The sequence below is a fragment of the Uranotaenia lowii genome, chromosome 3, assembly GCF_029784155.1.
Source record: "Uranotaenia lowii strain MFRU-FL chromosome 3, ASM2978415v1, whole genome shotgun sequence".
Lineage (NCBI taxonomy): Eukaryota > Metazoa > Arthropoda > Insecta > Diptera > Culicidae > Uranotaenia > Uranotaenia lowii.
The window spans coordinates 276,725,574-277,175,573 of record NC_073693.1 but is presented as its reverse complement, the minus strand read 5'-3'; the positions used below and the strand labels follow the sequence as shown (position 1 = coordinate 277,175,573).

Here is a 450,000-nt window from a genome sequence, read left to right as displayed (position 1 = left end):
ATATTTGATGGAAAATTCCGAGAAAGTCCGATCCGGCCCGGTTGCCCGGATATCGTGAAAAAAGTCCGGATATTCCCCGGATTTTTTCACAATTTTCACAAAGAAACCAAAAAAAAAAAAAATCAAAGTTTTTGAGTAAGTTTCAGCAAAATCGATTAACGGTATGAAAATTTTCAACGGTTGTTTCAAATAATTTCGCTGATTTACTTTTATAAACCTTTAAATATTTAAGTGTTCCAAAAACTTTTTGGAAGTTTGCAATTACGTTAATAAAATATTAATTTCATTTTTTTTTTGCATTTTTTCTTAGCTTTTATATATAATAACACCTAAATTTTGCCCGGTTTTTGGATTTGAAAAATTGAAATCCATGCCCGGATTCTGCCAGGTTTTTAAAAAAAAAAATGCCCGGAATTGCTAGGCCCGGATGGAAGTGGAAAAAATTCTGGCAACCTTACTTTAGAAGTACACAATTAATGTTTAAAATGCTAGAAAAAAGGTACCCAATCAGAATAACTGTGCGACAAATATAAACACAAACAAGTGAAGCCCTTGTTAAGTATGTTATCGAAACATAATTTTTACATACTTTTTACTATCTTGATAAATTGCTCTCTTATGTATTTTATATACCTTTGGGTTACCATGTATCAAGGGTACAATATGAGGCGATTTGATTCATTTTCGAATGTGCACAACGAGATTAAATTTTTATGTCATTTTGTAGGAGAACATCAAATTTAACATATTAATTCAGTCAGGTATGCTTCAAATGAACTATCCTTCTCCCTGTTTTTTGGATATTCTTTTTAGATTCATTGCAGGCTGCTGCACTTGTAAATCGAGACCGTTTTTTCTTCCGGATAAATTCTAAGAAAATAAACTCACTTGACTTGTATAGTTAAAAAAAAATAAGGCTCTTGAAGGTAAAAATTTACAATTGGCGAAATCGAAAAAATGAAATTTTGTGACATGTACGCCTAGGTTAGGGTTGCCATCCGTCCCGCAAAAGCGGGACATGTCCCGCTTTTTTGTTGAATGTCCCGCCGCGGCGTCCCGCTTTTTACTCAAAATGTCCCGCTTTTTTCATGGAAAATTTTTATAAATTTCACTAACTTACACTGGAAAAAATCAAATTTCAATTCACTGGTTAACACAAAAAAATCTTTCCAATACGTTTTTTTTCTCGAAATAAGCTACACAACACAAAATAATGTTCGAATACATCTTTTTTCTCAAAATTTTTTCAGAGTTCACAGACAATACTGAATAAACTTAAAGTTACAGTATGATTCAGATTCATTTAAGAGTTCTTGAAGCACGTTCAACTTTGGTATGAAGAAAATATTGCTTAAATGGCTCCAAAATGATTCTAGGATCTTAATTTTTCAACAGAATCTTAGTTAATTTGCCATACTCTGTCTCAATCGACTCAAAATTACAAAGTAAAAAATGATGGAAGTTTCCTTGAGTTTTCCTATTTTTAAAACTAATTTGACACATATTTGTTGCTACACAAAGGATTTTTTCACGATATCAAATCTGCCGTTTACATGTAGAACTTGAAATATTTCTCTTAAATAACGTGTTGATTTGTGAGAACCGTGTAAATGAAAATCATGTAAGGAAAACTGAGCAAAATCAATCCGCTTGAAAAAAACCATAGTGTATTTTCTTTGAACAACTTCGGCTGATGGTATACGTATAATTTTGACAATAAAATTAAGCTTTTTTAAGAGTTTCTTAAACGTCCCGCTTTTTTCAGCTGTGTCCCGCTTTTTTTTCGTGAAATGTGCCGCTTTTTTCTGAAAATATCTGGCATGCCTAGCCTAGGTTCTAGTTTATTTAAGGCTTAAGAAGGAATCCAGCCTTCCAAAGACAATAAGTTAAAAAAGCTCAAGTGCTAACTTTATCAATAGCTATCTAACAGCGACTCGAACTAATTCTTAAGTCTCATAAGATGCTCAGCTGGCTCACGCGATAACGATAACAACTCGCGTGTGTTGGGCGCCCTTAGAGGATGGATTCATTTCTGTTGCAATTTTAAGTACTTTGTATCGACTGTTTGTCTGATGTTGAGTCTACCATATAGATTTACGTAGATACTGATGATGATGATTACCTTTAAAGTAATAAAATCATGTGCATGTTTATTGTTATTTTTTATTTTAGGTTTGAATATTACACAAGTTTTGAATGATCCTATGTAACGCTACTTTGTTATAAAAAAAATTATTTTATCCAAATCCTCTGAGGTTGTTTAAGCTTGTGTAGATTTCGATAATAAAAAATTAACTTTTGAATGTTGTAATTTGGATTCTTGTTAATACGACATTTCCAAATTACAACGTATTGTATCTGAAAGCTGCCTCCAATTTTACTTTGTTTTTTTTTTCTTATAAAAGTATTACTTCTTGGGTTTAGATATGAGTAATACTTAGAAATAGATCCATCAATATTTAGGGGAGAGTGGGGATACTTGATCCCCTTTTCTTATTTTCACCATATCTTTTTGGAAAAATTTAGCAACTCGCCGTCTTTGACATTTTCTGACAGCGTGTAACTTCAAGTTTCTATGCTCCTAAAATTTGAACGATACTTGAACCCGTTGATGAACTAGAAGCATTTTCGTGGGAGTAAAAAAATTGCGAATTTTCTGAAGACTTGGGGAGACTTGATCCCCTATTGAAGGTGACTTGATCTTTTATTCAGGAAGCCCTAATCCTTGCATTAAAATTAAACAAAACCACAAGATAGAATGTTAATTGACTATTTTGGTCATGTTTGTTCTCAGTTCACAATTTAAAGCAGACATTAGAAGAAAATTCTATAACTTTGTCTCAACGCTAATAACATTGCATACTTAAAGGCGCTATTTTTTATTATTAAGAGAAAATTAATTATTTTTGCTCTTTTCTTCAGACAATTGTTTGATAAATATTAGTTTTTGGATAAATATTAGTAATTTCGTAATCAGCAATCATAACGATCAATTCAGAAGAAGAATATGCCGTTTGGAAGGGGGATCAATTGTAACCAACTCTAGGGGATCAATTGTACCCATAATCAACATTTTAGAAAACTTTTTCTGAAAAAAGTTGAGAGTTTTCCATTGCTTTGAAAATATGGCATTATGAAGTTCAATCTACGCTCGAATGATTGATACATTGGAACAAATATTTTTTTCATAATTTTCCCATGTAAGGAACATTTTAAAGTGATGAAAAAAGATCTTCAAGTTACATTTTGTGAAATTTTTTAAACAAAGTTCAATTACTCAAACAATTATTTTGTTAAAAAAATTTAAAGTACAAGCATTGTTATTTTGCTCATTTTCGCACATTTTTCTAGAACATTTGATCTTTGTAAGACATTCCAGTTTCGAGATATAGCTAAGGAATCAAGTATCCCCAGGGATCAAGTATCCTCATTCTCCCCTATGGACAGCAACAGCTATCTATAAACCTCCTAATATGCCAAATTTCACAACTCTCAATCGGCACATTCGCACCGTTGTATGATGAGACCATAAAACACTTGAGAAACCTGTTGGCCAAACAACCATTCATTAGTCAATACCTTTCATATCATCGTCGCAAGAACAGCTGGCATAGACGACAAAGATTGGGGGTGGGTAACGCGAGGGTTTGCCCTAGGTATGTACCTAACTAACTACTCTTTACTTACAGCAAATCTTCAACAACAACAACGGTAAGCTGCCGTCAGTACGCGAAAACCTTCATACTTGATGAATTTCAAACGCCAGAAACGCCGATCGCCGACAGGGCAATAGATTTGCTAAAATTAGTTTGTTTACAACTATTTCCCGTAGGCCTACCGATAGTTTTGATCCCAGGGCGCCGAGCTTGTGCGCTCAACTCGGAACTTCGGTAAATTATTGAAATTTTAAGCCGAACGTTTGTTAGGCGCCGATCCATTTCATTACCATCGCAGGTTTCTTGAAATTATTGAAGGTTAACTGTCTGGAGTGCTTAACAAGAATCCAGAATATCTATATGTCTTCATGGAAGTACGCAAAATGTGTATTTAATACCGTTCTGGGAAAGCTTCAAATTACACTTAATTTGAATAATTTCATTATCCTGTTGAATGTGTCATTATTTGAAATTCTTTCCATAATTCTTATTATAACTTCCAGTAAACAAAACCGAAAATTTCAGCCTGTAAACTTTTTATATCAAAAGAATAATCTCTAATCTTTAGGATACGATTGTAAATTTTAAAATGTGCTATAATCAGTTTTTTAACCCTCATCCCTCCCTGAAATTTTAACCCGTTACAGTCCCTGGAGTTTCAATTTGACACTCCTAACTAACACCAATATATCTCTTTTGTTTCCCAACCGACGTTCATAAAATTTGGAAACTTCATAATGTAACCCAAATATGTTTTTTCAGGCATAATTTACCTACAACAATCAGTTTTCCGTTATTCAAAGTCTAAAAATAATCCGAAAAAGCAATGATGCAAAATGAAAGATTTAAAAAATTCGATGAAGAAAAATATTTTTATTTAGATGTACCCGAATAAAGTTACAAGCCGCCAAACTTAAAATAGTGTCATATTGACACTCAAGAGCGGATGAGGGTTAAGATTCAAGGGTTAATTTTTGGAAATAGGAAAAATGCATTTGAAAAATTCTATACCAATTCATGGCAAAATTGTAAAATATTACTAAGACATATCTAGGTGATTTGTTCGTATTGATACAACGTAAAGGGTGATAAAATTTGGTCAATATCAACTTGACGTATTTCTTTCAATTTTGCATTTAAAAAACCTGAACACCCCTCATTTCGAAGGTGTGTGTGTGTAGAATGTGGCTCCTTTTTTTTTTTCTCTCATTCGCTTTGGTCCATGACAGCCAAGTTTTGTTTTGAATTAAGTGGTTGTAGGAAGGAAATATTAACGCTTCGCGATTTTTGAATTAACCGTTTAACAGAGTGATAGCTTGGGACAGTATACACGAGATAGATTCACAGTATTTGTTGATATCGATTTGAAATTTACATTTATACATTTACTTTAGTTTTTTTTAATGAATTCAGCCAAAAGCATAATCTCATCGTGGTCATTTTTTTTAAGTATTTGTTCTAATTCTGTTCTGTTTTTCAAGAAGGGGATGTTATTTCTGTAGTTATTCCATTTGATACATTCGTAAAGTATGTGGGAAATATTTTCAGTGATTCTACAGAGAATGTGGCTCCTATTTAGATTTTGGAATTCACTGTTCAGTTGTCAAAATGCCGTCCAAGGAAGAAGAGCAGCGTATCAAAATTTTGCTCGCGCATCGCGAAAATCCGAGCTACTCGCACGCAAAGCTGGCAAAATGGCTAAAAGTTGCCAAATCAACCGTTACAAATGTAATTAAAGTGTTTGGGGAACGTTTGTCGACAGCCAGGAAGTCTGGACCGGGGGCAAATCGAAAACCGGAAGCCGCTGAGACGACAAAGAGAGTTGCCGGTAGTTTCAAGCGAAATCTTAACCTCTCTCTCCGAGATGCCGCAAATAAGCGTTGTATCGTCTACAACCGTGCATCGAGCCGGACTATCGACTTACAAGAAGGTAGTGACTCCAAATCGTGATGATAAATAAAATACGACGGCCAAAGTGCGATCCCGGAGGCTGTACGAAGTTTGACTGCGTGGTAATGGACGACGAAACCTACGTCAAAGCCGACTACAAGCAGCCTCCGGGACAGGAGTTTTATACGACAAAAGGAATGGGAAAGGTAGCAGATATTTTCAAGCACATGAAACTGTCAAAGTTCGCGAAGAAATATCTGGTTTGGCAAGCCAGCTGTACCTGTGGCTTGAAAAGCAGCATTTTCATAGCTTCCGGGGCTGTCAACTTAGAAATTTACGTGAAAGAGTGTTTGAATTAACGTTTGCTGCCTTTCCTGAAGAAACACGGATGTTCCGTACTGTTTTGGCCGGATTTGGCATCTTGCCATTACGGTAAAAAGGCCATGGAGTGGTACGCCGCCAACAACATGCCGCCAACATGCCAGAGCTCCGCCCAATTGAGAAATACTGGGCTATTGTCAAGCGGAACCTAAAGAAGACCAAAAAAACTGCTAAGGACGAGCAGCAGTTCAAGGCAAACTGGCTTTCTGCGGCGAAGAAGGTGGACAAGGTGGCTGTACAAAATCTGATGGCAGGGGTTAAGCGTAAGGCCCGGCAATTCAGATTTGGAAAAGCTGAAGCCAAACTGAATATTTTTCCTGAATTTTATACTAATTAAACATGAAAAAGAAATTTAATTTGATTTTTTAAATAAACGATTTCACCGATTTAAACGCGTTTTCCCTTGACCAAATTTTGACCGTATCACTCTTTAGACGGCGCATGTGTTGTACATGAATTCGACCAATTCGATGAATTCAGGACGCCAAATTTTTCTTCTTCTAACATTAACATGGCCAAAACTTGTTAGCTTTCTGGAAAATCAAAAACTTGCGTCCTTTTTTTCAACGTTGTATCTGTTAGATATTGAATGTATTGCAGATACAACTATGGCCAGGCCAACCATGTAATGAAACTCCAAATGAAACAGGATTAAGGGAAGGAATGAAGCGTGGAGTTCCCTGCTAAATGCTGCTGAAAGACGGATTGACACAAGGTTTGATTCGGCCTTTGCTAGAAAGACGGATTGGCACAAAGAACACAGATTTTAAAGGCTGCTTCTACGAACAAAATTGTTTCTGATTCGGCCACTCGAAAAAGATGGAATGGCTTTGGAAGCGCAGATTTTTAAGACTGTTGCTGCTGTTTGTTTGTTTTGGTTTGGTTTCCCGGTGGAAAAAGATGGAACGGATTTAGAAGCGCAGTTTTTCAGGTAGCTTCTGCTGATTGTTTGCTTTTATCTGGCCTTCAGGTGGAAAAAGACGGAATTGGCTTAGGAAGCGCAGATTTTTAAAGCTGCTGTTGCTGATTGTTTGTTTTGATTTAGCTTTCCGGTGAAAAAAGACGGAATTGGCTTAGGAAGCGCAGATTTTTAAGGCTACTGTTGCTGAATGTTTGTTTTGATTTAGCTTTCCGGTGGAAAAAGACGGAATGGCTTTGAGTGCGCAGATTTTAGGACGTTGCGGCTGCTTGTTCGCTTTGATTTGACCATCCGGTGGAAAAAAAGACGGAATTGGTTTTGGAAGTGCAGATGTTTAAAGCTGCTGCTGTTAATTGTTTATTTTGATTTTGCTTTCCAGTTAAAATGCGCAGAATAAGGGTCTATGATTTGGCCTTCCGGTGTAAAAGTAGGAATTGGCTTTGGAAGTGCAAATTTTGAAGGCTCATGTTGCGAATTGTTTATTATAATTTTGTTTTCAGATAGAAAAAAACAGAATGGCTTTGAAAGCGCAAATTTTTAAGACTGTTGCTGATAATTGTTTGTTTTGGGTTGGTCATCCGGTGAAACAGACGGAATGGATTTGGAAGCGCAGATTTTCAGGCAGCTTCTGCTGATTGTTTACTTTTATCTGGCCTTCAGGTGGAAAAAGACGGAATTGGCTTAGAAAGTGCAGATTTTTTAAGGTTGCTTTTGTTGATTGTTTGCTTCGATTTGGCCTTTAGTCCCAGAGAACAGACGTACAGCTAGCTAGCACACGAAACTTGTGTAAAAATCCCAACACCCTTTTTGAACCAATTTTTGTTTTTTGGCTGGGCCACCAGATGTCTCCAAAAACACCAAAGAGAACTGTTAAAACAAAACTGACTAAGTTTCAGTCTGTTTTCTATAGGTCGTATGAGCTGCTTAAAGAAAATCTATGTTGAAGTTTCGTAATACGTTCATCATGTTGCCTGAAAAAATAATCATTAAAGCTATTATCTTCTTCTTTCAAATTTGTTAGAAATACAAAGTTTAAACAGCTAGATGCTAAAGTGATATGTGAAAGTAACCCGCTTTGAGATGCCTAGAATCAGTACTGCTGGGTGAGACTTATCGTCAAGAATGTTCTTATATTTGGCTGGACATAGGTGATGCATTTTTTAACATAAATTACTGTTCAAGAAGTGTGAAAACTTTTAACAAAGTTGTTAGTTATCTTACCTGTCATAGAAGTGCCAAAATAAAGAAAGTGAAGTCAAAAGTTAAAAGTAACTCTGATTTAGCAATACATTAAAACCGTCCATTTTACTGAGATATTGGATTGTTTTTTTAAGTGAGTTCATATACGATTACGCCTTTTCGAAAACTGGGCACTTTAAAGTTGATTTTTAACTTTTGAACGGCGCAATATATGGCACTGTTTGTAGTCAATATCTGAGGTTTTTTTTGGTGATAGCATTTTAAATTTTACGCACTTTTTTGATGATTTTTTGTTCGAGCTTGTACGTCTGTTTTCTGTGCTTTAGGTGAAAAAAGATGAAATGGCTTTGGAAGCGCAAATTTTTAAGTCTGCTGCTGCTGATTGTTTGTTTGATTTGGCCTTCCGGTAGAAAAAGACAGATTTTAAGGCTGCTGCTTTTGATTTTTTATTTTGATATCGATTTTTGTTTCGGCTATGGTAAACAAAAACAGAGCCATGACGAGAAGGGCCATGCGTTAGGTCACCCATCTGCTGGTGGATGGAGGAAATCGCGAGTCTGAGCGCCGACTGCCATAGGGTAAGGCGCAGGATGCAGAACGCGAGGACCCAAGATGGAGAGCAGAACAAACTTAGGCCGTTCTTCACAAGTGCCAGATCGGCCCTATGCAGGGCCATTAATGCAAGCAGGAGGGTGATGCCCATCGGATAGTCATGGCCAAAATGGAAAGTGGGGGTGCCCCACCTGAAACGTGCCCAGACAAATTGAGAGCGATCATCAACACGGTGTTACCCGCTAGCCAACAGTCCCGTAAGAATGAGACACTAGCATAGAGGAGACGATTACGGTGAATGAACTTCGCAAAATCGCCAAGTATCTACAACCAAGGAAGTCCCCGAACCGGAGGGCATTTCGAGCGTCACAGTGAAGGCCGCGAACAGGGAGCTCCCCGAAATGTTCCGGTCATCATTGCAACGAATCCGTCAAAACCAGGTTATCCGTCAAGAGAACCATCGGCGTACCGGAAGATCTGTTTACTGGACACAGCAGGTAAGGTCCTTGAGAAGGTGATTAAGAACCGACTCCAGAGGTACACTGGAGGTAATGGCGGACTCTTGGAGAAACTCGGGATCGGGAGCTGAAGTCGTAAGATTTGTGGATGATGTAGTCCTCTTGGCGAGAGGCTCCTCGACAGCGAAGGTACAGGTACTTGCAACAGTAGCTATCCAGGCAGTGGAAAGCTGGATGCACTCCAAGTGCCTGCGTCTAGCTCACCACAAAACCGAGATGGTGCTGATCACCAACCTGATCTCACCCCAAACAGGTACCTTTGCAGTTGGACCGTGTGAAATCGTGTCCAAACGCGCAATTAAGTACCTAGGGGTGATGATCGACGGCGAGTCATGTCGACTACGTGTGTTAGAGAGCGGCAATGGCAACAGTCGCACTCACACGGATAATACCACGTCAATATTGCGGTACGGAGTGGCGGCTACCTTGGGAATACAGTCTAACCTGCAGAGACTTAGTAGCGTTCAGCGGCTGATGAACCTGCGGGTTATCAGTGGATACCGGACTATCTCGTGCAAAGCCGCCTGCGTAATGACGGACGTCATGCGCATCTCGGTTTTGCTAGAGGAGGATGTCTATTGTCACGACAGTAAAGACACGCCCAACGTAGAAGATCTCGCCAATTAGGACTCGATGTCCTACTAGCAGCAGCTGTGGGACACCTCAGCAAGAGGAAGATGGACCCATCGTCTGATCCCGCACATCGGGAGCTGGGTCGGAAGAAGACTTCTACCGGTTTGAACATGTGGTTTCGCCATATTGTCCAGATTGTGGCGACGAATAGGAAACACCCGAACACGTGTTGTTTGCCTGTCCGAGGTTGGTGCCTGTACCTACCAACAAATCGATTCGGTGTACGATGTCGTCACTGTCGGGAAACATCTGAGTCGTGACGTTCAAAGTCCCAAATGTGCACCGTGACAGGCGCGAGTCCAGAACAAACTGCTCTCGATCTCTCGACACGACGGGCAGAAAAAGCCTTGGGCAGAAAATCCTAGGGTTGCCAGCCAAAGGGGTAAAAAGAAGACAGAACAACGGTCGGAGTAGACCCCATCGACGAGGGGCTGTCGAGGAGAGTGCGTCTGATCCCACGGTTTGACCACGCGTTCGTGCGTAGGATCCCAACGACCGAAGCTGCGGGGATAAGACTTGACTTTCTTCGCTGTGGAAATCGTTGGGAAAACGTTATTCCAATAGCGGGGAATACCCACGGGTGGAGTGGCTCTCGACGCCGGTTGAGCCATTCGAGTTGGAGTAGGATGACGTCCTCGTCCGGAATCATCAGAGTAGTTGAGTTAAGTCCCACGCGTGTGCTGTGATATGCGCGAGTCTAGGATAAGCTGCCGGAATAAGAGGTGGGTTCTTGAGTCGCAAGAGGAGATATCTGGCCTTTAATCAACAAGAGGAGGGGTAAAAGTGGTTACTTCGAGTCATTACTAGGAGAGGCCTGATCTTGAGTTTCTAGTGGAAAGATCGGGTCTTGAGTCGTGCAGCGGAGAGATATGTGTACGTCAACCTCGAGTCGATGCGATGAGGGGTAGGATCTCGCGAAGAGAAAAGGTTTATGTGGGAAACTCGAGTCACTGCGAGGAGATATCGGTTCTCAAGTCGTTATAGGAGAGTTCAGACTTCGAGTCATAAGGATGAGAGGTTTCGCTGAAAGTGGTCTCGTCTATGAGTATTGCCTTGGAACGCACTAGTGCAAAATGACTTCACACTGTTGAAGCATAGTGTGTTAAATAGTTCGAGGTGGAAACTAGGTCTGCGGCCCCAGGTGGAGTTTAGGGAGTAGGAGTTATACACGGAGTATACTTATCATAAGTCTTCCCACCCAGAGTAGCAAACTGGTGGCTCGCCGAGCTTCGGAATACAATCCGTAAACCGAGATTTACCACCTGTGGTTACCAACTACACAAAAATGACTACCATAGTACTGCATCTTCTTGATAGTCAAAATATACAATAATATGCGTGAATTTATAATAAATAAGCGTGAAATACTTTAGGAATCAGCAATTTTCCTCGTAGATAAAGGGTCGACACAGTCTCCAATCAAAAAAAGCTTGTGTTTCTCCACAAGAACGGTAGCTTCCTTACACGATCTGTGTGAAGTTATCCTTCGCTGAGTGCTTCTAAAGCTCATACTGGGTAGTTGGACATACGGTCCTTCGAGCCGGATCGTGAAATTCACTGTTGCTTCAATGTCACTACTTTCCCACATCAACATAGACTTCATGCAGAATCAACATTTATTGACAGTCGACGGTTTATGGCAGGCGTGTAATCACGTTAATCCTTGATAGCCATTTTTACGGTCGCCATAGAAAAAGATAATAACTAATTACAGCATGTTCAAGCTGAGCGATTTTCATCCTTAAACAGCATTCACAAAGAAGGATTTCAGTTCAACTTTGTTTTTTTTTTAATTTCTGGCTGAATGGGAATAAAATAGCATCTTCCACGTGCAAACTGCGAGTAACTCCTTGAATTTGCTATGTATCAAACACGGCAGAATTGAAATCAGTTGCAGATTAAAGGCTTCCTTGTGTGTGCTCAAAAATATTTTTCAACATTTCTCCAATTGAGATAAGCACCTACCCACCCAGGTTTCCTTTGCTGATAAACAATTTCTATAAATTTTCCGCAAGAAATATGTGCTATCGGACCGAGCAAATAGTTTGGCACCTTCACATGAATGCCCTTTCTGTGTCGTACAGGGGGCTTGTCTGCCTGCACTAAAATGTATGTATTTACGTGTTACTCTCGATGCACAACATTCCAACAATGTTTTTCCGACCGATTGAAACGGTTTCGTTCGGTTTTATTTGCAAGTGTTTTTCTTGGCATTCCTCAGCTCTCGGGAGGAGGGTGAAAATCCAGAGCCCTCAGAAAAAGGTGCACCAGCAAAGAATTGGGTCGAAATCGAAGCCATTGCTCCTGTCTGTGTATGTGTCAAGCTTGCAGCTCCTTGAAATGTACCATGTCTGAACTGTGCTTTATCGTTATCCATGCTTCCGACCGGGTGTCAAACTCTCGGTAAAGCTTGACTAGGGTACTTAAGCCTTTGGAGTGCCCTGGTTGGTTAAAATAATGATTTTTTATTTTTTTAAAAAATATTTAGAGACATTCAAGTTAATTATTTTAAAAATTTAGAAAGCGCCAGAGGCTTAGTTGATAATTTAGAACCCGGAAATGTCATCTAACCAACATTACCCTTCCTATTTTCGTACAACTTTTTTCGCCACTTTCTGGAAGTGGTAGACCACACGAGGCAGCAGCAGTCTAACTCTGATCGCTTCCCGAGTGAAGCTGAATGAAATTATCCTAATAAACAATGTCTGCCTCTCAATGTCTCGCTCAGCATGCTATCGAGTAATTCGATAAAACCGTTATTGGCACAGAAACCGATGGCGCATTTTCACTAGAATTCTCGAACTCGGTTTTTACGGGAAAACGGAATTTATTGAGCTCCTGATAAGATTGACACAGGGATGATACTGTGTTGAAGATGAATCATATTGAAAATTTGATAGAGCAATACGATATTAAAAACTTCGAAAGAAGTTCTCTGCATTAGGAATTATTGGATAAATTAGAAGCATCAGACATTTTTTTTCAATTCCTTCAATATACCTTAAAAACCAATAAACACAATAAAAACATAATACAAAAAAATAAACAGCCTCAAATTTCTCAAGTCCCACAAAGGGAAAACTCTTCAAAGGGCTACGGAAAACAAGTGTTCGCAAGCACAGTGAATATTAATTAGAAGGATAAGGAAGAAAAACCAAAAAATTATCAAAGCGGAAAAGCTGCTCTCAGCCGAATTGACAACGGCTCGGCAAGTGGAGTGGAAAAATAAAAAGCTTTAAAAAGGTATTGGCTTTGCTTCCGCCTTCCATTCAGCAGGGTTGAAAAAAAGGGGGAAGGACTGCATAAAATTGATAAACAAAGAAAAGCTTGTTGAGGGAAAAGAACTTTCTTTGGAACACGAGTTTTCGTAACACCTATAAAATTAATTAATTTGATGCAAAGAAAATTGGAGAAACGCCTCTGCAAGAAGGTGTGCCTATGTTCAAGCATTTGCAGAGCCAGAAGTTTATCAATTGGGTACTTGGGTATTATTTTTATTGAGGGTCAGGTTTCATCAGTTGAGATGCTGAACAATGGGTCAAAAGTACCTAAAAACATACAAAAATTACAATTTCAATGAGTTGATTACGAATCTGTTATTAAGCTTGCTTTGTATAAATGAAACAAAAATTAAAAACGGTGAATAAACACATCATTTTCGAAACTTTTCTGGGCCCATTGTTCGCCCCAAAAAAAGGAGAGGAGTGCTAAAAGTTCATTGGCCTATAACGATCTTTTAGATAAAAGCAGCGCCGGTAGCAGCTGTCATTATTAAAAAAACAGTAAGAATAACCTGCAGTACGTCTTTTCCTACGTACTGCAGGTTATTCTTTTGGCGAACATTAAAGTTAGCAATTAAAATTGTTCTTGTTTAAAACATCGGAACTCTAACTTCAATTGTGTTATTTTAGCTACTGTTCAAATTTGCAGTATTTTTTATCTTCTAACTACTGAACTGAAAAACGAAACTGAATATTTTGTTTATTTTCGACTAAGTCACATATCTTATAGAAAGTTGAATTAACAAAGGGATATCAATCGATTTCCTGAAGAAGATTTAGCATTATTTGCAATTTTAAGAGATTGTAAAATTTGTTTTTGCAAATTTCTCTTTAATTTTTCATTGTAATTCATGCAAATTTCATTTACGTTTATTTTTGTAAAGCTCAATATTCAATCTTGTCTACCATTTTAGAGTAATTAGGGATGACCGATGCTCTAGTTGTTTCTTCTGATTCAGTACGTATTATTGTGAATGGTAGATATATTACTTCCTTATGAAAATTTTTGAACTTAAGCACGTTGACGTAATTTTTTCTGTTGTTTTTGGGATCACTTTTCAAAGGTTATCCTCAATAGTATTGCTGCTTTGCAATTCAAATTGAATATGTAGGGTTAATCCAGTCTTGGGATGAAATACTTGTCAAAGTTTAGGCTTTAAGAAAACCCGTTTTTAAAAGAAATCGGCCAAAGGGGATCAACCACAAAAGATCTAACAACTGGTCGCAGTGGTAGGAACCCAACAAAAAAAGGGGACCAAAGTTATTCATGAAAAACTGGATTTTCATGTTCCTTTCGAACAAAATGTCTCAAAATCCTATACATACTTCAGATTCGTTGAGTGACTTCTTCCCGTGATCCCAAATTTGGCATGAGATCTTGTGCCTAGGATCAATTTTAGCCTGCAGCGCATAGCTTTTTCAATAGTTGGGTCATTAGGGGAACTCTAGTGCTGATGTTAGTTTTTTGTTTCTCTACGAAAGGGATAACAGAACAGCATTGAACTTTTAAAAACTGTGAGATGTTACAAGATACGACCTTAATGTTATTAGGAAGAAGAATAAAGCATCAATGAGATGCCATTTTGCGCATTGATTTATATTGGGAAATACAGTGTCAGTTAGTTTAGCTTTGCTGTGCGACTTTCGTGAACAAACTTGACAGGAATGAATTGCTAGCATTAAAACATCTTTACAGATGAATGTGGTCAGAAATTACTGTTAAAATCTGATGTTATTACTTGAAAAAAAATACTTGGTATTTCGAACTGTGCACCTTATGATTTTCATTGGATTGTTTTTTTTTAATTGTTTTTTAAAATTTAAAAAACAAATTATTCAAGAGAATGAGTTTGAAGCATATTGAGTTTTTTTTAATCTTCCCAAAAACAATGATGAACAATTATTTTATTGTTCGCTTCGTTAAGGGCTTTACAGAAATCTTTTTCACTATTAGTTAGCAGATAATCCTAAACATTATCTGCTGTCAGAATAAGCTTGCTAGATTGTCCGGTTATATCCGGGTTTGCCCGGATATTTATTAAAAAATTTGGGAAAATTCCGGTTCGACACGGTTGCCTGGATTTTATTGAAAAGCCCGAATTTTGCCTGGATTTATCAACCCATTTTTGAATTAGAGCACATTAACCAAATGTGGTTGAAGAATTCAACCAGAAAGCTTATAACAAATACATTGACTGACGCAGAGATGAAAATTGAATAAAAACTTGAGATTACCGCTCCACTTCCTTATTACGTTGTGGTTAAAAAATAACCATTTTATGACATATCCGGTCTTGTTGAAAACCACACATTTCAATTCACAAGAAGAATTGCGGAAATGAAGAGCTGCCTAACAACTGTTTTATTTGTGAAGATAATTTTCAACTGTAAGATTTTGCTAAGCCCCAGAACCTGCGTAAAGGGTAAGTTCAAGTTTCCCGAGCAGAAAAATATTGTAATGACACAATTATTTGTAAATAGTTATAAAATGATCTAGGAATAGTTGAGAAAACGACAAATGGAATGTACAAAACATTCCACTGGTTGTATATTGCAAAACGAAAGTACATTGAATGGGGCTTTAAATTATGTTGCTGTTTAGAACTGTTAAATCAACTGAATGAACGAGATTCTTACAAGTTTTGTTGAACAATCTGTTTCAGTTAGAGTTTCTCAAAACCCTTCACCTAGCCAAATCGCCGCATAGGTTTACAAAAACTGAATAAAACAAAAGTAGAGGTGATATTTACAAAATTAGTAAAGTATTGCTTTGTTACCGGAAGAAACTAATTTTAATTCGAAACAACGAAATATTCAATTGAGTCACCATCTACAGCAATAAAACAGTGTCAGATCATTATTTACTTTTTCTACAATAAATCCTTAAACTTTCGTTACCATGAGAAATTTAGTCACATTCGAGAAATGTCTGCATTTCAAAATATCTAACAAAACTAGGATACTGAACGAGCCCTTTTACCGCCCACTGGACGAGGCTGTGTTCGAAAAAATATTTTGGACTTCGAGATGATGCATTTTGTAAACCTTTTCCCGCAAATTTAGAACAATTTATAACAAAGTGCGTTGGTTGACATAATGATGATTCTTGAGAAACAGTCTCAACCATCCGAATCTGTTTAGTGAGAATAGCTTAGCTTTTCCTGTTCTGTTGATATTTTTCATTGTTTTTTTTCGAACCTTTTTCTGAATATCGCACGTGTAATTTTTTTTTTGTTTCGATTATAGTCGTTTTACCATCATTATGGCATTCGCGACTTATAATTATAATAATTATATAATCGCACGTGTAATTGATTTTATCAATAGGTACAAAAACACGTACGTGAATTCGTCACACCAAAATTAAAACATTAATGAGTTCACTCACACCGACATACGCTATTTGACATTTCATGCAACGACAAGAAAATAGACAGTCAAGTTCTTTTACCATTCAAAATTCGTTTTGGTGATGTGGAAAAGCTATGATTTCTTTAAATAAGTTTAGCTACAGCGAAATTATTGCTTATTTACGGGACAAAAATTAAAATGAACCTTATTTAAAGTTATAATTTATTGAATAGTGGATTCATTTCGTAAACTAATTACTTTCAGAATATGGTTTGAATGAAATTTCGATTCCAAGAATGTGGTTAAATGTGAATGGTGAAAAATTTTTGGAAGCAAAGATAAATGGACTTGAAACAGATATTTTGAAATGTTCTAAATTCAGTGCATATTTGCCCTCGTTTTTCAACAACTGTTTTTTGAATGAAAGACTTTTAAGTTGACATTTATCGCGCACACTTGCTCTCGTTAACGGATTAGGATAGGAAAAATAGTCTAAAAAATTATCGCTTTTAAGCAAGGCTGATAAATTACTGTCAATTTCGTTTGACCCGACCAACGTCTAGTAGTCAATGTTATCGAAAGAATATCAAAGTCATCTACGAGTTGAATGACCAAGCTACAATGTCGGTCAGGCAGCAATGTCAATATTGAATGACATTTTTGCTCTCCACTCGCACCACACATACGATCATCTTTCTATTTCATTTTCTGGCTGTTATGGGAGGGATTTTACGTTGTAAGTTGCGCAACAGTTGAAAAAATGTAGTTGTTAATTTTCCTCAAGTTCAAAATTATGCCAAGAAGGCCAATACAGTTGTTTTTGACATTTCTCACGCACACTTGTTGGGCGTGTACAAATGAGCAAGGAAAAATAACCGGGCGACAAACATGGTCGTTTCTGGAGTTATTTTTCCAAAAAAATATAAGTTTTAGTGAAACAGCATTATATCACGATCAGTTCCAGCGCCAAATAGGATAAAAGTTAATTAATCAATATATTCTTCACGTTTATTTTAATTGTTTTTAATTGTCTAAAAAATTTTCCACCAGAATATCCTCGAACCTATCTATAGGAACTAGCCCAGAAACAGTTAAGATAAATTGGAACTCACGTTTTTCAAGAAGTTTTATGTAGTTTGTTTTTTTGGTCGCAGTAAACAATAAATCAACCATTGAGATTAAGACGAACAATTCTGAACTATTTCTGAATTATTTATAATTTTCAGACATTATAATTTTCATACTGTCACTCAGCCAGATAGAATTCGAAATCAAAACTGAATCCCAAAATTAATACGCTCTGAACTAAGGACCGGTATAACGTAACGTTTGTATTATTTTTTCATCTAAATTAGGGTTACCATATCCTGCTACGCCAAAAAGAGTACATTGAGGATTTTTTTCAAAATTTTTAATACAAACGCCATTTATTCAAAGTCCTGATGTATTAGGTCATTCAAATAGCGCCAATTTGATGCAAGAAGATATGTGACTAAATTGACAAATGCTCAATATTTTAAGTTGAATTATTCAAAGTTTCGATTTTATAATGAGAAAACGCACCAAAGTTGATAAAAAAACTGAATTTTTAAAAAGTTTTTTAAGAGGTGTAGTTTTTCATTCTTCAAAAACATTATTGCTAATTCGTTCGCTTTTGATTTGTGCATTATGCTTTATAGCAAGCTGTTGTTATGCATATTGCCAACTGCTCAGGAGTTCATTGCATACTCAAGGGCGCTAATTTTGAACGAAACATCCAGATTGAAATCGTGAATGTACTCGTTATTCCTTCCATAGGAATCCATCCTTGGAAACAAACGAGTGCATAAAAAGTTGGAATTTTTGGATTTATAAGAATACAATCTTCATGCATCGGAAGAAATTATTTAATTTATATGAGAAAATTTCATTTTTTTTTCCTTCCACCAGAAAAAAAGAGTACATTTGGTAAAATTTCACAAAAAGAAGAGTACGCTTATTTTTCGATCGAAAAAGAGTACATGTACTCTTAAAAGAGTACGTATGGTATCCCTAATCTAAATCTATCAACAGTCATTGTTTGTATAACATTCACATCTTCTTATGATACAGTAAATTAGAGTAAACAATTTAACATTGAAGACATTGAAAATTTTTTAGATAGAGTTTCAAATACTGATAGGTGATTAAATCAATATAGTTTTCATTTGGCTTGTTAACTATTAACTGTATTTTTTTTCTTGATGAAGCACAATGGTTTCACGATGCCCCGTCAGATGGCGTATGATTCTGGGCGATTTGTAGTTGTATGGGTTCAGCCGCCACTGATCAGTCTGGGTATCTGGTGTCTGCGGTTATAAGCAGTAGTTTCATCAGGGTGGTAGCAAAACTATTCGATAAAATTCCTTTCGTTGTTCCCGGATTGGGATAAAATTTCCCGGTAAGTTTTACGACTCCACGTTTATCCGGTTCTGTGGCCACCCTACTGAGAGTTGACCAAATGGGCTGAAATTTGTCATGGGGCCTTTCAGCAGGCCAAGATAAATACGATTTCAACAGCGAAGGTTTTTATTTCGGAATGTATTTTTTTATCTGCTTACGAGTTAGATAAAATCTAAAAACCCATGACAAAGTACTGAGAAATTAGATACACTTACCACTAAATAACATGCACACGAAGTAGATTCGAAACCGGGTATTTCCAAGGTGTGTATTCAAAAAAAATGCAACACTTTGTTTTGAGAATACCTTTTGAATGCATGGACAGAAATTGATGAAATTTACAACAAAGTTGCCAGGTAGTGTAATGTTTACATACACAAATTTTTGTTCTGTCAAGTGGTTTTTGAGATAGTGTCCAATGTAGATTTTTCAACTTTAATTTTAGGGCAACACGTGCGCCGTCTATAATGCATACTATGAACCACATTTTTTTCAAATCATGGCTACTTTTGATTACGTTTGCTGTTTTATGAAGTTTGGTTTTCGGAATAGGGTTAGTTGCCCTAGTTTGGACCCATTAAGCGGTGGTTTTTAAATAATCATATTTTTCTCATTAATGGATGGGAGGTTTATATTTTTCAGAAAACTTATTCATAGTTCATGACCTTATCTGCATGTTTCAATGAGAATTTTCAACTTAGGTTTCGCCGTTAATGAAAGATTTGTAAAGATATGGATGATCAGAATTTCCATCTTAGAACCTACTTTTCCTATTTTGGTACTGAACTGGTACCTTGAACCTAGAACTAAAACCTTCAATGAAAAGTAGGATTTTTCAAAAATAAATAAACAAATTAATAAAAAATGTTAACTTTAATCAAATTTTATCATGAAAAAGTATTACAGCTTTTTAACGATCAAAAGCACTTGAATTTCTGTTATGAATATCTCATACACTTTCACTCCCCATCAGCTCTATCAGCAGAACAACAGCTAAAACTTTTTTGTTTATATTTTCTTATAGTTTATTTGCTTAGAGCTGACAAAAATGTTAGAAATGCTCAATATTGGTTCTGAATTATGCCTCAATAAAAAAATTCGCAGCTTTGTTGATTTGTTGGTATTAAAACAAAGTTTTGATAATGTCAGGTCTAAAAATGGAACATCAAAGTCGAAAGTCTCCTATTTTTGGACCCCTTACCAATTTTCCGAGTTTTCCATTGTTTTTTATTAATTTTAGGAAAAATAAATAATATGGTTCATATTCTTCATAATGAAGGTTATTTTCCTTTAAACTTTGGCTTGGACAGTAAAAAACGTGATTTTTCGTTATTCACTCTAATTTCTCAAAACGCACCCCCCTAGTGGAGCAGTCTGATTCACCACTTTTGTGAAGGTACATTTTCAAAACCGTTGAAAATTTTACCAGAAACGCTTTTTATGGCAAAAAGCGGTATGGTATGGTTCAGGAACAATAAGAGTTCAATATGTACATTGGAGTATCATTATACTTTGCTAGCAAAGAGAATTATTTACAATTTTCGCCATTTTAGGACTAAAGTAGGCTCTAGGTCCAAAGTAGGAGCACTCACCCTAACTCAAAATTTTGAATCTGGTCGAATTCATAACAAATTTAGCAGATTGTTCTCCTGCGGCACAAAAACAACTTATCTGACTTTTTATCACTCCACCACCGTTTGAACTCAATGGCACGATTCCCGATTCAACTCAAACAGAGTATAAACTTTGTGGGAGCTATTGGAGCGCTTTGCAGAGAAAACGGTCACATTTCGAGGCAGTCTTCTTTGTATTTTTAGGCATTCATCGTGTCATTCGTTATGAAAGAGAAATTGGCAGTTTCTACAGATCGTTAGCATCTTCAAGTACTAGACATCAAAATTTTTCAAATTTTCTCCTTTTTTATCTACGAGAAACACAGACGAGACTTGTCAACGAAAAATTTCTGGTTGGAAATCTGCCAGGTAACTACTAAAGAGTTCGTTTTGCTGTCCATTACGAAATTTTTCAAAATATCAAACAGTCCAAATATTTTGCGCACAATTTGACTGCCGCATTTTGTTTATTTTACAGGTTCTATCTTGTAGAAATGAAGTCTGGCCTATATATAGGACAGCTAGACGAACCATTTAGAAAAATTATACTACTTGTATCACTTTCTCTATTCCTGATTTTGCTTTCAAAATCCTCTCACATTCGTCTCACTTAATGGAATCAAAAATCTTCACTTTTATTAAAATTTAAGCTCACTATTGGGTCCTCCAAGATTTCTTAAACGATTTACCATGTATTGGACGCTACCTATCTCAAAAACCACTTGACAGATTGTCACCAAATTTTGTACACGTACACATTTCATTACTAGGTAGCTTCGCTTAACATTTCATCAATTTCAATCCATGCATTCAAAAGTTCACAAAACAAAGTGTTGCATTTTTTTGAATACACTCCTAACTATTTTTCTTCTTCTTCTACTTGAGCTGTTTAGCAGGATAAAAATCAGTTTTGAGCGGTACATAGGCGTGGAATTTGTCTTGTGCGTTTTTTAACTTTCTTAGTAAACTGTAAGAGATGCTAACAAATTTCAAACCTATGTGAATTATATCATCATATGTAGTTTGCGCCAATCTCTGCAACAGTTTTTGGGGGTTGCGGAAGATTTTAAAGAAATATGAAAGTACAAAAAAAATGGAGTGAGTTGTCAGTTTTTCGTAGTATAAAACCTGTTTCCTTTCCGGAAACATACATTGAGAAAAACGCCCACAGAACACATTGTTATAAATTATATTTAGTCTCGTTAATCATATATTGCGAAATGAATAAAATAAATTTAGTCGCTTTATGCATGCCATCGGTCAACGTAAAATCGACAGAAACGTTCACATTCGAAGCTATTGAAAATCAACAAATCATTCAAATTGCACCGATTCGAGCTTTCAAGCCTCAAATAAAAGTCAATCATCCGTGTGGCTGATTCATATTCATAAAAGTTTGTAAAATTGCATCAAATAGAATGGAAAAAAATCGATTTTAGCTTCCACTCGGCGAAACTTTCGCATCGAATGCGTTTCAAACCCTTTGCGTTGCTACTCAGCTGTATAGGGGGAAAAGTGTTGTTTATCCACCCGCCGCAGTCGCCATATCGCACTGATAAAACGTCGAACAACATTTGGTGAGCTGATATCAAATTAAGCTCCCCGTTTTTATCCGCATATTTTCCCCTTTTTTTCGTCTGTTGGTTGGTTGCTAACTTTTGTAACAGTTGCCTTTTTCCCTGATCCACCATCGAACGAGGACCAGACGTGATAATCCTCTATCTCTCCCCGGTAGAAAAGTCAGTTTTTCCCAGTGGAACATGTTCCGCACACATTCATTTTCACACGCCATTTCTGTTTCGTCATTTGTTTCGCCCCAAACACGCACGGACACACACATACATATTCATGGACAAAGCTCGACTAGAGAAGAGTTTTTAGAAGAGAAAAAAACGGGATAGATGGAACGTGGAGTTGGGGTAGATTTGGTGATCCTAGATAGCACTCGAATTCGTCCGAGTGGACGTAAATTGGAGTGACACTCCATTTCGTTTCACCAGTTCTCGTCAGCAGCAACGAAGAAACTAAAACATCATGGGTATAGAGGTGTAGAAAAAGGGGAAAAAGACAATCGCATGGGACTTAGCCTTGTCGCATCGTCTCCAGGGGGAATTTTGGTTCTATTCGCAGCGGGAATGTTTGTCAATGGGTTTTCATATTTGAAGCAAACAGATATTGACCTCTAGAGATGGATTTTCAGTAGAGTGAAAAACTTTATTCACATTGAACTTTTTCTTGAATACAAAACAAACGAATTACTCATATTCCCGTGCAGACCTTTTAATGACTGTATTCGAAAAAAATGCAACCCTTTGTTTTGTGTATAAAATTTCCACTAAAACTACCTAGTGTTATAATGTTTCAATGTGCAAAATTTGGTGAAAGGTTTTGTTATTTTTAAGATGGCATTTTATTGTATATTATTGTTCCTTTATGGTGATTTGCCAATCGTTCTCCTCTATGCATTGTTGCACACAATGATTAAAATTGTCAATATTTCAGATGGTTTTCAACTTTTTTCTAAAAATTATACTGTATCAGGTTAATTGGAATGTTTACTAATCAAATGAAGCTTTTAACAATATTTTCTGCTGTAAAATATGCATCTAACGAAAGTTTTAATTTTTCTTGTTTTTTGCGCTGTTTTTGTACTGATTGTTAAACATAGCCTTAAGATTTTGGCATGAGCTGTTTCAAATAAAGAGGTTAAAAAAAAAGATTCCTTCTACGGCAACTAAGGTTTTACGTCAGAACAAAAAAAAATCGTATCGGTTTTCTTTACGAAACGTTTGTTGAACAATTTTAACACCATGATTTTGAAATAAAATTACGATCCATACATAAACAGAGAAAATATCAAATCGTGCAACAATTGGTCCGCTCAATCTCCTCCTGTCCCATTGTTGTTCTTAAATCCGCTGCAAGATTTTTATGGAAATTACAAATATATAATTTGTATACCTCAAAAAACTTTGTTGTTTGGCCACAAATAGCAATACAATTTTCGGAGGCAATTTATTGAGTCCTGAATTAGCACAACGTGTTTTGATTTTGTAAGAAGGTTTAAACGGGAAATGCAAATTTTCATTCAAAAACCTCCAGAGATGTACTGAAAGTTTAAAAAACTTTTTATTTATTTTTGAAATATTGGATTATGCTCTATATTTCATGTGAACAAAAACCAAACCTAACTTGTGCCCCAACTGTTGAGCGTGTATAAACTGCGCGACTCGGCAGCCCTTGTAAGAAAGTGCGCGCGAGATTGGCTATCACGAAAGGGGGACAACATAAACAAAAACAAGCGGGAGATAGTTGGAAATTTGTAGCGTGTGTAGTACGGAGTATTAAAGTTAAAAATTATTTCATAATCCTAATAGTACGGATATTTCTTAATACTAGTAGTACGGGAGTGACTGGTTATAAAATATTCAAACCTCTAAAAGGTGAAAAAGTGAGTACAAAAAGAATACGTTGAAGAAATTGTTGGCAAAATTTAATTAAACACATAGGTCAGTACGAGGAAAATAACCTACAAACCAGGTTCAGGACGGTTTCAATCAACGTTAATTATAATCAAACAACTTAATTGTAAATCGTAAGTAAAAACTTTATATTCTAAATTAGTTATCCTAAAAATTATATTCCTAAAAACAAGGTTCAGGACGGAAAAGTGATAGTCATTCGCCGATCCGAACAAGCGCGAGCAAATGTGAGAGCCCGAGTAGAAGAAAACTAAATATAAGTTTTCAACTAACATTTGTTTAGGACTCTAAATTAATAAAATGGATATAAACTATTTTAGCTTCAAGCTGCTACAATAGAGAAAGGCTGCTTTAAGGATTATTTTCTTATCCGAACACTTGAAGATTTATAATCTTCCGGACATAACCTCAAGATGTCGGATCCGGCGAATGATACACTCAAGAATGTGGAGAAACCGTTCAACAATCGCAATTGCATGTACTGCGAGGAAGTCGATAGTGAAGATGACATGGTCCAATGCGACATGTGTAGCTTTTGGAGCCACTATCAATGCGCAGGAGTTACCGATGCGGTGAAGAATGTGCCATGGAACTGCACGAAATGCAGTAATTTGTTGCACGTTCCCAAAATAAGGAAACCAGTTAAAAAGAACGTTTCCAAACGGACGGGAAGTGCGAAAAGCGATGTTGGAACGGAGTTCGAGAAGGTCGGCCATCGATTTTTAGAATCTCTGAGCCTTCTCAAACAAGAATCGGCTGCGATAGAGCAGCAACTACAGGAGGAAAAAATACTGCACGACAGGCGCTTGGAATTGGAGAGATCGGTGAACGAGAAAAGGCGTGCACTACAACAAAAGATGCAGGAGGAGAAACTTCGCCAGGAGAAGCTGCAACTAGAACATCAATTGGCGGACCACAAGGACTTCTTGATCCGGCAGAAGCAGATGCGCGACCAGTTCCGGAAAATGAAAGCCGATCTGAGTCAGGAGTTTGAGAGCGACGAAGAGGACAGCGATCCGGATGTTGGTTCCACGAAGACGAAGGCGTGGGTAGAGACGCAAGAAGATCCCCGCGGCGCTTACCCCAAGAAGCCGGCAGCAGCGCCAAGGAGTTTTCCTCTCACTGTGCGTAACGCGTTGGAGGAACGGCATGGCGAGACAGATTCGGAACAGAGCGGGATTGGACGCCACCGCAAGCACGAATCATTGGCGACGTCATCGAAAGGCAAGGCTCAAGCGGAGAAGAAGAAAAACGTAGACTCCGACCATCGTTTCAAAGAGCTGTTGGAGCACTACTTGAAGGAAAATGGATCGCAACAGGAGCCGGAAGCATCCGAACCGGAAGAGTCTGAGCTGGAAAAGCTTGAACAGGCTTTGATTAGGAAGTTGTTAGAACGTAACACGTTAGGACGAGCTTGTAGTGTTAGTTCAGGGCCGACTAAAGAACAGTTGGCTGCAGGACAAGCTGCGTCCAAACATCTTCCTACTTTTCGAGGCGAGCCAGAGGTGTGGCCCCAATTCATCAGCTGCTTCGAATACACCACGGAGGCGTGTGGGTACACCAATACCGACAATTTGAAGAGACTTCAAGACAGTCTTCAAGGACTAGCCACGGAAGCAGTTCAAAACCGATTACTCATGCCTGAGTCGGTGCCTGAGGTCATCGAAGATCTGCGTCAACTGTTTGGTAATTCGGAAAAGCTGTTGCAGTCACTGATGTCTAAAGTGCGGAAGGTACAAGCCCCTCGAGTGGACAAGTTAGAGTCGTTCCTTTACTTCGGGATCACGGTAAAGCAGTTGTGTGATCACCTTGTTGCGGCCAAGTTATACGACCACTTGAGCAACCCCATGCTGGTAGCGGAACTCGTCGATAAGCTGCCCACCGGCTGGCTGACTTCAACGGGGAGCAGAACACTGTGGTTGCGGAAGGACGGCGAATGTACAAAAGGAAGGAACGCGTGAATGCCCACGACACTAAAGTGTTTCCGGTCGTGCAGAATACGTGCAGATGTGCAATCGCACAGACCACAAACTAAGGTTCTGTGACGATTTTGCGTCACTTTCATTACCGGATCGTCAAAGGTTGGTCGATAGACTCAAGCTGTGCAACATTTGTCTGTGTGACCATGGGGAGATGAAGTGCACCTTCAAAGTACGGTGCGAGATACGGAGCTGCAAAGGAAATCACCATACGCTGCTGCACAGGAACGAGGAAGCAGTTAGCGTTATCGTGGCGGAGTGCAACCCACATCATAGTGTTGATCGGTCAGTAATCTTCCGATTGATACCGATTACTTTGCATCATGGAGGGAAGGCAGTTTAAACTTTGGCGTTGCTGGATGAAAGAGCTTTAACATCACTTGTTGAGAGCTCTCTAGCAGATTCGTTGGGCGTCGAGGGAACTCCGGAACCCCTGGTCATCATGTGGACAGGAAATGTTAGGCGAAATGAAGATAGTTCGAGAAAAATCGACCTGCTGGTATCTGCCGTGGATTCTCGTAGAAAGTTTATGATGTCGTCTGCCCACACTGTCGGAGAATTGAAGCTGCCTCTACATAGGACCTGTTACAGAAGCATCGTAGATAAATATCACCACTTAGACGGAGTTCCTTTGTCGAGTACCAAAATGGAAGTTCCCAGAGTTCTTATAGGCCTCGACAACCTACATCTATTCGCCCCTCTGGAGTCCAAGGTTGGTGCCCCGGAAGAACCGATAGCCGTACGTTTAGCGCTGGGTTGGGCAATCTACGGTCCTGATTCGAGACTTGAGCAGCAGCAGCATCACTATTTGAACCATCATCTTGTTCAAAGCTTGAACAATCGTCAGCTTCAAGATCTGATGGCAGAGCAGTACGCTCAGGAGGAGCTTTATGTAGCACAAGGCAACCCCATAGAATCGGAGGAAATCCGGAGGGGCCGTGACACGCTTGAATCGACAACTATCCGAGTAGGTGACCGCTTCGAAACGGGGCTACTTTGGAAGCAGGAGCCTGTTTTCCAGATAGCTATCCGATGGCGCTGAACCGACTGAAGAGCCTGGAACGATTCAATACTACCTGACTAAAGGCTACTGTCATAAAGCCACGGCAGAAGAGCTGAAGAGTACCAATCCTTCTTCCGTGTGGTATCTTCCTCTTAATGTCGTGCTGAATCCTAAGAAACCGCATAAGGTACGTTTGGTGTGGAATGCGGCGGCCAAATCGCAGGGTGTTTCTCTCAATTCTTACCTGCTCAAAGGCCCCGATTTAATGGCATCACTTCCGGCGGTCATCAGCACGTTTCGAGAGTGACGAGTTGCAGTGGGAGGTGACATCAAAGAGATGTACCATCAGCTCAGGATTAGAGACGCAGACAAGCAGGCGCAAAGGTTTCTTTTCCGGTTCCCGGAAGACGATCATCCTACCGTTTTCGTCATGGACGTGGCCACCTTCGGCGCTGCCAGTTCTCCATGCTCGGCGCAATAAGTCAAGAACCTGAATGCCCAGATGATTTCCACTCGTTATCCAGCAGCAGCACAGGCTATCGTTCACCGCCATTATGTCGATGACTACTACGACAGCTTCGACACCGAAGAGGAAGCCATCGAGCGAACCAGAGAGGTGGATTCGAGATCACCAACTGGACGTCTAATTCTACAGCTGTTCTTCGAAGTTTGGGAGTGGGTGGTGGCTCCAAAGAGTCAATCCATTCGAACCAAGACAAGGTGACGGATTACGAACGAGTTCGCGGCATCATGTGGGACACAAAGAACGACGTGTTTTCCTTTTGCGGTACCCACAAACGCAGCAGCTACAGAGGAAGAACCACCAAAGAAAAGGGGAGTCCTGAGCACGGTCATGTCGCTGTTCGATCCAATCGGCCTGTTGGCTCCATTACGGTGTTAGGAAAGATGCTCATGCAAGACCTGTGGCGAGCGGGTTGCGACTGGGACCAGCGAATCGGCGGGGAGTGCCTGGACGGGGAGTGCCTGGCGACAGTGGGTCGCAATGTTTTCTCTGGTCGAGGGTGTTCGGATTCCAAGATGCAACTTTGGATCGACACCTTCTGACCGATTTGGCCAAATACAGCTACATATCTTCAGTGATGCCGGGGAGAATGCGTACGGAAGCGTCGCGTATCTACGGATTTGTGTGGAAAATACCGTAAAATGTTCGTTGGTGATGGCTCGATCGAAAGTAGCACCGATAAAACTTCTTTCCATTCCACGGCTTGAACTGAAGGCAGCAGTCTTGGGAGCGCACCTGAGTTACACCGTTAAGAATAACCATTCCCTTCCTATTCACCAGATCTTCTACTGGAGTGATTCTCGTATCGTTCTCTCCTGGATTCAATCCGACCAACGTCGTTATCAGCCGTTCGTCGGCTTTCGAATCGGAGAAATTCTGAGCCTCTCTAAGCTGACAGACTGGCGCTACGTTCCGACCAAGCTAAATGTAGCAGATTCGCTCACCAAATGGGGTCGTCTTCCGGATCTTTCGAGCGAAGGTTTATGGTTTCGTGGCCCGGAGTTCCTGTACCAGCAGCCGTCGGAATGGCCTCAACAGAATCTTCCCGCTGCAAACACAAGAACGGAAATCAAAGCAATACACCTATTTCACGGCGTTGAGCTTCCTGTTTGCTTTATCGACGTGACCAGATTTTCGAAGTGGAATGTTGCTGTTCGCACAGTTGCATGCATTTTCCGATTCATCCCCAACTGACGGCGCAAAGCTACTAGCAAATTCAACGAAGCAGTCCTATCGACTTTCCTCTAGAAAAATCCAGCCCTATCTACAAGTTAGTCCCGTTGATCGACGCCGACGGTGTGTTGAGGATGGAAGGTCGTTCTGAAAAGGCAGAGTTCCTCCCTTTCGATCTTCGCTTTCCGATAATTCTACCAAGATCTCACTGCGTTAAAGATCTTTTAATTCAACAATACCATGAAAGGTTTGGACATGGATATCGAGAGACGGTGAAAAACAAAATCAAGCAACGTTTTGTGATTAGCGGTCTTACCAATTTGATAAGACAAACCGAAAGGGACTGTGTGTGGTGCAAGGTTCGTAAATGTCTATCGAAGAATCCTCGAATGGCTGCACTTCCTGTACAAAGGTTGTCATTTTTGTCATTTTTGTCATTTTTGTCATTTTTGTCATTTTTGTCATTTGTGTCAGTTTTGTCATTTTTGTCATTTTTGTCATTTTTGTCATTTTTGTCATTTTTGTAATTTTTGTCATTTTTGTCATTTTTGTCATTTTTGTCATTTTTGTCATTTTTGTCATTTTTGTCATTTTTGTCGTTTTTGTCATTTTTGTCATTTTTGTCATTTTTGTCATTTTTGTCATTTTTGTCATTTTTGTCATTTTTGTCATTTTTGTCATTTTTGTCATTTTTGTCATTTTTGTCATTTTTGTCATTTTTGTCATTTTTGTCATTTTTGTCATTTTTGTCATTTTTGTCATTTTTGTCATTTTTGTCATTTTTGTCATTTTTGTCATTTTTGTCATTTTTGTCATTTTTGTCATTTTTGTCATTTTTGTCATTTTTGTCATTTTTGTCATTTTTGTCATTTTTGTCATTTTTGTCATTTTTGTCATTTTTGTCATTTTTGTCATTTTTGTCATTTTTGTCATTTTTGTCATTTTTGTCATTTTTGTCATTTTTGTCATTTTTGTCATTTTTGTCATTTTTGTCATTTTTGTCATTTTTGTCATTTTTGTCATTTTTGCCATTTTTGTCATTTTTGTCATTTTTGTCATTTTTGTCATTTTTGTCGTTTTTGTCATTTTTGTCATTTTTGTCATTTTTGTCATTTTTGTCGTTTTTGTCATTTTTGTCATTTTTGTCATTTTTGTCATTTTTGTCATTTTTGTCATTTTTGTCATTTTTGTCATTTTTGTCATTTTTGTCATTTTTGTCATTTTTGTCATTTTTGTCATTTTTGTCATTTTTGTCATTTTTGTCATTTTTGTCATTTTTGTCATTTTTGTCATTTTTGTCATTTTTGTCATTTTTGTCATTTTTGTCATTTTTGTCATTTTTGTCATTTTTGTCATTTTTGTCATTTTTGTCATTTTTGTCATTTTTGTCATTTTTGTCATTTGTGTCAGTTTTGTCATTTTTGTCATTTTTGTCATTTTTGTAATTTTTGTCATTTTTGTAATTTTTGTCATTTTTGTCATTTTTGTCATTTTTGTCATTTTTGTCATTTTTGTCATTTTTGTCATTTTTGTCATTTTTGTCATTTTTGTCATTTTTGTCATTTCTGTCATTTTTGTCATTTTTGTCATTTTTGTCATTTTTGTCATTTTTGTCATTTTTGTCATTTTTGTCATTTTTGTCATTTTTGTCATTTTTGTCATTTTTGTCATTTTTGTCATTTTTGTCATTTTTGTCATTTTTGTCATTTTTGTCATTTTTGTCATTTTTGTCATTTTTGTCATTTTTGTCATTTTTGTCATTTTTGTCATTTTTGTCTTTTCTATCATTTTTGTTATTTTTGTCATTTTTTTTGTTTTGTCATTTTCGTTATTTTTGTCATTTTTGACCTTTTTATCATTTTTGTCAGTTTTGTAATTTTTGTCATTTTTTCTTTTCTATAATTTTTTGTTATTTTTGTCATTTTCGTCATTTCTCAACTTAATGATTCCTTCATGCCCAGCCTTCATTACCTCCCTAGAGGCTAACTTTCCGAAAACTTTAAACCCAAATTCAAGCGCAGCATAATTAAGCAAAATTGACCCGTCTCCTTGGTGGGGTCAGAAGTTTCGCATACTAATTCGAAAACTACCTTCTCTTCCCACAGGGAACCGGGAAAAGGAGGTCTCGTTAGTGTAAAATGTCAAACAATTAGTTAGACTATACCTGTACCAAAACCTTCCCCGTTTGGAATCCGATCGAAAAACGAAATGGGCGGGTTAAAATCCAAGCTCCGGCATCGGCACCGGTGATTGTTTCCCAGCATCCTTGCTCCTTAATGGGAGGAACAGCGGGTGAAAACGTTGAACCTTCTCTCTGTTTACGTCGTGGTGGTTCAGCTCCTTCCGGTGTGGAATGAATGAAACTCGAGCCGAATTCATAAACGATGCGATTCCGGCTGTTTTTCATTATTTTGTTTGCTTCCCAGCACGTGGTTAGAGGAGTTCAAAAATTTTGTGAATGAAGGCGGGTGGCGTGTAATTTGGAAGTCGTTCAAAAATGAGGCAACCACAATGAGGAGACTGAATTTAATTTCATGATGCGGCGGAAACTATTCGCAGTGAACATTGTTTTCTGCATTTAACTTCAATTATTGATAATTGAAAGCCGTATGTACTTCAAAAAATTACTTTCTTAAAAATAAAATGTACGTTGAAATAACCAAATTTTTTACCTAAATAAAGGGACACCCCTTTAATTTTATCAACGATCAGAATAAATCAAGTGTGTTTTTGGGCAACATAAAGATTTAAATGGTTACTGTTAATAATGTTTGTCACTGAGACCGAGTAATTTGAATCATCTAGAGAAATCAACGAAAAACATCATATGAGAGTTATTCAATGTAGCTTCAAATTTCAACTGTTCTCTACTCCACACCTTTTTTTATCCCTCTGGAAGAAGCTGCCTTTTTTTCCCGTAACTTGTTCTGGTTGCGAAAAGACGAGTTGAAAAATTGGATTTCCAGAAAGTTTTATTACTTTTTATCAGATTTGTTGACGAGCGAAGGAAAGCGTTAACAAATTGGTTTAATGCTTACTCGCCGCAGCTTTAGAAGAGAACGATCAAACGAACGCACGACGAAGAAGATAAACATAATGTTGAGATATGGAAAAGCACTCCCAGGAGCTTACATTGCTCGGGAAAGTTGCTCCCAACACTTTACCCCTAGAAAGTGCATCGACAAAAAAAAAATGCAACACGAACTTCATCATTCCTCCCCCCAGGGATGTCCGTGAGCTGTGTTAAAGATTCTTCTTTTATTGAGTTTATTTTCCTTCTGAACTCTTTCTAGAGGAATAAAAAAAAGGACCAAGAACAACTTTAGTTGCAAATGTTATTCTCCTCGCAAACCGGGGACAGTCGTGGGACTAACTTTTTGGAAGTAATTTTCATTCAATTTGTCTCCTTCCCACACTGATCTGGGACACAAATTGAAGCAAGAGGAACTCATCCTTTTCAAGTTTGAAAAATTTTACCCAACCCAACCGACATCATCCGAGATATCTGTATTCTGGAATTGTTTCGAACGTCTTTTCTACCACTGGACTTGGCATGATTTATGGCACTTTCAAACGTCATATTGGATTGGGACACATTTTCTGGCTGATGAGAAATGTACGACATTTCATTTCGTTTGTGCCTCGATACATCTCAATTGACACTCACAGGACATACGGTGTTTTGCAATTGGTAAGTTCAACTAATTTTTGAACATTGAGAATTAAGGATTTTAAAAAATTTGTTTTGTCGGAAAATAGAAAATACATTTTGAAGATAAAAATAAGATAAAGAAAAAAATCAACAAATATTTTAAAAAATAATTAGGATCAAAAATGAACTGATTCAATCGTCTTTAATTTGTCATTGCTTTCGTCTGTCTCCTGCAGCTGGAAAGAGTTATGGACATTGTTCGATACATCAAAAGCATATCCACTGGAAAGTTACTCTTCTTAGTGCTGATATGACAAAACCAGTCGAACTTGGATGTTCTGCGAATAATTCATTGAACACCAAACATCAAGTTAGAATTGATTGCATCGCTTGTGCCACTTATGACTCATGGACAGATTATAGTTAAATTTTCAACCCAAGAAAATACATTTGATCAAAGTCCATGAATAACACAAGGCAACCAAATTTACATTTTCCGAGCTGCAAAGAACTTAAGAGCTTAATTTTACTAATTTGGAGGCGTTGATTCGAAATATGCAATTTTTGTTCCTAACTAACAGCTTCTTCGAAAATTAAAGAGAAGTTTTAAAATAAATCGTCATTAATTTTTAATAAACAAATTTTAAACGAATGAACAAAATGTTTGAAGGGATTGTTAGCACTTTTTTTAATACAAAGCAGATAATATTGCGACCAGTCGATATAGATAAGGTACATCACTAAATGTTAGTTAGTTTTATGGAATTTTTAAATAATTTAATTTTTTGATTTTAACTTGTTTGAAAACATTTGTTCTTCCGATTATAGACATAATTTGATTCGATTTTTTCATAAATCTAAATTTGTCGAAGTCTTTGTATCGGTAATAAAAAATTTGAACCGTTTTCTAGAAAAAAAACCTATTTTTTACCGATTTTATTCTTTATTTGTCCAAAATTCTAGAGCTATACTACAGTGGTAAATAATAGAAAGAAAACATATTCTTTTTGGAAATCGCTCTTTATCAAGCATTTAATGTAAAATCTTCATCGATATTTATTTACTGAAATTCCTTTTTTCTGTACTTTGTTTTAACATGAAGTTCTGTATAAGATTAGACGTTGGGCAAAGTTGTCGCAGTTACAAAAAAGTGAATACCGTAAAAGTTCCATTTTTCCCTTATTTCTCTTATTTTTCCTCTTTGGATAGCCACCATTTGCTTCCAGATGTGGAGTAGGCGTTCACTAGCTCGGACGTCAAAAATTTTAGCTTCGAGAAAAAGTTGTAACTGAGGAAGAAAAAAGTTTTAATATGAAAGAACCAGTAATCCAGGTGAAAATAATCGCAAAGGTGTATAAAATCTTGAAGTGTGCTGTATCACTAAAATAAAAGGATGAAGCAAATCAGCTTCAGAAACATCGGTTGCAGTAAATTCCGATATCAAAACAGCATCAGCCTGACTCCTGTCAACTGTCGATGATTACCTTTTTGGTATGATCCAACATTTTTTTTGGATTTTAAACATTTCCAATGTATGATTTTTATAGAGAGTTACTAGATGACCCGGTGTGCTTTGCTACACCTTTAAAAATCGATTGATATTTTCAGAATTTATTCAAATTTTTATTGTTTTTTTGGCACTATTTTAAATCAAAATATAACATAATTCAAAAGCAACCGCTATAAAATGAGAGCTGCAACTGGAGTATCGAATTGCTACACAAAAATCACTTAAACTAATATTTTGAATCTTGATTTGTGTTAAACATCTGATTCTATAATATTCTCGTAACCAAGTACCTTTCTACGCCATATTTGTTTCCATTTGTCGGCTTCGTTAGCATAATCTGAGAACTTATACTAAAAAAAATGTATTGGGTTCAACCCCCTCCTCCTATGTACCTTCTCACTGAAAGGAGGATGGTGTGTTAGATAATCATAGAATCATACCAAAATGATTTTCCATGTTAAGTTTTGTCCATTTCTCGGATTTTGTGAAAAAAAGTGAAATGTAAGCTTTCCTTTTCCCTTCCTTTATTGCAAATTTTATCATCCCACTGCAAAGAAGGAATTGTTTGACATAAAAAAAAATTCTCGTATTGAAATACCATCCCATGCCAAATTTGGTTTTATTTGCGATGTTAATTCTTAAGTTATGCATAAACTTTTAAGGAAGTACCAACCCCCTTCCATTCGCCCCTTTGAATGGAGGGGTGAGAACTTAATATTCATAAAAGTATTTTTTGTACTCAAAAAATTGTTGATACCAAGTTTTATTTCATTTGCTCTATTAATTCTTAAGTTATGCAAAAAAAATGTATGGTAGCCCCCCTGTCCCCTTTATACCTTTCCGCTGAAAAATGGTGGGGCTTCAATTTATAATAGAATCATTTCTCGTATCCAAATACCCTCACATGTCAAATATGGTTTAAATTTACTCGATCAGATCTCCAGTTATACTGAAAATTGTAAGGAAGACCTGTTCTCCCCCTTTTCATCCACCTTTTTGAAGGATTGAGGGATACTAAATATTCAAAGAAGCATTTCTTGTACCCAAATATCGTTCCATGCCAAATTTGGTTCCATTTGCTGTTGTAGTTCTTGAGTTATGCAATAAAAATTGTATGGAACTTCCTTCCCTCTTTCATTTCTCCCCGCTGAAAGAAGGAAGGAGTCTCAAACAATCATTAGAACATGTTACGTTCCCAAATATCCGCCCATGCCAAATTTGATTCCATTTGCTTGATTAGTATTTGAGTTATGTGAAAATTAAAAAGAGGGCCCCTCCCCCCTTTGTGTCTCCCTACTGGAAAGAGGGAAGGGTTTCAAATAATCATAGAAATATTTTTCGTATCAAAATACCTTCCCATGCCAAATTTGGTTCCAATATCTTGAATAGTTTTCGAGTTATATGAAAAATTGTAAGGTAGCCCTCCTCCGCCCTTTCTATCACCCCACTGAGAGGAGGGATGGGTACCTAATATTCATTGAAATATTTTCCGTTCCCATATACCACCCCATGCCAAATTTGATACCATATGCTTGATTGGTTCTCGAGTTATGCAAAAAATTGTCTTTTGTTTGGGAGGCCCCTCTTCCCCATCCTGTTAGGGGGAGGGGTCCCAAACTATAATAGGAACCTTCCCCGGCCCCCAATACCCCCACCTGCCAAGTTTCACGTAAATCTGTTCAGTAGTTTCTGAATCTATAGGGAACAGACAGAAAGACAGACAGACAGACAGACAGACAGACAGAAATTCATTTTAATATATATAGATTTTACTTAAATCATATGAAGCGTTTGGTAGGAAACTCCAGACTTTATTCCTCCCCTTGCTCTAGTATCTTTTATGAAGAGCGCAAGTCTTCCATTTTCCAGGATGCTTACATGTTTTTGCTATGTTGGTAAAAGAAGAAGAAGAAGAAGATAGCCATTATTTGCTTCCCTTCTAATGTGAATTCAGACGAAAGTTTAAATAAAAGTGTGCATCGTTTTTTGAGATAAATCCTTTTTTGTTCTAAAAGATGGATTTTTTCACTTTCATTTCCATTTTAAAGTATGAAGCTTTACTTCGGCGATAACTAATCCCACAAATAAAATATTTTTAGGATTTCGAGATATCACTGTTTCCTCAGCGCTGGACAATGAATCGATATTAAAAAATAATTGACTTAAAGTTTTTTTTCTGTGTGTATGTTTGAGAAATTTTTCCACACCTTAGTTTTGTTCTTTTTTTTTTTTAATTTGTTGAAATCACAGAAAAATTCATAAATTTTGTCAAAAATAACAGTTTATCTTAATGATTTTTGATTTTTTTAAAGATTTCATGGATTTGTTAAAATTCATTTTGAATAGCGTCAACTGGGGCATCATGCAACACTTTTCAACTTCAATGGCTTCTTAAAACTTAATGTCCACAGATAATCATACTGCTTGTACATCAAAAGTTATAAGGTTGATGAGATATCAAATTGATGTAGTCAGAAAAATTCTTGGTCTCCCCAGGTTATTTTAAAAAATAAACAAAAAACATGCGATTTTCACCCTACTATGAAAAAATGATAAGTTGCAACCTGCTTTGTTTTTAATGAACAATCAAATGAAAGCGTTTGAAGATTTATAGTTTTCGATATATTTGTGATATATTAACGCATAAAGCATCAATAGCAGTAATTTTTGGTTTTGTTCGAATTAAATTTTACATTTTTTTGTCAAAAATGTTTTGAAGGGGGTAGGGGTTTTTAGGGGTAAAAAACACTACAAAAGATCTAATAGCTGAAATTATAAAAAAATAATTTTTGGATGGATGAAATTTTGAAATTAACAAACGCGTGATGCAAAACAATCATATTCCAGCATATAGAAACGGGATTTGGCCCAGACTGGAAACTTTATTATAAAAATATTTATTTCAAAAAATTGGTGAGTGTCCGAAAAAACTTTAAGATATGATAATAAAAGCAATATGAAGTTTATAGGTGCCATCATTATGCCAACCCTTCAAACTTAGTAAAGTTTTTTACGGAATCGAAAAATGTAAAAATTTGTACATCGATTGCTCGATTTTTTAAATTTTTGATGAGAATCAAAAACTTTAAAAAACTATTTTAAGATCTTGAAATTAATTTTTACGGCCTTATCGGTGAATGTTATGGTCTCATAGTGAGAACATTTCAAGAATTGAAAATTATAGATGGATAGAAGAAGATTAGAAGAAAATTATAGGTGTTGAAATGAGTGGGTAGAAATTTTTAAGAAGCATTTTCACCACATACTTAACTTTTGTTCAATCACGGATAAACTATTTTGAAATGTTAGAATCGGACAGGGTTGAGTCTAACACAACACAATAGTTGATCTTGCGTGGTTCGCACCGCGAAACTTGCAGTGCGAACGCTAACATTTCAAAATAGTTGATCCGTGATTGAACAAAAGTTAAGTATGTGGTGAAAATGCTTCTTAAAAATTTCTACCCACTCATTTCAACACCTATAATTTTCTTCTAATCTTCTTCTATCCATCTATAATTTTCAATTCTTGAAATGTTCTCACTATGAGAACATAACATTCACCGATAAGGCCGTAAAAATTAATTTCAAAAACATAAATCACGGTGATTAATCTTAATTAATATTTTAAGATCATCTATCTCATCTAAGGGTCCGGCGCCGATTGACCGACGCATAGGGCTAAGATAAAAGATCTCCACTGCTGGCGATCCGGAGCCAGCGTCTTCACTTGTTGTAAGCCAAGGTTCTCTTCAACTGTGCGGATTTCAGCGGCTAGACACCGCCGCCAAGAGCTTCTAGGCCTGCTTTCTCTCCGATGCTTATCTGGGTTCCATTCAAGCGCCTCTCGGCAAATCTCGTTTTCATCTCTTCGCAGCGTATGCCCAATCCATCTCCACCTACGTTCCCGATTATCGATTTCTAGCGCTTTTTGATGACACTGGCGATGTAGTTCCACGTTTGAGATCCAGTTGCCAGGCCAACAAGCGTGGATGGTGTTCCGCAGGCAGTGATTCGCATATGTGCACCAAGTTTCACACCTGTACAACAATACGGATTTGACGTTTGAGCTGGGAGATCTGGCGTGAGAGCCTTCCAGATGTGTTCATGGTTCAGTCGGTCGAAAGCTTTTTCGAAACCAACGAACACCAGCAGAAGAGAGTCCTGGAATTCGTTGATTTGTTCCAGTATGATTCGTAGCGTTGTGATGTGGTCCACACATGATCGTCCGGATCGGAATCCAGATTGTTGCCGTCGGAGTGTAGCGTCGATTTTCTCCTGGATCCTATTCAGGATCACTTTGCAGAGTACTTTGAGGGTTGTACAGATCAACGATATGCCTCGCCAGTTACCGTACTCTGTCAGGTCTCCTTTCTTTGGGACCTTTACGAGGATACCCTGCATCCAGTCGGCCGGGAATGTTGCAGTATCCCAGATGTCAGCGAAAAGACGGTGCAACATTTGTGCTGATAGGGCAGGGTCGGCTTTCAGCATTTCAGCAGGGATGCAATCGATCCCAGGTGCTTTGTTGGATTTCATGTTTTTTGATTGCCGCTTCTATTTCAGCCAGCGAGGGTGCTTCCGAGTTGACGCCATTAATGCGACTTACTGTTGGCGCTTCGAGCTGCGGATTTTGTTGGCCATCGCTATTCAATTTGGTTTTGAACAATTTGGTTTTCGTCATGGACATTCTACTACACATCAACTTTTGAGTGTAACTAATATGATTAACGCTAGCAAATCTGAAGGTTATTCAACTGGTGTTGCTCTTCTAGATATTGAAAAAGCTTTTGACAGTGTTTGGCACAAAGGTTTAGTAACTAAATTAGCTCGATTTGATTTTCCTGTTTATCTCACCAAAATTATTCAAAATTATTTGACTAGCCGAACCTTACAAGTAAGCTATCAAAATTCATGCTCTGAAAGGACACCCGTTAGAGCTGGTGTCCCTCAGGGTAGTATACTTGTGCCAATTTTATACAATATTTTTACCTCTGATCTTCCTGATGTACCAGAAGGAAAGGGTAGAAGATTGTTTGCTGATGATACTTTGCTTTCAGCCAAAGGTCGAAATTTACGGGTGGTACGCAGTAGATTGCAACAAAATTTAAATTCTTTTTTGAATTACTTGAAAATGTGGAAAATTTCTCCTAACGCTTCCAAAACTCAACTTATTTTATTTCCCCATAAGCCAAGAGCAAATTTTTTAAAACCTAATGAAAATCATTCCATAACTTTTAATGGGGTTTCATTAGAATGGTCTGATCACGTGAAGTACTTGGGACTTAAACTCGATCGGAATCTTACTTTTAAAAATCACATTGAAGATATTCAATCTAAATGTAATAAATACACTAAATCTCTTTATTTTCTCATCAACAGGAAAATCCGACTATGCCTGAGGAATAAGATGCTGATATATAGGGGAACATGCCCTATTATGCGCCACCTAAGCGAATCGCTGATTTTCTATGTATTCCACGTACAAATTGTGTTAAAAATGGGTGTAATCGTTGAAGAAAAGTGTTTTCTACAAATGCCTATGATTTTTTATTACTCAAATTGCTATAGTTGCTTAAAAATCTTGATTTTTTAAAACCATATTCAAAGCCACAGAACAAAACTGTGTTGCAAATACGCGCCTAGCAGCCGAACACACCCGAAAGCAGCCGAAGACCGAAAGCACACCAATACTTACAGACACTTCGACTGAAAAGAAAATCAAAATGGACTAATAAAAATAAAAAAAAAAATGAAAAGTAGATTTTTTGGGCTGAATTAACGCTCAAAATATGGTTTCAGACTTTTTGTTCATTTTCAATGAAAATTGACCTTTTTGAAAAATTAATGCTATTTTCAGCCTAATACGATTGGCGCGTTATAACGAGCGCATGGGCCGTGATAGAACATACCCATAAAAAGCATACCTTAGCGAGTTCAGTATGATTTTTTAGCATAAAATCATACTTTAGATTCTCCTCTATCGATGTGTCAGAAAATATTGTTTTATTCGTTTTTTTCTGCTTGGTAACACCTTATTGAAAATGTTTTGAAATTTAGATCGAAATGAAGAAAAACCTTAATTGTGAAATTATCACGACACAGGAGCATTTTAAGGAAAAATTTATACTTGCCATGACCAATCACAGCATTTAAAACAAATTGGTAATATTTTGCAGGCTTAAAATTTTTCAGATTCTTCAAAACAAAGGTGGCGCGTATTAGCCACATGGGGCGTTATATGAACTTTTCCCCTAAGCAGGTTTTCCGACCAGTGATAATGTATGCAGTTCCGATTTGGTCTAGCTGCTGCGCGACGAGGAAAAAAGCCATCCAGAGGATTCAGAACAAGGTTCTGAAAATGATTTTGCGGCTTCCACCTTGGCACAGCACCGAAGATCTTCATCGGATTGCGGGCATTGAATCGATCGAAGAGATGGCCAACAAAATCATCTTCAACTTCAGAGGCAAATCGATGCAGTCCTCCGTCGCAGAGATTCGTTCTCTCTACAATTAGTTTAATTAAGGATAGTTTTAGTTTTTAGTTGTAAGTAAAATATTTTTGATATTACAGGATGTTCTGCTACATAAAAATACTTGATTGCGCTCAGCAAATTTAAGTCAAATAAATAAATTTTAGTGATTAGTAAACTATGGGGCTCTGGACAGTTCATTATTGAACTGAACACCTAATTTAATATAATTATGTAATATAAATGTAATGATGAATTGGTACGAATAAAGATATATTAAAAAAAAAGTTTTCAATTGAAACTTTGATTGCGAATTCATTCAAAATTCTAAAAAAAGCCGTCCTTTAAGCAGTCCTCAAATCACCTCTACAAGCTTTCGAAAACAGCCCCAAAGAGCAATGTCAACGTTCATTGAAAGTGACATGACAATGAATCAATCCACCGCAACCTCTCTAATGCTGCCAACAAATTTGCTGGGAGGACCCACTGCTGGCTGTCTACTTCCCCTAATATCACAACCACGCGCCACATGCCATCATCATGGTCCAAACCGAACGAATCATCAACACGGCAAAAAGCCATAAACGAAGGAAAAAATGACAATTGTTATTGCAACACATCGGCGTCCATGGTTCGATCGTTTTCAGACTGTCAGCGAATCTTCCTTCAAGTTCCCTCACTTTCTCTCGCTCTTGTGGGTCCATAAAATATCACTAAAGCCCAACGAGCAAAGGAAAGCAGCCACCCACCGCTACCCATAGGAATTGGGAGGTTGTTTTTCTTAACAGGTCCGCGTGAGATCACATCGAAGAAGAGCACCCAAAAGCGAATAATGGTGTGGTCTCTTTAGTAGATTTTTGTCTTAGTGCTTGTACCGTTCCACTAAAAAGAAAGTAAGTCCTTTTCCCCATGAGCGCTAATAAATGACTGTGCCCTGGCCGAATGGCTTCGGTTTGGTGGAAATAACTAATTTGGATTTATGGTCTTTTCAATTAAAACCATCAGGATCTGGTGTAGTGAGTTGTGTTTTTGTTGTTAGCTGACTGAATGCCTCAAGAAGATATAATTGTGATAGCTTGCGTGTTGATACTTTAGTTTATGAACGCGAATTAATAAATCAATACTATGTGAACGTTTGCTTTAATCGACTTCCGATTTGAGATTAAGTTTTTGTATTAACGTTAACGATTTAGTTGGCGGGCAACCGTTTTTTATGTTTATTTTTATTACAGTCTCCAACAAAGTTGTTTAGCCATAATTTTCATTAAAGAATTTATAAATTAGCACAAAACCAACTAGCAGGTTCGGTTCTACAGAAGAAACAAAAATGATGTTGATTTTTCAGTACAAAAAAATCAATTTTACCATATAAACCTAAAAGTCCAAATTTACTAATGTAATCGTTACTTTAAAATTCTGCAATAAATCATGGATAAGTTTTGAACCAAAATGAAGCGAGACCCCAGGGTTTGAGAAATTTAAAAATATCGACTGGAGTATATCAACTCAATAATGCTTCAAATGGATATTTGAAAATCAAACAACATGAACTCTAAATTATTTTTATTGACACATGGTTTTTATGTGCCGGGAGTATTTTTCCTAACTTTTGGTTAGTACTCTACCTTTTTGTGAAGAAATTAAGTAAACCACGTGATAATCACATTTTGAAGCCAATTTTTCAAAATATAACCTGAAAATCGTTAACCCATATTTATATTTGAAGAAACCTTAGGGCATCTGTATTCGTGGTCTATTCTAGGGTCCAACTTATACAAGAATTGAACCAAAGAAATTAGATCCGATCCAATGAAAAAAGTGGCAACTGCACTCGTGTTCCATTTACTGTCAAACGGTTTAGAGCTGCGTCAAATTGGATCCAAATCTCATCAGTTTTGGACCAATCCTTATACCAGCTCTAAAAAAAGTTGAGTTGAAACTGGTATAATGGATCACCAATCCGGTTGCTCGGGTCGGAATTTGGGTCTAAACCGGCTGTTTGGACCACGGATACAGTTGCTCATAGTGCTGGAGCCTTCCTCTAGTGGCAAAAGTCAACGAAGGAATTTATCAGTTTTTATTTCTTGATTTCCAGTGAAAGTTGAAAGCGATTATTCTCTGGAATAAACTTTAAAATGAATTTTCTTCCGTTTTACATTTTTTTTCTTCGTTTACAGAGGATTCCAGACATTTTTTGACCATTTTCAATTATCCCTAAGATAAATGCGCCAAAAAATGTTTTGTTACAATGTTTAGCTAAATTTTTCACGCAGTTTAAGGTCTTTCTTTTATCGCCAAAATTATGTTAGAAGTATTCTTTACCGTATACCAAATTTGTAAACATGTTACATTAGACTGAGTCGATTTGGGGTCATTTTTGAATTTTTCAAACCCTGGGGTTCTTAAAGCTTCATTTTGGTCCAAAACTCATCCATGATTTTTTGCAGAATTTTGAAGTAACGTTTACATGAGTAAATTTGAACTTTAAGGTTTGTATGGGAAATTTGAATGTTTTGTACTGAAAAATCGACATCATTTTTTGTTTCTTCTGTAAACCGAGCCAGCTGATGCTTTTTGTGCCAATTTATAAATTCTTGAAAGGAAATTTTCCGCTGAACAACTTTGTCCAAGACCGTAACTTCGTATCTTATTCGACAAAAATGTTATTAGCTATTTGTCAGGGGTAAGTCTTTTTGCATTGATAAACAATAAATTCAATCGACATCACTGTTGGAGCCTCGCGAGGTATTGCATGACTACTTTTCGTGCAATACTTCGCGAGGCTCCAGTAGTGATGTCAATTGAATTTATCGTTTATCAATGCGAAAAGACATACCTCTGTTTAACAGCTAATAACTTTTTTGTCTAATAAGATACAAAGTTACAATCTTCGTCAAAGTTGTTTCAGCGGAAAATTTTGTTTCAAGAATTTATAAAATGGCACAAAAAGCATCAGCTGGCTCGGTTCACAGAAGAAACAAAAAATGATGTCGATTTTTCAGTACAAAACATTCAAATTTCCCATACAAACCTAAAAGATCAAATTTACTCATGTAAGCTTTACTTAAAAATTCTGCAAAAAATCATGGATAAGTTTTAGACCAAAAAGAAACTTTTTAGACCCCAGAGTTTAAGAAATTCAAAAATTTTCCAAAATCGACTCAGTCAATGACACATCTCTATTTGCAGTGTTTTCAAACAACAATCTCATGATATGAAATTTCGCGTTGTGCATTAACAAATTCCAAATTACATTCGGTTTTTCGACATCTGTTACCTGGAATGTATGTTGTTATCTACCCTGAATTATATGAGCGTCTCATAATATTTATCAAAACATGATTGCTTAAGTTCTGGTCGGATAAAGTTAGAAAATATACAATATTCATCGAATTCTTATTCACAGCAACCTCAAATCAGAAAGTTAAATAATATTTTTTTTCTTTACATAAAGGCATTGAAATCTCTCAATTAACGTAGAAAATAAATGTTTTTTCTATATCATACTTGAATACCCTTTTCTAATTCGAATATCGCGTTTTTGAGTCTGTATATAATTTTAGAGACTTTAATTTAGGCTTAAGGTATTTTATTTTTAACGTTTATTCAATAGTTTGATTTTGATGGTGATCTTGATTTCAAAATCAGAAATGCAACACTGTTAAAATTTGAGTTCCAGCAATATTTATGAGTACATAATATCAAAATTTCATATTTGGTTTAAAACTTTCTTTATTTGTTTTGGGCCTTGGTTCAAATTTGTGTTGAAATTAAAGCTTTAATTTTCCAAGCGTCTTGTGTTCGAAGATATTATTCAATCAAATACCAGTTTCTGACCTCTGATACTGAATGTTGAATCTAATTATTAGTTGTAGTTTTACAAAATTAACCTGGTTCATATTTTAAGCATCTTAGCATGAAAGGAAGAAGAGGAGATTTTCTAACGTCTCCTAATTATACAATTATTTTTAACAGTGATGAAATTTTTATGGAATCACAAAACTGATGACATTCCATTCCCAAACTAACTGAATACATTATGGACAATTCATTAAAAACCAATTTAATCAATTTAAGTTTGCCTATGCTTCTTAGATTTAGATAAGAACTTCTCGTGATGTTACCATAAATATGAAGAGAAGATTTTTCAAAGGGAAATTTCATCTTTATCAAAACCTTCAAAAGTATGTTGAACATTTTGCAGTCATATCGTTGAGTATTATTCTCCTTGAGTAATGTGACATTCCTAAATATGGCCTTAAAATTTGCAAAACAAAACAACGGGGTAAATTAAAGCTTCCAGAATTATCCTCGCGCGTATCCGGGCTATTTTATCTAGAAACCTGACAATATCCAGCATTTGATTTCAAAATTTTCAATACAAATTTGGCCAAATCCAGGAACTACTCAACAAGATTTAAAAAAAAAATAACCTACATAATTTTATGTTTATCGAAATAATCGAAAAATTTGTTTAACTTTGAAAATAAGGTAACTGGAACCCGGTTAAATCCGGGATTTTTTTGACGAAATGCGGGCAACCGGGTCGGGCCAAAAATTTCTCAAAATGTGTATCAAATATCCGGAGATGCCCGGGTAAAAACGGACAATCTGGCAAGCTTTGAGTTGTAGAGATTAAAAAATGTTTGAGTTGCTTTGATCCTGAAGCAAAAATGACTTTCTTCGGCAATTTGCTCCTCTCCGGCTAAATGCGTTTTTTTTCACCTCGTAGAAGATTTGGAAGATTTGGAAGATTGAAAATCACATCCAAGTAGGTATCCAATTTACTGTGCCACGTGAAGAGTACATTAGCAATAAAAATGGGCGCCAAAACTTCCTGCATAGAGATGAACGAGCATCAGTAAGCCTTGATTGCTTTTGGCGCCTTCCTACTCTGTGTGATTTGAATTAAAAAAATATATGGAAATTGGGTTCCATGACTTTTATTTGATTCGAATAAAAATTTAAAAAAATTATCAAACTCTACAAAAATATTTTCAAAATTATCTCTCCGTTGTGTTTTTCTTCGCGCAAAGATGAACACAACAAAAAAATTACATGGAAATCGGTTGAACCTGCAAGAGTTATTCCTGTTCGCACATATTTATGTCTCCATTTTTATATATGAGAATAAAAATAATAAACTTCAAGGATTGTGATTGAATTGAAGTTTGACACCTTCAATTAAGTTCTGAAGTTTTAAAAAAAATTAATTTTTTTTTGGTAAATTTTTGAAAAACTGTCTTTATAGTTGTCTCAAAAGATAACAAAAATTTCTAACAGATTAACGATTCCTTACAGTTTTTCAAAGGCATCTCCTACATTTTTTATCTGGAACAATTCAATGACGCCGTTCCAAAAAAAAAGGAGAAGAATAAAACTTCTGACAATTCAATAGATCCCGAACAAAATCGTTTTTTCATGACTCTGGCAGGGAGGCAAAATCACAATCAAGCAAACATTCACTCATACAAGTTCGTACGCACATACAACTTGGGGAACTGAACAGTATATTTTATGGCAGCTTCGTCTGATGCTTCGAAGGAAAAGAAAAAAAATCTAACCGAGAAAAGACGCCGACAAGAAAATTGGAAAATTATGCGGAAATTTTCACAAAACTGTCACTACTGTTCTCTATTCTTTTCGTTGGCCCTTTTTTCGGATACGAAAAATGAGCCATGTTAGAGAACTGGGTGAATCTTCAATCGATTCTTTTTCACCCAAAAAAAAGCAAAGTTTAAATTCAACGAAATACTAGGACCAATTTCAAACGATCTGATGCACGTTTTTCAACAGAAAAAAAAAACCAATGAATTCCTCGACATTACCACAAAATAAACGGCAGCTTACCTTACCGTTTGAATCAAATCAAACTCCATTTTCTGAGCTGGCTTTTAAATTCCACAGTAGTAAAATAAAATGTCGTCACCGATTGCACCTTTCGGAGGCTGCTATCATCATCTCAACCGCTGCTGCCATGGGGATCGTTAGGGTTTATGGGAGTCTTGTGTGCTTAAGTGTCGGTCATTTTATTTTCTCGGCCCCATTTTTTGGGGAAATAAAATGGACATTCTTATGGAATGGTATTGCTGATTCTTCAACATTTACTTGAACCTACATCTCTGGCAATATGCTGGCAGAAGGCTGGAACCGAACATTGTATCCAAATGTAGTCTAAGAAACACATAGGAACCTCGAAATGCATATCAAGTATTTCCCGAAATGTTTCAACACTATGTTTGATTTTTTTTGAATTTCATTAGAGACAGATATGTTTGATTTAAAACTTAAAAAAACTGAAAATGAAATTAAAAATTATTCTTGTAAAAAAAATTCGAATAAAATGTATCAATACGACAGTTTTTGGATACCAAGTACTAATAACATAATGATCTTGAAAAGAACATACACACATGTTTCTATTCTATTTTATCTCAAAAACTTTTCATAAAACCTGTCAATTTAATATTCATTCCAACTTAAAAGTAGCAAAGATTCATATCACTTAAGATTTTTCTTCCACTTAAGAGACTTTCATCAATCCAAATACGCTCTTGTGCTTTTAACATATATGCTACCATTTTTTAGCAAGAAAATAAATTTCATAAGAGAAAAAATAGTAGAAAATGCAACTGCTTTTAAAGTTCTGAGATGTGTTCTAAGTGTTGTTGAGCTGATTCAAAACTTATATCAATGCAAAGAAATTGTGATTATGATTTGTTTATCATGAATGTCATAACAGTTTAACTTTCCACTATAGAATTCAATTTTTTTATACTTTTCTGTTTTTTTTTAATGGTAAATGTTTTGTGGATATGTTTTTCTGTTTAATTACAGAAAAGTTCGTTGCCAACCATCTTATGTTTATAAAAAAAAGTCAGCTGAGGGAAACCTCTGATTAATAAACCGAGATCGGTGCATCTCGTTGAAGTCATAAAACCCATAGTAACAACACGGAAACCACTGAAAGATTCCCTGCCAGTTCAGTTGAGCTAGTCGGGGATGAAAATGGAGAAACACTAAACCATCCACGAACACAACACAACTCATATAACACCCCACAATCTCGCTAATAACCGCTTGTTTAGCAACAACCCGACCCATGGATGGAGATGTTGTTACTCTCGGATGATGGTATAAAATTTATTGACGCCCTGATGGAGCGTTGGAACCCCTTTTTCCCAAAACTAGGTCTGGAAATACGCTGCCCGAATCCTGGTGCTTACGTCCACCCACACACCCTGCTGTGTTCCGCTTGGCAATAAACTATCAGGGTCAGCAACAGCATCCATCCCAATTTTTCCTAGACTCGGGGAGCTACTAATTAACCCATTATTATATGTCGCGCGGAAAAATAACAACAGTGCACTGTTTCAAATGGATACTCTGCAGCCTTACAAAAAAGCGGCCCCTGTTCCTGCATATAATTTCACAATAACTAATTAGACAAAATACAGGATTAAAATGAGCTTCAGCTCGAGCTAGAATTCTTCAACTTTTAAGACCAATTTTTAGGGACGAAGTTAAACTGTGTTTCATTCATACACATTACGCATTGGGGATCATGCGTTTAGCTATTGAAATTCTACAACATTTATTGTCTACGAAATTATATAATGCAGAACTCCGGATTCGGATATTTTATGTAATCTAATCGACGTTTTTCGGTGAGTTTTAGAAAATAAACAAGTTTTTACCAGTTGTCCAGACGTTTCGAGCTACTCTGGCATTCGCTCCTCTTCAGTGGACAAATTTGCTGGCCTCCGTCTATACTATTTGTTCAGGCTCAGTTTGTTTTGTATTGCGTTATTCGGACATTGGTGTCGAAATGAAATTGAGGTTCCAAAAAAACTGGAATTCTATAATTATTTAAAGATGTCTTTTAACAGTTTCCAAATATTCAACATTTTTGAAGACAAAACAGCTAACTTATAGAAGTTCGAGAAAAATCAGATTCAACTTCGATAAACTGTACAAATACAGAGGAAATCCTCATGAAACAGGTACTTTGAAAAAATGGTGTGATTTGAAATTAAATTGAAGAAAAATACGTGATCACCCCCCTTCCTCCCCCCCCCCCTGGCGGAAAAATAAATCATCAGTAAAATGGTCACAAATTTTTTAACTCAATTCAGATGAAATAGAACTTTTTCATGTGTCAAAATATCTTAACATTGACATTACCATTTCTACGCGTGCATAAAAAATTCAATAGCTGCTTAAAAATATGCTTGAACTGAGTAGGTAGGGTAACGGACTTATTTTGGACCAGAGGACCTATTTCAGACCACCTTGTCTAGCTCTCTTCAGAAGCAACTAATCATGATTTTTTTTAACAAATATAGTTGAAGCCCGAGCACTTCATGCAATGCACTAATTTATTTCATAATTAGTTGCTGTAGGATACAGATGAGTTCCTCTTCAGCCTCGAACGAGACCGGTCGCCTTTTGTGTTCGGTCCTCGTCCTCGACAAAGGCTATTGTTTTTTTGAACTGAAAAGTGAGAATTTGTAGCGGCGCGATGAGCCCATCGCCGGGTGAACCCCCTGATGGGACAATACCTTCATGGATGGATCCACAAAACTTGCACGGAAGACTGTATTACTTGACCCTGAAAGCTGCAGATGGACATAAACTTCCACAGAACCCGTTCTTAATTGGAAGATCAGTGGAACAGAAAGCCGGAGGAAAAATTGATGGCGCGTTTTTCGAAAAGAAGAATGAATGGTACGTACAGAAGTTTAGGAGTAAAGATCAAGTTAGAGAACTGGCAAAGTTAACTTGTCTCACCGATGGTACACCTATCATTGTCGGACGTCACCCTAGTTTAAACCAACGCAAATGCGTCGTTACCTGTCAGGAAGCTGAAGCAATGAACGAAAAAGAGCTCTTAGCTGAATTTTCGCCCCAAAAAGTGATAGACGTTCGTAGAATCACCAAAAAAACGCCCGCTGGAATTATTGGTACACCCACCCTGAAACTTACTATCAGCAGTACCGTTATACCGGAGTTCATCCACTTTGGATTTCTCAAAGTACGAACTCGTTTGTACTACCCGCTGCCCCTACTGTGTAGGAACTGTTTGAAGTACGGACACACGAAGGAGAAGTGTACCAGCCCCTTCTCGTGCAGCAAGTGCAACTCAACTAGCCATGATAGTGCGAATTGTAAAAATCACCTGTACTGCGGAAACTGCGAAAAAGAAGGCCACTCACCCATCAATCGCGGATGCCCAACTTGGTTAGCAGAAACAGCAGCAATAAAAATCAGCACCGAACAGTAAATTCCAATTGCAGCCGCCCGAAAATTGATCCAGCAAACCAACAGCAAACAACCAACATTCGCCAGCATTGTTAAGACGACGGACGAGCACCAACAGAAAACAATAGAAAACAGAAAACCGCAACCACCAACCGAACCTAAACAGAACGTAGACAAAATACAACAGCAGCAGCCAACACAACAGAAGCGGACAAATAGAAAAACTGCAAATCTGAAACCAGGATCTCCCCCTCGGAAAAGGATTACCCCTCAACCCTCACCAGCGCAATCGTCGGATGAGGCAGATGATCGCACCAAAACTAATGGATCCCCCAGTTCCCGATTGAGGGAACAGTTAATATTAAAATCTCCAATTTCCTCTCATCGCCCTCTTCCCTCTCCTTACCCCTTCCAACCCTCCCCCCAGGCATAAGAAAACCCCTGACCCTCGGCCAACAAAAACTTTAGCTAAAAAGTAAACGGCCTAATAAACATATTTTAAATAAAAAGGATACAGATGAGGAAATTAAAATATCAATGTAGAAAATGGAATAGATTGCTGATTCCTTCCTAAGCGTGCAATATGCGGGAGTCGAATGAGTGCCTGAGTGAAATTAACGAATAACGGAAAACGGACCAACGAGCAACGACCAACGTGCATCGTCAGTCTATTGACGAATTCCTTAGAAGATAGACGTGTGTTGTGTTTCAGTGTTATGGTTTCACCGAATCCGACAGTTGCTTTATAAGAGAGCTAGACAAAGTGGTCCAAAATAGGTCCCCTGGTCCAAAATAAGTCCGTTACCCTACCTTTAAACAGTATGCGCGTGTATCACTTCGTGTTGGCTTCGGGCGTGCGAAAAGGATAAGGCTTTCACCTCACTCGTTAAGGAATTCCCTTAAGCATGACAGCAGATTAGTTTTTTTTTAATTAACCGATATCCAGAGTTGTTGTAAGCGCCAGTACCAGAAACGTCGATTGACAGTGAATGATTTCTTGAAGAGGCCTGAAAGTAGCCAACATTTATTTTCAAGTTGATCATAAAGTGGTTTTTTATTTATGCATGTTTACCAAACTCGATGGTTTTTTTTTTCAAAAAAAATTTATTTGGTCCACAGATGAAAATGTTCTATTTACGGCTTGAAATATTCAACAAATAATTCTGTCATTTTCAGTAAAACTTCTTAACTGTGGGAAAATAACCTCAAAAGCGATCATGTCCTTGAACGGACATCAACGTTTTGTTGACTAAAATTTTGGAGGTTGTTTTTCCTTTTCTAATTCATAAACGTAGGTAAGTGTGCGTTAGAAAGAACTGTAAAAAACAACTCTATAGTTGATATCATTCCCAGACAACCATTTGGTGGGTATTTCGAATTTGCAACGCAAATATACGTGCAAATATACGTGTAAACATATCGTATATAATGTAGCAAAACCAGTATATACGTATCATTTTGGAGGCCATATAGGTACATTAGCAAACATATTCTTGATTTGGATTGTATTAAATTACGATTTGCACGACTTGTCATGCGCATCATTTACGATTACCCAGATTCTTTTTGGAATATACTATGACAATTTACATTATCATATAGATGATTGAGGTTGTAATATACGACATTTTTCGTAACAATGTGGAAAGTTTGACGACTTATTTGGTCGTATTTTGCGACTTGAGTGCAGGGCTCTCATTTTCCGTCAGTTGAATAAAAATAAGATTATTATTTTTTTTTGTACTTTAAACCAATTGGTTTATTCATTCCCAAAAATAATAAAATTAAGATTTTATTCAAAGAAATGCGTTTTTAACTGTCAAATTCAAGTTTATATCGTAGAAATTTATTATTTACCTGATTGCTGATTTTTTTTCAACGTTCATGAAGTTATTGTTAGTACCTGGACTTGATCCCCTGACCATACGATCTGCGTCTCATGATGGCTCCTCGACACTATCTGGTATATATAAATTCAAGGGGATTTGTTTCAAAGGCATTAATCCTAAAGCAAATCGTATATTTCTATAACTTAAATCTTTTAAATCGTAGAACACGTCGTCGATGATCTAAAAATAGACCAACATTTTGAAGCCTCCTTTAATACGATTCCAATCATCGATGTCCCATTATAATAAACGATTTTATTGAACTTTTTTGTATTCTTTTACGATTGCCAGCAAATACGTTTTACGAAAATCAGACATGCGAACGAAATGTGAATCTTCATCCTTCTTTTAGCCGTTTTTTTTATATATTTACAAAGATATGGATGATCAAAATTTCTCACTTTGAACCTACTGTTTCTGATTTGGTACTGGACTAGTACCCTTTATTGGACCTAGATCTAAAATGCCAGTAAAAAGTTAGATTTCTCGAAAAAAAACATCATAACTCTTATTGAATATTTTATTTCAAACTAGCTGATCCCATACGAACTCCGTTTCGTTTTCAACTTGGAATATTTGTGTGTTGTTTGTATGAAAGTCAATTGCAAGCATTCTCCAGATGCACTTCCAAATTCATTATTAAGTAATAATTGCTAAAATATTGGACGATCACTTTTTCTGTCGTCTGCTACAAAATTTGACACCAGGAATCAAATTTCGACTCGATCGTTGCATAAAAACGCACTTATTGCTAAAAAGTTAAACCCCTTTTGGTGGCCTCTTATACAATCTTTTATATCTGAAATAGATTGACCTTTCCTCAAAACTCCCGTGTGCAAATTTTCAAAGCAATCCATCGCATAATAACGTCAATGTTGCTCAAAACAGAAAAAAATTAAATAATATGGATGACCCCTTTCGTCGACCCCTGGCAAAACATTCGACATCTGAAATCGATTGCCTGTCCCTGAAAACTACCGTGTGCAAATTTTCATTCCAATTCAATATATGATAACAACGATATTGCAAAAATATTGAAAGGATAATATGGACGACCCCCTTTGCCGCCCTCTACATTGAATTTAATTCCTGGAATCAATTGATCGTCCCTCAAAATTCACGTGTACCAATTTTCATCTGAATCCGATGTATAAAAACGACAATATCGCATTATTAGTGAATAGTTAATGTGGACGACCCCTTTGGCCGACCCCTGATTTTGATTAGGATAAGTCAAAATAAATTGTTTGTCCCTAATAACTCCCATGTGCAAAGTTTCATCTCAATCCGATGAACAAAAACGTCAATATCACTAAGATATTGAAAAGCGAATATGGACGACCCCTTTTGCCGGCCCCTTACACTGAATTTGAACATTTGAACCTCAAATCGATTGCCCGTCCCTTAAAACTATCGTGTTCCAATTTTCATCTGAATCCGATGTATAACAACCTCAATATCGCAAAAACAACGAACAGTAATATGGACGACCCCTTTGGCTGACCCCTTACACAAAATTTGACACCTGAAATCGATTGCTGGTCTTCCTAAACACCCATGTGCAAATTTTCAACACAATCAGACGAAAAATAACGTCAATATCGCGAAAACATTATTTGTCTTGTATGGACGACCCCTTTCAGAAGGGGTCATCCAAAAATCTGAAAACATTTTTCTTCTTTCCTGGACCTAATGAGTATCCATGCCAAATTTCAGACCTCTAGCTCTTAAGACGGCTGAGTCTATAGAGGACAAACAAACAAACAAACAAACAAACAAACATACAGATAATTGCTTTTTATATATATAGATAAACAATACCATGGATTGATATTATTCATATTTTTACGATTAAAATAAACATGTTTATTTCCGTTATGTTTATGTTTATTTTTCAAGCTTTTTCCTCATTAGCACATTTCTCAGCAGCATTATAGTTTGAGGTTTTCTGTGATTACTTGTAGCTTATTTACCTAAAGCTGTCAAAATAATCGAAATGCTCAATCTAAATTCTTTTTTATGTTAGGTAGTACTGAAGAAGTTGATGTCAGGTCTAAAAATGGAGCATCATGGTCGAAAGTGTCCTATTTTTGGACTCTTTACCTATTTTCCAATGATTTTTTTTTATTTTTGGAAAAATAGGAAGAATAATTCATATTCATCACAGCATTGGTTATTTCCCTTTAAACTTAGACTTGGCTTGTTAAATAATGTGAATTATTCTTAATCTCTCTGACTTTTCGAAATGCTTCCCACTAATTGTCTGTCGTTTTTACCACTAATGAGAAAGTACTTTTTTTTTAAAAGCGATGAAAATTTTATTAGAATTACTTTTTATGGAAAACAGCGGTATGATAAGATAAAAGAAGAATAAGAGTCCATTATTTACATGTGTGTCTTAAATCTATGCAAACGCAATGAGTTATTTCCGATTTTTGGCCTTTTAGGTCCGGCAAAGTAAGCTCTTGGTCCAAAGTAGGAGCACTCATCTTATATTGCTTCTGGAGTCAAAATGCGGATTGTTTCGGATTTTCATTTATTGTTTGCTGTTATTGAAATAAAACAACAAAAGCACTAGACCGCTACAAAAATTTACTGTTTGCTCTCATAAGTTTTTTCGATGCCTTTTGGGTCAAAATTTTCGCTAGTACTAATTTCCGGTGAAATTTGATCCCTTCCCCCTTTTCGATTCACCTCATCTGATCAAGAATTCAGTCGGCAACTCCGGAGTGTAAGCCGCTTATTCGGGAGAACTGAAGAAGTGCTCTTGCAGAACCGCATCCGAAGAAATATGTACATATGTAGGAGTAGCAGTAGCTAAGAGCTTCTCGCATAGAGCGGCACCACAACAAAGCAGACATAATTTATTGGTGCACTCATTCGGCACACCACACCGGGTGGCACACATACAGACATACACACAAATTCACCTCATACTCACACCCACTTGCAGAGCAATTCCAACCGAAACGACCGATCGGTAACACGATAGGGCTTTTCCACTTTTCCACTCGCTTTGTATTCAAGTGCTGCCACACACAAAAAAGGCTCTGATTGTGTACTACGGCAAATATCAAATGGAACACTAGAGGAAAAACTTCAAAAGGTTTTTTGGAACTTCTAAGTCAGTGTAATGTTCATATTTTTTGAAATATTTTATTTTTATTTTGAAACATCACAAGTATGAGAAAACAATTGGAAATTGAGATGAATATTGCTAGTTTTTAATTTATTTGATTCTTTAGCAAAGTTTTTTTCTATAGTGTCACCATCCGCCGGAAGTTGGCAAACTTTTCGGTTTCCACTCGAATTCGGTTATGCTTTGTATGCAATTTTTTCATCCTGACTGCTTGCACCCCGCTGAAAGCACCACTACTGTAACTGAATCCTCTTTGATGGTGGAGTGACATTAGTTGTTCCCTTTTTTGCGATATGGAATTTCCGTTATTGCTTCCAACGAGCTAGTTAGTTTGGGGCGAGCACTTTGTATGTAGGTATGTCTTCTAGTGAGTCTAGACTCTAGACGATGGATGATAGCTTTTTTTTGGGACAGTTAGTATGTTTTCATTTTTTATGCTGAGCCAGCTTAACTTCGAAGCGGAAGATTTGAAAATATTTTCAAACATGTTGGATCATAAAGCAGAGTTGTTTTTTTTTGTACCAGAAATATAAATATAGCATTTATTTCCTGTGAAATTTTTCACATGAAGGAATTGCTAGAGAGATAACTAGTTTATTATGTTTTTTAGAACCCCACAAGATCTTTTAAAAATGAGGGGATTGGTGAATATTTTTTTCGATGATATTTAATGAATTGTATGAATTTAAGAAAAATTTAAAAAAAATTCTTGGTACTTATTTGATATCATCCTTCAATCCTTTTACATTATTATTTACATTTTTTCGTATCATAGTGTCACTTGTGAAAAAACGTCCGAGAATTTTTAAAATGACAAGCTGAGTTAGTATAATGAAGCAATAAGTAACTAAAAAGGAAAGCAACTTTCATCGATGGTTATAGGATAGGCTATGAATTTACTGAAAAATCTGGTTGATTATGGCTTTTGATTTGAGCAAAGAGAGTATTATTTAAAAATAGCCTTAAATTTCTTTGAAAAAATACTCGTTCTATGCTCATTTGAAATTTGTTAAGTAAATATACCACACTCAACAACAAAATGTTGGAAAAAAATTCAAACGTTACATCCATCTATGAAAATAAATTTGCTTTAGAAAAAAAGTGAGAGCTCAACCTTTTGTGGTTTAAACTTGATTCTTGCAAACTCAATTCAAGTTTAAGATTTCAGTTTGGAATGTGATTTAAAAAAGAAATTGCAATATTTATAAAGTTCAGCAATACACCGAAGAAATATGGCATTCCCTGCAGACTTTTTTTACGTGAAGATTACATGTTTCTTTATCAGCAATATTTTAAAAATTCTATTCCTAAAATAAAATCCTGTGGATTATTTTGAAAATATTAATCAGGTATTTCTAATAAAAAACATTTGCAAAACAAAATCAAATTCTTCTCAATCCTAATGGCTTAAACTGTTTTTGATTAAAAAATTAAAATTTTGAAATTGATTTAAGAATCAAAATTATAAATCTCCTATCTCTTGCGATTTGAATTCCTTAACAAAATAGGCATCTTGATTGTATTATAGACTGAGTCGATTAGGGGTCTTTTTTGAATTTTTCAAACCCTGGGGTCTAAAAAGCTTCGTTTTGGTTCAAAACTCAGCCATGATTTTTCGCAGAATTTTTAAGTAACGTTTACATAAATAAATTTGTACAGAAAAATCATTATCCTTTTATTTCTTCTTTGAGCCGAGGCTATTAATGGGTTTTGTGTCACTTTATGAATTCTAAAAAAGGAACTTTCCGCTGAACAACTTTGTCAAAGGCCGTAACATCGTATCTTATTAGGCAAAAAAGTTATTAGCTGTTTATTATCTGAATTTTTTCGAGCTTGCCCGGGTTTTCAATGACATTTTTTAAACAAGTTCGGTCCGTCCCAAATACCCGGATATTGGTGAAAACTGCTCGAATTTGGCCCTGTCACATTATTCGGTTAATTGAACAAAAATCTCAAATTCAGATTTGATTTTTACGTTCAAAAATGTTTTATTTTTCAACGTTTGTGTCATAAAAACAATACGATGCCTTAAACGAATTGAACGCCAAAGTATTTCGACAAACAAATTATATTTCAAATAATTTTTATCATTTTTCCGTTAATTTTTCCCGGAATTTTATTCAGATTTGCCCAGATATTATCCGAGTTTTTGAATGAAAAATTTAAATCGATCAACCGGCTTTTAACTGGTTTAAAAAAAAATCCCTGAAGTGTTCCGGCCCTGACGTGCGCAAATATTTCTTGAAAGCTCGAATTTTGAAGTAATTGATTTGAATCTGAGCTCATTATTACAATAATTATTTTTTAAGTAAAAATGGACTGTTTTGCTCAAGAAGGGGGAATACACATCTAAAAGTGTTTGAGAAACTAGGAAACATGACATGTAGGAAAAGTTCCTAGTTTGATGCCGCCGCAGTGGAGTTTTTCCCAAACACATCTCAAACGTGGGCTTGTGATATAGCTCACTTGGCAAGTCAGTTGCTTCCTGAGCCGATGTCCGTGAGTTCGAGCCCAAGAGCAAACATCGAACACAGTTGTACCGGATGAGTTTTTCAATAACTATTCGCCTACTGTAACGTTGATAAAATCGCGAATGCCATAAAGATGGTAAAACGACTATAATCGAAATCGAAACATCTCAAACGCCTTTAGATGTGTATTCCCCCTTCTAGAGCAAAACAGTCCATTTTTGAAAGATCTCAACAAGTGCATCAGCAGAATTAAGCGAACTCTACTCAACATTAATTTTTTATCTGACATGTGAAACAGAATTAAAATATGCAAATGATGATTCTGATCGCCATTGATTGAGATCGCCATTTTAAAGCCTTTTTGTTTGATCTCTGTATATTTAAGACATTTTTTTATTCAAACGGTTTTCCGTCTCACGACATAACCTTATGATAGGCTTGCCAGAGACATTTCACGACAAAAAAGCGGGACACAGGCGAAAAAAGCGGGACATTTAAGAAACTCTTGAAAAAAGCTATATTGTATTGTAACGCTGATTGATTTGGCTGTTTTTCTTACATGACTACATGACTTACATGAATTCATAAACACCGTTATTTTTCACGGTTCTTGCAAATTAACAAGTGGTCCTAGAACGCTTAACTGAACCAGAATCTTATTGTCACTTTAGAGCTTTTCAATGTTGTCTTAAAAATTGAAAAATTGATGCTTATTTTGAGAAAATAGACGATATAAATAAAGATTTTTTGTTGAGTGAATGAATTTTAATTGATGATAAAGTTTGATTTTTTCCAGAGTAAGTCAGTAAATTTGGCAAAAGTTTTCCATGAAAAAAAGCGGGACATTTTGAGGAAAAAGCGGGACGGCGGGACATTCAACAAAAAAGCGGGACATGTCCCGCTATTGCGGGACGGATGGCAACCCTACCTTATGAACAATATTCCTCCAAATCACTAGGTCAGTGGTCGGCAACCTTTTGAGTAAAATGAGCCAAATCTTCAAATTTTCAAAATTTCTGGCTCTTTCAACATTAAAGATTTATTGTTTTTGTTTTCAATGAAAATATCAAATGAATGATCAGTGAACATAAGTTTCACAAAAATGACATTATTACCGTAAGAGTTTTCTTTCTAATTTTTTTCTAACTAGCCTTATCAAACTTAAATGAATAATTTGGATGATGTTAGAGTGGATGATTTGAACATATTAACATAACCGGAATATTTATAACTTCTTCGGCAAAGAAAAGCTTTTAAAATGACATAGTAAAGAGAAAAAAAAATTTCTTAAAATTATCAAGCTTTTTAATGACATTTCCCCAGTTTTAGCTAATCCTTCAAAATCTTTTAACTAAAATTTACGTAGCCAGAAATTTTAATCTTCAAAATTTGGCTGCTGACAACTGGCTACATTTGTCATTTAAAATTTAAAACTTTCAAAATTCATGACGTCAAGCGAGCGAGTTTTCGGTTTTTTGGCATCTGGAAAATTTAAAAATTATGTCACATTCTTCAGCATTGTGCGTCCAATTGAATAAAGAATAAAATTCAAAACATTGTTGATTGCAATGCTTGCATGCTACGAATGCCAAAACGTTGGTAAAGTGTCACGAATAAACAAAAATAAAACAATGCTTGCTAAAGCTTAGGTTACTGGAGAAAAAATCTATGATTTAACCAGTATGTGATAAATCTATTCCTAATAATATGATATCGTAGCCTTCATTGACAATTTTTGACAAATAATAAAGAAACAATAAATTTTAACTAGCAAGATCAGTTCAAGGATATTTTCAAGGTTTCGAAACAAAAATAATAAAAACAACTCAACGGTGATTACCTAAACAATGAAAAAAAAAATGTCCGTTTCTGAAACTTTGTTCAAAATTTGTAAGCTTTTGTCAAATCTTGGCTGCCGACATCACTCTTTTTTACAAATTTTAAATGTGTTCATAGACTTAAACGTTTATTTTTTTAAATAGATATATACAATTTGATTATAAAAAAACTGCATCGGGGAAGGAGGGAAGGGGGGTTGTAAATGATAATTTAGTTATTGATTACAAGTATTTAGCCTGTGATTAAGGTTTGAAAAAGATTTTCAGAATTGAAATTTTCATCCATTCTCATACTGATTCGACTTTGAATTGTTGTCAAACTTTTATTTGAAGTTCTCAATTCTCAATTTTGGAATTTTGAATTTGAATTTTATGTATCTTTTCACTTTTTTTATCTGATGTCACGAGTAAGCTTTCCAGTTTGTTTTGTATTCAGGCCGGGAAAATCCGGGCATTGGGTTTCTAAATTTTAAACTCATAAACGAGCAACGGGGCGATAACCAGGCAAATCCAGCAAAAATCTAGGTATTTGCCATAAAAAGATAAGAGAGAAGCTGAAAAATAAACACATGAAAAATAATTTTTACCAATGCACATCAGCGGCGTTCAAAGCTTATCTCAAAATTCCCAAAAAAAATGCATGCGAATTTATTTTTCTGAAACAGGTAATCGGACAGAAACAGACATTTCCCAATTTGTCTTTGAAAATCCAGGTAATCCAGGTAATCCCGTGAGGAACGAAACGATGAAATGCGATGATAAGTTTTTCTAATTAAAATTACCCTTCCGCTCATTTTCAACATCTTTCACCTTATTCTAATCTTCTTCCCGTCTATAATCTTTCAATACTTCATCATTCTTTCTCGAAGAATATAAAATTTCACCGATATAGCCGATAAAATAATTTCATAAAATAAGTTTACGGTGATTAACTCTTCATTTCAAAAGTTTTAAGCAAGTTTTTTAAAATTAATCTTGAAAGGTTTTTTTGGAAGTCTTAAATACAGTTTAAAATCTGTCAATATGTTTTGTTAAAAAAAAGTTTTTTTTTGTTTTTTTTTCTTGATTTATGTTGAATTATTTCTGGGATTTGACAAAATTTGCTCGGATATCGCCCGGTTTTTGGCCGTCAATTTTGAAATCAAATGCCCGAATTTTGTCAGGTTTTTAATGTTCGAAATGTCGATGACCGAAAATATAACAACTTTGTAACCAGATTTTGACCTTGAATTGAGTTAGGAAGACCCGTTCAGTTTGTAGGTCTTCTAGATTTAAAGCAATATTATGAAGTAAATTCGTGTTTTTACTTTTGATAAACATTCAAACTGAAGTGATATACAAACCAACGATTTTTTTTGGGATGTGGTGGCTCTAGAGAGTAACTCTAGCAAGTAGCGTTTGATTCGTCCAAACAAGCAATGGGATTCCTTAGACTTGAGTCAATTTTGTCTCATCGTACGTCAAAAAAAATCATCATCACTCATCTTCAAAGCTTTACATTAAGTTCCGATTTGAATATTTGTTAAAAGCAAAACCAAAAACAAGTTTTTTTTTAATATGTTCTTGATTTGATTTCTTCGAGATGGTTCAACAATTCTTCAATTCTCATTTTCTTAACCTCTGAATAGAATTTTTATCTTATTTTTTTTTTTTCAAGTTCATTGAGCTTGTTCCATATGAATTATGCTCAAACATTAAATTTTTTTGTTCTTCTATTTCTACGTAAGCTAATAGTTTGCCACATACCTCAAGACTTTCTACAGCTTGTTTGTTGGTGGTATGGTTAGTATCTAGAATCATGTAATAATTTGAAAAAAAGATTTTTTTAGATTACATACCATCAAACTGTAGTAAGTTAAAAGCTTCCACCAGTCACTTGCATATTGAATAATAATTTTTATGTTTTTTAACTGCAGGATGCGACCAATTTCTTTTATTGATCGAAAAAATAACAATTTTGTGTCCAGTTTTTGACTTCGAACGAAGTTAGGAAGACCCGTTCAGTTTGTAGGTCATCTCGTTTTAAAACAATATTATGAAGTAAATTCGTGTTTTTTTCTTTCTTTTAATAAACATTTAAACTGAAATGATTTACAAACCTACTAATATATTGGGATTGTGGCTCCTGAAAGTAGCTCTAGCAAGTAGCGTATGATTCTCAATGGGATTCCTTAGACTTGAGTCAATTTAGTCTCATTGTATCTAAATTAAAAAAACCATCATCACTCTCTGGAGCCACCATTGCAATTTCTAAAAGATTTATAATAAGATCCGATTTGCCTATATGTTCTTGATGTGATTGCACCGAGATGGTTCAAAGATGAGAGCTAATCACAAGAGTATTGAACTTGTCTTCCTAGCCTACACCAAAGCCAAAGACTTGTTACCAACCAGCTAAATGTTCATTCATTGGACACAATTGGTGCACATCGTTGCACCCTCCAAACTTCATAACGCTGCTCTTCTCTACGTAATATGTATTTGCATCGCTTTCGTTTATCCCACTGACAAACAACCACTAGTTAGAAGGTACAAATCCCTTTCAAGTTATCGATTCTTGGCTACTGAAAGCGACCGGCGGCGGATGCATACATAATTCACTTTTACGAGGTCACAATGGGAAGAAGCAGCACATTGCCCTCATTTTTTCACTGTCATATTTTTCTCGGGTCTAGATTCTTTTTTTCCATTTTTCCCCCTTTTGCATGGTGCTTCTGGCTAGAGTCCACCATAGCCAAGAGTGTCATCGAGCTTATGCCATAAATAGCTTCTCTGTCAACAGGGTTTTGGCATGTATAATAGTTATTCCTGTTTGAAAGAAGTTAAAACTGTGTTACGATCACGGAGAAAACGAGGAGAAAAAAAGCACAGATCTGCAAACCAGTGACCAGGCGGCTAGAGGATGTGGTAACGGAGCGTTGATTTTATTAACGAACGACGGTTTAATGATTCATGAATGGCTCATTTAACCCCCCGATGATATGAATCTGTTTGTATCCTTTGAGCGGATAGCAAGTTTTATGAGCTTATTTATTCCGATTTGACGGATTTAAAATTGCATGAAGTTCAAGGGTAATAAAGGAATAATTAGAACGTGATTGAAAGACCTTTCGCCTTAATACAAATTCTGGAAGAATGAATTTATATTTATGTAGATTACATAAAATTCTTACAAATGTGTCTTTTCATTTCAGACTGATTACTTAAATTTTGGGCCAGCATTTTTGGTAAGTAGAATTTTACTCCATTTTATTTTAATGAACTGAAAATAGTAATAAAGAATTCTTTAAGAGTATGCTTGCATAATATGCCTATTAGTGACAAAACATAATTTAAGAAAAGAATATTTAAAAAATCTTTCACAAAAACGTATGGATTCAAAATCAATAATTAAAAGCCGTGTGAAAAGGGTTTATGCTGAATTTTTAATGTAAAATGGGATTGACGCTTTTCAAAATGACAAAAAAGAAAAATTAAAATGTTTAAGTTTTTCCATCCAATCAAAAAGTGTTTCTTCCAATTCGATCTCATTGTCAACTTAAAATCAAATTGGGTGCTGCGTCAGGATTTTGATTTTATGGGAAGATTCAGATTCAAAATTTCATTCTGTTGTGTTGTGAGCCTACTTGGTTGAATGATCCAACTGAATCAAAGCAATCGAAAAATTACTTTTAATTCAACCACGGTAAATGAAACGTTCATATACCGGTATTTCGATAGCAACTTACTACCTTCTTCAATGAGCGTTTTCGATTGATGAATGTCTATCGTTTCCCTCCCTTATATTGTCCGAGTTAGCTACTGGTAGGTAGCAAAAACCCCCGAAAACTCAGGATGTTTTCTGGTATGGGCTAAATTATTTTCTACCTGCTTTTGGGCATTGTCAGGTAAATTATTGTATTTCTTTTTACCTAAGAATTTGAACAACCAAGTGTGCCCTGGTCCGGTGTCTCCGTTTAAGAGATGAACTGATTTTTTATTGAAGATTTCAATGCTTTCAGCAACATCCAATTTAAGCGAATTACTATTCAATGACCGAATCAGTGAGACATTTCCTCGATCAATAGAGTGACCAGATTCACACATGTGTAAAGCTACTGCAGATCTAGGATTCTGTGAAGGAAAGATTTTCTTCTTTGAGTCAGATCTAGCAATAGCCATGTGTTCCTCGAATCTATCAATCAATTTCCTTTTGGTTTGTCCAATGTACACCTTATCACAGTCAGAACAACTGATTTTGTGTACGCCAGTTCTATGGAGGAGATCTACTGGATCTTTAGTCGATCCTAAGATGGATTTCAGTTGATTATTAGAGCTAGTGAACACTAGTTCAATATCAAACTTGTAGCAGTCGCACCATTGAAACTTCGATATAATTCTCCGAATGTTGGAATGCTATGTTGGTTCAGCCTAGAGGGTATGCAAACAGGTCAACACTGTTTCGATCCCTTGTCTTAATCGAGTAATCGACGACCTAAATGTCTGGCTCTCTCACTTTAAGATCGTGTCCAGACAATTATTCGGAAGGGTTGGGATGAGACATACAGGCCCAGAAGACGATCGGAAAACGAGCGACTTATTTGAATGGCAATTTCACGAAAATTTTCTAAAGACCATTCGGGAAATGACGTACTTCCGTCCGAGATCATTTGCCCTAATATGAGGCTGCACACCATCGATCACTTCAAACTGGATCGTGATCGCGTGTGGAAGTTGTTTTACTCGCGCCGTTTTATTAGACCTAATTGTAGTTTAGGTAATAGTGATGTGCAATCAAACTTTTTGAAACTAAATTCTTTTTTTTTATTATAGTAGTAAAGTTAAGCTACTACGATAGGGCTAAGAGTGCGTGAGTGCGTAGGTAGAAATCCTAGAGAACAGGTAAAGACGTGCCTAACAAAAATCCGTGCTCGTGCTGTGCTAATTTCTTTGCCGTTCAGGCACACATCACGCAAGCATCATCCAAAATCGAGCGTGATCCGGATTTGAAACTCTGGTGAGTTAGAGGGACATCTTTACCCAAAAACCCACCCGAGAATTGCCCAGACCAACCACATTTCGTCAAGGGATCCAAACATCAACCCAGCATAGATCCTCGTTGGAATCAGCGATAGCCTTCCTGATCATCAACTGCCCGTGATCAGTGTTCTGATCACACTGGTCTCCCAGACGGTCAACGACCCAACAGCTGGGTCGTTTGCAGACTTCAACCATTCCCGCAGCAAGAGCAGTATCATCATCTTTAGCAGCCCAGCATCATTCATGTTCGTCCACGAAAGACGAACCACACCAAATAACCAACATATTTTTCACGGACCGCTTATCCGTTGGACGCGTCCAAGATTTTTATAAAGTGGATGGCATAAAAGTATGCATACTAATTTTGAACATTAATTTATGAACGCCCCACATAAAATCTTCAAGCATAACACTCGAGTGTGGTAAGCGTTACGCTTATCAAATGAACTTCTGGCCCCTTCCTTAGCACAGCACGGTTCCAGCTACTGAATCCTGAAAGAGAGTTAGGGAGAGAGAATAAGTTGCACGCACTGGTAGGAGAATGAAGTAGATAGGAAAATGAAATAAAATTATAAACACACACCAATGTACATATCTAATTAGCTAATAATCGTTTTCCCACTTAAGTCAATTAAATGAACATGAAGTAAATTGAAACGATCGTACTTACCTGAAATACACTTTTGAATTCATTATGTTACTGCAGTAAATCATTGTATTTCAAATCTATTTCCAATATACTATGGGCTCAATTCTCCTACCCGAAAGTTTTTAGTGGATGAAACACTGATATCACATCACTGCGCGTAACGTCGTCCATGTGTTCCGAGCCATGTGCTCTGATTTTGAAATTGCCTTTCCGTTCGCTTTCTAGTGCGATGTTTTCTTTGGTCCTATGATATTGACTTTAGGTATGGGTGATCTCTTACCGGATGTTTTTAGGGAGTTCTAGGGTTTTTGAAATTCATTTTGAGTGAGGCCGAGTTTCACTCGAGGTTTTCGTTCCTCTTTGCAAGCCTGCCTGAATCGATCCTCATAATCTTTCCGGACTATCTTCTTGACTCGCCCTGAAGAGAGTCCCAGCCGGGCAATTTAGACGTGGTGTGCAATCTTCGGTAACGAAGTGGCGCATAAGTTGCATACTTGCAAGGGATCGATACAGTGCTGGCCACAAACTTTGTCAACTTGTGTCGCAATTCAACTGCGTTGACATTGTTGAACTCCATGGACCTTCGTTGAAACTCCTTCTGAAAAGGAGTTAAAGTAGTAAAGATTTCCGTTGAAGCAATCTTTCTTTTTTCCTTATGATGGTTTGAATGGATCTACATTGGTATCCATTTTTATTAGCCGTTTGGAAAATGTATTGAAGTTCCTTTTCTCTTCCTTCAGTTGATAGGGGAATGGAGTTAATCCGATGGATCATATGGTGGAACGCCGCAATCTTATGCTGGAACTAATGGTTAGAGGTGCTCGGTATTACCCTCATGGTATTTGTCGGCTTTCTATAGATTTCGAATTGGAATAGGCCATCATCTCTCCTTACCAGGACATCCAGGAAAGGTAATTTCCTGACTTTTTCTAATTCGCAAGTGAATTTAATATTCTTATGCAAACCGTTTATGGTAGTTAGTAGTTCTTCAAGAAAATCTTTGTTTACTACTCAAAAAATGTCATCGACGTATCTCCACCATTTTCCGGGTAATAAATCGTGATTTTCAAGAGTCTCCTCTAAATGAGCCATAAGCAGTTCACACAAGAATGGAGACAGAGGATTTCCCATTGGTGCCCCCTTTGTTTGTCTATAGAACAAATCTCTAAATTTAAAGAAGGTTTGTCCCATACACAAGTCCACCAATTTCTTGTAGTTTCTAACTTTGAGTTTCCAAGTGCTCCCATTGTGTTGTTGAAGCAACCAATCTTCTAACAGATTAGAAGCTTCTTTTTTCCATCCCCTTAACCATCTCCGGTAGTGGGTCCTCTTTTCGAACGCGATACGGTCCTTCATCGATTTTGGCCTGCATCAATCCGTTATAATCCGTTTTGTCCATGATGACTACCGAATTTCCCTTACCCGCCTTGACGAAGAACACCACCTTTTTCCTAAGTTCTTTCGCTATCTGGATTTCTTCGACGTTGGATTTCCCATTGATGCCCTTTCTCAAGACATCTGCCACTTCGGCTCTGGCGCAATCCTTCTGGGCCATGGACAGCTTACTGGACCTAATAGCCGTCTCTACATCGATGATTATCTGGTCCATCCGTGGTTTCCTCGACAACGCGTAGTTTAGATCCAGCGTTAAACCCAGCGTGGCGGTAATGGATGGTTTTGTGGTGAATCGATCGAAGGAAGAGTTCACCGACAAACAGATCGATCTACTAGACAAAGCATCAGCCCAATCAACTATGTTGTCCAACATACCTACAGCTTCAACATCAATTATGTTTCTTGAAATTTCACATGAATCATTTGGGGTAGATGCCGCTGATTCTGAGTCTGGTGCTACATCCGAAATTTTTAATGGCTCCAATGATTCGAGCCCCTCGTTTAATGCTGACTGATCATCCAGCGTCATGTTCAGAATTTCTTCATCCGTAAAAGCTTTTCTTGCTTATCTCTCCTCAGGGTCCTGTGACAAAACAGTTTCATCGCGGTTGTTTACATCAATCAAATGGATCAAATGAACACCATCTTCGTCAACGAGTTTGTTATTCAAAATAATTCCAATTTTCTTCCGTGACTACTGCTTTACTGTACGCTTTATTTCACTCCAAGCATCATGCATCCAGAAACATAAATCCCTCAACGTTATGCTCTTCAAGCTTTGATCGATATCGATTTCGCGAGCCATGACATGTAGCAAAAGTTTTTGACGATATTTTAGTTTACAGTTCTGAATTACATTCTTGTCCATGGGTTGAACCACTGCAGTCACATTTGGAGGCATAAAAAACAGTTATCAAACCATCATCGCTTTTTAGCTCATTCATATGATGTGCTGAGCAATTATCCAGTAACAACACAGGTTTAGGAGGAATAGACATTTCGGCTGAAAATTTGCGTACTGCTGGTACGAAGTCCTAGAGGAACCAGTTTTGGAAAATCAGTCGAGTCATCCAGGCATTTTTAGAGGCGAAATATGTGACAGGCACATTAATTTTTTTATTTTGATTTGAACGGAAGCTTTGAATCTTATCTTCAGTAAATTATAACCAATCGAAATAATTAGATCATTAGGATTTGAACCATTAAAGATTATTTATTTTTTCCAATACCAATATTGTATGATGTTTTGATGTAAAAAAGACCTATTACTAGTAATATGTAAAAAAAGGGAATATCTACTACAAAGCCTCTACACTGTTTTATTGGGTTAATATACGTTTTTTGTAATAATTTATTAGATTATGACGAATTAAAATCATTTTTTCGAAACCTCCCGATTTTATCACTCTCCCCGATTTATCACTCCAAAAATTCATCATGGGGGTGATAAAATCGGGTTATCATTGTACTGCATTTTTTGCGTGTACTCTCTAATTCTTCATACAAAACTGAATAATCATGAACAAAAATACTCTAAGTGGTTTTGCTTTAATCTCTCAAATATTTTTTGTAAACACAGAACTTAAAAATATTTACGCGTTTCCGAAATAAGTTTATTTAAACAAGTATTGTTTCAAAACAACACTATGCATTTTTACGAGTTTATGTTCCAATTTTATTGTCTTTTCTGGGCACACAATTAAAACCAAAGCTGAAAATGGTTTATATTGGGTTTTGAATGTATACAATTCATTTCATCTTCAAAAAAGTTCATAAATAGCTAAAATATACGTTTTGCAGCCTCATTGTATGGGGCTGTCCCATAGTGCACTGTCCGGACAAATTTTGTCAAAACCCAGAAAGCCCTCAACAAATATCAAGAAAAAAAAAATGAAAAAATATTCCATCAAAATTCATCGACAGGTTTTTAATCGTATGCAAGGCTTCCTTTAAATCTTTTATGATTATTTTTATAAAATTTGCTTAAATTATTCGTTTTGGAGGCATATATAAAATAAATTTTACAGCACAATTTGTGTTTTTTGTTTGATTTGCCAAATAAAATGAATAAATCCGGCTATTTTTCGATGAAAACCGGGCCACCGGGCCGGGCCGGACTGTTCTCGAATTTTGTATAAAATATACGGGTAAAACCGAGCAATTTTGTATATTTTAATCTAATCATGAATTCCAAACTATATACACTGCCGGCCAAAAGTTTGGGATCACCCCTTCAATAACATGAAAATTTTGATCGGCCATATCTCAGCCATCTTACGAAACATTTCAATTCTTTTGATCTCATTCAAGAGATTATGAGCAAAACCTTCTTTGTATGTTTTCGACAAAATGTCGATGTTGAGTTTATACAACTTAACTTTAGCTTAAAGTTGGGAAATTTTCCAAAAACTGAACTGAATAAATTATAAAAATAATAATCGAAAAATGGTCAAACTTTAGCTAAAAATTTAATGAAGTTAATCTTCAAAAATATTTCATCTAAATATCAACAAAGCAAGTTTACTTCATTAGCTTCCAATACTTTGTTTGATAACAGAGATACGCGTGAAATAAAAATGCATGTTTTGGAAGACTGATCCCAAACTTTTGGACGATAACTTAAGTAGCTACCCAAGCAACCAAAAGTCGCGTCCGAACTCCGAACTCCGAAGTTCACATTTGGCTGAAAAAATGTTTTACGGGAATTTCAGGTGACTCTTGTCGCGTAAAAGTTACTCAGGAACTTCTATCGCCCTTTGAAAGGATAAACTATCGATAACGGAACTTCTAAGCGCATTCAATGGAACTTCTTTCAAGAAGGTCGATAACGTTCGCGTAACATTCGAAAACGTACCATTAAGATACTTGAAAGAGTTTTGAAGAACCTATATGGGAATTCTAGGCGACATGTCAAAAATGTCTTTCAAGAAAGTCGATAACGTTCGCGTAACATCCTAAAACGCATCATTAAGATACTTGAAGGTGTTTTAAAGAACCTATATGTGAATTCTAAGCGACATGTCAAAAATGTCTGTCAATTTCATGTCATGGTATTTGTTTTGTTTATATCTGTAGGGGAGAATGAGGATACTTGATCCCTGGGGATACTTTATTCCTTAGCTATATCTCGAAACTGGAATGTCTTACAAAGATCAAATGTTCTAGAAAAATGTGCCAAAATGAGCAAAATAACAATGCTTGTAGTTTAAAAAATTTTAACAAAATAATTGTTTGAGTAATTGAACTTTGTTTGAAAAATTTCACAAAATGTATCTTGAAGATCTTTTTTCATCACTTTAAAATGTTCCTTACATGGGAAAATTATGAAAACAATATTTGTTCCAATGTATCAATCGTTCGAGCGTAAAATTAACTTCATAATGCCATATTTTCAAAGCAATGGAAAACTTTCAACTTTTTTTTCAGAAAAAGTTTTCTAAAATGTTGATTATGGGTACAATTGATCCCCCTTCCAAATGGCATATTCTTCTTCTGAATTTTTCGTTATGATTGCTGATTACGAAATTACTAATATTTATCCAAAAACTAATATTTATCAAACAATTGTCTGAAGAAAAGAGCAAAAATAATTAATTTTCTCTTAATTATAAAAAAAAAACCTTTAGGTATGCAATGTTATTAGCGTTGAGACAAAGTTATAGATATTTCTTCTTATGTCTGCTATAAATTGTGAAATGAGAACAAACATGACCAAAATAGTCATTTAACATTCTATCTTGGGGTTTTGTTTGATTTTTATACAAGGATTAGGGCTTCCTGAATAAACTATCAAGTCTCCTTCAATAGGGGATCATGTCTCCCCAAACTTCAGAAAAATCGCAATTTTTTACTCCCACGAAAATGCTTCTAGTTCATCAACGGGTTCAAGTATCGTTCTAATTTTTGGAGCATAGAAACTTGAAGTTACAAGCTGTCAGAAAATGTCAAAGACGGCGAGTTGCTAAATTTTTCCAAAAAGATATGATGAAAATAAGAAAAGGGGATCAAGTATCCCCACTCTCCCCTACTGATATTTACAAATGGAATTCAAGATTTTTTCGAATTTTCTTATAAATGTTAAGATATTCGAATAAATTTTTGATAGTGCGAATTTTTGTTATGATTCATATTGTGTACTGAAAGTCCTTTGAACCAAATAAGGTACAAGCTATTGACCAACCCACTCAATCATTTCAAATGACATTAAGTTTAATTACTAGGGGAGAGTGGGGATACTTGATCCCCTTTTCCTATTTTCACCATATCTTTTTGGAAAAATTTTGCAACTCGTCGTCTTTGACATTTTCTGACAGCTTGTAACTTCAATTTTCTATGCTCCAAAAAATTAGAACGATAATTGAACCCGTTGATGAACTAGAAGCATTTTCGTGGAAGTAAAAAAATTGCGATTTTTCTGAAGTTAGGGGAGACTTGATCCCCTATTGAAGGAGACTTGATCTTTTATTCAGGAAGCCCTAATCCTTGTATAAAAATTAAACAAAACCCCAAGATAAAATGTTAATTGACTATTTTGGTCATGTTTGTTCTCATTTCACAATTTATTGCAGACATAAGAAGAAAATTCTATAACTTTGTCTCAACGCTAATAACATTGCATACTTAAAGGCGCTATTTTCGATAATTAAGAGAAAATTAATTATTTTTGCTCTTTTCTTCAGACAATTGTTTGATAAATATTAGTTTTTGGATAAATATTAGTAATTTCGTAATCAGCAATCATAGCAATCAATTCAGAAGAAGAATATGCCGTTTGGAAGGGGGATCAATTTTACCCAACTCTAGGGGATCAATTGTACCCATAATCAACATTTTAGAAAACTTTTTCATAAAAAAGTTGAGAGTATTCCATTGCTTTGAAAATATGGCATTATGAAGTTAATTTCACGCTCGAACGATAGATACATTGGAACAAATATTTTTTTCATAATTTTCCCATGTAAGGAACATTTTAAAGTGATGAAAAAAGATCTTCAAGATACATTTTGTGAAATTTTTCAAACAAAGTTCAATTACTCAAACAATTATTTTGTTAAAATTTTTTAAACTACAAGCATTGTTATTTTGCTCATTTTGGCACATTTTTCTAGAACATTTGATCTTTGTAAGACATTCCAGTTTCGAGATATAGCTAAGGAATCAAGTATCCCCAGGGATCAAGTATCCTCATTCTCCCCTAATTATTACAGTGGCAATTAACTATTGCTGGATTGGTCGAGAGGCTGGTGAGTTTCATTGCAACCTAGAGAGCAGCGGTTCAATTCTCTAGGCGTAAGCAGCTTTTGTAATCAAAATAATATAATTAAAATCAATGAGATAGACCATGATAGACCGGCAACATAGCAATCTGACATCTGAATGTCAGAGCAATCTGTCAATCGGATTTTTTTTTCGGCGCGGTGAAGTTTCTTGACATTCTCTTAGAAGCTGAATAGCGTTCTGTACAGCCACCTAAACGAACTTGAAAGTAGCTTTAAGAACTTAAATTTTGGGCTGATTAGCATTCTCTTCAGACACAAACGAGAGCTGATTAAGTCTCTATGGAATCTTTTCAAGGGAATTCTGGTTGCTTGGGTATTTTATATATTTTAAAAACATTGAAATTTTGTTGCATAATATTAAACAATTGTGTTTTGATAAGTATGAAAAAAGGATTCAAACGAAACTCGAATCTTGAAATTTGATCCACCCCAACCTGAGGTGATCGGGTTTGAATTTTAAGTTCAGTTTTTGGAAAATGTCCCAACTTTAAGCTAAATTTTAGTAAGGTATATAAATTTATCATTAACATTTTGTCGAAAATTTGCAAAAAAGATTTTGTTCACGATCATTTGAATGAGATCAAAAGAATTGCAATGTTTGATAAGATGGCTGAGATATGGCCGGTAAAAATTTTCATGATTTTGAAGGAGTGATCCCAAACTTTTGGCCGGCAGTGTAGCTACTATCAGATGAAATGGTTTTTTATAAGACCTGAGACCTACTTGTAGATATCTCTACAAGTAGGTCTCAGGTCTTATAAAAAACTTTCTAATAAATTTAAACTTCCTCGATTTAATATTTGTTTCAAGAAATTAAAAAGAATTACATTACACAACATTTTCCGTATGGAGAATACTTATAACTAATAGTAATATATGACATGTATTATGTTATTTAGTAGATACCAATGTATGAAACGTGGTGGATATTTTATCTGGTACTGCACTACAAAATAGTGTAATAATTTAAAAATCTTATTTACGCTCGTTTAATTTTTCAAATCTGCTTAGAAAATCTATATTAATTCAATAACTCAAATTTCTATAAATTATTGCCAACTATCTAAGAAAATCACCCAGAACAATTGTGTTACTTCGAAGGAAGAGAACAAAAACAACTTCTCTCATTACTGGCAACAGTAATAATTTAATAAAAATGTAACAATGAACTTCATGAAACTTTTTTCCTCCTTGATTTCGGTGCACATTCATTAGGGAGGAGCAACTCAACATCTGTACCCAAGTGCCCCGGAAACAAGTATTTAGCTAGCTGCATCAACTTTGGGGGTAATCAAAATTGATGACCAAACTTCGCCCAATAGAGAGCGACAGACTGTGATATCTGGCCCAAAAGTTGAGCCATAACCTGCTTCGTGATGGAAAGAGGAAGTGGAAGTAGAAGGTATTATTGTTGCTGCATCAAATGGCTTCAGCCAAAAGCAGCGCGGTTGGATGCTCCTTTTTCCCACTTCGATGTTTGGGGCTGTAGCTGTGCAGAAGATTTCAACAACACTAATGAAAGTCGACTGTTGCTCGAAACAATAATCTCTAATGGAGGTGTTGCTACCGTTAGCCTTTTGAAAATGTGAAAGGGAGATAGAGAAAATGTTCTAATGCACCATGCAGAATGATGTGGGTTGCGTGTTTTCTACACCTGAATGATTTTTTTTTATAAACATGAAGCAATTTGTAGCAGAAGCTTAGCCTTTTCCCAGCTTTTGAAAGGAAGCTGAGATTTGCTCATATTGGTAGCAACTAAATGAACAACAGTATGTGGAATTGGAAAGCTCGAAACATTTTTCATCACCTTTAGAAAGAAGTTGAAATTCTGAAGTTTTATCCCTCTCAACATTCAGTACAATTGTGGCAATGTTCGAAATGCTTTGATGTCATAGAAAGGGTATTGCTTATTTTTTATATGCATTATAAACGTAAACCTGGTCAAAAATCGCTGAATTTGAAATGCCATAGTGGCTCCAGAGAGTTTGTGACAATTACAAAAATTACAAAAATGACAAAAATAATAAAAATGACAAAAATGACAAAAATGACAAAAATGACAAAAATGACAAAAATGACAAAAATGACAAAAATGACAAAAATGACAAAAATGACAAAAATGACAAAAATGACAAAAATGACAAAAATGACAAAAATGACAAAAATGACAAAAATGACAAAAATGACAAAAATGACAAAAATGACAAAAATGACAAAAATGACAAAAATGACAAAAATGACAAAAATGACAAAAATGACAAAAATGACAAAAATGACAAAAATGACAAAAATGACAAAAATGACAAAAATGACAAAAATGACAAAAATGACAAAAATGACAAAAATGACAAAAATGACAAAAATGACAAAAATGACAAAAATGACAAAAATGACAAAAATGACAAAAATGACAAAAATGACAAAAATGACAAAAATGACAAAAATGACAAAAATGACAAAAATGACAAAAATGACAAAAATGACAAAAATGACAAAAATGACAAAAATGACAAAAATGACAAAAATGACAAAAATGACAAAAATGACAAAAATGACAAAAATGACAAAAATGACAAAAATGACAAAAATGACAAAAATGACAAAAATGACAAAAATGACAAAAATGACAAAAATGACAAAAATGACAAAAATGACAAAAATGACAAAAATGACAAAAATGACAAAAATGACAAAAATGACAAAAATGACAAAAATGACAAAAATGACAAAAATGACAAAAATGACAAAAATGACAAAAATGACAAAAATGACAAAAATGACAAAAATGACAAAAATGACAAAAATGACAAAAATGACAAAAATGACAAAAATGACAAAAATGACAAAAATGACAAAAATGACAAAAATGACAAAAATGACAAAAATGACAAAAATGACAAAAATGACAAAAATGACAAAAATGACAAAAATGACAAAAATGACAAAAATGACAAAAATGACAAAAATGACAAAAATGACAAAAATGACAAAAATGACAAAAATGACAAAAATGACAAAAATGACAAAAATGACAAAAATGACAAAAATGACAAAAATGACAAAAATGACAAAAATGACAAAAATGACAAAAATGACAAAAATGACAAAAATGACAAAAATGACAAAAAATGACAAAAATGCCAAAAATGCCAAAAATGACCAAAATGACAAAAATGACAAAAATGACAAAAATGACAAAAATGACAAAAATGACAAAAATGACAAAAATGACAAAAATGACAAAAATGACAAAAATGACAAAAATGACAAAAATGACAAAAATGACAAAAATGACAAAAATGACAAAAATGACAAAAATGACAAAAATGACAAAAATGCCAAAAATGCCAAAAATGACCAAAATGACAAAAATGACAAAAATGACAAAAATGACAAAAATGACAAAAATGACAAAAATGACAAAAATGACAAAAATGACAAAAATGACAAAAATGACAAAAATGACAAAAATGACAAAAATGACAAAAATGACAAAAATGACAAAAATGACAAAAATGACAAAAATGACAAAAATGACAAAAATGACAAAAATGACAAAAATGACAAAAATGACAAAAATGACAAAAATGACAAAAATGACAAAAATGACAAAAATGACAAAAATGACAAAAATGACAAAAATGACAAAAATGACAAAAATGACAAAAATGACAAAAATGACAAAAATGACAAAAATGACAAAAATGACAAAAATGACAAAAATGACAAAAATGACAAAAATGACAAAAATGACAAAAATGACAAAAATGACAAAAATGACAAAAATGACAAAAATGACAAAAATGACAAAAATGACAAAAATGACAAAAATGACAAAAATGACAAAAATGACAAAAATGACAAAAATGACAAAAATGACAAAAATGACAAAAATGACAAAAATGACAAAAATGACAAAAATGACAAAAATGACAAAAATGACAAAAATGACAAAAATGACAAAAATGACAAAAATGACAAAAATGACAAAAATGACAAAAATGACAAAAATGACAAAAATGACAAAAATGACAAAAATGACAAAAATGACAAAAATGACAAAAATGACAAAAATGACAAAAATGACAAAAATGACAAAAATGACAAAAATGACAAAAATGACAAAAATGACAAAAATGACAAAAATGACAAAAATGACAAAAATGACAAAAATGACAAAAATGACAAAAATGACAAAAATGACAAAAATGACAAAAATGACAAAAATGACAAAAATGACAAAAATGACAAAAATGACAAAAATGACAAAAATGACAAAAATGACAAAAATGACAAAAATGCCAAAAATGACCAAAATGACAAAAATGACAAAAATGACAAAAATGACAAAAATGACAAAAATGACAAAAATGACAAAAATGACAAAAATGACAAAAATGACAAAAATGACAAAAATGACAAAAATGACAAAAATGACAAAAATGACAAAAATGACAAAAATGACAAAAATGACAAAAATGACAAAAATGACAAAAATGACAAAAATGACAAAAATGACAAAAATGACAAAAATGACAAAAATGACAAAAATGACAAAAATGACAAAAATGACAAAAATGACAAAAATGACAAAAATGACAAAAATGACAAAAATGACAAAAATGACAAAAATGACAAAAATGACAAAAATGACAAAAATGACAAAAATGACAAAAATGACAAAAATGACAAAAATGACAAAAATGACAAAAATGACAAAAATGACAAAAATGACAAAAATGACAAAAATGACAAAAATGACAAAAATGACAAAAATGACAAAAATGACAAAAATGACAAAAATGACAAAAATGACAAAAATGACAAAAATGACAAAAATGACAAAAATGACAAAAATGACAAAAATGACAAAAATGACAAAAATGACAAAAATGACAAAAATGACAAAAATGACAAAAATGACAAAAATGACAAAAATGACAAAAATGACAAAAATGACAAAAATGACAAAAATGACAAAAATGACAAAAATGACAAAAATGACAAAAATGACAAAAATGACAAAAATGACAAAAATGACAAAAATGACAAAAATGACAAAAATGACAAAAATGACAAAAATGACAAAAATGACAAAAATGACAAAAATGACAAAAATGACAAAAATGACAAAAATGACAAAAATGACAAAAATGACAAAAATGACAAAAATGACAAAAATGACAAAAATGACAAAAATGACAAAAATGACAAAAATGACAAAAATGACAAAAATGACAAAAATGACAAAAATGACAAAAATGACAAAAATGACAAAAATGACAAAAATGACAAAAATGACAAAAATGACAAAAATGACAAAAATGACAAAAATGACAAAAATGACAAAAATGACAAAAATGACAAAAATGACAAAAATGACAAAAATGACAAAAATGACAAAAATGACAAAAATGACAAAAATGACAAAAATGACAAAAATGACAAAAATGACAAAAATGACAAAAATGACAAAAATGACAAAAATGACAAAAATGACAAAAATGACAAAAATGACAAAAATGACAAAAATGACAAAAATGACAAAAATGACAAAAATGACAAAAATGACAAAAATGACAAAAATGACAAAAATGACAAAAATGACAAAAATGACAAAAATGACAAAAATGACAAAAATGACAAAAATGACAAAAATGACAAAAATGACAAAAATGACAAAAATGACAAAAATGACAAAAATGACAAAAATGACAAAAATGACAAAAATGACAAAAATGACAAAAATGACAAAAATGACAAAAATGACAAAAATGACAAAAATGACAAAAATGACAAAAATGACAAAAATGACAAAAATGACAAAAATGACAAAAATGACAAAAATGACAAAAATGACAAAAATGACAAAAATGACAAAAATGACAAAAATGACAAAAATGACAAAAATGACAAAAATGACAAAAATGACAAAAATGACAAAAATGACAAAAATGACAAAAATGACAAAAATGACAAAAATGACAAAAATGACAAAAATGACAAAAATGACAAAAATGACAAAAATGACAAAAATGACAAAAATGACAAAAATGACAAAAATGACAAAAATGACAAAAATGACAAAAATGACAAAAATGACAAAAATGACAAAAATGACAAAAATGACAAAAATGACAAAAATGACAAAAATGACAAAAATGACAAAAATGACAAAAATGACAAAAATGACAAAAATGACAAAAATGACAAAAATGACAAAAATGACAAAAATGACAAAAATGACAAAAATGACAAAAATGACAAAAATGACAAAAATGACAAAAATGACAAAAATGACAAAAATGACAAAAATGACAAAAATGACAAAAATGACAAAAATGACAAAAATGACAAAAATGACAAAAATGACAAAAATGACAAAAATGACAAAAATGACAAAAATGACAAAAATGACAAAAATGACAAAAATGACAAAAATGACAAAAATGACAAAAATGACAAAAATGACAAAAATGACAAAAATGACAAAAATGACAAAAATGACAAAAATGACAAAAATGACAAAAATGACAAAAATGACAAAAATGACAAAAATGACAAAAATGACAAAAATGACAAAAATGACAAAAATGACAAAAATGACAAAAATGACAAAAATGACAAAAATGACAAAAATGACAAAAATGACAAAACTGACAAAACTGACAAAACTGACAAAACTGACAAAACTGACAAAAATGACAAAAATGACAAAAATGACAAAAATGACAAAAATGACAAAAATGACAAAAATGACAAAAATGACAAAAACGACAAAAATGACAAAAATGACAAAAATGACAAAAATGACAAAAATGACAAAAATGACAAAAATGACAAAAATGACAAAAATGACAAAAATGACAAAAATGACAAAAATGACAAAAATGACAAAAATGACAAAAATGACAAAAATGACAAAAATGACAAAAATGACAAAAATGACAAAAATGACAAAAATGACAAAAATGACAAAAATGACAAAAATGACAAAAATGACAAAAATGACAAAAATGACAAAAATGACAAAAATGACAAAAATGACAAAAATGACAAAAATGACAAAAATGACAAAAATGACAAAAATGACAAAAATGACAAAAATGACAAAAATGACAAAAATGACAAAAATGACAAAAATGACAAAAATGACAAAAATGACAAAAATGACAAAAATGACAAAAATGACAAAAATGACAAAAATGACAAAAATGACGAAAATGACGAAAATGACAAAAATGACAAAAATGAAAAATGAAGAGAAATATTTCAAAAATGACCAATTTTTCTAGCTGAATACAAATTATTCAGCTGATAAGTGAAAACAATCAAAATATAAGTCTTCGAACGTACTATTTCACCCTCCTAATAATGTTAATTTATGTAAATTTTTTATTAGTTTCATATGTTGAAAACGCTCCAAAGTAATGCAGTGGCTTTTTCATCAAAATGAAAAGTGGTAAAATTAGACGAACAACCATAAACTCAATCATCAAAGCTCCAGCCCGAGTGTCATCTAATTAAACTAAAGATTACTCATTTATCTTACACTGGAAAAAATAATAAGCTTTAGCTTTTCTCCTTTTTCTTAAGAAAATATATATTTTTTCACTCGGCTTCTTCCGAGTTTCCTGCAACCGATAATATTGCTCAATGCTGCTTCCGGATTAAAGAAGGAATCCTTTTGATGCTTCCTCACGTTTTTTTTCGCTGTCGAGTTTTCATCATAGGATAAAACCGAGAGTGCACCCGGAAAATGCATCCATGATGTTTTTCGTGCTGAGCTGAGTTTCCCCACCGACGGATGAAGTTTTCATTTTACCGGAGATCCGGCTGATGCTGTTGGATCTTGAGAGATTGCATGCTGTCTTGTTAGATTTTTATCGTATTAACGCTTTATGTTTGTGTTTACCTTTGATAGTTCCTGGATTTATCTTAACGCGACGGCTTAATGTTTTAATCAAAATAATTCAAATAAGAACAAAAACCTCCAAGGTGCTAAAGAAACTCGTAAATACATCATATAATTGTAAACAAAAACGAATCAAGCGAATCCTTGAACTACAATGATAATTTGACAAATAATATGCGAAGAGATTTCAGACGAAAACACTGAACTGTGAATCGATGTGGTTATGAATAAAAAGATTATCTTTCACTCCACTCCTAGGGAAAAATTGAAACTAGTCTGCAGTTAAAACGAGGAAAAACTATCCGGGGTCGGTTCAAATTACAGTTTTCTTTTTTTTTTTCAAATCCATGTTAAGGATTTTGTAATTTATTTGAAATTTTATTCAAATTTAATCTCCTAATCAAAATTGATTTTTTTAAATTTTTTTTTACATAATTAAAACGCAAGAATCTTATTTTGAAAGATTTTTTTTGGAAAAGAAAACATTTTTAAAACTTATCAAGATAAAATTGGAAATAAATTTGAACTCGTCCAATGTTTTGAACCCGACAGCAATAAGAATGAAGTAGACCGACAATACTAAAAGTGAATAAACAGTGTAGTCCAATAAAGAAGAATTATTGCAGTTTATTGGCTTCTTGTTGGTTTTGAGACCTTCACCTTCCCTGGCTCCACTTTCCGGGAATTGCTTCTCCAGGAAAAGGAACAAGTTGTTTATCGGAATTAGAGCTACTTTGTAGTTAATGAAATTGCACAGCCAATTGAATGGAAGTTCTGAAAACGGTTACTGTAGCTCTACCGGTAGTGTCATGGTACTTGTACTTGGACCTCGGCAATGGAAAATTGTTCATGGGCTAGTTTTCCCCGAGCTTCCGCAATTGCTCATGTGATGATATTATACGGTTGAAAGTTGGAAGTGGTTTCCCGGTTTCCATTTCAGAGCATCGCTATTTGATCGTTCTCAAGTGGATTGCTGAATCAAACTTCATTAAACATTTCGTTTGGTTTCGTTTTATTGTTTGTTGCCATTTTGAAGCTGTACTTATGAAAAGGAGAACACAAAAACTTTTGAAGTCGTATTTTTATTTTATTTTACTTTCAATCTGAAAAATTGTGAAAACAGATTTTTCATACGCAAAAGATTTATTCAAGGCAGCTATTCTTAATAAATGGAATGTTCCCAAAAGACATTCAACTTGTTGAATATTCTACTTCGAAGAGTGACTCCAGAGAGTGAAAGAGTGTGCCCATTTATTTTGGTGAATTCGCGCTAACGCTTTTCAGGGAAGCATTCCTATTTGTTAAACCCTTACGCTCGAGTGGCTTCCATGAGGAGCTCTTTCTTCCAACTAATTAGAATGATGGCATAATACATTCTAGTACAGCAAGCGCTCTCCGAGGAATGATTCGCTGTACTATCTCGTAGTAAGAATGGTGGCTCCAGAGAGTGAATTCGACATTATTCTTGATTATTTACAACATTTGGCTGGAAGCAGCTCAACATTTGTTGTAATGCACCATTTTGGCACTCAAGATACCACTTTTCTTTCTTTTTCCAGGGGACATTTGAATACTAACCTGGAATATTCATCCAGGCGCTGTCACAAAAGTAAACCCACTAGCAACAAACCTTGAAAGATTCATATACCCGAAACCTTGAAAAGCAAATCAACTTAGCACTTCTCCGAATTGGTCAACCTTCAAACCTTTTTGCATTCGAAAAACCACATATGTCGCACCACTTTTCTAACCGTCTTTTCAATTTGAGGCAAATAATAACTCAAAGGCAAAATCGAAGAAAAGAACCCCTTTTCTGTCCTTTTTTTGAAAGCTGACGCTTTCTCGCCTTTTTCAGCATCAACAAACATGCTATTGGAAATGGAATTCCATGACAGAAAAAGCATATTTTCTTGATTCCCGATTGATTGAAGGTTGATGTGCCGAAATTCTACTTATTCAAAATGTGATTTGAAATCGAATAATTTCGGATATTTCTAAAATATTAAAAATATTTTGGCTAAGTTTTTACCGCGGCTTTCCTGAGTTTAACCTATACAATTTCGAACGAAGAGATATCATGAGGACACTGAATTCTGCAATAAATTTCAATTTCCATAGTCTTCATTTATATTTCCGCTAACAACATTGATTATCTGATGAAATCTTCACACAATTATTAAAGGGCAAACATTTTTGGGGAAAGGTTCAATTAAATCTGATATTTTAATACAATATTTTTGGTTTTGTTTCAGATATAATCATTTTTGGGATTGTGGATTTTTGTAATTTTTGTAATATTTTTCATTTTTGACATTTTTGACATTTTTGTCATTTTTGTCATTTTTGTCATTTTTGTCATTTTTGTCATTTTTGTCATTTTTGTCATTTTTGTCATTTTTGTCATTTTTGTCATTTTTGTCATTTTTGTCATTTTTGTCATTTTTGTCATTTTTGTCATTTTTGTCATTTTTGTCATTTTTGTCATTTTTGTCATTTTTGTCATTTTTGTCATTTTTGTCATTTTTGTCATTTTTGTCATTTTTGTCATTTTTGTCATTTTTGTCATTTTTGTCATTTTTGTCATTTTTGTCATTTTTGTCATTTTTGTCATTTATGTCATTTTTGTCATTTATGTCATTTTTGTCATTTTTGTCATTTTTGTCATTTTTGTCATTTTTGTCATTTTTGTCATTTTTGTCATTTTTGTCATTTTTGTCATTTTTGTCATTTTTGTCATTTTTGTCATTTTTGTCATTTTTGTCATTTTTGTCATTTTTGTCATTTTTGTCATTTTTGTCATTTTTGTCATTTTTGTCATTTTTGTCATTTTTGTCATTTTTGTCATTGTCATTTTTGTCATTTTTGTCATTTTTGTCATTTTTGTCATTTTTGTCATTTTTGTCATTTTTGTCATTTTTGTCATTTTTGTCATTTTTGTCATTTTTGTCATTTTTGTCATTTTTGTCATTTTTGTCATTTTTGTCATTTTTGTCATTTTTGTCATTTTTGTCATTTTTGTCATTTTTGTCATTTTTGTCATTTTTGTCATTTTTGTCATTTTTGTCATTTTTGTCATTTTTGTCATTTTTGTCATTTTTGTCATTTTTGTCATTTTTGTCATTTTTGTCATTTTTGTCATTTTTGTCATTTTTGTCATTTTTGTCATTTTTGTCATTTTTGTCATTTTTGTCATTTTTGTCATTTTTGTCATTTTTGTCATTTTTGTCATTTTTGTCATTTTTGTCATTTTTGTCATTTTTGTCATTTTTGTCATTTTTGTCATTTTTGTCATTTTTGTCATTTTTGTCATTTTTGTCATTTTTGTCATTTTTGTCATTTTTGTCATTTTTGTCATTTTTGTCATTTTTGTCATTTTTGTCATTTTTGTCATTTTTGTCATTTTTGTCATTTTTGTCATTTTTGTCATTTTTGTCATTTTTGTCATTTTTGTCATTTTTGTCATTTTTGTCATTTTTGTCATTTTTGTCATTTTTGTCATTTTTGTCATTTTTGTCATTTTTGTCATTTTTGTCATTTTTGTCATTTTTGTCATTTTTGTCATTTTTGTCATTTTTGTCATTTTTGTCATTTTTGTCATTTTTGTCATTTTTGTCATTTTTGTCATTTTTGTCATTTTTGTCATTGTCATTTTTGTCATTTTTGTCATTTTTGTCATTTTTGTCATTTTTGTCATTTTTGTCATTTTTGTCATTTTTGTCATTTTTGTCATTTTTGTCATTTTTGTCATTTTTGTCATTTTTGTCATTTTTGTCATTTTTGTCATTTTTGTCATTTTTGTCATTTTTGTCATTTTTGTCATTTTTGTCATTTTTGTCATTTTTGTCATTTTTGTCATTTTTGTCATTTTTGTCATTTTTGTCATTTTTGTCATTTTTGTCATTTTTGTCATTTTTGTCATTTTTGTCATTTTTGTCATTTTTGTCATTTTTGTCATTTTTGTCATTTTTGTCATTTTTGTCATTTTTGTCATTTTTGTCATTTTTGTCATTTTTGTCATTTTTGTCATTTTTGTCATTTTTGTCATTTTTGTCATTTTTGTCATTTTTGTCATTTTTGTCATTTTTGTCATTTTTGTCATTTTTGTCATTTTTGTCATTTTTGTCATTTTTGTCATTTTTGTCATTTTTGTCATTTTTGTCATTTTTGTCATTTTTGTCATTTTTGTCATTTTTGTCATTTTTGTCATTTTTGTCTTTTTTATCATTTTTGCAATTTTTGTCATTTGCAGTTTGATTTTCGGTTTGAAACATCATTAGAAATTCTTGGAAAAAAAATGTTGAAAGCTGTTTAAGAATCGTTATGTAAATTGGTTTTATATGCATTTTCAATATTTGGATATCAATTTTTCAAATATGATAAAAAATAGTAACCATCTTGAGTTTTCAAAACTCTTTAACTTAATTCCTATGCAACATCAGTAATCTTAAAAATGCTCCAGTTTTTTAATTCAGATTCCCAAGTCGGATTAAAAATAAAAAATTGAAATAATAAATTCAGATTGAAACCAAAATCGTCTGAATTAAAACAATAGATTCTTAATTGGGGGTTCATATATGAAATTTTTCGTAACGCATATTTTAAGTTTTACCATAATTTTTTTTAACATTTATGAACATTTTAATAATTTTGAAAATCTTAACAGTGAGGCATCGTAGCATTTTTTGATGGCTGAACTGGTCAACCTTTCAACAATCAAATTCCAAACCTTAAAATCCTTAAAAACGTCAAATTCAGATGCGTATGTGCGACAAAACAATGTCCAAAACTTGCAATCCTTCGAAAAAAAAACCCAAAACCGTAAACTGATTTATGGCAACGATTGTGAGTAGCGCTGTGCAGGATTGTTTTGCTAGCTCGTTTGATTTATATGGATAGGATCAGGCTCTGGTTGGGGGATAAAGAGAATTTCATCGCATTTTGTGATTTGTCTTTACGATCCCCTTTTTTATTTTGATGGCGTTGCATACAGCACATTGTGTGAACAACATTCATTCGACGGCGAGACTAGACGAAAACTAAAACGGGGTCTGCCAGTGATAAAAGAATTATCGCACCTTCGAGGACAATAAAGTGCGGGAAATTAGATTGAGGGTTTCGGGAAAAAAGTTCTGCGTGGAATGATTATTTCTAGGCAATCAAAATTATATTTAGTAGGTACTCATCACATTTCATACTTTTGTTGGTTCAGATTCAACGATAAGATGAGTTCTTACTTAATTAAGACCATAAATATTTATGGATCACTTATTTTTATGGGATTGTTCCTTCAAGTAAATTATTTTGTTGGATCGTTTCTGATCTACAACAATTTTCATATAGGGGAAAGGTTTCCTAAATGGGCCTATCGGGTTAAATGACCCTACGGCTGTTTGATGAAATGGCTGACTAGACAGCTTACCTGACCACTGCATTTTGAGGGTGATACGCTTAGAACATAAGGCAAGAAAGAATTTTATGAATTCACAAACTCAAAAAAATTTAAAAAATCATACAAGGTTTTGATAAATTTTGATGTAATATTTCGACTTTTAAAAATTATACGTAAAGAAGCTTAAAACAAAAACTAGGATGGTTTTTGTTTCTTACTCAAATGGACTTAAGAAATTAAACATATTTCAGCTTTTGTGGAGGTTTAATAATGATTATATAGTGATATAATAGAGTGTTTTTGTATGCCCCCATCATGTTTGTAAAATGCCTCCATCCTTAAATAACAGGTTAAATAGAATAAATAAATGATTTTTATCATTGAACCTTCAAATCTAAGCTCTGAATAACATCTTAAGAGAGAATTGAAGATCTGAAAACAGATTTGATAAAGTTTTTCTCATGGATGAACTGCCTCCATAGTATGGCAACCCTAACTTTTGTTTTCTTCCATAAAATTATAATATACATAGATTTTTATAAAACTTAAACTTTGTCGTACGAAAATTATTACTTTCTAGCAGTTTCAATGAAATTATACGGAAATATATATATATATATATATATATATATATATATATATATATATATATATATATATATATATATATATATATATATATATATATATATATATATATATATATATATATATATATATATATATATATATCTATATATATATATATATATATATATATATATATATATATATATATATATATATATATATATATATATATATATATATATAAATAGGCGCATTTAGCCCGCACGGTTTGAGGTTCGGCATTTTAGACAACACTTAAAATAAAATCGTTTTCTCGGAAACAGAAAAAAATTTTAACATAAAAATTACTCCATTGTATAGAAAACAGATGCCTGCACACGTGTATCTAGTTTTTGTACACATATTCGATGTGGTATTTGATTAAATCAGTGTTCTGCTTAATAGGCGCATATAGCCCGCTCCTCCCCTAATGTTGCCCTCTGGAAAGTAGGTCAACAGGAAATAATCGATTGAGTGGCGACTGATTTTATCATGCAAATTCTTCGCGCTGGAGGAGCAAAAAAAAAGAAGCGATATCCCAGGACACCCTTCTATGCTGCAAAAAAAAAAATTTTTTCTCAAACGAATGATCACTCTTCTACTGACAGAGCATTGTTGGTGTGTGACTCTGAAAACAAAACCAAAAAATTACACATGAAATTTGGTCGTTTCACTAAATCACGTGGACAGCTTTAATGTGTGATTTGACCGTCCTCTTTCTACGTGGAATTATGGAATATTGGCCTCAGAATTTGTCAACCTGCTTTATTGTTGGGGACGTTTAATAATTCTGGCATGCTTTTATATCTGATTTTGTAAACAAAGAGGTAATTATAGATTCACACATTTGTTTCACATTATTTTCAGCATTTTAGCATTTACAACTTTGCTCGGTCGTTTATTTCTCAGCCAGTTACTGAGAAGCTAACGAACATTTCTCCCTGCGAAAATGAGATTGGGTGACTGCGTGATTGAAATGATCTCCAACAAAATGTGGGTTGCTTGATCGTTTAAAGTGCGAGAAAGCATGTTTCTCCCAGGCGTTTGACAAGGAGATGAGAAAAAGTGAGCAAAAATCAAGAGAATCGCAGAAGCCTGTCTATGCATTGCTGCTTTCCAGCCTGTGTCTGTAGAACAAATATCCTTCCCTTCGAAAAAGTGATGTGGCTTTCTACACAGCCATAGCTCTAGAACACGGCGACATTATCAGCAATCGCTTTGGTAAACTTTATCACACGTCGCTCGTGTCGTTCATCAAAAAGTGGTTTGATCGACCATCACCATCATCATCGTCATGTTCCGGGAGCGAGCGGCGCGCCCAGCCGTAAATTTTATACCTTTATGATGGTGCTTGCTTTAGAGAAGTTCAAACTGGGCAAATTGGTAACAAGACTGAAATTATAGAAAATTGTTTCATTCTATCAAATTGCAAATATGTATAGCATTTGTCAAGCAATAGTCTTACATTTGACTCAAAATTCTCCCATAACTGTCTTATCATTCTCTCACAATTATCTGTCAATTGTCTCACATCGTCTTACTTCTGTCTCAAAATTTTATTAAAATTGTCACTCAATCGTCTCATTTTTGTTGTATTTTTGTCGCACAATGGTCTCACAATCATCTCACTTCATCACAATTATTTTTCACAATTGTCTTACTTCTGTCTCAAAATTTTCTCTAGTCTCACTTCTGAATTATCATTGTCACAAAGCTTTCGCAACTGTTTCACAATTGTTTCAACAGTGGTTCATTATTGTCTCAAAAACGTCTCAAAATTGTCTCAAAATTGTCTCGCCTTTTCCCAAAAGTTGCCAATTGTCCCTCTTTGGTCTCAGAATTGTCTCACAATTTTTCCAATTTTTCTTCTATTCGCAACACAATTGTCTTATAAAATTGTCTCCAAATTGTCTCACTTTTGACCCAAAATAGTCTCACAACTGCCCCACAATTGAAGATTGTCTCACTTTTGACCGAAAATTGTCTCACAGTATTCTTATAAAATTGTCTCACAATATCTCACATATGTCTCAAAATTGTTTCACAATTGTTTTCAATTGTCTCACAACATCCCCATAATTGACCATTGTCTTTTGATTGTCTCACGTTTGTCTCAAAAATATTCCACTTTTTTTTTCTCACAATCACCTCACAGCATTGGCTCTCAATTTTTCCACAATTGTATAAAAGTTGTTCCACATTTGTCTTTCAGTAGTTTCAGACTTCTACAATAGACAGCTGCCTAACAGCTGTCTTACAATTGTTCCACTTTTTTCTTTCAATCGCCTCACATTTTTCTCACAATAAATTCATATTTTCTTATAGAGGTCTTACTTCTATTTAATTATTGACTCTCAATTATCCCACAGATATCTCAATATTATCTCACAACTATCTCATAATTGTCTCTTAATTATCTCACAATCATCCAACATTTTTCACACAATCTGTAAATATTTCCTAAATTATGTGTTCTGTGATGAAAATTTGCCTCAAAGTTATCTTATAACTGTTTTATCATTCTCTCACAGTTATCTGTCGTTTTCTCATAATCGTCTCAAAATTTACTCACAATTGTAACTCAATCGTCTCACTCTTGTTTCATTTGTGTCTAACAATTGTCTCGAAATCATCTCACTTCATCACAATTTTTTACACAATCGTCTCACTTCTGTCACATTCTCGCAATTCTCTTTAGTCTCCCTCTGTATTACTATTGGCACAAAGTTCTCACAACGGTTTCACAATTGTTTCATCATTGTCTCAATATTGTCTCACTATTGTTTCAAAATTGTCTTACAATTGTCCAATAGTTGACAATGGTCCCCCTTTGGTCTCACAATTATTCCAATTTTTCTTATAGTCGCCTCAAAATTGTCTCACAAAATTGTCTTACAGATTCTCACAGTTGTCTCAAAATTGACTCACAATTGTTTTCAATTGTCTGACACACAACTGCCCCACAACTGACCATTGTCTCACTTTTGTCCCAAAAATATTCTTTTTTTTTCTCACAGTCACCTCACAAAATTTTCTCACAATTTTTCAACAATGGTATAAAATTTGTTTCACCATTGTATAAAAATTGTTCGTCTCAAAATTTTCTCAGAATAATCTCACATTTTCTTATCGAGGTCTAACTTCTATTTAACTTTTGACTCACAATTATCTCGCAATTATCTCAATATTATCTCACAACTATCTCACAACTATCTCACAACTATCTCACAACTATCCCACATGATCCTCACAATCTGTGAATATTTACGAAATTGTCTGTTCTGTGCCACAGATGCTGTGATGAAAATCTCTCGCAGTTATCTGTCAATCGTCTCACATCGTTTTACTTCTGTCTCACAATTGTCACACAATCATCACACTTCATCACTTTTTTACACAATTGTCTCACTTCTATCTCACAATCCTCTCTAGTCTCACTTCTGTATTACGATTGTCACCAAGTTCTCCAAACTATCTCACAATTGTTTCAACATTGTCTCATAATTGTCTCAAAACTGTCTCGCAATTGTCTAATAATTGACAATTGCCTCGTTGGCCTCAAAATGTTCTCACAATTGTTTTCAATGGTCTCACAAATGCCCCTCAACCGATTATGGTCTAACTTTTGTTTTAAAATTTCCTCAAAAATAATTAATTTTTTCTCACAGTCGCCTCATCAAATTGCCTTTCACAATTGTATGCAAATTGTCTCCCGATTTCAGGTGTTTCAGACTTCCATAATAGACAGTTGCCTAACTTTTGCCTCACAATCGTCTAACAATTGTTTCACTTTCCTCGTATAAACGTGTCAAAATTTTCTCACAATAATCTCACATTTTCTTATAGAGATCTCAATTCCATTTAACAATTGACTCACAATTATCTCACAAATATCTCAATATTATCTCACAATTATCCCACATGTTTCACGCAATCTGTGAATATTTCCCAAATTATATGTTCTGTGACACAGATTCTGTGATGAAAATTTGCTCATAATTATCTCATAACTTTGTCTTATTATTTTCTCACAGTAATCTGGCAATTTTCTCACTATCGTCTTGCTTCTGTTTCTAAATTTTCTCAAAATTGTCACTCAATCGTCTCACTCTTGTTTTATTTCTGTCTCACAATTGTCTCACAATCATTTCACTTCATCAAAAATTTTTTACACAATTGTCTTTCTTCTGTCTCACAATTCTCTCTAGTCTCACTTCTGTATTACCATTTTCATAAAGTTCTCACAACTGTTTCACAATTGTTTCATCATTGTCTCAATACTGTCTCACAATTGTCTCAAAATTGTCTCGCAATTATCCAAGAGTTGAAAATTGTCCTCCTTTGGCCTCAAAATTGTCTCATAATTATTCCAATGTTCTTATAGTCGCCAAACAATTGTCTTACAAAATTATCTCACAATTTCTCACAATTGTCTCTAAGTTGTCTCTTAACTATCCCAAATTTGTTTTCAATTGTCTCACAACTGCCCAATATTGACCATTGTCTGATTTTTGTCTCAGAGTCGTCTCACAATTGGCTTACTAAATTGTCTTACAATTTCACATAATTGTTTTCAATTGTATCACAACTTCCCTACAGTTTACCATTGTCTCACTTTTGTCTAAAAAATATTCCACTTTTTCTCACAGTCACCTCACAAAATTGTTACTCAATTTTTTCTTAATTTTATCTAAATTGTTTCACAATTGTCTTGCAGTTGCTCAGAATTCCATAATAGACAGTTGTCCTCACAATCATCTTACAATTGTTCTCACAACTGTCTTATCATTGTCATATTACTGTGATATGTCAATCTTTCTGTCAATCTGACTTACTTCTGTTTCGAAATTATCTTAAAATTGTCACTCAATCGTCTCACTCTTGTTTTGATTCTGCCTCACAATTATCTCACAATCATCTCACTTCATCACATTTTTTCACTCAATTGTCTTACTTCTGTCTCACAATTCTCTCTAGTCTCTCTTCGGTATTACCATTGTCACAAAGTTCTAACAACTGTTTTAAATTTGTGTCAACATTGGCTCAATATTGTCTCACAATTGTCTCAAAATTGTCTCATGATTGCGCAATAGTTGACAATTGTCCCCCTTTGGCCTCAGAATGGTTTCACAATAATTTCAATTTTTCTTCTAGCCGCCACACAATTACCTTACAAAATTGTCTTACAGTTACTTACAGTTATCTCACAATTGTTTTCAATAATATCACAACTGCCGCACAATTGACGATTGTCTCACTTTTGTTTCAAAATTGTCTCACAATTGTCTTACAAAATTGTCCTACAATTTCACACAATTGTCTCAAAATTGTTTCACAACTGTTTTCAATTGTCTCACATCTGCCCCACAATTTACCATTGTCTCACTTTTGTCTAAAAATATTTCACTTTTCTCACAGTCACCTCAAAGAATTGTCTCTCAATTTTTTCACAATTGTATCATAAACTGTTTCATAATTGTCTTGCAGTTCAGAATTCTATAATAGACATCTGTCTATAACTTTTGCTTCACAATCGTCTTACAATTGTTCCACTTTTTTCTTGTAATCGTCTCTCAGTTTTCTCACAATAAACTCTCATTTTCTTATAGAGCTTTTACTTTCATTTTAACCATTGACTCTCAATTATCTCACAATTGTCTCAGTATTGCCTCACAATTATCTCACAATTATCTCATAACTATCCCACATTTTTCACAAATTCTGTGAATATTTCCAAATTTTTGTGTTCTGTGACACAGATTATATGATGAAAATTTGCCTCAAAATTATCTCATAACTGTCTTATCATTCTCTCACAATAATCTGTCAATTGTCTCACAATCGTCTTACTTCTGTCTCAAAATTTTCTCAAAATTTTCGCTCAATTGTCTCAATCTTGTTTTATTTCTGTCTTTAAATTATCTAACAATCCTCTCACTTCATCACATTTTTTTTACACAATTGTCTTACTTCTGTCTAACAATCTTCTCCAGTCCCACTTCTGTATAACCATTGTCACAAAGTTCTCACAACTGTTTCACAATTGTTTCAACATGGTCTCAATATTGTCTCACAATTGTTCCAAAACTGTCTCGCAAAATGGCTCTTTGGCCTCAATATGTTCTCACAATTATTTCAATTTTCCTTATTAACGCCACACAATTGTCTCACAAAATTGTCTTATCTACAGTTTCTCACAATTGTCTCAACATTGTATCACAATTGTTTTCCATTGACTCACAACTGCCCCACAATTGACCATTGTCTCACTTTTGTCTCAAGCTGTCTAAAAAATATTCCACTTTTTTCTAACAGTTACCTCACAAAATGGTCCCTCAATTTTTTCACCATAGTATCAAAATTGTTGCACAATGCTCTTTTAATTTTTTCAGACTTTCATAATAAACAATTGTCTATCTTTTGCCTCAAACAATTGTCTTACAATTGGTCCACTTTTTTCTAATCGTCTCACTATTTTCTCACAATAATCTCACATTTCATTATAGAGGTCTTACTTCTATTTAACTATTGACTTAAAATTATTTCAATATTATCTCACAATCATCTCTTATTTATTTCAAAATTTTTAGTACATTTTTCACACAGTTATCTCATAACAATCTCAAAGTTGTTCCCCAATTGTCTCATAGGTATCTCAGAATTGTCACTCAATTATCTCATAGTTGTCTCACTCCCGTCTCACAATTGTCTCACTTCAGTTTCGCAACTATCTCACAGTTATTTCACAGTTTTCTTACAGTCACAAATGCCTCATAAAAGTTTCACCTCTTGTCTCGCAGTTATTTGGTTTCTGATTCCAATTCCATTTCATTGAAATGGTCTCTGAAAAGCTGAAGAATGGTTTTGAAACAATCTCAAAATAGTTTTTAAATAAGCTTTCCAGATTTACCAATTTTATCCAGACTTGCACGGATCTTTAATACAAAATTTGGGAACTCTTCTCGCCGAGCCGTTCACCTGAATTTCGTTGATAAAAAACCCTTATTATTTTATTAATTTTGCGTCTAAAATCGAGAAACTTTCATTGAAATAAATATTAACGATTTTGTGCAAATCTAAAATGCGATTCAAAATCTGCTGATCAATGAAAAAAACAATGTTAATTTTTCTTCCTTTTTGTTCATTTTAATTGTTGATTTTTTATAATTAACTCATGGGTTCTGCATAAATTTGCAATATCCATTTCACGGATTTAGGGTGAACTCTTACAGGCTTAAAAATAATCTTGATGTTGGCTTGAATATTTTACAAATTTTCTGATATTAAAAAAAGAAAGTCTCAAAATTGTTTGAAATTATGTCACAAAAATCGATTTTAAATCGTGTGATTTATTTAAATAAAGATTTTTTGTTAAAAAGTGCTCTTAATTTTTCATTTTTTTTTTTCGACAATCGTTTAAAACAGCAGGATTCGATAAAACATAAAAAATAGGCATAAAAACACGATTTTTTATTTTTCATACTACATTTGTTGCAAATTCCTTTTATATTTACCGATTAGTCTAGAAATGCTCTTAAAATAGTTTGAATGGTAAAATTTTATATTATTACTCTATTTTTTTTAAATATTGTCTAAAATTTTCTCGAAATTCACAAAATAATGAGTTTTTCACATCATATTCAAATTTTCTCCAAAATTTCTCCCACTTTTCTGAAAAAATTACTCGGAATAGGTGATGTCAATTATGCACCACAATTACCTACATATTGTTTCTAGTGTCAAAAATAGTCCTAAAATATTATAAAACATTGCCTGAAAATATTCTCAAATTGCCTGAAAAAAGTCTAATTTTTTTTAATGAAATATCTCAAATTGCGTTTAAAAATGTTCAAAAACTGACTCAAAGTTTTCCCAGAAAAAAATGTTCGAAAAGTAGCTAAAACTGTCAGTCATAATTGTCTCAGAGTTCTCAAACTTGTTAAAAGATAACTCAAAATTGTTTCCGAATGAGAAAAGTGGGTAAAAAAAATGTTTCCAAAATCTGAAAATTGTCTCGAAATTTAAATTATAAAAAACGAAGCTTCTAAAATGATCGCAAAATTGTTTTAAACATGTTTTTAACTAATCTTGAAATTGTCGGAAAGAATGAAAAATGCAAAATTATCTTGAAATCATCACAAAACTAAGTAGTAATTTTTATTGCAAGTGTCTCAAGATTATCTGGAATTGAATGATCAAACCATTTTCTCAAAACGATCTCAGAATTATTTTATAATTGTCTCAAAACAGGTTCAAAAGGTTTAGAAATGGCTCAAAGTAAACAACTTTTTTAAATTTTCTCAAAATTAAAAAGGGTGTCCAAAATTAAAAAAAAAATGTCCAAAGTGGGCTTAAATTGTGATTAAATTGACTGCAAACTTTCTCAAAATCGTCTAAAAAATATTACGAAGTGGTCTAAAGTACAAATTTCTCAATTTTTTCATAAATTTTGCAAAAAGTTTATTAAATTATATAAGAAAAACAAAATTATATTATCAAAATTGTCTTGAAATTTTCTCAAACGTTCCTCGAATTTTTTGAAAGTTGTTTCGAAATATTTCTATACTGTCTTAAAATAATTCCAAAATTAACTCAAAAGTTGTCTCTAAACTGTCCACATTTAGAAGTTACATCTAAAAGTTTAATGATTATATCCAAATTATCTCAAAATATGGATCGTAATTTGTTCTCATCAATTGATCAAATATTTTTTGCATATGCACCAAACTTGTATAAAAGTTATCACAAAGTTTTCAACTCTATATTAAAAAATCAGATAATAAATAGTGCCTAAATTGTTATATCAAATTTATAACAATAATATGAAAATTTGAGAGGCAAACCAGCCTGTGGCTGAAAACCTTTCAAATAAAGACAAAAAAAAATGAAAATTGGTTGAAATTCCTTGAATTTAATCCAAACTTTACAAAATTATGAGTTTTTGACATCAAAGCCAAATTGTCTCCAACATTTATTGAACGTTTCTGAAAATTAACACAAAATAGTTCATCTCAATAATGCCCAAAATTTATTTCTATATATATAAAACAGGGAGAGAGACAGAAATGTACAAACACGCAAAACTCTTCACTGGATCATCTGATTTGCATGCGATTTTTGTTGTTGTGTTCGTCATCACGCAAAAAAAAAAACACAACGGAGAGATAACTTCGAAAATAATTTTGTGCAATTTGAGAATTAATTTTTAGTTTTTAATCGTATCAAATAAAAGTCATGGCACCCAATTTCCATTTTTTTTTTCATTCGAATCACCCAGAGTAGGAAGGCGCCAAAAGCAATAAAGACTTACTTATGTTCATCCATCTATCTATAGGAAGTTTTGGCGCCCATTTTCATTACCAGTGTACTTTTCACGTGGCACCAGTAAAATGGATACTTGGATATGATTGTCCCTATTAGGTGCTGCAACTAGCCGGTAAGAAGCATATTTACGAAATTTGTTTTTTGTTGCATCAGAATCAAGGCAATTCTAAAATTTTCTTAGATGATTGTTCGTGCACCGTTAATTTTTTTTTGAAATGTGATATTCTTTAAGCAACTCAAGCAATATGGATGTAAAATTTTCGATAGACTTAAAACATTACCATTACCAAATCATTTTTGATGAGTTTTGATAACACCAATAGAAAGTTATATAACTGATAAAAAATCACCTTTATTTATTTTTGGTTGATTTTTAGAAGGTGTTAGGAATTTATCCAGTCAGTTTGAGAATTGAATGAAATAAATTTTGTGATTCCAAGTAAATTGCATCACTTTCATAAGAACGGATTGGAGGATCAGGAAACTTTGAAAAATGCACACTACCTTTTATGCTCAGTGGTAAAAAGGATCAGAGAAGAATCAAAAGTATCATCAAACATGAAAGAACATAAAAATTTAAAAAAGCATGCAACCTAAAATTTCGAAACGTTTAAGTATAGAGAAAAATGAACCAATACACAAAAATACAAAAAAACGTTTTGTACCAGATATCAGATAAAAAAACAATCTATTAAGCACAATTGAGTTTAAGAATATAAACACTTGAACTCGATCAACAAAAATAAAATCTAGATCAAAGAAGATCAGCTTTCAAATTCGCGTTCAAATATAACTGAAAATCCGGATTCATAAAGTCAAATTAAGAATATTAATATAAATAAACAATAAAATTAAGAATTAAATTGAACTGTTTGGATAATAGTTTCTTACCTTACGATCATAAACAAAAATATTTAAAAATTTGTGATTGTTTTGAATTTTTATTCCAAATACTCAAAACAGATTTGCCATTCAAGGTTTCAAATGCTAGGAGAAAAGTAATCCAAAAACATGACAGTTTAAATTCTTTTTTTTTTTTAAATTTCCTAATTTATAGTGCAATTGGCCAATCCCTAACTGAAAATTCAAAAAAAATAATGATGACACAAATTTTAAAGACATTTTCAAACATTATATTGATTAGAAAAGTGTTGCTGTAAAATGAGATGTATAGTGACTTTTCCTGAATTGTTAAATATTTGTCAAACTCAGCTCTGTCAATTCACACTTAGATTCAATTAGTGTATTTCAGTACAAAGTCCGAAAAAAACGACATTTGAAATAATAAAAAAAAAATTAAAAATTAAGTTTATTTTCATTATTCTTTAAATGTTCTGGTTTTGTCAAATTCATTTTTTTTATTTTTCTATTCTGACGATCATGCTTAAAGAAAACTTCAATGTATTTAAATACAGAGGTAAATACAAATAAAAAAAAAAACTCAGTTTATGACGATTCCAGCAAAAAAGATCCATTTTCTGTTCAAATCAATCTTCAGCAATTTTAAAATACTTGATCAGACAGGAGTTTTTGAATAGGAATGATGGCTAAACCAAATTGAAACTTGATAGATTAAGCGTTTTTAAGTTACCGGAAAAAAATAAGTTCGCTAACCAAAAGTTAGCGTAACTTATTTGTATATTGAACTATAGTTCTGGATATTTTTCTGACACAAGAATATCCACTTGCTTTTATCCACTCAAAAGGAAGGCTGACTAAAGAAGAGTGCTAAAATATAAAATCTCGAAAATACAGGCTCGACAAAGTTTGCCGGGTCAGCTAGTTTTCTATAATCCTAGAGTATTATTAAACATTGTCTGAACATATTCTTAAGCTGCCTGAAAAATGTCTGATTTTTTTCAAATGCAATATCTCATAGAGTTTTTAAAACTATTTAAATTAAGTCTACCTGTTATCAGAAAAAAGCAAAATATTTGGTTTGGCGTTCAGTCAATTCGATTACCTAGAGTTTATGAGGCTTTTTGTTCCACCCGACTAAAAAGAATTAAATCTTAAAGTTGCTTCGCTTCTTTCGCATGTTTGCAGCTAATGGACTGAATATTTTTGCCAGATGTCTCTAAGTTGATCATCAGAAATTTAGAACAGTCCATTAGCTCCCAACATGCGAATGAAGCGATGCAATTTTGAAAAGTCAAATTTTTTAAGTCGGGTGCAACAAAAAGCCTCCAAAATCTTGAATAATCCAATTGACTGAACGCCAAACTAAATAATATACACTTTTCTGATAACAGGTAGACTACCCAATCAAAATCATCAGCAATTTTTGGCTTTTCTTTATTCTTTATTCTTTATTGGAGGGGAAAAAGCCCATATAAGTTGGATTGGATCCCTCTCATATGCGCGTAAAAACCCTCATCTTTTGCATCAACAGATTACAATTTAAATCCAAATGATACATCGAGTACTTAAAATTAACACACCTTACAATCTAGCAATGTTTGCACATTTAAGTATAGATAAGCCTAAATTACAAAAGCTCTCTGCGAAATTTACGTTTTAATGTGTTTCGGGATAAATTCAATTTCAATCAGTAATTTTGATGTTTTCATAACAAAACATGATTTGCGATTATAGGATTTTCCTTCCCAAAAAATGAGTTTTTTGCTTTTCCTCAGCTGTTTTATTTGAGTTGTAGTTTCGTAAAACAGGTGAAATTTTGAAAATCATTCGATTGGTATAATTAGTTTCGTAATATTCAATTCCAGATGAAAAAAAAAACCGTAAAAATGGTGTGTGGCTTGTAGGAATTAAAACTCCTGTAGTGACCTGAATGATATGAAAATATTTTTTAGATGTTTGTCGAGAAAAGTAAAAAAAATAGCAAAATTTTCTTGAAAATCATCACGAAACTGCTTAGAAATTTGCATTGCAATTGTCCTGTTAATCTGGTCTTGAATTTTTTGACAATTTTCTCAATCAGAAATATTTTAAAATTGTGTAAAAACAGGTTCAAAGAGTTTGAAATGGCCTCAAAAATAACTTAAATAGAACATTAATCTATTTTCAAACCACCTGTTAAAAGTTTCTCAAAACAGCCCGCAATCATTCTAAAAGAGATGTCCAAAATTTGTCCAAATGGGCTTAAACTATGTTTCAATTTTTCGAAAACTTTCTAAAATTGTACAAAAAATGTTTCAAAATTGTCTAAAATACAGATTTCTCAATTTTTTAAAACTAATATCGAAAAAAGTTTTCAAAATTTTTAAAATGCATAAAAATTGTATTTTAAAAATGTCCCGAAATTTTCTCAAACATATCTCGAAATAATTCCATATTGTCTTAAAATTATTACAAAATTAACTCAAAAATCTCTTTTTTCACATTAAAAAGTTATATCAAAATGTTTAATGATTAAAGTATCAAAAATTGTTTGAAAACTGTATCGTTATTTATCTGAGATTGTTTACTCAAAATTTACTCAATAGTAAAATTGTTTCAACATCTTCTCATTTTTTGATGAAATATGTTTCGCTAATACATAAACCTTGTATCAAAATTATCACAAAGATTTCAATTGATTAAAAATCAGTAAATAAATATTACCTAAATTATTTCAAATTTATCTGAATTTTATGAAAATTAGCGAAAATACCTTGAATTAAATCCCAACCATGATCAAAATTGTCCCAAAGTCTCACATTTGTGTCGAACTCAGATCCCAAAATTCAATCCAAGTTTACATATGGTTTAATAGGTGTTTTAAATAGTTTGAAAATTGTTTCTTAATAGTTTTAAAACTGTCCCATAATGTTTTCAAAAAGATTCCAAAAACAAATCTTTTTTTTTCAAAAAAAAAATCTTTAAGTTATCTAAAATTGAGAATCAATGTTAATACCATTTTCCCAAATTCGAAAAATTGTCTTAATTTTAGATCAGCAGAAAATTTGATTTTGAAAGAGCACGATTTAATTAGTGATCATTTATTTGCTAAGCTCCCTCGGTAAGCTCCACGTGACTGATGCTCTGTTATTCTTCATCGGGCCGGAAAGTTTGGCCTCATATCTACGGTAAATTGAAAAGCTTAGAAGTGCCGAAAATAACTCATACACTTACCAACAGACGACAAGTGACGTGACAAATGATACAAATTATCTCCAACCCCCCAACTTCGGTCTGACTGACGCAAAGCAACAGAACACTGAACAGAGAAAAAAAACTTCTCTTCTAGCCTGATGATGAGACTGCAAACTGTCTGATGATTTGCGGAAATTCTTGCATCTTCTCGTCAGACTCAGACTCCTCAGCCAGTATGGACTGATCTAGATGGTCGACGGAAAATTGTGTTTTCCCAAGAAAGCGAATTGTCTCATATAGGACTACTGAGAATACTGGGAAAAAAGCCATAGCCACCACACAACCAACACATAATGATGTTATTGATGGAAAAACTTTGACACATTCCTTAGCCTTTTGGCTAAATTAAGAACGGATGACAAACAAAAGGATCTGTGAAGCGAAAGTTTGGTGTCAAATGCTTAATCGAGACTAAGTTATTGTTACTTTTATCTTTTATTTTAAGTAATTTGATGATATATTTCGGAATGAAATGATAAAAAATTGCAAAAAATAACTTCAACTAACTAGCTAGCTCATTTGAAGTGTGCGTGAAAACACGCTCTCAAACCACTGGGCTCGCTATACATGGGAGTTCTCTTTCTGAGTTTCTCATGTATAGTTAGCTAGTGCAGAGCATAGGCGGGAGCAATTCATGGGAGCTTTTCATCAACATGCCCTCTAGCCTAAAGGTTCAACACCTATCAAGCTTTCTTCTATCGACGCACTAATGCCTGTCTATCCACCTTGTTTAAAATTTCTATAAAATAAATTCTCTCTAGTTTTCATTCCGCCGCACATGCCATTAAAAATTATAGTCATAAATTCAACTAAGGAAAATGATTTAAAAATTCCACCAAAGTGGTAGGAAAATGAGACAAAACTGCACGAAAGTTACTAAAAATGGTTTTCAAATAACTCGAAAATCATTCAAAATTACATAAAACATATTTAAAAAACTAACAAAAAAGGCACTGAAAATTTAAAAAATCACATGTTATTTTTGTATCAGTTTTAATTAAGTTTGCGTAATTTTTCTGCAACTTTTGATCAATTTGGTCACGTTTTTTGACAATTCCTATGTCATTTATGGGTTTTTTTTTAAATTCTTCTCACCTGTTTTCTGACATATTTTGGTGTTGATTATATTTCTTAGTCTTTTTGTCATCTTTCTTGTAATTTGTGATTCATGTTTGTGTCGTTTTTTGCGCGTCCTTGTAGTGCTGCTATAGTCATTATTAAATAACTTAAAACCACACAACAATGAGGCAGAAATTATAGAAATATGCCATACAATTGGCTCATTATTACAGGTCAATATGACATGACACACAATGTCACAAAAATGCAACATAAACAAAACAATGCAATGTACCACAAAAACGACTGGAAAATACACCAAATTTAAATAGAAAAAATGACTTGAACATATCACAATACAATTCTTTTTTTAAGAAATATAAAATTTTAGAGAAAAGGTTTGATTAATGTTGAATTATTAATTAATGTTGAAAACTATGTCCAAAGCTTGCCTTGTTTCTCGGTAAGACTTGAACCCACATCTTGCGCTTTTCCGGGTCCCATGTATTAACATTCTACGATTCATTTCTCAAAACATAATTTCACTGACTTGTTTTAGTCAAGATCTATACCTGAGCAAGGTTGCTGAAAAAAATATGTGTTTTGACGAAAAAAAATCTGACTTTCTTTGATTTTAACCAAAAACTCTGTGACGGTTTTCTGTGATGCTTTTCCCATTATTTCATAAAAAATCATGACAAATTGCGTCTTTTTTACAGTTTACTTAAGAAAAATCAATTAACGTTACTAATTTTATCATATTTTTCCCATTCAAAGATAATTACAAAAAATTTCTATTTATATGAAAATTTAAATTTTGAACAAAAAGTCAAAAATTTTAAAATTCTGTAAAATCTTTGAATATTTCTAGAATTCTGTGTTCTGTGACAGAGATTCTGTGACGAAAATTGGCTCGAAATTTGATTAAATTATAGATTTTACTGTGATTGTATCTGAACTGTTTTCAAAAATGTAAATTTAATCTGTTGTTATTCAAAAATCTCTAAAAACAAAATATAAAAACCATAATTACAAAAACTGAAAGGAAAATGATTTTTAGACGATTCAAAATGTAATCAAAAATGATTTTTTGAAATCAGATATAACTGAATAATAAAAACGAAATGCAAATTTAGATACAAATTTTTTTCATAACTTTGTTAGTTTTTCCTATTGCCCATGAATAAAAAAACACAGATGCAGCATATCAGATTCAAACATATTTTTTCTTAATTTTATAATCAATCATTAAAATTCAAAAATCGAGAATAAATCAAATTATATCCAATTGTTAGGTATAGACCCCGTTCGATTTTGGCAACACGCCCGAACATTTTGTGTTGCCAAATCGTATGTTGTCAGTATCTAGCAGTTTTTTTCAACTTTTTTTACTTATGAAATGAATTTGCGGCTTTATCCGTGAGGGTTAAAGAGTTGAAATGAAAGACGGATAGAAGATCAGAAGAAAATTCTAAGGTGGTGAAAAGAGCGAAGAGCATTTGAAATAGAAGCTTGACCACATACTAAATTCTTTGTCCCACACCAAATGTATGTGGTCAAGCTTCTATTTCAAATGCTCTTCGCTCTTTTCACCACCTTAGAATTTTCTTCTGATCTTCTATCCGTCTTTCATTTCAACTCTTTAACCCTCACCGATAAAGCCGCAAATTCATTTCATAAAACAAATTCACGGTGATTTCTCCTCTTAATAATTTTTTACTTATTTTTACAAAAAAATTATTATTATTATCATTTGCATAATTTTTAGTCAATTTTTGATCATTTTAAGCAGTTTTTTTTATAATGTTTTGATGCATTTAGCACTTTGCTTGTTTTGTTTATAATGTTTGTTTTTTTTTGTCATATTTCCTATTTTTAGTTTTAGTCTTTTGTTTGTATTTGTTCTCGAATTTTATGAAATTTTAATAATTTTTTTCATTTGTGAGTATTTTTAGTTTTTTTTCTTCAAATTTTTTTCTCGTTGTATTCTATCAACATTTAAGAATGTAAAACCGTATTTATGGTATTTGGCCAAATTATATTGGTCCTATTATAGCGAAAACTATAAGGCGACGTCGTTTTGACCGTTCGATTTTTGCACATGAACCAAAATCGGATGTTGCCAAAATCGAATGTTGCCAAAAACGAACGGGGTCTGTATATAGTTTTAAATTTTACCGTGTCTAGTTTTGTTTTCTCATGTTCATTCGAAAAATTATCTACTCAAAAATTACAGACAGATTAATGAGAAATGTGGAACTAATAAGCACAAAAACAAATTTCACAAGCTAAAAATTTAAATTATAAATATAAAATATAAAGAAATAAGTATAAATAATCAATTTTAAGTTTCAGTTTTTGAATAAAAAATTAAGTTGCATTAAGCTTTCTATCATTCAATCTCATTTCTGACTCAATGACAACAATTTAAAGTAGACTTTGCTCAAATTTGTTATTCAGGATTAAAATGTGGAAGTATGCTCATTAGACTGAGTCGATTGAGGGTCATTTCTAATTAAAGTTCATCCAAAACTTTTACAAAATTTAAAAGAAATTTAAAGAACATTTTCCACACAAATCTAAACGAAAAGCAAACACCGTCAAGCCGATTTAGGGTTTGCAGCCTAAATAAACGCGAACAACTTCATTGTCCAACGAATTATAAATGAGTGGGTCCTCTGGACAGGACCCAGCAAACATTTTTGAAGGTATATTTCTCAACAACTTTGTTATACGTTTCAATTACATTATAGAATGATCGTATGAAACTCGAAAAAACAGCCTTTACCTACCAAAGTGGAGGCAATATACATACAAATTTTCAACTTCTGGCTAAAGCGATAAGAGTATACGATTTCGACACCATATTCATGCATACTGAAAGAATGCAAGAGACCACACATTTTTTCTCTCAACGCATGCGAACCGTTGCCAGCGACAATATTTGCTGCCTCTGTCGTTGAGCAATTCTTGCAAATACATTATCTGATTTTTAGCAATCTGGTTGCAATGCCGGTCGCAAAGAGAACAACAAAGCTGTTCTCTCTTTTGACTCACGCGGGAGAAACAAAGGAACGAAATCGTCTTCAAAATCTGCAAACATTGCGGATTTTTTTATCATCCTATCCTATCCGATTTAAATCATCTAATGCGACTTCGAGTAACGATTTTTACGACCTTTTATTCGCGTTAGTTGAAATTACGATTCGCAGTAACGTTTTCAATGCCTTGAGTTATCATTTTTAATGCGATATTATGTTTGCTGGGGAGAAATTAAAAAAATGACCCAAAATCGACACAGTCTTATGACTATCGTAAGATCAAAACCTTAGCAATTTAATATGAAAACTTTAGGTGTAAAAATCTGAAAATAGTTTCCGTATTTTAATTTATTTTGCGTAAAGACGGCTCAAAGCTTTTTACGAACCATAAAAAGATCCAATACCTAAAATATTCGTACCTTTTTAAAAAGGGAAACAAATGATGATTCTGTTTGTAGAATTCTCAAAAAAGTTCAAATCAATAAAAAAAATTAAAATAATTAAATAAATATCAAGTTTTAGTGATGTACGTACTCAAGAGTAAACGGTGTTAAATTTCTGTTTTCCTTAAACACATGAATTCGTTTAATTTTCCATTTTCTAGCTATGCTTTTGCCATAAATCCATAAAGAACACAATCTATAAAAATATACTTTCCTTTAGTAAAAATGTCCGGAAAATCGATTGGACATAGTTTGAGATGCGGCGCCGTATGAGCTTACGAACGGAGATAATGTGTCTTTTTAACCCTGATTCCCCCATATGTTGTAAACAATCCAGAAAAAACCATTATTTTAAACAAAATAAGATGTACCTGGTGTGATTTTTTACGAAGAAACTAATGAAGGCTATTTGAACCACCGCACGCATCGTTAAATAAAGTTATGGTTGTTTTTATCCTCGATTTCCCTACATTTTTTATTTAATGCACAGAAAAACATGTTCGGACTTGAAAATTTTGAACCAAATGAGACTTATCTCGTGTGATTTTTTTTCGAGAAACCAAGTGAAGGCTATTTGAGTTATCCCACGCATGGAGCTATGACTGTTATACCTTCAATTTCCCAAGATTTTAAATATAGTTCAGAAAAAACTTCTTCGGAATGGAAAATGTTTGAAGCAAATGAGACCTATCTAATGTGAATTTTCCTTAAGAATCGAATGAATGCTGTTTGAGACATCACGCCCATCGAAAAATGGAGCTATGGCATTTTTACCCTCAATTATTCTACATTTTTCAAATATTTCATATTAATGCATGTTCGGACTTCAAAATTTAAAACTAAATGGAACTTATGTAAAGTCGTTTTTTTCGAGGAATCGAGTGGAGGAATTGAGGATAAAAACAGTCATAAACTTCTAAAACTTTAACTCCATTTTTTCGACGCGTGCAATAGCCCAAATAGCCTTCATTCGATTCCTCGAAAAAATCACGCGAGATAAGTCTTATTTGGTTTAAAATTTTCAAGTCCGAACATGCTTTTTTTCTGAATTAATTGAAAAAATATAGGGGAATCGAGGGTAAAATCAACTATAGCTCAATTTCTGAAGCATGTGGTGGCTTATATAGTCTTCGTTCGATTTCTTGAAAAAAATCACACAAGATATGTCTATTTTTGTTTAAAATTTTTTTAGTTCTAATTAGTATTTTTCTGGATTGTTAACAAAATATAGGGTAATTAGGGGTTAAAAAGGCACTATATCTCCGTTCATAAGCTCATTAGGCGTCTGAAACTATGTACAATTGATCTGCGGGACACTTTCACAGAAGGAAAAAATATTTTCATATATTTGGTTTATTTAGGCGGAAAGATGTTGAATTTCTTCGCGGTTTATACACTTTTTCCCATTGTGTTTCAAAAGGTTGCTCACACCTGATTTAGGATAAGTATTATTAGAATAGAATTAAGATTATCTTTAACCTATAAAGTTAGCTCAGGTTGATTTCCAGCTTCAGAAAATAAATATTTGTATGTGATGTTTCTATGCAAAAGTAATAGTGATAAGGAGTGAATTCGAAAAAAATGCAATACTTGCATTGCATTTGCATTTGCATTGCAACTTCTGCATGCATGAATGAAAATTGAGGAAATTTTCAGATAACCTACTTATTACATTTACATCTGAAATTTTTGTGACGTTCTGTCAAGTGGTTTTTGAGATATCATTCAATACAGAAGGTCATTGACAAAATATTTTGGGCAGGATTAAGAAAAATTCAGGGAAGTCTCAGTGGGAGACTTAAAAACAGATGGAATCAACTTTTCGATCAAAGTTCATATGGTAAATCGTTTAAGGAGTCCTAGATCTAAAAGTGTGCTAATTCATTCTAGTTTTCACTATACATGAAGTAAAAATGATTGATTCCATGAAGGTAGGGAACATTGAAGGTTTTATCAAGCGCACATCAATAATTTCGATTGGGAAAGTGGCAAAAACTTGACCAGTGATTTGTTCATTTAGCTGACTTATAAACACACCTGACTTGATTTCTGCAAGACATAAAAGATGCCCAAATAAACAAAATACGGTGATCAAATCGTGCTCAAAATATTGTAATCATGAGCGAGGAGATATTATAAAAAATTACGTAAAGGACAGCAGAACAAACTCTTTAGCGGGCGCCTGGCAGGTTTCCAGCCAGAAACTCTTTGTTGACAAGTCTCGTCTGAATGTTCCGGAGATGTACAAAGAAAAAAAATTGAAAAAAAATGGATGTCTAGCACTTGAGGTGGTTGACGATCAGTGAAAGCTGTAAATCAGTCAGTGTTACATAAGTATTGACTCAGTGAATGGCTAAATATACAAAGATGGTTGCCTCCAAATGCGACCTTGTTCCCTGAATTACACTTCCATAGATCCTATACAGTTGAAACTATATTTTGGTTGAATCTGGAATGGTGCATGCAATTACTCGAAAACAGAGGTGGAGTGATTAAAATCCGTTTTTTTGTGTCGAAGGAGGACAATTTGCTAAAGTTTTAATTAGTTTCGGAAGTCAAGCTTCATTGAAATCGATGAACTTATACACAATATCAAAAACCAAAAAGAACGTTCCAAAAATGCGCACATGTAAACATAACATTACTAGATAGCTCCACTGAAAATTTCATCAATTTTCATTCATGTATTCAAAAGTTATTCACAAAACAAAGTGTTGCATTTTTTCGAATACACTCCTGTTTTTGGTGACAAATTTTTGGTGACAAATCATTCAATTCGGTAGAGGAAAAATTCCGATTTGTTCCTCTTTTAAACTTTAATTTTATTCGAATATATTCAAACGATTCAATGTCATATTAATTTTTAGAGATGTACCGAATAGTGGTATTCGGCGAACGGCCGAATAACGAATATTGACCATTTCAACTATTCGGCCAAACGAATATTCGGCCGAATATTCGGCCGAATATTCGGTCGAATATTCTATTGAGTTTTCAATGAAAAAACCTTTAGCGATTATTTAAATGCTTTCTATTTCTTCCATATTAATGCCCCTCATGTTTTTTAGTCGATTATTGTCAACCAGATGATATTATCAGATGATGTATTACAAGATATTTTTTAAGTAAGGGTCTTTCTGATTTTCAAAATGTCATCAATAACTGAAAAGACATCAGATGACTAGTCGCTTCTAGGACGTTTATCACCAAAGAAATTGCGTGCCTGTGAAATCTGGGATAAAACATATCGAAACAGGTGCAAAGCTATTTGAAATTGCTTCTCTGATATTGAATTAGATGAAGGTCGAATTTGAGCAAGATATCTTTAAAATAGTTGTTGAAAAGATAGATGATCTTTAACCTTAAGCATACCATACTTTCAACCACACGTATCCAGGCGGTTAGGTATTCAGAACGATTTTTGAAAAAAAAATTAAAAAAGGCAAAATTTCTATATATATTTTGATATTTTTGAAAAATTGAACACAAAATCTAAAAAAAAATTAAAGGGGGATTTGAGTTTTTTATTTGATTTAGCAAATTATTTGAATAAACCCGAGCAAAACTCGGGAAGAATAAAACAATATATATACATCTCGGCCATATTTGACTTATCTGGATTCTCTACTGGATATATGAGCAAGCCTGAATATACGATATTCAATGAAAAAAGGCGGAAACACCGTATATGTTTTGATGAAACCATAAGCTTTTACAACATTACTTTTGGGTATTCTATTAATTATCCTAAATTATTTGGAAAATTTACAAGTCTGTTGTAGATATTCGGCCTATTCGGCCGAATACTAAGCTCAACTATTCGGTGTGCCGAATATTCGGCTTAACGGTTTTTCGGCGATATTCGGCGCCGAATATTCGGCCGACCGAATATTCGGTACATCTCCATTAGTTTTTTTTAATCTTATTACAAATCTTAGTTTAAATCGAAATATGGAATTTGGGGAAAATTGAAATACCAAAGATACGTTGAAATTCAAAATTAAATTTTAAGAAATAATTCATTTTCATCAAACAGAAACTTGGTCGGAAAGTTTTCCTTCCGCAATTGGAGACAACCGCAAAAAATCACGACTGTATCAACAGTCTGGATTCCAGCTTCCTGTTTATTGATATTCCTACGAGTCGTCGACCAGACTCACGATACCAAAACATCCAACTTCCAGTTAGCCTAGGACCTAGCAATTCCAAATGTATTCACAGAGAGCAGACGGCGACAGACAACAAGAGCCCCCATTCGATTACGGCGATGCCAACTGTGGCAGAAGTAATCAACATTGGCTCGGTCATCGTTCCGTTCCATTGCGGCAGATTCCCTTCGGCATGTAAACAACACCTTGGTCAATGGCGGATGGTCCAATCCAGTACCCAGTCAGTGAGAAGGGAGAAAGTTGTTCCGTCATCTGAATGTTGCGGTGGCGCTGCTCTGGCGATCAAAATAATTCCCTTGCTGACGACTTGGCTGCCAATGCAATGCCAAGGCAAACAAATAACCAAATCCGATAAACAAACCAATCTGCGTGTCGGCTTGTTTTAATTCCGTATACGTTAGTTACCTTCCTACTGGGATATCGACATTTGGTACGGCAGTTAAAAGTTGAATCAGCAAAGAGGGAAGTAAAATATTGGTAGTTGTTTTAATTAATTCTAAAACTCACTTGCTCTTGCAGATCGGAAGAGGAACAAACGTTGGATCTTCGATGCGGCAATTTACGTTACGGCACAGTTTGAACCACAATTTGAAGTTGCACAAACCGTTTAAATACATTAAGGATACCATAAAGTTGAGGCTCTTCGCTCAAATATGTTTGGTGACAATCGATGATCCCTCAATCGGATTCGAGTTTAGACTGGAGGATTGCAATAGGGAAAAATTCCTTTCTGTTTGGTATGGTAGTGATTAAAATTTGCACCACTACTCGCACAATTTCTCTCTCTGAGCACAGGTTTCTTTCATTTTCCTAAATTTCCATTTTTTTTACTAACATAGTCAAAACATGGTAACATCCTGGAAAATGAGATACCTGCATCCCTAATATTTCTTTTCAATATAATCTCTGTTACATGTAAATATGCATTGCAGCAATGACTACGACCAGGCCAACCATATGGTACCCACCGAAAAAGCTACTGGAACAAGGACAAGAATTAAACGTCAAAAATTGAAGTTGATATTCAGGATCGCCCCTGATGGCATGAATCGCTATCATAAGACCTTTCTTTGAATGAATTGAAAACCGCAGTTATTTTATTATTACCATAAATGGTAAACGGTGGATAATGTGCAACACGAGACCCCATAGTGGTCATATCACCTCTTATTCACAACTCTTATCTCTACCTCCCCGCGGTGCCGGCTGGGGTGCGAGTAACCTAAGCGGAGATCGGGTACCCAACCCCGGTGGATGCTTTGGTCGCATGCAGACTGAGAAGGTGGCCGCACGCGTCTGTTCCCCAGGTCAGGGGCGGCGTGCAACAACAACCGAGCGTCTGTTCTCCAGGTCAGGGGCGGCTCAAACAGCGTCTGTCTTGCAGCAAGCGGCTGAATTTATGAAATGCGGCTCCCGCCAGCTAAGTCCAAGATGGCAGCCCCATCGCGGGATAGGGACTTTAGGCTAACAACCTACTGCTCCCGATTCATAACTTGTTACGGAATCCGAAAGAAATGACCGATCTGGAACTTTGGCGACGACTTTTAGCATGAAAACACGGACACGAATTGGAACTTGGAATGTTTTAACCCTTGCCCAACAAGGCAAACTGGAACAACTTGCTAGAGAGGCTAGCCGCCTCAAGCTTGAAATTCTGGGACTGAGCGAAGTCCGTTGGCCTAATACTGGAGAACACAAGACACAATCCGGGCAAGTCCTGCTTTACTCTGGCATACGAGGAGAACATGCTACTCGGGAACGAGGAGTTGGTTTCCTGTTAAGCCCGCAGGCCTACGCGGCCCTCATTAGATGGGAACCGATAAACGAAAGAATAATCGTAGCCAGAATTAGAACACGGGTTAGAAACCTTACAATGGTCCAGTGTTATGCGCCAACTGACGTTGCCGATTTGCAGGAGAAAGAGCAGTTTTACAGTCAACTGAACAGCGTGGTAGAGAGAATTCCGAAGGGTGACATTCAAATCCATTTGGGCGACTTCAACGCAAAGATTGGCTCCGACAATCAAGACCTTGAGCGCATCATGGGGCGCCATGGCCTAGGACAGATGAGCGAAAACGGAGAGCTGTTTGTAGAATTTTGTGGCAACAACAAAATGGTGATCGGTGGATCGCTCTTCCCCCATCGACCAGCACATAAGGTCACTTGGGTATCCCGAGATGGCCGAACAGAAAATCAAATTGACCACATCTGCATCAGCCGAAAATGGAGAAGGAGTCTTCTTGATGTCCGCAACAAACGAAGCGCAGACATTGCATCTGACCATCACCTCGTCCTTGGCGAGATACGACTGAGAGTTGCGCGTGTCCAACGGCGCGAGGAGAAAGTCGGGTGTCGATACGACGTCCGCCGGTTGGAAAATCCAGAGGTGAAAAGGGCATATGTTGAACAGCTAGAATCCCGAGCCTCGGAGCTGCCGACAGACGGAACAGTCGAAGAACAGTGGTGTGGAATCAAGAATGCCTTTATCACGACGAGCCATGGTACTCTCGGTAAAGTTTGTGGAAGAAGAAGTGAATGGATGTCGGATGAAACTTGGAGGATGGTCGATGATCGGAGAAAGGCGAAAGTCGGAATTGAGCAGGCATGTACCGGGTCAGCCAAAGCAGCCGCCCGCTTACGATATGCGGAGCTGGAAAAGGCAGTTAAACGAGCTTGTAGACGAGACAAGAGAGCCTGGACAAACTCCCTAGCCGAAGAGGGGGAAAGAGCCGCCGCCAATGGAGATATCCGATTACTTTATGACATTTCTCGCCGCCTCAGTGGTGCAAGGACTAATGCAAGAATGCCGCTGAAAGACCGAGCAGGTCAGTTATTGACCGATCGAACAGATCAGCTCAAACGATGGACTGAGCACTTCGAACAACTCTTTCGAGTCACGAATAGCGATGGCCAACAGAACCCGCAGCTTGAAGCGCCAACAGTAAGTCGCATAAATGGCGTCAACTCGGAAGCGCCCTCGCTGGCTGAAATAGAAGCGGCAATCAAAAACATGAAATCCAACAAAGCACCTGGGATCGATTGCATCCCTGCTGAAATGCTGAAAGCCGACCCTGCCCTGTCAGCACAAATGTTGCACCGTCTTTTCGCTGACATCTGGGATACTGCAACATTCCCGGCCGACTGGATGCAGGGTATCCTCGTAAAGGTCCCGAAGAAAGGAGACCTGACAGAGTGCGGTAACTGGCGAGGCATAACGTTGATCTGTACAACCCTCAAAGTACTCTGCAAAGTGATCCTGAACAGGATCCAGGAGAAAATCGACGCTACACTCCGACGGCAACAAGCTGGATTCCGATCCGGACGATCATGTGTGGACCACATCACAACGCTACGAATCATACTGGAACAAATCAACGAATTCCAGGACTCTCTTCTGCTGGTGTTCGTTGATTTCGAAAAAGCATTCGACCGACTTAATCATGAAAACATTTGGACGGCTCTAAGGCGACGAGGGGTCCCAGAGAAACTAGTCCATCTCATCGAAGCCCAATACGAGGCATTTTCGTGCAAGGTCTTGCACGATGGTGTCTTGTCCGAACCAATCCCGGTAACTGCTGGAGTGAGACAAGGATGTATATTATCACCGCTACTTTTCCTCATCGTAATGGATGAGATTCTGACTGGATCGATCGACTGTGCACCGAACCGAGGATTGCCGTGGAATCCTTTAACAATGGAGCAACTGAACGACCTTGACCTGGCTGACGATATTGTCTTGCTCGCCCAAACACAACCGGACATGCAGAGCAAACTCGACGACCTCACCGAAAGCTCAAAGGCAGCAGGTCTCAAAGTCAATGTCGGAAAGACCAAGTCGATGGAGATCAACACAGGAAATCCCTCCAGTTTCATGGTAGCTGGGCAGCAAGTTGAGAAAGTGGAATGCTTCCAGTATCTTGGTAGCCAGATAACGCCTGATGGTGGTACCAGGAAAGACATCGAAACCCGGATCAGAAAGGCCCGATTTGCGATTGCGAGTCTCCGAAACATCTGGCGGTCACGCCAGATCTCTCTACGAACAAAAATCCGAATCTTCAACTCAAACGTCAAATCCGTATTGCTGTACGGGTGCGAAACTTGGTGCACATATGCGGTGACGACGCGAAAACTGCAAGTATTTGTAAACCGCTGCCTGCGGAACATCATCCGCGCTTGGTGGCCTGGCAACTGGATCTCGAATGAGGAACTACATCGCCGGTGTCATCAAAGGGCGCTAGAAATCGAGATTCGGGAACGTAAGTGGAGATGGATTGGGCACACGCTGCGAAAAGATGAAAACGAGATTTGCAGAGAGGCGCTTGACTGGAATCCAGAAGGTCATCGAAGAAGAGGCAGGCCCAGAAACTCGTGGCGGCGAAGCCTAGCCGCTGAAATCCGAACTGTCGACGAGAATCTTGACTGGGACCAGGTGAAGACGCTGGCTCCGGATCGTCAACAGTGGAGGTCTTTTACCACGGCCCTATGCACCGGAGGATCGGCGCGGGATCATTAAGTAAGTAAGTATAGTATTCTCACGATATAACTTGATGAACATAATTCCAAAAATTCTCGAACATCGCCAGATCACGCTCCACTTAGCCTGACCCAGAGCTGCGATTGCTCCCGTAGAACGAAAAGAAATTATTGAAATTGACCCAACAACTTTTGTCAGTTTTCAGCATGCTTGTCGATATCGTATTATCAGAAGTATGGCTTTGATGATAGAAAGACGCTTACCGATGATACTTCCAGTTTTCTCTTGATCGTGAACATGTGCAGTCAATCATTTTTCGAACAGTGACCATCGCTTTCCGTTTTTGTCACTTCGCTAGCGAGACCTTCGAAGGTCAGTCAGAATTTTTTAATTTGACTGACAGATTTCGAAAATATCAATCAATTTCGCATGTCCCGATATTTTTCGTCGTAGGTAAAATACTTTCTAAATATTGAAAGAATTTGATGGAAACTGACGTTCAATTTATCTGAAAAGGGGACTCCACGTTTAAACGGGAAATGATTTCTTCCTCCAAAAATGTTTACTTTAAATAAAAGTCAAAATTTTGTAATTTAAGTATAATATCCTAATCTGAAACTGATAGATTCATAAGTTTGTCTGGGTTCTGAATTGAATCAAATTTGTCATACTAAATTCCAACGTCTACAAGTCTACAACGTTTACGTCTGCAAATTTTTGCGTACAATTATCATAAACTGTCCTCACCAATCGTTTCTGATCCACAGGAAAAAGTTTCCTGCAATTAGAATGTGCATAAAAAAGTTCGGGTTTCGGAAGATTTTTTTTTAAACTTGTATTTTCGTGACACAAAAAAATTGGTGCCCGCAGATTGTCACATGACAAATGAAATGCGACCAAAGAAAATTTGTTTTTCCTCCAGCAGTAGTCGTCTTAGTTACTGATAATTCTAATTCCATTCATTCTATTTCGGGGAGTCAGCTTCAACCGAATTTTTCTTTTCAACAAAACATATACACACTTATTCTCGTTTTCGATCGAATGACATTCGTTCGAAAGTTTTGAAATTTCGTATTCTTGTTTTCGTTCGAACGAATGAGAACAGTTCGATCTTTCGAACATCGTTCGAACGAACAAAACGTTGCATTCCCGTTTTCGATCGAACGTATTTTTTCTTTGGACTGGCAAACGCGAGTCTGATGCTGCGAACGGCATGTGTAAAAAGAGCCAAAAAATCAGGGAATTGTAAATTGTTAGGAATAAGACAAAAAAAATCAGAACACACAAGCAATTTTATTTCAGGCTGATTCAAAACAAAATATTGCGAAAGTTTTCGGATTGAATTTTATTCGATCGATTTATTTGGCTAACAAACGCAAGTCTTATGCTGAGGCTCATAAGGGCGTTCTTTAAGTTGGGTGGCTTAGAAAAATAAAATTAAAAAATGGTTCAAAATTTAATTCTCAAATTTGCATATCGATTGTTTAGGCATCTTAGGAGTTGATATAAATATTTTTTTTATTCAAAATGTTTCGAATTTAAAGCATTCCGACTTGTCGTCGTCTTACAATTCCTCCCTCCCCGGTGGGGGATTTTTAGATCAGCAGAAGCTTTAGCGGTTCATCTTCACTAGCCTCTGGCAATGAGGACACCTGCTCGGAACCGGAGACACTTTCGCTTGATCATCTAGGGTACAGCTTATTGGGAGGCGTCCGTTACGGCTGCTGACGATGATTGTCAGAATCGGCCCCGGTGACTGCTGTTGTTTGTTTTTCCGAGCCTAACGGGATGAGCACGACCTAGATTCACTACCTACCTCTTGGATTGTGCTGCCTAAATATTCCTATACTGAGACCGATACCAATGAATAAATTTCGTCGAAACTCAAAAATAAACATATTTCGGCTACAATGTTTACATCTTAAACTGGCATTTTCACACTGGTTGCTGCCATGCAGGGCTGCCTGAAAATTTCGAAGTCAATCAGGCAACACCAGAATCGAACGTATCACATTCGTACGAAAACAAGAATACCCTTTTCGAATTCGTTCGAAAGTATCCGTTCGAACGAAAGCCAGATACGCCGTAAACGAGAATAAGGGTGATAGCCATGACAATTTCGTTTGACGAACAATCAGTGATAGTGGCGACCGTGATATTTTCATCTAATAAATTTCGTTGACAAAAACAACACCTGGATTGGAAGTGTAGCAAACCTACTAAGATATTTTAGAAAAACTCGACTTTAAATTTTCTCCCGAACTTTCGCAGCTCTGGCTTACCATTTCGCTCGTTGCACCCCTGCTCGTCTCGTTCCTACCGGATTAGCGTAGTGAACAGCTGTTTTGCAGGACAGTCGTCCGGCATTCTCGCAACATATCCTGCAATTTGTAAAAACAGCTGAAATACTAGGAAAAAATTGTACAGCTTTAAAAATCAACTTATCTCATCCTTCTTATACGATTAAGGTCTATATAACCCGAACTTTACCTTCTCGATGCATATCACATCAGGAACGATTTAAGCTAGATTCATGCAATTTTCTGATATTTTCTAAAATAAGGAGCTCTACAATTTCTCATTTAAAGATTATTGAAAAAGGTTACCAAAGTAATTCAGTAAAAAAGGACAAATAACCTATTAAGACCAGAAAGACCCGGTTTTGGTTATAAAATAAAAATTACTGAACCGAGTTTCTACGAACATTTAGTAATTCTAGATGCCCATACATTAAAATGAAACTTACACAGTTAGAAAAATCCACGTAGATTTACATGCAGCTGCATGGGTAGAAGGGAATCGCGTTATTACATGTATCAATACTGTTTGTTACATGTAAATTCCCAGTCCCATTGATATTGATTGTTTACTGTAGATTTACATGCTCAACCTCTCTTTTATTGATGTTTTGTTCAAAGGAGTGTTTGAAAATAATAAACAATTCAGCGATATTGATTAATAAAGAACTTTTATTCAGTTTGTTTGCATTCACTTCACCGATCTTGTCGACTTGACGATTCCCCCAGCGAAGGAAACGACGACAGGTGCCGGAAAAATTGAATCCATCGTAGTGATTTTCTGTAAAAAAAAAAACAAATCTACAATTAATACAAGCTGTAACAACCAATATTCCACACACATACCTTCATAAATTGCATTTAGTTTTCACAAACGTTACTGGCTGGAAATCTTGTTTGCATTCACTTCACCGATCTTGTCGACTTGACGATTCCCCCAGCGAAGGAAACGACGACAGGTGCCGGAAAAATTGAATCCATCGTAGTGATTTTCTGTAAAAAAAAAAACAAATCTACAATTAATACAAGCTGTAACAACCAATATTCCACACACATACCTTCATAAATTGCATTTAGTTTTCACAAACGTTACTGGCTGGAAATCTTGTACGCACCACCTTCAACTCGAACAGAAGCAAACAGCACCCGAACTGGTCAAAAGGAAAGAGCGAACGTCGCCAACGCTGAGATTTACATGAAATTGCACGAGAATTTCTTCGCAGTCGTCAAGATGCTATAGTCTTTTCCATATTCTGTCGGCGACGGTGCAAAAATGTGTAATGTAAATTTACATTTTTCTTTCTGTGTAACTATGCTACCAGACAATATCGAATCTACAACCGATTATGCTATCGCCGTTATGTAAATCGTACTCAAAGTGAGCTTCGTCGGAACCCGAAAAAGTTTTGGAATTTCGTGAACAACAAACGGAAGGAATCTGGTCTACCAGCGGAGGTACGCTTAGATGACAGAGTTGCTAAATCACCTGCTGACAAATGTGTTCTTTTTGCAAAGCATTTCTCCAGTGTATTTTCAAATCAATCGCCAACTGGAGATCAAATTAGCGCAGCTGTCACACGATTGCCCACCGATGTTTTAAATCTCGACGTGTTTGTTGTTACCGAGGAAATGGTTTTCGATGCTATAAAAAATTGAAAATATTCTACATCAGCTGGACAGGATGGAATTCCTGCGTGTGTGTTAAAAAGTGTTGCACTTTACTTGTAAAGCCGCTTACTTGTATTTTCAATAAGTCCTTACAACAACAGCAGTTTCCTGCCTCCTGGAAAAGATCCTTCATGAGCCCAATCTTTAAAAACGTAGTGACAAAGTTTACAAAAATTCACACCAATACATACAAATACACTGACATCGTCTGAACTCGTCGAGCTGATTCGATAGGTACCTATAAAGGTATATCTAAGACCCATAATTAAGGATCTCACAAATCGACCGATAACTATACCTTTCTGAAAGAAAGGCAAAAAGGTGATAAGCAAGAGGTGCGCAATTATCGAGGTGTCACATCGCTAGCTGCCTGCTCGAAGGTCTTAGAGAGAATTGTCAACGATGTAATGTTTTCAGCTTGCCGGAACTGAATTTCGGACAATCAACACGGTTTTTTCCCGAAACGCTCGGTTACATCAAACCTGGCAGTATTTACATCATTCTGCATATCCAATATGGATTGTGGCAAACAAGTCGACGCAATTTATACGGACATCACTGCGGCATTTGATTCAGTGAATCACTTGATTTTACTTTCAAAATTAAACGCCTGGGATTATCTGAGAGATTATGCGCCTGGATCAGAAGCTACTTAACTAATCGTCGTCTCGCTGTAAAAATCGGATCTTCTGAATATCCCGATTTCATTCCGACTTCACGGGTACCACAAGGAAGTAATTTGGGCCCTTTATTGTTCACCCTGTTCTGTAATGATATTAGCATGCTGCTTGTTGGATGCGGAGTACTCATGTACGCGGACGATTTGAAATTTTTTTTGTTCATTAACAGCTTGGCAGATTTTCAGATATTACAGCGATTCCTCGATACGGTTGTAAATTGGTGTGCTGTTAACTTACTGGCCTTAAGCGTCTCTAAGTGCTGTATCATAATATTTGGACGCAAGAAACTTCCAATTTTGTACGACTACAATATCCAGGGCGAATTCCTACATCGTGTTGATCAAATAAAGGACCTTGGCATTGTTTTGGATAGTCATATGACATTTAAGCGTCACTACTGTGCTACACTTGAAAAGGCTAACCGAATGCTGGGATTTGTCATACGTCTGAGTAAAGAATTTACAGATTTGCCTACGAGCTCTGTATTGCTGCCTGGTCCGTTCAATACTAGAATCTGCAAATCTTGTGTGGTGGCCATTTGAAGCTACATGGGTAGCGCGTTTTGAAGCGGTTCAACGGAAGTTCGTTCGTTATGCTCTGCGTGATCTACCGTGGGATAATCCTTGAAACCTGCCACCTTATGCACAACGTTGCGCTTTGCTTGGCCTTCACACGCTGTCGGATCGCCATTCCATCGGTCAATCACTATTTGTAGCGAAAATTCTCAGAAACGAAATCGACTGTTCTTGGATACTCTCCCGCTGTAACATTTATGCCTCAGAAAGAGCTCTGCGAAACCGTGACTGGCTTTCACTGGAATCGAGAAATACACGCTATGGCAGCAACGACCCCTTACTTTCCGCAAAAATTAGCTTCTTACGCCATTATGCTCTCTTTGACTTTAATGTCTCAACTGCAACATTTAAACGCTTGATCGAATCAAACATAAGTGACCAGTTAAGAAACAGCTAGAAATCTCAAAATGTAAGTTTAGTTAGACCTAGATTTAAGTAAACCATTAAGACACTTACGTCAGATGGTCTTTTTTATAAACAACTAGCTGACCCGGCAAACTTCGTTAAGCCTTTGAATTTCGCAAAAATAATGAACATGTAAATAAGCAGAAAATATGTAAATAATTATTTACGCTCATGAAACTGGATTGTTACCTTCAAACGGAGTGAATCGACACAGTTTTTTGACTTTTTTCGTAATACTTCTGTCATATTATGGTAGTGCCTACCTCCAGGGACAAAAATTTTCGAAGAAGATTGACTTCCAACAAAACTGGAAAGCGAATATCTTCTGGGATAAAGTTAAAAATCTATTTTCTTCCGTTTTACATTTTTTTTTTTCATTTACAGAGGATCCTTGACACCGATATGTTCAATTTCTATTAACCCCTAGATAAGTGCCGAAAAGTGTTTTGTTGAAATGTGTCGTCATTTTAAGCAGTTTTGATCAACTCTCTTTCATTTTTCGTCAAAACCATGTTTGAAATTTTCTTTATCGTATAGGTACCGCATTTGTAGAAATGGCACAACACTTTTCATGGTATAAAATTTCGCGATTTTTTTTATGCTGCAAATATAGAAATATCAACAAATTTTTATATACCATTCTGTTTTTCGATATTTATCATGCATTTGATATGTTCTCTGTATTAGATAATCTTCTCTTAATTTTTAAAATCATCTTTTTTATATCGACTTTAAGTTTATCATATGCTTGGATGCTTAAGCACTGAACAAAGAAAATTAGAACATTCAATATATGAGTATGGTACATGGAATTTTTATTCACAGCAATTTCAAATCAAACGGTTATGAAATCTTTTTTTTACTTTGAGATCTTGAATTCAAAATCAGAAATGAAATTAAAAAAAGTCTTTGCAAATCTAATTCAGTTTTCATTATCTCTGTTTTGGATCTTGAATGATATTTTCGTCGAGACTAAAATTTTTATTTTCCAAGATTCTTGTATTTGAAGATGTTATTGAACCAATTATCTGTTCTTGATTTCTGATACTGAGTGTTGGATCAAATTATGAATTTTATTTTTACAAAGTCAACCCTATTTATATCCTTAATTTTGTTTAGTTTTTTAGCACCTTAGTATGAAAAGAAGAAGTGGATAGTGTCTAACATTTCCTTGGTATTCTGATGAGATTCACATAGAATTGCAAAGTTAATATCATTCTATTCTCGAACTAACTCATTACATTCTTGACGTTTACAAAAACCAAGTAAATCAATTTATGGTCGTCTTATTCTATTAATTAAAAATTAGACGTTCTCTTGGTGTTATACCATAAATATGAACAGCAGATTCTGTAATGGAATATTTCATTGTTATCTGTTCAGTTGTTTTAGATATGTCAAAACTTCCACAGTCATACGTGAATATTATTTTTCTTGAATAATATGACAGTCTTTCATTTAACCGGAAAACAAAAAAAAACAACATAACGGAGTAAATAAAAGAGATCAGATTTTTTCCCGCGCGTATCCTGGTCATCTATTCTATCTAAAAACCTAACAATACCCGGGCATTTGATTTCAAAATTGTCAATCCAAAATCCGGGCAATACCAAGCAAATTTGGGCTAAATTTAGAAACTACTCAAAAAAAAAATTATCCTTGAATGGTATTTTAAGCATCCAGAAACCGTGCATGATTATTATGTTAAAAGTTGCTCAAAAAATTTCGTTTTAATACGCAAAATTTAAAAAAAACTTAATAAGAGATTTTTTATTATTTGGAAAATGAAATAACTAAATCCGGAAAATTCGGGTTTTTTTTTATCAAAATCCGGACAACCGGGCTGGACGACTTGACCGTGCCCTTTAAATTTTGTTTAATCAATTACCCGGTTAAGTCCGGGTAAAACCGGGCAATCCGGCTAGTTTTGGGTAAATTTGCTTAAAAAATGTTAAAGTTGCCTTGATGCTGAAGCAAAAATGACAATTTTCGAAAATAGGTATACTCCATGCCGGCTTATTGCGTTCTTTTTTTTCACCCCTTACGGAAGGTGAACAATTACATCCAAGTATCCATTTCACTGGTGCCACGTGAAAAGTACACTTGCAACGAAAATGGGCGCCAAAACTTCCTATAGAGAGATGGATGAACATCAGTAAGCCTTGATTGCTTTTGGCGCCTTCCTACTCTGGGTGATTCGAATAAAAAAATGGAAATTGGGTGCCATGACTTTTATTTGATACAAATAAAAACTAAAAATTAATTTTCAAATTCCACAAAAACATTTTCGAAATTATCTCTCCGTTGTGTTATTCTTCGCGTGAAGACGAACACAACAAAAAAAATCGCATGCAAATCGGATGATCCAGTGAAGAGTTTTGCGTGTTCGCACATTTCTGTATGGTCTGTCTCTCTCCCTGTTTTATATATATAGATAAACAATAAACAATAAACATTACCATTTTGAAAACTGTTAAATGTCTGCTATCAGCTCGGATTTTTTTTTATTTTTATGGTCTTCAGAAAACGCCTTTAAAGCCAATGAATGTTTTGCATCAAAGACAACTCATTATGTTTTCAATTCGTATTGAAAAACTTTTGATTGATACACATTCAGTAAGATTAGGGGCTAGTATTGAAAAACTAAAAGTGCTTGGTTTTACAGACCACAACTGGTTATTTGAAAAGTTCATAAAAAAATCTAATGATTTTATAACTATACTAGCTGATAAGCTCGCTCTGGCTCGAGTTCTGGTTTGAAGGTTTGAACCCATATCAATAGTTCCTCATTTTAAGGATTCATTACATACTGTACTTTTTAAAACATTCTTAACCAAAAATTAAATATATCTACGTTAGAATGAGTTGATAGGAAAATTCCAGAGATTTTTTGTAATGATTTATGTGCATATTAAAGATAAAATGATATGAATGCTCGAGAATGTTGCGAGTTATGAACTATTTTCTGAGGAGAGAAAATTACATCAAGTAGGGGGGAGTGTTCCAAAATGCGTATATTGGGTAATATGCGCATACAGCCGATTGACGATATGGCTGGAGATTCAACACATCTAATCAGTGTAGTTTGAGGGTTGACATATGGCATGAAAAAATATATTGTTATATAAAGTTCAAAAAAATTTAAAAAATTCAAACAAGATTTTTGTCAGTTTTGTTAAAATATATTGAACTTTTATTATCGTGCGTACAAAATCTGAAAACAAAAATGTTAATGGTCACAATCTTTCAATGAAAAAAGAAGAGCTTATTACTGATCCGATAAAAATACGATATAAACAAAATATTGTCATGAAATTTAGCCATATGGCATACCTAACTATGTTTCATGCAAAAGAACTAGTGATATCTGCAATTTCACCAAATTTTCAACTATGACGTTTGTTAACATCCGTTTCCACCATTTTCAAATAAATTATATCAAAATATTGCAAGTTTAAATGAAACATAGCTAAAAACATAAATATACGCATCCAGCCCGCCGGTTTCGGAAATCGGCTATTTTGACTACTTTTTATTTTCACAAAAACTGTAAAAGATTTTTACAGAAAAATTTCCCCAATGTACATATACAAAACAGATGTTTATTCATGTGCATTTAGTTTTCGGACTCCTTTCTATTGGAATATAGGAGAAAATGAGTGCTTTCCTGCGCATTTAGCCCGCCTCTCCCCTAGTGGGTCTCCAATTTTTTTTTTGTTTTGTTGTCAATTATGAGACCTTGCTTTTGATGTGAATGAACAAAGGGTCTTAAAAGTGTTGATACAATAAGGTGAACGTATTCCTATCATAAGATTTGTGCAAAATATTGTAAGTTTCGAAATGTTGAAAGTGTCCGTCTTACCCGACTTTCCCCTATACTTGAAGATTGAAACTTAACGTATTTATCTGCACTTTTTTTCTTGAGCTTTGAGCTCTGAGTGTCACTTTCCGATCGTCCAAATTATTGTATCATTTTTTTCAGCGGTCACTAACTGCTTTGGTTACTATTATAATTTTAACCGGGATGGTCACGATATTTTTTTGCAAAAAACGCCATCTTTATTTTAACATTCTATCTCTCGGCTCAATATTCAGACACCAATAAAGTTGTAATTTTTTTCTTCAAAATCAGATAGTCAACATGTAGACGATTCCAAAATAGTAGGTAGGGGGAAGTGCTCCTAAATGCGCATGTTGGGTATATTGAACTTTATTTATCGTGCGTACAGATTCTGTAAGCAAAAATTTGAATAGTTTTTCTTTCTTATTCATCTGATAATCGGAAATTCAACAAGTTTAAGCTTTTGGCAAGGTTCTAAATGATAAGATGTTGGAATAAGAGACAGGTTCTGAATGCCCATATCAAGGCAGGTTAAATGCCTATATCAAGAAAAATAGATCAGTCTTATAAATTTTTTACTTTTTATCATTTAAACATTAAATCTATGCTCAAATCACGATCTTACAGCGAAAAAAGAAAAACTTCATACTGATCCGATAAAAATACGATATGAACAAAATATTACCATGAAATATGGCCATATGGCATACCTAACTGTGTTTCATGCAAAAGAACTAGTGATGTAAAAAGTTCCACCAAAATTTCAGCCTTGACGTATGCTTAACATCCATTTCTACCATTTTCAATTAAATAATATCAAAATATTGCAAGTGTTAATCATCATCATCAAAATATTGCAAGTGTTAGCTATACTAAAAACATAAATATGCGCATTTAGCCCGCCAGTTTCGGAAATCGGCTGTTTTGACTTCTTTTATTATAAAATTATTTTCACAAAAACTGTAAGAGATTTTAACAGAAAAATTGCTCTAGCGTCTATAAAACAGATGTCCGCTCATGTGTATATAGTTTTCAGACTCCTATCTATTGGAATATGGGAGAAAATTAGTGCTTTCCTTAATATGCGCATATAGCCCGCCTCTCCCCTATAACTTGTTTTGAAGATAAAACCAAAATAGTAATCCGGGTCAAAACGACCTAACCGGCTCATTGTCATTTTTTTAACCGTAAAGGAAGATTAAAATCCATGTTCAGCTTTCCTTGTGTGTCAAATGGTTTTTACAGTAAATGAACAATTAATATAAAACTATTTTAATATTTCGGTTTCTTTAACTGGTTGGTAATCAAAACTAAATTTGTGTTTGCTTGAAAATCTGATAACACAAAATATTTGTGAAACTGTAAAAAAAAATTTTTTTGTAATCACTTTTTTCATAAGAAACCTGTGCATCTGTTAATCATCTACCTCATCAATCATTAGTCAGGCTAAATCGAAATAGCTATTTCATAACTTTTGGGATGAAGGAGCACCCCTCATTATAGTTTTGTCTAAATTTTGAAAATATTTGGTAAGTATTATTCCCCATGAACAAACTTTTCGGTATGTTTTGTCAAAAATTGGCAATCGGTATGTACCGACTCTTGATCGAAATTTTTCTCACAAATCGATAGAAATGCCGAAAATTCGGCACATGTTTCATTGGACTGAGTCTATTTGGGGTCATTTTTTAATTTCTCAAACCCTGGAGTCTAAAAAGCTTTGTTTTGGTCCAAAACTCATCCATATTTTTTTGCAGAATTTTTAAGTAACGTTTACATGAGTAAATTTGAACTTTTCGGTTTGTATGGGAAAATTGAATATTTTGTACTGAAAAATCAACACCATTTTTGTTACTTCTGTGGAACCGAGCCAGTTGAGTATTTCAAAAATGACATCAAATCGACTCAGTCTAATGTTGCATCGCTGGATCGAACCAAAGATCGACGTTGACTCGATCCTTCTGAAAACCCTCTGATTTGTTTTTTTTTTAAATTTTATTAATGACTTTTTCAAACCTGAGTCTTCATTCGGGTCTAATATGATTGTCATAACTAAAACCGCAACATGTAGTGTTTTTTTTTTCAAGTGATGAGCCACCCTGCTCTCGAGATTTCACGCTGCTAGAGCTATCACATATATATCTGTATGCCTTGATGAAAAACGAAACTCAGATTCCATCGGACCAATGGACCATATGTGTTAGGCGGACTACGAGGTTAATGTGTTCATGATCCAACAATAATGTACTATTTTTGGAATCCCGATATCATTTTCGTATGTGGTGAGCCGCTTCTTCCGGCAGCGAAGTCCTCCTCATCTGGTATCAGCTGCTGCGATAATAATCTTCGCTGAGACAGCAAATGGTTGTGGAATATTAAGGTGGTTCAGTGATTTTAGACCTTTCCCAAATTTTTAACTCAGTTTTCTCGTTAAAAATAATAAAATTGAAACAAATAGAAAAAAAAACTCATCCTTAAAATAAAGTTTTTCGTATCAGAATTATCAATAGCAGAAAGCTATCTAGAATCGTTTGTTTTGACCAACCCAACTAACGGATTGAAAAAAATAAACTTTTAGTTGGAAAAAGCACAGGAAACTTTCTCGTTGACACAAAACAGAGATACAAACACTAATTATGACTGACTGGGTTACGTTTAGTTGCATTGACTACCGTCAATTAAGTCGTGAAACTTGCTGTGTGTCAATCTTTTATCCGACCAACGACTGTCACACGTCAAGTGTATTGAAACTTATGAGACGTAATTAATTAATTGAATGCTTGTTGTGCATAATGAGCACGATTCGCATTGTTAACGGTCGTTGTTGTATTGTTTGCTAAAAGTTTCAATCAATTTAATTATCACCCTCAGAATCACTATGGAAAAGGCAGCTGCTGGTATCAATACGAAGAATAAAGAAAGTTCGTACTTAATTGAAAATTGTTTGAGTAGATGTAAATTTAAAAAAGTCGAACCAAAATTCTATTGATACATCCTAAACATAACTATATACATACGAACTGGAGAATATTTGCACCAATTTATCTCCGATGAGGATGATTCACTTGCCACATCTTGTCGGTTGATGGCTTCTGCTGCTGCTTTTGGAACCCTAAGCAGGTTCTAAGGACCTAGGACCGAGGCCAGGGAGTTCATAAGAACCAGCTGATACAAAACTGTTCATTTATTTTGGTCGGCAGGGAACATGTGTTGCATGCATGATGGCACGATGGGTATCATCTTTTGCCTTGCCCTTGTGTTGTTGTCTTGCTACTGCAGTTCAGTTTAGTTCAGTTCGGTTAGCAGGGAGTTCTCAGTTGAGCTCTGGGGAAATTTTCGAAGCTTAATAGCAGCACTATGCTAGGGCAAACCGACCATCATCCAAATCCTCCTGGGTGTGGAAAAGTAGCACGAATATGGGCAGCATTATCATCACCCCATCACCCCATTGCATTGCATTTTGGTGTGGAAAATAGACAATATGCTCCCTTGCTCTTATAATTGCATGAAATGAATGGTGGTACCATGCACCTGGCACCAGAGAGTGGTAAACCATAAACGATATGGCAGCATGAAATGCACTTTTGAAGATTAATGTACAGAAAATTTGTTGGGCAAACAATAGAATGCATTAGAAAATTTTGACCATTGACAGTTACTTATACATTGAACAATAGCAACGAAATTTGTTCTAAGATGTAGGATAAATTGTGTCAACCCATCAAAACCTCATTGTTTTTCGCTGAATAATTCGTTGAAGCTTTGTTTTGGGATCAGAATCTTTCACCTTGCAGAAAACGGAAGTCTTTATGGTCTATGATGGAATTTTGATACGGTATAAAGGGTGAGATACATATTTAGTATTCCGTCTCACAACATAAGTTGCTGAACATAATTCTTAAAATACACTCGATCCATGGCAATCGTTCTCAAATTTCTTGGACATTCCACATTCGCCAGTCTTGGTCTAACCACCTTGCTTGTCACGCCCCTGCTCGTCTCGGGACGAATCCGGTAGAAAACACCTGCTTTGTAGGACAGTCGTCCGGCATTCTCGCAATATGTCCTGCCCAGCGTATCCGGCCAGCCTTCACCACCTTCTGGATACTTGGTTCGCCGTAGAGTCGCGCGAGCTCGTGGTTCATCCTTCGCCTCCACACTCCGTACTCCTGTACGCCGCCAGAGATGGTTCTTAATACTCGTCACTCGAATACTCCGAGTGTACGCAGGTCCTCCCCGAGCAATATCCATGTCTCGTGCCCGTAGAGAACAACCGGTCTAATGAGAGTTGTGTACAGGTTACACTTCGTGCGAGGGCTAAGTCTTCTCGACCGCAGTTGCTTATGGAGTCCATAGTAGTAAAAGCATCCGTTGATCATTTGCCGCTGGATCTCACGGCTGCTGTCATTATCTGTGGTCACCAGTGAGCTGAGATAGACAAAGTCTTCGACTATCTCCAGCTCGTCGCCATGATCGCCACCTTCGGGGGGTTCCGTCGGTCTCGGATCTGCAGGCCAACATATACTTCGTCTTGGACGTATTAATCGCAATCCTTCCTACATCGCCTTTCAATTTGCGGTAGATCTCCTCCACCGCCACAGATGATCTGCCGACTATATCAATGTCATCGGCAAAGCAGACCGCTCGTCGAATAATACCTTCTAGGGCCACGTTGAACATCATGCAGGATAGACCATCGCTTTGTCGAAGCCCTCTGCGGAAAAGTCGTTCTTGGCCATGATTTTCCATAGCTCGCCACGGTCGATCGTGTCTTACGTGGCTTTGAAGTCGATGAATAGATGATGCGTAGGGACTTGGTGTTCACGGCATTTTAGAAGAATTGCCGTAATATGAAGATCTGATCCGTTGTAGATCGTCCCTTCTGAATTCCGGCGTGATGACTTCCCACGAATCTGATGGCTTGTGACGTTAAGCGGTGGAGTAGGATTCGGGATAGCACTTTGTATACGGAATTGAGGACAGTGATGGTTCGGTAGATCTCACAGTCCAATTTGTCGGCTTTCTTGTAGATGGGGGATATTACCCCCTCCTTCCACTCCGCTGGCAGCTGTTCTGTATTCCAGATCCGGACCATCAACCGGCGTAGGCAATAGGCCCATTTTGATGAGTTCAGCTGCGAAGCTACCCTTCCCAGCCAACTTGTTGCTGTTCAACTGCCGAATGGCTTCCTTAACTTCACTCATCGTTGGGAGTGGCTCCTCTTCGTCGTTGGCTATGCCGGCGATGTACCTTCCCCCACCGTCTTGATCTCCTGCATGTGCGCCGTTCAGGTGTTCATCGAAGTGCTGCTTCCTCCTTTTGATCACCTCACGATTGTCCGTCAGGATGCCCCCATTCGGCTTGCGGCACGAAGCCTTTGCGGGATGCGTTGAGCTTGTGATGAAACCTTTGTGTTTCCTGGGAACTCTTCAGCTTCTCGAGTCCCTTCTCTTCTCCTCTAAGCGGCGCTTTTTCTCCCATATAATTCGGATTCGCTGCAGTTTCCGCTATCAGAGATTTTCCACATTGAACGAGTGCTTTGTTGCACTATTACCGCTCGCGCGGCGTTCTCTTCATCGATCACCCTCCTACACTCCTCGTCGAACCAGTCGTTCCATCGGGTTCGTTCCAAATGCCCGATGACGTTCTTTGCAACGCTGTTGATGGCTGTCTTGATGGTATCCCAACAGTCCTCGAGAAGGGGTCCGTCCAACTCACCCTCTGCGGGCGGCGTTGCTTTCAGCAATTGCGTGTAGTCTGCACAAGAGAGATCAGGAAAATTAATAAACTATTTTAAGACGTCTTTTAAAAAATCTTAAAATTCTGCCATGATCGCTCGATTGTGCACCAAACCGAGGATTGCCGTGGAATCCTTTAACATTGAAGCAGCTAAACGACCTTGGGAGCTGGGAGACGATATTGTTTTGCTCTTCTAAACACAACCGGATATGCAGAGCAAACTCGACGACTTCACCGAAAGCTCTATGATGGCAGCAGGTCTCAAAGTCAATATGTCGTTGAAGATCAACACAGGAAATCCCTTAAGTTTCGCGGTAGCTGGGCAACAAGTTGAGAGAGCGGAGTGCTTCCAGTATCTTGGTAGCCAGATAAAGCCTCACGGTGGTACCAAAAAATACATCGAAACCCGGATCAGAAAAGCCCGATTTGCGATTGCGAGTCTCCGAAACATCTGGCGCTCACGTCTAATCTATCTACGAACTAAATTCCGAATATTCAAACTCAAACGTCAAATCCGTATTGTTGTACTCGTATGAAACTTGGTGCACATATGTGGTTACGACGTGAAAACAGCAAGTTTTTGTGAATCGCTGCCTGCGGAACATCATCCGCGCTTAGTGGCCTGGCAATTGGATCTCAAACGTCGGAGAAAATCTTATTGAAACTGAAAAAAAATGATATGCAACAAAATCATCAGTCCAAGCGTATTTGTTCTTGGAGTTACAGAAATTCTAATTATTATTTCCATTCAATTCCCGCTATCAGAATGTTTCTTTAAAGGCAAATGGCTCTGCTCTGCCTAACGCCGAGGTTTTATAATCTCATCGTACTCTATCTCACTGTACCAATGTATACCAGGCCGATAAGACATATTAACGCTTGTTTGCATGTTGGGGTGAATGGTAGCAGGTACTATCGGCTCTGAGAAATTTTGGGGACAAAACACTAGCGCCAAAATAATATTGACGAATTAGACTTTAACCATTAATTTGAAAATTTTAACAGCATGCTTTGGAGTTTTTGTTTACACCACAATCGATGGAACGTTCTGCTGCTTTGCGTCAACTTTCTTCAACCATTACGGAAATCCGACTCGGATAAACACCGTCAAAGTGCTAGTGTAAGTTTGAAATGGAATCTCAACTACACGATATTATTGAGAAAAAAAGACAAAGTAAGCATTTTCGATTTGGGATGAGAGTAATTCAATTTTCAATTAAATCTTGCAGCAAAAACGTTCCGGACTTTAGCGCTATTCGGGAAAAGAACGATCTGGGCGTCCTGACGTCCGATCTCAAGGTTGTTCAACTGGAGCGTGAAGCAGCTATTCCTGTATTTGACCAGACGGAACAAAACGGGGCAAAATCATACTGCGAGGCGAAAACTCCCTGCAGGACTTCAAGAACATGAACACTAAGTCCTTATTCTGGGACGATGGCAATGGTTTGTAGTGAATTTCTAACTTTCAAGAGATTTCTATCTTTTAATTTTTCAGCGGCCCCCAGAACGTGACGCTGACCCTTTCCTGGAACATCGTTCAAAGTGCAGAACTATTTCCGAATGTATTTGCTCATGGACTTCATTCGTTCAAGTTCCCGGAAACCTACATGCCGTCGCCGATCTAAACTAAAGCTTGCAAAAACTAAGAAGAAGAACTTAAAAAATTACACAAAACCCCTACAAGGCCTTATCGGTGATTAGAAAATTGCTCAAAGAAAAACGAATTGATACTTAAATAAGCCTCAAAAGAATTCGTTTTCCGCCGAACTGCAGCTGACGATGCAGCATTTCCATTAAATTTTATTCTATTTTGATTATTAAGAAATGTTGCATAGAACCGTGTGCACTTTATCCTTAGTTCTTCAATCGTGTATGTTTAGTTGAAAGGAGAAAATGTTAGAAATAAATTTAAATTTGAAAGTAATTGAAGTTAATTGTACTAAGTAACACAAATTCTACCGTCTTTGCTATGACTAACGAATAACTGCTTAAAAAACATGATTATAATTCTAAATTGGTTGGTTTTGCTCTGATGGCCGCTTGTCTTTACCCTCAAAACATTTGAATATCGACCTTGAACTGGAGAGATCCATTTTTGCAAAACTAACATGACTGATTTGGGAATCCGACATTCGGTGACACCTCCTATATATACTCACCTTGGATGTTTCGTCGGTCAAAGGCAATATGTGTTTGCAAGCTTGAATGCAAGTTGGAAGCTGGAAGACTTTTTCGCTGATGGCAGCACCGTAAACAAAAAGTTAATGTCCCAGACTACTTGTTCGAGAAACCATTCAGCCGGGTATCTTGATAGAATAGAATATCTTTGATGGTAGTTAGGCCGAATGGTCGTTAGGCCAAATGGCTGTTAGGTCGAATGGTCATTAGGCCGAATGGTCATTATAGGTCTAATGGTCGTAAGACCGAATACACGATAGGCCGAATGGTCGCAAAGCCGAATGGCCTGATCCAGCCTTGCATCCATTCGGCCTGATGATCATTTGGCGTGATAATAAGTTGGGCTAACGACCATTCGGCCTAACTACCGATCGGCCTAACATGCAAAAAAGCGATAATATGTCTTATACGCCTAGAATAAGTTCGGCCCAACGAACATTCAGCCTAACAACCATTCGGCCTAACGACCTTCTAGCATCCATTCGGCCTTACGACCATGGGCCTAGTGACTATTCGGCTTAGCATCCATTCGCCCTTACGATCGTTTGGCGCGGCTACCATTCGGCCTAATAACCATTAGACTGAGTCGATTTGGGGTCATTTTGGAATTCCTCAAACCCTGGGGTCTAAAAAGCTTCGTCTTGGTTCAAAACTCACCCATGATTTCTTGCAAAATTTTTAAGTAACGTTTACATGAGTAAATTTAAACTTTTATGTTTGTTTGGGGAAAATTGAATATTTTGTACTGAAAAATCAACATAATTTTTGTTTCGACTGTGGAACCGAGCCAGCTGAAGGTTTTTGTGCAAATTTATAAAATTCCAAAAGAAAATTTTCCACTGAACAACTTTGTCATAGACCGTAACTTTGTATCTTATTGGGAAAAAAAGTTATTAGCTGTTTAACAGAGGTATGTCTTTTCGCATTGATTACCAATAAATTCAATTGACATCACTGCTTAAGCCTCGCGAAGTGTTGCATGGAAAGTAGTCAAGCAATACATCGCTAGGCACCCATGCAGGGATGTCAATTGAATTTATTGTTTATTAGTGCGAAAAGACATACCCCTGTTAAACAGCTAATAACTTTTTTTTCCTAATGAGATGCAAAGTTGAACAAAGTTGTTCAGCGGAAAATTTCCTTAAGGAATTTTATAAATTTGCACAAAAACCTTCGGCTGGCTCGGTTCCACAGTCGAAACAAAAATTATGTTGATTTTTCAGTACAAAATATTCAATTTTCCCATACAAACCTAAAAGTTCAAATTTACTCATGTAAACGTTGCTTAAAAATTTTGAGATGAGTTTTGGATGAGTTTTGGACCAAGACGAAGCTTTTTAGACCCCGGGGTTTGAGAAATTCCAAAATGACCCCAAATCGACTCAGTCTAATGACCATTCGTCCTAATGAACATTCGGCCTAACGTCCCTTCGGCCTAGCATCCATTCGGTCTTAAGATTATTCGGACTTTCGATCATTCGGCCTAATGACAATTCGGCCTAGTGATTATTCGGCCAAATGACCATTCGGCCTAGTGACCATTAGGCCTAACATCCATTCGGCTAAATAATATTTGGCCAATTAACCTTCAACCTAATGTTCCATTCGGCCTATTGTCCTATTCGGCCAAACATCCGTCGGCTTTTCAACCCATTCGGCCTAGCGACCTTCGGCCTAACATCTTTCGGCCTATTGGGCTTCGGCCGGTAGTCCGGGTCCCGATATTAGTCGCCCCCTGATAACCTCGTCGTTGAAATTTGCCTTTCTGTGAAGCTACTTTCCCTATTTCTAAATGGAAGATCACCAAAACAATGCATCTTTGATGTTAATATGCTGAAACGTAAAATTCTCCAAGAAGGAATCAGAAAACTTTGCATTATATTTTACCGATAACTAGATTTTTTAATCTGAATAATTTATGATCCATGGGCTGGAGCAATGCTGTAAGATTTGAGGGCAACAAATATGCTGAAATTGAACCATCGACGGTCCTTCAGCTTTACAGTGGGCTGAACAGTTGTCCAATAAAACTAAAACGCTTGTATCGGAAGCTTAGCGTTTTCTAAAAACAAAAGCCAGGATCTAGTGAACAAATATTTTTGAAAAAACTCTTTTAAGATCTTAGGTATTGCGTTTTGAACGTTTTTCTTCATTGATCACCGTTACGAACCATCAGCATTACTGAAGGGCTGAACGTCATCCATTCATTATTGCCTTTTCCTCCCGGCGCCGATAGTTTATGTATTGACACAAACGCGGAAGTATAGGTGTACTTTTAAAATAAAGTCCACTTCCGTCTGCATTGAAAACCTGACCCGCGGACATTATTTTTCTCCAATGTTTTTTTTTAGTTTAAAAAGCATTTCATATCATTTTTTACAAATTCAGAAATCGTAAAATAATAGTTTTTATGGGTTAAATGTTTCATTAGATTATCCGCTCTGAATTTTTTTTTGCGGGAATTTTCTCATTTCAGGTATGATGAATTAACCTAAACTCTAATAAATAATTTTAATTATGCTTATTTTCGTTTTTTCAAACTTTGCTTTGCTTGAATGACTACTCACATCCACCTTAAATCATTGAGCTTGAAACACAACATGAAAAATATTCTAAATCAATAGTTCCTTATAAGCTTCGTCCTCCTTTAATTTATTTACCGATATTAAAATAAAAGCATTTCAAATTCCATGATCGCAAGCGTGTCTCAGTAGAACGAATTCCACATCGCCAATGGTTGCTACTCCGTGATTGACCGAGGCCACCAATTTTATCCAGAAGTCAAATTAATGGTATCTGGGATTGACACCACATTCACAATGAACAAAACTGATGCTCTCTCTTTACACATCAATAACGGCGCCGGCCACGTCCTAGTAGTCAATGGATAGAAGGAAAATAGAGAAAAGGGATTGAAAGAATATAATTCACGCTTTAGGACCGAGGTCACCTCTGCATCCTAGTAACAAAATTTTTGTGTGGATTAGGTAAAAGGATATGATCGGGAAACACTTTTGACTAGTGTTATGCACTTAAAAAAAATTTACTGAAATTGAAAATGAAACTCAATTCATAACGTAGAATTTTGAATGTTTTCCGGATAATCTTTTTTTTTTTAACCAAACAAGTTTGATTCTTAAATTAAACTGGCCAAATTTTTCCAAATATTAAAACGAATTCTTAAAAAAAGATAAAAATCCTGTAGCCGCAATGAAAAGGTGGAAAATTAAAAAAAAAAAACTTTTCATATTTTCCTCCCACCACCTAGTGAAATAGCCAGTCTATTCTCAAATATCATTCAAAACCTCTTTTCACTAATCGTCTGAAGTGAATATGTGTTATAAGCTATCATTTAAGAGCAGCATTTTAGAAAGAAAGTCATGTGCCCGAAACGTAACGCGAGAAGAAACGAACTGTCCATCAACCGATAAATATTAAAGTATAAAAATATTGAAAGATACTTAGCTCCTGATGATTTTTTCGCATCATTTAGCTTTTTAGCTTTTGATACATTTTCTATATGCCAGAAGATGTAGCTGTATCCATCGGAAGTACGAAAACATCCTATTCGGCTTCCTCCTAAGATTTCACATATCTGGATCGTTTTTATAACTGATGGATGGCAGGTCGCTCCTCATGCGCACTGAAATTTACAAGATCATTTAATTTTTCATATTTGTATGTATGTATGTATTGTATCCACCTTGGGTTTACGGCAGCGCCGCGGTTGTGGCAAAAAAAATAACCCACACGTCTATCTTGGCTACCACGCAACACAATAATAACCACTCAATGAGACTTCTATGGGAATGGAATCGTAAGCAGAGGCACTAACGGTATCCAGGGTGAAAAAGGGAAAAAGTCTCGAGAAGCTATAACCATGTTGTTGACTAACCACGATAGCATGCAAATTATAATCCCGCCGCCAAGGCTTCCGAAAAAAGAGTGCGTCCTTATTTTACAAAAAGTAATCGAATACTTTCTTTTTCTCAACCATGCCAAATCCCCTTGACATAAATTGAGGAATGTCCAGTATTCAATACGGTACTAGCATACACGGTAACCCGCTCTTTTTGTAAAACGAGGATACCCAGATGCCCCTGCCCTTGATGTTAAAATATATTAACGATTGAAATGTAGTAAAACGAAGTTATATAATATAATACAGTATAATGTAATAAATAATATGATAAAACATAATGTAAAATAATATAATGTAACAAGGTATTAAAAAATATAATTAAATATAAAAGAATAATACAGTTGACATCCAAATAATACGATATTTTAATAAACATTCAATTGCAATCATATGATAAACGTTTTGATGTGAAATGTATGAATATATTGAATTAAAAAGATATATGAATATGTAATAATATAAAGCCTTTCATTTTATGTTTATTTCAATCAATAAAAAAAATTATGCCAAATATTATGATGATGATGATGCTCTGCATGATCTGCGCACTATGATTGGTATTTATGATTGCTGAAAGTGAAGATTAATTGTGAAAATATAAATAAACAATATAACAAAAATAAGTGAGAAATCGTCTACGCCTTGATTAATTTCAATGATTCGCATCCTGAAATTAAAGTTAATAGATAAGTTTAAATCCACGACAAAAAAGCTACAAAGTTTTAATATTTTCAAATAACAGGATGTGCGTCTGGAATACAGATCAGGACGATTTTATTTTGAAAACAAAAAAAATAAAGGTTGATAGTAAATAAATAAACACAATTATATCTGATAAAGTTATGAATAAAAAAAAATTTTTTTTGTGATGAAAAAATGTTTTTAAATAAATGAAATTTGTCGATAAAATCAGAAAAAAAAAAACGAAAATATAGTAAAATTTCTGGAAACGAAGTGTTAGCATTAGAAAAATTGCAAAATCATAACATTATTTTTTGTTCTTTACATATTCACACTTTGGAAGCTAGCATAAATAGTACTTAAATAAATGCTTATACGTTGAGAACATTTGATAAAAAATATTCTTTTTAATATAATAATATGGATCATTAACACATAAAAATGCAGAAGAAATATTTCGGCTGTGCTGTAATAAAAGACTAAATGTTATACATTTTCTAAAAAAAGAAACTCTGTAAAATAATATTGATTCATTTTGTTATTCCCAGTGTGCTGAATAAATTGTAAATAATTTGACGATGTTGCACTCATTGAGGCGTAAAAAAACAGCCATTCTATTGAAATAATGAGAGCTCGGTATAAATTAAGAACAAATTTAGTATATATATGCTCAATTTTGTTAAAAACAATTGCTAAAGATGCCAAAAAAAACTTTAAGAAATATAATTATTAACAAACCATTCAGTTCAACACGCCATAAATGTAAACGTCAAAGATAACTAAAATGCATTTTAATCAATCAACTAAGAGTAAAATGACTTTTTTAAATACCGTTATTTTTTAAACTCATTTCTACTTTCTACTAATTCAAATGAAAATATAAAAAATATTAAAATGAAAAATTCTAACTACTGAATTCCTTGGTGACTTTCGACTTTAATTATTTTTCGGTTACATTTGGATAACCTTAGAAAATAAATTTCTGAAACATTCAATCAAACATAACCTGAAAATATAATTTTTAATTAGTTTACCGGTGTATACTGTGAAGGATTTAATAAAATAATGATGGTTAAAAATTCTACGAGTGCGGTGATACTCTATAAATAAGTAATAGAAAGTAAAAAGAGATTAATTTGTTTAAACTTTTGCATTCAGTCTTAAATTGAAAACACAGTCATCATCGTGAGCTTAACGACTTATTATTTTTTGTTTGACATCTGGAAAAATATAAAAGTATTATAGGTTTCATAAACATATTCATGGAATTTAAACAAATAAAAATCTTCGAATTATTAATCTTGCATCGACAAATAATATTTACAATATACTAATATTCAATGATTTGAAATTTTGACAATCACAAAGTATCGTCCCAATGAATAGATGGTGAGTTATTACGGATTATGCTTTATGTGATTAAATCAATAAAAAATAAACATGAAAAGATAACAAAAAAAAATTAAGTTGTGTAATCATAAAACAAATAAGCTGAAACATTTGATTAAGTTTGTTTTTTAAAAAGTCAATGGTAATACAATAATCAATAAGTGACATTTTACCCTGGAAAAATATTATTTTAATATACTAGATTAAATATAAGCTGAAAACTAAGTTTCATTAATGATTTTCATATAACTGGTTGCTGGAATGATTCATAAATTATTTATTGCATCCTGATTGAAATATATACTTAGAAACAGGAAATAAGCATACGATAAATTTTTGATAAAATTACGTTATTTTTATCATTCTGAGGAAAAAACAGTAACTTTAATGTCATTTGATTTTTATGCATGTTATCCTTAAAACAAATTTTATGATGAATTTTCTTTAAATTAAAGGGATGATTTAAATGATTAAAAAAAAACTTAGCTTTGGTAGTGAAGGCTCCAACCCATTTTATCGACCCGTTTGGCTTTGCCCCGGCTGAAAATTTGTGATGACTTCGTAACACTTGGCACAAGTAACGCTTTCCTTAGCTAGGATTAGAACCTTAAACTTAAATTTTTACAGCGACATCTTCATTCGATTTTATTTTTTTAATAGGTTTTCCGAAGCTGAAGCCGAAGCGATTGCGGTCATGGCGTCATCAAAACACCAAATTTTGCGAGCTTAAAACACAAATTACGCAAAACACACTATATTATATACAAATACTGATCATTTAATTTTTCATATTTTATCACAAATCATGAAAAAAAAATTCAGGAATTTTAGCAGGAGAAGAAAACAAAAGAATTTCACTCTTCCAATCGTTTGAATATTAGAAAACTTGTCAAATTTTACAATAAAATACCTTGAAATTTATTTATTTCCCCCTTCTGGATTTGCGGAAAAATCGAAGGGATGGAGGGTGACAAAAGAAAAAAATGAAATTCGTTTCGGTTTTATTTGAAATTTGTAAACCACGTTTTGTTTTTTTTTTTTGGGCGAAGCAACATAAAAGTGATTAAGCTTTTGATCGTCAATCATAAATCGTTCCGTTAGAATGTAATAAATGTGATGACAATGTTACGATAAAAATTGGTACTTAGCTTCTATATCTGTATCTCTGCATCTATACTTTCTTCATCTTTAGTGCAGTCTTTAGTCTGGAGGTCCAAGGCGCCTGATTTGAAGCTTGACAAGAGATCAATGAACCGGGAACCTGAGCAGAACAAATCCATCTGCCAAATCACAGCAAATCCGGCTTCATTTCCTGTTGCACTAAACCAATTAAACCGAAACTTCAAAAATTTTCAATTTGTTTGAAAACTTCAACAGTTTTTGGAGGAGCAAATTTTGTCACGTCTTGGCAGTCCTGTGGGTTGCTTCGATCTGCTTATTTTCGTTTTTTTTTTTCAAACTATAAATAAACTGTTTTTAGTGCAAGCTTTCAAAAGGTTTTTTACGGACTTTTTGGTAACTTGAAATTCCTCTATTTATGATAGGAATTCGCTTTATGATGCTTAACTTAATATTGAGAAGAATTGTTTGATTGATACTTTGGAAAAACTCATTTCTAAAATAATGGTAATTCGAAATTTCATTTTGTGAATACAAAACCAAAAAATGAGCCAGAAAATATTTGAATAAACACCCCATGTTTTGACTGATATTTAATTACATTCATAATTGACTAATAATGTAAAGTTTGGGAGCGCAGCGAGGCATTCAGATGGGCGATTTGATGTAAATAATCGTAATGGCCTTGCACTTTGCCTGGGAATCGCATCAAATCGATTGTTTACAACAAATCACGCTCAACCCACCCGACATTTAGATTTTCGACTCGAGCTAAATAAATGGCGCTTGATGTCATCCGATATTTATGTGTGACGGTCGATTACAGATGGTTTAATTAATTTATTAATTTTTAGCTCAATTCTATTAATTTGTGTAGCAATAAATAATAAGTAAGCAAGGGTTTCGGATATCCAGATGCATCGTTTGAAAAAGGACAAGGAGGAACACGTGAAAAACATCTGTTTTCAACCCAGTTATAGGGGGAGCTGGAAAGAACCCAAACGAAATCCCTACTTTGATATTGGCCGATTGATTGATTCGAACACCTTCTTCTGTACCAACATTTTTCCGGGCTCGTCTTGTAGAGGGCACAACAAATTCTGGATGGCAATTCGATTTCCCACTCCGCAAAGCTGCTTTCGCTTGATCCAGGAAAAGTTATTCGATATGAAACGAAAATGAAATGAAATAGTTTAGCCGAGGCCAGAAGGTAGTGTGATGATGATTTGGTGCCTGACTGACGATTGGCATCGAATCCGGGAAAGGGTTTGGCCGGAACCGGAAATAGGGAAAGAAACAACAAGAAGAAAAATCAATCTTTTCCGGAAGGGAATTACTGATTGATTTGCACCTTCTTGGGTTTCCCAGTTCGAGAGCGATAAAGTTTTGCTGCTCCTGGGTGGATGAGTTGGGGAATTCTTCGATACTATTTCTGGCGGGAATTTGAATACATCCCTTAATCTGAATGGCTGTTTACACGAGAATTTCATAGGGGCATCAACTGAAATGTTTTCTGCAATCCTCTAAATTTAATTAAACACAAATTCTCCCTAAGTTGGATAACGAAAAATCTTCCATTCCTTTGTTAAGGGACAAAAACTGATTCTCATGGGTCCAAACATTTGCTCGTTTTGTCCCACAACAACCTCAGGACTACAAATAGGGTTAAGTTGTGGAAAAACTTTACACATAAATCACTTTGTCACTGTTTATCTATTATCGGAGGACTTCCAATGACAAAATAATTTTCCATCGCTTTCATGGTTCAATTGAGTTGAAATAAAAACTTTCACCGAGAGGGAAGTGATAAATCTTTTTTTTCCTACGACAATTGGCCGAGGATACAGCCTCATATGAGAAAAGTGTGATCCTTTCGATGTGTCAATATTCGATAGAGTCTCCTCTCCCCCTTTAGGGCCATATTAGGATGAATCGAAACAGACGAGTTTTCCCGACCACATAATATCCCGTTTATGGAAAAAGTTGTTTACTGTCGGTGTTTTTCTCTGAAGAGACATACAAAACACAAACCGTCAAAAGGACGACGACGACGACAACAAAAACAACAACAATCATCACCAGCAGCAGCAGCAGCAGGAGCAAAATATGATAATGTCTCATTCCGGGCAGAAAAGGCAATGAATAATCTAAGGAAAGGAGGCAAATTACTTTTTCCTATTTCCTTCTGTCACCACCCACTGGTAGCTTCAACATGTTTCAAGAAGGAGGACATTCAAAACCAGGAAAACTAGCGTGAGGGATCAGATTTTTCCATTCAAGTGGTTTAATTTTTGAAAAGGCTGCCTTCAATTGAATGGAGAAGTTTATCAGACCCGTTGAAACTAAATATTGAAATTTAGATCAGCTTGTAGTTTCTACGAATAAGATTAATCTAATATCGAATGAATTTTTTGAAAAATGATCCCAAATTGAGAAAAAACCATTTGAATAAGCCTTGAAAAGCTGTTTTCTCGAAACCAGTTAAACTCTTTCTTTTCTGTTTCTTATCCTATTAGAGGAGTCAACGGCTAAAGGCGACTCCAATTTGTCACTTTTATTTTCAACAATAAATCGGAGAAGCTGTACCCGGAAGTGTTGCAAGTTGGTATTTTCAAAGGCTTAAAAAAATTTTCATTTTTTTCTGGCAATCTTATTTTATTAAAAAAAAATCTGAGTCGATTTATGTATTTAAGTTATTCGAAGACAAATAAAAATTTTGATCGAAAAAGTAAAAAAACTAAATTTGCAGCACTGCCAACGGTTAAACAGGAAACCCCACGCTTGAAAGCAGACAACACGTCTTATTGTCTGCAATCAGATCGGTCGCCCGAGATTTGATTTATTTCCGTTGGCTGGCTCGCGGTTCCGGTTTAGTTTTTCGGTGCGAGAACGAAACGGGACCCGGATTTGGACGTGAAATTGGGACACCAATTACCAGCGATGGCGACAACCCTTTAGAATTCATAACAAGTGGCTGAAAAACAACAGCCACCAACCAGAAAATAACAAAAAAAAAAAGGATTGTGGAGAAGTGACAGGTTGGTTGTGCGGAGCATGTTTCGTTTCTTTGGTTTTTGCAATGCGAGCCTCCCGGAAAGGATTTGTCTTGAGAGATTGATAAATAGCTAATATGATACAACTGATTTATAGGAGGATTACGGAACATATTCCCCTTTTAGTTTTAAGCGTCTTAATTAAAAAATATAAAAAAAGGAAAAGGTTGAAGGGATGTTGAAGATAAGTTCTTTTTAATTTTCGTCAAATTTTATCGAATGTTCATTAGTTTGTGAAAGTTTAATAAAGTTTATCAAAAGCTGCTGATGTTTTCTGAAATAACATTAGCGTGTTGAATTTTTCTCTTGTTTTTCTCTCATTAAAACTTTAATTTAATCAGAACTTCTGAGCTTCATCTTATAATACAGTCAGTGACAAAAGTTAGTAACCAAGAACAATTTCCATCATTATTTTTCTCATGTGCCTTGTAAAATGGATGTTTTATGGAATAAACTGTACTGACTGAAGCTTTTTAGAAATGTGGGAAAAATTTCTTATCATCAGAATTTGATGGGTAAGTTATCGTATAAGAAAATAGAGATAAATTCATTTAAATTCAAAAGTAAACCAGTATTATCTGTACTAAAAATAGCAACAACTATCAAATCAAGCGTCGTGTACCACTTTTGGTATTCTCGAGTGCATGGAAGCATCCACAGTGGTCCAATTCTCACAAAACCTGGCAAAAAGTCTGTTTTCAACATTTTTGGCTCTGAAACTTTTAAAATTGTTAAATATTCATAATTTCATTTTTTTGTTACTACTGAAGAATTTAATAAAAATTAATAGCTCAGTAAGTAGATTCTTGTAATAAAATTTTCCAACAGATTGCTGCAAAACCTCACACATCTCAGAAAGGTTCATTGAATCTAAAATTATCTTAAAATTAAATTACATATGAAATTCAATCAAAACAGATTGGTTTGACAATGCTGTGGTGCTGATTACTTTTTTATATTTCATTAATAAACGTGTCCTTATAGAAATTTTATGATAGGTGAGAATTATCAAACAATTTCGCAAATACTGATCAAAATTATGAAATTAAGGTATGTAGGCTTTTCTTCTTAAATGTTCATTTGTTCTATCGATGGTTGTTTTATCACAAAATACTTAATTTTCATTTTAAACGAGAAAAACAAACTTTGTGTTTCATGTTTTCTCGAATTTTTTAATTTAACTTCTGATTTTTATTTTTGATTTTAATTCATATTTCACATCTTTAAAATAATACCATAAAAGTTTCTAACTATTTTTTTATTGGTTCTCATGAATTTTGACCAGCAAAAAAGGTTCTATGATTTGATCAATAATTAGAAGAATATTTGAGAAACCGTATGTTATGTTTAGGGATTTATTTCTCATTGAAAAAATAACACAGAAATTCATACTGATGGCACTTCAAAATATGAAAAGGATGTTCTATGAATGGATTTTTGAGAAAACTTAACCTAGAGATCCAATTAAATGTCAACTTTGTTCATGATCCGGCAGGTTATTTGCTTAGAAGTCAAATGTGAAGAAAAAAGTGGTTCAACTCTTTGAAATCGTTCTCCGAAAATGGCAAAAAGGGCAGCCCAATTTGCAATATTTTGTAGTCCAGAAGGGAATCCAATCAAAGTAAAATCAGAGTGGAGTTATGCGGAGTTTTTTCAAATCTATAGTTGAAGTTAAAAAAAAACTCATAATATTCATCGTTTTTTTGCAACTTGATTTCATATAAAAATTTCCACTTTATCCCAAAACACAAATTTGTATTAGATAAGGTGTAAAATATGCCTAACAAAAATTAGAAAAATAATTGCAAAGCAAAATAAATTCGCGATATGAATACCTATTCGTTTTTTTCGAAATTTTCAAAAAATACTCAAATTTTTTTTAGCATTTCTTTGGGAACTCCTAAATGGGTAAACTTAAAGGGTGATACGGTCAAAATTTGGTCAATATCAACTTGACGCATTTCCTTCAATTTTACAATTAAAAAACCTGAACACTCCTCATTTTGAAGGTGTGTGTGATAAATGTTGCTCCTATTTTGATTTTGGAATTCACTCTTCAGTTGTCAAAATGCCGTCCAAGGAAGAAGAGCTGCAAACAAAATTTAGCTCGCGCATCGCGAAAATCCGAGCTACTCGCACGCAAAGCTGGTAAAATCGCTAAAAGTTGCCAAATCAACCGTTACAAATGTACCTAATTAAAGTGTTTGGGGAACGTTTGTCGACAGCCAGGAAGTCTGGATCGGGGGGAAATCGAAAACCGTTTCAAGCGAAACCCTAACCTCTCTCTCCGAGATGCCGCAAATGAGGTGGGTGTATCGTCTACAACCGTGCATCGAGCCAAAAAACGAGCCGGACTATCGACTTACAAGAAGGTAGTGACTCAACATCGCGATGATAAACAAAATACGACGGCCAAAGCGCGATCCCGGAGGCTGTACACGACGATGCTGACGAAGTTTGACTGCGTGGTAATGGACGACGAAACCTACGTCAAAGCCAACTACAAGCAGCTTCCGGGACAGGAGTTTTATACGGCAAAAGGAAAGGGGAAGGTAGCAAATATTTTCAAGCACATGAAACTGTCAAAGTTCGCGAAGAAATATCTGGTTTGGCAAGCCATCTGTACCTGTGGCTTGAAAAGCAGCATTTTCATAGCTTCATAGCTTTCAACCAAGACATTTACAGGAAAGAGTGTTCGAATAAACGTCTGCTGTCTTTCCTGAAGAAACACGGTTGTTCCGTACTGTTTTGGCCGGATTTGGCATCTTGCCATTACGGTAAAAGGCCATGGAGTGGTACGCCGCCAACAACGTGCAGGGGGTTCCCAAGGACAAGAACCCTCCCAACACGCTAGAGCTCCGCCCAGTTGAGAAATACTGGGCTATTGTCAAGCGGAACCTAAAGAAGACCAAAAAACTGCTAAGGACGAGCAGCAGTTCAAGACAAACTGGCTTTCTGCGGCGAAGAAGGTGGACAAGGTGGCTGTACAAAAACTGATGGCAGGGGTTAAGCGTAAGGCCCGGCAATTCGGATTTGGAAAAGCGGAAGCCTAACTGAATATTTTTCCTGAATTTTATACAAATTAAACTTGAAAAAGAAATTTTGTTTGATTTTTTAAATAATGGAAAAAAAAATTCAGAGTTTTCTTGATCTGCCTCAAAATGGATCCATGGAGTTGAACTTTGAAGATTTGGAGGTATTTTGAGGCGTTAAGGGATATTAAACAGTATTTACTCTAGAACAAAAAAGGAGAGAGAAGAGAGAAGAGAGAAGAGAGAAGAGAGAAGAGAGAAGAGAGAAGAGAGAAGAGAGAAGAGAGAAGAGAGAAGAGAGAAGAGAGAAGAGAGAAGAGAGAAGAGAGAAGAGAGAAGAGAGAAGAGAGAAGAGAGAAGAGAAAACATGGGCGGGCATGTTTTCTTCTTCTCATGAGTAAAGCACGTGGAATCGATATGGTATCTTGATGAGATTATAACCTTAAGTTCCCTTGGCTTTCGAACTCACTTTGGTGATATTTTTGCCTATTGAAAAAGGTCAAGATCAAAGGTAGCCGTGACTGTCAATGGTAGATGTTTAATTTTCGCTGCAAATTTGTTATTCCAAAATTTTAATTATGTTTGGACCATGGCCGTAGGAACGGGGGGGGGGTTTTGGGGGTTAAACCCCCCCCCATGAGGGTCCAAAAAAGCAAGCGAGGTATTCTACTCTACACTCAAAATTTTCAATTCATAATCAAATTATGATAATAGATAATCAAGAGTAACTATCTGGACTAAAAACTAATGCAAAAACCTCAAAAACACATCCCAAGATCAAAATTTTGATATAGTTTTTAAAAAATTTCTTACTTGTTCATAGAATAATGTTGTCAGATTTTTTTTTTTCAGTACGTATCCGGGGTATTTTATATAAAAAACTGGCAAAATCCGGGTATTTCATTTCAAAATTGTAAACCAAAATCCAGGCAATACCGGGAAATTTTCGTAAAAACCCAGGAATTGCTTATAAAAAATCTAAAAAAAAAACTTTAAAAAACTTTTCATGATTATTTTTTTGAAACTTGCTGCAAAAATTTTGAACGCATAAATAAGAAAAAAAAACAAAATAATTTGTGTCCGGGCAAAATCCGGGCTTTTCCAATGAAATCCAGGCAACCGGGTCGAACCGGACATTTCTCAAATTATATATTAAATATCCGGGAGAATCCGGTTAAAACCGTGCAACCTGGCAACCTTATGATAGAAATTCAGGTCTAAATATTAAATTTTAAATTAAACCTATTTTTGAGGTTCTGGTTCCATATTCCTAGAACCAAAATTGTATTTCTACATATTTTCGTATTTCTGATTTTGTATCAAGTTTAGGATTCTTGATTTTCAGTTCGAATTAAGAATTAGGAATTAGAAATGAAAAGCTGCTTTGAAATCCTGGTTCAAATTCGGTTTTGCATTTCTTATCATATTCGAATCATGTTTTTCGAAAATCACATGCATTTTCAATATTTTGATATAAGTTTTCCGAAAATGAATAAAAAGAAGAATTTTGTGTTTTATAAAAATGCGAAGTTTCTAAACTATATTTTAACACAAAATTTAAACATAGTTTAATTTCAAGAAAACTTTAACTTCAAAAATGAGCTTGTACACACAATTCAGCTGAAAATCAGAAATATAAAGAAGAATTTAAGTAAATTTTCCAAGTTTTGATTCATGAAAAATATTCTAAATTATATTTGTAAAAAATTATCTACAGGATTTTAAATATGAAATTGATTCTTTATGAAAAATATTTCCTGTTAAAGAAACATGTACCTGTTCTACACCTAAAAAATCTGAACTATTTTTTTTTCGGTGTATTGTTTAACATTATTAATATTGCAGCTTTTTAAGCCTTATTTCAAACTAAAATCATAGCTTTAGGTCAAGTTTGCATCAAGCTAATTTGATCCGAAAGTTTTTTTTATCTCTTACTGTTTATTTTTGAAAATTTTATTTATTTTCATTAAAGCTCTTGGAATTTGTAAAAGTGTTTAGAAGATTGGGCTTGTTTGATTTGAGTATAGAATATAGAAGCTTTTTTTAAAGAAATTGAAGGCTACCCTAAACTAAGCTTGCCAGATGGCCCGGTTTTATCCGGGTTTGTCCAGATATTTGATGCTAAATTTCGAGAAAGTCCGGTCCGGCCCGGTTGCCCGGATATCGTGAAAAAAGTCCGGATATTGCCCGGATTTTTCACAATTTTCACAAAGAAACCAAAAAAAAATGAAAGTTTTTGAGTAAGTTTCAGCAAAATCGATTAACGGTATGGAAATTTTCAACGGTTGTTTCAAATAATTTCGCTGATTTACTTTTATTAACCTTTAAATATATAAGTGTTCCAAAAAATTTTTGGAAGTCTGCAATTACATTAATAAAATATTAATTTCTTTTTTTTTTTGCATTTTTTTCTTTGCTTTTATATATAATAACACCTGAATTTTGCCCGGTTTTTGCCCGGTTTTTGGATTTGAAAAATTAAAATCCATGCCCGGATTTTGCCAGGTTTCTTTGAAAAAATGCCCGGAATTGCTAGGCCCGGATGGGAACGGAAAAAATTCTGGCAACCTTACCCTAAACAGTACTTATTTTATGCTCAAATCAAATAACTTTGAACTACCAGACTTTCAAACGAATTTAAAAAAATGAACCATCGATGAAAGCAAATTTCATACTTTGTTTTAAGAGGTTTCATTAAAAAAAATTAGCTCACTTTTGAGGCTAAGGACCACTTTTCTAAAGTTACTTTTTTAAGGTTTTATTGATGACACTAACCATCCTCTTGGAATTCGTGTCTTCTCTAAAGTTACGATTTCATACGAAAACTGTTAATGAGTACTTTAAAATGAATAATCATATAGATGCAAACATAATTTGTTTTATTTTTTTTATTCGTGTGTTGTTGGGCATTATTTATAGGTAAAAATTGGTCACCAAAACCCCCCCCATGAGTCGGTTCTTCCTACGGCCCTGGTTTGGACAATTGGGATTTTTGTCAAAAAATTATGAAAAGTCGTGTGTTTTTGAATCAAGTAAAGATATGGAAAATAAAACAAAGTTAACTAATTCCAATGTTGTTTCAACGAGTCTTAGCGACAAGCGCTACTACCTCAGGACTGGCCCAGAATCATTTTCCTCCGGAAAAGCCAATACTCTTCGGAGGACTGAGATAAGCGTTTTTTTTTTATTATTTTCTGGGGTTCAAATTGGATGTATTGTTGATATTTAAACTACTGATTGTGATAAATTTCAGGAAACAGTGACAGCAATAATATTCTATGTTGTGAAATATTTCATGTGTATTATGAAACTTTGGAAAAATAAAAATAATATTTGAATTTAAATCAAAATATCTCAGACTACATAATATGAATTTGAAATCTTGAACATCTGAACTTCATTTTTGCGTATGTTCAACAGTATTATTGATATTAGTGAATCTAATAAATTAAAAAAAAATGATACAAAAATGCTTTTTTTTTCTTAGAGACAAATTTGTTTTAGCAACAGTTTTAGACTCGTTGGTAACATTTTAAAAAACTGTTTCTCTTGAGACCTTGAATGTCAATCTAAAAAATTCAATTGGTTATTTATCGAAATCGGTTGAACATTGAAGAAGTTATGGTCATTTCTGAGAATTGTCACGATGCGCAGTGTACTAATCTTAGTATAGGAAGAATTAAACATGATATATCTCACTCGCTTCAAGCTAAAATTGATCATTAGCTTACTAGAAAGTCACATGCCAAATTTCAGCAAGATCTGACCATGGGTAGAGGTTGCTTGAGTCTCATGCGTGACTACGATTTTAACCCTTCGTTTCATAAAGTAACAAATTTGCAACAATTAATTGTATGGAAAAAGTGGAAATCGTATATTAGTTTATGTTTTTTTTTTCTTAATGTACACATCATTTCCGACTGTTTAAAACGATTTTTAAGTAAAAAAAAAACACAGGTTTTTCTTGATTGACGTTTTTCTTCATTGATCGATTGCTTTTAACGAATAATTTCCTTAAAATCTTGATTGGAACAAATATTTCACCCGAGGGCTCTTTTTTGCATATTGAATTTGCTAGCGATCATTTGAATTTTATGTTTGAGTATAATCAACAGTATTTTTGAAATTCGAGATTTTTTTTTTATTTCATTTTCGGATTCAGCGACCGATTACATTTAAAAGTAATATTCAGCTGACTAGGTTCAAAATGCTGTAAACTAGTGTAATTATTCCCAAAAAACCTCAAAAATTTTCCTTTTTAGGCTAATTTTATTTTTCCTTTTTTATAGGAATTTAACCCATTAAGGTCATTCTTTCTCGAAATTTTTTTAGGCTAAGATTTACTAAGATTTCTTTAAAAATCAATAATAACTCCAAAAACTTTATTAAAAAAGAATGACTTTCGAAGAAAATTTTAATATTTTCATAAAAAACTTTCAAGAAACCTATCTGTAACAATAACTGGAAAAAATGTAGAAAGTTTACTAAATGATTGATTAGAAGGTATTTGTTATTTAAGACAAACTGAAATTTTTAGTTTAAGGAGAAAGTTACAATTCAATCATTTAGCATCATTTTGCATCTAATTATAAAAACCATAAAATTGTTTTTATACCTTATTTATACCTTCCAAAATCAAGTTGGATATGTGAAGAGGTTTTACTGGGTGGCAGATAATTTTTTAAGAATTAAAAAAATGCAATTCTGAAAAATTGATTATTCTCATTTCCTTCTTGCCGGTATGATTTCTAGAAAAAGTAATGGTATTGAAATGATAAAGTGAATCCTTATTTTTCAACAAAGTGTGATTTTTTAAGAAATCTTAGTACATCTAAACCTGAAAATGGAAAATTTGCAGGTTTATGGGAATGATTCTTTGTGAAATTTTTCAAAATTTAGAGGAGAGCGCTATAATGTGGCAAAATATCAGAGATAACATTTTTGTAAATCGTTCAAAAAAAGACACCGTGACTGTTGATTCTCATGAAAGTTATAACTTATCAAAATTCAAAAATAGTTTTTGATTTCTAATTTTTCTCTAATACGGGTGTGCAAACTACCAAAAATTTTGTATTCGGTGCAGGAAGATTATTGTGATTGATTAAGACTAAAAGTTTTGATGAAATTTTGAAATCTGTAGAAAAAAAATTCCGACTTTTAAAGGTTTAGTGTTTGAAAAAAATATTTTTACAATTTTTTTGCACATGTTTTCAATTTTTTCATACACAATTGAGAAATCATCAATTAAAAATACCATGGGTTTATAATCTCTATAACGGTATTCGTGATTATGTAATGCCAAGTTATGCGTGCATTTTTGCGATATTAAGAGTTTTTTTTAAGTTTAGCATATTTTAGTTTGTTTTAAAACAACACCTTGCATCAAAGGGTTACGGTACTTTCAAATCGTTTCATTTTTAAAGTAGGATATGCATTATGCAAGCATTAAGGCAAGCACAAATAGAAACCTTAATCAAATGTTTTTTTTTCGTGAAGGTTCTCACCACATGCAGCAATTTTAGAAGTAATCGAGATAATTGAGTGTGGATTCGTATTTTCCCAGCAAACATAAAATCGAATTAGAAATGATAGCTCAAATCGTTAACAATGGTAATGCGAATCGCAATTCCTACCAAATAAGTGAACGATCGTAAAAATGATTACTTGAAGTCAGTATAAATGGTATAAGACGGATATGATAAAAAGTCCGCCATGTTCGCAAATTAGTTCTCCCGCGCGGAAGCAGTTTAACCAGATTGCTAAAAATCAGATGGTTCATTTGAAGAAATTGTCCAATGAGAAAAGCAGCAGATATTGTCTCTGGCAACGGTTTGTATGCATTGAGAGCAAAACTTGCGCTCTCTCGCATACTTTCAGGATGTAGCAATAAGGTGTCGAATATCGTCCAATTAGTAGAATTCTTATCGCTTAAGCCAGAAGTAAAAAAAATGTGTGTATAATGGTATGTAAATGCTGTTTTTTCGAGTTTAATGCGATGCTTCTATAATGTATATGATACGTACATATAACAAACTTTGTTTGGAAATATACCTACAAAAAAGGTCGCTGGGTATGTACAAGAAATGGTTATATGATTATTTATGAATATGATAGCTCCTTTCCTTTCTGAACAGTGTCTTAATTTAGGATTTAAAACAATACAATGAATGAATAATAAGTTAAGAAAATATGTTTTGAAAATAGAATACAAAATTGAGGCGATTGCTTTGAATGATAATTTCAAAATTTGCACTAAAATGATGTACAAATGAAACGAATTTCAATTTTTTTTTTCGATTCTAGTCGTTTTACCATCTTTATGGCATTCGCGACTTTATCAACGTTGCAGTTGGCGGATCGTTATTGAAAAACTTATCCGGTACAACTGTGTCGATGTTTGCTCTGGGGCTCGAACTCGTGGACATCGACTCAGGAGACAACAGACTTGCCAACTGAGCTATATCACAAGCCCAATTTCAAATATATTTTTACAAATTTCATAACTTGTTGGAAAGTTTTGCAAAGCACACCGGGTCAGCTAGTTTTAATATATAATGTAATCCAGTTATCATCTAATGACTACCAAATGTTGATGACGCATGTTCCCTTAAGAGATCCGTTCATATTTCTGTACTCAAGCGTAACAAAAGCTAACCTCCAGAAGAATTACTGTATATGTAACCTGATTTCAATTTAACCGAAAAGTATCAACCAGAAAAGCCAATAACCTATGACCGATATAAGATCTCATTACCTTTGGTTTCGAAGACATACGCTCTAATCTCTATGCTAACATCGAGAAAAGTAAGATCTTAAAAAGGGAGGGAGTAACATTCACTGAAAGCTTCAATATCGTGCTAACGTTAGTTTGATCCCATTTGGCGGCCTAATGAGAACTACTTTTAAGTGGTACGAGTGCTAGTAGCTAAAACTAGTGCTATCTACCTCGAACATTGGATTTCTTACTCCCCACACCGGAACTTTTCTACCGATGGGATCGACATTTTTTTTTAAAGATGATAAGTTTTATAAAAAAGCACCAACTTAAACTCTCATAAAAAAAAGTTTAAAAATAAAATGCGCCATGCAATAAACAACATTTTGAACTCGTTTTGTGAATTGCATCATTATGCCACATGTTCTATTTACCTGTTCAGTTAACGGATTCATAATCCTTTTTCTGCGTTTTGATTAGATTTTGGATGTGAGGTGGATAAAGGGTGGAACGACCAAAAATTGCTTAGCTCGAACATTTCATTAATCCAATAATCGAATATATGAAACCAAAAAAATGGGAAACCCAATTTTTTGCCACAGGTGTGAAGAATTTTCCAACTTTGTTGGACTCCAGTTGTCAAAATGGCTTCACGCTAGGAGAACGAAGTTTTTCAGAGAAAAGCAACATTTTCGAAACAACCGGCATCGTAAAGCGTAATTTCGCCAATTGAATGTTATTAGATTTCCTTTTTAGGCATCGTCTTTTGAGTGAAATTATGCTTTTTCGCTGAATAATCATGCTACAAAATACTTGCCCAGCAAACATTAAATCGTATCAGAAATGATAGCTCAAGTTGTTAAAATTGCGAATCGCAATTCCAAGTGAACAGTGAAACGATCGTATAAACAGTCATCTGAAGACGGTTCAAAAAGTATTTTATAGGATGTCCGCCATGTTTGAAAATTATTGATTGATTTTACTCTCGCGTAGGCTTCAAGTGAGAAAATCATCGTCCTGTTCTCTCTGCGAGCAGTAGTGCAACCAGGTGGGTTTCGAATAATATTTACCAATTAGAGAACTTTAGAATATTGCCGCTGGCAACGAATTGAGACCATGATAGCAAAATTATGCTCTCTTTTGCACTGTTCCGATAGGTACGAATAAGATGTCGGATATGGGGATTTTTTTTTATTATCTGACAATTTGCGCCGAGGGTCTTCAGATTTTCCCCAAAATTGAAAATTTGGTTCATTCAAAAACTACCATTGTATAGCTCAATTTATGATGCAACTTTCATCTGAAGACACCAAAATGGGCCATCAACTCCTTGAAGAGTTATGAAAGAAATAATGACAATAAATCTCTTTTTTTGCGACGAAAACAAACAATGGTCGAACAACTGCACTCACATATGGAGGTAGCGCGCACTTCTAACAACATGGAAACAAAAACACTTACCAACGCAGTTAAAAAACACTACTTTTTCGTGCTCCGTAGAGTGTTTGCACCATAACTAATTTGACCAAACATTCTTAGTATCGTATTGTTAATGTGATTTAACAAATAATGGGAATGTTGCTTTTACAACCTGGTCATATGCTATATAACTTATTAACTTTTCGATCAAAGATCATTGTGAAGCATAATCAATGCCAGTAGTAGAAGGTTCAGTCTTTGTGTTTGGGATCACAAAAACGTGATTAAAAATGAAATATAGACGTGCTTTACATAGTTTTTATATCGGGATCTAAGCACTGGACACCAAAATGTAGAAATAATCGAAAAGCTCAGTATGGCCAGCCCAGGCTGTAAAAAGCATCATTCCCATTGTTGGTAATATGGCATTGGAAATATGATACTTTTACCGTATTCGTTTTCTCCATTCGCCCAGTTTTGAGGTTTACCATACTAGAACGATCATAATTCGTCGTCAGTATTTTGATACCTCGATCGTTCACAAACGAATCTTCAGTGTTCCACCGTCCATTTTAAATCAAATCTGGGGAATTACGGATGCAAAACTGTGCGCATAAACTTCTAAAAATGACAGCAAAATTCGCAAAACTTGTTGTGACCTGGTGCAAAACTGGGTATAAACGAATACGTTAATAGATTTTTGGATATGACATGACGTCAGTTTAGCTGCAACACTATACCGCCCCTATTTTCATTACAGTCCCATTGTAACAGGTAGCAAAATTAAGAAATTTCATTTATTTCTTAATTCAATTTAGCGTTAACTTTTATTAAAACTCCGTGAACGAAGACATTATTTTATCGAGAGATTTAGAAGAGAGAACCCACCGTATAATCACTCACAAACATTTCCAGCCGACCAGTACTCAAATTTGCCGCCGTCTTCTGAAAAGCTTTTCCGCAAGAGACTGTGTCCTCGCTTAGTCATTTTAGCCGCCGCAATATTGAATGAGTTCTGTTGCCTAGCGCGGGCGGCTATTTTCTAAATTTGGGGTTTTCTAAATTTGATATATGCAACACCTTTAGGGGGCGATGACCGTTTGGGATGCTTTGTCCGTGTATGAATCTGATCCAAAGAGAGGGGAGACGTTCTTCTTTTTATTCTTTTAAGGTTAATATCTCAGCCGAACTTCGATTCTCAATTTTCGTTCGACGCCTCGGGATGGGCAACCGAAAATTTGAGTTTTGAAAAGAAATGTTTTTTCGGAGAAAGTCGTGACTTCGAGAGTCGGCACGAATTTCGGTTTTGAAGAAATGTATGGACTCGCTATCTTCTTTTGAGGAATTGATACCTTGACTCGTCCATTTTGTCCTAGTTTGTGGTAGAGGCAGGACCGGGTATTATAATCCGCGAATCGTGTGCTCTTATTAAAGGTAGAGCTTATAATGTGAATTTTCTACCCTTTGGGTTTTTAGTAGAATTAATTTTGTCGTTTTCCCCCGTAGTAAAGTGAAGCATTCGCCAATAAAGTGCTTCAGAATCATAGGAGTTTTCTTGATAGTGCGATTCAGAAAATCCTTGGGTAAATTATGCGGAAAGATATTAGTGCGAAGCGTGTTCTAACTCTTATCCCAAAAAGCAGATTCAGATCACACTTCCGGTACTGCATATCACCGACTCGTGACAAAACACGCCAGCCGAAGCTCCACCCCTACAACAACGGTGGTACGTTCAGGCGGAATAGCAACCGTTACCCCTGAGCGGCATACGCAAGACGGCTTCAGTTTTCGGCTCGACGACTACGATTTTCATCGGGACGCCGACGGCATCAACCAGACCTCAACAACGACGTCGACATCCGGTGAAGCACGCTGGTGAATCCACTGGCGGTTGTAACCGTGCTATGAACAGCAGCAGCAGCAGTAGCGACAGCAGCACAGCAACGGAAGATTCGATGGGTAATTAATCACCAAGCCCCATGAATCTCTAAGAGTGAGTACTCACCTTTAAAACATTTATCCATGCGCATGTGATGTAGTTTGATTGGTCCATAGACGACTATTTTCGCCGCCACCTGACAGCCTAGTCGTCAGCGTTGGTGCTTTTCGATCCAATGACCTGAGTTCGATTCTTGGATCTAGACCAATCATTTTTTTTCTGCACTGAGTTGCTTTTTTTAAGACGGTTGTCATTATTAGCCGTCAAGTCCATGGCCGGCCAGCAAACTACTGAGCCGTTTTTTGATTAGAACACGCACTACTTTACCGCACCTGAGTTCCAGCTAAAAATAGAACCTACGAGTAAAATTAGGTAGCTCAGAAGTTAATTGGGGGAAAATCTGCAGAGTAGGCCGCACCAAGGGTGCAGAGTTAAAAATAGAAGCTAGCTAGCTAGAAGGAGTTGAATCCCGAATACAAGATTATAATAAAAGTTGTATCATAGAAATAATTTTTTGAATACAAACTCCTTTCGTTTTTCTACCGACAAAATTTAGTTTTACTGGAAATTTCAGAGGAAGGGAATTCACATTTTATCGGGCGTATTTTTCTTTTTTGAGTTGGGTTGGCTCCGATGTTTCCAACCTCCGTTCCTTCCTCCAAAGCAATCTAGGATATCCCGGTCAGAAGAGGTTGACCTATGATAATTTTGCGTTATTTTCCAGAGTTTCTCTCTTAGCCAACCGAGCATTCATTTTTCTCAAATTCTGTTAAATTTTCCACCGAACATTCGGTTGGCATCGATCAACTGTTGAGGATCCCAGGGACAGTCTTTGTCACGAAATAATACTCAGATTATTTTTCGTCATGGATCGATTTCCGTGCCCGGAGCACTTGAGCATTGATGAAGTTGATTACGAGCTAGAAATTCGCGGACGTCTTGGCGACGTGGCCAAGAATTTAGACCTTACAGGTAAACAGCGATTATTAAGAACGATGTTTAGGGAAGATTCTAGCGAGAAAAGAAACTTTCGTTCGTCGGAATCAATTTCAGTAAAGTTCTACGATATTGCTAACGTGATCGATGATATCATACAATCATGCGCACGGAAAAGGATAGACGGAAAAAACGAATCTCGCTTACTCCATTACTGGTATCGCACGAAACGTTGTCAGGCTACTTCAGAGGATCAACGAAAAATGAGAAGGGATCTTATACGTAGGATTGAACATTGCATGTCTGCTAATAGGGTCCTTCTCCCTGGTACGCCAATCAAAGAAAGGATTAAGGATTTGATAAAACCTAGCGAGCCGGAGCAAGAAGCTGAACAGGAACCAGCGTGTAGCTATTCTAGTCCAAAAATGCGGCCTATTGTCAGGTCAAAGTGGGAGGAACCAGATCGCAGCGATAACATGTCTCAGAAGATCGCAAATTTAGAGGGGAAGTTAGACAACGTTCTACGTTTTCTTAACAGGACAGTCCAGGGTAACCAAATAAGGTCAGAAGCTTATGGTCATACAGATTTGAGTAGCGATGAGGACAGCGACGAAGAATTTTACCAGCGAAAGCCTAGGGACCGTTCGGAAGAGGAATCGAACTGTAGCAGGAATTCGAGGAGGACAATTGGTTGTCAGCATTCGCGGTATCAAGAAAGGCGTAGAGATGAGGGCTGTAGGGTTGAAAAATGGAAAATACGATTTTCCGGAGATCAACGTTCGATAAGCGTAGAGGATTTTCTTTTTAAAATCAAGAAAATTGCAGAGCGAGAAAATGTTTCCAGACAGCAACTGCTCAGAGACATTCACTTGTTACTGGAAGGGCCTGCGTCGGACTGGTTTTTTACCTTCGTAGATGAAATCGGAAATTGGGAACAATTTGAAGGGAAAATCAGGTATCGTTTCGGGAACCCTAACAGAGATCGAGGTATCAGGCAGAAGATTCACGAGCGGAAACAACATAAGGGTGAGTCTTTTATCGCGTTTATAACAGAAATTGAAAAGCTCAACAAAATGTTGACCAAACCAATGTCTAGGAGAAGGAAATTAGAATTGGTGATGGATAATATGAGGCCGCATTACCACTCGAGGCTAACTACCGTCGAAATTCGGAACCTTGATCAATTAATCAAGTACAATCAGAGAAGCGATGCTGGCGACGCGCTCAGGCACCAAAATTGGGAGCCTCCGAGACGCACGGTTAATAACATCGACGTTGAAGGAAGCGATACCGACAGTGAACATTCATTTTCAGTGAATGCAATCAAACCTCTCTCGTCGGCAAATGGGCCGCAGAATCCAAGGGATCAGCAGCAAAAAGAGCGTGCGAATTTTAAACCTCGAAGTCAGCAAGCCACCGCACAGACTTCGCGAGATGTGGATCAGCGAAACGTGGACCATTCCAATTGGGTTTGTTGGAACTGCGAGCAAAGAGGACATAGTTGGAGGGCCTGCACAGCACCGAGAATTGTTTTTTGTTTTGGATGTGGGAACTTGGGTCGAACAATCCGAAATTGCGAGCGATGTGCAGCCAGATCTGGTCGCAGATCGAACGAACCTCGTCAGGGAAACTAAGAAAGGGATGCATCGAAGGGAATGCGATTATCCCTCAAAATGTCACCATTCCCGAAAATACCGATTTTGACCCCTTACTTCGAATACACCAAATCCGAATAAACAAGAGTAATTGCCCTCACATTCGGGTGAAGGTATTCGAAACCGAAATAGATGCGCTTTTAGACTCTGGAGCTGGCATTAGCGTGACTAATTCTGCAGCTCTTGCCAATCAAAATGGACTTAAAATTCTCCCAGCTGCGGTGCGAGTAAGTACTGCTGATGGCACCGAATACAAGTGTCTTGGGTACGTCAATTTACCTTACACTTATAAAAATATTACCAAGGTTATTCCAACAATCGTAGTTCCACAGATTTCAAGGGAACTTATTCTCGGCACCGATTTCTGGGAAAGCTTCGGGATAACCCCGATGATCGATACTGGGAACGGGCTAGAAAGGATTGAGACGTTGGAAGCCGGAAAAGATCCTTCGTTGTGTTTTAATATTGAACCGTCCCCGGAGCTCCCGAAACTTGGTCAGGACCTGACTGACGAAACCCTAGATGTACCAGCCTTCGACACACCCCCGGAACCGGTTCCAGAGGCAGTCGAGACGGAGCATGATCTAAGTGAAGCGGAGAGGGCTGAGCTGATCGAAACGATTAAAGCTTTTGAATTTACGGCACCTGGGAAGCTAGGGAAGACTTCATTCATCCAGCATGAGATTATTCTCAAGAAGGATGCAAAACCGCGCAATCAGCCAGTATATAAATGTTCGCCGTTTATCCAAAAAGAAATTGACGCAGAAATTGAACGTTTTAAGGAACTAGATGCAATCGAGGAGTGCTATAGCGAATGGACCAATCCATTGGTCCCAGTCCGGAAATCGAACGGGAAAATCCGTGTCTGTTTGGATTCCCGACGCATCAATGCCATGACAGTTAAGGATGCATATCCCATGCAGAATATGCAGGATATTTTTTTCAGATTGGAAAAGGCTAAATATTACTCGATTATTGATCTTAAAGATGCCTACTTTCAGATCCCTCTGAAAGAGGAAAGCCGGAACTACACTGCATTCCGAACATCCAAAGGTTTGTTCCGATTTAAAGTTTGTCCTTTTGGTCTCACAAATGCTCCTTTTACGATGTGCAGACTGATGGCAAAGACATTGGGATTCGACCTGCAACCCTATGTTTTTGTCTATTTGGATGACATCGTCATTGCGACAAAAACATTAGAGGAGCATTTGAAACTTTTACAGGAAGTAGCCAAACGTCTAAAAAGAGCCGGTCTAACAATTTCGTTGGAAAAGTCCCGTTTCTGTAGGAAACAGGTCATGTACCTCGGTTATCTGTTAACAGAAAGAGGGGTTTGCATTGACCAAGCTAGGATTCAACCAATTTTAAACTACGCTCGTCCAAAATGCGTCAAAGATATCAGAAGGTTGATGGGATTAGCGGGATTCTACCAGAGGTTCATCCCTAACTACAGTAAGATTACCGCACCAATAACAGATCTTTTGAAAAAGGATAAAAAAAAAGTAAATTGGACAGTAGAAGCAGAAACAGCATTCAACGAGTTGAAATCCGTCTTAACTTCCGCACCTATCCTAGCCAATCCGGATTTCACGAGGCCATTCACAATCGAATCCGATGCATCGGAGAATGCTGTTGGAGCAGCTTTGGTTCAGGACCAAGACGGGGAAACTAGAGTAATTGGATACTTTAGTAAAAAGCTGAGCGCCACCCAACGAAGGTATTCAGCCGTTGAGAAGGAATGTCTGGGAGTCCTGTTGGCAATAGACAACTTTCGACACTACGTAGAGGGTACTAAGTTTAAAGTTGTCACGGATGCGAGAAGCCTTCTTTGGTTATTCAAGATAGGAGCAGAATCAGGGAATTCGAAGCTACTTCGATGGGCTCTTCGGATACAATCCTACGATATCGAGCTCGAATACCGTAAAGGTAAGAACAATATTACCGCGGATTGCCTTTCCCGTTCAATCGAGACCGTAACCGTTATCCAACCAGATCCAGAATATGAGGAGCTGGCAGCAGACATTCTTGCTGATCCTGTTCGTTATCAGGATTACAGGGTAAACGATGGAAAAATTTTGAAATATGTTCCAAACATTAACAAACAAAGTGACCCGCGGTTTGCATGGAAGGAATATCCTAATTCATCTGAACGTAACATAATCATCAAAAGGGAACATGAAAAAGCCCACTTTGGGTACGAAAAAACTTTAGCTACAATTAAGCAACGGTTTTTCTGGCCGAAGATGAACGAACAAACTCGCAAGTTTTGCAGACAATGCCTGCGTTGCCAGACGAGCAAAGCTGGAAACACTAATGTAACCCCACCGATGGGATCACAAAAACCAGTGGAATATCCCTGGCAATTTGTTACCCTTGATTATGTAGGTCCCCTTCCACCTTCTGGTAAGAATCGTCACACCTGCCTCTTAGTAGCTACTGATGTATTTAGTAAATTTGTACTGGTTCAACCCTTTCGCCAGGCAAAAGCTGAATCGCTAGTTGAATTTGTAGAGAATATGATCTTCCGATTATTTGGTGTCCCTGAGATTGTCCTGACTGATAACGGATCGCAGTTCACCTATAAACTATTCACAGATCTCCTAAAATCCTATCACGTTAACCATTGGCTAACACCGGCCTACCATCCTCAGGTGAACAACACGGAGCGCGTAAACCGTGTTATTACAACAGCCATCCGAGCTACTTTGAAAGGTGAACACAAACATTGGGCCGATAATATTCAGGCCATCGCGAACGCCATTAGAACAGCAGTTCACCAGTCTACAAAATACAGCCCTTATTTTGTGGTGTTTGGTAGAGACCAGGTTTCTGATGGTAGTGAATATTCCCGGATCAGAGACCACACTAAAACCGATGTACAAAGTCCTAACGAAACGCTCACATCACGGAAGAAACTTTTCGTTGAAGTCAAACAGAATTTGACTGCTGCGTATAAGCGTCACGAAAAAACCTATAACCTTCGATCAAATGCAAAATGTCCAGTCTATGTTGTCGGAGAGAAAGTGTTGAAAAAAACATTCGACCTTTCTGATAAGGGGGCAGGATTTTGTAAAAAACTTGCACCTAAATTTGAACCTTGCGTCGTCAGAAGAGTATTAGGATCTCACTCATATGAGTTAGAAGATTGTGAGGGCAAACGATTAGGAGTATTCTTTGCAAACCATCTAAAAAAGTTCAACACTCAACCACCAGATGCAACAAACTAAAATAGGAACCTACAGCTATGTCACTTTTTCCTTAGAAGCAACAAAATCTCATAAAACACCTTCGGGGTAAAAACTCATTGATCTCGGTACTAGAAGACTCAAGTACAACCTAGGAGTTGGTTGGATTTCGTTGATTCAACTAAATAGTAAAGGACTTTCTAAACGATAGGTTGAGTTGAGTAATGACCTTCAATTAAGTACTGCATAATGCAGGAATACGATGGCCCTAACTTGAAGTCGCTGGAAAAGTTGACGTTAAAACGACTTCCTTTTCACTCGAATCAATTTAGAGGTATTAAGCATCCCAAAAGAGCGAGCGCACCAATACTAAGTTTATGAAAGCAACCGTAAGACGAGGAGAAACTAACCGAAGAACGGTAGTATTGAGTCAGAAGACCATAAAAGATCACAGGACTAGATGGAAGAACTTTTCCCTGAGGGAGTGGAAAGAATAATTTCCGATGATTCCCATAGAAGTAAACTCGTATGTGAAACGCGTTAGTCCTGGATGATGACCTGATCAGAGTAATATTCGATATGAAGTTTAAAGCGAGTCCGTTCTAGCAAAACTCGCATACAACGAGAAAAGCGCGGATGAAGAAGTTATTCGGGAAACGAACGAAAGGCAAAGTTCAACCTGACTTCAGTCAAAACGATTAAAATTATGCAAAAATGCATAAAACCATGTAAATAGTAATGTGTAAATTTTGTAGATTAGTAGTTAGTATTTTGGTTCTACAACCAGGCCTAGTTCATAATTTCTAATTTTAGTTTTCTTATTGCTAGTGTTAGTTTTTCTTATTTTAAAACTCACGATTTACATCCATCAAGCCTTCATTCAATAGTTCCATCTCCATGAAAGATTAGATCCATTCACTCCAATAGAGCTCCATTCAAGTTTTTCTCCGTGCTAGTTGCCTTCATTTAATATTGTCCAACATTTTCCACCAGCACGTAGAGCTAAAAGACTTAAAAAAATGTTAGAGAATGCAAAAACAGGGTTCAAATTTGTTTAGAATAGGTTGGATTAATTGATTACTTACTTGATTCATTTTCACCTTCTTCTTATTTTTCTTTTTAACTTTTATTTTACTGGTTGTTCCGTGAATGATTTGAGTGTGGACAGTCGTCTTCCCGGGCAAAAGTCAGAAATCCACTAAACATGCCGAAAAGAAAATGCAGTGATCCAGCTCCGAACGTTTTTCCGAGGAAACGCCTTGATTTTTCCTCGCATTGATTGGCAATTTCCCCACGGAACCAGATTGATGGAGGAGAGCAATGATCCAGCTGGAAAGAAAGAAAAGACGAAATTTTTCCTACTTACTCAACGATAGTCGATACAGATTTATGATGTTTACTCTCCTAAGGACCATGCAAGACGCCTGTGATGGAATTTGATGAGGAAAAACATGATTTTTCCCGGTTTTCACATAATTCTTCCGAGGTAAAAATCGCGACGGACTGAAAATCGGAATTTTTTGTTTACGTTTTGACTGACATTTCAATCGCGCGCCTGAGTGTCTCGTGAGTTACCGAGTTATTGTGACGGTGGGTCACATAGTAGAAAAAGTTAAATACTTTTTTTCGCAACATAATAGTTTGCGTCAAACGTTTTTTTTTTATTCAGTTGCGATTTGAGTTTCTTCGAGTTTTACTTGATAGGTTTAACACGTACAGAATAATAGTTGAGTCTTTGGATAGGGAAATGTCAGTACTGGGAAAGTATTTTCTAGTGTATTATCTTCTAAACAAAGGCAGACCATTAAGGTTTTGATGCTGATTTCACAGGATTCTTAGTTGTTATATTGAGGAGTGAAAGATGCAGAATACCGAGTATTATTTTTCAGTTAGTAAGATTATCCCATAGATCTTAGGAAGTCCTGAGGAATGGGCTCTGGTCGAATTAACTAGTTCTTTTTATAGGAATGTTACATGAGGTGTAGTGATCAAATTTGCAGTAGAAAACTACGGTGATCAGCTTTATCGAATGTTGACACGATTGAGGTTTTATTTTAATTCACGAGCACGAAAGGTCGTCCAAGAACAGTTCTGTTATAATTTACTGAAGCAGTGGTCAATTCGATCTATGAAGTCAGATAGTTCGATTATTATTTTGAAGGCAAGCGATTATTACTTCGGTCGAATCTTTGAATAACCGTTCTTAAGATTAATTTCTTTTTCTGCTGGAGACCGGAGTTGCAAAACGCTGATGGTCAGTACAAGTGTAACGATTCTGCTGCATCTTGTAAACAGAGGAAGAGTCGATCTTTTAGATTGATGTTGACAACATATGACCCCAGAATAAAGGTTTTTATTAATGGTTTTCAATGCGACCTTCGAAAATTTGATTGAATTTAAACTTGGTTTAATTCAATCAAATTTTCGAAAAATTAGTAGGGAATGATGTAACAGGTAGCAAAATTAAGAAATTTCATTTATTTCTTAATTCAATTTAGCGTTAACTTTTATTAAAACTCCGTGAACGAAGACATTATTTTATCGAGAGATTTAGAAGAGAGAACCCACCGTATAATCACTCACAAACATTTCCAGCCGACCAGTACTCAAATTTGCCGCCGTCTTCTGAAAAGCTTTTCCGCAAGAGACTGTGTCCTCGCTTAGTCATTTTAGCCGCCGCAATATTGAATGAGTTCTGTTGCCTAGCGCGGGCGGCTATTTTCTAAATTTGGGGTTTTCTAAATTTGATATATGCAACACCTTTAGGGGGCGATGACCGTTTGGGATGCTTTGTCCGTGTATGAATCTGATCCAAAGAGAGGGGAGACGTTCTTCTTTTTATTCTTTTAAGGTTAATATCTCAGCCGAACTTCGATTCTCAATTTTCGTTCGACGCCTCGGGATGGGCAACCGAAAATTTGAGTTTTGAAAAGAAATGTTTTTTCGGAGAAAGTCGTGACTTCGAGAGTCGGCACGAATTTCGGTTTTGAAGAAATGTATGGACTCGCTATCTTCTTTTGAGGAATTGATACCTTGACTCGTCCATTTTGTCCTAGTTTGTGGTAGAGGCAGGACCGGGTATTATAATCCGCGAATCGTGTGCTCTTATTAAAGGTAGAGCTTATAATGTGAATTTTCTACCCTTTGGGTTTTTAGTAGAATTAATTTTGTCGTTTTCCCCCGTAGTAAAGTGAAGCATTCGCCAATAAAGTGCTTCAGAATCATAGGAGTTTTCTTGATAGTGCGATTCAGAAAATCCTTGGGTAAATTATGCGGAAAGATATTAGTGCGAAGCGTGTTCTAACTCTTATCCCAAAAAGCAGATTCAGATCACACTTCCGGTACTGCATATCACCGACTCGTGACAAAACACGCCAGCCGAAGCTCCACCCCTACAACAACGGTGGTACGTTCAGGCGGAATAGCAACCGTTACCCCTGAGCGGCATACGCAAGACGGCTTCAGTTTTCGGCTCGACGACTACGATTTTCATCGGGACGCCGACGGCATCAACCAGACCTCAACAACGACGTCGACATCCGGTGAAGCACGCTGGTGAATCCACTGGCGGTTGTAACCGTGCTATGAACAGCAGCAGCAGCAGTAGCGACAGCAGCACAGCAACGGAAGATTCGATGGGTAATTAATCACCAAGCCCCATGAATCTCTAAGAGTGAGTACTCACCTTTAAAACATTTATCCATGCGCATGTGATGTAGTTTGATTGGTCCATAGACGACTATTTTCGCCGCCACCTGACAGCCTAGTCGTCAGCGTTGGTGCTTTTCGATCCAATGACCTGAGTTCGATTCTTGGATCTAGACCAATCATTTTTTTTCTGCACTGAGTTGCTTTTTTTAAGACGGTTGTCATTATTAGCCGTCAAGTCCATGGCCGGCCAGCAAACTACTGAGCCGTTTTTTGATTAGAACACGCACTACTTTACCGCACCTGAGTTCCAGCTAAAAATAGAACCTACGAGTAAAATTAGGTAGCTCAGAAGTTAATTGGGGGAAAATCTGCAGAGTAGGCCGCACCAAGGGTGCAGAGTTAAAAATAGAAGCTAGCTAGCTAGAAGGAGTTGAATCCCGAATACAAGATTATAATAAAAGTTGTATCATAGAAATAATTTTTTGAATACAAACTCCTTTCGTTTTTCTACCGACAAAATTTAGTTTTACTGGAAATTTCAGAGGAAGGGAATTCACATTTTATCGGGCGTATTTTTCTTTTTTGAGTTGGGTTGGCTCCGATGTTTCCAACCTCCGTTCCTTCCTCCAAAGCAATCTAGGATATCCCGGTCAGAAGAGGTTGACCTATGATAATTTTGCGTTATTTTCCAGAGTTTCTCTCTTAGCCAACCGAGCATTCATTTTTCTCAAATTCTGTTAAATTTTCCACCGAACATTCGGTTGGCATCGATCAACTGTTGAGGATCCCAGGGACAGTTGGGGGCTTAATCTTATTTGGGTTAAAACTAAGGACTATACCCGCCCTGCGGATAGGTCTCCTAGCCGGGCAAAGCAAAACAGGTGGAAGATCTCCCTCTGGGGAGTGGCGCATAAATCGGCCACTTACCTACCCCTTTTAAAAACTCCCCCAACCGAACCGCCTCCGGTTACACCATATGCAAAAACAAGCAAGCGAGAAAATCAGCTTTTTCTGTTTTGGAATATATTCTTGAATTGTGACCACCACTTTCAGCACAAACGAAAATCGTTTCTAGGTTATCATGATAAATCGTAAGATTTTCGAAATTGGGTTATTGGCGAGGTCAAGAGCACCGTTTTTATTCATTATGGGACTGTTAATCGACCATATTTGAAACCTTTTTCAAATCTACTCGCATAACAGTCCCATACAGAATATTTTTTTCTCATCAAGCTACTTTCTATGACTTAAATTTGATCATTTTTGAACCTCTAAATGCAATTTTCAGAAAAGAAACATGCTTTTGGAAAAATATCGTAAATTCCATATTTTAAGTTGAATATTTTTACGATTTTTTATTGCATCCGATAGTTTTTCGCTCAGGAAGTCATTCCTAAGGAAGTCAGACCTGCCTTCGAAAACAAGTGTGCATTATTCGACATCAAGTGAGTTATATTTTTTTAAATGATTCAAAGCAATAAATCAAAGACTATTTCGCCGAAAGAAGCATTGAAAAGTAACCAAATACGTGGTATTTCACATATGGGACTGTTATTCGGGTATATTTCATATAGGACAGTAACAAATCCATATTTTTTTTCGAAATTTCTAGAACAAAACCTCTATTTTTAGTGTTTTATTTTGAAGCCCTATGTTGACCTAAAATGACGAAAATTCATATGGGACTGTTTTGTGAGTAGGGGCAGTTTACAAAGCACGAAAAAATTGTGTTTTTACCTGCTTTAATAAGTTCTATTGTTTCCATGTTGTTAGAAGTGCTCGCTTCCTCCATGTGTGAGTGCAGTTGCTCGACCATTGTTTGTTTTCGATGCAAAAAAAAAAGAAATTTATTGTCATTATTTCTTTCATAACTCTTCAAGGAGTTGATGGCCCACTTTAGTGTCTTCAGATGAAAGTTGCATCATAAATTGAGCTATATAATGGTATTTTTGCAAAATATTTGGTGGTGCAGACAGTACTTTTACAACTTTTTCTGTTGAAGGTCATTGTTTATTTTTTTTCAACTAATTTATTTCGAAAGCTGATAAAATTTCAATGCATTTTGATGTGCTATTTTATAATTTCCGTTGAAAAATAACAGAGTTATGTAGCTTTGAAACTGGTTATTTTTTATTTACAAAAAAATCAAACCGAAGCTAACTAAAAAAATATAAATTTTAGAAATCTAAAAAAATACATGTGTTTTTAAGTCGCAAAAATGAACCAAATTTTAAATTTTGGGGTAAATATAAGGACCCCCGGCGCAAACCCGTCAGATAATAAAAAAAAAATCCCCATATCGCAAATTTGGTCTAATTTTCATCCCTTCAGAAATAAGAAAAAAATTATGTATGTATTTTATCCACTTAGGTAGGAAAGATCTATGGAAATAGCAGAGATTTTTAGCTACAAAAATATTTGCAGCGTGGGGTGTATGCAAAATTCTTTGACGCTCTTTCTCTTGCATGGAGGCCATTTTAACAAAGGAAGAGCGAAGCAAATTATTCTTCATATCAGTGGTAACAAAAATAGTGCTTTCCAGTTTTTTTTTTCAAATATTCGATTATGGGACTCATGCTTCATAGATCTTAATCACTTTTTGGTTATTCCACCCTTTAGAAGTTGCGATTTTCGGCCATAACAGACGATACAGTATATTTCCCTCTCAAACATAGAAACAAAAAGGATCCATCGTTCCATCTCCCGTTGGGTGGCCATTTGCGATTCCTCCTCTGATCCTTTCTACGCGGACAACACGGTTGGTTTTAACGAACCAACTAGATACACGGAAAAGGGCAACCGCTTCTGACATTGGCCTTCAAATAAGTGGATAAATTATAGTAATTTATACCATTGCTCCGCTTGCCACCTATCGTGAAACGCGGCAATAGCTCGGTTCTTGTCTTTATTCGAGAAAAGGGCCTCTTCCTCTTCTGGGGGAAAATAACAAGATATCCTGCTTATAAATTAGCCGTTTATGGACCAGTTAGGCGTGTTGTTTGATATTGATGGAATTGTTTATGGGATGATGTTTTCTCTTGTACAGCAGATCAATTGAAGAAACATTTTTTTTTCGGCAGGACGTCCAAATGATAAAAATCAGAATTTTAAAAAAATAAGAAAAAAAAAATTTACTAATGTATAAATCTCATCTTATTTATAAAAGTTTTTTTTTTTATAAAAAGCATTGTGTCTGCTGAGCTTTGCATCACAACCTCCACATAGCACAAACTAAAAATCTGGCACATCCCTTCGAATTAACGTTATCTTCTACATGATTGACCAATTTCTCATCCGTAACACAAACCCGCACGCACAAGCCAGGTTTAATTTTAAGTTTCGACGAATTTTGCTACACATCCCGTTGTTACCTTGCCATCGGTGGCAATCGAAATTAAAAGTTCGAAATCAGTTGCTGCTCTCCTCCTTCTCCGATGATGATGGCAATCGACGATCCGGAAATAAGTTGCCACAAAGATCTAATTAAAATTTATCATCATTTGGGACATTACTTTTTATTCCGCTTTGAATGCTCCGCAACGAAATGTAGAGTGGGAGTCTGCAACCCGGTGTGTTCCGAATTATTACGCCCGATGGCACTGCTCATTTGGATGTGAAATATTTAACACGAAAAGAGATAGTTTTGGTTCATTTGGATGACTTGAAATGCATTTAATTTTTTTTTCATGTTCTCAAGAATTGTTTTACTTATTGTTATTTTGAAGGTTTAATCATTCATTGATAAATCTTGTTGACGCAAACGTCAGAAGTAAATATGCAAGTTTCAGAGGAAAAACGGTTTTTCTAAGGTGCAAAAGTCACTCATTTTTATATTTTACAATTCTAGAATTATTACTGCGAGACAGTTGTTGGCCAATCAAGTTTCCAGGTCACACCGTCTAGACTTTTCTACGGGATGGTGCTGAAAAACATGCGAGAAAACAAACTCCTCTAATAGAATCCATTCGCTTAATGAACCTGAACTCATCATCAGATTTCATTGCTCTCATCAACCCGGTCCATTCTTGAACAAAGAATCATCAATCAAACTTTTTTATGATATTTTCACTGTTTTTTTTCTATCCTTTCTCTCCTGACAGGATTCACCCACACTAGACTAGCTTGAAACCAACCGGACGATGGAGCTTTTGGTATCTCCTAAATCAAGTCTTCCGGCAGCGGAAGAGCTGGACTCCCGGAGGAGGGATAGTGGCAGTTCGGGAATTGTTAATCCGGTGGCCGGATTTGAGCTGGATCTGGACTCTAGTAGTGTGATCAGCGATATCACCAAAATGCCACGCGTTCCAGGTGATGGGGCTCAGGCCGATGAGGATGTGGATAGTGCCCATCATCATGTTGTTTGCTCAAGGTTGGAGGTCGTCCAAACGTGTGACAGGTTAGCTGGGAATGGGCCTGGATTGGCCACCGTTGAACCGAAGGAAACGAGCAAGTTGGACCATCAGGTGCTGTTACAGAAAAGCAACGGAGATTTGCGACCGTGCAATAGTTTGATGGTGTGTCAAGGTGAGATTCTATCTTTCAGTGGTTTGCAGAAAAGTTGAAATGATGGTTGAAAAAATATCTGAATCCTTTATTTCTAACGCTCAATTCACGACAATACTGCTAAAATAAAATTGATAGTCTTAAAAGTCCCAAAGAAGACTAAAAGACGCTTAAAAACCTTTGTTCAACATAATGTTTATTTTTTTATTTGAGACAATTTACCATGTTTGTGGCATTCATGTTTTTGAGCATAATATTAATTTTTGAAAAGAGCTTAAAATGCCTTAAACCTTAAAATATTGAGAATATTATGAAAATAGAAGTTTAATGGCTGTTAAATATTCACTACCTTGAAACCTAATGAGGAATTCCCTTCGCTTCCCTTCCCATGGAATAAATGTCGGTCAAAATATCAGAAGGTTTTTAGCAGCTAAGCCTACTGCCTTGCTTGAGTGAATTGTTAAAAATTGAAATCTGCGCTTCCAAAGCCATTCCGTCTTTATCCACCGAAACGCCAAATCATAACAAACAATCAGCAGCAGCAGCCTTATAGAAATCTGCGCTTCTTTAGTCAAACCAAAACAAACAATCAGCAGCCTTAAATTCTGCTCTTCCTAATCCAATTCCGTCTTTTCCAGTGACCCCATCAGCAAAAATTTTGTTCGTAGAAGCAGCCTTTAAAAACCTGTGCTCCCTGTGCCAATCCGTCTTTCACACCGGAGGCCGAATCAATAATATTATTTTCGTAATAGCAGCCTTGACAATCTGCGCTCTCTGTCCTTATACTACCAACTGTACTATTGTCGTGATTTTACGATTCTTATGAATTTCAGTTTATTTTTAATTAAATTTGATTTATTTTCGTACATCCTTTATCTCATCCGTACAACCTCCATAATCTTTTGAGGAGTTTTAATAAGCAAAGTAAGGCGTATTTTTTTGGCGAAAGGAGGAAGATAATGGGGATCAAATTGGGTGTCTTCTAAGGGTCGATATTTGACCCTGACTTGTGGAGCGTATCGTATGAATTATTCAGGAGAAGCTTCCCAATGTGAGAAAATAAGTGAAATTTGTGGATGATGTCGTCATCCATGTTAGCGACACACAGTGGGACAGACCTGACCAATCGATGGTCAAAACCTCATAACTTTTTCAAATCAAATCCTACTGGTTTGAAGTCTTCTGAAAAGTTGTTCATCTAATCAATATCTTTAATTTGATGTATTTTTTTTTTCATCTAGATATTGTGAAATTTGATCTAGATAACATTGTTTAGCAGATTTTCCTTATCAACTTGAAGGCTACTCAGTAGGGTGTCCCAAAAATGCATTATGTCTGAGAGTTTACGCTCCAAATGGTAGATTAGGATGTGGAGAACAAACTTGTGTATGGGGCCGACTAAAAAAAATCATGTTTAGAGGTTGCGCAAGCGTGATCTTTGAAAAAAGTCCACTTTCAAAATATTTGATTTTAAATAAATTTTGGGTTCAAAAACTTTCACAAAATTTATATATTTTATTTTTTTTTAATTTTGTTCGAATTAAATACTACACGTTAAAAATGAATAATGAACCAAAATTGTGTCAAAACAGAAATTGAGCGAGCTATTTTCATGAAAAAAATTTTTTGATCCAAAAATTTTGTATTCAACTGATTTGTGGCAAATTGTCGTTTAATATACAATGAGTACATTTTACTCATTGCGTTTCACAGGACAATTTGCGACCAAAATACAATCTTTGAACAGCCATAACTTTTTTGTTTTCAGCCCAATCGAGTTGCAGTCTTCAGGTGAAATATTAGCCTTAATTGAAATTCTAATAAAATTGACATAATCAAGCATTCGATTGGTAGAAAAATGTTTTTTGATGAAAACCCGATTTTTTATGCTTGTTCAGAACAGAATGTCTCAGAATCCCTTTTACACTTGAGATTAAGTGCAATTCCTTCCTGTTTTCCGATTCTGCTCAAATTTGGCATATAGCCTTCTGATGACTCCCTTAAACCATCAAAGTCTTTTTTTGCAGGTGTTTTGATTTTAAAGTAGGCATTTATTAAGACAAATTTGATAAATCAAATAAAAAATATCCAAAATTGTGACTTTTTTTAAGGATTAAACTGTGAATAACTCTTCACACAATAAAACAAACAACATGCTTTGTTCAGAAGAGTTTAATTGCACAAAATCCGCATCTTTTGATGGCATTGGTATTAAATATATTTTACGCTTGGTACACATTTTGGTCAGTTAAATACAAAATTTTTGGATCAAAAAAATTTTTTTTCATGAAAATAGTTCGCTTATTTTCCGTTTGGACAAAAATTTGGTTCATTTTTCATTTTTAACGTGTAGTATTTAATTCAAACAAAATTAAAAAAATATAAAATATGTAAGTTTTGTGAAAATTTTTGAACCCAGAATTTATTTAAAATCAAATATTTAGAAAGTGAACTTTTTTCAAAGATTGCGCTTGCGCACCCTCTAAACATAATTTTTTTTAGTCGGCCCCATACGAGAGTTTGTTCTCCACATCCCAATCTACCATTTGGAGAGTGAACTCCCAGATTACCAGACATAATGTTGAATAAAAAATTACGTTAGTTAACAGATACTAAGCATCTGACCGAAAAGGATTTGAGAAGGTTATAGAAGTTTATATTCCAAAGAATATTATCTGCTTGTTTGAAGATAAAAAAAAACTTTTAAAAACCAAAATAATATTATCACAATAACAAAGAGGAAAATAAGTTTTGAAAAAAAAATTGAATAAACTGAATTTCAAATTCGATTGAGTTTTTCTAGCAAAAACTTCTTTTTGAAAAGCAATCTCAAAAGTTCGAAAATTGTCCAAAAACATGTTTTACTAAAACGTGAATAACTTTTTAATAGGCAAAAACTGGCAACTACTTTTTGTTTTGTTGGATAGCTGAGACTTCCATGCAAATGTTTGAGTAGAAATGAGAGTGGGGTAACGTGGGGTAACATGTTTTCCAAATGTCCGAATATGATGAAAGTTCGTAATTTTTTAACGTTATATGTTTAAGCTCGTAAAAAACAAACAATTTTTTTTTCAATTATTCAACCTCAAATGAATAAATTTCATGTTATTCTGAACACATCCATGCTAATTTTTTTTAATTTCTCCAAGAAACAAAATTTAAGTGGAGTATTGAAAATATTTTTTTTTATTTTTGCGATAAAATGCAACTGCATCAAACCCCAACTTCACCTACGTAGAAAATTGTATGAAGCAACGAATTTTAAGATTTGTTTCACAAATTTGTAATCGGTGTGATGTCTAGTTTCTGAAAAGCATAAATTTATGATGAATTTTGGAAATTCACAAAAAGGGGGTTTGGCCAAGCTTTCGTAGGTCCTGCCCCACTGTGCGACATGGTCCTTCACGCAGAAGGCTGAGTTCACTTATCTACAGTATGACCCATAAAACAATGTGGAAATCTATCATTAAAGTTCAAAAACAATGTTTTTTATGTTAACATTTATTAAAAACCTGTTTTTCATTCAGCAATGTAGATAAACTTATTGGAAATAATCACTCGAAGGGTCCACTTTCGTTCTTAACTGGTCACTCCAGGCGAGATCTGAATCGGGAGCATAGCTTCGCAATATAAGCGGACGCTATGTCAAAAACCCCTTGACGGATCGTCACAAAATTTTGCACATGTAAACATTCTGAACGCACCAAACAATTCTTGTGTCACTCAAAAAGAGTGGTAAATTCTGTCAGACCGACTAAAATCCTATGGTCCTTTTCAAGGCCGTGCGAACGGAGATTTTTTACAAGTGAAATTTCCAGTTCAAGAAATACAAAAGGTGTTTAAAAACGATGTTAGTAGACATGTCAAATAATTAGCACGCCTCCGGCGGTATTTAATCCTCTCCCATTCCAGTATGAGACATTTCTTTCAATGTTAATCTATGACGTTCAAGTATTGAAATTAATGTTTAATTCTCTATTTCAATCTGCAATTTAATAAACCTTTTGTATCAAAACTCAAAACTGTGCCATGAACCCTACCTCGTCTTAAAACTTGTTTTTTACTAAGAAATGTATTGAAGTTCAACCATAAAAATGTTATTTAGAAAAAAAAATCGTTTATATCATTACAAGTTTAATGTGGATATTAAATATTCTATGAGAAACCAATTTCAGCCTTTTATTTTGTGTTTCTTGTTTTTCAAAACCCTTAATTCCAAATACAAATGGATTTTGATAAATTACTTAAGGCCACATAATTTTAATTTTTCTGAGGTAAAATTAATTGAAGAGTTTATTTCTTATTATTTTCGTGAAGTTTTTGAAAATTAATTGAAAATTATTTAAGAATATTCTGAATTTTTCTGACAAACTTTAAAGTAAGGTTGCCAGAATTTTTTCCACTTCCATCCGGGCCTAGCAATTCCGGGCATTTTTTCAAAAAAACCTGGCAAAATCCGGGCATGGATTTCAATTTTTCAAATCCAAAAACCGGACAAAAACCGGGCAAAATTTAGGTGTAATTATATATAAAGGCAAAGAAAAAATGCAAAAAAAAAATGAAATTAATATTTTATTAATGTAATTGCAGACTTCCAAAAAATTTTCGGAACACTTAAATATTTAAAGGTTTATAAAAATAAATCAGCGAAATTATTTGAAACAACCGTTGAAAATTTCCATATCGTTAATCGATTTTGCTGAAATTTACTAAAAACTTTGATTTTTTTGTATCTTTGTGAAAATTGTGAAAAAATCCGGGCAATATCCGGACTTTTTTCACGATATCCGGGAAACCGGGCCGGACCGGATTTTCTCGAAATTTTGCATCAAATATTCGGGCAAACCCGGATAAAACCGGGCAATCTGGCAAGCTTACTTTAAAGTATTTTGAAATATTTTTGAAATCAAGGTTCTTATTATTTTTCCACAAGACCACAAGAAATTTTGACGGCAAAAAAGTTAGAGGAGTTAAAAATTTGTTTATTTTTCCCAATTCTGTAAAATAATTGAATTTCAAATATTTAAAAGCAAAAATAAAATCGTTTAGCAAATTTCAACAAGTTTGTTAAATGAAATAAAACATTTGTTTTCAAAAACTTTCGTCAGTCGTGAAATACTTGTCATCCCAAATTTCCAAAAACGAAAGAATTCGATTTTTTGAATCAATCTTCATCATCATGACGATCAAAATAGTATTCCTCGATTGAGTATAATCTTACAAAATATTCGAGTTCAGGACACCAATATCTACTAAATCAATCATTAAAACAAAGGCATCAAAATGCTGTCTCTTGAGTTATGAATTAAATGCTATAAATAAGGTTTTTTAAAAAGAAAATCCCCAAAATCTTTGATGTTATAAACTTTTCATTTTTATCTTGATATTATCGATCAATTTTTAAAGTCACCTTGATTTTGTTTTTTTTAATTTATCATCTCTACCGGTGTCTCTGGAAGAAAACTTTATTTTTCGAAAATTAACATCGCTAATTTTTGCACCATTCGAAAGCTGTGACTTTCCTCTTTCATTTGAGTCCAAATTTGAAATAATCCACGGGAGGGTCTTGAACGTTTTACTTTTTTGAAGATTTTTTTTAATCTTTTTTATGGTTTTTTTTTTAAAGACAAAATCATACTAATCACTGTGAAAACACTCGTCTTACCTTTAGCGTAAATCCAACATCATATGTCAATAGCATGATTTAATATCAAATTTCCCTGACTACAACTTTGTAGAAGACATCAAAGTGATACAAATTGGGAGAATGTCACAAACATAGAGATTATTATTTCATTTGAAAAATCTAATAAAACTTCTAACCACTGCACTGACTGTACTAAGACCAGAAAAAGTATTCTACGAGCTTAGTTATTGATTGTAGAGTTTATAAATGCTCAAAACGGGTTATTTACATTGAAAATCAATCTTTTACATGAAATTGATCAGGATTATCTAAAGTCATGAGCATTTGTAGGGCTTTATTCTGGAAAAAATGTCTCCCGCCTTTCTTGAAAATTAAGTTATTTATATTTAAAGCTATGTTAGCTTGAATACTTTATGAACAAACATTTGGGACTAGGAAACGAATTAGATTTGTTTTTTTACATTTAAGCTCAAATTTAAAATAATTCACCTGGATTTCAATATCAAACATCTTTGTGGAAAATCTTTCATTCTTTTTGATGATTTCTGAAGGTTTTCAAACTTTTCTCTTTTGATTGATTGTAAACCTTAGACACGGGTATCACAAGCATGATGAAGTGTCATGTTCTCAAAAGTACACGAACTGAACTTAATGTCTTTCATTAGGTCATTAGTCATGAACAGTATTTAAAGCAGTGGCTTGAAATGCTTAAAATCATTTTTCTACATATATTTGCCCATTTGATATCTATCTTTTGTCATTTGCAGTTGAAACATCACGAGAAGGGGGGGTGGAATCAAAATAAAAGTTAATTCATATCTATATATATAAAAATGAATGTTTGTCTGTCTGTCTGTTCCCTATAGACTCGGAAACTACTGAACCGATCATCGTCAAAACTGGCATCTGAGGGTTTTTGAGGCCGGGGATGGTTTCTGTAATAGTGAAAACTCCATCCGACTTAAGGAAGGAGAGGCTTCCATACAAAATTTGTAGTTTTTCGAAACAAATTAAAGTCATGACATCCATTTTCTTGAGATTTTTTTTTCCTTTGGGCGGTTTGTTTTTCGTCTCTATGGTCGAGGCGTCGCAAAAGGAAAGTAACCCAGGCATAGCATACTGATCAGTAGGAATATTTTGGCGCGTATTTCTCAACCTGGGGTTTGTTTTTCATCTCCATGGGCGAGCAAACGTCGTTACAAGAGGATAGTAACCAAAGCACACTGTTCATTGATTGCTGCAAAATTTAACAATAAGGCGCCTGTTTCTCAAACACGTGGGGCGATATGCAACCTAGATGTGTTTTTTTCTTGCTTATTTGATTTGGACACAGCACGTGGTAATAAATGACCCCTAGATGTGACACGGATCGGTATTTTAACAATCGAATCAAAACCAATTGAAAGATTTGCAAAACTACTTCCATATTTAGTTCGTGTTAATGTAGGTAGCATTCGACTTTTCATTCAAGGAACATTAGAACATGTTCAAACGTTCAACTTTTTCTGTTAAAAAAAATTAAACATTAGGTTTTCTTCTAGAAATTGTTACTTCGGCCCAAAGACACAACTGAAACGAATTAAGAAATGAAAATGGGAGCTTTTCATTTTAAATAATTCTGAAAAAACCATCGTACTTTTTGCTTACATACCAATTCAAGTACGTACTTAACATGAAAAGTGTTTTTGTGTTACATGGCTGCATAAAAGAGACTTTTGATCCGCTTCGTTTTTGAAAGCGAGACTTAAGAACTGATATTCAACTGAACGCAAAATTTTTAAGAGAAATTTTTAGTTTACCCTTAAAGTGTTAAAAACAATATTCCCTTCTGTCAACTTACACGGTGGGGCAAGGGAAAACGTCGAACTTTTAAGAAATTCATCTTCAAAATGATTCAATATGTTGAAAAGACCAGAAGGGGTATTCCGAATGTTGAAACTGCAGCGGATATTGAAAATTCTTAAATGTCTTTGTAAATGAAGGTCATTCCCTTTGAACAGCATTCGTTAAAAGTGGAGTAACAAACATAAATTTATATTGCAGGAATACTGCAGATATATCAGTGAAACTTGATAGAACAAAAAACAGGAAATCGTATAAAATCCATTTCAAAGCCATTACTCTGACGCATCTGTAAAAAAGCTTTGCATTGACACTTGCCCCAATATGCGGGACAAATGTAAACTTAGACATTTGTTTTTGCCTACATTTTTAAAAATTTGACTTTCAAAGAGAAAATAAAAAAAACGCTTAGAACTTATTTAGTGATGCAACTGATATTTTTTTAAATATTTATATGTTTACCGTATTAAATTTATTAAAAAAAAGAAATTTGCACTGTATTTAAAAAATAAATAATTTAATATATTTTTCATTACCATGATAAGTGCTGTTTGGGTATCGATCCGGTTGAATTTGCCTACCTTCTTCAAGCAGTGGGGGACAAAATTTAAAAAGATGGAAGAGCTCCCATGTAAATTTAAGATAAAGAGCTTTTCAAAGAAGGGACCATATTTAAAAAGGTTTTTTTGGGTACAGAGTACAAATTTCAGATCTTGAAAAATGAGTTTAGAGATCAGTAAATAATATATACCATCTTTGAATTGCTATTCAGAACTGCAGCTGCAGCTCTCATTTCAAAGTTGTTGGTTCTGAAGTATGATGAGGTTTGATTTAAAACAATGCTCTTTAAAATCTAAATTTTAATAAATTTTTACATTATACATTTATATCCGGAAGGTGTAGCAAAGCACAACGGGTCAGCTAGTATTACATATAATACATTTTAAAAAAAATTGAACCAAAACTGGCATGTGACAAACTTGTATACAATCTACTTTGCACAAAATCAAACAATCGAGAAAATCAAGATCAAACATTTGAAAAAAAAAATTTTAAACGACAGGTGATATTACTCCCATCTTCTACAGTTTGGCTTTCACTCTTTCAACTGCTGGAAATTTCGAAGAATGTATCAAATTTTTTTTAAAAATACCTTAAACTTTATTTATTCCCCACTTCGGGAGTTTTGGAAAAATCAGAGTGACAAAAAAAAGGAACTTGATATTTGTTCCGGAATAGTAAAAAAACCCAAAAATGCTAATAACTTCAGATAATCCTGATCAATTTTATGTAAAAGATTGATTTTTTAATGTAAATAAACCGTTTTGAACATTTTCAAATGAAATAATAATCACTATGTTTGTGACATTCCAACTCTTTTCTATTAATTTATATCACTTTGAAGTCTTCTACAAAATTGTAGCCAGGAAAATTTGATAATTAATCATGTTATTGACAAATGATGTCGGATTTACGCAAAAGGTAAGATAAGCGTTTTCACAGTGATTAGTATTAGAAAAGGTTAAACAATCTTCAAAAAAAAATAAATTGTTCTAGACCACCCGGTGGATTATTTCAAATTTGTGCTCAAATGAAAGAGGAAAGTCCCAGCTTTTGAATGGTGCAAAAATTGCTAATTTTGCAAGCGATGCTAATTTTCGATAAATAATATCGTGTCATCAGAGAAACCGTGAGTTATTTAGTAGGAAAATTCCAAGATAATGAAAATTATAGGCGGATAGAAAGTTACAAGAATTGAATCGATACTGAAAATGAGCGAGTTAAATTGGTTAGAAGCATCTTAATCACATGTCCTCAATAAGTTCGTCATGGAAAAAAATTATTTTCGTAATCTATAAATGTTTTTACAAAAAGAGCATTACTTTTACTGATAAGGCCGAGAAATTTAAAACATTTGATTAGATTTTTCAAATAAATTTACCCAATTTTGTTGTTTTTTTATTTTCAAATAAATTAATCGAATTTTAGAGTCGATCTAATGGATTTTTAAAGAAATACCTTTACGAATTACGTATTACGTATTTGTTTTTCAACATTAAATTTTTGTGGTCTGGAAACATAACATTCTGGGAAAAATCTAAATCTTCAATTTTATAATACAAAATTTTCAGAGCATAAAATTTCAAACTATAACTGCGCTTGAAAATTTATGAATGTTTTACTTATTTTTATCATTTTAAATAATATTTATTAATCGAACATGTTTTTTTAAAATTAATCTATGAAAAGTACAAAAAAATGATTCGAAGTTGCATTTTTAAAGTTTAATTTGGGCAATGTAAACTTAATTAGTATTGCCTTTGAGCTTTCGATATTTACAACTTGTAAGTTCTTATTTTGATTATTATCAGTTTCGTACCATTTACAAAAAAAAGAGAAAAGATTTTAATTTTTTTTTTTAATTTAAGATATTACAGAGATATATTTCCATCAACCCTTCAATTGAAAATGAACAAAAGAAATAAAAATAAATATGATTAGGATAAACCATTTTTATCATTTTTTCAAACAGTTTCAAATCGTGGTCTCTGATAGGTCTATATTTTTTTAGTATTCGGTTTTAATCTCTTTCTAAATTTGTTGATATATATGATCTATTTTCGTGCACTGATTCTCATGTCCGAAGCTTCAAATTTGATTTTATTTGAAATATAAATTCGCATTCGTTTCCTGGTGTTTTGAAACAAACGAAAATTTAAGTAAATTTTAATCATTTTGCGAGTTTGTGTGATGGATATGAGTATAATAATGGTTTTAGAAATCAATTTTCTAATTAATTTTGAATTTTTGGTACGATCATTATTTTTTTCTAAATAAGCAATGAGCAGATCAGATTTTTAGGTCACCCGTCTTTGACTTTTAAACGAGGCACCCTAATGGGCTACCTATATAGTCCTAACTTTTCAAATGTGCTTTTTTACAAATTGGAGTTGATAAGAAGTGTTCAAGCAATGAAAGAACAGACCCTGAAAGGATAGGGCCCTGAAATCCGCACAAATACCTGTATGATAAGCCCCTTCTTCTTCTTCTTCTTCTTCTGGTTTGGAGCGAAAGGGCTCCTATAGGAGGGCCAGTGACTTGGACTATATGCCCTACGGTATGTTGTATCTGGTGTTCAATTAGAGGTCGAGTTTAGCCTCTTTTTAAAATTTACATTATTGTTTGTAGTACTCATAATTCTTGGATTTGAATAGTTCTGTCAAGTTTGCAAATCTGCGATCAAAATCAAATGAAGGTCGTAATGTTCCAAATTTGGGGCAGTGCAGGAGCAGATGTTCGCTGGTTTCCAGCGTGAGGCATAGGTCGCATTCTGCATCGTCGATTATTTTCATCTTTTGTTTCCAAAACGGTGAATAATCATGGCCTGATTGTAGACGGTTTAATAATCTCACTTTGGTATTTGTTAAGTTAACATTGTAATACCAAGGCCTTTCTTCGAAGGTGTCCTGAATCTGGTAGAAGGTTTTGCCTTTACCCTCTACATTGACGTACTCCTGATACCAGTCGTTGGTTGTTTTGAGTATGATAAGCCCCCTTTTTATAAACATATAAACCACGTCCAAAAAGGGATCGTGAAATGTTAACATATGATTTCACGGTCGTAACCAAAATAAATGATAGTCGAATTGTTGAAAACATCTTGAATATATGTTTGTCTGCTTGCTTGTATGACAATCTCACATAGTGTGTTACCATAGCTACCATAGTAACCACAGGAATTGTTTAGTTTCATAATAAACAACGCTGTATATCAGGGGTGAGCAACCTTTTTATCCAGCGGGCCAATTTATAAATGAAATATTGTCGGCGGGGCGCACTTATGATAATTTTTTTTTAATAATTAGCAGAGCTTCACGTCATTTTTTATAACTAAAAATTTTTGGCAAAAACAACTCTGAAAAGGAATGATTAAACAAATCAACATGTTTTAAAACAAAAATTCAACACGACTTTTTCAATACCCGATATTGAAAAGGTACATCATTAAATCTTTGTCTTTTTTAAATTCTCTCAATTTTTAAAAAGTACTTCTTATCGAACATTCGTTCTAAAAAATTTCTTGTTGAAGCCGTTGGCACTTTTTTTCATTACTTCCATTTAAAAATCTTCCGGAGCTTACCACAATCATAACTAAGAGTGTGACAAATAAATATTTAAGGAAATCACTGTCTTTACTTTTTGTGATTTCTTCCAAATTGAAATTCAGTATTGAATCATTCCATTGAAATGTTCAGCAAGGTTGTCAAAATCACAGAAAAATGTTCAATTTTACATATTTTTAAGCAACTATCTTCAAATCTACATATCTGATTCTAGATTTTTTTTTTCAGATTTTTATAATTTTTAATCTTATTTAGATATCATTAGGATACGATTTCTAAAGCTAAATTATAACTTTTGTAATGTGGAATGCAAATTAAAAGTGAAATACTTAATTTATCGATGTTTATTATTTACTTTCAAATTTCTGAAAAAATTATCACAGATGAACGTTGAAGACAAAAACTAATAATTTTTGTCAGCAACTTTGATGTCATCTAATTTAAAAAAAAATTAAAATCATTCACCCAGGCTTTTTTATTAAAGTTTCGTTATTTTCGTCAATATTCAGAAATAAAAAATATTTCAAAAGGTTTTGGTTTAAATTGTTTTTGCCAGTATTTCCGTTGCTAAAGAACAAGCCATTTTACGGGATTGTATAGAAAATTAAAAAAAAAAAAGTACCTGGAAGTACCCCGAAATAAAGTACTCGGATACTAAATGATCATAGCCTTAGGACTTAAATATTTAGGAGAAATGTATCGTGAGAAAAAATCCAATATTTCGTTATGCCATTAAACATTTATTTATTTTTTTATTTACATAGTATTCCGTCTCACGACATAACTTGACGAACATAATTCCTAAAATTCACTGGGTTCATAGCAACCGTTCTCCAATTTCTCGGGCACCCCACGTTCGCCAGATCACGCTCCACTTGGTCTAACCACCTCGCTCGTTGCGCCCCCGCTCGTCTTGTTCCTACCGGATTCGTAGCGAACACCTGTTTTGCAGGACAGTCGTCCGGCATTCTCGCAACATGTCCCGCCCAGCGTATCCGGCCAGCCTTAACCACCTTCTGGATACTGGGTTCGCCGTAAAGTCGCGCGACCTCGTGGTTCATCCTTCGCCTCCACACTCCGTTCTCCTGTACGCCGCCAAAGATGGTTCTTAACACTCGTCGCTCGAATACTCCGAGTGTACGCAGGTCCTCCTCGAGCAATATCCATGTCTCGTGCCCGTAGAGAACAACCGGTCTAATAAGCGTCGTATACAGGTTACACTTCGTGCGAGGGCTAAGTCTTCTCGACCGCAGTTGCTTGTGGAGTCCATAGTAGGCACGACTTCCGCTGATAATTCGCCTCCGGATCTCACGGCTGGTGTCATTGTCTGCGGTCACCAGTGAGCCGAGATAGACAAAGTCTTCGACTATCTCCAGCTCGTCGCCGTCGATCGTGACCTTGTTATTACTGGACAAGCGGGTTCGGTCGGTCTCGGATCCGCAGGCCAGCATGTACTGCGTCTTGGACGTATTAATCATCAACCCAATCCTTCCTGCTTCGCGTTTCAGTTTGCGGTAGATCTCCTCCACCGCCGCAGATGATCTGCCGACTATATCAATGTCATCGGCAAAGCAGATAAGTTGACTGGATCTGTTGAAAATTGTGCCCCGCATTTCGCCCACCGCTCGTCGAATAACACCTTCTAGCGCCACGTTGAACATCATGCAGGATAGACCATCACCTTGTCGAAGCCCCCTGCGCGATTCGAATGAACTCGACAATTCACCCGAAATCCGCACACAGCACTGCGTACCATCCATCGTCGCCTTAATCAGTCTGATGAGCTTCCCGGAAAAGCCGTTCTCGTCCATGATTTTCCATAGCTCGTTACGGTCGATCGTGTCGTATGCGGCTTTGAAGTCGATGAATAGATGATGCGTAGGGACTTGGTGTTCACGGCATTTTTGGAGGATTTGCCGCAATGTGAATATCTGGTCCGTCGTAGACCGTCCCTCCATGAAGCCGGCCTGATGACTTCCCACGAAACTGTTTGCTTGTGGCGTTAGGCGGCGGAGTAGGATTCGGGACAACACTTTGTAGGCGGCATTGAGGACAGTGATCGCTCGGTAGTTCTCACAGTCCAATTTGTCGCCCTTCTTGTAGATGGGGCATATTACCCCCTCCTTCCACTCCTCCGGTAGCTGTTCTATGTCCCAGATCCGGATTATCAACCGATGTAGGCAATCGGCCAACCCGTCCGGGCCCATTTTGATGAGTTCAGCTGCGATGCCATCCTTCCCAGCCGACTTGTTTCTATTCAGCTGGCGAATGGCTTCCTTAACTTCACTCATCGTTGGGAGTGGCTCCTCTTCGTCGTTGGCTACGCCGGCGATGTACCTTCCCCCACCGTCTTGATCTCCTGCATGTGCGCCGTTCAGGTGTTCATCGAAGTGCTGCTTCCACCTTTTGATCACCTCACGATTGTCCGTCAGGATACCCCCGTCCTTATCCCGGCACATTTCGGCTTGCGGCACGAAGCCTTTGCGGGATGCGTTGAGTTTCTGATAGAACTTTCGTGTTTCTTGGGAACGATGCAGCTGCTCCAGCTCCTGGAGCTTCTCCTCCTCCAGGCGGCGCTTTTTCTCCTGGAAAAGTCGGACTCGCTGCCTCTTCCGCTGTCGGTGATTTTCCACATTTCGACGGGTGCCTCTTTGCACTACTGCCGCCCGCGCGGCATTTTCTTCGTCCATCACCCTCCTACACTCCTCGTCGAACCAGTCGTTCCGTCGAGATCGCTCCACATAACCGATGAAGTTCTCCGCCGCACTGTTGATGGCTGTTTTGATGGTATCCCAACAGTCCTCAAGAGGGGCTTCGTCAAGCTCGCCCTCTGCCGGCAGCGCTGCTTCGACCGATTGCGCGTAGTCTGCCGCGACCTCAGGTTGCTTCAGTCGCGCGATGTTTAACCGAGGCGGAGAGTTTTTGGCGCATCTTCACCATCACCAGATAATGGTCCGACTCGATGTTGGCGCCCCGACAGGATCTGACGTCGATGATGTTCGAAAAGTGCCGGCTGTCGATCAAAACGTGGTCGATCTGTGATTGCGTTTGGTACGGTGATCTCCAGGTGTACTTGTGTGGGAGGCGGTGCTGAAAAAAGGTACTACGTACGGCCATTCGTTTGGAGGCGGCAAAATCAATAAGTCTGAGGCCGTTTTCGTTGGTCAGCTGGTGCGCGCTGAACCTTCCAATTGTCGGTTTAAATTCCTCCTCCTGGCCGACCTGAGCATTGAAATCCCCGATGACGATCTTGATATCATGTTTTGGGCAACGGTCGTATTCACGCTCCAGCTGCGCGTAGAATTCGTCTTTGTCGTCACCGGTACTTCCGAGGTGAGGGCTGTGCACGTTGATGATGCTGATGTTGAAAAACCTACCCTTGATTCTCAACCGGCACATTCGTGAGTTGATCGGCCACCAACCGATCACGCGCTTTTGCATCTTTCCCATCACTATAAAAGCTGTTCCAAGCTCGTGTGTGTTGCCGCAGCTCTGGTAGATGGCACGACCATCTGGGTACGTTCGTACCGTGGAGCCTTTCCAGCATACCTCCTGCAGCGCTACGATGTCGAATTTGCGGCTCTTCAATTCGTTGGAGAGCACGTGTGTACTGCCCACAAAATTTAGAGATCGGCAGTTCCATGTTCCAAGTTTCCAATCGCTAGTCCCTTTTCGTCGCGTGGGTCTTTGCCGATTTCCATCCGAAATTTGTTGTTCGTTATTCGTTGCTTATGTTTTTTAGTAGTCACAGGCTCGCAAGGCCCGCAGCTAACCCCACTATCTCGCAGGAGGACCGTCGTGATGTTGCTGTTTTGGGTCCCGAACACCACCAGGACGTTGTTACACTCCGCACGCCACCCCTGACATGGAGAACAGACGCGTACGAAGCCCCCTAACTCAGTCTGCATGCGACCAAAGCATCCACCGGGGTTGGGTACCCGATCTCCGCTAAGGTTGCTCGCACCCCAGCTAGTACCACGGGGAGGTAGAGAATCGGAGTTGCAGACAAGAGGTGATATGACCACTACCCGAAGGTTGGGTGTATGGGGTCTCGAGTTGCACATTGTCTACTTCACTAGCCAATGCCATTAAACAATATTGCATTTATGCCTTGAACAGATCGTAATAAATGCCTAAAAGGCCAGAAAAAAAAGTTAACAGTCTGAATGATAGTGGGGCAAATGTAGATAAGTGCACATTATATCAAGTCATATAAATTTTCCTGACAATCCATTGCAGAAAAAAGTTAAGGCATAAAAATTTGAAAAAAGCTTCGTGGGCCGCACAAAAGTGTCTCGCGGGCCAGATGCGGCCCGCGGGCCGCGGGTTGCTCATCCCTGCTGTATATTATTTATTTACTGAAAATAAACAGAAATTTTTTTATAACACTCAAAGATTTTAGAACAACCGTGCGTAGAAATGTGTTTTATTGCATTACCGTATTAAAGTTTATTCTAAATCAATGATTCCGTATCGATTGTTCATGTCTTTAGCTAAAATAGAAGACTTTCGGAAAGTCTGAATCAGTGTTGACGACGAGCATATTTCGCGAAAATCTATGGAGCCACATCTGCACAGCAAAAAAAGTAATGCGATATTACATCAAATACCTGCACATAACTTGAGTCATAATTAAAAGTGGGGAAACGTGGGCCACTTTTAATATCTCAGATATGTGTTGAGATAAAAATCTCAAACCAACTGTCATCGTCGTCGCTTTGCGTGAGCATGTATTTCTATATGTTGTTGACTGAAATACGCATCATAAGCTTCTTTTATTTATCAAGCTAAAAAAAAAGTTAGAAAAATTTAATTACATAATTAAAAAAAACACCCGCTAATTTCATCGATGGGGAACCTAAAGTGCATAACAAAAATATGCTCAAACGCTTATGATCTTAGTTTTGTCATGATCTTTCACGTGGAAAAGGAATTTTTGATGAAACATCAATAAGTCACACAAACGCAACCAATTTGCAAATCATAGCTTGTGGGGAATCGTGAGCCACACATCTTGAACCGCCTATATTTTTATCTTTTTATACACATTCAGAACTTAAAATACTTTTTTCCTATCTGTAAAGTTTTCTTATGCCAAATGAAGAATTATGAAAAAATTTTTGTCCATCCTATATAAGAAAATTTGCCAAAACGTCCGCGAGCCAGGTTTTGGAATCTATTCGATCATACACAGCTCTCATTTTTATTTCATTATCTGAAATTGCTTTAAAATAACGAAATGAATTAGGAAATAACAGTTTTGGGTCAACTCATAAACTTTGCATGGTAATTTGGTCAATTTGGATTTGGTGGCCCACGATTCCCCACCATTTTTTTAAATCCAAAAAATATTTCTTTTTTTCAAACAGTCAGAATTTGCGGAAAATAACTTCATTAAAATTTTGAAAAAATACCTTATGATACCTTGAAAATGTTGAAAACCATACCATTTTTTATTTTCATTTTACCATTTATAATAAAGAAGTTATGGAACAACGAAAAAAAGTGGCCCATGATTCCCCACTCTCCCATACCTAATTTTACATTGTCTTGATGTACCTGGTTGTTTGGAGACAAAAAATATGTTTCGTACCACTGATCCATATGGGCCAAATTTCCTAAAAAATGAAAAATAATGAAATTATTTTTCAAACTGTGGATTTGCTTATATTTTTGATTAATTTTGGTAGTACTTACAAGCCAAACAAATACAACTGAGGTCCGTAATCCGTTTCTTAATTTTTGAAATGAAATCAAGTTTGAACGTCAACAAAGGAAAACATTGACTACTTGATGCGATATCACATAGAAGGTTGTGATATTACACTTCACAACGTATTCGAGTTGTGTACATCATTTAGATGTATTATTGCAACAGAAATCCGTAATCCCCAGAAATGACATCGTCCATCGTTACATATTTTTTTGCTGTGTACTCTCTAGAGCCACCCGTGATTAAGCTATATGAGCCGTTTAGAAACAAAGGGGTCTGAGTTCAAATATAATCAACTTAGAGTTATTAATACCTCAATTATAGTTTTTCCGTTATGTTTACACTATATTATAAGCGATTTTCCAATTTTTATTTTCATTTGAATGAAGGCTACTTGTAATCGTCAGTGGATAAAAGAAAATAGTAACTGAGAAATGAGATTGAGATGAAAACAGCCGAACTCCAAAACAAGTCGGAATATGTTGTGAAATTGAAAATACGCCTAACACTTAAAGACCTGACCGCTGTTTTACTTACACTTAGCCCTGAACTTATAAAAAGTGGGAACACTAAATCTCGCACCTTATATCATACAGGACTACTGAACTATAACCAAAATTGTATTTTTACATATTATCGTATTTCTGATTTCGTATCTAGTTTAGGATTCTTGATTTTCAGTTCGAATAATCATAGGATATAAGGAATAAAAAGCTGCTTTGAAATCCTTGTTCGAATTCGGTTTTGCATTTCATATCAAATTTAAATTATGTTTTTCGAAAATCAAAATTATTTCAATATTTTGATAAAAGTTTTCCGAACATGGAATAAGAAGAAATTTGTTTTATATTCAAATTCGAAGTTCTTAAATTCTAACATATAATTTAATCACTTAAAGCATCAAGATTTCATCAAAGTTCAATTTTTGAATTCAGGTTTAGAACTCAGATGAATTTTAACATAAAAAGATTTAGCTTGTGAATGAGTTTTTCAATCAACATAAAATTGTTAAGAAATTCAAGAGAACATAAACTTAAAAATTTGCTTGTCAATTCAATTTCCAGATTTCAAAGTTTTTAATAATAAAAAGTAATAATAATTTTCTTAGTTTTGATTCATGTAAAATATCCCAAATTATATTTAAAAAAATTATCCACATTTTTAGTATGGAATTGATTCTTTATGAAAAATATTTCCTGTTAAGGAAACATCTACCTGAACTTCACCTAAAAAATTGGCATTTTTTTGGTGAATTTTTTAACATTATTTAAATGGCATCTTTTTTAAAAGCCAAATTTCAAACTAAAATCATAAAATTAGTTCAAGTTTGCATCAAGCAAATTTGTTTTTTTTAGAAAATTTTATTTATTTTCTTCAATGGTTAGAATCATAAAATTTGCTAAAGAGCTTTGAAGATTGGGCTTGTTTGATTTGAGTATAGAACATGGACGTAGGAACGTGGGGGGGGGGGTTTGGGGGTTTGACCCCCCCCCTCGTAAAATTCCAAAAATGCCAAGTGATTTTTTTACTGAACATACATTTTGAGTTTTCTAATCAAATTTTGATGAACTACTTAAATGATTGAAGAGTAACAAAAGGTTAACAATCTCGACTCCAAAACCTGGAAATTTCATTCCAGGACCACAATTCTATAACAATTTTTCAAAAAATTTCTCAGCTGTTGAAAGTAATTGAGTCCCAAATATTGAATCCCAAAATAGTTGAATTTGCTTACCAGTTTGTCTGTATTTTCATCAGACTTTCTCAATCTATTTTCAAAATCAAACGAAAATTGCAGTTGAGTTCTTAGAATTATGTACCTTGTGTCAAAATCATTGTTTTGAACAAATTTTAACAAAAAAAAAAAAACATAAATGATTTTTTCGAAGCCTGATTCTTCTGATGATTCTGAATCGGCTGATGTGTTACGAAAAAAATCCATGTTTTTTTTTGCTTCTTGATTTTATTGGAATAATTCCGAAATTCGCCTGTATATTGTTCGGATTTTTGAGAAAATTTTGAAAAAATATGTCCTCATTTCGCAAGATCTGAAATTTTTATCCTAAATCTATATGCAGAGTTGAAACATAAGAAAGTTTTATGAGTACAGAATAGTAAAATGTGAAACAATTTCATAATTCACAATTTTATTTAAGCTTTTTAAGTTCAATTACGAATAAATAATTGAAAAATATTCAATATGAAAAACCATGACCATAAATTCAGAATCAAATAAAAGACTTCTGGTCAACAGTTCTGATACAAATTTTGCTTTTTGGTTTCAAATTCATAGGATTTCTCATCTTCAATTTAGATTCAGGTTTAGAATTTGGGTTCAAAATGCAAAATTCAGACTTGGAACTAAAATCTAAGGGTTGTATTTAGATATTTCAAATTCAAGTTTTATGATCAATATTAAAATATTGATGTTTAAATTTCATTACGGAATCAAATTGAAGGAGATCGTAGTTTTATAACTTTGTTTCTTGATTCAAAATTAAAATTGATAGAAGAACAGATTAGAAACCCAAACTTGGTGGAAATCAGATATAAAAATAAGATTTTAATTTTGAAAACTTCATTACAGGATTTTAAATTATGAAATATAAAACTTCAAATGATAATTTTTTAACTTGATTTTTCTCTAAGGTGAAAATTCACCTGGAAATTTAATTCAACAATATTTACATATATTGCAGATTTTTCAAAGGTTCTAACTAAGTCCTTAATTTCAATCGAGTTTACTAGATTAGAAAAGATACCTTATTTGAACCGTAAACCTTATTTTTTACTTTTATTTTTGAATATTTGATATCATTGAAAATTGGATTTCGTGCAATGTTGTACAAAGGTTGACTGAAAAGCGGTTAGCGTGTATAACTCCGACAGGTTTTATATTGATTTGACAGGTCGCATAAATGTACGAGTTCGCACAAATGTTGCAGTCATGAGTGCGCAGTCGAATCTAGTGCGCTGCGATTAATACATTTTCATCCATGCTTAAAATGGTTATGCTTATGGTTCAAAAGAATCAATTGCTTATGTAAGTGAGAAAAAAAATTTTTTCTATATAAAGCGTTAAAAATCCTTTTTTTTGTTTCGATTTTAATCGTTTCTACATCAGTGTGCCCCTCGGGACTTTTATCAACAATGCAGTTGGCGCACCAGTAATTGAAAAACCTATCTGGAACAACTGTGATCGATGTTTACTCTTGGGCTCAAACTCAAGGATATCAGAGCAGGAGGCAACTGATTTACCAACTGAGATATATCACAAGTCTCCATATTTTTGAAAGCTTCAAATTTTAAAAATAAAACAACTTTTAATGCAAAATGACTTGAACCTGAACCATTTGTACTTAGTACATAAAAAAATTTTCACTTGTGTATGCATTGTTCAAGCAAAAATGTCATTGAAAAAAAAATGTCATTCTGATTTTGATGTCAAATTACTTAAAAATGCATAAAACTACAAAATCTGGTGTTATCTCGAAAAATCGATCGACTTAAAATTTTTTTAAAATCATCAAAGCGGGGACTAAAGAAAATCGGAAAATTAAAATTAAAATGTTGATGCCAAATGGCCCAAAAATGCATGAAACGTCAAAAACTGGTGTTATCTGGAAAAATTTGTTTGGCTTTCGAAAAAACTGACAGTGACAGAAAGTCAATTTTTGACAAAAAAAAATTTTTTTTTTTTCGAGATTACACCAGATCTCAACGTGTCATCCATTTCGATTTTATCGTTTTCTTTGGCGATTTTTTAAGGTAAAAATTTGAGCGCCTTGAGGCACCCCTAAATGAAGTCCTTTTGAGCTGAAATTTTGCACAGGTCAGTTTTTTGGGCCAATTTCCAAAATTTACATGGTTGGGTTTGCCACCCTAATATACATGTATCCCAAACTGAATTCCAATCCAACATATTTCCAACATTCAATTTCGACGCTCCAGAAACGAATATGAAGCAGATTCATTATTCTAATGATGAATTCTGGTTAAATTTAAAGGTATATAAATATTTGATTTTTTATAAACAGTTTACTCAAAAAAGTTGTATTTTAATTTTCTCTTGTGGTGGAGCAACTGAACGGAAACATCCCGACCCGATTCGATTGATTGCCAGCAGGCTCCCGTTTCATTTTATTGAGAGGCCAATTGAAAGCCACGGGATAGCGACCATTAAAAACGTTTAATTTGCCTGGCAATCAAATCGGTACGACCGTTTATTAATTCATCTTCCGACTTTCAACTGCTCAGATTCATTTCAAATGACTCTCGTTTGCCTCTGGTTTCATATTTTATTCTATTTTATTTTTAATGCGTTTGGCATAAACTGCAAATATGTGGAATTGCAAACCGCACCCGCTGAAGGTGAAATAAATTCCGATAAAACTGAATCCTTTCTTTTATTTTATAGATTCTCTGTTCATTCATGTGGTATTCACGAAGTGGTTTTTGAAACTTTTGACCAGGTCGTTCAAATTGACGGACGTAATTGACAGGGGCGTGCTCAAAATCGAACAAAATTGGCCATCAATCATTTCCCCGATTCTTTTCAACCTAAGTTGTGTTTTTATTCCTTTCGGGCTTCAAATTTTCAATCGATTAGACACAACAAAAATTGAAAAAAAAAGTTACAACACTCCTAGTCTGTCAATTTACCCGTATTAACACTTGAACCCTTTTTGCCAAAAAGAGAAAAGCTCCACAACGACCTCACCTTGTCGAGAAAATTCATTCGCTCATCTGAACGAACGAACGAACGACGTTAATCGCCCTGGATTAGGAACCAAACCAAACCAAAAAAAATGAGTGTGGGAGCAGCAGGGCTCCGCTAAATTTAGCATTTCCTTTTTTCGGTGTAGGTTTCGATCCTTCAGGGTAGCAACGATTGAAGCTTCCTACCGGATGTTTGTAACCGAACAAAAAAGAATGCCAATAGCTTCCGATGTATAGTTTCGTGTGTTGGGAAAATTAATCGATTAGGACAAGGCGTTAATATAGCGGGCCAATGGGGGTATTATGGACACGATGCAGCATCAAGAAATTGGTTTAGGTAAAATAGTAAGGCATCATGGGGTTTTGGTCTAAAAAGTCACTTTTCCATACTTATTCCCATACTAACTCAAGAAATATGAAATAAAAAAAAATAGGTCGGAACAAATTTTAAATCCTTCTTTTGTCACTCGGAGTTGGAACAAGGCTAGGGAGATAGTAGAAAATAATGCGAAAAACCAATAAATTAGAATAATTTATTACATCATTACACAAAACCTATTAATTAAGGATTTTTTTATCGATAAATTCAATAACATCAAGAATATAAAAGGTGAAATAACTCCCATCTTCCAACATTTTTTTTGGTCTTGTAATCTTTCGGATGTTTGATTTTTTTCTTCGATATTTCTGTGTTCGGCACAAAAGCGCTAATCCGCTATTTGCTAGTTAGTCCGCTTACTTTTCGTTAGCGGTTTAAGTTTGTGCTAAGTTAAGTATCAAACTCTCGAATTATTAGTGATCGAATAAACTTTTTTTCATTTATCAAGTTAAGGTGACATTGGGCATCATTCTGATTGCTTAATTGGATTCAATGGAGGAATGCGTATTCGAGTTAGAGAAAAGATATATTTAGTGTCAATTTTCTCTCTTTTAGCACTTTTTTTCGCAACATTTCCAGAGGAAGATGATAATAAAAGGTGTTAAACAATATGAAACTATTTTTAACATCTTTTCATCTGAATTTGCTTTTTAGTGGTTGAGATATTTACTTTTTACAATACAGTTTTTTAGAGATTTTACAGATCAGTTCATATAAAAATTCGATAAAATCACCAATGTAGCCTTCGTTTTAAGTTTAAATGGAAATTGCAAAAATGTTCAAGTTTTCCAAAGTTTCCAGCAAGTTTGAAAAAGGGGAAAACAGGTTAAAGATTTTAAGTGAGAATAATGTCAAATAATTCCAAAAACAACAAAATGGAATGAAATGCACAAAAGATTGTTTGCAACAAAATTGCATTTCATCTACTTTGCACAAAACCGATCTATCGAGTGAAATTTTAACCAAAATTTAAATTAAAAAAAAAAGATATAGCTCTCATCTTCCACATTCTGTTCTATTGCTCTTGTAATTGTTCGAAAATTCGCTTGTAGAACACAAATACTTGTTAAATTACTTGTTAAAATATCTTTGACAGTTTTGGTTTTGCTCAAATAATTTTATGAAAATTCGATCGAAGGGGGAAAGGGGGAAGGGCGTGACTAAAGAAGAATGTGGTATTTTTCCCGGCTTTAATGTTGGTCAACAGTTAGCAATTAGCGATTAGCGCTTCAAGCTTAATGCGATAACGTTTTCGGCACTTTAAGCGTATCTAATTAGCGATCGCTAACATTGTATGAGTTAGCGATTTAAATAGCGGTGATTTCAAGTTGTTGTTCTTTGAAGAATTCTGCTTCTTATTGTTATGAAAAATGAATGTCATTCTGTGTTACACAAATTAAGCTAGAAATATATAAATTCAATACCAAAATTGCACATTAGGCTGGTAGCCAAATGGGTCATGACGAATTTCACAAACCAACCATATACCTACATTTTGTTGATTGGCCCAATAAACTGAATTTCAGCTCAATCCGACTTGCTTTAGGGGTGTCTCAAAGCGCTCAAAGTTACGGTTTTTTTAACCTCAAAAATCACCTAAGGGGGACGAAATGAAATCGAATAAATTGAAATTTTAATTTGGGATCAAATGGCTTAAAAGTGCATAAAATGTTGAATCTGGTGTTGTCTCAAAAATAGAAATGTTGTCAAAAATTTACTTCACAATTTCAAAGATCACGCAGGGGGGTCCAAAGGAAATTGAGAAAATCGAAATTTTAATTTTGATTCCAAATGACATAAAAATGCATGGAACTTCGAGATCTGGTGTTATTTCGAAAAAAAACAGCTGTTTTTTCGGAAAAACCGATTAAGTCCCAGAAAGTCGATTTATACCAAAAAAAATCTTGTTTCGAGATAACACCAGATCTCGGCGTTTCATGCATTTTTAAGTCATTTGGGACCATAATTAAAATTTCAATTTTCCTGATTTCCTTTGGTGATTTTTGAAGGTCAAACTTTGCACAGGTAAGTTTTTCGGTCCAATTCAAAAAATGGATTAGATGAATATTTCCCATATATCCATTGCCAAAACATTTTATGTATTATCCGAAAAACACGATTTCTGTAGAGTTTTGGTGCATTGCAAAAATATGTTTCCTATCCACAAGTCAGTCAATAAATGTCTCACAAAAGCAATAACGAAAAGGAAAAATGTAATGCATAATTCACTGTGTAATTTGAAATGAGACTCTCACGATAATTACCTTAGATTTTAATTGAAAAAGATTTAGTGTTGATCAAACATAATATATGATTCTCATATGGACATATTTGTCTAAAATTCCATAGAAATCGCATTTTTGGTTTATTGCTAAAATATTGTAACTCGCGTAACTCTCGATCCAATCGATAGAACTTTTCGAAAATTTCAGACATGCTAGCTTTATATTTCAACAATCACTCTCATCATTGTAAAATATATGTAAGGAGTGTATTCGAAAAAATGCATCTGGTTTGCAAATGCAAATGGTTTGTGAATAACTTTTGAATGTATGGATATAAATTGATTACATTTTCAACGAAATTCCCTAGTAAGATAATGTTTACATGTGCTAATTTGTTGTCAAGTGGTTTTTGAGATAGCGTCCGATGAAGAAATTTTTCGACTTTAATTTTTCGGCAACACGTGCGCCATCTATACAGCATACTTTGAACCATCTTTTTTTTAAATTGAGGCTAATTTTGATTACGTTTTTTGTTTCCTGAAGTTTGACCTTCAAAATAACTAAAAAATTTTAATTTCGTAAAAGTTATTACAAATTTAGTCAGTTGTCCTCCTGCGGCACTAAAACAACATATTTGACTTCTTATCACTCCACCACCGTTTTGGCGTAACGGCACGATTCCTGATCCAACTTAAACAGTGTATAAACTTTGTGTTGTGGGGTCTTTTAAAAAAATCGCATTTGGAGGCAGTCTTCTTTGTATTTTTAGCCACTCTTCGTGTCAATGGTTATGTAATCTGCAGTTTCTACAGATAGTTAGCCTCCTCAAGCACTATACATAAATTTTTTCAATTTTTTCTTCTTGTTTATCTCCGGGAAATGCAGGCAAGACTTGTGAATGAAAAGCGTCTGGTTGAAATCCTGCCAGGTGGCCGTTAAAGAGTTAGTTTTGCTGTCCTTTATGAAATTTTTCAAAATATCTCTCCACAAGTGGTCGAAATATTTTGCGCACGATTTGACCACCGTATTTTGATTTTTTTTACCGGTGGGTAGCTTTTGTAGAAATTAAGTCAGGCCTATTTATAAGTCAGCTAGACGAACCAGTCTAATGAATTTGACTTTTTTATCACGTCCTCTATTCATATTTTCCGATTGAGCCTGACAAAACCTTTCACATTCCTTTCACTTCATGAAGTCAATAATCTTTATTTGTATTCAAATTTTAGCTCATTAATCCTCTAAGACTTCTCAAACAATTTAACATGTGAATGTTGGTCAAATAGGTGATTTCCAAATGTTTTTGGGTCTCCCACTTGAACTTTTTTTGGATTTTTCTCGATTCTGCCTGGAAAATTTTGTCAATGATCTTCAGTACTGAATGCTACTGCAAAAACCACTTGACAGATTGTCATCATTTTGTTCACGTACACATTACACTACTAGGTTGCTTTACTAAAAATTTCATCAATTTTCATCCATGCATTCAAAAGTTATTCACAAAACAAAGTTTTGCATTTTTTTTTTCGAATACACTCCTTAGGATCAAAGCCAAAGGGCCAGTGTGCGTGCTTCCCATTTTTATATAATTATGAATAGTACTATAAATAAAAAAAAATATGTCTAAAACTATTGTCCTACTATTGACCATCACACAAACTCGAAAAAATAATAAATTTTACTGATATTAAATTTGAAAAAAAAAATTGAATCACGATTTGAAAAGGGAATTCTAGATAAGGCAATAAAATAAAATCCCTTCTGAACTTAACAGAATTAATTGAAATCAAATAATTGTTGATAGAATAAGTTAAATTAAATTTCAAGAGTGCTAGTGATCAAAGTCAAATATAAAACCATTTTTTATATTGAAAGTTATTATTCAGAAATGCAAAACAAGCAAGAACATATAAATGAAAAACGATAAATTATGAATATTATTTAGGACTATAAAGTTTGGTAAACGTGTTCAAAAATTTAAACAAGTATTGTCGGCACCACTAGCAGCACTGCTCTGATTGTCAATAAGCAGCACCGTGTGTGACTACCTTTTTCCGTCGAAAACAAATTGAAAAGGTTTCCCTCGCATTGTGCGCATTATTGAGAAAGAAGTTTAAGTGGCCGCGTTTTAGCAGTTTTCTCGGATTATTTCCCGCATGAGAAGTATCACTCGGTGAAGTTAAGTTGCCCATTGTATTCCTTAAACCGTAAGTTGCCTTTTGATACTTTCTTGTTAGGGTATTATTTGCTAACTAGCGATTCAATATTGTTCGTACAGTGATCCCACCATTCCGAACCCACTCGATTTGTAGACAATCGTTACTTTGCCAGATTGTTTCGTTAAACGTAAGTAGTTATGGATTGTTACGATAGATTGATGCTAATTAACGCTTTCGAAACAGTGATACCGTTCCGATACCACTCGATTTCGGCAGCACTCGAAAAATAATCTGACAGGAATTTAGAGCATTGCTGACCGTAAGTTCTTTTTACTTTTTGACTGAAAGTGAAATTCGATCTTAATAGTTTGTTTAATGTTTCATGTCTAGTGATATCCTCATCCGGTCCGGATAGACTCGGAATCTAAAACGAGTAGTTTAGCGTAGGCAACTCTCGCACTAAAATGTAAGTGTGATCGATTTCAAAAATGTAAATTAGTATTAAAACAAAACTGTATTTTAGCTTTGAAGCTGCGTAATAAAAACACTGCTCTCGAAATTTAGTGTCGAGCCCATTTGAAGTAACATTCTTCAAAGATTTTATAAAATGATGAGTGGTGTCGGAAAAGATGATGGTCGACGAAGAAGAACTTCGAGAAAATCGCGTGGATCGAAGGTAGACGACTCTAAGCTGACCAACTGCCAGGTTTGCGACAAATCGGAGTCGTTTGATGACATGTGCCAATGCGATACTTGCTCAACCTGGTGGCACTATGGCTGTGCTGGTGTTGGCACATCAATAGAGGACCGGGATTGGGAATGCCGGAACTGTATCCTCCGGAAGAAAGCCCCTAGCGTTAACAGCAAGATATCCGTATCCAGCCGAGCGGATTCGTTGCGCCGGATGCGTGAACGACAGGAACTCGAGCTTCAGCGAGTGGCGCTGGATATGCGCCAACGTTTCCTGGACGAGCAGGATGCGCTGATGAAGGAAACCAGTTCTAACCGGAGGGAACATGGCAAACAACGAACGGCAGAGTGGGTGGCACACGTGGACCCAATTGCTGGTGCAGTGGGTGGCGAACCTGCTCCTCCAACAGCTGCGGATGCTGCGGCGTTGCGAGACGGAATGTCACAATGCTTCGTGGCGATGCAGCGACAAATTCAACAGTGTGCAAATGAGCACCAACCGACGCAAGCACAGCTGATGAGTCTTCGGAACCAACTTCAGCAGTGCGAAGAATTGTTTTCAACTTTAACAACCGGGGGAACGAACGACGTTCTTTTGGTAGGTGCCCAGCCGGGTTCTGAGCGGCGACAGCTCGCACTACCGGCAGCAAGTAGCAACATGGCAGCCAAGCAGACAGGTCAACATGCTTTGACGTCACTCACCGGGACAGTGCCGAAAAGGAAATCGGTAACCATCGAAGCTCCTGAGTTAGAGGAAAGTATTGGACCACTTGGTAAGTGTCAAGCCTTTGATTATGCTACAAATATTAAAAACCCCACAACATAAGAATCAGCCTTGATAATTGGGCAGCAGCGAAACCATGTCGCCCCCCCAGAACCCCACATTTTAGAGCAGCAGCGCAATATGGTCGCGCGCTCCACCCATACAAATATGATCAATTTTGAACCCCACTATCAATCTACATTTTTTAACGCGGAGACTGCACATCGGCAACATTTTTTTGAAAATCCTAGTCCATTGACAGAGATGGTTCAGCAGTCCGTGTCTAGTTTTGCAGATGTTCCCCCAAAAATTGCGTATCAGCCTTCCGCACGAACAATAGCACAACCTTTGCCCTCACAACCAGGAGTGCCGCAGCAATTTATGCATGAACAGCTAACGCATCCGCTGCCCAATTTGGTGCCTCATGCTAAGCAACATAATTTTGTACCAACTATTCCTTCTTTGCCACCTTTGACGTCTTTGCCCATTACGACGTGTCAGCCAACACAAATCCACCAAACCTCCCAGTCAAATGAACACGTTTTGCCCCAGTCAATCCCGCGAAGTGATGGAACCAGAGTTCAGTGTATTCCAAGGAACGATTTCGGTGCGCCGACGAGCTTGACGCCCCAGCAGTTAGCAGCCAGGCAGTCGTTTTCACGGGATTTGCCTTACTTTTCCGGTGATCCAGCGGAGTGGCCGATATTCATCGCAAACTACGAATACACAACGGCGGTGTGCGGTTTCTCAAATGGCGAAAACATGCTGCGTTTACAACGGTGCTTGAAGGGACAAGCTTTGGAGGTGGTGAGGAGTAGTTTAGTTCTTCCGGCCACAATACCTCATGTGATCGAAACGTTGCGGTTGCGGTATGGGAGGCCAGACCTGTTGATCAACAACCTGTTGCAGAAGATGCGAGCGATTCCGGTACATCGAGTCGACAAGCTGGAAGGATTGATGGAGTTCGGAACAGCCGTGCAAGCGCTGTGTCACCACATCGAGGCAGCCAATGAGTATGACCAGTTATGCAATCCTCAACTGCTTCAAGAGTTGATTGCCAAATTACCGGATGATCAGAAACTGCAGTGGGCTACCTATCGTCGTAACCTGTCGGTGGTGAACTTGAAGATCTTCGGAGATTACATGGCCGGGATTGTCCGGGATGCAGCGAGTGTTATTCCATTCAAACCTGAGCAGCATAAGACAGCCAACCGTGAGAAGCCCAGCAAGTCTAGAGGGTTTGTGAACTCTCACAATTCATCGCCCGAGCAGCATGATCCAGGGAAGAACAAGGTGGAAGCGCAGGCAGAGAAGCAGAAGAACTCCGAAGTCTTGGAATGTGTTTGCTGTGGGAAGAACGGTCATCGTGTTAGGGATTGTTACAAGTTCAAGGCCCTTTCGGTATCCGAGCGTTGGAAACTCATTCGTGAACGGCATCTTTGTTTTTCGTGCTTGTGCAGCCACGGTAGGCGCCCTTGCAGAAGCGGCATCAAGTGTGACATCGTTGGCTGTAAATATCGACATAATCCGTTACTACATTCTTCGCCGGAAAAAAGCTCAACAGAGACTGCTGAGAACCACACTCACCGCTTCCAAGATTCAGGAACACTATTCCGTATTGTGCCTGTTACGGTATACGGAAAGTCTGGGACGGTAGATACTTTTGCGTTCCTAGATGAGGGATCGGATTTGACGCTCGTAGAGGACGGACTTGCGAAACAGCTGGGATTGGGTGGAAGTCTTCAACCTCTCTGCTTACGCTGGACAGGGAATGCGTCGCGAGTGGAGCACGATTCACGCATCGTCAGCTTCGAGATTTCGGGACCCGATAAAGAGAAGCGGTACATCTTATCGAACGCTCGGACAGTGGGATGCCTGAACTTAACGAAGCAGAGTTTCCAGGCGGAGGCGGCAGCGTTGAAGTACAAATACCTCCGTGGAGTTCCGTTGGCCAGCTACAGTAACGCCGAGCCGCAGATTCTTATCGGGATTGACAATCTTCGTCTGGCGGTACCTCTGAAAACAAGAGAAGGTGATGGATCCGGACCTATTGCGACAAAAACACGGCTTGGATGGTGCGTCTATGGTCGGCGTAGCGGAAGCAGCAGTACATCCTTCAACTTTCACAGCTGCAAGTGTGAAGCAGATGAATCGCTCAACATCCTAGTGAAACAGATGTTTATTATCGACGATGTTGGAGCAGCGATATCGAAGCCGCAGACAGAGGAGGATAATCGAGCGCTAGCGATTCTGGAGAATACTACGAAACGTGTTGGCGATCGCTTCGAGACAGGACTGCTATGGGCACACGACGATGTTGTCCTCCCGGATAGCTACGGCATGGCCAAGCGGCGCTTGGAATGCCTAGAAAGAAGGATGTACCGTGACGAAAGGCTGAAAGAAAATCTCCACAAGCAAGTTCTGGAATATGTCGCCAAAGGATATGCGCACAAGGCAACTCCGAAAGAGCTACAGACTGCAGATAGGAACCGAATCTGGTACCTGCCGCTAGGAGCGGTGATAAACCCTAAGAAGCCGGAGAAGGTACGAGTCATTTGGGATGCGGCGGCCAAAGTCGATGGCGTTTCACTCAACAGCCAATTGTTGAAGGGACCAGATCAGCTGTCGTCGTTATTAGGAGTGCTTTTTCAGTTTCGGTTGTACCGAATAGCCGTTAGCAGCGACATCAAGGAGATGTTCCACCAGATCCAGATAAGGCCAGCGGATAAGAACTCCCAACGGTTTCTGTGGCGCTCGGATCCCAGCCAAAAACCGGACATCTACCTTATGGACGTGGCAACATTCGGGGCCACATGCTCGCCCGCCTCGGCACAATACGTGCAAAAACTGAATGCGAGACAGCACGAGAAGCAGTTTCCCAAGGCGGCAAGATCAATCAGCACTCGAACTTACGTCGACGACTACTTCGAGAGCTTCGGAGATGAAAAAGAGGCCAAGAGCGTAGCTGCAGACCTTCGAACAGTACAGCGCAACGGTGGTTTTATTCTGCATAATTGGAGATCGAATAGTACTGCAGTTCTCGAATATCTCGGCGTAGCAGAAAATCACGAAGACAAAACCCTGAACTGGATAACCGAGGAAAAGGTAGCAAGAGTGTTGGGCATGCTGTGGAGACCGTCAACAGACGAACTCGGATTCTCGACCCAAATGAGCGTCGAAGTGAGGGAACTTCTACGAACTGAATCCAGACCAACCAAGAGGCAGATTTTGAGGTGCGTCATGACTCTCTTTGACCCGCTGGGTCTGTTGGCACCGTTTCTAATACACGGTAAAGTGCTCATCCAGGACTTGTGGCGAGCGGGAAGCGGATGGGATGAAGCAGTCAACGACGCTATCTTCGAGCGGTGGTTGGAGTGGACCCGTATGATAGATTTCATCGATAACGTACGGCTAGCGCGCTGCTACTTTTCTGACGCGAGAGTTGAAACCTATAAAAACGCAGAAATCCACATCTTCGTGGACGCCAGTGAAGTAGCCTACTCCTGTGCGGCTTACATCCGAATTATCAGGCCAGATGGAACAGCGGAGTGTCAGCTAGTGTCCGGGAAGGCGAAAGTGGCGCCACTCAAGCCGATGTCGATTCCCAGATTGGAACTGCAGAGCTGTGTGTTGGGAACTCGATTGCTGATCTTCATTCTACAACACATTGGCATTCCCATAACGAGATACGTTCTTTGGACCGATTCCCGAACTGCGCAGTCGTGGATAAACGCAGACCCGAGGAACTATCGACCGTTCGTGGCACATCGGATAGGCGAGATCCTGGAACACACTACGGCTGCGGATTGGCGGTGGGTACCGTCGAAACTGAATCCTGCTGACGAAGCTACCAAATGGGGATGTGGACCCTACTTCAAGGAGGATGCGTTGTGGTTTAGCGGACCCGAGTTTCTACGATTATCGGAGGAAAACTGGCCAGGATCGTCGACGAATGTTCAGACAACTGACGAAGAGAAACGAGCGACTGTACTTATACATCGAGTTCATCAACCTGTGATCGACTTCAGTCCTTTCTCAAAGTGGGAGCGGCTTTACCGAACAGTTGCCTACATTCTCCGTCTTTCTCGTCGTTTCTACAAATCATCTGAAAGCCTTGAAATCCTCGAACAACCAGAGCTGATAGCGGCCATGGAAACCATCTACAAACAAGTCCAGCTGGAAGTCTACCCGGGGGAGATCGCTGCCCTACAGCGAGGCGAAAACGTTCCGGAAAAGAGCCCGATCACACGACTTGTACCATTCCTCGACGAAAACGGTGTGCTCCGGGAGAATAGCAGAATTCGTGAGTCGAAATCAGCTCCCTATGACGTCCGTTTCCCGGTAATTTTACCGCAGAAGCACCGTGTGACGATGTTGATCGTGGATTATTATCACCGACGCTACAACCATGCAAACTCCGAAACCGTCGTCAACGAGGTTAGGCAGCTGTATTCCATCTCTGGCCTCCGTACCTTTACTCGACGCATTAGCCGAAGCTGTATGACCTGTAGAGTCCGGAAAGCTAAACCGTCCATCCCTCCGATGGCTCCATTACCGCCAGCTAGGCTAGCTGAACGAGAGCGCTCGTTTATCTACACGGGGTTGGATTATTTCGGCCCACTTCTCGTCAAAATCGGTCGGTCAAACGTGAAGAGGTGGATAGCGGTCTTTACCTGCATGACCGTGCGAGCCGTGCATTTTGAGGCGGTGTCCTCACTCTCCACATCTTCCTGTATCCTTGCAGTCAGACGGTTTGTGGGACGCCGCGGTGCACCGGCTATATTCTTCAGCGACAACGGGACGAACTTCGTTGGGGCGTCAAGAATACTTCAGCAACAGATCAACCAAGGACTATCCAACACTTTCACGAATGCCGATACTAAGTGGAAGTTCAATCCTCCGGGGGCACCACACATGGGGGGCGTGTGGGAAAGACTGGTGAGATCTGTCAAGGTGGCAATTGAAGATGGGTACTCTGAGGGTAAACTAGACGACGAGGGGCTTAATACTTTGATAGTGGAGGCAGAAAGCATAATCAATTCAAGGCCTCTGACCTACCTTCCCCTAGATTCCGCTGAATTTGAAGCACTTACTCCGAACCACTTTTTGTTGGGGAGTTCCAACGGTATTAAACAACCCGCAGTTCCAATTGCAAAACAACGGAACCTTCGGGAAACATGGGGTCTTATTCAACGGGAACTCGATACCTTCTGCAGACGCTGGACGAAGGAGTACCTTCCTATCTTACGACGGCAGGACAAGTGGTTCCAAGACGCGGAACCGATTGAAGTTGGCAGCTTGGTATTGATCGCGGACCCACGGACCCGCAACGGTTGGGTACGAGGACGTGTGGTGGAGATATTCATCGGATCCGATGGCCAGGCCCGTACAGCAGTGGTGGAGACGGCGAATGGTGTGTTGAAGCGAGCGGTCCATTACCTAGCACGACTGGACGTGAGTAGCGGAAATGGTCAAAACAGTGCTGTCTCAGGGACGGCTGAGATGCACCCGGGGGAGGATGTCGGCACCACTAGCAGCACTGCGCTGATTGTCAATAAGCAGCACCGTGTGTGACTACCTTTTTCCGTCGAAAACAAATTGAAAAGGTTTCCCTCGCATTGTGCGCATTATTGAGAAAGAAGTTTAAGTGGCCGCGTTTTAGCAGTTTTCTCGGATTATTTCCCGCATGAGAAGTATCACTCGGTGAAGTTAAGTTGCCCATTGTATTCCTTAAACCGTAAGTTGCCTTTTGATACTTTCTTGTTAGGGTATTATTTGCTAACTAGCGATTCAATATTGTTCGTACAGTGATCCCACCATTCCGAACCCACTCGATTTGTAGACAATCGTTACTTTGCCAGATTGTTTCGTTAAACGTAAGTAGTTATGGATTGTTACGATAGATTGATGCTAATTAACGCTTTCGAAACAGTGATACCGTTCCGATACCACTCGATTTCGGCAGCACTCGAAAAATAATCTGACAGGAATTTAGAGCATTGCTGACCGTAAGTTCTTTTTACTTTTTGACTGAAAGTGAAATTCGATCTTAATAGTTTGTTTAATGTTTCATGTCTAGTGATATCCTCATCCGGTCCGGATAGACTCGGAATCTAAAACGAGTAGTTTAGCGTAGGCAACTCTCGCACTAAAATGTAAGTGTGATCGATTTCAAAAATGTAAATTAGTATTAAAACAAAACTGTATTTTAGCTTTGAAGCTGCGTAATAAAAACACTGCTCTCGAAATTTAGTGTCGAGCCCATTTGAAGTAACAAGTATGAAGATGAAAAAGATAAGTTTTTAACACTTTGGAAAGATTTTTTTCAATAAAAACGCCTTATCATTTTAAAAACTTATGTATAAAATTTAATTTGTAACTCAAGGAAACATTTGTTCGCCTTAAATTTTAATCTTCGGTCAGATATAATCTATCACCTCTAGGTTTGGCGATACAATTGTAAAAATGAATCACATTTGATTGTGACAATCAATCATTGACAACTAATGAACCAACAAATCTTCGTGCAAAACAAGAATGGTTCTGAATTTGTTAAGTAACCTCCATTCAATCAAGGAATAATATTTTTTCTAGACATTTTTCTTTTATAAAAGTTTCTTGAATAATTTTTATCTATTTTCCAAAGTAATTTCAAAAACAAAAGCTGTTAAAAACTAAATTGCAGGGGTTTAACCACCCTTCCTCCACGGAGATTTTTTCCAAGTGAAATTTTCAGATCAAGAAATGAATTTACTCTAGTAACAGGCAATTTCTTGATCTCAAAAGGTGTTCAAAAATAAGTGTAAACGAACATGTGATAAATTTGGCTCGCCTCCGATCACTCCAGGCTAAAGACATTTCATTTTATTACCTTCACATATTGAAACTAATTTTAATTGTAAGTTTGAATAGAAATCCAATTCAATATACCTTTTGTATGGAAACTAAAATCTTGATCATCAAAATTTTAAACCAATCATTTTAAACTTTAAAAATCCTGCATCAAATATTAATTTTCCACATCAACAAGCTGGAAACCATGTGGCAGGTGTTCGATATTCAAAAAATAAGCGAAAAAATCTTAACCTTAGTACTTGATTACAAATAAATCGTGTATGTCATTATAAATTTCATGCTAATATGAAATATTCTTCAAGAAACCAATTTGAGCCTCAATTATTTTTGTAACTTGTTCTTCTCTATGCTCAACTCCACATTCAAAAGGGTTTGGATAAATTACACAAGGCCACAAAATTCACATTTTTGCATTTTGCAACCACTTATCAACTTTCCTCTGCGAAAAAAAATTATAGAAGATTTCTATTTATTTCCTTTAACTAGTTTTGTAATATACGGGAATGTCAACGAATTTTTCAAAGCAATCATAAAATCCTTTTGCAAGATTTAACAAAATTGCTGAATAAAAAAACATTTTTTTTTAAACCTTTCTTCAGTAATGTCAGTGTAATGTAAGTGTAAGTAATACTAGTGACGATAACTGTTTTCAAATTTTTAAAACCTATAGAATTTTGCTTTTAGAATCATTTTTCATTATTTTCTTCAAAATATTATTCCTTAATTGAATGAGGTTTAATAAAAAAAAAATGAGAGTCAGTATTTTTATTTTGCGTATTTTTATCAGTTCATCAGTTGCAAATGATTTATTTCACTCAAAACTTAACTCATCTTCATTTTTTTTATTTAAAAACATCGTATCAACAAAACTAGAGGCGATAGACTTCGACTAGAGACAAACGATTCGATTTCAAAGTGCAAAAATCTACTGAATCAATCATTTAAACACATTTTCTTTAAGTTCCAAATTAAATTTAAAAAATAAGCTTTTAAAATGGTCAGGCAATTTCATTAAATAAACTTACTTCTCAAATGTAAAAAAATGTTTCATCTTCATATTTTATTTTAATATTCAAATAAGTTTATCGAATTTTATGGAATCGTTTTTTTTTAGTATTACCGTATTTTTAAGTGAACTTATTAAATTTATGTTTAACAAGTTTGTCATTGTATTTCAAACCTGAATTAGTGTGTTTTGAAAAAGAAATCTCCTTCTTCTTTTAAATTGCGAATGACACTATTAAAAATTAGATAAATATTTAACTTTCTATCATTGAAACATTAAATCTACGCTTTTATCACAATCTTACAGTGAAAACAGAAGAGCTTAATACTGGTCCGATAAAAATATGATATGAACAAAATATTACCATGAAATATGGCCATATGGCATACCTAATTATGTTTTGGTTTCGGGAATCGGCTTTTTTGACTACTATTATTATAAAATTATTTTCACAAAAATTATAAGAGATTTTAACACAAAAATTGCTCTAACGTACATGTATGAAACAGATGTCCGCTCATGTGCATATAGTTTTCAGACTCCTATCTATTGGAATATGGGAGAAAATGAGTACATTCCTTAATATGCGCATATAGCCCACCTTTCCCCTATATTGTTCGCACTGCACCATGATGAACACATTGTTCCTCAATTTTCACCATCATTAAATTTTTGGTTTTACACTATAATCAATTTTAAAACACGTTTTTAAACCTGTTTTAACACTTGTTGACTCGGGGCGAACAGAGCACAATTATTCGGGTCACGATGAGCGTTTTCTGCCGTAGCATCTAGCAGCGAATTCAACTCGATGTAGTCAACTGAATGATAGAGCAACAGCTTCATCATTTTACATTTGACGATTTGGCCTATTGGTTAGTTGTCGGAGAGGTAATCAGTAGGCTCGAGTTCGATTCCTGTTCGAGGAGATTTTTTTTCATTTACCATTCATCATCGATTATTTTGATTGTTGCATTTCATGACTAGTAGCATCTTGGCGGGTGATGCAAAGCACCAAAAACATCATGTATGAGTGTGTGTGTGTGTGTGTGTGTGTGTGTGTGTGTGTGTGTGTGTGTGTGTGTGTGTGTGTGAAGTGCTTGTATTCTACAAAAAGTCATACATTATTTTAGTATTGCTTTGTTTGATTGATCTACGCCTCACCGTTTAGTGCAAAATGCATTGATCATGAATAGTAAATGAAAAAAAAAAATCACCTTGAACAGGAATCGAACTCGAGCTTACTGATTACCTCTCCGACATCTAACCGATAGGCCAAATCGTCAGACGAAACAAGTCAAGCTGTAGCTCTATTATTCAGTTGACTTCATCGAGTCGAATTCGCTGCTAGATTCCCCGGCAGAAAACGCTCATTGTGCCTCGATTAATAGTGCTTATGCTGCCCCAGGGGGAAGGGGGGGGGGGGGTTCTCATTATGCCCATTTAGTAACTGATTTTCAGCTTTCGGGAAAAAAAATTGAAATGCAATTTTAAACGTTTTTATATACTTTTTCAACTATAATCCAGTTAGGAAATAGACTTTTTAAGTGTCGGAACACGAAACAATGATGTAAGTCACATATTTTAACCGTTTTCTATGGTTAAATACTTAAGCGTCTTCCTTAAGGTGGCTATTATGCCCTTATCTCCCCTACATTCAAGTAATTTATCAATATAAATAGACTTTTTTCACTTATCTCCCAGCGTATCAAGATCCTAGCTTCAATGAAGTCGAAATAAACAAAATTACCTGGAAATCAATTATGTTCATTCTCTATGAGTCCGACTGTGGTCAGCAAAAAATTTTGTAAAAATGAACCGATCTCATTCCAATTCTTGCAGAACGGCAAAATTACGACGAATTATGGGGGCCGAGCAATCCGATTTCAATCGAAAATTGACAAATTTATATAAATCAAATTAGTTTGAAATCATTTTTCTAAATTTATTTCAACACATTTCTGTTGAATTTTATGGTTTTGATCGTTACATGCATTGACAGGAAGCGTTAAATCAAAGAAACACGTTGTGGGGGATCACTCAGTTCTTCTATCAATATAGCGGAGTGCGCCTATAGTTCATTTCACGATTTCAACATCAAATATCTCAAAAAATAGTTTTAAAAGTGATATAAAATAAATTTACAAGCTTTAGTTTATCATGTGAAGTAGCCAATTAAAGTGGAAAGTGATTTTTCGGCTCTAAAACATGCATTCATGAATTAAGACGAATCAAAAGGATACGATGGAGGTGGGTGCTTTTCCCCTACAATAATATTTATATCGCAATTTTGTGAACGTGATCTAATAATTAAGTGCTTCTTGTTACTTTTTTGTTCAAACCTTCTAAACGAAAACTGTCCAAAATCCCACATATTCCCGTTCGTATCGAGGATACACTATATTTAGACTTTTCTTTCTTCTGCTATTGATAAAGTTTATTCCGCCCGCTGTCAATTCTAGTTATGCTTCTGATGTTAGTCTGGGTGATCCTCTTTAATCTTTTTCCATCCCTTTCACTGAACACGCACTTCCTCCTACATAAACGTCAATCGAACTAGGTTAGTGTATCTATCTATTTAAGTTATGACTGCTAATGTTTTCGGTTTTTTTTTTCTTGACTATATTTCTTTATAAGGTTGATAAGAGTTAACTTTTACGAGAAAGTAATTTAATTTTTTTTTTCGAACGTTAAAAATATCCATTTTATAGTTTAATACAGCAAAACATCGAATGTCGTTTATGAAACTTTACCGGGTCGTTCGTGTAATTTGAGGACCAATTTTACGAATAACTCAAAAACCCAAAAACAGCCTTCACTTCGTGAAAACAAAATCACTTACTCTCCATCCCATTTGTTGATACAATGTGGATTAAACTAGGACAAAGTGCATGCGGGTGGATGTATGTGTGCCGGTGAAGTTGAGTAAGACGAGAGCAGGAAAAATGCACCCGAGCACATGACAGAGATGTATGCATTGACATAAATTTTTCACGCGTTTTGTCCCCTTCGGGCAGACAATGCGATGGCACAAAAGCACAGCAAGAACAGCAAGAGAAGAAGGAAAAAAACAACAATAAACATAACCGGGACAACGACAACGATGACACTGAAACTGACTGAACTTGTCCCCGGTAAAGGTTAGCCGTCAGATTTATCGTTCCTAGAGAAAAGCTCAACATGGTTTAATATCCGGTGATAAAGTGTGCTTCCCGCTGATTTGAGGCACTCGACAGAATTTATTGTAAATCGTTAAAGCAATTTTACGGTGATTTGTCAAAATTATAATAAAATTATTGAGACATTGCAATTTTGAAATCAGAACGTTGATTTAAATCTTTAAAAGGATTCGAAATCGTGACATTATGCTCATATATATGTAAGTTGCTTTGACACAATCTGTCTTGAATAATTCATTGAAACAACACGCCCCAGCAGCCAAAAACTACCGTTTGCTAATTGGTTGTCATTCAGGTCATTACTCACAGCAATTTTGCTTTAATCATTACCATCCATAATTAATCGGCGCCAGTTGAGCTCCATTGCTCGATCATCCATTGAAAATTTGATTGGGAAGTTCTTTCGCCAACCACATTTGGCGACTGCATCTATTCATGCATGCAAATACCTACTCTATGCATCTGGCTGGAAACACCTTGCATGCCACATCTTGCGGGGCTTCTCCACTATTCTGTTTGAATTAGGAATCAAATTATTACATCTATTCAATCGCAAATTAAACTCACCAAACGCAACGCGACGTGGTCCATAGAAAGTTGCATGGGGGGAAAACTGCATAAGAGCAACAGCGCTAGTGACACTCCTAGTACCTAAGCTAGTGGTGTCGTGATCACTCCATTGAATGCAACTGAAATGATGGTTAGGGTGATTCAAACGATTATTTTTATTATCATACGATTGTTTTTATTGCTTTAAAAATGTATTTTCACGATACTACAAAGAAGAGGAAGAATAGAATGCTTAGAAATATTTGGTTTTATGGTTCTACTATAATTCATGGGGAAATTTCACCTACTCTTTGAAGCCATCATTTTTGATGGACTTATATCTTTTTAAAAAAGCTTGATCTATCTCGTAAATCCAGTTGAAAGTGGATAGGGATTCTATCAAATAACTAAGCTTTTGACAAGCGAACTTGTTGTCATTTTGTTATTAAAGTATCTGAATTTTTTTTTGTTAAAGTTAAAGTTAAAGTTTTTTTTATACATACATATTGTGATAAGCGAATGCAATGCTAAAAGTAGGAGTGTTTAAAAAAATTTCAGAATATTTAACATTCATTTTTTTCATTCTCATTGACCAAACTTCGATTTTTATTCATATTTATTTAAATAAAATTTTACTGTAAATTTTGATTCACGTTCTGGATCCTCGAATCGAGGAACAACATATTTGTTTCTTTGATGCTTGGCTCGTTGCGAAGCGACTAGGGCATAGCTCGGCAACCTGAGGCTTGCGAGCCGCATGCGGCTCTTTAGTTCAATGTGTGAAAATTTTGAAAATCCCCGAAGTTTTCTAGAGTAAATGGACGCAACATAAGTTTTTCTTCAGTTTAGATAATATATCGCAGATTTCAAAAAGAAACCAAAACAACTACTATAGAACAAATTAACAGTATCTTGTCTTTGCAATGCAACTAAGTTGAGATTTAGAAATCAATTGATGTTCTTCATAACCATCTGATATAGCATTTGGAAGCCTGGAGATTTTTTTCTTCGGTGGTACGGAAAGTTTTCCGTTGAATTTGTTTTCAAGTCCTCACTGTTGATATTATGAAATTGAGTTTGTTTTGCTTGATTTGAATAGTTGAAAAAAAAATTGCTTTACCACCGTTGCACAATGGTCCAATTCTCAAAAAAGCTGGCAAAAAGTCTGTTTTCAACAATTTTTGCTCTGAAACCTTTCAAAATTGTTAAATAATCATAATTTCACAAAAAATAACATATTATTTTCATATTTGCTTTTAAATTTCTTTTTTTATTGTAAGAATTAGAAAAATTTAATTTATTTTAATATCTCAGTAAGTAAATTCATGTATTAAAATATTCCAACAGATTGCTGTAAAATCGATCAAATCCTAGAAAGTTTAATTGAATCTAAAATTATCTCAAAATTACAACACATATGAAATTAAATCGATACAGATTGACCTGACAATGCTCTGGTACCGATCACTTTTTTAATTTTTCATTAATTAACGAGTCAATATAGAAATTTTATGATAGATGAGAATTGTTCAAAAATTTCACCACTACTGATCAAAATTTTGAAATTAATGTTTGTAGGCTTTTTCTCAAATGACGATTTATTATATCAATGATTGTTTAAACACAAAACACTTAATCTACATTTTAAACGAGAAATACAAACTTTTTGCTTCATATTTTCTAAGTTATTTAATTTAACATTTAATATTTATTTTTAAAATATTTCATATTTTTAAAATAATACCATCAAAGTTTCTAACATTTTTTAAAGTTTCAAGTTCAGGTTCTCATGAATATTGAACAGCAAAAAAGGTTCTATGATTTGAACAATAATCAGAAAAATATTTGAGGAACCGTTATTAAGTTATGTTTTGGGAGTTTTCCTAATAGTAAAAATGTCACAGAAATTCATACTGACAGTGTTTCAAAATATGAAAAGGATGTTTTATGAATGGATTTATGAGAAAAATCAACCTAGAGATCCAATTAAATATCAATTTAGTTCGTGGTCCGGGAGGTTATTGGTTTAGAAGTCAAATTTGATGAAAAAAGTGGTTCAACTCTTTGACGTCGTTCTCCAAAAATGGCAAAAAAGGCAGCCCAATTTGCCATATTTTGTAGCCCAGAAATGTGGGAATCTATCCAACGTAAACTTAGAGTGGAGTTATGTGGAGTTTTTTTTAAATCTCTAGTTGAAGTTATAAAATTCAAAATATTTATCGTTTTTTGCAACTGAATTCCATATAAAAAATTTCAACTTTATTCAAAATCACAAATTTTTATTAGATAAAGTGTAAAATATTCCTAACAAAAACATAAGAATAATTGCAAAGCAATATATATTCGCGATTTGAATATCTATTCGTTTTTCAATGTAAGCAAATCTTTGCGAATTTTTCAAAAAATATTCAATCTTTTCTTAGCATTTCTTTCAGAACTCCGAAACGGGTAAACTTAAGACTATAATTTTCATGGTTTCATTTAGCTTGAAAATGCCGGAACACGATGAAATATTTGAATAGATAATCATGAGCGCTTGAAAAATCGACTTTCTGCCAGCTTTTCTGGGTTTTGGACCACTGTGCGTTGTGATCAAATATGAACATCAGATGATAATTTTATATTGAATTCCATCTCTCAATCTTCCTTTTCAAATCCACGAAAAAATTTCACAATTTAAAAAAAAAATCAAGATCTTCGTTTTAATTTTGAACATGAGTTCAAGTGAACAAAATTTTCAAGTTTGTTGAAAAATATTTTTGCTAACCGGGAGCTGAGAGCTGAACCTAGTTTTAGAATTTCATATATAATATGAATATTTTAAAGTATTTTTTCGAAGGAGCTATTTCATTTGGTAAAGAAGCACTTTCTTCCCTAAACTTTAATATATCTTCTTAGAACTTTTACATTCTTTTTTTTGATTCTAAACCTAATTTCTTTATCATGTTTCTGCAATTATTTTTGAAACGTCATGACTGTTTTAAAAGTTGATTTTGATTTCTGAGTCTTTATCAGAAGTTTGGTTTTGGTTTGTTCAATGAAGTGATGATCAAAATAACGTAAAAAAATCGGTTAGTTGAAAAATGAAATATGTCGAAGGAAGCCAAAGTTAGATGTCTATTATTATGTAAGATTTATTATTGCACCGAAAGATACGAGATAGCTATCAAAACTTTCATTGGACCCCGGTATATTTCTACATCATCGGATGAATCTATTCTTAAAGATTCCAAAAATCCAAGATACACTGAAATACAGCAAATCTGTCAAGAATTGAAAGTATTTTTAAAATATTTTTAACAGCCAACTAACTACTATAATGATAAACATTACAAATTTGCAAGAAAAAACTGAGAATTCATTCAACAAATTAAAACATTTGTTTGAAAAAATCAAATGATTTAAATTCCAAAAAAACCAATTGTATAAAAATTTAAAATATTAATTTGTGATTAAAATTCATAGAAACTTTGACAGAAGGATCAATCTGCATACATGATAATGATATATTTGTGACTCAGAAGTTTACAGATTATTTTAAGATTTCACAAGTATGGAGAAGAAACAACTTGAAAGGGCTCCAGTTTTGAACAGAATTGAGAGTTTAATATAAAATTTTCGTTATCGAAAAAATTTTGAACCATTTTTTTCATTTTACCAGAAATAAAATGAGAACTAGAGAGTTGAATCGGAATGCTTGTAATCAGAAAAAATTTAAAAGAAATTTTATAACCGTATTATCAGACCACATTTCGCGACCGACCGTTAAATTTTGTCAAATTTTGACTAATTTTTTTCAATCCGTGAATTGAGCATTTATGAATTAAAATTTGTTGGTTTATTTATTCTAAGGCCCGAAAAATATTTATCATGATAGCTTTATGCGCATAATAAACTAATGAATCTCAAAAACTTTTAACGTGTGTTCAAAACCTTAAAAAAATTAAGGCTTATTTGTAGAATTTGAAGAAGTCTATTTTTTTTATCTGGGAATAGGTGTTTTGAAAGAATTGCACCAAATTTAAAATAGTAAATTTTATCAGGTCACAATAGCAAACCGCCAAAATTTCAACGTTAATAAGCTGTACTGGTTTTGAAAATGTATTGATTCAGAAGAAAGAAAATCGCATCCGTTTGCCAATGAAACAACGAAAATCTTTGGCGATGTGAAAAGGGATAATAAAGCTGACTTCACATCAGGACGCAATGTATCTTAGCGATCACCATTATTTGTAGTAAGGATAAAATGAAGTGCAGCTCTTTCAAACTTGAAAATTTTCTGAATTTGCAATTTTCGGCTCATCTATCTCAAAAGGTTGCCGACCGCTGGACTAGGGGAAGGTAATAGTGTTTTATTAGAAATGAGAAGATAAAAATCTTTTTTCAATGGAAAATAAGATGCACATCTGAGTTCATTAGCCATGGTTGGGGAAAGTGTTTTTTGATGACATCTGAATTAGGTTTTGTTTCAAACATGTAACTGCCTTCGCACGTTTTGTGGCCTAATGTTACACTTTTATTTTGTCCCTAGCTGGCCCGGTGTGTTTTGTTACACCTCTCAAAAATAAATCCGAAATATGACAGTTTAAAAAGTACAACTTTTCAAAGAACAAAATCCTACGAACGCCTCCAGATACAAATTTGCACTCTAAAAGAAAAATTTGCGAATTTTTATTTCATACAAATTATAGACACTATAATTTCATATAGTCTGGCAAAGAGAATGACGGGAGCCAATCGAACTGTCATTCGCGCGGAGACAATCGAGCATTCTATGATAATGTTCAAGCTCTTCTTAACTCTTTCCAGTTGCAAAATAAAAAATAGTTTATTAGATTCGTAAACTACATGCTATTTTTGTCAGTTCAACTGCAAATGGCTTTTGAAAAATATAGTATATTCTATAGGTGTAAAACTAGTGGAAATTATGCTAAAAAACTTTAGTTAATGTTTCCAAAAAGCCAAAAAAGCTTTGTGAATCACAATACTTCAATCATGATTTTCCAATATTAAGAAAGTTTGCTCGATTGGCTCCCGCGAATGACAGTTCGATTGGCTCCCGTCATTCTCTTTGCCAGACTATATGAAATTATAGTGTCTATAATACAAATGCTTAGAAAAAAATTAATTGTTTGAATCAAGGTTGCAAAATCTCATGAGATTGAGATTTTTTTGAGTGAAATTTTCCCTTTTTGAATCTCAGTGTGATGTTAGGTAATCTCATATCGTAAGCATCACGGTTCTTGCCTTGAATGTCGACGCCTTCTCATCCTGAGAGTCACAAGCAAAAAACCTATTTTTTGAGGGCAGAAATGCCATGGAATAATATTTGTGCGAACTCTTGAATAATGGAACAAGTTATCTAGTTCAGAAAAAGCTGAAATACCACAACTTTTTAGAACACTGTCAGTTACACCTGATGAATGTTAAAGGACAGTTATACATTTTTAAAACATTTTTATAGAGAACATACTGTTAAAAGTTCAGTTTAATCAGATTAATGATAAGAATATGTTTGTTTTATTTCTGTCTTAAGCAAGGTTGTGAAATCTCATTAGATTGAGATTTTATCGAGTGAAATTTTTCCTTTTGAATATCAGCGTGAAACGTTAACGTTGATTGTGAATGAAAGTTTTCATTTTAAAAGATCTTCCTGAAGAATGTATTATCATGACTTGTAAAAATTTTTTTTAAATATTTCTGTCTTAGGTTAACGAAAGTTTTACAGGATGAGCAAAAGGTATTTATGACCAAACTTAGCACTGAAATATGTTATTCTGATGTGATAAGTCTCGCTCGTATTCAGACATTGATGCAAAGTTTTTGCAATTTCATCATGGACAAAGAAACGCAAACATTGAAATGCCCAAGCTCAAAATTCTTCAAAAAACCCCAATGACTTAATGTGCTTGCCGAAAAAATCATCTCAAATCTCCTGGACATTACAAGAAACTAAAAACAAAATTATCAAAATCTGAATAGCTGCATATTTGATTATTATAAATATACACATTCAGTACCGCAAAGACACCTAACCTGGGAAACACCACAATTCAGCATCAAAATTTTCAGGATCCAATGGGCAATGGGAATAATTTTACAAATTTAGTATCTTTGAATTACCGAAAGTGTTTGGTCAATTTTGCAGAAAAAAGTTTCATGACGTTATTTATAGCATTCGAGCTATGCTTTGCTTCTACTTGTAGCGGCAACCTAAAAACGAAGTTGAAATGCCTAGGTAGCTATATAGAGTTTTAATATAAATGAAGAAAATAGTTTCTTAATCTTCCAAACAAATTATTGAGTTAAGAAACAGATGTTTAGCATTAAAAATAAAAAATAAAAAGAGTATAACCAACGAAAAAAGCATTCCAATTAAAACGCATGGCATCCCAGCTTATGAAACCGGCTGGAATCGACCACATGTGAAAAGCATTTATCAACCAAATAAAATGTAACAAAGAAATAACAAAATTTTCCCTTTCAAATGGAAGCGGCGGTTTGTAGCTTGTATCATAACGGTTAAACTTTTTTTATTTCGATTTGAAAAGACATTTTAATGATTTTTTATGCATTTTAAAGAAATTTTTGTTCAAGAGAACGAAAGCCGGTTTTATTTGCGCTGGCTCACAAGTCTTTTTCAAATATTATCTCGACCCGTGTGATGTTTGAAATTCCCTGTGGGAAATTTCTGAAGTAGATAACATGATCGTGGCACCAAAAAGTAGGATATGATTCTTACCAGCCTATCTTATGTCTAATAAATTCACTTGTTGTATTAAGAGCACTTCTAGAAGATTTATAGAATTCTAAATAGAAAAAAGAATATGACGGAATTAATAATGTGTCATTGAATATTGAGATAGATCAAATATTTTTGTACTACCATTTGGAGTAATTGTAAAATCGCTTCTTTTGTTAGGCTGCCTTACCACTAATTTCTTGATTATGATTTTATGAGCTTCTTAGACACAATCATAACGGGGTTTTTTTGAACGATTTATGTGTACGATTAAAAATGCTCTTTAAAAAAAATCGTGAAACCCTTGGAAAAAAAACATTGTTTAATTTTAGTAAAATGGCTAGTTTAGACAGCCTAGTACATCATTTTGAAGTGGTCTTTGTGAAATCGGGAATGTTAAGATTGGTTTCGAAAATTGGTTTTCTCTACGGTTGTTCCGGATCTTTTACAGTCTCTAAGTGACTATTACTGTCAAACATTCTGCAGAAAATTGCACCACCAATTAGTAGTTTGAAGAGAGAAAGGATGTCAAGGACCAAGGACGTTTAAAAAAAGATCGTTTGAAAAAGAATTAAATAAAAGTTGAAACAAAGGACAGCTTATCACTGACATCACGGCTTCTATAATTATTTTTTTCATTTAGTTGATATAAAAAGTAGGTTTTAATTCTGAATGTATAGATGCATATTTTTTAGAATACATGATCTTCATTAATATTTCTAAATTAAGATATCCTACACTCGTATACAACATGCTCTGAAGAAGAGATCTCATGAGATTTGATGATTTTGATCATAATACAGTTCAACATATGTTACTTTTTTGTATGTCAACAGCCTAGAAAATACAAAAAAAAAACTTAAAAATCCTGAGTTTTAATGGTTTCTTTTTGTTAAAATCACAGCCCTTGAGAGTTTAATCAAATATTGACTTTTCATATTTATCATTTGAGTTGTCTTTACTATGAAATTATGTTATAAATTGTTTAGTGCCAAAGCGTCGTGCCAAATTGTCGTCAAAAAATAGTAGGGGAAAAAGTGGGGAATATAGCTGAAGATTTCTCTAATGGGATTCTGGGTATGTGATTTTTTTCTTGATGTAATGTTCAGCGAATTTCGCTTGACATCGAAAGCTTTGAGCGTCAAAACGAAATTCATTGTGCTACTCATAATGAATCTAGATATGGAGGTCTCACTTTGGCAAAAAGTAGACGAGGGTTGGATGTGGAGGAGGGGGCGAAACGCAGCCGAAATTTGACAGCTGGCTATTTGGCTGGCTGCTGGCTGGCTGGGATGCCATGTGCTCTGATTTTTTGTAATACACAAAGTATTGCCAATCATCAAGATATTGCTAAGACAAAGATTTCGCCTTAATTTTTGCAAATATAATTCATAGAATCGAAAAAAAATCTTCCGGCTGAGCTCCGGGCTGGTAAGGGGCTTGAAAAGGGAGAGGGGTGCACCCATACTTTTTTTAATAACTCGAGAAATGAGAAATGATCGAGCAAATTTGCATAGAATGGAATAGGGTACAAAATTTTTTTCGCGATTATTAAACAGGGGCACTCTCATATTTTTATCTTTAATGACTTGGCATGTGATGGAGAAAATGGGACCAATTCTGGCTTGCGAGAGGAATTTTATACCTACAAGTAAAACATTTAATTTCTTAATTTTAGGAACAAAATAATGGAAACAGATATTAGGGCAGGTTTTAGAATTTTAGGAGGTGTAGCAAAGCACACTGGGTCAGCTAGTTCCAACTTAAATTGCTTTAGTATTTTTTGAAACACTTTATACATTTCTGAATATAACATTTTCAGATTTCTAAGTCCAGGAGAAAGTGGTTCGGAGTAAAAAAAAATAAGTAAAACTTTGAAACCAATCTTACAGATTTTTTTTTAAATTTTCAATTTCTCACATATTTTTAAAGAAAAGTTATTTAAAAATATAAAAAAGGTGGCTTAGTCCAAAACTACTTGTTGTTTTCTAAAAAGTTGTTCTTCAGCTTAAAATCTACACTTCGAGTATGTTTTCCCAGATTTAATTATAATTTGTTCAGTAGAAATTTTACCCTATTTTACAAAAAAGTTTCAACTTCAAGGCGATTAAGGGTCGTTTTAGAGTGGTCCAATCAAAATGAAATTTTGCTCAGTTTGTTATCTTGATAAAAGGATCAGAAGTAGGCGGTGATCGGCTCGGGACAACTTCAGTCACATGTTGATTCATCAACCTGAAGGAATATTTATAGTGTTTTCGTTTATTAGCAGTGGCAACCTAGTTGTCCACGAGTTTTGCCCTAACTGCTGTTTTTGTGTTCGTTTATTAATTCAGAAGTCCACTAGAATTGCCCGAGGTTTGAACCTCAAGCAGGCGGTTGCAACCCGTAGAAGTTGTCAGTGTTGGGGGTAAGCATAAGGTTGACTATAGCAACCATATATTTGCATCGTCCCGGGTGACGATTCTGTTTGTTTATTCAGAGAAAGATTTGCCCCGCGCCCGTGGAGAAAAACGAAAACGGCATTAGAGAATCCTGTATATTGTGTTGTACTCATAAATGATCGCTGGAAAGGAAGGCGTACTTCAATGTTGATTGTAAAACTTAGCACCAAGGTATGGAAAACGAGAAAAACTGCCCCACGATGGTAAATGTTATTTTTCGAATTTTATGTTCAGTTACACAGGCCTTGAAGAGTGTGATCTAAAAACTGAAGTTAAAGAATTTGTAGACAAAAATTTATTTCATAATCGTGATTTAAAAATGAATTGGAAGAAAAATTTCTTTCTGTACGTGCCGTTGATACGACGCTTTTCATGTTTTGGATGCTTCCAAAAATTGTTCTTCTGCCTTGGTGATGCTTTGTGTTTGGTGGATTGCTGTGATTGAATACTTCGGTGGTGTTTTTTTGGGAAAGTGTTGACACAGGAGGTGATTCAGGGATGATGACGAAGCTTGGGAGAACAGCTGCTGGACGTTCGGCAATTCACGGGAGATGAGAATTAACCTAAAACTTTATCGATTATTGTACGTTTCTAAAATCATGAAGACCAATCATAATATCTACTAGACAGGCTATGTGTTTCATTTAGCGGAAATAAAACCTTTTCGTTTCCAATTCCAACGCTTAAAGAAGACATGCTGCGCAAAGATAAGTAATTAATTTTTTTATTCATGCAATTAAGTTTTTTCAAAGGTAAATGGTTAATCTCTAAATTATTAAAGAATGACAGTTTAGAAAAGTTTACTCTTGTTAATTAATTTTAGTGAAATCGTAGCTTATGTAAAAAAATTTCGTTAAAAAAAATCAAATCGTTCAAACATGCATTGGAGAAGCCAATCTGTTGGAGTAAATTTCTATTATTAAAGTTTTTTTTTTTTTTTTGAAAAAAACCTTTCGAGTTCTTAACGGACATAAAAAATGTCTGTTCAGGCTTTGTGATTTCTGTGTACAAAATAAGTCATTTTCAGCCGCTGAAGAATGGCCCCAGTGATTTGTGAAGTTACTTCACATAACGAAAAAAAAAATTTGAATCGACTCATGCCAGCGACGGGAAATCAATCATATCGTCTTTGGCGCAATGCACATTTCAGCGCATTTTCGGCACATAGTTATTTCCGATCGGCATTGAAATTTTGCAACCTTTTCTTTGAGTAATGAGTTCAAATAGACATATCGTGGTCGTAATCAAAATTTTGACAGCGTTGTACTATCCTGTTTTATTTTTTAAGTTAAATATTTTAGCTTTTTTGAGATACATAAGGCGCAAGAAAAAAATATTGAAAATTCATGATTATCAACTACCTTTGGAATGCTCGAAAACGCCTTAAAATGAAGTTATTTACTCAAACAGTTCATAAAAGCACTGTTATTCACTTTTACACATAGTAAATTTTAAGAAATATCCATGATGTTTGTAAAAACGTAAATGGTACTATTCTTATTTCGAACTTTTTTCATATTTTTGGTGCCAATGCCGTAAAAAAGTAAACTTATGCTAGATTTATTCATTGAACACTTTAAAACAAATCGTAGAAGAAAATTTTGACAATTTTCTATTCTTGTTCCGCTCACTGAAGTTTCACATGACCAGAACCTTTTCGTGAAGGAATTGCCAGTCTGACGAATGTAAAATATCCAAATACACCGTTAAATTCCGAATGATAATAACTATTTTGTTTTTGGTCTAAATCAATATTCTTCAACGCTTTATGAACCACTCTTATAATGATTGAAACATTTTCTGCTACTACTAGCTGCTGGCACCTGAATCTGTTGCCCGGCTGTGTTGCTTCTGGTAGTTTTTAGTAGGTACCTACATTCATTTGACATCTAATTTTCACTATGCCGCCGTTCTCTTCGCCTTTGCAGACAACAAGCAACGTCCCAATGGCGTAACGACACCCGTGTTAACGATGGAGGATGCCAACGGAAAGTGCATTGGCAGCATTTCATCACCGCCACCTGGTGGAGGAGGAGGAGGAGAAAACGAGTCTAATGGAGGTGGGCCAGACGCTTCAGAAACCGATCGAGGTGGGGCTGACGACGGGAACCAGAATAATAACAACAACAACAACGGCAACCTGCCACCGCACTGTAGCAGCACCTATTCGGCCTTCAAGCGGGGCAATGTCATCAAGGGCATCCTGTGTCCGTCGATGACCAACTCCTTCCGGGCCCCGTCCCTGGAACGATCCTATCTGACCTATTCCCACCGGCAGCGCCAGAAATCGCTCATCCTGGTCAACGTGGTCGACTTGGTGCTCAAAATTGTCCTAGCCTCGGTTTGGATCGGTTTCAATCATCCTACGGTAAGCTAAAAAAAATTGCCTGTTTTGGTCACTCTCTGGAGCCACTATTTACTGTCTAATTTACGATACTATTTTAACCACTATTTTCGTTATAAAAACTTCCTTTTTCAGACTATCCAAGCACACGAAATCACCTGGTCCGTGTGCTGTGTGATATCGAACTTCCTGATCTGTGTGCTGGGAAGCTGGCGACTGTTCGCCAACAATTATCTCCATTGGGCTGCCGTCTGCACTTGGTTGCTGCTCAATCTTCAAGGTTTCGTCGGCGAAGGCTTAGGCTTTGCCGAACGGGAGTACCTGATCTGGTACGTGCTGTTCATCATCTTTGTTCCGTATGCGATGCTTCCACTTCCGCTCAAGTGGTGCATGATTGCCGGATCGGTTTCAGCCGTGTGTCACCTGATCGTGACCACCATCAACAAGTTCCTGCATGAAACGGTACGTCTTTTGAATCAAAAATAAATGAGGCCCTTAGAGCCAAAGGGGTATAAGTGACAAAATTGAAAAATCGAGATAACCATCTGGAACGAATCCATGACTGTCAAACATCATATGCTATTTTAATCATAATTTTATTCCATTATTTTCTTATGTTTTGATCTCGTTACTAAAAATTACTTTTTGTTTGGAGCCAAAGGGGTATAAGTGCAGCTCTTGTACCCCTTTGCCACCAAGCAATTTACTTACCTTTTTGCCACCAACCCAAATGTCATTTATAGTAAGAAGTGTTTTTTTTTTCATCGGAACGAAAAATTTAAAAAAGTGAAGTTTAATTTGCACTTTAAAAGCAAATCATGTTTGGAAATTTACCATCAACAGTTGATCATTTCATTGCATTTAGTGATAGTTCTAGTGAACAAAATATTATCAAGTTTTGTATTTTCTATTGGTTTTCTAATCCCAATAAATGAATCGCAATTTTCTGATTTATGGTCATAGTTATATGGAGTATGCCGCAAATTTCGGGCATGGCTCAATATGTATTTGTACGAGATGATTGAGCTAACGTTGAGCTTCTGGCGCAAGGTTGCCGAAATCATAGAAAAATCTTGAATTTAACAGAATGTTAGGAACATTTTTATAACAGATTCTGTGTCACTGAACACAAAACTTTGGAAATATTCATAGATTTCACAGAATTTTTTTAAAATTTTTACGTATTTCTAAAATTATAATTTTAATGTCAATATAAATTTTGGATTTTTAACTTTGTTATGGAAAAAAAATTATAAGATTGGAAATGTTTAATGACTTTTCTCAAGTAAAATGTAAAAAATACTAAACTTTTCATGGATTTTCAAAGATGTTTATGCTATTTTCATCACAGAATTTTTGGGTGAAACCACAGAAAGTCTGAATTTTTTTTCGCAAAAACACAGATTTGTTTTTCGGCAACCTTTCTCCGGTGGACTTAGTCTTTTATCACTATAGGCCTGAAACGTTTTACTGTATGACACTTTATGACGTTCACAAGTTGATACTTATATTTAATTGTGAATTTCGAATACCAATTCCACAATCCTTTTGATTTTTGACAATGTATTTTCTATGAAAAAGGGAACTTAACAAGTTCAGAATTTAAAACCAACCCTTTTAACTTCAAAATTCATCCATCATGAAATATTCTTTAAAAACCCAATTTCATATTCAAATATAGTTTTTCTTGTTCTTCAAAATTCTGAACACCACATTCGAAAGGATTTCGATAAACTACACAAAGCTGCGAAATTAACATTTTTCGAAGATGCAAAGCATTTAGGAGCTTATTTTGATTAACTTGGATGCCCTCGATAAAACATGGATTAATTCTTTTAGTCTATCAGCTTTAGATTGCTAAATAACATTTGAGAAAATGATGAAAATCATTTAAAATTGTTTGCACTGTCTTTTACAGAAATGTAATACATTAAAGTTTAAAAAAAGGGTGTAAATAAATGTTCAAATTTTCCGAAGACGACAAATAATTAAGACTCTATAGATTTTTTTTTTAATTTTTTATTCCTCCTCCTGAAGTTTTGAACCAAAAGGATGTTTAGATGATTTGAGAAGTCCAAAATCAAATCGTTTAGCAGTCTTCAACAAATTTGTTAAAATAAATAAACCATTAATTTTCCAACTTCCTTTAGCAATTTCAAAAATATTTATAATGATATCTTTTAAAACTTCTTCAAATTGTAGAACTTATCTTTTTTAGATCATTTTTCCTCGGAAATAAGAATTGTTTTTAATGAAAGGAGGATAAACTAATCCAGAACCAGTTTTTTGTCTTTTATGTAGGTTTGTTGTTTCATCAGTAATCAATGATTGATTTCATTCAATTCTGATTATTTTTAAACTTATAAACGCCATATCACCAAAACTAAAGGTGATAGACAAAACCTGAAAAATGATTTTATTTCAGGAAGCCAGAATTTTCCAACTCGATGATTCAAACAGAGGCACCTAAAATGCAATTCCCTTGAGTTATTTCCATCTTAAATGTTAAGAAGCTTTTGTTTTATTTGTATATTTTGTATTAATTTTCAACAAATTTACTGAATTATGTTGTCCTTTTCAATTTTTTTTAAAAGCGTTTCTTCGTTTATCAATTCTGATAAAAATTGTTCTGAAAACATAATCTACTTAGAATAAGGTTGCCAGATTGCCCGGTTTTATCCGGGTTTGTCCGGATACTTAATACAAAATTTGAGAACAGTCCGGCCCTATCCGGTTGTCCGAGTTTAGTTAAAAAATGCCCGTATTTATTCACTTTATTTGGAAAATGTGTTGTATTTTTTTTTTGCCTCCAGAACAAAATATTTCGAACAATTTTTTTAAAAGTAATCATAACAGTTTTTTTTTTGGAAGCCTCAAATACGATTTAAGACCTGTCGATGAGTTTTGATGAAAAACATTTTTTGTTTAGTTATTTCTGGGGTTTGACCAAATTTGTCGGGATACTGCCTGGATTTTCGGTCGTCATTTTGACATCAAATGCTCGAATTTTACTAGGTTTTAAATAAAATTGCTTGGATTTCTCCGGCCCGGGTACGTGCTAAAAATTTTGGCAACTTATCTTAGAAGCCTATTAACCTAAATTTTTGATGAGAAAAACATGGTTTGTTTCTTTTGTCCTTTCCAGAATTCAATATTTCATTTGGTGGCGACAGAATATTTAGAGCTAAAAATTTTTAAACTATAAAATCTGCGCTTGGTAATTAATGAACGTTTTACTTATGTTAATTATTTTAAGTCTTCTTAGTTGAATCGACTATTAGTTTAAAATTATTTTTGAAAAGGTTGAAAAATTAATTGTAGTAGCTAAATTTGATTTTATTTTTGCTTTCAATAATTACAACAAAACTGGGAAATTCTTATTTAAAGTTTATGGTTTATCAGTTTCTTATTGATAATTTATTATTATTTTTTTATTTCTTATTTCTTTTTTAGTTTTTTATTTACTTTTTTTTATTTCTTATTTATTTTTATTATTAATGCATCGAATCCATCCATCAAAGGATGGAATGGGAAAAGCATAAGAACCATCAGTGAAAGTAGCAAGTACAATACATGAACGATATAATAGTTTGTCAGGATATTTTTTAACTAGTTTAAGGGATTTTACATAACAAATTTAATCTAGTCGATCAGAAAATTAAAGTAAGGATAAGATCTAGCATCTAGAAATTAAATTCAGTCAGTATAGGCTTTCAACAAAGAATTGAAAATATTGTTTTTTTCAAATACACAAATTTTTTATTGTGAACCTCAAAAATGAGCTTTTTAAGCCGTTTATTTTGATAACTGAAAGAATTTGAATATGATTTTATCTTTAACTTTAATCACTAGCACTCATGAAACAAAAATAAATATTTTTTTTCTTTTTATCAAATAAAAATCAATCATCAATCATGTGAATGAGTTCTCTTTGGTTCAAATGGATATCTTTTCCCTAGTCGACAATTCCAATTTTAAATCGTAATGAAATATTTTTTTCAATTTCAAAATATTACCGGAGAATTTTTCAAACAACCATTCAATAGAAAAAAGAAGACTAATAATTTCAATTTTTCAAAACAATTCTTAATCATGGTAAATTTATGACCTGATCTGAAAATAATTTAAGAATTTGAATCTATTTTTTTTTAATTTGGTGTTCTTTCATGTGAATATTCTATTTCTGTGCACTGATTCTTATGTCCGAAGTTTTAGATTCTGATTTTATTCGGAATTTTAGTTCGCATTCGTGATCGAATATTCCGAAAATATTGATTCAAAATTTGTAAACTAGTACTTACTTACTTAATGATCCCGCGCCGATCCTCCGGTGCATAGGGCCGTGGTAAAAGACCTCCACTGTTGACGATCCGGAGCCAGCGTCTTCACTTGGTCCCAGTCAAGATTCTCGTCGACAGTTCGGATTTCAGCGGCTAGGCTTCGCCGCCACGAGTTTCTGGGTCTGCCTCTTCTTCGATGACCTTCTGGATTCCAATCTAGCGCCTCTCTGCAAATCTCGTTTTCATCTCTTCGCAGCGTGTGCCCAATCCATCTCCACTTACGTTCCCGAATCTCGATTTCTAGCGCCCTTTGATGACACCGGCGATGCAGTTCCTCATTCGAGATCCAGTTGCCAGGCCACCAAGCACGGATGATATTCCGCAGGCAGCGGTTTACAAATACTTGCAGTTTTCGTGTCGTCACCGCATATGTGCACCAAGTTTCGCACCCGTACAGCAATACGGATTTGACGTTTGAGTTGCAGATTCGGATTTTCGTTCGTAGAGAGATTTGGCGTGACCGCCAGATGTTTCGGAGACTCGCAAACGCAAATCGGGCCTTTCTGATCCGGGTTTCGATGTCTTTTCTGGTACCACCATCAGGCATTATCTGGCTACCAAGATACTGGAAGCACTCCACTTTCTCAACTTGTTGCCCAGCTACCATGAAACTGGAGGGATTTTCTGTGTTGATCTCCATCGACTTGGTCTTTCCGACATTGACTTTGAGACCTGCTGCCTTGGAACTTTCGGTGAGGTCGTCGAGTTTGCTCTGCATATCTGGTTGAGTTTAGGCGAGCAAAACAATATCGTCAGCCAGGTCAAGATCGTTCAGTTGCTCCATTGTTGAAGGATTCCACGGCAATCCTCGGTTCGGTGCACAGTCAATCGATCCAATCAGAATCTCATCCATTACGATTAGAAAAAGTAGCGGTGATAGAATACATCCTTGTCTCACTCCAGCAGTTACCGGGATTGGTTCGGACAAGACACCGTCGTGCAAGACCTTGCACGAAAATGCCTCGTATTGTGCTTCGATGAGATGGACTAGTTTCTCTGGTACTCCTCTTCGCCTTAGAGCCGCCCAGATGTTTTCATGGTTAAGTCGGTCGAATGCTTTTTCGAAATCAACGAACACCAGCAGAAGAGAGTCCTGAAATTCGTTGATTTGTTCCAGTATGATTCGTAGCGTTGTGATGTGGTCCACACATGATCGTCCGGATCGGAATCCAGCTTGTTGCCGTCGGAGTGTAGCGTCGATTTTCTCCTGGATCCTGTTCAGGATCACCTTGCAGAGTACTTTGAGGGTTGTACAGATCAACGTTATGCCTCGCCAGTTACCGCACTCTGTCAGGTCTCCTTTCTTCGGGACCTTTACGAGGATACCCTGCATCCAGTCGGCCGGGAATGTTGCAGTATCCCAGATGTCAGCGAAAAGACGGTGCAACATTTGTGCTGATAGGGCAGGGTCGGCTTTCAGCATTTCAGCAGGGATGCAATCGATCCCAGGTGCTTTGTTGGATTTCATGTTTTTGATTGCCGCTTCTATTTCAGCCAGCGAGGGCGCTTCCGAGTTGACGCCATTTATGCGACTCACTGTTGGCGCTTCGAGCTGCGGGTTCTGTTGGCCATCGCTATTCGTGACTCGGAAGAGTTGTTCGAAGTGCTCAGTCCATCGTTTGAGCTGATCTGTTCGATCGGTCAATAACTGACCTGCTCGGTCTTTCAGCGGCATTCTTGCATTAGTCCTTGCACCACTGAGGCGGCGAGAAATGTCATATAGTAATCGGATATCTCCATTGGCGGCGGCTCTTTCTCCCTCTTCGGCTAGGGAGTTTGTCCAGGCTCTCTTGTCTCGTCTACAAGCTCGTTTAACTGCCTTTTCCAGCTCCGCATATCGTAAGCGGGCGGCTGCTTTGGCTGACCCGGTACATGCCTGCTCAATTCCGACTTTCGCCTTTCTCCGATCATCGACCATCCTCCAAGTTTCATCCGACATCCATTCACTCCTTCTTCCACAAACTTTACCGAGAGTACCATGGCTCGTCGTGATAAAGGCATTCTTGATTCCACACCACTGTTCTTCGACTGTTCCGTCTGTCGGCAGCTCCGAGGCTCGGGATTCTAGCTGTTCAACGTATGCCCTTTTCACCTCTGGATTCTCCAACCGGCGGACGTCGTATCGACACCCGACTTTCTCCTCGCGCCGTTGGACACGCGCAACTCTCAGTCGTATCTCGCCAAGGACGAGGTGATGGTCAGATGCAATGTCTGCGCTTCGTTTGTTGCGGACATCAAGAAGACTCCTTCTCCATTTTCGGCTGATGCAGATGTGGTCAATTTGATTTTCTGTTCGGCCATCTCGGGATACCCAAGTGACCTTATGTGCTGGTCGATGGGGGAAGAGCGATCCACCGATCACCATGTTGTTGTTGCCACAAAATTCTACAAACAGCTCTCCGTTTTCGCTCATCTGTCCTAGACCATGGCGCCCCATGATGCGCTAAAAGTCCTGATTGTCGGAGCCAATCTTTGCGTTGAAGTCGCCCAAATGGATTTGAATGTCACCCTTCGGAATTTTCTCTACCACGCTGTTCAGTTGACTGTAAAACTGCTCTTTCTCCTGCAAGTCGGCAACGTCAGTTGGCGCATAACACTGGACCATTGTAAGGTTTCTAACCCGTGTTCTAAATCTGGCTACGATTATTCTTTCGTTTATCGGTTCCCATCTAATGAGGGCCGCGTAGGCCTGCGGGCTTAACAGGAAACCAACTCCTCGTTCCCGAGTAGCATGTTCTCCTCGTATGCCAGAGTAAAGCAGGGCTTGCCCGGATTGTGTCTTGTGCTCTCCAGTATTAGGCCAACGGACTTCGCTCAGTCCCAGAATTTCAAGTTTGAGGCGGCTAGCCTCTCTAGCCAGTTGTTCCAGTTTGCCTTGTTGGGCAAGGGTTAAAACGTTCCAAGTTCCAATTCGTGTCCGTGTTTTCATGCTAAAAGTCGTCGCCAAAGTTCCAGATCGGTCATTTTTTTTTCGGATTCCGTAACAATTTCTGAATCGGGAACAGTAGGTTGTTAGCCTAAAGTCCCTATCCCGCGATGGGGCTGCCATCTTGGACTTAGCTGGCGGGAGCCGCATTTCATAAATTCAGCCGCTCGCTGCGAGACAGACGCTGTTTGCGCCGCCCCTGACCTGGAGAACAGACGCTCGGTTGTTGTTGCACGCCGCCCCTGACCTGGGGAACAGACGCGTGCGGCCACCTTCTCAGTCTGCATGCGACCAAAGCATCCACCGGGGTTGGGTACCCGATCTCCGCTTAGGTTACTTGCACCCCAGCCGGTACCACGGGGAGATAGAGATAGGAGTTGTGAATAAGAGGTGATATGACCACTATGGGGTCTCGTGTTGCACATTATCCACCGTTTACCAGCCTTTGTAGGCTGACCTAAAATTGACAGTTTTTGGTATTGTTATTAGTTTAAGCTACATTTGAATTTCAAAACCAAACCAATGCAATTCGATAAACCTTTTGAAAGAAACTCAAATCTTGATTCACAAAAACCCTACCTTAAAATGGGTTATGTTAAGAAGTGTAACAATACATGTTAAAAATTTGAAATCTACCATTTCATCTTCAAAATTCATGCATCTAATACTGGTTTTACACATCAATAATTTAATACTCACGTTTCAATTACTTCATGACTAACCTTTTTGATTACAAAAAAAACCTAAACATTTTATGCTTATATGAAAAATTCTTTTAAAAACCAATTTAAGCCCCAATTAAAACTTTTTTTATTGTTCCTTTAAATGCTCAACTCTACATTCAACAGAGCTTTGAAAAATAAGACTCAGCCACAAAAGTCACATTTTTCCAAACTGCAAAGAATTTCAGATATTATTATGTTTAATTTGGGTTTCCTGAATCCATTTATTCAAAAATATTTAATAACATTTATTTCGATTTTTATTTGAAATTAAACCTTTTTTCAACTTTCTTCCATAATGTCAGTGTTGATGATATGTTTCCAAATTTTAATTATCTGTAGAAATAAACATTTTAAGCTCATTTATTATAACCACCGTCATAATAATATTCCTTAATTGAATGAAATATAATAAACAAATTTAGAATCAGTTTTTTTTTCTAAAGATTTGTTAGTTCATCAATTATCAATCACTGAGTTCACTCAAAACTCAACTCAACTTCATTTTTAAACTTATAAGCATCATATCACCAAAACTTGTTGTTATATACAAAATCTTACAAAAGATTAGAGTTCAGGAAGCCAAAATCTACCAAATTTTTGAAACATAGGCTCTAAAATGATGCTTCCTTGAGTAATCAGTTCTATTCTTTAAATAAGTTTTGAAATGGCGTGATGTATTTACTGAAAAAAATTCTTTCTAAAATGTAAGAACACTTAGTTTTTCTACTTCATATTTTGTTTTGATTTTCAATTTAAAAAACCAAATTTTATAGAATTTTTTTTTTGGTTTTACCTATTTTTTTGTTCAAACTTTTAATTTTTTTTTTGTCATATTTTTAATAAGATTATCTTTGTTTTTCAATCCTGAATTTTTTTTTAAAGCTTTTTGAATGGATATAAGTCTAATTTTTTGATAAGAAAATCATAGTTTCTAAATTTTCTCCCTTCCAGGATCCAGGATCCAATAGACAGCGACAAAATATTCAAATCTTGAAATTTTGAACTTCAAAAATGTTTCACTTATTTTTATTATTTTAAATCATCTTTCTTGAATCCATCATATTCTTTTTTTAATAAATATATGAAAAGTTCTAAAAATGAGTCCAAGTAGCAGCTGTAAAGCTAAACTTTAATGCGCAATGTTAACTAAATTACATATTACAGGGCCGTGGGAACAACTGACTCATGGAGGGGAAGGTTTTAGTGACCTATTTTTTTATGTCATTTTTGCCCCAACAACGTATGAATTAAAAAAATCTAAAATATTATTTATAAATACTATTTGATTATTCATTGTTAAGTTCTTGTACATACACAGTTTTTAGCTTAATATAGAAATAATGAAAAATCCATCCTTAAATCTTTCAAAAAAAAATTTTTAGGTTTTATTTATTAACACTTTACCAACAATATGGCATTCGTGTCTAAAAATCTTTCAAATGACGATCCGGAGTTGTATAAAGAATCCTTTAGTACCAAACTAGGAAACTTCCTTCCTTTCATCATTTCATCGATGGTTGAAACCTTCAAATTTGCATCATAAATCTGGGTAAATCTGGGTTATTTCATGTAAAACCTGGAAAAATTCAGGCATTATGTTTCCAAATTTTCAAACCAAAATCCGGGCACAATCCGGGAAAATTTGTCAAAAATCCAGGAACTATTAAACAAAAATCAAGGAAAAATCATTTGAAAAACTTAGTATTCAGAAATGAATTATTATCAACAAGTGAGGAAACTTTGAAAAACTGTAGCTGAATTCTGAACCTGAGATTAGTTTTCGAGGTTCTGACAACTGTTCTGAGTCAAGATTGTTACTTTCCAATAACCTTACTCCATCATCAAAATTTGATTAAGAATAACAAATTTTGAGTGTACAGTGGAATACGCTTTCGATGGACCCTCATGAGGGGGGGGGGCTAAGGGGGGGTGTTATTATTTCTAACAATATTTTAATCTCGAACCCCCCCCCCCCCCGCTCTTCTTTATACGGATCCTTTGCACGGGTTGATACACAACCATAGAAAAATGCGTTGAAATAGATGTCCGTGTTTGAGTAAAAAAAATTGAAAGATCAAATCTATCCATTCCAAGAAATTTGATTTTTTTTTATGTTTACAAAAATCCATTTTATTTCTATATAATATTCAGATAGTACAATAAATTTACAATGACTGAAAACTTTATTTGTCCAATACCTACATGTACATGATGCTTTATAAGGGAATAAGTATTCATTTTTCTAATTTTGAAGAACTGTGGAGTGTGTTGTTATGATTGATTTTTTCCAATTGCTCTGTCCATTCCATGAAAATTCTCTTATAAAAATATTTATAAGATATCTAAGAATTTCCATTTTTCTTATCCATATCTTTAAAAGAATCAGAACGAGGATTTTATATAAAAATCGGGATAGTGTTTCAAGAGCAATCGTATGATTTGGTAGTTTAGAATACAAAAGAGGGTAGCTAACCTACTGTTTTCCGTTTAAGATGTCTCCTAAAGTTATAACTTTTATGAAGCAATATTTCTCCGAGATTTTTCATTTACACTCCTATAAACAGTGTTGCCATAAAACGTTATGATATATCATTAAAACACACTCTTATTCCTCAGAAATTCTCAAAATTTGCACTTTGTAACACAAACTGTCAACCTATCTTTAACAGGACACAACCTGCATCATCCGGCAGATGATTGCCAACTCGTTGCTGTATCTGGCCATTAATTTTGCCGGAATGTACACCAAATATCTAACGGATCGGGGCCAACGGTTGGCGTTCATCGAAACCCACAAGGCCATGGAGCACAAACGGGAATCAGAAAAGGAATATCAAAGGACTCAACGTTTGCTGGATTCAAGTAAGTAAAATGTATCAGTAGGTTACGTTTTCCTGAAGTGTTACTTGGCCACTAGCCAAGTCACATGCTACTAATTGTTTAAAATTTGAATCAGTATCCGTGATTAAAGCGGAAGCGGGCTTATCATTGCTAGGAAAAAATCGTCGTAACAAAACAAAGTTTCTCCATTATTTAACCCCCTTGCGCCCTTTGTTTATAGTTATTCGACGAAAAATCTTAACTGCGGCAAAATGTCCTCGGGAAAAAAAACCTCCGGTCAATTGTCTTCTTAAACAGTCCACACCAGCAAAAACCGACAGCTGACAAAATCGCAAACGAACCCTTATCGATTGGCAGCTCTCAAGCGCTGCTAATTATATGGAGTAGAAAGTCCAGCACAATTTCCGGTTGGCCAACCCCGTTGATGGCACTGAACCCGCCGAAAGGGTTGATTAGGTTTGATTTGATTAGGTTGCCAGCCTCCAAAAATAGAGAGACCTGACTGAACACAATGAGTTCTAGTAATTTTAATCTGGGAAAACAGAAGCGGCCGGCTGCTTTTTGGCTAATGGCTCTATACTAAGTGTAATTCGACAATGCGGACAAATTCTGCCTAAACAGCTAATTGCTAAAAATAAATATTTAAAAGTTTTCCGGTAAATCCGAAATTTTTTTCGAAGTTGCAGCTAATGTGTTTCAGAAAACAATATACTGTTTATGTTTTCTTCAAACCCGTCAATATTGTGATGATTCCCTGCAGAAGTTTAGGTCACTAGGCTGAGTCGATTTGGGTTTTTTTTTTTCAATTGCTCAATCTCTGGGGTCTACAACGCTTCGTTTGATTCAAAACTCATCCATGATTTTTGCAGAATTTTTAAGTAACGTTTACATGAGTAAATTTGAACTTTGAAGTTTGTTTGGCAAAATTGAATATTTTGTACTGAAATATCAACATTCTTTTTAATTCTTGTGTGGAACCGAGCCTGCTTATAGTTTTTGCGCCATTTTATAAATTCTCCAAATGATATTTGACAAAGTTGTTCAGAGGAAAATTTCCTTTGGAGAATTTATAAATTGGAGCAAAAACTATTTGCAGGCTCGGTTCCACAGAAGAATCAAAAATAATTTTGATTTAAAATCAAACACTCTATTAAATGCAAAAACGTGGTAAAATGAGTTATTCAAATACTCATTAGGCGAGAAATAGTTGAATCAGAAAATGTAATGTAGCGTGATGATTTTTGGAAGATATTTGAACTGAAGTGAAAAAAAATTAAAATTTAGTGCCATGTCTTATAAATAGCAAGCTTATTTTTTGGTAATGAGCGGCTTATAAAAGGAGGCCCTCAGGGACAAAGGGTATAAGTGACAAAATGGTCGATTTTGAGTTAAAGATGCCAAGCGATTCTTCATATTTCAAACTATACTTGATGATCTTTTCAGATTTTTAGAATTTAGTTTACATACTTTTACGTTCCAAAACAAGATACAAATTTTCGAAAAATATATGGAAAAATGCCAAACACATCAATTTAAAAGCCTGTTTTCTCGGAATAAGCTTTCATGCACTTATACCCCTTTGGCTACAAGCGCCTCAAATTATTTCCGAAATAAAAATGAAAACGGAGTATCAAGCGAGTCGTTGGGACAGCTTGATCATATTCACAATTTCAAACGAGTTTAGAGGACAGCCTGAACGTTTCAAAAACAATTATGCGAGTTGAGAGGACAGAATTTTTTAAAAGTCGAGTTGAAAGGACAGCCTGAGTAATTGATGAGAAATCAAGCGAGTCGGGAGGACAGCTTGAAATCGAAACGCGAGTTGAGAGAACAGTCTGGGTTATTGATGAAAAAACAAGCGAGTCGGGAGGACAGCTTGAAATCGAAAGGCGAGTTGAGAGGACAGCCTGAGTAATTAATGAGAAAACAAACGAGTTGAGAAGACAGCTGGAAATCGAAAGGCGAGTTGAGAGGACAGCTTAAGTTACACAAATAACACACGACGTATTACAGGACACGACACTTTCCTAACGGAAAAAGGAACGTAAAGTGTCGTGTCCTGTAATACGTCGTGTGTTATTTGTGTAGTTAAAAGTTCTTACGATGAATTAAAGTTTATCACCGGTATTTTTTATACGGTTTTTTCTTATTGAGTTTTTTCGGTTTTCACCGAAAAAACTCAATAAGAAAAAACCGTATAAAAGTTCTTACGTTAGCACAACCCACAAAAATGAGTGACAGTTTAAGTTACCGATGAGAAATCTAGCGAGTTGAGAGCTTGAAATCGATAGGCAATTGAGAGAACAGCTTGAGTGATTTATGAGAAAAAAAGCGAATGGTGAGGACAGCTGGAAATCGAAAGGCGAGTTGAGAGGACAGCTTGAGTAATTAATGAGAAATCAAGCGAGTTTAAAGACAACTTGAAATTGAAAGGCGAGTTGAGAGGACAGCCTAAGTTATTGATAAGGAATCGAGTGAATCGACAGGACAGCTTGAAATCGAAACACGAGTTGAGAAGACAGCCAGAGTAATTAATGAGAAATCAAGCGAGTTGAGAGGACAGCTTGAGTAATTAATGAAAAAACAAGCGAATTATGAGGACAGCTAGAAATCGAAAAGCAAGTTGAGAGGCTAGCCTGAATAATTGATGAGAAATCAAGCGAGTCGAGAGAACAGCTTGAAGTTGAAAGGCAAGTTGAGAGGATAGGCTGAGTTATTGATGAGAAATCAAGTGAATCGACAGGACAGCTTCAAATCGAAACGCGAGTTGAGAGGACAGCCTGAGTAATTAATGAAAAAACAAGCGAGTTTTAAGCTGTCCTTGAAATCGAATGGCGAGTTGAGAGGACAGCCTGAATAATTAATAAGAAAACAGGCAAGTCGAGAGAACAGCTTGTAATCGAAAGGCGAGTTGAGAGGACAGCCTGAGTTATTGATGGGAAATCAAGTGAGTTGAGACGACAGCTTTAAATTGAAAAGCGAGTTGAGAGGACAGCTTAAGTTATTGATTAGATATCTAGCGAGTCGAGAGGACAGCTTGAAATTGGAAAGTCAGTTGAGAAGACAGCCTGAGTAACTGATGAAAAAACAAGCGAGTCGAGAGGACAGCTTAAAATCGAAACGCGAGTTGAGAGGACAGCCTGAGTAATTGATGAGAAAACATGCGAGTCAAGAGGACAGCTTGAAATCGAAACGCGAGTTGAGAGGACAGCCTGAGAAATAATGAAAAAACAAGCGAGTTATGAGGACAGCTTGAAATCGAAAGGCGAGTTGAGAGGACAGCCTGAGTAGTTAATGAGAAAACAAGCGAGTCGAGAGGACAGCTTGAAATCGAAAGGCGAGTTGAGAAGACAGCCTGAGTAAATGATGAGAAATCAAACGAGTCGAGAGGAAAGCTTGAAACTGAAAGGCGAGTTGAGAGGACAGCCCGAGTAATTGACGAGAAATCAAGCAAGTCGAGAGGACAGTTTATATGAAAGGCAAGTTGAGAGGACAGCCTGAGTTGTTGATGAGGAATCAAGTCAATCGACGAGACAGCTTGAAATCGAAAGGCAAGTTGAGAGTCTGAGTAATTAATGAGAAAACAAGCAAATCGAGAGGACAGCTTGAAATCGAAGGCGAGTTGAGAGGACAGCTTAAGTTATTGATGAGAAATCTAGCGAGTCAACAGGACAGCTTGAAATCGAAAAGCGAATTGATAGGACAGCCTGAGTAAACAAGCGAGTTGAGAGGACAGCTTGAAATCGGTGGATTGGCTGTCCTCCTAGTTACTGATAAGAATTCCAAGCGAACATAACAGATTGAAATTTAAAGGCAAGGTGAGAAGATAGCCTAGGTAACTCATCAAATTGGAAATCAAGCAAATTGAAAGAACAGCTTGATGTTTGAGATAAGTACAGTACAATAAAGCGAATTAGCTCAAACAAACTGTCTTTGGGAAAAAAGAACATCGAGTGAAAAGTTTGAAATGCCTTAAGAGACTGATTCAGCATGTTGAGAGAACAGCTTCAATTTCTAAAAAAAATCAATGGCCAATGATTTTCACTTCTTGTTTTTTTCTTTAGTTTTTACAACGTTTCATTTTTTAGAATAATGGACGCTTTTATTGCATTGCTTAGATGCTGAAAAAACAGAGACATAAGGTTCATCAAAATATTTAAGATGATTCTGTTCAACGGAGATTGAAAAAATGCGGAATTGAGATATGTAAGCATCGTAGCGTAAGTTCTTCATTGATTGTATCCATGGCCAAGTCTACGAGTTCTTAGAACAAAAACGAACTTGTTGGAAATTTAAAAAGTATTTTAATTTTTACTTCATTCGACTTTATTACGACCGAAGAAGTTTGAAAAACTATTGACGGTCTGTAAACGGTGATACCATTTTTAGTGCAGTTGCTTTTCCTTAAATATTACTTTAATTTAAAACTCTCTTAACTGCCTCTAAGGGAAAGATAAGGAATGAATAGGGGATGGGGTTTAGGATAAATGTTTGGAAAAGGAAGGGTAAAGGATGGATTTGGGGTGATACTTTAATTTCCCACGCCAGGTGTTGCGATAATTAGTGTTTTTTTTAAGTAAGTCAGCATATTTGGAAAACGCACAATTTGTGTGCTATGATGTCTCCCTGTGTCAATTATATTGGAAAAAATGAAAAATGAAATGAAAGCATTTTAAAACAGTTCTACTAATATTTTTTTAAGAAAGCAGGAGATGACTAAAGAATTATTAATATGAGTATCATATTTAATACTCCTTTTGTGATTTTATTTTTATTCCTTTTAAAAAACCTCCAGTCATGGTTTAAAAATACTAACATCTTTGCAATATAAAATAAAATTAAATAATAAAAGTTGTATTCGGCAACACTTAAGCATAGCTTAGCTTAGCTTGATTGACTACTCACATCCACCTTTAATCATTGAGTCCGAAATGCTTCTTCAACATGTTCTTTCGTATGAATATACCAATGCTAGTTGGAATTTTTTTTCTAATGTTTTCATTAGGGGAGAGGCGGGCTATATGCGCATATTAAGGAAAGAACTCATTTTCTCCCATATTCCAAAAGATAGGAGTCTGAAAACTATATACACTTGAGCGGACATCTGTTTTGCATACGTTAAAGCAATTTTTCTGTTAAAATCTCTTACAGTTTTTGTGAAAATAATTTTATAATAAAAGAAGTCAAAATAGCCGATTTCCGAAACTGGCGGGCTAAATGCGCATATTTATGTTTATAGCTATATTTCATCAACACTTGCAATATTTTGATATTATTCAATTGAAAATGGTAGAAACGGATGTTAAGCATACGTCAAGGCTGAAATTTTGGTGAAATTTTCAACATCACTAGTTCTTTTGCATGAAACATAGTTAAGTATGCCATATGGCCATATTTCATGGGAATATTTTGTTCATATCGTATTTTTAACGGATCTGAATGAAGTTCTTCTTTTTTCGCTGTAAGACCGTGATTTGAGCGTAGATTTAATGTTTAAGTGATAAAAAGTTAAAAATTCATAAGACTAATCTATTTTTCTTAATATAGGCATTTAACCTGCCTTGATATGGGCATTCAGAACCTGTCTCTTATTCCAGTATCTTATCATTTACAGCTTTGCCAAAAGCATCAATTTGTTGAATTTCTTATATCCAGATGAATAAGAAAGAAAAACCATTAAAACTTTTATTCACAGAATCTGTACGCACGATAATTAAAGTTCAATATATTCTAACAAAACTGACAAAAATCTTGTTTGAATTTTTAAATTTTTTCGACTGTATATAACAATTTAATTTTTTCATGCCATGTGTTTAAAGCGTATTACCCTCAAACTGCACTGATTAGATATGATGAATCTCCAGCCATATCGTCAATCGGCTGTATGCGCATTTTACCCAACATGCGCATTTAGGAACACTTCCCCCTATTTGGAAAATATCGTTATAAAAATTAATACATTTCGAACTCCATGATCGTAGGCGTGGCTCAGTAGAACGAATTCCACATCGCCAATGGTTGCTACTCCGTGATTGACCGAGACCATCAGTTTCAGGTATCAGGTATCAGAATGGGGGTAGGCTTAATAGCGGCACGTTATCCAAACATACGGGAAAATTGTGCCTAGCCTTTTTTATCCAAGATTTCATCATTTACCTGAGAAACCTGAAAAACCTATAAAAGGAAGAAACAAATTCAATCTATTTAAGATGGCATAAAGCCTTTCCACTAGGGATTATTAGCATTAAAGCTCTTTTCTACATTCGGTAAGGAATGATAGAATGTTTTTTAAGTTTAATTTCTTAAACTCAGATTCGCTTAAAGCGTAAGATCCCAGAGTACGAAAACGTAGCCTGGCAAATGAGGGACAGTTACATATAAGATGGAAGGGATCCTCCACATCTGATTCACAACTACCACATACTGGAGATTCAGCACGCTGAATGTTGTGCATGTGATAGTTGAGTTTACAATGACCGGAGAGTGCTCTGATCAAGATGCTGCAATGAGATTTATTTAAAGTTAATAAGTAACTCGATATGATTGGAGATGGTTTTTCTAAAAATAATTTAGTTTGACGACAAGTGTCCAACTCTTCCCAGTATCGTTCATGCTGGTTAGAGGACCAAGTTTGAATTTGGTTTCTGAACCAACATGGCGATATTGGGACAGCCGGCTCTGGTCCGTAAAATTCCTTTTCCGACCCAGCTCTAGCGAGTTTGTCGGCGCATTCGTTTCCAAAAATTCCCTTATGTCCGGGTACCCATAGAAGGTTTAATCCATTGCCTTCAGCAAGTTCTTCGATTGCTTTCCGGCATGCGATTACCAGTTTTGATCTAGAACTGGAAGCACTGAGTGATTTGATAGCTGCTTGGCTATCTGAACAGAAATAAATTGTTCTGAACATAATTTTCTTTTGAAGTGCAATTTGCACTCCATACATAATAGCATATAGCTCAGCCTGAAAGACTGTACAATATTTACCTAGAGGTTGAGCATATTCTATGTTCAACTCATGACAGTAAATTCCTGCATTCCTGGGATTGGCATCACATTCACAATGCTCAAACCTGATGCTCTCTCTTTTAACATCAATAACGGCGCCGGCCACGTCCTAGTAGTCAATGAATAGATTGGAAAATAGAGAAAAGGATGAAAGATCAATTTTATGCTCTAGGACCGAGGTCACCTCTGCATCCTAGCAAAATAATTTTGGTTTGGAGGTTTGGGTTGAAGGATGTAATCGGGAGACACTTTTGACTATTGTAATCAAAACTATCAAACCTATTCTTCTAAACTCCTACTATTGCCTAATGAAATTAGTTTATGATTTTTTTCCCTAATAATATTTTCTATCTCAATTCTACTATGACTACTAAAACTTAATTTAAAAAATTCTGCCTTTGTTTTGAAAACATCTAAAAAAGATTTATTTCTCATTTAAAACAAATAAAATGTATTGAATAAATAAGTTGAATACGTGTTTGATGAATTTTGAAATCTATCGCAAACCAATCACAAGTTTTACTATACTTAACTGTTTTGATGAAACCTAAAAACAAACCTTAAACTCTTTTCTTTGGAATATTAAAAAAAAAATAACTTATATAGGGTTAAAATAGAAAAAAGAAAGCAAAGTGTTTTTCTTGAACATCGTTACCCAGTAAACGAAGTAATCATTCCGGCTCATTAAAAACGTAGTTTTTATTTCGAAATAGCTAATTAACTCGTAGTTTCTCAGAAATTGAACACAAATATGAGTGAGTTTTTCTTTTGGGTTCTAAACATTATATTAAAAAAGACTCCTTTTCCCTGATGTATATAAAAATGCCTAGTGAAATTTTTTTAAAAAAATCTGTGATTGTGATACTCATTAACATTAAATTTGGTATTCAACTTTTTTTTTTTTAACAACTGAATAAACGAGAAAAATTTGAAAAGACCATCAATCAAATCTCAAGATGATGAAATATCTTAATTTCATCAAAATTACGAAATTATTATGCATGTTTTTTGATGTGGCACTAATATTCACGAATATTTTTCAAACTGACAACATTGTTGTATTGAAACTAAATTTGAAACATATTAAAGGTAGAGAATAACGAAAATACTTAGCTAGAATATCTCCCAGAGACCAACGCACATGAATGGTTCACTCCGAACGTTTCTTCCCCGCTTAGTGTAAACAGCCGACATCAATCAAGAAGTTTGGAGATCACCATCTGGATCACGCTCCGGTTATCCGAAGATTTCTTGATAGTTATTTGAATTTATAACCCGTTTCTGTTCACATTTAATAACTATTGAGTACAAATTAAATTTTCGAATTTTCAGTTGTATTCGGCAACACTTAAGGTCAACAAAGTAAAATAATATTCTATGGAAACGTTTATTATTTTGGCAACACTTAACAAGTGAGTGACAGACGTGTCTGAATGAATCTCTGAATTAAGATTCGTAATAATCGTGGAGTCATGACAATGGCATAGTTGATAGAATAAGCTCAGAGTGCGCACATTTTTAGGGCTGTTGCTACGGAAAATTTGATTCCAATTTAGCCTCCGGTAGAAAGGCGGATTGGCTTAGGAAGCGCTGATGTTTAAGGGTACTCCTACGAAAAACTATGTTTCTGATTCCGCCTTCCGTAAGAAAGGCGGATTGGCAGAGGGAATACAGAATTTCAAAGGCTGCTGCTGATTGTATGTTTTGGTTTGGCTTTCCGGTGGAAAAATCGGATTTGCTTAAAAAGCGCAGATTTTTAAGGCTGCTTCTGCTGATTGTTTGTTTTGATTTTATCGTCCGGTGGTAAAAAAGCGGATTGACTTAGTAAGCCCAGTTTTTAAGGCTTCTGCTGCTGATAGTTTGTTTTGATATGGTTTTCCGATGGAAAAAGACGGAGTGGCATTGGTAGCGCAGATTCTTAAGGCTGCTGCAGATCGCTTTTTTCGATTTGGCCTTCCAGTGGAAAAAGAAGGATTTGCTTAGATAGCGCAGATTTTTAAGACTGCTGTTGCTGATTGTTTGTTTTGATTTGACCTTCCGGTTGAAGAAGACGGATTCGCATTGCTAGCGCAGATTCTTAAGGCTGCTGCAGATTGTTTGTTTTGGTTTGGCCTTCCGGTGGAAACAGGCGGATTTGCTTGGAAAGCGCCTTTCGGTGGAAAAAAAAAGGATTGGCTTAGAAAGCGCAGATTTTTACAACTACTGCTGCTGATTGTTTGCTTTTTTTTTTTTTTTTTTTTTTTTTTTTTATATATCTTTATTAGTACCAATTCATCATTACATTTATATTACATTAATACATTAAATTAGGTGTTCGGTTCAATAATGAACTTTCAGAGCCCTATAGTTTATTAATCACTATAATTTATTTATTTGAATTAATTTTGCTGAGTGCAATCATGTATTTTTATGTAGGAGAACATCCTGTAATGTCAAAAAATATTTTAAACTTACTACTAAAAACTAAAACTATCCTAAATTAAAACTAATTATAGAGAGAACGAATCTCTGCGATGGAAGACTGCATCGATTTGCCTCTGAAGTTGGAGATGATTTTGTTGGCCATCTCTTCGATCGATTCAATGCCCGCAATCCGATGAAGATCTTCGGTGCTGTGCCAAGGTGGAAGCCGCAAAATCATTTTCAGAACCTTGTTCTGAATCCTCTGGATGGCTTTCTTCCTCGTCGCGCAGCAGCTAGACCAAATCGGAACTGCATACATTATCGCTGGTCGGAATACCTGTTTGTAGATTAACATCTTGTTTCGCAGACACAACCTGGATTTCCTGTTGATGAGAGAATAAAGAGATTTAGTATATTTATTACACTTAGATTGAATATCTTCAATGTGATTTTTAAAAGTAAGATTCCGATCAAGTGTAAGTCCCAGGTACTTCACGTGATCAGACCATTCTAATGAAACCCCATTAAAAGTTATGGAATGATTTTCATTAGGTTTTAAAAAATTTGCTCTTGGCTTATGGGGAAATAAAATAAGTTGAGTTTTGGAAGCGTTAGGAGAAATTTTCCACATTTTCAAGTAATTCAAAAAGGAATTTAAATTTTGTTGCAATCTACTGCGTACCACCCGTAAATTTCGACCTTTGGCTGAAAGCAAAGTATCGTCAGCAAATAATCTTCTACCTTTTCCTTCTGGGACATCAGGAAGATCAGAAGTAAAAATATTGTATAAAATAGGCCCAAGTATACTACCCTGAGGGACACCAGCTCTAATGGGTATCCTTTCAGAGCATGAATTTTGATAGCTTACTTGCAAAGTTCGGCTAGTCAAATAATTTTGAATAATTTTGGTGAGATATACAGGAAAATCAAATCGAGCTAATTTAGCTACTAAACCTTTGTGCCAAACACTGTCAAAAGCTTTTTCAATATCAAGAAGAGCAACACCAGTTGAATAACCCTCAGATTTGCTAGCGTTAATCATATTAGTTACACTCAAAAGTTGATGTGTAGTAGAATGTCCATAACGAAAACCAAATTGTTCATCAGGGAAAATAGAATTCTGATTAATGTGAATCATCATTCTATTCAAAATAACTCTCTCAAATAGTTTACTTAAAGAAGGAAGCAAACTAATTGGTCGATAACTTGAAGGCTCTGAAGCACTTTTTCCAGGTTTCAAAATTGGAGTTACTTTGGCATTTTTCCATTTATTGGGAAAATAAGCCAAGTGAAAACATTTATTGAAGATTTTAACTAAAAAATTTAAAGTGCTTTCAGGCAACTTTTTAATAAGAATATAGAAAATCCCATCTTCCCCCGGGGCTTTCATATTTTTAAATTTTTTGAAAATCAATTTAAGTTCATCAATATTTGTCTCACAAGAACTTTCAAACACAATTTGCTTAGAAAGAATATCATCAAATTCTAGGGAAATTTGAGCATCAATTGGACTTACAACGTTTAAATTAAAATCATGAGCAGACTCAAATTGTTGGGCTAATTTTTGAGCTTTTTCTGAATTAGTTAAAAGAAGTTTATCCCCATCTTTCAAAGAAGGAATTGGCTTCTGGGGCTTTTTTAGAATTTTAGTTAATTTCCAAAATGGCTTTGAGTAGGGTTTTATGTCCTCTACTGCTTTAGCAAAATTTTCATTACGGATGAAATTTAAACGACGTTTGATCTCTTTTTGAAGGTCGCAATAAATTAATTTCAAATAAGGATCCCTAGTTCGTTGAAATTGGCGTCGACGAATGTTTTTCAGTCGTATCAAAAACTGAAGATCATCATCAATTAAAGGTTGATTAAATTTATGTTTAACTTTAGGTATTGAAGCAGCTCTAGCATTGACTATTGAAGTTGTCAAATTTTCTACAGCCAAATCAATATCTTCTATTGAATTCAATGGAACGTTTACATCTAGATTACGTTCAATAAAATTCATATATCGCTCCCAGTTAGCCTTTTGAAAATTAAAAGTTGATTTTAAAGGGTTTTCAATGGGACTTTGGGATAAAGAAAATGTTACTGGAAGGTGGTCTGAATCGAGGTCCGCATGAGTAACTAATTGACTACAATGCTCGCCTAAATCCGTTAGAACCAAATCAATTGTGGAGGGATTTCTAATTGAAGAAAAACAAGTATGCCCATTAGGATATTCAACAGTATAATAACCTGCAGAGCAGTCATTAAACAAAATATTCCCATTTGAATTTGATGAAATATTATTCCAAGATCGGTGTTTTGCATTAAAGTCACCAATAATAAAAAATTTAGATTTATTTCTGGTGAGTTTTTGTAAATCTCCCTTCAAAAAATTTTTCTGTTCACCGCTACATTGAAAAGGCAAATATGCGGCAACAATTATAATTTTCCCCATAGAAGTTTCTAATTCAATTCCAATTGTTTCTAAGACTTTTGTATTGAAAGAAGGAAGAAGTCTAAATTTGAGACGACTATTGATGACAATAGCTACACCCCCACCTTGTCGATCAAGTCGATCATTTCGTAAAATTTTAAAGAAAGCATTGCTTTTCAAGTTATTGTCTGGCTTTAAAAAAGTTTCAGTGATGGCAGCAATATGTATGTTTTGAGTTTTCAAAAATAAAAAGAACTCGTCTTGGTTAGCCAGCAAAGATCTAGCGTTCCAATTCATAATATTTAAACATCTATTTGGATCCATGAGGGAATCGTAAAGTCATAATAATTTTGTTAGCATAATTAAAAGAAGTTTGGAAAGCTTCAAACATTGAATTTGCTTTCAACATAAGTTGCATCATTTCCATTAAATTTTGATGCAAAAATTTTAATTTTTCCTCAGTAATCTCACCCAAATCAACAAAATTGTTAGAATCAGAAGAGGAAGGAGAAGAAAAAGTATTTGAATTTCGGGGATTTTCCCAAGCCTTCGCATGAACGTTGAGACTTGGTTTTTTCCCATTTTTATTAGTTAAACCTGAAGAGGGAAACCCATTTTCAACCACCTCTGAGAACGATAAACAACGAGTCTGGGGCGCAGAATCAGCCCAGGTAACATTAAAATCACTTCGGGTATTACCCAGCCGTGATTCCAATGTAGACCGAGGCTGAATGCGAACAGGCAGGTTGTTTGCCGGCCCGACGTGTGAAGACGAAAAAGAGGAAGGAGGAGAAGAAACTTTTCTGGAAACTTTGGGATTTTTCCTAGAAGCAATAATTTTTGCCCTGATGGGACAGTCTAGCGAATTCGAGGAATGATTACCTGCGCAATTTGCACACTTAAAAAATTCTGTTTTTGGCTTATCACCACCAAAGAGGCATTTAGATTTTTCATGATCGAATGAGCCGCAAAACATGCATCTGGCATTCATTCTACAATTTTTAGTGCCATGACAAAAAGCTTGACAACGGCGACATTGCGTAATATTTTGAAGAAAATTGGTAGAAGATTTACGAAAAGGTTCGAATTTGACTCGACAATGAAACATAAGACGAGCCTTTTCAAGAATTTGCAAATTATTAACCTGATCCTTTTTAAAATGGATCAAATAAAGTTCAGGAGCAAAACCAACACTACTGATATTATTCGTGTTGGTTCTTTTCCTCATTTGAATTACTTGAATTGGAGAAAAACCTAACAAAGAATTTAATTCAGCTGTGATCTCATCCGGTGTCTGATCGCCAGTGAGACCACGAAGTACAACTTTAAATGGACGATCACTTCTAGTGTCGTACGTAAAAAATTGGTGTTTTTTATTATTCAAATAATTTAAAACCTTTTGAAAATCATTAAAAGATTCCGCCAATATACGAGCAGTTCCCCTTCGACCGATCTGAAAAGAAATCTTCACATCCTTGACGGAAGTGACGATTTCTTTTCGAAAGGCATTGAAGTCAGGAATCGTGACCGTTATTGGTGGAATCTTTTCGTTTTTAAGAGTATAAGAAGAAGAAGAAGGTTTCTTAGTACTCTTATCAGAATTAAATATGAATATTTCCTCATCACCGATGTTATGAAGGACATCGAATGAATTGGAAATTTCAACTTTTTTGGCAGATGGCCCTGGATTAGGTTCAGCAATCCGTTTTCTTCCGGCCCTTGAGCCGGCCGAAGACTTCCCCATGCTGGAAAGAAAAGAGAAAATATGAATAAAAGAAAATGAAAATAATTTTAGCACTGAAAAGTGCTGATTGAAATACAGGTAAGGAAAAAATAAATAATGTAAAATGTTCCTGCAGGTACACAGCAACGATACGATGCTCCGGCGTACGTGTTGACGGCTCAACGGTACAGATGGAAGTGAGATTGTTTGCTTTGATTTGGCTTTCTGGTGGAAAAGACGGATTGACTTAGGAAGCCCTGATTATTCAGGCTTCTGTTGCTGATTGTTTGCTTCGATTTGGCTTTCCGTTGGAAAAAAGACGGATTATCATTGATAGCGCAGGTTCTTAAGGCTGCTGCAGATTGTTTGTTTTGATTTTGTCTTCCGTTTGAAAAAGACGAATTGGCTTAGGAAGTGGCTTTGAAAATGCTGATTTTTAAAGGCTGCCGCAGATTGTTTGTTTTGATTTGGCCTCCCGATGGAAAAATACGGATTTGCTTAGATAGCGCAGATTCTTAAGGCTGCTGCTGCTGATTGTTTGCTTTGATTTGACCTTTCGGTTGAAGAAGACGGATTGGCATTTATAGCGCAGATACTTAAGGCTGCTGCTGGTTGTTTTTTTTTGTCTTCCGGTGGAAACAGGTGGATTTGCACAGAACGCGCCTGCTGTTACTGATTGTTTTTTTTATTTGATCTTCCGGTGAAAAAAGACGGATTGGCATGAGAAGCGCAGATTTTTAAGGCTGCTGCAGATTGTTTTCTTTGATTTGGAGATACGACGGATTAGCTTAGGAAGCCCAGATTTTACCATAGAATCACCTTCCGAAACAAGGATTTTGTACGGATGGGACTGTAGGGATGCGATGAAAGACATGCAGTGAATATATACAGTTTTTGTATAAGTTTTAAATAAACAAATAATTAAAATAAATTAATAGTTTCATTTGGCAACACTGAAGAAAAATGAAATTAAATAAATTTCTAGGTCAACGTTTTAAATTTTGGCAATACTAATGGCGTATTTTTTTTTATTTCGAATTTGGCTCTGGATCCTGTCATTTAAAAAAACGACTTTCGGTTTTCGAGTTATTCCACACGTAGGTGTGCGTGTGAACGAGCGCAATGTTTACATGCAGCTGTCATTTTGTTTTCCCTTCTGAATTTCTTCACTCGGTTCATCACATACGGATTGCCTTTTTTCGTGTCCGGATTGCACTGGACAGCAGATAGTACGGTTTTGCTTGGCTGAGAGGTTCAAAAACGGGGCAATAATCATTTTCCCGTTCATTATTTCAACTGTTTTGCTTTCAGCCACAAACACCTGTTTGATATTTCGACAACAACGTTGAGAGTATTGATTAACTTCTTGCAAAACTGACTTTCTTCTCAGGGTGACTCCGTCCGTTTTTCGAGCGAAACTCCTCTAGAGCAATACATGAGCACGATAACAGCAGTTAAAGCGAATCTAGGTTGCCCCTGGTTTGCCTCCAGGTGAAAAAATACGGTATAAGAAAAACAAACAAAACGAAGTCAGTCATTGATCTATTCTTGTGAGTGACAGACGTGTCTGAGTATATCTCTGAATTGAGATTCTTGAGAATCGTAAAATCACGACCTAGGTCAGGCAAATAGAAATTCGCTGCAGCATTTTTGCAGCAGTTTTAACTTTTCGACAAAAAATGAGCACTTTTTGAAAAGATTTGTAATCGTTTATGATTAAAATTCGTGCCGGAACCAAACAAAATCCACAAAACAAAGTTGCAAAGATGAGGCATGCTCAGTTTGGTGATACTTGTAAACTTATCCAATGCAAAGCTCTCTCAACGACTCAAAAACAAGTTTTAAGAATGGTCATTCTAATGAAACAAGATTTGATGCCTGATTTAATCAGATGAATTTGACATTTGAGCGCTTTTTTTGTTTTTTTTTTTCTTCTGTTTTCCACCTCTGGATTACGACAATATTTTGTTTGTTTTGTCTAGTGTTGCCAAAATATAAAACGTTGCCATAGAAATTCATTTCATTCCATTTTTTTTCTGTGTTGCGAAATGAACTTTGAACTAATAAGAAAAAATGCCAAACTTTCAATATCTTAAGGTGGTGAAAAATAACATAAAAACAAATGAAACAAACGATAATGTATTTTTTAAAGTTATTTTCATGTTCTGATATTGAACGTTGATATTGTCAAGACTTTTGGTTAATACAGTAAGCGAAATAAGAATAGCACCACTATGTGTTTTGCTTGTAAAAATATGAATGATTGAAAATTACGAAAAATTTTCTTCCACGGTTTGTTCTGAATTGCTTAACGGATAAATCAAGCATAAGTTTACTTTTTTTAGGCGTAGCAATTGGCGTTGAGGACCAAAAATGTGAAAAAGGGGTGCGATATAAGAATAGCACTACTTGAGTTTTTCAACAAAAACAAGATTTTTTTTTAAAATTTACTGAATAATAATGCTTCTACGAATTATTTGAATAGATAACTACATTTTAAGGAGTTTTCCAGAATTCCAAAGGTTTTCAAAGGTATTGAAAGGGGGTTTCAAGAGATGCTGATATTTGAGCTGTAATTCTTTTCCAAACTACTTACTAGAAGAAGTTCATATTTTTCATATTTTTACAAGCAAAACACATAGTGGTGCTATTCTTATTTCGCTCACTGTATTGGTCGAAAGTTTAAGGTCCGGATACGTACCGGAAAAAAATTGAATGCCTAGTTCAATAAACCACTTCTCTGACGAAGCAACACCTCAAAATCACTCAATTCTGGTCAGCACTAATTTTAATTACATACATAAGTTCCAAGAACAAACCTCAGTAATTACAGAACTTGTTTACATTGATTCACTTAATAGCTATCAAAATAGAGATCGAATGTGTTCGATCAAGTGGCGCTATTCAGTTAATTAAAATACGGTTACTAACAAATTGCTGTTTAGGATTCCCTTTTCGGAAAAGGGAAGCAACTTGTTGCCCAATTTATAGTTAGCGTGCCGGACGACCATCCGTTGTTTCCCCACAATGTGGTCCTGGTCAGCACCATTAGCAGTAAATTAATTAATTAATTTTTACTGCCTATTCCTGCAAGAGGCATTAGCCGGCCAGGAATCGAGCTCGCCCGCCCTCAACTAAATCATTTTGGCGAATTGTCCATCAACGCTAGTGAACGTCCGCCGGAAGTGTTGTGTTGAAGTTGTTCTGTTGACCCCTTCGAATTCTAGGCGATTGAAAAAAAATACTCACGGAGGAAATGCTCCGCCGAAGTCGTCAATAAATAATATGATTATTTGCCTCCATTTTGTAGTCTCAGTCAGTCTCCCACCGATATGGGAGTTGCTTTGAAACGCATAAATCATTCTAAAGGAACTGAAATGAGCGGCCAACCGAACATCCATCAGGGGGATTTGCCTGTTCGATTCTATTTGGAAGATGAAATATTGATACTTGTATGTACACTGGCTGGAATCTTAGGGGGAAAGTTCTTGTGAAATGTATTGTAAGATTTTTCGCTTTGTAGCCCAAATGTACAATACTTAGTGGGAACTTTTCACTGTGCCTTCTGATTAACATCGAACGTTTTAGCCTGAGCCTATAGTACTGGTATCTAATTTGGTTTCGATTCAACCTAACCCCGACCAGGCCACTGATGTGATAGATATCTGTTCTGCATGTCAATTGGGTCCAGACGATAATAGTAGCTTCAGGTTCTCCTGCGGGAGATGTTTGTGTTATAGGTAAAATCGATTTCCCCATTATCAGTTTGGCAGAGATAACAGTTGTTTGTAATCTATCATCGCAAAACACGCCTACGCCCGTTAGGGAGCTAAAGGAAGACGGATGTTAAAGAGGTCCGCAAATGTATCAACGTGCAATGGACACGATTTGAAATATGAATCACCATCAAGTTAGTGTCTGCGTTTTGATTCGGATGATCGATGAAGGCTGTGCTTTTGAACCCCTTTGATATGGTATAAAATTTATAATTTTGCATCCTTATTAAATTTGGTTATTTGGTTACAGATTGTAACAAAACACTTAATTCAATTCTTGCGTCTTAATTTTTGAATTAATGAGTTGAATGAAAGCAATTTAGTGATTACACCTGAAATTGGTCGATCTTGGATCGATTTTTGCAAGATCGGTCTTTTTAACTGATTTTTCCCATTTTTTGGATCAATTGTTTAGCTTTGAAAAATCGATCTAAGCGGTTTATTTTCGATTCGATCTTTTGAAATTTGTGTGCGTTTTCCAGAGATTTCGTGTGAAATATTGATATCTGTACCACGCTTACGATACATACACAGCAGATCTTGTCAGCATCCCGGTGAGTAGTAAAATTACATTTACTACCCGTCTTAATTCGGCCGGGCCCACTGTGCAATGTTGGACGCAAAGACAAATGGAACCAAGGGAGGAAGAAACGTGGACAACAGTACCATACATTTCCATAGTTATAAAATGTTGGAAGCACATTTGCTAAAATTTACTTGACGGTGGCTCCTGAGAGTCCGTCCATCTGAAAAAGGAAATGAGGTTTTTCTGCACAGAAATTCAAAACATTGCGGAATAAATTGAATCAACTGATAAATTGTAATTGTATCATATCTGTATTAAACGTTGAATAAAACCACATGTTTTGGATTTTTGTGCAGCAACATCTCTGGCCGTTGACCTCGGATATAGCGCCTATACTCGCTCTTGAAAATAAATATTCGAAGAACAGAGACAAAAATTAGTACCTATCACCATTATTAGTACCGCTCTTTTAAATGATCTTTCGAAATAAACTCTTCCAAAAGAATTTTGCGGAAGAAAGTTTTAAACATCGATATAATCAATTCACAGTTTGTGACTTTAACCACACATCCATGTCTGACACGGTAACCCTAACAATTCAATCATATGTGTCGACATATGCCGTTTTCGTTTTCTCCACAAGCGCGGGGCAAAACTTTTTCTGAATAAACAAACAGAATCGTTACCCGGGACGATGCAAAAATATGGTTGCTATACTCACACTTATGTTTACCCCCAACACTGACAATTTTTACGGGGTGCAACCGCCTGCTTGAAGTTGAAATCTCGGGCAAAACTAGTGGACTTCTGAATCAATAAACGAACAAAATAACAGCAGCTAGGGCAAAACTCGTGGGTAACTAGGTTGCCACTGCCAATAAACGAAAACACTAATAGTAACGAATAATAACGATGAAAAAAATCCCACATTATTACAAAAACTTACCTCTGATTTACTTTCAGCAAAAAAAAACTTTGGCGAATATCGCAAATCTTAAACCTGATCGAGATAATCAGTACGAACAACGCACACTGACTAGGGTTAGATAGGTCACACACGGCTAACACACGATTATCTCCTGAAACAACTTCATAGGATGCTTTCCTTTGCTTAGGTTGTGATGAAAAATTATCATTCGCTCACTTATTTTCACATTGTGAAAAATTAAAAAAAAATGGAAACAATACTTTAGAGAATAGTATTTGGACTAAAGATTTTACTTGAAAATGTAGGAAAACAGGAAGATATAATTTTAAACTTTGTTAAAGCAATAGGATTAACTAAAAACTTATAAAATATTGTAATTTTCTCTATTCTAGAAAGACGCGAATAACCAATACTGTTTGAAACGTCTGTATTTAAAAAAAATCTCCTTTAAAATCTTAAACCTGGAACATGATTTATAAAACAAGCAAATGAACAAACTGTCAGCTTCCTTTTTTCTTTCTATTTTTACGACTATTTCATACAAATTCTTATGCGCATCTCACTTCGCTTCCAGTCACTTGTTTTAATAATATAATATTAGTAACACAACACATTATTATTAAATAAACCCGAACATGTTTACGAATTTGTACTTCTTTAGATGAAAAAGTAGGTTGCAATAGAAAAAAAAACTCCCCTGCGATGCCCGCAAAATGCGGGGGATCAACTGACGTCTCTGAACGGTATTTCAGAAAATTTTTCAATTTTAAGAATGCTCCGGTAAAAACTTCCGGATTGGAATAAATATTGGAAGAGTACATGAATAAGAAGGATCATTGAACTCACCAACTGTTGAAGTAAGAAGTGTGTTTCCTCGACGTCAACTGCTGGAGGTGGATGAAACCAACGGAGAATCGGGTTGGGCACATACAATAAAACATTCAGTTATTGATCACTTTGCTTTATTCATTAATCCCAAGAAAAAATCAATATTTCACAATGACAAATTACTTAAACTTCAAAAATTTATTTTTCATGACGACGCACAATGAGGCAGACCTGATCAATCGATGGTCAAAACTTCATAACTTTTTCAAATCAAATCCTACTGGTTTGAAGTCTTCTGAAAAGTTGTTCATCTGAACAAAACATTTAATTTGATGTAACTTGTTGATGTTTATCATCTAGATGTTGTGAAATTTGATCTAGATAACTATGTTTAGCTGATTTTCTTTATTAGCTTGGAAGACACTCAGTCGATCGGCTAGAAAATTTTCATGTATCTAACGGTTTTAAGGACCGTTAAAAAGTCAAATTATGTTATAAGATCCCTTCCCCTCAAAATAACGGGAGCCTCTCATACAAATGTTACATGAATATCTGCACAACTCTTGAATTAATAATGCAAATGGATCCAAATTCGTCAAGAGAGAAATGCATGTTATTTTAACGCTAGTTTGAGACCCATCCCTTTTCTGGAAGAGGCACAATTTTCCCGTATGTTTGGATAATGTGCCGCTATTAAGCCTACTCCCATTCTGAAAGAGGTTTCATAGAAATGGTACAAAATTCCTACATTTCTAAAAACTTATCAAGCACCCACAAAAGATCTAACAACTGGTAGAAACTTGACAAGGAACAAATCAAGCAAATTGAACCAAATTTGATCTCTGAGGATTTCGAGGTACGACAAATCGTTTATGACGATGGCTTAAAACTCATTCCGTCTATGAAACAAGAGCTTCCATGTAAATTAAATTTAAAATTTATGTATAACTCATGAATTCGGCAAGCAAACCGAACTAAAAGATACTCAAAAATCATTGATACACTAATAATAACTAAACTCAAAACTAGATAAGCTACAGTAGAAGAAGGTAGCTTCATATATTTATAAAAAGTTAATTGATCTAATAATTGATAACTCTATTTTTTTTTTTTAATTGGCGTTCAGTTCGGTCTGGTCGAATCCCGACCATATATTATATGGTCGGGATTCGACCAGACCGAACTGAACGCCAATTCAAAAAAAAATAGAGTTATCTATTGCAGCGGATGCGAAACATGATAAACTACCTATCCAATAAGAATCAGAATATTTTTCCTATTTTTTCTGATTTTATTAGAAAATTTTAGTGTTGCAGACAGTGGAAACGGCAAAACTACGTTGCGCCAAAGTGAACTGAGAACAATCTTTAAGGTAAAGATGAAAAGCATGTTTTGGTCATGAAAACTGATTTGGTGTGAAATAAGCTTATGTGTGTTGATTTTTTTTATTCATCACAGTTCTTTGGCTCGTCAAGAACTAATATCTGATAAATTAAATGATAAAAAACGTTCCCGTGCCTGAAAACTTCATGTTGCGGATTGTTAACATTTGTTAAAATCTCGTTCAGCCAGACTGAATCGAATCCTTGAATTTTGTTATCCAGTTTACTTAAGGGAATGTTAAAAATTTTAACATCGATAAAAAAGGCTTTATTTTATTGCTTATTGTCGTTCAGAACGCAACCGTTAAGTTAAAATCACAGCTATTGCGCATTTCAAAGGTGCGAAATTTGTATGGCTCGATTCACTCTGGCTCAACGAAAAAAACCATTTTTCAAGCATCAGCCAGCTACTTGAAAGCAAGTGATAAATATGATAATTTAGAAATTTAAAATTTTTAAAATTATTTTATGTCAGGAAATTTTTATTCTGTTTTTTTTTTTCAAAATCAGCCATTCCAAAAACAAAAAGGCTTAAAGTGGTGTCTTCCAACTGTCAAAACATAGGTATTTAAAGAAAAACTATTTCAAATCTGTCCACGTGGACATCCCTGGAGGGGGGTAGGGGTTTGCCAAATGTCCACGCTTGTCCACGGAGGGGGAGAAGGGGGTCAAAAATCTCATTTTTCTGTCCACGTGGTATCTGAACGGCCCCTAGCATTAAAGAATTTGATATTTGAGCTATAATACTTTATCAAACTGCTTGATTTCTTCATAAACATTCATTAGTATGATGCAAAATGATGAAACATAGATTTGAGGCTGAATTTGAATACAAAATACAGGCTTCAAATTCAAAAATACTAATGTTTTTAAATAGTCAAACACTATTTCTCCAGTTTCAAGTCATAGATGACAGCACTATCTTACAATTAAACCGAATTGATGCTCATTTTCCAATATCCGGGATTATTTTAGGTGTGCTGGATGATTTTGGTAAAGAAATAAGTATTTGATACCGTGTGAACGCTTTGGAAATTCTGCGATCACTTAATCAAAAAATTAGAATTGCATCAAGGTCACTAAAAGTGAATTTCATGGACTGATAATCAGAATAATGTTGTGCTTTCCGATGGAGCTTGATGGACCAGGCGGCTAGCAGTATTATTGGTATGATTTGCAATTGAATCGGGAGTTGAGATGAGCTTTTTTTTTCTTTTTCTAGGATTTCAACTCTCTAGGTTATTCATCCTCATTCCTCCGTTTCTAGTGTTGTGTTTTGTTTTGTCTTGGGTTTTGTTTGTTTTCGTCTAGATGCGACTTATTAGTTTGCTTTTTGGAGAAAGGCCAGAATCTTCTATTCTTTGGTAGGGCAGTTGGAAAGAACCTGTCGAAGACTATCTGCAAGCCCACTTTCAACTCGAGCTTGTTGGTACTGAGGACAGTTCAGGATGATATGTTTGACACTCAGCGGGATCTTGCCGGCAATACAGACCGGGGGATCTTCCTTTTCCATCAGGTACTCGTGGGTAAGTCGGGTATGACCTATTCGAAGACGGGTTAATATGCGTCTCTCGCTGACGGTTTTCCGATCATTCCATGTTTCAGTAGAATTTTTGACCTCTCTGAGTTTATTGTCGTGTATGTGGTTCCACTCATGGGGTTAAGATGAGCAGGAATTTTGGCGGTAGTACATTCTTGTGCTGGGGATTTTTTGCAAATCCGGATAAGCTTTCTGCAGCGTGAACTCCTACAAAACTGTGCTGGGAAACTACCTCGAAATGATGAATATGGGCCTAAATAAACCTGGAAAATTAATATTGAAACTTAATTTGGTTTTAACTGCAAGATAATGCTGCCATCTACGACTTGAAACTGGATAAAGTGTGGTTTACTGGAAAAAATCTAAGTTTTTGAATTCCAACCTGTTTTTTTTCTGATTCAAAATAAACCCAGAATGTTTGTTTCATCATTTCATGTCATTTTAATGAAGAAAATAAGTAGTTTGGTAAAGAATAACAGCTCAAATATCAAATTCGCTATACTTCGCTCAAGAAACGAAATGCTTAAAGTACCGTCAACTGGGGCAACATGCAACAAATTTCAACTTCAATGGCTTCTAAAAATCTTATGTTCACAGTTAATCTCACCCATTATGCATCAGAAGTTTTAAGGATGATGGGGCATCAAATTGACGTAGTTAGAAAAATTATTGGTTTCTTTAATTGCTTATTTTCTAAAAAACATGCGATTTTCACCCTCTTTAGAAAATGGGGTAACTTGCAACAAACTTAGTTTTTAATGAAAAATTTTATGAACACGTATGAAAATTTATACTTTTTAATATATGTTTTTGCGATGCTTTAAAGACCATTATGCATGGAAACACCAATTGCAGTAATTTTTTGGTTTGTAAAAACAAATTTTCACATTTTTTCTGAAAATAAGGATGCTGCATACATTTAGGGGTTAAATAATACTACGAAAAATTTTACAAGCTGAAATCATAAACATAAATGTTAAAATGAGTGAAGTTTTAATGTTTACAAACGCGTGATGCAAAACATGCATATTCCAGCACATGGAAACGAGGTTTACAAGGTGTTTCTTTGATTTGCATTTTGTTGCATTTTACCCCAGACACCTAACTGAATTATAAAAATATTTATTTAAAATATTTAGGGATTGTTAGAAAAATATTTTTACCACAACATTGTTGTTATAGCATGAGGAAACCAGTAAAATGTTTGTAGGTAATAAAATCAAGCCAATCCATCATACTGGGTAAAGTTTTTTTTTTACGCTATCGAATAATGTTAAAATTGATACATTTATTGCTCGATTTTTCAAATCTATATATATAAAAAGCAATTTCTGTATGTTTTTTTGTTAGTTTGTCCTCTATAGACTCAGCCGTCTTAAGAGCTAGAGAGCTGAAATTTGGCATGGATACTCATTAGGACCAGAAAGGATGAAAAATGTTTTCAAATTTTTGGATGACCCCTTCTGAAGGGGGTCGTCCATAGAAGACAAATATTGTTTTCGCGATATTTACGTTACTTTTTGTCAGATCGTGTTCAAAATTTGCACATGAGTGTTTTGAAAGCAATCGATTTCATGTGTCAAATTTTGTGTAAGGGATCAGCCAAAGGGGTCGTCCATATTAACTATTCGCTGTTTTCGCGATATTGACGTTATTATACATCGTATTCAGATGGAAATTGGTACACGATAGTTTTGAGTGAAGTTCAATCGATTTGAGTGTAAGGGGTCGGAAAAAGGGGTCGTCCATATTAAATATTCAGTATCTTAGTGATATTGTCGTTTTTATACATCGGATTGGGATGAAAATTTGCACATAGGCGTTATTAGGGACGACCAAGAGATGAACAATGGATTTCAGATATTAAATTCAGTTTAAGGGGCCGACAAAGGGGGTCGTCCATATTAACCTTTCAATATCAATGCAATATCGTCGTTATTATACATCGGATTGAGATGAAAATTTGCACACGGTAGTTTTCAGGTACGGGCAATCGATTTCAGATGTCAAATGTTTTGCCAGGGGTCGACGAAAGGGGTCGTCCATATAAATTATTTTTTCACTATTTTTAGCAATACGTTATTATACAATGGATTGCTTTGAAAATATGCGCACGGGAGTTTTAAGGGAAGGGCAATCGATTTAAGATATCAAAGTTTTTACAAGAGCCCCCGAAAGGGGTTTAGCTTTTTTGGCAATAATTGCGTTGTTATGCAATGATTTAGATGAAATTTATACACTATATATGGTTATTGATTCCTGATTTTAAATTTAGTAGTAGACGACAGACGAAGTGATCGTCCAATATTTTTGCAATTATTACTTGACAATGAATTCAGAAGTGCATCTGGAAAATGCTTGGCAATTGACTTGCACTGTTCATGACATATTCCAAGTATAAAGCGAAACGGAGTTCGTATGGGATTAGTTAGTTTATATAAAAATAAAAAAAAAAACTTTAAAAAAAATTATCTGCCGCTAATTGCAAGTCCGTCCCATTTGCGTTTTTGTTGAAATGAGAAAAACGGCATTGAAAAAGCGCTAAAAGTCTAACGGTAGTTTGGCGATTGTATGCGTTTTTAATCAAAGTTATCAACTGAATCTGTCACTGCAACAGTTAGTGAAAGATTTTCGCTTTATAAGGATAATTTTTTTGTTTTGATTATGTTGAAAATCATTTGCTGGGCCCTTATGGTAGGGTTACCATACGTACTCTTTTGAGAGTACATGTTACTCTTTTCCGATCGAGAAATGAGCGTACCCTTCTTTTTGTAAAATCTTGCGGAATGTACTCTTTTTTTGTTGAAAGATATTTTATCAGAGAAACGAACTTTTTTCTTCCAGTTCTGAAGTTTATGTTCCTATATGTCCGAAAGAAATGCAACACTTTATGCATTCGTGGCACGGTATTTCAGGTCTCTACTTTGTTGAGTTGTTCAAACAATGAATTAAAATAAAAAGCATACCAAATCGATTAAAATCTATATTTTTCGTTAAACACAAGTTTGCTATTTCATCAGCAGTACTTTTCTATAAGTAAAATACAACAGCTTCGAACGTTTTGAAACCGCTTTTAAGAGAAGCTTCTTCTAAGCGTCGAAATAAACTGTGCTGGCAATCAGTACCTTTCAATATGCAATTAGCGCCTAAGCAGTTAGCAAAGAGCACAACAGCAATTCGAACTCTTCTGGAAATGCAACATTTTCTCATGTTTGTGATGTTCTTATTCTTATTTTCGAATAATTCAACGACCCTTCGACTTTTCACTAAAAATCTGCAAGAAAATTAACAAAAACTAAAAACGAAAACTATAAATTTGTAAAAGTATTTTTTGATAAGACATAATTGCCAGGTAAATCACATGACTAGCATTTAAATGTCACTATTTGAATTTCACTTTCCTGGTTTCCCCCGTTTTTCCCAAATATTTTGAAATATGATTTCAACGTACTCTTTTTGGCGTTGAAGGATATGGTACCTACCTCTACCTTATGGCTGTGGTACCGACATGCGATGATTTATGTTATATGGGACCGACTTGCGATCATTCGTTCAATGTGACGAATTTACTCGAGGTTTTTTTTAATGTTCCTCAGAACAAAGTGTTGAACACAAAGTTTTCTCTAAAAACTACAAATAAAATTAAAGTGATTCCAGCGATAAGCTGAAAAATGATGAAAACTCAAATGGGACGAACTTGCTATGAGCGGCAGTTATGTCATCATCATTTTGTATTCATTAAAAGATAATTTTATTACAATACATTAAATTAAAAATTTATTCAGTGTGGTGTTATATAAAGGGTGATACGGTCAAAATTTGGTAAAGGAAAAACGCGTGTAAATCGGTGAAATCGTTTATTTAAAAAATCAAATTAAATTTCTTTTTCAAGTTTAATTAGTATAAAATCCAGGAAAAATATTCAGTAAGGCTTCCGCTTTTCCAAATTCGAATTGCCGGGCCTTACGCTCAACCCCTGCCATCATATTTTTAAAGCCACCTTGTCCACCTTCTTCGCCGCAGAAAGCCAGTTTTCCTTGAACTGCTGCTCGTCCTTAGCAGTTTTTTTGGTCTTCTTTAGGTTCCGCTTGACAATAGCCCAGTATTTCTCAATTGGGCGGAGCTCTGGCGTGCTTGTCCTTGGGAACCACCTGGACGTTGTTGACGGCGTACCACTCCATGGCCTTTTTGCCGTAATGGCAAGATGCCAAATCCGGCCAAAACAGTACGGAACAACCGTGTTTCTTCAGGAAAGACAGCAGACGTTTATTCAAACACTCTTTCACGTAAATTTCTTGGTTGACAGTCCCGGAAGCTATAAAAATGCTGCTTTTCAAGCCACAGGTACAGATGGCTTGCCAAACAGTTTCATGTGCTTGAAAATATCTGCTACCTTTCCCCTTTCTTTTGCCGTATAAAACTCCTGTCCCGGAAGCTGCTTGTAGTCGGCTTTGACGTAGGTTTCGTCGTCCATTACCACGCAGTCAAACTTCGTCAGCATCATCTTGTACAGCCTCCGGGATCGCGCTTTGGCCGTCGTATTTTGTTTATCATCGCAATATGGAGTCACTGCCTTCTTGTAAGTCGATAGTCTGGCTCATTTTTTGGCTCGATGCACGGTTGTAAACGATACACCCAGCTTATTTGCGGCATCTCGGAGAGAGAGGTTAGGGTTTCGGTTGAAACTACCGGCAACTCTCTTTGTCGTCTCAGTTTCGTCTCCGGTTTTCGATTTCCTCCGATCCAGACTTCCTGGCTGTCGACAAACGTTTCCCAAACACTTAAATTACATTTGTTCGTAACGGTTTATTTGGCAACTTTTAGCGATTTTGCCAGCTTTGCGTGCGAGTAGCTCGGATTTTCGCAATGCTCGAGCAAAATTTTGATTGTGAATTCCAAAATCAGAATAGGAGTAATATTCTACACACACACACCTTCAAAATGAGGGGTGTTCAGGTTTTTTAAATGCAAAATTGAAAGAAATACGTCAAGTTGATATTGACCAAATTTTGACCGTATCACCCTTTATTGTCGAGAATAAAAACAACAAGGTATAACCATTTGATGTTGTTACTATTTCGTAACGACTTATATTCTAGCTAAATACCCGAAATATAACATGATTTTCATTATACTAATCTTTTTCTACTATTTAGATTCTTTCAAGAAAAAACAAAAATCATGAATTGAAGGGTTGAGGCGTTAAACCATTTTCACTCGAACGTTTCCGCGATTTGTGCAGGAAATGAGCAAATGGGTGTTCATTTCCAACGATTACACCTCCACAAAAGATAGTGCAAATTGCAATCACATAAAAGAACGACGAGGGGTTGTGACAAACTCAAATAATAATAATAATATCCGGTGGGTATTGAACAATATCATACAAACAAAAGATGGGAGGTTCAAAAGTGATTTCTTTTTTTTCACAAATGTGAGAAAACTTCTACTTCCGCCGCCCGGTTGATGGCGATACTGTTACGTTGCCTTCGTCTAGGCAAATAGTATGCCTAAAGGCACCGTGAGTTTAACCAACCGGAAGTAGTACTTACTAACAGTGGGTAGATTTTATTCAGTTCAGAAAATCGAAAGACAATGATGGGGTGGCAAGCGAAGGTTGAATCCCATTCATTGGTTCGCATCCACTCGACGTTCACGTCCTTTAGCAAAATCCGAACCAGGAGCTGGTCAAAGGCCATTGGAAATGCCATTTGGACCGACTGCCAGCGCAAGTAGGTAGGTTACATTGCATCTCGTTTGCCTTTTCGCAGATTTGTTTGCTTTTGCTAGACGCGTGTGTCTCTCTAGTTAGTTAGTAGCAAGAGAATGGAAAGTGCGCTCGTTTGAATCGACTATGGCTTGTTCCAACCAGTGTCTGACATTCCGGTTCCGTAGAACGGTGTCGGACAATCTAACGATCGAGAAAAACCGCAAACCAACTCTGAAACGACACGACTTCAAAGCCTTTCTCGTGTAGTTTTGCTGCCTAGTTGGGACAATGGAAACATAACTACTACTTCCTGTTTGGGAAGGTGCTAGAGAAAAAGGTGGTAGAAATTAATTTGGCTACAAAATAATTTCGGCAATGGTAAACAATTTATGCATGGAGGTGAAAAACATGAAATTGAAATTTTCTAGCGTATTAGTACGATAGTAATTCTGAAAATCGGTCCGAAAAATAGACTGCCCGAAATCATCATAAATTTTCACTACCATTTTTTTTCGTCAATTTTATTGAATAATTTTTGCTAAAAAAATTGTTTCTTGTACCAATGCAACACCTTTACTTTAACATCATGAAACTACATATGTTCTAAGCCTTCGAAGTATTTGCTCGGAAGTAAGCATGCATCAATGCTGGTTTAACACATTTGGGGATTTTTTTTTATTATCTGACGGGTTTGCGCCGGGGGTCTTCAGATTTTCCCCAAAATTGAAAATTTGGTTCATTTTTGCGACTTAAAAACACATGTATTTTTTCAGGTTTCTAACATTTTTATTTTTTGAGTTAGCTTCGGTTAGATTTTTTTGTAAATAAAAAATAACCATTTTTCAAAGCTACATAACTCTGTTGTTTCTCAACGGAAATTATAAAATAGCACATCAAAATGCTTTGAAATTTTATCAGCTTTCCAAATAGAATAGTTGAAAAAAATTAAATAATGACCTTCAACATGAAAAGTTGTAAATAAACTTTAAATGGCGTCTAAAAGTACCGTCTGCACCACCGAATATTTTGCAAAAAATACCATTGTGTAGCTCGGTTCATGATGCAACTTTCATCTGAAGACACCAAAGTGGGCCATTAACACCTTGAAGAGTTATGAAAGAAATAATGACAATAAATCTCTTTTTTTGCATCGAAAACAAACAATGGTCGAACAACTGCACTCACATATGGAGATAGCAAGCACTTCTAACAACATGGAAACAAAAGAACTTACCAAAGCAGGTAAAAAACACTACTTTTTCGTGCTTTGTAGAGTGTTTGCAGCAAAACTGACTTGAAATTTTCACCAAAATTCTGAGTATCGTATTGTTTAAGTGATATAACTAATAATGGGAATGTTGCTTTTACAACCTGGTCATATACTATATAACTTATTAATTTTTCGATCAAAGATCATTGTGAAGCATAATCAATGCCAATAGTAGAAGGTTCAGTCCCTGTGTTTGGGATCGAAAAATGTGATTAAAAAAATGAAATATAGACGTGCTTTACATAGTTTTTATGTCGGGAGCTAAGCACTGGACACCAAAATCCTTTCCCATTGATCAAAAAAGAATGAGAAAGTGGTAAAAATGTTGTAGAAATAATCAAAGAGCTCAGTATGGCCAGCCCAGGCTGTAAAATGATGAAAATATGACACTTTTACCGTATTCGTTTTCTACATTCGCCCAGTTTTGAGGTTTTTATACTAGAACGAACATAATTCGTCGTCAGTGTTTCGCTACCTCGATCGCTCACACACGAATCTTCAGTGTTCCACCGTCCATTTTAAATCAAATCTGGGGAATTACGGATGCAAAACTTAGCGCATAAACTTCTAAAAATGACAGTAAAATGTGCATAACTTGTTGTGACCTGGTGCAAAATTGAGTATAAACGAATACGTAATTAGATTTTTGGATGTAACAAGAAGTCAGTTTAGCTGCAACAATCTACCGCCCCTTCTTTCATAACAGTCCGATATACAAAAATAAGCAAGCGAGACAATCAGCTTTTTCTGTTTTGGAATATACTTTTAAATTGTGACCCCCACTTTCAGCATAAACGAAAATCATTCTTATTATATAGTCAATTATATGAGAAAACACATCTTACCTGTCGGCCACTTATGGGATTCGAACCCAAAAGTTTTTCTTGCCGATACCGGGAATCGAACCCAGTACGCCTGGCATACCAAAACCAGACTCGCGCCAGCCTATCCACTAGACCACATCGGCGCTACGAAAATCGTTTCTAGGTTGTCATAATAAATCGTTAGGCCTGAAATTTTCGAAATTGGGTTATTGGTAAGGTCGAGAGCACCATTCATATTCATTATGGGACTGTTAATCGACCATATTTGAAATCTTTTTCGAATCTACCAGCATAACACTCCCAAACAAAATATATTTTTCTCACCAAGCTACTTTCTAAGACTTAAATTTGATCATTTTTGAAATTCTAAATGCAATTGTCAGAAAAAGAAACATACTTTTGCAAAAAAAATATCATGAATTCCACATTGTAAGTTGAGTTTTTTTACGATTTTTGATTGTATCCGATAGTTTTTCGCTCAGGAAGTCATTCATAAGAAAGTCAGACCTGCCTTCGAAAACTAGTGTGCATCATTCGACATCAAGTGAGTTAAAATAAAGTTTAAATGATTCAAATCAATAAACCAAAGACTATTTCGCTGAAAGAAACATTGAAAAGTAACCAAATCCGTGGTATTTCACATATGGGACTGTTATTTAGGTATATTTCATATAGGACAGCCACGAATTGATATTTTTTTCGAAATTTCTAGAACAAAACCTCTTTTTCTAGTCTTTTATGTTGAAGCCTTATGTTGACCTAAAATGACGAAAATTCATATGGGACTGTTATGCGAGTAAAGGCAGTCTGAAAAGGACGAAAAAGTAGTGTTTTTTACCTGCTTTGGTAAGTTCTTTTGTTTCCATGTTGTTAGAAGTGCTTGCTATCTCCATATGTGAGTGCAGTTGTTCCACCATTCGTTTGTTCTCGATGCAAAAAAAGAGATTTATTGTCATTATTTCTTTCATAACTCTTCAAGGTGTTAATGGCCCACTTTGGTGTCTTCAGATGAAAGTTGCATCATGAACCGAGCTACACAATGGTATTTTTTGCAAAATATTCGGTGGTGCAGACGGTACTTTTAGACGCCATTTAAAGTTTATTTACAACTTTTCATGTTGAAGGTCATTATTTAATTTTTTTCAACTATTCTATTTGGAAAACTGATAAAATTTCAATGCATTTTGATGTGCTATTTTATAATTTCCGTTGAGAAACAACAGAGTTATGTAGCTTTGAAAAATGGTTATTTTTTATTTACAAAAAAATCTAACCGAAGCTAACTCAAAAAAATAAAAATGTTAGAAATCTGAAAAAATACATTTGTTTTAAAGTCGCAAAAATGAACCAAATTTTCAATTTTGGGGAAAATCTGAAGACCCCCGGCGCAAATTGTCAGATAATAAAAAAAAATCCCCATTTGTTACCTACTAAAGATAAAGACGACGCAAGCTACCGCAAATTGAGAGGGTCGGATGTTCGAGTAACAATTGTGTCAGCTGTTCATGAACCGGAAGTAGGTACATACATACGTTGATGCAGCTCGTGAGTAGGTTTTTCTATGCATTGTTCAAATGTGTGTCCATGTGTCCCTGAATGTGGAGCTTTAACGATCGAACATCCGGTCCTGTTTTGGAATACTGAACATCGAAATGATGAATGGAAATCCTTGCACAAAAGGCAGGCAGAAGAAAGCTCTGTAAGATTACGGTGTGCTCTAAAGCCTGGTTTATTCTTAAAGAAGCTAAAATAAAACTGACATATGTTCCACAATCTGATTGAAACACTATTTCTAGAACTCTAAACACAATTAGTAATCTGAAATTTTCTATTGAATGAATAAAGCAGGTGCTGATATATTCAAATATGTGATTTAAATTCAATGAAAACGGAAAAAAGACTAGCAAAAATCAATGAAAAAAAGAAAAGGCAGAGGTAAATATCAGGTTTTAAATCGCAGCAACTAATATTATGAGATTTCAGTGATTATCACAACGAAAAAAACATCAAAAATGGGGTTAGGGTTGAAATGGTTTTAGAATCACTAAAAATTACAGCAATAGTTTAAGTAAAATTTAAAAGTTGAAAATCTTCATTTAGAATCGATATCAGGATTCGAAGCGAGCGAGGTGGTTAGACCAAGTGGAGCGTGATCTGGCGAACGTGGGGTGCCCGAGAAATTGGAGAACGGTTGCCATGGACCGAGTGAATTTTAGGAATTATGTTCGCCAAGTTATGTCGTGAGACGGAATACTATTAAATAAAAAAAAATAAAAAATCAGGATTCGAAATTCACAAAATTGTGAACCGATTTTGCAATCGAAAGACTCTTATATGAAGTACATACTTTGATTTATTTTTCAACGAACTTTATCATATGGTGAAGAAATTTTATATTTCGAATCGTTCATCAGGTACTTGTGAACCCAGAAAGCATATACTGATAACCTCATTTGCTGAACTATGATGCTTAGTTTTGAAATGTTTGTTTTCTTCAAATACCGTGCGTCTCCATGGAAGTTCATCAAAAGCACAACATAACCGAAACACGTGGCGGACGTTAGCACGAGCTGACAACGTGCATAAGATGTTGCATGCAATATTTCATGGTCTTGTTTTCAAGCTTGGGTGCACTTTCATTTTAAAGGACGTGGAGAATTGAAACTTTCTTAGTTTAAAATTAACGTATAAAATACTACACAGCAAGAAAAAATTGTGTAATTTTAGATTGAAAACGATTCAGGAAAACGGAACATCGTTTTTGATCTAAAATTACATCATTGTTACATTGAGGCGTGTAAATTTGGATAAAAACGATTCACGAAGAGGGAATAGCTTATTGTAGTGTAAAAATACACAGCGATTTAAAATTTTAGATTTTAATTCAGGATATTTGCAGTGTTTATGAAATATTGAGGTATTATGAGTTTCATGAAAAGAAAAACACATTGTTTACAATTATGAAACATTTATTTAGGCAAGTTGGACCTTTCTGGTCTTGGAGTACAACAATTTAAAAAAAATTATTTAAAAAAAACAAAACCGGTTTAACCGCGATCAGGGTCACTTGGGGATCGCAAAGAGAATTCCGTTTCGGACAGCCATGGTCCGGATCCACACGTCACTGTCACTGTTTTTTTCTCACAAATGCCTCGGATTGTCCACTGCTAGATCCGCCGCGCCTAAAATCGAGCAAATACTAATAAATTTTAATACATCATTCGTTTTTTATTCTCTTTATTAACCTACCACTTTCAGAAAATACTAGAGATGCTGGAGCTGGGTCTTGGGATGAAGATACTCGGTTTCCGAATAATGACTCAACTGGCAAATGGCACAGGCAAACAATAACATTCTGTTTTAAACGCAACAGATATAATTTTACACTGTTTGTGATATAAATATCATTGGACGCTTGATTTTTACATCACGGAATTTAAAATTACAGCAAAACAATTTATTTTTATTTGCTTTTTTCAAAAAGATTAAAATTACATCAAAAGAAGTTGAAAATTACATCTTTTTTCAATTACACTTGTGAAAAAAAAGATCGACCGTGTTTTAGATTCCGTATACTTTTAGAAATTTTTTGCTGTGTATTCATGTTTTTATTTTAATTTACGTATTTTAAAAGACTCATGAATTAAGAGTTCAAAAAATCAAACTTTACTGAGCCGAACAGATGAAAAAAAAATAAATTTGAAGGAATTAGAAACATTTCGAACCAAATTTGTATATTTATCAACTACTTCAAGATGAAGTTAATGTTTGACACTGTTAATATGACACTTTTGGAAGTTTGGTGGCTTGTAACTTTATTCGGGTGCATCCAAATAAAAGAAAATCTTCGGGGACCCTCAATAAAATTTTGAAACCTTTGATTTTGTATTTTACATTACTTTTTTATGGACGCTCCTTGAAAGCTCAGATAAAAAAATCCCTAATCAGAACTTAATCAGTATTATATTTCTAATACTAGAAAGCTCGTAGTGTATAGGATAAATATGATTCTCAAACAATGTTTAGCTGAAACACTGCAGTTTTCCATTATTCAAAGTCTAAGAAAAAAAATTCTGAAAAACATGCTTCGGAAAAAGTCTGTAGATCAGCTACGGAATACCCAAAAAAAATTACTTAGTTTCTTAAAAAGCTGAAGTTAAAAGCTATACGTTGTGCACAAGGATGTATTAGAAAAAAAAATTAAAACTTGACCACAATAATTTCAAAAAAATGGTACAAGAGCCGTACTTTTTAATTAAAGAACCATCAAAATTGTTTAAGTCTTACCAGATTAATTTTGAAAAAAAAAAGAAGATTGGAAAACTGACGTAATTTGGCAAATTTTTGCAACTTGAGATTTTCAAAATACCAAACACACAATTTTAGACATTTTTTTCAAAAGTAGCTAATTTTTTTAACTTTTTGTCAATTTGCAATTTCTCAGATTTCCTAAGACTCAAATTCAACTTTGCGCTGGATTTTCAGTATATCAACGCAAGATTTCCCAATAAATTGATATTTACCAGAAAGGCAATTTAAAACCAATTCAAGTGGTGTAATTACATTGGTGCGAAGGTCGTGTGAAGCGGTTTAAGGGGTTAATCATTTTTTGTTAAATTTTTTCAAAAAAAAAACAGAATTTTAAAGATTGTTTATTTTTTCTTTTTTGATAAATTTACTGGATTTAAAAGTCAATCCAAATATTTTTTTTCTTCTAGATAAGTTTGTCTTTGTTGTCAATTCTGAATTGTTCTATTCTTGGAAGCCTGTGTTTTCAAAACTTTCAAGAAGCAAAACATAATTTCTACCTTCTGTTCCTCCCAGGACCCAATATTTAAATTGTCGGCGACAAAATATTCGGAGCCTGAGATTTTAAACTATAGTACATATGCATGAAAATTTATAAACGTTTCACTTATTTTCATACTTTTAATCAACTTTTTTAAATCTATTATAATTTTCAAGTAATCGATAAGAAGCATAAAAATGATTTAAAGTAGCGAGTAAAAAGCGAAATTTTCAAGCGCAATGTTAACGAAGTAAATATTTGCTTTGTGATTTTCATATTTCCTGAAAATCTATGAATTTCTTTTCAAATTCAAGATATTATTATCATTCTGCTAAACAATCCTTAGTCATGGCTCTTTGAAACTTAATTGTATGAGCCGTTTCAAATAAATAATTATAAAAAAAAAAATCCTTAGTCATGGTTAATTTCTGACCTGATCTGAAATTTATTTAAGAATTTTGGCGGATTTAGTTTGTTTTAAAATCTGGTGCTATATTCTATGTATTTTATTTCTGTGCCCTGATTATTATGTCCAGAACTTGAAATTTTGGTTTTATTCATAATTTTAATTCATTTTTTCGTTTTCTGGTGTTTCTGAAATATTGATTTCAAATTTGTATTCTAGACTTCAATCAAATTTCTGGTTCAAAATAAGAAATATAATTTTGAAAAGTTAAAGAATGATTTATCGGAAAAAGTATTGATTTAAGACTTTGATTATGTTTTTTAATCGTCTCAGGAAAATTTATTATTATTAATATTTTTTCGAGTTTGTGTTATGAGCATGAGTGAGAAAATATATTTAGAAATCCTTTAGAATTACTTTATTTTTCGTGCATTTTTGGCATTATTGGCTTGACAGGCGCTGCAATACTTTACACAAATATGATAAATAAATATGTCACATACTTTCTGAACATTTATAAGTCAACAAAAACTACAGCTAAAGCAGCTGCTTGTTTGTTTTAATTTTTTAACAATTTTAACATTTTTAACAAAAACTTATTTTTTAGTACTTTTTCGATTTTTTTTCCTGAGTTCTGTTACATATTAAGACTGACTTCTAGCTATTTTTCTGCAGAATTGTTATTTGAATTGTTTTAAAAATAACCGAAACATTTTCAACCCCGTCTTTAGCACTAACCTGGCTAATCCAAACTAATTCATCGAAAAACCTGGCGAAATCCGGGCATTTGATTCCAAAATGTGGACCAAAAATCCGGGCAATATCCGGGCAAACTTGGTCAATACCCAGGAACACAAATCAAGAAAAAAAAACTTACAAAAAATTTTTTTTAAATTGTATTTTAGGCTTTCAAAAAACTTTTCATGACTAGTTTTGTATAACTTGCTCAAAAAATCGTTTTGGATGCATGGATAAAAAATTGTACAATTTGTTTGTTTTTTTGTTTTTTTTGGCAAATAAAGTGGATAAATCCGAGCAAAATCCGGGCTTTTTTCGACGAAATCCGGAAAACCGGGCCGACCGAACTTTTGTCAAATTTTGTATTAAATATCCGGTCCAACCTGGATAAAATCTAGCAATCTGGCAACCTTAATTACCTTAAGATTATAATTTTAATGGCATGTTCGGCGGAATGAAAAACTAGAGAGAATTTATTTATAGAAATTTGAAAAAAAGTGAATAGACAGGCATTAGTGCGCCAATAGGAGAAAGCTTGAAAGGTGTTGAAATTCTAGGCTAGAGGGCATGTTGATGAAAAGCTCCCATGAATTGTCCCGCCTTTGCTCTACACTAGCTAACAATACATGAGAAACTCAGAAAGAGAATTCCCATGTATAGCGAGCCCAGTGGTTTGCAGATCCCTGCAACGTTACACGATTTGTCTATGTATCATGCGACCAACATCTATTGAATAAGTCTTGGTGAATCTTTTTAAGCTTTTTTTTCCTCAGATTTCAGCTTTTTTTGCCATGAGAGCATAGGAGATGAAAGCTCAAATCTGAAGAAAAAAGCTTAAATCTGTCAAAAAAGGGGAAATCTGAGAGATGTGCTCCACACGGTTGGAATAGAACTGCCGGCCTCTGGCGTGTGACGCACACTTCAAACGAGCGTGTGTGTGTAAAAACACGCTCCCAAACCACTGGGCTCGCTATACATGGAAATTCTCTTTCTGAGTTTCTCATGTATTGTTAGCTAGTGTAGAGCAAAGGTGGGACAATTCATGGGAGCTTTTCATCAACATGCCCTCTAGTCTAAAATTTCAACACCTTTCAAGCTTTCTCCTATTGGCGCACTAATGCCTGTCTAGTGTCTATCCACCTTTCCTTCAAATTTCTATAAATAAATTCTCTCTAGTTTTTCATTCCGCCGAACATGCCATTAAAATTATAATCATAAAAATTGCGGCGATTAAAATCATATTACAATTAATTACCTTAATACAACCCTTAATGGTTGTAACTCTTAGACCTAACTGCAAAGAGTGGCCACTTGAGTTTAGTTTTTGATTTCAGGCTTTTTTTTCCAACTTTTTCCCGCATGATCTTAAAAAATACCCGATTCTCAAATAAATAAATTAAAGTCACAAAAAGGTAAATTTACTGTGCAATCATATGCAATTTACTGTGCAATCATATCATATGCTTTTTTTTTAACTAATTCATTATTAAAAATTCAACGATTTAAGAAATATCTTTAATGTTAACGATCAATCTCTGACTTCAAAGTTCAAATTTCTAAAACTTTTTAATTCCACATGCGTAACTTGTAATTTTAATTAACTAGGTAGTTGATGTTTGGAATTTGGGCTTAGACATTCCATTACTTAAACGAAAACGAAAATGCAAGTTGAACGCAAATAAATCTAAACGGAAAAATCTAGTTTTCCAATCTAATCCATTAATTTTTCGGTAGCAATTCGACTGAAGTCTACAATTTATATCACTCTTGAGTTGCTTAAAATGTTGAGTATAATTTTTAAGAACACTGTTCAAGTGTTAGCTAAACCATTTTCAGTTATCCTGAAGCATTGAATGCACTGTGCAGCTTTGTCAGAAATTTTTGTAGGAAGTCCTTAATTTTCCCGTATTTTCCCGATGGATTTAAAATCTCGACTTTTTCCCGCATTTCCCGACATTCCCGAATGAGTGGCCACCCTGTTCTTTCCAAAACATATGGACCAAGCATTTCAGATGTTACAAAAATGACATTTTTTCGAAAAATAGGTTCATTTTCAATTTTCTCATGTTTTCAAGCATCTCTCAGATGTAGTTTTTAACAATCGCTTGTCAAACAGTTGTCATAAGTATTAGATTAATATTCTTTAAAATATTCTACGCAAACAGTAAGTGAAACGGTCTTGGGTTTTATGCCGATATTAGTAGGCCTCGTAGGGTTCATCAAGAGATCAACGCACAATTGGCTTGATGGCTAGCCAGAAGCTATTTAGAACGATCAGTTGTGCTAGCGATTGCTCGACATATCGCTTGTCTGTCAATATGGCTCTCATGGCGAGAGAGCAAAGAGGACATTCTCGAGAATGCCTCATTCCCTTCATTTTTAATTTTAATTACGTACTTTCGTATCTATTCATTGCATGGGGACTCTACCCGATTCACTGTTGATTTCCAAGAGCTGAAATCCGGTCCGTGTCGACGGCCACGGGCTGAAACCCGGAAAAATATCGAATTTATTTAGGCCATTAGCTTTTTACCCGCCCAACATCAAATGCCATGAGCTGAAACCAGGCTACCCTACTTTTTTTTGTATTTCGTTTATTTGAAACGGTTCATACCTTGAAGCTTTAAGGAGCCAAACTCGTTTTGTTTTTTTTACAATTGTTTGCGTAGGTCTAGATAACTTTTTTAACACTTTTTGAATTGAAGAGAATAAGGCTACCCTACTTTTTATTTTATTTTTACTTTCGACGATCATGAACTGAAACCCGGCTCACTATCGATCAATAATTTTTCAATTTTTTTTAATTCTCAAACTATATAACATTTCATCTAGCCCTTTCAGGGCTTGCCCAATTTGTTCTGTGAAAATCTCAAATCAGTAACACACGAATTTCCCTCGGCTATACGGGACTGTCGAATTTCCTCTTTGCCCTATCGGGCTAATCGGACACCTCTGCCCTACCGGGCTGACAGTATCTGCCAATGTGGAACCCGGGACGGCCTATTTTCAGGGTTCAGGGTCTATCTTGACACACAAATGACGAAGTTGCTAGCGAGATGCTTGAACGGTTAGTTGTGGATTGCTAAACATCGCTAAACATCGGCCCCGAATTCAAATTTTAATAAATCGGAACTAAAACTCAGGTAATAATCTTGCGTGAAATGTTTTGTTGTTAATTTGATCGGAGAAACTTTGAAGAAAATTTCGGCTCGAAGAACTACCAAAAGCTAGAAATATTTAACTTTATGAAAAAATATCCTAAAAGCAAATCGTTACTCTAAATTGGCCGCAGCCCGTGGCGTAGAGGATAGCCTTTAAGTGTTCTAAACCAGTGGGCATGAGATCGAACCCCGTTCACGGCATGCATAGTACACTTTCTGTGAGTTGGTAGTTTTAGCATTTACAGGATGGTAGCCATCAGATCTTCGAAAGAAGAACACTTAGAATTAAGAAAAAGGTATCTCTTCGAGGATACATCAAGTTTCATTGAGATCCTATACATGTTTGGGTACGTTTAAAAAAAAAATGAATCGAATTCCTGAAAAAAACGTTTGTTGCCTTTTCTCAAGCTAAACAATTGTAATATTTCGTTTTGGAAAAGTTTTATCATTTATCTATAACAAAAAAAGGGAGATAAGTCCTAAATCGGGAACAACGTTCAAGTATTTCTAAAATTTAAATTTAAAATCTGGAAAAAATCTTAATAAATTTAACAAACATATTTTTATAACTGCAATTAGCAATCCTTTCATTGGTGACTTTCTAACATTTCGTTACTTTTTTTTCAGTCCTTCCGATGTTCGTGAACAACGACATTCGCAAGGAGATGTACAAATCGCCGGAACAGCAGGCTGCGCAGGTCGACACCCAGTTCAAGAAGCTTTATATCTATCACATGGAGAACGTTAGCATCCTGTTTGCTGATATCAAGGGGTTTACGGAGCTAGCCAGCAAAACTTCGGCACAACAGTTGGTTAAGATTCTGAACGATTTATTTGCGCGGTTTGACAAGATTGCAGAGGACAATCACTGTTTGCGGATCAAGTTGTTGGGGGATTGCTATTATTGCGTGTCGATGTTCGATAGCCAGAGCTGGAAGAGTAGACCGGATCATGCGGTTTGCAGTGTGGAGACAGGGCTGCACATGATCAAGGCGATCAAAGACGTTAGAATGCAGACGAATGTGGTAGGTTGATAAAATTTGTGGGAATGTGTTCTAAATAACTGAGAATGTCGATTTTTTCAGGCGGATTTGGATATGCGGATAGGAATTCACAGCGGTTCGGTGATGTGTGGTGTATTGGGAGAGAAGAAGTGGCACTTTGACGTGTGGTCAAACGACGTAATCATAGCCAATCACATGGAATCGGGAGGGGTTCCTGGAAGGGTTCATATATCAGAGGCGACTCTGAACTGTTTGAACGATACGTACGAGGTGGAACCGGGTAATGGAGCAGCTCGCGATAGTCATCTGAAGATGTCCAACATAAAAACATATCTTATCAAACGCACCGAGCCACTACGTCCACGGAAGAGACTGATGAACCGGATGAGCACGATGCAGTTCGAGAAAGAGGCAATGAACAAAATCATGGATCTGAAGATGCGGAAAGATTCGAAGACGCCCAGCGTAGCTTCCAGTGGAATGAACAATAACCATATCACCAAGCGAAGTTCGAAGTCGACGATTCACGAGGATGAAACGACAACCGATTGGACACCGGAGATACCGTTTAGAAACTTGAACCAAGCGGTTGGAGACAATGCTGCGGATAATTCAAGAGACAAACAGTGCTACGATCTGGAGGACAATGTGCCATCATCCGAGGAGGTTGACGAGATAATCGACCAGAATATACAGATCAATTCAAACAAGCAGATGCGAATGGAGTATTTGTACACCTGGACGTTGAAGTTCAAAGATACTACGCAAGAAGGTTCGTTTTGTCAACTTCGTGAGGATATGTTTCGATCCAATATGCTATGCGTCTACGTGGTTTGGGTTTTTATTGTACTGTGCCAAGCTGTGATTATTCCGAAATGTACGATCCTTATTGTATCGTTATCGATTACTACTTTTATCCTAACGATAGGTTGTATACTGGTGATGGCTGAAGAATTTTCAATTCTACCAACGTTCTTGCAGAAGAGCTCTTCAACACTGGTGCACGATCGAAAGAGTCGTACATTGTTTGTTTGTATAACGATTATCCTGATGTCGGCAGCATGTTCCATGGGATTAATCATGTGTAACCTGAATGAACATCAAACAAACGGAAAATCCATGGCCAAAGAACCTGCCTACGCTTATCTTCAAACGGCGGGATCCAAACAAGAGGTTCAACTCAATCTAACAGTAACAGCAACCATAAACCAAAACATGATCTACAATTCGAATCACGTTGTAAACGTTGACTTGGAAGCTTTACTGAACGAACACAACATCCCAGTAACAGACCCAGATGAACCTGCAGTATTGAACATTCCTGGTGGCTACAAAGCGTATACTTTAAACACAACTAATCAAGACCTACCCATCGATCTTCCAACCACAAAAATTCCACCTCATCCCGTTTCTTCCCCGGATGCCACACAACCTGTGTGTGTCCACCCCGAATACGTCGTCTTCACCTGGGTTCTCTGCTTAATATCGCTGGCCACAGCCCTAAAACTGTATTACCTGGTCAAAACCTTCATGGCCATCGTAATGGTAGCCTGCTACTCGATCCTGATTCTACTAGTCTTCAACGAGGTGTTCGAAACCTACGACACCCAGTTCATGCAAGCCAGCGGTATGCCTCTGGCAGCTCAGATGATGATTCTACTCGGGGTCTTCCTAACCATGGTAACCTATCACGCCCGGCTAGTCGAGGTAACCTCTCGGCTAGACTTTATCTGGAAAGAACAGGCCGAAAAGGAGCTCTCGAACATGAAGTCCAACCGGCACCTCAACGACCTGCTGATCAAGAACATTCTACCGGATCACGTGGCTTCCTACTACCTTTCGGAGGAACGAACCGACGAACTGTACGCGCAGATGCACGAGCTTTGCGGAGTGATGTTCGCCTCGATTCCCAACTTCAAAGACTTCTACTCGGAGGACATTGAAAACGGAAAGGCCTGCATCCGTATTCTGAACGAAATCATTTCGGACTTTGATTCGCTGCTTGAGGAGGCTCGCTTTGCCACCGTTGAGAAGATCAAAACCGTTGGAGCCACCTACATGGCTGCGTCGAATCTTCGGTGTGGTAATAAGGTTAGTTCGATCTTGATGAATCCTGGAACAATTTCCACTGAATTTACCTTTTCATTTTAGGCCGTAGTAGACGAACAGGACGAAGAAGCTGTCTGTGATTTGGTCGAATTCGCATTGGCTATGCGGCAGAAGCTGCAAGAGGTCAACAAGGATGCCTTCAATACGTTCCAGCTTCGGGTTGGCATCAGTAGTGGCCCACTGGTTAGTGGAGTTATCGGAGCTCGGAAGCCTGTGTACGACATTTGGGGTAACACGGTAAACGTGGCGTCTCGAATGGACTCCACGGGTGAGAACTGGAAAGTCCAAGTCCCGGACTACACTGCGCAGCTTTTGCAGACCAAAGGGTATACTTGTGTGGTAAGTTTCGAGTAATCCCTTGGCAAGATCTACAAATAAGTGAGCCATTAACTTTCAGCAACGTGGCGAGGTCAACGTCAAAGGCAAGGGGCTAATGATGACCTACTGGGTCCTGGGGAAGAACGTTTCCGCTAGTCAATTAACGTCTCCGGCCTTGATGCCTGCCGGTGTACCACAGGTTACGACACCCTCGTTGCAACGGCAAACTTCGCAGCATAGCTCACTAGCGGCGGTAGTTTTCGGGATGATGCAAGCCTCCAAAAGAAGCAATCTCAACACAACACGTAAGTTTCTAAACCTATTTTGAAAACTTGTTCCTACTTTTGCTTCAAATAACGCAGCTAAAAATCTCAGATGTCTAGAAATAGTTAAAACTGTCTTCAGTGTTTCCGTTGTCGACATTTTCCGTTGTTCGGTGTTACATCGTTTGCTTTTTACTATTGTTTCTTTTAAGACTTAATATTGAAAAAATTCTATCGAATAAAGGAGGTTTCAATAGGCTCTTAACAAATTCTGAAATCTTAAATCTGAATTAAGAAATTTGAATTTTCACATCTAGCAGGATCATGGCAGTGTTCCCAGAAGTGAAATATTTTTCAGACTTCTCATTTTCGTAAAAAAAAAAGTTATATTATAATGATTTTTAAGATAACATTACCTCAATAATAACTACACATTGAAGCCTCTTTCTCCGCCTAAATGTATCTGATATTTTTAGCTGTTCTAGAAATCAATCATCTTACTTTTTTTTTCTAATTCTGTCACTTCGTTTCTATCGGCAACCGTTGCACCTATATTGTGACTGTCACTCTTAAATAAAACAAAAACACTAAACGCCATTTAAAAAAAATCAAAACAAAAACAGAAAAATGTGGCTGGAGCCGCGCTAAAAACTTGACCGTCAATAAAATGCGTCTGCTGGCACCGTATGTATACGCTTGGCATGCTTCGTTGCGCGTTTTTGTGTGCGAAGCGCCACGCTAACACTACCATTTCGATAACAACCAATAACAAATACTGTTATAACCTTAAACCTTCCACCACGCATTTGTGTCACCGTTTCCAATTTTGTGAAGAGATCCGCAGATGTTGTTGTTTAACCCGTCGCCGAACCCTAATGTAATCCAACGTCGTAACCAGCCTTCTCAGTAACAAACGCCAAGTAATCTCCTCCAATAAAAACGGAACGCATTAAACCTTACGTTTGCACACTCTCACTCGAAGGCATGCTTTCTTTCTTTGTTGTGATCTTTACTCTCTATCCTTTCTTTTCTCTTGAATTTTTTTATCCTAAAATCTCACAAAGATATCGCTAACACTGCTCTGTTCCTTGACCATATGGCACACACCGGATTACTTTTTCTACAGCCAACGCAACGCCCTCGCCGAGGTCGCGGTTCGGGCGACGGGGAAGCACATTCAGCTCGGTGAGGCTGAACCATCAGAAGGCAGCGCAGTCTAATAATCCGATTCGGAGGAACACGACCCGGGTGCGGGGCCGTAGCTACACTATGAAGAAGGTAATTGCGGTAGTCCTGTTTTTCTTCCCTGTTCTTTGGTTTTCATGCGGCCGTTGTTGGACATCGATGCAATGGATATGGGCCTTCTCATAACGCTGTTTTATTTCAGAACTCTGCTTAGTTTTACTCTCTTTGCATTCCTACTCACCGAGATAGGTTTTAAAGGGGTCGTAAAAGTTATTTTTGAGAAAGAAAATTAACCTGTCATATTGAGCTAAAGATATTGTTTGTCCACTGGGTCTGGAATCCTAATTGAATTTTGTTCATCAAACCTTTCCAAAGTTTTTTTTAATATGAATTTATCAGCAAGCTGCCATTCTTTCCAAAACCTAACCTAAATCTATACCACTTTAAAGTTGAACTTTAAACTTTAAACCACAATGTTTGAAGACTACAGTGACCGCCATAAATAAAAAAAAAAACACTCAATTGGCCCATCGTTTTAGTCTAGAAGCTTCAATTATGCCTTCGCACAGTGGTCAAAAATGCGAAAAACGTGATCGTTGCTTATAACTTTTCTAGTTCACATTTTAGCTTATTGGTGTCTTCGAAGAAGTTTGTCAGTTAAATCAGCTCTATGATAAAAAACTATTATTTTTCTGATTAATCCCCCTACAAGTGAGATAAAATTTTTAACTTCTCTGTTATAGGTTTTAGCTTTTTGATGGCTTCAACAAACTTGTTTAAAATCAAATTTTCCACAACTTTGTTTCAGATGTCAAGTTTCTAAAATAATAATTCTCAGAGATATTGGCCAAATAAGATACTTAACCTCTAAAAATCAGATCTCTAGTCTCTACTAATTTCCTGACCTTTTTCCAGGAACTCAGAAAGCCTGTCAGCTTCACGACCCCGCTGGTTGAGCCCAAAAAGAAGCACAGACGGTTGTAGCGTTATAATTAAGATAATATGGTTATTTAGTTTTGAGGGTGTAGTGATTGTGTTAAATCGAGCCACATTCGTATAGTTATAGTTTAGAGCGTAAGATGTCAATCCAAAACACGTGTAACCACATAAACAAAAACACAGCAAGACAACAACTGTTACGAGAGGAAAACTAAATTCGTCGTTCCTTTGCTGCACCAGACCTTGGTCTCCAGCTGAGTCGGAACAGCAGTAGCAGATTTTGGGGTCTTCTGGAAGAACTCTGGTGGGTGAGGAATGCTCGGCGTCAGCTAAACCTCATTGGATGCAGAAGGCTGACGAGAAGGATCGGTAAACTAAAATAGAAGAAGACAGCAAAAGAAAACATCACAATGCAAAAGGAGCACAGTCGATGGCAGGTTACCTCCTGGATGCCAATTCTTCGGACGTTCTTAACGATACATTTGGCTGAGCCGACAACCCCAACTGGGGCCGTTTTTGGGGAGCTAAAGGCACTGTTGGCTCCAGCTCAGTCAGCCGGGCCAAGCCGGAACAGAACCAGCCGAAGCCGACTGTAATGTTCGAAGCACTTTTGAAGGCACGCACGTACCTTCTTGGTACTGTTAGAGTTAAACGCATACAGCTTGACATACTTTGTGAAAGCATCCACGACGACGAGTACCGTGAGGGGCAAAATAAAGTGTCCGAATTATTTTTTTTCAATTTCTTTTATTTCTCTGGTTAAAATTTAACAAAAACACATCGTAATCATTTTTAAAATATTGTTTATCGTGTTCATTTCGATTTTTTTAATGTTGCGCTGGTAAAAAGAAAGTTTTTCTGATAGAAAAAAAAGTTAATATTCCAAAAAAAAAAAAATGTGCAAAATAAAATTTCCAACTCAAAAATCAATATAATTTCGATAAGTTTCCATCGCGAGGCCCCTCTAATTTGTTTGTTTTGTGTATTTTGACGTTTCATAAACAATTGGCTTGGCTCTGGAGTATTCAAACAGGTGTCAAATAAGTTGTAAAATATGGAGAACGCATAAATTTCTGGTTCCATTCCGTTGTCCATCCGGAAACTGGTTGTTCGTGATGTGAATAACGGTCAAACGCACCGGGAAATGGCCAAACACTACGGAATCAGCAAGACAGCGGTATCAAAAATCATGAAGAAGATGAAAACGTTCGGATCGGTGGTAGATCGCCCGGGAAGAGGACTGAAGCCCAAGACAGATGCAAGAACGGACAAGAAAATCATTGTTGAAGTGAAGAAAAACGCAATAATAACGATCCGGCAGATACAGGAAGAGCTTCAATTTTCGGTATTGCGTCGTACTGTCCGTCGCCGCATCCATGCAAAGGAGTACCGTAGCAAGATCGCAGTGAGAATGCCTTTCATCAGACAGGTGAACAAGGCTAAGCGGCTCAAGTTCGCCAAGGAACACGCCGATAAACGGCTCGAGTACTGGAAAACATTGTTGTGGCCCGACGAATCCAAATTCGAGCTATTCAACCGGAAGAAGCGGGATCATATGTGGCGCAAGTCGGGTGAGGAGCTCCAAAACCGCTATTTCCAAGGAACAGTCAAGCACGGAGGAGGGAACGTGATGATGTGGGGGTGCTTTTCTTGAGGTGGGGTGGGCAATTTGGTAAAAATTAACGGAATCATGACAGCTGACTCATATTGCAATATCCTGCGGGAAAACCTCGAGGTATCCCTCATCAAGACGGGCCTCGAAGAGCGCTTAGTTTTACATTATATATTTTCGGGATATTGTGCAAAGTTTTGTGGTTACTAGTTAAAGCGACGAAATTTTTATCTGTTCAATGCATTTAGTCACACCCACATGACCTGACCAATCTTCTCATGGGCATGTCGTACTACATTTGTTTCCATCTCTTTAGGAACATAAAGCAAATTCTTTTCATCACAGACAGATCGATACACCAGATCGTCTTTGAGTACGAAACCATCAAGTGAACCAATTTCCAGCTTTTCTTCGAGAGGGGGCTATCTCACTGCCACGATTCTGAGTGATTTGGAGTTGAAACGTTATATCCTCGGGATCAATGACAGAAACAACTTGCGTAGAATACTCGGTTGTGCGAATAACAGGCTCAATGCTTGCATTATGCATCAACGTGACTCATCAGTTTTCCACTACTGTGTTGGAAGGTGTAATGTAAATTTTCTAATTCGATAACCCAAAGAGCGATCCTTCTATTCATGTTATTACGGTTCATTCCCTCCAAGTAAATACGAAATTTGCGAAGCGAGTAAATTATGGCCAGCGTTTCTAGTTCAAAACTGTGGTAACGGGACTCGGCAGGGCTCGTTCGTTGCGAAATCTACGCAATTGGATGAAATTTGCCGTCGTACTGTTTTTGACTATACAAGACTATACAAAGCAAGGAAGGGTGCAGATACTAAACTTTTTCGAAGAGTGTTAAAAGACTGTATGCAACCTACATTGAAATCAAATTTTACATTAGGTTTAGTTAACTCCCGCAATGGTTTTGCAATAGACGAAAAGAAATGAACGAATCGATTGAAGTATGAAAATAATCCAAGAGCTTACATCTACCGGCAAGGCCATTGACTTGATGGTTTCCAAATGCGCCCCTTTTGGACAGATACCCTTTGTACTAACAGTGAATCCCTATAAATCAATCTCACAATAACCAAACAAACATTTCTTAAATTTTACTTCCAATCTATATTCAGCAAGTCATCGCATGACACGCTGCAATAGTTCAACATGTTCTTCAATCGAATGAGATGCCAGAGCTACGTCATCTAAGTAAACTACTACTGACCCTTCTTTGATAAACGAATCCAATACTCTGTCGATGAAACGCTGAAACACTGCAGGAGCGTTTCTCAACCCGAACGGCATCTTCCGGTACTCATACTGACCTCCTGGAGTTACAAATGAGGTATATTAAATGGAATCAGCAGCAGCGTTGACCTGATGGAATCCATTCTTCAAATCCAGTATAGTGAAATACTGTTTCCCTTCTAGCCGTTCCAAGCAATCATCGATCAATGGAATTGGATAGCTATCGCGCACTGTTATTTTATTCACAGCTCGATAGTCAACGCACAAACGCTTCTCTTCTGATTTCTTCTGCCGCAAAACTATTGGAAACAAGAAGGGCGAATTACCAGGTCGAATGATTCCTTCGGCCAACAAGCTATCGACTATGTTATCAACGTCTTTTCTGTCGGAATATGATAGTCGACGAGGAGCAAAACCTATTGGAACATCGGATGTCAACTTCAGCCTCACTTCATAATCATGCTGTTGAGCTGGTCATCAAACAGGTCCAAATAATCTTGTTCTATTGTTCAAATCTTTTTGATTTGTCCACGGAACACCGGACTTAATTTTCAATTCTCATTAACAGTAGAACAATTTGTCTATTTCGTTCTACTGTTAATGAGAATCTGACCGTTTTTTTCTCTAGCATTCTCTACAAAGTTCTCGAACACTCAATCCATTCACACAGTTTCTATTAGTAATTCATTCAAACACACACTCACTCTTACACGGTTATTTCTCTTATGTCATTATGACCAACATAACGATCATTACAATGCCGAGATTTTCAGCTTCTCCAAATATTTTCAAATTTAGTTTGTTGGCCAGCTGGTAATTTCAAGATAATTTTATTTTATCCAATAGTATGACATAAATTAATCAACTTCATGGTTTGCTCTGTAACGAGCGAGTAAAATTGAACCATAACTTTAACGGCAGTTATGCACGCCCAAGAACATCAGGCATCATCGGCTACGAAGACGATAAACATTGAGTTGAGTCAAAGTTGGTCCTTGGGTCGGCCTCTTTTCTCGACCGGCCATCATAGAGTAAGGTTCAGAGTAAGCGGTCCGTGGGACCAGGATAGCCAGTGTTAGAGGCCTTTAAGAGGCATGTCGGAGGCCAGGTTGGCCATTTTCACTTTGTGTTAGAAGCAGGCTTGAGAAAATTCATCGTCATGAGGCGTGAAGCTGTGACTGTGAAGCCTCTTGGTCCGTCAAACTCAATTGACTGTCCCTCAAATAGGTTTCTCTTCGTTTGCCAGTCACCCCTACCCATGTGAGAGCTTCTCCAGTCACAAGCTGGAAAAAGCTTGACTATTATCGTGTCTAGTCGACCGCGGTTTTGAGAGATATGGTTGAACTAAATTTCCATACCTTCTCAAAATTTTCAAGTCAAAACGCGCAAGAAAAAATTAAAAACGTCTGTAAAAAGTAGTCAATTAATTTTTTCAAATATTTTTTTCTCTCTCTCGGTCCCCTGCAGCCCACGATACCGCATTCACCTTCGATCCCGATACCACAGCCCATCTGCAGCGGTTCCAGCCCCGAAAATATTGTGATACCATCCTTCCGGCAGCTGCATCCGAACAACGTGAAAGAGGAACAAACTGGAGTGTAGAGACAGGGCGAGGGAGGCGCCTTTATCGTTTGGGAAAATCCACCGGCCAGCGGCACCCATGTGGCCGAATCATCTGGGAACTGAGTTAGTTAAGCGAAAAAAACTGTGAGAATAAGTTTAGGAAAGTTATAGAAAGACGGATTAATCGAATGAGGATTCCAGCTGTTAGAAAACTCTTCTAAGACCATCTTCAATTTTTTTATTATAGTAAACTGTCATACAGTCATCTTCTACGTTTTCACGGTTTTAGCAGATAGTTGAAATTTCGACTTATAGTTTCAACAAAACTTATTTTTTTCCTAAGTTTGAACTGTCATAAACGCGTCAACGGAATCCGTCTCAAAAGCTAGTCTTGCAGTGAAATTCCTTTTAACTAAGTCCTCACATCATTGCTGTTTTAACTAAAACTGTGAAAGATTGTATGAAAAAATAAGTTTTAGCCAAATAAAAATCTAGTCAATGAACCTTCCCATCTTTTGAAAGAACGAAAACAGAAACCGTACCAAAAGTTATGCACAAATTTGGTATTCGTCAGTCTGAGAATAAGCCAAACAGAATACTGTTTTGAAAGATTGCACAAGTAAAATCTATTACAATTTACGATAAAAAGAAAATCAATTGAATCAAAGACATTTTTAAACTAAACTATTAACTTAAATTCACTAAAAGCAAAAAAAAATCCTTTGTATTTGTACTTAAAACAAAATAGTTGCAATGCAAACTAAACCAGTTAGAAGTAAGAAGTAGATCGAAATCAAACGGAAACAAAATAAGTAGAGAAAACAATACACCTAAATGTGATTCTAAACGTGAACTTTATCTTTCGGTTCAAGTTCTTACACTACTATACATTACATTATGATTGAAGAAATCTACTTGTGTCGAAGGAAAAGTTTAGACTAAAGTGTTTTGTCAGATATGACAGGAAAATAAATCAGAACGAGAAAGTGCGGTACTGTTAAACTGGATAAAAAAATGTTATGCCAAAATTGTGGAATAAAAGAAACACCATATTTAAATAAAATAATGCAGTCGTGGTTTTTCATTCGATCCGAATCGTTCAATTATACAGAACACGTGAAATTCAGTCAAAACTCATTTCGTTCAGAATATTGATTTCTGTGAAAGAATGACCATGAAGGTTAAAATCCTCTTAAAATAAAAAAAAAACAGAAATAAGAATTAGGATTTGTAACAAAAAAAAGTTTAATCTTTGAATTACCATAAGTCAAAAAATTTCGCTGTCTTCAGCAAAGTGGTGAAATGTGTTAAAATTTTCGATATCAAATACTGAAAGACTTCCTTTGAATGATGTCAGATAAAGTTGTGGTCTCATCTATTCAAATTTTAAAAATAGAAGCATTTAATTTTATCAAAGCGTTGTAACTTTGAAACAAGATTATCTCGACAAGATCTGAATCTTTGATTAAATGAGGGATAATAAATTGATTTAAAATCAGCTTTCAGTTTTCATGTAGGTTAACAATTCAATAAAACTTTTGCATATTTAGAAACTCAAATCTTGACACGAAAAAACCCTACCTCGTCTTTAGAATGGGTTTTTATTAAGAAGTGTAACCAAACAAATTCAGAATGTGAAGCGCATCATTATTACATATTTCAAATTTTCATTACAATTTTTGTGATAATATAAAATATTCTTCAAGAAATCAATTCCAGCCTCAATTTTATTTTGTGTTCCTAGCTTTTCCTTAATACTCAATTCATAAAGGTTTTGATAAAAAATCCAATCCGTCATACCGGGTAAAGATTTTAGGGCATCGAAAAATGTAAAAGTCTATACATCTATTGCTCGATTTTTTTTATTTTTCTTTGAGGATCAAAAACCTTAAAAAACTGTGAGAAACTATGTCATCATTATTTTGTTATCATTAAATGATAACTTTATTTAATTACATTAATATTAACATAAAATTTAAATAAGTGTTTTTGTTTAGAATTTCAAACTCAGAGTTCAGAAACCCCTTGGAAACAGCGGATTAATGTTCAGGAAGTATCCGGAAGTTGGATCCCGCGATAACATTCCAGCGTGACTGTCGGAAGTCGGCACGCGTGATCGCAGCCGGAAATAAATTCCCCCAGCTGATGGAATGGAAAGAAACGCATGCGCTCGCTATTCTGGAGCATTTCGAAATACATATGTGCACATTAACTAACATCAAGGTCATAGAACAGCAGCGTCTTTGTTTCGATGTTATTCTAACTAAACGACAATGTGCTCCCCCTCCGATATGTATGATGATGATGATGATGATAGGGAATCAATGAATGAATTTGATTTTTATTCAAGAATACTGTCATCACCAAAGATTTTCAATTGATGTACCGTACGATGGCACATGCACCCATCCATAAACATTAGTGAGACGGTTTGCATTTCAGATATGAGAGTTTCTCTCTTCGCTCATCATGTCAAATTTTGAGAGAGAAAAAATGAAGTGAGACATGAGACGGAACAAAGTTTCACGCTCAGTTTAATGTAGGCATGTATTAGTGATGCGCGAGCGCTCAAGAGCCGCTCATTTGAACCGGTTCTTCAAAAAGAACGAACGACCCGTGGCTCTTAAAAAAAGAGCCGCGGTTCAAAAATGAACCGTGACCCGCCGCTCAACACCGGTTGAAATATTTAACCGCTACAATATGCAAGAGCGGAAAGTGGAGAGCCGTCCGTTCTTCGAATCAAACGAGTCACGGTTCGTTCGTTCTTTCCAAAAGAGCCGGTTCAAATAAACAGCTCTTGGTTGCTCTCCCATCACCAAACAAGCAACACAAACTGAAGAGCGGAGAACAGCAGAAATCGGTTCGTTCGCTCTCCCGAACCAAAAGAACCGAGGTGGGTGGTGGGAGGTTAAAAAAGAGCTACAGGACGGCTTGGAAAAAAAAAACCGAACAGAGCATCCGAGCCGAGCCGAGCCGTTCATTTGATCAAATTGAACGGCTCTCCATATTCCGCTCTTGCTGTTCAGATTGTGAACCAGAGTTGAGCGAGTCGCGGTTCTTTTTTGAGCGGTTCTTTTTTGAGCGGTTCGTTTTTGAGCGGTTCTTTTTTGAGTCGTTCTTTTTCGAGCCGTTCTTTTTCGAGCCGTTTTTCGACTCTTTTTTGAACCACCACCCAGCACGATTCCTTTGGTTCGAGAGAACGATCGAACGGCTTTCTGCTGTTCTTCGCTCCTCAGTATATGTTACCTATATGGGCGAAGAACCAAAAGCTGCTAATTTGAAGCAAAAGCAGATCAACACACAAAAGAGGGATGCGCTGGATTGTTTGATTTTTCAGCCATATCTCGTAATCCGTATACGTATTCGTATAAAAATTAACAAAATTCAGATACTCGAAAAATGTGAGCCTATATTGTAATTTTAACTTTAATTTGGGTAATGTGAGAAAGCTGCTAAAGTGTGCTAGAGATAAATGAACGAAAATTAAGGATTCCAGCGGACATATTTCTGTGTAATTGAACATGTTTTTTTTTTATAACATTAAACATTAATTTAATTTTACGAGTTTATATTCGTAGTAGAAGTTTAATACGTAATGTTGCTTTGAATTTAGCACTTTCAAAAAAGTTATTTATAATTTTCATTAAAATGCTAGATATTTTAAAATATTAATTACAATTTCATAATATTTATTCAATGTTCAAAAATATTTATGGAGTGTGTATGTCCACGTGGCCATGACTAAAACTCCTACCCCCTCTACATGGAAAATAACCTTCCCCCCCCCCCCCCCCCCCTTCCTTTAGGTTGACTACGTGGTATGTGAACGGCTCCAGTGTTAGCTGCGTGACACGGTTCAATTTTGAGCCGTTCAAATGAACCGGCTCATTGAATTGAGCGAACGGCTCTGAGCCGCTCATTGAAATGAGCCGTTTTGCCCACCTCTAGCATGTATAGAAGAATTTTAAATAGTTTAAAGATTCTTATTAAATTTTCTAAAGGCAGAGTGCGTAACATAGAATGCAACCTTTAATCCTTATATATTTCCTAATATATGAATGACAAAAATGACGCAAATAACAAAAATGACAAAAATAACAAAAATGATGATAAGGGCCGGACAAAAATGACAAAAATGACAGAAACGATAAAAATCCCAAAAAATAAAAAAAAATAACAAAAATGACATAAATGATAAAAATGACAAAAATTGCAATATGCTGCAAATTGCAATGCTAAATAGACAATAAATGTAAAAATGACAATAATGTTAAAAATGACATGAATACAAAACTCTCAAAAATATAAACTTAATAAAAAATAACAATTTATTTATTTCTGTCTTTGGAAGCCTTTTCTTTTATTTTTGTTATTTTCGTGTTATCGTACATGATTTCTGGTTATATTTCAATTCTTCTTTTCAACACTTTGCGCTTCTGGGATTGTAACCATCGGTTCTCCCAAACTGCTCAGTCGAACAAGAACCCCCCCTCTCAAGCCTCAGGGTCGGCAACACTCAAATTCGGAGTCAAGGAAACACCTCAATGCGCTCAGTTGAATTCCCACTTTATTATTTCCCGAACACGGCTTATGGAACACTATTCTTCCCCCCAAGAGTTGTTGTGGTCCTACCTTATGAATGCGAGATGGCGTATACGGCGTGAACTAGGCTCGGTCCGGAGATGGTACGTTAGTCCACGAGGCGAGGGTCAGCTCCAGGTGTCTCGTGGGTTGTGGTCTATTTCCGACCGGTGGCGCTCGGATCTGGCCTCCAGAACACCGAAGGCCCCAGCAGGATTGGAATAACGGGGCTTGGTTCTGGATTAGGCGGCAACGTTGCACCCCGCGTACCTGGTCCCACCTTGGGTGCTGAACCAGGCACGAAGATAAGTATATCGACGTCGTAGGGGATCGTCGGTCTGCAGCTCTTACGTGTTGTGAAGTCTGTGGCGGGGTAGCATTTACGTTGGTCGGCTCCGGATCAGGTAGCTTACTCCCCTGACTAGCACTAGCTAGCTAATCAGCTCGGCGACCGGCGTACCTGGTCCCACCTTGGGTGCTGAACCAGGCACGAAGGTGAGTCTATCGACGTAATATGTGTTCGTCGGTATACAACTCACGCGAGGATAATGCCCGGTCGTAAGGCGCTTGTCAGGCAGAAATTGGGATAACCGGCACCGCTCGTCGGTTTGGGCCGGATCGTTGAGCACAACACCGCAGGTTAGGTTTTCCTAACTAGGAATTCGGGGTCCTGTAGGGACATGATGGGAGAAATATTTGCCATTTTAGTGTATTACCTGGTATGGGGTTCAAAATGGCTATTACCTGGTAGTTCGATTGCTTTATTAGTTGAACTAAAGCAAGGCTGTGGTCGGCTCAAGATATCCATGCAAAGTGAGGCCGTTTCAGAGCAAGATCTTTGACCCCATACGCAAGCTAGCGGCTTTGTAGTTGTCTTTCCGTTCTTCCCACCATGCCCTATTGTATTCGTTGCTGCGTTCTTAGTGCGTTTCCGATGTGCACGACTACTAGCGCCATCTCTTGCTATATTTTGGTGAGTTGACCTATGTGTTTGGCTACCTCCGTGCACGGGAATTTTAGGGTGGTCCTCCTTCCTTACTCACTAAGGCACTTCCTTAACACGCGTTCCAACACGCGTCATTGCTGATCCTTTTCCCACCAAGCAGTAAGTAAACTTACTGGTTACACTCTCCTCCGGCTTGGGTTGAAAAAATATTAGCAAGCTAATATTTTTTCATATTACCACTTTTCTGAGACGCCGATCTAAAGTGTACCTCTGAACCAGACACTTACCGACCGAAATTGACACCGCACAAGTTTTTTTTAACGATAAGCTGTTCTCGAAGTTACTCTAGTTTTATAAAGAAAATCTTGAATTGCTGACTCGAGAAGAGGACCAATTCTTTAGTGTATACATGGGTCGGGGTCATAAGGCATCATCATTGACTATGTCAACTCCACGCTGTTTAAAGGCCTCGGCCTGTTACTGACCATCAACGTCTTCGACTCCGGTCTCCAGCGACCCATTTCAACTACTTACTGACCAAATTCGTGGAATCACCGAAAATATCTGTTTAATACCATTCATACTCAATCTAAATCTACAACATTCATTCTATATATAACAACAATCATGCACATAATAATTAAAATAGTGATACAAATAAGTTGAACCTAATGGAATAACGAAACATATAATTATAACACAAAACTAAAATACTAGATCAAAACTAAATTTAAGCCACACTAATCAACGGTGAATTAATATTATTATGGTAGTACGCATTGAAATATTTCACAGATTGTTTGAAAAGTTTCGGTTTTGGGAACATACACGGAAAAATTTAGTTATTCATAAAATGTGTTGAGAATATACGTTCATCATAACTAATCGATTGATGCTCAATATTTGTATACCCCCAATTCAATTTTGAGTAGTTTTGGGTGGACAATATACAAATGAAAACTAAATCTCGATTATTCATGCTCTGAATAAAAAGTTTGCTGTTGTTGGAATTTTATTTGAAGGGGTGTCAGAGCGGAAAAAAACAAAAAGTTTTGAAACTTTTTGGTGGTATATCGCGGACGTTGTAAGGTGCGAACCAGTTCCGACGAAGCTCTAAGCAAGAAAAGGTACGGAAAGGTAAGGCGCAGAATATCCGCGTCGGTATGGAACGGAAGAACCTGAGAAACGAGTTCGATCTGACCGGGGAAATTCTCGGAATCAATCCGTACATTGCCACCCTGTGGATCTTTCGGCGGATGTGGATCAAACGGCATGAGTAAGTCCATTGTATCTTTTTTTTTTCTTTGATGTAAGATTTCGAGCTTATAAAATTTTTCTTATTAGATGAACTATCAACTTCATTTATTTCCAGGAAAATGCAAAATAAAAATAAAAAACGGCAAGTGAACCAGAAATTGTACTGTGCCTGTATCACCGGTGTTGGATTCTGGAAACGCTCCGACGGACCCAAGAAACTATAAGTCGATTTCTTCTCACGGCATTTACTGTAAGCCAATTGGTTAGCATATTGAAAACACGGTGTCATGAAATTGTTTGTTTCAGGTCATTTTCGGATAATCAACGATAGGTTGCAAAACAAACTGTTCCCAAAGTTCAGCTGAACTTATAAACCGATACCGATACGATTCAGAACAGCATTTCCAGCTACTCATCGTGCCACTACCGAAGGAAGCTGCTTCGGTGCTTGATTTCCAACATTCAATCGGCGGCTTCATATTCATTCATTCAACACTTCGCGTATACTGCATTCCCATACAAACATGTAAGTATTATAAGCACACAAGTCCCTGAGATCCGATAATGCATCCCGGAATAGTTCCCATAATAATATATGTCATGTTATTGTGCATGAATCCTTTTAAATTGAACTGAAATGGTTTCTGATTAGTAAATTTAGTTTTTCCTCGTTATTTCAAGATTGATTTAACAGCCTGATTTTGCTTATGTTTTCATTTCATCAACAGCTAAACTTCATACTGCAAGCTTGACGGAAGAGTCTTTTAATTCTGGTCATCTCATCGGAACTTTTTTAAAAGGTATATATCACAAAAAACATTATTCTATATTTTTTATTTTCAATCATGAAAAACAAAAGATTCGAATCTGACAAAGGTTTCCTCTAGATCTTCAAATTTAATTCGAACTCGAAATGAAAAGTAGCGCTGAAATCAATTTCGAAATGTCATATTATAAAAATACTAGTTTTTCTATGTAAATAATTTTTCACTTGGTAAAATAATTATTTAAGATTAATTTCTCTATTACAGATCCTCGATTCCCCCTGGGCCCCCTCTAGGTTAGGCAACATGTTGATGTGGTCCGTACCGGATGTTCAAACGAATGTCTTACCAGTTGAACCTTGAACCATGTTTGGTGTTACGTTTGTTGCGGATCTAAATGAGAAAGAACATTCCGGCATTAGAATTACCGGTATTATGTGTATTTGACAATAAATATTTTATAGCTACGGAAAAAAGTATAATTTTTATGATTTTTTTTGAGAAATTTTCATCAACGTTTACTTTCCTGAAGAAATCTTGAAAATGCATGGGCATCCCTACGTCAAAATACACAGAATTCACTAACTGGTTGGAAGCTTTCCAATGTATAAAAGCTCTTTAGACACGCTCTGCCTAAAGCGCTCAAACTTAAAAGTGCGTGGAGACACTTTTCTGGAAACTGTATGGAATTTTATACAGATTAGAGTAACTTTGGTTACCGTGTAGGTGATTGATTGTTGGTGGGAACTGTTTGACAAGCTGTTACGATCTAGTACCGCATTCTCGAGAACTGTCAAATGGGTTAGTTTCCTGTGCATGTGCATACGGTATTTCGTTTGGCACCAACTAAGGAAAGTGACGAGCTTGCAGATGGATAAATTATCTGACTACTCGATTGAAGAGGATTCGGCCTGATTTCCCGCTACAAGATGGTTTATGCTTGGATTGGCTTCCCACTAATTGGATGTCGGGAGATCGGTTATGCGCCTGACTGTGCAGGTAGGGATTTTTTTATTCAGCTACCCCGGACTATGTTCATGATGGAACTTATGCTGTTGTGTGAAATTTTCACTAAGAATCTTGCTATTATGATATCACGCTCATTGTGATGCCTTTCCCCATTGCAAATTAATGCACCAGTGTGTTTTTTTTATATCGCCCCACATTATTTGACCCCCAACAACTTGCATGCAAGTTCTTTTCCACCTTTGGTGCAACTTACGTATCCACGGCGTCCCCATCTTAAGATTTATTTTTAAAAGAATAATTTGATAGTTTTTTTTTGAATTTTGATTTCGTTTAAAAATTACTGGGTTGTTTTTAGACTTGTTACCGCCCCTGTATTTTATGAACTTTTACATTCTTAGGACGTCGGCCTGCTTTACCGTGCTGTATTTTTTTTTTCAAATTTACGCAGATCGTATAATCGACTACCTAATAATTGTGCGAGATGTTCTTATGTAACCAGATAGCGTTCTCGTATTTATATATGTTTTTACCATTTTTCTTAAGCCTTTAAGTCTGCTGCTGAAAAAATGCCCAGGGGTTTGCCTTTCATATCAGCGACTCCATAGGAACTTGTTCCATGCTTGGACGTTATAACGCATGGAACATATTGGGGTCCCAGCTTAGCGTTAAAGGATTGCCCTGCCACTGACTGACGGAATGCTCGCTTAAATACGCATTGTCCAATATTGAAAGTGGGGGAGTATCGTTTATGTCGTAAATTATAATATTTTTTTGTATTCTCATACGTGTGTTTAAGATTTTGCGTAACTAATTGATACGTTCGCTTGCAAACCTCTTCCATTTTCTTTACGCGTTCATTAACATCAATTTCCACATCCGGATTGAGCCGATAATCAGTGCCACGCATCATGATTTCGTGGCCGAATATTATCCTGTGCGGGGTGTATTTGGTTGAACTGTGGACCGTATTGTTGAGAACATATTCGATTTCCGAAATTCTCGTGTCCCACTGTCGCTGGTCCAATTTCACATACGAACGAACCATAGCATTTATGGTTCGATTTAATCGCTCTGCTGGGTTGGCCTGACTTCTATGTCGGGCATTTGCCCAATGTTGGATTTCGTATTTTTAATAATGAAAAACTAATTAAATTGAATAACTAAATAAGAAAGTTATGATTAATTGATTGACCTAATACGGGAATATTAGACCCAATTCAAAAATGTTAAACTATAGTGTATAACGGAAATACAGACACTATATTTAAATTCAAAAATAAGTTATAAACATAGTATGATCAATTTATCTAAGATAACTTAAAGAAATTTTTTTTTATATTAATGTAATAAATGACTCTTTGTTTCGGTGTTTTTATTTCTTGCACTATAAGTTCCCCCAACAATTACACCTTCTTAACGATTTTTCTTACCCATTCATCAATCAAAATTTTATTCAGATGTAGCCTAATTATTTAATATTAATTTTTTTTTTGGCTAATTGTATTCATGCGTATTTATTCAAATTGGATTATTCAAACAATATTACTAGAGACTTGCACAAACTGTTTTCACGACTCAACATTTATATCACAGATTTAAAAATCATTTCAACTTTATGTTGTTTTTCAAAAGGAATACTGAACAATACAAAATTATTTATACTATTTAAGACAATTAGATTGAGTACTGGTATTAAACTATCAAGTTACCCATAAGTGCAACTTGATATTTTGAATTTAAGTTGACACTCACGAAATGGCTGGTTTCAACTTTTGTGAACAACCAAGACCCCTATACAAATCTTTTATAACTTCCGTGTGGGTGGTAATTTCTCCACTCGCTTTCGTTGGCTTTTTTTTGTGCTAATGCCAAACGGCCTGCAAGGTCTCGGGCGTTTTCCCAGAGACTTCCAAAGCAGTAAAAATTGCGCTCAAAGAGTGTTCCCTCGCACTACCGAAAATATACGAATATATTTTAAGTTGGGCGCCAGAGTGTAACCATCGGTTCTCCCAAACTGCTCAGTCGAACAAGAACCCCCCCTCTCAAGCCTCAGGGTCGGCAACACTCAAATTCGGAGTCAAGGAAACACCTCAATGCGCTCAGTTGAATTCCCACTTTATTATTTCCCGAACACGGCTTATGGAACACTATTCTTCCCCCCAAGAGTTGTTGTGGTCCTACCTTATGAATGCGAGATGGCGTATACGGCGTGAACTAGGCTCGGTCCGGAGATGGTACGTTAGTCCACGAGGCGAGGGTCAGCTCCAGGTGTCTCGTGGGTTGTGGTCTATTTCCGACCGGTGGCGCTCGGATCTGGCCTCCAGAACACCGAAGGCCCCAGCAGGATTGGAATAACGGGGCTTGGTTCTGGATTAGGCGGCAACGTTGCACCCCGCGTACCTGGTCCCACCTTGGGTGCTGAACCAGGCACGAAGATAAGTATATCGACGTCGTAGGGGATCGTCGGTCTGCAGCTCTTACGTGTTGTGAAGTCTGTGGCGGGGTAGCATTTACGTTGGTCGGCTCCGGATCAGGTAGCTTACTCCCCTGACTAGCACTAGCTAGCTAATCAGCTCGGCGACCGGCGTACCTGGTCCCACCTTGGGTGCTGAACCAGGCACGAAGGTGAGTCTATCGACGTAATATGTGTTCGTCGGTATACAACTCACGCGAGGATAATGCCCGGTCGTAAGGCGCTTGTCAGGCAGAAATTGGGATAACCGGCACCGCTCGTCGGTTTGGGCCGGATCGTTGAGCACAACACCGCAGGTTAGGTTTTCCTAACTAGGAATTCGGGGTCCTGTAGGGACATGATGGGAGAAATATTTGCCATTTTAGTGTATTACCTGGTATGGGGTTCAAAATGGCTATTACCTGGTAGTTCGATTGCTTTATTAGTTGAACTAAAGCAAGGCTGTGGTCGGCTCAAGATATCCATGCAAAGTGAGGCCGTTTCAGAGCAAGATCTTTGACCCCATACGCAAGCTAGCGGCTTTGTAGTTGTCTTTCCGTTCTTCCCACCATGCCCTATTGTATTCGTTGCTGCGTTCTTAGTGCGTTTCCGATGTGCACGACTACTAGCGCCATCTCTTGCTATATTTTGGTGAGTTGACCTATGTGTTTGGCTACCTCCGTGCACGGGAATTTTAGGGTGGTCCTCCTTCCTTACTCACTAAGGCACTTCCTTAACACGCGTTCCAACACGCGTCATTGCTGATCCTTTTCCCACCAAGCAGTAAGTAAACTTACTGGTTACAGGATATAAAATGCCAATTTCTTTAGTTTCCTGGCTTAAATTCCTTCGCGGTCCTTAATATGTTTAGCCTTACTTAAAAAAAAATTGACTTAATTATCTTCATTATTTTGTGCAGCTTTTTATTTATTTTTTGTTTTGAACTCTGTGTTTATATCATTTTAAAATGGCTTCAGGTCATTGCGTGATGAAGTTTTCTATACTTAGTATGCATTTTAATGAACTTTTTCCATTCAAATTAATTTAAGGACCACCAAGAAAATTAAATATCCACCATTATCAGATTTATATTTATGATGCTTTTAAAAATTTTCGAATGGTTAACATTTAAAAATGGTATGGTTATTATGGTGAAGTGAATGGTCATACATTTAACAAGCCAATTTTTGAAAGTTCCGTATAAAGTCATCGTTTTTACCAAAAATCGATCTCCAAAAAGTTTTGGGCCATACTTTTTTTTTGAAATCTCAATGTTGGTCGGTTTTTTTTTATATTTTATGATGATTTTTTTGCCATACATCCATTGTCGTTCTTCTCTATGAGCAAGCACTTACCTTATCCACACCACACTTATTCAGAGTTTCCGTTAATTTCCACCAGGTTGTTTCATTGACCATTTTAATTTTATAACCGTGGATTGATTTTTTATTCTTCTTTCTGCTTTTCAAGGTTTCATCTCCAGCAATATTAAAGTATATTTTAGACTAAATGTATATATTATTTGAGGCACTTGGGATCAGAGGAGTGCAAGTGATTTTTTTTATCAAAACTGAGATAAACTATTTTATAACAGTTGATTCCAATGGATGAACACATATGTATAGGTATTTTTGTGTATCCAATAAGGAAGAAGAGAGATTGGAAGTTTTCATCAAATTCTGAGAATAGGGAACGCAGAAAATCAAATATGTGAACAAAAAAAAAACTAGTGTCATACTAAAATACTCGTTACATACAGGTTTCAAAAGGATGCGATCATATTGTTTGGAGTCAGAGGGGTGCAAGTGTCATTCTTGGGATCAGAAGGGTGCAAGTGAAAAATATCAAAAAAAGTAGTTCACCGTTTCAACATAAATATCGCAAGAACTTTGGTTTTTCCTTCAGAATCATTCATTTTAGATCTCTTGAGACACACTCCATCGAAAATTGAGTAGAAAAAGCGATTCGATAATTTTGATTTAGAAAAAAAAAACTTTGAGGCCCGTTTTCTCGGAATCATCATTTTGGCACTTGCCCCCCCCCTGATCCTAAGCGCCTCATTTGTTTTCCTTTCAACATTTCTTACAACTTTTTAATGTTTATGTTTGGAAAATGATTCAATGTTTGATCACTTTCCTTTTTTTCCGAATTTTGTCGACAGCCCACAGTCATGTTCCCGAAACGACTCATCTCATCTCTCGTAGGCCATGCAGTGGTGCCAGGTGACTGATAAATCAAGACTTGTCCTAATTTACGACAGCCCTGATTTATTTATTTCTTTATTTTTCTTGATTTGTCCTGATTTTTTAAAATGAAACGGTCTGAAAAATGAAACGGTCTAAAATCCTGATTGTCAAAAGTTATCTAAATTTCAATTGAATTCATATTTAAATTATCAGAATATGAAACAAATTTGTAATAAAATAGTTTAACCGATAGTAATGTTTGGTTCCGATGATATGTGAATCGGTATCGAATTTTGAAAACGGCGAATGCGCCAATATCACTGTTTCAAGAAAAACGCGTTTAAACTTTTAACTTCAAAGTTGACAGCTCCATAAGTTCCCAGCAAAAATTTTATTTTGTTTTCTTTATTTCTCGAAAACTAAATATACTTCAGCTATCGTTGTTTACTCAAAATGGAATATTGACGTTTTTCGGCGGATTTTAGAATCAAAAACGTTATTATCAGTTGTCCAGACGTTTCGAGCTACTATGGCTTTCGCTCCTCTTCAGTGGACAAAACTACTGGCCTTCGTCTATACTATAGACGAAGGCCAGTATAGACAGTATAGACAGTATAGACGAAGGCCAGTAGTTTTGTCCACTGAAGAGGAGCGAAAGCCATAGTAGCTCGAAACGTCTGGACAACTGGTAATAACGTTTTTGATTCTAAAATCCGCCGAAAAACGTCGATGATTCAAATTACTCAAAATGTAGATCTTCGAACGAACTTTATCACTCAACTGATAACTCCATTCGTTTACATTTGGCGCATTCGCCCTTTTCAAAATTCACTTCCAAAATGGTGTTTTTCATATAAACTGCAGGCCAGCCAAGATTCTGCTCGCCTCAGTACATGAATTAGGGCGCCTTCATTTATGCAATTTAAGCAGAACTTGTGGTGTTCTGAAAAATTCTGATTTTTTTCTTCAAGGTATTCTGATTTTTGACAAAACCACCTGGCATCCCTGTAGCTCGACTCTGCCTCACTGAGCTCTAACTCACTGAAACTCCGCTTATTCTTCGCTCTCCTCTTTTGTTCATATTGCACAAATTGTACCGATACTATACTATAGATTATGTCTGTTCAATCAACTCTAGTCGAAACGGGTCGAAACAAGTAGAAATGGATTGACAGTTGATCACCTGTCTCTTTCCAATTGACTTCGACCGATTTCTACCAAGTCGAAACTAATCCTGCTGCCGAGCTGGATTGGTTTCGACTAGTTTCAACTCGCTCCATTGAACAACGACCCGACTTGTTTCGACCAAAACATTGGCTCGTTGAACATCTATCAGTTGACAGAAACCAGTTGAAACCGATTTTTACTAGCGATTGAACGAAGCTATTGTATACAATCTAACTGTACAAATTCATTGAAGAGTTTTCCAAAACAGTCTCTCATCTCATCTCATTCGCTCATCTCACTGTAAAACTCTCTCTGTTCTCATAACCTTTTTATGCTGCCGCATTGGTGTGAGTGTAATTTGAGGTATTTTGGGAGTGATGCTCATAACTTTTCCAAGGTTTACTTTTTTTTTACAAAAAGAAAATATCAAACTGGAAAGGTTTTTGACCGAATTCCAAAGGGGTCCTTGCAAACCAGAAAAATAGGAATAGTTAATTTCCAATTGCATAGATTTTGAGATTAAAATCGATCGATTTTTCACTACTCAACCCAATAGTAATGTCATCTTATCTATTCGTTTTTTATATTAATAGATGTGAGTCAAAAATTTAGAAGAGGAACAGCAATAAGAAATTTATCCACAAAATATCGGCTAAATAGATCAGTCTATAGAAACTTGATCACCCCTAGTCTTCTCGTCTCACCATTCGTTTCTCCAACGCTCGCTCGCAGTTAAACTCACTTTCCAAATTCATTGGTAGTGTTATTTTTCGCTCGGTCGAACGTGTTTCTGGATTACGGGTGTTATTCGGTGCCTCAAAACTGGAGACATTTTGGTTCCCAAGTGAAGGTGTCAACCTTGACCACGGTTCCTGCAGCGCGATAGTTTGGTCCTTGCGGCAGTGACTTCCGGATGGTGTAGCATTTCCGGAAGTTCAATCTGTGGAATAGCAAGCTAGGAAATCTTTCTGCTCCATGAGAAAGTGTAGTGGTACTCTGCTCTTTGGTGAGGTCCATGGTGAAGGAGTCATCATCACCCACTTTCCAATGCGTGAGTGGACGGACGACGGACAACAAACTGCAGAATCCTAACGGAATATCGAATCGGTGGTAATCGGTAGTGTCCCCGGAATCGACACACCAGATTGTGCAAAATAAATCTGTTTCAAAATTCGGAAAATAAAAGCCTTTACCGTTCAGAAATTACAACATTTAACCGAATGGGAAAGTGAGACGAAGGGAAAAAGTGTAAATGGGATAAAACATCCAACAAGCAAAACAAAAAGAAGAAGCAACGGAAGGTGAACAGTTTTTGTTTATTTTTTTCTCGCTTAGCGCTTTTGGAATCTGACTGCTACCAGCTAAGCGAGCTAGGAGGCAAAGATTTACTGCTGTGCTGTGCTGTAACCTGACCTGAGTGCGGGGTGTGCAGTTGTGTTGGGCGATCGTTAAATACGAGTTTGGTTGCGCAGATTTAATAGTGTTTGTGTTGTTGTGATCTTGTGGGTGTATGTTTTTTAAAACGCTGGAGATACATTTAACAATCGCCGAAGGTAAGCCTGAACTATTTGATTCATCATTTTTCTAAATAATTCTCTGAGAAACATGACCGTACATTTTGAAAGGGTTTTCAAAAACTTCAACTAATTTGCAATATACATGGATTTAAGATAATGTAATCCACATTTTAAGTAGGTACTTAAAATATCATCCGGATCAGATTTCGTTAGATACCCTTCTTATTTCCTTGACCCTAACTATGATTTTTTATCGATGGCCTGACGTTAAATCAATAAAGAACAATTACAATGACTTATTAAACCTTCAATAGTCGTAGCAGATTTTATCCCAATTTTCAACCAATGTGAACTAATCTTTACTGTTTGGAATTATTTATTTTGAATACCTTTTTTATCGAGGGATTATCCATTTGTTTTCACCCTCCACAAACGTTTATGAATTGATGCTGGAGCCTGATCGTAAATTTAGATACTTATCTGAATCAGCATCAGGATTCAGGACTCCAGAATGTCAGGAGTTTAATTTACTAAAACAGAATTTTAGGTTTATTTTTTTTTTGTCTTCCTTTTCCTTTTTTTTTATCTTTGATTGCTGCTAAGTGAACTTCCAAGATTTTACTTTTTTTGTTTCGATTATAGTTGTTTTAACATCTTTGTTTCATTCCCGATTTTGATGAAAAATATCATCGACAAATATGACAACGAATCGTCCTCGTTCCAGTCAGCCCCACTTGGAAGCTGAATTAGTAACTCATGTCAAACGTAACCAATCGGTATCAACGCATGATCTGGCTAAAAAGTTCAAAACCAGCATTGGGATAGAGATATGGAGATAGAGAAGACGTAAAAGAAGCGGAACCTGAAAACCTGATGGAAGGCAAAAGTGCGACCGTTAAATTGTGATTTGAATTCATACGTTGCATTCAGGGATTGAAATGCTCTTGCTCAAGCGGCTGAGCATCAAAGCTCTTGAAGCTCGAGAGCGAAGAAAGCTGGAGCCAATTCTAGCCCACCAATAAATGCTCAAATTAAGCTCAGACCTCTTCTGGCTCTAGGAGCCAAGGTTTTGCATTTTGCTTTGAGTTTGTTAGCTCAAGGAGCCGAAATTTCTTGAGCTTGTTGGCTCAGCAAAATTGTAACACTTGAGCCAAATGATGTGTATTGACTTTGCTATTGTGGTGCTGTGTGAGCCAACGGCTTTTTTTATGCACCAGGAACTGTGGAATGGCTTGTTGGGATTAATAAAATGAATGTTAAAGATTTCTTGTAACTGGTAAAAGTTACCAGCACTAGTAACTATGAAATAGTAAAATTTCGAAATTTTCGGGAAAAACGCCAATTGAAAGGGCTTTTTGGGAGGATTATTAAAATCAATGTTAGAGAGTTCTAGTAACTAGTAAAAGTTACCAGCACTAGTAACTACGAAATTGTAAAATTTACAATTTTTCGGGAAAAACGCCAAATGAAAGGGCTTGTTGCGAGGATTAATAAAATCAATGTTAGCGAGTTCTAGTTACTAGTTAAAGTTACCAGCACTAGTAACTATGAAATAGTAAAATTTACAATTTTTCGGGAAAAACGCCAAATGAAAGAGCCTTTTGTAAGGATTATTAAAATCAATGTTAGAGAGTTCTAGTTACTAGTAAAAGTTACCAGCACTAGTAACTATGAAATAGTAAAATTCCGAAATTTTCGGGAACAACGCCAAATGAAAGGGCTTTTTGCGAGGATTATTAAAATCAATGTTAGAAAGTTCTAGTCACTAGTAAAAGTAACCAGCACTAGTTACTATGAAATAGTAAAAATTACATTTTTTTTCGGGAAAAAACGCCAAATGAAAGGGCTTGTTGTGAGGATTATAAAAATCAATGTTAGAGAGTTCTAGTTACTAGTTAAAGTTACCAGCACTAGTAACTATGAAATAGTAAAATTTACAATTTTTCGGGAAAAACGCCAACTAAAAGGGCTTTTTGTGAGGATTATTAAAATCAATGTTAGAGAGTTCTAGTTACTAGTTAAAGTTACCAGCACTAGTAACTATGAAATAGTAAAAATTACATTTTTTTCGGGAAAAACGCCAAAAGAAAGGGCTTGTTGTGAGGATTATTAAAATCAATGTTAGAGAGTTCTAGTTACTAGTTAAAGTTACCAGCACTAGTAACTATGATATAGTAAAATTTACAATTTTTCGGGAAAAACGCCAAATGAAAGGGCTTTTTGTGAGGATTATTAAAATCAATGTTAGAGAGTTCTAGTAACTAGTAAAAGTTACCAGCACTAGTAACTATGAAATAGTAAAAATTACATTTTTTTTCGGGAAAAACGCCAAATGAAAGGGCTTTTTGCGAGGATTATTAAAATCAATGTTAGAGAGTTCTAGTAACTAGTAAAAGCTACCAGCACTAGTAACTATGAAATAGTAAAATTTACAATTTTTCGGGAAAAACGCCAACTGAAAGGGCTTTTTGTGAGGATTATTAAAATCAATGTTAGAGAGTTCTAGTTACTAGTTAAAGTAACCAGCACTAGTAACTATGAAAAAGAAAAATTAACAATTTTTCGGGAAAACGCCAAAAGAAAGGGCTTTTTGCGAGGATTATTAAAATCAATGTTAGAGAGTTCTAGTAACTAGTAAAAGTTACCAGCACTAGTAAATATGAAATAGTAAAATTTACAATGTTTCGGGAAAAACGCCAAAAGAAAGGGCTTTTTGTGAGGATTATTAAAATCAATGTTAGAGAGTTCTAGTACCTAGTAAAGGTTACCCGCACTAGTAACTATGAAATAGTAAAATTTACAATTTTTCGGGAAAAACGCCAACTGAAAGGGCTTGTTGTGAGGATAATTAAAATCAATGTTAGAGAGTTTTAGTAACTAGTAAAAGTTACCAGCACTAGTAACTATGAAATAGTAAAATTTACAATTTTTCGGGAAAAACGCCAAAAGAAAGGGCTTTTTGTGAGGATTATTAAAATCAATGTTAGAGAGTTCTAGTAACTAGTAAAGGTTACCAGCACTAGTAACTATGAAATAGTAAAATTTTCAATTTTTCGGGAAAAACGCCAACTGAAAGGGCTTGTTGTGAGGATAATTAAAATCAATGTTATAGAGTTTCAGTCACTAGTTGAAGTTACTAGCACTAGTTACTATGAAATAGTAAAATTTCGAAATTTTCGGGAAAACGCCAAATGAAAGGGCTTGTTGCGAGTATTATTAAAATCAATGTTAGAAATTACTAGTTACTGGTAAAAGTTACCAGCACTGGTAACTATGAAATAGTCAAATTTCGAAATTTTCGGGAAAAACGCCAAATGAGAGGGCCTGTTGCGAGGATTATTGGAATCAATGTTTATGTGTTAAAAATTTGTAAGTTTTACTATATCATAGTTACTAGTGCTGGTAACTTTTACTAGTTATTAAAACTCTCTAACATTGATTTTAATAATCCTCACAAAATGCCCTTTCATTTGACGTTTTTCCCGAAAATTCATAAATTATACTATTTCATAGTTACTAGTGCTGGTAACTTTAACTAGTAACTAGAACTCTCTAACATTGATTTTAATAATCCTCGCAAAAAGCCCTTTCATTTGGCCTTTTGTCCCGAAAATTTCGAAATTTTACTATTTCATAGTTACTAGTGCTGGTAACTTTTACTAGTTACTAGAACTCTCTAACATTGATTTTAATAATCCTCACAAAAAGCCCTTTCATTTGGCGTTTTTCCCGAAAAATTGGAAATTTTACTATTTCATAGTTACTAGTGCTGGTAACTTTTACTAGTTACTAAAACCGTCCAACATTTATTTTAAAAATCCATGCAACAAGCCCTTTTTTTAGTTACTTCACTTGTGCACAAAAAAGCAGGCGTTGGCTCGAACAGCAGCAGTGAAAACAAGCTCAACGAATTTGAATCGGTTGAGCCAACAAGCTCAAGCTCCTCTGGAGGCATGAGCTAACGGGCTCACGAGGCGAAAAAAGAGCTAACGTTTCTTCCAAATAAGAGCTTAGCAATGCGAAGCTCCGGAGACAAAAACGATAGGAGCTTCGTCGATTGCTTTGTAAGCGGAGCTATGGAAATAAAGAGCTATGAAGCTCGCTCAAATGAGCTTAATTTTCAATCCCTGGTTGCATTCAAATAGTTTTTCAGATCAAAAAAGAGTTTCAGTCAGTAGCAATTGACATCAAACTTATGAAACCCATTTTTTCAATTTCTGGGTCAGTTTCAAATTTCAGAACTAAAAGCCATAGCTCAATAATAAAAATCACGAGAGAAAAAAAAAACAAATTTTTTAATGTATCACAAGACACCATGGTTACACCATATTTTATCAAATCTAAGATAAAAAAATTTCTTCTATAAGAAGAACGAAGTTGTGGTCGTTAACAATGTTAATGTGAATCGCTATACCTACCAAATAAGCATGCATGGATTGGTACAGATTAAACAAAGTCCAGATCGTTCCGAAGGATATAAACTGTTTCAAATTCACGTAATTTCAGTCATTTTAATATCAACAGAATTTTTAAATATGAATCGAAATGCGAATTCTTGAGCTCGTTGTTATTATTAATTTATTTCAGCAAATCGGTTTTGGCAAAAATTAAAGTAAATTTGCATAATAAGAAATAAACCCTTTTTTTATTTCAAAATTGATTGATCAGCTAAATTTCTTCAACAGTAATTATTTTGTTGCACACGAAACAGTATTGAACGACCCCTCGTCGCTTTGTTTACATTAATTTTAGCTATCATTGATGAACGCAGTAATTAAAAGACGTCTGATGTGTTTGGTAGTCTGGTAACAACTAAAGTTTTATTTTCCTAACATGACATTCTTCGTTAGTGATCAAGGCTAACTTGGTTACTCTAACACCCTCGCTTAACCAAGTAATCCGAGCTTCATACGCAGGTACTGGAACGGTCCTCTGGTAAGGCCTTTAGTAAAGATGTCTGCTACTTGATCCTTGGAGGCAACATACACCGGCTTGATGATTCCATTCTGCACACACTCTCGGATGAAGTTGTATCGTATGTCAATGTGTTTCAACCGCTTGTGGTCTCGGGGCTCCTCAGCTACTCGGATACAAGATTGGTTATCTTCATATAATACGGTAGGAGTCTTCAAAACGATTCCAAGTTCCGTTAGTAGATTGCGGAGCCATACAGCTTCACAGGCAGCTTGGCTTATTGACACGTATTCTGCTTCTGTTGATGATAAGGCAATAGTGGTTTGCTTCTTGGTAGCCCAGGACACCGTTGATCCATAAATCTGGAATACGAAACCAGAAATCGATTTTCTGTCATCGTTGCTCCCCCAATCAGCATCGGCATATCCAATCAAGGGTTCCATCTCTTGCTGACGTTGATAGACCAAACCAATGTCCGAAGTGCCTTTCAGATACCTCAGAATTCGTCTCAGATGAGTCCAGTGAATTTCGGTTGGAGATGCTTGAAAACGACTGAAATAGTTCACAGCTGCACTGATGTCCGGCCTCGTCGAAACGGTTAGATAGGTCAGACAGCCAATGAGTTCCTTGTAGGGTTTCTTGGTTGTTTCAGCATTTTCATTGCGTTCTAATTTCAAGTTTGCTTCCATCGGAGTTGACACGGGGTAACATTCCAGCATTCCAAATCGCCTCAATAGATTGCTGATGTACTTCGGTTGACTGACTTTCATTTTTCCAGGTTCACGATCTATCTTCAGCCCAAGGAATTGCTTTGTTTCACCCATGTCTTTCATTTCAAATTTCTTTGACAATTTCATTTTCAATTTTTCCAGCTCAGCTACATCGTTGGATACCAATAGAATATCATCCACATAAAGGAGCAGGTGGATGACATTCTTTCCAGCTTCAAACTTGTATAGGCAGCTGTCCAGTTTCGACCTCTCGAATCCAAGTTCGAGAACGTAGGAGTTGAAGGCTTCATTCCAGCTTCTAGGCGCTTGCTTCAATCCGTAAAGAGATTTCTTGAGACGGCACACCAAATTCCGGTCACCAGAATCATATCCCTCCGGCTGGCTCATGATGATCTCTTCCTTCAAACGAGCATTCAAAAACGCGGTCTTGACGTCCATTTGATGAATGAAGTAGTTTCGTTGTGTCGCAATTGCTAACAATATTCTCACCGTCGTGACTTTAGCAACAGGGGCAAACGTCTCGTTGTAATCCAGATCCTTACGCTGCGAATAACCTCTCGCAACTAGTCGGGCCTTGTAACGTTCCACATCACCGTTTGCATCTCGTTTCACGCAGAAAACCCATTTGCTGTCGATAACATTTCTGTTCTGCGGCCTCGGCACCAATTCCCAAGTTTCATTCCGCCGCAAAGATTCTAATTCGATCTCGATTGCCGTTTTCCAAAATTTCCAGTCATCACGTTGTTTCAGGCCCTCGATAGTTTTCGGCAAATCTCCCACAAAATTTTCAGCATTCAGTGCGTATTCAACCAACGCTTCAGCATGGCACGACATCTGGTAATCCTGGAACTTCTTCGGAGCACACGTTTTACGTTTCGGCCTTTCTGCTGTCACTGCTTCATTTGACTGAGGATCCAGTTCATCTTCTTCGACCAACGTATCAACAAAATTATTTTCAGGATCCACCTTCTCATCAGCAGGTTCTTCCAATTCAGTTGGCAACGGTACCTCCGTCACGGGTTCTGTGATTTCCTCTTCCGGTTTCGTCCATGCTCTAGACCTCGGCTTCTCATCGAACATTACATCTCTTGAAACAAAAAGCTTCTTTTTCGTCGTATTCCAAATGCGATAACCGTTAGTGGCATAACCGATCATCACATTCTTCTCGGCCCTCGGATCAAGCTTATCTCGATTTTGCTTGGGAACGTGAGTATATGCAGTACAACCAAAGACCTTCAAGTTGTCCACATCCGGCTTCCTCTGGTACCACATTTCGTAGGGCGTCTTCATTTCTCGTAGTGCTGACGTCGGACTTCGGTTTCCAAGGTAGGCAGCGGTCAACACAGCTTCACCCCACATCATTTTCGGCAATCCAGAGTCGAAAATCAGCGACCTCGATTTATCCAGCAGCGTCCTATTCATCCGTTCTGCTACACCGTTTTGTTGTGGGGTGTAGGGAACGGTGAATTCGATTGAGATGCCTTCTTGACAACACATCTTCTGAAACTTGTTGCTAGCGTACTCACCGCCATTGTCGCACCTCAACCTGGCAATTTTCGATCCAAAATAGGCCGTCACTTTCGCTCGGTACTCCAGGAATTTTTCAAAAACCTCGTCCTTCGCTTCCAACAGGTAAACCACCGTGAAGTGTGTGAAATCATCCACAAACGACACAAAATAACGTTTTCGGTTCCATGTACGTGGGTTGAATGGCCCACATACGTCCGTATGAACCAATTCCAACGGTCTTTTAGATTTCGGTTCTTCAACCTTGGCAAACGGTAATCGTGAAAATTTTCCAGCAACGCAAGCTTCACAAACGGTGTCCAGTTTCGCTTTGGTTATCGTCTCCTTCGAAATGACCATCTCGTTGGACCACAGCTTCTGTAGATTCGCAACACCAAGGTGCCCAAATCGTCGATGCCACAAGCCAATATTGTCTGCTTTGGCCAACATTGCATTCGAATTCGGTTGCGGCATGTAGATGTCCAGGTTGTACAACGATCGACCTCGCCTTCCGGTAGCAAACAAATTCCCGTTCTTCTCGATTTCGACCTTGCCATTGAAAAACGTCACCTTGAATCCTTCTTGCTCAACTCGTCGCACAGAAAATAAATTGCAACTGAGTTTCGGAACGTACAGAACTTCTTCCAGAACAGCTCTGTACCGTCTTTTGTTGACAACGGTTTCCGCTCGCACAGTACCAGCATAATCCGCTTCCATGCACTGACCGCTTTTGGCAACGATGATTCGAATCGGTTCCGATAACTTGTGCAGTTCTTCAAAATAGGCATCGGAGTTTAGCATGTGGTTCGTCGCCCCCGAGTCTACATACCAGTCAATTTTCGATTCTGCTTCCGCTTTCTTGACAAGAAGCGCTTCTTCGCCACTCGCTGCCAGAAAAGTAATATCCGTTTCAACACCAACGTGAGCTTTGCCTCTCTGCTTCCGACCAGCGTCCTTCTTGAAAACTGAACGCTCTTTCCAGTCCGCAGATTTCTCCTTACAGTCAGCCCGCTTGTGTCCTGACTGACCACAGTTGTAGCATTTGAAGTTGAACTTTTTGCTTACAAATGCCGACACGGTTCCTCCAGATGCTTCGCCCATGTTCTTGTTGACTCGCCTAGTCTCCTCGTCCAATAAGCGTGTTCTAACGAATCCTAGGTTAAGCCTTGCGGGTTCCACAGTATCCAGGGCGGTCACCAATGCGTCGTAGGATGGAGGGAGAGTCAGCAGCAAATAACAAATTGCATCTTGTTCGTCGATTTTTGCTCCACTCGCCTTCAAATCTCGCAAAACCTTGTCGAATTCCAGTAGGTGACTTTGGATCTCGACATTTTCATGTAGCTTCATCGTCAGCAGTTTCCGGCGGAGAAAAATTTGGCTGCCGAAACCTTTCCGTTGGAACGTGTTCTTCAGGGTGTCCCACATATCTTTCGCAGAACGCTTGTCCTTCACGTACTCAAGCTGGCTTTCGGCAATCCGATGAACAATCACCGATTTGCATTGACGATCTCGCTGCAACCTTTCAGCACGCTTCGCGGCCTTCGCAGTCCGTACTTCCGGTGTGTCCGTGGCCAAATCCCTTGCATAAGGTTCCTCACTTGCGCAACGTTCCACGCAGTCCATGAGACCCTTCTCTTCCAAAAGGATTGGCATCCGGAACAACCAATTGTCGATGTTGGTCCCATCGAAAAGCCATTTCTTGGAATCTTCCTTTTCCATCATTTTACCAGAACTCACAGGTCAGAGGCTGGGCGCATAACCTGATGAACGCAGTAATTAAAAGACGTCTGATGTGTTTGGTAGTCTGGTAACAACTAAAGTTTTATTTTCCTAACATGACATTCTTCGTTAGTGATCAAGGCTAACTTGGTTACTCTAACAATCATTGGATGTAAGTGTTACTTTTGTAATCAGGTGCTATCCGGAAAAAATGGATCTTGAACAGAAACGTAGCGCTGTGGTTGCCTTTTTCCTAGCTGGCAAACGGCAGAAGGACATAATTCGTGAGCTGTCCGATATAAGCGCTTGCAGAAGTTTTGTATACCGTACAGTAAAAAGATACCTGGGGTCCGGAAGTACCAAAAAATGGTATGGTGAGGTGGCCGGAATCCGCTGGTTTTTGTCCCTGAAGGAGTGAAGATCAACCAAAATACATATCGGGAACTAGTTCTACAGAATGTTGTCGAACCGTGGGCACGTCGACATTTTGGTTTCAGAGATTCGGTTTCCAACAGGACTCGGCGCCGGTTCACAAAGCGGAAAAAACCCAACTTTGGACTGCGCAACATTTCCCAGGGTTCATTTCGAGCTCCGAGTGGCCGGCGAGTTCGCCAGACCTGAACCCTATGGATTTCGCTGTTTGGAGTAGGTTAGAGGCCGAAGTCTGCTCTAAGAAACATGAAGGTGTGGAGGTCCTGAAGCGACATCTCGTGGCAGCCCGGGATAAAATACCACAAGAACACCTGCGGGCCTCATACGATGCGTTCCTCGACCGTCTGCGGCGAGTGGTTAAACTCAAGGGCAAACAAGTCGAACTTTACCAGTGAATTTTGAAAAAGTAATTTGTTTTCAAGAGACATTGAGTTGTTGTTTTGATCAATTTATATGTTTATTTCAATGTAGCACGTCAATTGCCGGACCCCGTAATGTCAAAGTTACAAAGTCGGTTTCTGCTTTGAAAAATACTGGCCATTATTTAAGCCAATGTTAAATAGTAGCCTAGTAGGTAATAATAAAAAGCTCATGCTTATTTCCTAGCTTATCAAAAGCGATTAAAACTGTACTTAACAATTGAAAAGTATGGTAATTGATCCTCTCATAGTCATCATAAGATTCGGCAGCATACCTACCTCTTCGTTAAAATTAATCGACCATTCACTCGCGTCCAATTAGAACAAAAGCTGACAGATTCAATAAAATCGAATGACCAATAAATGTAACCTCTTGCTCTGAGCCCATTTCCTTTCTTCGCTCCACGTGCCTAGTTAGTATTGTTTGTTACATTATTGTCTGTCTGTCTGTCAGTCTTTAAGAAGCTCCACGGAAAAATTCGGACATCCCAAATCAGCCCGCGGGTGCCAGCCTGGACTGGATGATCGTAAATTTTTTACAACTTATTATTATCATTCTGTTTCGCTGTTTTAATCATAGCTCGCCCCTCCTGCTGGGTGGTTTGCCGTTTGCTTTCTGCTTGCCTAGTTAGTTAATGTGTTCTACCAAATCCACACAACAGAAGCGTCAGCAGCCTGTCGTAAAATTTTTCATCCGAAACCAATGTGAATGTGATAATATTTCCCGAAATGAATGATGGGTGCATTTATTTGTTTGCTCCCTCCGCGCCGGTATAGCTACCAGGGCAGCTCGGTGCCGGCCGAAAAGTATTTTACATTTTTCGACAACAACAGGTGGTGTCGATGAATGGACGTTTGGCTAGAACCTTGTTGTGCTTTTCATTTCCGCTGTTCTGTGCGTGGCTTTTTACTTGGCCGTGTTTGTGTGAGGGACAAAAATGCAGTCAAGCGTTTTTTTATTTTGATTGAAACATTGGTCAAAGACACCGAGCATGTTTGAATGTCATTACTTTAAGTTAAATAACTTTCCGTAAAAAGTTTCAAAATCGTGTATTAAACATCTCACAAATTAATGCTCAATTTTCATGAACACAAATTTAATTCGTAAAATTCGAATTTTCATCTGATTGCCATAAAATTTTCAGGGTTTGAAAAATAAGTATTAAACTTCATTTTACCATTTTGCTCGTATTTTTTTTACAGTCCATACGCAAATGCCGGCACCTTGGCCTTAACCCCGGCCCGGCCAAGATTCTGCACAACCTGTGAATCAACCGTTTTTTGCATGTAAACTTTCTTCAGGTCATCGACTGTCTTCACTACCTTAGGTCATTTAAGAAGATGCTGCGGAGTGTTGGGAGGGTTGAACATTTTCGGCACGAAATTGACCTTATTGTCCGCATACCACTTCAGCACGTCTTTGGAGTAGTGGCATGAGGCCAAATTCGGCTAAAAGATTGTTGGGACGTTGTGGGCCTTCGGGAGAGGAAGCATCCGCTTCTGGAGGCACTCTTTCATGTACACCAGTCCGTTCATTGGTCCTGGGTCACGAAAGGTGCACTCTGCTTCCCACACGTGCAGATGGCTAGCCAAACCAGGATTTTATTCGCAAATTTGGACATCTTCTGAGTGCGGACATGCTCCGGAACACTGAACTTATCCTTAACTGCGAGAGACAGGTTGCCGGGGATCTGTTTGAAGTCGGCCTTCACATATGTGTTGTCGTCTATGATGCAGCATTCAACTTTCGTCAGCATGTTGAGGTACAACACACAGATTTGTACAGATTTGTTCTGCTTCTCGTCGCGATTAGAGGCCTTTTGTACCTTAAACGTTCGAAGCCCAACCTTAGTTTTGGCCTTCTGGACAAAACTTCGGCTTAGATGGAGCTTCTTAGCCACAACCCAAACGGAGGCGTATGCGGTTGTGATTTTTGGTATTGTGCGGAATACTTTTTCCTTCACTTCTGGGTTTCCGATCGGTGGTAAATCGTTCCTCGAACCGCTTAATCACTCGCGACATCGTGGAATTCGCGATTCCCAACGTTTTAGCGATGGAACGATTAAGGAAAAAAAAACGATGCGAGAGAGCCTTGTTCTCGTGATGAATGCGCAAGATTTCATCATGCACGAGCTGTTCTTTCGACTCCATTTCCGCAAGTTTTGATCACAGGACTTTAAAACTTGCAGGATGTAGACAATGCACTATGAACTAAATCCACCCAAATTTTCATTAAATTTTACCCAACGGGTTAAAAAGGTAGAACAATTTCATAGTGTGGCAATTTCATCGTGGACACCCTTTAACGTCTTTATAAAGCATTCGAAATACTGCGCATCTTCTCGAGTAGGTGCAGAGAATGCATTTCCGGGATTCGGTATCAAACCGTTGTCAAGATAATAAACCTTTTTTGTTAACTGTGTGAATTTTGTTTCACTCGATTGTTGTAACAGGCACAGACATCCTTTACGAGCAAACGACGAAGTTCTTGAGATAAAGGCTCGAAAATAGCCAGTCCTTTTATGGGGGTCATAAAAAGCTAGAAGTGTTACTTCAAATTATTTTCCCCACGTTATCTTTGTGGTTTGAACGTACATCTTAAGCGATTCCGTCAACGATCCACGGAGTTTTCTACGTTCCATTCTCTAAGAGCATGATGGTCAGCGAGTTTCCGTTTTCAAATTTCCGGTTTTTTTAACCAACAATTAATCATTCTTGAAAAACGAACACAAATACATATTGGACCTCAATGAAACTTGATGTTTCCTCGAAGAGAGTCCATTGACTTAACACTAAGTCGTACATCTTTCGAGGATATGATGGCTAGCATCTTACAAATGCTAACACCACCAACCCACAAAAAGTTTACTTTGTATGCCGTGACCGATATTCGAAATCATCACCGTTGGATTAGAAGACTTGAAGCATATGGTGTCTTTTGACTACTGAATCATAGGTCATAGGCAGCAGGCTACAGTTCAGGCACTCTCGGACGTAAAAATCTGTATTTATTGTGCCAGTAGTCACGAAAGGCTCGGAAAGCATGTCACAATCACATATGGCTTGCTAAACCATCGCCTTTTTACCGAATTTTCCGGTAAAAAATGGATGTCTCCGTCTCGTCAATATTTTGGCATTCCCGAACAGAATAATACTGGTCACTCGGAATCGTTTTGTAATCTAACTTGCATTAGGTTTAGTGGATTCACGTTTTTGGCCACATCCTGAATTGAGCCAGTCTTCCTACTGGCGTGTCACTGAACGGGCCTGACGTGCCGACAGCATTGAACGCACATCTAGAGCTGCAGTTACAAAAACTTGTGGTGGAACAGACGCTGTTGAAGGAAAAGAAGAAGTTGATGGAGAAACACTTCAGCATTCTCGAGGACCTGGTCAATCTCGAAGACGAAGAATTAGCGGAAGAAGAACTGGTAGAGCGCCGCTGGAGGCAAGCGCCAAGAAGAGGAACCAAATTCTATAAGTGAAGAAGAAGAGTGCACCGACGACGACGAAGAAGAAGAAGGTGGAGAAAAGGATTCCAGCGGTGATTCCGAAGAGGAATCGGAGACAGACCGCAGCGATGATTCTAGTGAGGACGAAAACCGAGGATCTAACAATTTCAGCTTCAATCCGAAGGCTCGTTCTACACCAGCGAAGATAGGCGAAAGCAAGCGAAAAGACGCAAGCAGTAACCGGTTAACCTGTAAACTGACGCGCAATCAACTCGCCGCTCGCCATGTTGTCGCAAAGGACTTGCCTTTGTTCTCAGGGAATCCCGAGAAATGGCCGATGTTTTTCTCTATTTTTGAAAGCACGACCCGGATGTGCGGTTACACTGACGACGAAAACATGATACGACTGAGAAACTGCCTAAAAGGAGATGCATGCTGCCGTTCGAAGTTTTCTTCCCCATCTAAAGACAGTGAATGGATGCGCTCAAGTTGAAATTTGGGCAGCCGAGGTTTATTATCGAATCCCTGAAAGGCAAGGTTCTTGGCATTCCACTGGTCGACCCTGGGTCTATGAACGCGATGGTCGATTTTATGCTGGACGTCCAAATCCTGACGGTGACGATCGACGCCTGTCGTCGGAAGGATCTCAAGCAGGATGCTTCGTTGCTGAACGCACTGGTTTTCAAACTTCCGGGACCAATGCAACTACTAGTGGGTGAGACACTCCAGAATTATTCGGACGGTCAACCTGAGGACTTTCGGCAAGTGGATCTACGAGATATGCGAAGACGCCTGTCTGGTTTCGAAGTCGCGTCAGACCAAAATATCGTCACACAACCAGGAGCCACGCAGGAGAGCTCAGGCATATCTGAATGCTCACGTTGAGCACCAGGGGGAGTACCGCGCTTATTTTCCAGGAGGTAGCAATTCATCAGCCGGTGCAAGAAGAACCTACCCCACAACGTGTATTGTCTGCAGGGGATCTTGTGCATTTCACGAAATGCCAAGGATTTCGAGAGCTGTCGTACGATGGACGGTGGGCAATCACACGTGAAGCCAACATTTGCTTAATCCAGAGTCCGCACCCATGCAGCCAAACGCAGAGTCCACGACCATCCACCTGTCCGGGTCCAGCACTGTCCTGTTTCGTTATGTTTTTGTTGTGGTGTATGGGAAAGGGATTGTGATCCATTGCTACGCTTTCTTGGATGACGGATCTTCGCTGACACTTATGGACCAAGATCTTGCGGATGAACTAAACCAGGCTGGAAAACCTTGTCCATTGAGTCTCAAATGGACTGGAGACACAAACCGTATTGAAGATAATAGCCAGATTGTCAGCTTAAAAGTGACCGGCCTAACGGGAGAGTACTTTCACATAGGAGACGTACGAACAGTAAGCGGACTGCAACTACCGTCTCAGACACTCGACACGAAAAAACTTCAGGCTCCTATCTGCGAGGAATTCCCCTGGAGTCGTATCCAGCCTCGTCTACTTATCGGTGTGCAACATGCAAACATGACACTTGTCAGGGAAAGTCGAAAAGGCAAGCCCAGTCAGCCGATCGCTGTTAAGACCGATTTAGGATGGACGAGCTACAGTGGAGCGTCGACTGGAGAAGCGCTTAGCATGGTACACTACACTTATCACATTACCTCTTGTGACCAAAAGACATAATCGAACGCTTAAGAGGAATGGCGAATCGAAGGCAACCGCCTGTACGCGTTCTCCTGCGGTTGATGGCCAACCTATAGATTCATCAGTCACACCATCGACTCGACTATTCGCACACGTTAATATCGACCTTTTGGAAAAAGGGAAGTGGCTGCAGGGAGTAGAGTAGAGAAGAGAGGAGGGATCCTCTGTTTTGTCTTTCTATCCTCGGGTTGTACTTACTATTATCTTTAACCTCAAACTTGTGCCGCGACAACAATTGGTGAACAAATTTTGTTGGCATCGATCGAGCGTTGAAGGAGGCGTTACAAGCTTTATATCAGCACAAGATGGTCCAGGAGTTACCGGCAGCTCCGTCAAGCAGACCTTAGCGGAGTTACAGTCACCATATCCTAAGGAGGAGGAACTTAGAAGTGCCTCGGTCGGGGTCGAAGGCATCTTCAACGCAAGGCTGCTCACCTATGTACCGATCAAGGACGATGCCGTTCCGGCACTTACACGAAACCACTGGTAGTTGAGCAGTTTCCACGGGACCAAGCTATGAGCCGAACTCGACGTCTGCGCTACCGCTACCATTCGAATGGTAAACCGAAACGGGCGGGCGCGTATCGTGAGAATTAAGACGGCGAAAGGCGTGTACGAGAAACCAGCTGTTAAGGTTCCAGAGCTAAACATGCGAGCTAACAAAGAGTTTGCAGACTGAATCAGAAAACTGGGGGGAGTTTCACTGAACAGACCTAACGTGTCGACAGCATTGAATGCACTCGTATAGATGACTTAAGTGCCGGTGGAGTTGCTTATGCAAGCTTAGGCCCAAATTATCCGGAAGTGCGCAACTGTACAATTTGGAGTAGGCATCATCGAGCTGGTGAGAAAGTAGTCGAGAACCTATAGAATTTATTGTGAAATTGTACCAATTTATTAAAGGTGAAGCGTCATAGCGAGTGCAAAGGCTGGAATCTAGACAGAATCTAGAAAAAGAGAAGATCACTAAACTCCTAATATGTTCACGTTACTATTATTAGAATTTTCTTCAAATATTTAAGTCAACGTTGTTGTTATCTTCTCGTTTTCGGATTGATTTTTTTCGGTGATTCAATGTCTATGATTTTCAACCAAATCTTTCTCTATTATCAGCGATCCGCGAGTTACCAAAATCAATAGGGGTAGGCACACATGACTTTTTGGTACAAAGTTTTGACCATCGTATTTACCCGGTTTTCCCTCAGTTTTTTGTTGTTCACGAAGCGGCTTTCCTCTCCATACTTCCGAATCGCATTTTGTACCGGTACAATACTTGTTTTTTCCGTTTTCGCCAACTGTTTCGGGAAAATGCTTCTCTTTGTCACGAAAATCTTATGTCTTAAGTTGAACTGTAAACAACAACTCACAGCAGAAATCAGCTGTTTAAACGTCATTCGGAATGGGCAGGGTTGTGTCACAATCGTGCTTAGACATAATGGAGCACCACACAACGGCCTACTACTTTCAGCCATCCTCAGAAAACTATATTAGAATACAAATACTTAGATTAATACAAAAATTATTCACAATATTCTATCACAATATCACTGCACTTTTGCACTTACGATTTGTATCGCCGCGTGCTTCCTGAACGGCTGTCTTACTTGATTTGAGTCGAATTTGGACCGCTTTTAGCAGCTGGATCGCTCCCGGTGTCGTCGTGTTCGGTGACGTCGTATATGAATCCGTCGTTTTAATTGCGAATTTTGGCATCTCTCTCAGTTTTTTTTTTAAATAATTGGGCTATATATTTTAAAAATTTCAATTGAATCTTGCTGGGTGTTTACTGTTCTTCCTTTTTTGTAGTGAGGAGTGTAGTGTTTCAGCTGTTTTTTGTTTTCCAGCTTGGTTTACTCTTTCTAAAATATACGCCTTGTCGAAGTTAAACTTATGGTTCTGTGTTATGGCATGTTGTGTAAGTCCCGTTGCTGTGGTGTTTTGTTTGGGACTCGTTTTATGATTTTTAATTCTTTTTTCCAGAGTTTGAGATGCTTGTCCACAGTATTCTATCCCGCGTTCACAAGTAATTGAATATACCACATTTGCCTGTTTTAATTTTAGAATTGGTTTTTGGGTTTTGTGAATAAACGGGTTTTAATTTTGTTGATTGGTTTCGAAGACGCAATCATGCCATGATTTTTCAGTACTCTTCTAACTTTTTCGCTTAATCCAAGAATGTGTGTTAGTAGTCGCTAAGTTTCAGGGCCCAGCCAATCAATGCGATCGCTGGGTGCTTTTTGTGTATATATGGACTTTCTTAATAATAATCGATATATCTTCCGTTTTCTTGTTTGGTGTACCAGTTTTTCTTAATTTTTCCTCGACACCTAGAGAGTTTGAGATCCAAGAATCGCAACGAGTTTTCAGTTTATTTTTTCCAACTTAAATGTTATGCTTGGGCATTAGACTGCCCCAAATTTGTATGGGAAATTCAAAACCTGTGAAATGTAATGCGCTGCAGGCTAAAATTGATCCTAGGCCTAGTACTAGATCTCATGCCAAATTTGGGCCAGATCGGATCACAGGAAGGGGTCGCTCAACGAGCCTGAAGTTTGTATGGAATTTTGAGACATTTTGTTCGGGAGAAACATGAAAAACAAGTTTTTCATCAATAACTTTGGTTTCCGTCGGCCGATTTCTTTCAAAAACAGGTTTTCTTAAAGCCTAAATTATGAAAAACATTTCATCCGAAGACTGCATTTCGATAAGAGTTAAGACAAAAAAGTTATTAGGCTTCCAAAATGGGCTAACTTTTTTAAGGATGGTATTCATCACTGTAAATGAGTCGGGGCGGTCGAACTTATTGACGCCTCATTAGCAGTGATGAATACCACCGTAAAAAAAGTTAGCCCATTTTGGAAGCCTAATAACTTTTTTGTCTTAACTTTTATCGATATGCAGTCTTCGGATGAAATGTTTTTCATAATTTAGGCTTTTAGAAAACCCGTTTTTGAAGGAAATCGGCTGACGGGAACCAAAGATATTGATAAAAAACTGGTTTTTCATGTTTCTCCCGAACAAAATGTCTCAAAATCCCATACAAACTTCAAGCTCGTTGAGCGACCCCTTCCCGTGGTCCGATCTGGCCCAAATTTGGCATGAGATCTTGTACTAGGCCTAGGATCAATTTTAGCCTGCAGCGCATAACTTTTTCAAAAGTCGGGTCATTTGGGGCACTCTATTGGGCATTGATTGTTAAACTCGGCTAGCACGCAATCTATGTTGCTTTCATAATTTTACTACCACGTAGCGTTTGTACATCAGCAGTATCAGCTTGTTGAATCTATACAAAACATTTCATGTCTTAAAACCACTAACTTATGCATTAAAATGTCTGTCTGTCTGTCTGTCTGTCTGTCTGTCTGTCTGTCTGTCTGTCTGTCTGTCTGTCTGTCTGTCTGTCTGTCTGTCTGTCTGTCTGTCTGTCTGTCTGTCTGTCTGTCTGTCTGTCTGTCTGTCTGTCTGTCTGTCTGTCTGTCTGTCTGTCTGTCTGTCTGTCTGTCTGTCTGTCTGTCTGTCTGTCTGTCTGTCTGTCTGTCTGTCTGTCTGTCTGTCTGTCTGTCTGTCTGTCTGTCTGTCTGTCTGTCTGTCTGTCTGTCTGTCTGTCTGTCTGTCTGTCTGTCTGTCTGTCTGTCTGTCTGTCTGTCTGTCTGTCTGTCTGTCTGTCTGTCTGTCTGTCTGTCTGTCTGTCTGTCTGTCTGTCTGTCTGTCTGTCTGTCTGTCTGTCTGTCTGTCTGTCTGTCTGTCTGTCTGTCTGTCTGTCTGTCTGTCTGTCTGTCTGTCTGTCTGTCTGTCTGTCTGTCTGTCTGTCTGTCTGTCTGTCTGTCTGTCTGTCTGTCTGTCTGTCTGTCTGTCTGTCTGTCTGTCTGTCTGTCTGTCTGTCTGTCTGTCTGTCTGTCTGTCTGTCTGTCTGTCTGTCTGTCTGTCTGTCTGTCTGTCTGTCTGTCTGTCTGTCTGTCTGTCTGTCTGTCTGTCTGTCTGTCTGTCTGTCTGTCTGTCTGTCTGTCTGTCTGTCTGTCTGTCTGTCTGTCTGTCTGTCTGTCTGTCTGTCTGTCTGTCTGTCTGTCTGTCTGTCTGTCTGTCTGTCTGTCTGTCTGTCTGTCTGTCTGTCTGTCTGTCTGTCTGTCTGTCTGTCTGTCTGTCTGTCTGTCTGTCTGTCTGTCTGTCTGTCTGTCTGTCTGTCTGTCTGTCTGTCTGTCTGTCTGTCTGTCTGTCTGTCTGTCTGTCTGTCTGTCTGTCTGTCTGTCTGTCTGTCTGTCTGTCTGTCTGTCTGTCTGTCTGTCTGTCTGTCTGTCTGTCTGTCTGTCTGTCTGTCTGTCTGTCTGTCTGTCTGTCTGTCTGTCTGTCTGTCTGTCTGTCTGTCTGTCTGTCTGTCTGTCTGTCTGTCTGTCTGTCTGTCTGTCTGTCTGTCTGTCTGTCTGTCTGTCTGTCTGTCTGTCTGTCTGTCTGTCTGTCTGTCTGTCTGTCTGTCTGTCTGTCTGTCTGTCTGTCTGTCTGTCTGTCTGTCTGTCTGTCTGTCTGTCTGTCTGTCTGTCTGTCTGTCTGTCTGTCTGTCTGTCTGTCTGTCTGTCTGTCTGTCTGTCTGTCTGTCTGTCTGTCTGTCTGTCTGTCTGTCTGTCTGTCTGTCTGTCTGTCTGTCTGTCTGTCTGTCTGTCTGTCTGTCTGTCTGTCTGTCTGTCTGTCTGTCTGTCTGTCTGTCTGTCTGTCTGTCTGTCTGTCTGTCTGTCTGTCTGTCTGTCTGTCTGTCTGTCTGTCTGTCTGTCTGTCTGTCTGTCTGTCTGTCTGTCTGTCTGTCTGTCTGTCTGTCTGTCTGTCTGTCTGTCTGTCTGTCTGTCTGTCTGTCTGTCTGTCTGTCTGTCTGTCTGTCTGTCTGTCTGTCTGTCTGTCTGTCTGTCTGTCTGTCTGTCTGTCTGTCTGTCTGTCTGTCTGTCTGTCTGTCTGTCTGTCTGTCTGTCTGTCTGTCTGTCTGTCTGTCTGTCTGTCTGTCTGTCTGTCTGTCTGTCTGTCTGTCTGTCTGTCTGTCTGTCTGTCTGTCTGTCTGTCTGTCTGTCTGTCTGTCTGTCTGTCTGTCTGTCTGTCTGTCTGTCTGTCTGTCTGTCTGTCTGTCTGTCTGTCTGTCTGTCTGTCTGTCTGTCTGTCTGTCTGTCTGTCTGTCTGTCTGTCTGTCTGTCTGTCTGTCTGTCTGTCTGTCTGTCTGTCTGTCTGTCTGTCTGTCTGTCTGTCTGTCTGTCTGTCTGTCTGTCTGTCTGTCTGTCTGTCTGTCTGTCTGTCTGTCTGTCTGTCTGTCTGTCTGTCTGTCTGTCTGTCTGTCTGTCTGTCTGTCTGTCTGTCTGTCTGTCTGTCTGTCTGTCTGTCTGTCTGTCTGTCTGTCTGTCTGTCTGTCTGTCTGTCTGTCTGTCTGTCTGTCTGTCTGTCTGTCTGTCTGTCTGTCTGTCTGTCTGTCTGTCTGTCTGTCTGTCTGTCTGTCTGTCTGTCTGTCTGTCTGTCTGTCTGTCTGTCTGTCTGTCTGTCTGTCTGTCTGTCTGTCTGTCTGTCTGTCTGTCTGTCTGTCTGTCTGTCTGTCTGTCTGTCTGTCTGTCTGTCTGTCTGTCTGTCTGTCTGTCTGTCTGTCTGTCTGTCTGTCTGTGCAGTGCAGCGCCGAGATTGATAGAGGGTGAAGTAATAGAGCAAATAGAAAGAACTAATTTTGGCATGGGAGGATATTTGGATACGTTGGCAAGAAATCGCGGGGGTTTATGTTTGATATACCACGTTTTATACAATTATTAGATCAAACGATTTGAATAAATTTTTTTTGACAAATGCCAATAATTAAGAAGGACTAATCAATTTCTGTTCTATTCTGGTCCTTAAAATAGACAACTGATTTCTCGCATTCATTTGTGGAACTGATTCTGGTTGAATACGAAAAGCAATCACAAAACGATGTCCCGAAACTTTCACCTTACCAAGATCTTTCTGTTGTTGGCATTTTTACAAATCCAATACAATATCACCGGGAGACTACCGAAGACAGCAACAACGCCAATCAAAACAACAACAAATTTCCATTTAAATATTCTCCAATTTCCGGGGCGCGCAACCGAAATCGATCGAAAGATTGGACCACCGAATAAGACACACTAAAATGTGTTTGGCAAAGGTCGGATGTGGCTCGCATGCAAAGCGCAAACCAGAAGCGCGCCTTCGATGAAGCTCGCACAAACATTTCCTCCTTCATTGGATGGGAACAAAAACAAAAAGTGAAAATCCTTCCTACATTCGTCTATGTTTCTTGCTTGTGATTCCAATAAAAGGATTTCTTTTTTAATTTTTTTTTTCAGAGGACTGAAAAATTAAAGAATGAAGTTTCCTTTAAAACTTTTTTTATTCTCTTTGAAAAAACATTTTAACAAGGTTGTTGAGATTCCATACTTCGGTAACTGAGTTGGAGTCGCTTCATTGACGATAATAATGACGACCGTTTTCCCTTCTTCAGCAGCTCGAAACAACGCCATCGTCTCTTAGATTTTTATTAGCTTTCTTTTGCTGTTGGCTGGCTCCCATAGTAAGAGGGTCTTCCTCAGACAGCCAGTCGATTTTCGTAGTTTAGCCCAAAACATACCATTATTGATGCTGTTTGGGAGGAAGCGAAAACGCGTTAGATATTTAATGTTGCGTAGATAACCAGCCCGAAATTTGGTTCAGCTTCAAAGCTAACGAACCAGTTAGTGATATAAAGTTTCTTTGTGAAACTAGTGTTTTATATTTGGAAAAAAAACATGAATAGTGCAATGAGTTGTTACGTTGTTGAAGTTTAAGGTGAAATTCATGAGAACTAAGAATTCAGATTTCTGATTCAGATTCAGATTTTAGATTCAGATTTTAGATTCAGATTTCAGATTCAGATTTCAGATTCAGATTTCAGATTCAGATTTCAGATTCAGATTTCAGATTCAGATTTCAGATTCAGATTTCAGATTCAGATTTCAGATTCAGATTTCAGATTCAGATTTCAGATTCAGATTTCAGATTCAGATTTCAGATTCAGATTTCAGATTCAGATTTCAGATTCAGATTTCAGATTCAGATTTCAGATTCAGATTTCAGATTCAGATTTCAGATTCAGATTTCAGATTCAGATTTCAGATTTCAGATTTCAGATTCAGATTTCAGATTCAGATTTCAGATTCAGATTTCAGATTCAGATTTCAGATTCAGATTTCAGATTCAGATTTCAGATTCAGATTCCAGATTCAGATTTAAGATTCAGATTCAGTTCTTATTTCAAAAAGTCATTTTTTAAATATCTTCAACCTGACCTTCCTTTTCATTTTTTATCATTTCAATGGAGTACAATCCAACCTTCATTCATGGAAAATACTTTCATTCATGAAACCAACCCCTCCGCCTGCACGAACCTGAATTATTGATATGCTGTTGTGCAACTGATGGTTAGTCACGATTCTATGCATCATCATCACGTGTAGGCGTGTTTGTATGTGATGTGATAAATTTTTGCCGACTCCTGCTATCTCTTCTAAGCGATGGGATGGGCAATTCTAAATAGCCACACGCAATTTCCTAGAACGGAATGATGCCTCCACTTTTCAGTATTTTCCCCCATTTCATTCAGGTCGTTCAGGTCCAGCCAGGGATTGACAGCTGAATGAATAGTTTAGTTAGGCTTGAGGAGAATCGGGTGGGCGAATGTGTTGATGTAACGGACGTGTGGGCAAGCCTTTTTCTTCCTTTTTTCCCCGCTGGAACAAAAGTTCAACCCTTTGGCCTTCCAGGATACGCTGATTGGCTTCCTCCCTCGGTTTTTGCCTGGCATTTCAAAAGTTGCGACCACTACTGGAATAAGTTTGCGAACAGGGACAATAACAACATCAACAGAATCAACCGGGGCAGCTGGTTGAGATTTTCTTTCCTTCTCCTTATGCGCCACCGAGCGCACTTTTTAATATTACCCCCGGCTTCAGCAAACTTTATTCAGTCAGTCGGTGAGTTTAATGTGTGGGCATTTTGCATTGTGAATGGGCAGAACAAAAAAAATGGAATACTGGAGGCGAAGGAATTTTGCGGCTGTTATATGATATCATCTTCCTGTCCGGCTTTCCGGAATTTCTGCGGAGCTACTTCCAGTCAGCCGGGCGGAAGCCCGGAGGAATGTTTGTAGCTATACTTTCGTTGCTTTTGTGATGCTTCATAAATTATACTTCTTCTAATGGAATTTAGTTTTAATTCGAGCGGTTGAGCTTGGTCCGATGACTTTCTTATAAAAATTTGATTTCCATTAAACTAATTTTGACAAAAAAAAGACTTCAGAAAAGGGGTAAGCTTCACAGCGGCTGGTTATTCATGGCCGTAGGAACGGGGGAAAGGGTTTTCGATTAAATCCCCTCCCCCCTGCTCTCATGAGGATTCAAGCAAAATGATCTTCTCTTAAATCAAAAGTTTTAAATTCCTAATGAAATTTTGATGATCGACTAAAGTGAATCAAGAGTAACAGTCAGACTTATCCCAGGTCCACAATTCTACTCCAATTTTTTCAAAAAAAATATATCAGTTGTTGATAAATTTAAATTTTGAATCATTTCCGATGTTCTGGTTAATATTTTATTCATAAATCAAAATTTGTGGCCTATGATCGGATTGTGGAATCTGTATCCAGCTTATTATTCTTCTCTTATTCGGTTCATCGTTGGGACAAAATGCTGATTCGAAACTTGATTTTGCATTTGAAACTAAAATAAGATTCTTTTTCCATGTTCGAAACTCATCATTCCGGAACATTGGAAGAAATTCAAATTCAAATTTTAAATTTTAATCATACGCAGAATTTAAAAACTCAAAACAACTTATAATGGTGATCCAGAATTGAAATACCAGAGTTTTATTATTCGGCCTTTTCATATAGATTCACTAGTTGAATTACGAATAAACAATTGAAGAAATTATTGAAAGAATTCATATATAAAATCAAAGATTCGAAATTCAAATAAGAGATTTCTGGTTAACGATTCTGTTATAAACTTCATGGTTCATTCATTATTGGGAATTTTTGTTTTGAATTTAGATTCAGAAATCGATTTAAAATTAGAAATTCAGAATTTTTCAGGGTTAAAATGCAGAATTTGGATTCGGAATTAAAATTCAAAATTGCCCAAAAAAACACAAAACAGATTAAACCCACTATTATAAAATAAGATCTGAATTAATTTTCAAGATTTCGTTCTTTCAAAAATCTTAATTTAAATTAAAAATATTTCTCACAGCTTTTTAATAATGAAATAAATTATAGAGGATTATTTTTTGTCGTTAAAATAACTTGTACTTAATCTTCAGGTTCATTAAAATTCAGCCGAAAATATATTTTATTGGTTTGTCGTTTAATATTATTTATATTATAGATTCTTCAAAACCAAAGATTTAAACTAAAATCTGAATATAGCGAGTTTACAAGAGCTGAAAATAAATCTGATTTAAATCCCAAACTTATTCTTTTACTTTTATTCCTGAATATTTTATACATTTTAATCAAAATTTTTCTTTCAAATGAAGCCTTCAAGATCCTTCATTTATTTTTAATGCTTAAAAACTGGCCGCTACAAAAAAAAAAAAAGAGTAACAAACTTGACTTAGAACTGATGCCAAAACCAGGGTGGCCACAGAACCGGGAAAACCGAAAAAAAAAAACGGGAATTGAAAAAAAAACGGGAATTCAGACCCAAAACCGGGAAAATTTACAAAATGAAACCAAAATTTAGTTTTTATTCCAAAATTGGGCTTGTAGCTCAGTTGGCAAGTCTGTTGTCTCCTGAGCCGATGTCCGCGAGTTCGAGCCCAAGAGTAAACAGCGAACACAGTAGTACCGGATAAGTTTTTCAATACCGATCCGCCAACTGCAACGTTGATAAAGTCGCGAATGCCATAAAGATGGTAAAACGACTATAATCGAAACAAAAAAAAAATTCCAAAATTAAGGATTGAACCCAAAAATTAAAAATTCAATTTCCGAGTCAGAATTTAACAGTTCAAAAATGTGTAATTCATAAGTTTGGAAATTTTCAAACTACTCTCAGTTTTCTCTTCAACTGCCTCTTAATTAAAAAAACTCACTAATTTTAACGAAAGCTAGAGTTCAAAACTGCCTCGAAGAATGAGATGGGAAATTCAAAAAGTCTCTTAAAATTTGTTCAAGTATGGCACATCATTACAATATTTTTTTTAACTATCAATCATATAAAATCAAGCAAATCAAAGTTAAATGGTTAAAGTTAAAGTTAGAATGGAAATGCAAAAGATGCTAATTTGATAATTTTTCAGTGATAGCGTTTAATTTAAGAATTAAACACAAGACAATAATCTTTATGCAAGACTCGGTGTTTTTTGTAGCTTTATAATAATAAATTGGACATCGCTCAAAATTTGCTTCGTTGAAAAGCCACATTTTAAAACTTTTCTGATATACTCGAATCATAGATATCGAATCAATGATCAACTTTTACGAAGACCGTGAATAGTTGAAACTATTGAGAAAACTGAGTTTATTTTTCACAGTCTGGTGAAAATGAGAATTTGAGGATATGTTGGAATATTTTTTTAATTAAAATGAATCAAATATTTATTTAATTAGTCTTCAACCAAGTTGTAAATAGAATTTAAATCTTTGATATCGAAAGCTCATAAATGTTCTTCAATGATATCTTAATCCTTTATCAAATAGATTCAAACAGATTCGGTAGATTCGAGATCTGTTTTTGTTTTTTTTTTATATACGGTTGTCGGTTTGTTAGTAATCAATACTCAAAACTCAGTAATTTTTAAATTAGGGAGGATTTACAGATTTGTAAAGATGTACATATCATGTTTTTATTGTTATCTGCATTTTATAACTTTTTTGTTTTCATCGACTTTTTACAGAGAAAATTGAAACGAAAATAACATGCCAGTTGGTCCAAACGTTTCGAGCTACTTTTGGCGTTTTGCGATCGTCGTACTGTTATTCGCTTTTATAACTTAGCTCATAGTTTCTGAAAATTTTATGTGTTTTGATTTTTAAAACCTTATTTGTCCACTTTTCAACTTGTTTTTTGCATAAATCCTTAAAATTAGTTTTAGCTTAGATTGTGTTTGAAGAAATTTATAAGAATTGTTTTCCTGATACAGAGGTTGTTTTCAAGCAAGCATTACAAAATATGTAATATCTCTATTATTAGCCGGAACAGTTATATAATTCTCATAATTTTATCCCGAGAAATTGCCTAAACATAAACATATACGTTGAACAATTAACTGTTTCTTTTTTCACTAATATCAAATCCACATTTTTCTGCATAGCAAACTTATCCTCTACTGAATGAAAAATGAAAAAGCAAAACGTTAAGAATTTTTTTGATGGAAATATTTTATTTCCAAAGAATAGATCTGTTTTTCAATAATTTCAATTGTTAAAATAATTTACAATATCAGTTTTTTTAAATTATAAATATAGTTTGCAAAGTTTGATAGTACTGAATCATGCTAAAAATATTTAAAAAAAAAAGATCGAAACCCAATATGGAGTCGTATGCAGTAGAGCATGTAGAAATGTTTTTTTAACATTTTTATAGCTATCAGAAAAAATCACATTGTTCCTTTTTTAATTTCTTTCAAAGTTTGCCATTTTTAAATATCAACATGTTATTTTGAACTCAAAATCCATGAGTCATGAAATTCAGTTTTTTTTAAGTATATGTAGGTAGTTTAATTCGAGTATCAATCAATTTGAACTGCAAAACTTAATTTTACTGCTCTTTGAAAATCAAAGATATTTTTTTTCTTATTTTTGTTGATGTACGATACTTTTGATTTTATTATAATAAAATTAGATATCATAGTTTTGAAAACCTTTTACAATTTTTTTTCTGTATTCATATCGAAATTGAAATTCCTAAGTCTGTCTTTATCTCAAACTTTGATATGCTCTTGAATAATCCTCAAAACTTTTTAATAAAGACTTTGTAACTTGTTGCCCATATTTTAAAAACTTTTGAGGTCAGAATTCAAGATGGAAAAACAATGTTTGGAGAATGGTTTTCCAATTAGTTATTCATTGCAACAAGTTGCAAAAAGTGTATTTTTTTAGCACGAGTCATTTATACAACGGGGCTTGCCGAGTTGGATAAGTACGTCGAGAGCTGAAAAAATCGTATTTTTCAACTAGTGGCATTCACAATTTCATGAAAATTTGGAAAATCCTTTGGAAATCCTTTAATTGACCTACAAGAAGTGCATCTTGCAATTAACCACATGTCTATGACTATGCCAAATGACTGAAAATCTTTCATGAAGTAGATCATGAACTGTATTTTTACAGGTAAGAAATTGTTTGTATTAACAATTATCGCTTTTCGATAATGTTTTCAGAGTCTAAAAGTTAACTTTTTAGCTCTGAATTGCACAAAATACAAGTAACGATTCAAAAATAAGATTGTTATTGCAAATATTTTATTTTTCAATGTATAAAAAATCTTTACTGAATTCTTTAGAATATATTTTTAAAACTTAAACAGAATACAAGTTCTTCTGAAAATCTTCGGATATATGTATGTTCATGATAAGCTAGGTTAATATGGGGTAATAATGAACACTGTTAAGATTCTTGTTACATAAAAAGTTCAAGTTTTGGCAATACTTCTAGAGGAATCTAAACACTGCATCGAGATTCGATTTGTGATCTTTAAAAATTTACCCTTTATTAGTCATGGAGAATTTTTGTATTCACAAAGGGATAAGGAAGATTCCATACGTCCATACAATCTCATGTTCACAGATTTTTAAAACTGATAAAGTTTATTTCTTGACGGGTATTGGTATTTTAAATATTGAAGATAAGTTTAGATGCCTAGAATGCCTAGAAACCAGTGTTCGTAATTGCCCCGTGTTTTGAAAAACATGGGCAATTATAAACATTCCTCTGTGAATCCCGTACCCTGGGTTCCCATGGGTCACGGCGGCGGTGTGCATGCTTGTGATAATGATGGTTTACTATCATTGTCCTGGAGGGTCGTTGCACACATCTTGTCAAGCATGGATCATAATATGACTCAAATTAGAAGGCGTGATGGACACCTTTAATTAAATTAAATTAGCAGTAGGTTCAATGGTGTCCCAATTTTTTATGATCCATGCTGATAAGATGAATGGGAGTTGAAACACTTGCCCTCCCTTCCGTTGAACAATGGGAAAATTTTGTAGTGAAAATGTCACATTTTGCCGTCATAAAGTGATACTTTTCAATAGGGCGTAATCTGTTTGGTAAGGTAGTTAGCTAGTTTAGTTTCATAGAATTAGGATGTTTCAAGTATTGCTAGGTTAGGTATAGGTTATGGTATTCGCCTCCCCAATGCTCTAGAAAGTGTGTATTTGCGGTTTATGAATTTCGTTGGCTTATTCTTAAATCAAGCATTTTACAAGAACTAGGGGCTCATTGAACGGGAATGCTGTTTTGACAAATATGATATTTCAGTTTGTAATACACTTTCGACATTTGAGTTTATTTATTTATTTACTTTTGGTAGATCTATACATTTTTTGGTTAGGATTGAAATTCATAAATCTAAGTTTAAAATAGAAAATATGATTTCGATAAGCAAGAATGAGTAGATAGTTCAGATCATTCATTTCGGGCATTTGAAAACAGGAACACGGTTTATTTGAATTGAACCCCTATAGTGTAGGTTGAGTATTAAAGTTTGTTTGAGAAGTTGACCACAATTAGTGATAAGGTTTTAAAGAATAGCACTGTTATTTTCCTGTTCCGTTGATAAGTTGACGATAACAATAAAGCTATTGCTATTTAAGCTTACAGTTCATTGTTGATGAGTTTAAGAGACACCTTTTCTAGATTCTGTTTTTATGATATCCTAATTGAGTTATTGAATAACCGTGTAGTCGCGTAGAATCAATCACTTGAATATATCATTTACTTAGCAAATCTATAAATATTTCTAAATCAAACTAGGAAGACTCCAAATTTATGGAAACGAGTAAGGTAGGGAAAATTCAACTACGGTAAGATAGTGAACCCTTCTGACAACGATATCGAGGCGTTAGCATATGATACCATATTATTTGATACCATACTGCTATTGCTCGGTTGAATTAAAGGTTGGGTTAACTCGAAGTTCATATGGGGCCCACCAACCGTCCTAGTCCGTCGAGCACTATCTTAACGCTTTCCTAAACTGGTGCTTCAGAACCCTCGGGCTGTGTTGCCGCTATCCTTTTCTAAGCTATTCTACTCTCATTTAAAATTTTCCTCTTCTGTCCCCCGTTCTGTTTTTCCTTTCCGGGTCAGCCAGGCGCTCATAAACCCATAAACAAAAAAATATATATAAACATTTCTCTGTGAATCAGTATGATAATTGTTTAGCAAAAATTTATATAATATTTGGAGATGGATTACTTACTGACTGTGAAAACGGCTGAAAACAACATTTTTACTGAATTTACTGTGATTGAACGTCCTCAGAACAATTTTAAATTCCAGAGACGTAAACTTTGTGAGCTGTCGTAATACAATTGATATCTATATCTGTAACACATCAAAAAATTTGTAAACATAATTGAAAAACCCCATAAAGATTTTGTGTAGGATGTTTTTTATATAATTTATATAAAAGTGAAGAAAACCTTAAAATAGAATCAAATTCGTCTAAGTGTTCATATATTTGAGTGTTATGAAACAACCAAATCAATGAAATAAGTTGAAAATTTTGCTATATGCCGACGAAAATGGACAATCAAAGTCTGGGAAACGATGAGTTTTTGTCCGGGAAAACCGGGAATTTCAAAATGAAAAAATTGTGGCCACCTTGCAAAACCACAAAAATTAGTCCCAGGTTCAGAATTCTGCAACAGTATTTCAAATTTTTCTCACTTGTTGATTGAAACTCAGTTATTTACAATAAGTTTTGAATGAAATTAAATTAAATACGAAAATTCTGGTTCCATACTGTCAAAATCATAATTGTATTTCTGTTTGCATATTTTGGATTCTGAAACTAGTGTAAGATTTTTGATTTGAAACTCGAATCATCATTGGCAATTTTTTCATTAGATAGATAATGTTTTGGAATCTTGGTTCAAGCATCGTTTTGCATTTTAAACAAAATTCGATCCATGAATTTCAAAATGCATATGCATTTTCAAAATTTTAATGATAATTTTCAGAATTAAAAAAAGAAAAAAAAAATTAAAATCCGTCCTGAGTATATGTTTTGTTATAAGATTCGGAATTCTTCAACTTAATACCTATGCGAAATTCAGGTATGACCAAGCTTTAGAATTACGATCCAGAACTGAAAACTCGGAACCAGATCTTCATTCGAAACTCATATTTAAATCAGATTCACAAGTCGGATGAATTAAAACCCTACACTTCAAAAAATTTATTATAGATTCAAGATTGAGGGCTACTAAAACATATTTCCCATCTTGATTCATTATTAAAATTTTGATTGGAATTAATATTCAGAAAACATATTTTAACAATTTTAAAATTCAATTTTTTAATGCAGGTTGTTTAGGTTGTTTATTTTTCGGCTATCAGTCTACTTAAATAGCAAAGACGACTATTTATTTATGATCCTTATAGGATCATCATCAAGGACTATAATTTTATTATATGTTATCACAGTTTCATAAATTTATTAACTATAAAATTGTTTACCGAAAAAATGTCGTCTTTTTTGTTTTGGATTGATTCGGCAGATCAGATAAAGCTGTCTCGTACATCTGTTACAATATTTTTCAAATAAATTTGGGTATTGTTGGTATAAATGTTGTGTGTTAACTAACTGTGTACGAAGTTTTGCGGATGACAACCCGTTTTGTCTTACAATGTTTGGAAAACTAGTCGTTTGCCGGTGGTTTGAAACTAGGAGTATGGAACGTTACACGATTACTCTATAAAGCGAGTGTCCAACATCTATTCGCTAAATATTAGTGAATCTCGTTTTTAAGTTTTTGTTCATCAGATTTAAGCTTTTTTTGCCTTCATTTGGCCGAATGGTCGTTAGGCCGAATGGTCATTTGGCCGAAAGGTCAACAGGCCGGAGGGGTCGTAAGGCCGAATGGATGCTAAGCCGAAAGATCGTTAGCCCGAATGGTCACTAGGCCGAATGGTCATTAGACCGAATGGTCGTGAGACCGAATGGATGCTAGAAGGTCGTTAGGCCGAGCCGTTGGGTCGAATTTATGCAAGACCTAAAAGACATATTATCGCTTTTTTTGCATGTTAGGCCGATCTGTAGTTAGGCCGATTGGTCGTTAGGCCGAATAGTCATCAGGCCGAATGGATGCAAGACCGGATTCGACCATTCGGCCAAGTGTAAAAGATTTCTTATTGACCTAGCAACCATTCATGACGATCATTCAACCTTCTGATCATTCGGCCTTGCGACAATTCGGCCTAGAGACCATTCGGCCGAACATCCTTTCGGCCTTGCGTCTTTTCGGCCAAACAGCCTTCGGCTGGATAACCATCGGCCAAATAAATCATTCGGCCTTTTCCATCGGTCGAATGACCCAACCTCTGCATTTATATTGTGGTCAGTTTTTACGGCTTGTCAAATGTGAGTTACACATGAACGTCATCGGTTGTTGGTCATATTTAGACTACAGTAGATATAAGATAACAAAATTGAAGTTCAAACGAAATATTATGAAAATTTAAAAAAAATGCAATTTGTCTATGACCGGACAAGAAAATATTCAAAATTAAACATGATTTTAATTTGAAACTTTCATTCTTTTCATCTCTATAGCACTCTGAAATAGTTAACAAAAGACAAGGATTCAAAAACGAAAATATTTTGGTCCTCTTTAAATTTTGCTGTCCGGTCATAGACGATTTTCCTTTAGTTTTTTCAAAACGAATGTTTTATTCTGGTTAAAACTTTTACGAAAGGCTTCATAGAATGTACAGTATTGAAAAACGCGTATTCACAAGACCTGTGCAAGTAATTTGAGTCATTTTGCTACGTTTTTGTGCCACTGGTGACAACTTTGATGAAGTAACTCGTAGTGTCCGACCATAGACAACACTTTGGAAATGAGTGAAAACTAACATAAAATGATTTCTCTTACCACATGAATATGTTGTAAATTTTTTTTTCTAATATAGTTTAGTGATCATAATATTGATTCTCTCAAAATCAGTAGAGGAACAAAGTATTTACAACAATATATTTTTGAAGTTATTGCTTGAGTGTCCGGTAGAAGACAAATTCCCCCTACAAAATATTCAATTTTTCTATACAAACATAGAAGTTCAAATTTACTCATGTAAACATGTAAAAAATCTGCAAAAAAAAAAAATAAAGGAGTTTTGAACCAGAACGAAGCTTTTTAGACGCTATGCTTTGAGAAATCTAAAAATGACCCCAAATCGACTCAGTCTAATGGTCATTGTGTCTTTAAGCTAGAACAGTTTTACCATTTTTTTTGGATAAATTGTGGTATTTGCCCATGTAGCTCAAATTGTTAGGATTTTCTCGATTCTGGGTTTTTGTCCAATGCAATTGTAGAATGTTAATTTTTTAGAATAAAGTCTATACAACCAACCTCTCAGTATGTTCCTAGAACAGTTGTCCCAGAAGTAATTCCCAAGAATTCCGCGCTGACGAAAGTCAGCGGATGTGTTCCAGCCCGCCAGCCAGTTAAGTCGTCCCGCTCAGCTGGTTTACTTACTGCCGTCTAGCTAGGAGAGCACAATTATTTGCCGTTGCTTATGCAGATGACGACAAGAAACTTGCATACACTGCCGGCCAAAAGTTTGGGATCACCCACTAAAAAACATGCAAATTTTGATCGTTCATATCTCAGCCGTCTTAGGACATATTGAAAATCTTCTGATCTCATTTGAAAGATAATAAGCAATAGCTATCTCGGAGGTATTTTGCCCAAATAAAATATTTTAGTTTTGAACTTAAAACTTAACCTAAAGTTATACCATTTTCAAAAAATCACACTCAATATTCAAAGCCGATCATCTCGGGATAGGATGGACCAAATCTCAAAATTTGAGTGGCATTAGAATTCCTGTTCTTTACTTCTCAAAACACAATCAAAAAAATTTGAGAAAAAATTCAAGAATGTATTTTTAATTAATAAAATAGACACTTGAGTTATCGTCCAAAAGTTTGGGATCACCTCTTTGTATGGTGAGTTTGGGATCATTCTTATAAAAACATGCAAATTTGTTTTATTCATATCTTTCTCATCTCACATCGTATTGTAGATCTGAAGGGTTCATTTGGAAGCTTAGGAATTAATAGTTTTTAATAAATTGATTCAAAAATTATATTTCAAGGTGAGAACTATAAAAAAAAATCTGGGAACTTTCAAAAAACAATTAATTTCAGGTGATTTTTTTATGGTTATCACTTCAAAATATAATTTTTGAATGAATTTATTAAAAACCAACAATTCCTTAGCTTCCAAAAGAACCCTTCAGATCTGCAATACGATGTTAGATGAGAAAGATATGAATAAAATAAATTTGCATGTTTTTAAAAGAATGAACCCAAACTCACCATACAAAGAGGTGATCCCAAACTTTTGGACGATAACTCAAGTGTCTATTTTATTAATTAAAAATACATTCTTGAATTTTTTTTCAATTTTTTTTGATTGTGTTTTGAGAAGTAAAGAACAGGAATTCTAATGCCACTCAAATTTTGAGATTTGGTCCATCCTATCCCGAGATGATCGGCTTTGAATATTGAGTGTGATTTTTTGAAAATGGTATAACTTTAGGTTAAGTTTTAAGTTCAAAACTAAAATATTTTATTTGGGCAAAATACCTCCGAGATAGCTATTGCTCATTATCTTTCAAATGAGATCAGAAGATTTTCAATATGTCCTAAGACGGCTGAGATATGAACGATCAAAATTTGCATGTTTTTTAGTGGGTGATCCCAAACTTTTGGCCGGCAGTGTATGTAGGCTAGGCAATTTGATCCAACGATCCAGTTGCAGGGAAGGTCATTTTTTTAATTCGTCTGAGCTACTCAGCTACACCATTTGAAAATCTTCAAAAACATTGTTAAAGCCAAGAATGATAGCATATTATCGAGTTTTTGTTGCAGTACCGAATACAAAAATTCGTCGCATCCGACCGATCAGTTGCATTGCAGTGCAGTCAACCGGTCGATCAGTCAACCAGTCAGTCAGTCAGTCAGCCATTCAATCGGAAAGCTGTTTGCAGTTCATGGAGTTTCAGTCAGTTCCAGTCGCACCAGCGAGCAACGCGGTCGGTCGTTCGTGGTTTCCTCTTTCCTCTTTGTACGATGACGGTGTCTCCACCTACATTTCAGTTTTAAAATCACGCTGTAACAAGCAGCAGTTCTGGTTCGTTGCTTTTTTGTTTCGTCTGCTGTGCCCGACTATCTAAAGTGTAGAGTAGGTTTGGTTTATTTTTTTTTTTAATTTACTCTTAAGTTTGTACCTTATGACCCACTGTCTTGGGGTCCACACCGTTATCGAAAACATGTCGTCGTACACCTTTTACATTACATATTTTACTTTACAAAACCTGAACGCCAGGTGTTTTTTTTTCTGGGGAGACATCATCCTTTTTTATTTTTATGGATCCAAGGAATTTACATACATTTATTCTCCTCTTTCTCATTTCAGGTGCAGGGATCGATCAACGGCGTGTAAATTAATCGATGCAGTGTCTTCGAGTGATCGATCAATCGGGGATCGGAAAGGATTGAAGGAGGGCAGCAGTGCCCAACAGCAGCAAGTGGGCAAATTCTGACGACGTCGTCGAGGTCGCCCTTGGATGATTGGACGTGTAAATGTGCTATCATAGTGGTTGAATAGCATAGAGGAGAACTTTCGGACCATCAACAATCAACCAGAAGACAGAAGAGTAGAAGAAGTACTCAGCCACCTTCCTTCACCATTGAAGCGTGTGTGCATCCCATTCAAATTGTGTGGAGGTAGAACGAGGGAAAAAAGGCAGCAAAGTATAGCGAAAAATTGTGGGCAAAAAAAACTGCTGAATGGATGGATAATACACCTTCAGGGTTGGGTTCGTTCGGTTTGCTCTTTTGCTGCTACTCTCCTCCACGATTTGGGGAGGACGTGAGCTCGAAGAGGAGGTTGCCCCAAGTAAATTCCAACTAACTTGGAATCATCAGCGGGGAAGTTACGAAAAAGAAGACGACGACCAATCCAGTCGATGGTGTGTTCGCATTTTACAGCACCAAGCACCGGCCGCCAACATCCTGTGTTCGATTCTCTCTCTCGGTACGGCTCTGTGGAGTTTTTTTTTGCATTGATTCGACACGCGGGGGCTTCAGCAGCAACCAAGCAACCCTCTAACACTCCGACGTCGAGTCAGTGTCGGTATTGTGCAATTGCCCACCTTTTGCCGAGCATATTCTGCACTTCATTCAGCCAGCCAGGCCAGAGTACCTACTCGTCTCTTCGAGGCTGCTTCCAAAGCTGAGGTCGATCGGTGTTTTTGGTATCGCGTGTGTGGGTTGCGTCGACCCAAAGCTGCCGAGAATAGTGTTGGTTAGCTTCCATTGCGTTTCGTTGTGTGTGTGCAGCGATAGTGTGTTGAAATTTTTCTGAATCAAAACCTCTCGGTCCGGCCTCGCTTGTTACCTAGCGAGCTGGCCAGGAAAGTCCGTCCCGTTCAGTGAGCGGGAGCGAGTTTACTAGTGCGGTCGTCGGTGTGTTTTACTCCGTCTTTGTCGTCGTCGTCGTCGCAGTCTGGAGAACGTGTGAGCAAAACGTGCCACTTTCAACCTAGCTAGCTACAACAACAGCAAAACGTGCTGATAGAAGCAGAAGCGAAAACCTTCCTTGCGAGATTTTGTTCCGATTCGGGAATTAAAAATACTTGAATGAAGCGCTGCTAGGAGGTCACCATCATTCATATAAGTGGAAAGCAATTCATCAACAAGAAAAAAGTTTGAGTGCAGTGTTTTTAACTACTTCATTACAAGAAAAAAAAATCAAACCATCAATTCCTAAAAATGTGTGTCGTTTTTGCCCATGGACGGCCTTAAAAAGTGAAACATGTAATCGTGGGTGATAAAGCAAGATATCCTAGCAACATTCTTCAGAATCATTACTTCATACATTCTGGATCTTCCTTCATTCGAGGATAATAACAGTAACGGCGGCCGCAGAATTCGATTCACATTCATCGGGTGCTGCCCCACCAGTTATGGATTCAATATGGCTGACGATACACGCAAAGTCCGTGTTGAGGAACAACTGAAGATAAAAATAGGTAAGTGCTGGTTCTCACTTTCCGTTTAAGACTTTTGCGAAATATCTACTTTAAATGGTTAAGTTGTTTCCGTTTCGCTGATGAAAACACACTGGAAATGTTTGGGATTCTTTAACAAAACAAAACGGAGCCAATTTAATCGACCAAAAGAGAACACTGAGTGGCAATACGACCCTTCAGAATTTATTTTCAAAACAAATACGCTCAATTTCAATGAAGTGCGTTAAAATTTTTGCTTGTGATACCTTCCTTCGCGATAAAAGACATGCAGTGGTTTTTCTTTATTTATGTCGGTAGTGCTGGAAAGAATTATTTATAGCGAAATACTGCGTGCTATACCTTAATTTTAGCCATAGAAAACGGAAGAATAGTCTGCGTTTCTTTTAAGCTACCCAAAAAACAAATTAATTTTTAAAAAATCTTCTTTTCTCAATAAAGCAACATCTTTCCTTCGAAACATAAACTAGTACAATGCATAGTGCATATATGGTTGATAACACAGGCACAGATCGATAAATCTCGCGTGAGCTTTCATTATGTCGTATGAAACATCTTAAGAATTCACATGGAACAGCTCCAATAGTGATCAAAACAACTTTGAAATTTGTATTTCACATATAGAATAAATATGTTATCCAGGCTACAAATATTCTAAATGGAAAGAAGTTGCGACTAGTTTATGTAAGTTTTTGAATTTTTTCGTAATAAAACTGTTTGTTTATATTTTGTTTTATACGACGTAAACAAACCCAGTTACAAGAACTTTGAAATGATTTTGACGAGCTTGCTTATTATAGGTAAATAATTTTACAGCTTCCATTTTTAAGATCTACCATTTATTTAAAAATTGCCGATCTGGTGTCCTTTGCAACACCTTTTTAAAATAATTTAAATTGTTATCAGTACAATATATTAAAATTTCAAAAGTCTTCTTTAAAATCGAAGCTGCAACTTCAACTTCGAAAGTTTCGTTTTTGTTGATTAAGAGTATGTTTGCTACACTTTTATAATATGAGAAAAGCTCTCGTTAATAAAAAGGGGAAGAGTCTTTCAATACAACATATCATAAATTTTTAGCAAAACTTTGCTGCACCTTATAAAATTGAAGAAAATTTAACGAAAAAGACTAATTATTGTGTTCTTAAATATTATTTTCTTTTTTCAAAACCTGTCTTAAAATTTGGTTTTTAGTCATTATATTGTATCTACAATTAAGACTATATGTTTATTTATTCATAAGCAGTGATGGTTTGAATCATTTGACTTAATTTTGAATCATTTGCTTATAACTTCTTTTGAAAACATTTTTCCCAGAAATGATGTTCTAAACTTTAGTAGAACTAGATCTTAGCTGCAACTTTTGTGACCAACACAAACCTGTATCTCTTATGCCTTATGAATGAGAAATCGAAAAGTTTAAATTTTTGAGCAATGATCGTAATCACAATCATTTGGATTAGCGGGTTGGATTAAATCCTACAATTCATACCACATTGAAGATACATATTTATGACATACAAGAAAGTTGTAGCTTAGATCTGTATCTACTAAAGTTTAGAACATCATTTCATGGAAAAATGTTTTCAAAAGAAGTTATAACCAAATGATTCAAAAATAAGTCAAATGATTCAAACCATCACTGTTCATAAGTTCCTGAATTCTGTCAAAATAAATATTTTACTTGTATAAAAATTTTCTCCCAAGCTAAATTTGGTTCCATTTGCTTGATTACTGTCCGAGGCATTCAAAATAAAATTATGAGAGTCCCCCTGTGTAATAATCAAGAAAACATTTTTCGAACCCCAATCCCTTCTATGCAAAATTAGCTCGATCAATTCTCGAGCTAATAAAAAAAGTTTGGGCGCACCCCTCTCCCTTTTCTAGCTCCCCACTGAAAGAAAAGGAGGAGTCTTAAATTCTTATTTCTATATATTTCCCTATGACAAATTTGACCCCATTTGCTTAAAATGTTATTAATTTATACAAAAAATTGTATGTTAGCCCTCCTCTTCCCTATTCATCCTCCCACTGGAGGGTTCCCGAATGAGCTTACACACATTTCTCCTTCCCGAAAACCCTCCTCTACTAAAGTTGATTTTTTTCTCGTACGACTAATTCTATAGATAATTTACAAAAATTTATGAGGCTCCCGTCTCCTCTTACTATCTCACTCAATGGAAGAAGGAAAGGGTCCGAAATAATTACAGAAACATTACTCGTATAAAAATACAATCTTATATTATATTCGGTGCCTTCCGACTGATAAGCTCTCAACATCTTTAAAAAATTATGGTGGCTCCCTTTTCTCATCCTATTTGTTTACTGGGATCAGGGAGGGATCTCAAACAAACATAGAGTCAAATTAAGTTCCGTTTGCTCGAATACTTCACCAGTCATGCAAAAATAGTATTACAGTCCTTTTCTCCTTTCTGTTTCTGCAATGAAAGGTGGGAAGAGCTTCAATCCATCTTGGGAACATTCCGTTCACCAAAATACCCTCGCATGTCAAAATTGATTCCCCTCGCTTGATCAGTTTTCGGGTATTTCAAAAATTTGTATGGGGCCCTCTCCCCTCTTTCCTATCCTTCCAATGCAAACCGGGAGGAGTTTCAAACAATCATAGAAGCTTTTCCCATATCCAAATATCCTCCCATGCCGATTTTGGTTCTATTTGCTCGATAGCTATCGAATTTTGCAATACAAATGTATGGAAGCTCTCCTCCCCTTTTAAATATCCCCACTGGAAGAAGGGAAGGGTCTCAAATAACCATTGAAACATTTCTCGTATTCAAATACCCTCACATGCCAAATCTGGTTCCATTTACTTGACTAATTCTTATTACTTATTTCTTTTACTTGAGAGACCTCCTCTCCCTTTCCGGTGAGAGGGAGAGGTCCAAAACTATTATAGGAATCTTCTCCGGCCTCAGAAGTCTCTATCTGTCAATTTTTACGTAAATCAGTTCAGTTTTCGGGTCAATAGGGAACAGACAGACAGAAACCCATTTATATATATATAGATTCGCAAAATTGTTTCAATTTATTTTGTATAAATATGAGCCCTGCTTTACAAAAACGATCAGATAATACTTTAAATAAGTTCATGACATCAATAACATAATTTTGTGCCAAATTTGATCATAATCGTTTGAAAATCGTTCGAGTTTTGTAAGAAACTCCATTCCTTTTTCCAAAAAAACAGAGATTTTTTAATACAATTACTCGTCCAAATATTACAAAACCTGTCAAAAATGGGTTTAAAATATGTTGTGCAGAAAATTTGATGGAAATCACTTGTGAATTGATCATAGAAACCATCCCCGGTCCTTGAAACGGCCATATACCGAATTTCACGTTGACCGGTCGTCCAGCAGTTTCTGAGTTCATAGAGAACAGACAGACAGATAAAAATTCATTTACATACATGAAGATGTACTAACTGATGTACTATTTTGATTTTTTTGTAGGTATCATTTTATTCAATTTTAGCATAAATCATAAACAACCCTTTCAAAAGGAGAACTGCAACTGGAGATGATTGCATCTCATTTAGTGAAAAATAATCTTTAAATTTGTCTTTCAAGATCTGAAATTTTACTTTGTTTTTGTAAGTTTCATGAATTGTTTAATTATACCAAAGTGTATGTTTTGTTAGTATGGATTCTCTACCCTTTCCCTCTTCCAAAGTGGGGAGTTACGCCAAATAAAATATGAAATAAAAACTTGTCTCCTTTCCTACTCCGCCCTGAAAAAAGGGAGAATCCAAAATTATTCGTACGCAACGTTGATAAGTGCTCGATTTATGCTAAAAAAGTAACATAGGAGCCCTCTCTTCTTTCTCATTCCCATCCGCCCCTCTTTGAAGGTGAGAAGCGTTTCCAATAATCAGACCCATTTTTCTTACCAAAAAACCCTCAATTTCTTAGATAAGTTCTTGCGTTGTGCAGAAATTGCATAGAATTCCTATTCCTCGTATTCCATTTGCTTGAATAGTTTTCCAGGTATGTAAAAAAAATTTAAGGAACCTTCCTCCCTCTTCCTATTTCCCCACTGTAAGGCTAAATGGATACCAATGATTCAGGGAAACATTTATCATACCCTAATACCATCCCGTGCAAAATTGGGTTCCGTTTGCTCAATTTGTTCTTCGGTTATACAAAAAGCAGGGTGGCCAGCGAACCGGGAAAACCGGGAAAACCGGGAAAAAACCGGGAATTGAAAATGGGACCGGGAAAACCGGGAAAAAACCGGGAATTTCAAATCAAAACCGGGAAAATTCTTTATGGATCATTTTTCCCCTATATTATAAGATATTATCATATTAAAAAGGCTGATTTGAAAGCAAATTCAAGCCTTAGAATAATTTTTAGAATATGTGTTAGAACTTCAAATTTGAAATTTGAATAACGATATTCAAATTTTCTGGTTGGATTGCAAATTCAGACTCAGAGTTTAGATTAACATGCCAAGTTCAAAGTGAAGCTCTTAGAACTCAGGCTCAGGCTCACTCAGTATTCAAGACGAGAATGAAATCAAAATTTAAAATTAATAGGAGGAATAGAATTAAGTGGATTCTGTTCTCAAAATTACAGAGAAAAAATATTAAATTATGAAATCAATCAGTATTAATCAGTTAAAATTCGAATCATAAAACCAAACTTATCTTAGGTTTGACTTATAGATTCGTAATTCACCCGAAATTCATTGTCGATGATTATATTTCAAATTTCATAATTCAGAAATCAGAGCTCAATACTCAAATTCTGAGTGCGATAAAGTTTATTCAAATTGGAACATCATGGTTTTAATTGGATCGAAAAAGTGTTGACAAAATTACCAAAAAATCAGAGTTTTGCAGCAGATGTAGATTGAGATATGAAGAATTGATTGGTATATGTACCTCACTCAAAGTTTGTGATTTTGGCACCTCACCCTCTGATTCTTAGGGCCTCAATTACTTTTTCCATCCTTTGTTTAAACGATTTTCTGTAGAAATCCCAACAAACATCTTCGTTAACAGGATATTCTTTCGTTTGATATGAAAAAAGAGCTTATTTTGGTTTAAAAAAAAACCCCTGCTTATCACATTCATGTATTTCAAAACTGGGAATATCATAAAATCTCGATCGAAAAACCGGGAAAAAAACCGGGAATTTGAAAATGGAAACTTGTTGGCCACCCTGAAAAAGTTGTATGGAAGCCTCTCTCCCCTTCTCCTATTTCTCCATCGGAAGGAGGAAGGGGTTTCAAATAATCAAAAAACATTTATCGTACCCAAATATCCTCCCATGCCAATTTTTTTTCCATTTGCTCGATGTTATCCATTTATGCAAAAAATAGTAAAATAGCCTCCTTCACCTATTTCTATCTTCCCATTGGAAGCAGGGATGGGTGCCAAATATTCATTGAGCCATGTCTTATATCCTAACGCCATCTCATACCAAATTTGGTTCCATTTGCTTGAATAGTTTTTTAATTATGATAACAAATGTAAGAAAGACCCCGCCCCCTTCCTATCTCCCTACTCGGAAGGGGAAGGTATCTCAAATAATCATAAAAATATTTCACGTACAAAAATACCATCGCAAGCCCAATTTGGTACCATCCCAAACAACAAGAATTCTCTTAAAAAGGTTTCATTTCTTAATCAGTTCTCGTTTCTGTCTGAAGAGAATGCTAATCAGCCCAATATTTAAGTTGTAAAAGCTACTTTGAAGTTCGTTTAGGTGACTGAAGAGAAAGCTTTTCAGCTTTTAAGAGAATGTCAAAAAACTTCTACGCGCCGAAAAAAAAAATCCTGTTGACAGATTTCTAGGTTGCAGGTCTATCATGGTCTATCTAATTGATTTTAATTTTTAATGTTTTGATTACAAAAGCTTCTTAAGCCTAGAGATTTGAACTGTTGCCTGCTCTCTAGGTTGCAATAAAAAACTCACCAGCCAGCAAAGTTCATGCCACTGTAATAATTAATAAGTATTTAAACTTTGTGTCATAAAAGATGATTGAAGGGGGTGGTCAATAGATTGAACCTTATTTCGTGCTAGACTAAAAAAATAATTTCATGGATTTAAGCAAATAGTTTGTTGAACAGTGGACTATGGGCCGGAAACTATGAAAGCTAAGCTATAAAATGCAGATTACAATATGATTTGTTTTTGTTTTCAAATCCTAAAAAAACAGCATTTTGAAAGATTTTGTGGTTCTGAATTCGAGTGGTTTGTCATATTTGGTCAAAAATCTGTAGTTTGTCCCCTATAAAAACAAAAACTGAATTTGAATCTTTTTATTATCCTCCATTTGATAAAGGATTAAAATTTTGACTAGCTATTACAGATCTATAGAAACAATACATGAAAAAAAATCAACATATTTTATAAATTTTTTTTTAAAACTTCTACTACTGACATCACTGAAGCACATTCATAAAGTTTTGTATTCGAAGATTTTAATTCCTTTAACAATTTTTGTTAATAATGAGAATCGATTATACTTATGCTTTAAAAATACCTATGATTCATATTGATTTTGAAATATTCTTGGTTGGTTTCTTGGACCTTTTTATTGATAAGCCTTAAGTTAAATATGTATGACTAAAATTTTGTGTTAAGAAGGGTTTTCAATTGTTTCATAGGGTTGGTGGGATGCATCAGGGCATCAAACAAAGGGATTGAGCGCATGGATATGTATCTGTGACAGTACTACTCGTTTTCCTGCTGTTTGACGCGCTCTTCTAAAAACAAATCTTGGGGGCGGGGACTACAGAGACTTGCATAGTATAAAACAATGTCTTATGGACCAAAACGATAATTTGAAAATCGATTATTTGAAATTTGTAATTAGTTATGCCAGTAAATTCCTGAATTATACGCAATATACATTAATCATAGAAGTCGATTTGGTCACACAAAAAACTATGCTTGAAATGGGCAGTGTAAATATTGGTTGGGACAGATGCAGAGTTGTTGATGCTTCAGCATAATACGTTGCTTCAAGTGTTGTGCTTATGCATTATGGACATAAAAGCATAGACTGCAAAAACGATGAAATCTGCTCACGTTGCGCTTTGAATCATAGAACCTCAGATTGTAAGTCACATTTTAGAAGCTGTATTAATTGCAAAAATATCATCACGGAATGGAACATTAATTTGGCTATCGACCATTTTGCATATAGCGAGGATTGTCCTGTTTACAAAAAACTGGTGGCAAATAAGCGGCGTTTTGTAGAATACACTCAATAGCAATCATTGAAGCCTAGCAAAAGTCAATCAACGATCATTTACTTAAATTGTGGTGGTATGATAACCAATTATGAGGAAATTCGATTAATGATGCACGCAATCAAACCGAAACTAGTTCTGCTCTCTAAAACGCATGTAACAGAAACATTGGGTGAAAATATTTTCCAAATACCCAATTTCCAATCCATAAGTTGCTATTCTGACTCGAAACACACAGGAGGCGCCATGATATATATCCACGAAAGCATAAAATATAAGGTCCTACTAAATGTACAAAAAGAGAAGAATTGGATTCTCGGAATGGAAGTTTTAAGTGAAATAACTGCAGGTCGATACGGTATCCTTTACCATTCGCCAAACGAAAGTGATACAAATTTTTTGAAGGTTTTGGAAGAAAACTGGCTTGATGAATTTGTTGATTTGTCTAAATTCAACATAATAATCGGAGATTTCAACATTGATTGGTTGGATTCGATTGATTCTTCGAACTTAAAGAATATTATGAACTCTCACTACCTCAAACAGCATTTAAAAGGCTACACTCGTATAACACGTACTAGCCAAAAAATGATTGATTTGGTATTCTCAAACTGTGATGTCAATGATTTTAAAATATCTGACCACGAAACTTTATGTCTGTCTGTTGAAAACAAATGTGATGATGTTGATGATATGTCTATAAGGGTAAAGTGTTGGAAAAACTACTCTCGCGAAAGTCTGCTCGCTTTGCTGAGGGAAGGCATTCAAGAAACAAATTTAAATCGGTCACTCATGGATTTGCATGAGAAGGCGGATTGTTTAAAAGAGCATTTGAAAATATGTGTAAATCAGCTAGTATCTGTTAAACAGAGAAAAGCCCAACAGTCAAGTAAATGGTATGATATTGAACTTGTTCAAATGAAAAGAAGAAGAGACAATTCATACAAAAAATTTTTGAAGTTAAACACAGACTTGTCAGGCTAGTTTACAAAACTTACAGAAATGAATACGCATGTTGCCTGCGGATGAAAAAAAGAGAATTCATTCAGCGCACTATTGATGAAAATAAAGACAATAGTAAAGAGCTATGGAAAATTCTTAAGAGCCTTATAAGTCCAAAAGTATCGAAAACTAAGTTTATCCAGTTTTGCGGCGAAGATGAGCACGATGACACTAAAATTGCCAATAAGTTTAACGAGTATTTTGTTCAAAGCATCGAGGACATAAGCAATTCAATAAAGATATTGCTCGAACCAATACCACTTGGCAGACGCAGACCTTACACTCAAAGCCAGTTTGCCAATTTTTCACCCATCACGCTTGATAATCTGAAAAAAATAGTATGGACAATGGTATCATCTTCTGGTTCAGATGAGGTGAACTGCAGAATACTAAAAGATGGATTTGATGTTATTGGCGAAAATCTTTTGCATCTCATAAATGGATCACTGTTGACTGGAATTGTTCCCCACTCTTGTAAAAAATCTATGGTTGTTCCGATAGAGAAAGTTAATGGAACATCGAAAGCAGAGATGTTTTGTCCAATAAACATGCTACCGGTGTACGAGAAAGTTTTGGTGATAGCAATAAAAAACCAATTTCTTGGCTATATTGATATTAACAAAATTGTCCCAGAGCAAAGTGGTTATCGCAAATACCACTCTTGTGAAACCGCTTTAAACTTAGTATTGGCAAAATTGAAAGGAAAAATGGAAAAAAGCAGTAACTTATCGCAGTATTCCATGATTTGAAACGGCATTTGAAACGATTTCACGCACAAATCTGATAAAAACTCTGCGGAAATATGGTATAAAAGAAACAGCTCTCAAATGGTGTCAATCGTATCTAAAATGTCGATATCAATTAACAAAATACGCTACTGTGATATCTAATACCAAAGAAACCAAGGTCGGTGTACTCCAGGGAAGCGCTTTAGGACCTTTGCTTTTTATTTTATACATAAACGACATGAAAAGAATTCTTAAACACTGTGATATCAATTTATTTGCTGACGATACTGTGATATTTATTGCTTGTGATAATGTTGATGTTGCTGTTGAAAAACTGAACTGTGATCTTAGCAACTTAAGCAAATGGCTGGATTTTAAAATGTTGAACTCAATGTCTCGAAAACGAAATATGTGATCGTCTCCAACAAGCCTTTAAACGTCTGGAAATAGTAAAAAAAAATCAAGTATCTTGGTGGCATCATTGATGAAAGATTGAATTTCAAAAGCCACATCAAATATTCTGTTAAGAAAATTGCCAAAAAATTCGTAATTTTGTGTCGTTTTCGTAAAGATTTGCCGCAGTGGAATCTCATTTACCTGTACAAGGCAATTATATCACCACATTTTGACTTTTGCCCTTTTATAATATGCTTTGCAAACGATCAGCAAATGGCTGATTACAAAGGCTTCAAAATAAAATTATTAGACTGATTCTAAAGTGTAATCGAAGAACCCATATACGGGATATGTTGGCTGCATTACATTGACTTTCAATAAGGCAAAGAGTTACGTACCATACTATGATCCTGATAATCAAAATAGTAAAAAAAATGGCACCAGAATACCTACAAGAGAGAATAATCAGAGGAACTGATTTGCATTGTTATGGAACTCGTTTTGCCAGTGAAATAAGAGCTGCATAATTTTTGTTAGCGCCTTCACAGAATTCGCTGTTCTACCGAGGAATAAAATTGTACAACACTTTATCAATGGACATTAAGAGAGAAGAAAACTTGACTAGTTTTAAAAATAAATGTTTGGCGTTCGTGAAAACTAATATAAGTAGATATATAGTTTAAGTTAGTAATTAAACTACTTGATCATGATTAAAACAACTGAACAAACGTCTCTGGGCCGCACATGACAAATTTGCAAAAGCAACGCGATCTGGGCGCGGTAAAACCCTGAAAATGGACTCATGTGTGTGTGGGAAGGGGTTTTACACTAAAATGTCCCTTTTCTTCGATGGTCCCTGTTCAAAAGTTAAATATAACAAGCAGCAAAATACAAGGAAAAAAAATAAAAAGGCAATGATGGACGTACATGGGAATAATATTCAGAAAAATCAAGCAAATCAACAGATCAACAAGTCAAAGAGACATCATTAAAAATATCTTTTAAGATATTTCAGCCCAAGTTCCCATGTACGAGGGATAGTGGAGAGCCATCATCATCATCATAGTGAGTTAATTGTATATTCGGCAATAACTTCTCGAGACCAATCGATCCTAACCCCTCGGATATTGTTACTTACTCTACTTACGAATCCATTCCCTTGAACGTCTCATCCAGCAGTTATTAACTAGATATATGTACGGTAACTTATGGTGACTTGTTGATGAAGCCTTGGCCACAACTGCGGTACAACCGTGCACCCAAGGTGGCTACCATACATACATACATACATACTAATTTTGTGTTAAGAAGGGTTAGGAATTGAGACTCTGTCCGTCTGATTAGGAAACAAAACACCTAGCTCACTGAGCGAGCGATATGAGATAAGCTAAACAATTCTAGTAGTACTCGATTAATTGATAAATATCCATTAGATTCCTCACTTTTAAGCAAAGTCACAGTTAACCCGTGGTATCCAAATAACCAAAAAATAAAACAGCTTTCCGTACGACAAGGGACTTTCACAACGTGTTGCGTAGCTGCATATAGCCACTTCAATAAATCTTGGTTACACTAATTATGTGATTTATGTTTCAATCGTGGACATGTTGTTACGTTGTTCCGTATACAATTTTTTGTCTGCGACGATCCACGTAACAGCGTCAAATAGAGCCTCATTCCAAGTTATCAAAACTCTAATTACTGAACCCTCTCTCAAGGCACGCTGCTGATGGCCGGCTGCCGCATTGTTAAGGTCGAAGAAAGCCAAATTTGCCTTTTCTCATCATTAAGTTGCTTCTGCTGAAGGTATTGGGTAATAGCTCTTCGTTCTGTCTCCACACTTGGCTTGGAACTATACCCTTTTCTGCATCTGTCTGCAGCAGTGGTTGGAATAGTTTTGATTCATTTGGGTTTTTTCTGCGCTTCTTTCTCAAAAATTCCAACCAACAAGCTTCCCGTTCCGCTCAAAACAGACCGTATAGCTGCAAAGCGGCTGGGAAAATCACTACCAACCATGACGTTTGGCGCTGTTGATGATAGTCCTGGTGCTACTGCAGCACTTTGTAATTTATCATCGACCAATTAACATTTTGCACTAATTTACCACTTTCTATTTCATTTGCTTTAATTGAACCCCTGAGCTTCACCCGCCATTCGGGGTGGATTGAGGAAGAAAGATGATATTGAGGCATTTAGTAGCAGCGCTCATCTTTCCGTCAGACAGACTTGATACGAGAGACTTACAAAAAATAGTTCACAACAACACAGTACAATGGTCATCTCGGCATTGGTGCTGCCGTTGATTACTACTCCTACGAGGGATTTTCCGTGAGTAGGAGGGAAGATTTATGGACAGGGTGAAGTAATAATGTTGTGGAAGAAAATGAAATTATGGGATTAATGGGAAATTTTCCCTTATTTTTATGAGCTTTTCAAAATTGCAATCGTTATTGTTAGATAAGAGGCTTCGCTCCATAATGTTGCAGCAACAATATGCAAATATTGTGAGTGCATCTAAATATTTTCTTAACGGGCATTATTTGGAAAAAAAAAGACTGATAAGAAATGATTACCGAAAATACACCCCAAGATTAATTTTGTTAGATATTTAAGAAACAATAACATTATTGAGTAGCTTAAGGCTTTTATGAATCTTTTCTCATAAAAAAAACGGTCAGCCGTGGCGTAGTAGATAGTGTTTAAGTCTGCTATGCCAACGGTCATGAAATTTGAATCTCGGTTATACCACACGCTCTCTTATTTTAACTCAAAATTAAGTACGACCGAGGTTCAAAACATAGTTCGATTCTATGAACTTAAAGTTAAGTACCCCCTTTTCCTCCTTGCGATGGTTTAAAACGGAGTTCGAACTGCGAACTCAAAATTAATCCCTTTTTTTCCTTCGGCAAGGGAGCAAAGCTAAGTTCGACCTTATGAACTAAAAATTGAACTCTCTTTGTCGGACTGAAAACACTTAGCAAGTTCACTTCGAACCGGAACAGCAACCAACGAACACGACGCAAAATGTTTTCGTTCCGGAACAATAACCGGAAGAATATGAAGGAACTTCATAATGAAATGTCCACCGTGTCAGCGTAAAATTCTGTCCGTCAAGGTCATCATATGTCGAGCGGCTTGGAATGTCCGGAAACTTCCGGATGTTATTCACTTCCCGTGGGAAGTAACATCCGGAAGTTTTCTTTGACCGGGAGTGTCAAAACTTTCCACCGCTCTGTAATTGCAATGCAATGTAGCGGAACAGCAACATTCGGGTACAAAAAATTTTAACCATCCTTTAATTCCCTGAAAATAAACAACCCTCGAATACAAAGGATAATTTCGAGTTCGGCTGCCGAACATAGTATTGAGTATGCCTATCAGAACTTAATTTTGCGATTGCCCAGACGAACTCAAAGTTGAGGGCTGCCACTGAAGTGCTGTTTTGAACCAAAACTACTTAATTTTGAGTTTTAAAAAAGGAGCGTGCAGATGTGTTCCTCTTTTTGCGGATAGTTGTTGTAGCATTTGAAAGTTGCTCGCCACCGTGACGTGAAATCGCTTTTCCGGACTTTTCTGAACTGTTATCATTCTAGAAGTCAAAAATTTCACTTCAAAATGAAAAAAATAGTAGCAAACGGTCGCAAACTGAGCCTCCTTCAAAATAAATATTATTTGGTCCGGAAAATTTTGTGTTATTTGATTTCCTGTTCTCTTTTTGGAAATAGGATATCGCTGTCTTCAGATAAGTTGTACAGAAAACAATTACCCACAATTTGATGTGCATAGCTTCTCGATTGAACAACAACGAACAAAGTAAGGCCTCTTTAAAGTTGTGACGTGAATTCACTCAGTTTATACAGAACAGTGCAGGGGACTGAATTCACGTCACGAAATTTCAAGTTATTTTGAACCATTCCTAATAGCCTTCAAATTTTATGCACACTTTCAAAAGTGATGTTTTGTTCTTTTGACTTTGTACAATCATAAAATTTCAGTATATTTTTTCTAACTTTTTCCTTATTTTGACCTGCACTTGAATAGCAACATATTGAGGAATCGTACGTTAAAATAACTACTGTTTCTCACAGTCTTTCTTTGAAAATTTGCCAAAAAAAAAATTTTTTTACAACTTTTCATATATAAGTTTTTGTAATTTGAAAATAACAAATTAAAAATATTAAAAAATCAACTAAATGATATTCGATTTAAAAAAATCTGTCCATCTTTCAGAGAATATTTACCTTTTAAAATTTTACAAAAAATCAAATTTTTGACTTGAATTTACTCATTCGCGCTGTTGTAACTCTGCTGGATTCCAACCGATTTATATAAAATTTAGTGTTTCAGAATCGTCCCATCATTTTCAGATCCTATTTTTTGTCAAAGTTTTCTCGTTAAACTAAAAAGTTTCCTTTTTGTGACGTGACGGTTCACTCATTTGCGACTGTTCGCTTTGAAAAACAATTTATTTTTTCTACATAATGAAGCGGGCTTGGTTGACTTCAAAATGTATACATTTTCCGAAAAAAAAAATGAATTCATATATTTAAATTAATTAATCTGTAAAAGTTGCCAACATATACCGTTTTTTCCAACATAAATGTAATTTCAACAAATTATATAAAACATGTTAAAAAATTGTTTCCTCGTTTTCGTTGGTTTTGTGTGGTTTTAATTATCAAAATTATTGACAAATTTGAAATTTTTTGAAACGCGAACGGATAAAATTCACTCGCAAGCGGCACAAGCGCGTGGAATGTGTCATTAGACGCAAGTTGATAGATCTCTTGAAGAAAATGTGAGTCTCACTGAGATCCATTAAGTCTATGTACTTGTTTAGTTTTTTACCGAATCATTATGTAAATTGTGTATCTAGAACCTGATTATAATTTTAAAGAAATTTATAGTTTTGGGAAAAAAAATAAAAAGTCTTTCAAGGAATTAAACAGGAAAGTGAGAAAGGAAATATTAAAAAAAAAATTCTTCAGAGGTCAAATTTGATTGTGGTTCTGGAATGGATTTATAAATAGATCAATAGGTATATCAATAAAATCAAAGGACTTCTCGTAAGATTCGGTATTTCACCTGAGTTCAAATTATCTCTCTGATCACTAAAATTTGAAATTTGCTTTCCATTTTTCACACAAATCTTGCGTTTCATATAACCGAAACAAAAAATTATAAATATATTAGATTTCACCGATTTTAAACTTTAATTCCTTTAACCAAGTAACAATTCTTTGTATTTGGAAATACTGTATCAGAATGTCTGCGATTAATTCCAATAATCTCCAAAAAAAAATTGAAAAGCAATTACATACATATATGACACAAATATCTTGCAATTTTAAGTAAAATCCGTAAGTGGGATTGGATTTTTTTTTTAAATAAACGCACGGAAATTTTGTATGATTTTTTTATTTCAGATTTATGTTGGAAATCTAATATTCAAAAATTTCCTTTAAAAAGGAAAATTACCAGACATTTTATCGGTCAATCAATATTGCAGTCGAAAAAACTGAATGGAAAAAGGACGAGAAAGAAACCTCTGTCACGGTGTCTCTGATGGAACCATTTTATTTATCGAAAATAAGTATCGCTTATTTTTGCACCATTCGAAAGGTGGGACTTTGCCCTTTCATTTGAGCACAAATTTGATCCTTTTCAATAGTTTTTTTTTAATGACAATATCATACTAATCATTGTCAAAACGCTTGTCTTACCTAAATAGAAAAAAAATAAAAGAAATAATAATAGTATTTCTAATTTTTCTAATAGAAAAATCTATTAAAGCTTGTCATCACTGATTGTACCAAGACCAGAAATAGTATTCTACTAACTTAGTTATTGATTGTAGAGTGTATAAATGTTCAGGATGGTTATTGATCTGTAACTTAATTAAAGTACTAATTTGCCTCAAACATTGCTAGCAAAGTATCTATCTTTATATATAAAAATGAATTTCTGTCTGCCTGTCTGTTCCCTATAGACTCGGAATCTACTGAAGCGATTTGCGTGAAACTTGGCAGGTGAAGGTATTGGAGGCTGGGGAAGGTTCCTATTATGGTTTGAGACCCCTCCCTCTCACAGGAAGAGAAAGACAAGTGTTTGCATAACTCGAAAACAGATCAAGCAAATCCCAAGCAACCAAAAGTCGCGTTTTTACTTAGAGATGGAACTCGGCTCCGAAGTTCACATTTGCATGAAAAAATATTTTACGGGAGCTTCAGGTGACTCTTGTCACGTTCAAGTTACTCATGAACTTCCATCGCCTTCTAAAAGGTTAAATTATCTATAAAGAAACTTCTAAGCGCTTTTAATGCAACTTCTTTCACGAAGGTCGATAACGCTCGCTTAACACTTTCTAACGCACCGTTAAGATATAGGTGTTTTAAAGAACCTACATGGGATTTCTAAGCGACCTGTCAAAAATGTCTGTCAATTTCTTGTCACAGTTTTTGTTTTGTTTATATCAGTACTGATATTTACAAATGGAATTCAAGAATTTTTGATGATGAGAATTTTTGTTATTATTGATTAAATGTACTGAAAGTCCTTCTAAACCAGTGGTTTTCAAAGTGGTCCCTACCGCCCCCTTGGGGGCGATGAGAGCTTCTAGGGGGGCGGTGAGCTCAATGTTGAAATTTGGGGGGCGTTGGAAAGGCTCAGGGGGGCGGTGAGGTCGTAATCCACATTTACACAAATCACGAAACAACATAGATTTGGAATAACAACGAGTAAGTTCGATGCAAAAAATTAAATTACGCTACAAATCTAGACATCAGGTTGAAGACTAAAATATCTATGATTTCACAGAGCTGGAAGCAAATTTGTCGTTCCAGTATATCAATAATTATTTTTTAATGTAACTAAAAGATTTTGTTTAAATTGTCACTGATTTTGTATACGCTCTTAAGAATTTTTTTTTTACTAAAACAAGAATAATTTTAGATGATAATATTTAAAATGGATTGTCTTCAAAAGTCTGATAAACAGAAAATGCCTTTGAAAAAATCTGTATTTAAAGGCGTTATCTGTGATTTAGTGATGGATTTTTTTTAAGAAATTGTGTAGGAACTATTTTAGATTAGAGAATTTTTTATTTCAAGTTCTTATTTGTTCATCTCGATTTCAATCGATGCAAAAAACCAATTGTGCCATTTGCCATGGATAAACTTTTAATCTTTTCGGTTATCACGAACATTGCCTGGATTTAGTTATTAGAATCTTATTTAAACTTTAAGACCCGTGAATGCTGCATAACTTCAAACAGGACTCAAATTCAGATATCGAGAAGTAATACTATTCTCACGTTATTTTACCGGCTTTACAGTATTTGTATTCATTAATGCAATTTAGTTTTCAACACTAACGCTAATTAATAGTAAATAAAAAAATTTGTTTACCAAAATTAAAGATATATTTATTTATTGTTCACGGTCTTCGATAACTCAATATCATACAGACTGGTAACTTAAACTACGCTTAAAACTATCCTTACTTATATTAAAATCAAAATACACATACACTTGGTTGAACAGTCTACAAGAGATGTCAAATGGGTTATAAAATTCATTCCTTCCATAATTGTTTAATATGATATGATTTGATATCAAACTTATTAATCAGTTTAAGTAAGTGTCCAGGAAACTTTACATAGAATTAAGTGTTTATTGTAGGTTTGAAGCAATATGAGGCCCTTAGAACCAAATGGGTATACGTAGGGAGCCAGATCTCCCGGATATTTATTGAAAAATCGTCAAAAGACCGATCCGGCCAGGTTGCCCGGAGTTATTCACTTCATTTGCAAAAACAAACTAAATATAATCAAAATGTGTTTTTAAAATTTTTATTTATGCTTTTTTATTTAGAATATTTTTGAGCAAATTTTATGGAAATAATCATGAAATGTTTTTTGAATGGCTGAATAAAAACTGCTGATAAATTATGACGAAGAAAAATTTTTTTTCAAGTTTTTTTTTCTTGATTTTTTTGAAAAAAAAATTTCTGAGTTTTGAGAAAATTTGCCCCGATAATATCCGGGTTTTTGGTCGAAAATTTTGAAATCAAATGCCCGAATTTAGCCAGGTTCTTAGATAAAATATCTCGGATTTGTCCGGCTCGGGTACGTGCTTAAAGCGAATAAAAGCAAATTGCGAGAAAACACGCTTTTTATTTGTTATGTTTGGTAATTTTCCATAGATATATTCAAATAAAAAATGCTCTTTTCTTTCGAATGAAATAGTATGCAAATAAAATTCTAAAAATCTAAAAAATCATTAAATATATGTAGTTTGAAATATAAGAATTGATTGACATTATTAAATCAAAATCGACCATTTTCACACTTATAATACCTTTTGGCTCTGAGGGCCTCATATAAATTTAAATGAATTTTGAGCTAAGCCTTACAACAACATCAAGTCAAAAGCTAATGGCTTTTTAACTATCCAAATTTTCATTTTATCAATAGATTTTCTGGAAATTTGCTCAGGGGGGCGTTGAGCTCGGAAATTTTGCAAAAGGGGGCGGTTAGTGAAAAAAGTTTGAAAACCACTGTTCTAAACGATTACAATTATATAGGCGTTCACATTAAGTGAATTAAAATACTAAAATTGGACATGAACATGAACTGGCAGTTCACGAATAAGCAGCATTTAAAATCATCAGTAAATAAGGATCTAAGAAGAGAATTTTTTTTTCTACACTCGATGAATATATTTCATTTTCACTATTGAATCAAATAGTTTAAAGGATTTTTATGCTGATATCAATGATGAACGGACATTTTTTTAACTGACTTTAGGTTGCTTTTCTCTTGCTACAGCTGCTTATTTTAGTTATTGTATTTTTTTTTTTCGTAATTCTGGTGACCTATTGTAAATATTTAGCAAGACAGAAAGAGAACGCTCGAATTTTTCAATCGAAAAAGTACTAAACGCTTTTTTACCTTAAAAAAAAGATAAATTTTCCTAGAAAAATACAGTGTAAGAGATCGCTTTTATTATTCAGCCTTAATTAATTGTAGTTCAAACAGACCAGAAGCTCACACGTTTATTTGAGAACGACATTGAACTCCAGGTTTTTTTTTTCGTGCTTTGTTGGTTCGGTTGAAAAAACCATCTTCTAGGGCATCGGACGCTTCTCAACCGGGGCAAACCACAACCCAGCCAGAACTTCCTGTTGGTGCAGCTGCCTCCGTTATCCGGGACCACTTTTCCCACGGCCACAAGGATCCTGAAGCCAGGATTTTCTCACCACCTGTTTTCTATATTCTGGTAGGGTACCACAGACCCCCACACACTCTTAAGCGCTCCGTGTTTTTTTTCTCACTCGCTTTGCTTGTGTGGTTGCGTCTGTCATCAATCGACTGTCAGAGTTTCCTACCAGTCAGCCTTCGATGTATTGGTGCCCCGACTATCGGTTTCATTCAGTAATTTTACCAGATTTCTGCTGCTGCTCAGCTCGGCTCAGCCAGCAAAGGAGAAGGCATAAACGATTGGAAGAGAGATTTTGTTTTTCTTTTTTATTTCGATTTCTATCTTCCCACAAGCATCTCTCGCGTTCTCACTTCTCTGTTGACAGTTTTGGTTCAACCAACACTGACAGCCATGAAACAGCATCCTACATTGCTTGATGCCATCGTCAGCTCTGTGTGTTGTTATGATGATGGTAAAGTAGGATTTTTTTTATAAATTTTTTTCTTGTGCAATGAGCCATTCAATGAACTTCAATGTTTGTGTGCGGAGCGCAGAGGTTGCCCAATGCCCATAGCTAGCTCAGCCGCCTAAAGGTGCCAACTTCCTGGTGCTGGAGGATGTTAGCATTTTTATCTAGGCTACTCAGTTCAGATTGAAAAATTTAACCCTGATTTCAGTATCAAGTTTTAAAAAGACTTTGTATTAAAAATCCAGACTCTATGTTCAGAAGTCAGTTAACTCATATTTATTCCTATTTATTCTGATAAGCATATACGGGCCGATTGAATCGAACCTTTTCTATTTTTTCAATGGCAAAACTCTAAAACGCCAAGGTACAATATTTGGTATTGCAATTCTGGGGTTTCAGAAATGACCCTGAGGCTTCACTTAAAGCCAGAAAACGACATATGTTATTTCCAAGCAACTTAAAGAACCTTTGTAACCACGTAAGAACTTTTACTAGACGCGTAACACACGACGTGTTGCAGGACATGCCTCTTTACAGTTTTTCTTAATGGAAAAATGATTTAAAATTACCTTTTTTGTCAACCGGTTTCGGGCTCCATGTTGCCCATCTACAGGACGATGTCCGACTGATAACTTGAAGACAATTATCGTTCCTCGTATCCTACTCTGCTGATATATTCCTTGAAAGGGTGTCACATCCTTCCAGACTTGATCTGGATTTTCCAGATTTTTTGGCTTTCCGCTAGACATTTTTTGAGGTTTCCAGATTTCCAGACTTGACATTTCTTCCAGACAATTCCAGACTTTTGGGTTTACCCATGAATTTTTCAAAACAAAACAAAGGAAATTCAAAATGTTGAAGGTGTGCAATGGTACGCAAGGATGAGAATTTGGAATTAAAAATTGTAAAAGATGTTTCGAGAGTAAAATTCTGCGAAAATATATAAAATCGCTTTCCAGACTTTTCCAGTCATGTTTTTCAAAATCTTCCAGACTTTTCCAGTCATTTTTTTCAAAATCTTCCAGACTTTTTTGAAAAATTCTTATCGCATCATGATAACTTTTGATTGATCAGGTTGAACAGAAAAAAGGTCTTTGAGACGAACTTTAATTTAGGCGAGTTCTTACGTGTAATTTCCCAAAATTCCGGATCTCTCCTCTTATGGAATCTTATCTTTGAGCAAAACAAGCCGGTCCTTCAAGGTGTTTCCACTTTTGTATGCAGTTTTCAATCCATGCTGTAGACAAATCTTTTTGAAATCTACTGAAATGGTAGACTATGATTGTTTTTTTTCGGTCTGATAGTAGTTGTGTCACCACGCTGCTTTTTTCGGGTATGTTTGCGAAGGATATTTTAAACCCATAGTCCAATAGTTAAGCTGAATTGATTTTTTAGTCTTTTGTTGGACTGGTTTCTCAGAACGCAGACTGTTAATTAAATTAAAAAAAATGAAACTTCTCATTTTCAGACACATGTTATCAATTTTAAGTAACTAGTTTCAAGCTCATTATTCATTTTTTTTTTTTGAAAAAGGACAGCACGGAGTGTTTTTAGGACAAGGTAAAAAAAAATAAAAACTCGACGAAGATTTCTCACACTTTAGGTATTTCCTGATAAACGTAGTTCAAACGTTAGGAAACGGCTTCATACACGGATTTAAAAAAAAAAGTAAGATTTACCGAGTAACTGGGGTAATTTTTTTTATCCCTCTTTAGAGGTAATCTAACCTTTTTTCTTCAATCACCGTACGAAAAAGGTGAATTGACTGAAAAGGTAAATGTTTCCTGCTTCGGCTGGTTTCATGAATTAAAAATTGAATTATAAGAACCTTTTTTTTTCCAAAATTTGATGTGCTTTGCTACATCTTTCAAATATTCAATAAAATTTGGGAAAATTATTTAAATGTTCAATTTTTATTGTGTGGAAGGTTATTTTTTATTTTTAAAACCGGATCTAAAACTGTTTTTTGAATATTTGTTCTAGTTTTGGATTTAGGATTCCGTTTTTATTTGATTATTTCTGCTAACGTCGATACGTATTTTTGAGTGAAATGTAATTCCCCCTCCGAGTTATCATAGAAACATTAGTCGTAACTATTTAACGTCAATTTCCACATTTAGCTTCATTTTCCTGATAAATTCTTGAGTTATGCAAAACATTGTATAAGAGCCCGTTCCCCTCTTTTTACCTTCCCACTGGAAAGAAAGAGGGGTCTCAAATAATCACAAAAATATTTCTTGTTTCCAACTACCCTCACATTCCAAATGGAATTCCATTTCCTCGATTATTTCTCGAGTTATGCAAAATAATGTATGAGTACCCCCTTCCCGCTTTCTATCTTCCCACTTAGCAGAGAGAAAACTGGGAATAAACGGGAATTGAAAATGGAACCGGAAAACCGGGAAAAAACCTGGAATCTAATTTCAAAACCCGGAATTTTTTTTAACGTTTTTCTCATTTATAAATCTATTGAATTCTAAAGTTCATCAATTTACACGAATTTTTTTTTCTCAGAAGCTTTACATTTCAGAGTACACTTTACGTTCCGTTAAAAAAATTTGGAGAAATATCGAGAATTTTTATTTAAAAAAACCATAATTTCTTTGCTCATCAGCGCTTACAGTGTTCCAGTTTTAGTCTTTAATATTGTATACGTCTTTCAAAATAACTTAACGTAGCAAAAAATTGAGTTAAACATTTCTTAGCTCTCGGATATTGTGTATGAATAGTAAAAAATGTATTTTTTAAAAAGCACATTAAATGAACTTAAAGCAACAAATACACAGCAAAAATAAGTTAAAGAAATCAAAAATTTTGATAACATTGCATTGCATATGTTGGTAGTTTTTGTTCCTGAATTCTTATTGCGAAACTTGAGATTGATGTTTAACACCTTTCTTACAACTGGTCTAGACTTTATTATGTTCAAAACTTTATCAGAGACAAACTAAGCTGAATAAAAACTCAAAACAAACAGGAATGTAAAGGAAAAACTTCAAATGTAAGGGAAACAATTTTGAAGAGTCCGAAAGAATATTTTAAACAAAATTAGGATGGGGGGAGGAATGAGGATGGGAATACGAAAGTAAAATGTTTTTATCTTATCAATTCTTTAAGTTTTCATTTTATTTAAAAAAAAATTCTAATAAAACTCTTTTTTTATTTGTTTTATTTATAAATTTTTCGCTGTTACTGATAACCGCATTCTTCATTAGGTTTTCCTAATGTGAAATGTGAAAAGTACTTATCATATGTGTATGAATTTCGGAATCATATTTATTAAGGATTGATTACACAGAAATAAAAATTTAAAAATTTCACCATAAGCACGGTTTTAAAAATTTAGATTATCATTTCAAATTTAAAGTTTTCATTAATGTATTTAAACATTTTAGGGGCCGGACCGAAAATTTTATAAATTTTTGATTAATATTGAAAATCCAGAATTCAGCACCCAGAGCTCAGACTCTAGATGCGCATTATTAAAAAATATATTTTAAAGTTATCCAAAAAGCTGAATTTTAACATGAATCTTTAGCCAACATTCAAAGGTAAAATTTAAATTCAATTTCGAATTATGAATCCCAGTTGGAAATTAGGTTTGGGCTTATGGATCAGTTATTCAATCCGAAATTAATTGTTCATGTTCATATTCCAAATATCAGAAGTCCAAGCTCAATAGTAATTCAGAGAGCTCAATTCAGTAAAAAGGCAGAAAAAATGAACAATTTTTTCATTGGAACTTCAGTTTAAAATTTTCAGATCACACGCTATTTCAAAGCAATATTTTATCAAATCCAAATCATGAAAATAAATTTTATCAAAAGCGAAGTTGTTGTCGAAGACTAAGAATAAGGTGACAATATTGGACGAGATTTCGCAGGATACTAAAATTATTTTCCACTAAAATTATATTCTTGAAGCTTTGCATTTTATTTTCTAAAAATTTACCAACAAAAATTCATTCACATAAATGTCTTCTTCTTCGGTAAAAAAAATGTGCATATTTCTTCGTGTTATTTGAAACCGAGGAGATCATGAAATATCTTACGGAAAACCGGGAATTTTAAAATGGAAACTTGCTGGCCACCCTGAACTAGGCATCTCTAAAGATTTTTCAACTAAGATAAGACTAAGTGAGATTTACCAAGCTTCTGTGGTTATTTTCTTCCATCCCTTTTTACCAGATTAATTTAACCTTTTTTTTCATTCACCATACAAAAAAGTGAATTGAACATCTTTTTCACTTAGGAAAAAGGAAAATTTTACATTTTTGAGATTCACTAAGCAGAAGGATAGATTGTACCGTTTTCCCATTCACTGACTAAAAAGGTGAACGCTACTTGCTTTGGCTGATTTTTTTAATTAAAAATAAAATAAGATCAATTTTTTTTCAAAATTTGGTGTGCCTTGGGACACATTTCAAAATTCGGCAAAGTTTGAGAAAATTATTTAAATATTCCATTTCAACTGTGTGGAAGGGTTTTTTAAGACTCCGTTTTTATTTGCTTCGTGAATCGTAAGTTTCTTTGGACACGTCAATACGTATGTTTATTAAAATAGAATTCGCCCTCTCGAACTTCCTACAGGTCGCAAAAAGGGGGTGTTTGTGTCTGGGTTTCCAGGGTGCGTCAACAGAAAAACAATCGATGCATTAAAGATTTTCTTAATTCATAAGGGATGTTTTTGGAAGCCTTAGAAGATGGTTGAAATTGTCCGTTTCATTTACCGAACCTTTCTACATTTGTACCAACCAACCGGTAATTATTACCGAAAAATTTGTGCAATTTCGCAAATAAAAATTGCAAAGTTTTTTTCTACTGATTCGATTGGTTCTACCTCAAATTGGCACACAATTCATAGGCCCAGCAAAGAAAGTTTCTTCGTACCGAAACGATCGGTATGCTTAACAATTGCTCTCGACAGCAAACTTAGTTCACGGTATCCGTGGAGAAGGTGATGAGACACTGGGACTTTCTTCTACGCAAACGGGATCGAGAAATTATAAGTTGCTCCGCTTGACCGCCCCCACCAGCGACCGCGTTTGTTGATAAGCGCATCGCGATTGAAATCTCCCACCGGGGCCAATTGAGGAAACAATGATGGCGCCTTTCCACAAGTCCCGGGTCTCCGGGTGTCGTCGATTTCTCCGGTCGAGAAATGACTGGTAAACCGAGGTTGTCTTCGCCTTCAACCAACTGGCCAAAGCCATTGTTTTGTCTGCACAGAGGCAGTTGAATGATGTAGTTCCCGATTTGCATCAACTTTTGCTTTCTTGTTTATTTCCAGCTGTTCCCTCCACCCTCCGAAAGAAAATGGTTGGAGGGGGGAGCAGTTCGGAAGTTCCCATCTACAGCACAACGCCATAATGGTGGCATTGACAGTCGGAAAAGTGTTGCGCGATAATTGTAACGAGATGGTGTCACAATCCTCGCTCCCCTCCCCCGCATTCGCGCCTTCATCGTCTGCTTTCTGGCAGTGGAATTATAATGAGAGTGAAAACTTTTTCTCACTTTCTTACACGATGGCATCTGCGATTTTCGTCAGATTTATGAGTTTGGTAAACCATTTGTTGTAATTTTGTGTGTCGTTACGCCATCGCCCCGTTGCTTGATAATAGATTAAAGTTTTTCATTAACAACGAACAATGCGCGGCCGGTTACGTCAGGCTCGGTTGAATTTGTGACTTGTTGTGACAGTCGAAATAAGTTGAGAATGAATTATTTTGCATGAATTTATATACCGGGATTCGCATAGAAGTTAAGTCACTCGAAGAATGCGAAAGTTGGTTTGGGTACCGCTAAACAGAAGCTTGGTCAACAATCTCAACAAAAAGATGAAATTAAAAAAAACAATTAAAGAGTACTGAATAACAACGTTTGTGAAGATCCGTAGAGCAAAAACACTGAAATACTGAAGGTTTCTTTAAAATAAAATGGATTAGAAGATCACATTAGTTAGGATGGAGGCAAATAAGTCTTTTTAGTGGTCTACCAATCATTATTTTTTTGTATTAAAATTTGTTTGCAAGGTTAGGTTGGAGTTCGTTCAGGTTGGAATTCTTCAAATGCGAATTTATTAAGATTGCTTTTTTAGGTACTTACAGTCTTCGTCGATTGTATAACTAAATATTTCTGGAGCTAGACTTAGAGCTGCCGCTTATAATGCGGAATTTTCGGCATTATTCCCCAGTTTTATTCCATACTTCTTTCAGGTAGATCCATAGATCTGTTGTAGCCTTTGCGATTACATGCTTTATATGTGGGTTTCATGATAGCTTTGAGTCTAGTACAGAGGTCGGCAACCTGCGGCTCTTTGAATGAGAAGTTGTGGCTCTTTAACGTCAGTTTCAAATATTGTATGTTTAAGTCAGATTTATACCTGCTTACAACTGTGCTAAACCAACCAATAAGCCTCACCATGTGGAAAATCTGATACAAATTGCCTTTTTTGTCGGAAAATTTTAGGTATGAATAACAAATCAAAATAAACATCACTCACTTTGACGAGAAGTATTTTTTGTAATAAATTAAAATAACAAGTATAGCTTTAAAATTTAAGTTGGAAAATAAACATCAAGTCAAGAGAATACAATTTATTCAACCAGAAATCAGAAATGCAAAACAGTTTTTCACATTGAAAAAAAAACTCATATGGAAATTTTCTGAGATTCTCTTCAGAGTCTTTTGAGACCCTATCAAAACTATTTTAAGATTGATTCGATACTCTTTGTAAACTGTTCTAAGAACAACCTCAAAAGCTTTTCCAAAGCCACTAGACACTCTTTCAGGACTCTTGAGACACTTTTTAACCTTTTTTCAAACTCATTGAGGGCTTTTTTGCGGAATCGTGAGATTGGCCTGAGACTGTTTTTGAATATATCTAAATTTTTGGACATGTTAAGATTCTCTGAGAGAATTACGTGGCTCTCTGGAACCCTTTTTGGGACACTTGAATTTTTATGGCTTTATTTGACACTTTTGAGCGTGTTATACAGCTAATTTTAGATTCTTTTGAGACTCTAAAGGACAAAGGACTCTCCCAATTTTTTTTCGAAATTTTTCTGACTGTTTTGAGCTTGTTTTACAGTTCTTTTACAGCTCTTCTACAGCTTTTACAGTTCTTTCAGCACTCTTGAGACACTTCAATATTTTTTATGAAACGTTTTTATTACTGTTCTGATACTCTTTTATGGATTTTTGAGACTCTTTTAGGAATTTTTAAGACTCTTTTTGGACTTTCCTAAAGAAGATTGAAACTCACTTGAGCCCATTCTTTGGAGATTTTTTCGACTCTCTTTTGAATCTTTTGATGTTGTTTTCAAACTAGCTTCAATTCAAATTCTTTAGAGACATAAATTAAGACTCTTTGGTGTCTATTTTGAGGCTCTATCAAAACTCTTTCGAAAATTCAAAAACTTTTTTAGAGCAAACAAATTGTGAAGAACTTTAGAATCAAAAAACAAAAACTGAGAATTTAAGTTTATAGGCAAAAAAGGTATGTACAAATACTGTTGTGGTTTTTATATCTTACTTAGTTTTTATTTCAGTTTCTCAAATTTCACGAAGGAAAGCTTACGTTCATATAATTTTTCTCAAACAAATCACACAATGGTATTGTAAAATGTATTCAATTTAAGGAATTCATCCACAACTTTTTTTTCAAAATATTTCAAATTCCACAAAACATTTCTGCACCCATTACATTGAAGATTCTAATTTGGATGACTTATTGTGGATGACCAGAGTAAGTTATGATTTAAGCTAATAAATATTTAAAAAAAAATAATTTCAACATGCTCATTAATTTCATCAAATGTGCATTTTAATCTGAATGAGGGCAAAGAACAGAAAGAAAAGTCAATTGTGATCTTAGAGCCTGCCTTTTGAAGTTTTCCCTTGGTTTTCAAAAACTAGACCTGCTGGAGACAAAGTATAAAAACCTTGTGTTATTTAGGATTTTGGAGATTAGAAATAGAAAAATCTAGAAGTTTAAGTTAGACATTTCATTGCAACTAACAAATGTAGCTTTTTTAACATTGAAATTTTGAAAAATTTGTAATTTTCGGGTCTTCTGACTCAAAAGGCTGCCGACCACTGGTCTAGTACAATTACCCCTTGTGATTCGAAGTTCAACACTTCCCCAACTTATGTTAGAAGTTTTAGTGTTAGTCCTTTATCTTATTCTAAAGTATAATTAATATTACGAACTACACGAGTAACGAATATAAATTAACACTGCCTACTTCTAATTTTAATCTGTTCTTTGACCATATTTAATTAGATAATTTCAACGTTTGCATTATTAAGTCATGATTCGGTAAATCGGCTCATTCCTAGCATAATTTTGAATCCGATTAGCTAACTGAAATGGCCTTACGCTACGCAAACTACTGCGGCCTTCGTTATGACATATTTGAGACGTTAAATACGGTGAATAATATTTTCCACAGGTCAGATCTTTCAAAAACAGAGCGTCAATCGATTTTCTGCGGGTTAACAGGGAGCCCAATCCTACCAGCATGCACAACACTCGATACTCCGGCATTTCTACTGGCCATCCAAGGTTTCTCAAGCCGTATCTCAGGAACTTCTTTTGAACTATCTCTAGTCTTTTGGTATAGATTTTATAGTATGGATGCCAAACAATACTGGCGTACTCTATTGCTGTCCGAACCAATCCGACGTAAGTTGATACAATCATATAGGGATCACTCAACTCGTGACAATTTCTGCTAACCATTCCAAACATTGAATTAGTCTTTGCTACAACCTTTTCTATCTGCTTCGAGACGTTAAGCTCTGAATCCAACTTCCAAGTCTTTTATTGAGGCTGGCCGTGCAACAATCAAGTCAATTCCCAGGCGATATTCGTTCATGATGATGTTACTTTTTTTCCGAGAAAAAATTGCATTCAGAGTCGTTGACTTTTAATCCAAAGCTGCTGCAGCATTCCGCAAACCTGTGTAGCGCATTTTGCAGAGTCGTGCAATCTCTTAGGTAACGAATTGGCAGAAACATCTATAAATCATCGACATACACAAGCTCGAACACATCAGTCAGCACTTCAGGAAACTCGCTGATGAAAAAAAAGGGGTCCTAAGTGACTCCCTTGTGGTACACCACTGTTGACCGAGTAAGTCCTGGATATCACGTTCTCCAGCTATAGGTATTGCGTTCTTTCAATTAAGTATGAACGAATCCATTGTAGGCAAGTGCCGCTTATTTCATTTTTGCACAGCGCAGACAGAAGAGCGTCTATGTTGATCACAACGAAGGCTTTGGACATGTCGGTGTACAAAGCATCGACTTGCAGACCTTCCATCATCCATTGTGTGACTCTTGAGACGAACTCCGTTGAATTCGTCACGGTTGTGCGCCTTTCAAGGAAGCCATGTTGAACATCTGAAATTTTTGTTTCTATCCACGGGTCATAGACACTGCTTTCGAAAAGCTTGGGTATATCTGAAAAGATTGGTTCAAAACATAGTTCGGTTCTATAAACTTAATGTTAAGTACACTTTTTCCCCCTCGCGATGGCTCAAAACGGAGTTAGAACGGCGAACTCAAAATTGATCCCTTTTTTCATCGGTGAGGGAGCAAAGCTGAGTTCGACCGTATGAACTGAACTGAAACTTATTGAACTCTCTTTGTTGAACTGAAAACACTTAGCGAGTTCACTTCAAACCAGAACAGCAACCAACGGACACGTCGCAAAATTACTGGAAGACTATAAAGGAACTTCATAATGGAATGTCCGCCGTTGTCAACGTAAAATTCTGTCCTTCATTGTCATCATATGGTTAGCGGCTTGGAATGTCCGGAAACTTCCGGATGTTATTTACTTCGACCGGGAGTGACAAAACTTTCCACCGCTCTGTAATTGCAATGCGATGTACCGAAACAGCAACATTCGGGTACAAAAAATTTTAACCATCCATTAATTCCCTGAAAATAAACAACCCTCGAATAAAAAAGGATAAATTTGAGTTCAGTTGCCGAACTTAGTATTGAGTACGCCTATCAGAACTTAGTTTTGCGATTGTCCAGTCAAACTCAAAGTTGAGGGCTGCCACTGAAGTGCTGTTTTGAGCCAAACAACTTAAATTTGAGTTTAAAAAAAAGAGCGTGTACCTTTTCCATTGCGTCACATCAGAAGCAAAAACTAGATGCAATAAATCGTGTAAAATGTCGCAACGAAAGTAGATCGCTCGTTAAATAAAAAAAAGGCACTATAATTAAGGCCTTCAGTGCCAAAGAGGTATAAGTGACAAATTAACTGATTTTGACTAAATAATGCCAAACTTCATATTTCAAACGATATTTATTGATTTTTTTCAGAATTTTATTTTCAAATAAGTCATTTGAAGCCAATTGCGTTGAGTTTTTTTTTCAAATCCCAAACCAATTTGAAAATAATTATATTAAAATTTATAAATGGATTACACTTGGCATGGTTTTTGGGGCCGGGGATGGTCCCTAATATACTTTGGAAACCCTCCTCCTCACTGAAAAAGTGGGAGTGGAGCTCTTAAACAAATGAAAAACATTTTTCGTTTACATAACTCGAGATCTAATCATGCAAATATAACCAAATTTGGCATTGTAGGGTATTGGGATTCGATCGATTTTTGTATAATTATTTTGAGCTTCTTCTCTCCTCCCAGAATACTCAAGTTGGATGGGAGGCTTTCATTTTTATTTTGGAATTTTTAACTTAGAAATTCTTCAAAAAAGCATTGATGAGTTATGAACCAAAACGAAGCTTTGTAGACCCCAGGGTTTGAGAAATTAAAAAATGACCAAAATCGACTCAATCTATTAAGAACTAGTGAAGTAAACGGAATCAAATTTGTCGCATTACGATATCACGAGAATTTTTTTTTTTTTAAATTGCTTCCTCCACTCAATAGAAAGGGCAGTCCGATATAACTTTAACACTTAAGAGCTAAGCAAATATAAAGAAATTTAGAATGTGAAAGAATTCCAGGCCAAGAAAGTTTCTGATGATGGTAATGGAAGGAAAGAATCCTCCTTTGAACTAAGAATGCATTACACCTAACTTAGGAATCATGCGGATCGTGAGGCCCCGATAGAAATAGAATACCAAGGAAATGTTGACTGATTTTGTGATACTGGCCATATTCGCAAAAGATTAGCTGTTACAAGAGCAACACTTTTCGGCTCTCACATGGAACAATCCAAAATTTCGATTGTCACTTGTCGATTTTTCGGATAAACTACCAAAAAAAGGGGGGCCTTTCATGTCAACAATCGTTTTCTCCTCATGCGTATTAGCGCGCGTCGTCGTGAATGTTACGCGTAGAGATGTTTCGATACGCTAAAACCAAGCCGCAGTAGCGCAGATTTTTCCCATCAATGACAGGTCCAATTGGGCAACGACGACGATCGCTCGTAAGATTCGTGCGTTTTCCAATAAAAGTAGCAATAATAACACGCACAACATCAGTAGCAGCAATGCCAAAAGTCAGTCCCTTCACTTTTTCGGGCGGGCGGTCGAATTTGTTTAGGTTAGTTGTGATGCGTAAGAGGTTGTTTTTGTTTCTTTCAAGATGCTGCGAGTGATGCGTACGCGTGTATGGTTGTAGAAATCGAGCAGCCGGTTTGCGTCACTCGATGCGGGGGACGACTTTAAAGAGAGCTCTCGCGGGTTATTGTTTGTGGCACACGCGATTTTCCAAACCGTTTTTTGGTGGATATCGATTGCGATTCCCCTCTAGTTTAACCCCTTTTGGTTGGTTGCGGAACACATGATCGAGGGAATTAATTGGGGCACTTTTCGTCTTTGAAGATGATTTATCTTTGTTTTACTTTTTGAATTCTGAACTTTCAAAGATAGCGGGCCTGAAAGAGAAGTTGTGAAAGATATTTAGATACTATTCCGAAATCTAACATCCAACATTTGTATTGGCGAGATTCCGTTCCTGCTATGTTCCAATAACCCCAATCAAAGAGGCAATTTAACAGTTTCGAAGAAATAATTGCCCAAGGTACGGAGAGCGAGCAAAAAAACATGCGCAACTAATTTAGTGGATCCTAAAATGGAAACCGGGACACATTTAAGGTGGGCTTCTCAAACGAAGAGATGGAGCAAAAAAAACGTCGGCGCACCACCATTGGAATTATTTTTCGCACGGGTGCTTTCTAGGAAAATAAAAGTCTGAAAGAACGGCAGCAGCGAGCAAGAAAAAAAATCGCTTTATCTAAAGGCGACCGAGCGGATCGAATTGATCAATCGGTAAAGGTGCGCTGCTAGGTATTTTATTATAACTACTATAGCCAGTACTAAGCTTAAAGGTATGCTTCTGTGATGCGCGAAAGGAAATCGCTCAAGAGAATCGCGGTCAGTTGAGCGTTTTGGTTTAATTTTTCGGTACCGGTCAATCCACCCCGGACCACGGCTGAATTATCCGAAGATGTGGGTTATACCCTGCTGTTTGCTTTAAGCTTTTGGTAGGCGAAAATTATCGAGTCTTGTATGTTTGAAAATGCAAAAAAAACGAAACTCGAGTAGGTTAGCATTTATAACGATAAGATTTTTTTTCTTCCTGAAAAAAATTCTAACTTGCATATGGCCCAGGCTGTTTTAGGCTGCTTTATTAAAATCGATTTTTTGTAAATTATGTAGCCATCATTCTCTGTTGAAACAATGATTTTGCTACGGCAAAAATGTTCTAAAATCATAGATAATCAATATCTCAGAATTGAAAATTGCACTGTCTTCTGGCTTAAGTTGTCTTCAAACAAACTTTTTTTTTATAAAAGAAATGATACTGTAAGCACTTAAAGGCCCAACCTCTTTTTCACTTTTTGGGAGGCCCATAATATGTTGATTTACAAATTAAGGTAGAATTTTATTAAAATTGAAGAAAATTTAATTTCTATTCTAGAATAGATAGATATACAAAAAAATTTAAACATTCCTTCTTCACAGTGTATTGTTTTGAGCTCTAAACATTTTTTAAAAAATTTTCATTCATATTCTAGTAAAAAAAAATTTAAATAAAATCCCTGGAAAGCTTTCGATTCATTAAAAAAATTAGAAAAATCTTCAGTGAAAACTCCTACACAACCTTTTACCGATCTGTGTTTGAATAAACTTTCTTGCAACTCTATGAAACATTTCCAAAGCTTTGTTACACGGAAAAAAAATAAAAAATTAAGATTGACCTATATTAAAAGGTGAACGCTCATGAAACCAAAAAAAGGTAACTTCTACCTAGTCGAGGTAAAGTTACCCACATAGCTTTACAAACTTTACCTGAATCGAGCTGAAAAAAAAAACTCCCCTCTCAATGGAAGGGGGAGGGGGTCTCCCAAACGGAAGACAAATGTTTGCATTATTTGAGAACCGATCAAGCAAATGGTACCAAATTTGGCATGATAGGGTATTTGGGTACGAGAATTGATTCTATGGATATTTGGTACCACTCCCTCCTTTCAGTGAGGAGATAGGAAGGAGGTGGGGGCTTCCATACCATTTTTTTTTCGTAACTCAGAAGGAACCAAGCAAATGGATTCAAATACGGCATGGGAAGGTATTTGGAAATGAAAAATGTTTATATGTTGATTCGCTACCCCTCCTTCCACCCAGTGGGAAGATAGGAAGCGGGAACTAATCGAGGAAATGGAATAACATTTGAAGTGTGAGGGCATTTAGAAGTGAGATTTTTTTTTTCGACACCCCTCCCTCCTTTCAGTGAGAAATTGGGATGGGAGGAGGAGTTTTCATATTTTTTTTGTATATCTTGAAGACTGATCTAGCAAATGAAACCAAAATTGGCTTTGCAAGGTATTTGGATACGAGAAATGATTCCTCAATTATTTTAGACCCCTCCCTCTTTTCAGTATTGAGACATAAAGGTAGGAGGGCTCTCATACAATTTTCGCTTATCTCGAGAAATAATTGAGTAAAAGGAACAACATTTGTGATGGGAACGTGTGTGGTTACGGGAAATGTTTCTGTGATTATTTGAGACCCCTCCCTCTTTCCAGTGGAAAGGTAAAAAGGGGAAACGGGTTCTTTTACAATGTTTTAGCACTGATCACACTGACAGGACACTTAGAACAAAAATTTGACCATTTTCTAGCTATTTTTTTTGTCATTTTTTTTTATACACATGCCCTGTAGGAAAAATGTACCTGTTTAGCCCGATTTTATCGTATGAATTGCCTTTTTTTTAAAGTTTGGTGGCACTTTCTAACTGGGATAGCATTTCTTCAAATCCATCGACGCGCACTCTGGAATCGATATTGCGTGTTGTTGGAAAAAATTATCCAACTTACGAAACCGAGTCAGTATGGTCAGTGGTTTTAGCATAATTCAAGAACTTATCAGGTAAATGGAACTAAATGTGGAAATTGACGTCAAATAGTTACGATTAATGTTTCTGCGGTAGCCAAGGTTGCCAAAAACGTCCGTGTCTTTGAGAAAAATAAATTCTGTGATGGTTTTCCATGATGATATTTCCTTTAATTTTATTGAAAATTCATGATAAATTGCATTTTTTTTACATTTAAGTTGGGTAAAATCAATTAAAATGACCAATCTTATCATACTTTTTTGATTCAAAGTCAAAATTCTAAATCTTACACACCAAAAATTTTATAAATTTATACGAGACAGAAACGCTTGAACACCTAAAATTTTGGTGTCATAATCTTGAAAAGATCTAATTTTATATCAGTTTAAACTTAAACCACTAACATACTAACACATATATAAAAAAAAAAACAAAATTTCACGAGCTCCATAGTTAAAAAGACGCATTTTTACTTCACTTTAAACCTAATTTTACGTCAAATTGAATCCAAACGGCTCACTGTATCAGAATTATATCCATTTTTTCGCGTGCGTGTTCTATTCAAAGCAAATTTAGTGTTTGGATGTGTGGTTGGTTGTTTGTTTGGATTCACAGGTAAATTTTATATTGAAATCTTTCAAAACATAATAAAATATCGTAATATTATGATCAGATCCGGTACACAATGTTCATCATCAAGACTCTGAGGAATCAGCGCTGCCATTGTGGTAACATCGGTACGTCATATTCTATTTCGATGACTCTGGATGGACGGTTTCAAAAGATTTTCCGAAAATTTGTGACTCTGGTACTCTTGATGATGGAAGCGGACATAACCACAAAGTAAGTTTTTCATAAATTTCATTATTAACGACAAATATTAATTTGCAAATACTAATTTGAAATTTTCCCTCCTTGAAGTTAACTCTTTTTACTGGCAAGTATGATATAATATACAAGTATTAAATATTTTATGTTATATTAACATTCCAACATAATAAAAAATGTAAATCGACAGGCGACACTTCATTATCGATTGCAAACTAATACGCGCAAAGGCAATCGAACGGCATACCTGATGTATGATCTATTTACACTGCGCCTCTCTTTTGTTTATGTTTATCAACATTCACTCAATTCCTTTGACGAACGCGTAGTTTTTCAAATCTCCTGTGAATTATGTGGTACTCTACGCCCCGCTGCTACGGAATGATTCGAGGAATATCGGAGAATCAGAGCCACTTGTTCTCTAGAAAAACATGGTCCAAGGTACGGTAAATTTTGATTTATTTCTGTGACATTCAGTTAATTGCCTGTGTTTCCGTTCCAGTATCATTGCCATAGAATCCACCGAATCGACGACGATTGTCTCGTTATGACGGCAATATTTAACTGAATTGGAGTCAATTTTGCCCATTGCTGGATCTGATCGAGCAGTTGTTTCAGCTGGATGATAAGGATGAGAATTCGGAATGAATGTTGAACCCGTTGATGTTATCCCAGAAATCTAAACCACCAGGTACCAACGAGTATGCAGATAATGCTGAGGGAGAAGACAAATAATGACGGAATTTTCGGGAGACCTCTCCATAGCCATCATTAAAAGGTTCCAGTGGTCCGAAATCAAAACTGAAAACCAAAAAGGTAAATGAATTTTATTTTCATTACCCTTAAAAAGTAAAGACCCATTCCAGTGTGACGTCTTTGAGGGCATCCATAAATTACGTAACGCTCCTAGGGGGGGGGGGGGTAGTTAGCTCGAGCATTACGAATTGTGACATAGGGGAGGGGGGAGGTATGCTCATCGTTACGTAACGATTTTTTCCTTAAAAATTTCAGTTCAATCGCAGCTATTTTATGACATTCAATTTTTGCAGAATGATAATCAAACTAAAATCCGCTTAAAATTTGTAAGCTTCAACATGATTAAAACTGGTTTATAACCTTTCCTCTTTGAAGATTCTGAGATAGACTGTATTGAATATCTGTGAAATAACCGTTGGAAAACCGAATATTATGTACATTTACCCCTAAGAACTCAATTCAACCTTAAAACGGAAATTTCACTATTTTTTCAATTGATTTAAAAAAGCAATTTTGATTCTTCCAACGAACAATACTAAGTGGAATATATTTTGCATGTATGTAGAAAAGGTATGTTTGTATGTTTTGCATGCATGTAAAAAAGGTACATAGATCATCAGTTAACAAGCACAGCTACAGAGCAGCTCGTAATGAGACAATCAATTTATTATACAGTTATCATAAATGAAAACTAAGGAGCGATTTGGATAGATATCAATTCCGTTTAGAAGACCGTTGAAAATTTTTGTTAAAATTTTTATTTTACCTTCGAAAATCAGTATTCAAAAACATGATAAGATGGGGGGGGGGGGGTAATTGTCAGTGTTCCGTAATTTTAAGAGGGGGTACGTCGAAGAGTTACGATTTGTGACATAGGGGGGGGGAGAGGGTCAAAAAAGTGAATTTTTGCGTTACGTAATTTAAGGATGCCGCCTTTAAACTTTGAGAACATGTTTTGGATTGTTTTTTTTTTCTTTTCAGGAGCATCCCAATATGTGTCCTGGAACTGTATTCGAAACGTCATGAAACGAAATGTTGATCTCACAGTGTGGACATCGAATAGTTTTTTCAATGAGGACTGAGCCAACGAAAATGGTACATCATAGACTTAAGAAGAAATGTTAAAATCGCCCAGTAAGCTTGCGGCTACATAAAGGAAAAGTTGTTGAGCTTTGTCAAACTCAATTGCGTCGGATACACAATTGAGGCGCTTAGGACCAAATGAGTGCAAGTGTTCAGATGAATCTGGTTAAAGGATTTAAAAAATCGTTCGGAATACTAATTACATCATAAGATTGCCTACATCCATTCATAACATTAGAAATAATTGCTGATATGAATAAAGCTCTAGTAATTGCTTTTGATATTATCGAGCAGTTTTGTGAGTCAAATACTTCGAATGGCATGCATATTTTTTATCCGGAGCTGGTTAAAAGTAAATTTTCCACTCTGCTTTTTCATATCTTATTGAGCAAATGCTTTCAAAAATTACCATTCTAAAGTTCGAGTTAAGTAAAAGCTATCGAAGCAATTGCTATTTTCTTATTCATACCACCTAATGTTAGAGACGTTAAGGATCAGCGAGGTGTTAGTACCCAAATGTAGGGTCAAGGTGGTATAAACGAATGGTATAAGTAATTAACTGAAAGATGATACAAAGCAGACAGAATTCAGTTTGTTAATTGAATTGATAAAACAGCATGCATTGTTAAGTATATTTCTACAAACTTTAGATATCTATAATACCATATATATAAAACCATCATAAGTAATATTATTCCCTTGTAACCATGTCATTCCAGTTTCAGCTTAAATTAGAAGTTTGATTATGTTGTTTTACGAATTAAGTACTAAAAGTTGATCAATTGTAATAAATTCAAACATGATCAAAAAAACCTCGGTACGATTAATAAAAATAAGTAAACCCATCTTCATGATTTGTTAAATTTTCTCGAGCATGTCCTAAGTATGTATCAGGTTAATTTTCTTTCATCAATACCTAACAGTTGACGATCACGAAATTGTATCTACTTTAAGGCTGATCATCGAAAATATCAACTTAAAGAATTACTTTCCTTTCATATAATCAACCAAGCAATTTTTCAAAAATTTACATAGAATAGAGAAAAATGTTTCAGATTTATTCACATTACTTTAGTGTATGTAACACTAAGTTTCCGGAGGCACAAGTTTTTAGAGATAATAATTATTCATGGATATAATTTTAATTAAAATTTCACAGTTCATTTGAGTATAAGTTATTCAACGTTATTTTTTGTTTCAAATTACTGGAATTGTACAAAAGCTTTGTGTAATTCCAATAATTGGAATCTTAAATAGCGTTTAAGAACTAGTTTTTCTGCCAACTATGAAAATAAGCCGAAGTTTATGTCTATGAAAATTTATTTCTCTAGAAATGTATGTCTTCAGGTCATCAAAATTTTGCTCTACGACGCTATGTTATAGTTTGTACATAAATGTGTGCGACGCAATGTTATTTGCGTGATATTAGATGATGATGTAAAATTAAATCAAACAGGACGCACAAAGGTTAACCATCGTTTGTGACATATATAATAAGATCGTTAAAAAAATAATAGTAATATTTAATAATTTCTTTATTTAGATTCACATGATGATTTCTAACAGTAAACATATTGATCTTTTAAGTGGTTGTTATGCTAAATCTGGTCGCTAACTTATGTTAAGTTGGCAATCAATGAATTAGCATAACAACTCCTTGAAAGAACAATATGTTCACTGGGAATGTTAGAAATCATCATATGAATCGAAATAAAGAAATCATTATTATTATTATTTCTGAGACGATCTAAATTTATGTCAAAAACGATGCTTCACTTCTGTGCGTCCTATTTCACATAAATTTACATCATCAGTGATTTAATATTCTGTCGAATGAGTCATATAATTTTGCCTGAGAATTTATGGCTTCAAGCGTTTCTGTTTTCTCTAGTGTAATTTTATGTCCAAAGTGATGCTTCAATTTTGTGCATCCAATTTGACATAAATTTACACCAAAAAATTAATGGTGTGTATATAGACCGAAAAAATTACAGTTTTGGAAATCCATTCAAAATTCAAAAATTCTTCGAAATTTGTGAATTTTTCAAATTTTGTGTTCTGTTACACAGATTCTGTGATGAAAATTCGCTCAAAATTCTGGTAAAATACAGAATTTTCTGTGATTCCGGCAACATTGATCGAGAGTTGATAGTCGATAGTCAAAAGGTTGGAATCCCTAGAATTGAGAATAGAGTTTTGAAAGTTAAGAGTTCGGAGTCGAGAGATAGGAGTAGAGTTTTGAGAAAGAAAAGCCGAGAGTTGATTATCGAAAGTTCAGAGTTATGGGTCGAGATTTTAGAGTTGAAAGTCAAGAACCAAGTGTCACGAGACAAAAATCAATATTTGAGAGTCAATAATTGAGTGTAAAGAAATGGGAATCGAAATCCTCCTCATGGGTGGCCAGAATTTTCAGCTGTCGGGCCTAATTCTCGAAATGTGATTTGTCTGCAGGCCAAAAATTTTTGTCACCCCTTTTATTTTCCTTTCAAATTAATTTAATCATGAAAAAATTATAAATAAAATATTCCAAACTTTGAGAGGAATTAACTCATGGTATTTCTATTACTATATGTTAAACGACTATAATCGTTTCAATACAAAAATATAAAGATCGCTAGGGTTTTTTTAATTCCCCAGTTTTGTTCGGTCAAAAATGATGATTTTCTGGTTTTTAATACATCAGTTTTTAATATGAAATCATGGTTTATCAAAAATTTCCACAGTTTGGAGAAAACGAGAAAATTTGAATAATTTTAGACTTCTTTCGAGTCACATCACCAAAGAAAAAATGTAGGCTTCTGATTTTTTTCAGAACCTGAAAAAAGATTGTTATTTTTAATTTTTTTTTAAATTTTCAAATCAACTTGAAATAAAGCAATTAAAGAGCGACGAATGAAGATTTCTTCCACAAAATTTGTTTCTTTTTCGATATGAAATGTCATAATGTTGAAAACTATGCAAGATGGAAGTCTTTGAGTAATAATTTTTATTTTCTCCCAAAGATGTGAAAATGTTCTTATGTTATTTAAAGGAAAAATTAAGCCAAGATGATTTTAAGCCGAATTTCGTTCAAATCAATTAATATACACGTCTGCGATTAAACTTCTGTAAACGTTCAGAAATAATGATGAAACATAATTCTATGCTTTTGAAGGAAGGGAGACTTTGTCATTATCTATAATTTCTTACATTCTCAGTAGGATTTTTTTTTTACATTTGTAGAAAAAAAACTATAAAAAAGAAAATTTTCTTGGTTTTGTGCTGAAATTCTCAGTTTTTTTTTATATCATTATTATTATAATTTTTATTTGAGACTTTATCATTTAGTTTTTTTTTATAGTTTCCTGGTGAAGGAATGACATACCGAACTTTTTCCCCCAATTCCCGGTTTTTCAAATTCGCTAGCAACCTTTCATCAACAAACCAAGTTTATAAAATGCAGGATACTTGCCCTCATCCAAATTTGTTCTAAGAAGCCCTTCCAGACAAAACTGATGATATTTTGGCTTTAACTAGGTATCACAGCACATTTTGCGGTGTTCCATTTGTTGTAATTCTGGATATAAGCTTAAGTTAATGGAAAAATTGTGTTCTAAATGCATAGAAAAGCACACGAGATCTTCTAGGAATCTGTGGTCAAATTTCAATATCAAGTCCGAATCTCAGCATATTTTGGCATTTTGGTGATGTTTGACTTTTAATTCAAGCTCTTGAATAAATTTATTCGTTGAATAGTTCACATGGATTTTCAAGTCCAAAGAACGGACTTTTTGCTGCCCCCAAGGCTACCAAATAATTTGATTTAAATTCTAAAGAGCGAAAATTTAAAATAAAATCGATGCGGCAGTTTTTTTTGTTAATCCTAAAGATGATTCATCAGGGATTGAAATGCTCTTGCTCAAGCGGCTGAGCATCAAAGCTCCTGAAGCTCGAGAGCGAAAAATGCTGGAGCCAATTCTTGCTCACCAATAAATGCTCACATTAAGCTCATACCTCTTCTGGCTCTCAGAGACAAGGTTTTGCATTTTGCCTTGAGTTTGTTAGCTCAAGGAGCCGAAATTTCTTGAGCTTGCTGGCTCAGCAAAATTGTAACACTTGAGCCAATGATGTGTATTGACTTTGCTGTTGTGGTGCTGTTTGAGCCAACGGCTGCTGTATGCACCAGTAAGTATGAAAGGGCTGGTTGCAAGGATTATTGAAATCAATGTAAGAAAGTTCTTTTGACTAGTAAAAGTTACCAGCAGTTACCTAGTAACTATGGAATAGTAAAATTTCGAAATTTTCAGGAAAAACGTCAAATGAAAGGGCTTTTTGCGAAGATTAGTAAAATCAATATTACAAAGTTCTAGTAGCTAGTAAAAGTTACCAGCACTAGTAACTATGTCATAGTAAAATTTCGAATTTTTCGGGAAAAACGTCAAATGAAAGGGCTTGTCGCGAGGATTATTAAAAACAATGTTACAAAGTTCTAGTAGCTAGTAAAAGTTACCAGCACTAGTAACTATGGAATAGTAAAATTTCAAAATTTTCAGGAAAAACGTCAAATGAAAGGGCTTTTTGCGAAGATAAGTAAAATCATTGTTACAAAGTTCTTGTAACTATTAAAAGTTACCAGTTCTAGTAACTATGGAATAGTAAAATTTCGAAATTTTCGGGAAAAACGCCAAATGTTACTAGTGCTGGTAACTTTTACTAGTTACTAGAACTTTGTAACATTGTTTTTAATAATCCTCGCGACAAGCCCTTTCATTTGACGTTTTTCCCGAAAAATTCGAAATTTTACTATTTCATAGTTACTAGTGCTGGTAACTTTTACTAGTTACTAGAACTTTGTAATATTGGTTTTACTAATCTTCGCAAAAAGCCCTTTCATTTGACGTTTTTCCTGAAAATTTCGAAATTTTACTATTTCATAGTTACTAGTGCTGGTAACTTTTTCTAGTATCAAGAACTCTTAAACAATCATTTTAATAATCCTCGCGACAACCCTTTCATTTTACGTTTTCCCGAAAATTTCAAAATTTTACTATTCCATAGTTACTAATGCTGGTAACTTTTACTAGTTACTAGAACTTTGTAACATTGATTTTAATAATCCTCGTGACAAGCCCTTTAATAGTTACTTCGCTTGTGCACAAAGAAAGTAGGCGTTGACTCGAACAGCAGCAGTGGAAACAAGCTCAACCAATTCGAATCGGTTGAGCCAACAAGCTCAAGCTCCTCTGGAGGCATGAGCTAACGAGCTCGCGACCAAAAAAAAGAGCTAAGGTTTCTTCCAAATAAGAGCTTAGCAAAACGAAGCTCCGGAGATAAAAACGATAGGAGCTTCGTCGACTGCCTTGTCAGCGGAGCTATGGAAAAAATGAGCTACGAAGCTCGCTCAAATGAGCTTGATTTTCAATCCATACGACGTAAAGAAAATTCACGCGAGAAATATTCGATTTACAACAAGTTTAAAAATGTTATGATCTTAATCTGTTTTATAAGTAAAAGTCATTTTTCTTAACATTGAAACTTTTCAAAGCCCCGTGGGCCACAAATTGGCGTTCGCGGGCCAAATCCCAGAATGCGCATCCTCTCAGAAACCGACAGAGCATGCAAAAAATTGAGAGTTGAGTCACCGAACTTAGAATAAAACGGTTAATTTCGGCGACACTGCAAGAACGCAAATATTCTCATTCGGTTTGTCCTGCCGAGATACCTAGTAGCAGCGTTACCACATATACAGATTTTTCTGTAAGTATACAGATTTTTTGGAAATTTTGTAACACAGAATCTGTATATACAGATTACAGATAATTGGAAATTTATACAGATTTCATACAGATTTTTAGAAAATCAGAGATTTACCAAGATGTTTTGATTATACTACAAGTCAATCAATAATAATCTACTTTGATGATTCAATCATCCATCTATTATCACGCTTGCAAATAAGAAAAAACTTCTAGATAAGAGTTCGGAACCGTTACAATGCAAAACAACATGCAAAGGGTTGAAGAAAGTTTTAAAACCTGTGTTTAAGAATCATATACCAAAATTGGTCATTGCCTTATATGAAATGTAACTTTTAATGGTAAAGACTATTGACACATTGTTCAAATCCCAAATGATTGGTAAAACTCAGAAGCACACAGATCGTTATATTTAACGGAATATATCGACCTAAAACTTCGCGTGATCTTATTTTTCACACTTGGTGGACATATATTTTGTCCGTTACAATTAATCGGACAAAGTTAAACCAAAAACGGTTCGCGTATACAAAATATCAGGTTTAACACTGGTTTGACATGTCGCACAAATAGTAGCCCGCAGAAATGAGCAGCGTAGTTCAAATGAGTGCACTACGCATTATAAAAAGGTCACCGTAGTTCAGCGTAAGTATCCGGAATGAAAATTTTCAATATAATTTAACGACTGATCTGTTTTCGTGTTGATTTGGAATGGAATTTCAGTCAATGATGTTTGTAATTAATAATACAATGTAGTTTGCATTATATCCGACGTTTCGGCCGTAGATTCGGGCCTTTTTCAAAGGAAATCTAGGAATTTATTTGAAATTTATTTTTTATTTTTATTTTTTTGAAATTTTTTTTAATAGAAAAGCTGTTACAATTTTAATAGGTGTTTTACTTACTATGCGTTGTACTGTATTTATGTTGTCGATATTGTTGTGCATGCTCTGGTTTGTTTATCCTGTTGTAAAATGATGTTGTAGTTTGGATTTAAATTGTTGTATTGAACTTGTTCTTTTCGTATCACAATTTTGTATAAACTTTTTCGTAATTGTTTTCAACTAGCGATTGGTGTGTTGCAAACTATATTGTATTATTGATTACAAACATCATTGACCGGAATGAAAATTTCTGATACAGATTGCAATACAGATTTTTGAGATTTCATACAGATTAAAAAGATTTTTTGGCTCGAAAATACAGATTTAAATGTGGCAACGCTGCCTAGTAGAGGCAACGAATACGAATGCGTACATGCGAAATCAGTTTGAATCGTACATTCATACGGTGCAGTCAACTTCTCAGGCAGGCAAACACGCGTCTCGATGGGAAACATACAAACACGATTCGGATTGCCTTCGTGTGTTTCTCTGGAGGGCGTGTCTTAGATTATTTCGTGGCACTCACTCAAGGCACGCGTATGGTGTGTTCCTCTCTGCCGATTATTTATTTATTTAATGTCTTCGAAGGATAATTTCGCACAGACTTATTGAGCTAAAAATTGCCTTAACCTATTTTTATACACTTGTTTTGAAATGCCAAAATCAAAAATGCTGGCACACTCACTGAAGTAACGGTTGCACGTGTCCATAGGGTTGAAGTATCCATACGTTGTTCGGTGAGCGGGAATCCAAAGGAGCTGTTGAGTTCGAAGTGGGCGTGTAGATGATGCAAAATCGCAAGAGAGATCGTTACGATCCCTCTGTCGATTTGAGTTACCTCTCTGCCGATTCATGTTTACTGGGATATGTTGCTCGAGAGTCGAGTTATGAGAGTCAAGAAAGTTGAGAGCAGAAGGTTAAAGGCTGAGAGTTACGAGTCATAATGAGGGTTGCCAATGTGCCTGTTTTTCAGAATTTGTCTGATTTTTGGAGGCCCAACTTGATAACCTGATAAGCCTTTGTTTTCCCCTGATTTCTGGAAATAAGCCTGATTTTCCCTGATTTATGTGAACATGATGGGAAAACGGTAGTACGGAACTACATTTAAAAAAATGGCAGAGGTCAAAATGTGGATTGACGACCAAATAAAAGGTCCTCACTTCGACTGAAATTTCCGTTACACCATATATCCTGATTTTTATGTCTTATGTCCCTTTTGTAAAAAAAATGCTGTCAACCCTGATCATAATCAATAGTCGACAGTCATTAGTTGAGAGTCATTAGTCAAGAATTGATGATCTAGAATATAGTCAAAAATCTAGGGTTTTGTGTTGAATATTGAGAGTAAAGACTCAACAGTTTTTAGTCGAGATTTTAGAGTTGAAAGTTTGAAGTTTAAAAACAAAACAAAAGTTAAGAGTTGAATGAAATGGCGGAAAATTGAGAGTCAATGAACAGCAGTCAAGAGTCCAGTGTCGAGAGTGCTGACTCGAGACATTAAAGTCGAGTTCCGAAAATTGAGAGGAGAAGAGTCTTGTGATACAAGAGTCAACTGTCACAATTCAAAAGTTTAAAATATATCGATAGACCAATACTCAATTGTCAAGAGTGGAAAATTGAAATTCAAGAGTCTTAAGTCTAGAGCTGGGTTCATTCAATGCGCTGCTAACTTTTTGTGAATTTTTTTTTAAATTTTGCTTCCTAATATAAAAATCGATAAATGTTGCAAATGATTCATTCAATCCTGTTAAAACGCAACAGGAATTTATATGAAAAATGTAAATTTGTCATTAAAAATCATCAGAGATGTACTGAAGATCCGAAAAAGTATCACAATGCATAATAAAAGTGTATTGATTATTGCACTATACTTTATGTTAGAAAAACCTCCTGTTTTAACTATTAAGTTTTGGCCGTGGGAGTGTTCGGGATTTAAACTAGAGTCGCCGCAAGCTAATCTCAGCCAGGGCTGATCGAACGTTTTCGATGTGTGACAATTTAAATGGAATACTCAATCGTGTTGTGATTCAATCGCGATGTGAGTAGCTTGACGACTACCCGACGACCGCTATCATCATTACTCATAAGTCACGGCGATTAATTCCGATTCCATAACAAATCGCGTGGTTATTGTATACCCATTATCATACTAACGACTAACGACGACGACGACGATCGAAAGCAGCAAAAGTGTGTAGGCTAATTTTAATAAATACCTTCAACTAGCAACCAGACTGAACTAGAGAAGTAGCCAGCAGCCGCAACAGCAAGAGTGCAACTGTATCTGGCCAAAGTCGGTCCGGCCCACGACTAGTTTGTACCGTTGTTGTGAATGAGTATAGGTTTGAAGGAGGAAAAAAAATCCAGATTGTCGGCGGACTGCGGCCAAACGTAATGTCAACCCACGACATGGGACCGTCCCTATCGGCCATCAGCAGATTAACCTCATTACACATGGCAGTGGTGCGTTGGCACGTTCACGACTTTTTTCTGCTGTGCCCTGTTGGAAGTTCTACTACACTATACTATCACAAACTGGTAATTTGGGTAATCAAACAACCCCCGCGATTACGAACGAAGTCTAACAGCCAAACAGTGGTGCAACAGCCATTGATTCTAACTTTTGCTGAACCATCCAACACCCGATTGATTCACAACGAAAATTGGAACAGCTGGAACGTGTTTGAGAGATTTCCGCCCATTCACCAAATTTCGTTACTTTGAAGATCGCTTGTTTGGATCTATCTCTGGGGAAGGCGGCAGGCGTCAAAAACTCCCAAATCAAAATATGATACCTGCTTCTCGATGACACCATTCTTGGGCTTTCATTCATTGAGGGATTTGCCGCGCCATGCCGGCTTTTATGTGATTTACTCGTCGCTACCCCCAGAACATCGCCGTGTGTTTACCGGGAAGCGCGGGATTTAGTCACACACTTAATCCATAAAAACGAATCTCGCAGCCCGCCGCGCGCCATTCAAGGTGCCAAGAGGAAACGCGCGATTCACCCGCTTTCGTTGATGCGTTGGAAGATACGACTTTTACGACTTCCAACGAACTATTTCAAATATCGAATAGGCAGGCAGACAGGCAGCGCGTCACATTAACGACTCTAATCCAGCTTGGAATTGATAATGTTCACACACAAGTTCAACTCCAAAGAGCTACTACTATTCAAACGATTTCGTAATCCCCCCAAGCCATTGATTCGCTTCATTTGGCGGTCAGCGGCAAGTGATCTCGACCAAGATGATGATGATGACGGCAATTGGGCGCCGCGACGACACGCCATGGCTTAAGATTAAACTTGGCCGGCTTAATTTCCGCTTAACCCATCGACAGCGGATGCTGGTGTCGTCGCTTGGGTCGCGAAGACTCGCGAGGACGGACTTGAGGGATTTCACTTTCAACTCACGGCTCTTATCAATCGCTGGCGCACATGGTGGACATGAACGAGCATGCTTCGAGCAGGACTTGCGCCCGAGTGAGATAATCCCCCAGACGACGTGGTCATTATAGTTGATACGATCATAGCGCTTCCTATCTAGCTTGACTTTTTTTTTAGGTGGGTATGTCCGGAGGTGGGTTTATTATTATAGTTTTGAGTACCGATTTGATGAACTTAGTTGGGTCGAGGCAAAAGGAAAAGTTGCAGATAAAAATGAAAAAGAGTATAAAAGCCAAAGTAAACAAAATTCGTTTTTAGTGGATTTTGGTAGCCCAGCTCTATTGAAGATAAGGTCAACCCTCAGGGGCGAAGTTGACATCCCTCAAGTGACGAAAATATTATAATTTTTGTGCACCAGGAAATAAGCTCTTATGATCGTTTTGATCTATAATCTTCGCATTGCAACATGATTATTTTTTTTTATTTTTCACTAAAATTTTTAACAATTAACAATTTTAAAATGCGTTTTTACGTCAACTCTTTGACTCGGGGCGAACAGAGCACCATTGATCGGGGAACGATGAGCGTTTTCTTTCGTAGAATCTAGCAGCGAATTCAACTCGATGAAGAGCTATAGCCTGACTAGTTTATATCTGATGATATATTTGTAAGGTCTCGGTGAGGTAATTAGAAGACTCGAGTTCGATTCCTGGAGGAGGAAATTATTTTTCATTTATCATTCCAACTCATCAAACTCGAATCCTTTGATTATCTTTCCGACACCTTACCAATAGGCCAAATCGTCAGATACAGCTAGTCAAGCCGTAGCTCTATAATCCAGTTGACTTTATCCAGTTGAATTCGCTGCTAAATTCTACGGCAGAAAACGCTTATCGTGCCCCGATTAATGGTGCTTATACTGCCCCAGGGGGATACTCATTATGTCCCTATGCATAAATAAAGTTGCCAGAATTTTGCAGCATCCGGGCCGGACAAATCTGGGCAATTTTATCTAAAAATCTGGCAAAATCAGGTCACTTGGTTTCCAAAAAGTCGACCAAAAATTCGGGCAATATCCGGCAAATTTGGTTAAAACTTTAGAATTACTCAACAAAAATCAAGGAAAAAAAACTTGAAAAAAAAAATTTCATCAAAACTTATCAATTTTAAATTGTATTTAAGGCTTCCAAAAAACCTTTTGTGGTTATTTTTACAAAACATGCTCAAAAAATTGCATTTTGGACGCTTAAATAAAACATAAATGTTTGTTTTTTTTTGTATGATGATATGGCAAATAAAGTAAATAAATCGGGGCTTTAACAATAAAAACCGGGGAACTGGGCCAGACCGGACTTTTCCCAAATTTTGTATTGAATATCCGAGCGAACCCGCATACAACCGGACAATCTGGCAACCTTATGCATTATGCATTGCACAATTTCCAAACGCGTTTTTCTCGTAACACCATTAATGAACATTAGATTTTCACAACATTTTTTCAACGCCGCACCTCTAGATTGGTACATTTAGGTGAAAAAATGACTTTCTGAAAGTTTCAGGTTATTTGGCAGATATACGAGCTGGCGCAAAGGACTTGAAATTTGTATGGAGATTTTCGACAAAATGTATAAACAATCGACATACTTTCACCCTTCTGTGTTCTAAAATATGTTTCCAGCTCAGAATTTCAGGAATTGTAGTTTAAACAATGACGAACAAGTTTGTAGAAGATTGTGACGCTAGTTGACTGTGATGAGTTATTATGAGGCTTATGTGTAATAAAAATAGCATTAGAATATGGAACTTCAATTACGGTCGATATCTGCATCTAAGGTGAAGTTAGATACTCGTCGTTTACTTTAGAGATTTTTTTATCGTTGAATCTTAGCATAATGAAACGGTTTAGAAGAATTGTTTTAAATACCTTTTTTCTTCGAAAAACGATCAACTTTAGATTAGTTTATTATTATTTTCTCATTTTTTTTTTAAGAATCGGGAATTTTGTGAGATCATGCGGAAAAATGTCGAGAAAAATGCAGGAAATCAAAAATTGAATTCGAGTGGTCACCCTGCTTATTTTTTTATTCTAATTTTTAAATTGATTAGAAATTTTGATCGTGAAACTCGCACTCCTCTTTCGAAATTTGAATTTTAAAGTGTCTGATGTATGATTTTAATTCGCTTTTTGGAACTTGTTATCGAAAAAGTAATTAATTAGATTCTTATCTATACGTAATTAATGTTTTGTATGAGGTTTTATTTCCAAAGCGTTTTTTTTTTGGTCCCACAGACCCATTTGGGTCCATCCTCCACCCCACACGCTTCTTTAGAAGTAGGAGGGACAGTTTATCGATGGAAATTTTGTTTGCATTATTTGATCAAATTCTGTACGACTTGTTTGTCTAGCTCCCGCGTATGTCCATCACCGTACAATTTGATATCTATAGGATTAGTCAATATTTCAAATTGTCTGTTTAACATGTTGTATTGCCAGTTTTCAAAAAGTGTTTATGTTTGAACTATCTTTGATATCCTGCGGCAGGCTGTTAAACATTTTTAGATCGTTGTAGAAAACTGATCGTTTTGTCATTTCCTTTTCGTATTCGGTAATCTGGAATCAAGGGCTCTTCTCGTATTTTAGCTATGGTTATCGTTGCCGTACTGCAGACCGTCCATTAAGTAACATTCCGTTCTTAATTTTATTTATAAAAATCAAACTGTTATAGGCAATTCTCTGTTTCACTGACAAACATTGAAGTATGTCGAGCATTAATGTCCTTGGGGTGTATCGATTTCATCGTATCACTACTCGCATGATCTTATTTTTGTTTTTTTTGTAAGTGCTTTGTTTGTATATCAGATGCATGTAGTAAAATTGTAGCGCAATAGTCAAAGTGTGGCATAATAGCAGATTTGACGTAGATTATTTTCGACCAGAAAGTCATATATCTACTAACTCTACAAAGTACACCATATTTCACGGCAATCTTTTTGATTAGTCTATGTGAGCTATAAAATTCAATTTTCATTGACTAGTACTTCTAGGTATTTGACTTGACGAACCCTTTCGATCTCACAACCATCGATTAATAACTTAGGAGTTACTGCTATTTTGCGATTTTTAATAATCAGTTGGTTGGTTAGTTGGTTTTATCAAGATTTAGACATATGTAGTTTTCTGTGTTTCAAAAATCTACAATATTTCTCAAATCAGCATTTGCTTCTTGTACAACCAGTTCTAAGTCATTTCCACTCCGATAGGAGACGGAATCATCTGCAAATAGCTTGAGAAGGCCGTGATTTAAGCATATTTTCATGTCATTGATGTACAGTATAAATAACAAGGAGCCAAACACACTTCCTTGGGGAACTCCTAGGTTATTTTCTCTGTATCGCGAGTAAGATAAACCATATTTTGTTCGTTGCATTCTGTTCTCCAAATAATTATTAAACTAGCTTAGAACCGTACCATTGATGCCAATTTTTACCAACACTTCTAACAGCAGTAACCGATCAATAGTTTCAAATGCTTTCTTGACGAAACACAGCTACTATGTAGTTTCCGTTTTCAATATTAATCTTCAAGTATCAACAAGGCCGGATTAAGGGGGGGGCAAAAGGGGCAATTGCCCCGGGCCCCCCGGCTCAGGGGGGCCCCCCGAGGTGAAAAAAGTTTTAACATTACCTTAATCATACTACTTCAATTTATACAATGAAAAGAACTAAAACTAGAAAATCGGAATGAAAACTTGAAATACAACAACTCCCTCGTGAAATAATATCTAGAATAGTTTTCTCAAGTTAAGGGGGCCCCACAGAGTAAGCAGTGAAGGGCATTTTGCAGATTGAGAATGTCAAAATCTCGGGATTGAATTTCAAAAATTTCAACCCAAAATCTGAACAAAATTAAGGTAAACCGAATTCTTAGAAAACTCGACAAAAATAAGAAGAATACCTCATATTTTGTCATTTAAATGTAATTCTGTACAAAACAGGTAAAAAAAAGAAAAACATCTCCACATTTTCATTACATACAAACGTCTTGCACAATAATAATGTTTATCATTACGTTAACTTTCCAAGTAATGGTTACTGCACTAAAATTGCAGCTAATTTCGCCTAAACTGGCTCACAGTGCTAAGAGAGAACAGATAAGTTTAATGATAAATATTTCAGAATTTTTCCCGGGAAGTATCCAGATTAAGACCGGCTATTATTATAACTTTTCACTTTTCAATAATTTTTATTGATGTTTCCGTTAGTTTATAAATTCTTAAACCTTTTCCCTGCCTATTTTTGAAAATAAAATCTTTAAAAAAACTTTAGTTGCTTAAATTAAATCAATCGACAATACAGAGTTTTTTTTAATGAATTTCCATTCCAATTTCTGTTTTAGACTTAAAATTCGTATTGAAACATTTTCAATTGATGTAACAAAAATTTTATCATCTGCTGTAGTATTTAAATATCCTGAATTGCTTATATCATTGAGTGATTTTCTCAGCATGGATATTTCTATGTTTAAAATCTTATCTTTTTACAAATTATAAACATTGAGATTTTCAAGTCTTGTGTTGTTTCTTCAATAACTGAAGTTCAGTTTTAATGGTTTTCTGAGTTTTGAGAACTCAGGATCTTTGTTTAAGGTGCTTAACTCATTTGGATTCCTTGTCTGACTTTTTTCAACGATAACTCATTCTGTGTTTTAAACATATAATCTAATTCTATTTTAATTTTTTTTTTCAATTGATCATTTTTGCATCTATACCCCTTGGGCTTTGAGGGCATCGAATGAAACTTTTGACCCATTAAGAATAACAGTTTGATAACAATTTTTTTTATCTGATGAAAATAATTTTCATAAACACCTCATAAATTGGTTTCTTTTGTGTTTCAATGATATAAAATTGAAATTCATATTTGGTGCAATTCCTGCTTTGGTGCTGATTGTAGCTTTGAATTTCTTTTTTTATTCAATTGCATTCCAATTTTATTTCTAAATACTTGATTTAGATTTGAGACACTGAATTATGGTTCTGAATTTAATCTGATTTCAAGTTTTGAATTCTTAAACTCTTATATCTGTGTCTCTATGGAATTTGAATTAAATTATTTTGTTTTATTTTCTTGATTTTGTATTGTATGTTTCAAATCTTCATCTTAATATTTCTCGATGATGTACAAACTAGACGATCTATGGTGATATGAAAATCTTTTAAAATAGCTATGCTGTCAGTTTTATAAATTAGAAAATTTTAGTTGGTGATAAGGGTACTAAAAAATGAGAATTAAATTTTGCATTTTGCAGCTGAAATCAAAGCTTTCATTTTTGAGAAATTTCTAAACTCTTCCGCAATGTTTACACGTGATTAGTTAACAATTTTTACCAGAAACCAGAAACAATTAGATACCAGAAACTATCTTCTAAGCAGACAACATGGCTATTTGAAGAACTCCTCTCCAGTTCTTGAACACGTTTAAATGTTTTGTTTTCTCTGGGATAGCATTTGAAAAAAAAAACTAATCATAGGGGCCCCCCGAAAAAAAATGCCCCAGGCCCCCCGATGGCTTAATCCGGCCCTGAGTATCAAGTTAACTGCAGATTCAGTTGAATGCTGCTTCCTGAATCCAGACTGTTCAGCAATCAATATGTCTTCACACTCAATAAAGCGTAAAAATTGCTGTTTAATGCTAATACTTGCACCTTTTCCTGAATTTCTAACATGTTTATAGGACGATAAAACGTCGCCTCTCGTGCATTTTCCTGTTTTTCATTAAAAAAAACTACAATAGAACACTTCCACGTTTCAGGTATTCTTCCTAACTGCAGACTCGTGTTTATAACATTTCTCAACGGGTTGGCTGATACCGGCAATGAATCCTTAAAAAAATTCAGGGAGACATTTTCGATACCAGCTGTGGGTTTCATATCGTTGACTATTTTATCAAAATCTTGACTACTTATTGTTTCGAATGTGTGAAATTTTCCACTGTGGTAAATACTCTAATCCACGTAGCCATTAGAGCTTGCCGGAATGCTGTTATGAATTTCTATGACGCTATCAATAAAGAAGTCATTGAACTTCTCTGATATTTCTTTTTCGTCTGTGACTTCGACTATGTTGAATGAGACCGAATCTGTCCTGGTACCATTTGACTACATCAACTTTTTTATTGTTTCTCTCCAGCTCATCTTGGATAGATTGGTTTTTAACTTCTTTTATTTTTCGCGAATATTGGTTTCTCACAACTTTGTACCTCTACCAACTCCTTGAACATTTCATTCTTAAAAATTGTTTGTAAAGTTTGTTTCTACGTCTTTTTTTTTCAATTATGCTTCTGGAGTTTAGTACCACGCTCAGTACCATGAAGTGCCAGTTTTTTACGAACAAGTGCATTAACACTATCTTTCAATAGAACATCGATACGTCTTACCAACTCATTAAAGTCAGCGCAACCCAATGTTAGAAAAACTGACTCACGAAGCTTTCTAAACACAATGCACAGTGGTCAGAAAGGGCTAAAAGTGGAACTTTTTTCGTAGCGCCTCTGTCTTTCATCTTATCTCTTAAGTGTCTTTAGAACATTTGCTTCTTCAAATATGCTTCATAACTTGAAAGCATCAAAAGTTAGTCAAAGTCCACTATAAAAAATGAATAAATGGAACCAACACCAATTTGTTGCACTTAGTTCAAGCTTCAATGTGGTTTATTAGTTTTAAAAATCCACTAGCACGTTTTTGCCATAAATGCTCGTGAAGTTGAGTAAAAATAAAATTTAAAGTTGCAATAACTTGGTTAGAAAGCGTCGTAGAAAGTTGAAATCTTGTGCAAAACGTATGATTTAAATCCCTCAACAAATGTTCAGAACATCTTATTCATGTAAATCCTCATCTAACTATAGTTAAGTTTAAAAAACTAACTTTTAAATAACTTTCAAAATGAAATCCTTATAACTCTGCTCTGAAAAGAGATAGAGTTTTGATGAATTAAACAAAGTTTCATATTTTCACTATCTATTGAAATAAAAAAGTTAGAATTTTCAATTTTTTTATAGTGAACTTTGACTAACTTTTGATGCTTTCAAGTTATGAAGCATGTTTGAAGAAGCAAATGTTCTGAAGACACTTAAGAGATAAGATGAAAGACAGAGGCGCTACGAAATAAGTTTCACTTTTGGCCCTTTCGGACCACAGTGCAATGTTGTTATACTGACTCCAATTATTTACAATCTGATGGATCTTAGGTAGACCATCATTAGTACAAAATCCAATTTCAAAATTTATTGTCTCGTGATCTGACATCCGAAAATCAGGAATGATAGTCGCGTCAGCTCTCTCCACATTTGTGAACTCCAAATCTATCCTAGAACTGCTGGATACCGTGATGCGAGTGTCTTCCATAATAATTGGTCGAAAACCATATGCCTCCATGACACGTTTCAGATCCCTGCACTCTGCTTCATTGTTGAAATTTATGTTAAAATCGCCACAGAAGATGTTATCAGTTTCGTCTACAACAGTTTGAGTCAACCAACTTTTTTCCAGAATATCTAAAAACCGAACATTGCTTGCACTCGGAGAATGATAAATTCCTCCAACGACGATTTGCCTTTTTCCATCATTAAGTTTGTCTGCCAGAATCCAGTTTATTTCAATACCTGCATTTAATAAAATGTCGATTTTTAAAAGCTTTCGTATGTACATTGTTACTCCTCCAGTATGTGTTGAATGCGAAAAGCAGTTTATCAAGGTGTAACCAATAATGCCCCAAGTATTTGAATTCAAATCCTACGTTAAGTGGGTTTCAACTAGCACTAAAATTTAAGGCTATAATTCTTGAACCACTACGCGTCGAAGTTTTGAGCGAGGAACTTTCACTAAGATCTATTGTGAAGGAACATTTGATGCGAGGAAAAACAATAACTTTAGGCAATCTCCTGACCGTACTGAGAATCAATTTCATAGTTATAGCAAGAGCAATTTCAAAGGTGTACAATTTTATGTGTAAATGACCGAGGAACCGATTGTTAAAGAAAGCTGCTTAATGCAACAAATTTTCACGAGTTAATAGCGTAGAACACACTGTTTTGAGCCACTTAGACACATTTGTAATAACGAAAAAAAAAAAAAGTTACTTAGCTTAAGCTCTGATTTTGATTGCTATTTACCGTAATCGATGAACATTTTTGCCTAGAGGCTTTTATTTTATATATTTCGCAATCATAACTCCATGCAATTTGCTTCTGTAAATCTAACTTTACTGTGCTATTAAGATTAACACAATTTATACACTTTTCAGATTTTGCACTGCATTCTTTTGTATCGTGACCTTCGCCGCACTTAGAACAACGGATTGACTCTCTGCAAAATTCCAACAATTATAGCAACGCAAAACATTAATGCCTTCAAAAATTTTGCAACGTGATGAATCATGTAAATCAGAATACTAGAGCCAGGATCTAGTAAAAAAAAAAGTCTTCAATTTCCAAACTTTGATTATCAGTGATGAATCAACCAATTGTAATGCTGAAATTCGATTTTTCCTTATCCGTCGCAAGATTTCGACGTTTGCTGCTTTATTACAAAAATCCTTCCAAAGCGTTTAGAAACTTGTCATAAGGTTTTATGATAATTCAAAATATTTTAAAATACGTCGTTTAAACAACACGTTAAAGCTGTTAGAATCTTAAGCGACCAAAATAAGATCACATCTATTTCGTCGAAGAACCACTCGGAAACCGCGGAAACCCGGTTTTTATTCTTTTGGCTCTACACGACAAAGAAACCCTTTGTACTAACTCGGTTCGGCGTTATTGATTCAATAATCGGTACAATAATGCCATTGACATCTATCCATCGCAACCGTCGTCTACCGGTCGTGAATTGCGGTAGGTCATTAAGCTGAATTGGGAAGCAACCAGCGATCCACATATGAATGAGTGAGCTTCCAACAAAAACGATACCGCCACACGACGATCAACCATGATAAACGGGAAGGCCCGCTCAACATGATGACCTCAGAGACAATAATCTCGATAAATGTCATCGAGATCTACTAGTCCCAACAAAACGTGGAGAAAAAAAAACAAGCGGCAGCTCGACACAATTGTCGCAATTTTGCCGATGCGGCTTCCTCAATCCTCAATCGATCGATCGATCAATTAAACCGAAAGAACGAGTTAGCGCAGTCAACAGCATCCCGTCCGGGATTGCCGTTTGATATCGTGAAGTCGTGACCTACGAGAATGGTAATTGTATTCCGATTGCCCTGCCCGGGGCGGCTGGCTACTGACTCGTAGATGCTTTTCATTGAGAATGTACTAAACCAATTGATCATCAACAACACTACTGCCGGCTGGACTTGAGGAGACCGGACGGGCGTTCGTTTTATTTCTCGCGCTCGAGGTTAATTGAATTTACTCGATCATTCATGAAGTTACATACTCGTTCAAACATACACGTATATGGCTATGAGGCTAGCTACGTCGTCGTTGTCTGATGCCCCAGGGGAGGCTACCAAGTTCAACAACAAATCGGTTTGTCTACCCTCAGAAGCTCTAGCTTCAACGACGATGATGATGATCAGTTGAGGAGATGTGATCAATTTAGCACACACTCTAATTGGTGTCTCGCTGAGTGGCCCAATCAAATCATGATAGACGAAAAGGGTTCAACGCGAGGTCAATCACGAGAAGCCAGGTGTTTTGATTCTCGAGTTCAATTCCGTTCGATCGATGGGAACTACGCTGCCCAATCCTTTTCCATGCGGATCATGTTGCGCCTCGTCATGCGCGAGGATTTACCCACGCGTAACCATTCATGTGTATACACACCACAACGATATCTGTCATTCAGTCTACAAAGCGGATAGTTAACTCAGCTGAGCAGCAACAGCCAGCAGATGTTGGCGGTTTTCTCTTTCCCTTTGTGTCTAAGTAGGACTGTTCTTCGATGACTCGGTGGGAAAAGGCAAAACGTCAACCAAGCGTGTCCCGAGTCGTGGTTTTTACTGGACCGAACAGGGCTGCCTTCGACTCTTAGAATACAAGCTACTGACTTAAAACTGTTCCTATAGAGATTAGTAGAGCTGTGAAGACGTGTCTATCGTTTGACATTGAGGTGCTTCCGCCTTTGAGATTATTTGCTTCCAAACTCGAAGAACCAAACCTTAAGACCACGAATGTAAACAAATTTTGACTTCCTTCGGCAGCACACCACACGTAAAGTAGTCTTATTTACCCTTTGTTGTTGGAAGGAGGTAAACATGATAAAAAAGCAGCTGCTACTGCTAGACTTTTAACATGCTATTGCAGTTGATGGACAAGTCAAAACAAGTCGGCTATCTGTTTGTTTCCGGTTGAATTCAAAAGCAATTTGTACCGTGCAAGAGTCATAAGATAATTCTTTATTTTTAAATTGCGACCCAGAGATGGGTCTTGACTCAAACATTCAGTCAGCGAAACTTTTTTTTTTGTAGAGAAATGAATCCAACTTAGATGAAATTTCAGGGACTAGATAAGAGAAAATCGATGTTGAAAAACATGCGAAAAAAAAATTCGCCTTGTCTCCCGGTGAGACTTGAACCCACATCTTGCGCCTCTCCGGGGCCTAAAAATGTCCAAACTTGATTCCAACTACCGTAAGATGAAATGATGGGAATAGAAATAGACCAAGAAAAATGATTATGATCACATGGGAGAACTATTCCCTTCATTCCGATAGACATCGACACTCAACCAGTATAATATTCATACGCCAGGTTGGTCTCCTGTAGTAGAATGTTAATACATGGGCCCCGGAGATGCGCAAGATGTGGGTTCAAGTCTCACCGGGAGACAAGGCGAATTTTTTTTCGCATGTTTTTCAACATCGATTTTCTCTTATCTAGTCCCTGAAATTTCATCTAAGTTGGATTCATTTCTCTACAAAAAAAAACATAATTCTTTATTTTAGGAGAAAAATAAAAATTGTATTGGTTTTTAGTAGCGGAATAGTTGAAAGTTGTTCCCTTAAGGTATTTTGAAACTTTCAACTTTTACTTGTAATTGGAAAGTTCTGACAGTTTAATTCAATTTTTCATTTTTCAAAATAGTACAAAAGTTTCTTGAAACACATAAATAATCACTTATTTTTTATAATTCCAACTGTAGATCATCTTATCTTTTTAAAATCTCAGAATCATCCTAGGGTGAGTTTTTTAAAAAAAACCGTCAGCTTAACGAAAAATTAAACTTTTATACACGAAGCTTAAAGTCGTTGATATTGGCAATCAAATTGTTCTCAAATTTCGCGTTGATACTAAGCTAGGCTGCCTCGAATGAGATAGCGGCACAAAGTTGCACTATTGCACATATTTTTCCTATGCCAAATGATCAAGTTACAAAATTTTACTTCAAGACTTCTCAGTATTTAAAAAAAACAGGTTAAAATACGCTTCAAACAATTGCATATTTACAAAAGTATCGTTAAACGGGGTATCATTGATCAACACGAAATTTTTCTACGTTTAAAAACTTACAAGTTATGTTTCAAATTGGAAAAAACTTGGTTTGTTTTTGAAGCTTTCAAATGTAAGTAAAACTGTATTTTCAAAATCTTGAAATATCTATTTTTTCGAAGGCTTGCAAACAAACACCCTTCCTGATGAAATCAAAGCGTTTAGAATAAGGTTGCCAGATTGCCCGATTTTATCAGGGTTTTACCGGATATTTAATACAAAATTTGACTTAAGTCCGGCCCGGCCCGGTTGCCCAGATTCATTGAAAATTGCCCGGATTTTGCCCTGATTTATTCACTTTATTTGCCAAAACAAACATAAGAAAACAAATTGTGTTGTACAAATTTTTATTTATGCGTCCGAAACGGAATTTTTTGAGCAAGTTTTATAAAATAATCATAAGAAGTTTTTTTTGAAATAAAACAAAAAAACTCGTGATGAAAAAAAAAAGATTTTCTGGTTTTTTTTTGTCTTGAATTGTGTTGAGTAATTTTTGGATTTTACCAAATTTGCCCGGATATTGTCCGGATTTTTGGTCGACATTTTAAAATCAAATGCCCGGATTTTGTCAGGTTTTTAGATAAAATAGCCCGGATTTGACCGGCCCGGGTACATTCTGAAAAAAATCTGGCAACCTTAGTTCAGAAGCAGCAGGTTGATTTATGTGACAGTTCAACATTTTTCCTTAGTAAATGTATAGTTTTGGTGTAGTTTTTGTTGTATTTTGAGGTAAATTTTTGATATTAAAAATTAGGCGCCTTCTCAAAAGATGTTTCGCAGCTCTCATTTCTTTTCAAAACTTTTGGAAATCCTCCTATACATCTTTCTTATGCTCCAATCAACTCTCATTTATGATTTTATTCAATGAAAAAACCCAAAAAAAGATATTTTAAGGTTTTGTTAAACCACCTAATAATGACCTCTACTTGATAAAATATGAAGAAATCTTGAATTTGAATTTGAATTCGAATGCCTAACATAATCAGAAAAACGTTGTCCAGTTTGATAAGATTTTTTCTAATGAAAATAGCACAGAGGATGGCGCCTATGTTAATGAAACTTTTTTTTTTAAATCTAGCATTCTGAATTGAAACCTTCAAATTTATTTTTTCTGATTTCTTGTTTTTAAGATATAATAAATTGAAATAAAAAAAAAATCATCGGTTTGGTGTTCATCTAATCAGTGATAATTGATGGACGAAAAGCATCCTAAATTGAAAACTTACTTTTTATTTTTTTTTAAGTTCAGAAGCGAACAATTTTATCTTATAACCTGGTAAAATCCAGGCATGTGGTTTCAAAATTGTCGCTCAATATCCTGGCAATGGCCGGGAAAATGTTGTTAAAATCTAAGAATATCTCAACAAACAAATTTTTGTTTTATTCATGTACACTAGACTAGTTCACTTTTCTGCTTTTTTCGTAGATAAAAGCCGGACTCATATGGGTTGTTTCTCATGCATTTTGAAGTATTTCTGCCAAATTTGAGATCTTTTGAGCTAATCTCTGTTTTGTGCAATGAGTATTTGTGAAAAAGTCATTTTTTCTTGAAAATCTTTTTATGAGAGTTCTAGCAAGCCCCTGTTATTATAAAACGATCATTTTATGATGCTTGGTGGTTGATATTTAAAGCATGTTTATGAATGTGTTTTAGATAATCGTTCAAAACAAACCGAAAAAAAAATAAAAAATCATAAACTACCAACTTGTACAGAAATTTTAGTTGAAAGTTTAAAATCTGTAGTAAATCAGAAAAAAATATTTTTCACAAAATCTTTTCTTGTAAAGCAAGCCCTGTTTATTACCTTTCTCAAATTTGGCAGAAATACTTCCAAATGCATGAGAAACAACCCATATGAGTCCGGCTTTGATCTGCGAATAAAGCCGAAAAGTGAGCAAGTTTGAAGTATTTGAGACCTGGGGTTTAATTTTGCTTTAAGTTTCCTTCCGGGTATCACACAAAACTTGAGTGAAGATCGTAATATTTTAGAGCTAATAAGTGCTTATAATCAAAGACCGCTGTTTACAGTAGTCCTATTGTACATTAAAAAGAAAACTGAAATGCGTTTAACTTGATAAGACCCTCTCAAGTACCGACCGGGACACAATAAAACCTTCAAGGTTGCCGGTGGCACTCCAAAAAATCTTAATGTCCCAACAATAATGGCAGCCGGTGACAAACTCAATGAGGCGCAATCAAAGTGTATTCAGCGCCCGTAGAGCGCCAGAAAATTACTTCCGGTCGCCGATCGCATTCTCTTCGGACCGTTTAGCCGGCTGTTGCTGCTGCTACTGTCACTAAACCACGTTTTTTTTTTGTTGCCGTTGCACTGATAATCCATATATTCATAAATAATCCGACTAACTAACAGGCCAAGCCATGTGCAGCTGAGTGAGTGAGTAAGTGATAATGCGCTGATTGGGATGTACCACCATTGAACGGACGAATGAATGAATGAATTGTAAAATGTGTTCGCCGCATCCACAGGCCGCATCCACCCTCTGATCTTCTCTGATTCTATTACATAGTTCCGTGGTAGGCCAACGTCCAGATGAATCTCTCTAGCTAGAACACGAATCAGTCGGACGGAATGCGGATGATGGAAGTATCAAAGGGTTCGCGGAAGGGAAATGCCAACAAACGAGCTGTTGCTGATACGTTAGAGTTGATAATCAGTTACACTCTACAATTATCACTTTAAGCGAAACCCGCTCTCTCCCGCTGTCTTTTCACCCTTGCCTTCCATTCGAGGCTTGTAAGCAAACTTAGAAAGAAAAAAAAACACTCGAGAAATAGGCGAACGCTTAGACGATCAATGAATGAATTGACTGTTGGCCGAAACCTTCGTGTTGCCTTTACTCTCGTGAAGTGGGTTCTTAATAAACAATCGACTGCGTTGTTTAGAACTGTTTTCTCCTGTTAGCTGAGCAGTGAATGTCGGCTGTAAACGGACTACGATTATCCTTGTACTATTTGCAGAAGAAAAGTACATGAGGACATTCTGGTGAGAGTTGATTTTTTCTTTTTTTATCAAAAAAGTTGCTTACCCTCAGTTTGCAGACAAGCAATCTTCAAAAGTTGAAAAAATTGTGTTGTAAAAAAACTTGGAGGCCACAGATCTGGAAAATGATTTTGTATGGCAAAGTTTTCAAAATGCGCTAAAAGTGTCAAAATTTGTACCACTTTTTTCCAACACCAGTGAACTTGCTCTTAGATATAGGGAAAATGTATTTTAAATAATGAATGTGTATAAAAACATAAAAATATAGGTGGTCCAAGATATGTGGCCCACGATTCCTCACAAGCTATGATTTGCAAATTGGTTGAGTTCGTGTGACTTACTGATGTTTCATAAAAATTCCATAAGCATCATAAGCATATGAGCAAATTTTTTGTTATGTTTTCCAGACTTTAATTGTCCATTTTTGTCGGCATATAACAAAATTATCAACTTATTTCATTGACTTGGTTGTTTCATAACACTCAAATAATTGACCACTTAGACGAATTCGATTCTATTTTAAGGTTTTCATCACATTTATATAAATGATAGAAAAACATTCAGACAGAATCTTTAAGGGGGTTAAATCATGTTTACAAATTTTTTGATATGTTAAAAATATCAATTGTGTTACTACAGCTCACAAAATTCACGTCTCTAGAATATAAAATTGATCATAGGGCGTCCAATCATGTAACTCTCTTGTCACAGTAAAATCAGTAAATCAGTTTTCAGACCTTTTACAGTCAGTAACAAATTAATCTTCAAGTGTAATATAATTTTTTTCTAAACATTTATCATACTGATTCACAGAGGATTTTTTTTTTCATCGCCCATGTTTTTCAAAACATTCTGGGGTAATTATGAACACTTATCATTAAAGTTTAAAATACCAATAAATCTTGGAAATAAACCGTTATACATAACTTTATCAGTTTCTAAAATCTGTGAATATTATGATATTATGGACAAGATTCCTTGTTCCTTTGTGGATACAAAAATTCCCCATGACTAATTAAGGGTAAATTTTTGAAAACCACAAATCGTATCAAGACGCAGTGTTTAGATTCCTCTAGAAATATTGCCAACACTAAAAATTGTTAATTAACAAGAATCTTAACAGTGTTCATTACTACCCCATATTAACCTGGGTAATAATATGAACAGATATAACAACAAAAAAGAATAATTTTTGTTCATGATAACTTTTGTTGACCCTACCATTTTCCGAAGAACTTGTCTTCTGTTTCAGCTTAGTTTTAAAAATATATAAGAATATATTAAATTATTAAAATATTAAAATATTTAGAATTCAGTACAGATTTTTGCCATAAAAAATCTTTTTCAATTTTTGAATCGTTCTTAAAATTGTATTTTATGCAATTCAGTACTAAAAAGATAACTTTTAGAAACTGAAAACTTAGAAAAGCGATAACTTTAATTACAAACTGTTGTTTTGCCTGCAAAAGTAAAGTCCACGATCTACTTCATCACAAATTTTCAGTCATTTTGCATAGTCCGTTGACATGTAGGACGTCTTGTAGGTCAATTAATGGATTTTCAAAGGATTTTCCAAATTTTCGTAAAATTGTGTAGTATGCCACTCGTTGCAAAACTCGATTTTTTAAGCACTCGACGTAATTATCCAACTTGGCAAGCCCCGTTGGATAAATTTACGACTCTTGCTGAAAAAAATAAACTTTTGCAACTTGTTGCAATTTTTTATTTTCAAAGCATAGTAAAAATGAAATTTTGCAGTTCAAATTGATTGATACTTAAATTGATCTACCTATAATATTTAAAAACTTCCGGACTTATGGATTTTGAGTTAAAGATAACATTTTTAAAATTGCAAATTTTGAAAGAAATTAAAAAAGGAACAATGTAATTTTTTATAGTAGCCATAAAAAGTTAAAAAAAAAAACATTTCTAAATCCTCTACTGCATACGACTCCATATTTGGTTTCGAACTTTTTTAAAAATATTTTTAGCATGATTCATTATTGTCAAACATTGCAAGCTATATTTATTATAAAAAAACTAGTTTCGTACATTTCGTACATTATTCTAACAATTTAAATTATTGAAAAAAAGGATCTATGTTTTGGCAATATAAATATTTCCATAAAAAAAATTCTCTGCGTTTTCATTCAGTAGAGGATTAGCTTTGTTATGCAGAAAAATGTACATTTGATTTCAGTGAAAAAGTAACAGCTAATTGTTCAACATATATTTTTATCTTGAGTCAATTTCTTGGGTTAACATTGTTAAAATTAGATAACTGTTCCGGTTAATAATAGCGTTATAACGCATTTTGTAATGTTTGCTTGGAAACAACCCCTGTATCAGGAAAAAAAATCTTATAAATTTCTTTAAACACATGGTTAGCTAAAACTAGCTTAAAGGATTTATGCAAAAAACAAGTTAAAAGTGGAAAAATAAGGTTTTAAAAATTAAAGAAACTCAGCAGTGCCTATAAAATTTCCAGAAACTACAAGCTAAGTTATAAAATGCAGATTACAACAAAAACATGATATTTACATGTTTTCAAATCTGCAAAGCCTTTGTTTCACGAATTGGTTGTTCCGTCCTGAATTCGAATCATTTGTCAGATTTTGTCTAATCTCATTCTGGTGATATTGGGATTTGAAATTTTTAAATTAATAAGCTTTGAGTGAAATACATTATTGATAACTTATAAACCGACAACCCTAGATAAAAAACAAAAAACAGATTTCGACTCAATTTATTATCCTCCATTTGACAGATGATTAAGATATTACCTAGCTATTCTAGATTCAAAGAAACAATGCTTGATCATCAATCCTCAAGTTTCGAAAATCAATAGAAAAAAATGCAACTATTTGTGACTTCATTGAATAAAATTTTTGAGCTTTCGATATCGAAGATTTAAATTCAACTTACAACTTTGTTGAGTACTTCAAATTTATTTCTGAAGTATACTTAAAAAAAAATCGATTCATTTTGCTTAAAAAAATGTTCCGAAATATCTTTTAATCCTCATATTTCACCAGACTGAAAAAAAATTTAAAGGACGCCTTAGTTTTCTCAAAAGTTTTAACTATTCGCGGTCTTCGTAAATGTTGATTATTAAATCGAAACCTACGATTTTATTATCATAGTAACGATCTAAAATGTGGCTAATAAAATTCTTAAGTTAACCCTTGAATTTCGAAAACTAGAGCTAACTGAAACAAAAAAACGAACTACATATTTAGATATGTCGCCCTCAAATTAGTCAGATTAGCACTCAACCCTCCGGGAAAACGGAAGAACGTAAATTTGGTTGACTTGTGCTATCGAAAAGAAATAAACTGAAAATAATCAATATTATGGCAATAATTTTATTTTTTGGACATGGGTTTTTTTTAACATTCAAGGATTTTGTTTCTTAATTGCGTCACTCAAAACACAAATATGTACCTATGTTTTGGGAAAGCACAATTCACCATGTTGAATCATTTTAAGATTTTTGATAATTTACATAGTGTCTTCTATCGACATAAACACATTTTTGTCACGGATCAGGTTAGAAATCAGTTCATTCGAAATTTTAACAAATTTTCAAAAGGTTTTCGTTGTTTAGTTTTTATCACCGCACGTACTTATAATCTTTTTTGATTGATATTTTTCGGTGAGCGCAAGACGAAATAAAAATGCTGTTTTTTAACGTTTTCGGCCTACTTAACTTTCGGCCATCCTCAGAAAAACTGTATTTATTAAGTAAAATTAAAAGATGAAATTAATTACAAATTATACACCTAGGTTTTTTTTTACACGGTTTTTTTTTACGCGGTTTTTTTTTACACGGCTTTTTTTACACGGTTTTCGGGAATTAACACGGTTTTTTTTTACACGGTTTTCGCGAATTAACACGGTTTTTGAGAGAAAATATTCTAAGTCCTTTTCAAAGGAAAACACTTAGAATCTTTTTGAAGTTGGAAAAATCTTATCTCTTAGACTAAGAACATGATACTCGAGACCTAAGACCTGGGACCTGAGACCTGAGACCTGGGACTTGAGACCTGAGACCTGAGACCTGAGACCTGAGACCTGAGACCTGAGACCTGAGACCTGAGACATGAGACCTGAGACATGAAACATTAGAAATAAGACATGAGACCTGAGACCTGGAAGCTGAGACAAGGGATATTAGACTTGAGACCTCAGCATGAGACATATATAAGACATGAGACCTGAGGCAAGAGACAAGAACCATGAAACATGAGGCCTGAGACCTGAGACATGAGACTTTGGACCTGCGACCGGAGACAAGCTACTAGAATTAGTACCGCGAGAAACAAATTTAGCCTCGATTTCTACATGCGACCCCTCTAATGAAAGGTTTTGACTTGTAGATGACGAAAAACATTGTCGCGACTTCGCTAGTACAAGCTACTAGTGTTAGTACCGCGAGAAATTAGTTTAGCTCCGATTTCAACTTTCGACCCCTCTAGTAAAAGGGTTTGACTTGTAGATGACGAAAAACATTGTCGCGACTTCGCTAGTACAAGCTACTAGTGTTAGTACCGCGAGAAACTAGTTAAGCTCCGATTTATACTTGCGACCCCTCTAATGAAAGGGTTTGACTTGTAGATGACGAAAAACATTGTCGTGACTTCGCTAGTACAAGCTACTAGGATTAGTACCGCGAGAAATTAGTTTAGCTCCGATTAAGACTTGCGACCCCTCTAGTAGAAGGGTTTGACTTGTAGGTGATGGAAAATAGTGTCGCGACTTCGCTAGTACAAGCTACTAGTGTTAGTACCGCGAAAAATTAGTTAAGCTCCGATTTCAACTTTCGACCCCTCTAGTAAAAGGGCTTGACTTGTAGATGACGAAAAACATTGTCGCGACTTCGCTAGTACAAGCTACTAGTTTTAGTACCGCGAGAAACTAGTTAAGCTCCGATTTAAACTTGCGACCTCTCTAATGAAAGGGTTTGACTTGTTGGTGACGAAAAACAATGTCGCGATTTCGCTAGTACAAGCTACTAGGATTAGTACCGCGAGAAACTAGTTAAGCTCCGATTTCAACTTGCGACCGCTCTAGTAAAAGGGTTTGACTTGTAGATGACGAAAAATAGTGTCGCGACTTCGCTAGTACAAGCTACTAGTGTTAGTACCACGAGAAATAAGTTTAGCTCCGATTTCAACTTTCGACCGGTCAAATGAAAGGGTTTGACTTGTAGGTGACGAAAAATAGTGTCGTGACTTCGCTAGTACAAGCTACTAGGATTAGTACCGCGAGAAATTAGTTAAGCTCCGATTAAGACTTGCGACCCCTCTAGTAAAAGGGTTTGCTTTGTAGATGACGAAAAATAGTGTCGCGACTTCGCTAGTACAAGCTACTAGGATTAGTACCGCGAGAAATTAGTTAAGCTCCGATTTCAACCTGCGACCCTTCTAGTCGCAACTCTATTTTTCATCATCTACAAGTCAAACCCTTTCACTAGAGGGGTCGCAAGTCTAAATCGGAGTTTAACTAATTTTGCGCGGTACTAATCCTAGTAGCTTGTACTAGCGAACTCGTGATACTATTTTTCGTTACCTACAAGTCAAACCCTTTCACTTGACCGGTCGAAAGTTGAAATCGGAGCTAAACTAATTTTTCGCGGTACTAACACTAGTAGTTTGGACTAGCGATTTCGCGACATTGTTTTTCGCCACCTACAAGTCAAACCCTTTCACTAGAGGGGTAGCAAGTTGAAATCGGAGCTTAACTAGTTTCTCGCGGTACTTACACTAGTAGCTTGTACTAGCGAAGTCGCGACACTATTTTTCGTCAACTACAAGTCAAACCCTTTCACTTGACCGGTCGAAAGTTGAAATCGGAGCTAAACTAATTTCTCGCGGTACTAACACTAGTAGTTTGGACTAGCGATTTCGCCACATTGTTTTTCGCCACCTACAAGTCAAACCCTTTTACTAGAGGGGTCGCAAGTCTAAATCGGAGCTTAACTAATTTCTCGCGGTACTAAAACTAGTAGCTTGTACTAGCGAAGTCGCGACACTATTTTTCGTCAACTACAAGTCAAACCCTTTCACTTGACTGGTCGAAAGTTGAAATCGGAGCTTAACTAATTTCTCGCGGTACTAACACTAGTAGCTTGGACTAGCGATTTCGCGACACTGTTTTTCGTCACCAACAAGTCAAACCCTTTCACTAGATGGGTCGCAAGTCTAAATCGGAGCTTAACTAATTTCTCGCGGTACTAACACTAGTAGCTTGGACTAGCGATTTCGCGACACTGTTTTTCGCCACCTACAAGTCAAACCCTTTCACTAGAGGGGTCGCAAGTCTAAATCGGAGCTTAACTAATTTTTCGCGGTACTAACACTAGTAGCTTGGACTAGCGATTTCGCGACTCTGTTTTTCGTCACCAACAAGTCAAACCCTTTCACTAGATGGGTCGCAAGTCTAAATCGGAGCTTAACTAATTTCTCGCGGTACTAACACTAGTAGCTTGGACTAGCGATTTCGCGACACTCTTTTTCGTCACCTACAAGTCAAACCCTTTCACTAGAGGGGTCGCAAGTTGTAATCGAAGCTTATATAATTTTTCGCGGTAATAACACTAGTAGCTTGTCTCAGGTCTAAAGTCTCATGTCTCAGGTCTAATCTTTCATGGCTCTTGTCTCATACCTCAGGTCTCATGTCTTATGTCTCATGTCTCATGTCTCAGGTCTCAGGTCTCATATCTCATGTCTCATGCCTCTTGTCTCATGTCTCATGTCTCATGTCTCAGGTCTCTGGTCTCAGGTGTCATGTCTTAAGTCTCAAGTCTCATGTCTCAGGTCTCATGTCCCATGTCTCATGTCTTAGGTCTCGTGTTTTATGTCTTAGGTTTCTAGTCTCAGGTCTTAGGTCTAATGTCCCATGTCTTTGGTCTCATTCTTCAAGTCTCAGGTTTCATGTCTCAGGTCTCAGGTCCCTGGACTTAGGTATCAGGTGTCATGTCTAAAGTCTCAGGTCTCATGTCTCTAGTCTACATTTTCAAGTCCAGGTCTTGTGTCTCAAGTCTCAGGTCTCAGGTCTCAGGTCTTAAGTGTCAGAACTTCAAAGCTGCAGAATTCGAATGGTCTTTTTTTACACGGTTTTCGGGAATTAACACGGTTTTTTTTTACACGGTTTTCGGGAATTAGCACGGTTTTTTTTTACACGGTTTTCGGGAATTAACACGGTTTTTTTTACACGGTTTTTTTTACGCGGTACGTATATCAGTGTAAAAAAAAACCTTACTGTACTTTTGAATTTGTCAATGCACTGTGCACTCGGAAATTGAAACTCACAAACTTTTTTGCCGCGTGTTTCCTCAACGGCCGTCTCACGATTTTTAAAATCGACGTCAGCTAATTGCTCCTGGTCAGCCGTCGTCCAGTGATGATGTCATCGAGTGCGTTCCTGATTGGTTCGTCGTCGGTTGCGTTTTGGGTTTGTTCGCTCTTTTAAATTGTGGTGTCTCTCTCAGCTTCTTGATTAGCGCGTTGTATATCGAGGAAATTTTTCTATTGCGTCTCTCTGTATGTTGACTGCCTTCTCTCCTCTCAATTTTATATGCAGAGTTTCCGCAGTTTTCCTCTTGTTGTCATCGCTCATTTTTTCCAGAATCCTGACATCGTTGTAGTTGAACGTGTGATGGTTTTCCACCGCATGTTGTGTTAGGCCGGTTGTGGAGGCATTCGGTTTAAAACTATATTTGTGGTTTTTGATGCGTTTTTCAATAGTTTGGGAGGTTTGTCCACAATATACACGGCCGCATTCGCACGGGATTTCGTAAACCACTTGTGTTTGCTTCATTTTTGGGATTTCATCTTTGAGCTTGGAGAAGATGCAATTTTTGATCTTGTTCACGGGTTTTGATGAAGCAATGATGTCGTGTTTTCGTAGTATTTTGCTCACTTTTTCACTCAAATGGGGGATGTATGTTAAGGAAGCATATCTACCCATTTGAGTGTCTCGGTTTTCGTATTGTAGCGAGTTATAAATTGCATCTGTTCTTGTTTTTAAAACACAGAAAGGAAACCGACCACTTCGCCCAGTGGTCTCAACCGTAGGCTCTGCTCCATACCGCTTGACCCAATTCCTCGCCAACATCCTCCAAAAGGTGGTAGGGAAAACCGAATACCATGTTCGTAGCAGCTTCGACTTTGCAGAAGAGATCAGCAAAATTCAGATCCCGGAGGGTTGCGTCTTATTTTCTCTCGACGTCGTGTCGCTCTACACGAACATCCCAGTACAAGACACATACGAACTAATCAAACGAAAATGGGGAAAAATAAGTCGCCACACAAACATCCCGTGGCTCGACTTCTTGCGCGCACTCCAAATCGTGCTGGACGCATCTTTTTTCCAGTACAATGGAAAGATGTACAAGCAAATATTTGGGGTTGGGATGGGCTCACCACTGAGCGGCTCGTTTCAATTTCCGAGTGCACAGTGCATTGACAAATTCAAAAGTATAATTTGTAATTAATTTCATCTTTTAATTTTACTTAATAAATACAGTTTTTCTGAGGATGGCCGAAAGTTAAGTAGGCCGAAAACGTTAAAAAACAGCATTTTTATTTCGTCTTGCGCTCACCGAAAAATATCAATCAAAAAAGATTACAAATTTTCAAAGGAATCGTAACAGATTCAAGCTTTCAAAGTGTAATTTGACATTTTCTGGTTAAATTATAACCAGTGATCGAAAACAGTTAATTTTTCAAACAGTGCGTTTCATCGGAGATGGTTTCTTTTTTAACGAAGAAAATTTTCAGCGATCAAAATTATTAGTTACTAGCTGATCCCATACGAACTCCGTTTCGCTTTCAACTCGTAATATGTCATGAGCAGTTTGTATGAAAGTCAATTGCCAAGCATTTTCCAGATGCACTTCCGAACTCATTGTTAAGTTAAACCCCTTTCGGTGACCTCGGTTACAATCTTTGATATCTGAAATTGATTGCTCGTCCCTCAAAACTCTCGTGTACCGATTTTTAATAAAATCCGATTTATAATAACGACAATATCGCACTTACAGTGAATAGTTAATATGGACGACCCCTATGGCCGACCCCTGTTTGAAATTTCGATAAGTGAAATCAATTGCTTGTCCCTAATAACTCCTATGTGCAAATTTTCATCACAATCAGATGTATAAAAACGTCAATATCACTAAGATATAGAAAAGTTAATATGGACGACCCCTTTTGCCGGCCTCTTACACTGAATTTGATACCTCAAATCGATTGCACGTCACTCAAAACTATCGTGTACCAATTTTCATCTGAATACTATGTATAATAACGTCAATATCGCAAAAACAGCGAACAGTTAATATGGACGACCCCTTTGGCTGACCCCTTATACAAAATTTGACACCTGAAATCGATTGCTCGTCTTTCAAAACACTACTGTGCAAATTTTCAACGGGATCCGACGAAAAATAACGTCAATATCGCTAAAACAATATTTGTCTTGTATGGACGACCCCCTTCAGAAGGGGTCATCCGAAAATCTAAAAACATTTTTCATCCTTCCTGGTCCTAATGAGCATCCATGCCAAATTTCAACTCTCTAGCCATTAAGACGGCTGAGTCTATAGAGGACAAACAAACAAACAAACAAACAAACAAACAAACAAACAAACAAACATACAGAAATTGCTTTTTATATATATAGACTAGCTGATCCCATACGAACTCCGTTTCGCTTTCAACTTGGAATATGTCATGAACAGTTTGTATGAAAGCCAATTGCCAAGCATTTTCCAGAAGCACTTCTGAATTCATTGTTAAGTAATAATTGCAAAAATATCGGTCGATCACTTTGTCTGTCGTCTGCTACTAAATTTGAAATCAGAAATCCTTTGGCCGTGCTAAAAAAACACGTATATAAATTTCGACTCGATCATTGCATAACAACGCAATTATTGCTTAAAAGCTAAACCCCTTTCGGGGGCTTTTAAACAATCTTTGGTGACTGAAATCGATTGCCCTTCCCTCAAAACTCCCGTGTGCAAATTTTAAAAGCAATCCATTGTATAATAACGTCAATATTGCTAAAACAGTGAAAAATTAATTTATATGGACGACCCCTTTCGTCGACCCCTGGCAAAGCATTTGACATCAGAAATTGGTTGCTCGTTATTGAAAACTACCGTGTGCAAATTTTCATCCCCATCCGATGTAAAATAACGACGATATTGCAAAAATATTGAAAGGTTTATATGGACGACCCCCTTTGCCGGCCCCTTACACTGAATTTAATACCTGAAATCCATTGCTCATCTCTCAAAACTCTCGTGTACCAATTTTCGTCTGAATCCGATGTATTATAACGACAATATCGCATCAACAGTGAATAGTTAATATGGACGACCCCTTTGGCCGACCCCTGATTTTAGTTTGGATAAGTGAAATCAGTTGTTTGTCCCTAATAACTCCTATGTGCAAATTTTCACCCCAATCCGATGTATACAAACGTCAATATCTCTAAGATTCTGAAAATTCAATATGGACGACCCCTTTTGCCGGCCCCTTACACGGAATTTGATACCTCAAATCGATTGCACGTCACTCAAAACTATCGTGTACCAATTTTCATCTGAATACGATGTATAATAACGTCAATATCGCAAAAACAGTGAACAGTTAATATGGACGACCCCTTTGGCTGACCTCTTACACAAAATTTGACACCTGATTTCGATTGCACGTCTTTCAAAACACTCATGTGCAAATTTTCAACATGATCCGACGAAAAGTAACGTCAATATCGCGAAAACAATATTTGTCTTCTATGGACGACCCCCTTCAGAAGGGGTCATCCGGAAATCTAAAAACATTTTTCATCCTTCCTGGACCTAATGAGCATCCATGCCAAATTTCAGCTCTCTAGCCCTTAAGACGGCTGAGTCTATAGAGGACAAACAAACAAACAAACAAACAAACAAACAAACAAACAAACATACAGAAATTGCTTTTTATATATATAGATTAAGCTACAAAAAAAAATGATTGATAGTTTTTTCTAAATAATTTTAATGATGTGCGATACTTGGAACAAATTTTGAGAGACTTTGAGAGAATTTCTCATCTCATTCTTCGAGGCAGATTTGAACTCTAGGCTCCGGTGAAATTAGTGAGTTTTTGCAATTTAGAGAGTAGTTTAAAAATTTCCAAACTAATGATTTTTTTCTTACACATTTTATAACTGTTAAATTCTGACTTGGAAATTGAATTTTGAATGTATGTTCTATGAAAATAATGATCAAATCAACGCCAAAAAAATAAAATTTGAGTTTTTATAATCGGTTCATTGAGAAATGAAATACAGCTAAGCAAAGCCAAAACTGGATGTCGTTTTTTTTAAGTAAGACTTTTTTCTACCGGAAGATCTGTCATAGCGGTAAAAACTTTCATTGGACCCCAACATATCTATACATTTTCGGATAGATGGATTCTTGACAATTTCAAACAGCAATGAAATAATTAAATACAAAAAAGCTGTCAGAAGTTATGAGTATTTTAAAAATAAAATTGATTTTTCGGACTTTTAACTTTCTGAACCAGTTTCTGAAAACCTGATAATACATATCGACTTTATTTTGAAATGTTGAGTAATTAGAATAAATTACCCTCACAATGAATATAATATCATCAAAATCGGTTAACATTTACAGCCAGGAGAACGAAATCAAATTACAACTCATATTTCTCCGAAACGGATATTTTGCGAACGGCTTTGGAAGGTTAAAGAAGCATATGATGCAGATTAAAGTCAACAACATAAGGGCCGTTCAAATATTACGTAACGCAATTTCCGGTCAATTTCGACCCCCCCACCCCCCTACGTAACACATTTTTATCAGATTTTCGATCAAAAATTCACAAACCGTAACAAATTGTTATACCACCCCCCACCCGCCTCCCCTAAACGCGTTACGTAATATTTGAATAGAAAAATATGCTTAGGCAAAGCGACGACTATGACAGTTGGATTGAGATTTTTATCTCAACATACATCTGAGATATTCAGAGTGGCCCAAGTTTCCCCATGGCCCACGTTACCCCACTCTCCCCTACTAACGTCAATATCCCAATAAAGTGAATAGATAATATGGATAATAGTTTTAAACAGTTAAAACATGAATTTTTCCATGTTATATAAGGTTTTACATCAATTTTGACTAATTTGAAATGAAAATCAAAAATAAAAAAGTGACAAAATAAACCGTTCGATTTTGGCAACATTCGATTTTGGCAACATAAAATTTACGGGTGTGTTGCCAAAATGTCTGTAATTTTAAATTTTAAATGACGTTCGATCAACGATGACTAATTGAGCTCTTTTAATTTTCTCTCTCTTCACAGGCGAAGCGAAAAATTTACTCGGACGCAATGGCAACAACTGCGGCGGGGCAACATCGGGCTCGAAGGAAAACCGAGATGTGTACTGTACGGTGGCCTTGGACCAGGAGGAGATCTGCCGGACGCCGACCATCGAACGAACGCTGGGACCCTTCTTCGGGGAGGAGTACCAGTTCGAGATACCGCGCAGCTTCCGGTACCTGTCGGTGTACGTGTGGGATCGGGATCGGCACCTCAAGCAGGACAAACCCTACGGAAAGATTGCGATCAAGCGGGAGGATTTGCATCAGTATAACCACAAAGACCACTGGTTCCCGCTGAGGCCAGTCGATGAGGATTCCGAGGTGCAAGGAATGGCTCATCTGGAAATCACGATCGACGACGGTGTCGGAAATCTGAAGCAAAGTAATGAATTTGACGATTGTAGCAGCTTTCAGGTGACGACCTCGACCAACAACAGCACCTCCTCGTTCGGTAGTGTGATTAGTAGTGCGAGTAGCGACACGAAAGAGAATTCCACCTCCTCCCATCATCACCATCATCAGCTTCATCATCTGCATCATCAGGGCTTCCTGATGAACAGTTCTGTGAATAGTACAAATTTAAAGTTAAGTTTCCCATCCAAAAGTGCAAGTAGTGCCGGAAGTGGGGGAAGTGGTGGGGGTACATTAAGGACAATTTTCGGCGGCAGCAGCGACTTTGGCAACAACGTACAACAGCAACCGTTTCGCAACATTCTCGACAGCAGCAGCTCGACCAGCCGGAGTTCGCGGATATCGATCAAACTGACCGAATGTGTGAACCTGGCCCGGAAAAATGGCCTCTGTGATCCGTACGCAATACTAACTGCTCATTATTCAAATAAGAAAAAGCTAACGAAACGTACTAAGGTGAAGAAGAAGACGGTGAACCCGGAATTCGGCGATACCGTGAGCTTCGATTTGTGTGTAGACGCGTGTAGTGACTCGAAAGGTGATAGTAACAACACGTATACGGTGGTACCCTTGGGTGGGGCCGATCTGTGTGAAGTGGTGATAACATTCTGGCATGACAGCCCGGGTATGGGGGATGACGTTTTCCTCGGGGAAATCAAACTTCCGGTCCGTGGCAAACAACAGCTGAATGCGGTTCAGCACAGTGCGTGGTACTATCTACAACCTCGGACAAGTCACTCGCGGCCAACGCGAACCTGTGCAACCCCTCCGGGGACTCGACTCTCTTGTGATAACTCGCTCGGATCGCTCAGACTCAAACTTAACTATACCGCGGATCACGTTTTCCCTCTAGCGACCTACGATCAACTCCTCAACATCCTCATACAATCGATAGACCAAAAACCCATCACCTCCAGTGCCGTTCACATCCTGGGGGAAATCATTCAGAACAAAACCGAGGTAGCTCAGCCACTCGTGCGACTCTTCACCTACACCAACCTCATAGCCCCAATGATCAAAGCCCTGGCAGATCACGAGATCTCTAAACTCACCGACCCAACGACGATCTTCCGCGGCAATACGCTCGTTTCAAAAATGATGGACGAAGCCATGCGACTCTCCGGTCTACACTACCTGCACAATACCCTGAGGCCGATCGTCGAAGAAATCTTCGCCGACAAAAAACCCTGCGAAATCGATCCGGCCCGGGTCAAGGACAAGAGCCAGATTGACTCCAATCTTGTGAACCTTCAGGACTATGTCGAAAAAGTGTTCGAAGCCATCACCAAGAGTGCCGTTCGCTGTCCCACTGTGTTGTGCCAAATCTTTCACGACTTACGCGAATGTGCGGCCAAGTACTTCCCCCAAAACAAGGAGGTGCGCTACTCAGTCGTTTCGGGGTTTATTTTTCTGCGATTTTTTGCACCAGCCATCCTGGGGCCAAAGCTATTTGATCTGACGACCGAACCGGTGGTAAGTTCTATTTTTACCTCTTATCACTCGTTATCAGCTAAATTTAGAAGACTAGGTACCTAATTGATAAATCACTTGGAACAGGAAACACAGTTCATTCATAGTTGATATGGTGACTAACGGCTATCTTATCAACCGATTTCGATAGGTTGGTTCGATAACTCTTTCATTTGAAATTCAAGCAAACCACTACGAGTCACTCTAACATTGTAAGTGCATCCATAGTTCACATATTTTATTTTTATGAATGAATCCTTGAGCAGCAGATAAGGGCGTGCGAATTTTCCCATCGGGTGCACCGTGTGTGTTGTTTGGCTTCTGCCGAAGCTTACCCCCGGCTCATCGATAACGGATTTGATTGATTCATTATTTCCGTTCGTTACAACCGTACTCGCGCGATTATCTGCCAATAGTTGTTGTCTTTCTTAAGGAACGGTATTGATGTCTAAATTTTGGAAAACTTCATGATTTCTAAAAACATTTTTTTAATTTTATCAAAAATGTTTATAATCCATGATATAACTTTGAGCATGATAGTTCAATATGTTTCGATTGGTTCAAGCTTTTGAGTACGGATCGCTATTTAAGGTACACTAACATTGCCCCAAAACTTCCTCACGTTTATGGATGTGCCGTAGAGATCTCTACATCTATCATTAAAATAAAGTACCTTCCCCTTTTCCTCACACAGTACGCAGGGTTTGGTCAGGGCATCTTCAACATTCTGTGGGCTGGTTTTTTCATTTCAACGAAATAGGAGATTTAGCTTCTATTGAAATCATAAGTCAGGAAGTGTACCACAATCTCGAAAGAGAAGATGTTGCGATTCCGTACGACTGTAATTTCATAAAATAAGGAGTTGATTAGCGCCAACCGAAGTTTTAAGCGACTCTTCATGCGAATGCGAACATCTTTTTGAAGGTACACTTTTGTGGTTCTGTTGGAATGTACTGTAGAGTTCAGGATCAGGAAGGATAAGATCGAAATGAGGATCCAGATGAGAATGATGTTCTAGTTCAACAGAATACGGGCCAAGTTTTGGAGCAGCATCAGGTTTAGGAATAAGATCCAAACCCAGGACTAAAATTGAGGATCCATTATCAGGCTTCTATTCCGGACACGGATCCTGTACCTCTTGGTAGTGAAGCTGTTTTGTGTAGTTCAGCTAAGCAAGTTTAAATAGATCTAAAATAACCTTGCGTTCATATGGTATATAAAATTTGAAAATCACAAATAAGGCCGGAACAAATTTCAAATTTTTCTTTTGTCACTTGCAGTTATCACGAAGGGAGAGAGTACAAAATTTTAATAAATCTAAACAAATTTGATAAAAGCTTGCATCGATGCAAAATCGATAATTAGATAAATCTCAATATTTTAGATCGATAACTAAATAAATCTCAAAATACAAATGGTGACACAATTCCCTTCTTCTACACTTTGACTTTCGCTCTTTCAAAGGATTTCGAGGATTAAGCAATTTGAACAATAAAATACCTTAAACTTTATTAATTTTCCCCTTCGGGATTTTCGGAAAATCGAAGGGAGACAATTTGGGACAGAAGGGACAGAATTTGATATTTGCTCCGGCCTAAGTGAATGATATAAACTTTACTGTGAGATGAAATATAAGATGGATTATTAAGAGCTAGCAGACCCGGTGTGCTTTGCTACACCTTCCAACGATACATGGAATTTTAGGAAATTGTTTATATTTTTCTTTGTTGGCATCATTTCAAATGACATTTCAACATAATTCAGAAGCAACCGCTTAAAATAAGGGTATCTGGAGTTTTGAATTGCACTTTAAAGATGATTTAATCTAATTTTCTGAAGCTTGATCTCTCAATTAGTTTTCAAAGAACTGAAATTTTTGCTCTGTTTTCATAAGCTTCACATTTATTCTTTAATTATGCCCAAATGAATGTATTACTGGTATGGATTCCTCACCTCTTACTCTCTTAGAATGCGGTAAGGGCTCACGAACTATTATAGAGACATTATACATTAGACATAAGACATTAGACATTAGAGATTAGACATTCGACATTAGACATGAAACTAGAGGCATGAGACCTGAGACTTAAGACTTGAGAAATGAGACAAGAGACATGAAACTTTAGACCTGAGACAACAGACATGAGACCTGAGACATGAGACATGAGAAATGAAACAAGAGATATGAGACCTAAGACCTGAGAATTACGACATGAGACATGAGACCTGGACCTGAAACCTAAGACAAGAGACATGAGACTTAAGACCTGAGACAAGAGACATGAAATCTGAGACAAGATACATGAGACCTGAGACTTGATACCTGAGACATGAGGCATGAGACATGAGATATGAGACATGAAACTCTCAAGTTTCATGTCTCTTGTCTCAGGGGTTTAAGTCTCAGGTCTCATGTTTCATGACTCTTGTCTCATGTCTAATGTTTTATGTCTCATGTCTCATGTTTCAGGTCTCAAGTCTCATATATCTCTTGTCTCAGGTCTCATGTCATAGATCTTAATGTCTGTCATTTCAAGTCATTCATGTCAGCTGCGCCCTGCCCCAGCTTCAAGTTTTTATTACACGGTTTTCCGCAATAAGCATGGTTTTTTTACGCAATTTTTAGAAATTAACACGAGAAATTTTACCTTCAAACACTCGGCTTCGGTTTCATCAATAGAGCTGTTTGTTTGCAAGCCTTGAACATGATTAAAGGAGATAAGGGCATAACGAGCACCCGGGGCATAATAAGCACTCTTTTTTTCTACAAAAGTACGTATTTTCTTAAACAAATTTTCATGAGAATTTGTTTCGTACTACCTATAGTATTAATTTTTCACCAAAAAAGAAATATTCTTTTCATCTTTACAGAAATATTAAATAATAACCAGCTAGGTTCTCAAGTGACGAAAATATTATAATTTTTGAGCACCACCAAATAAGCTTTTATGACCTGATTTATACATTGTTTCTCAATTTTCATCATTTTTCACTTTAATCAATTTTAAAACGCGTTTTTACTTAAATTTCTTGACCTGGGGCGAACAGAGTACTATTAATCAGGGCACGATGAGCGTTTTCTGCCGTTTAATCTAGCAGCTAATTCAACTCGATGAAGTTAACTGAATAATAGAGCTAAAGCTTGTCTTGTTTCATCTGTCGATTTGGCCTATTGGTAAAGTGTCAGAGAGGTAATCAGTAGACTCGAGTTCGATTCCTGTTAGAGGAGATTTTTTTTCACATATCATTCATGATTGATTTTTTCGATTGTTACATTATACGGCTAGTAGCATCATCCGTCAAACAAAACACCAGAAACATAATGTATGAGCATGTGTTAATTATTTGAATTCTACAAACAGACCCACATTATTATGTTATTGCTTTGTTTGTTATTGTTTTGTTATTGCAAAATGCATCGATCATGAATGGTAAATGAAAAAAAATCACCTCGACCAGGAATCGAACTCGAGTCTACTGATTATGTCTCCGACACCTTACACAAAAGGCCAAATCGTCAGATAAAACAAGTCATGCTGTAGCTCTATTATTCAAGTGACTTCATCGAGTTGAATTCGCTGCTAGATTCTCTGGCAGAAAACGCTCATCGTGCCCCGATTAATAATGTTTATACTGCCCCAGGGGGGTTCTCATTATGACCTTACAGTGACTGGTTTTCAGCTTTCGGCAAAAAATTTTAAAATGCATTTTTAAACATTTTTATCTAATTTTTCATGTTTCGGCCAATTAGGCAATAGACTTTTTTAGTGTCTGAACACGAAACAATGATGTAATTCACATATTATAGCTCTTCTCTATGGTTAAATAAGCGTTTTTCTTAAGGCGGCCATTATGCCCTTATCTCCCCTACGATACAAAATTCGATTTTGGAATGGAAAATTCGTTTAAACGCACACCATGAAAAGTGTGCATTTCGCTTACCTGCGATATCAAAACTTTTGCGTTCTGTCATTCTGGTCTTGTAGTAGTGTAAGTGTGCTTTGTTCTGCTTTCTGCTTAGTCGATCCTGGCAAAAACAAACATGGATAAGAATTTTAAAATACTACAAACAAACATACAAAGTTTAACAAAAAACAAAAATGAACTTATACATGAAATAAATACAAATAAATTTGAAGCCGTACTATTAACAGAGATTTGGGTAGATCCAAACCATCTTACAACAAAACGCTACAACATCTCAGGATACCATTGCATACTAGCTCCACGGGATGATGCTTATGGAGGAGTTGGATTTTATATATGTGATCAATTACATTTTACTAGAATTAATTTGACGACAACAGAAAAGTTTGAAACATTAGGAATAAGATTGACTAAATTAGACCTTGTGCTAGTAGTTGTCTATGTCAATCCCCGTATTAATGTCCAAGAACTCAAAACTGCCATGTCGATTTTACTACAAGAACTAAATAACTATAATAAAGTCATCATAGGTGGAGATTTTAACAGTCATCATGAGATATGGGGCTGTGAAACAACTCAAGGAAAGGGTAGAGTAGTACATGAAGCCATAGTCGACTCAAATCTTGTATTACTGAACACAGGGGATAAAACCTTCATACCTGGAATTCTTAACCAAAATTTTAGTGCAATTGATCTCTCGTTATGTACAGCAAATCTACATAATTTCACTAAATGGTCTACTAAACCTAAATCCTTTGGAGGAAGTGGACATCTTTTTATTGAAATATCGGTTGAACTACAGTGGAGTAGAAGAGCTAATACGTACTATGACAGAAAAGCAATTGGAGAACAAATCGCCCAAATTCAACATTGGGAATTTGAAAATCTCCAGGAACTTTCGACTAAAGCTAGAACGATTATCAAAAACAACAAAAAATCAAGTAACCATATTGCAAAATATTATTGGAGTGATGAATTATCCACTCTATATGAAGAAAAACAGAGAGCACTTAAAAAATACCATGCTTGTTGTAATAGTACAAATTTAATTGAATGGAAAAAAACAACAGCTAAATTCCAAAAAACAAAACTTCATCATATACGAGAAAAATTAAAGGAACTATCAGCTTCTATAGACCCTTTGAACATGAAGCAAAATTGGAAGCTGGTAAGAGGTTTAAAAGGATCTCCAGCAATAAATATAAAAAACAATTGCATAAAAGAACAAAAACAGTTAGCTCACGAGTTTTTGATAATGAATTTTGGAGAAAGTAGAAGAGAAAACATAATACTACCACAAGAAGAACCCCGAAATAACATCATAGACTTAGCTAAATGGAAATCTATAATAAACAAAAAACCAAAAAGATCCTCTCCAGGAACAGACAATCTAACATACGACATGCTAAGAGTATTAGATTGGAAAACTTCGACAAAAATTGTGGAATGTCTAAATGAGATGTGGAGAAAGGGAAGTTTACAAGATCACCTAAAGGAAATTAAGATAATACCTATTCTGAAGCCAGACAAACCACCAAACGAGGTAACTTCTTTTAGACCAATTGCGTTACTCTCTACCTTAACCAAAACACTAAACACAGCGGTACTAGAAGATATAAATAAAACTCTGTACTCAAAAAACATTCTCCCTGTTACATCATTTGGTTTCAGGAAAAATATGTCTACAGAAAACTGCGTAACATATGCCACTAATTTTATAATGGAGAGCAAAAGACATGGAATGACAGTAATTGGAGTATTTTTTGACTTCAAAAATGCTTTCAATTCCATCAATGTCAGCCAACTGAGAAACATAATGATGACAAACAACTTTAGTCCTGATAGCGTAACATGGATATATAATTTTCTAGTGAATAGAAAAACTATCATCCAGACAGAAGAAGGACTAGTGGAACATGTGGTTTCTAGTGGACTTCCTCAGGGAGATGTCCTATCCCCAACCCTTTTCAACATTTATACCTCAAGCCTTCATGAAACAAATCTCGACCCTAACGAAACTACTCTCCAGTTTGCAGATGATTTCCTCAAATTGGTTAGATCAAAAAACGAAAGCCAAGCATTAATAAAAATGCAAGACAAAATAGAAATATTTGTTAGAAAAGCCTCAAGTCTAGGACTCGTTATAAACTGCGCAAAAACTAAAGCTATGATATTTAAAAACAGTGCAAAAGTTCTAAATCTTAAAATAAACGGAGAAACATTAGAGACAGTTAGAAATTATAAGTACCTTGGCATAACACTAGACCAAACACTAAGATATGGCATACACATAAAAACAATGATTAATAAAATACATGACAGACAGAAAATGCTCAAAGTAATCGGAAGCATTAAAAGTGGAGCAAACCCTAAAGTTATGATGCTATTCTATAAAGCTCTGTATGGAGGATATCTAAATTATGGTTCAGTATTCTACGGAGGAGCAAGCAAGACAAATATCGAAAAATTGGAAGTGACAAATAGACAATGTCTTAGAATAGCTACAGGTTGTTCTAAATCAACACCTATTAATACGCTGGCAGCAATAGCAGGAGAAGGTCCCCTATACCTGAAGAGGATTTATTTAGCGAAAAAACGAATTTTACAACACATATTCCGAAACGATCTGATCGCTCAACAATTGCAAAGTCTAGAACAACACAGTACAAATTCCAAAAAACAAAACACTTTTTTGGAACAAATTTACCTAGAATATAAAAACGACTTTCAACAACTATACTTAAAACAAGCAACGAGCAATGAAATAAGCAACGTTTTAGTCTTGGATCAAATCCCACAAACACAAATAAGGAAAAAACAACAATCGGCAGAAATAATGAGAAAAGAAGTAATACACATGTTAAACACACAATACCCTACATACATACAAATTTATACAGATGCATCAAAACACGGTAATAAATGCGGAATAGGAATCTTCGAAGACGAAAACAACAGAATAACTAGTATGCAACTGGACAACGAAGTTTCCATAACCACAGCTGAATTGATAGCCATAAAAACAGCACTTGAAAACATCAATTCGGAAACAACAAACAGAACAGTAATTCTCACAGATTCCCAAGCATCTTGTACAATAATAAAGCAACAATTGGATACGAAGGAGTTTGACGAACTGACTTTCAAAATTGTTAAACAAGCAGAATCAAAAAAGTGCACTATACAATGGATACCTGCTCACATACAAATACAAGGAAACGAGAAAGCAGACATAGCGGCCAAAGACGGATTAACAAGCCCGTGTATTTTAGTTAATAAATCACGATTCAGTGACAAGACACTGAAAGCGAAAAATGAATGGATCAACTCAATCAATAGATGGTACAAAGATTATGTAAACATAAATCAAAAAGGATCAAAGTTTTACAGATTCCAGTCATCCTTTAATCAAAGACCTTGGTACTGGAACAGCAAATTAAAAAACATTCAAATTCGAACCATGAATAGAATTCTCAGTGGGCATGATTACTCTCCCTACTGGCTCGGAATAATGAAAGTACGTGAAATAACTTATTGTGATCTCTGCGAACAGCCATTCACAACCGAACATATTATACTGAATTGTATAAAGTTTAACCATCTCCGAAACTACTATGATTGGGATAGATTTTCTAATCTTCTCGAACTATTTCGAGATTTCGATGAAAACCGTATGAAAGAGGTACTATCTTTCTTGGATAAAACAAAACTAAAAATTTAAAATAATTGGCAACACGAATATAGTCAAGTCAAGTACAGTGGTGTTATAGAGTAGCATTCTCTGGCCAAAACATTAAAACGAAGAAGAAGAAGAAGAAGAAGATCCTGGCATTTTGACGGTGTGATTTTTGAAATGGCGAAAGGTAGATACTTGAGTGAATCGGAGCAAAAAGTTGCTCTTGAACTGAAGAAAACCGGTATGAGCAGTCGCTAAATAGCAAGGAGAATAAAGAGATCCGAAACAGTGATTCGAAATTTTCTGAAGAAAGGTGGAAAATACGGTGTAAAGAAGAAAACCAAGGGAAATACCAAAATCAGCAATCGTGAACGAAACCGAATTCTGGAGCTGGTCGAACTGGAAAGTACAATGCTACCGAAATTAAGAAGGAACTTGGACTCCCAATCACCAACAAGCGAATTGCGCAGATACTACGAGGTTCTGCACACTTGAAGTACACCAAAAAGGCCAAGAAACCGAATTTGTCTGAAGCTCATATTCAGGCAAGATTGGATTTCGCTAGAAAGTACATGACTTGAAGAAATGAATGGAATAATGTGGTGTTTTCGGATGAAAAGAAGTTCAATCTAGACGGGTCTGATTGTTGTTCATACTACTGGCATGATTTGAGAAAGAAACCCGAGATTAAGCTTAGTCGAAATTTTGGAAGCAGGACGCTCATGCAGGGTGGCCACAGAACCGGGAAAACCGGGAAAAAACGGGAATTGAAAATCGAACCGGGAAAACCGGAAAAAACCGGGAATTGAGGCCCAAAACCGGGAAAATTGACAGAAGGAAAACAAAATTTAATTTTGATTTCAAGCTCAGGGATTCCACTCAAAATTCATAATTTATAATTATTTTTGAAATTTATATGCCAGAATACAACAATTAAAAAAATGTGTGGTGAAAAATCATAAGTTGTGCAATTTAAAAACTATCTCTCGTCAATTTACTTTGAATTGAAAACTCAATTTTTATCGGAACTCAGAGTTCAAAACTGTCTTGAAAAAGGAGATAAAAAATTAAAAAAGTCACCTAAAATTTATTCAAGTATCGCACGTGACTACAATCATAAAAAAACTATCAATCATATAAAAAAACAGTGAATTAAAGTTAAATTTATAATTCAAAACTCTTTTATGTAAACTTGAAAATATATTATAACTTTCCAGTTATAGTGTTTTATTCAAGAGTTAAAAACAAGAAAAATTAGAAATAAATCTATAAATCATCTTTATGCATGGCACGATGTATTTGTTTAGCATAATAACAACAAATTCGACATGTCTGAAAATTATAGAAAACGATCTCCTATCAAAGGCCTTTTTTCGGAAAAAATCATCCGTGAACAATATTTTAAAATTTCATTTCCTCGATACAAATTAGTGATCATAATTTGTCCTGGATTACACTTTTTAAAGCTTAATGTGTTACGAATTTCATGACGATTTACAAAAAATTCGATTTATATGATTTTTAACCTGTTTGTGACAAAAAATTTGATGAAAATTTCAAAAATTTACTTGAAATGGCCTTGAAGGTCTTTTTCGTAACTCTGTAAAGAATTTTGGAGAGCTTTTTGATGAAAGTATTTTCAAAACACGATGCTTAGAATACTTTAAAATTGTTACAATCATTCAACATTGCATGGTACCTCCCTCAAAATATATTTGTGTTTTTGCATTAGAATTGATTGTTTTGACCTCTTTTTTTTTCTTTTGTTCGATAATACATGGCAACAAAATTGAGATTTTTCTGTGGAGGTAAAGAATTTAAAAACGCTCTACAATGTTCTCTTTGATAATTTTATGACTACTTCAATCTAGTTGTCATTTTTAATGTGAAAAATTCTTTCAAAATTTGCATATATTAGAAAAACTTATCTCTGAATCTCATGTGTTCTGAATTCAGTGTTTAGATTTTTGAAATAAGTAGTAGAACAGTTAAATTCGAGTTTCAAACGATTTAAACTGCAAAATTACAATTTTACAACGCTATCAAATCAAACAGCAAATATTTTCTAATGTTTATTGTTCTAAGAATTTTGATTTAATTATCATAAAATTCAAAACCATAATTTTGAATACCTTTTCCATATTTTTTAAAATTACATTTCGAAATTGAAATTCCTTGGCTAAAAAATACAGTGGGCGATTCTGAATTGAAACAAATGTATCATTCTTACCACACACTGTGGTATCCTGTTGACTAATCCCCATAACTGTAAGTTCTATTCGGTTTAACTTGTTGCGGTTGCCTATATTATTAATGTTTTAATTTTCGCAATGAGAATTCTCAATTGAGATCTTGGAAATCGCCATGAGAACTTGGGAATTACGATGCAAAAACAATTTTTGATTAATTGTTTATAAAAATCTTCTTTAAAAAGGAATTAAAAGTTATTTAGATGTAGGGTGTTTTTAAAACATTTTTAGGAAAGGTGATAAAAACCTTGAAATAAAACCGAGTTCGTCTAAATGTTCAATGAATGTGATGAAACAACCAAATCGATGAAATAAGTTGGAATTTTTGCTAAACTTCGATGAAATTGGAACATCAAAATCTGGGAAACCGTGAATTTATAACCTGGAAAACCGGGAAAAAACGGGAATTTCAAAATGAAAAAGTTGTGGCCACCCTGCTTATGGTTTGGGATGCCTATTCACGTCACGGAAAAACCCCTATTGCTACCATTTCCACCAAGATGAATTCAGAAAAGTACGTGGAACTCCTGGAAGACGTTCTGGTTCCATTTGCTGAGGATTTTGTGCAAGAAAACTTCGTTTTTCAACAGGATAACACAGACAACCATGTCAGCAATTCAACGCAGAACAGAACTTTCGAAACTATTCGCCAGAACGGAAAGCAAACCAAATATTGACCACTTTTTACTGTTAAAATGTTTACTTGATTTTTAATTCAATAAATAAAAGCTAAAGTACGTTTAAACGGATTTTCCTCATAAAAATCTATTTTTGTCTCTATTTTTGTCACATAAAAACTTAAATTTGAAAGCAATACAGTTATCGACTATTTTTTAAAGTACTCAACATTTGGTACTGATTTGGTTCAAACCCGAATGTTAAAATATAGCTGTGCGTTTAAACGAATTTTCCTCACTGTATAATCGAAACAACAACAACGGTGAAAAGTTGACCACTTTTTGATCCGAACATCCTTTAAAAGACAATAAATCGATTTCCTTAATAGTAATTTAAAAAATCTGACTTTGAGTTAATAGAAGCTATCTTAAGTCCCCCAAAAATTCCTGCTGTTGGGTTTTTTTTTTGTATTTTGTTTAAACTGAAATTTAGAATTCAATTAATCTGTTTTAGATATAATGAAATTATTTGTTTAAAATATGTACCTAACATTTTTTCTAATTTCTTTCTTAATTTGTAGGACGAACAGACGACACGCACCCTGACGCTGATCTCGAAAACGATCCAATCGCTGGGTAACCTGGTCAGTTCCCGGTCGGCGCAGCAACCCTGCAAGGAACAGTACACCGGACAGTTGTACAAAAAGTTCTGCACCGAGCGGCACGTCGAAGCCATCAAGCACTTCCTGGAGGTGATCTCGACGGTGGGTGCAACGAATATTACGGATGCGGACGCGACCCCGATGCTGGAACCGGTGGTGCTCAAGGAGGGGTGAGTTTCTCGGGGTTGAGAACACTTTAGGATTTATGTCGAACTACAGAATGTTACCCTGTACCATTAACTAGTAGAACACCTGCCCCCATAAATTGTTAAAATGATTCAGGCCACTATGGCTAAAAATTGATAATCGTCCCTTTTAAATTTTGAATCAATCATAATGTCAACTACTGTACAGATTGTTGGTGATAATGGCTACACCTTTGTAACACTAAAATTGTTGTTCCTAAAGTTTCCATCTAATGTAACTGTAATTATATTTTCCCATTCTCTTGCTACCAATGCCCTCTGTTGTTCCCTTGTGATCACTTCTACTTCTACTACTGCGTATCTACCGGTCAAATTGTACAATTGAAACTCAATTTGAAAACTCAAAATCATTAAAACAACTAACCAACTGTTTACCCTAACGTCCACTGTTCAGCGAATGGTAAGTTAACCTTCTGCTGTGTTTTTTCAAATGTACTCACTTTACAAAGCTTGAAACCCATCATCCCATTTCAACATCTACTGATGTCATTCAAACATCTGGTTTTTGTTCTTGTTTTTGTTTATCGTTCTGTTATTGGGTTTTCGCATGTTTCGCCCTTCACTTTTACGATGCATTTTTAGTTTTCTGTTAAGTTCAACTTAATGTCATCATCACTGACTCAAGAATACTGTTACTTACACATAACGATCGTTAAACCAATTTCTGTACAAACACTTTCAAAACATGGAATCTTTTCTTAAGTTTATCTTACATCTATGGTTATACGGTTACCTTTACAATACGTGTATTTTAATTCCATTTTTGTGCTTTAAAAACTTTAAACCGTTATTGTTGGAATCTGATTGAAAGCTTCGCTTTTTTGTTCCCCAACTTCCGAACCATAACTAATGAGCACTCGCTTTTTTTCGCGCAAACGCAAACACAGGATGATGACCAAACGGGCCCAGGGTCGGAAGCGTTTCGGCCGGCGGAACTTCAAGCAGCGCTACTTTCGGCTCACCACCCAATCGCTCAGCTACGCCAAAGCGAAGGGCAAACAACCGATCTGTGATATACCGCTGTCCGAGATACTGGCCGTAGAGCGGCTCACCGAGCGCAGCTTCAAGATGCAGAACATCTTCCAGGTGAGTGATCGCGAGCCCTACTAGTAGTTAGTAGTTTATTGGTTGACCTTCTTCCGTTGTTGGGCTAGTGGCGACTAGTGTATAAGAGATGGCGGCGTTGCGTATCGCCGATTGCGCTGAGCAAAAAAAAAGATGGAAACAATGACCGGATGTGTTGGAATTGAGAAGACAGGAACAAGAAAAAACAAATATCAGTGAGTGCAAAATGCAATCATGGACCTAGTTTGTGGTAGAGTTTATGACCGTCCTAGATTTGACGGTTGATTGGTCTCTGATGGACGAAACTATCTGACTAGCTATCTGGAAGCCCTTGACATGGCAATGTTTTTGGTTTAGATCAAAGAACAATCTGAAGAAAATGAGGGTTTTCAACATTGATATGTTCCAACATGTTTTTTAAACCTTTTTTCAACATATTTCTTCTTAACTAACCCACTTTGCGTTACATATTCTGGGGCAGCGCTTCTACTTGAAACAAAAAATCCCATCGAATGTCCAAATGTGGAAGCTTATTGTGTAATTTTGATCGGAAGCTGTAAACAAATGCACATACTTGTACGACGACACTGAAAGAAAAGGCTTAGAATAGATTTTTACGTTATGATATTTCCGAGCCTTAAAAATAACGTCAGTTAGTTTTAACTAAAGGTTGCCAGATTCCCCGGATATTTCATACAAAATTTAGAAACAGTCCGGCCCGGCCTGGTTGCCCGGATTTCATTGAAAAATGCCTGGATTCTGCCCAGATTTCTTCACATTTTTGGAAAAACAAACAAAAAAACACATTTTGATTTAAAATGGTTTTATTTATTTTGAGCAAGTTTTATAAAAATAATCATGAAAGGTTTTTTTGGAAGCCTTAAATACGATTTAAAGTATGTCGCTAAATTTTGATGAAAATTTGTTTTCATTAATTTTTTCTTATTGATTTTTGTTGAGTAATTCCTGGGTTTTGTCAAAATTGGTTCGGGTTTTGCCCAGATTTATGGTCGTCAATTTTTAAATCAAATGTCCAGATTTTGCCAGGTTTTCATTTAAAATTTCTGGATTTATCCGGCCCGGATAGGTGCTGACATTTTTTTGGCAACCTCAGTTTAACTCCAAAGTCTAAAACCATTTCTTCCAAAATTTCTGTTTTCAGCTTGATTACCAAACAAAATTATTGTTTTTCATTGTTTTAGACTAAGAACATCTGTCAGTAAAACCAATTATCAGATATACTTAAATCGATATATACAGTACCGTTCATAATTGTATAAAAATTGGAAGCACGCGCATTGTCACTTCGACTTTAACACTAAACGTACCGGGGGCGGTCAAATGACGGTTTTTGAACTTTAAACGATGATTACGCCTTATATAATTGTTTTTTCGCAAATTTAACGACAGGACTATTTTTGTTTTTGAAATGCAAGTATTTTTGCGTTTTTAAATTTTTTTTAAGTGTTACGGTTTTCGAATAACGTATGTGGTATACCTATTCATACCGCGAGCGGTCAAATGACGGCAAACACCGTTTTCGCTAAAACTCCCTTGTTTCTCAACCGATTTCTATCAAATTTAAAGTTTTGAACAGCTTATAATTCGACTCAAATATGTTTCTCAGACAATTTTCATCTACAATCAATAACTTTAAAGTTATTTACAGTACAAGAAAAATTTTATGAAAAAACATGCTTCAGGAAAAAGGTTGTAAATCAGTTATTAAGTGCTCGAAAAAAATTTCACCTAGTGCCTGAGAAAGCTGAAGTTAGAAGCTATATGTTGCACATATGGAAATTTTTTTTGAAAATTTTCTAAGATCATGGCCACAAAAAATGTAAAAAAGTTATGTAAAACCCGTACTTTTCAATCAATCGACCGCCAAAGCTGTTCCTGTTACAGTAGAAAATTTTGAAAAAGTGAATTGAAAAGTAGACGTAATTTGTCACATTTTGGCATCTTTAGATTTTTTGAAATACGAAGTACATAATTTATGACGACTTTTCAAAGGTAGCTGTTTTTCGAACTTTTTATCATTTTGGATTTTCTAAGACAATTCCTACACCTAAGCTCAGCTTTGCACTGGATTTTGAGTACGTTAACGTAAGGTTTAGGCAATAAAACTATATGCAAAAGAAAGCTTATTTCATACCGGTTCTAGTGGTGTAACTGCATTGGTGGTGCAATGCTTGGCAAAAATATGATAAATAAAACAGTGAACTAGTTTCTGAATTTTGAGAAGTCAGCACAAATTCTTGCTTGGCAGACGGGCGCAGTGGGTGGTAATATCTCAAAGCTATTTTGCACACGAAGACGGGTGAAAGGAAACGAAAAAATAAACGAGCAATCGCTCAAATTTTCTGGTTTTACTTTCAGAAATATATTTATTATATTTTTGTCAAGCATCGCACCGCCAATGTAGTTACATCACTAGAACCGGTAAGAAATTTGCTTTCTTTTGCATATAGTTTTATTGCCTAAACTATACGTTAACGTACTCAAAATCCAGTGCAAAGCTGAATTTAAGTGTAGGGATTGTCTCAGAAAATCCCGATTCATAAAAAGTTCGCAAAACAACTACCTTTGAAAAGCCGTCAAAAATTATGTATTTAGTATTTTAAAAATCTAAAGATGCCAAAATGTGACAAATTACGTCTACTTTTCAATTCACTTTTTCAAAATTTTCTACTGTAACAGGAACAGCTTTGAAAAGTACGGGTTTTACACAACTTTTTTACATTTTTTGTGGCCATGATCTTAGAAAATTTTTTAAAAAATTTTCCATATGTGCAACATATAGCTTCTAACTTCAGCTTTCTCAGGCACTAGGTGAAATTTTTTTCGAGCACTTAATGACTGATTTACAACCTTTGTTCTGAAGCATGTTTTTTCATAAATTTTTTTTTGTACTGTAAATAACTTTAAAGTTATTGATTGTAGATGAAAATTGTCTGAGAAACATATTTGAGTCGAATTATAAGCTTTAAATTTGGTAGAAATCTGTTGAGAAACAAGGGAGTTTTAGCGAAAACGGTGTTTGCCGTCATTTGACCGCTCGCGGTATGAATAGGTATATACAAAGTGTCGGTATGTTTAGTGTTAAACTTCCATAAATTTTTACTGTAATGATATTTTTTTATCAAATTTTCTGTGTAAGATAGATCAACTGTCACTTTATTATAACACGAAATTTAAGCTTCTTAAATTTGAGTGGCCTAAGATACAGTGTTATAATAGTATGACAGTTGATCTATCTTAGGGATCATTCAGATATTACGGAACGCTTTTAGGAAGGGGAGGAGGTAAATCAGTTTGTTATGCTTTGTGGATTTTGCTAAGAAATTTTGAGACGAATCTGTTACGTAAGGGGGAGGGGGGTTGAAAATGCTCGAAAATTTCATTACGTAATATTTGAACGACCCCTTACGCAGAAAATTTAATCAAAAAATATCATCAGAGTAAAAAGTTTGAGATTTCAAAGTCGAAGTGACAGTGCGCGTGCTTCCAATTTCTATACAATTATGAACGGCATTGTACCACTTAACGAAAAAAGCGGGAGGCACGAATTGCGCTATCTGGCGACAAAAATGGAAGAATTAAACTGTGATTTTTTTTCGGAACTTTGACCTGAGGTGCCAGGTGTCCCGATTTTTGAGGAATTGTTCAAATTTTTGAGAGAACATTTCGATTTTTGAAAAATTCTCGAATTCTCCTGATTTTTGGTCTTAAAAAAGTCGTAAATTGTCCTGATTTTCAAATAACATCTAAATAAGGATAACATTTGTAGTTAAGTTATAAGAACATCAGACAAATCTGCAATAAAATAGTTAATCCCATTTAACCGATGGTAATCTTTGATTCAGAAAATATTTAAATTGGTGTTTTCCGATATGAAATGCTGTCCAGCCAAGAAGATACTCAGTTTTGTTGCATATATTAAGGAGTCTACAGCACCTTCGTTCATGAAATCGAGTGGAATCCTGAAAAATTCTGATTTTTTTCTTCGCGGTGTTCTGATTTTTGACAAAACCACCTGGCATCTCTGTTATACAATCACAAAAAATGTTGATCAGGGATGCCGGCCGATAAAATTTTCTTTACTTTTTTCTTTACGTATAATGGTAAAATTTTATTTTATTTTATCTGATTTCATCTACAATTTTTATTAGTCAGCACTGAAATCTTTAATGGCACCGAATCATTTAGCATAATTCTTTTGATATAAGACCCAAACAATTGCAATCGATGGAAATATGTTGAAGTTAATTAGGCGAAAGTCAGACTTGCTTTTATTTAATTTTGTTATAGAACCTCCTGGCCCTTCCAAAAAAGTATAAAAACTTCGGAAATTATTTAAATTTGTTTTTTTGTTGGCATCATTTTAAATCAAATTTCTACATAATTCAGAAGCAACCGCCTTAGAATGAGTTAATAAGTAGGGGAGTGTAGGGTATCAGCCACTTTTTTCTTTACTTCGTAACTTCTTTATTATAAAAAACTAAAAATTAAAAAAAATAATGGAATGGTTTTTTTAATTTGTTAAGGTATCATTGAGCAATTTTTTATTTTTAAAATAAATTAATTTTCCCAAGGTCTGTCTGTTTTAGAAAAAAAGTTTTTTTAAATTTTGATGAATTGTGGAGAATCGTGGGCCACCAAATCCAAATTGGCTAGATAAAGTAAAAAGTTTATGAGTTGAGCGAAACTGAAATTCAGTTATTTTAAAGCAATTTCACATGAATAAATAAGAAAGATAGTTGTGTATCATGGAGTAATTCTTCAAATCTGGCTCGCGAACGTTTCTGCAAAATTTCTTACATAGGATGGATAAAATATTTTTCATAACTCTTCATTTGGCATAAGAAAACTTTACATACAGTAAAAACGTATTTTAAGCTCTGAATGTGTATGAAAATATGAAAATATAGGTGGCCCATGATACCCCACAAAATGTGGCCCTCGATTTTCCACAAACTGTGATTTACAAATTGGTTGCGTTTGTGTGAATTATATATGTTTAATCAAAAATTCCCTTGTCACGTGAACAAAAAACATGACTAAACTAAGATCATAAGCGTATGAGCCTATTTTTTGTTATGATCTATAAGTTCCCCATAAATGCAATAAGCGAGCGCTTGTTTAATTATGTAAGTTAATTTTTTTTTAACTAAGTCAACAATATATAGAAAAATATGACAGTTGGATTGAGATTTTTATCTCAGCACACATCTGAGATATTTAGAGTGGTCCACGTTATGTCATTTTCCCATACTCAATTTATGCCAAAAAACTTGTACGGAAACCCCCTGTCTTTTCCCGATCTGCAACTGCTAGAAAGAGGTAGGGATCCCATTTATTCGTAATCAAAAACCCTATCATATCAAAATTGGTTGATAATTTCTTAAGCAATACAACTCCCTCCTCTTTCCATACTTGAAGGCAGAAGGGTGTGTAACATTCATAGAAACATATCTCGTATTTAAACACATTCCCATGTCAAATTTGATTCTGTTTGCTTAATTACTTCTCGTTATATCATCAAAATAGTATCAGAACACCCTCCCTACTTCCTGTGTCCTTCTTGAAAAAAGAAAGAATTCAAATAATCATAGAATTCTCGTACTCAAATGACCGGGGGGTCGTAATCGTCGCGGCGACTTAACTGTTAATTCAAATCTTATTATAGGAAATGAAAGGAGATTATCTAGGGGGTCTAGGGTTCCGTCTTATTCCGGTGGTGGCTTCCTGTAGCTGTGGTTCATAGCTACCTCAGGGTTTTCCTCTTCCTGGCCAGCCTTCTTTCTTGTGTTGTAGAACTCGTCGGATGAAAAATGGTTCTAAAAATAGACGAAACGAGCATTAGATAGAGTTCAGACAGATGGGATTTGTTACTATGCCAAATCCTAGTAGTGTGCCAATTTTCAACGAAATCAGTTCAAAACTATTCGTTTTGTCACGTACGTATGATTTGTATGGGAGCCCCCTCCCCTCCTCTTCCTGCCTAAAGTGGAATGGTCTTTAAAACCTTTTTAAAAACCATGCTTGTCCCCTAAAAAGCTTTAGGTATCAAAATTCACGTCATTCTGACCACTCGTTTATACTTGATGATATTGTAAGGGCAACGCCTCAATTTTTATGTTTAAGAGAAACATAAAATTAGGTCAGAAAAAGAGGCTAAAAAAGTGTTCTTCGCGAAAAGACTCAAAACTACAAAGTTTTACCATTACTGAGTGTGTCCATCTAGCCTAAGGTTGCCAGAATTTTTTCAGCACGTATCCGGGCCGGACGAACCGAGCAATTTTCTATAAAAACCTGGCAAATTCCGGGCTTTTTATTTCAAAACTGACGACCATAAATCCTGGTTATATCCAGGCAAATTTTCTCAAAACCCAAGAATAACTCAAGAAAAATCAAGAAAAAAATTGAAAAAAAATACTTTTTTTCATCAAAACTTATCGACAGATTTAAAATCGTATTTAAGGCTTTCAAAAAACCTTTCATGATTGTTTTCGGAGGGGTTCGTTGTTTTTTTGTTTAATTTGCTAAATAAAGTGAATAAATCCGAGCAAAATCCGGGCAGAAATCCGGGCAACCGGGCCGGGCCGAACTGTTCTCAATTTTTGTATTGAATATCCGGGCAAACCCGGATAAAACCGGGCAATCTGGCAACCTTAATCTAGCCTCGTGTGGCTATCATGCCTTTATTTTCCCTACTTGTTCCTGGTTTTATCCAAAAGTCGTAAAAGTCGGTCCTCCAAAAACAGCTGTAACTTTCAATTCCTTGAGCTAAGTTTCACCAAATATCATTTGTTGAGTTATTTAGAGGGTTGATACTGATTTTTTTAACCACTTATCTACTATACCTTTTAGAATTTTTAACTACATACGTTAGAAAATGTAGAAATTTTTTAAATAACTAAATAGATCACGAGCAAATGGTAATGAGTTTATCTTTTGATTTCACTTCTGAGCCTCTAAATTCTTCATTATGTTTTAATTTTTAATACCTAAGATGATAAATTTGAAAAAATCAAATAAATCAACAAGTTTATAGGACTGAAATGTTTGAATATTTTATTTTCGCTAACCTAGCAGTCAAATGATACACTTTTACGTAGAACGGCAGTTTAGGAGATCCAACAAATGACTACGTGTTCGTTAAAAACGATTAACTATGCATGAAAAACCTTCAACCTTAAACTGGCACTTGCAAAAAGTATCAACACTATTTTTGATGAATATGCAGTTTAAAACATTTTAACACTAATTTAGTTAAATTTTTTCAAATTGTACTCTGAATTTTAGTTACTGTTGGACATTATACAATTTTGCATCTTGAATATGATTGAAAGTTTAAATGAAATTGAGATTTTAAATTTTGAATTTTAAAAACAATATACTACTTTAAACTTTAATTATATCGGCTTTCGACCAGTTTAAGAAACATTTGGTTTCATTCAAGTGAAACAGCATCTTGTTGCGCTGGCTCGTAAACCCACCTGTAGCTATCCAAACAGTACTAGGTAGTTAATTATTCATGTTTTGGTACTCTTTTCTGTTGCAATGAAAGATTCACAACATAAATTATATGGGAGAGAAATCGTCATAAATGGCAATAACCAAATAAGATCAACCATTAGCCATTGTGTTGTTTTTTTTTACCGCAAGAGGCAGCCTCAGTCAGGCCCATATAGCACCTGCCTGCCCCCTAAAAGGTAGGCAGCAACGTATGTGTAACTTTTAACGAAAGACGCGTAAAACCGTCGCTTTTTTATTCGCTTTCAGCTACACATAATTGAGTTAAAATGGAAAACGAGCACTTGCGCTATTGTGTTCGAATGAGTTCAGAGCAAAGGTAGATAACAATCGAAAATTGCTACACGCTGTCGACGACCCAACGCGAAAGAGTCAGCAAAGCCGCCGCGCCGCCAAATGGACGCCCAGCTCAAGCAACAACGGCGTAGCAGCAAGTAGCAACGCTAGGGTCGGTCCGGATTCCGAACGAGGCGGTTGAACTATCACACCTCACACTCGGAGGACAGACCCACTGCGGTGTGAAAGTGAACTCATTACCAACCCGTTAATGACTCGAAGGCGGTGGCGGCGGCCGCGGTGGCTCGCAGTGCGGATTAGAGCATTGTGTGTTGCATCCTTGGCTTTTCCCTATGATTTCACTCATCAACGCAAAACGGCGCCGCGGACGACGACGCCCACCCACCCAAGAGCTGGCCTCTTTCAATCCGCAAACGGATCGCGTCGCGCGGCAAAAGCACATCAAACGCGCGCACATGTGCACGTGCTCGGCCGAAGAATTGCGCTTCGGCAGAGTCGGATTTGAGGGGGTCTCTGGAAAAAAAAATCGAACTTTATAGATTTCCTCCTAGCGAGTGGAGTATGAAAATCCATCTTGAAGGACTTACTTTGATTTTGACTTACTTTCAAGTTTGAGATTCCCTAACCTTAATATTATTTTATGTATTTTAATCTGAAGGTTTTCTTCTCGATGGATGTTTAAGTGGAATTAAAACATTTTGACATTCACAAGTAAGCTGAAGTCTAATAACGTAAAGCATTCAAAGTTCAAATTTGGCTGAGTAAAGGATACTCAAGGGAACTGAAATTTGAAACCCTTGCCCCTAGATTCGATCTGCGTACGAATTTTAAACATTCAAAACAGATCGTTTAGTATAAATCGAGTATTTTTATACCTTTTTAACATTAAAAGTCAACGTTCCTTTCCTTGAAGCATTTTTTAACTTTATGGCTCCATACGGCACCATTTAGGCACTTCTATGCAACTATCAAATTCATGCATCAAAATTATGTATGTATTTTTAATAAGTCTCACCGAAAGCTTGAATAGCTGAAACTTAATCTACATGATATTTAAAAAAAAATTATTAGTATAGTAAAAAATTTCAAACTTTTTTAATACCCCAAAAATTCAATTTGCAATTATTAAGCTTAAGACCCAAAAACTAAGAAGGTACTAAAATCGACGCACTTGACTGATTCTTTAAATAATTAAGAAACATTTTTCAATATCGAAAGAAATTGGTTAGCTAGACTTCAGGTTATTCATCAAATCTCGTGAATTTTCAGATAACAATCCTTTTGATTCAAAATATGGCATTTCTTTGCCGATAATTTTGTTCCTGTCAACGGTTTGCAAAACGGAATTTCTAGATGATGAGTGTTGCAAAATAGAACATCCCGATTATTTGCGTAGGGTTTCTTTTGCGAAGTTATTAGGTTTTATAGATTCTTTGTCGTTTTTTTACTTTTACACTAAATTCTCGAACGAATTGTTTTATTGTTTTTTATCATATTCAATGTTTTAATCAGTTTTTAGGAAAAGAAATGTTTAAGTCTAACCTCAATCTGTTCCATTTTTCCAATTTAGATCGTGTAAATTTTTAGTAATTTAGCATATTTTATTGGCTTCGGGAATTCCCGGGATATTTTAGCGTTCCCCGGGATTCGGGAACTCCGATATTTTTTATTTCCGGGTATTCCGGGATACTCTTCTTTTTGGTAGTCAGATGTCCGTTAATGCTCGAAACCTCTAAGTGAATACCCAAGTAATCTTAAGTTTCTTTAAACAGGCTCTTAGAAGCTTACTCAGTTTTCTCGATGACGATTAAACAGCTGAAAATTTAAATTCCAATCCATTGCTAAACTCTACTGTAATAAATTTTTCTTAACAGTATTGATAAACACCAAAATTTCTAAAAACAAATTTTCACTTACTTTGACCACAGACAACAGACGAACAAGCTAGTCTACAAAACTTGTGTAAAATTTCCAACGATCGTTTTGAACCAATTTTTATTTTTTGGCTGGGCCATCAGATGTCTCCAAACACACCAAAGAGATCTATAAAAACCCAACTAAGAAAAAAACAAAAATTTTTTCAGTTTTTAACAGGTCGTATGAAATGTTTGCCATTTTTCAAGAATATTGCTGTTAATGTTTCGTAACACTATCGTCCGGTTGCATTCCAGAAAAATATCTTATTTTATTTTTAAATTTACGTAACGTTTCGGGTTACTCTGGGGTACATCTGATTATGGGTGAAGAAAATTAACCCGAAACGTTACATAAATTGGAAAAAAAAATTTGTCTCAGTCACCGAAAAAAGTCAATAAGTGAAAATCGTATCAAAATGAAATTCTGTCCAGTCAAAAAAAACTCTTATAGCATTTGTCGAGAAATTAATTAAACAAGTCTATTTTAGAACAGCATTAGATTGATTATTGATGATTTCATATACGATTACGCCTTTTCGAAAACTAGGCACTTGAAAATTTGATTTGTAACTTTTGAACGGCGCAATAGATGGCACATTTTTTATGGTATTTTTTGTATGTCAGTATTTGGAATTTTACACACTTTTTTGAGGATTTTTGTTCGATCTTGTACGTCTGTTCTCTGTGCTTTGACATCTACGTACTAGGAGATTTGAACCTCAGCCCATCGTATTGTTAATTGGATACGCTACAACTTAGACAGACTAGATAAGCATGTTTTCATATTACAATGTGCTGATTTCTTTCAATTTTCCTTCGGTTCCAAGAAATGATTTGAAAAAAAAAACATCACCCAAGGTACATAGAAGTTTCAACTAGGTGTCGTTTTGGAACGTGGAAGCTGAATAACGGTTCATTGAAAAGCACATCAGTTTCCAATATTTTAAAGGTATTGCAATTCTTTTGATTTCATGTTATCGAGTTTATATGACTTAAACTTAGTTTCAATTTGGGAATTTTTCAAAAACTGTAGGGGAGAATGGGGATACTTGATCCCCTTTTCTTATTTTCATCATATCTATTTGGGAAAATTAAGCAACTCACCGTATTTTGCATTTTCTTACAGCGTGTAATTTCAAGTTTATCTATATGCTCGAAAAGTGAGAACAATACCTACATGAACTCTAAGACGAACTGGAAAAATTTTCGTGGGACTAGAAAAATTGTGATGTTTTTTAAGTTACAGGAGACTTGATCCTTAATTCAGAGTGCCCTGAGCCTAGACATAAACCTAGTAAAATCCGATGATAAAATTTACGATGATTTTTTTAACCATATAAGTTCTCATTTCACAGTTTGTATGTATCAGACAAAGAGAATTCTAAAAGATTGTCAACTACCCCATATTCATGGGGTCGTACCCCTTGATGAAATACCCCACCCAATTTCATAGCATACTTATAGGCGCAATTTTCTAGTTTTCAGATAAGTAGAGTATTTTTATTAGATATTATTAAATTTTATTCTGAGTTGGCATTTTTGCAAATTAATAGAAACTAAGTAGAATTATTTTAAAGATGATGAAACTACTAGGTGGATAGATCAAAGCTAGAGCGCTTTGGGTAGAAGAAATGAATAGATGTTTGAAGATATTGAATAGATATGACTAATTTAATGATAACCATTTTGAAAACATCTTCTTAAAAAAAATGGAGAGTTTACTATTGCTTTAAAATATGACATTATGAAGTTAATATTATACCCAAATGATTGATATATTGGAATAAATATGTGTATTATATTTTTTTCATTTGTGAAATATTTTAAAGTGATAAAAAAATATCTTCAAATCACGTTTTGTTGAATTTTTCAAACAAAGTTCAATAGCTCGAAAAGTAAAATTTTGGAAATTTGATGAGAAAACAGCATTGTTGTTTTGTTCTATTGGGTACAATTTTCTAGGAATTTTCTAGGAATTAAGTTTCCCCAGGGATCATGTATCCTCATTCTTCCCTGCTTAAAATTCATACCCGATCATCTCAGGATTTTGGCCAAAAAAATTAAATAGCTACTTAAGTCATCGTCCAAAATTTTAAGATCACCCCGCAGTATAGTGTAACGGTCAAAACTTTAGGATCAGACTTTTAAAACATGCATTTTTAGTTCACGCGTATTTCTGTTATCAAACAACGTATGGTTTATCTGGTGAGCAGCTTTGGATGCTTATAAGTTGAACTTACTTTATGGATATTAAGTTGAAATATTTTTGTAGACTTACTTCATTAAACCTTTAATAAAGTTTGATCACTTTCTGATAACATTCACCAATTAGTCCGACCGTTAAAAAAACATGCAAATTTGTTTTGATCATAACTTAGTTGTCTTAAAGTTATAGCAGATCGGTTGAGATTATTTGAAAGCTTAGGACATGCACTTACTTTTGAGATAATAATCAGAACTATGAATCTTAATATCATATGATTTATGTTATCAGAACTTCATACTGATTTACTAATGTCCTAATTAGAGATGTACCGAATATTCGGTTGGCCGAATATCGCCGAAAACCCGTTAAGCCGAATATTCGGCTCACCGAATAGTCGAGCTAAGTATTCGGCCGAATAGGCCGAATAACTTCTACAGGCTTGTAAATTTTTCAAATATTTTTTATTTATTTTTTTATAAAATATTCTAAAGTAATGTTGTAAAAGCTACGCAATCATTAAAAACTTATGGTTTCAGCAAAACAACTAAGGTGTATCCGCGTATCATTCACTGTAGATCGTACAGGAGGATGCTGAAAGGTATCGCTTTATACTTTGGTAATAGTTTATTCCAGACTTTCTGGATATATTCGGGCTTGCCCATTAATCCAGTAAAGAATCCAGATAAGTCTGGACGGAATATCCACATATTGTTTAATACTTCCCGAGTTTGTCTCGGGTTTATTCAGATTAATTACATTTCAAACATTTCAAAATATACATAAATTTTGGCTTTTTTAATTAATTTATTTTTTTCAAAAATCGTTCGTGATCGACTGGATAAGAGTGGTAGAAAGTATGGTTTGTTTAATGTTTAGGATGATCTATCTTTTCGTCAACTATTTTAAAAACATCTTGCCCAAATTCGACCCTTATCTAATTCAATATCAGAGAAGCAATTTCAAAAAGCTTGGTACTTGTTTCGGTATGTTTTATCCCAGATTTCACAGGAACGCAATCTCTCTGGTGAGAAGCGACTAGTCATCTGATGTCTTTTCAGTTATTGTTGACATTTGAAAAATCAGAAAGACCTCTACTTAAAAAATATCTTGTAAATCATCATCCGATAATATCATCTGGTTGAAAATAATCGAAATAGAAAGCATTGAAATAATCGCTTAAAGTTTTTTCACTGAAAACTCAATAGAATATTCGACCGAATATTCGGCCGAATATTCGTTTGGCCGAATAGCTGAAAAGGTCAATATTCGGTATTCGGCCGTTCGCCGAATACCACTATTAGGTACATCTCTAGTCCTAATCTTAGTTAACGTTCGTTGATAATAATCTAAGACTTATTTTTTGAGGTGAGCCTTCCAAATTAAGGGCAATTTATGAGTTCTCAAAAAATCCAATCCGATCTGCAATAACATAATACTGGGCATTCATGAAGAGGAGACTCAAGGCAAAGGGAAAGGTTGTCAAAGACATCAATCAGATGAAGACCTGGTTGAATAAGATAGCTTAAACAATGGACGAAGAAGGTGTGCGCCGCCTAATGAGCCGTGCTACAGGAAAAATTCGAGAATCCCTTCGAAACCATGAGCAATAGTTTTATCCGTATTTTTCCTTTGAAATTATGAAGAAAACGCTACATTTGTATAAAAAAAAACTTGAATTCAAAAATAAATAATTGAATGAAATACAGTCAATCGTTTTTTATCCAATTCTATCTGCCCAGCAAACATTTTTGAAGGTATAACGCAGGAACGACAGAATTATTCAAACAAATATACCAGATAAATAGATTGTATTAAACTTACCAAAATAGCATATAGCTACAAAAGTGGAGGCGATATATCTACAATGACAAGATTCCAACGATTCGATTTTCCAACAAAAAGCAAAATAAACGAAAAAAAAATTTCCTCAACCGAGAGTTGAACTCCAGCCTACGAGATCGCAGTCCGGTATCTTACAACGATGCCATTTCATCAGTTGAAAAGATACACGCTATAGCTCTATAGGTGAGATTTTCTTTTTACGAACCGGGCAAAGGAAGAAACCGGAGAGAGTTTCAATTGAAGGATTGCCCATTTATCGTAAATTAGTTCACTCAATTCGTTAATGTTGAATTAGCATATTCTGAACTTTTTGGGGACATATTTACGAATTGATTAAACTGCTATCCGATTCATTTTTTTTTTGGCAAAGCTTGTCGTAAATGAATGATAGAAAATCACTCAATACCAACGTGTTTGCGATAGTTATTGAAAATGTCTTAATATTCGATTTGGATTATCATTTCTATTACGATTTCATGTTAGCTGGGTGATTATATCTGAAGCAAGCTGATTTTGACATGTTCGAAAGTCGTCTTGTTTGGAAAAATCCGTTTAGAAAAAAGGTTAAAATAAAACCGTGTGAAATAAAATCGTTAAAGAATCCATTTTATGCTCACTGCCAAAAGTTAGGAAAAAATTAAAATAATTTTTGAGAAAGTTTCATTGGAATTCAATAAAAATTCAGAATGGAACTAGAATGTTTGTTAGAAGTTCATAAGATAGTACGATAGTTAAAATTAATTCATGAGGTTCACTAACTATTTGCTAAGACCGCACAAACCTGTTCTATGATACTTCTATGGACTCTTCCTATTCGTTCAGAAATCCAACTAAAACACTTACTAAAACCGGTCTTCAGCTCTTGAGTATCAGTTTTCATGCTAAATGTGAACTTCCAATGCACAAAATTAAGTAACAATATGTGACTTTTGTTTACTTAATTTGTTTTTTTTTTATAGAAACTTGAGCGACTGCTTGGAATTAACCAAATGAGCTTGATGTTGAAGTTCGTTAAGTAGTTGGTACTTTGTTGGTTTCTAAAAGTGGTTTCCTTGCGTACCTTTTACTCAGCCAAACGTAAACTGGAAATGCGCCAATAATGTAGCAGTCTTACACCCATAGAAGAGGTTGCAAAAATCCAATGCCTATTTAGCAAATCTCTGTGCCGATAATGCGCTGAAATGTGTACTGTGCCGAAGACGGTATGTTTGAAAAACCGTAACTGGCATAAGGACTCGGCTCCGAACCAAAATGATGACCACTACATTCAAGCGAAACAAGACAAACATTTTATGGGATTTCCTTCCTATTGGATAATTCATCCCAGAAACAAGAAAATAAAAATTAAAACCACAGCGCCGTAGTGAGAATCGAACTCAAATCACCAATTATATCGTCTTGCCAGTCCGACATTCTAACCAGTGTACTATTCGAGCTTCATGCAGGACGAGGGACATTTGTCATAGGCTTTCTGTTACCGATCAATCACAAAAAAACGTACAACGGCGGCTTCCCGGCGTTTGGCCTCCTTTCAATGCATTCCTTTGTCTTAAGATGGAAACGGGAAAGGGAACGGGAGTGAAGGAAACGGGAAACCCATTGAATGAGAACTGTGTTTGCTTACTGCCTGCTATTACATACACACGCTACATATACACAGCTGCTAAAGCCAGGCAGCTTGGCCGATGTTGTTTGCCGGTAAATTAAAGGAATGTTTTTGTTGTTGCTTTTGCTACATACACACGCACAGCTTAGCCGTGTTTGCCGGTAGATTGAATTAGAAGGATGTTTTTGTTGTTGCTTTTGCTACATTCACACGCACAGTGCTCGGTTCGCTGGCTGCCTGGTGTTGGCCGGTATTTATTTCCATCCTTCTTCGGCTTGTGATGCGATGGGGAGGGACGCGAAAACGTTTTTATTTGGTTTCATTCAGACATACGCAATTCGGTTGCACTGGGAGGTTAATGCCGGTGGGCGCAAATCGAATCAGTGCCGGTCGCGTTATCTTCTTGTACCAATGATGCTATGAAATTGACTACACGCCATTGGCACAGAGGCTGAATTTTGGGTGTACTTTTGACTTCTTGTGAAAAAAATTATATGCTCATTTAAACTGAAATCAGTTTTTAGATTTCAATATATGAAAAGAGTCCCACCACGCAATGCTTATTCCGGCACTGCTTGGTTTCGACCTCGCGATATTTTTTTCCTTCACCGAGCTTCTTTTTCTAGTTCTTCATTTTCGCGCGGCGAGGTTGCATCCATCCAAATGCGCTCTCGCTTGTCATAATTGTGCGAATCTAAAGTGGAAAATGAATGCAATTATATGCAAGGCACGCGTCTTCACTGATGGAGCGTTTTTTTTTTGTTATTTTAATTCAGTTCTTTATTCGCCTCTGGCCTCGGACGGCCTCGGCTTCGGGGTAGGTATAGTTATGTGCGGCTGCTGCATCATCGCATTGTGATGTATCTGCAAATGCGCACTCGTTTCTCTCACCCTGTGTCTCTAATATCTTCTTCGTTGTCGGGTCAAATGACAATGCCCTAGATAATGATTATTATTTTCGCTCTTTTCCCTCCGGTTCGGCACAAGCCAAGTCAGGCCATGCTGCTGGATTTATGACGTCGTGTCGTCATACACATAGGTATGGTATATTTCATTTGCGATGCCACTGCTGCAGCTCTGACCTACTTTATCACTTTCTCTGAGCCACTTGCTTGCACCGCAGCAAACATACGGAAATCCTCTTCCAAGGACTCTCTCTCGAATTGCGCGGTCAACGGCCTTGTACCGAATTCGGCACCTGAAGCCTTCTTTTTTCTGCTACACACATGATTCCGATTCTTCCGCGGCCTTCAGGCACACGGTACAAATTGAAATTCGATGCCCGAGTTTTCACGCCGCTTCCCCAAAACAATTGCTATCCATCATTATTTATGCATTACCGACCACATCACAAACTAGCTAATGGTAGGACTACATGCAACCAAAAACAACAAAGTGTGGAGGATGTGATGATTCAGCAACAGCAACCGCGTGTCCGTCGCGTCATTTTGCGCGGTTGGCTTAAGTTGTTCTTTGTTGTTCTGATTTGGAGTTGCTAGTCCATCTCTATTCCTATACACATGCATACATATACTAGGGATAGAGGTACCTGATGGATGGATATAATAAAACATTGACGGATTGTGGTTTTGCAGCTCAATAAACGTGAAGTCCGGGCGCGTTCAACCACGTCCAATTGTGATGATTCATCATCAGCGATCTACGATGGGATCAGGGAAAGTCCAAAACAAGAGATAGACCATTAGTGTTATACTAAGAAATGCAGCGGAATTTAACCACAGTTGAAAGATTAACAGCTGATTTTATCCTAGTTGTGCAACTGATGCACCAGACAATTGATAATGTTCACAAAATCTGATGATTCCATAATATATAGGCTTAAATGGCTTATAACAATGACTAAAGCTGATCATTTCAGAAATACCCACCCAAAAGTTGGTGGTAGGTACCGGGCGAGACCCAATGGCTGCGCACTTTCCACTTTAATCATTATTTTCTCCGAAATTCAACAACAAAATTTTCTGTGTTTCAAATTTTCTGATATCTACACTAAGTATCTTTCACTTGCACTTTTACTATAAAACCAAAAATTTTGATTTTTGAGGTCAGGAAAAAATAAAAACAAATCGTTTTTGCCGGATGTCATTTTTATGTTGCCTTTAGCGAGTGAGCTAAGCGGTGCCCTTTTTGTAATTCAGTTTTTTTTTTTGAGCACATCGGCAAAAAATTTCGAACGTAAGTCATTCGTAGCTTTAAAATGAATCATTTGTGAAGAAAGTTCTTTCGCGTTAGAATAACAATTATGTTGTGCGCGGCCATAGGTACACTCGATTTTTTAATGTTTCTATCGCCGTACACGGAAAGTCTTCTAGCATTTATCAACAGTCAAGCGTAGAGAAGTTCTTCGAGAAGTTAACAAAGGTTCCATAAGATTAACAGGCAGGCTTCCCAATCAATATTTTCCATCATTTATTGGGTAACCGACTGAAAAAAAAACACAATTTTTAGAAACAGTATCAGAAGAAACGATTATCTAATGAAAATTGCTACAAAGTGTTGTAAATTTGAGGTTAGATAGCGATTCGGATTTGTTAAGTTCTAGTTGGTAATTTCCTCGTGGATTTTCAGACAGTTCGCCGAATGTGTGATGATTTATCGAAATTGGGACTGAAGTCATTGTTCCAAAATATCTTCCGGCAAAATAATGCTTTGTAAAAATGGCGTCTCATACTTATTCTTCGCCAGACTAGTTTCACAAACAATGGAGAAAAATCGCATAAAAAATGATTCTTGTACGGCATCCATCATAGCTTAAATGCGCGGCCATCGGTACAAACACGGTATACACAAAAATCATTATTTTTAGTTTTTGAACTGATTGATCAACGGATCAACGTCCAAGTAATATGTCTAAGGACTTGAACTCTCCCACTATTCTAGAACCTAAGTGTTGTACTTCATTAGACTGAAATTTTCCCAAGTTTCTTTGTATAAAGGTTGATACGGTCAAAATTTGGCCAAGGGAAAACGCGTGTAAATCTGTGAAATCGTTTATTTAAAAAATCAAATTAAATTTCTTTTTCAAGTTTAATTAGTTTTAAAATTCAGGAAAAATATTCAGTTAGGTGTCCGCTTTTCCAAATCCGATTTGCCGGGGCTTACGCTTAACTCCTGCCATCAGATTTTGTACAGCCACCTTGTTCACCTTCTTCGCCGCAGAAAGCCAGTCTGCCTTGAACTGCTGCTCGTCCTCAGCAGTTTTTTTGGTCTTCTTTAGGTCCCGCTTGACAATAGCCTAGTATTTCTCAATTGGGCGGAGCTCTGGCGTGTTGGAAGGGTTCTTGTCCTTGGGAACCACCTGCACGTTGTTTGCGGCGTACCACTCCATGGCCCTTTTACCGTAATGGCAAGATGCCAAATCCGGCCAAAACAGTACAGAACAACCGTGTTTCTTCATGAAAGGCAGCAGACGTTTATTCAAACAATCTTTCATGTAAATTTCTTGGTTGACAGTCCTGGAAGCTAAGAAAATGCTGCTTTTCAAGCCACAGGTACAGATGGGTTGCCAAACCAGATATTTCTTCGCGAACTTTGACAGTTTCATGTGCTTGAAAATAACTGCTACCTTTCCCCTTTCTTTTTCCGTATAAAACTCCTGTCCCGGAAGCTGCTTGAAGTCGGCTTTGACGTAGGTTTCGTCGTCCATTACCACGCAGTCAAATTTCGTCAGCATCGTCGTGTACAGCCTCCGGGATCGCGCTTTGGTCGTCGTATTTTGTTTATCATCGCGATTTGGAGTCACTAACTTCTTTTAAGTCGATAGTCCGGCTCGGTTTTTGGCTCGATGCACGGTTGTAGACGATACACCCAGCTTATTTACGGCATCTCGGAAAGAGAGATTCGGGTTTCGCTTGAAACTACCGGCAACTCTCTTTGTCGTCTCAGCGGCTTCCGGTTGTCGATTTCTCCCCGATCCAGACTTCCTGGCTGTCGACAAACGTTCCCCAAACACTTTAATTACATTTGTAACGGTTGATTTGGCAACTTTTAGCGATTTTTCCAGCTTTGCGTGCGAGTAGCTCGGATTTTCGCCATGCGCGAGCAAAATTTTGATACGCTGCTCTTCTTCCTTGGACGGTATTTTGATAACTGAAGAGTGAATTCGAAAAACCAAAATTGGAGCAGCATTCTACACACACACACACACACACACACACACACACACCTTCAAATGAGGGGTGTTCAGGTTGCTTAAATGCAAAATTGAAAGAAATACGTCAAGTTGATATTGACCAAATTTTGACCGTATCACCCTTTAGAACTACATTTTACTGAAAAAATTCAAGATCTCCTCTTTGTTTTCTTGGTACAGGCTCTTCTATGTGTTGAATATCCTCTCGAAATTGTGGGAAACACGTGCATTCTTATAAAATTAACAGAACCTGGTTTGAAAGTACAGTATGAACCATACAAAAAAAGAATGCGAAAAACTGTCTTCAAAGTTCAAAGACATTCACTCGGGGTGCCTCCTTGCGTTCTCAACAACTCTCTCCTGGCGGGACCTGAATCGGGAGTATATCTTTGCGATATAAGCCTCTGACATTGAAGCCCGTGCCTCAGAGATGGAAGCCATCATAGGATCGACACTAGGGTTAGACGATCCACAGACCTTCGCTTTAACATGCGCCCATATCAAATAGTCCAGGGGGTTCAAATCTGGACTGCTTAAAGGCGAAAAATCCTTCGGCCGAAACTTCATAATCTCCTCCGTCCAGATTCAGGTCCGTTTCGGGGCATGACATCTCCATCTGTTATCAAATAGTGCTTTTCTCTTGCCTTTGACGATGTATTTAAATCATCTTTGACCAACCTTGCACGGAAGAATTCGAGATATTCGCTTCCTTAGTCAGCCTCTGGATCGATCGTCTTGACAAATTCAACCGCTTCTACCACGCGTGTAGACCGCGGCAAACGGATATAGCGTATACTGTATTACTGCATTTTTTGAACCAATTGACAGATGAAGATTAGAGCTAATATCCGCACAAAAAAAAAACTCAAAAACTGTCAAAAACAATCCAAAACAGACTGCAAAAAATTTTCTCCATTTTTATGGGTCATACTCTATATTCTATATACTACACGTTAAATGGAAAAAAAACTAAAATTTACTGAGAGCAGAGGTGATTTTTTGTTTTAAATATCCGGACAAACCCGGATAAACCAGTCAATCTGGCAACCTTATTTTAGAAAATATTTCTGCGAAAACATCGTATCTATCTACATATGTTGAAATGGTTAAAATATTTTTTTTTTCAAATTTAATTACACAAAACTTCCGTGGTTTTTTCACAACAGAACCGTCGATTCTGAGAGATGGTGTTCAATGTTCTACAATGTACTACAATAGTACTTTTGTTATTTGTATTTATATCTGATCAACACCCAAATGATGACAAAAATCAAATTAAAACAAAACACTTATCTGAATCTAACGGCGGGGTCTTCAAGGTATCAGAAAAGGGATAGGCTTAATAGCGGCACGCTATCCAAACAAACGGGAAAATGGTGCCTACAAATTTGTTAACGCGTAAATTCAAGCCACGCTAAGGCGTGAGCCACTTTGAAAAGAGTATCTTTAGCGCCAACTGATGTGTGCTCTCAGTTTTACACACAGAACCCCGAAAAATATGCGTAGAAGCCAAAAAAAAGTTCATTTTCAGGGGCTTATTAAAAATCCACTATTGTGTGTATCGAATCAACGTTTTATTCATCCTATAGTACAACATTTGGTGTATCTTTTTCACTGTTTACCATTGAAATCGGTCCAGAAATGGCGACGCTATAATGGTTTACGTGGAGCTCGGCTGGCAAAACATGGTTTGCGGTGACCGCGATTACGGCAGCAGTTTTCATCTGAAATGAGTGAATCCGCGTTAGTTTTACAGTAAAAACATGTTTTTTTTTTACTAGTTGATCACCCAGGTGGTAAATCCTTTTTACGGATTGCATTCCAAGGCACGGCGAGCGACCGAGTCCCCCCAGTATGCTACTCTGGATCCATGGGTGCAATTAGACGACTCATGATACTATGTACCCCTACGCCATAAAATCCACCTGGGGCCTCTGGCCATAATTCCCATCCGGAACTGCAACGAAGGCTGTACCCGAGATGGGAGACCAAGTCCGCGCTTAAGCGCTCATCGGCAAACTCCAGTTCGAGTCAAACTCCAGCATATATACCCTGCCTCTTGTTACGATTCAAGACTAAGGACCTCGCCTCTAACGACTTGAAATCCTACCTTTACTCGCAAATCGAGACTAGCTTGGTTCCCACGAAAAACGTGCGCTCCGCCTCTGTACGAGACCACTGCAAGAGACCAATGACCTCTCCTCTAACGACTTGAGATCTTGGCTCCGCCTGGCTTGGCTCGAGGCCCTCTCCTCTTTGCCCGTCCGTGTGCCGGTCGAGAGCAGCTTATCCTGGACACGCGCCTGTCACAGCACATGTCCGGGGCTTTACGAAAAACTACTCGGATGATTCCCGGCGAAGAATTCATTCTACACCGACTCAGGTGACTCACCCGCCGACGACGTGAAGTCACCCTACAGTAAAAACATGTTTTTTTTTTATTAGTGGTTACCCAGGTGGTAAATCCTTTTAACGGATTGCATACCAAGGCACGGCGAGCCACCGCGTCCCCCCAGTTTGCTACTCTGGGTCCATGGGTGCAATTAGACGACTCATGATACTATGTACCCCTACGCCATAAAATCCACCTGGGGCCTCTGGCCATAATTCCCATCCGGACCTGCAACGAAGGCTGTACCCAGGGATGGGAGACCATACTCGTGCAATGCGCTCCACGGCAACTACTCGTTTCATACGTCCTACACCAGCAATCATCTTCCACTCTTTGTCACGATTCACGACTTACGGGTTGGCAGTCCGTTCGCCGCTACTCGTGACTCGAGTCCCACGCATTCGGTCTCTTGTCACAATTTGAGCCGTCTTGACCCGTCTCTCCTCGTGACTCGAGACCCCCTTACATTCCTCCTCTTGACACGAATTGAGGCGTCTATACCCTATGTGGTTTATCTATAGGTGGGGACAATAAAAAACTTTAGTATTAGTTCGTTGTATCCATACAGTTGTTTATGAACGATTGTGACGTAACGCGACGCCATCACGGAATCAAATACTAGGCGTCCAAATGTAGCCATAGAAACATATAAGGAGAAATGTTTGGGACGTAAATAAAGTTGTTTATTATTTAGAACTCATAGCGTTGCCGTACTAGGCGTCAGGAAGAAAAAGCGTAAATAAAAGGGTACTTTGATTGTGATTTTTCGAATAACATGAAACGTTGCATGTCGTCGATGAACGGCGACTTCAACGTCGAGACGCTCATGAACGTTTGTGACGTAGCAATCAAAACATTGAAAAAACTGATTCTCACACTCGTGCAAGGGCAGTCTTGTCCCCACCTATAGATAAACCACATAGGTCTATACCCACCTCTTCTCGTGTCTTGAGAGCCCTCGATCATAACGTCTCTTGACCCAATTCGAAACGAGAACAACTCGCCTCTCCTCGGGTCTGGAGATAACCACACATCCTATTTCTCCATCTCGACTCTTCGGGACTCAACCTGAGGCCCACCCACTGGGCGCCACATGTTACGGCACAAGGCCCCTCTGTCTGTCGTGAGTCAATCGTATCCGCGAATCGGGGCCAGGAACCTCCCCGAAAGGCAGATCGATCGAAACTCGCCAAACATTTGGTCGTCCCGCATATCGGGGTCGCGACTACCCGATACACGTTACGACCCCTTCCTCTTGCAACTGAGCACTGGTACCAGGGTGCCCAGTCGCACCACGTTTTTGCCACACTCGGCACGCAGCCCGTCGGTAGCTGACTGTACCAAGTGTGACGTGTAGTTCTCTTGGCCGTACATCTACAGCTGGTCACTTCTGTAGACACGTTTCCACTCTGCACCACGGGGAGGTGGAACTACGTCGCAGAGCACAGTAAAAACATGTGCCAAGTCCTTGACGTAGAGCTCTTTAAAAAAGGAATTTAGGACAAAATGGCGGACGTTTAAACATAAAAAGCGTTTTTTTTTACCTAAAATTTCGTCACTATTTTGACAATAAAAAAAACTAAGCGAAAAATTGCGTACGTCAATAACCGGGTAATTTTATAAAGAATCTTAAGAAACCAAAAGAATGAAAATCGGCCCACTGGTTCTCGACAAATCGCGGTCACCGCATTTCAAGACGTGGTATCGAGAAAAACGCGTTTGAAAATTTGGTAAGAAAAAATCATGAAATATTGTTCACTTACATGGAATCATTGATACCAGGCCCGCAATGCAGGTCTTCCACAGCCGAAGGAATGTTCAAACTCTCCAAATTTTGTTGTCGGCGCCTTATTCGAGCTTCTTTAGTCTGTTCCTGAGCTTTTACCTCAGTTTTCACTATGCGAGTTTTATTCTGTTCTGCGTACGCGTGGGCGCTCGGCCCGAGTGATATTCCTAACACGAGCATGATTTCTAGCAAAACTGTTGAACATGCAGGTTGCCAAAAAAAGTAGCGATGTTAACAATTTTGGAGCCACCGTGGGTTGTTTTAGGGGCTGTCTTCCATACAATTTTATTGAAATTTTCATTGGAATTTTGGGTGAATCCGCCAACACAGCGTTCTAGCAATGTGTCGTTGCTCAGATCTTCATAAATCGGCTTTATTGGGTCCAATACGCTTTTGGGCAATGCTGTATAATCATGGCGGAAGTTGTTCAGTTCGTTTTTGGCCTTAGCCTGCTGCTATTTGCACCAAGAATTATCTCCATCGGGGCAGTACTGGTGTTGCGAGAACCTTTGGCATTCATTTTTGTCCAAATATAACATTCACTGTCAAAAAATTCACTAGGGGGGGGGGAGGGGAGGGGGGGGAGGGGAGGGGTTTGGAGGGGTGGGGGGGGGGGGGGTAAGTAGGCTTAATAGCGGCACGTTATTCAAACATACGAGAAAATTGTGCCTACTATGCGTAATGTTGTTGTTATGTACCCTATCACGATATGCCGCGAAAAAATAAACATGAGAAATCAGCTGTTCGTTTGACAAGTGGGGAAATGCCTTATTCAAGGAACTATGCCGCAATATAGGCTAGGCATTGGACGTCCATGAAGTCCTTCGCCACTCTAAAAATGAGACCAAGATTTCTGGATTTTTTGTTGATTACTTAGTTAGTATGTGTATACTAGCGCTGATGTGGTCTAGTGGATAGGTTGGCGCGAGTCTGATAACCCAGGCGTACTGGGTTCGATTCCCGGTATCGGCAAGAAAAAAATTTGGGTTCGAATCCCTTAAGTTGCCGACAGGTAAGATGTGTTTCATTGTATAAATAATTATATATTTCAGAAGGAATGCATCTGGGGTTAATCTGAAGAGACTATTGCAAGCGGAGTGGATTGCCAACCATTGTAGGCCTCTGACGGTTGGATGACTTCCCTCGACGAACCATCGGCCGTGGAAGCCTGAGAAGCAATTCGAAGGCCAAGCCACACAGACATAGGCTGGACCTTGCTACCGATGGGGGAACCATACATACATACATACGTTAGTATGTGTATTGAATTTCAGTCGCTGATCGAGGATGACGCCCAGATCGTTATGGGCTCTTTTCCAATGAAGAATTCTGCAATCGAAGGCTCCCGCTTACGAGAACAACTGATGACACCATATTTACTACGATTCAATAGCAAGCAGTTGATGTCTCACCAATGAGCGAATAGGTTGAACTGATTTTGCAGAAAACTAATATCGTCGTAGTTGTTTACGGTGTACAACTGTTTAAGGTCTTCAGCATAGCAAAATTTTGGGTAGTCGATGAGTGAATCCAAGTCATAGAAATGAATTAAAAAACTAATTGGTCCTAAATGGCTTCCTTGTGGCACACCGAAGGTATAATTCATGGAAATCGGTTCAGTAGTTTTGAAGATACAGCCAACATAGTAATCTGGGTCTATATGACCCTTACCGGCTAATTGCCATTCTTTTTAACTGCAAGGAAAATTAATGAAAAGTCCTGTGGCGAAATATTCCTGACAGCGCTAGCCAAATGCTGGGGATGTTGAAGCTGTAGTGAACATTTTCGGGCAAAGAGATCGCAAATTCCACGATCAGAGCTCGCCGTATCATCCAGAAACATATGGGAATGAATACCAGGTTCTTTTCGCTGACTATTCACGTGTTTCCAAAATGATTTTGGGCAGGACTTGAGGGTACGTTGTACTGGCGAAGGTGTTTCTGGTAACAACGTTTGTTAGCTTTTTTATAAGCGCAATTAAGCTTACGATATATGTATCTACTTCGTGTATAGCGATTTTTGCACGTTATATTAAATTGCGCACACCTTTTTTCCGTTTTCAATGACATAATTCAGGATATGCGAGAAGGTTCAATGGTCGGTAAACGAGACCTATTGTTGGCAAAGCAAAGATCCAGCTTAAAACCATGCTCGTTCACCACGCTGTTGATCTGGCTCAAATTCGCTGTAAATCCAATATGATGTTTGAAGGTGTCGAATCATATTATCATGTTAGTATAAAAAAACATGAAACGTTTATGAAGCATTTTAATTGAGCTTTGGTAAAATTTTGGAGTAAATCATACACCTTCCGGTGCAAATTCTACGATAAATTAAAAAATAAAGCCCAGTTGCAAGACAGCTGTCTTAGAAACATAATATACCCATAACGGTATTGATATATAAGGCGATGTTTATTATATATTCCGTCATTTTTCCTCTTTCAGAAATTGGTATAGTGAATTTTCTAAATTCATTCAAATGTGGATAATTTACAAGTTATAGCTCTAGCAAGTTAAAGCTAATAGCTATAGCCGTTGTTAAGGTACATCACAAGAATCTCCACAGGAAATCTTCCGAAGCTAAAACTTTTATAAACCATGAGTATGATTGAAATATGACTAACAGAAGATGATTTGATATCTAAAATAATCAAATATTATGAATTGTGACTCACTTTCCGTTTTTTCCAGTTTTACAACCTGTAATTGTATTTTGTAAATGACTATGCGTCACTCTAGATAGTCAAACATAAGGGCATAAGATTCGATTCAAGGTTTCAGAATACAAATCCATTGAAATTCTTCAAAAATTTAAATTTGAATTCGATTTTCAGATTCTGAATTTTTTTATCATTCTAGTATACATATAAGCTAGCAGGATCGTTGGTTCTTTTTCATTTACTAAATTATTTTTTATTTATCTCCGCATACCTTCGATAGATAAATCGAAATTTTAGATTGTTATTTTTAAAATTATTTCAAAAAAAACCCATTAAGTTTCTGGTTGAATGGCCTGACAAAGGTTCCACTTGCAGTTGCGCCCACCATTCTCTCTCTCTTTTTGGTTGGATCTGGTTCTGAAATTTTGAATCAACAAACGCTCCGACGTCGCCCCAAGGCACACAATACATAAGCTCCCACCCCCACAACAAGCAGATATTCCCACGAAACACCACACATCAAGCTCTAAATAAGGCGAACACATTAACCACACCAACAGCCAACAACAAAGCCATCATCCATCAAAATCAAAAAAGTTTCCTCTTCGACAAAGCTTGTTGTAAGTGTTTTTTTTTTTGCATAGGTACCTTCTCAAAGACACACCACTCACTTGCAACATTTATGAAGTTTTAGCTAATGACGACCCCTTTTCCTCCGTGTCGCTTCTCGCCCCGCACAGATTTTCCATTCAAATCGCAAGAACAATTGGCACCACACCACATTCATCCTCTTTCGTTGGGGGTCTGGGTGGCTTTAAGAGAGTTGCTAATCCGCGACAATCGCGCGCGCCGCATTCACCGCGACATAATTGTGGGAATTTATCTCGCGCGCATTGGTTTCGCATTTTGTGTATGAGCGGCTGCGCGTTTTTTTTTTTTTTTTTTTTTGTTTTGTTTTGATTCACACATCTTAGCGACCCGTTTGCTCTAAGTAAGGTAGGTGCTCTCAAAATTTAACGCTTCGAATCAATTTTAAGTAAATTACGAAAAAAAAAATTTATTCCATCCATTTTCCATGGTCCATCGTAGTTATAAGTTTCAGAAAATATCTTTAAAATTTAAAAGTTCCAGCAGATTCATATGACAAGAAATAGAAGACCCTTATTAGATTTGGAAATAATAATCAGATTTCACTTGTATTTGAAATTAGAACCGATCCACCTACCCTTCGAAACAAAGAAGCATGAATGATAATCCATCAAGTGCCATTATGAATCGCCCCGCCGCGAAACAGGTGCTGACCATCTCTGGCTGGCTGGTGGCGGCTGCGAGGTCGCAAACCTGCCACTCGCGATGCCAAGACACCCACAATATAGACCTGTAGCAGCAACACTGTTTCTGACAGGCACAATTACAATTATTGCAGAAGCATAAAGCATAAAACAAAACAATTGCTACATGCTGTCGTATTTGCTGTTGTTGCTGTTCTTCTCCATAATTTGAATGTTATGGGAGGGATTTTTTTTTGTTGATTTGATGTTCAGGCAACAGTTTTTATTTGAATTTATCTACAGAACTTGTTTCGTAGTGCGTACCATTTCTTTGAAGGCCGTTCAACAGATTGTTCTCAGGTTAGGAAACTATCGAAACGTTGCCGCAAGACTGTAGAACATATGGCTCCTGCCAAGTGATCATGACGAAATGTTCAGAGAATTTTTTAAGTAAATCGTTCTAGATTTTGATATTAATAGTTTTTTCTTGTTGAAATGGTGAATGATTAAAATTGTGACGTCATAAAGCCCACTTTTTTAATTATTTGTTCTGAAAATGTAACAATTGTAATGTTTCATACAAACAAGTCAACAAAATTTGTTATTATTAACCCTCATCCGCATTAGATTTCATTACCCTAATCAGCACTTGTGGTGTCAGTTTGACACCACAAGCTCAAATCGTTATAACTTTTGGCGTGTTAGACCGATTTAAACAAAACTTACATCAAAAGAAACCTTGTAATGTCAGTAAAATATGTTTAGAACATTATATATAGCTAAAGTTACTAGTTTTCTCGTTATTCAGCATGAAAGAAAAAAAATCCGAAAAAACATGCCTCACGAAAACTGCTGTAGTTCATATGTTACACGTCCAAAAAAATATTTGCCTTATGCATATGAAAGCTGAAGTTAATGCCTACATCATGGAGACAAGAAATATTTTTTTTAGTTTTTTTTAATGAAATCACAAAAAATTCAAAAAAGTGGTCTAAAAAACCTACTTTTCATTCGATTGTTAGTAAATACTGTTTGAGCGATGGTAGAGATTTGAAAAAAATATGAATACAAAATGTATTAAAATTCCAACATTCTGCTGTCCTTAGATTTTTGATGCAACAAAAATTGAATTTACTGGAATTTTTCAAAGTTCACTACTTTGCGCGATTTTTTTACAAATTGAAATTTCATCTGTTTTTGTGGTCCACCGTCAGGTTGTACCCGGATTATCAGTGCTTTTACTTTGTTTGGACCAACCAAGAGTATATTCATTGGAAAGCACATTTAATCTACATTCTAGTGAGGTGCTGCAATTCACGCTGTGAGATTTCACAAAAATATGAAAATTATAAACGTAAAATCATTCCTGAATTTCTAGAACTACAAGCACCTCGTCCAGCAAAACGTGTTTGTTTGCTCTCCGAGTAGGTACGGTGGGTGGTGATTCGGGCAGAGAGCGAAGCCGAAAGACCAAGAAATCTGTACCAACACGTGAAAAGGATGTATCTCCATATATGGCGAATCGAGAAAAACGCGTTTGAAGAAAATACAACCTATTTTAAATCGCTAATTAAAAATCACTTGAAATGTTTGCATTTTATGAAAGTCAAACGATGTTTAGAAGCATCCCCTATATGTTAGAATAGAGGAATATCAATTTTTATGAAAAAACGACGCGCTATCGTTGATAGAACCTAGCTCACGTATTATTTTGTCTCTCTTGTTTACACACCCTTTGCTATTTTTTCATTTCTAGCTTTAGTTTTAAGCTCGCGTTCATTTGTAACTATGTTTTTATGTTGAATAAAGTGTCAAATCTTTACCAACATATAAAAAGCATCTATCTCCATATATGGCATATCAAGAAAAACTCGTTTGAAAAAAAATACAACCTATTTTAAATCCCTAATTAAAAATCACTTCAAATTTTTGGTTTTTATGATAGACAAACGGTTTTTAAGAAGCATCCCATGTTAGAATAAAGGAATTTCAATTTTCATGAAAAAAACGACGCGCTATCATAGATAGAACCTAGCTCACGCAATATTTCGTCTAACCTGTTTATACATCCTTTGCTATTTTCTTATTTTTAGGTTAGTTATAAGCTCGTATTCATTTGCAACTATGTTTTTATGTTGAATAAAGAGTCAAATTGATTATTTTGAGTTTGTTTGCGGAGAAGTAGCGAAAAATTGTTCCGAAGCAAAGGATGTATATCCATGTGATGGCAGTTTTGATTTTAGAATGTTTATAGATCCTTTACTCAAATTGAGTTTTCAATGTAACGGAATATTATTTTCTCAAAACGGTTTTACCGTTAAGAAGGGCAACTGTTGGCCTATCATGAGGTACTGAAAATGGTTTTTGTTTACTTTTGGAGATAGATCCTTTTCACGTGTTGGTACAGAAATGCACGACACGCATCGTTATTTCGTCTGTCGGCTTCGCTCTCTGCCCGAATCACCACCCACCGTACCTACTCGGAGAACAAACAAACACGTTTTGCTGGACGAGGTGCTTGTAGTTCTAGAAATTCAGGAATGATTTTACGTTTATAATTTTCATATTTTTGTGAAATCTCACAGCGTGAATTGCAGCACCTCACTAGAATGTAGATTAAATGTGCTTTCCAATGAATATACTCTTGGTTGGTCCAAACAAAGTAAAAGCACTGATAATCCGGGTACAACCTGACGGTGGACCACAAAAACAGATGAAATTTCAATTTGTAAAAAAATCGCGCAAAGTAGTGAACTTTGAAAAATTCCAGTAAATTCAATTTTTGTTGCATCAAAAATCTAAGGACAGCAAAATGTTGGAATTTTAATACATTTTGTAGTCATATTTTTTTTCAAAACTCTACCATCGCTCAAACAGTATTTACTAGCAATCGAATGAAAAGTAGGTTTTTTAGACCACTTTTTTGAATTTTTTGTGACCATTTCATTAAAAAAAATTTAAAAAAATATTTCTTGTCTTCATGATGTAGGCATTAACTTCAGCTTTCATATGCATAAGGAAAATATTTTTTTGGACGTGTAACATATGAACTACAGCAGTTTTCGTGAGGCATGTTTTTTCAGATTTTTTTTCTTTCATGCTGAATTACGAGAAAACTTGTAACTTTAGCTGTATATAATGTTCTAAACATATTTTACTGACATTACAAGGTTTCTATTGATATAAGTTTTATATGAAGTTCATAATAATTCAAACGACTTAATAGATTTTACTTTTGTGGTGTCAAAATGACACCAAAAGTCGGAAAAGGGAGTTTTTTTTGTCCAGGCTTCCAGGGTTCGTCCATAAAAAAAAGTAAAGATGCAATATTGAAGAACTTTTGAATTCATTTAGGGTCCCCGAAGAAATTTTTGTATTTTGAAGCTTCTGAAAAAAGTTACAAGCCTTCAAACTTGCAATGGTGTCAAAATGACACCCTAATGCGGATGAGGGTTAAAAGTGATATCTGAAAAATGAGTTTAAAAACAATGAGATTTTCTTGTAAATAATGATAATTAGAACTGGGGGAGTGGTCGCCTTGAATGTGAATTATTTATTTTTACAGTATTCCGTCTAACGACATAAGTTGATGAAAATTATTCCTAAAATTCACTCGGTCCATGGCGACCGTTCTTCAATTTCTCGGACATCCCTCATTCGTCAGATCACGCTCCACTTGGTCTAACTACCTCGCTCGTTGCGCCTCTGTTCGGCTCCTACCGGATTCGTAGCGAACACCTGTTTCGCAGGACAGTCGTCCGGCATTCTCCCAACATATACTGTCCAGCGTATTTGCCCAACCTTCGTCACCTTCTGGATATTGGGTTTGCCCTAGAGTCGCGCCAGCTCGTGGTTCATCCTTCGCCTTCACACCGCCAACGATGGTTCTTAGCACTCGTCGCTCGAATACTCCGAGTATACGAAGGTTCTCCTCGAGCAATATCCATGTCTCGTGCCCGTAGAGAACAACCGGTCTAATGAGCGTCATGTACAGGTTGTACTTCGTGTGAGATCTATTCTTGCTGCTTTGCTTTTTAGTTTTCGATAGATATCCTCCACCGCCGCAGATTATGTGCCGACTATATCAACATTGTCGGCAAAGCAGATAAGTAGACCGGATCTGTTGAAAATCGGGCACTGCATTTCGCCCACCATTCGTCGAATAACACCTTCTAGCATGGCCGTAGGAACGGGGGGGGGGGGTTTTGGGGGTTAAACCCCCCCCCATGAGGATCGAAAAAAGCTAACGAGGTATTCTACTCTACACTCAAAATTTTAAATTCAGAACCAAATTTCTATAATAGAGTAAGTTTAATCAAGAGTAACAATCTAGACTAAAAACTCTTGTGCCAAAACCTCAAAAATCCATCCCAAGTCCAAAATTCTGGTACACTTTTCAAAAATTTTCTCACTTGTTCATCGAAATACAGGTTTGAATAATAAATTTTGTATTAAATTAAATCCATTTCGAAGGTTCTGAATTCTAATTCGATAATTACCATAATTATTTTTTCTCCTATTTTCGTATTTCGGATTCTGTGTCCAGTTCAGGATTCTTGATTTTCAGTTCAAATAATCTTAAGAAATAAGAAATGAAAAGCTGCTTTGAAATCCTGGTTCAAATATGGTTTTACATTTAATATCAAATTTAAATCATTTGATTTTATTTTAAAATTCGACGTTTTGTACTTAATTTTCACACTAAATTCAAAAATTTAAAGCTTTGAAATGGCAATCCAAAATTGAAAAGTTAGATTCAGATCTATGTAAATTCATATTTTAATTCTGATTTACAATACAAAAAAAAAAAAATTAAAATAGTAAATAGTAAACCTAAACTACATAATTCAAATAATAAATTCATGAATGAGGGTTCAAAAACTTGGCTCATAAAATTCTGATCTGGAGTAAGATTCGCAAATCGTATTTTAGTATTTTTCAGAAATCGTTTGGAAATTCGGATACAGATTCAAAGCGCAATTTTTGAATTCAGGTCTAGATTTAATATTAAAAAT

The 450,000-nt window shown here is 36.1% G+C and overlaps 5 protein-coding genes and 1 long non-coding RNA gene across 10 annotated transcripts in view; 5 read left to right on the top strand and 1 right to left on the bottom strand.

Moving 5' to 3' along the window:
• The first annotated feature begins 27,433 nt into the window (after window positions 1–27,433).
• Window positions 27,434–28,596, top strand: LOC129753465 (uncharacterized). Its single transcript, XM_055749283.1, has 3 exons — window positions 27,434–27,495; window positions 27,548–27,872; window positions 27,964–28,596. The coding sequence occupies exons 1-3, from the start codon at window positions 27,434–27,436 to the stop codon at window positions 28,594–28,596; spliced, it is 1,020 nt and encodes a 339-aa protein (XP_055605258.1).
• A 20,134-nt stretch (window positions 28,597–48,730) lies between these two features.
• Window positions 48,731–49,903, top strand: LOC129753464 (uncharacterized). The gene is made up of 2 exons (XM_055749282.1): window positions 48,731–49,488; window positions 49,558–49,903. The coding sequence occupies exons 1-2, from the start codon at window positions 48,731–48,733 to the stop codon at window positions 49,901–49,903; spliced, it is 1,104 nt and encodes a 367-aa protein (XP_055605257.1).
• Window positions 49,904–62,001: 12,098 nt separating this feature from the next.
• LOC129751102 (adenylyl cyclase 78C-like) lies at window positions 62,002–279,168 on the top strand. Of its 2 annotated transcripts, XR_008738601.1 has the most exons (12): window positions 62,002–62,034; window positions 165,847–166,270; window positions 217,208–217,647; window positions 217,759–218,085; window positions 228,284–228,476; window positions 268,508–268,905; window positions 268,966–270,975; window positions 271,036–271,332; window positions 271,391–271,616; window positions 272,198–272,258; window positions 272,701–272,852; window positions 278,029–278,168. XR_008738601.1 is itself a non-coding variant. In XM_055746392.1 (11 exons), exons 2-11 carry the CDS (start codon window positions 165,886–165,888, stop codon window positions 278,161–278,163), a joined length of 4,563 nt encoding a protein of 1,520 aa, XP_055602367.1. In that variant the 5' UTR covers window positions 62,002–62,034; window positions 165,847–165,885; the 3' UTR covers window positions 278,164–279,168. The 2 variants fall into 2 exon arrangements, 1 of the variants encoding a protein (XP_055602367.1); XM_055746392.1 differs by lacking the exon at window positions 272,198–272,258 and having other exon boundaries at window positions 278,029–279,168.
• Window positions 279,169–284,516: 5,348 nt separating this feature from the next.
• On the top strand, window positions 284,517–286,136 carry LOC129757927 (uncharacterized). Its single transcript, XR_008739855.1, has 4 exons — window positions 284,517–285,158; window positions 285,215–285,434; window positions 285,637–285,708; window positions 285,940–286,136. It is a non-coding gene; the product is annotated as an uncharacterized LOC129757927 (long non-coding RNA).
• A 398-nt stretch (window positions 286,137–286,534) lies between these two features.
• LOC129754513 (GTPase-activating protein) lies at window positions 286,535–417,375 on the top strand. 4 transcript variants are annotated; one of them, XM_055750630.1, is made up of 6 exons: window positions 293,215–293,452; window positions 293,782–293,999; window positions 328,504–330,121; window positions 403,013–404,916; window positions 415,964–416,214; window positions 417,138–417,375. In XM_055750630.1, the coding sequence occupies exons 3-6, from the start codon at window positions 330,067–330,069 to the stop codon at window positions 417,358–417,360; spliced, it is 2,433 nt and encodes an 810-aa protein (XP_055606605.1). In that variant the 5' UTR covers window positions 293,215–293,452; window positions 293,782–293,999; window positions 328,504–330,066; the 3' UTR covers window positions 417,361–417,375. The 4 variants fall into 4 exon arrangements, with proteins under 4 accessions (XP_055606607.1, XP_055606605.1, XP_055606604.1 ...); XM_055750632.1 differs by lacking the exons at window positions 293,215–293,452; window positions 293,782–293,999 and adding an exon at window positions 286,535–286,671; XM_055750629.1 differs by having other exon boundaries at window positions 293,215–293,999.
• Window positions 417,376–438,476: 21,101 nt separating this feature from the next.
• LOC129753463 (myotubularin-related protein 9-like) overlaps window positions 438,477–450,000 on the bottom strand; it is a gene marked incomplete at its 5' end in the record, with an annotated part of 121,032 nt that continues 109,508 nt past the window's right edge. The window contains one exon of the mRNA XM_055749281.1: window positions 438,477–438,598. Within this exon, the coding sequence (XP_055605256.1) occupies window positions 438,525–438,598 (74 nt within the window). The remainder of the gene's footprint in view (window positions 438,599–450,000) is intronic.

Excerpts from the sequence above, each read along its gene's own strand:
- LOC129753465 (XM_055749283.1), top strand. The coding sequence starts at position 27,434 with ATGTCGATGACTACTACGACAGCTTCGACACCGAAGAGGAAGCCATCG. Across the intron at positions 27,496-27,547 it reads CCATCGAGCGAACCAGAGAG|TTTGGGAGTGGGTGGTGGCT; the intron begins GTGGATTCGAGA and ends TGTTCTTCGAAG. Across the intron at positions 27,873-27,963 it reads ACGGGGAGTGCCTGGCGACA|CTACATATCTTCAGTGATGC; the intron begins GTGGGTCGCAAT and ends GGCCAAATACAG.
- LOC129753464 (XM_055749282.1), top strand. The coding sequence starts at position 48,731 with ATGAGCCCATCGCCGGGTGAACCCCCTGATGGGACAATACCTTCATGG. Across the intron at positions 49,489-49,557 it reads ATAAAAATCAGCACCGAACA|CATTGTTAAGACGACGGACG; the intron begins GTAAATTCCAAT and ends AACATTCGCCAG.
- LOC129751102 (XM_055746392.1), top strand. The coding sequence starts at position 165,886 with ATGGAGCTTTTGGTATCTCCTAAATCAAGTCTTCCGGCAGCGGAAGAG. Across the intron at positions 270,976-271,035 it reads ATCTTCGGTGTGGTAATAAG|GCCGTAGTAGACGAACAGGA; the intron begins GTTAGTTCGATC and ends TTTTCATTTTAG. Across the intron at positions 271,617-272,700 it reads AAGCAATCTCAACACAACAC|CCAACGCAACGCCCTCGCCG; the intron begins GTAAGTTTCTAA and ends CTTTTTCTACAG.
- LOC129754513 (XM_055750632.1), top strand. The coding sequence starts at position 330,067 with ATGGCTGACGATACACGCAAAGTCCGTGTTGAGGAACAACTGAAGATA. Across the intron at positions 404,917-415,963 it reads ATCTGACGACCGAACCGGTG|GACGAACAGACGACACGCAC; the intron begins GTAAGTTCTATT and ends CTTAATTTGTAG. Across the intron at positions 416,215-417,137 it reads CCGGTGGTGCTCAAGGAGGG|GATGATGACCAAACGGGCCC; the intron begins GTGAGTTTCTCG and ends ACGCAAACACAG.